The 576,716-nt window shown below is 42.8% G+C and overlaps 1 protein-coding gene across 7 annotated transcripts; it reads left to right on the forward strand.

Annotated features, from left to right (window-relative positions):
* The first annotated feature begins 215 nt into the window (after window positions 1–215).
* On the forward strand, window positions 216–277,481 carry QKI (QKI, KH domain containing RNA binding). Of its 7 annotated transcripts, XM_054970310.1 has the most exons (9): window positions 432–656; window positions 70,029–70,171; window positions 119,442–119,558; window positions 162,521–162,664; window positions 238,937–239,024; window positions 263,141–263,164; window positions 263,470–263,742; window positions 266,817–266,891; window positions 271,240–277,481. In XM_054970310.1, the coding sequence occupies exons 1-9, from the start codon at window positions 515–517 to the stop codon at window positions 271,254–271,256; spliced, it is 1,023 nt and encodes a 340-aa protein (XP_054826285.1). In that variant the 5' UTR covers window positions 432–514; the 3' UTR covers window positions 271,257–277,481. The 7 variants fall into 7 exon arrangements, 5 of the variants coding, with proteins under 5 accessions (XP_054826326.1, XP_054826285.1, XP_054826293.1 ...); XR_008596476.1 differs by lacking the exon at window positions 263,141–263,164 and having other exon boundaries at window positions 216–656; window positions 263,446–263,742; window positions 266,059–266,891; XM_054970351.1 differs by lacking the exon at window positions 263,141–263,164 and having other exon boundaries at window positions 216–656; window positions 263,446–263,742.
* The last annotated feature ends 299,235 nt before the right edge of the window (window positions 277,482–576,716 follow it).

Here is a 576,716-nt window from a genome sequence, read left to right on the forward strand (position 1 = left end):
GCGGAGACAGCCCGGGGGGCAGCAGCGCCGACGAGAAGGAGCCGCGATCGACGTCTGCGTGTGCTGGGGGAAGGCGAGCAAGAGAGGAAGAGGAGGGGGAAATACCGACGACTGCGCCGGCCGCTGGCGCGCGGCGCTACAGAAAGGCTTCCAGTGGGAGCGGCTCCAGGAGGGACGGCGGCGGCGGCTCTGCGTGCGAGCGGGCTGAAGGAAGACTAGGGCGCAGCCCCGGCGGCGTCGAGAGCGGAGTAGGGGGCTGGGGGGGGTGGCGGCCGCCGAGTTCCCCCCCTTTTTTTTCTCCCCCGCCTGGGACCCGGCGGCGTCTCCGGGCGGCTTCTTGGTCGACGGCGCCCCCTTTTTCCTGCTCCCTCCTCCCCCGGTTGTAGGGGGAGAAGCGGCCTCCCCCCCGCCCCACGCACACACCCCGTCTCTTCCCCGCCTGGCGGGCGCCCAGTGCGGTGGTTGGGCGAGTGCTGGTGCGGGCGCTCGCTCGCGGTCTCTGTGCGCTTGGAATATGGTTGGGGAAATGGAAACCAAGGAGAAGCCCAAGCCGAGCCCCGATTACCTGATGCAGCTGATGAACGACAAGAAGCTCATGAGCAGCCTCCCCAACTTCTGCGGGATATTCAACCACCTCGAGAGGCTGCTGGACGAAGGTAACGATGGGAGTGGGGGAGGGAGCGAGCCCAAGAGCCGCGCTGTCCGAGTGGTTGGCGGAGGGTGGGGAAGCGGTTGTACCCTCCCGCCCCGCGCAGTTTAGGCCTTTGCCCTCTTCGGTGGGCCCCCTTGACGGGCTTTTCTGCCTCGAAGATGGGGGCAGATTGCGCCTTTCGGCCCTTCAATGGCGCCTCTTGGCCTTGCATCCCGCCCCGTAAACAAAGAGGAGAAGCGGGAAGTCTCTCCCCCGAAGTTTCAGCCTGGGAGGACTAAGAGCTGAATGAAGTCCCGCTTTGTGCGCTGGTGTTCGTTCTCTTGGTTCTTTTGCGAGTCAGGGGAAACGCAGCCGCCACATTGAGAGACCAGGAGGGAGAGGCAGAAAGCCCGAAAGTGATTGGCGGGAGGAGGCAATAAAGGGACTCTTTGAGACTCTTAAATCCATGTTATGAAGTGCGAGGGCGTAGAGGGCCGGGTGGTGGGACTCGTGGAAGTGCCTACTGACAAGTTAGTTTTGTAGCCTAAAGAAATGAGGAACGGGTGGTTTTGTTGAGATTTTGCTGGCGCTGGGAGGTGGTTGAAACGCACTGACAAGACCAGAGGGTTTAGCTCTCTCCTGCTGCGCATTTCCCGGACGAAAAAGAGGAGTAAACAGACTGAACTTGTTTACTAGGAATCCTGAAGGATCTGCACTGGAATGCTTGAGTTTAGAACACAGAAAGTAAAACACAGAAGAGTTGAGATATTCTTGAATGTTCACCAGGTTCCAGGCTATGCAATGTAGTGTATAAAGCTACATTTCATGTTTGCAAAGAGGTACAAAACCTTTGTCACATTTTTGGTGTAACACTGTCCCCTGTAAGTCTGTAATCTTTTAACAATTCTGAAGTGTCCTGTGGGTTTAAATGGCTTGAGGATTGCAGTTGGAGGCTTCACTGAAGTGTGTTCCAGCATATTTTCTTAATGATGTATTGTATTGAATATACTTGGATTTTCTCTGAGATAGTCTTCATTATCAGTCACAAACCTCCTTTGAATTTATATCTGGAAGTTAAAGGGTTATGGAGCTTGATGTCTGGTAGTCTCACCAGTTGTATCTGAAATGTCTGATCTGAAGTTTCAACTTTGGGTTTGGTGTACTTTGATTTTTTTTTTTCCCCTTTGGGAAGTTCATGCAGAGTTCTTCTGGTTCTTGTCAAAGATCTCTGCACATTTGAAATGGAAATTGTATACTTATCTGCCTGAAGCAAGTGGCTGCAGAGACCAAATCAACACAGTGGAATTATATTTCTGAGTAATTCCTGTTTTGATAAGTATGTTAAAAACTAGATGAGCAATAAAAGGAGACTAGTTTGAAAGTAGTTTCTGTCCATCAACATTTTATGGAGAGATTCTATAATGTGAAATTAAGAAATGAACTCAAAAACAGGTTCTAAAGAAATAAAATTGAATAGTGTTGTAACAATGGATTGTTAAAAGTTCCTGAATGGATTTTTCAAATTTCCTGTATTTCCAAAACTTGCTTCTTGGAAGGGGGAAAACTGCATTTTATCACAGGAACTAAGGAGCAGAATGCCTGTGGAGTCAAAAGGAATTGCAGAAAGAATGAGGTCACAGTTCGTCTTGAGTGTGAAGCTTTGCAAGTTTTTGTGCAGCAGCATGTACTTTTTAAAAAAGTCTAAAGCCAGGACTAGAAGAAAACCAACAAACAAGCCTTTTCTTATCCTATCTCTTCCCCTGCCCAAATCGCCCTTTCTGGATAGCCCAAACAAAAAGTTCAGCTGCCCCTTTAAATCTTTCTGTGTTTCCTGTTTGTGTTGGCTCCTGGGTGGGAGAGCTGTTAAGGCTGAAAACTTTGTGGAATGTTAAAAAAAAATCTATGCAAATTCAGCAAATGATCTAAATGCTTAAATATTTGAACACTAAGGGGCGCCCGTTCTTTCTTTTTGAAAAAAAAAGTGAGGCTTAAAATCCAGGTTTTTAAAATAAACCTTAATGCCAACATTAGGTAACCTACTGAGGACTTTAAAATTGTGTGTGATTTGGAGGTTAAAACATTGGCATATTCATATATGCTTTAGTTCTAACTTGTTTTGATTGGGGATAAAATTCCATGCCTTCTAGATGCAGTGCCATGAAATTAGTGTAAATACTAGTCTTCAGACATTTGCAACAGAAAAGATATTTCTTGTATTTTTTTGGAAATTTTTAATATTAAAAGAAACTTAACATGTTGCACTTTTTCAGTATTTTTGTTAAGTAGAAGAAGGAAAGTTAATGTTTCTAGCCAAGTACAGTGCTGGTGTAATTATTGATGCTTTAATAATACTGTTAGAGGTTTTTGCTATAGTTTAAGCTTGGAATAAAGTGTAAGAATCAAAAGCAAACGGAAATGTTTGAATAAAATATTTAAAAACTATAGCCTTTTATTGTTAAAAGTTGATTATAAGGCTCAGGTTTTATTTGAAGCCTCTTCATCTCATAGTATGAAATAATTCTACCTTTTTTAATATTATGAGATAAAGGGAAGGAAGAGGCTTGAAATAATTTGCAATGAACAGTTTTTTATTTTCAAGGATTAATAGTTTTTATTTATTTATTGAATGTAAACAAGGATCTTTAAAATAGCTGGAAAATATTAAGCTTTCTATTGGTTAACAGCATCCTGTAGGGGAAAGAGGAGGAGGGCTTTCCCTAAATTAGAGATTTTGTTTCCTGGAAATGTTTGTTAAGACCATGGATTTTTGACATAAGCATTTTCAAAACCTGGAATGTTATTCAGTGGAAACACTGAATTCATTTTAAATCATGTTCTCCCCCCAATCTGAAGCCGTTAGAGATTAAATACTTAATAAACTTTTGGTAAGTGATCCAGTCATTTGTCAGCTAGAAGTAGATAAAAAAGTTACATGTTTTACACTTGAGCTCCTCAGATTTTCTTGAAATCTGGAATTTTAAATGTTGTTGGATTTAGAGTCCCTGTGAATATTAAGTCTTTATTATAAATTTAGTGTTGAAATTAATAAGAAACTAAAATTAATGTAAAAATAATTGGAGATGAAACATGTTTCCTTTCAGCTTCATGGCTAGTGCTTCTTCCATATGGAGTTCATACCAACAGAAAGAGAAAACCAGCTTTGCATGCGTTGATTCTGAGTCTCAGAATAAAAACATGTGCCTTAACTACTATAAATATTGCTTCCAGAGCATTGCATTCACAAAACTATTTAAAAACTATACTTGCTAAGACCGCTGTCACTAATTGAAAGAAATCATAGTGCAGTACTTAGAATATCACTTACAAGTATAATCACGAATATTTAAATATGGAGAAGACTTTCAGTGAAATCGTAAGCAGAGCTACTCCAATCTAAGCCCATTAATTTCAATGGTTTTAGATTGGACTAACTCGGTTTAGGATTTCCTGGTGTTACATTTTATTAAAGCATGTTGGTATCAGCTGAAGGTCGATTTACATGCTCAGCCTCCAAAATATATTTTTGAAACTTGTTCTGAAGTCTCTTTGCATCCAGTCCTAAAGTTTTTTATTTTATGCTTTCATAGTGTGCTGGCTTTGGGGTAATTTAGAAAATTTAGTTTGGCTGTGGGAATTCTCTTTATTTAAGTCTCCTAGACAAACAGTAATATGTTATCTTATTAAAATATAATTTCCCCTATTGCTTGATTACTTACATGGGAAAACACATTGTAGGTTTTGGGGCACAGTGGATATATCTACAATTCTGGGAGTGAGAGGAGTTTAACAGCTTTTCACCTTTCCTTCTTTTTTTTGAGCCTTTAAAGAATCTGTTGCACAACAACTTCTCTGTATGAGAGGACCCCGATACATTCATGTGACATGTGGACATTGTCAAAACTGGGTATCTGTGCATTTTTCAGCAGATGAGCAGTCAGGAGCCCTAGTACCTTGGCTCTTGTAAATCCACCCCCGCCCCAAAGTAGCAAAACACACAATCAGTTCCGATGTTATATTTTATAGGAATTATCTAATTTTTCTTCTACCTTGCATACTGTTGGACCTAAAGCAGTATCTCAGCAAGCAACTGACTATAAGAATATCAGAATTCTGTATCCAATTTACTTTGGTCCTCACTCTGTTAATTTAGCTGATTTACCTTCCCTAAAAGCTAAAATTCATCCCCTGGAAGTAAAAAATTTGGGGAAGGATTGAGGTCTTGTGATGTTTGTACAATATGCATGTTGTGTTCAGATCTTAACCATTGTAAGGATCTTAACTAAATAAAGGCCACATTGTGCTAACACCTCAAACAGAACTAATTTTACCCTTGAGAATGATCTGAAATGCACAGCCCTTCCTACATGGTATTAAATTTAAAGCAAAATACCATTTAGCAAGGAAATGTTTTTAGCAGCTTGCTAAATAGCATGTGGCTCCCTGTGTAATTATAACGGTATAACATGATTGAAAAAATGCTGTATCTTTATGGCTCATGATATGCTGGTTTACCAGTTATCATGGTTCATAATCATTCTAGCATACCTAGTTTTGGGATGGAATATTTCTTAGTTTGGGGGAAGAAATAGTTAAGCACTGGAATTTACAAATGTGTCTCTCACTTTTATAGTTGCGCGGTAAAACATGTTTTGCATTGTATTTGACTGCAAGCTATGGATTATATGTACAAGCAATGTTGCTGCTATAGTTTAGTAGAGTATTTTTAATAAGTATCTCACTTTTTGAAAGGATGTTTCATGTCTGTTCATCTAGAAAAGGATTCAAGTTCATTCAGTTACTTACATTTTTTCAAATCAAAGTATGTCTTGATTTTCTATATTACTGAATTAGTTTGACTTTGTGTGTGAGTAAAATTCCTTTACTTTTGATATATTTACCTCATTGCATTTAGTGGACAGAAATGTAAATTCAGCATTTCTTGAATGCATGTTTATTAGAATTTCCCCCTTAATTACTAGTTTTTCCAATACTGCTGTGAGCCGTTTCATGGTACAGACAAATTCACCAGTGTTAATGTTTTTTTTCTTTCTGATTAGTTATCAAGATATATTTGGTGCGATAAATGGTGGGACCATTTTATTTTCAGAAAACAGAAATTCTGAAATGCTCTGGGTTGGATACCACATATCTGTTTTGCTAATGGTGGAACTTTCCTCTTATGCGAGGAAGAGTCCACTTACAGAAGAGGTACATCTACTGATGTAAAGTTTCTTGCACTAGTGGAATACTACTTGTCTTGATGAAGGCTCCATTAGTACAGTACAGGATCCAACTTTATGTGTAAACACTTGCTATTAAATACAATTCTGCGACTTCAAAGCAGAATTTTAGATGCTGCCAACAACCAGTAGCAAAATTTCTGTTTGTAAGTTTGACCAATTCATAATGTAGAACTGCAAAATCACTTTAACTTTTTACCTTGATGCCTTGGAAATATAGAATTACATGTAAAACTTCAGGTGTAATTTGAAGTTGGCCTGTCCAATTTCATTTATATATTAGGAAAGGTAGTAGAATAAGAAATGCTGTTTGTAGTGTTGAACTGGGAGATACTGCTGATAAACCAATTAGTTGTGTTAATCTTTAATCTTGTTGAAGCAGAGGATTCCTGTAATGTTGGCAATCTGTTGGAATCTTGCTGTAATAAAGCTAAAAAAAGGAACTTTATGGGTATGCAAATTAGTTTATGCTGCTTTTGATTAAATGGTACAAGCTCACAAGAATTTTGACATTTATTTATGGTATAGATCAAGGAATTCTAGATTTCAGTATAGCATGGCTCATTATGGAAAAGAATCCTTGCTCATTTAGAATCAAGAGTTTTTTCTGTAGAAAGCTTATTAGGCACCTACAGTGGTTAGAAGAGTCGGATAGATGATTGCACTTCTTAGGTTTTTTGGTGCTGGTACCAGAAGACTTGTAGCAAAATAAGAAATGTATGGTGCTCTAAAGAGTGATTAATTTATTATAGCACGAGCTTTCACAGCATAGAACTTACTTGGTCTGATGTTTGAAGTGGTGTGGAAATTGTTTGGAGTGAGAGTGTGAGAGCAAGGTAGGAAACAGCTGAATAAAGTTTTTTTTCTTACAGTAACCTCCTTGATCTTTATTGTGATTCAGGTCCATCACCCAAATTGATTCTACATGATCAAAGAAAGGGACTTGGGTTTTTTTGTTTATTGAGTAATAGCTTGCTCTGCCACACTCAAGCAAACCTTTGAAACCTAGGGATATAATCTGTTTGTGGAGTGATGTAGAATGTGGCACATGTTTTTCTGAGGGGAAAAAAGTAGAAAATCCCGCTGGGCATGCCCAAATGGTTGACTAAAATAGCTGGATATTGGCCTTTGTAGGTAGCAGTTAGTTGAATTGCAACTAGGAGAATGAACTGAACTAGATCTGAGGTATTGCTTTTCATCCAGAAACAGGAGAAATCTAAAATACTGAGAAGTGTAGCACAGATTAGATCTTAATGACACAGCAACATGTAACAATTTATACTATACATTTTTAAACTCTAAATTTACAATATATAATATTATGCTGTAAAGCAAATAAGTGAAAAATAAGAAGCACTACGATTGAAAAATCATAGAATCATAGAGTTGGAAGGGGCCATACAGACCATCTAGTCCAACCCTCTGCCCAGTGCAGGATCAGCCTAAAGCATCTCTGACAAGTATTCATCCAGCCTCTTCTTGAAAACTGCCAGTGAAGGGGAGCTCATCACCTCCCTAGGCAGCTGATTCCACTTTTGAACTACTCTGACCGTGAAAAAGTTTTTCCTAATATCCAGCCGGTACCTTTGTGCATGTAGTTTTAGCCCATTGCTTCGCGTCCTACCCTGTGCTGCCAACTGGAACAGCTCTTTGCCCTCTTCCAAATGACAGCCTTTCAAATATTTAAAGAGAGCAATCATGTCCCCCCTCAACCTCCTGTTCTCCAAACTAAACATTCCCAAGGCCCTCAGCCTTTCCTCGTAGGGCTCAGTCTCCAGACCCCTGATCATTCTTGTCGCTCTCCTCTGCACCCTCTCGATTTTGTCCACATCCTTTTTGAAGTGAGGCCTCCAGAACTGCACACAATACTCCAGGTGCGGCCTTACCAAGGCAGTATAGAGAGGGGCTATGACCTCCTGCGATTTCGACTCTATGGCCCCTTTGATACAATCCAAGATTGAATTAGCCTTTTTTGCCACAGCATCACACTGACTGCTCATATCCAGTTTACAGTCCACTCTTACCCCAAGATCCCTTTCACATATACTACTGCCCACAAGTGTATCCCCCATCCAGTATTTGTGCTTCCCATTTTTGTGGCCCAGATGTAATACTGTGCACTTGTCTTTGTTGAATTGCATCCTATTCACAGCTGCCCACTTCTCCAGAGTATTCAGGTCTTGTTGAATTTTAATTCTATCTTCTTGGGTGTTTGCTACCGCTCCCAATTTGGTATCATCAGCAAATTTAATGAGCAGCCCTTCCACTCCTTCATCCAGATCATTGATAAAAATATTGAAAAGTACGGGGCCCAAAACCGAGCCCTGCGGCACCCCACTGGACACCTCCCTCCTATCTGATGAAACGCCGTTGACCACCACTCTTTGAGTGCGGTCCTCTAACCAGTTCCCTATCCACCGAACTGTCCTATAGTCTACTCCACAGTCTTCCAGTTTGCCCATCAGAATGTCATGGGGGACCTTATCAAAAGCTTTACTGAAATCCAGATAAATCACGTCAACAGAGTTCCCCCGATCCAGTAAGCTGGTCACTCGATCAAAGAAGGAAACCAGGTTGGTTTGGCAAGATCTGTTAGGAACAAATCCTTGTAATTGCTATTTACCTTTTGATTTGATTTGTTTCCTGGCTCAGGCATTGACAATTTTGGGGGGGGGATATGGGATGTGACTTCTTGTCCTTCAGAATAAATAAGAATAAATAACCCCACTTTGAATGTGTGTCCAGTGATACACCATTCATGATAGGTCAGCTGCCTCAAATGGGATCCTATCTCTGTACTTATGTGTTCAGAGCCCGGGTTACTATTTTGGGGGGTGAGGTTTAAAACAAATTTTGAAGTCTCTTAACTTGTTTTAATTGTTTCAATGATGATTTTTTTATTTCATATAAGAAATGGAAATATAGGTGCTTCTGAGGAATTGCTGCATATTTGAAATGTGAGAGTGAGTACGCTTTGTAATTAACTATGTTCAGAGCACTGATGATACTAGTTTGTGAGTACTATATTAAAGCAGTTTCATATTTCCTTATGCCTTGCTGCACTACATCTACCCCTTTTATGTTTGAAGTAACTAATATTTTATCAAGAATTACACAGTAAAATAGAAAACCATAGGTATATCTGCTAAATAAGTTTACACATCATCTCCCATAACTTATTAAACCATAATTGTTGGGTAGGCTGCCAGGGGGATTTCTGGTTCCAAACTGTGTATTGTTTTGTGAGTGTGTCAAGTTGTGTAAAGAAATTTTTGTGTAAAAAGGTGTGCTTGCTTTAGCAGGTGCTACTATATTTTTTCATAAATGGTGCATCTGATGAGACTAAATTACTTAGTAGATAGACTGTTGTGTGTGTGTGTGATTTGTGCCATCAAGTCACTTCTGATGTACAGCGATCCTGTAAATGAAAGACCTCCAAAATATTCCCTCATTAACAGCCTTGCTCAGATCTTGCAAATTGGACTTTCTAGACTAGAATAACCCCATCTCCTACAATGATCTTTTGAAGAAAGCTCAGCATGCTTCTCTTCCATTGTATCTGTACACTGTACACACAAAACATTTTCACCATAGACCATACATCAAATGTTATCTTCTTTCGAGACTTTGGTAGAGGCAGTCGCATCATCCAGTAATGGCATTACAGCCAAAACATTGACTAAAATAGAATCGATCCTACATTTGGGCCTTGCAGTTGGTCTTAGATGAAAGTCTGGAAGAAGATGGCTGGCAGTCCATTTGGACATTGTTACTCTGATCATTAACACAAACATGATGGAATGTTGGCAAAACCACACCCAGCAGTTGATACATAAATTTGGCAAGACACTATCTGACATAGTCTAATTATAGCCAGTTCTGCAGGAAGGGATTTTAAACAAAATTTATTTATATCCCACCTTTTCCCCCAGTGGGGACCCAAGGTGGCTTTCATTGTTCTCTCCTCCTTCTGTAAGGTAGGTTAGGCTTGAGACTATGTGACTGGCCGAAGGCCATGCAGTAAACTTCATATTAGAGCAGGGATTCAAACTTGGTTCTCTCAGATCCTAGTGTGACACTCTTAGAGCTGTCACCGCACTGTTTCAGAAAGGATGTGGCCAGATACAAATTTTTGACATTTGATGGGAATTTTCAAGATACCAGCCTGCTCTTAGCCTTTTTTTTGGCAAAAATCATGCTAAGGCAAATCTATCTGGTTATGTCTCAAAGGAGAATACTGGGAAACTCAGTGAAAAACAATTCCCAGAGAGATAAAGCCAGACATGTTTTGCAGGTGTAAGTGAGATCATGGGAATACCAAGGCCGAGGGTCAGAGAGAAATGTTTGTCCTCTGTATTCCATCTTGTTAAGGATCTCAGGTAGCAACTAATTTCTCTGATTGGTGACATAACTCCACTGCAGCGGGCCATGTTAATGTGTCTTATCAAGGCCCTGATTGTTTCTTAGAATTGCCTCTTGCTTGAGGCAGATATGGGATAAAATTGGAGTATCTAAGTTAATTGTTTGCTTTTGCGTCAGCAGCCAGATATGGTTGTTGGCCCTTGGCCATTTTATTCTTGGATTAGACTGGAAAGCTAGTCCTTGGTGTTCTGTTCTGTTTGGATTTCGGGACTTGATTTTACAAGGTAACATCTCGTGTATCAGGCAGAGGATCCTGCTTAGTAATTTAAGAATTTTAGTTAAGTAGTCTTTATTGTTTTACTTATCCTACCTTTGCATATTTTAAAAATGTAATCTTTTTGTACAATTCTTAATTAATCTGTTAATCTTTATCCATGTGTGGTGTTAATTGGGTGTTGGGCTTCAGTCTAAGTCCAGCACCTTGCTGTATTGACCCAGCTTGCAGTTAACTGTTCTAGTAGCACTCAGCAAGCAGTTGGTCTGCTCTCTGGGGCGGACTTCTTGATTAATATCCTGTATGGCTGGAAACTTTATTTTCTTGGTCTTTGAGACTTGGTTAGTTAGCAAAAATGGTGGGGTCTATGCTGGGGTGGTCTATTCTGGGGTACAAGGGTCTCTTGCCCCCCCCCCAGCACATTTGTTCTTGAAAACCCACCCTGGGAACTTAGGGGGTTGGTGACAGGCATGCCCAAGCATTCAGCAGTTTTCTGGTTTTACAGATGATATTTGGTCAAGAATGCATTAGTTTTAGACCTAATATAAATGTCAAACTTCTCTTGTGAGGAAGGAGATTTTAATAGAAAACAAGGCTTGAAGGCAGGCAGTACTGTTGTGGTTGCCTAGCAACCCCTACAATTACCACTGCAGAGGGCATCCACTTCCTAAAGATACAGGTGCCACTTCTATTAGTTTGGAGAGTTTATAGGGTTTCAACTCCCCCTCCCAATGTATTTTTTTAGATTTCAGAATTTTCTGAAAACTTGTGGCTCTTTTCAGGTTTATAGAAAGATCTGTTTTTCTGTTAATAGTCTCTGGATTTAAGTATCCACAGATGGAGCTGCATTGAGAATTAGATATATTGATGCTGATTCTCCTGGTACGGCTCATACTTGGCCACAAGCTATGTGCAAGCCATGGATGCATTGCTTCTGACTAAGTCCAGGCTTCAAATACCTGCAAAAAAGGAAAGGGCAGATGCTCACCCCAGTTCTTATTCAGCTTGCTCAGAGTTTCCCACTGTCTCTCCTTGCAATGATACAGTATTCTGATTATAAATATAAGTGAAAGCACATACACACTTATTTTCTATCTTGGGGAGAATGTTAATCTGCCCACTGACTTCTAACAACAATTGTTTCTTGTTGAGATTATTTACTTTTTGTGAGCTAATGGGAGGGCAGGGCCATGATTTCAAAGGAGAAGGGGCAGAAAGGAATATTTTAAGGAAATACCTTCTGGTGTTGATTCCAAATAGTATAAAGAAACCTGTGATGGCTGTAGGTTGTAAAAATCACCCTGTTTGGAGTGTTCATACAGTAACACTTAAAATAGCAATATATTTGTGTATATAACTTTTAAATAGTAAAAACAAGTTGGGGAACTGTGATGGCTCAAGAGCAAGTAGAAATTTCTTACTCCTCTGCTGTTCCAGTAGGTCTATCTCCCCATCTCTCTTCTGCACTCACCCTTGGGGAGGGAATTCAGAGGAAATTCCTCCTCCCCACCCCGAAATCAATTTCTCAGAATGAAAAATTGGGTAATTTGGGGAGCACTGAAAAAAAACCCTCATAATTATTTTAAAACTTTTAAAATTAGGTAAGAAAAATTATACAAGGCAATATACAATATACTGCTGATGTTATACCACATATTTTAAAATGTTTTTGAATTTCAATGCTTAGTTTTTCCTGCTGTTCAGATGGCAGAAGAACTAAACTGCATGTGCTAAAGTAACAAAGTGCAGCAGTTCCGCCAGGCATATGGTTGAGGCCAGTCCATGGTAACTAATTTATAAGCTATGCATTTTGTTAAAGCAGCAAAACAAGTTGAGGCTTGATACCTTCTTGTCAAGTATTGCATATGTTTCCCCCACATTTTCTGTTATTCTGAAAAGAGGAGAAAATATCTTTTCCCAGTGTCTTCAGAATTTCAGAAATTTCACACCTGTGTTTGGGGTATATTGGACATCACAGCTCCATTTTAGTAAAGGATTACGTTCGGTGTCCAGTTGGTGTAACTTACAAGATGCATCTCTTAAGCATAAGCGGTGGATACATCCAGTTATTTGGGAGGAAGTAATTATTTATATTAATTTTGTATTAGAATACTCATTTAATTTTGAGGATGTTTATGTACTTTTAAACTATTTGCTTGTCTCTTGGAACCTAACTGATGGTCCACAAAAATGGAAACTCAGTGCCCTTACAGTTGCTAAAAGATTTATAATACAACACTGGGAAGACAAAAGCCTACTGACTGAGGACCATATAAACTTATCAACGTTGTAATGTATCACATATAGATGGCAATTGCATGTGGACTTGCTTTTGGATATTTGGAATCCTTGTATAGAAACTTTTGTATAGATTTTCCAACATTATTTTTGTTTGCCAGCATTGTTTTTCTTTTTGCACTAATAAATAAAAATTTAATTAAAAAAAATTTGTATCTTTTGTTCAGCCAATATGTTAACAGCTTTGGACAAGCCTTGCTTATGGGGTGTTGGTAAAGTTTGCTGCTGTAGTATACGTGAAGTGCTTTGAGCACTTAGTATTTAATGCTTAACAGATGCTATAATTTTTTCTCTTCATTCGTATGTCCATTCAACCCGATTTACCCTTGATTTCTCCCCTTCCCCAATATGTAAAACATTTCATTTGCTTAAGTCTTTTACTCATAATTAGGAGTACACACTGAGGTTGTGTTTATATTGTCAATTAACCTTTTGTAATCTTAAAAGCATTTTGTCAGTTTGAAGTTTCTGGTTAAAATACAAGAAAGGGAGAATGAGGTATGCTGTCCAGAGTGCTTTGGATGAAAGGTAGAATAACAATGTAACAGATGAAGCACATTGTTCTATATGTAGACAGAGTGCAGTGTTAAAGGTTAGCAACACAACAGCAAACGAGATCTGTGTTTGCAGTGGTCCTTCTGGAGTATCGTAGTTTTCCTTTGATTTTACTATCAGTAAGTTCGTTCAAGTTTTGGTTAGTCTTGGTAGGGAGGTTTATGTCCTGTTTCTGAACCTTCTTCCTCCTGAGATCCAAGTTCTAGAGAAGTGAGAGGTTTGCCATAGTTGTTCTGCTGAAACCAAGGTTTTATGAGGTAATGGATGTGGCAGCCATTATTGCTGTAGACGGTACTAGCTGCAGAAACTGCTGGAAACACTAAGGGTGGATGGGGGGGGGGGCGTTTGTTTAACTGGGACTTGCTTATATTGCTGGTTCTGCCAGTCCAGAGGTTGTTTAGTTCTGGGTTCTGCTCTTCCTCCCTTCTGTTGCGCTGTTTTTTACTTGCTTTCCTGACTCCCTCACTTTCATTAAGGTCAGGGACCTATTGTTATGCAGCCTCACCCCCATATTTTGCCGTGACAGAAGTGGGAAGGTGTGACTTGTACATATCACAAAATAAAAAGCATGGATTACAGTACAGATAGATGTGAAGCCTGTTTTCTGTTTATAAGACACATTCAGTGATAACCTTCCAGAGCTTTTAAAAATCCCTTTGGGTATCTAAACAAGATAACTGGTGTTCTTTAAAATACATGTTCATTTATATTTGGTCAAATCATTCCCTACTGTTTTTATGACACCACTGTTGTACTTAATGCTCTCTAATATTGGAAGTGATGGTCAAGAGCTTATTGCTGTGCAATGAAATATGGCCACACAAAACCATGTTTCATAATTTTCAGGTATGTAGAAAATTGCGTTGCATATTTAAAAATGGCTGGATGAAGTCTGAACCCATATTTCCTTCCAGGAGGATTGGAATGCTGGAGGTAGTTGAGGGTCGGTTAAAGGCTCGCAGTATCCTTTTTTTCCTTTTTTAACTGCATTACTCCTTTATTCATATCAGTTGAGGCAAATCAAATTCAGGACTACTTGAACCATATTACTTTTTGCTAAAGGATGGCTTTACCTTAGACTTCCTGGGTAAAGGCAATTTCCTCTCCTCTATTTTATCCCCACAGCAACCCTGTGAGGTAGCATAGGCTGATTGTATGGGACTGACCTAAGGTCACCTAGTAAACTTCTATGGCAGAGTGGGAATTGGAGCCTGCATATTGTTGTCCAACACTCTAACTTCTATAACAAACTGGCTTCACACCAAAATCAAGAGATACTGAGAAAAAAAAATTAAAATGAGCAGTGTGATAATGTTAGTTCATTCCACTGAATGTTAGTTTTATGAAACAATATATACTTGGAAACAGAAAACCTTGTGCAGAAAAAAGCACTAGAAAATTTTCTACCCCGTATCATTGCAGATGTAGAACATAATTTGAGCAGTGGGTACAGAAATGGAAGTTTAGGTTTACAGTAAACTGCTGTATCTAGTGGATTGGTTAGATTATGTGATTAAGGTTTTTTGATTGACTCTCTCTTGAATGGCATATAACGTTTTTTAAAATGCAAATCTTTACTGAAATTTTGGGTGGCAGTAACCATCTAACTGTCATTCCGTGTTTGTTGCACAACAGAGAACATAGCCTTTTAAAATGCATACTGCAAAATGGGCATAAAAGGAGAAGAAAAGCTTTATACAGAAGAACTTTTTAAGAGCAAATGTATGCATGTTCAATTTATGGTTCATTGACTAAGTTTCTTTTAATAGAGTGACAGATGTAATTTATAAAAACAGTTTTTTACTTAGAATGCTTTTGCAGTGCTTACTGTAAATGGAAGGAACTTTGTGTGAAAACTTTGTGTGAAAAGCTATAGCTGATTCTGGGAAGGTGAAAAACTTTGGGATTAATTTGTTATAATACAAAAAGTAGTCTTCTAGTGCCTTAAAGTCTAAAACTGAATGTGAAATTGCACTCTGTACAAATGATGAATTTGTTATTTCTAAAATGTATAAACTTTTGCTGAGGTTTGAAAAAGAATGTATGATTAAACGGGCAAATAATTGTGGACATGACATATTAATGGAGCAATGGGAAAATATGTGGATAAGGGGATTGAAATTTACATTAAGCACTAGTATCAAAGAAAATTTCTACAAGATGCTTCAAATGTATGTTGGAAATGTACTAAACAAGAAGGGACATTTTATCATACGTGGTGAACATATAAGAAAGCAAAGAGTTTCTGGTTGCAGATACAATCATTGATTCAGAAGATTTTGAAGATTAAAATCTATTTGAAACCAGAGACTTTTTTGCTGGGAATAATGGACAGCCAGTTGGAAAGAAGTGTTGTAACTTTGTTTTTATATTTGATTATGGCAGCAAGAGTACTCTATGCACAAAAGTGGAAAACTCCAACATTGCCTACAGTGGAGGAATGGTGAATAAAAGTTTTGGAGTTTGTGTCAATGGCAAAACTTACTTCACTGATTAGGGAAAAGAAATTAGTTACATTTTTGACTGAATGGAAACAGTTTATAGACTTTTATATTTCTTTTACTTCTGAGTTTTGCATAAGTGTACGTCTGCTGACAGAGGTTTCATTTCAAACAAGTGAGTGGTCACACACCAAGTATACTTTTGATTTTTATACAGAAATGTTAGAGATTTGTATTTGATGGATTTTTAACTGTATTGTTCACATATATGTTTGCTGAGGTGTCACTTCCTGTGTCTAATGAAGTGGGTTATAGCTCATGAAAACTTATGCTTCAAGTTCTATAACTCTGTTATTCTTTAAGGCAGGGTGAATCGATATAAATCCAAAAATTATATCCATCTAAAAACTAATTTTGTCATTAACTTAAAGGAAAAATTAGTTTTTAAAAATATTTCTATAATTTGCATATTGAGTTTTGGAATAACCATATAAACATATTGATTTTAAAATTCAATAGTTTCTAGTGTTCCTTTCTGCTTTAGTCTGGCCCTTTGTTGTGTTACCCCTGCTTCCCATCAGAGCAAGGACTGGTGGTAAAATTGGGCGGATCAGAAACAAAAGGAGGCAAATCCTTATTCATTTTTCTCCCTACTAGGGAATTTCCATGCTGCTGAACATGCCATGGAAACAGGGCTGGGGGGCCCATGGAGGCCAGGTAGGCAGTGGCCTCAGGGCGCGGGGTGGTGGAGGGGGCGCCGGAGGAGGCGCGGGGGATGGGAGCGCGCGCCACGGAGCTGCAGCCTCCCAGCGCTCCTGCCCCGTGTTGCCGCCGCCGCCAGCACAGGCCCCCGGCCGGGCTCAGCAGCCGCGGGCAGGCGTCTGCGGCGGTGCAGGGCAACCGAGCGGGAGAGCTCGGAGGCCACCCGCGCGCCGTCCCAGCCGCCCGCTAAAGTGATCGGGCCGGCGTGCATGTGCACCCGTGATGATGTCACACGCGATGTCATCACGCAGGCTGGTGCGAGTGTGTGCACGTGCACGCAGGGGCGCCCCGCTCGCTGGCTGCTGCGGGCGCCGAAAACCCTGGCGCCGCCGCTGCATGGAAATTAGTGATTTTTTAAAAATAGATTTAATCTCTGCTCAGTTTTATGCTTGTTTAGAGTTTTCCTGCTATCATTGCCTATTGTATCTGTTTCCCGGAATGTCCTGTTGTTCATTATTACACTTCGCTCAGTGAATGTCCTAGCTGTTGATTATATTGTATTTTCATTCACACCGTTGTAATCTGCCTTGGATCTCAGTGAGGAAGGTGGGCTAATGATAAATAAATCATCGTCTCTGTTGGAGGCTCAGATCTCAGCAAAAGCCTGGCATATTCACTAGAGCCAGGTATTCAGGACCCCCCCCCACCCAATTTGGGAGAATGAAGCAGTGGGGCAAACACCATTTTTAGAACTCTTCAACTCACCACAATGGCCTCCTCTTGTAGCATTTGAAATTAAAAGGCCTCATTTCCTCTCTCTCCTCTTGTAAGTCCCTTGGTGAGATGATCCCTCCTGAGTTGTTAAAATCCTTTCCTTATCGGTACGTTCCCATCTTTGTCAAATTGTTTACCCAGATAAATCTAACTCGTGTTTGTCCCTTAGGGTGAAAAATAAGCATCATAGTTCCAGTATTTAAAAAGGGCGGCAAATCATCCCCCCCCCCCCCCGCAATTTACTAATCAGTTATCCTGCTGGACATAGCCTCTAAATTGTACAGCAGATTTTTTGCTGCACAAACTGAAGGACTGGGAGACCTTCAATAATATAATCCATTCTGAGCAAGCAGGGTTCAGGAAAGGGGCAGTCACTATTGATCTCTGCCTGATTCTTTACCAACTGGCTGAACAGAGTACTAAAGGCCCCATCAAGGCCATATTGGCAGCATTTGTGGATCTGTCTGCTGTCTTCGACTCAGTAAATTGGAGCCGACTGTGGGCAAAACTATTCCAATATATCTGCTAGAGTTAAGGTAGGCCCCATAGGCTCTTTAACAGAAGAGATTCCAATTACTTGGGTCAAACAGGGATGTGTTTGGCCCCCTTTATTCTTCAATCTGTATTTAAATAACATAGTTCCAAGCTTGTCAGACCCTGAGTTCTTTCCACCATCCTGCAAGGAGGGTGGAAGTATAGATTCTCCTATTTTCAGATGACATGGTGTTGGTGTCCTTAACTTGTATCCTTTTAAGGAGGATGCTGAACAAACGGGACAATTTCTTTAAGGGCGAGGCCTTAAACATCAACTTTACCAAGGTCTTTGGGAAGAGACCTTGAAGATTTAAATGGTTAATAGATGGCAGTCCCATTGAACAGTGTAGAACCTTTATGTATCTTGAGGTGACGTTTAGTGAAACCCTCTCATGGAAAGCCTGCTTGGCCATAACAAAAGCCTCAGTTCTCCCTCTGAGGCGGAGGACATCTTGGGTGTTTCCCACCATCCAATCAGGGAGGCAGGAAGTTGATTTTTCTTCCTCTTCCTTTGGTGAGTGGGACCACCCCCTGTCTCTTCAGTTCTTTTCCTGCCTCGGGGAGAGCAATACTTCGTGGGCTAGCTCTGCTACCTTACCTTTGCCTTTTCTACTTTCCAACTTAATTCCTTCTTCCCTATCTTGATCCTAACTAAAGCCTTCCTTTCCAACCCCTTGCTCTCATCTTCCTTCGTGGAACATCTGAGAGGAGCACCTTTTCTTCGAAGGACAGATGGCCTCCAGGGAGTCATCGGACTCCGAGGACAGCTTCCTGGAGAGGGCTGAGGGCTGTTCCCTAGGAGCCGTCCTTCCGGCGGCGGGAAGATGCCCGGCCAGCACTGGCTAGCCTCTAAGGCTTGCGCGGCTACCCGGCAAAGAAGCGACATTGGAGGAATCCCAGCCCTCCAGGAAACGGCCCCGACTTTCGCAGAGGGAGCCAGCGAAAGCTGCACGCTGCAGACAGTCAGGGGAGAGCAGCGCAGCAACACGGAGCCCTGTTTCGGCGGGAAAAGCCATGACCGGCGATTTCCCGCCAATTAGCGATGACGTGCTTGCCAATCTCCTGGCGGGAGAAATGGTGCCAAAACGATCCAGTTTGACCGAGGGCTCCAGCAGAGACATTCCAGAAGACCACATGACTCTTCAGATACCCTAACCCCAATAATACGCTCGGTGATTAGGAAAACGCTGAGGGATGAGTTATGGGCTCTCTGCCAAGTAGATGGACCTGGGCCTTCGCATGTTTTCACCACTGCTCAACCTGACAAATCTCAGAGAGGTCACAGTCAGAGCAGTTCATGGCCCACCAAAGCGGCCAGATAACAACCCCAGGGAGGGGTGCTAGACAAGAACTCCAATTGGCCAGATGAGGCTCCCTCCCCCAGTGAGGGTTCTGAAGAGGGGGAGTTTTTATCGGAGGAAGAACAAGATTTGGAGATAAATACTCCTGAGCAATCCAATAGGCTCTTCCAGGCTGAAGATTACCAGTATCTTTTAGCCAAGACATTGTCAGCTCTGGACTTGAAGGAGCCTGGCCCAGGGCGGGAGGAGGAAGAGTCAAAGCCTGAAAAGCTACAAAGACCCAAAGGGAACAGGGAATTCATCTACGGTCTTCCTGTGCAGTCCCACACGGGACTGCGCACGCGCAGGCCTGCCGATCCGGATATTTCCAAGCTCTAAAAATTTACCACCAGGGGGTGCTCCCGCCTCCCACCGCGCAAGCGCGGTAATTTCCCGCCAGAACAACGGCTCCCAAGAGGCGGAGCGTCCCCCACATACCCTCAGTTCCTTTTTCGCCGCCGATCGAAAAGGTTCTTTCCAGCTCTTCGCTATGTCGGACACTGCCCTCTTCAAGAGATGTGAGTCATGCGATAGGAAAATGACTCAGTCTGATGGCCACGCTCACTGTTTGTATTGCCTGGGGGAAACCCATAATACACAGGCTTGCAAACACTGCCGAGCCTTCACCTCCAAGGCTAGGGCGGAGAGAGCGGGCCGGCTACACGCTTCTCTTTGGAAACGGGCAATGGAAGTCCACGATCCACCGGACGTGACGGGTGATTCAGTTAGGCCCGGTCCGAGTTCTACGGTTTCTAGATCTGGCCCGGGTTCAACATCTTCGAGAACTTTGCGTTCCCCAGGTCGGATGATAAGCCCAAGGTTTTCCTTGGGGCCATAATCAAACAGCCATCCTCTCTGCTCATGGAACTGTCAAAATTTATGGGCCTCCTGGTGGCGAATGTGGAAGCAATCTACTGGGGTCGCTTTCACTCCAAACCTCTCCAAGCCTTCCTAAGACCGTTCCAGTTCCAGATAGCGCAGAGGGTGAACGTCAAGCTCCAGGTTCCCAGAGCAGTAAAGGACAGCATAAAGTGGTGGACGATAGACTCCACCCTGCAACAGGGCAAGAGTTTCCTCTCCCCTCATCTCACCCAGGTATTCACCAATGCCAGTCTGATGGGGTGGGGAGCGAGCGACATTGGAGGGCATACCAGCACAGGATAGATGGTCTGCAAACGAGACGAATCTTCCCATCAGTGTCCTGGAACTGAGAGCCATTTTCCTCGCGCTGACACATTTCAGAGAAAAGATCCTGCACTGCCATGTTCTGATACGCACGGACAACATTGCTGCGAAAACATATATAAACAAACAAGGGGGGACCAGATCCTCTCGTCTGCAGAGAGAAGTCAACAAAATCATTTGTTGGGCAGAGAATAATCTCAAGTCGATCCAAGCGGAACACATCAGAGGAGTGCTCAATGTTCACGCGGATTGGCTGAGTAGAGAATTCCTGCACCCGGGAGAATGGCCCATAAAGAAGGAAACATTCACTCTTCTCACGATGCAATTTGGAATGCCGAGGGTAGACCTCTTCGCATCTCATCTGAACAATCAGGTCCCCATATTCTTCTCCAGATTCTTCCATCCAAAGGCAGAGGGCATGGATGCTCTCACCTCCCAGTGGCCGAAAGGCTTGTTATATGCCTTTCTCCCACTACCAACGTTACCCAGACTTCTCCGGAAGATCAGAGAACAAAGAGCCAAGATACTATTGATTGCCCCATGGTGGCCACGGAGACCATGGTTTTCGTCTCTACAACTCATATCAGTAGCACCTCCACTCAGGCTTCCGATAGATCCAGTCCTATATGGGACCCTCATCCAAAATGGTGGTCTCTGACAGGGTGGAAATTGAACGGGGCTATCTCCAACGAGTAGGCTATCCTCCAGAGATCATAGACACCCTGTTAGCGTCCAGAAAGAAGTCCACCGTCAGGATCTACAATATGTCCTGGAAGGCGTTCAGTAGATGGTGCAGACGGAAGAAAATAAATACACTTCATCCACCAATGAAAGCGATTCTGACCTTTCTACAGGAGGGAATGGATAGAGGGTTACGCCCGGCAACTCTACGGAGACAGATTGCAGCACTAGGCACAGCCATCACAACAGAAGACGGGACCTCGCTGTCTTCTCATCCACATATCAAATGATTCCTCCGTGGAGCGACCCTACTGAAACCTCCTGCAGTCCACAGGTTCCCAACGTGGCGCTTGAACTTAGTACTGTCGGCTCTCACAAAGCCTCCTTTTGAACCTATTAAGGACATTTCTCTCAGATGGCTGAAACTCAAGACCATGTTCCTTGTGGCAATAACATCGGTGCGACACATTTCAGAGTTGAGCGCTCTGTCAATACGACCTGACCTGTGCATTTTCCATAAGGATAAGGTGGTCCTGAGGACGGACCCGACTTTTATGCCTAAGGCGGTCTCGAGTTTTCATCGATCACAAGAGATTAATCTTTAGACGTCAGATGAGCCATTAAGTCTTACATAATCAGGACAGAGAAGCTGCGACAGACTGATTCCCTCTTTGTCAATATATCTCGTCCCAAATTAGGCCAACGTATGTCAACATCGGCTATTGCTTATAGTATAAAATCATGCATCACAGAAGCCTACAGGGGACTCAAGATGGAAGTCCCTTCGGGAATTACAGCACACTCAGCCAGGAGCGCCCCTACCAACGCAGCACTGAGGAGGAATGCCTCAATAGACGATATCTGCAAAGCAGCCACCTGGTCTTCTACGTCTACGTTCATAAAACACTACCATATACACACACATGCTTCGGCGGATGCTGCGTTTGGATGAAGAGTGCTTCAACATGTGATGGGAGATGAAGATCTAATCCTACCCGGACTTTAAGGACTGCTTTGGGAGCTCCCAAGATGTCCTCCGCCTCAGAGGGAGAACAGACCTTTGGACACTTACCGTGAAGGGTCCTTCTCCTCTGAGGACAGGAGGACATCTTGCCCTCCCGAGATCTTCGTCAGTCACTGGAGCTCATACACAGAAATGCACTCTTCCTTTCCTTTTCTCATACTGTTATACAGTTGATATGATCTCTATCTTCACCAAAGTTTTCTTATAGTAATAGTTAAAGGCTTAAGGAGGAAGGAAACTGCTGAGGGGAGTCACCTGAACTGAAGAGACAGGGGGTGGTCCCACTCACCAAAGGAAGAGGAAGAAAAATCAACTTCCTGCCTCCCTGATTGGATGGTGGGAAACACCCAAGATGTCCTCCTGTCCTCAGAGGAGAAGGACCCTTCACGGTAAGTGTCCAAAGGTCCGTTTTGAAATCCACCGTGGCCATCTTTAAATTTTACACCTTGAAAGGAGGCTTTTTAGTTTAGCTGGTCTTGAAATCATTCCAGTGGAAAAACTAATAAAAATATTTTTTTTTTACAAAAGAAAGAAATCGTTCCAGTGTAAGGCCATCCTGTAACTTCTGTATGGTGCAGGAATCTGGGGATGGAATGAATGTCTGATCTCGACCCTGGAACCAATTCAAAATCTCTTTTTAAAGAGAATTCTTTGCCTCACATCACTGTAGTAGCTTTAGCACAAGCTATGTTGGGTTACCTTCTATCAGAGCCCATTTGTACTTGGCCTTATTGAGATTCTGGAGAAATCAAAAGAAACTTTCCACTAGTTTACTCTTAAGGCAGAGCAGTGCACTGCTGCATTCAGATGTTTTTTCCACAGCTGGCTTTAACAATATCCTCCATCATTATTCTCTGTGGATGACTTTCAGGGTGTCCCCTTGCCCGGTCTCAGTATACAAGATTGGATCTTTAAGATCAAAGCTGCGTTGGACAGAAATACATCTCTCTTTTCCAGATTTCCTCCCTGGTTCAAGTTGTTCAAGAGAGACCAGGGTAGAGCCTCGTATTTGATCAAAATAACTTTTTCTAATCTCAGAATGGCTTTAATGTCTCTGAGATTTCAAACCATGCCCTTAGCCATTCTAGATGGTCGCTACATACAAATATTGATTGCTACCCGTTTTTGTATTTGTGGAGTTTCAGTCGCTGAAGAACTTCCACATCTTTTGTTCTTTCCTTTTTATACAGAGCCCAGAAATAAATTTCTTGGGGAACTCTTAAAAGGCATTGATTCCTTTTCTATGGTGGAAAAACTAACCCTCCTCCTCTTTGATTTGGACCAATACATCTCTTACCGAGTAGCACAGTTGACCCTGGCAGCTTAGAAAATCCAGGCTAGAGCTGTGCTTAGTGGTTGAGATTTCTTCACCTGGGTATAGTGAAGGTGCTAATATGTTTTGATGTACTTTTGATGTGTTTTTATCATTACAGTTTTACTGTTTGTTGTTCATGTTTTACTTATGTGTTTTATGTGCTCAGTTGTGATGGCCTTTGGCGACATGCAATAAACATTATTTTGATTCTATTTTTAAAGGAGGCTTGTAACAAACTTGTAAGAAACTTGTAACAAACTTAAGCTTTAAAACCCAGTTTAAATTAAAGAGCAATTTTTAACTTTTTCCAAAAAAATACTTTTTAAAATCCACCTTGCTTTAAGGCAACACAAAACTTTTAATTGGGTATGTTAACTAGATCAACAAAACTCATAAATGCAATAAGTAGTATTTACAAAATCGTTATTGAATATACCTATGTCATGTTTATGACAGGCTTTGACAAATTTTCATTTTTGGAGCTATATCAATAGGTACCAGTCTTATTTTTCAGCCTTTAGGGTTTTGTAACTGTGTGGAAGTTCTAATATGTCAAAAGTGTTGTGGTATATAAATAAACATGAGGGTAAACTAATAATCACCGCTGAAAATATTAGGCTATGAAATTTCTTGGTGCCAGTGCAGCATGGTGCATGGGCTATGTCGAGTCATGCCTGGGGATATGTGGTGTTGTCTACAGCATCACATCTTCGTACAACTCTTGTTATTTTGGGGTCATGCAGCCAACACATGCACTAGGGCAAAAAGGTAAACCTACTTGCTACTAGTATTGCATGACCTGTCTGCTGTGGGAAGTACTCTTGTGCAAATAGAAGGGTGTTTTAAGTTTTTACCTTGTCTTCTGCTTGTGCAAGGCATAGTACAAACATCAGTAGAACAACTCATAATCAGTTTCACCCTGTATGCACATACAGACACTTTTTTCTAAAGAGAATACTGAACTCTATTCTTTAGTTATTTTAAAAGGAATCATAGCATCTGCTTGCAGAAGCTATCTTTTGTTCTGTAAGACTAATTGTGTTAGCAGGACAATACTTAAGATTAAATACTTAACTGTTAACGTTTGGATACTACTATGTATTTCTTACTTGGCTTATCCTTTGTTCAATTTAAGTTAGCACAGTTTCAAGGTTATTTCAAATTTGTCAGCATTTGCGAGGGGAGGGGAAGTTGGATGAGAGTTGGGTTTTGTTAAATGGACGAGGAGGCTGGCAAGAGGTGAAGGTAGTTGTCATGGCATGAGAGGATTTGGGAGGGCAAGAAGGGGGCTTTGGAGATTTGGTAGCTGCATTCAAGTGCAGGTAGTGATGCAAATTGTGAAAAGCTAGCAGTGCCCTGACCTGGATGGCCCAGGCTAGCCCAAACTTGTCAGTTCTTGGAAACTAAGCAGGGTCCTCCCTGGTTAGTACTTTAATGGGAGACCACAAAGGAAGTCTAGGGTTGCTACACAGAGGCAGGCAATGGCGATCCACTTCTGCTCATCTGTTGCCTTGAAACCACTAGAGAGTCACCATAAATTGTCTGCTGCTTGATGGCACTTTACACACAACAGTGTGTTAGAGGCAAGGGATATCTTCAAAAGCTAACTGATTGTTACTTTCTCTTGTCAAAACCTATTTTGGGGAGGTGAGAAATCATTAAAGTAGTCCATGAGTATGTGCTAGATAAATAGTTTGGTCCTTTGTCCTGCTTGAGATATTCATTATTTAAAATAGTCTGCTATCATAGTGCAAAGTCTGGTTATGATGGGTTTTCTGCAAGTTTGTAAACCATTGCTTTTTGTGAATGTCCCTTTACCCTGGTTTTTGGGCTTGTTTTTTAGTGTTAAAGTAGAGCACATTTTCCTACTTATGCAATTTTGTGGCTGTTGCACTTGGTTTTCTCATGTAAAACTACTTTGTGATCTATTAAGCTTCACTGAAAGCTTTGTACTGTAAATTGTACTTTCTGTGAACAGTATACTGAGGATATGTGCCTATTACAAACACTGTACCCTTTATGCTTACTTTTTTGGTTACTAGCTGCTTTAGTCTGGGATCCAAGTCTCTCTGAAATATTAAAAAGTGACTGTATTAATGGTAACTACAGAGACCACATATATGTAAAACCATTAGCTGATTCCTAGGTGAAGTGTTGTAATGTCTGTTTGGTATTGATTTGCTAATAAAACTTTTTTACTGTAAAGCATTTTAGGCTGATTCAAAGTTTATTTAAACCTATAAATATTATGGATTTTGTTGTTAAGGCATAATCTTTGGCAAGTAAAATGCTTTACTTTTTACACAATTGGTTTCATACATCTTGTACATAATTGATTCATAAGAATTCAGGAAATATGTTGGTTTCCAGTGGGAGATTTAATGCAGCTGAGGCTACTTGTTAAGCACTGAGTTTTAATGTTGCCAAGAGAATTTCTGCTCATAATGGTACACTTAAATCAGCTTCAGATTAACATAGGAAGAATATCAAAGTAATTTATCAATCCAGTGGTGCTGAAGAGTGTCAGCAAGAAGGCTGATGCTGATGAATTGGATGGAAGTGGGTGCTATAGAGGAGAGCTTCCCAGACGGCTTCTGAAGTTAGTCTTGAGGGATAGCAGCTGGTTGGTTATATGTAGGGTAATTAAGTGAGGGAGTGCAGTCCTGCACTTGGCTAAATAAGAAACTGAAACATTTTATTTCAATAACTTTGTGTATGCAGTAGTGTTAAATTAAAAGGTGACTGCCAACTCCAGTGTTCCTGATGACTTCTGCTTCCATGTGATAAATATGGAGGGAGTGGTAAATACGATCTTTGATAAATGAGGGTTTTATAGCACCTTAAAACTGTTATTTTTATTGTAGCATAAGCTTTTATGGATTAAAATCTGAGAATCCTATTTGGTTTTGCCGCTTCAAAGTAACACTGGCTTTGAGTTAACCATAGAGCAAAGATGATAGAACATGTACTACTTCATCTCAAGCATACCTTTGGCTATGAATCAGAGGGATTAGGCATACAGATCATATTACAATTACGTAAAATAAAATGATGGCCATTTGTTAGTTTATACCAATTATACTAGTGTTTGTGGTAAGTATTACTAGTAGCACCTTCCATTATTGCTGAAGTTTTTGGTATATTCTATTGTGTTGAAGTTGTGTAGTTGTAACATAGTTAATATTTTCCTTTGAAGTTATTTAATATTTTTATGTTGTAGAGTTTTTATTTGACAAAGAAGAACACTACATCTTAGAGTAGAAATTCCGATTGCTAGAATATCTTTTGTAACAGTGATATAAGTCTGTATTGAATTACTGCAATTGTTTAGCTCTTTTTTAACATCCATAAAATGAGTAGTGAGTTGGATTAACAGATCTATCATATTTCTGTTTGTGGTTTGTGAAACTTTTTGTTTAGCTTCTCATATGGATTATGATATCTGATTTTCTGAGTGATTAAATATTTTAATTCATACAACTCTCTGAAAGTACAGCTAATCACCAGAGCACAAGGCCAGATAGTTTAACAATCTGAATGCAGCTGTTGTGTTCCCTTGAATGTATATGGATATATATGGGATTGAAAAACAAATGAATAGAAAAAAATCAGTTACATTGCAGATAATTACAGCCAGTGGTTTGTAGGGTCTAATCCTTTGTTAGATTTTATTTAACACCCCCCCCCCCCCCGTCTCAGTTTTCTTTGTTTGCATTGGTCAGCATGGCTGGTGATGGCACAGTGCACAGTTTCCTTTGTGTTGATTTAAATATTCTGTCCTGGCAGACATGCAAGGTATACTATCTGATGTATTTAATGACACAAGTTACCTTTGAAGAGCCTGCATGGCTAGCTTCCAGGATTTTATTATTGCTTCACACTGTCATATGTAGATATTTGGATTCTTGGCAAACTAGCAGTGTTCTTTGAACAGTTGTTTATTCAACTTTAGCTCTGTTTGGTCTCTTTAATGTAGAATGTTAAAGATCAGCATCTCTTCAAAGGAGTAAATATTGTTAAATGAAATAAAATTAATTTGTGTTTTTTCATTCTAAAGCCAAGCTATTTCATAAGTAACTATTTTCTTTGTAATTTGAACTGTGAGCTAGTTATGACTTCAAATCTTTGATATGACTTAGAGAGATATTTAAATATATGATATAGCCTTTCTCATTTTTATTGAAGGAGGACATTTTAAAGCAGCAATTTAGCAAGCAAAGGCTATGACTCCTTTCAAACATCTTCTAAAATGTCCTTTTAATCAAATTTTGAAGTGTGGGCTGCTATAGTACTGTTGCATAATTAAAAATGTAGTATTTCAGGGAACCAGGTTGAGTAGGCATTATTGGTGTGTTTGGGTGAGAGAGCTTCTCCCTCTGAGGCAGAGGACATCTTGATGGGGTGATTCCCACCCTCCATTCAGGAAGGCAGGAACAATTTTTCTTCTTCCTAGTGGGAGTAGGGTTACCAGTCTCCAGGTGGTAGCTGGAGATCTCCTGGAATTACAACTGATCTCCAGGGAACAGTTTCCCTGGAGAAAATGGCTGCTCTGAATGGTGAACTCTATGGTATTATACCCCACTGAAGCCTCTCCCCTCCTCAAACTCCATCCTCTTCAGGCTCTACCCCCCAAATCTCCAGGAATTTTCAAACCTGGACCTGGTAACCCTAAGTGGGAGTCATCTGTTCTTTCATTTCATATCTGCCTCAACAAGGAGAGCAGCTTTGTCCAAGCGCTGCCTTGCTTTTCCACTATTTTTTTTCCTTTCCTTCACTTCTACTTTCCAGAACTCGATTCTTGCCTTGTTTACTCCTTTCTACGCTTCCTCCTCGATATTTTCTTTCTTCCCATGCACCTTCTAGAAGGCTTGTAGGGGAAGCTTTCTCCTTTCGTTTGTCTGTGGCAGTCATTTTGTGGCAAGACAGAGCCGTAGACCGGCAGAACATGCGCTTCCATCATGATAGGATGGAAAATCATGGGGGAAGTGATGGATTCCTCTCCGAAGGATAGTTGGAAGCTCCCCTCACTGCTTTTTCCTGGTAACAACCCTGGAGACATTGGGGCATGCTGCAAGGAAGCTGCAGCTGCGGCCGCTCTTATAGCAAAGAGACTGGAAGCACAAACGTCTCTATTCCTCCCTGAGCAAGGAAACATGGCAGCTATTTCTGGCCTCGCCAATGAGGGCAATTTTGCCAGTCAGCTGGGAGGTCGGCTGGGGAGAGGATTTCTCCACATCCCTAAGCCAGTCTAATGTTGCAAGACCCAATGTGGGGCAGCCAAGCCAGTCTAAGGTTCAACAATGTATATTCAATGCGCACGCGCACAATCTGATGAAGAGAACTGTGGTTCTCGAAAGCTTATGCTACAGTAAAGTTGGTTAGTCTTAAAGGTGCTACTAGATTCTTTACTATTTTGCTACTGCAGACTTACATGGCTAACTCCTCTGGATCTATTAGACACAATGCACAATTGTTTCTTCCTAACCAAAACAGTGGCAAAGAAGAGAAAGGAGATGTCACAAGGGATCATCAAGGCCAGGTGTTTATTGATGACATTTACGAAATTGATAGGTCTACTGATTCTGAGTATCGCCGCCATCCAGTGAGGTCAACTACATACAAGACCCTTACAGACTTCTGAGACTCTTCCAACTACAAATTATGAACAAGAAAGGTCTTTCCATTCAGTTCCCCCTCACGGTAAAAAGAAATGAATATATAAAATAATTTTTTTAAAAAAGCCTTGCATGGTGGGCAACTGTGACCAGCCTTCTGTAAGGAAAGCAACACTGCATTCCAGTAATGGAACAGGATCCACGGACACCAGTCTGTCCGGATGGGGAGCTGCACTAGAAGATACACCAGTGCAAGGTCGATAGTCCAGCAGTGAGATGAAACCCTCTGTCAATGTACTGGAGCTTTGGGCAGTTTATCTAGCCCTACTATACTTCAGACCTCAAATACTTGAAGAACACGTTCTAATCAGAACAGACAGCATGTCAAATCAATTTCACCAGGTGCTTCCATCCTGTGGCCAAAGTAACCGATGTGTTGACATCACAGTGGCCAAGCATTCTGCTGTTTGCCTTCCAACCACTCTGATTCTCCTGAAGCCAATCAAGATAAGAGAACAAAAACAAACAAACAAAAAAAGTAGAAATCATATTGGTAGCACCCTGCTGCCAGCTCCCACCGCTCTCTGCTCTTCAACAGCTGTCAACTCTTCCACCACTGACTTCTTCAGTATCTCTGGATATGCTCCAGCGATGCCGAGTTCCGCATCCACACCTGGAATAGCTACATTTAACTGCATAGAGTGTGAGCAAGACTCTCAGCTAGGTTATTCTCAAGAAGTAACCAACATGCGACTGGCCTCGAGAAGACAGTCCACTAACAGGATATATAATGCATCATAAAAAGCCTTCACAGGAGATGCAAAAGAAAAAGGAGTTAATGTCATGAAACCCAAAACCGGATCCATTCTATACTCCCTACAGGTTGGTCATACAAATGGTCTCAGAGCCTCAATCTTAAGATGTCAGGTCACAGTCTTAACAACGGTACTGCCACGGTACTAGAGTCTGAGTCTGTCCAGACACCTCACATATGTAGCTCCCTCTAGTGTGATACTCTGAAGGATCCGCCACAGGTTCACCAATGTCTGACTTGGAAAATGCATACAGTTTTGTATCCTGATACCATACACCCCTTCAAGTGCCTGTCAAGGAAATTCCTCTTATGTGCTTGAGGACTTTGTTCCTCTCGGCAGTTGCATCAGAACCGGATACCCTGTTAATTAACTTGAGCTACGTATCTTACACAGGGACAAAGTGGTCCTGAGAACAGATCCTACCTTCATACCAAAAGTGATCACTCCCACAGATCACTGGAATTATGTCTACTTTTCATCCCAAAGAAGAAATGTGGCATGCTCTGGACACAAGACTTATTCTAAAAGCATTTCTTTATAGAACAGAACAATTCTGGAAAACAGCTTCCTTATTTATCTCTATATCCTCACCCAATAAAGAAATGAGGATGTCTAAATCTGCCATTAGCAGTAACTTCAAGGCATTCATTATCGAAGCACACAAAATTCAAAAACTAGTCATACTAGATAGCATTACTACTCACTCAGTATGAAGTGCTGCACCAGCGCAGCATTTGCCAGACATGCTACAGTTAAGAGATTTGCAAGGCAGCTACTTGGTCATCTGTATCTACCTTTGTTAAACACTATAAGCTGAACACGTATGACTCAGCTGATGCAGCATTTGGCAGGAGAGTGTTACAACATATTTTATGACCATATGACACTCAACCACCCAGAAAATAGTGACACTGCTCTGGGAGGTCCCATCAAGATGTCCTTTGCCTCAGAGGAAGAACGGACCATTGGATACTCACCGTGAAGGGTCCTTCTCCTCTGAGGAAAGGAGGACATCTTGCCCCTCCTGAAGTCATTATCTTTTTACTGTCTTCTGCCTGACAAATTTACTTCCTGTCCTGATGTTTCCCCTTAACATGTTTGTTCTCACCTTTCTCCTTGTTATTCAATTCTAGAGTGTTGTATTCATAATTATGATGCTATAACTGCTTTCGGAGTTGCCAAAACTGAAAGAAAGGGTGACTCCCTCTAGGAAGATGGGAAGTAGAAAACTTGTTCCTGCCTCTCTGACTAGAGGGTGAGAATCACCCATCATGATGTCCTCCTTTCCTCAGAGAAGGACTCTTCACGGTGAGTATCCAATGGTCCGATTCCTCCTTACTTTTTTCTCCTGTATGGCAGTCTGGCGTATGATACATCTGTGGCCATGTGAACGACTGTTAATTTGTTTGGTTTCATGTGGTAAATGTTATGTAGGAAAATGTTTTCACCAAGCTTGAAGTTCTTTTGAAAATAGTTCTTTTTGGTTGCAGAATAACTTAAGGCATTACCTTCATAATGCTGCTATTGTTCTAGCTGTTAAGCAATGTATAGACTGTAAGATTGTTCTTAAACTAGCTTCCAGTAATCTTGTCATCTGTGTGAAATGAATGTACAGTTGGGGACAGCTGTACTGTATTTTGGTGTAGCAGGTAATAGGCAAATATGCTTGACTTCCCCAACACCCTGTAGTTACATTTAAGACATTGGTGTGGTTTAGTTTTATGGAGAATACTTGGAGGAATTTCAGCCTCAGTTGTGCAAACTCTTGTTACTTCCCTTCTGCACAGTGCTAGTTATTCCTGCTTCTGTGGCAGATCAGTTTATTGCCTGTTTAATGCTTCTGTTTGAAATCCTGTGTACAGAAAGTGTGTTACTTAGTTGTTCAATTCAGAGTTAATTTGAGGAAGCCTGGAGCTTCTTCAGGGCACCGTTGTAACACTTGCTGTGTTAATAAAAGGAACAGATTTTTTTGTAATTTACATTTTTTGTGAACAGGAGTCAGGCTAATTATTATATATTATATTATTATATATTGGGAGTGGAGTTTTAGGTTTCCCGTATCCACCAACTAGAGCTCAATGTAAGATGGTTAGTTTTAGGTGGGTAGCCATGTTGGTCTGCAGTAGAACAGCAGGATTTTAAGTCCAGTGGTACCTTAGAGACCAGCAGGTGTCACTGGACTCAAATCCAATATAAGATGGTTGTTCATTGGATGGAGCCAGACTCAAGATACTGGATGGCGAAAGTGGCTAAAAATGAGTAGATGTTTTTTCTTTGCAACTTCCCTCACTCTCCCATGACATTTTAGTTGTAATATATGTACTTAGGACTCAGGGACAAGTTGCTTTTAAGGATATGTTCAGCCCAGGGTTTAGCTAACACCTGTCTTTGAAGCCATGGCAGATTATAATGGAACAGGAAGTTGTGTCAGTATTTTTAAGAAAAGATACTATTTAAAGCTAGGTAGCAGTGGTAGATCTTATGCAGATTTGCAGATCTTATGTATGATCATATTCTTATCTCTGCCTCTTCAATATGAGAACCACATTAATAGCTTAATCCTATGCATGTTAATGCAGTAAAGCGTTGTTATCTACACTTACGTGAATTGGGAGTTCCAGTGAATCAGAGGTACTGGGTATTAAAGCATATTACTCTTCTCCACCCCCCAGCCAGAAGAATTCACAGCAATTAGATAACACCCTATGGTCACAGCTCCCACACCTTCTGGGAATCTTCACCTTCTCCCTGAGCTGCAGGTTCAACTGCACTGGAAGCCCAGGATCCCTCTGGAAGAGTTGGTTTTTAACAGCTCGAGACAACCTGAGGGGGAAAGAGGCATTTGAGGATGATGGCAGCTGTCCAAAGCTCAGCAGTGGCTAGAGGCTTCATGTTGGCTGGCTGGAGAGGCAGGAAAGAAGTCTGTGTGTATGCGTGCTGGAAAACACAAAGGCACTTGCAGTCTGTCCCTTCTGTGCAATGTTAAGCAAGTGGCAGAGAGAATTTAGGGCAAAGAGGTTCACGTATCAATAGGAAAGAATGTAAATGCAAACACAGAACACTTGAACAGAGTGCCGTACCTTCCTGATGTACAAAGCAAATGGTAATTGTGATTGGACATTCAACCCTCCCTTGCAGAATGTGTCTAATGGGAAAATATCCTTGCTGCTGGTGCATAGGCAAATGCTTTTATGGAAGACTGGCTTAAGTTTTAAAATTGTAACATTCTTCTATTCAGAATTTAAATGCCAGTTTGCAGAACATGTAGTTTCTTTCATTTAATTTGCTTTCAGTTTTATCAGAGGTTTAGTTTGCTGATTTCACATGCATGAAGTGGAAATGTTGCATTCAGTTGTCAGAATAATTTATACCCATAGTTATAAATGGCAGAAAGGGTGGTGATAAGAGATATTAGTCTGCGATCCCTAGTTTCCCAGGAAAAGATGTTATATTACATTGCAGAGCACAGGTGAAGATGAGATCAAGTCAGAAGTAAAATATCCACTTGGAGTTGGTGTGGAAACCTCCCAGGTGTTGATAAATAGGTAAAGTAGGATGAATTTGAGTAGTATACTAAGTGGTAAGACAGAGCAATTATTTGTTTGTAATGAACAAGCCATCCAAAGTCACTATTTAGACCAAATGCTTAATTCGATCATATTAAACCTGCATATGAATTCTGGTTCCAAAGGAAAAATATTTCATTGTTGCCTTTTACTCTTCCCCAATTTGTTTTTATTTTTTCTAATGGAAAAATTGTGAAAAAATCCTACTGTATGTTTTGAGTAAGTAAAACTTTCCTTGAAAAAACATTTCATTCATTTCACATTTTTAAAAAATCATAAGAACTTCTTTCAGTGCTCCCCAATCCACCCCACCCCCTCTTTTTGGGCCTTCATATCTCTGGGTATGGTTGTTGTCAAATCCTGTGATAGTGTTGCTTTGGGGTTACTTGAGGCCAGAATTGGCCCCGTGGTTAGTGCTCGAGGCAAATTCATGTGCATATCTCATTAGTGATACATAGTTTGGGAGAAATTTTTCCAGAAAATTTTCCAATGCTGTAAGTGAGATTTGATTTTGCATATTTGCTCAACACATTTTTTATTTCCCAACACGTATTCTCCCTCAATAGGCAAACTAAAGATCTTATAGTTAATAAACAGAACTAGGAGTGTAACTGTCAATTTTATGCGCAGTATAAATGGCCATGAACAGAAATATTTGATTAGGGGAAAATTAAACCAAGCACACAATATAATTTAAATGTTATATTTAAACATATTAAAAGCTTTATATGGAAATTATTTTTAGTGATGTACTTGTAAAAATATAGACAGTAGCATATACTTGTCTTACATTGCTTGTTTACCAATAAGTTAAAAAAATGAAATCTCTGAGAAATACAACTGAGCACACTATTTTAGGATACCCAAAGAGCTGTGCCTCTGTCATTTTTACATTTAGAGAATTAATAATGTTTAAGCAAACCTTCCCCAGATCAAGAATAAAAATGAAGTGCTGCTCTCTGAGTTTGAGGAAAGTGAAACTAAAATAAAGCAGTTTTTACTTCAGCTGTTACTGAATGTTAGCAAAAAGAGAGAAATACGCACAGAGAGAAATACACCATTTACAAGACTGGACAAGTCTGGTCCATACGCAGGGGCCAGTTGCATCATGCATAGGGAGGAGCTGTTATTTTCAGTTCCTCCATTGGCAACTGAACTAAGCCTTTGGGTTTGTCAGTGCTTCATATCCTATGTTTAGGATATCTAACATGATTGATTTGCAGCCCAGCAGTCCCAGTCCATAAATAAACATATGTGAGGAGGAACATTTTCCACTGAAAAATATATCATTGGAAAATTTTCTGCCCCACATCATTGCTTTCTGGTTTTGTAGATTTTCTAGGAAAATTTGAAAATTTTAAAAAATCCCAATTCAAATAGTTACGTAATGCTAGCAAAATTTAAATTAAGTTAGCAAGAGAAGGGAAAATATACCCCGTGCAAACCTGGGCCATGTATGAGCACCTAGGTTTGTCCATGCTTCATATCTTATGTTTAGACCATTTAACAAGATTGATTTGCAGCGCAAAAGCTGTGACCACTAAAGATAAACAAACTATATTTGCATATGTGAAGCAATTTTTTTTCATGTAAAAATAGGGCATCACAATGTTTTCCTGAATTTTTTTTGCCACACTTCACTTTGTTCAGTGGTTGAAAGGATTACTTCAGTCAGTAATGGCAAGAAAAAATGTCTCCAGGTTACCACAGAACTGTAATTCGTGTAGATCTGAAGGCTTCTGCCTTGCTCAGGTTGTGGCAAGACAGGTTGACAGCATTCTTTCAGGCTATGGTAGGTGTTCTGTGGTTCTTTGTAGTTGTGTCAGTTTTTTCTAGAGAGTCAGTGTCTGCTTTTATAGGTCAAGACGGGTAGCTGTGTTAGTCTATCTGTAGCAGTAGGAAAGAGCAAGAGTCCAGTAGCACCTATAAGACTAACAAAATTTGCATTAGGGTATGAGCTTACATGAGTCACAGCTCTGAAGAAGTGAGCTATGACTCATGAAAGCTGATACCCTACCACAAATTTTGTTAGTCTTATAGGTGCTACTGGAGTCTTGCTCTTTTCTATTGCTTTTACAGGAAAAGTCTTGCTAAGTGTAAGCTTGCCTGTAAATCAATTCATTAACTGAGAGTTGAAGTCTGAGTGATGGTTCTTGGTCATCTATTACTTGCTCTCTACCTGCTATAGTGGAAGCTAAACAGGTGGCATGTGGCGGGGGACTCCTGGCCTTTACCTGCCTGGGTGGCAGGAGAGTGGAAGGCTTATGTGTCTGTGGATGTGAGGTAGAGGGTCTTACCCACTTGCCCATCCCTATCCCCACTATACCCTGTGTGTTTCTGCCTGAGAGCCTGCTTGGAAATCTTTCCCCCTTAGGAAACAACAGAGGGTGGGCTGGAGGCACCTTGTTTAGAGGCCCATAGAATTGGATCCCAGTGGTCCAATCTTCCTGAAACTTGGGTGGTCTTTAGAGGAGAGTCAGGAGTAGGTTTCCTACAAATTTGGTGGAGTTTGCTTGGAAATTGCTCTGATCTGTCATAACTGGATCTTTCCAAGATTTCAGGAATCCTGGATTTCTCTGGGATCCTTGAAACCCTAGTCTGGATTTCCTGGATTTTTTTGGGGGTGTACATCTCTAGAAATTGCTTTGAGAGCACATAACACAATGTGGTGGCTAAGGGTGTCAGGTTAGGATCTGAGAGACCTAGGTTCAGATCCCCACTCTGCCATGGAAACTCGCTTGGAGACTTCAGACAGTGTCTCTCAGTCTAACCTACTACATAGAATGGAGATGGTTAGGGTAAAATGGAGGGATGGAAAACAGTGTTTTAAGCTGCCTGTGCTCATTGAGTGAGTAAGTGGAGATAGAAAGATATAAATAAATCTCTTGCCATTGTTCTTGAGGTATACAGATTGCAATGGATTTTTCATTTTGGGCCCATTTGGAATGATGTCCAGCTATTTGCATCTGGATAAAAAGGGAAGAGGTTGGATTCAGTGATACATGCACAAAAGTAGCTTGTAATGGCACATTGTAATAGCATTCCCCACCCCTAGGAGTCAATGATGTGGGTTTTCCTGAAGATTTTCTAATGCATAACCTGGTTTAGCATGTTTATTTTGACTTATATCTAGTAAACACATTTTAAATCTTATGTTAATTTTACATCCCAGTGGCTGGGAATTCTTGCCTTGAAATATTTGATTAGGAGAAAATTAATCAAGCATGATATAAATGTTTTATAAATGAAAAATCCAGAAATTTCTGTGGGAATTATTTTCATTGGAATAATTCTTCTGGAAACATAAAAACAGTTTAGCATGTACTTCCCTTATGTTGTTTTAAGAGAAAAACCTACATGCTAATTTCAGCACCCCCGAAGAGCTATGAATGGTATGCTGTGGATGTGGTTGATAGGTCATCTGTTTCATCCAAATTTTAAAATGACCCCACAGGTCATTGGGACACTTCATCACTTGAACTACTTGTAATCAGATTGATTACAATATGACGTCAGGAAAATTCACAATTTAAAAAAAAAATTGAATTATGTATGATTGCTGCCAACCTCTGTGTTGTTACAAATAAAACATGTCTCACATAATTCCTGTTGATAATCACCTGAAAAACAATTATTTCAACGAAACTGCCAAGTTCTTCTGGCATTGTATTGGCAATGGTATCAATTTATTGTTGTTAATTTTGTAAACCCTGAATCTCTAGAAATGGAAAAATTTTCGTAGATAATAAAGCACTGCCTGAGGAAAAAATGATTCCCGGATTCATGGGACCCATGTGGACCGATAGTTGCATTCAAAGGGCTCTGCTGAGAAGGTGAAAGTTGCAAAATCACTGTCTTTTGTTAGCACAATTTCACTGATAGAAGAAAGAGAAGGGGCAATTTTGCCCTCTCTTTGATGCATGTCATCTGACCCTCTTGGCTATTCTTCTGAGAATAGGTGAACCTGGAGAAGATCTGTTGTCTTTGTACTGATAGATCACTGGATTAACCTTTTGTCTGTATCTGCACAAGTTTCTTCATGAAGTTGATGGATTTTGTTTGTTCATAGTCTGTGCCTTGTTTTTGACACAGTCTGAAAAGGGGTGGGGACAAAGTTTTTGTTGATTGAAAGGTTTATGTTGCCTGATGGCATTTCTTATGTCATTTTGCATACCTGTGATTGGATGAACATGCACCTTTAAGTGTATTAAATGTTAGGTAAGATCTCTGTTGGCACTTTCAGCATCACAGTTTGCTTCTGACCTGATCTGGTAACTGCTAATTTTATTGTACCAATAAAATTGTTGTGTTGGTCTAATTTATCAAGAATCCCCAAAATGTGCTTTAGTAATCCTACAACAAGGTATCTTTATCAATGGATTTTTTGAAACATATACTTGGTCTTGAGGAAGTAATCATTCTTTGTAGTAAAATCAAATAATGTCTATGTTGGGTTAAGGCATGTGTTTCTCCATTCAAATAAACTAGCTTGTCCAGACAGTCAGGTGGACACTTCTTCGCTGAGTGACAGGTCTTGGTATCATATTGGAGAAATGAATGTCTGAATGAATGTGGTGGATAACGTAGAATGATGCTGCTTTTAGCACAGAAAAATACTTTCCTTTACTGTTCTTGTTCAAGAGGCTGCAGAGTGCAATACATTCTTATAATAAAGATGATGAATTTAATCTCAAACTGGTAGCCAAATGGAAAATGTGGACGTTGATACTGGGAGAAAATTACCTATAAAACAACTCCTGAGAGAGCAGGTTTTAAATGTATCCACCCATTTTGACATTGAGTAGAGGATAGGAATTGCAGTATATTTGCCGAGGTCTGTTTAGTTTGGATGGATCATTCATTTTTCCTTTATTTAAGAACAGAGGAGATTTTTTTCAGAAAAACAATGACTGTGTTGCCTTTTATGTAAAAGCATTTAACAAACTGCTTTAGAAGGCTTTTGAAATATTTGTGCTTCAGCATATCATTTAATATAGTTCACAAGTGGAAAACTATTGATTTTCCCTCTGAGGCGGAGGACATCTTGGGTGATTCCCACATCCAATTTGGGAGTCAGGAAGTTGAATCTTTTTCTTCCTCTTCTCTTGGTGAGTGAGACCACCCTCTCTCTCCTCAGTTATGTTCCTGCCAGGGAAGTAGTCTCCAATGGTTATTCAATAGAATTTGCCTCATTTCCACTGGAGCGATTCCTCATATCTCTTCGAAAAAAGAATCCACACAGATGGGTGATTACAATCAAGGCCATCCGACACCTAGTAGACGTCAGGGCTGTCGAACCAGTTCCTCCTCACAAAAGTGGATCTTCTTCACAGTTCCCAAGAGAAACAGGGATTGAAGATCCATCCTAGATCTAAAGTATGGTTTATCAGGCTACATCATTTTCAGATGGAGACTCTCCGCTCAGTTGCAGAGGCCCTTCAACAGGGAGAATTCCTGACGTCCCATAGACTTGACGGAAGCATAACTTCATGTACTCATTGCTCCAGCCCACCTTCAGTACTTGAGGCTCTGTGTCGAGGACGTACACCTACAGTTTCGGGCAATGCCATTAGGACTTGCAACTGCCCCAAGGGTCTTCACCAAGCTCTTGATCGTCCCAGTAGTCAGGCTCCGGGAAATGGGTCTGCATTTACATCCATACTTGAACGACATACTGATGAGATCCACTTCCAGAGAACACCCTAAGCCATGTGAGAGGGGAGGAATTTTATTTATTTATTTCTGTCATTTATATTCTGCCTTTCTCACTGAGACTTGAGGCAGATTACATAGTGTAAGATTAGTACAATCAGTGGCAAGGACAAGGGCAGGCATTTCCATACAGTGGCAAGAACATTTCCATAAACAATGTCATAGGGTAAATGAATATAAGTTTACAAAGACATAGTATTAGCAAGGATCCAGTATGGGGTTGAGGAATTGCTGAAACGGAACATAATCAATTCTAGGACTTACATTAAACAACATGAAGCGCAGGTAGTATATAGGAGTACATATTTAAAGCAACAGATAATCCAGAATTATTAAATTTATCAGCTCTTTGGGTAGAAATAGTAGTTTTAGCCAAAATAAAATCACTACGATCCACAGCCTTGCCTCTACCATGTTCGTACTGGTTTCAATTCAAGTGAGTGCATTTGGGTCACCATGGAGCACTTGGGAATAAACAAATGAGTATATCATATTGATTCCAGAGAGAAATCTTGTTTGAAAGTGTTGTTTGATATACTTGATCCTGCTTCATAGTCAAGCTATGGTATATTGTTCAGGAACATTGAGTTGTTTTTGTGTATCCGTTTTACTTCATATGTTAATTAGCTTTTGCTATTGTCTGGTGTTTAGTGAAATGATAATTAGCTTTTAAACTAGTGATATAAACTAGAGTTAGAAGCTGGTCATTGGATTGATTGTCAGTTTCCACTCTTCTGAAAAAAATGGTCCCCCTGATTGGAAAACTCGCAGAATGTTAATCAGTTTATGGTTAGATATCAAGTTACCTTGTTCATTACAGTGCTTCTAAAATACTCAGATTCTAATAGATTATAGCATTTTAATTATATGCTAATATTTTATGTTTATGCAAATTAAGTAGAAGTAACAGCTGGTTAAAGACCCTTTCGACTTTGTAAATGGCCTCTTCCCGACATATACAATGCTCTGAATGATATTGCAAAAGCCACAATAGTGTCTTTATTGAGAGCAATTTTGTGGATCACATAAGTAATACGGCATTAATGTAATAAACCACAGAGGTACATTTTTGAGGCTTTGTTTTACAGTAATTTATAACACTTCAATAGAAATCATAGTGGGATTTCCACTCAAAAGTAAGACCTGAGTCATGATGCCTTAAAAACCAAGGAAGTTACTGCAGTACATGTTTCTGTGTGCCAGAGCCCACTCATCAGATGCATAAAATCGCAGCAGATGTACCTATCTGTAAGGATACAAGCAAGAGGAGATGGGGTATGGAAATGACACAGGGAAGCTAGGACGCCCAGTGTTCCAAGACAGGTTTTTATTATATTTTGGCATATGAATGGAAGCTAGATCCAATCAGGAGAAGAAGCGAACCAGTTGAAGTGCATGTGATTACTCCCAATTGCAGATGAAAGGTTATGCAACAATACATTTGTCCAAATTTAGAGTGCCACAAGCATTTGCTTCTTTGGCTGCATTAGACTAATGGACTGTCCTTCTAGAGTTGTCATGTCAGTAGTGAGTGCGAGTTGCATAATCTTTCTGCATCCAGCAATCCATTCTGGATGTTAACCAGCCAAAAGCACCAGTTCATCTTTGTGGCTTCTGTGTAGGGTTGCCAGCCTTCAGGCAGTGGCTGGAGATTTCCTGGAATCACAACAGATCTCCAGGTGACAAAGATCAGTTCCCCTCGGGAAAATGGCTGCATTGGAGGGTGGGCTCTATGGCATTATGCCCTGCTGTGGTCCCTCTCCTCCCTAAACCCTGTCCTCTCCAGACTTCACTCCCCAGATCTTCAGGAATTTCCCAACTTGGAGCAGGCAACCTTACTTCTGTGCAGTCTGACATTGTGATTGCGCACATGCAGGTCAGCCACAAATATTTCCCGCCAAAAACATCACATGACCAGGAAGACAGGTGCTATTTCCTCAGTTATCTTTTTGCTGCTTTAGAGAGATCTCCATTGCTGTTCTCTGCTTTTCCCTCATCTCATCCTTGAGGCTGAGGAGAATTATTTTTTTTAAAAAGTTTTTAACCCTCAATAGATGTTCCTAGGGAAGAATACAACTACATTTAAAGAAGAAAAGTTTCTGTATTTCCCTTCATCATTATGACTCAAGAGAAGCTTCTTCAAGAGGCTGGAAAATGCCAGTCTGCTTAAAGGCACCTGCTCCCTCCCTGGCACCCTTGAGCATCAAGGGCTAAGTCCAGAGCTGTGGCCCGTCAGAGCCTCCCTACAATGGCTGTCCTCCAAGACTGCAGCTTAGTGTCAGCCTGACCTGCTCCCTTAGTTCGGAGGGGAGAAGCCTGGAAATGTGGCCTGACAGAGCCCTTAGTTCAAAGGATCTTTCCCAGAGGCTTTGCCTGCATGCCTGCCTGGATAAAAGACCCTCCCCTCCTTGTCTGTGTCAGCTCTGAGGGGAGACACTGTAGGAGCAGCATAACAGATCTCTTCATTTGGAGGCTGAGGAGCTTTTTTTCTGAAGGATTTGGCTGCCTGCCAACCGGAATAGGCCCCCTCCACTCCCTTGGTTGTGTTGGCTCTGAGGGGAGACACCTGGTGATGTAACTTAACAAAGGCCCGTGATCCAAGGCTGAGAAGCTTTTCCACAAGGCCTTTGGAAATGTGCCTTCCTGACTGAAGGAATCCCTCCTCCTCCCAGGCTGTCATTGGTTCTGAGGTACAGTCCCTGGAGGGCAGAAGTTAATACAACTAACACAGTGACATAGGAGCCTGGAACTATAAGTGTAATGATGGGGCTTCCTTGGCTGCTTCTATTTTAACAGAGATAATAAACCTGCACCTCTAAGCCCAATGTTTTTTTTAAAACATAAACTTTATTCAACAATGCCTTTAGGTACATGCATGGATAAATTGCAATCATATTATAACACAAAATTAAAATACATTTTCTAAAATGATTTGTTCTAATTATGCAATATACAATAATTTTCCAGAATTGTTACATATCGTTTCTATTGGTTGATTCTTTATTTGATTTGATTGTACCAGTCTTGACAAATATATTTATCTGATATCATTGATCAAAAACAGGGTGGATAAAAATCAATGATTTTTTTTAAAAAATCAAAAATGGATTTTTTTAATTTAAATCGGATTTTTTTTATTTAAATCGGATTTTTTTAAATAAAATGCTTTTTGAGGAAAATATATTACCATCCAAAGGTTATTCCATCATGAAATAAAGATTAGTTTTTAATTATGTAGAATAAGGCTGTATATGTTTAATTTTTTTGGTAAATAAATTCCATTAATCCATTCACAATGTCATGCTCTTCCAGAGGTTTTTGTAAGATTATTGGGCAGTTTCTCTGCCTACAAGATATTATCACAGATGCTTGGTTTTGCAGTTCTCAAAACTGAATTTGTGTCAGCTCAGCAGAGATCACATGCCTCTTCTTCACAGCAAAAATGTTATAACATGAATAGAGTTGAGAAAAAGACCTTAATCCTATTGTTCTACAAACCTATGAAGACAGAATCAACCCCTCCAGTGCTAAGTTTCAAGAAGTTCAGTGAATAGAAACAATATTTTTCTGATTGTTTGGAGTGGAATAGATCTGCACAAGAAGAAACTAAGTGTGAGGAGGGAGGGGCAAGCAGTACAAAATGAAAGTGAAACTTTTTGAGCACAATACTGCACAAGTCTTTGGATCTTTTGTGTGTATGACCTGAGGTTTATCACATTCTTTCCTTGGAGGAAAAAACCTATAATGGCAGCAGGCCGTAAAAGAGACCCAGTTTGGGAATACTTTAATGAAGTTCCTTTACCTATCGGTAAGGCAGGCATCTACTTGCATATTAAAGTTATACCAGCAAGAATTAGTCTTTATGTAGAAAACTATGATTTAAATCAAGCCTTAATGACTAGTGATTTAAATCGTGATTTAAATCAGTTTGATTTAGATCAAATCCACCCTGATCAAAAATACTTTGATATAACTGGTGCGGAGGTTTCAGGTCATTTTTGTTAACATATTCAAAAAAGGGCATCCATTTATCATAAAAACTTGGTTTTTTGGTAGGTTTGTCAAAAATTGAATCTTATCTATTATTTTTTCAATAATAAATTGGTCCCAAACCCATGAGTACTATTGTGCTATTGAAGGTGGGGTTTGTTTGTTTTTTCCAATTGAGGGCAATCAAAGTCTTTGCTGCAACTAGGAGACTTGTTATGAGATCCCATCTTATATCTGGAATTTTAACATCCTGCCAATAATCTAGAAAGATTGTTTGGGGTTTCAAAGGGATTTTATAGGATGTTATATGTTCAGTCTGTTTTAAGATGTCTCTCCAAAACTTAAGTATTTTGCATTGCTACCAGCAGTGTGCGTATGCACCCATTTCTCCACATTTTTTCCATCATAAAGGAGAGTGAGATGATGTAATCACTGATAGTTTTTTTGGGTATGTAAGGCCATCTTGTCATAATCTTAAAAGTTTGGAGTTTTGCATTTATTTCTTGGGAGTTAAGTAATGGCGAAGACCAGATTTGAGTCCATTGTTCTTGTGTTATTGTTATACTGCAGTCTTTCTGCCATTTATCTTGGAAATCATATTTTTCGGTTTACTGGATTGTATAATGATGTTATAGATCTTGGAAATTAGCCCCTTTTTTATTTGTTTATTAGATCTAAGAGTTTTTCAAATTCTGTTTTTGGTTTATGTAATATTTCAGCTAATCTTATTTGTGATGCCATGTGAGAGAGTTGAAAGTAGGTAAACCAAAGTATAGAGGAATTTGTTTTCTGTTCAAGTTCTTCTTTTGTTTGCAGACCTTTTCCTGATGTTATATCTATTATCGTTGGTATGTTCAGGTATTTCCAGTAATTGCGGACTGTTTGATGTTTTCCTTGAGGGAACCAGTCCTGTAGTAAAAATGTGGTGTACCGTGATATCTTGGGAATTAATTTTAATCTATTTGAGTCCCAGATTTTAATTAAATGTGTTAAGAATATATTTTTGGTGATTTGTGATGGGTGAAGGTTTCGTTTGCTCCGTAGGACCTCTTGGATTGTCATGGGAGAATGTGAAGGTTTGATGATTCGTCTCCACTCAGACTGTTCTCTGTCCCTTAACATATGTATTATTTTGGTGAGGTGGATCGAGTGCATATGCTGTTACGTCTGGGTATTTGAGACCTCCGTTATATGTATGTTGTCGCAGTATTTGGAAGAATATTCTCGGTTTCTTATCGCTCCATAGAAAGTTGTTTAATAGCCCAATGCTTTTTGAAAACAGTTTTCTCCTGTTGGTTCCTTATATTCTCATGCTCCCTTTCTCCTATCAGGGAATGGTACTGGCTCTCCCCAGGGTTCTCAATCTGATTGCTGTAATATTCAGAAGTCATTTAGGAAAGCGCAGGGTGTGTCTCTAAGTCAACACAGAGTAACTTTATTCAGGAGAAACAAAGAAAAAATGCAAAGCCTAGCTCAGGTCTTTTCTAGCAGTCCTTTGGCCAGTCCTTTGACATGAGTAAAACCTGTGCCGGAACTATTCCAGATTTTAATACCCTGGGACTAACATAAAACATGAAAGAGTCCACAGCATTACAACTGCCACTGCTAGGAGAGTTTCTTGTTGCAGTTGTGTTCGTCCTGTCTCTGGGTCCATTCCTGTATGCCACCATTTGTAACAAGAACCAGTTTTGTATAATGATTAGAGCATTGGGCTGGGATCTGGGAAATCCAGATTAAAATACCGTTCTGCTCGAAGGGATAGCCTGTGGCCTTGGGCCCGTTGCATTCTCTCGGCCTGGCTTGCCTATTAGGCAAGCTTGGGAGCTTCAGAGATGTAATTAATGGTTTCAGGTGGTTATCCTGTGGAATTGTTTGAGAGTACATGTATGTTTCGTATGTGGGTGTGTGATAAAACTGCAAATGTGTAACCTGAATAAAAGAATAAAGTTATGTCGATCTCTATATATAAAGACAAGTGTCCTGACTGACTCATCAACGCCTAGCGCAAACACCTGGTCAGAACGTTCCTTTTGTGATGTAGATGCTCACTAAGAAGAGATTTTAAGAAATTCGCAGCCCAATGGGGTAAAAAGGCGTATACAGCTTCCCTGTGTGGCTAGCAGGCTTCTCCTCCCCTGCCAACTGCCAACTCAGCCACGTTGCTAGCTAGATTGGGCTAGCTTTCAAGGTCATTTGCATATGGGGCCAACAGTCTAAGCAGTTGCTAAGGGAGTCAGTGAATGTGCCCTCCTGAGGTAACACACACACACCAGTCTTCCTCTAAAAGTTCACTAGGGTTGCCAATCTCCCTATGCTCTAGGGTTGCCAGCCTCCCGGTGGTGGCTGGAGATCTCCCAGAATTATAACTGATCTCCAGGTGACAGAGATCAGTTCCTGTGGAGAAAATGGCTCCTTTGGACAGTGGTCTCTATGGTATTATACCAATCTGAGGCCCCTCCGCTCCCTAACCCCCACTCTATCCAACCTGGACCTGGCAACCCTACTGTGAGGACTGCCTGCTTGCACCCCCTCTCTCTGATGGGTCAGCTGTGGAACTCTGTGTTCTGAGGTAAAAATAAGGTCAAAGACACGACAGACAGTTGAAGAAAGACAGTACAAGACTCCTGAATAGGGATTTTATATAAAAGTCAGCAAGGCAACTGAGTTTTTAAATGTTCATGGGGAGATGGTGCATGACCTTTCTAGGGGCCATTTCAATGCGACCCTCTCACATGAACCTGCCGAAGTGCCCACCATACCACCCCTCCCTCAGTCAAAATCCAAGTCACACCTGTCACGGCCATCACCTCTTACTGCCACCAATAAGCCTTCTGGCAGATGTCGTGCAAGATACACTGATGCTAAAAGGAGGAAGCAACATAGAGATGTGGCAAAGAAATATGCACATCCTACTCCAGTGGTGCGTCAGCAGCAGTGGCCAAGTACCAGGAAGATCACTCTGAGGTGCACAGAGTGGCAGAGTCTCTCTATGAGCAAAGCAATCCTGGAAGACAAATAGAGAGGTGCTCACTTCCATGGAAAGTCAAGGCTCACTCAGGCATGGCCTGTGATCCTTTGTTAGCTTCAAGCTGCCTCTTAACCTCATCCATGCAGAAACCCCCCTGTTCAGCATCTTAAAACAAAGCAATATGGCTCAAGTACTGTGCAACTGTAAGCTCATTGTTTGGGATGAGAGCACCATGGCACACAAGGGGTGTTTTGAGTCACTGAGCATAACCCTGAAAGATGTCAGGGGAAACGAGAGAGTGATGGGGGGAGTCACTGTGATACTGGCTGAAGACTTCCAGCAGACTCTGCCAGTAGTCTCAAGGGGAACTCGAGCTGACGAGGTTACCGTGTGTGTCAAGGCATCATATCTGTGGCCCCTCATTAGGAAACTCTCACTAAGAAAGAACATGAGGGTCCACTTGAGAGAGTCCACTTGACCTCTGGGGAATTCTCTGAACTTCTATTAAGAATAGATGACAGAGAGTATCCTGAGTCCAAGGGAAAGGTGACCATCCCTGCAGGCCTGGGCACAGTATTGATGACCCTAGCAGACCTAACAGCCACGATATACCCTGATATTGTCACTATTATGGAGAAGTCCATGGACTGGCTATGCAAGCGTACCGTTCTGACCCTCAAGAGTGACAAGGCTGCCATCATTAATGAAACACAACTCCCTCAAAGGGGCAGAAATGAAGTACTGATCTGTGAACTCAGTGCTGCAAATGGATGATGTGGTCCACTACCCATGTGGAGTTCCTTATCACACTCAACCCTCCTGGCAGCCCAACCCACAAGCTTCTCCTCAAAGTGGGGGCTCCAGCGATGCTGCTCTGGAACCTCAACCCACCCAAACTCTGCAGTGGAACTAGACTGTGAGTGAAAGCCCTCCACAGGAATGTCGTTGAGGCAATATTGTTCACCGGTAGTGCTCAGAGGAAGTCAGTGTTCATACCACGCATACCACTCATACCATCAGAGAACCCCTTCAAGTTCAAGAGACTGCAGTTCTCCCTCTGAGGCGGAGGACATCTTGGGTGATTCCCACCATCCAATCAGGGAGGCAGGAACTAACTTTCTTCCTCTTCCTGTCTAGCCTGTGGGACCACCCTCTCTTCAGTTCTGTTCCTGCCTCCAGGGAGAGTAGTTCTTCAGCAGACTAGCTCTGCTGCCTTTTCTCTCTCTCTCTCTTATTTATCTTACTTCTTCCTCAAACCATTCTTTACCTTACTCCTTACTTACTTCATTACCTTACTCTCCTCCCATTTCCTCTTCTTTTACTCCTCTTGCCAAAGAAAGAAAAGAAGAGGACGACATGGTCTCTAGAGAGTCATCGGACTCTGAGGAAAGCTTCATGGAGGAGAATATGGGCTGTTCCCATGGAGCCGTCTTAGCAGCGGCGGGAACAGGCCCAGTCAGCACCAGCATGCCTCTTAGGCTGTATGGGTTCCCTGGCGAGGAGAATATGGGCTGTTCCCATGGAGCTGTCCTACCGACGGCGGGAACAGGCCCAGCCGGCACCAGCATGCCTCTTAGGCTGTATGGGTTCCCCAGCGAGGAAATGGTCTTGGAAGAGACTCAGGCCTCTAAACAGCCCCATCTTCCACAGAGGGAGCTTGTTAAAACAGCACGCCTCTCTCAGCCAGCTGAGAACAGCACCACCTGGCGGAGCTCAATTTTGGCGGGAAACAACGTGATGAGTGATTTCCCGCCTATTCTCAAAGACGCGCTTGCCAATCTCCTGGCAGGAGAGACATGGCTGAAACATAATCCAGACACCCAGAGCTCCAGCCGACAAGCCCAGGAGGGCCACGTAAGTGTTCCCCCGAGCGTGTTATACCTCTGGAATTCCTGTCAGCAATTAGACTGACTATGAGGGAGGAAATCCTATTACTTTGCCAGTCAGAAGATTCCAGGAATCCCCTCAGCCCTGGCACCATGTGAATGTGCCCATGCCAATCTCCTGGCTGGAGACTTTACAGTAGGCCTTTCCCCTTTGGATTTAGCCCTGCTTTTACAACCGGATCTAGCCCTGCCTTTCCCTGTCAGATGGGTAATGTATAAAGGACACAAATTTGCCAGTTTCTTTGATCCTTTTAACTCTTAAGACTAACCAGGAGGGAGGAAATAGTGGTGTGGTGTCTACCTCCTCCTCCCTCCATGCGTAAGACTGTAGCTCTGCGGAAGAGCTTCTGCTTTGTATGCAAAGGATCCAGGTTTGTTCCCCATTAACTCCAGTTTAAAAGATTAGGTAGATGAGGGGAAAAACCTCTTCCTGAGACCCTGGTGACCTGCTGCCAGTCTGAGGAGATAACATAAGGCAGTTTGTAATGTTTATCAGTCAGAGATACCCATGGAGCAGGGGGATCGCCCTTAGATAGAGTCTGTAATGACAAGGAGAAGGATGAATTCCTTCAGATGTGGAAGAGGAGGAAATATCCCTACCAGAACAGTCAGCCCAGCTGTCTGAATCTGAGGTCTACCAGCATTTACTATCTAATACATTCTCAGCCTTAGAGCGGTAGAAATTACCCTTGGGGGAGTAGGACCCTTAGACTGGGAATACCAAATCCAAACCAGGAAAACGAGTCTCTTCCTAGTGAAGGTTCCTCAGAAAAGGTCATCCCATTTCCAGAATATTTGGGGAGAGGGTTCAAGGCTGAGTGGTTTAAACCATAAGCCAATTAATAATCCCCAAACTTGGTCCCAAAACAAAACAAACTGTACTCACTACTTTTCTTTGCTATGAGTTTTGCAGGTACCTGCAATGGAAACTCCAGTGGCTACACTTCAGTCATGGGCTCTGGTTAGAAGATGGGTAAGGATCAGTCAGAGACCACTTAGACAAGAGGAGAGAGGCCATGCTAACGAGCTCACGAGGCCATGACCATGGCTATTAAGGCTACAGCTATTGTCTCAATTGCCTCAAGAGTGTCAGGAGTATGGATCTGGAAACTGATTCAACTCCTCCCGTACAAGAATAGCTGCCCCCATTGAAGGGGCAAACAGAAATGTAAGGGCCAATACCTTCAAGACAGACGTCATCCTGGATACATTTACCTTTTTCTTCCAGGATTATGGTCTTGACAGCAGTAACAAGCCAGCACACTTGACTAAGAGCATGGCCAGCAGATTCACACTCTAAAAATATCGTCTTGGCTTACCTCTTTCAGAGAGACAAGCTATTTGGGGCTGCTCTGGGAAAGATCTAGATTGAGACCTAGGACAGAAGAATGTGTTGCCAAAAACACTCAATCTGAGAGACGATCCATTGGCCTTCAGCCTTTTATTCACAACACACACTACTAAGGTCCAGACAAGATTCCAAATGGCCATCCTGGGGTCAATCTAGGCAGCCCTTTAATAAGGGGGGGTCCTTTCAAGACCCCACTTGTAGTATAGTGGTTAAGTAACTGAACAGTGATGCAGTACTCTGCAGGTTCAAATTCACTACTGCCATGAACTTGCCACATGACCTTGGATAAACCAGTCCTCTCAGTCCCAGCTCTCCAGCTGTATTGTGGGGATAATGCTTATCTTGTCCCAAGATCAAACAGACAGTTCTCCACACGTGGAAAGAGATCCAACCTTAATACCCAGATCTCTAAGACAGGACTTGCTAGCTGTCCCTGTTAGAGGCCAACTACTCTTTACCATCAAGCCTAGGTTGACAAGCAGGCAGGCCTTACAAATAGTCTCACAAGGCTATTCCATACAATTTGAAAGCTGCCCACCAGAAAGGGGTCTACTCAGTCTTCTTCTCAGTCCCTGAAAAGAATTGGGACTGGAGGGTGTTATTAGACTTCAAGTTTTTTGAACAAGTTTATCAAATTGTATAACTTCTGAATGGAGACTCTGCACTCAGTCGCAGTGACCAATCAGAAGAACACATGACATCTACAGATCTCACAGAAACATACCTTCATGTACCAGTTCTGACAGCCCTTCAACAATACCTAAGATTTTATGTTAAAAACAAAAACCCGGCAATTCTGAGCCATCCTGTTTTGGCCTGTCCACCACACCAAGAGTATTCACAAAATTCATGATTAACCTCATCATACGTTTCAGAGATGGGGTATTCATGTTCACTTGCACCCAGACGATCTCCTGATCGGTTCAAGTTCAAGAGAAAATCTCACCACAACACTCAATTCACCATTCAGTTCCTACAAGCTTGAACACCTGGGTTAGATCACAGTCACCAAAAGGGCTTTTTCTATCCCTCACCAAAGAAAAGGTCAGGAAGACCAAACAGCTGACTGAGACTGTCATCAGAGTGCAAAACAACTTCTCATGACAATACTGAAACTGATGGGTTGGCTAGCGGCCACCTACAATGCAATACCTCTGGGGTCGTCTATAGACAAGATCACTTCAGACCTTTCTTAGATCTCATTAACAACAGATCATGGAGAAGACAGATCTTCCCATTCAGATACCACTTCAGATCAAAACCCATCTGAGTCAAGGTCACCAACCCAATGCAAAACAAAAGATTCATAATCCCTCAAGAACAACAAATATTTACAGGTGTAAGAATCAGGTTAGGCATGTCTTCCTATCAATGACTTAGAAAGGTGAGCAGGGTCTGGCCCTGTTCCAGTTCAGAGATCTGTATGGACAAGGTTGCAGACAAAACATATATAAACAAGCAGGGGGGATTCAAGACCTCGAGGTGAAACAAGGTGGCAGCAAGCATACTTACCTGGGAGGATGGTCACCTAGCTTTGATCAGAACTGTACACATCAAAGGCATATCCAATGCCCAGGCAGACTGGCTGAGGGGACAACAGGGGAATAGTCCCTTAAGAAACATCTCATAACATTGCACTTCGCAACACCTCATGGACCTGTGTGCGTCCCAACACAGCCATCAACTACCGGGGTACATGACAAGATTTGTTCTACCCAGAAGCAGATGCCCTGACATTTCAGTGGCCATTAGGCCTCCTCTATATATTACTACCCTTACTAGTAACAGACCATGCCTGTCCACCCTCCAACAGATGGTGATATTTCCACCTCTCATCCTACTGACCTCTCCAGTCAAGTTACAGCAGGGACCGATTTGGCTCTCTCATTTAGACTTACTCTCCTTAACCGTGTGGAAATAGAAAGGAACACCTTCCTAAGATGGGGATAGTCCTGAGAGGTGGCTGACACTCTCCTAGTATTCAGAAAACAGTTTATGCTCAGAATTTACAACTCTTATTGGGAAGCCCTCACTCAGTAAACATTTTACACAGCCCTGACCAAACATCCATTTGAACCGGTCAAGGATGTTCCCCTGAGAAGGCTGAGAACGGCCCCTTGGTTAGTCACCGTGAAGGGTCCTTCTCCTCTGAGGACAGGAGGACATCTTGGGTGATTCCCACCGTCCAATCGGGGAGGCAGGAAGTTATTAATCTTGCTTCCTCTTCCTCTAGTAGGTGGGGCCACCCTCTGATCTCCAGTTCGGGTGAATCCCCTCAGCAGTACCAGTAGCTCCCTCATGTAAAAGGTATAACAAACTAGGAAGACAGAACTCGAAACAGGTAATTAGCATGCAACGTGTAAGCAACACGTAGAGAACAACATACGTAGTCAGACAAAACACACACCTCACAACAGGCAAGGCGGAGGTGTGGAAGCAATACAACATGAGTGGAAAACATGAGAATGAACATGGGCTGACAGCGTGGGATGAAGAGCAATGGGAGGGCAAGATGTCCTCCTGTCCTCAGAGGAGAAGGACCCTTCACGGTGAGTAACCAAGGGGCCGTTCTCCCTCTGAGGCGGAGGACATCTTGGGTGCTCCCAAAGCAGTGCATTAGGCATCGGGTGGGAATGCCTCTTCGTCTGGTAGCACATGTTGAAGCACTCTCCGCCCAAACGCTGCGTCAGCCGAAGCGCTTGAGTGTAAGCGATAGTGCCGGATGAAGGAAGATAGAGAGGACCACGTGGCGGCCTTGCATATTTCTTCCACAGATGCGTACTTTCTCAGGGCCGCATTGGTAGCCGCACTCCTCGTGGAATGTGCCGTAATGCCTTGCGGTGCATCCAGACCGAGGGCCTTGTAGGATTCCTTTATGCATGACTTGATGCTGTAGGCTATCGCTGCGGGAGACATGCGCTGTCCCTTCCTGGGACGGGAGACATTGATGAACAGCGAATCCGTTTGCCTGAAGTCCTCCGTCCACTTTGAGTACTCTTCGCACGTCTAAGGTATGCCATTCCTGTTCCCTTGGATGACGAGGGTTAGGAGCAAAGGATGGCAAGCTGATTTCCTGGGATCGATGGAAGACGGAATACGCTTTAGGAAGGAAAGTCGGATCCGTGCGCAGTACCACCTTATCTCTGTGGAAGACGCAGAGATCGGGGCGAGTAGATAGGGCGCCCAGCTCCGATATTCTGCGAGCAGATGTAATTGCCACTAGGAATATCGCTTTGAGTTTCAGCCATCTGATAGGAATGTCTCGGAGAGGTTCAAAAGGAGGCTTAGTCAGCGCCGAAAGGACCATGTTAAGCCTCCATGTGGGAAAACGGTGAACCATTGGGGGTTTCAGTAGTGTAGCCCCTCTGAGGAATCTTCGAATTAATGGGAGAGAGGATAGAGGAGCGCCCTTCTCATCCATCCATATAGAACCAATGGCCGCGACCTGTCTCCTCAGCGTTGCCGCGCTCAAGCTGCTGTCGAGGCCTTCTTGGAGGAAGCCTAGCACAGAGTGTAAGGATAACTCCGCCCCTTGCTTTTTCTTGCGTCGGCACCATCTGTGGAAAGCCTTCCACGTGTAGTTGTAGATTCGCGTGGTGGATTTCTTTCTGGAAGCCATCAATGTGTCAATCACCTGATGTGGGAGGCCCAGGCCTAGGAAGCAGCTCCGTTCAGCTTCCATCCGGTTAGGGCCCACCACTCCGGATGAGGGTGCCAGATCGGGCCCTGCTGTAACAGGTCTGGTACGATCGGCAGGCGCAGGGGCGGAGTGGTCGATAACTGTTGAAGGGCTGAGAACCACGGTCTCCTTGGCCACCAGGGTGCCACCACTATGACTGTGGCACCCAAGTCCGTGATTCTCTGAAGCAGTCGCGGGAGTAGCGGCAGAGGAGGGAAGGCGTACAGGAGGGCATCCGGCCAGGGAGCTGTGAGGGCGTCTATATTCTCCGCTGAGGGGTGGAAGTACCTGGAGAAGAATCTCTAGACTTGTCTGTTCAGAGATGTCGCGAAGAGGTCCACGTCTGGATAGCCGAAATGCTCCGCTAAGATCCCGAAGACTTCCTTCTTGATGGACCACTCCCCTGGATGTAGAGCTTCCCTGCTCAACCAGTCGGCATGAACATTCTGCACACCCCTGATGTGCTGCGCTTGATTGGATGCCAGGTTGCATTCCGCCCACGTCATGATCTTGATTGCTTCCTTCTGGAGGCGTGACGATCTGGTTCCCCCTTGCTTGTTCAGGTACGTTTTGGTTGCCACGTTGTCTGTCCGTACCAGGATGTGGGACTGGGCAATCTGGTCCTTGAAGTGTACTAAGGCCAGGTAGACTGCGTGCATTTCCAGGACGTTGATCGGAAGGCCCTTCTCCGGCGTCGACCAAACCCCCTGGGTGGGTATGCTGTCCAAGGATGCCCCCCATCCCTTGAGACTGGCATCTGTGAAAATTTGAGTGCGTTGATGTGAGAGGAAGCTCTTGCCCTGACCCAGGTTGTGGTCCCGGGTCCACCATCTCAGGCTGTTTCTGACCTCTATGGGAACAGGAACCTTGAAGTTCTCCTTCTGGCCAATCTGCCACTGGAAGGGACGCAGGAATATCTGGAGCGGCTTGGCGTGGAACTTTCCCCAGTATATGGCTTCTGAGTTGGCCACTAGGAGTCCCATCAGCTTGGATAGCTTCATCAGCGGAGATGCTTGTTGCTTGATCACCTGCTGTGCCAGCTGTCTGGTCTTGGACCTCTTGGCTTCTGGAAGGAAGAAGCTGCCCTTGATGGTGTCTATGGTCATGCCCAGGTGCTCCAGCCACTGGGATGGGAGCAGAGAGCACTTCTCGCGGTTTATTAGGAACCCGTGGCTCTCGAGGAAGCGTAGGGTGTACTCCGTGTCCCTGATTGCGCCCTGTCTGGAGGCGGATCTCAGTAGAATATCGTCGAGGTATGGATGCACATGAATGCCTCTCTCTCGCAGCTTGACTATCGGAACCACCAGGAGCTTCATGAAAACCCGGGGTGCCGTAGCCAGACCGAAAGGGAGTGCCCTGAACTGGAAGTGCTCCTTCTCGATGTAAAACCTGAGAAACTTTCGGTGTGATGTGGAGATTGGTATGTGAAGATATGCCTCTGTCAAATCTATAGACGTCCGGAACTCTCCCTTGCGAAGGGCTTCGGCAATCGACCTGAGAGTCTCCATCCTGAAATGACGCAGTTGGATATGTCTGTTGACGTATTTGAGATCGAGAATGGCCCGCCAATCTCCGTTTCGCTTGGGCACGGTGAAGAAGATCGAATAGATGCCGCGACCCCTCTCGGGTGGTGGCACCGGTTCGATGGCCCTTATCTGTAGGAGATGTTGTACAGCTTGTAGGGTTATGGCCTTCTTGTGCGGGTCCCTCTTCGTGGGAGAAGGAACGAAGCGCTCTGGTGGAAAGGAGGCCAATTCTATAGAGTAACCATTGGAGACGATTTCTAAGGCCCAAGCGTCTGCCTCTGATTCCACCCAGGCCTGACGAAAGAGGAGGAGCCTGCCCCCTACTGAGGTCCTTTGACAGTCAGGGCTTCTGCCCCTTGTCCTCTGACTCATGCCTGTTCCCACGAGAGCCTTGGGGGCGATTGAATCTTGAAGAGAAGTTGGAATGTCTGGCCTGGTTCCTGGGTGGGTTCCATATGTCAGAACTGTGGCTAGATAATGTCCTTACTCCAGAGCACCTTCTGCAATCAGACAACAGTCCGTTGTTTCCAAAAGGCTTTTACTGGAAAAATAGTTCATTATAGTCCACTAGCCTGAATGCAATATTCAGGATGGTACATATGCATTGTTACCAATGACTAGCAAAGCATGAGGTACAAAGTAACAGATCACAGAAGGCCCAACCTCCCCACATCGTTCTCAAAACATCCCCTTTGAAGTCAGGATAGCGAAAGTTCCCAAGGCCAGTTCTTGGTGGAACGTCGGTAGCCAAAACAATGACCATGGTCTTTGCATGATTCATGGGTGAACGTGATACTCCCCTCTGCCCAGTTGATATAAGGGTTATGATCGCATAACCACCGGCTTCCCAGGATCAAGGGGTATTTCGCTGTGGCACTAATGACGAATGATCTTACTTCCCAATGTTGCCCCATGCCTGTTATGATCGGAGTGGTTTTGGTAGTAACTGGATTCATGTTAGTGCCATCCATTTGTTTGAAAATTACTGGTATTTCCAAATCTTTTACAGGAAGCACTAGTCCATTTACTAAAGCTGGTGCGATAATGTCTCTGGAGCAGCCTGAGTCAATTAGAGCTTGTACACGAATATGCATTTTCTTGTCAGGATTCACCAACGTTACGGGTATGAAGAGTATGGACCCACGGGGTCGGTTCGGAACCGGAACCGCCGAAGGTTTGATCTGCCGTTTGGGTCCTTTTACGACAGATCCATTTCGTTTCCTGAGGCGGGGCTCTCTGGATTCTCTCCCCCCGTTAGGGCTGTTGGATCGTATTCCATAACTTCTTCCAATTCTAGCCCTCTTTCGGGAAGGTTCCTCCTCGACGCCCCCCTACCTCTTGGAGCGGTTCTTGGAGCTGGAGTAGGACGCGGTGGCGCCGGGTAGGCTGCGGGGGCTGAGCGTCTTAGTTGGAGCAGAGGTCTTTGCACAGGCCGATATGGGCATTGCGCCGCAAAATGACCACTTTGGCCACATTGCAAACATAGCCCTTGTTGCCATCTAGCATCTCTTGCTCCCCGAGTGGCATATCCAGCCCCCCGGCTCCCCCTGAGGGGAGTGGAGGAATGTCTTTGGCCCGGAGGTTGTTGGTGTTGTTCCACTAAACGAACTTCTAGCAGGCGGTTTTCAACTTCACAGGTCAATTGTATCCACCCTAACAGCGTAGGAGGGTTATCCTGCATGAGAGCTCGGACCAACAATTTAGGATTTAGACCTTGTTTGTACAAAATAATCTTGGTAGACTCTTCGCATCTTGGGCATTTGGCAGCGAGTTGTCGGAATTTTGTGGCATAGTCTCTAGCTGACATGCTGCCTTGCCTAATAGCCTGTAATTCCGTTCGGGCCCTAGTTTCTTCTAGGGGGTCTTCATATTGGGCTCGGATCGCATCCACTAGCCCTTGGAGCGTATCTAACTTAGGGGCCCCCACGTTGTAAAGTCCCACATACCAGTCGGCAGCTTTACCTTGGAGACGTGATCCCAGATGCTCTATTTGACTGGCCTCACTCCCGAAAAGATGTCCCCATCGATTGAAAAATTGCACTACTTGTACCAGGAAGAATCCCAATTTGGAAGGGTCTCCATCAAACGTAGCGTCCAGTTTGACCCATCCCATGGGAAGATCTTGTCTAGGAGCTGGTGCTGGCATTGGGTAGGCATCAAGCGGAGCGAGTTGTAAAGGAGGCTGTCGCGGCGTTGGCGGTAGCTGTGGTGGAGGATACTGAGGGTAGGGTTGAGGTTGGTGCGGCAAAGGCGCTCCCGGAATCGGCTGGGGAATCCCCGGCATCGGCTGGGGGATCCCCGGCGCCCCCGGAATCGGCTGGGGAATTGGCTGGGGTCCTCTTGGAGCCGGATGTACTGGTGTTGGCCGAGAAGGTGTCGGACGCTCCCTCGGTGGGCCCCCGGGTGCTGGTTGAAGGGGAGTGGGGGCTGGCCGCAATGGAGGTGGGTGAGGAGAGATGGGTTGAAGAGGATCCGTGTCCCCCCGCGGCCCCGGTGTCGGAAGAGGCCTGTCCGCTCCTGGGATGACCGGTGGTGTGGTTCCTCTCGGAAGGCTTGGGGGCTGGCTCGCTTGAGTTGTGGGTGGTGGGACGATCGGGGAAGCTGGCTCTAGCGGTCGTCCTGGTTCTCCCCCTCCTCCTCCAGTCCCACTACCCATCGGAGTTATAGGGTGATTGGGACGAGGGTCTTCCGGAATCGGCTCTCCACCTCCTCCGCCGGCACCGACGTCTCCCGGTGTAATCGGTTGCTCGGGACGGGGGTCATCTGGACAAGGATCTTCTGGGCAGGGTCCTCGTCTCCCGTCTCTGGTGGCTGTTGCGGCCACAGTTGATTTTGCAGGTTAGCCAAACTTTGGCTGATGTCAGGTAGACCAGCTGGCGGAACCCGACCTCTGTCCCCCGCCACAAGCACTGAGAGCAGATGGACGGCATTTGCCAAACTTTCTTCCATATTTAGGAGTCTGTTCTCCAACAGCTGTACTCTATCCGTAGTTTCCTCCTCCCGTTGTTCCGTGGACCCACATCTCCCATCGTCTGTGAGGTTGGTACTGTTTCGGGCGTGGTTAACGTCTGCTGCCACGGCAAGGGTGTTTCTATCCCTTGTTCCTCTTGAGATCTCGCGGCTAAAACCCCTTTTGTCAGGCCAGTGATTGCTGATATCCCTGAATCAATGGCAATCGTCCGGCTCTGGAGCTGCACCCATTGGTGCTCACTTACATCTGGCTGCCCCGACCACGGGGTGACTTCTGCATAATCCCAACTCAGGGCGCCACGGCAGGATGTTTCCCATTCCGTTTGTTCGGTCGTCCTGTTCCAGAACAACCACGGTCGGCCACCGGTTTGTTCGGGTATGGATTCCAAACTGCGCCGACTATCCAGCTGCAGCTGCGTAAACATCGCGCTGGTCCTCCGCTCCCTCGTTTCCCTTGGCCTTGCACCCCACTGCGTCGGGGTGGGCAAGTTGAAGAGTGGCGCGGCTGTGGCTCTAGGCCGAGTATCAGCGTTGCTGGGAGCGAGGGTATAAATCGTTGTAACCGAGGAGCCGTCTCCTCGCGGTACAGGTTCTTGGGCTTCCAAACCTTGAGAGCCGGGAGAGGCATACGGGTCAAACAAAGGATCCCTGACTGGGACAGCTTTGGAGTCCGTTTGATCCGGCTTAGGCATTGGAAAAGTTGATTGGTAACAAAATGTCAGAACTGTGGCTAGATAATGTCCTTACTCCAGAGCACCTTCTGCAATCAGACAACAGTCCATTGTTTCCAAAAGGCTTTTACTGGAAAAATAGTTCATTATAGTCCACTAGCCTGAATGCAATATTCAGGATGGTACATATGCATTGTTACCAATGACTAGCAAAGCATGAGGTACAAAGTAACAGATCACAGAAGGCCCAACCTCCCCCCGTCGTTCTCAAAACATCCCCTTTGAAGTCAGGATAGCGAAAGTTCCCAAGGCCGGTTCTTGGTGGAACGCCGGTAGCCAAAACAATCCTCTTCTGTGAGTTAGCTGCCTGGGAACCTTGGCACCTGTGGAGAAAGCACTTAAACGCTGAAAGGATTAAAGATGGAGTCGGTTAAGCGAAGCAGCACAATACAGCATTCTGAACCTGACATGTCAGGTTCAGAATGCTGTATTGTGCTGCTTCGCTTAACCGACTCCATCTTTAATCCTCTTCTGTGAGATAGATGCCTGGGAACCTTGGCACCTGTGGAGAAAGCACTTAAACACTGAAAGGATTAAAGATGGAGTCGGTTAAGCGAAGCAGCAAAATACAGCATTCTGAACCTGACATTCTGCCCCCTCTAAGATGCTCCCCCCCCCCCCGGTTTATGTGGATAACGAGAGTGAAATGCTTTAACTAGTCTAGGAGCATGTACATGTACAGAATTCACCCACTCATCGAACCCAGAGTCAAAGTCCTTCCATCTGATGAGATAAAACAACTGATTACGTTTGTAGTCTTGTCTGTGGACTACGCTTGTAGTCTTGTCTGCTTCTCGGCAGAGTGTGTTGAGAGCGAAAGGGTTGGTTGAAATAGGGCTTCCTTGGAGCATATTTTAGGGACTTAGGAAGTGCCCTCTTTTTACCCCTGGTCTCCACCAGGATCTTGTCGAGCTGGTCCCCGAACAGCTTGTTTCCCTGAAAGGGGTAAGATGCAACTATCAGTTTAGCCTGGACGTCAGCCTGCCACGCTGTCAGCCATAACAGGCGTCTGGCCACTGTAGATGATGCTGTGGCCCTGGAAGAAAGAGAAAGGCTGTCTAGTGTAGCGTCAGCCACGAAGGTGCACGCCTTGAGAACTCTGTCGGCCCCGTCCAGCAAACGCTTATCGTTGACAGGTAGAAGTTGGATCAGCCTTCTGATCCACACCACCGAAGCTCTGGACACCATTGAGGCAATGGCCGAGGCCTTAATGGCCATTGCCGTGGCTTCGTGGGCCCTCTTCAGGACAGCTTCTCCTTTCTTGTTGAGGCCGTCTCGGATGGTGCCTTGGCCGTCCTCGGACAGGAGACCCTGGGATTGTAGAGCCGCAACCAGAGCGTCAATAATGGGGACCTGTAAGAACTCGTCCACAAAATTAGGCAGCACATATAATTTTTTTATGAGGCTAGGCATTTGCTTTGAGGCTGCTGGCGTAGCCCATTCTGCCCGTAGCTGACGCTCAAAATAGTCTGGTTAGGGGAAGACCCCAGCTTTGGCATCTGATCTGGGAAAAAATTCCTTATTTCCCTTAGGTCTGGACTTACGGTCAGAAGCCTTGGAGGCCCCTTCCTCCTCCTCTTCCCCTTCTGTTGCCCCCTTCAGGTCAAGGGCAGAAAGAGTTTTAGCTAGTAAGTAATTATAGTCCTCAAACAGGAAAAGCCTGTTAGACTGTTGGGGAAGGTTGGTGTCAAACTCGCATTCTTCCTCTGACAGGAACGCTCCTTCCTCCGATACCTCGCTTGCAGGGCCATCCTCATCCAGCCATGGAGAGGTGCTGGTGGAGGTCTGACAGAAAGATTGCTTTCTGGCCGCCTTGGTGGGCCAGGAAGCTCTCTGAGGTGAAGGGTCTTGGCAAGCGGATTGCAATGGGGTGGCTGCTGGGGAAGAAGGGCCCGAGGCCTGCCCCTGGCTGAGCGACCATAGCTCTTCTCTAAGGGTTGCCCTGATGGCTGCCAGGATCTGGGGGGAAAGAGTCTCTGAATCCCCACTTACTTGCTCTCCTGCAGTGGCTCCGGAGCAGTTCTGTGTGTTGGAATCGTTATTTTGCTCAACTTCTCCCGCCGGGAGGTTGGCAAGCACGGAGCTGCTTTTTGGCGGGAAATCGCGTCTGGCCGCTTTTCCCGCCGAAACTGAGCCGCGTCTTCTGCTGCCGCCTCCGGTCGACCTGGCTCCTCTTGCAGCCCCCTCTGACGTCTTGCTCAGCAGACGGGGGCGCTTCTTTGAAGGCTGACCTTCCTTCCTGGAGTGCCTTCTTCTGGGGACCGATTGAGCCTCCGCGGCGCGTCTGGTCCTGCTGAGCCTTCTCCCGCCGTCGGCAGAACGGCTCCTAGATTGCAGCTGTCCGCTTTGTCCATGAAGGACTCTTCAGAGTCCGACGACTCCCTTGTGGACATTCTTTTCTTCTGAGGAGACCAGGGCTCCTCGCAAAAGGGACAGTGAGAGGGTTAAAAGGTCAGGTAAGGATAGAGGTAGGAAGGGAAGACTAAAGAGAAAGGTATAGCAAAAGATAAGACACTAGGTAAAGGCAATAGATAGACAGGGTAGCTAAGCTAGCCTAAATACTACTGCTCTCCCCTGAGGCAGGAAAAGAACTGGAGATCAGAGGGTCGCCCCACCTACTAGAGGAAGAGGAAGCAAGATTAATAACTTCCTGCCTCCCCAATTGGACGGTGGGAATCACCCAAGATGTCCTCCGCCTCAGAGGGAGAATGAAGACTATCTTCCTTATTATGTTCACGTCTGCCAGAAGATTTAGTCAGACCTGAACTCTGTATCTTTCTCAATGGTAAAGTGATGCCTCGTACTGTCTTCCAAAAGTGTATTCCAAACTGCATAGTTTACAAGAGGTAAGGCTACCATATTTCTACCCGTACCCTAAATAGACTAGGGAGAGGCTCTGACACAATCTAGATGTCAGAAGGAGGTTCAAGGCCTGTCTGCTCTGAACAGTGCAAATCAGAAAGTCAGTCTTACTGTTCTTAAATATATCTCCCCTCAGTTTGGGGAACAAAATGTCTTCAGCTGCGGTAGGTGCCAATAGCAAAACAGACACTATCGAAACTCCTAAAAACTCTCTTCGTAGAGGTTCCTTGTGGAATACCAGCTCACTCTTTGAGGAGTGCTACTACCAGTGCAGCATTACACAGGAACACTTATGTAGAAGTAGTCTGCTAGGCAGCAACAAGGTTGTCAGTCTTGACCTTATTAAGATGCTACAAATCAAATCTATATGATTCAGCGGACACTGACTGCAGTAGAACAGTACTGCAGTGCATGATTGTGGATGAAGGCCACATCCCACCCAGAAACTGGAAACTGCTTTGTAAGCACCCAAGATGTCCTCCGCCTCAGAGGGAGAACGGTCCTTTGGATACTTACCATGAAGGGTCCTTCTCCTCTGAGGAAAGGAGGACATCTTGCCCTCCCTGGGTCTCCGTCCTTCTCTACCCTGCTGCCTCATTCTTCTACCTCCTCCAGGTTATGCTTTATTTACAGTACATGTTAATGCAACATCAGCTGGAATTAGCTGCCTAGGGAGGTGGTGAGCTCCCCCTCACTGCCAGTTTTCAAGAAGAGGCTGGATGAATATTTGTCAGAGATGCTTTAGGCTGATCCTGCACTGGGCAGGGGGTTGGACTAGATGGTTTGTATGACCCCTCCCAACTCTATGATTCTGTGATAACAGGTTTTTTCTCTCAGTATTGACAGTTGCTGAATGATAAATTCAATGTTACTGCTTTGTGGAGTCACCTGAACTGAAGAGAGGGTGGTCCCACAGGCTAGACAGGAAGAGGAAGAAAGTTAGTTCCTGCCTCCCTGATTGGATGGTGGGAATCACCCAAGATGTCCTCCTTTCCTCAGAGGAGAACCACCAATGTGGCCTACAAAGAGGTCCTTCAGTAGAAAAAAAACCCAGCTGTACATATTTTTAACTTTATTTCTTGCACTACAATCTTTTCCTTTTAAAAATCTCTTCAACCAATGTTACATTTCGAAATTCACTTCATCAGTTTTAGGCATCAACAGGCTTCATTTTATTCAAACACTTTTGTGGAGCTCGGGTACTATGCTATTATACTACAAAACCAACTTTTAAAAAAAGCCTCCACAAACCAAAAAATGTTACATACCCATAAGTATTATAACTGGATTTAAAGTAGTTAAATACGGTAGCGAAGCACGGGCATCAAGCTAGTTAAAAATAAAGCTGAAATTCTTAATTATGTCCCTTCTTGCAAGTGGGGTTGTAGTTCCCAGTTAGCTATGGAACAAGTAATGTTAGTGATGCTGTGGAGAGTGATAATTGAAATTAAAATGCCAATTGGCTTCCATGGAAAAGAGTTCAGTTCTGTTGAAACAGATGAGTGGACAACAGCATTGGTGACATATTATGCACAGTTCTTGGGCATGCTAAAATTAGTGTCAGTACTTTTCAGTGCCTTCATTTTTTCTTTAATTTTAAGCAATGCAAGTGAATCATACTATATTCTCTTTAAAATTTTACAAGTATTATTCTAATTAAGAACATTTGTAAATAAAGCTTTCAGTATATTTGAATATAACATTGAAGCCACAGTTAATTCATTTTTAAATCACATATTTCAGTTCAAGTATTGCTATTGTTTACTAAATATAAGTTAAAATATGCCAAATCAGATCATGTTGTATTTAGTGCAGGGATCCCCAACATGGTGCTTATTGACATCTTTCCTGTTGCCCGCCAGGGGTTTTTAGAAAGTGGGTTTGGGGCCAGATGGGGCTTTTACTTAGAAGAGCTTACGATTGGCCGTTGAAGATCTGATTGGCTGTGCAGATTTTTTAAAAAGTTGCTTTGGCAGCAGTTGCCACCATAGCACAATGACTTTCATTGCATGACTGTAAGATGTGCTTATGGAAGAAAATACTTTTAAACAATATGTTTATTTTAAAAGGGATCCTGTTAAACAGAACTTCATTGTCATTCTTTTCCACATGGGAGTGCACATGCACAAGCCAGCCACCATGAAAGGCTTTCAAACTTTAGAGCCCTGTAAACGGTGCCTCCTTCCTCTCCATACATGTCCAACAATTTCCTGCACAACTGTGTGTGCTTAGAGGGGAGGTGCCCCACCCTTTCCCTTAGTTCTCTTTTTGCTGCTGTTGGGAAAGGTTCTTCTGTCAGCAGCCTATTCTTCTATTTCTTCTCTTTCACTAGTTTGCCTGGGACAGAAGACATGTTTCAGAAATCTCTTTTCAAAAGATCTTGCAGTATGCAATGAAGATGCCTCACACTGATGAGCATGAATTATGTCTCTTACTTTTGGGTGAGTGCCACAATGTGGCTGGGTGCAAAGTCTACCAGAGATTCATATCCAAGGTCAGAAGCGGTAGAGCCTCAAGGATCAAAGCTACTCTTTGGGAGAAGGTCTTGTCAGGATCTGATACCCCAGATCATCTACTGTATGTGAGCCTCGATCTGTTTCTGATAACCCCTTGTTCTCCCTCTGAGGCAGAGGACATCTTGTATGATTCCCACCATCCAATCAGGGATACAGGAATTAAATTCTTCCCCTTTCCTGTCTGGTGTGTGGAATCACCCTTATGCAGTTCTATTCCTGACTCCAGGGAGAGCAGTCTTTTAGTTTGTAATCCTGTTTTATTCTCTACAATTCTTCTCTCGCTCTCTGCCCACTTTACTTTATCTACTGTCTGGGAGACCAAATCAGAAAGTGAGGGCTAGTCATGGACCCCAGAGATACAGAAGACAGCTTCATGGAGGGTGATGAAGCCTGTTTCCCCAGGGCCATCTTCCCGGTGAAGGGGAACAATGATCCCAGCACCAGCATGCCTTCCAGGCTTACACGAGCCCCCGGTGTTTTGATAGTGACAGAGGCAAGCCAGAGTGCCAGATGGCGCAGTCTCAATGAACAGGAGCCAAAGACAACAGCATGTCTCTCATAGTGGCTGAGCATAGTGCCCGAACAAGTCTTCAAACTCGTGGGAAAAGACGGTGCAAACCACACCATGTTAATGACGGTTCCCAATGACATGCTTGCTGATCTCCTAGCAACAACAACCAGAGGCTTCTTAGTAGATGGGTAATGGACCTGCTGCCCCTTTATCAGTTTCTTCAGAACTGTTGACTTTACTGAGGCAAACAATGAAGGAGGAGATTTCTGCCAGTCAAAAGCCGCATCATTCTGCGGCAGGGTCCCTTTGTTATCCTCTTCCACAGCCACTTCCAGCACAAGGGAAGCCCAACATAAGAGTCCATGGTCAACCAAGGCAGGACAAAAGTGGCTACCAGGCAAAGCCACTAGTAAGACCCCATGATGGGCTGATGATCAGTCCTCAAACAGTGAGGGCAGGGAAGAAGGGAAGTTTTAGAAATAACATGAAACCGATACGCTTCTTATAAAAATAAAAGTTCGTTTTCCCCTAAGCATTCGGGTTGCTTTGGGAAGTTTCGGGGCCCAAGTTTAAAGGGCCCTTTCCCTGCCTCTTGCAAGCGGCAGGTCCCTTTAAACTTCAGCTGGCAGGTGGGGGGATTTCCCTGGCTGACAGCTGAAGTTTAAAGGGCCCCTTTCCTGCCGCTTGCAAGAAGCAGGGCCCTTTAAACATCCCAGCCCCAGTACCCCACCCCACCCCCCACTTACCTTGGATCTGCCGCTTGCAAGGCAGCTGGCTGCCCAGCAGGCCGCTGCAGCCATGGAAGTGATGGGGCAGCACAGCGGTTTTGGCATTCCCTGCAGGGCTGCATGCTGCTGGATCTGGCCTTCCTGGCCACCCTGCGGGCCCGGAGGAGGCAGCACCAGCCCTCCGCACAGCTCTGTGGCACTGCACGGGGGTGGAGGAGCTGGAAAAGTCCCTTCCTGCCCCTCAAATGGCCTCTATGGTAGCCATTTAAGGGGCAGGAAGGGCTGGAGAAGGCTGCTCTGGCCTTCTGTGCTGTCCTGTGGGCCTGTGTGGCAGCGGCCGAAAAGGCCGTCCCCACCGCCCTGCGGTGCAGCATGCCACTGGATCTGGCCTTCCTGGGCACCCTGTGGGCCTCTGTGGGCCCAGAGGCGGCTCTGGTCTTCCCCGCCTGGACAGGTAAGTGGGTTGGAGGGGACGGGGGGGGTAAGTGAGGGGGTGGGGGTGTGCTGGGAGAAATCCCAGCCCCCTGAATCACTTTGGAACGCTCCAAATCTTTATGGAGCATTCCAAAGCGATTTAAATACTCGAATTCGAAGCGGCATGCTGCTTCAGGTTTTGGGTAATTCCGAATGTTTTTCCTGCTTCAGGTAAACCCAAAATGGGAAACCCAAATATTTCCGGGGTGCACACCCCTAGTTCTCAGTTCTAAAGTTGTTTTACTTAAACCCAGTCACACAGATATTCGCTCAGGCTGCACATAACTTGTCTGCTTTTGATACTAATTTCGCTCTCAATTACAAGTAAGACCTTTTCTCAGGCGCACAAACAGTTTGCCTGCTTTTCCCTGACTGAATGCTCTTTCACAAACACACAGTTCAGGTTTCCACATAGGTTATATTTCTCTCAGAACTGCTTAAAAAATACTCAGGCTGCACACAGCTTGCCTACTAATATCAGACTAAATACTTCTCTCACAACTGCTTAAAAATACTCTGGCTGCACACAGCTTGCCTCTTTTTTCTCCACTCTCAGTCTAAAACTGCATTTAGTCCGCCCACTCTCTGTCATCAACCAATCATATTACTCACTCACCCCTTTCTTTCACCTCCACTCTTCATCTATACCATACCAAGCATTTAAAGACGCATACACACATTTACTTAAAAATCATTACACATGGAAATACACCTTTTTTTGGAAATAACTGATATACTTACAATATTTACTTATCAACCGTAAATGTATGTTATTGCTTTAACAACGTAAGATGGATCACTGAATTTAGTTAATATATACAATTGTGCTTTCTGGCATATTTAAGAAATTTAAAAATATAAATATTTTAGTTTTGTAGTATCATAATTACACATACGGCCAACAGAGAGACTTGCAAACTGCAGCACTGTATGCCAGCTTATTATGTGCCTGATTATTTTTAATATGCGAGAAAGAAAATAATTCCCCCAAATCTCCAGTGCTGTAGATGGGTTTATATAAGTTTTCATGCTACCCATTTTGAATGAGTAAACCTTATCTTAAAATGCATTTTTCCCCAAAAGAAAAAACATTCTGATCTTTAGCGCACCCCTAATTTTCCTGTTTTTCCATTGATCTAAATTTGGGAGGGGAGTGTTAATGAGGGGAGAGAATATGTTTTCCTCCTAATCCCGCCTCCCGTCTTTACGTCTCTCATTATGTCTAGTGATCAGTGAGTTTCTGATAAGATGTTGTTTTATTAACACTGTGGTGTACATAGTAAGCAGGCTGCATGGATTAGTCTACACTTAGGTTTATGATGAGATGTGAATCATTTTAGCGCTGGTGGAATTTCTCAGGAGCTTCCTTCCTCTGTTCCCAGATGTCATCAGTGTACTTTAGAGAGAGTGAGAGGAGAAGATGTTGGGAGACCAGAATTTTGTGTCGGGGTATACATTTATCTCAACAGGGAAATGTAATAATCAAAATGTAAATGGTATTTAAAGACATTTCTCTCCTTCCTTTCCACCTCGTTAAAGGTCTAGATGTGGTAAACAGTTAAAAAGACATTTAAAAGCAACTTTAAAACAATATTCATGTATAAAAGAACAATAAAAATATAAATAGGGAGGAGTAACAGTAAAGGAATGCCAACTAAAACTGGTATTTGACCAGTTTCTGTATCAGGCATCTGACGAAGAGAACTTGATTCTCGAAAGCTTATGCTACAATAAAATTGGTTAGTCTTAAAGGTGCTACTGGACTCTTTTTGATTTAACTAAAACTAAAAGATCTTTATCCATTGTTGGAAGACATTGATAGATGGGGACAGATGAGGAGGAGGTTAGACATTTCAGTTGTTTACTTGATTGGCAACGATCTTCTAGAATTCAGGCTTGTAATAATTGGAAGTAATGAGAGACAAACTCCCTCTTCTTCAGTCTGGAAATGACTTGCCACTTGCAAGCAGCATCTGTGAATCTTGAGACCTTTTAAACATTTATATATCTAATTCTTAACCCAGGAGTACAGATTTTTAAAACTCCATACAATGAGCTAGGTACAGAAAGGGAAGATCCCCCCCTGAAACTCCCATGCTCACAAAAAATAAGATCCAAAAAGGTAATTGCATGTTTTTAAGGAGCTGAAAACTAGAGAAATGATGTCTGTGCAAGTGCTGATATTGTTCAGGTTTTTAAAAGTTACAATCTCACAAGTGTTGTGAGATCTCAGTGGCAACCTAACTGATGGTGGGGAGGCTGTGCTTGGAAGAAATTGTGGCATTCATGCTTTCAGCACCAAGTCTCTCTTGTGACTGCTGACCAGCTGATTGGGAGGGGTGGAACTCATATTTAATACGTTTTCTACTTCAAAACTAGCGTAGGTGAGCATATTCATTATATAGGGACCAGCAGAGGCAGGGAGAATGAGATATCCCTCCCCCATGTGTCCTGGGCCTCCAGCTTCTCCTAAAGTACTACTTGCATGTTTTCCGATGACTGGGAATTTTAGTGCAGGGGCAGCATGAGGCAATATACTGCCTAGGCAACCATTTGATACTCCCTTCTCTCTAGGTTGTGTATTACAATACCTTGTATTAGCTTGCCAAGTTTTTATTTCCAAAGAGTATGATTCCCATTTCATTTTTGTTAATGACCACAATTAAATGATACATGCTCTGCTGACAGGATTTGCATGCAATTCCTGTTTTGAGTCATGCTTGAATCATGATTCTCAGAGGTAGCCAAAATTCTGTAAATAACAGAATAAATAAAATTACGGTAAAAGTGCAGTTATCTAGCTCTTGTGGAGAATGGGGGTTGCTAGTTAATCAAACGTGCTAGTCAGATACTCAAGTTCCACCCCCTACCCAGAGGAGTTTGCAGCATCCAAGTCCTGCCTACTGTCCAGACCCTCTTTTTCCTCCCCTTCCTCCTGAGCTGTACGTAGCAGGCAGAAACGTATGCCAGGCCTCTGGGAACACTGTGGTAGGACTGGCTCCAGACAGCTCTAGTTATGAGGGGAAAGGGAACCCAAGGATGATACCCATCCAGCACTGGCTGTGGGAAGTCCAGCTATGGCCAAAGGCATTGGAGAGGGAACGAACCATGATCCCAAAGATACAAAGGTGCTTGCCTTCTGGCAATGCCAGTTAACTCGGTGCTGGATAATCAAGTGCTGGATATCAGTGCTTTTACTATGGATAAGTATTTTTTTTTGTAAAAAAAGATCCAATTCAGTTTCATCAAGTTATTTAGAAAGATTTATGCTCCACCTTCCTTTGGGTCTCAAGGCAACTTTACTGTTGCAATTTTTTTTTAAATGTACAAAATACAATAAAACCCTATGAATTCTCTTCACCTAGAAAATGGCTGCTTCTTAAATTCAGTTAAAAGCCCTCCCAAATAAAAGGGCCTCACGAGAACAACTTAAAACTTCTCAAAATAGTGCCTTCTCACCTCAGCAGGGAGCTCATTCCACATGGTGGGAGTGGCTATAGAAAAGGAATGGGCCAAGTGGACCTTAAGTAGAGGAACAAATGAAATGAACATGCTCCAACACAGTAGCTGTATTGATTACCCTCAGGAATATGGACAGCATAAACCTACTTTGGGGGCAAGCAATGTCATCTCAAAATGCAGCTGAGTATTGCAAACTGGACAATGTTGTAGATCTATCCTATTTTTCCAGGCTTGAGCTCTTACTGATAGAAGTACCCTTCCTTCTCTATATATATTTTAAACTTTGTTTAAATAGACTTAGAAATTGTTTGAAGGTGCTTTTCCAGATCTGGTAGGGAAGTATTTCTAATTTGTGCTGAAGTTGGCTTTTTTTTCAAGCTGTCTTGCTGCAGCCGACTAACACGTGTATGGTTAAGTGAGCTTAGAAAACTTGTCTGCTGCTAACACTCATGAACTTAATTTGCATTGCTATTACTGAGACCAAGAGCATTTTCTTCTTTTGTTTCAGGTATGTCTGTTAAATTTCTCTTAGCTTGGACTTCTTGAAAACAATTTAGTTAAGAAATTAATTCCAGTGTTTGCTTGAACATCCAGCTATTCCTTGTTTATTCTGCCAAGCTTGATTTTCGGTTCATGCCAAGTCAGTTGCTAGTAAAATAGCTTTCTATGATCTGTTCATAATGGCTTGCATTGTGAAGGCCTGGTTATACAGTAGTGGATGAGCATCCAATGCTGGTTGAAATGGCTTTTAGTCTGGATTCTGAGCTTGTTACTTGTCTTTGTAGATGGTTAGGGAGGTATATGCATTTGTACATTTTCTGTTCTCCATTGCTGCATTAGCTCAGTATTATTTTCTTACAGTCAGTAGCTCTTCCATGTCTTGGCGAGAGAAATGTCTTTCAAATTCCAGTAACCCTCTGAAGCGGAGTACTTTTGAATGGTTTGTCCTGGTATTCAATAGTAAAAACCTTAAATTGCATGAAAAAGGTCCATTTATCCATTTTGCATCTTCAGATGATTAAATTATAATTAGTCAGCCATCAGTATATGTGAAAGTGTCCTTTTCAGGGTATATTTGTACTAATGAACTTGGTACTTTTGACTAGAGTACCATAACTTAAGTGTGAAGCAAATATTTGACATACTGGAAGTAGCAGAAAATTTCTAAAGTGAGTTTCTATAGTATGTCTAAAATTTGTATAATTGGAAATGTAAAAATTGTCCCATAGAGATGGGAGTGAAAGTAGTACATTTAGAATTTTTATTGTCTCAAATTATGTTTAATACAGTGTACATTTTTCCTCCCACAGAAATTAGCAGAGTACGGAAAGACATGTATAACGACACGTTAAATGGTAGTACGGAGAAGAGAAGTGCAGAATTACCTGATGCTGTGGGACCTATTGTACAGTTACAAGAGAAACTATATGTGCCTGTAAAAGAATATCCAGATGTAAGTACACACTTTGAGTGAATCTTACTTTGTGGCTCATTTGATGTTTTCTCACGTGGTCTAGTTTTGTCAGTTTTGTTTGTCCAAGAACGTTACCGTGAGGTATGTGTAACATCTAGAGCAGTCTTTATTTGCCATTTCATGGTGAGTGTTGCTTTTTCTGTTTTTCTTGACTTAGAGAAGGACTAGGAAAGCGGCCTTGTTACAGGTATATGATGGCTTGTCAAATAACATTTAGCTATGATCAAATCATAATACTTTTTTACATGTTGCTGGATTCTAGACATTATCCATGTAATTTTGTCATAGTGCCAAGCCTATGGGAAACATTATCTTCTTCCTCACAGTAGCCAGCATTTATGTGCTCCTGAACACACTACCTATCATACAGATGGTCCCAAAGGGTGCCACACAATACTGCTCTGTATGTGGACAGGCGTAAGCTAGCAGTGGTATTTTACCTGAGTAACATATTTGATGCTTTCATTGCAATTTAACTTCTGTGTAGCTGAGTAAACTTCTAAATTAACTGAGCACTCTCATATAAGCATTGCCGTCTTAGCAAAAGTTAATAATCCTGAAGTATTTTATCACAATTTCTTATATTGAACTTCAAAGCAGCTTGGAAAGGTACTTAATTAATATGTTGTATCTGATGAAAGAAGCTTTGGCTCATGAAAGCTTATGCCCTGGAAATCTTTTTTGTTTTTAAGGTACTAATAAATTCAAATTTTGCTCTTTTATTTATTAATAAGTTTTGTACTTGATACAATATGTAATACAAGGCAACACATGTAGGAAAATATAGCAGAGTTTGTGCAAAGATTGCGCATTGGAAGTAATGAGAATAGATTGACAAACACACACTCCAGTGTAGCTCTGTAAAAATTGCTTTACTAAAGGATAAAAATTAGGGTTACATTTGGAGAAAATAATAAATTGCTAAGCTGACTACATCTTGCTAGATAAGTGAGTTAGAGTAGAGGCAAGAAGAAGTGAAGTAGTGGAAGGAGAAGCAGAAGTGAACAAAGAGCAATAAAACTTCAGTATATAGCATCAATTAATTGCCCCCAATAAACTAACTGCCCAATAGAAAATCCTAGTCTTACTTCATTATGCTTAGTGACTCCCCTTTCTATGGCAGGAATCTTATTCGAAGCTCTAATGGTTACATTCAAAGTATGTTTACTAATTAAGTAGGTAACACAAACAGTTTAACTCTTTCATGACTGAAATAAAAACACTTGCTAAATTCCCACAACACAATGTTTAAAAGTTAGATGTCTGATGTTTTTTATTTGTAGCCTTAGCCCTTGTATCATACAAGATTTTTGAAAAGCTTATTTTATGCTAAAATTAAGCATAACAATGGATACATACAATGATAGAAAGTAGCCATATTCAAAATAACGGGATGAACAAAGTCAGTGTTGTTATCTCTACAATGCAACTGGGGAGCTGGGGCTGAGAGGAGTGGCTTACCCAAGGCCACCTGGTGAGTTCATGGCAGTAGTGAGATTCGAACCAGTGAAGTGCTGCATCACAGCCTCACGACTTAAAGACTACAATACTTTTCAGAAGTTTTTGGGAAAACTGAAATATATGCAGTGTGAAAAATTGAAAGATATGCAATACTTTCTCATTAAATGTAAATATATTTTACTGTTTTATAGAATAGAACACTTCTATAACTTATTATATAAAATTGTACTATCATATAGTGAATTCTGTAGTGGCCCCAACAAACCTCAGGCTCCTGCAACCTTGGGAACTTCCCCCAGCAGGGTTGCAGAAAATTCTTAGAAATTGGACACATACATTAGGGGGCTTATAATCTCCCCCCTCCCTGAAACAAGCGCATGCTCTGTGCCCAGGCTCGACTTACCACTGTGCCACAAAAAGCACACTGGAGTGCCCCCAAAATGCCTTAGGACCATTGGGCCATTGCTACTGGACTACTGGACCAGCTGGAAGAGAACACGTGTGGGCCAGGGGGCAGCACTAGGATGCTGGCAGAATGGAGGGGCTCACTCCACTTCCCCACCACTCTGTTGGAGGAGGCCGGCAGGTGTAGGAGACTATCAGAGCTGTACCACCCCGCTGTCCTAGGCAGTGCAGCTGAGCTTGGCCAGCACAGTGGTGCCCCCCAAGCCCCTTTGTGATGCCTGGCCACCCAGTGCAGTTGGGCTCAGTCAACTATTGCACTGATGTTGGGCAGTGAAGCTCAGAGGAAACATAAAATAAGGAAAGAGGTCTGGAGGCAACAAAAACATGAGAAGAGACAAGGTTTGGAGGGGAACTAAAACTGACATGGCAGGGTGTAGGAAGTGAGTGTAAGTGGGGGAGACTAACACAGAAGGGTGTTTGGGAGGGCGGAAGGAACACAGAAGCATCTATGGGGAGAAAGAACAAGGAAGAGTATGGAGGGGAAGGAACAGGAAAGGATCTTTTGGAGGGGGAAAGAAATTGAGTAGGATTTTTGGAAGGGGGGAAGCAACAGATTTGATCTTTGGAAGGAGGGACATCTTTGGAAGGGGGTATAAAGGAACAAGCAAAGCTCTTTGGAAGGAGGAGGGAAAGAAACAGGAATGGATCTTCTGGAGGGGGGAAGAAAAGGGAGGGGGAATGGTGTTCCCTTCCCTGCACATGGTCCTCAGCATTAACACACTCAGACTCACACACAGGTCACTCTGACACATATCACAACATTTTATTGTAGTCCCCTGCTTGTTTGGCTTACGTATGGAATGTAGAAGTATAGTTTTCTATAAGTAAATGTATTAATATAGCCAATTCTTAAGACAGCTTTGGCACAGGTGCCTGAGTTCTTGCTGTTTGATAGATAGAAAAAAAAGTTGAAAGTAGGAAACAACTTTGTCTAGTAAATAAGGATTTGAATACAATAGTTTCATAAGTCATAATAAAACGAGTGTAGCAACATATATGTCATATTATTTATATCCTGCCTTTCCTTTATAGTTCATGGCAGCTTATGATTGCAGATTAAAACCATAAATAGTACTTATAAACTCCATTTGTTCCTGCTGTCCAGTGTCTGCAGACTAATCACATTAAAAGCCCTAGCAAATCAGCCTTATAATGCTTTATAAAAACCTACAGGTGCCCATTCCACAGAAGTGGCAGTCAGAATTGAAAAATACCAGGATCCCATGTGGGCATCCTTGAACAGGGATTCAACCCGAAGATGGCAACTTGAAGACTGTAATTGGTGATGGGGAGGTGATGGGGCGGTGCAGTGGCTCTGGCATTCCCTGCAGGGCTGCATGCTGCTGGATCCGGCCTTCCTGGCCACCCTACGGGCCTGGAGGAGGCAGCACCAGCCCTCCCCCCAGCTCTGTGGTGCTGCACTTTGGCAGAGGAGCTGGATGTCCAAGTTATAGTCTCCCAAATCAGGTGTCCCCAGGAATGTTCCATTAGATATAATGGGAGACACAAATGCCAATTGACTTGCATCGGCTCCATCGAAATACATTGCAGCACCAAAAAGTTGAAATGAAAACATGGGCTGAAGTTAGAGAATCTTCCTCTGAGAACGGAATGACGGCCCCCAGAGTGGAATGACGGTTCCTCGGAGCAGAAAAACTGTGCCCCAAAATCTCCAGGAATTTCTCAACCTGGACCTGGAAATCTTGGGGAAGGAGACCTTGGGTGAACAGAAATCTTATTGGGGGAAAAGACATAGTCTTTGAGAAGAAATGTTCTTTAAAGGGATGGGGAAAAAAGACAAAAATCATCTTTGAGAGGAAAGAATGTTCTTGGGCTAGATGGAACGAGAGTCATGGATGAGAGCTGTGGCGAAGACTCCATCTCCGCAACAGGGTGGATGATTCTTGAGGGGTCTCATGAGGAGGGGGTTAAATAGGGAATGGGGTGAGGGGGTTAATGTGTGTGGCTGCATCAGCAAGAGATTGGGGTGTTGAGACTTTGGATGGTCTAGCGGCAAGGAATTCCCAAATGGGAGGTGGTTTCAGATCCTCTTGGAACGAACGCAGCTATGGACAACCTAGTCTCTCTGCTGGAATGCAGCCAGGGGGCAGGAGGTACTGGTGGACTAGGGGACGGGAGGACCCATGGGGAAGTAGGTTAAAATTCCCCTTGTGAAGGGGTGCATTTGCACTTGTCAAGGACAGGTGGTGGTCCAGAGCCCTGACCCACCCAGACACCTTCCCATCTGGGACTGATGCTCTAAATAATAATGATACTGATAATAACTATGATATATAACAGTATTTTGTGTGTCCTCACAGGGACCCACTATGCTTGGCCCCTGAGGCTGACACTGGCAGAGTAGGGTTGCCAACCTCGAAGTGGTGGCTAGGGATCTCCTGGAATTACAACTGATCTCCCAGTGACAGAGATCAGTTCCCCTGGAAAAATGGCTGTTTGGAAGGTGGAGTCTGTGTAGGGTTTCTAGCCTCCAGGTGGTGGCTGGAGATCTTCTGGAATTACAACTGATCTCTAAGCTTTAGAGATCAGTTACTTGGGAGAAAATGGCTGCTTTGGAGGGTGGACTTCATGGTATTATATCTTGCTGTGGTCCCTTCCTTCCCCAAATCCTATCCTCTCCATGCTCCACCCCTCATATTTCCAGGAATTTCCCAACCTGTCACTGTCAACCTTAACTCTATAGCATTATAACTTGCTGAAGTCCCTCTCCTCCCCAAACCCCACCCTCTCCAGGCCTCCCCCACACATCTCCACTAAGTTCCCATCCTGGAGCTGGCAACCCTATGGGAGAGGTGCTCAAAATAATAATAAAAGACTCCTCAGATGAGTAACCCTCTAGGCTTAGCCCTTGAGCCTGGCTGGGGAACAGAAGCAGGTGCTTCAGAGCCCTGAAGCACCAGATGTCAAGCACAAGCTTCAAATGGCTCCCTCTGTGACTGAAAATCCAACAGCAGTTCCTCCCTGTCTAATTGCCTGCTGGAAACTGAAACCATTAGCCTGAGAGCTGGGGGTTATACTCCTGCTCTCAGAGAGCAGAATAGTTGCTCTTTGGTTGGCAGCCAGAGCTGTCTATCAAGCTTTGAAGGGCTGACATTGGTGTTCTCAGGTTCGCATAAGGTCTGCAGAAGTCCATTGCCCCTGTTGCCTAGGGAATAGATTGATTGGCTCCAGGCTGTCTACAGTGATGAATCAAAAAGAACCAAGCGAACCACCCTGAAAATCATAGCGATTCATTTAGCTTTGTCAGAAATGCACTCTGATGAACTACGAACCGACCTGGTTTGTGATGAACTTTAATTTATATTTCGGTTCGTGCCCATCTTTAGTTCTTACCCATTCAGCTAAGAAGCACTCCTTGATGGTGTCAGCTTGCTTTGCTCCTGTTGCTTGGACCTCTAATTCTGCATTAAATCAAGTGCAAAGGTTGCTTGGCCAGAGGAGTACAGAGCACCAGTGCCCAGGCATCCTGATTCATGATCATGCTCTGTTCTCTGCCTGAAGGGTGGGCGGGAGAGTGAGTGTGGTCAAAGAAATCTGCATGCAGCTGTGAGAAGCAACAGTGTTGAGCATGGCTCCTTGAGAGGCTGCCTTGTCAGAATCAGAATCAGGATTTTATTGTATTTGGCTATTGTCCATTACAAGTTTACAAAACCATAAGATACAGTGGCTAATAAACACTCTAAAATCTGGTGGTAAAATTAGTTTAAAACAGTTAAAAAATAAAACGGACTACTCCAACCAAAAGATCATGAAACTGCCCCAGTGAGTGCCACCCTAGATGTAATCTTGGCTGCAAGAGCAAACTGAGAGACACTGTAGGATGCACAAATATCGTTATCTGATAATAGAAACATGATCTTCTCTGATCCAGGATATGCATTTATAGCAGATAGAATACCAGCCAAAAATTTGTCTCAGGGCGCCATATATAGCGGACAGGAAATAATGTAATGGGGCAGATCCTCAACTGCAAGCCATCCACAGATGCAAACATGGTATTCCATTGGGGTGTGAGAATGGTGGCCAGACAAAAGGGCTGTTTGCATGGTTTGGAATCACAAGGTGGTAAGAGACACTCTGAGATTGTAAGTGGAAATGTTAACTAAATAGGTAGATCTAAAATTGTCAGATTCAATTAATTTGTACCCGGGTACAATTTTAGTATTTAGGATCGATCCATCAGTGCATCAGAATTATAGGTCCAGTCCCTGAGCTGAGAATTATCCCCTGAAGCACCTAGTAAATCATCAGGGATGGTATGTCTTTGAAGGATGATATTAAGAAAATCAGGGTGTGAGGAATCTTTTGTAAGTAAGAGGTTTGCAGATTGAAAACCTAAGGAATTGGATCTAGAAAATTTAATCCTTTTCCAGTATTTTGTAACTGCAAAGTGAACTCGCACCCTTAGGGAGGGGAGACCTGTTTCGGCTCTCATAAGGGCTGCAGGGGAGCCCCTTGGGAGAGCTAGGAATTGTCTTAGGAATTGATTTTGGATTACCTCTAGGCTGGATAGTGTGTCCTCCTTCCAACCCCGTACTTTGGCTCCGGATAGGAGGTGTGGGACTACCTTGCCTTATTGTCAAGCATGGGCCATGGAGCCTCAAGGGCAGGTTCCAGCCCCCATGCCACCAGCCTCAACCACAGAGACTAATATTTGGGAGGAGGCACTGGCCTGTGTGCGAGGGGAGGTGCGTTTGAATGTGTGAGCTGGGGCAGCCTGCTCCCCAGCTCCTTCTCACTTTGTTAGTGTGGCCTTGCCTCCTCAAGCCAAAACTCTGTAGATGGCTTACCTGTTAGGAAACTTGCATGGGAAATGTTAGTCTGGACTTAGGTCTCCTCCCGTGTGTGAATACGAAGTGCTCTGACAATTTCACAGAATGCCTACTCAGTGCTCTTTTCCTGCCACCAAAGTGCTTCTTTCTCTAAGTCACCATAGCAGAGGGCTCTTGGGTGGAGCCTCAGGCTGTGCTCCTACTTGCTGAGTTAATACGCACCCTGGCCGGTACCCTTTGGGTGCTCTTCCCACTCTCTGATGGCACTGCACTTAGGAAACCTGCTTTTAAGTGCAGTCCATCACACGTCTCACTCTTTGAGAACATTGCTTATGATGAGGTTCTGTCAAGCCTCTCTGAAACAATGGGTGAAGCTGTCCTCCTCAGGCTCTACCCCCCCAAATCTCCAGGAATTGCCCAGTTTGGAGTTGACAACCTCTTAAAAAAGCAAAACATGAATCTAGAGAGATGTGGCTAGGGAGAAGGGAGGGCAGCATAATGGATATGTTTCTGAAGGAGCAGGTTTATAACTTGATAATCTACCACAGTCTCCATTAAATTAAAAGGAAGCAGATTTCTAGTAAAGAAATACTATATTTGTTATCTTTGTGTGGGTTAGTGAAAGAGAATTAGAACTGCCTGTGCATCTTCTTGAGCTTAAGTAGCTCATTTTCCCAACCCTGTGAGATATAGGGTAGGTTAAGTGGCAGTGGCTGCTTCAGGATAATCCAGTAAACATAATGGCTTAATGAGCATTTAAACTCAGATCTCCTATATTCCATATTTAACGTTACATCATATTGGCAATGAGAAGTAGAGGCAGCATAGCAAACTTTGGACCCCACCTGCCTTTGGAGGCAGTCCTTAAGCGCTTAGCTGCAGCTCCTATTTCTAGGGCTTGCTGAATGTAAAACTGGGCTTAATGGATGTTAAGAACGCACAATTTTGGCAATGTTTCTATGGAATCAGAAATGCTAGATCGATATTCAAAAATTCTTACCAACCTATGTTTATTGTTCCAACCTTTACTATATACCTCAGTTAAAATGTGAAGATTAGTACAATACCCTGTTCAAAAGTTGTTGCCACTTTTCATTGTGCTTATTGCAGAAAAGCAGTCAGTTACAACTTTCAGAATATTGACAATAGCATAGATTGAACCTATTACAGTTTGCATCTGTGAATGTGAAATCAATTGATATTTTAAATAATCAAGCACATTGTTACTATGAAATCTCAATTGCATTCTCTGGCTCCTTATCAGAAAGCCTAAGAATGTAGTAATTATCATGTCAAAAATAGCTGGTCCTTAGAGTATACTGGAGCTGAAAAGCCAGCAACAATACACAGCTTGTGCATTTGCTCAGTCCATTTCAGTTGTTTAATTGGTACTATAGACTGATGAAAATATGTATTCATTTGGTACAGGTGACAAAATGGCATACGCAGAAGTGGTTTGGAAGGGGCTGTGGCTGAGTGGTAGAGCATCTACTTGGCATGCAGATAGTCCCAAGTTCAATCCTTAGCATTTCCAGTTAATGGATCTGGCAGTAGGTGATGTGAAGGTCCTAGAAAGCTGCTGCCAGTTTAAGTAGACAGTACTGACTGTGATGGACCAATGGTCTGATTAAGTATAAGACAGCTTCATGTGTGTCCAAATATTTAATTCACAGAAATACTGTTAATGTTTTGTTAAAGAGGAGTATGTCCACTTTTATTCTCTAACTTACAGTGTAAAGCTTATCTAAATGTACTATGCTCATACTGAACAGCCGTATCAGCACAACTGTGCAATATTATTAGTATCTCTTTTTATTTATAACAGTCTGTAGAAAGTTGCCTTTCAAGTTACTGCATGATCAATAAGGCTTTCAGCTGTGAGGACCAGAACTGCTTTCCTTGTAGACGTTATAAGGTTAAAGGTGGTCTTGTAATACAGGACTAGTATCTTCAAGTCTAGCATGGCAAATGAGAACTGTGCATGTAGTTTTTATGAGGTAGAGATCAGGAGTAGGAAGACTGTACACCATTATCATTATTCCTGTAGGCTCATGGTTGAAACAGAAGCTCTTGGTTGCCCCAAACAGCTGAGAATTTTCTAAATTGCAAGACTACTTTTAAAAAGTGGAGATTAACATTCCAGATTAGAGATGGGCATGAACCAAAATACGAACCAAAATTCATGACAAACCAGGCCACGAACCAGGTTTGTGAACCAGCCGTTCGTCAGATCGCATTTCTAACGAACCACCACGAACTTTAGGCTGGTTCGTTTGGTTTGTTTTTAGTTCATCACTGCAGACAGCCTGGCGCCGATCAGTCAGTTTCCTAGGCAACAGGGGATGGACTTCCTGCAGACCTTCTACTGACTCGGAAGTGATAGTTTGCTGGCCCAGAAGTGACATTTTCACAAACCAAAATGAACTGATTTCTGAACCGGGGTAGGTTTGTGAAAGTTCGTGGTTTGTGAAACATGATGAACCACGAACCTCATGGTTCATTTTTTTTCTGGTTCATGCCCATCTCTATTCCAGATTAACATTCTGAAGAAGCTCCTACTTTGAGAGTGTTCACAGTGCTTTCTCCCTCTGAGGCGGAGGACATCTTGGGTGATTCCCACCGTCCAATCGGGGAGGCAGGAAGTTAACAATCTTGCTTCCTCTTCCTCTAGTAGGTGGGATCACCCTCTGATCTCCAGTTCTTTTCCTGCCTCAGGGGAGAGCAGTAGTGCTTAGGTTAGCTTAGCTACCCTGTCTACCAAGAATTTTCCTTTTGACTCTTTTCTTCCCTTAACCTTTCCCTTTCTTGTTTCCTTCCTCATTTCTCTCTTACCTTGAACTCCCTGTCCTTTCTGCGAGGAGCCCTAGTCTCCTCAAGAGTAAGAAATGGCCTGCAGGGAGTCATCCGACTCCGAAGAGTCCTTTATGGACAGAGCGGAGAACTGCAATGCCGGAGCCGTTCTTCCAGCGACGGGAGAAGGCTCGGACGGACCAGACGCGCCGCGGAGGCTCGATCGGTCCCCGGGAGAAGGCCCTTCCAGAGGAGAAGATCAGCCTTCCAACAAGCGCCCCCGTCTGCCGAACAAGACGTCAGAGGGGGCAGCAAGAAGAGCCAGGTCATCTGGAGGCGGCAGCAGAAATCGCGGCTCAGATTCGGCGGGAAAAACGGCCAGACGCGATTTCCCGCCAAAACGCATCTCCGTGGTTGCCAACCTCCCGGCGGGAGATTTTGAGCAAAACATCGTTTCTAACTCCCAGAGTCACTCAGAAGGCACTCCAGGAGCCCAAGTAAGTGGGGATGCGGAGGCCATTTCTTCCCAGATCCGGGCAGCCGTAAGGGCGGCCCTTAGGGAAGAGATATGGTCAATTAGTCAGGGGCAGGCTTCGGGCTCTCATTCCCCAGCAGCCACCCCAATACAACCTGCTCACCACGATCCTGCATCGCAGAGAGCTTCATGGCCCACTAAGGCAGCCAGAAAGCAGTCTATTGATCAGACAGTCACTAACACCTCTCCATGGCTGGATGAGGAGGGCACGGTGAGCGACGTATCGGAGGAGGGAGCATTCCTGTCCGAAGAAGAACGTGAGTCTGACTCCAACCTTCCCCAGCAGTCTAACAGGCTTTTCCTGTTTGAAGACTATAATTACTTGCTAACCAAAACCCTGTCTGCCCTTGACCTGAACGGGGCAGCCGAAGGGGAAGAGGAGGGGGAAGAGGCCTCTAAGGTGTCTAGTCGTAAGTCCAGACCTAAGGGAAATAGGGAATTCTTTCCCAGATCAGATATCCAAGCCAAAGTATTCCCTTTTCCAGACTACTTTGAGCGTCTACTTCGAGCAGAATGGGCTATGCCTGCGACACCAAAGCAAATGCCTAGCCTTATAAAAAAATTGTATGTCTTACCTACCTTTGTAGATGAGTTCCTACAGGTACCCATCATCGACGCTCCGGTGGCAGCACTTCAATCCCAGGGACTCCTATCGGAGGATGGCCATGGCACCATTCGAGATGGTCTCGACAAAAAGGGTGAAGCGGTCCTGAAGAGGGCCCATGAGGCCACGGCAACAGCTATCAAAGCCTCAGCTATTGCTTCCATGGTTTCCAGAGCCTCGGTGGTGTGGGTCAGGAGACTGATTCAACTTCTTCCTGACAACGATAAACGCCTGCGGGACGGAGCAGACAGAATTCTCAAGGCGTGCACCTTTGTGGCAGACGCTACGCTGGACACCCTTTCTCTCTCTTCCAGAGCTATGGCATCAACGACTGTGGCCAGACGCCTGCTATGGCTGAGAGTGTGGCAGGCCGACGTCCAGGCTAAGCTGATAGTCGCCTCCTATCCTTTCCAGGGGAACAAGTTGTTTGGGGATCAGCTGGACAAGATCTTAGTGGAGACTAGGGACAAGAAGAAGGCGCTCCCGAAGTCTCTAAAATTTGCCCCAAAGAGACCTTACAGCAATCAACCTTTTCGCTCTCAACACACTCTACCTAGAAGCAGACAAGATTACAAACGACCTTGGAACCCACCCAGGAACCAGGGCAGGCGCTCCAATTTCGCTTCCAAATTCAGCCGTCCCCAAGGCTCTCGTGGAAACAGGCACGAGTCGGAGGATAAAGGGCAGAAGCCCTGACTATCAAGGGACCTCAGTGGGGGGCAGGCTGCTCCTCTTTCGACAGGCCTGGGTGGACTCAGAGGCGGATGCCTGGGCCTTAGAGATTGTTTCCAATGGCTACTCAATAGAATTCGCCTCCATTCCTCCGGAGCGCTTCGTTCCCTCACCCTCGAAGAAGGACCCGCACAAGAACACCATAACACTGCAAGCCGTGCAGCACCTCCTAGATATACGGGCCATCGAGCCGGTACCACCACCAGAGAGAGGTCGCGGTGTATATTCAATATTCTTCACCGTGCCCAAACGGAACGGAGATTGGCGGGCCATTCTCGATCTCAAGTACATCAACAGACATATCCTCCTGCGCCACTTCAGGATGGAGACACTCAGATCAATTGCGGAGGCATTGCGAGAGGGAGAATTTCTGACTTCTATAGACTTGACGGAGGCTTATCTCCACGTGCCAATCTCTTCTGCTCATCGGAAGTTCCTCAGGTTTTACTTCCAGGGAGAACATTTCCAGTTCAGAGCACTTCCTTTTGGTCTGGCCACGGCACCCCGAGTGTTCACAAAACTCCTGGTGGTTCCCATAGTCAAGTTGCGAGAGAGGGGTATTCATGTACATCCATACCTCGACGATATCCTACTGAGGTCCGCCTCCAGGCAGGACGCTGTCAAGGACCTGGGATTTGCCCTGCGCTTCCTCGAGAACCATGGGTTCATGATAAACCGCCAGAAATGCTCCCTGATTCCATCGCAGCGGTTGGAGCACCTGGGCTTGACCATAGACACCATCAAAGGGAGCTTCTTCCTACCCGAAGCCAAGAGATTGAAGACCAAACAGCTGACACAACAGGTGATCAAGCAGAGAGCATCTCCGTTGATGGAACTATCCAAGCTGATGGGACTTCTAGTGGCCAACTCAGAAGCAATTTACTGGGGAAAGTTCCACGCCAAACCATTACAGATCTTCCTCCGCCCCTTTCAGTGGCAAATCGCCCAGAAAAGGAACTGCAGGATTCACGTTCCTTTGGAGATTCGACTGGGCCTGAGATGGTGGACCCGAGAAGTCAACTTGACACAGGGCAAGAGCTTCCTATCCCACCAACACATTCAGTTATTTACGGACGCCAGCCTCAAGGGCTGGGGGGCGTCCCTGGAGGGCAGACCCGCGCAAGGGATATGGTCACCATCGGAGAAAGACCTTCCGATCAATGTCCTGGAGATGCGTGCTGTCTACCTGGCACTAGTCTACTTCAAGGACCGGATTGCCCAGTCCCACGTTCTGGTGCGGACAGACAACGTGGCGACCAAGACGTATCTGAACAAGCAAGGGGGAACCAGATCGTCACGTCTTCAGAAAGAAACCGTCAAGATCATGACTTGGGCGGAACGTCACCTGGCATCCATTCAAGCGGAACATATCAGAGGTGTACAGAATGTTCATGCAGACTGGTTGAGCAGGGAAACACTGCATCCAGGGGAGTGGTCCATCAAGAAGGAAGTCTTCGAGACCCTAATAGAGAGTTTTGGCCGTCCAGAGGTGGACCTGTTCGCGACTCCAATGAACAGACGTGTTCAAAGATTCTTCTCCAGGTATTTCCATCCCCTGGCGGAGGACGCAGATGCCCTCACAGCTCCCTGGCCGGAGGCTCTCTTGTACGCTTTTCCCCCTCTACCAGTACTTCCGCGACTGCTTCGGAGAATCATGGACCTGGGTGCCAGAGTCATTGTAGTAGCACCCTGGTGGCCGAGAAGACCGTGGTTCTCCACTCTTCAACAATTGTCAGTCGCCCCTCCATTGCGTCTGCCGATCCTGCCGGATCTACTACAGCAAGGCCCGATCTGGCATCCTCGACCAGAGTGGTGGGCCCTAACCGGATGGAAGCTGAACGGAGCCACTTCCTAGGCCTAGACCTTCCTCTTCAGGTAGTGGACACCCTGATGGCGTCTAGAAAGGACTCTACCAAGCGGATCTACAACTGTACGTGGAAGGCGTTCCACAGATGGTGCCAACGGAAGAAAAAACAAGGAGCAGAATTGTCCTTACAATCGGTGCTAGGGTTCCTTCAAGAAGGCCTAGATAGAGGCTTGAGCTCGGCAACGCTAAAGAGACAGGTTGCGGCTATTGGCTCGATCTGGATGGACGAGAAGGGCACCTCCCTATCCTCTCACCCATTAATTCATAGATTCCTCAGAGGAGCTATGCTACTACAGCCCCCAACGGTTCATCGTTTTCCCACATGGAGGCTTAATGTGGTCCTTTCGGCCTTGACTAAGGCACCCTTCGAGCCTATCAGAGACATTCCTATTAGATGGCTGAAGCTCAAGACAATCTTCCTGGTAGCGATTACGTCAGCCCGCAGGATCTCGGAGCTCGCCGCCTTGTCTACTCGCCCTGATCTGTGCATCTTTCATAAAGACAAGGTGGTATTACGCACGGATCCAACTTTTCTGCCTAAAGCGTATTCCGTCTTCCATCGCTCGCAGGAGATCAGCCTGCCATCCTTTGCACCTAATCCCAGGCACCCAAAGGAACGGGAATGGCACACTTTGGACGTGCGAAGAGCACTCAAGGCCTATCTAGTCCGGACGGAGGAATTCAGACGGTCAGAGTCTCTATTCATTAATGTCTCACATCCCAAGAAGGGACAGCGCATGTCTCCTGCGGCTATAGCCTACAGTATCAAGTCGTGCATAAAAGAAGCCTACAGGACCCTTGGCCTGGATGCACCGCAAGGCATTACAGCGCATTCCACCAGAAGTGCGGCTACCAACGCGGCTCTGAGAAAGAACGCGTCAGTGGAGGAGATATGCAAGGCCGCCACGTGGTCCTCTCTCCCTTCCTTCATCCGTCACTATCGCTTACATTCTAGCGCATCGGCTGACGCAGCGTTTGGGCGGAGAGTGCTTCAACATGTGCTAACAGACGAAGAGGCATTCCCCCCCGATGCCTGACGCACTGCTTTGGGAGCACCCAAGATGTCCTCCGCCTCAGAGGGAGAACGGCCCCTTGGATACTCACCGTGAAGGGTCCTTCTCCTCTGAGGACAGGAGGACATCTTGCCCTCCCATTGCTCTTCGTCCCACGCTGACAGCCCATGTTTTTTCTGTTTCTACTTGTATTGTATTGCTCCCACAAGTCTGTCTGCCTACAGTGGGAAGCGTACTGTTTTTTCCTGTATATGAGTGTTCTCGTAACTACCTTGTGCTGTTTTCCACGAGTTTTTCATTACACGTTGAACGTTACTTACCTGTTTCAAGTTCTATCTTCTAGTTTAGTATGTTTCTTCAGTGAGGGAGTGAAATATACTGCTGAGGGGATTCACCCGAACTGGAGATCAGAGGGTGATCCCACCTACTAGAGGAAGAGGAAGCAAGATTGTTAACTTCCTGCCTCCCCGATTGGACGGTGGGAATCACCCAAGATGTCCTCCTGTCCTCAGAGGAGAAGGACCCTTCACGGTGAGTATCCAAGGGGCCGTTCTCTGCTTTTTCAGTCAATTCACAGCCTGGCTCATGCAGTAGCACAGAAATATGAATTAGAGCACATTAGTGATACACATGTGTTCCAGTAAAACCTGTATGAACTTTACTGTAGTTTTTTTCCAGCATGTTGTATAACTACATTGGTGCATTTTCATCTTTGACAGCCAATTAAAAATAGTGGACAGTATCAGATAAATGTTCTCTAATTGTTAGAATGGACTGATGATGATCTGCTCACTTAATTTTTCATGTCGTCTTTACTGATTTATGTCTCTTGCAGCTGGTTGTAGTGTCACTTCTCCTGTGGTCTGGAGTGGGGCAGTCGTCACCAATGGGTAGCTCCTCCTCCTTCTCTTTTGCAGGGCCGGCAAACTTGCGATCCTTCAGGGGGAGCGGCTCCCAGGCTTCCTCAGTTTTTTCCGGCCCTGCTCAGCAGGCGGATGCAAGTTTTTGTGCTCTCCGGAGCAGCGATCCTCAGAAGAAGAAGAATAATTTTGCAGGCGCGGGCTCGCCGGGGGCAAAGGAAGGCTTAGTCCTCCACCCCCCCTCCCTCCCTCTGCACTTAACATCTAGAGGCGAGCGCAGAGCCAACGAACCTAGCCAGCTAGGTCCCGGCTGCTGCTTAGAGACCCAGGGGAAAGCGGCAGGAGTCGGAGCCGCGGCAGCACAGCCGAAAGGAAGCCCGGAGGCTCCAAAGCGGCGGGGACTCTGCTAAACGCGCCAAAAGGAATCGTGAGTCTAAAAGGCCCCGAGGAGAGGTTTTTGGCGCCTCGGGGAAGCGGGGGGGGGGATTGGATTGGAGGGCTGGTGGATTGGCAGGGGCTTAAAGCAGCCCTAGTTTGTTACAGAAGGCCGGAGCAAGCCACTAATAAACGGCGCAGGCCCCAGATCATGCCCTTTGATTACGGACCTAGTTTTGTGCAAGGAAAAATAACTCTGGCCTCCCTGAGTATTCCAACCACAGGGTACGGAGGGGGGATGTAATTATGGCCAGACACTAATTTGCGCCCACGCTTGCTTTCGCTTTAGGCTGCAAGAATTTGGCGGGAATGGCGTCCCAGGCTGGCACGAGTGACAAACATCCAGGGGAGTCAGACATTAATAGCATGGACTCCCTGGAGAGCTCAAGTCGGCAACACCCCAACCAAGGGGGCAATGCAGGGATTGGTGACCCTGACCTTGCAGGTCCAGAGGCAAAAGCAAATATTTTAGCATGGCTTCAAACAGAAATTAAAAGAGGCATTGATAATGCAGTTAAGGAATTAAAGGCAGCCTCTCAGGGAAAATGCAAACAGAAATCCAGCACCTCTAAAGGGAAAAGGAAACTGGAACTTAGTTCCCAAACTGAAACAAAAAGAAAATTAAGGGAATGGCTAGTGGAGGACTCCAGTGAGTCAGATGAGTCTCAGGGTAGTTCTGTACAGTCACCTCACTCATCAGGAAGCGAGGAAGGGGAGTTGTCAGAGGAAGAAGAGACAGACTTAAATCAAACACAACCTAGGCTTTTTCCTCAGGACATGTACTCCAAGTTACTTGCTAAAGTGCTAAGAACCCTGGAAATCTCTCCACCAGTGGCAGGGAAAGCAGAAACAGAGCCTGTTCACCCGCAAGGCCTGGCGAGGGCACTCCCCAAAATGGGTCCCAAACACTCAGGGGTTCCCTTGCCTGCTATTTTCCATGACACCCTAAGGATGGAGTGGGATAACCCTGCAAAACCTAAACTCTACCAATCTGTTTTTCACAAGTTCTACTCACTAAGTCCTGATGATGCAAAAAAGATCAAGCTTCCGGTGGTGGATGACCCAGTCACCAGCCTGGCAACCACATCAGTCCTCCCTATGGACTCAGAAGGCATGCCTAGGGACCCTTCAGACAAGAAAATTGAGCAGGCCCTATGCAGAAACTTCGAAGCTTCGGCGGCGTCGCTGAAATCCTCAGCTACTGGCTCCTTGTTTGCTAGAGCGGCATACACATGGGCATCGGACCTGGCGGCGGCTGGTAGGGAAGTTCCAAAAGAAATCAAGAATGAAGTTAAGAAGATAGCGTTGGCAGCAGCCTTTGCAGCGGATGCCACCCTGGATTCCTTTCAAATGTCCTCTAGGGCCATGGGCTTCCAACGTGGCAGCTCGGAGGAACACGTGGTTGAGGAACTGGGACGTGGACCCCCAGGCACGCAGTAAGGTTGCAGCGATCCCATATTCCGGGGACAAGCTTTTTGGAGAGGCGCTGGACAGGTTCCTGGTGGAGAACGCTGAAAAGAAAAAGGTGCTCCCATCAAAAAAGAGAGACACAAAGTACAAAGGAAGGCAGTCCTTTCGTGACCTCAAAAGACCGGCCAGACAGCAGTCCGACAGGCCATTTAAAAATCACTGGCAAACCAAGCATAGATCGGACAGCAGACCCTTCACCTTCAGGAAATCATCCTTTCAACCTAAGGGGCAGAAGAAAGCCAGCCAAGCATGACTATCCACACAGAGAGACAACAGGACCAGTAGGAGGCCGCCTTCAAGCCTTCGCGCCGCGATGGAGACAAACTGTGTCAGATCAGTGGGTACTGGAAACAGTATCCAGGGGCTATTCCTTGGAATTCGAGAAGGCGCCACGCAGGCGTTTCACCCAGATATTTCGAAATCCTTCCCGACGGAAACACCTGGAGATAAAAGGAGCCATCAAGCACTTGTTACAGATCAGAGCAATAGAACTGGTGCCAAGACTTTGCAGAAAACAGGGTGTGTACTCAATCTTCTTCACCGTCCCGAAGAAGAACGGGAAGATCAGGGCCATCTTAGATCTCAAATGGTTGAACCTCCACATCAAGTCCAGGAAGTTCAAGATGGAGACAATGAAGTCCACCACCTCAGCCATTCAACATGGGGACTTCCTCGCGTCCATAGATCTATCAGAGGCCTACTTACACATCCCCATTTGCTCAGGTCACAGGAAATACCTACGCTTTGCGTACGACGGGGAGCACTATCAATACAGAGCCCTCCCCTTTGGCCTGAAATCATCGCCAAGAGTCTTCACCAAAGTGCTGATCACTCTAGTGGCATTCCTCAGAGTACAAGGAGTAGCCCTGTCCCCGTACCTGGACGACATCTTAATAAAGGCCCCATCCCTCCATTCAGCGGAGGAGGCGGTAGCAACGACGATCGGTTGCCTGGAGGAACACGGATTTATCATAAACCAACAGAAGAGCTTGCTCTTACCGAAGCAAAGAATTGTCCACTTGGGAATGATTGTGGACACAGCTCTGGACAAGACCTTCGTATCCTTCGAAAGGCGACAAAAGATTCTCTCACTGATACGGGATCTCCAGTCACGGAAGTCGGTGGAGATCTTGCAGCTGGCAAAATTACAGGGCATGATGGTGTCCTGCCAGGATGCTCTGCAATGGGCCAGGTTCCATACCAGACCACTGCAGAAGTTCCTACGCCCCTACCAGAGGTCCATAGCCCAGCGGTTGCAGATAACAGTGAGGTTTCCCCAGTCGCTTTCCAGGGACCTGGATTGGTGGCTGGCACCGAACAGATTCATCAAAGGCTCCCCTCTCAGGGAACCGAACAGAATGACAATCACGACGGACGCCAGCCTACAGGGATGGGGAGCCCACACCGGCGACCGGATTGCCCAGGGGCAATGGATGCAAAGCGAGAGAGAGGCCAGCATAAACCTCCTAGAACTCAAGGCCATAAGAAACGGGCTACTGGAGTTCGCAGACGTCATACGGAACGGACACGTCATGGTATACACGGACAATATGACAGCAAAGGCCTACATCAACAGACAAGGAGGCACCAGATCCAAGCGCCTGGGGGAAGTAGCGGACAAGATCTTCCTCTGGGCAGAGAAGAACATCAAATCGATAAAGGCAAGCCACATAGCGGGTCAACAGAACTCGGTGGCGGACTGGCTAAGCAGAAACAAAGTGGACCAGTCAGAATGGACACTGAACAGCCAGGTGTTCTTATCGCTATGTCAAAGGTTCGGCACTCCAGAGGTGGACCTATTCGCTACCCTCGCCAACAGAAAGGTTCCGCACTTCTTCTCCAGGTTCAGGGAACTGGAGGCGAGGGGAGTGGATGCGCTGAGTCGGGATTGGCCTCGAACACTTCTCTACGCTTTTCCTCCAACCAAAATTATACCCAAGGTGCTTCAGAAAATTCTGGAACAGAGGGCGAACATTATCCTGGTCACACCGTTCTGGCCGAGGAGACCGTGGTTCCAGGACCTCATGAGGATGTCTTGTGCGGAACCATGGACCTTGCCATCCAGGGAGGATCTACTGACACAAGGGGAGATCAGACATCCGAACCCATTGTCCCTAAAGCTGACAGCTTGGCGGTTGAACATCGACAGCTCAGGGAACTAGGATACCCGGAAACAGTAATCGCCACAATGCTGGCTTCACGGAAGAGTTCCACCAATAAAAGCTACAGTAAGACATGGAAATCGTTCACGGACTGGTGCACCCAAAGGGGTAGAGATCCCATGTCAACATCAGTGAAGCAGATTCTCTCCTTCCTGCAAGATGGATTGGAAAAGGGCCTGAGCACCAGCACCCTTAAACGGCAAGTGGCGGCACTTTCAGCGATTAAAGGATCTAAGACTGGGATGTCTCTGACTTCGCATCCTCACGTCAAGAGGTTCCTGAGGGGAACCATGCTGCTGAACCCACCTCAGGTTCACCGCTTTCCAACTTGGAACCTCAACGTGGTACTGAAGGCACTCACTAAAGAACCTTTCGAGCCGATGGCGACCTGTTCCTTAAAGATCTTGACCTTTAAAACAATCTTCCTAGTGGGCCTGACCTCAGCCAGGAGGGTATCTGAGATAGGGGCCCTATCAGTAAATAGGGAGTTATGTATTTTTCACCAGGATAAGGTAGTCTTGAGGACGGATCCGACCTTCATTCCTAAAGTTAATTCATCCTTCCACAGGGGGGAAGATATTGTTCTGCCCTCATTCTGTGCCAACCCCAAGAATGATAGAGAAAGGGAATGGCACAAATTAGATGTGAAGAGAGCCCTAAGCTTCTATTTAGACAGGACCAAATCGATTCGAGAGGGAGAACATATGTTCATCTCCTTCAAAAGCAGCTCCATGGGTAAGAAGGTTTCACTATCAACACTGAGTAGATGGATAAGGGAATGCATTGTGTTAGCCTATAAATCTCGGAACCTTGCCCCACCTGAGGGGATCAAGGCCCACTCCCTTAGAGGGGCGGCAACATCAGCAGCCTATAGGGCCTTCCCCTCTTTAGACAGGATCTGTAAGGCAGCAACATGGAAGTCAGTACACATGTTCACCAAACACTATAGGGTTGATCAGCTGGCTTCAGCAGAGGCGGCGTTTGGCAGAAGGGTGCTACAGCACGTCCTGGACTAACCGAATGCCCCTCCCCTTGGGTAAACTGCTAGCATATATCCCATTGGTGGCGACTGCCCCACTCCAGACCACAGGAGAATGGAAGATTTATATTCACTTACCGTGAAGCTTCCTTTCTCGGTGGTCTCGGAGGGGGGCAGTCGGGAACCCACCCACAGAATAAATAAATATTAATATTAATAGAAGGGGAAATGGAATGAAGAACGAGCAAGAGGGAAAGAAGGAACGTTAAGGTCAGGGGACCACAGTTGTAAATAGTTCCACCTTGGTTAGTGGCCGGTTGGTTTGGCCGAGTTGGACTCTTGCTGTTTTTAGTTATATAAGTTGCAGGACAGGGAAGACCTGGATTGAACCTGCTTTGGGGACCGAAGAGGGCTTGGAAAGGAACTGAGGAAGCCTGGGAGCCCCTCCCCCTGAAGGATCGCAAGTTTGCCGGCCCTGCGAAAGAGAAGGAGGAGGAGCTACCCATTGGTGACGACTGCCCCACTTCGAGACCACCGAGAAAGGAAGCTTCACGGTAAGTGAATATAAATCTTCCATTTTCAGCTAGGTAGAATGCCACATGATTGAAAATATGAATAATTAATTAAATCTCAAACCAATCATAGTTTATCTATGCTATCATATGAAAAAGATCTTAAATTTCTGCATAAGATTACATATAATAGTTCCAACCCAGGGTTTTGGTTATGGGAACTTCAGTGCATTTCATAGTAAATCTGATTGATTTAAACTTAAATCGAATGGAGAAATGTTAGGAGACTTTCAGCCCAATTCTGGGGAGGGGAGCGAAAGCACTGGAAGCTGATGAGGAGTTACACCACTCCACCCAGGGTGCCTGTTGGCTCCCGGCCACAGCAAGTGAGCACGGGTGTAACTTGGGCGTGATTCCCCATGCTGTGGGGTGAGGTACAGGTTAGTTAGGTACCTAAGCTGTTTTGGGCACAAGAACGCCCCCAGCAGTAGCAAAAAGTTAAGCCACGAAAAATACCATAGGCGCCCTTTGCATGAGAACAGTTGATTCCACCACCCCCCCCGGTGCCCAATCCTACTCAATAGACCTGGTGAAGCATAGGGGATCTGTCTGCTCATGCCCCCCCCATAGCAGTCGAGCTCCTTCCCCAATGCACAATCAGTTCCCTGAGCATCCTATATAACCTCTAGCCAGGGTGCCCATGACCCCAGATAAGTGGGGAGGTGGCCGGAGGCTCTGCCCAGGAGCCCTCTGCCACGAGGACTTAGAATGTGAGGGAGGAGAGAGTACTTATGGTGCTCCAGGGAACTTAGTGAAATTTGAAGCATGCTTCACACTCGCATGTGGGAGGAGAGCCCAGAATGTCTGACTATCAACTGTCACCTACATTGCAGGTTGCCGCTTCTCTTGAGTCCTGGCTTGGAGGGGGGGATGAGGGTGCACCAACAGGTAAGCTGGGGAGGCAGCTGCCCTGGTTTGTTCGTTCACACCAGTCTCCCCTCACCTATAGCCCCTCAAATGCTGGCCTCTGCAGTTGAGGGTCACTGGCGGGGGCGGGGGGAGCGCCCCATGCCTGCCAAGAAGGCAGTTGTCCATGGAGTTGTGCTCGATGTAGCTGTTTGCGGGGGGAAGGGGCTCAAAGCAGCGCATGCCAGGGCTCCACCCAGACACCCTCGGCCAGGGCCTCCAGTCGAGCTGAGGAGAAGGCGCAGTTGCAGGCTGCGGTGACTGGGTATGCACTCTGGTAACTCTCCCATGATGGTAGGTGCACAACCCTTTGACTACCTCACAGAATCAGAGCTCTAGGCATTCATTGTAGCAGACCAGCCAGATGCAGATGATGAGCACCTTCCTGCCAGAGGGGCATTCCAACATCTAATTGCTGGCACCACCTGTGATGATGGAGCCTCCACTGATGCCTCCAGCCATGGACAGCCTCCCAGGACGTGGCAGACCCTGGCTGTGGCTTGCACGAGGCCCAGCCCCTCGCCACATGTGTTTGTTTCTCATTCAAGCAGGCGGCGACCCGTCAGGGAGGCCAAGGAGCATAACTGTTCCAGTCCCTGGTGATCCTTCCTGGATACCATCCAAGTCCAGCCCACAAAGCCATTCCTCAGGCACCCTGCAACTGAACTCCACTCTCTAGAAGTGTTTCCTGACTTCGTCATTGACTTTCTGATTTGGCTCCTGGACTCTTAGCCTACTTTACGATCCTGGCAACCTCTGTGAATGTTAGCCTGTCCCAACCTAAGACCTTGTCTAAAAAGTATACCCAGTGTGGCATCAAAATGACACTTTCTGATCAGCATTATTTGTGTCTCTTGTGTCTGGGAGAAGGACACAACATGATTACCTGCTCAGTCTGTCAGCAATTTATGCCCAAGGCCTGGAATGAGAGGTCTCTTTGGCTGAAGACCTCATTGTGGCAGAGAGTACTCTGGCAACAAAGATACCTGCCGCGAAAGAGCGCACTCCGATAATAGATCTGAAGGTAGCAAAACTATTGGCCACTGCAGACTCACAATCTAGGGTTGGATCCGTTGCCTCGTCCAGGTCGGTATCGAAATCAGATCCAACCTCAGGAAATCCTTGGACACCGTGAGGTACGTGGGAGTACTAGTGGCACAGCAGGCCTCAGAGTTGCGCTGTTAATTCTTGTTGCCTTTATGTGTTCCATCTTTTTAGGTTTTATGTTAGTAAGCATTTATATTTTAATATCTTTCTTTATTAAAAAGATTAGAATTTTTTTAAATAAAGGAAATTATTGAACGCTTAAGAAGAGTCTTTGTGTCTTAGTGGGGAGACTACTGCAAGAAGAACCAGCCCTATAAATAATTTTGTACTGACAAACCATCTCTCTAAAAAGAGTGAAAGCTGTTTTCAGGTCTCAGTTCAAGGTCTGGATGCTGCTCTGAGTAAAAGATAAAATCTTTACTCTGAACTTGATGAGACACAAATAAGCATTCTGTTACATGAGAACATCCCTTTCCATATACTTTTAGCATGTTTTGCCCCCATCAAGCTGTTTTTTCCCTTTTCTTTTCCTCCTTTTCATTAATTAAAGCCATTCCGTTCTTCCTAAGTAGCTGGAAAATTGTCCTAAGTATGTAGGAGACCACAGCCTGGTCTGTGGGTTATCTGATGGGTTATCTGCCTTATGCCATCTGATTGGACGACAGCCACTTTACTGTTAGCTGTAACTTTGACCATCTCTGATTCACATCAAGTTTGTGCAGGTAATCATACATTTACTGTCTCTGATACAATTTGGGAAGAATGGAGCTCAGGAAGAGCACTCTTAATGTTTCCCCCATGCAGGATTTTAGGAGGCAGTCAGAGATCCTGCTCTCCTCCTCGTATGGCCTACTTCCAAGTCTACAGCTTCTTGTATGAAACAGCACACTGTATACACATGGCTCTGTGGAAGAATTAATGCACATTTACTAAGTAATTATTGCTAGTTTCTGGTGGTGGTGAGCTCCTCAAAAAATAGCATCGCTTTAGAAGGAAGGAAGCCCAGTTTAAATTTTTTGAGCAACGCTGTGGTTTAATCCATTGTAACCATACCAATTTGGGAGAAAACAGTTCTGATGGCAAGTATTGATTTAATCTGTTTACTCAGTTCTGGCTTGCTTATTCTGGGGAAGATATGAACAGTTTTATTATGGTCATGTTACACAATATGTTGGAGTCATGACATGAGGATCTCCTGCAACCTTTAAAAGGTTAAAAGCAACTTTAGGGTGTCAGAACTGGAGTGATGGTACTGAGGGAGGTTAACTCTTATATCATGTTCCTGTTTTTCTTTAAAACTAATCCTCAAATGTTTGTTCCATGGGAGGAAACTTTTGAACTCTCCTCCTCTCTCTAAAATTATATTATTTTGCTGTAATTCAATAGACTGTGTGCAGAGATCTGCTGTATGTCAGAGTCTGTGGACTGGCTGTTGTATGGTTATGATAGACCTTTTTATATAAACAGGTGTTGAAATTTCTATCTATGTTAAGCCATAGTTGTTGTTTTAATTTATTTTATCTAATAAATATGGCACATATCTCTAAAGCAGTGGTTCCCTATCTTTTTGAGTATGAACACCCCTTTTTAGCATCAAAAAAATTGCAGATCCTCACATGGTAGTAGTTGTACAATTAGTATCTCTTGATTAAGAAATACATACTGACAAAACCTACTCTGAATGCAGTAACATTTTTAAATAAACTGTATTTTATTGATCATAGTAGTTATCTACAGACATATGAAAAATAGTAATCCATTATATGTGTAAAACATTTTATCTACAGGAAATATGTTTACTTTATTATACTGAGTCATTTAATTGGATGGTTGGTACTGTTTTGAAGTTTTCAGAGATTGGAAGACTGGTTGAAGAGTAGACGGTACAAACCAATGACTTGATGCAGTATATGAAGGCTTTATGTATTTGTATAGTTTGAGTTACTTGTGTAGTTGCCTAGAATGACCTGTTTGCTAACACAGCAGTTAGTTTGTGCTCAAGAGAATTCACTTGGAAGCCCAATGAGTTTTCAATTCTTGACAGAACAATTGGTGGGTGCTTATTTATTTTGATTATAACCCTGCTTACCTGAGGTAGTTTGACTCCCAGAGGAGTTCACAGGTATCAGAATCTTAACACAAATAGTGAATATGGTGCAATATAGAAATGTTTGTTGTGGAGAGAATGTGCAGTTGTGTTAGATCCAGGCATCATCAAGGGATGTCTTCATGCCCTCTCAATGATGGTTTCGTTGGAAGAATGGAGACCCAATGTCTGGTCACCTGTGTTGAGGTGCAGGTCTTTTCCATAGCTGATAATATATTGACTAATAATCTGAGTGGAAAAATAAAGCAGTCTAGTAGTACCTCCTTGGTCCTTAACTTCTGCATTGGCAACTATGAGGCAATTATGGCCAGATACCAGTTTTTCCTCTGGGACAAGATTGGTCCTTACTCGTGTCTCATTCCTGATGAGAAACAGCGTCTTGCAGAGATCCTACAGGGAGATGCCCTTAGGCTCTCTAAGCATCAGATCTTCACTGTGAGAAATATTGGATACTGTTCTGTTCGTGCTGTGGCCTTGGCCATCATGATATGGAGTCAGTAGCTGGGTTTTGCCCACCAGAGAATGAATAACCTGATTCCTAGCCACTCTAAGCAGTGTGCGTTCTTGCAGGCACTAAAGTGGAAGGCGAATCCAAAAACAGTTAGGTTTCATGGCCTCTCTGGTGCTGATTTATCGTCTGGTTCCTGCCATTACAAGATTGATTTGTAAGAGTGTTTCATCCACACTTCCATAACCTGTATAAGTGTTTCTTGGTTCCGAGGATTATACACAGACCCCTGGCCTGGTAGAACAATGAACAGAATCTAATGGTAGGGGCCTCGTTCGGTTCTAAACCAATTCGCCTTTCCATCTATGCAGATGCCTCCAATGGGTTGGTGGGCTTATTCCAGAATCAGTCAATTGAAGGGTCTTTGGTCTGAGCATAAGTCCAGGTTACTGTTTTGGAGTTAAATGCTATCCAGTTTGCTCTGAGAGCTTTACTGCACCTTGTCAGGGGTAAGAATGTCCAGATATGCATGGACTGCCATGCATTATCTGAACAAGCAGCGGGGGACGGGGACAGTCTCTCTGTCCCTCTCCAGAGAGTCCTCTCTGATTTGAGAATGGGCGATCCAACATCAGGTCGCCCTCTCAGCCATCTACATTATTGGAGAGGACAACACTCTGGTAGATGCCTTGAGTCAGTTCAGAGACCAGAGTTACAAATGGTCCATTCACAGGGATTTTCTACAGTGAGGATTTCTCAGCATAGACCTCTTTGCTTCTTCACTCAACAAGAGGCGCCCTCAATATTGCTCTCGAACAGGCATGGGAAAGTCGTCCCTAGGAGACACTTTTCAAATATCTTGGTCAGACAGTCTACTGCATGCCTTCCCTCTTCTCCCTCTCATGACCTTGACACTCAAAAAAATGATGAGGGAGAGGGCATCAGTGATTGTAATTGCCCCTTATTGGCCGAGACAGGCTTTGTTCTCCACCCTATCCAAAATGTGACAGAGCACGACATATTGGTTCCCAATGTCACCTACCCTTCTACAGGACAATGTGGTCCTTTACCACGATTTAGGCACACTGAAGCTGACAGCTTGGCTTGTGTCTCCCTTGGAGTAGAATTCTCTTCCCCAGTCAGAAACATAATTTTGCAGGCTAGAAAGCGTCTCACCCAGAAATCATATTTGGACAAATGGAAACATTTCTCCCTTTGAGCAAGCAAACATGGTTTGGTTCCTTCTTTGGCTTCCTTGTCAACTGTTCTAGACTGTCTACTCCTGTTGAAAGACCAAGGACTCTAATTCCTTTGTGAAGGTCCATCTGGTGGCCACCTCAGCATGTTATGAAGGAGTTAAAGGAATGTTCCTCTTCTCCAATCTGACTGCAAATCCTTCCTTAAGGAGTTAGCTAATGTTTACCCTCCAGTGTCCAAACCCACTGTTTGGTTCTAACAACGCTTATGCATAAGTCTTTTGAGCCTCTAGCTACCTGTCTTCTCAAATTTCTGACGGCCAAGACGGCCTTTTTAGTGGCCATAACATCAGCTAGGAGGGTGAGTGAATTCCAAGCCCTGAGGTATGATCCACCTTTCCTTTTTTTTTTTAATTACTAACAATACAAGGGAAAGGAGGGGGGCAGAGGGAAGGAAAGAAAAAAAACACATAACAACACTACAAATAATGCTTTCCCTTCATACTGCCATTGTTTAAAATTAAAACTTTGTAAAATACCGTTAGATTGGTAGACCTTGCAAAATACAGATTATAATCAAAATTAAGTCTTCCTCCCCCCCCCCCCCCCGGGCCTCGGACGCAGTTCTCTCTGAACAGCTGCAGTCGCCGCGCTCGTTCCTTCCTCCCCTCCCCCTTCAGACTTGGAACCCTTCTCTTCTTGCTGCAAATCCTGCTGGAACTCTGGATGCTGACCCTCAAAGTCCCTTAGTTGATCTTCTGATGTTATCTTGTAAGCGTGATCTTTGTAATTAAACCAGATACCTTCCGGAAATAACCATTTGAACTTTATTTCACGTTTCCTCAAAAGAGCCACAAACCCTTTGTATTTAAATCTTCTTTTCCGAGCTAAAAATGGAACGTCCTTCAATATCTTAACCTTATTGCCCAAAAAGTCCAGATCCACATTGTATGTATTATATAGGATAGTGTCCCGAATCCTCTTAGATGAGAAATCAATGATGATCTCGCGAGGCAGCTGATGCTTCGTTGCATATTTTGAAGAAGCCCGACGGACTTCCAAAATGGCGCTTTTTAACTCTTCTTTAGTTGCCCTCGCGGGTGTCGCTAAAAGTTCCGAGACCAGATCCCGCAAATTCGCATTTTCCTCCTCTTTCATGTTCTGGAGACGCAAAATTGTCTGTGCTCGTTCCACTTGTAACCCGATCAGCTGGTTCTCCACCAGCTTTAATTCTTTGTTTGTTGCCCTCACGAGTAATGCATTTTCCCGAGCAGACTTCTCTGCCCCCCCCCGCTGTTTCCTTAATGGTATTCACTTCGCTCTCAATTAAGCCGACCCTTTGATCCGTTTCATTCAGCTTGTCAACAAAGGGCTTTATGGCTTCAGTCACCGACCACTTCACCAAGTCCTCGAGAGATTCCCCTTTACCCTGCAGGGCAGCCGAAATTGACTTGCCCAAAGTGGGACTCTGCTTTTTCGTCGCCATTTTAGGGGGGGGGAACCGCCAACCAAGTTCTGAAACTCAGTGAGGGGGAAGAAACCCGAGCTTCAGATCCCACCAATCCTTCACGTATGCTTGTAATACAGAAGGGATTCGCTTACTTACAGGCATTCGCCTAGTTCTGCTCTTTGCCGTTTTCCATGCCCGGCTGCATGCGATGTGCTGCGCAAGTCTGCTGGCCTCCATTGGAGCAAACGGGCAATTTATCCCCTGCATCGCATTCAGGGGGCTCTTCCCGCGGCGCCCCGGACCCTCACTCCCTCACTGGGAGTCCTGGGGGTTAACCCTTGCAGGTCAACCGCCCGGTCAGGCTGCTCAGACGTTTCCTCCCGGGCCAGCGGAGAGGAGCGTCTGACATGGCCGGGAAAATGAAACCGAATCGTATGATCCACCTTTCCTCAGGATGTTTGTTGTCAAAGTGATTCTCTGCTCAAGCCTCCAGTTTCTGCTCAAGGTAGTCTCTGCTTTTCACCTCAACCAAGACATTGCACTGCCTTTGTTTTTTCCCCCTCGCCCTCAACAGAGGCTGACAGACTGCTGCACATACTGGAAGTCAAATGTGCACTGTTTCTACCTGAATAGGACTATTGCCTTTAGAAAGGGCCCTAACCTATTTGTTTCCTTCAAAGGATCTAAGAAAAGACAGATGCTTAGACCAACTGGTTGATATGGCTCATCAAGGACTGTTATAAACCTTCTAAACAGCCTTGTCCTCAAGGGCACACTCCACAACAGCCTAGTCTATCTTGTCAGCGTTTAACTTGCGCATTCCTCAAGTGGACTTACATAAAGTGGCCCCCTGGTCAATACTGTCCACCTTTATTCAGTATTATGCCATTGACATAGACTCTAGAAGCGATGCTGCAGTTGACAAAGCAGTCCTGAAGATTCTTTTTTTTAATAAAGAGCAACACACCCACCTTCCGGGCAAGTTAGCTTGCTACTTTCACATATGGGACTGCACAGAAGACATGACGATGAAAACAGGGTTGCACCTACCTGTAACTTGTTATTTATTACTATTAAATGAGAACTTGCACGTAATAAGCTGCATGTATATTTTACTGAAGCTAATAGGATATAGGTTGTATAATTATTGACTACACCGTGTTTCATCTTTGTAATGCAAGCCAATAATGTCCTATTAAATATAATAACTCTTAGCTTGAACTTCACACATCTTAATTATAGGTAAGTGTTTTGCTTTGTAGTTGAGTATTGTCCTTCCTAGCAAAGTGTTGTCAACTAGTAAGAATGACAGCAGGAAGCAGCAGGAAGGGTACTACATGGTTGTCACTGAGGGAAGGCAATAAATGAGATCAGAGCTAAATATATGTTTGTGACATTCTAGCAGCTGGCTTAAGCCCTGCTGTTTGTTGCAGGGGTACACTGGCCTTAAAAAGGAAGAGAATGCATTGTAGCCTAGGGAGGGAAACAGCTGGTGGGCTTATCACTCTGCCTACTGACAGGGAAGGTCAGACAGTTTGGAGAAGTAAACATAAGACACCATTTTATGTTTGCCGTTTAAACAGTGCGTGAGACAAGTCTCACTTGTAAATCTTAAACAGATTGTTTTACTTGTAATCTTAGAGTTTATTGAGATGTTTCTATTTCTTTTGCTTTTCCACATACAGTTTTGCTATACAAAATATTTATTAATTTAGCAAAATTTGATTTATAGTTGAAAGTCACTTCTACAAATGACAACTACTGGTAAAGTTTTACTTTCTCAAAGGAAGCAGATAATACTTGAAATAAGTTTAACAAAGCAAACATTCTGCATAAGGAAAAAATGAAAACAAATGGTAGAATTCAAATAGCAATATTGCTATGCCTAAAGATTTTGTGTGCAGGTAGGGCCCTCTGGATCTTGCCCTTGTTTCCAACTGTGGTGGCTCAAGCTGAATTGGAAACTATCGAGAAAGTCTCTCCAATATTCTTGAGCAGCTTTGTTGCTGGATGATGGCAGTGCTAAAGAACATAGAGCCTTGCTGGATTGGATCCTGTCTAGTCCAGCATTCTGTTTTTCACTGTGACCAAATGGCATAGAGGCATAGGTGTAAACTATGGGGGGGCTGAGGGGCTCGAGCCCCCCCTGGATTTGGCTGGAGGGGGCTGAGCCCCCCCCCCGGGCAGCCAGTGAACTGCATGGGGGCTGAGGGGCTCAAGCCCCCTCAGATCTCACATGAGGGACTCAGTTACAATGGCAGATGAAGCACAGGATTGTCCACTCTTCCTGTTATATATCATATTATAATTTCTATGATTCTTTAGGGCTTTGTTCCTGTTTTTTTGCTTGTATGTATTAGTGTGTTTATTAAGAATATATAATTTTAAAAAGGTATTGCGTTTTATATAAACAATTGACAAATAAATGTTACAGAAGAATTAAGAGACTCTGATAGAAGATACATGATTTTGAAAACCAGGTTCCTGGAAGGTAAGATTTACACACTAGCAACAATATATGCACCAAACAATGCAAGAGAAAGTTTTTATGAAAATGTTTTCCAATCCATTTTCAATTTTCAAGAAGATAATGATCTTCAGAGACATGAATGGGGTAATGGGTCTTAAAAAAAGATAGGTAAAAAAACTCCAAAGAAGGCAAACTCCCCCAAAATGTGTTTAATTATACCAAAATGTTACAATTGGAAGGTGCTTGTAGGATTAAAAATCTGAATATTGGAGACTATACTTTCTTTTCTGACAGAGACCAAACACATTCAAGGATTGGTATGTGCTGCATATAAAAAACCTGAGTTATTTATATTGCTTGTTATATTCTGTTTACTCTTTTCCTTTTTCTTTTGATGTAACTATAGTTGTGCTATCGTTTTTATTTTCTTTTTTCTGTTCTGCTTATATTTATAAAAATAAATTTTATATCAAAAAAGAATTTATACACTGCCTTAAAATACCTATGACTATTGCCCACACTAATTAGCTTAATCCTTAACCCTGGCTGGCTCTACCCATTTTCAATGTAGCAACAGTCAGATTGCAAGGCCTTTGTTGGACATAAGTGCAATATAATTGCTTGGCTACAATTTACATTTGGGGAATGTTAGATGACTCCACTTATAAAGCTGTTCTGTTCCTCAAGTTTCAGAGGGGGAGAAACCAGAGAGTTAGAAAGATAGACAGGTCAGAGCATCTGTTTATTGTTTATTCCTTTGCTGCCCTTTGATGTGTAGATTACTACTCTCAGGACTAGAGATGGGCACGAACAGCAATATGAACAACAATATGAACAGCAATATGGTTGTTCGTGAGTCCCTGTTCGTGGACTGCAACGAATATCATGTTCGGGGTTTTTTTTTCCTGTTCGTGCCCATCTCTACTCGGGACTTCCTCCTCAGGAACAGATCAGTAGTTAGGAATCTATCTTTTCACTTTCCTATCAAAGTATGGAGTTTCTATAATAAAGAACTCTGACTTCTTTTTTAAAACTAACACTTTTCTAAAACTACTTCCTTTTAAAAACTTTCACAGTCACACCAGCCAGCACGCTCCAACCACCCATCTTCACGTTTTCTTTGCAATCAATGCCTACTCTGTTAAGGACCCGTTTCTATTCCTTTTAACAGGGAAAAAACTGAGAATCTATTTTACTTTCCAGTAATGTTATCGTTACATTTTATTTTGGAAATGGAACACTGGGAAAGGGTAGGCCTTATGTTTCCTTGTTGAAATAGCTTTGTTTGTTTTTTTGTTTGTTGCTTTTTTTGCTGGGTGTGGGAGAATAGTTTTTTTCATGGTAATGTGTGTGTGGGGGCTGCTTCAGTCACTTCTAAGCTCCTCTTTCAGTTTCCATTCCATGTTTGAATGGAGAGGTGGTATTGCAGAAAAGGACAATTCCTAAAAATGAGCACTGTCTCTCTGAAGCAATGAGAAACGGAATCTGCATGAACAAGATTGGAGGAGCGGGGGATGCAGATCAGAGGCCTTTTTAAAATTTCCTTTTGCCCTGTGTGCAGCCTGGGGAGAACATTGGCAAGGAATGTGCACTCTGTACATGTTCATGCTCTGCATTTCTCTGGTACCCACAATGGTGTGGTACAGTTTCAAAGGGGTGACCAATTAGCTAATGCTTAGAGAAGAAAAAAACAGTTTAGTAGCACTTTCAAAGCTACAGCAATAGCTGTAGGATTTCGTGATTCTTTTGATTAAAGTTGTATTTCAGCTGTCTGAAGATTTGTTGAAGCCAAATGTGTTTTGCAAGTTGAACCTAAAGAGCAGAAATTAGTAATACACAGGAATGCAGTCATTTCCTATAAACTTAATTATGTGATTTTGTTAATAATGTGTTCTGAATGTCTTTTAAGGTGGAGTTTTTAAACAGTGTGTTAAGAAAGCAAGGTATATAAAATCCTAGGTACTATAACTGAGTTTTCTTTGAAGTCATGACTAGCACTGTTCTGAATTGCCTCAAAATGTGCTTGTACTCACTTACAGGATGTGAGTTTGAAGTGAGAAGATGGGAGTTTGCTACTATTTTGCACTCTGTACATTGCTCAGAAATTGAGTGCACGGCAACTGTTTTGTATTCTGCCCTGGTTCAGACTTCAACCATGCATTTGCCAAATGAATGCATTTGCAATGTCATAATTTAGTAAATTTCAGTACCAAGTCACCCTTATGAATAAGGCAGAATCAAGACTCCTATAAAAGAACGTTCAGAAAAACTTTAAAAATGTTCTCCTACAGGCTTATCTGTGTTGGCTTTCTTAGTGTCAAATTTGTGATCATTAGTTGGTCATATACACATGGTATGTATAGTTACAGATCTTAAAATGACTATCCTGAAAGGGAATTTCAAAAACAGGACACAGCAAGAGATCGCTGAGATACCACTATAACCACTGACCAACCCTCACATTTTCCTAGGTTTGGCCCAGCCCAGGGGCATTGTTAGGGGGGGTCCCCATGGGTGCCTGGGTCCCCCAAAATTTGTGGGGAGTCACTCTAAATCTCCCATGGCCCTGCCTCCATAGATGGTGGCAATGGAAGCCCCTCCCTGTGATGTCATAGGCTCCTCCCTGTGACATCACTTGAATAGCAATACCTCTGGCCCAGCCCCAGCCCCCCCCCCCGGGAAATTGGAAAGTCTACGCCCCTGCATAGAGGCCAAGCAAAACAGAACTCTAGTGACACCTTAATAACTTATATTTATTCCAGTGTGAGTTTTCGTGAGATGGAGCTCCCTTCTTCAGATATAATAGCAGAAAGAAATTCCTTTACCTCACTTACAGAAAGGGAGAGGAAAACATATGAATGAGGGAAGGGTTAAGCAGAGAAAGGCCTACTACAATAAATCATGCAACCTTTGTGGGGACATGAATAAATTCAGTAATTTAAAGGATGTTTGGAGATCAGAGGTAGAGAGGGTAAGGCCTGTCCCTGATGTTGCCTCCTAGCACTGGCATTCAGAAATTCACTGCTTCTAAATACGGAAATTCCTTTTAGTCCCCCTGACCAGGGAGATAAAGAAGTGGGTTCCTAGACACCTTGAGTGCATGAAGTTCTATCCATGACTCCCTGGATGACTCTGAATGTTTTGTACGTGATCTCAAAATCTAGGCTTTTTGTGGAGATACTCTTCTTTTTTAAAGAGAATCAGTGCAGAATTAATTGAATGTATTAATAGCAGCATTATTTAGGAGGAAAATAATATTAAAGTCTTGTTAAACACAGTGTATTTGTTGTTGCATTGACCTGGAAAACTATTCAGAGCTTTATGCATTTAATTTGTAGTACATGAGATTATAAAGCTGTGTTTCAGTTAGTCTCATGTTCTTCAGTACATGGGTTATTAGGGGTGAATAATGTGGATTAAAGGGATTTAGTAATTCACTCTAATCTCCTAGTACATTTTTAGATGCTGTGTTTTTCTTAAATCTTTTAAATCATGGGATCACCTGCTGCTATATAGAATACTCATTTTATCAAGATCTATAGGATAATCTTGTTAGTCTAGATTATAGAATTAATGATAAAACAATAATCCAGAGTCTTTGGAATTGATTGTCAGGGACATTTTTGCTCAAGATAAAGGGATATATGATTTGTTCTAAAGTGTTTCAAAAATTAGATACCTTGTTCAGGATTTCTGTAAGAAAAAGTAGAAAGCAATAACATTGAGAAACCCTTTTATTTGTGAGGCTTATGAATAACAATATTGATTTAGGTTTATTTTGACTTCCTGTTTTTAAAGCATCTGTGCATAACATTTTGAATTTGCTTAGTCTTGTTGGCCTTGGAACTGTCTGTTGTGAGATTTCTATGTAGGATATCTGCACAGTTCTGTACGCAAGGGCTTTTGTGTGCATGTACAACAAACCAGTTGCTTAGAGCATAATTTGTTGCAAGATATGCAGTGGCCCTGGTGCTGTAGCAGTATAAAGACAATTCCTTATTTTTGTTATTGTGTTGGCTATATTAATGAATGCATAGTATATACTAAGGCAACTTACTTTCAGTTTCTATAGCGGAATAGTATGTGGTAATCTTCTCTTGCATACTAGAATATTGGGCACTATCGTGTTAGTTTTAAGTATGAAATATTGAGAAAGTTATGCATGTTCTTAATTTTCTTCTACTGAAACAAAAGACTTGTGACTGGCTAGATAATGCTTTGTTTTGAAGCACTGGTTGTACTGTGTCGCAGAATAATTAACTGTGTAGCTATTTTTATGGGGAATATTTTGATCATACATTATGGTGATCACCATTCTTTTAGCAAGAGGGAACACATTTTCTTATGTCCTATATTACTTTGGTGTAAAACCTTCTTTGTGACTGGTATAGTACAAAAATAGATGTCTTACTGAGTCATTCTTGCAATGAAAGTTTATATATTTTAGGTGTTAATGTGGATTGGTTTGTAGTTACTGGTGAATTGTTTTTCCAGCACACAGATGTTTTTTTACTCTGTGTCTTTCAGTGGTAATGCTTTTAAACAGCTAAGTTAAACAGTATAATCAGAGTAGACTGTTTACTAGTACTTAAATATGCTTGCTTGATGTGTATAATTTTACAGTTGTATGTCTGCTGTGATATTTGAAAATAACAGTAATGTGTCCTGTATAACAAATAAACATGAGCTAACTTTTAAAAGTGAGAACTAGCTTAAGAATTACAATTTTAATTGTAGATGAAGAAACACTTGTAGGTAAAAATGTGGTGTTCATACTTCTGCATTCCCTCTGTTGTATCATAGGCTTTCAACATTCATAAAGTACTTTGTATCTTTAGATTCCTGTAAGGCTGTAAAAGTAATCATATTGAACAGTTCTTTGTCTTAATTGATCCATTGTAAGGTCTGACTTTGTAAGAGGCACACACATTTCCTAAGGGATTTCATCCAGTGCTTTCGAACAAGGCTTCTTACAGGGGAGTTGAGTTTTGGAATTGGTGCAAGAGACAAAGAGTAGTAAGTGCATGTCAGTTTGCTTGAAGTTGTGTGGTTCCTGAGGTGTTTGTGCTATGTTTGTCTGAATGCCTTCTAGCTTTTGATGTGTGCTTTAGAAGCATATGGTCCTGCTTAGATGGGGTTCAGCAGAGTGAGGTGAGTCAGCTGTATGCTGTTGTTTAATTCCTGGGGGTGGAGCTACAGCTCATAGCTGTAAAGCAGAATTCATGGCTCAGCTGTGTAAGAGGCATACAGGTTTCCTGGGGGCTTATACTCAGTACTTTCAAACAGGACTTCTAACAGGAGAGTTGAGCTTGGGAGAGTTCAAGGGGGAGTAGGAGAAAGAACCCTGTAGTCTTGAGTTTCTTGAAAAAAGGACATATAAGTTCCACATCAGCAAGGAGGGTGATGTACTCCTTGATGTTTGCTCAATTCATGGAGCTCTTGGCTCTCAGGGAACAGGTTTGCTTCCTTAAAGCTCAGGTTGCCAACCTGGAGAAGCTGAAGGGGAGAGAGAAAGGTTGTGGATGAGACCTTCAGAGACTTAGCAAAGCAGCCCCAGTCCTGTGCTAACAACTGTTCCTCTGTTGTGGGGATGGAGGGTCTTGAGTTTGGAGAGGTTTAGGCTAGGAGGTGGAACATAATCCGTTAGATGGGGCTCCTTCTTTGAATAATGGACCAATATCCTCTTGTGCTGAAGGTAACCCTCTGGGGTAAGGGGAGGTGGACTTTTAATTGTGTGTGATTCAATTGTTAGGCATCTAGAGAGTGGGGTCTGTAATAAGCGTTTGGGTTGCATGATGACTTGCCTGTCTGGTGCAGAGGTTGTGGGCATCACTTGCTGTCTGCATAGGTTGATACTGCTGGGGAAGAGTGAGTGATCATGGTGCATGTTGGCGCCAGTGATACTGGGAAATGTATTTGTGTGGTCCTGGAGGGTGCTTGGCAGAAAGTTAAAGGCCAGGACCTCAAAGGTTGCATTCTTAGAATCGCTACTTGTTTCCATGCACCTGAGCAACTATAAAAGGCACAGGCTAGGGTCTCAATGCACTTAGTATCAAAAAGAGAGAAGAGCTGCTTTTAAACTAATCGCAGACGGAAAGCAGACAGGAGCTGGGAAGCCTGTTCAGGACAACTCAGTTCAAACAGATGATACTGTAAACGTTTAGGATAATATTGGTTAGAGCAGACTAGAACTTGAAAGTGATAGTAGGATGGCAAAAGAGGGTTGTGTGTGGAGCTAAAGGGGCTGAGGGAGGTAAAGGGTGGTTTGAGAGGAAAACACATTTAGGTTGTCTATGTGCCAGTACTAGAAGCCTCTGAACCAAGATAGGGGATCTGGAGAAGTCTGCCCCAATGAAGTAAACTGAAGGAAGCACATGGTCTGGCAGAAGTATAAGTTACTAATTAGGCATGCAAAGAGAGAATTTGAGAAGCTGGTTTCTAAAAACATCAAAACAGACAGTAAGCATTTCTTCAAATATATCCAGAATAGGAAACCAGTCAGAGAAGCAGTTGGGCCCTTGGAGATGACCTGGGAATAAAAGGGGAGATGGCAGAGAAACTAAATGAATTCCTTGTATCTTTGCTCACTGTGGAAAGTGTCGGGCATGTACCCACATTACAGCCATAAACGTTTTGACAGTTAGAGTGGTTCCTCAGTGAAACAGGCTTCCTCAGGAGTTGGTAGGCTCTCCTTGTTTGGAGGTCTTTAAGCAGAGACTAGATGGCCATCTGTCAGCAATGCTCATTCTGTGACTCAGTATGAATTTAGGCAGCTTGTGAGCGGAAGGGTTAAGCCAGAGTTCAGCTCTTGTAACTCTTTCTTATGTGCCCGGGTTAATGCCAGTCACCACTATGTGGTCAGGAAGCAATTTTCCTCCAGGCAAGATTGACCAGTAGGGGTATGCCACCTGGGATTCCTATCTAGTTAATATAGCTAGATTTTTGTTGATCCAGCATAATCTGACTATACTGGATCACATTAGAGAATCTCAGATGAGATCCCAGAAGCTGGATTCTTATGGGCCGGATTGACCAGAGATTATTCTGTTTAATCTGTTAAATGCAGCTGCAGATGTGGGTTGACTGCACCTTCAACCTTTCATGGACTTTCTAGGCATGGGAGGAGGGGGAGGCAAGACAGTCTTCTTCAGTCCATTGCTCTCCCCGCTAGTTCCTCTCCCAGCCTCTATGTCTGCCGCCTCCTTGTCCTTCACAGGCCTGAGCCTTGCCCTGCTCTCCTTCCACTGCCACAGACCTTGCGGCACTTTGAACCACTCCTCATTTTTTTACAACCTCCCAATACTGCTGTCTTACTGCCTCTCCACTTTTGTTACTGTGGCTGCTTTTCTCTGTGAGGGATTCTTATCCTGCCTCCACCCTTGACTTCTGAGTGCCAAAAAACCCCTTCATGCCACTGCCACCTGCCACCTTTTAAACTCTGAGACTTGTCCCGCTCAAACCATCTCTGCCCTCCCTGGGCTTGCTTCAGTTTGGGATTCTCTGGTTCAGTATTGGAGTTCTCTGGTTCAACATTGGATCGTCGTCGTCCTTCTGTGCAGCCCCACATTGGGACTGCGCAGGCGCAGGCCAGCCGCGGAGAAGATTCTTTTAGCTTCTAGAAATGTGACGGGGACGTTCGGGCCCACCGCGCATGCGCGTCGGTGTTCCCGCCAATTTTGAAGTACAAGTACCCGAACGTCCCCGGCATTCCCTCAGTTCCTTTTTCGCCGCCGTTCGAAAAGGTTCTTTAGCTGTCGCTCGTGTCTTCGGACTGTTCGTCGCTTGTGAGTTATCGCTTCATTTTCTGGGACACGCCTCCACCATGTCCCATTCCTCTCTATTTAAAAAATGCCAGCAATGTGGCACTAAAATGACCCACTCAGACGGTCATGACCTGTGCCTTATCTGTTTGGGCGAGGGGCACGTCGTGGAGCGCTGTAAGTTCTGCATGGCCTTCACCCCGAAGGCGCGGAACGACCGCAAGGCCAGGCTCCGAGCCTTCCTTTGGGACGCCAACCTTCTGCCGCCCAAACCGTCTGGATCGTCCGGGAGCAAGCCCAGCTCTGTCGCTCCCTCGCCGGCTCCGCGTAAGTCGCCGGAACCGCTCCCCTCGGATCCGACGGGGCCGCCCGTTCCGGAGGGCTCGACTACCTCCGGTTCCGTGAGTGTTCCGTCCAGTCGGAAGGCGAAGAAACGCGCTTCGTCGAAGCCTTCTTCCAAGCCTTTGGCCACTGCGGCTTCTTCGGAGCCCCCGCCAAAAAAGGCAAAGGCCAAGTCGAAAGCCAAGAGCCGTGCTTTATCGCCGGCCCCGACATCGTTGGCTGGTTCGCCTCCCAGATCGGCCCCTCCTGCTGAGGACGTCAGGAGTCTCCTGCACACCCCTTCGCCTCCTCGTACGCCTCCTCCGGTGGTTCCGGACGACTATGAATCGTTCCCTTGTTTTTCGGAACCGTTCCAGGAGTTTGAACGCTCCCTGCCATCTGCTCCGGTCCCGTCGGAGGCCTCCGTTCCGGCGCAGCCAGTCTTGTCGGTTCCGGCGCCGTTTCACCGATCCGTTCCAGTGCCTGCTGCTCTACCTCCTTGGCAGCCTGTCCCGGGCTTTGGGAACGTGGCCTCCTGGCAAGATTTCGTGGCTTGGATCCAGCAGTCCGCCCCCTTCCTGCCTGGCCCATCGGCGCCCTTGACCTCGGTTCCGGCGCCGTCGACTCTGCCACTTGCTCCGCCTGCTGCTCGGCCGCATCGCCATCTTTCGGCTCCCGAGCCTTGTACCTCGGTTCCGACGGAGCGCCCTTCGGTTCCGACGCAGACCCCGGCGGTTTTCTCCGACTCCGAGGATGAAGAGGGCCTGGCGTCTCCATCAGAGTACTCCTCGGACGCGGCTTCCGACCCTTCCCCTGATGATGCTGTGGGGGAGCTCCGTTCGTCGTCTCCTAATGACGACTACAGAGTGTTCGCGGAGCAGCTGGTCCGGATGGCCGCGGCACTGGAGCTGGATGTCGCCTCTTCCACCTCAAAGCCCAAGAGCAAGCTGCTGGAGCCGCTGTACTCTGGCTCTCCTGCCTCGGTGGCGTTCCCCCCTGTCGAGGATCTCGTCGACAATGCCCTCGCGCTCTGGCAGACCCCTGCTTCCGTTCCGCCTACGGCCAAGAAGGTCGAGAAATATTATCGGCTCAAGCAGGAGGATTGCCCTTACCTCTTCACCCATCCGAAACCCTCTTCCATCGTGGCCGAGGAGGGTCAAGCTCGGTTCCGACGCGGTTCCTCTTCGGCTCCGTCGGATCGGGAGGGCAGAAAGCTAGATGGCATCGGTCGGAAGGTGTATTCTTCGGCTTCCCTGGGGTTCCGTATCGCCAATTTCCAAGTGATAATGGGCTCCTACAATCTCTTCTTGTGGAAGCGACTATCCTCCTACCTCTCTGACCTTCCCGACGATCGCCGTGCCTTGGTCAAGGCTCTCCAGGCTGAGGCTTTCCGGTTGTCAAAGCAACAGATGACAGCTGGCAAGGACGCCGCCGACTCTGCTGCACGTGCGATGGCATCCTCCGTGCTCTTGCGTCGGCACGCCTGGCTTCGATCTACGGCCCTGCCCCCCGAGAAGAAGGCCAAGGTCGAGGATTTCCCGTTTGAGGGTCCCCAGCTCTTCTCAGAGAAAACGGATGAGTCCCTTTCCCTCATGAAGAAGAACCAGCAGACGGCCAAGTCCCTCGGGGTTGCGCCTTCGGTTCCGCAGACGGGTCCGAGATATCGGTACGGCAGGTTCCGGTCCTATCAGTCACCCTACCAGCAGTTCCAACAGCGCCAAGGAAGGTTCTCCTCCGGTCAATCCTATGGCCACCGTTCCTACTCTGGCCAGCAGCGCCACTCTTCGAGACGCTCCGGCCGGTCCAAGGGACGACAGCAGCCTCCCTCGCCCAAGCCCTCGACTTCGGCGCAAAAGCCCACGGTCTTTTGACTAGACCAGGACGCTTCCCAGTTGGCCTGCAAGGACACTGTTAATATCTTGTTCTTGGACAGGCTACGGCCTTTCTTGCCCCATTGGCGACTCATTACTACTGATAGCTGGGTCCTCTCTATTGTGGCCCGTGGTTATAAGTTATCGTTTACCACTGCACCCCCTCTTTCGCACCCCCCTCGTTGTGCTTCTTGTTGTAATGTTGTGTTACAAAATAATGTTTTGGAGTTGGTTAACAAAGGTGCTGTCCGGGTGGTCGATGTCTCTGCTTCCCCTTGGGGATTTTATTCAAGATACTTTCTTGTGGATAAGAAAGATGGGGGGTCTCGTCCCATTTTGGACCTTCGGGCCCTTAATACTTACTTGAGGGTGGAAAAGTTTAGGATGCTTACTCTGTCACGAGTATTGGAACTCTTGGAGTCAGGCGTCTGGATGGCCATTTTGGATCTCAAAGACGCCTACTTCCACATTTCCATCTTTGAGGGCCACAGAAAATATCTCCGTTTTACTTGTGGAGGCGCTGTCTATGAGTACACAGCCTTGCCCTTTGGCCTGGCCTCGGCGCCCAGGGTGTTCACTAAATGTATGGCCACCGTGGTGGCACATTTACGGTCTAGTGGCTGTTTTGTCTATCCATATTTGGATGATTGGCTCCTGGTGGGTCCCTCCTCTGATTCCCTCCGGGCCTCTATCGCCCTCACCTTGTCCGTGCTAGACGGCCTGGGGCTAGTGGTCAATTTGGGGAAGTCTGTGTTGTCCCCAGGTACGAGCATTAGGTTCATCGGGGTCCACTTTGACTCTCTGCTGGGCCGGGCTTATCTACCCCCGGACCGCTTGAGCAGGCTGTCCTGCCTGGCCCGCCACTTCGTGCATAACCGGTTCCAAACTGCCCTCCTGATTCAAACCTTGTTGGGCCTCATGGCCTCCTCCACAGGGGTGGTGTGTTTTGCTCGCCTGCACATGCGGCCTCTGCAAAACTGGTTTGTTCGGGTTTTCAACCCTCTCGCTATGAGTCAACACCGTGGGTTTTCCATCCCGAGGGTGATACAGCGGTCCTTGGTGTGGTGGACTGTCCCTGAGAATTTGTCCAAGGGTTGTCCTTTTGGTCCCTTCCTGCCGGAGGTCACCGTCTTTACGGACGCTTCCAATCTAGGCTGGGGAGGGCGTTGTGGGCGCCTGTCTGCTCAGGGTGTTTGGTCCTCCCTTGAGGTAAACATGCACATTAACCTCTTAGAGCTTAGAGCGATCCGTTACTCCCTTGCTTCTTTTGCAGATGTCATTCGGAACAAGAGGGTGCAGGTCCTGTCGGACAATACCACAGCCTGTTACTATCTCAACAAGCAGGGAGGAACGGTCTCGCTCAAGCTCTGCAGGGAAGCGACTACGCTCTGGAACTGGGCTATTACCAACAACGTCCTGCCCAAGGCCGTTCATATTGCGGGGGAGAGCAACACAGCAGCAGACGCGCTGAGCAGAGTGTTTTTGCCCCAACACGAGTGGTCCCTCAACAGGGCTTACCTCCATGTGGTTTTCCGCATGTGGGGCACCCCGCTCATCGACCTCTTCGCCACAGCCCACAACACACAGGTTCCCCTGTTCTGCTCCCGGGCCGGGATTGGCCATCGTTCACTGGGGGATGCCTTCCAGATACCCTGGTCTCCAGGGCTCTTTTATGCCTTCCCGCCCTTCCCACTCCTTCACAAGGTCCTGTCCAGGATCAGAGCCTTCCGGACCCATTGTATCCTGATTGCCCCTCGGTGGCCTCGCCAGGATTGGTTCCCCCTTTTACTCTCCCTGTCACAGGGGCGGTGTCTCCCACTTCCACACGCCCCAGACCTGCTACTCAGGGACGGGGTGTGGCATCACGATGTGGCAGTGCTAAATCTGACTGCCTGGCTCCTCTGCGCCCCAGACTAGGCCTCTCTGCTAGGGTGCTTAACGTGATCTTGAATGCCCGAAAACCGTCTACCAGGTTGTCCTACCAGAGGAAGTGGTCACGTTTCTCTAGGTGGTTAGCCCCCAAAGGGGTTTCCCCTTTCACTTGCCCGCTGCCTGTCATTCTGGACTACCTCCTGGACCTGTGCTCCCAAGGCCTGGCGTTCTCCAGTGTTAAGGTGCACATGGCTGCTATCTCTGCCTTCCATGAGCAGATTGATGGGAGGACTGTGTTTGCACATTGGCTGTCCAAACAGTTCCTGAAGGGCCTACTAAAGTCCTTTCCTCCTAGGGCCCATCCTATTCCTCAGTGGAGCCTGACCCTGGTGCTCTCCCGTCTGATGCTCTCCCCTTTTGAGCCCCTGTCTACCTGTCCCTTGCCTCTGCTCACGCAGAAGGTGGCCTTTTTGGTTGCAGTCACTTCCTCCAGGCGGGTTGGGGAGTTGTCTGCTCTAAGGTGTGACCCCCCCTTCCTGCAGTTCTTCCCCGGTACGGTCATGCTCCACACTAGTATGCAGTTCCTGCCCAAGGTGGTTTCCAAATTTCACCTGCGTCAAAAGGTGGTCCTTCCTTCCTTTTTTCCTACACCCTCTTCCCCAGAGGAACGTACTCTACACACATTGGATGTGAAACGTGCTTTATTGTTTTATTTACATCGCACCAAGTGTTTCAGGAAGTCTCCTGCCCTGTTCTTGTGTTACTCTGGCCCTCGCAAGGGCTCGCCAGCTTCTGCCCAGTCCATCTCTCGCTGGATTGTGTCTGCAATTAAACTTTGTTATCAGCAAGCTGGAGTCCGGTGCCCGTTGTTGATTACTGCTCATTCTACTCGAGCACAAGCTGCCTCTGCTGCCTTCCTGCGAGGAGTGCCACTCCAGGACGTCTGCCAAGCTGCAACGTGGTCTACCGCTGACACTTTCATTAAACATTATTCTGTAGACGTGAATGCACGCCGTGAATCCGCTGTTGGCACGGCTGTTCTGCATTCTTTGTTCACATAGACACTCACACCCGCCCCCATTGGTGAGATGCTAGCTATTCTCCCAATGTGGGGCTGCACAGAAGGACGACGACGATAAACAGGGTTTCTCACCTGTAACTGTTGATCGTCGAGTCTCTTCTGTGCAGACACACATTCCCTCCCGCCTGCCCCGCTGTGAGTGCTTGGTTTACTCCATTGTTTCTCCGGCGGCTCAGGTGAACTGAGGGAATGCCGGGGACGTTCGGGTACTTGTACTTCAAAATTGGCGGGAACACCGACGCGCATGCGCGGTGGGCCCGAACGTCCCCGTCACATTTCTAGAAGCTAAAAGAATCTTCTCCGCGGCTGGCCTGCGCCTGCGCAGTCCCAATGTGTGTCTGCACAGAAGAGACTCGACGATCAACAGTTACAGGTGAGAAACCCTGTTTTTCCCTTGCTATAGTTTGACTTTCTTTGGCTTTGTTGGTTTAGCTTGCATTGGGACTGGATTTTGGCCAGAAGTTGCTTTTGTTTAAGCTTTTTCTTTGAAATGTTTTCCCCATAGAAAACAGAGGATATTTATTTATTTATTTTATTAGATTTTTAGTCTACCCTCCCCACCAAGTGGACTCAGGGCAGAGCACAACATTTTAATTTACATACAAACACATAAAAGCAGATAAAAACATTACAATAAAATTTAAAACACTACATGCAATAAAAACTTCTCAGATGGTGATGGAAGAGTTACTTCATTTCCAACATGGCCCATATATATCTATATCTATAGATATATATATAGGGTGGTGGACAGATCTTTTCAAGTCAAGTACGGCTGGCAGGGGCCCAGCCTAGCCTCCGCCATATGCCTGGCGGAACATCTCTGTCTTACAGGCTCAGTGGAAGGATAATAAATCCTGCTGGTCCCCGGTTTCATCAGACAGAGAGTTCCACCAGGCTGGTGCCAGGACCGAAAAGGCCCTGGCTGTGGTCGAGGTCAGGCAAGGTTCCCTAGGACCAGGGACCACCAAAAGTTTTTTGTGTGTAGAATGAAGTGTCCTCTGGGGTATATATAGGGAGAGACGGTCCCACAGATGTGCTGGACCCAGTCCACATAGGGCTTTATAGGTCAGCACCAAAACCTTGAACCGGACCCGGTACTCAACTGGTAGCCAATGCAGCTGGCGTAATATAGGTGTTAAATGTTCCCCTATTGGGACCCTTGCAATCACCCGTGCAGCTGCATTTTAAACCAGCTGTAATCTCTGGATCAAGCCCAAAGGAAGCCCTGCGTAGAGCGAATTGCAGTAGTCTAATTTAGAGGTAACCGTTGCTTGGATCACTGCTGTTAGGTCGTGGGTTGACAGGTAGGGGACAAGCTGCCGGGCTTGTCTCAGATGGAAAAATGAAGACCAGACAACTGCTGCGATCTGTGCCTCCATAGTCAAGGAGCCATCCAAGATCACCCCCTGGCTCCTCACTCTCGCAAGTGGCGCAAGCAGCACTCCATCAAGAGTGGGGAGCCGGAGTCACATATGCATAGACCCCAGGCCCACATGCAGGACCTCTGTCTTTGTGGGATTTAATTTCAACTGACTCTGTTTCAACCACCTAGTCACAGCTTCAAAGACACGTTCCAAGACATCCGGGGCAAAGTCGGGCCAGCCGTCCATCATCAGATATAAGTGGGTGTCATTGGCATATTGATGACATCCAAGTCCGAAACACCGCACCAATTGGGCGAGGGGGCGCATATAAACATTAAACAATAGTGGGGAGAGTATCACCCCCTGAAGGACGCCGCACACCAGTGGGTGGCGGGATGACAGTTTCTCCCCAAGTGCCACCCTCTGTCCCCGACCGTGGAGAAAAGAGACGAGCCACTGTAAGGCAGTCCCTTGTATCCCCACATCGGTGAGGTGGTGGGTCAATAGATCATGATTGACCGTGTCGGACGCTGCTGACAAATCCAACAATATCAGCAGCGCTGATCCGCCACCATCCAGTTGCCTGTGGAGATCATCAGTGAGGGCATCCAGCAACATCTCTGTCCAGTGACCTGGGTGGAAGCCAGACTGGAAGGGATCTAGGGATGAGGAAACCCTGTAGCTGCTCCACCACTGTCCACTCAATCACCCAGAAATGGAAGATTCGAAACTGGGTGGTAGTTGAGCAGGTCAGTGGGGTCCAAAGATGGTTTCTTCAGTAGAGGCCTAACCAAAGCTTCCTTCAGTGCTCCAGGAAAGACCCCAGAGTTCAAGGACATGTTGACAATGGCCTCCAAGGCAGTCTGTAGCCCATCCACACTGGCCTTCACCAGCCATGACAGGCACGGGTCCAAGGAGCACGTGGCAGGTCTCACCGCTCGCAGTGTCCTATGAATCTCATCTCCAAAGAGTGGGTTGAATAGATCTAATATTGGTCCAGTAGATGGCCAAGGGGCCTCTAGTTCACATACTGTATCAATTGTGGCTGGCAATCCTTCTTTGTGGCTTTCACCGCCATCTCATAGGCTTTCATAAACGTCCTATAAGATGTTCTTGCTTCTTCATCGCGAGATCGTTGCCACACTCGCTCAAGCCATCTTAGTTCCCGCTTCATCCGTCGTAGCTCCTCAGTGTACCAGGGAGCCAGTCTGGTGCGGGGGCGAAGAGGGCGACGGGGGGGGGGATTTCATCGATGGCTTCGGAGAGACGGACTTGCCAGTCTTCCACCAGCTCATCTAACGAACTGCCAGGGAGTATTGGATCCCTCAGAGAATTCTGGAAACCAATAGGATCCACGAGTCTCTGCAGGAAAGCATAAATAAGCTCGCCGCCCTTGCAGGGGGGGAGGGGAATATGCAGCCGGGCCTTCAAAACCGAGTGGTTTGACAATGGCAGCTGCTCAACTACTTTCATCCCCATCCCAAAGATCAAAGCTAGTGTGTGTCCTGCTTGGTGTGTGGGAGTCGCCCTCCCTTACCCAGGTCTCAGTCATGCACACCAGATCCATATCATTCGCTGCAAAATATTCATGCAGTGTCCTGGTTTTATTATTTGTGGATCTGGTGTTGCACAACATCAGTGTCGAAGGGGAGTTAAATTTTCTAACTCCACATCCAGCATTTCTCAGGATGGGATGAAGGTTGGAAGTACACCGAGCCCTACCATATCTCTGTTGTCTCCTCATCCTATCTTGCATCGCACTGCCTTACCTCCCTCGTCCCCAGAGTACTGGGATCCCCAACCCCATACCAGCCGCTCTCTTTGTCCACCACCCTCTGACTCACTCTAATTCCTCCAGCCACTAGAACTTTAAATTGCAACTCTGGGATTTTCCAGCATACAGTTGTTTGGGCCAGTAAACAACCAATCAAGGTTGAATACATAAATCTCCATAAATAATATATCCATCCAAAATCCATACTAATCCTAGTGGCCAGTACCACTAGGATAGTGACTGGGGGCACCTTGTTCAGGGGCCATAGAATTGGACCCCTGGGTTCAAGCTTCCTAAAACTTGAGGATGTCTTTAGTGGCGAGGAAGGAGTAGATTTCCGGCAAATTTGGTGGCGTTTGCTTGAACTCTGCCCCACATAGGGAATAATGGCAAAATAAATTCAGGTTTCTCTAATCTTGCTGAACAGGATTAGAGAATCTGACCTGGATTTCAGGGATACCAAATTTAATGATATTCCTAATACCTGGATCTGGTTTCAACCAAACATTTTTTTGGTCCATATTCCTTTTAGCCAGGGATCCTGGAAGTGTTTTGCTTTCTTCTGGGAATTGAGGAGGGTCACTGGGGCAGTTGGGGAGGATAGTTGAATTTCCTACATTGTGCAGTGGGTTGGAGTAGATGACCCTTTGGGTCTCTTCTAGCTTTGTCTTTCTGCATTTCATTATTTTCAGGAAGGGACTCTGAAGAACTGAGTCACATTGAGGTGGATGACATATAAATTTTATTCATTTATTTAAAGGCATTTATTAGCCACCTTTCCATGTAGAGGAGCTCACAATGGCTTACAATATAACACAAACAAAAAATTACATTAAAAAGTTGCTAAACAAAAGCCATCCTAAATAAGTCTTCAGCTGTCTCCTGAAGATAGAGTGAGAGCACCAAACACACTGCAATCACTAAAAAGCCCTCTCTCATGTACCTACCAGTCAAGCTTTTTTGACAGACAGGAGGGCCTTTCTCTGTGATCTTAATTCCAGGCATGAATGTATCCTAACTCCTCAGCTGGAAGTTCTGGACTTAATTAAAAACCAGGATTTTTTCAGGTCCTAATGGCACAACCCAGAGTTGTTAGGGAGATTGTGTATCTACTAACCCATATATGTAACTTATCACTAAAACTAGCCACTGAACCAAAGGAGTGAAGAGAATAGCAAATTTTACACCAATTTTTAAAAAGCGATTGGAAAAGAACCAGAAAATTACATGCCAGTTAGTCTAATGTCTGTCACAAGCAAATTAGTAGAAACTGTAATCCAAGATAGAGTTATTAGGCACATAGAGGAACAAAGCCTGCTGAGGGGAGATCAGCATGGCTTCTGCTAAAGGAGGTCCTGCATCACCAACCTTTCGGAGTTCTTTGAAAAAATGAACATACATGTCAGTGACGCTGTAGACATTATATACTTGAACTTTCAAAAGGCTTCTGACAGGTACCTCACTAAAGACCCCTGGGTGAGCTTAGCTAAGAAGTCCTATGGATAAAAATTGATTAATTGACAAGAAGTAGAGGGTCAGAATAAATAGACAGTTCTAGCAATGGAAGAAAGTAAGCAGTGGGGTCCCTCAAGGGTCTGTTTCGGGGCATCTCTATTTAATTAGTTTATAAAGTATCTGGAACCGGGGATGAGCAGTGTAGTGGCCTAGTTTGCAGATGATTGTGAAAACCATGGTCAATCGTGAGGAGTTACAGAAGGAGCTCCAGAAATTGCCTGAGTAGGTAACAATGTGGCAAATGAAGTTAATTGTAGGCCAGTATTGGATAATGTCTATGGGGAGGGACTGTAGTTCAGTGGCAGAACATTTGCTTTGCATGCAGAAGGTCCCAGGTTCAATCCACAGCATTCAGCTAAAAAAAGCAGGTGGTAAGGCGATGTGAAAGACCTCTATCTGAGACCTTGGGGAGCTCCTTGCCTGTCTGAGTAGTTAGTAGTGATCTTGATGGACCAAGGGTCTTATTCAGTATAAGTTAGCTTCATGTGCTCTGAAATATGTCTGAATTTTTATTGTTTCCCCTTCCTCTATAGCTTTGTATGCACTAAATATTTAATAGTTTTGAATATTAAAGGAGGCGCTCCTGAAAACCATTGGTGTTATAGTTGTTGAGGATTGTTTGATGGAGAGATTGCATTGCCTGCTTTGAAATGACTAGATTTTATTTTTCTTACTTGTTACCATTCATTATGTAATAACAGCGTCTGAGGAAAATTTAGAGATCAAAGGCAGCTCTTCTAGTTCAGAATTGGTTTGCCCTTGGTCTGTCTAACAGTAGCCAAGTGCATTTGAGATAGTTATCTTTGGTAGGTGTGCTGAAAATGGGACTCATTTGGTTTCAGGCTATCATACCTATGTGGAAATTGTTCTATATAGCAATTACATCTGCAAGGGGAACCAGTTGCCCCCTTGCTGTCATATAGGAAAGTGAGAAGCAGATACAATGCAAGCTTGGTTTTGTATGTATTTCTCTTTTGTATGTTGTAGGCAAGAGATACTGTAGCTACTGCAGATATTATAGCATAGTGGCTTTGTTCAAATCTTCACTTTGCTGTAAAGCTCACTAGGTGAATTTAGGCCACTCTGTCTAACCTTCCTCACAAGGTTGCTTTGGAGAATAAAGTGGTAGAAGGTAGAACTATGTACCCTGAGCTCCTTGGAAGAGAGATAAAATTAAAAAGGCAATACAGGCTAAAATGGATGAATTGTGATTCTTTCATGATCTTGTTCTTAATAATGGTGTAGTTATAGAATACATTATAGTGTTACTAGGACACTAATTTATCACAGTATTTTGAGACAGTAAACTGACTTCTTTCTTTTCAGTTTAATTTTGTTGGAAGAATCCTTGGGCCCAGAGGACTAACTGCTAAACAGCTTGAGGCTGAAACAGGATGTAAGATCATGGTCCGAGGCAAAGGGTCCATGAGAGACAAGAAAAAGGTAAGAGCAGCAACCAAAATGGGTTATATCCCATTTTGCATAATTTTGTGAATGTGCATTGAAGTAAACCTTGTTGCTTTTGTTTAACAGCAGAAGTGTATATTTGGGTTGGAGTCTTAAGATTCCAGTACCCACAATTTTAGTATTGTTGCCAGTCCTTGACAGAGATCAGCAGATAGTTTTGAGATACCCTTTGTGAAGAAACATGTCATTTCATTTCCAGGCTATCTCTGTCCAACCAAGTCCACAATTGCACATCAGTCTGATGAATGGTGCCTTCTGCCTTGAATATTTTTGAGCTTCCAGAGTAAGGGCTGGACCTAACAGCATTCTCAAGCTGTGAAACTGCTGTTTAAGGGAGAGTGCAACCCCATCTTCTTTTGTAAATTGGAATAACATCTTCTAGAACCTACCAACAGAACCTGCCTGCCAACAGGACATCCATCTCACCTAGATTGAGTTTTAGCTTCTGTCGGGCATATCCTGAACCTGTTCTGTTCTTCCACTGCCCCTCTTGATTTATATGTAATAATGGATTTTCTCCAGATTACGTTTTGTAATTGTTTCATGTAGATTTCAAGCAGCATGGGGGATAAAATAAAAGCTTGTGAAACATTATACCATAAATGTGATGGTGCTGAACTGTATTTCCCAAGCAGCACTTTTGGAAATGTCCTTGCCAAATAATGGTGAAATCACCAAGTAGGACCAGAATCACTTATCCATGCAGACGCTTAGCATGTTGGTTGCAGTATGACTGTTGTGGAAAGACATGTCATGTATGATTTGAGAATCAAGCAGACTTCTAAACTCTGAGTTGTTAGAACATAAAATAATACAAATTCACTCATGTTATATATCAGTGCTTGAATTTGATTGGAGGGTTCCGACATCTGTATTTCTCAGTTTTTTCCTTCCGTTTTAATACACACATTTGATGACCTGTTTACCATATTTTGTTTTATTTCAAAAGTCAAATGTTGTCTCCCTGTTCTTTCTTTATCTAGAAAAGTAGCCTTAAACTGAAAATTTGAGAATGGAGACTCATGTTAAGAGTTTTAATATGAAGACTTGGCTTTAAAATTTTTCAAATTCAGATTTCCTTTTATAAAACAGGCAAAATAAAACCTTGCAAAGTATAATGCACTTTTATAACGTATAGATTAAATGCACAAAAATGATATTCATCTATCATGCTGCATATGCTGGTGCCATAGCACTGCAGAGTTTGCACTTAAAGAGTATATATCTCTGGACAGTTTCTACCTATGTGAGTGGCAAATTAAGAACAAAAATATTATTGGCATTGGAAATAACCATTAAAAATAAACAGTTTTAAAATCTTAAACTGACTTTAGAGTAGGGCAAGGTGGTACAGTGTTGGTAAAGCCAAAGTACAGTCCCAATATTTAATAAGAAATTTGGAAGTTGCAGGGATTCACAGAAAAAAAAACAAAAAAAAATTAGCTTCATTGTTGGTCTTCTGTGCAGTCCCACATGGGACTGAGCATGCACAGGCCTGCCCATCGGAGGTTTTTTGTAGCTTTTGACCACTAGAGGATGCCCACTCTCTCCCAGAATGCAAACACGGCTGTTCTCCCGCTGAGGCAGAGGACATCTTGATGGGTGATTCCCACTCTCTAGTCTCAGGAACAAGTTTTCTACTTCCTGTCTTCCTAGTGGGAGTCACCCTTTCTTTCAGTTTTCATTCCTGCCTCAACAGAGAGAGCAGCTTCATCCATGCGCTGCCTTGCCTTTCAACTGTTTTTCTTCCTTTTCTTCACTTCTGCCTTTCAGAACCTGATTCTTGCCTTATTTACTCCTTTCTAGTCTACCTCCTTGCTATTCTGTTTCTCCCTGCGCGCCTGCTAGAAGTCTTGCAAGGGAACCTTTCTCCTTTCTTCCTTCAGTTGTGGTGGCCATTTCATGGCAAGACAGAATCATGGACCTGCAGAACATGTTCTTCCATCACAATAGGATTCCTCTCTGAAGGAGAGTTGGAAGCCTCTCTCACTGCTGCTTCCTGGCAACAACCCTGGAGACAGTGGGGCAAACAACGAGGAAGCCGCACCTGCGGCTACTCATATCATGAAGAGACCAGAAGCGCAAAAGGCACTATTCCTCCCTGGGCAAAGGAAACATGTCAGCCATTTCTTTCCTTGCAAATGAGCGCAACACTGCCAACCAGCTGGGAAGTGGCTATGGAGTGGATTTCTCCACATCCTTAAGCCAGTCTAATGGCGTAAGACCCAGTGCGGGGCAGCCAAGCCGGTCTGAGATTCAACAGTCATTCGTGCCTCCAGAGCCCATGGCGAACGAAGAAGGGCTACTCATAAGTAAGGCGATGGGCTTGGGATCCGTGGTAGTACCTCAGGAATTCCTAAATGTCATTAGACAGATTTTTTAAAAAGAAACAAGCTATCTTATTATACCTCAGAAAGCCACGGCAGCCATTTCTGGCCTTGCCAATGCTGGCAACCTTGCCAACAGACCAGGAGGTGGCTGCGGAGTGGCTTCCCACATTCAAAGCAATCAGTAGGCCCATGGAATAGGTGCATGACCCAGTGAGAGCACAAAATAGCAATGACCCTAGGGTCCACTGCTGCTGATGGTCTACTTGTGAGTAAAGCAATTGGGTCAGACACTGCAATGCTATTCCCAGATTTTCTAAACTTGATTATATAAACTGAGACTGCCAATTTTTGTCAGAGTGCTGAGGGAAGAGACAGGCCTCCCTCTGGCCCTTCCTCTAGGCCTTCCACCCCCCAAATAGGGTACTGTAGAAGAGACCATTTCTTACAGAGGGAATCCTAGCAGGCCCTCTGAGGCTGTTAGAAAGGAAATGTATGCCAAAAAAGGAAACTGAAACTTACGTAGATAGTGAAGTTTTTTCTCCCTGTTGGTTCCATATATGCCTACACATCTTTTTTTCTTCCGGGGAATGGGGCCTGCTCTCCCCAGGGTTCTCAATCTCTTTTAATCAACACAGAGTAACTATATTCTGTAGAAACAAAGAAAAGAGCACAAGGCCTAGCAGGCCTGCAGCCAGCTCATGTAGACATGAGTAAACCATGAACTGGAGTGGAACTGCTCCAGTTTTTAGTATCCTGGGATGAACGTGAAACATGAAACAGACTCCACAGCATTACAGTTGCCTGTGCTGAGAGAGTTCTTGCTGCAATTGTGTTCATCCTGTCTCTGGAATCTTTCCTGTATGACACCATTTTTAACAAGAGACAGTTTGGTGTTATGGTTGGAGTGTTGGGCTGGGATCTAGGAGATCCAGATTCTCATGCCATTCTCCTTGGGAGACCTTCCTGTGGCCTTGTGCCTTTGGCATTCTCTAGGCCTGGCTTACCTTTGGGTTTGTTGTGTGGCTAGCATTGAAAAGGGTCCCCGGCCCTAGGGAGGCCCGCCTGGCGTCGACCAGGGCCAGGGCCTTTTCGGTCCTGGCCCCGGCCTGGTGGAATGCTCTGCCTTACGAGATTAGGGCCCGGCAAGATTTGCTTGCATTTCGCCGGGCCTGTAAGACGGAGCTATTCTGCCAGGCATATGGCTGATGCTGGGCATTCGGCTCTGGAGCTGCACGGTATGGATTCCAAACTGCGTCGACTATCCAGCTGCAGTTGCGTGAACATCGTGCTGGCCCTCTGGTCCCTCGTTAATCCATTGCCCCTATGCGAATTCAGATGCTGTTGCCCACACCTACTCCGCACTACTATATGTATTTGCTCTGGAAGAACCGCTGTGTGGAATATCAAATTTACATTGTGTTGCTTTTAATTATTTATATGTAAATATATGATATTTTTATATTTGCATAGTTGTAAGTTAATTGATTAGATGTAGTGTTTTTAAATGTTTTAAATGGTATGCGATGTTTGTATTCTGTTACCCGCCCTGAGCCTGCGAAAGCGGAGAGGGGCAGAATACAAATGTAATAAATTAAATTAAATTAAATAGAAGAGAAAGGAGATGTCACAAGGAATAATCAAGGCCAGGTATTTATTGATGACATTTACGAAATTGATGGGTCTAGTGATACCGAGTATCGCCGCCATCCAGTGAGATCAACTACATACAAGACCCTTACAGACTTCTGAGACTCTTCCAACTACAAATTATGAACAAGAAAGGTCTTTCCATTCAGTTCTCCCTCACAGTAAAAATAGATAAATAAAATAATATTTTTTAAAAATAAAAGCCTCATATGGTGGACAATTATGACCAGACTTCTTCAAGGAAAGCAACATTGCATTCCAGTAATAGAACAGGTTCCATGGACACCAGTCTGTCCAGATGGGGAGCTTCACTAGAAGATCCACCAGTGCGATAGTCCAGCAGTGAGATGAGACCCTCTGTCAACCTCCTGGAGCTTTGGGCAATTTATCTAGCCCTACTACACCTCAGACCGCAAATACTAGATGAACATGTTCTAATCAGAACAGACAGCATGTCTACCAATTTCACCAGGTGCTTCCATTCCGAGGCCAAAGTAACCGATGCGTTGACATCAGTGGCCAAGCATTCTGCTGTTTTCCTTCCAACCACTCCAATTCTCCTGAAGCCAATCGAGAAGATAAGAGAACAAAAACAAACAAACAAAAATCATATTGGTACTGCCCTACTGCCCTCAGCTCCCACAGCTCTCTGTTCTTCAACAGCTGTCAACACTTCCACCACTGACTTCTCTGATATCTCTGGATATATTCCAGCGATGCCAAGTTCCGCATCCACACCTGGAATAGCTACATTTAACTGCATGGAGAGTGAGCGAGACTCTCTCGGCTAGGTTATTCTCAAGAAGTAACCAACATGCGACTGGCCTCTATGACACAGTCCACTAACAGGATATATATTGCATCATAAAAAGCCTTCACAGGAGATGCAAAAGAAAAAGGGGCTAATGTCATGAAACCCAAAACCAGATCCATTCTATACTTCCTACAGGTTGGTCATGCAAACGGTCTCAGAGCCTCAATCTTAAGATATCAGGTCACAGTCTTAGCAACAGTACTGCCGCGGTACTAGAGTCTTGAGTCTGTCCAGACACCTCACATACGTAGCTCCCTCTAGAGTGATACTCTGAAGGATCTGCCACAGGTTCACCAATTTCTGACTTGGAAAATGCATACAGTTCTGTATGCTGATACTGGACACCCTTTCGAGAGCCTGTCAAGGAAATTCCTCTTATGTGCTTGAGGACTTCTTTCCTCTCTGCAGTTACATCTTTAAGAAGGGTATCGGACCTGGGTACCTGTTAATTAGCTTGAGCTACATATCTTACACAGGGACAAAGTGGTCCTGAGAACAGATCCTACCTTCATACCAAAAGTGATCACTCCCACAGATCACTGGAATTATGTCTACTATCAGTTGACCAAATACTTTTCATCCCAAAGAAGAAATGCGGCATGCTCTGGAAACAAGACTTATTCTAAAAGCATTTCTTTATAGAACAGAGCAGGGTGGATTTGATTTAAATCAAACTGATTTAAATCACGATTTAAATCACTAGCCATTAAGGCTTGATTTAAATCATAGTTTTCTACATAAAGACTAATTCTTGCTGGTATAACTTTAATACGCAAGTAGATGCCTGCCTTACCGATAGGTAAAGGAACTTCATTAAAGTATTCCCAAATTGGGTCTCTTTTACGGCCTGCTGCCATTATAGGTTTTTTCCTCCAAGGAAAGAATGTGATAAACCTCAGGTCATACACACAAAAGATCCAAAGACTTGTGCAGTATTGTGCTCAAAAAGTTTCACTTTCATTTTGTACTGCTTGCCCCTCCCTCCTCACACTTAGTTTCTTCTTGTGCAGATCTATTCCACTCCAAACAATCAGAAAAATATTGTTTCTATTCACTGAACTTCTTGAAACTTAGCACTGGAGGGGTTGATTCTGTCTTCATAGGTTTGTAGAACAATAGGATTAAGGTCTTTTTCTCAACTCTGTTCATGTTACAACATTTTTGCTGTGAAGAAGAGGCATGTGATAACTGCTGAGCTGACACAAATTCAGTTTTGAGAACTGCAAAACCAAGCATCTGTGATAATATCTTGTAGGCAGAGAAACTGCCCAATAATCTTACAAAAACCTCTGGAAGAGCATGACATTGTGAATGGATTAATGGAATTTATTTTCCAAAAAAATTAAACATATACAGCCTTATTCTACATAATTAAAAACTAATCTTTATTTCATGATGGAATAACCTTTGGATGGTAATATATTTTCCTCAAAAAGCATTTTATTTAAAAAAATCCGATTTAAATTAAAAAAAATCCGATTTTTTTTATTTTTTTTAAAAAATCATTGATTTTTATCCACCCTGGAACAGAGTAAATCTGGAAAACAGCTTTCTTATTTATCTGTACATCCTCACCGATTAAAGGAATGAGGATGTCTAAATCTACCATTAGCAGTAACTTCAGAGTGTACATAATCGAAGCACACAATTTAAATACTAGACATACCAGCTAGGATTACTACTCACTCAATATGAAGTGCTGCACCAGCACAGCATTTGCCAGACATGCTACAGTTAAGAGATTTGCAAGGCAGCTACTTGATCATCTGTATCTACCTTTGTTAAACACTAAGCTGAACACTTATGACTTAGCTGATGCATCTGAGTAGTACAACATATTTTATGACCATATGACACTCAACCACCCAGAAAATAGTGACACTGCTCTGGGAGGTCCCATCAAGATGTCCTTTGCCTCAGAGGGAGAATGGACTATTGGATACTCACCGTGAAGGTTCCTTCTCCTCTGAGGAAAGTAGGACATCTTGCCCCTCCCAAAGTCATTGTCTTTTCACTCTCTTCTGCCTGACAAATTTACTTCCTGTCCTGATGTTTCCCCTTAATATGTTTGTTCTCACCTTTCTCCTTGTCATTCAATTCTAGACTGTCGTATTCATAATTATAACGCTATAACTGCTTTCCGAGTTGCCAAATCTGTAAGAAAGGGTGACTCCCTCTAGGAAGACAGGAAATAGAAACTTGTTCCTGCTTCCCTGACTAGAGGGTGGGAATCACCCATCAAGATGTCCTTTCCTCAGAGGAGAAGGACCCTTCACAGTTAGTATCCAATGGTCTGTTTTCCTGCTGAAACAGGTAAGGTGTGGCAACCCTCTACTCTGTTCCTCTTTCGCCGTTCTTAGGAGAGGTTCAGTAGCATTCTTGTATTTATTATTAGGAAACAAGGCTGTTCTAAGAAAGAAAGATTTGTGAGTTAAAAATGGCCGAGAGGGCTCTCTTCAAATGGTGCATGCAATGCAACTTTAAAATGACCAAGACAGATGGACATGCTCTTTGCTTATTCTGTCTTGGTGAGGGTCATAACGTAAACATTGCCAGAGCTTCACGCCTAAAGCTCTTGCCTTAAAGCCACACTGTGGGAAAAGGCTCTCTTGGCTACAACAAGCCTGACTATAATGGTCACTAAGTCTTCTGCGATAGCAGAGCTGGCTGAACACTCAGAACCGACCACTATCCTGGTTCAGATGATCAGAGACCCAAGCCTGTCAGGGTCAACATCCTCTCAGAACCGATAACCACCATTGATTCCTGAGGCTTCAAGCTTATCAGATCCGACCTGGAGCAGACACCGCTCAGAATTGAGATCTTCCACCCATTTGGATCTGACCAGACACTCTCAAATCTGATGCTTGAAATTGAAAGACTCGACACCAAGGCCCACTGAGGCAACTGCTTGATCGGCTCCGAGCACCTGTAGAGCTCCAACTATTGATGAAGCAATTATAGAGCCCCTTAAGATAAAAACACGTTCCAAAACAAAACGTGTGTCTTAAGAGGAAGGATGCCACTAAGAAGGGGTGCAGAGAGACGCCCCAGTTGGATATGGAATAGATCAAGCATCCGTATACTTCTTTCATGCACTTATTTCATGTTCTCCATTGCTTTCATAGGTGCCATTATGCTTCTCTAAGCATAACAGCTTTTGCCTCTGTAACTAGTTTTCATAAAAGAACATGATCCTTGATTATTTTGGCTGCCCCTTTCTCACACGGTTTGCAGCTATATAGTATATTTCTCCAATGGTCCTTGGAGTGGTGCAGTCCTCATGAATGGGATATAGCCCCTCCTCTCCGAAGGCAGGATCAGTCAGTGGATTTTGATCTTGTAGGGGAAGGGCTTGTCTCAGAGATCACCAGTATTCTGTTTGCAGCTATACTGGAATATTTTCAATCCCTTTTTATAATAAACTTTCACATGAAATTTGCCTCAACTGGCATCACACAAAGAATATCATTTCTATGTTGTGACTTGTTCACCCAATTTGGAGAGCTCCTATGGAGTACTTAATAATGTGCTTTGTAATCCACCGTTATGAATAATTTACTGTTATTGGCTACCAGTTTGGTGTAGTGGATAATAGCGTGGGATTCTGATCTGGAGAGCCGGGTTTGATTCCCCACTCCTCCGCTTGAAGCCCGCTGGGTGACCTTGGGTCAGTCACAGCTTCTAGAAGCTCTCTCAGCCCCACCCACCTCACAGAGTGATTATTATGGGGAGAATAATGACATATTTTGTAAACCGCTCTGAGTGGGCGTTAAGTTGTCCTGAAGGGCAATATATAAATTGAATGTTGTTGTTGTTGTTACCTTGCTGCTTATCTGTGACTCGATCATTTTTGAATAAGGCAAAGGGCATGGGTCCCCATGCAGGTCCTAGTGAGTGTACTGCTTATTTCCCTTCATTGTGAGAACAGTTAGCTCCTGGTGTTGTTTTTCTTCAGTCACATATATAGGCTGTATGCTGACAGAGAAGTAAATTTTAGAGCTCCAGTTCAAGAATCGGCACTCAGATCCCCTTCCTTAAAGGAGTTTTGTGTTTTTGTGTGCATGCCTTGTTGGCAGGACTCATTTTCTTTACAATCTGTTATCTTCTGACTGCTGTGCTAATAGCAGCTCTACAATTGTTCCTCAAGAATTGCTTCATTTTGTATTTACTCTTAAGCTTTAGCTTTAACAGCCCAGGCTGCCTATATTATAGCATGCAGAGGAGTTAGCCGTGTTAGTCTGTGGTAGCAAAATCAAAAAGAGTCCAGTAGCACCTTTAAGACTAACCAATTTTATTGTAGCATAAGCTTTCGAGAATCAAGTTCTCTTCGTCAGACGCTTGATACAGAGACTGGTCAAATACAGAGAGGAGGGAAAGAAGGGGAGGAGAGAGAAGAGGCAATTAGGGGGGGAAACCAAAACATTCCTTAGTATAGTATAGCAGGAAGTTTTGAAGTACTGCTGTGTATGTCAGGGAAAATGCATGATCTTTGTCATCTTTGATAGGGAGAAATTCATAATACAGAATCCTATGAATGTTATGCCCAATTTGCTAAACAGGTGGAGAAGAAGAATTTTTCATTTAATGAGAGAACATCCTGACACTGTTCTCTCTCTCCCTTAATCCCTGGAGACAGGATATTATTTGGTCATTCTTTCTGCCTTCAGTTCTTTTCCTGTTTCCTCTGCAAGTGCAGGACTTTTGAAGAGCTCGGTGAACCTTTTGGCTTTTTCACTGTGAAGTTCCTGGGTCACCTTTTCTTTGTCTCATGTGCTTTTGTGTTTTCCATTTGTCTCAGTCCCAGGGTTTTTTTTTTTAAACTTTAAAAAAGTAATTTAATTTTTATTTTTTTTAAACTTTAGATAAAGTTCTATTTGAAAAAGAAATAGAAATAACAATAGATTGAGCCTCCGTATATTCCTTTCATGTGCTTGAGATCTTCATCTGCCTATTCTTCAGAGGAAGAGGGAGAGATTACTAGAGATCCTGAGGTTCAAATGGACTGAGCACATGATAGTCAGTACAGACAGTGCTGTTCCCATAGATGTTCCTCGTAGTATCATCAAGAGATGCCCACTGACTATGGTACATAGCATTCCCTATCACAGAAGGTTTTGTAGACCTGATGAACACTATCTATGAGAAGTCAGCATTGAACCCACCAACTTCCAAGAAGGCTGAAAATCTGTATAGGATCAAAGAAGATACAGGCCTGTTCCTCTTCACCCAATCTCCTCCATCCTCACTGATCATGGAAGAGATGCAATCCAGGCAGAGACAATGCCGCCATTCAACTCCTGTTGATAAGGAGGGAAAGAAATTGGATGGCATTGGGAGAAAAATATGCTCATCATCCACATTTAATGTGAAAATCGCAAATTACATAGCCATAATGGGGGTATAGCAAATTTTCCTTTGGAACAAAGTGGGCTACCTTCCATGACCACTTACCTGATGAACAGAGGTCATTGGTGAAGGTGATCCAGGAGGAAGCACTGTGGCTCTCCAAGCAAAAGATCATCCCAGGGAGGAATGTAGCAAGTGCATCAACTTGCATCAGCAATTATATTGAGAAGGCATGTGTGGCTTCAATCAACAGCGCTGCTTGTAGAAATCTGTAACAGGGTAGAGGATTTCCCCTTCGAGGGATGCTCCCTCTTTTCTGAGAAAACAAGTAAGTACTTATCTCAAAAGAGTAAGGACAGACTAACGGTAAGGTCGTATGATGTACTGCCATCAAGTCAACAAGGGCCTACCAAGCCCAAATTTCAACAAGAACAGTACTAGGAACTGATCCTTTAGGTACCAACTTTATCAGGGTTACCAATATCCTCACAATCACCCTCCCTAGGGCAATTGGGAATTTCCAGAGAAGGAAGCAGGTGCACAGGCCTATACAGGGAACCCGTACTCCACCCAATAAGGAACAGGGTCACAATCCCAAACAATTCTGACTAGAACATAATCAAGAGCCGCAGTTTGAAGACAGGCTAAGTTTGTTTTACACAACATCGTGCCTTATCACATCTGATGGTGGGTGTTACAAATAATAAGAAATGGTTATAAAATTGAATTTAACTGTTTACCACATCTTGGTTTTCCTATCTTCTCTATGCAAAATCAGTCACCCAGTCTAGAAGCAGAGCTTAAGATGCTACTAGACAAAGGAGCAGTATAGGTAGTGTCAGACTTCGAAACATGAATGGGTTTCTACTCAAAAAAATTTCTAGTAGAGAAAAAAGATGGGGGATATAGACCCATCTTAGATTTGAGGAGACTGAAAAAGTATGCGAGTGTGTGCAAATTCAGGATTACAATGTTACACATGGTTCTAAAACTTCTTCCCCCAGACTCCTTGTTCACTGTACTAGACCTGAAAGATGCTTATTTACATATATCGAAACATTACTCTCACAGGAGATACTTATGGTTCACCTTTAAAGGGAATTGTTATCAATATCGAGTACTCCCTTTTGGGCTAGCCGCAGCTCCGAGGGTCTTTATGAAATATGTAACTGTCATAATCACCCACCTGAGAACCCAGGGTTGCTCCATTTACCCCCTTTGGATGATTGGCTCATCTCAGCTCAATCGGCTATGGAATTACAGGCTCATTTAGATCTGATTGTACAGACCTGTTTGGAGGTGGGCTTAGTGGTAAACTTAATCAGATCTTCCATCATGGTACAATTTATAGGTTCAATACTTGATGCTTTGGTCAATAAGGCCTTCCTACCTTTAGAGAGAATCAAAAAATTAAAGCATTAGTGGCCTCTTTTATTAAGTGCAGATTTCAGTTGGTGTTGGGTCTGATGGCAGCAACCACATCAGTAGTACCTCTAGCGGGGTTGCACATGAGAGAACTATAATTGTGGTTTATATCCAAACATTGCTCAGAAAGACACTCCCAGGAGAAAAAGTATAACATACTCAGGACTATACTTAAATCTTTACAAAGATGGCTCGCCATTTCCCATCTGTCCAGTTGTGAAATCACCATCACTACAGACGCATCCACATTGAGGTTATGCACTTTCCTCCTTCTCAGATATAGTAAAAAATCAGAAATGTGGAGATTCTCATGGACAACAGTACAGCAATGTTCTACTTGAACAAATAAGGGGGCACAACTTCCAAGTCCTTATGCATGGAAACCATATAAAGATGACACTAGGTGCAAGATCATGGGGTCTCATTGCAAGTACTCCACATCCCTGGGGTGGACAATGTTATTGCGGACAGGCTAAGCAGGATGAGCACAGACACCCACAAGTGGGAGATAAATGGTTCATACATTTTACCTGTGTTTCACATATGGGACTTTACAGAGATATGCCATAAGAGCCAATTGGAAAGCACACTTTTTCTTGCTGGAGGGGTAGAATAGAACCAGATTCACTGGGTGATGCATTCCAGCTAACCTTGGTAGGTCACATTTTTATGCATCCCCCTGATACCACTAATGGCCAGAGTAATGAGCAAGATGCAGACAGAAGGAAAAAGAGCTATAGTGGTGACCTCCTTTTGGCCCAGACAGCTATGGTTTCATCGACTTTACAAGATGGACAAACACAAGATATATCGGTTACCAACGAAACCAAATCTGTCAGGGAATACAATGCCACAATGTGGGCAGACTCAAACCAACAGCCTGGTTAGAGGAGTAGTAGAGGTCCTGTCATTGGGGTGGTGGAAGTCATATTAAATGGTAAAAGTCTATCTACCAGAAAATCGTACGCACCTAAATAGGAAAAAATTAATATATGGGCAGAGAATAAGGACATTAATGCTTACAGTTGTCCCTTCGCTCAGTCCTGCAATACTTACTGAGCCTAAGGAGAGAACGACTCTCTAACTTCTCTGTAAAGGTGTACGTGTACGTGATCTCGGTCTTCCACATGCCTGTTGATAGCAAGACAGTGTTCTCACATTACACTTCCAAATTATTCCTCAAGGGTTTGCAAAATATGTTCCTACCTGCTACAGGAATAGTGCTACAGTGATCCCTGCAACTCGTCCTGACCAAACTTATGACAAAACCATTTGAACCACTAGCCAGTAGTCACCTTGGAATATTATCCATTAATGTAGCATTATTGGTGGCAATAACTTCCTCAAAGAGAGTCAGTTAGCTAGCAGCTTTACACATTTAAGAAGGGACCCTCCCTTCTTAAAAATCCATGCTAAAAATAGTCTTAAGACCTTTCTTCAGAGTTTTTACCCGAAGTGGTGTCAAAGTTTCACATTTCTCAAGAATTGGTATTGGCTGTATTTTTCCCTAACCAGTCAAGTGAAGCGAAGAGAGCACTAGACACCTTTGATGTGCGGAGACCAATCTTGTTTTACGTAGACCACACAAAGAGTTTTAGGGCAGATGTACAATTATTTGTTTGTCGCTCAGGACCAAATAAGGGCAAAAGAGCTACAGCACAAACCATCACCAGAAGTGATGCAAGTATTGTCCATCAGTTCATTGGCATACCAGACATCTGGGAGCTGTAAATCTGAATGGATTTGTTGATTATGTGTAAATAATTGAAGCGGCCCTTGAAAAAGCATTGTGAAACAGATAGAGCTGACAGTCTGTTGGTTGGAGCGTGTGTCGACAGTGTCCTCCGTGCTTGTCTGATATCTGCAAGAGAAAAATTCAAAGGGTCATATGAGTGATTGAAATAGACAAGAACTGTCACCTACCTGGTACTTGTTGGGACCCTGCAGCTGATCCATTCCTCTGGACCTGGAAAGGAGAAAGCAAAAAGTGAATGAACTTGCTTAAACTGGTGGATGTTTAAAACATGATTTGGAGTATTGTTTTGAAAATCTTTGACTGTTTATTGGAAGTATTTATTGTACTATTTATTCCCTATTTATTACACTACATGCACTGTTGCACTTTCCTTATACTTGACAATACAAGGTTTGAATGTTTATTGCTTACATTTGTTAATTGTAATCCCTGGGAGGGTGAAACCCTCATCTTTAGTAGGTTTGTTCCTGAGGGAGCCTCATTTTGGTAGGGTTCTGCTGAAAACTTGACAGATTGTTGTGTTGCAGTCAAGTCTATACAGGACCAATAGGTTACTTACATCTTCATTTTTTTTGCTAAGTGTTGAGATGTGGAAAGAAACAAAAAAACAACAACCAGCAATACCAGATCATGCATATAAAATAGATACACTGATTTAAAAGAATATAATTGGGCATCCACTGTGTGTCTGTGGAAGTGTGAAGCTATAGCAAGAAAATTTGTTTTTAAAATAAGTTTGAGATATACTTATCTGAATTCTGCAAATGGATTTGATTTTTCATCTTATGTGATCTGTATAGAGTTTCACTGTGGAAACTCAAAAGTGGAAACTTCTGATTTATCCTAGTAGATTACCCGTGCTTTAGAAAAATGGCAACCTGAAACTCTTGCTTCCAAGGACAACTACATACAAGGTTGATTTTATTACAAATGTGATTGGTAGATTCCTACTGTGTACATACTTTTTAAGAACCTTCCGTCTGTCTGACTGACTGACACACACACACACACACACAGAGAGAGAGAGATGGGGGAATGTTTGGAGAAATTTTTGAAAAGGAGTATCTTTTCGGTAGAAGGTAACTAAACCGGAGCTGCATTTGGCTTTAGCAAGGACTTGAATACACTGGAGGATTTCTGTGGTTTTTTGTCAGTTCCCCCCTCCTGTGATAGACCTGGTGTTACACTTACACTGTTCCTGAGGGGTTTCCTGTACTGTAGAAGCAGTACTGGGAGCATCTATTTTACTGTTCTTTTGTCTGCCTTGAATAGGATTTACATAATAATTTGCCTACGCTGTCAGATCCTTTCTTGTAGAATCCGTATCTTGATTAACTCTTTCCTTTTTATCTGACCTAGATGACTTTGGGTTTTGTTATTCTACTCTACACACATCTAGGACAGCAAGGCTCCTTTTGAACCAAAACAAAGATTAATATTTGCCTATAGTTCTTTCTCCTGTATTGCCTGCTTACTCTGCACTATTTATTTATTTATTTATTTATTTATTTTATCATATTTATATTCCGCCCTCCCCGCAAGCAGGCTCAGGGCGGATAACAGCATTAAAAACATTTAAAACATTTAAAACATTTCATTAAACATTATCATATTGAGACTTGGGTGAAATCCAGCACCTATTTCCCAGAGTTTGGAGAAGTAATCTGTATTTGGAAGTAGCAGATGCTTCTCTTTTTCATTCCATTGCCCCATATGTCATGATCTGGGGCTTCCAAGGTAATCAGTAAGTTGGCAAAGATTTTCTACTTACTTGTGAGAGTGATCTTCTGGTTTCTTCTTTTGGATCATACTGATTTTAACTGAAATCTTGTATTGGGTTCTGTTTTGAGAAATTTAATTGCTATTGTTGTGATCTACCCAAACGGCTTCATTTGACAATAGGTTAGGATACTTAATATATATAATTTATTATGCATTAGAGTAAATCATTGGCAACATGGGAAACTAAAGATATCTATTGCAGATAGAGAGATATAAAATATCTAGAACTGTTCAAACTATAGAACTCCCCTCCCCGAAAACAAATTTTGGGGAAAATAGAAATATGTTCAATACTTTCCTGTTATGCTTAAACCCCTCTTCAATGTTCTGTCCAAATTTCTAATTATTTTCCCAGTTGAAAACTGAAGTCCTTAAATATTTACATTAGCCGTTTTCAGTCCCTGGGAAGATGCTAATTTTATTTCTAAGTTGAGCATTTTTGAAAAATCAGTTTCACATTTGAGCTCTTTCAGAATTCTTGAGTATATGCAGGGCTTTTTTTCAGGGGGAACACGGTGGAATGGAGTTCTGGCACCTCTTGAAAATACTTGGCAATAGTGCTTGAAAATAATAATATTATTAAAAATATTATTATTGAAATTAATAATCATCATCATATTATTTTTTAAAAAATATTTAATATTAATTATTTAATATTATTTATTTATAAAAAAACCGTGTGTTTCCTCCTCATTTCCCTCTTGACAGTTCCGCCACCTCTTTTCCCAGAAAAAAAACCCCTGAGTATATGTCATCTTGGCCTGGAAACTTGTTAATTTGTAACCTTTCAGTTAGCCTTTACTTTCAGTCCCTGGACTCTGTCTCTCTTCAGGGAGAGCAACTAAAGTACTTACTCAGGTGTGGGAATCTGTCCAATATTTTTCTTAGTGCAGGCTAATGTGAAGAATTAATTTACCTTGTCTGTAATCTATATATTATCTTTCAGAAATTCTTTGATATTTTTGCCTAGTAATCCTAATGGTGTATTTAGAGAAATGTTTATTTTTAGTAATACGCTCCTCAGATTTTTCAAATGCCTTATTGTCAACTTAGATATTTTCTTCATTTAGGGAAGGGTTCTGCTTTAATTATAGCTTGCTTGACTCAGCATGTTAACCATTTTGGCATCCTCTTGGACTGACTTACCTCCTCCATAATATGTGGCATACATTTCCTGTGTCTGTTAATTTGGATTCTGGAGTGTCCTACAGATTTCTGCCATTCCCTACTTTTAGTTTCTTTTCATTAATGCTATTAATGTTTGGACTTGGGTTTTTTTGCAATTTAGTGTGACTGTGTTGGACTTTTTTGACAGCCTTCCACGCAGTGAATTTGATAAAATATTGTGGTCATGGTTGCAAAGTGGTTCAGGAGTACTTACATCTCATACCAGCTTGTTGGCACTCACTACACATGTTTGTAATAAAGATTGTGTTCTCCCTATTCTATTGTACTGTTATATATCATATCTAGAAATGTTCTTTGTGACCTGAATGAAGTAAAGTGTGAATATAATAATCAGAATAAAGGTAGTTGCCACATTCTCCTCGAGTGAGGAGTTCAGATGCATATCCATGTGCTCTGGTTACTGATTTGCATGCATGCTCGGTAGTGAGTTTACTTTTTCCTGCATCATAATTCTAGGAGTCCATATGCAACCTTGATAGCACAAAGGAAACTGAATGAAGGGACATGGGTGGAAAACTGGTTTTCCCAGCCAGCTAAATAAATCAGTAGTTGATATGTTTATGGTAACACCCTCTCTCTGGATAATGGAGTATAGAGGAGAGTCATCAGCTCATCATTGAAAATCTATCAGAATATTTTTCTTTTCAAAAGCCCTGGTGTAGGTTATACTATAATTAAAAACTCACAATACCTACTTTGTCCCACCTTGACTTACATCTTTTTTAAAATAAAGTTTTATTGAAGAACCATATACAACTAATTAATTACTATACAGAACCAAACAAAAATACATTTGAAGTATATTATTTCAAGTACTTATAGAGAATCTACAATACACACCCAACCTAACTTGAAGTTAAGATTAGATAGTGATAGCACAGTGTCATTGCTGGTCCTATATTTAAGCTATGTTCTTCTTTTTCCCTTACTTAACTTTACAACATGATCATTTCTAAATACTATGATACAATCAACAATCTCTGACTTCTTAGGTTCTTCGAGATCTTCCATCTTCTTGTATTAAACCGTATAATACAACTAATTATCAGACAGGTAATTACTAATTACAGAGACTCGAAAAAACTGAGCACGTCTAGGGAAGCCCAAGTAATGGGCTGGGAAAGAAGACAGTTCAAAGGTTTCTGAGTGGATGAATGTCCCTCTCTGAAAGTATAATCCTATTGTCCAGTCACTTGGTCACATGACAAACTGCCCTATGGAGAAATTAAAATAAAGCAACTTGCCTTGTGTTGTATACTTGTTCTGTAGATAGTTTTCTGTTTCTCCTTTAATCCTGCAACTAAATGAAGCATGGATTCCAAATTAGTACATGGCATATTTTTAGAGGAAACTTTGAACATCTAACTTTTATAATTAGTAAAATGTTACACTAACCTGTTTAAGCTAATTATTGTGTTATAGATTTAATACTGTGAATTAGTTAATTTTCCCTAGCTAATTAAGTGAGCCGTGGTTCCTTTTTAAAAGGGCATTCTGTTTTATTACTATATGCTGTTAATGAGTGCCTTAAAATTAAGTCTTGATTAGGTTGCAGTCAATTTAAAAAAATATTGAAACAATCTGTACTGTGCTTTGGCTCCAGAAATATTCTTCTAAAACATCTAATCCCCTCAGGCTTGAAATTACATTGCTTCTATAGAAAATAACAAATGACCCCCACCCCCAAGAATTTTTAACCAGGGTATTTGACTGGTAATTTTGTCAGCTGCAAAAAAGTAAGAATCCATTCCATTGTGATTAAACATGAGGTGCCTGTATTAAGTCACTAGATAGTAGATACGCTGTCAACTTTTGTCTTAAAATTAAGTATTGAATAGGTTTCAGTATTAAGAAACTATTTGTACTGTGTGTAGGCTGCATTCAGACATGACAAACAAAGCCACATTTTTTTTGACATGAACAAGGCTAAAAACCTTGGGCTAATGCACTCCCTCATGCTGAGTTGCAACAGAATGCTAGTTATTTTAGAAAGTCTTAAATAAAAAAAACACTGATCTTGATTCATATGTCTTAAACTGGGATTGGTTTGTTGTCCTGTAATTTCCCTAACCCATCGGTACTGCTAAACCTCGTACTGTTAAATATTTAGGCTCTTGGCATAGGTGGTATTCTGCCTTTGCTGAAAATAATATAAGGTGAATACAGAGAAATAGCTTGCCACATTGTCAGATTTTCTGTTGTTAATGCTTAGTCTGCAAACGTGGTAAGACTTTTCCATATTTCCAACATGGTTGCACGATCAGCCTATAGGATACTGTAATTATCTTTCACCATGATGCCGATAACATGGAAGGGAGTTTTCCGAGGCTAAATAGATTACAACACTGGCCACAGAATTTTAATTTTATTGCACCAGATTGCTATGTACCACATTGGTAATGGTTCGACTGTGGATGTTTTTTTAATCAGGTACAAAATTCTGTACAAATATAACTGAATGTTTGTTAGTCTAGAAGTTTAACCCTAATTGTGCTTATATATAAAACAGATAATGCACATTACCTGACATGGATATCCCAGGCTATCTGGATCTCTTCAGATCTCAGAAGCTAAACAGGGTTGACCTTGATTACTAATTGGATGGAAGCAGGGGTTTTTTTCTGGGGAAAGAGGTGGCAGAACTCTCAAGAGTGAAAAGAGGAAGAGAAACACGGGTTTCTTTGAAATAATAATATTTTCAAATACTATTACTGAGTATTTTCAAGAGGTGCCGGAACTCCGTTCCACTGCGTTCCCCCTGAAAAAAAGGCCTGGATGGAAGACCTACAAAGAAGACCAGGGTCACCACTTAGAGGCAGATAATGACATTCTGTTATTCTCTTGCCATGAAAACCCCAGCACAGGGGGGGGGGTCATCATAAGTTGGCTAGGATTTAACAGCATTTTTCATCAAAATCAACGCACATTAAAATTTTACAGAATAGATGTAACTTTTGTCTTTAATTATTTGAGGTAATAAATATTTGCAGATAGTATACTGGTTCAAGTCAAACTTCCTTAAATTATTTTATACCAGTACATCTTCTAAATTATATTGACTTTGTAGGACATATCATAAAGTCATCTTGATTCTCAGTGTAGATGAATGTACTAGTTTAAAGAAGAGCTTAAATCGATGTACTTTGTCCAAATAAATTGCATTTATATAATCTTAAATGCTTGGCAGTCCATTTGAGAAATACAGGAGGATTGCTTCCATTTTCCATTGCATAGCACAGCAAAAGATGCATGTGATTTAAAGTCAAAATTTCAGATGCATTTTTTAAAAACATAGAAAGCAAAGTGGCATGGTATCTTATGCTTATTATGCATATTTTTCTTAACTTTTTAACGTTTTAACAAGACATCTGCAGATGTGTGACGGGCAATTGTCTTCTAATGAGAGGCTTGTATCTACAGGAGATAAAGAATAGAACTGATTGCTCACAGTCTAAATTTTTAAAAGCATTTTTGGATTTGCATATATAATTGGTATGCAATCAAAACTGTGACTGTAACTACTTGAAGCCACAAAATGAACGGCAATCATATATATGGGGGAAATAGGACATTTACATGTAAGTCTGTCTGGATATTAGAGTTAGATTCTTCTTGTGTTCAATTATAGGTGTCTAAAAAGTGAATCTATACTTGTATATTAGATGAATGAATGTGACCCTGAAACATCAGGTGTTCTTTGGTAAAACAGAGTAGTTGGCACCGATAACTTAGCAGTGTTGTGTATTTGGGTGATAAGGGACTGTGTCAGAATAGCTGTTAATTAATTGCTTTATTTGATACAGAAAATGGTGCTTCTGCACTTTTCTTCCTAGTAGTGACAGAGCTCAGTTAAATCTTCCATTAAACAATGATAATGCCATTGTTTTTCTTGTGATGAAGAACATTGCCATCTTGGCAGCTGCTTTGTTTTTTGTCTATATAATAGACTAAACATGTGTCTATTAAATTCCTTAAATCACTGTGGTTATGTAGATAGAAGAGGAAAAGATAAATGTATGGATACTTAGATGAGTATTTAATGAGAACATTCATAGAGTATTTAATGTTCAGAGTGCTTGAGAGTACTCAGGTATGTTGTGTGAGGTATTGAAAATGCTGTGATACACATACAACTAGGGATATGCGATTCGGGGTTCAAGGTTTGGTAAAAAAATACTGAATTTTACCCAATTAGGTAAAAATCATCATTATCAAGTTCAAGTCAGTATTGCTGAATTTATTCAGTAAAATTCAGTAGCCTTTGGGAGCTATAGCAGCAGCATTTCTTGCTTTCAGCAAGAATCACTGCTTCCCTCCTGTTTGCCCTCAGCCACCTTGATTCTCCATTATTCCCTTTAGGGATAACTATTGGGGCTACCCAGGGGATTGGGGGGGTCATTTTGCAAAAGAAATCTACAAAATTTTCAGGGGACATACTCCCCTGTCTTTAGACTGTCCTCTAAAGACCCCAAGTTTCATGAAGATTGGACCCGGGGGGCATTTTATGGCCCCCAAATAAAGTGCCCCAGCCACCTCCAATCTCCATTATTCCCTATGGGGAAAACTAGGGGAGCTATCTAGGGTGCTGGGATGGCATTTTGCAAGCAAAATGGACCAAATTTGCAGGGGACCTACTTAGAACTGATCTCTAAAGACCACCAAGTTTTGGTGAGATTGAATCCTGGATGTCCATTTAAAGCCCCCCCAAAAGATGTCCCAGCCACCCCATTTGTTTCTATAGTAAGAAAAAAACCTGACTCCCACTGGAGAAACACATGGATCATGGCTTTTGTGGCCACAGGCACACTCACAATTACAATCTTCATACCAGACAGCCCAACAGAACTAAAATGAAGCCTCCCTCAAACCCAGCATCTCCTGATTTTATTCAAGTACTTCTTAGTCCACAAGGAGGATGGGGGCTTTAGACCCATAGGACCTGAGGGATTTGAACAAGATGGTAACAGAGTACGTAAAATATAAAATGGTAACACTCAATATGGCATATTAAGCATTGTAGAATCGTAACACTCAATACGGTGCTACATTTGTTGCCCCATGATTCTTGGTTTGCAGTATTAAACCTTAAAGATGCCTATTTTCATATCTCAGTCCACACATCCCATAGGAAATTTCAAAAATTTCTGTTTGAGGAAACCGTATATCAATATCATGTCCTACCATTCAGATGACGGCTCCAAGAGTATTCACCAAGTGCATGGGTGTAGTAGTTGCACACCTGAGGTTGTTCTGTTTACCCTTATTTGGACGATTGGTTGATCTCTGACTGTTCTAAGGACACCTTACGGAAAAATATAGACATGGTTTTAGAAATATGTCAGTGTTTGGGATTGATGGTTTATTTTAAGAAATCTAGCCTTAACCCTTCTAGAAGAGTAGCATTTATTGGTGCATTACTAGACTGGAGAACATGAAAGATAAAGGCTCTAGTTAGATACATGATAAAATATAGATTCCAATCAGCACTGATGGCTGTTACTACAGCTGTGACTCCTCTAGCAAGGTTGCATATGAGGGACTTACATCTATGGTTTCTATCTGCCCATAATGACAATCTGTACACCCAGAATGGGAGAGCAATTATTAGATCACTATACTGGTTGTTGTCAGATTCCCATCTACTTAGAAGGGTTCAGTTGAATTAGATGACTGCAGTAATGAAGGACTGTAGAGTTATGACTTAGATGATTATAGTCTGTCTTATGTTTTTTAAATTTATTAATTAAAATAAAAATTAAAGAAAATAAGGAAGGTTGCAGGGGGCACATTGTGGCCATTTCACTACCCATGATACATGGCTGAAAGGTGAGAGAAATTTACATTTCAGTGTATTAGAAATGAGGGTGGTTCATTATGCGCTTATCTCTTTTGCAGACATCGTAAAAAACAAACATGTCCAAATACTTATGTACAACTGTACAACTATATTCTACATAAACTGGAGGCACTACCTCAAGGACCCTCTGCCTAGAATCCATGTCAGTCTGGGACTGGGCAGTATGACATAATGTATCCCTCCAGGACATCCATGGCCTGGGAACGTCCAGTCTCAGTGTAGAGATACTGAGAAGACTAGGCTTCTCCACACATGAGTGGAGTAATGTATATAACCCATCTTCCAACAATGAGGTTTCCCAGACATAGACCTGTTTGGGACAGAAGAGAACAGAAAGACTCCGTTGTTCTGTTTCAGGAAGAGAATGGATTCGTGGTCTCTGGGAGACACATTCCAGTTAACATGGTCAGGGTACCTATTTTACTCCTTCCCTCACTTACCTCTCCTAGCTCACACCATCAGCAAAACACAGATGGAAAAAGTTAAACTGCATAGTGATAGCACTATTTTGGCCACCAAGTATGGTTTCACAGGTGGTTTCTACTGGTTAAGGGCAAGTTTCGACACTTACCATTGGTAACGGATTTCCTGTACTGAGGAGTGAGGTATCACAACATACCAAGACAGCACGGCTAATCCTGCAGTAGGTTGCCTCCCTCAGGGGGTAGCAGAGGCTATACGGAATGCTAGAAAGCCTAACACTAGGAAATCTAATGGCAATAAATGAGATAAGTTTGTGGTGTGGTCCAAGGGTATATGTGCCCTTTAGCCTCTGTTCTGGAATATCGAGTCTAAAACACGCTGTGCTTTCTTCCCCTTCTATTAAAGTGTATCTGTCTGCAATCAGAATTTCATTCCCCTGTAGACAAAAATACTGTTTTCTCACATTATATGTCTAAACTATTCCTTTTTTAAACCAGTTTTTAATTTTTATTTGAAAAGAAAAAGACAACACGTAAAAAAACAGCATATATAACAGCACATTTAAGATACAAAATATTTCTCCTCTCCATCTCCTTTCTTATTTCTACTCAAGATTCTAAACTCAACAGTTTATATTCAACATTATACTCAACATTTTATGTTCAACATTTTAAAATATTAATTTTCTAATTGGTCTTCTTCCATAATAATTATTCTTAGTTTTTCTTAATTTCTCTCTACATAATCATAATAAAAAGTCTTTCAGTTTTTCCTGAAATTCTAAAATTGATCTGTTATACATATAGGAAGTTAATTTAGCCATTGTGGCATATTCATGCAGTTTATTTATCCATTCAGTCTCATCTGGACAAGATTCTGCCTTCCATTGTGTTGAATATACGTACTACTCTCGCCTCCTTCACCACATAGTTAAAAAGTTTGCTGTGTACTTTTATAATATTACTTGGTAAAATATTTGATAACATATTTTTATGATACAGCACAAAGCGAAGCTTTAATATCTGTTGCATTTCTTCATGAATTTTCATCTAATATCCTCTTGCCTTCTTACATGTCCATCAGATATGATAGAACATTGCATCTGTACATTGTGCAGGCTGCAGACCTGGTGTCAACCATGGCAGCACTATGACTTTCCCAATTTGTATTGGCCCCTACACATAAAGCAGGCCACATGTTGGATTTGATCTTCAGGATGGGGATGAATGTGGTTCTGGATGACTTGGAAATGGTGCCATGGTCAGACCACGCAGTTCTGAAGACTCAGTTGGATATTCCACCCCCCCTGCAAGGGCGGCGAGCTGATTTATGCTCACCCGTGGGGCCTTATGGATCCGGTTGGGTTCCAGAATGCTCTGCGGGAGCCGATGCTCTGTGGCGGTTCGTTGGATGAGCTGGTGAAGGACTGGCAGGTCTGGCTCTCCGAAGCCATCAACAAAATAGCACTCCATTGCCCTCTTCGCCCCCATGTCCGCCAAGCTCCTTGGTATACAGAGGAGCTTCGGCGGAAGAAGCGGGAGCTAAGAAGGCTTGAGCGTGTGTGGCGGCGATCGTGCGACGAGGCAAGAACATCTTATGGGGCGCTTATGAAATCCTACAAGGTGGCAGTGAAGGCTGTGAAGAAGGAATTTTACGCAGCATCCATTGCATCAGCTAGCTCACGCCTAGCAAAATTGTTTAATGTGGTACGGTCATTGGGGTCATCGGGAGACCATGAAAATTTAAATTCGGATATTAGCTGTGAGGCTTTTGTGAGCTTTTCTGCTGACAAAATCTTGTCTCTCTGCCATGATTTACTGGCCATGATTGATACGGTATGTGAACTAGAGGGCCCTTGGCCGTCTTCTGGGCCAATATTCAATCAGTTCAGCCCACTTTCTGGGGAGGAAGTTGACAGGATCCTGCAAGCAGTGAGGCATACCATAAGCCTCTGGTACCCGTATCCGTTGTGGCTGGTGAAAGCCAGTGTCGATGGACTATGGGGTTCCCTGGAAGCTATTATGAACTTGTCCTTGGGCCCCGGGGTTTTTCCCAGGGTGCTAAAGGAGGCTGTGGTGAGGCCCCTTTTAAAGAAACCATCATTGGATCCTGCCGACCCGGTCAGTTACCGCCCAGTCTCGAACCTCCCATTTCTGGGTAAGGTGATTGAGCAAGCGGCAGAGGAACAGTTGCAGAGATTCCCGAAGGATACCTCAGCCCTGGATCCTTTCCAGTCTGGCTTCCACCCGGAACATGGGATGGAGACCTTGCTGGTTGCCCTCACGGACAGTCTCTGCAGACACCTGGATTGAGGCGGATCAGCTCTGCTGATATTATTAGATCTTTCGGCAGCGTTCAATACGGTTGATTATGATCTTTTGACCCAACGCCTCACCGATGTGGGGATACAGGGAACAGCACTTCAGTGGCTTGTCTCTTTTCTCCACGGCCGGGGACAGAGGGTGGCACTGGGGGAGAAGTCATCCTGCCACCCGCTGATACGTAGTGTGCCTCAAGGTGCGATACTCTCCCCATTATTGTTTAACATTTATATGCGCCCCCTTGCCCAGTTGGTGCAGAGTTTTGGACTTGGGTGTCACCAGTATGCTGATGACACCCAGTTATATCTGCTGATGGGCGGCCGGCCTGGCTCGGCCCCAGAAGTCCTGGAGCATGCTTTTGAAGCCGTGACTGGATGGTTGAAACAAAGTTGGCTGAAACTAAACCCTTTGAAGATGGAGATCCTGTACTTGAGTTGTGGGTGTGTGAATTCGGGGCTCTGGCTCCCGGCCCTCGGGGCGTTGCTTACGCCAGTTCCGAAGGTCAGGAGCCTGGGGGTGATCCTAGATGCTTCCTTGAAAATGGAGGCTCAGGTAACAGTGGTTACCAGGTCTGCTTTTTTAAATCTTCGACAGACCAGGCAGCTTACCCCTTATCTTTGTGCCCATGACTTAATGACAGTGATCCCGGCAACTGTCACCTCTAGGCTAGACTACTGTAACACGCTTTACGTGGGGCTTCCCTTGAGTCTGATCCGGTGGTTGCAGCTGGTTCAAAATACAGCAGCACGTGTTCTCTACGGATTGCCCAGCAGTGCACATATAACACCGGTATTGCGCCAGCTGCATTGGCTGCCAGTGGAGTACCGAATCAGATTCAAGGTTTTGGTACTTACCTATAAAGCCCTATGTGGACAGGGACCAGCGTATCTGCGGAACCGCCTCTCCCTATATGTGCCCCAGAGGATGCTTTGATCAGGTGACAAACAGCTGCTAGTGGTCCCTGGCCCCAGGGAGGCTCGCTTAGCCTCGGCCAGCGCCAGGGCCTGGCAGGATTTGTTATCTTTCCACCGGGCCTTTAAGACAGAGCTGTTCCACCAGGCGTATGGTGGAGGCTCAGCTGAACCCCTGCTAGCCAAATAGAGGTGAATGCCCTTCCTGCTATAGGCATCAACCACTGACCTTTCTTTTAATCAACTGCGCAAGGAATTTTAATGTGGTGGACCGAAATTGATAAACTGATAACTCCGAAATTGATAAACTGATAACTACTTTTAAATACTTCTATTGTACTGTTTATATAGTTGTTGTTTTAATTTTAAAAATTTTAATTATATTGTTGTTATTAATTTGCTGTTTTATAGAATGTAACTCGCCCTGAGCCTGCCAGTTTGGGGAGGGCGGAATAGAAATTGAAGGTAAATAAATATTTCCAACACTTTCCATTGTTTTCCTGACTGGTTCTTGCAGTGTCCTTGGGTATGATATACCATCTAAAAAACATTTTTTACCAATTCTCTCTTAACATTTGACAGTCTATAAATTTAATTTCTTTTGGTCATATTTTTCCCATTTGCTCATAGGAACATTTTCTTGAAAATTTTGCATCTATTTTATCATACAGATTTTAGCTTGTTCTGATTCTGTGGTGTTTTTATACCTTTTTCCTAATTCAACACTAAATTAACTTATTTGAGATTTTGCAACTCAAATAAAGGGAAAAGGCTACTTCTCAGACCATTCCCAAATGGGTATTTCAGGCTACAACCATCTTCTGTTGCACTAATGAAAGGTGTTCCTCTACAAGACGTCTGTAGAGCTGCTACATACCTTCATCAGGCATTATGCCCTGGACATACATAACAGAAGGGAAGCAGCCATGGCCCAATGGTCCTACAAACTCTGTTCTCATGAAGAACGCACCCGTCCTCCATGAGTAAGTGGCTTGTTAATCGCCCATGTGGGACTGCACAGAAGACTGAAAATGAAAACAGGGTTACACTTACCTGTGTTGTTCATTGAGGTCTTCTGGGCAGGCAAACATACCCTATCTCCTACCTCACAGTGTGGTCTCCATGACTTGCTTGGAGAGTATGGCAGCTAAACTGTGGGTCGGAGGTGTCACTTCTTCCAGAGCGCAGGCAGTCTCTGTGGGAATGCTTGCACTCTGGGAAGAGGCAGACACCTCCTTGAGGAATTTTAAGCTTTCAAAACCCATCAATTGGCAGGTCTGCGCATAGGTTTCATTGGTGAGTACATAGAACCGGTGGGTCTCTTTTGCATTTTACATTATAACTCCAGTGCAATTGTTAAGATTCATGTATTTGGACATACATTGAATTGTATCCATTTAATTTGTGTTCCCAGGCAAATGTATGGAGGCTTTTGAAGAAGCGTGTATATAGCGAAACGGGATACTTAGCCAGGCACACCCGTTGCCACTCTCCCGCCGGGAGAAACCCCCAACTACACGCGGGGGTTTGCTCCCTGTATGATTAATACTAAATTGGATGTACAACACGTTGCCTGAGATGAACCAGTAAAAGAACTTTGGAAACGAATTTGCGTCCTTTCACGGTCCTTTTTCACTTCAGCTTGGTTTTCAATTGTGACCATTCCCACCTTTGGTTTGTTGAAGTTGTTCAAGCCAAAACACAAACAGGAATCTCACCAAGTATTCTCATCATGACCAGTGGACCTAATTTAATTAAATGGTGGCAGCATATAGAGAGATTGAACACTAATTTCCCTTTCTTATTTATATATAGATTTGGGCAGATGAGAGAGAGGGACCCTGTGTGTATTTTGAGTCAGGGCTCTCTGTCAGACTATGGATGACAGGTTATGGCAGATAGATCCCTGGATCACTTCAGCAAGACACATGTCCTTGGCTAAATGACTTTTATTCAGGAAATCAATCTTGCTACATATACACAGGTCCATAGGAGTACATGAAGTTAAAGGCAGATGAGCATGGTAACTTCTCATTGAAAGGAATAAGGCTTCAGGCCATTGCAAGGCAATATATTCAAACAACCCCCTCCCTCCTAAACCACAAATTCAGAGGTAGCCTGGGAAATAGCTTCGGAGTTCACACGCTGGGTAGAATCCAATGGTCAGAACTACTTAAAGAGAAGGGAGCTCAAAAGGGGTGGAAGTTTCTTAAAGGCGAAATATTGAAGGCCCAATCACAAACGATTCTTATGAGAAGGAAAAGTGGGAGGAGCCTAAGGAAGCCAAGGTGGCTCCAAAAACAGCTTTCTAATGAATTGAGACATAACAAAGACTCATTTAGGAAATGGAAGGGAGGGCCTTATAACCAAGGATGAATATAAAAAAATAACCAGTGCTTGTAGGGTGAATGTTAGAAAAGCTAAAGCTCAGTATATGCTTAGGCTAGCAAGAGATGATAAAAAACAACAAAAAAGGATTCTTTGCTCATATTCAAAGTAAGAACAAGACAAGGGCATGGTAGGCCCATTGCAGGGACAGGAAAGTGAAATTGTAACAGGCGATGAAGAGGCAGCAGAACTGCTCAGTTCCTACTTTGCTTCAGTGGTCTGCAAGATGGCAGTAACAGAACACGTGATGGGGTAAGGGAGTTACAGCCTGGGATCGACATAGGGATAGTACGTAAACACCTAATATTGTTTAAATTAAACTAAGTGCTCAGGGACAGATAAATTGCATCCAAGTGTACTAAAAGAACTTGCAGATGTAATCTCTGAGCCTCTGTACAATATTTTTGAGAATCCTTGGAGAACAGGCAAGGTGCCAGAGGATTGAAGGCGGGCAAATGTTGTTCCCATCTTCAAGAATGGGAAAAAGGAGAATGCGGGTAACTACCAACCCATCAGCTTGACATCTATACCTGAAAAAGTTTTAGAACAAATCATCAGTCAGTCTGAGTATTTAAAAAGGGTGGCTGTGACTACTAAGACCCAGCACGGATTTCTCAAGAACAAGTCATGTCAGCCTAACCTTATCTCTTTTTTTGAGAAAGTTACTACCTTGCTGGATAAAGAGAATGCTGTAGACATAGTTTACCTCGATTTCAGTAAGGCTTTTGATAAGGTTCCACATAATATCCTTGTCAACAAGTTGGTAAAATGTGGTTTGGATCCTATTACTGCTAGGTGGATCTGTAATTTGTTGACAGATGGCACCCAAAGAGTGCTTGTTAATAGTTCCTCATCCTCTTGGAGAAGAGTGACAAGTGGAGTGCCTCAGGGATCTGTCTTGGGACCTGTTCTGTTCAACATCTTTATAAATGAATTGGATGAAGGAATTAAATTATTAAATTTGCAAATGATACTAAATTGGGAGGTGTGGCAAATACAGTAGAAGACAGAGTCAGGATCTTGACAGGCTGGAAAACTGGGCTAAAACAAAATGAATTTCAACAGAGATAAATGTAAAGTTGTGCATTTAAATAGGAAAAATCAGATGTATAATTATAGTATGAGGGAGACTTGTCTTGGCAGCAGTATGTGTGAAAAGGATCTAGGGGTCTTAGTAGACCATACACTGAACACGAGACAGCAGTGTGATATGGTAGTTAAAAAGGCGACTGTGATTTTGGGCTGTATCAACAGAAGCATAATGTACAAATCATGTGAAGTGATGGTATCTCTCTACTCTGCTCTGGTTAGACCTCACCTAGAGTATTGTGTTCAGTTTTGGGCACCACAATTTCAGAAGGATATAGACGAGTTGGAATGTTTCCAGAGGAGGGCAGTGTAGATGGTGAGGGGTCTGGAGACCAAGTCCTATAAGGAAAAGTTGAAGGAGCTCGATATGTTTAGCTTGGAGAGGAGACGACTGAGAGGTGATATAATAACCATCTTCAAGTACTTGAAAGGCTGTTACATAAATGATGGTGCAGAGTTTTTTTCCACTGCCCCAGGTCGGGCTAGAACCAATAGCTTGAAATTAAATCAAAGGAGTTTTCGGCTAAACATTAGGAAGAACTTCCTGACAGAGCGGTCCATCAGTGGAACAGGCTTCCTCAGGAGGTGGTGGGCTCTCCTTCTTTGGAGTTTTTTAAGCAGCAGCTAGATGGCCATCTGACAGCAATGCTTATTCTGTGAACCTAGGCAGATCATGAGAGGAAGGGCAGGAAAGGTTAGATCTTGCAGCCCCTTCTTACATGCCCAGGATAATGCCAGGAAGCAATTTTCCCTGGGCCAATTTGGCTAGGGATCCTGACGATGTTTTGCCATCTTCTGGGCATACAGTAAAAGTCACTGGGTGTGTGTATATGGGGTGGGTGGGTAACGGTGAATTTCCTGCAGTGTACAGAGGATTGGACTAGATGGCACTAGATGTGGTTCACATGAGTTATACCTGAGACACACATACTTTCATGTCAACATCCAGCCTCAACACCTGAAGCTTTTTCTTTATGCCATGTGAGATACTTGAATTTGGACTACTTTGTAGCTCCACATGTCTTTACAAAATGTGTGGTGGTTATATCAGTGCACATGTGTTGTCAGGGTGTTTCCGTCTACCCATACACTGATGGTTGGCCTCTGACTGACTTTCTATCGTATAATTCTGATATATATTCACATCATGGCATTCTAGTTCTGTTGGGTCTGAAGGTTGACCCACAAAACCTCCATCCTCCCAAACTCAGTTTGTAAGATAAGTTCTTGATTCCATTTGGTGTTAGGCTTCTTCTGTTGCAGATGGAGTGGTGCCATTATGTATTTGGATGTTAAATTCTTGGAACATCCGTCTCAGTAAGCTTGCCAGAAACACTTGCTGGATCGTATGATTAGCAAGGACGGTCACACATTTTACTATACACCTCATTTTCCTCCTGCAGATGTGACTCAATACTATTCACACTGCAAATACGTGTGCAGTCTAACTTGGCCCCTCCATCCAGTACACTCTTTTTTTTTTTTTATTAGAAAAGTTTTTATTGGGTTAGGATCAATTATTTATACATTACAATCAATTTTCCCATTTTCCATTTCTAACCCCCTCCCTTTCCCCCTTTTTTGTTGACTTCCAACAGTTTTCCAACCCTTTGTCCCTTTTCCCTTACTCCTTTTAAATTCCTCTATCTAACAAATATATGGTCTCCCAATTATTCTAAGCAATACATTCTTAACTATTTTTAATACTCTATACCCAAACTATGAGTCATTATTTCCATATTGGATAAACAATTTATCCCAATTTCCATAATTCCGATTTCAAATATTTCTATAAATCATAAACCATATAGATCATACATTCGTTTAAATCAAACAATTTGACTTATGCTCTATATGTTACTCATTCTTTTAGTTATATATAATTACTTTAATATTTCTGTTTCCCTTCAATAATAATTCTATATAACTATCATCACATGATCAATCAATTTGACTCATATATATCTTCAAATAAACATATTCAGTTTGGTACATTATACCAGTCTTACCAAAAAGAAAATATTATTAGTTAATCAGTCCTTATAATCAGCCCTTATGGTTAGTTATTTTCTATCGATATTCTATTTATATTCTATTTATTAGTCTGTATATATCTGTATATATATCCATCTATTAATCTAACTGCTTAGAAGTTCACGTTTGTCTCTTCTCCCCCCCGGTAAAGTCACCCCCCTCTACGTTTTATTATACTTCAGTAGTTCTCAAACTGCCACAGTTCTCCTCCCACCTCCCATTTCTTCTCCAAATATTGTTTCAGCTTCTCCCAGTCTGTGTTAAACTGCCCTGAGTCCAGATTTCTCAGTTTTCTTGTCATCTTGTCCATTTCTGCCATGTACAGCAATTTGTAGATCCAATCTTCAATAGTTGGCACTTCTTGTACTTTCCATTTTTGCGCATACAAAAGTCTAGCTGCTGCCATCCAGTACACTCTTTAGTGTGGGAACATTCCCACAATTCCTGGACTAAAACAAAGATTACTTTGGCTTCTATAACATTGGGAGACACTGCAGCAATCTTTCTATAACATTGGGAGACACTGCAGCAATCTTTCCAACAGTCAACCTTGGTAACTTTGGGAATAATCTCTCTACATAAATGTCTTCAAACTGCTGTTAGCATCCTGAAAAACAAAATTTTCCATGTTGTCATGGTCAACTTGATGAACTGGAAGAACTATTTTCAGGGTATGAGTAGAGTTTATTGTTATATTTCTTTTTAATTTAGTGTAACACAACTTCAGGATTCTCAAAGTAGATCTAATTTATCCGTTATTATTTATTTAATTGAATTTATATTCTGCTCTCCTTGCAAGCAAGCTCAGAGCGTATCACAACAATATAAAAGTATACAATAATAAAACTTGTTAGCATAAAATATAAAATCAACAAACAGCAATACAATACTATAAAACAGCTGCACATGTATTGCACCACCTAATTGGGCTACGATAACAGCACACGGAATAGTTTACCACTTTTAATATATCTTTTATGTAAATTTGTGGGTGGAATTGTTTAAATGATGCGACTAGTGTGGACAAATATTGCTGAGTATTTGAAGGTCAATGGCAGTCAGAACAATCTTCAATATTATATCTTTAATCCAGAATCTTGTTTACTGCATCTTCCTGTTTTGCCCTATGAGAGGAAATTCTGTGCACTAAGGGGAACACCTTTGTATTGAGGAAACAGGAAGCCCTGTTAGTATATTTATAGAATTGATAACTAGTTGCCAAGAAAGTTGGGATAGCTGTGCCTTGACAACTTGCCTTCTCCTGTGGTTCATGGAACCAGTGCTTAGAAAAGTGGGAATGAAGGACTTTTCTAATGAAAGCAGTTGTTCAGGCACCATTTATGTACATTTATTACATGTTACAATTTTGTTGAATGTTCGTGAGCTATGAATAGCCATGTACACTAGATTCACCATAGTGTTAGCTGCCTGATGTCCTTCTTAAAAGTAATAGCATAACATCTGTTTGTATGCTAGATATTATAAGTGATTCCAAATGATTTTTGTATGAGCACCTGTCAAGCAGTAATAGGTTTAAAATACTAGGCTGTTTATGAAGTAACTCTTGCCAGATAGTTTCATCAACTTAGCAAACTTTTAACAAATGACCTTGAAAATGTAATCTCATCATTGAGATGTGATTCTTCCACATCTTTCTGACATTTCTCTTGATATGTTGGAATGTTTCTGCTAATTGCTGTGTAGTTATATACATTGCTTTATAGATGTGAATTAGGTGTTTAATGTATAAAATTAAGATGTTCTTTTCAATAATGCTATAGGTTTAAAAAATAATATTTTAACATGAACCATATGGCTTAACTTGGTAATTAGCTAGGAAGAATGTATACTATGATACTAAATTATTTATCTGCTGCAGTATAAGGGAGGCTACAAAAGAGAAATAGGAGGCCACATTGTACTGGAACACACAAGTAGATGCTCTAGCCTTGTGCTGTTTCAGCTTTTGTATTACACAGTGGCTTCGTGTATGTAAAGACTCATTGTCAGATGCAAACTTGGTACCTTGCTGGGGTATAAATGCATGAACCAAAGCATTGCATTAGCAAGGGTGGAGCATTCTTACCCTTCATGTTATAGAATAATTTCTGCATTTAGTGCACAATTTTAAACCTTCTTGTCATGGCTGTGAAACAATTTTTCTAAAACTGTAGAGTTCTCCCTCTGAGGCGGAGAACATCTTGGGGGTTTCCCACCATCCAGTCGGGGGGACAGGAAGTTGAAATCTTCTTCCTGTTCCTTGGAGTGTGGGACTACCCCTTCTTCCCTCAGTTCTTTTCCTGCCTCAGGGGAGAGCAGCTGCTTTCAGGTTAGCTTAGCTACCATTGTCCTGCTTGACCTACTTCTTCAATCTAGCTCTTTTTTAATTTCTTTCTTGTGTCCCAATCTTGCCCTGTCAGTTTTTTCACCTTGTGTCTGTCCTCTCACCCTCTCCTCTTAAAAAATAAAGCTTCCCTTTTTCTTAGTACTTAGATGGAAAGGAAGAGAAGGATGGACTCAAGGGAGTCATTGGACTCCGAAGAGAGCTTTCTTGATAGGGCCTTGGGTCTTCCCCAAGGAGCCATCCTTCTGGCAGCCAGCGCCGACATGCCTTCTCAGGCTACTCAGCTCCCCGGAAAATAGGCATGAAAAACAGAGGCTCAGTCTTCCAAACGGCCCCATCTCACAGAGACACATCCCATTCCACAAGTGTGCCATAGCCAGCAGGCCACAAGTGGCGCTAATGGGCACAGTTCGCTTTTGGCGGGAAAGTCAGATGCACAGGCCGATTTCCCGGCAGGAGATTTACAGCAGAATGAGATCCCAGCGACTTGGAATGACGACCAAGCTCCACCCGTGGCTTATGTAAGTGCCCCACAGTCAACACTGCTCCTGGAATTTCTGTCTGTTCTCAGACAGACCATGCAGCAGGAAATTCTGTCACTTTGCAACCTTGAGGCTTCTTCCACTGTCACTTCCCTGTCCTTAGAGTTACCTGCGCCCTCTAGGGCAGAAAGAGACCAAGGCGGGAAGTGGCTAACAAAAGCGGCCAGAAAGAACACACTGTCTCTCTTTCTTGACAAGTATCCACAAGGGCCCCATGGGGATTCTTCCTTGCGTGAGGACTCTGATGAAGGAGAGTTCCTCCCGGAGGATACAGAGGAGGAGGAGGCCTCCAGTACTGACCAGTCCAAGAGACTATTTCAAGCTGAGGATTATAAATACCTCCTAGCCAAGACCCTTTCAGCTCTAGACCTCCATGAGACCCAACGGGGAGAGGAGGGGGAAGCAAAGGCCAAGTGCAGACCCAAGGGCAATAGGGAATTTTTTCCCAGAGCTGAAGAAAAGTCTAAAGTATTTCCATTTCCAGAATACTTTGAACACCAACTCAAGGCAGAGTGGGTCATGCCTGTGGCATGCAAGCACTTTCCTAAAGCCCTCAAAAAGCTTTATAATTTACCTAACTTTGCCAATGAGTTGTTATAGGTTCCTGTCATCAACGCTTCAGTGACAGCACTGCAGTCTCAGGGGCTAGTCTCGGAAGATGGACAGGGTTCCATCAAAGACAACCTGGACAAGAAAGGTGATGCTGCCTTAAAGAGAGCTCATGAGGCAATGTCCATGTCGATGAAGGCCTCGGCGATCTCATCCATCATTGCTAGAGCTTCAGTGGTATGGGTCCGGAGACTCATCCAGTTAATTCCCGAGAACAACAAACATCTGCTTGAAGGGACTAACTGCAGATGCCACCTTGGATACCTTATCCTTTGTCTCTAGAGCCATGGCTGCATCTACAGTTTCCAGATGACTGTTGTGGCTCAGGGCCTGGCCAGTAGATATTCAAGCCAAAGTGATCTTGATGTCATATCCCTTTCAAGGAAAGAAGTTGTTTGGATATCAACTCAAAAAGATACTTGTGGAAACCAAGGACAAGAAGAAAGCCATGCTGAGGTCGCTGAAGCAGACAGAGAGGTGTTCCTTTGGACCTCTGACATTTAGATCCCAACACACTACCTAGAGTACGCCAGGATCTGAAACGTTTCTGGAATTTCCAGAGGACTTCGTCATGAAAGGGATTCTACCAACCCAGGGCTCACAGACAGACAACGAATCATAACAATAGATTCAACTCTGACGACAAGGGGCAGAAAGCCTGACTGGCTGACAGCTCCGGTGGGCGGCCAACTACTTCTCTTCCAACAGATATGAGTGGAGTCACAGGCAAATGTCTGGGCCAGGGAAGTAGTATCCAACGGCTACTCTATAGAATTCATCTTTCCACCACAGTATTTCCTAAAGTCACCCCTCAAGAAAGATCTTCACAAACAGGTAATCACTCTCAGGGCCGTACATCATCTTCTCGACATCAAAGCTATCGAATCAGTACCAACCTCCCAAAGAGGGAGGGGAGTTTATTCCATATTCTTTATGGTTCCGAAGAGGAACAGGGACTGGAGAGCAATCCTGGACTTAAAAATACGTAAATCAGTTCATCAGATTTCAGAATGGAAACCCTTCGATCGAAAGCAGAGGTCCTTTGGCCGGGGGAGTTCTTGACATCTGTAGACCTAACGAAGGTGTACCCACATGTTCCCATTGCCTCAGCACACAGACAGTTCCCACATTTTTGCGTAAAGATGACCATTTTCAGTTTTGAGCACTGCCTTTCGGCCTCTCAATGGTACCAAAGGTCTTCACCAAACTCTTGGGGGTTCCAGTCGTCAGACTTTGAGAGATGGGCCTACACGTACATCCCTATCTGAACGACTTATTAACAAGAGCAGACAGCAGGGAAGCTTCCAATCAGAACACATCATTTGTAATCCACTTCCTAAGGAGACGCGGTTTTCTCAGCAACTTGGAAAAACATTCTCTATAACCGTCCCAGCGTCTGGACCATTTGGGTCTGATAATAGACACCAAGAAAGGGTGCTTTATCTTACCCAAGGGCAAGATCCTCAAAACCAAACCTCTTTGTGTCATCAATTATCCAACAATCATCCCCTCTCCTCATGGAGTTGGCCAAGCTCCTAGGACTTCTGGTCACGAACACGGAAGCCATTTATTGGGGCCGCTATCATCTCAGACCGTTACAGTCACTTCTGAGACCTTACCAGCTTCAAATAGCAATGTGGCAGACAATCAGGATACATGTTCCACTTCCCGTCAAAGACAGTCTGTGATGGTGAACTATCGAGAACAACCTTCAACAGGGAAGGAATTTTCTCACCCCTCAACTGATTCAAATATTCACAGCTGCCAGCCTGTTGGGATGGGGGGCTACGATGGATGGGATCCCTTACCAGGGAAAGTGGTCCACAAAAGAGAAAAGACTACCTATAAACATACTGGAAATGCGGGCCATTTATTTAGCGCTGAAGCACTTCAGTCAGCAGATAACATGACACCACATTCTGATCCACATGGACAGTGTGGCGGCCAAATCTTATATCAAAAGGCAAGGGTGAACCAGATCCTCAAGACTAATACAGGAGTCCGACAGGATTGGGCAGAGATCAGTCTACGGTTGATCCAAGCAGAGCACATCAGGGGAGTGCTCAATGTCCAGGCGGATTGGCTGAGCCGGGAGTCCATCCACCCAGGAGAATGGTCTCTCAACAGACACACCTTCCTACTCATTGTCAACCACTTCGGAACACTGGAGGTGGATCTGTTCGCATCTCACCGGAACCATCAGGTGCCATGTTTCTTTTCGAGGTTTTTCCATCTGAAAGCGGAAGGTACCAAAGCTCTAACCTCACAATAGCCACTAGGCCTCTTGTATGCCTTTCCACCTCTTCCAACGTTTTCCAGATTGCTCCGGAAGATTCAGGATCAGGAAGCAGAGGTGATTTTGGTGGTACCATGGTGGCCCAGGAGACCATGGTTCTCGATGTTGCAACAGATGGCCATCAGACAACCACTACGTCTTCAAGTCCAACCAGACTTACTGCATCAGGGTCTGATATGGCATCCACACCCCGACTGGTTGGCACTAACAGGTTGGAGATTGAGCAGGAGCATTTACAACAGAGGGGACATTCAACTGCAATCGTGGACAGAATCCTAGCCTCCAGAAAGAAATCTACCATAAGAAATTACGATTCAACCTGGAAGGCGTTCTCATGGTGGTGTAGTCACGAAAGGTTGAACTCGCTGAATCTGCTTTTAGGCAGCATCCTAGGATTCCTTGAAGAAGGCCTGCATAGGGGGCTCAAACCAGCTACACTTAAGAAACAAATAACCACCATTAGCACAGTTGTCCCTACTGTAGAGAAGGAACCTCTTGCTCTTCATCCACATGTAAGGAAATTTCTCAGAGGGGCTTCTTTACTGAACCCACCTTCGATCTATCATTTCCCAACATGGCATCTTCATGTAGTTTTGTCTGCTCTCACCAAACCCCCATTCGAGCCGATGAAAGACATTTCGTTACGGTGGCTGAGGTTGAAGGTCATCTTTTTGATCACTATCACAACAGCACGCCGTATATCAGAATTAGGAGCCCTATCCATTCACTCAGATTTATGCATCTTCCATGGGGATAGGGGCATGCTGAGGACTGATCCATTATTCTTACCTAAGGCATACTCCAGATTTCATAGACCCCAAGAGACTGTCTTACCCTCTTTTTGCCTAAATCCAAGGCACGCTAAGGAACAGGAGTGGCACACCTTGGATGCGAGGAGAGTCCTGAAGCCTATCTCATCAGAACCAAGGATAAGCGGAAGACCGACACTCTGTTCATCAACATCACTCTGCCAAGAATTGGCCAACACATGTCGTCAGTGGCTATCGTGCGTTCCATCACGACCTAAAGGAGGCCTGTAAAGCCCTCAAACTCACTGTTCCGACTGGCATCATGGCTCACTTGGCCAGGAGCACCGCAACCACTGCTGCCCTCCATTGGAATGCGTCGGTAGAAGATATTTGCAAAGTGGCAACGTGGTTGTCGTTATCAACTTTCATCAAGCACTACCATATACACACCTGTTCATCAACAGAGGCAGCATTCAGCAGAAGGGTACTCCAACACGCCATAGGGGATGAAGATCTTAACCCACCCGGGTCATAAGGGAACTGCTTTGGGAATTCCCCAAATGTCCTCTGCTTCAGAGGGAGAACGGACCTTTGGACACTTACTGTGAAAGGTCCTTCTCCTCTGAGGTCAGGACATCTTGCCCTCCCTAAATCATCATCTATCACTCCTTCTGTCTGATCTAATTCCGTTATCTGTTTCTTCTTTACCTGTTTGTTAGATTAGAGTTATAGTTGGCAGTTATTTTTATAATTCTTAGTTATTACTGCTATGGGGGTTCACTCAAACTGGGGGAAGAAGGGGTGTTCCCACATTCCAAGGAAGAGGAAGAAGATTTCAACTTCCAGCATCCCTGATCGGACGGTGGGAAACACCCAAGATGTCCCCCTGACCTCAGAGAAGGACCCTTCACGGTAAGTGTCCAAAGATCTGTTTTGCTAACGTATTTTTGTATAAAGTGTAAGTTTAATGTCTGCTATCTATGTAGATAATAAACTACTTTCTGAAGCAATTCAAGACAAAATTGCCAGTGAAATACCATTTGTTTTGTAGTAGTCAGATATTTCATAAAATCAAGACAGCTGTTATATAAGTGGTTCATATCTTCAGGGTATCATCTTATATTAGTTGCAGAAGGTGCTGTTCAAATGAGTGAAGCTGCCATAGTGGTACTTAGGGAGAGAGGTAGTTTTGCAGATATGATGGGTTTAGTCCACGAAGAGCTTTGAATATAGTAGTCATGACCTTTAATTGAGCCCGGTATTTAGTTGGTAGCTAGTGGAGTGACTGCAGAATGGGAGTGATATGCATACTCTGTCTAGCTCTGAAGGTAAACAAGCTGCAAGATAGCAAGATTGCACCAATATTTTGCACCAGCTAGTGTTTCTTTTGGTTTTGTTTGTTCCTCCCATTCCCACACATGTCCAATCCACTTTTGGGTGATGGCCATTCATCATTGTAGAACCACTTCTCCCTCTGCCTTCCTTTCTCCCTTCATGGTATTGTTTTGGTCTTTTTTAATCATCAGTTTCATTTTGATATTATAATAATAAATGCAGCAGGTTCTCCGAATTCCCAGCTTAAATTTTCTTTTAAAAAGTGTCTAACCCCTTCCTTTGTGGAGATACAAAGGAAAAAGCATATCTCCACAATAGAAGGGGCAGAGACTTTATTCTTTAAAAAATTAAATCTGGGATTTCAGAGAACATGCAGCACCTTTTATTACAATGATAGGTTGATCTATCAATATAAAATAGATTATTTTTAAAAAATTGGAAAACCCCTGGTACCCCAAGGGAGAATTAAAAAATTGGAAAACCCCTGGTACCCCAAGGGAGAAGGGGTGGCCACCTCCAGTACCAGAAAAAGCAGTGCAGTTTGAAAAGCACATAGTTTCTGCTACTCTGGGCTCTGTCCCAATAGAGGTCGGTTTGCCCCGCCCGTGCTGGTCTCCTACTGGCTCTGGGTTAGCTCACGCAGTGCTCTCCAGTATCAGTATAAAAGGGGGCATGTGTTCTGATATCACTGATGATATAATTGATGGCGCTAGAACGCTCACTTGAAAATACTGATTATTTAAGTCATATACAGAACAAAATAAGCTGACTCTACACCTGTAAAAATAGAAAGAGGGCAGATGTACTGAAGAACGGTATTGAAATAAATTCTAATGCTTGGAGATCAACTGCTAAGAAAATCAGGAATAAATCAAGTGTGCTGAAAAACCCTAAAGAATGAGACACACAGATGTAGTCAGGGTTGCTAGCCATCCAGGGTTTTTCTAGACTGATTTGAATGTTATTCTTTTATTTTTGAAAGTTATTCTTTTATTTAGAAAAAAGCCTCCTGCTGAGCTGTGTAAATGTTAATGCACAATCATTAGTTTACTATAAGCCAGTTTGGTGTAGTGGTTAAGAGCACGGGACTCTAATCTGGAGAGCCGGGTTTGATTCCCCACTCCTCCACAAAGCCAGCTGGGTGACCTTGGGCGAGTCACAGTTCTCTTGAGCTCTCTTAGCCCCACCCACCTCACAGGGTGATTGTTATGGGGTAATAATAACACTTTGTAAACCGCTGTGAGTGGGCATTAAGATGTCCTGAAGGGCGGTATATAAATCGAATGTTATCATTATGTTATTATTATTATAAATGCTCGAAGAATTACATAAGGGTGGTAGCTGGATTTTTACTAGAACTCAGAGGACTGTGAATGAAACACATGCTCCTCTGTATAGGACTTTGAGTAGGGTGCATTTGTTGAGAGTGCTTATATATCTTACAGTTATGTGTTGCAAATCAGAGCTTGGGTTCTTTCAAATATGCTGATAGCATGATAAATGATAAATGCCGTGCATTGAAAAACTCTGGTCTTTTCTAAAGTAGCTGAGCCTTCTGTTGTATAATAGGACTAAGTTCTGATTTTCTTACATATCTGCCAAAATAGAAACTGTTCATACATATAAAGCTCTTAATGTGACTTTTAATAGTAGACAAATAAGCTGCTTGTTCCCAGAGTTGTAGTGTAAATCCTCTAATCAACAACTTACTATTTCCCCACCTGCCATTTCTTATTTGTAATTTTGTCTCCAGCTTCGCATACTTGGCCTACTTGTGCAGGCATTCTGTATACCGTCTAGACTCAGCATTCTCTGGACCATTGGACAATTCTATTGTGTTCTTTGGTGGCAACTGATCCTGTTTTAAAATGGTCCTTTTATGTTTCCGTGTGTGATTGGTGGGTTCCCACACCTGGTCTCTGGTTTGCACATGAACACACATTGGGAATTTAACTATGGTCCAGGACAGAATGGTAGTCCTTTGTTATTATCTTTGATGAGTGAGGGCTCCTCAGTCAATGCAGAATTGAGTTATAAACATAATTTGGAGCTTCACTTTTTAAGTGACCCATATTCAACCTACCTGGCCTGAAAAAGAAAAACTTTTTTAATACTCATATAGTTATTGGTTCATGTGTGTGTTAATATTATTCTGACCACTGAAGCTGAAAGGTGTTGGGGTTTTTTTTTTGGTTAATATAGGTGTGTAACTATTGTGATTCTCTATTATTAGACATGCAATTTCATCTTGTTATATACTGTGATCTGAGTTTTTAATGGTATCCTATATATGTTATTTTTAACCCTAAGATTCTGTGCACTGTTCCTGACTAGAGATGGGCACAAACCGGGGGCGGGGGGGGGGCGGGAATAAACTGTGTGTTTCATGGTTTGTCGCATTTCATGAACCATGAACTTTCATGAAGCTGCCCTGGTTCGCGAACCAATTCGTTTGGTCCATGAAAACATCACATCCAGGTCAGCAAATCCAGGTCAGCAAAGGTCACTTCCAGGTCAGCAGAAGGTCACTTCGGGACGAGCAGGAGGCCACTTCCGGGCCAGCAGAAGGTCTGCAGAAAGTCCATCCCCTGTTACCTAGGAAACTGATTGATCAGTGCCAGGCTGTCTGCAGTAAAGAACCAAAAAACGAACCAGCCTAAAGTTTGTGGCAGTTTGTCAGAAATGGGCTCTGATGAACCACCGGTTTGTGAACCATGAACCAGCCTGGTTCGTGCCAAATTTTGGCTTGTATTTTGGTTCGTGCCCATCTGTATTCCTGACTTGACTCTCAGGTTGAGTCCCCCCCCCTTCCCTCTTGTCTTTTCCTAATATTGATTGGGGAATTGGTTGTAATTGACAGTATAACACACAAAGATTTTAATGAGAGTGCACACAAAACATAAGTCACTAGTGTAGTCAAGTCACAAATTCAAGACACTGGACTTGAATTTTGGAGACGGGATTGTTGAGCTGTTGAGACATTCTGAGGAAAAGAATAAAAGAAAAAAAGAAATAGATCTTTGCAGTTTTACCCACTATTTTAGTATATTTTGTAACTTTTGACTGAATGTTGAACGTAATTTTGTATCTTTATAATAACAATTTTAAAAAACATACATGAAGCACAATACTTGGTTGGGATGATGTGCAGCTTCTTGTGGATCCTTCCTAATTGCTGAAGTCTGTTGCCTCCATCCCAAATACGTTTGAACGGCTTGCATGACAATGATAATTTAAAATATTATATTCTTTATGCGATGGGGTTTTTAGTGTATACCTGATACTGCCTAGTGCAGAAGCAATGTTCATTCTGCCCCAAGCCAATTTCAGTAGAAAATTATAATGGCACATTCAAATCCTGTTCCTGCAATAATTGTGTGCCTCCTCCTCCTTACTTTGTAAGTGAGTTGCAGCCTCACCATTTTTTCTCAGCTAACCGTGGTCTTAATGGTTGGACCTTGCTATGTTAAACTTTTATTATTGATCCCATTTAATTTTCAAATGAAAAGGCCATATTTTAACCCTTCTCCCTAGTGGTCAATACATTTTGGACTTTTGGCATATTTTATAAATCACAGAAGTAATTTTCCCCTTGAAATTTACACCTGATTGTGAATTGTGCTAGCAGAATGAAAATTACAAGAAAATCATCTCTCTCGGATTGTGTTTTGTAAATCATGTATGTTCAATCCTATTACTTTAAGCTGATGCTGCTGAAGCAACAAATTAAATGTGAATTATTTTTCCAGGAAGAACAAAACAGAGGCAAGCCAAATTGGGAACATCTGAATGAAGATTTGCATGTACTAATCACTGTGGAAGATGCTCAAAACAGAGCGGAAATCAAATTGAAGAGAGCTGTGGAGGAAGTAAAAAAATTACTGGTACCTGCAGTAAGTAACTATATTGAGAAGATAATTTGAGATGTGTTTTTATAGCATTAGACTGGGACTGGGGAGATTGAGATTGAGATTCTCACTCAGCCATGAAGCTTGCCAGGTGACCCTGAGCCATACTTGTTCAGCCTAACTTACCTCACAGGATTACTAGGATAAAAGTGGAGAATAGTGCCATGTGTGCTGCCCTGACTTCCTTGGTAGAAAAGTAAAATAATAGAGATTGAAAAATGTAAAATAATCTTTAATTTTAGTTGTAAAATATTTAAGGTTTGTCAACAGGCTACGCTAATGTCAGAAACTATATAGAAGTGTATATATCTTTTGCTTTTTCAAAAGCAGCATTTTTCTTACTGGAAAAAAAATTATAACATGTCCTTTTATGGTGTGTGTACAACTGGATAATGATTCAGAACTGTGGATTACTTTAAATGCCTTTGTTCACAGTCCAGAAAACTGTATCTAATTTCTTAAAATTATTAAATATCATCCCCTTTTGCTGCTTAGAAAGCCAGTTTTCTAAACATTCTGAAGTTTTAAAAGTAGTTTACAACATGGCATGGACTTCTACGGAAAGATTAGAAAGATCAAAATTCTGTGGTCCATAAGCAAACCTTTGTGCACAGCTAAATTACCTCTTCTGGTTGTGTTCGAGAATGTACAAATCCAAGTGCCCACTAGCATACATAAAATTAGGCATGATATCTGAAACCTGTATTGCTTACTGAGTCTAGCAATCTATTTTCTTTTCCTGTCTGGATCATAGAAATTCCACCATCTCCACATTGTCACCCTGATTAGTAGTTTTTCTCCTGTTCTAACATAATTGTCAAATTGGTAAACTCTGCTTAGAAAAAAAAGACATAAAATGTGAATGTAGCATTTATTTCCCTAGTAGACTCAGAAACACATTAACAGAAATCTGTGCATGAAACTCTTTGAAGGTCTCCCTTTGGCAATATGAACAGATCGTACACATTATATGAGTTATAGTTAATTTTTCATGGCACAGAAATACATAAGATACAGTGGACCATCATGCAGCTTAAATAACATTTCTGAAAAGGATATATTCTCCCACCACCGAAGTCCAAAGGTCTACAAGGAGTAAGTGCAACAGTTTTTCAGTAGAATGTGGAATAAAATTAGACAAAAGTTGGACATGCAGAGGAAAGATAATATCAATGTATTTCTCTTTTAGTACAGGATTCAGAATTTAATTGAGTTAATATAGGAAGTTAAAATTCGTCGTACCAAGCAGAACAGTCAATTTAATCATGAGGACAAATAACCACTCAATGCTAGTTTGGATAGGGCACTCTTTTAACAAATGATTGATATATCAGAAAATTTGCTATAGTTCATTTCCAGTCTTCTGTGCAGTCTCAAACAGGCCTGCCGATTGGAAATTTTTTTGTAGCTTTTTGTCCGCTGCCTTCACCTCCCAGAGCGCAAGCGTGGCTGTTTTCGTGCCATAACAGCTCTAACCCTCAGTTCCTCTTTTGCCACCAGTAAGAGATGTTTGGTAGCGTTCTCATCATTCAGGAGATCAGCGTTTGTCTATTTGTTTCTTCTTCGGGATCTTTGTGAGTTGTGGCTGAGAAAGCCTTGTTTAAGCATTGACCCAAGCGCAGCACAAAAATGACAAAGACAGATGATCATGATCTTTGGCTGCTCTGTTTGGGAGAAGAACATAACACTCAGGCTTGTAAATCCTGCCAAGGCTTTACCCCAAAACCCATGCAGAGAGGGCCACCTAGCTGAAAGCGGCACTTTTGGAATGTGTGCTGGCGGCAGCAGAGCCTGCTCTGAAGGCAACCAAGTCAGCATCATCTGATGCCGCTGGCCGATTGAATCTAAAGCTGACATCGATACGCCGACAGCCCATTGTGCTCGAAGACGCCTTGGATCCATACCCACTCCATCTCAAAGAAGGTCTTAGCACTGATCCAAGAGGAAAGAACTACCAAGACAGCCTCTACTAGCGAATGGACTGCTCCTGAGGTGGAAAGGATGGAGACCTCTCATACACCATCACTGCACTCCAAGACACCATCGATCTACTTGTCCGAGGAAGAAGGAGAAATCTTACAGGGCCTGGAAGTGTACCAGTCCCTCCTGTATACCCAGATGGAGCTGTGCTGCTCCCATAGATGCTCACCTTGTTATCATCATGAGAACCTCACTATTTGGTCGATGTTGGGGAGTCCTATCACACTGATGTGATGCCCAGGGACCCATCATTCAAGGAACTGAGACGGCAATGCTCCATCCCGAGTTCAAAGATGGCCTTCCAGTTGCCTGAACTTGAATCTGAATCTGAACCCTATCGAGGAGGTAACAGCCCTAGTATCCCGTCGGACTCATCCCCCGATGAGGCAGTGGGGGATCCCAAGGAAGCCTCGCCCATGGACAATTTCAAGCCCTATGCTGAATAATTCCTTAGAATGGTGAAATCCTTGGAGATTGCCATCTCATCCTCAGAACAAAGACTCAAAGATACGATATTACAGCATCTTTACTCCGGGACCACTTCCAATGTGGCATTCCCAATTATGAGGGCTTCGTGGACGTGAGGAATGTTTTGTGAGAAACTTTCATCTAACACAGCGACCACTAAGGCTGAAAGCCTCTACAAGATGAAGGACAATTCTTGCCCTTTCTTGTCAGTCCATCTACCCCCTTCTTCACTGATCCCCAAAGAGATGCAAATGAGGCAGAGGCAGGGCCCACACTCCACACATTGGAAGAAAATTTTATTCATCTTCAGCTCTTAATGTAAAGATAGCCAACTACATTGCCATGATGGGCGCTTATCAGATATTCTTGTGGAATAAGGCTGCCGCATTCCTTGACAAGTTGCCAGAGGATCAGAAGTCACTGGTCAAGGTCATTAAGGAGGAGGCACTGAGACTGGCAAGGAAGCAGATTAATGCAGGAAAGAATGTGGCAGACACATCTACTAGGACTCTGACCTCATCCGTATTCTTGAGAAATCATGCTTGACTAAGGTCCATAGCTCTCCCAACGGAGACATGCAATAAAGTGGAAGACTTGCCTTTCAAGGGCCAGTTGCTTTTCTCTGAGAAAACGGATGAATACCTGTTACAAAAAAGGAAGGACATGCAGACCGCTCGTTCTTATGGAGTTCTTTCCATGACCCAACAAGGACAAGGAAGAAGCCAGTTCAGAAAACAACTTCCATTCAGAGGGAAGACCTACTGGTACCAGTCGTACCAGGGATATACGTATGCTCAGCATTGCCCCTACTAGGGCAATCAGGGTAGCTTCCCAAGGAGGAAACAGTCCCTTAGACCAAGACAAGGACCACAGTCTCATCTTAAGAAAGAACGACCTCAGGGCTCTGACTAGGCCAGATGCAAGGCCCCCGGTTCGGCAACAGGCTACAATCTTTTTACGCAGCTTGATGCGCAGTTACCATTGATGTTTGGGTTCTGAGCATTATCAAAAATGGTTATAAAATAGAGTTTAACTGTTTACCATGTCTTGAGTTTTCCTACTCAATTGAATAACCCTTGCCACCCATAATTGGTGGCAGAACTCAAAGCACTTACTGACAAAGGGGCAATTCAGTTGATATCTAATGATGAGATGAGACAAGGATTTTACTCAAGATTTTTCTTGGTAGAAAAGAAGGATAGAGAGTTGAGACCTATCCTAGATTAGAGAAACCTTAACAAGTTCATTCGTTCACATTGGTTCTGCATGACTACACTGAATACAGTATTGGCTCTGCTACTACTGAACTCATGCTTCACATTGATAGACTAAAAAGATGTGTACTTCCACGTCTTCATCCATCCATCACACAGGAACTACCTGAGGTTCACATGTGAAGGGAAGGTTTATTAGTACCAAGTCCTTCCCTTTGACTTATCCACTGCACCTCAGGTGTTCACAAAATGTATGGCAGTGGTTGCTTACCTGAGAACACATAACTGTTCCATAAACCCCTTCCTTAATGATTGGCTCATTACTGGCCAGTCAGAGGAAGACATGCACAGACAGGTAGAATTGACATTGGGAACCTGTCAGCAGCTGAGTCTTCTCATAAATCAGAAGTCTAAAATCTCACCTTTGAGAAGGTTTAAGTTTATTGGTGCTGTATTAGATGGCCTTTTTACCTGTAGAGAGATCACAAAGTGTATGGTCTCAACATTCCTAGAATGCCATTTTCAGTCCACAAAAAAGATACAAACTTTTTGGGGGCTTATAGCATCCACCACTGCAGTGATGCCATTCGCAAGACTGCACATGAGAGAACTGTGTTTCATCTCATGTGTTTCATCTCTGTGTTCCATAGCGAATCAGACTCCCAAGAAAGGAGATTCAACATCCCCAGAGCTGTATTAAAGTCGCTACATTGGTGGCTTGTAGATGCCCATCTGACAAAGAGAACTCACTTTAGACATGTAAACACAGAGGTTACCATCAAAACTGATGTATCCACCAAAGGGTGGGGAGCACACTGTAGGAAGTTCTATGTACACGGGACATGGAAAGATAGTGAAATTTACTTGAACTGAGAGCAATATGTTATGCATTAATTTCCTTCACAGATGTGATAGGAGACAGGAACGTGCGGTTTCTTACTGACAACTGCACCACCATATTTTACTTAAATAAGCAAGGAGGGATAACGTCCTGGTCCCTATGCAAAGAGGTGATGGCCTTATGGGACTGGGCCATTTGACATGGTGTAAATGTAAGTGCGGTACACCTACCCAGTACAGACAATGTCATTGCCGACAGACTCAGCAGACTAGGGGAGAATTCACACGAATGGGCCATCCAGGATGCCTACATAGCACCAGTATTCCAGAAATGGGGATTTCCAGACATAAACTTGTTTGCTACGAGAGAAAATTGGAAGGCTCTGTTGTTTTGCTTAAGGGGAGGTCAAGGACAAGGCTCAGCGGGAGATGCTTTCTAATTGACTTGGTTGGAGCACCTGTTATACGTATTTCCCCCGATTCTCCTACTAGCAAGAGTAGTGCGCAAACTACAATCTGAGGGCATGAGACTGATTGTGGTGGCCCCCTTGTGGCCCAGACAGCCATAGTTCCACTGTTTACTTCAGTTATCCAACCACCAATTCCTTCATCTCCCCAAGGAACCAGATCTCTTATCATGACAAGGGATCTTACATCACAATTTAGGCAAACACAGACTGAAAGCTTAGTTACTAACCCCATGGGACTGCTCCCAGTTGGAGTAGCACAAGTGATTTTAAATACCAGGTGATTATCCAGCAGACAATCTTATGCACTGAAATGGGACAAGTTTGGCAATGGGAAAGAATATAAATGCAGTAGATTGTCCCCTCGCCCATCTCCTTGAGTTCTTACTGGAACTGAAAGAGAAAGGACTATCTAACTAATCAATAAAAGTATATTTAGCTGCCACATCAGCCTTCCATGTACCAGTTGATAACAGTGTTTTCACACTATACTTCAAAATTGTTTGAGAGGACTGAACAACATGTTCCCACCATCCAAAAGAAATATGCCACAATGTTCGTTGCAGTTGGTGTTAGCCAAGTTACTGACTGAGCTATTTGAACCACTGGCTACCTGCCATTTAAGGTTGTTATCTATGAAGGTGCCATTATTAGTGGCAATAACATCTCCCAGAAGGGTCAGTGAACATGCGGCCCTATGTATGGACCCTCCCTTCTTAAAAATTCATGCAGAGAAGGTCATCCTGAGGACCAGTCCGGAATTTTTGCCTAAGATGGCATCAAAGTTCGGTGCATCACAAGAGATAGTGTTACCTGTCCTTTCCCTGACCCAGTCAAGAGTATAGAGAGCGTTGCACACATTAGATGTGAGAAGGGTGATTCTGTTCCATTTTGACTGCACGAAGCCATTTCAATTAGACATGCAGCTGTTTATTTCCTTTACAGGACCTAATAGGGGGAAGAGGGCAAGTGCACTAACCATCGCCAGATGGTCAGCAGAAGCAATAAAACTGAGTTACCTGAATGCTAACTTACCCAGGTAGCAGTCCACGCACATTCCACTAGATCTCAGGCATCTTCAGAATCACTGCTGAGAGGGGTGCCGATCCAGAATATCTGTAGAGCTGCAACGTGGTTGTCGGTGGACACTTTCGTCAGGTACTATGCACTGGATGTCCTCTACAGGAAGGAAGCAGCAGTGGGCACAGCAGTATTGCAGTCTCTTTTCCTATGAAGAGCAAGCTCCGCCACCCAGGTAAATAGCTTATTAAACTCCCATGTGGGACTGCACAGAAGACCAAAAATGAAAAACAGAGTTGCATCTACCTGTAACTGTTGTTCATTGAGGTCTTCTTTGCAGACACACATACCCTCTCTCCTTCCCCGTTACTGCTTTTCATACTTACCTGGAGACTATGGTGGCTAAAAAAGTACTGAGGGTCAGAGGGCGCTGCACCTCCCTAGAGAACTGTTTCAGTGGAGCTGCGCATGCACTCTGGGAGGTGAAGGTGCCCTATAGCGGACAAAAAGCTACAAAAAACCTCCAGTCAGCAGGCCTGCGTGTGTGCAGTCTCATGTGTGCCTGCACAGAAGACCTCAATGAACAACAGTTACAGGTAGGTGCAACCCTCTTTTTACCTTGACTTATATCTGTAGGAACCAGGTGGCTTACAAACAGTTGGGAACTTGTAGGTACTTGAATTTGCCATTGAACTAAATTTTAATAGATGTTCTTTGTTGGCTTGATAGAGTTCCATTTGAGTTTGATACCTGAATCATAAATAAGTTTACAGTATTTAATACATTAAAAGTTTTGTACTTGGGGAATTGCCAGATAACCAAACATAAAGCGTTCATCTAGTTTACAGGTGAGTGACTCAGCTGGCTAATAATAAGGCTTCATTTATGGTCTTCTGTGCAGTTTCACATGAGACTGCACATGCACAGGCCTGCCGATCGGTAGGTCCTGTAGCTTAAAATTCCTGTAAGGGGCATCTGTCCCTGTTTCCTGCCGAAACAGCCTGCACTCTTGGAGGAGTGATGCCCCTAATCCTCAGTTTCTCTTTTGCTGCTTTTTGGAGAGGTTCTTCATGGCATTCCTCCATCTGCATCGCTTCTTTGCCTGGTCAGAGGGAAGATAAAGAGATGATCAGGATGGCTGGAAAGGCCCATTTAAAAAATGCGCTCAGTGCAGTACAAAAATGACTAACAAAGATGAGCACTCCCTTTGCCTCATCTGTTTTGGAGATGGACATAATATTAGCTCTTGTGAATATTACCAGAGCTTCACCTCTAACACCCAAGCAGAAAGAGCCACCAGGCTCAAGGCCACATTATGGGAACCGGCATTGTCAGCGGCTACTAGCCCATCTGCTAAATTGGTGAACTCTTCTGCCTTCGTGGAGCTAGCCAACTGGTCAGTTCGATACCACCAGCTGTCTCGCTATTGAAGGTTCCAAGCTCATTGGATTCAACGGCACCATCTTAGATCCGAAGGCATCACTCGACCTCGAGTGCACAGAGTTCATGGGATGTGACACCAACTCGGATCTTCCAGTTGGCCTCTGGTACCATGAGTCCATCATATTCGCCAGCATCAAGGATCTGCCAACAATGATGAGCTTTGAGTATGCCGAGCCCATTGGTTACAAGAGCTCCATCAGTAACACCCTCATTTATGGCTCCGCAGTTAGCACTGAGCCCAGTCAGCCATAGATCTGAGGGAGCGGAAGGGCTGGCTCCAAAGTCCATGGAACTACCCAGGAAGAAGGCCAGGTCCAAGTCAAAGCATTCATCCAAGCATAAGTGGAGTTCCTGCAGAATACCTGTTACAGATCTGAGGGTGGGAGACCCCACAAACCTCTTCCCATTGCTGAGGTTCAAATTTGGTATGTTCCTCAGAGGAGGAAATATAATTTCCCCAAGTTCCCTAGAACCTGACCCATTGAGTGCATGGACAAATTTCGCACCAGAGCTGCTGTGTGCGCAGATGCCCATCATGGCATCAGCTAATGCCTCCACCTTCAGGAATTAATTGAGGAGTCCCTATAGAACGGAATTTGTGGGATCCATATCCGATTTTGCACAGCCAAAAGTGCACCATTGTTGAGCACAAACTTGTGCCTTGGGTGTCCCTCTCGCCAATCACAATAAGAGAGAGACACCACGGAGTCCCGTAGAATGAAGCGATACATGATTGTTTATTAAACAATGGAGGGGCAATGTTTACACAGGGAGTAAAAGGTCTCCTTGTGCCCAACGCTCGTTAGAGCTACAATAGCAGTGCAAAGCAATTAATACCTTTTGGTTAATTATAATATTTGTTATTCTATTAGCTCAGAGAAACAGTGGCCACCACATTGGCTTAAGGGCAGCCACCTATAGACTGTCCGGGGGTCTTCTTATTGGAGGAATACTGCTTAGGTCAATAGCAGAATTATAATATTACCTGATACTCTTTTTCTTATCTCATCTGTCCTTGGCATATCTCTAGGATGGTACATCTTACTTACTCTCTCATACATTTCTCTCCTAGGTTTTTTTCATTCATGTCCATTCTTTTGGTCAATGTAACATTTTGCAATCTAGCCATTGGCACCCCAGTGTCACTTTCAGCAACCTTGAGGGGGCCTGATTCAGGGATTCTTCCTCTGGATTCTGTGGGAGGAGAGCAATCTCTCCTTCTCTGGTATGTCCTGCTAGCCTTGGACAGTTCCACTGCTCTAACTTGTTTACAGCTAAATTCTTCCTTCTCTCAGCAACATTGTTTCTATCTTCTTCTACAAGCTTCTACAGCTGCATTTTGCATAGACAGTTCTGCAAAGAGTTCTCTGTATTAAATCATTCAGCAGGTGCATGTGACAGGTGCATCTCTACCATATAGCAAGCACTGTATTGCTAATTCTCAGTTCTCACAGTGACTAATATGTTTAACATGCCTTCTTCTTTGGTCCTTTGTGTCGAGTGTCATTTTCTTGCAAGTTGCGTTACAAATACTACAGTAGCTCCTGAGAATAGTAAAAGTGCATAATACTGAAAGGCACAGAAAGGTATATAAAATCTCTTTCATTAAATCCACATCCTACACCATCAGTAATGTAGCAAAGGAGGAAGATTCCCGTGGGAGAAAAATACCACACTACGTGTATGTTACAATATTTAAAGTGCTCAAGTGCTAATTAATATGGTTTTGTCACAGTTCATATAGATTCAATATTCAAAGATGATCCAAAAGCTCCACGCCCAACCTGGGGCCGGCTATTGATGACTCAGATTTCGTTTAAACACTTCCTCAGGGGTACCATAGTCCGCTGTAATAAAGAACCACCTAGCATAATAAATTTGCACAGAGCAACCTTCCGTGTCTTTAATAAAAAATCTTACCTCAAGAAAAAAGAAAACATTCCTCTAAACTGGAGGATGGCAGCAGTATCTTCTTGCACGCGCGCCGATCCCCACCCCTCAACACATATTTAACCTATTCCCGTCTTCAAATTAAAAGGACCACAACATTCACAGGAAGCAACTCAAACATAATTCATTATTTAAACCCTGCGGCTTCATGCTGCCCAACAAGTGAATCCACTGAGCTTCTTTGCACAGCAAGATTCTCTGTATGTGTTGCTGAGATCCCTTTTGTGCCACAAACAAAACCGCAACCCTCAAATCATTCTTTCGATTCTGCTGTTCCAAAAAGTGCTGTGTGAGGGGAGTGCCAATCACTTTATTTTTTATCCTTGAAATGTGCTCTAGGGTGCGAGTTCTCAGTGATCTAATCATGTTGCCAACATATAGCTTTTGGCGCTTTTGGCATGGACATTTTATCAAGTATACTAAACCCGTGGTTTGACAGGAATAGGTTAAATACGTGTTGAGGGGTGGGGATCGATGCGCGTGCAAGAAGATACCGCCGCCATCCTCCGGTTTAGAGGAATGTTTTCTTTTTGCTTGAGGTAAGGTTTTTTATTAAAGACACGGAAGGTTGCTCTGTGCAAATTTATTATGCTAGGTGATTCTTTATTACAGCGGACTATGGTGCCCCTGAGGAAGTGTTTAAACAAAATCTGAGTCATGAGCTTTTGGATCATCTTCTCTCCACCAGTCCGGATATAACAAATCAATAAGAAGAAGGACAACAAAATTTGTGAATGAATATTTAAGACTTTCGGACAGTGCTTGCATAGTTGCCTTCCCCGGAGTTATCTTTGCATGTTGAGTGTTTTTGATACATGCTGGAAAAGATTGATTCCTGTCACTTTATAATATATGTATAACTATTACGTACTGTAATATTTGAATATTGAATCTATATGAACTGTGACAAAACCATATTAAATAGCACTTGAGCACGTTAAATGTTGTAATATACACATAGTAGAGTGTTTTTCTCCCGTGGGAATCTTCCTCCTTTGCTACGTTACTTTTTGTATCAGGAGAGCCATTGTTTGTCAGGATTCAAAGGTGCATCCATAGCCTTTCATCTGTTTGAATCAGACCCAGAGCCCTTTTCTGGGGAGTGGAACCCAAGTCTACGATCTGACCCATCACTGGATGAGGCAGTGCGGGACAGGGGACCGGTTTCCCCTACGGATGACTTTGAGCTCTACACCAAGCAGATACTGCAAATTGCCAAATTCTTGTGACATCTTCTGAGTCAAAACACAGAGACAAAATTCTGCAATGCCTATATTAGGGAAGGCCAGTCAGCATCTTGTTCCCCATGATTGATGGGTTCATAGAACTGATGACTGCATTATGTAAGAAGCCAGCATCTATTGCCCCTACATCCAAAAGGGCTGAAGGGCTTTATACGACTACAGAGGACAAATGTCCTTTCCTATTCATCCACCCTCCTCCATTGTTGCCAGGTGCAATCAAGGGACAGGCAAGATCACCATTCTACATCGAGGGAAAGAAGCTGTTTTATTCGATGATAGACTGTGACCCACTTTTAACAGCCTGGGAGTCCATCACTACAGATTTTTGGGTGTTAAAAATTATCAGACGTGGTTATAAAATTGAATTTAACAGTTCCCCATGTCTGAGTATTCCTTGTAAATCAATGCAAGATACTTTACCTGAGATGGCCAATGAGTTGTCAGCTCTGCCTAAAGAAGGGAGCTGTACAACAAATACCAGAATCCAAACCTAGACTGGGATTCTAGGAGAGAGCTGCTGTCGTTGGGAGAGAGCTGCTGTAGCACAGTGGTTAAGTGGTTTGGCTGCGAATCAGCACTCTACTGGTTCAAATCTCACTACTGCTATGAGCTCAGTAGGTGCCCTTGGGTAAACCACTTCTTTCAGCCCCAGCCCCCTAGCTGCATTGTGGGGATAATAATAACACAAACTTGTTCACCACTCTGAATGAGGCAATAATTGGTCTAGAAGAACAGTACATAAGTACAGTTGTTGTTATTGCTGTTGCTGTTGTTGTTATAAAGGGTCTTCTGAGTCTGCAAGCAGGATGGGGGTTTTAGAGCCATACTAAACCTGAGGGATTTGAAAAAAATGGGCAGAGTATGCGGATTTGGAATGGTAACTCTTAATATGGTGTTACAGCTACTGCAAAAAAAGGAGGGAGGGAACGGACCCCACAACTCAGCCTAAAATATACTGTAGATGCTACAAGGGTCAAGCTATAACCATTAAAATATATTCAAAATAAATATTTATTGAACTGTAATAAATTAAATATTATACAGTATAATTATACAGTAATAAAATTAAAAACAAAGGGCCTGAATGTTAGGCTACATAAGAATGCTTTTGATAAGCTATAACAGTCTCCAAATACAGTTGCTAAACATGTCAAATCAACACGAGACCATACATATGTTTCAGCCCAAGGGTCTTCCTCAGTGGTTAATAATACACACTTTTGCAATAAACCCACACATCCAGAAATCAATATGTATCATTTCTGCCCTGATGTTATTATCTGGAAGTATTCACCAAGTGGTGGCACACTTGAGAACTGAAGGTTCGTCGTCGTCCTTCTGTGCAGCCCCACATTGGGACTGCGCATGCGCAGGCTGGCTGCAGAGAGATTTTTCTAGCTTTTAGATATGTTAAAGGGGACGCTTGTGCCTACCGCACACGCGCAGTGGCGTTCCCGCCAAAACGGTTGTTAGGGCGAGTGTCCCCGCCATTCCCTCAGTTCTTTCGCCGCCGTCGAGAGAGGTTCCTTCTAGCGAAGTTCGTCCATCGGTAAAGTGTTCTTCAAAATGTCTCAGTCTTCCCTTTTTAAGAAGTGCCAGCGTTGTGGCACGAAGATGACCCAGTCAGATGGTCATGATCTCTGCCTTTTCTGTTTGGGTGAAGGCCACAATGTTCCCAAGTGCTCTATTTGCCAGGGGTTTTCTCCCAAGACGAGGAACAATAGGGATGCCCGCCTTAAGGCTTTTCTGTGGGAGTCCAACCTTCTCCCTCCTAAGGAACAACCGGGGAAGCAGTCTGGGGAGAAACCACAGTCTCCTACTGCCTCATCTGCGGCCTAGAGATCCGAGTAAGCCCCCCTCGGTTCCGGCCAAGTCTCCGACCCGTTCTTTGTCGAGTGCACCGGGGTCCCGTTTGAAGAAGCGCTCGGCTTCGGATCTGCCTGCTTCTCCTCGGGCTGCTTAGGAGCCCCCGCCAAAGAAGGCCAAGGCTAAGACGAAGCATTTAAAGCGCTCATCGTCTACTAAGAGTCGTAAGGACAGGTCCCCTCCGCCCACCATCCCGGAGGAGAAGGTCTTGGAGCTTCTCAACACGGCCTCGCCACTTCGCACGCTGATCCCCGACAATGTTGACTTTCAACCAGAGCCTGTAGCCTTCGAGCAGTCTCTGCTCATGGATCCCGCCTTCCCGGGCTTCTCGGTTCCGACCAGTCAGGAGGTTCCACCTCATCTCCTCTTGTCTTGTTTCCGATCAGTCACCCAGCTCCGTCTCATCTCCCACAGTGGTCGCAACAATCCTCTGTGGCCCTTCCACCAACGCTTCCTCCGTGTCAATCCATTCCGGGGATTGGGAACCTGGCTTCCTGGCAGGATTTTGTGGTCTGGCTTCAGTCTGCTGCGGGCGCTCTCCAAAATCAACCTCCACAGCTCGCATCAACCCAGCCTTCCACCTCTTACGCTGCGGTTCAGCATGCGATTTCGGTTCCGGCTGCCCCCCCCGGCTGCCAGCCCTGCCTGCCTCTTCGGTTCCAATAGCATTCTTGGTTCTGTACCATCCTCGGGATCCGTCGCTGGAATTCTCCGCCTCGGAGGAAGAGGAGGAGGCTTGCCGTTCTGATGTGTCGGAACTGGCGTCTGAAGCGTCGCCCGAGGAGACAGTAGGTGAAACACGATCCGCTTCTCCCAATGACGACTATAGGTTATTTGCGGAACAGATGGGTCGCATGGCAGCTGCCTTGGACCTGGATGTCTCTACGTCCACTTCCAAGCCAAAGAGCAAGGTATTGGAGGCTTTGTACTCTGGTTCTCCGGCCTCCATCGCCTTTCTCCGATCGAGGACCTCCTGGACATCGCCCACTCTCTGTGGCAATCACCTTCCTCAATGCCGGCTACTTCTCGGAAGATAGAGAAGTATTATAGGCTTAAATAACAGGACTGCCCGTTCCTCTTTAGCCACCCTAAACCATCATCTCTCGTGGCTGAAGAGGTACAGTCGCACTACCGTCATGGCTCCCTCTCCGCACCGACAGATAAGGAGGGCCGAAGGCTGGACACATTAGGTCGCAAGGTCTATTCCTCGGCTTCCCTGAATTTCCGTATTGCCCATTTCCAGGCCATCATGGGATCTTATAACCTCTTCCTCTGGCAGCGGTTGTCATCTTACATCCCTGACTGATCGTCGGCCCTTGATAAAGGCCTTGCAGGCGGAAGCAGTCAAGCTGGTGAAGCAACAAATGTCTGCTGGGAAAGATGCTGCTGACTGCTCCGCTCGGTCCATGGCATCCACCGTGGTTCTTCGCAAACATGCATGGCTTAGATCTACGGTGCTTCCCTATGATAAGCGTACCAAGATTGAGGACTTTCCGTTTGAAGGGAGTCTCTTGTTTGCGGAAAAAACGGATGAATCCTTGTCCCTGATGAAAAGAACCATCAGACAGCCAAGTCCTTGGGTCATTGCTCCTCCACAACCCTATGCTTCCAGGCCTCGTTTCCAAAGGTCCCAACCTTACTCGATGCCTTATCTGCAAACCTACTAGCAACGACAAAGAAGGTACCCATATCAACCCTGCTTCCCAGCAACATTCCTTTAAACGCTCGTCTAGGCCGAGAGGGAAACAGTCCCATCCTCAGTCTCCGAAGGCATCTGGCCAGGGACAGAAATCGTTATTCTGACTAGAACGTTGGGACTCGCAGTCGACTCGTCCCTTCTTGGACAGACTGCGCCCTTATCTACCCGTTTGGAAGTCTATTACTGATGACTCTTGGGTTCTTTCCATTGTTACTAATGGTTACAAGTTGTTCTTTGAAAATGTTCCCCCACTTTCTCAGCCCCCTCGTTCGTCCCCCGATTGTACTGATGTTCTTAAGCTCAATGTTCTTGATTTGTTAAACAAGGGTGCAATTCGCAAAGTTGATCTTGCATCTTGTGGGTTTTAGTCCAGGTATTTTCCGGTTGACAAAAAGGATGGAGGTTCACGGCCTATACTGGACCTGAGAAACCTCAATAAGTTTGTTAGATATCAGAAGTTCCGTATGCTGACCCTTGCTAAGGTCCTTGAGCTCCTGGAGGTTGGTGTTTGGTTTGCCATTATCGACCTGAAGGATGCTTACTTCCACATCTCTATTGCAGAGAACGATAGGAAATACCTCCGTTTCATATGTGGAGGTACTGTCTTCGAGTATACGGTGCTGCCCTTTGGTCTGGCCTCCGCCCCTCATGTCTTCACAAAGTGTATGGCACCCGTGGTGGCTTTTCTACGTTCCAAGGGTTGCACTATTTACCCCTACTTAGATGACTGACTCCTAGTGGGGCCTACAATAGACTCCCTTAGTCCCCATATTGGCCTTGTTACATCCCTGTTGTCCCAGGTAGGCCTACTGATAAATTGGGAGAAATCTTCTCTTGTCCCTTCCAGGACAATTCGCTTCATTGGGGTGAGCCTCGACTCCCTGTGTGGCAGGGCGTTTCTGCCCCAGGATAGATTGCGTAGGTTATGTTCCCTGGCACAATTTTTTATCTCCCACTGTTATCAATCAGCCCTTAAGATTCAGACCTTGTTGGGGCTTATGGCCTCAACCACTGCCGTGGTCTTTTTTGCACGACTTCGCATGAGAACCTTGCAAAACCTGTTCATCCGCAGCTATACTCCGCTGACTATGAGTCAACAGCAGCAGTTCCCTATCCCCAGGCCAGTTATTAGGTCCCTCCTATGGTGGGCTTCTCGTGCTAACCTGTCCGAGGGATGTGCCTTTGATCCCTTATTGGCAGAGATGACAATCTCCTCGGATGCCTCTAACTTAGGCTGGGGGGAACACTGCGGTACAGTGTCGGTGCAGGATACTTGGTCCCCTGCAGAGACTGCTCTGCATATCAATGTTCTGGAACTTAGCGCAATCCGTTAGTCCCTCGCTTCTCTTGCAGGTTTCCTTTGCAACAGACGAGTGCAGGTCCTCTCAGACAACATGACTGCCTGCTATTATTTGAACAAGCAAGGGGGAACGGCATCGCTCAAGCTATGTGCCGAAGCCACGACTCTGGGAGTGGGCTATTCGCAACAAAGTCCATGCCCAGGCCATCCACATTGCCGGGACCGTGAACACCACAGCCGATTTACTGAGCAGGGTCTTCCTAGAGCAGCACGAATGGTCCCTGGGGACAAAATACATCAGCCAGGTCTTCCAGCAGTGGGGCTTCCCCTTGATAGACCTCTTTGCTACAGCACACAACAAGAAAGCCCGCAGCTTTTGCTCCCGGGCGGGGGTGGACCCACTTTCGTTGGGGGATGTGTTTCAAATCCCTTGGTCCCAGGGGGTTTTCTACGCCTTCCCTCCCACCCCCCTTCTACACAAGGTGCTCTGCAGAATTCGAGCCATCAAAACCCACTGTATTCTGATTGCCCCTCATTGGCCCCGTCAGGAGTGGTTTCCCCTTCTCCTCTCCCTGTCCGAGGGTCGCCTCATACACTTCCCACTGGTTCCAGATCTGTTGTATCGGGACGGCGTGTGGCACCACAACCTCATGGCCCTGAGTTTGACGGCTTGGCTGCTTCACTCGCCAATGTAGCCATGTCTGCAGAGGTTACTCAGGTCATCCTTAATGCCAGAAAGCTGTCTACCAGGGTGTCGTATTGGAGTAAATGGTCCCATTTCTCACATTGGTTAGCCCCACGGGGTTTTCTCCCTTCTCCTGCCCACTACCGTTGGTGTTGGAATACCTTTTAGCCCTTCATACCTCAGGACTCTCCGTGAGCCGTATTAAGGTGTACATGGCTGCTATTTCAGCTTTCCACGAGCGAGTTGACAGCAAGACTGTCTTCGCTCACTAACTATCCAAACAATTTCTGAAGGGGTTGTTCAAGACCTATCCCCCTAGGCACCCTCCGGTTCCCCAATGGAGCTTGCCTTTGGTGCTCTCTCAGCTGATGCTCCCACCTTTTGAGCCACTTGCGTCCTGCCCTTTGTCCTTTCTGATGCTAAAGGTGGCATTTCTGGTAGCCATTACGTCTTCCAGGCGTGTGGGTGAGCTTACCGTACTACGCTTTGACCCTCCATTCTTGCAGTTTTTTCCCCAGAAGGTGATACTACACACTAGTATTACGTTCCAGCCCAAGGTAGTTTCACAATTCCACTTACAACAAAAGATAATTTTGCCAGTGTTTTTCCCACACCCCACCTCACCTGCAGAGAAAGCACTACACACATTAGATCTCAAACGGGCTTTATTATATTATTTACATAGATCAAGAGGCTTTAGGAAGTCGTCTGCCTTGTTTGTGTGTTATGCTGGACCACACAAGGGATTGGCGGTGTCTTCCCAATCTCTATCTCATTGGATTGTCTCTGCAATTAAACTTTGTTATTGACAGACTGGTACTCAGTGTCCCTTTTTGGTGACAGCCCACTCCACTTGAGCCCAGGCTGCCTCCACCACTTTCCTGCGTGGGATTCCTCTTCGGGATGTCTGCCAAGCTGCGACCTGGTCTTCACCCGATACTTTCATCAAGCACTACTCTGTAGTTGTGAATGCAAGGGGGGAATCAGCAGTTGGAACAGCTGTATTGCAGTCCTTGTTCAATTAATTTCTCACACCCGCCCCCGTTGATGAGTAGCTCGCTATACTCCCAATGTGGGGCTGCACAGAAGGACGACGACGAAAAACAGTGTTTCTTACCTTTAACTGTTGTTCGTCGGGTATCTTCTGTGCAGACACACATTCCCTCCCGCCTGCCCCGCTGTGTTACTTAATTTACTTATTCTGGTTTCGCTCTCCGGCGGCTCAGGTGAACTGAGGGAATGGCGGTGACGCTTGCCCTAACAACTGCGTTTTGGCGGGAACACCACTGCGCGTGCGCAGTAGGCACGAGCGTCCCCTTTAACATATCTAAAAGCTAGAAAAATCTCTCTGCGGCCGGCCTGCGCGTGCGCAGTCCCAATGTGTGTCTGCACAGAAGATACTCGACGAACAACAGTTATATGTAAGAAACGCTGTTTTTATTTCATTTACCCATATCTGGATGATTGGTTGATTTCTGCACATTCAGAAGAGCCCTTGGAAGGGCATATAGAGCTGATCTTAGAGACACGGGGTTAATGATTAATTTCAAGAAGTCCAACCTTGATATAGAAGGGTGCAATTCATTGGTGTAATGCTAGTTTTCTCATTAAATAAGGCTTTTTTCCTGTTGGAAAAAGCACAAAAACTGAAGTCCTTAATCAAATCTGTGATGACTTGTAGATTCCAATCAGCATTAAATATTCAAATGTTCCTTGGATTGATGGTTGTGACTACAGCAGTGACACTCCTGGCAGGACTGTATGTGAGGGGCTTACAGTTATGGTTCCCATCTATCCAAAACTCTGGGCAGTGTGACATAATGTCTCCTTCCAAGCTATTTGTGTTCTAGGTGCATCCAACCTAATCACAGACAGGCTGAGCAGATTATGTTTTTCCAGTCGTGAGCATTCACTGAAAGAGTCATGCATTCGGCCGTTCTTCCAGCAATTGCTAATGGCCAAGGGCAAGTTTCAACAATTATTGTTGGCACCAAACCACCTCCTGTACCAAGGAGTGAGGTAGCATGACATAACCAGACTCAAACTAACGGCCTGGTTTATTCCGCAGTGGGCAGTCTTTCTCAGGATGTAGCAAAATTTATACTGAATGCTACAAAGCCTAATACTAGGAGATCTTCTGTTAATAAATGAGATAAATTTGTAGGGTGGTCTAAAAGTAGAGGCCTTAATCCTTATATGTTCCCATTGGACCCTGTTCTGAAGAATCTATTGAATCTAAAGCATGCTGGGCTTTCTACCTCTTTGATTAAGGTATATCTAGTTGCAATATCAGCATTTCACTTCCCTGTAGACAAGAGAACAGTTTTCTCGTATTACATGTCTAAATTGTTCCTGAAGGGACTCCATAACCTATTTCCTTCAGCGTATCAAATAGTGCCTCACTGGTCATTGCAGCTGGTGCTGACAAAGCTGATGGCTAAACCATTTGAGCCCGTAGCCACCTATCCCTGAGGGATTCTCTATTTCCTGGTGGCTATTAACTCCACCAGGAGAGTATATAAATTAGCAGCACTATGCATAGATCCACCTTTCCTGAAGATACATGTGGAAAAGGTGGTGCAGAGACCTAGCTTGGAATTTCTCCTGGAGTTAATAACTTCGCTTCTTCCATGTCAGAGGCAGCGAGCATGCTCCATACATTGGATGTGAGGAGGGCTATACTATTTTACCTAGACCATACAGCATCTTTCAGATCAGATGGCCAACTTTTTGATTGCTATACAGGCCCAAATAAGGGCAAAAAGGCTACTTCTCAGACCATCGCCAAATGGGTAGTTCAGGTTATTAAAATATGCTATGAGCAAACTAACTTACCTTGTTGAATGGGAGTCCATGCCCATTCCAGCAGGTCACAGTCATCTTCAGCAGCCCTGCTGCTCTACAAGATATCTATAGAGCTGCGACATGGACGTCAGCTGATATTTTCATCAGACATTATGCTCTAGACATACAAAACAGGAGAGAAGCAGCCATGGGTAAAGCTGTCCTACAAATGCTATTGTTATGAAGAGCGCACCACTCCTTCATGTGTAAATGACTTGTTAATCTCCCATGTGGGACTGCACAGAAGACTGAAAGTGAAAACAGGGTTGTACTGTTGTTCATTGAGGTCTTCCGAGCAGCCTCACATACCCTCTCTCTTCTACCCCACTGTGTGCTCTTCACTACTTACCTGGAAAATCCAGCAGCTAAGAAGAAACTGAGGATTTGGGGCATCTTTCCTCCCAGAACGTGTGCTATTTCAGTGGGAAACAAGTTGCGCAATGTGCTCTGGGAAGGGGCAGACACCTTCTAGAGGAATTTTAAGCTACAGAACCTACCTATTGGCAGGCCTGCACATGCAGAGTCCCATATGTTCCTGCACAGAAGACCTCAATGAATAACAGTTACAGATAAGTGCAACCCTATTTTTTTTACTGTAATAACAAGGGTTGGCTTTAAACTGATTAAATTGATAACTTTAAACTAGCATAATACTAAAACCTCAGCATAGGTGCTTTTTTCCTAAAGATGTTGAAGGAACTGTGAAAATATGCAATATACAATTTAATTTAATTTATTATGAGAGGGAAATAAGTTGAAATATTGTCTTATTACTTTATTTTATCTACTTTAACAATGTGTATGTTGCCTTTCCAGTTCAGTGTTCAGAGTGGCTCACAAGAAAAAAAAATGCCATGAAATCATAAAAACAAAAATTATCAATAACAAGAAGCCAGTGGTATACAAGCAGCAGTAAAACAAAAACACTGGGCAGCCTAAAAATATCTATAAAACAGTCCTCAGACTAGAAGCATAAAAAACTGGAAAAGACCTCTTAGATAAAAACCTGGGAAAGAAAAAAAGATGGTAAAGTATGTACCAGGATGGCACTCCAGCGACAAAGTGCTGTCACTGAAAAAAACATCTGCCTCACATTTTCAGGTTGGAGTATAGAGAGTAGGGCTTAAAATGCAAATCAATTAGTAAGCTATTGTGAGAACTCAAATAGACTCACATTCACAAATTTCTCATGGATAAAAATTGGCCCAGTCTAATTGACCAACTAAAGTATTAATGGAAGTATTGTTTGCTAGATAAAGCTTGAAACTTGATTTCACTGGAATGAAGTAAGCATTCATGTTGCACTCATAATTGATTTGATTTTGGTGGGTCTGTTATAAGGTACTGTGTCACTTTCGTATTTCAGCGCTTTAGCTGCTCTTGAAATAATTCAGTAATGTCAAATTTTTAAGTTTAAAACAGGTTATCTGAAACTTATTTTAAAATTCATTTAATCTACGCACACACACATACACACCCGATGGTAAGATATTGTTAGTTTGGATCAGAAGGTGTGGGCATAAATAAAACAAAGATTTCAAGACACATACTCATTGTAAATGATGAGCTACTAAATTTACAGTGAAATCCTAAGCAGAGTTACTCCAGTCAAAGCCATTGATTTCAACAGGCTTAGACTGGAGTAACTCTGTTTATAATTTTATTGTTAATTTAATACTAACCGTCTGTCGTTACCATAAATCATTTAGTTCTTTAAAATTACAGTTGCGGATTTTATTTTCTGTATCACTGTCAGTGCTTGAACACATTTCAACTGGAGTGGCTATTCTATTTATATATCTCAATAAGTTTAAATAATTACCAGTTCTCCATTACTTCCTTTTCAACGTTTAAATTTGCGTGTGCTTAGAGATAATGTGGGTGAATTTCTTTGGTTATGTTCTGCGTTGAAAGAGTGAAACTGATAATCTCCATAACTAAACTTAAGAAGCGTGGTAGGAGCCTACTACATTGGCTATTGAAAATAAGTCCAGGGAAGAAGGAGCAATTTGTGGAAGTATTGCTGTTGGTTTTTCTTCTCTGGTTCTTATAAATTTCTAAGCTGACTTTCACAGTTTAAGCAAAAGTATTATAGTACATATATTGTGTACCTGACCCTCCCATTACCATTTTCTATTCCTCTTTGCTGAAGATGGATCTGTCTGTTTTTTTCCCCAAAGAAAGATTACCAAGGGAGGCATAAATGAATAGTAGAAAATTTTCTAGTGCCTCATTTTTCAGCAGAAAATTTTCAGTTTCTAGAGTTTCATGGTTTCATAAAATGATGAATTGGATGCCATTGCCATTAATATTAGGCAAGCTTTGCTGTTTCAGTTAGGTGATTGTCCCTTGGAATTGTGTGATAGAGTACATGTATATTGATTTATTAACTGGGGGAGAGGAGAAATAAAACCACAATGCAGGTAATCACTTTTTAAAAAAAATCAAGTTGTGAATTAACTAGAGCAGCTATGCAGGACAAATTAAAAACAAAGCTAAAAGTTTTCCATCTCCCCTCACATGTCAGAAAGTGTCATTGTAATCCCCATTCTGATGTGGAACAAAGAAGAGGTGCACGTGCATGTGAAGTGGAGGTACCCCAGTGACTTCCATATAGAAAAGAGTAAAATTCTTTTGAAATAGATGAGTAGACAGCCACATCCAACACACATCATTCACAGTTCTATGGCTGTGTTAAAAATAAACGATGGTTGCGTTAACATCTGTTAACTGTGGTTCTTTCCACATTATATTTCAACAATGAAGGGAGAGTAAACTCTATGTTGTAATCATCTGACAGTGCTCACATGTACCACACTTTTAAATCTTTTTCCTACCACACTTTTAATCTGTCTCAGAGCAGAAAAGAGTTTAAAGCACTTTAAGGGTTGACAGCTAATTAAAGGAACTAATGAGACATTTGAATATGGTATATTTATGTTCTTTATGAAACAGTATTCTATAGCTGAGTCACTATTTTAGGCTACGTCTACTAACATTTGAGTGAAATTATACAAGTTTCACTAGGAAATGGTTGAAATATCCATGACTGGAAAGATAACTGAATTTGTATCTTTCGGTTAGGTCTAGGTTTCCCAGAGATGTTTTGAACTTAATCCTAGAGGAACCTGAATTCCTCCTCCTCGAACTTAGACACTGTTTCACTGTGTGTTGTCCTTGGCATAGTCAAAAAGAGGCAGACTTCCCAAAAGAATCCTTGAAAACTGAGAGAGGACCACTGGTTCTTTGAGAAGTAGCTTTTATGTTATTTTATCTGTCATATTACATCAAACCTAGGCTCCAGTATATCCTTCAGCAGAGAAGAGCTGCCTTGTAAGTAATTGCTTTGGAATTCATTTTTGAACATTGACGTATGTATCAGCAACAGAAGCATGCCTTTGAGAGACAGACTGGTCTTTCACTCCCTGTATGGTCTATTGCTAATTGTTCCGCCTCTCAGTCACTGTTTGAGCTCAAGCTTGGCATAATGCTGGAGTTCTATCATCTTTTTACCTTTATGGTGGTTCCAAAGTTTGCTGAGGACTTATCTGGTGCTTGAGTTCTGTGTTTGCACTAGTCATCCCACTGAACAGTGCTTGACTGTTCTTCCAAAATTATTTTAACTTTATCATTATATAAGTACTTGAAGCAGACTTGTTTGCTGCTTACCTAGGGAAAAAAGCACACCCATGATCCCTGCTACTGTTATTCATGCAGCCCCCCCTCCCCACTACCACCACCACCAAAGCTGCAGGGAAATGCTTACAGTTCTGTGTCCAAAGTGTGCATGGGATTGAATTCTACATTTGGCTAAGTGAGGTGCATTGCTTCAGAGGGAAGCAGTGACTCCTGAGAAGGTGTCATAGGGTACAATCTGTGGCCTTTAATGTAGGTGAGATCTTTGAGACTTTACCTTACAGTAGAAACAAGGATTGGGAGAACTTAAGTGTATTGTATTTCTGCATTCTCTTTAAGGACTGAATTAGATCTTATTTAAATGTAGCTTTATTCTACATTAAGAATAATCCTCATTTGTTAGAATATTATAAATGTATTCCAGTCAGATGATATCAGAGGGATCTCTTACAAGCACTATTGCATGTTTTAGTACATCAGCTTTATTTACGGAAGTTCTCATGAAAGATTTTTGCATGTGTTACAAAAATCGACGCTATGGCTTTTGATGGCCTAGAACTCTTGTCAGCTAGACAGTACTAGCAAAAGTTAGTGGAATTGAAGAAAACTGCCTTCTCATTGAAAGAGCATAAAAACATGGTTCTGTCTTCTGAATCCGTTTTCCTTTATGCTCACATATGCTGCTACAATACCCGAATTTATGGATATATTAAAACACAAAGTTACTATATTTTTAATTTTTTCTCCTGCTTCAGCTAAGTGCTTACAATCTGTTAGATATCCTGAATGAATTCGTAGTATACATTTTATGGTAGGCTTGTTTGAATAGATTATTGTTAGTGATTAACACTCAGATTAGTTGCATATTTACCTAATAAATTGTAAGAGAAATCACTGTATTTACTTTTTTCACTTTTAGTGTATTTCCTATATTTCATTAAGCAATGACTGATTTACAAAACACTCTTAACATAGCTATAGTTTTGCACTTTGTAGTTGAATCCTTGTTTTGTTATAGAAAAACCTTGTCTGCTAATGTTTGATTAGCTGAGTTTGAATAGAGCATAGCAGGCATAAAGACTAAGGAACTAGGATAAGGGTTATATATTGGTCATTTTTTAAAGAACATTGGAACAGAAATCTGCTTCTGAGCTGAGATGCAGGTGTATAACTTTTACTTTAAGTTTCTTCTTCAGAGTAGTCTGGGCCCAGCCATGCTTGCAGGGTTCCCAACTTTTTCTCCTCCATAGAGTTGGTCCTTGTGGTGGTGTGGCCACAGTGTGGGGATACTCAGATTTGATCTTTTTTTCATTTGTGAAACTCATTAGTTGGTCAGATTGCAGCTCTCAAATTACCTTGATGAGTTGTTGTGAAGATTAAATTCTATACCATGTTCCTCAGGTAAAGGCAGCAGGATGCAGCATATATAAATATTTTTTTAAAAGCTAGGAAAGATACAATTATCTCATAATTGTATAGGGATCATATCTTGCATCCTGAGGGGTATGCATCAGTGGGTAAATTGCCTTCAGAATTCCTCACGGCGCCCATTTTCTAGAAATATTTCTGCTTGTGGGCTGCACTTAAACATCCCTCTTTTAACATACGCAAGTTGAGTTATCCTGCTATCCATCTTATAGTATGGATTGTTTGAGAGAATCTTAGCATATCAGGTACTGCTTTCATCAGCCCTATTCTTGTGATTGGACAGGGTCATCTATATGAGAAGTGGAGGTTGCTTCCCTGTAAATGGAGTTCTTCCAAAGTGCCAGTGTCTAGTTGGGAATTCCTACTCATTACCTTCTTTTGGAAAATAATTTCTTAAAATAAGATTTAGGGAAGCAAAAGGGCTGCTCATCAGCCCTTGTTTCCATGTGCTAGATGGAGCTTCCTGTGCATTGGTAGTTAAAAGGTTCCAGTGCTCCTACTTCTTTACTCTGGCTAGACAGGGACACTTAGGAAGAATTCTCCTAACAGGTAAGGAATGTCCCTGTTCTAACTCCAGTTTTTGTGTCATGTTCCAGGTCTTCCAAAGGTTGATAAGCCCCACACAGAAAAAGTAAGTTGGGATGTGATTTTTCTGATTTAAAAGTTGTGAAAAATAAAATTTAGTAGTTCCTATCTCATTATAACATCATAAAAAGACTGGTGGTAGTAATTTATAGCTGGTCATTTTGCAAGTAATCTTTGTTTCTTATGCAATTGCAACTCCCTGAAACCATGAAATAAGGTCATTAAAAATACTTTTACTAGATATGGATAAAATTTGAAAGGATTTGGTAGTTCATACTAGGCATTTAGCATTGCAAATTGACATACTTTATGTTTAAAGATTATTGACTGTTCCGGTTAATATTTTTGCTGAGGACTAGTATATAAAAAAAACTATTGTGACTTTAGTTGCCAAATTAACAGTTTCTGTATTTTTACCACACCATCTCCAAACAATGTCAGTTGATTCATCTGTGTTTACACTGAATATTTTTCTTGAACCATTGTCAGGGTATTAGAACGATGTAGGGTATTTTCTGGGATCAATAGTAAGTACTTTTTCTTATTTCAAGGTTGAATTCATTAAAAATGCATCAATAAGTTTTTAAAATCCATTGTAATGGGAATAATATCAAACATAGTGTATGTAGAACATTGTTGCAGAGTCTGTGAGACAAGATACTGGACATCTGTGATTGGACTTTGTTTTTCCTAGTGTATCAGCTGTATAGTATGTCTCTTGTGGGATTCTGTAGGAATTCAGTTGTCCACTGAGTGAGACTGTCTGAAGCTTTGGAGGGGGTTGTCATCAGAATACTTACGATACCCAATTAACCATTTCATTAAATAAGCCTCTGCCATCTCTGTCCTGGATCAGTGCCCAGATGCTGTGGTCAGGTGGCTGAAGGAAAAACTTCTGGAAATTAAACCAGACAAGACAGAACTGTTGCTGTTTGGTGAGGTTGAGGTCCTGGAGAGAACGTTGATTCTTGTGGTTGGGTAATCCTTTAATCAACTGTAATATGTCTGCTTGAACACAAACCTCCTGTCGGGAAAAACAAATGGTATGGGTAGCTGAGAGTGTATTTTTCCAGTGGCATTTAGCACAGAAACTAGTTCCGCTTCTAGGCACAGTTGACTTAGCCATTCTTGTCCATTCTCTAGTAATCTTCAGGCTGCCATTGTAGACCACTCAGGAACTACTTTCTAAACTCCAAGCTGGGGCAGTTTTACTTTTGATCAAGGTAAATTGTTTTATGCATATATAGTATCTGTGGTAAAAGAGCTGAATTTATCACTAATCTGTTTCTAGGTACAGTTTGAGGTGTGTGGCAGGGCGGTGGGCTTTAAAGACTTTTGTGCCCTCAGATAGAACTCATTGTTACGTGTCTGTACAGCCCCTTCATATAGTGCAGCAGAGTCTTTGGGCTGTAACCTTTCTCTGGGTGCTTTAGTCTGCTTCTGCTTGTTTCTTGGACTTTCTTGCTTAGGGCAGAGTATATCCTGATTGGTGAGTCTGCCCACCGGATTTGGCAGAAAGGCTAACTTCTAACTTTCTGTCTCCAAAAGGAGAAAGAAATCACCACCAGTCAGGGGAGTGAGGGCATTGCCTCAGGAAAGTGGGGTTTTGCAGGAGCTCTGTCTGATTAGTGTTCCTCGGCTGTCTTTTCAGAACCTTCCTTTTTCCGCTTTACTTGAGTGCCCAACAAAAATTGTCTTGCTGCTCTTGAAGCGAAGAAAACATGCAAACTTGATTAGCTGTTTTCAGCTCTCCTCTGAGGGGGGTTGTGACTAGAGATGGGCACGATCCACATTACGATCGAAAAAAACCCACGATAATGGCGATCGCGCGATCATGACCCGGCGGATCGTGATCGTCCACGGCCAACGATCCAGCGATTGGGAGAGGCCTGGATCATTGCGTTCGGGCTCGGATCGGGGATCTAGACACTCAGGCGCCAGCAATCTATTCCCCTGGCAACGGAGCCAGGGGAAAGCCTGAGCTCTGTTTGCCCTCCTCCTGTCGCCCTGGAAGCCCGAATGGAAGCCCAGCTTTCCTTGATCAGCAGGGCTTTCTTCCAACCACAGAGCAACAAAGCAGTCACAAGTTGGGAGAAGAGACCCAGGGGAGGGAGGGGGAAGGGGGTGTTCTGTAGCCATGGGCACTCCAATCTCATCCCTGCAAACCCTGATAGGCAGCTCTGACGGCCGCCAAACACAGACCTCCTGTGTTGCTGAATGGGACCTGAGGGGAGGCGGCTCGTTGCCGCCTCCCAGTGCCCGCCAGGCCCGGCAGCCGCCGCCACCACCCACCTTCCCACATAGCTGGGAATAGCAGCGCAGCCTGGGAATAACAGCACAGCCCGCTTTGGCCTCCACAATCCACGGTTCGGGAACGGGAGATGATCGGTGTGGATCTTTAATTCGGAATCGTCGCCGGCGCTGATCCACGATCAGCTGGATCATTATTTTTTGGGGGGGATCGTGCTCATCTCTAGTTGTGACAGGTTTTTCAGAAGCTCAAAATGGAGGCTTTGGACCAGATATAGCGGCTTCACAGGAATACTCTTCTGGCCCCAGCAGCAAGTGCATTACCTGCCAGTACATATATTTGATGGTGTCTTTTTGTCTACTTTTGGAATACTGGGTTTTAGCTTTTGAAGAAAGGCACACTCTGGAGGAAAAAACCCTATGAAATTAGATAATACTATCACAGTTTGGCTTATCCTAACTCTTTGCTTAGTGCAGCAACTAAAATTAATCTCAAGTATTATTAATATAATGACAGTTACCCTTTCTCTTTGATCTCAGCCTTTTAGGGGCCTTGTGTATTCCTTTGGCAACAGGTGCTTGATAAACTATTGGTTGATTTTTTTTTTACTGCTTCTATCCAGCAAACTAAGGGCACAACCTGATAACCACCAAGCCTGTGGTCATTAAAATTAGCAAAGTTTCCTATAAGTTCTGGGAAGACCCCCATCACCACCACCTTTTGGTATTGTTTTTAACATGCAGCCTGACAAAGAGTTCTAGAGAACTCAAAAGCTTGTACCATGTTACGGAACTTGACATCTTTAAGAAAAGGCCAGGGGAAGGGGCACTCTTCCTCAAAACCAGTCACCCAGGCTCCTGCAGTGAGCAAGTTTTCCATTCTGGTGAGTAAATCCCGCGGGACCAGATAACACTCTGTTGTGAGGGTAATGATTCAAGTTTAAGTTCATTGCCTTTTTTCCTGCAACTAGACTGTGAGCACAGCAGCAGTTTCAAATCTCTGCATATGTTCATTCTTGTGGGAGAGGGAGAACCTTTGCAAGTCTTTGAAATTGCATTGTATAGCATGTTCAGGAGCAGGAAGTCTAAGGGGACCTAAAACCTGAAATTTATGCAGGAGAAGCCATCCTTCCTCATTTCCTGATAGTATATATGCTTATATATATTTATTCAGAAGTAAGCCATTCTGAGTTCATTTGTGCTTACTCTTAGGTAAATCTGTACAAAACTGCAGCCTAGGCTGTAATCCTGTGAATATTTACTTAGGAGTTAGTTCAATTTTACTTGATGTGGTTTATTTCTGTTTAATATTACACTGCAGAAGTCTACCCCGCAGAAGACCATCCGCTGCTTCAAAATAGTTGTACTTAAGGAAAAGGTCGTGTTTGTTTATATTTAGCATGCATGCTGCAGTAGTCAGTGGGTGCTTTTAACAAGTTCCAGCCAGATACCTAAACAGCCATTCTGATTTATTGTGTGATTTATTTCTTAGGGTCCCCAGATACCTCCCAGTGATCACATTGCTTCTTATCCTTGCGTAATAAGCACCACATTTTCACTGAACTTTGGTAGTATCTAGCAAAGGAGTTGCAAATCAGAATTGCTCCTAATTTCCTACTAAAAGGCTTTCCAAACATAGTGGTCAGAGAGTTTCACTGATGCTGAGTTATCTTCTGTTCTTTTTCTTGCTGTGTTCTTATTTAGGGTGAACTCATAATTGCTCAAAGACAAAAAAGAATGTTGTAAATTTGAAATGATGCAATTTTCTTTCTGTAGAAATAATTATTATTCCTGACTTCCCTCCAGGAAGCTCAAGGCATGGTGTAAAACTTTCCTCCTTTCTGTTTTTATTTTCACAACAGTCCCATGAGTTAGGTTAGGCTGAGAGGCAATGCTCTTTGCTGTGTATGTGTAAACGCCTGTTGTATACAGAAAATAAAGAGCAAGTGAGTAAAATGAGTTTTCTATAATGCAGTCCTTGTGAAGACCAAGTAGTCTGGGAATTGTTGTATTATTACAGGTTTTACTGTGGTTGGAGTGGGTTTTACAGCTGCTCAATAGAAAATATCAGTTGTCTACCAAGCCTAGTTACAATTTGTGGACTCTTGTCATGAGATACCAATTCGGAGCAAAGAAGTATCACCTGTATCTTTCAGCCACTTCTCTGTACTGAATTGTCATCTCTCATGTATATGTAGCATGTAACTAGACCCCTAGAGCTGTCTCTTAATCACAATTGGTTGGGAGTGATTTGAGTTGCTTCCTTCTGTGAAGAACAAGTCCATGTCCTATCAGACTTTCTTTTGAAACTTCTCTGTTTCAAAAATGGCTTGTGATTAGTGGTGGGCATGAACCGGGGAAGAAATGAACCATGCAGTTCGTGGTTCATCCTGTTTCACAAACCACGAACTTTCATGAACTTGCCTCAGTTCGCAAACTGGTTATGGGGTTTAAATGCCCCTTTCCATACTGCTGCAAAGCTGTACGGAAGGCGGCATTTCACCCCGCCAGCTTGGATCAGCTGCTTGTCGGAAAGATTCCCACAAGCAGCTGATTGGGGGTTGAAATGCCCCTTTCCCTGCTGCTTCACAGGCACAGAAAGGGGCATTTCACCCTGGCAGGCATGGATCAGCTGCTTGTCTGGGAGATCCCCAACAAGCAGCTGATTCAGGGTTTAAATGCCTCTTTCCCTGCTGCTGCGTGCCGGTTGTTCTGCTCATTCCCTGCTGGCTTTAAAAGCCAGGAAAAGGCTAAATGGCTGGTTTTCCCTTCCTCCTTTGGCTTATGCACACACCCTTTTTTTCTCCAAAGGCAAGAAAGTGTTGCAACGTTGTAACATTGTAACATGGCAACATTGCAACATTACTACACTTTCCTCCTGGCTTTAAAAGCCAGGAAGGATTAAATAGTTGCTTTTCACTTCCTCCCAGGCATGTTCCAGGCTTTGCCAAAGGGAATAAAAATCAAGCATTTTGCACAGCCTTTGGAAACAAAGTGGCAGGGAACTGCTGCTAGCTTCCCTACCACTTTGTTTCCAAAGGACTGTGCAAAACTCTTAGTTTTTATTCCCTTTGGCAAAGCCTGAAACATTCCCGGGAGGGAGGGGAAAGCAGCTATTTAATCCTTCCTGGATTTTAAAGCCAGGAGGAAAGTGCAGTAATGTTGCTATGTTACAATGTTGCAACACTTTCTTGCCTTTGGAAAAAAAAGAAGAGTGTGTACATTCCCCAAAGGATTAAGGGGAAAACAGCCATTTATCCCTTTCCTGGCTTTTAAAGCCAGCAGGGAATAAGCAAACCCCTGCAAACATGGGAAGCAGAACAGTCAGCACACAGCAGCAGGGAAAGGGGCATTTAAACCCCGAATCAACTGCTTGTTGGGGATCCCCCCGACAAGCAGCTGATCCAAGCCCATCTCCCCTTGCCCAGGAAACTGATTTATCGGTGCCAGGCTGTCTGCAGTGACGAACCAAAAACGAACCAAACAAACCAGCCTAAAGTTTGTCCAGGTTCGTCAGAAATGGGCTCTGACAAACTGCTGGTTTGTGAACTAGCCTAGTTCACGATGAACTTTGGTTTGTATTTCAGTTTGTGCCCATCTCTATTTGTGATACAGTGCAGGGGGATTATTTAATGAAAGATTTTGTATGTGCAAAAATTGCATAGCTCTTTGAATCTTGGACTAAATGCTCAGAACTTTTCTAGAAGGAATGACTGATACGCAAATATTTTTCTTTGTTTTTCTTTATGCTTCCTCTCTAGGGATTTTCTAAAGGTGGTTTCAAATTAAAACAATAAAGCATTATAACACAGCTGTTCAAAACTATCTGAGGACACTGAAACAAGGCATTAAGAAACCAGAGCTTAAACCAACATAACACGTACACTGAACAATCAAAAGTGATACAGATAAAATAGTCCTCAGGCCAGAAGCAGACCATAAAACAGCTAATCAGTCAGGCAAACTGTAAATGTCCCTGTTCAGTTAGTAAATTATCAGAAATATTCTTTGTTTAAGAATGAATTCATGGCAGGTATTGGCAGGGTAACTCTGATATATTCAGTAGATGATTCTGGTGTAATATGGGTTGGGAGAATTGGACCCATGATAATTTTGCTGTTTTGATGGAGAACGCTCTTGGAGTGATTAAATTTGTCCTTGAATGGTTAGGGTTTCAACAGCATAGAATGTCATGTTGTGTGTGTAAGGTACTAAATCTTTTCTTTCCAAAACATCAGTTAGACAAGATCTGTAATTGTATCCACATTGAAGACTTGATAGTATAATCTTATCCTTCCCTAGAAGTTAATTTACTCTTGATTACTATAGGCCTAGTTCATCTAAAATGAAACATATTTGTTTAATCCTAATTTTCAGAATTGCTCTAACCTTAGTATCCCATACTCTGTCATTAGGTATCGTAGTAGTGTAAATTCCTTGGTTCTATAAAACTGTGTGCAGAAGAGGCTTGATTTTTAAGAAGTAACCTTAGGAAACAATGAATTACTCTGGTAATTAAGCTTCATGCATTCATCACCGCTTGCTTTTCTATTCTATCTCAGGGCATCTTTTATAGCGATAAGCACATTGAAGTCTGTTTCCATGTATTGTTCTGAGAATAAGGAAATATTAATTTAAATGTTTTAAATAAACTAGATTCTTTAGTATATCCAGAAGCAGCCAGTTGTTTTGACTTTTTAATGTCAAGGCTAGAAGTGTGAGAGTACACTATCATCTTTCCAGTACATGCCTCTAGTGTTTTGCCTTGGGGAACCAGAGAGCAGGCAGCCATACAGTATGATGCAAAGAAAGGTATGTCTGTGTGTTGAGGTCAGTTCTTTGGCTGTTCCTTCTGATGACCAAGAATTCCATAGCTCCCTACTCTGTCACTTGTAGTACATGTAATACAGTTTGGCCACCCATAATTGGGGTCTAATGCTGAGTAAGTGATACATGATTGGCTTGAATGACTTACTGTAATTTCTTGTGTTCTTCCTGTGAACCATTGTTGTTGAAGAGGGCCTTTAAGCAGCATGTCCCTAAGGTTTTCCTTCCACATTGGTTTTGAATTTCAGATATTCTAGTATAAAAATATGGTGATGATGGCCATTTTCCCTCTCTATCTTGAGTCTACACACACCCAACTGAGTGTCACTTGTAAACATTTTGGGGCAATTGGTACGGAAAATAGATTTTAATTGTATTTGTCTAAGGTATGGAACTTGTATATCGTCTTCGTCCTTCTGTGCAGCCCCACATTGGGACTGCGCAGGCGCAGGCCAGCCGCGGAAAAGATTTTTCTAGCTCTAAGAGATGTGAGGGGGACGTTCGGATCCACCGCGCATGCGCGCCGGTGTTCCCGCCAATTTTGAATGCATATATATCCGAACGTCCCCGGCATTCCCTCAGTTCCTTTTTCGCCGCCGTCGAAAAGGTTCTTATTGTCTAGCGTTCGTTTCCAGCGTCTCTTCGGAGTTTTGGATCGTTTCTTCTGCTGGTCGGTATTTTCCCCTTGTCAGTCGGGAGATACCGTTCATTATGTCGCAGACATCTTTGTTTAAAAAGTGTCATAAATGCGGCACTAAGATGACCCATTCGGACGGCCATGAGCTCTGCCTCATCTGCCTGGGCGAGGGGCATGTTGTCGAGCGCTGCTCCATTTGTATGTCCTTCACTCCGAAGGCAAGGAGTGATCGGAAGGCCAGGCTCCGTGCCTTCTTGTGGGATGCCAACCTTCTCCCCCCCAAGCCATCGGGCTCTTCGGGAGATAGGCCGCGCTCCGCCGCTCCGTCACCGGCGCCGTCTCGTAAGTCGCCAGAGCCGCTCCCCTCGGAACCGACGGGGCAACCCGTTCCGGAGGCCCGACCTGATTCCGGTTCCGGGGATCGTCCTTCGAGCCGGAAGGCCAAGAAGCGTTCCGCTCCCAAGCCGAAGTCCTCCTCCAAGCCTTCGGTTCCGGAGGCTGTTTCGGAGCCCCCGTCCAAGAAGGCCAAGGCGAAGTCGAGGGCCAAGGGCCGTGCATTGTCCCCAGCTCCGACTGTGCTGCCTGGTTCTCCGGCCGAACCAGTCCTGATACCCGACGATGTGGTGAGTCTCCACACCCCGTCGCCTCCTTGCACGCCTCCTCCGTCGGTTCCCGAGGAATTTATGCCGTTTCCGCCTTTCCCGGAACCGTTCCAATCTTTTGAGCGCTCCCTGCCGTCCGCCCCGGCGCCTTCAGAGGCCTCCGTTCCACTGCCGTCTACCTCGTCGGTTCCGATGCCTCTTCGCTGGCCTGCCCCGGTGCCTGCTCCTCTGCCCCCTTGCCAACCGGTCGCGGGGGTTGGGAACATGACCTCCTGGCAGGATTTTGTGGCGTGGTTCCAGCAGTCGCTGCCCTTCCTGCAACATCCGTCGGTTCCGATGGTCTCCGTTCCGGCTCAGCCAGTCGGGCTCCCAGCACCCGCTCCTCCACCTCCGGGCTTGCCTCTGCGACCGCCGGTTCCTGCAACTTATCCGTCGGCCCCGACCGCTCACCGGTCTTCGGTTCCGACGCAAACCTCGCCGGAGTTTTCGGATTCCGAGGATGATGAAGGTCTGGCGTCACCGTCGGAGTGCTCTTCAGACGCGGCCTCGGATCCTTCCCCGGATGACACCGTGGGTGGGCCCCGCTCATCGTCCCCGAATGACGATTACAGGCTATTCTCCGAACAAATGGTGCGGATGGCCGCCGCGCTGGAGATAGACGTCTCCTCCACGACTTCCAAGCCCAAGAGTAAGCTGCTGGAGGCGCTGTATTCCGGGTCCCCCGCGTCGGTGGCGTTTCCCCCTGTGGAGGATTTTGTTGATAACGCTCTCGCGCTCTGGCAGACGCCGGCGTCCCTGTCCGCGACGGCAAAGAAGGTGGAACGGTACTACCGTTTAAAGCAAGATGATTGCCCGTACCTCTTCAATCACCCGAAACCCTCGTCGATCGTGGCTGAGGAGGGTCAGGCTCGGTTCCGTTCCGGTTCCTCGTCGGCCCCGGCGGACCGAGAAGGCAGAAAGCTGGATGGCGTGGGCAGGAAACTCTACTCATCCGCGTCTCTGGGATTCCGTATTGCCAACTTCCAGGCCATAATGGGATCCTATAATCTATTCCTGTGGAAGAGGCTGTCCTCTTACCTCTCCGACCTCCCGGAGGATCGCCGCCACCTGGTTAAGGCCCTCCAAGCCGAGGCCGTGAAGCTGTCAAAACAGCAAATGACAGCTGGCAAGGACGCCGCCGACTCTGCAGCGCGAGCGATGGCAACTTCGGTGGTCTTGCGTCGGCACGCCTGGCTCCGGTCCACGGCCCTGCCTCCAGAGAAGAAGGCGAAGGTGGAGGACTTCCCGTTCGAGGGGCCCCAGCTCTTCTCGGAGAAGACGGATGAGTCCCTCTCCCTGATGAAGAAGAATCAGCAGACGGCCAAGTCCCTCGGGGTCGCCCCTTCAGCCCAGTCGTCGGGTCCGAGGTATCGCTACGGTCGGTTCCGATCCTACCAGACCCCTTACCAGCCTTACCAGCAGCGTCAAGGGCGCTTCTTCTCGGGCCAGTCCTACGGTCACCGATCCTACTCTGCCCAGCAGCGTCACCCTTCCAGGCGCTCCGGCCGGTCCAAGGGCAGGCAACAGCCCTCTTCGCCCAAGCCTTCAACCTCGGCGCAGAAGCCCTCGGTCTTCTGACTACGCCTGGACGCTCCCCCGTTGGCCTCCGAGGGTGCTTCCTCTGCTGCCCAGTTTCTGGACAGGCTTCGACCTTTTTTGCCCTGTTGGCAACGTGTTACTTCTGACGCTTGGGTCCTGTCCATTGTGGCCCATGGTTACAAGTTAATGTTTACGGATGCACCCCCTCTCTCTCTCCCTCCCCGTTGTTCTCCATGTTGTGATGTTGTGTTACACAATAATGTTATGGAGTTGGTTACCAAAGGTGCTGTCCGGGTGGTCAATGTCTCTACTTCCCCCTGGGGATTTTATTTCAGATACTTCCTTGTGGATAAGAAGGGTGGAGGTTCCCGGCCTATCTTAGACCTTCGAGGCCTCAATGGTTATTTGAAGGCTGAGAAGTTTCGCATGCTGACCCTGGCGCGAGTCATGGAACTCCTGGAAGTGGGCGTCTGGCTGGCCATTCTAGACCTGAAGGATGCCTACTTCCACATTTCTATTTTTGAGGGCCACAGGAAATACCTGCGGTTTGTGTATGGGGATTCTGTGTATGAATATACAGTGTTGCCCTTCGGGCTAGCCTCTGCACCCAGAGTGTTCACAAAGTGCATGGCCACCGTAGTGGCATACCTGCGGTCCCAGGGTTGCTTTATCTACCCGTACCTGGATGACTGGCTCCTGGTGGGACCCTCACCTGACTCTCTCCAGGCCCATATTGCCCTCACTTTGTCCGTGCTGGCTAGGCTGGGCTTGGTGGTTAATGGGGATAAGTCTATCCTGACCCCAGGCATGGCCATTAGGTTTATTGGGGTCCATTTCAATTCCCTGCTGGGTAGAGCCTACCTGCCCCCAGACCGGTTGGCCAGGCTTTCCGCTTTGGCCCGGCATTTTATGCATTGCCGGTATCAGACTGCCCTTTTGGTTCAGACTCTGTTGGGCCTTATGGCCTCCACCACAGGGGTGGTTTTCTTTGCGCGCCTGCGTATGAGGCCTCTGCAAAACTGGTTTGTCCGGAGGTACAACCCCCTCGCCATGGGTCAGCACCAGAGGTTTTCCATCCCCAGGGTGGTGCTGCGCTCTCTGGCCTGGTGGACTGTCCCTGGGAACCTGTCTGAAGGTTGTCCTTTCGGCCCCTTCCTACCTGAGGTCACGGTTTATACCGATGCCTCCAACTTGGGATGGGGGGGGCGCTGTGGACAGCTTTCGGCTCAGGGCATCTGGTCCCCATCTGAGGCATCCATGCATATCAACCTTCTTGAGCTTAGGGCGATCCGTTACTCCCTCGCTTCTTTTGCAGATGCCATTCGGAACAGGAGGGTTCAGGTCCTGTCGGACAATACCACGGCCTGCTACTACCTCAACAAGCAGGGAGGGACGGTCTCGCTCAAGCTCTGCAAGGAGGCAACGATTCTATGGAATTGGGCCATGGTCAACAACGTCCTTCCCAGAGCCGTGCACATTGCCGGGGATCTCAACACCTCGGCGGATGCGCTGAGCAGGGTGTTTTTGCCTCAGCACGAGTGGTCCCTAAACAGGGTTTACCTCGACCAGGTTTTCCGCACATGGGGCACGCCGTTGGTCGACCTCTTCGCCACTGCCCGCAACAAACAGGCCCCGCTGTTCTGCTCCCGGGCCGGCATTGGCCGCCACTCCCTAGGGGATGCCTTCCAAATACCTTGGTCCCCAGGGCTCTTTTATGCCTTCCCGCCCTTCCCGCTCCTGTACAAGGTTCTTTCCAGGGTCAGGGCCTTCCGAACCCACTGTATCCTCGTTGCCCCTCGGTGGCCTCGCCAGGATTGGTTCCCCCTTTTACTTTCCCTGTCCCAGGGGCGATGCCTCTCCCTGCCTCACGCCCCGGACCTCTTAACCAGGGACGGGGTGTGGCATCACGATGTGGCTGTACTGAATCTGACTGCCTGGCTTCTGGGCACCCGGGAGTGAGCCTCTCTTCTGGAGTGCTTGGGGTGATCTTGAATGCCCGGAAACCGTCCACCAGGTTGTCCTATCAGAGGAAGTGGTCACGTTTTTCCCGGTGGTTGGCCCTGAAGGGGGTTTCTCCCTTTAGTTGCCCGCTTCCTGTCATCCTGGACTACCTCCTGGAACTCTGCTCCCAGGGCCTTGCGTTTTCCAGTGTTAAGGTCCACATGGCTGCAATCTCTGCCTTCCATGAGCAGATTGATGGGAAGACAGTTTTTACTCACTGGCTTTCCAAGCAGTTCCTGAAGGGCCTGTTCAAGACCTTCCCTCCTAGGGCCCATCCCATTCCGCAATGGAGTCTCTCCCTGGTTCTCTCCCGGCTGATGCTCCAGCCCTTTGAGCCTCTATCTTCTTGTCCCCTACCTTTGCTCACTCAGAAGGTGGCTTTCCTGGTAGCAATCACGTCCTCTAGGCGTGTTGGGGAGCTGTCTGCCCTGCGGTGTGACCCTCCCTTCCTGCAGTTTTTCCCTGGTACTGTCATGCTCCACACTAGCATGGAGTTTCTGCCCAAGGTAGTCTCAAGGTTTCACCTACAGCAAAAGGTGTTCCTCCCTTCCTTTTTTCCAACACCTTCATCCCCAGGGGAACGAGCACTACACACGTTGGATGTAAAGCGTGCTTTATTGTTTTATTTGCACCGCACCAAATGTTTCAGGAAGTCTCCTGCCCTGTTTGTGTGTTACTCTGGCCCTCGCAAGGGCTCACCTGCTTCTGCCCAGTCCATCTCTCGCTGGATTGTGTCTACGATTAAACTTTGCTATCAGCATGCTGGAGTCCAGTGTCCCTTGTTGGTTACCGCTCATTCCACTCGAGCGCAAGCTGCTTCTGCTGCCTTCCTACGAGGAGTGCCGCTCCGGGACGTCTGCCAAGCTGCGACATGGTCCACTGCAGACACTTTCATCAAGCACTATTCTGTGGATGTGCATGCACGACGTGACTCGGCTGTGGGCACAGCTGTCCTGCAGTCCTTGTTCAAGTAGACACTCACACCCGCCCCCATTGGTGAGATGCTAGTTACTCTCCCAATGTGGGGCTGCACAGAAGGACGAAGACGATAAACAGGGTTTCTCACCTGTAACTGTTGATCGTCGAGTCTCTTCTGTGCAGACACACATTCCCTCCCGCCTGCCCCGCTGTGAGTGCTTGGTTTCTTCCATTGTTTCTCCGGCGGCTCAGGTGAACTGAGGGAATGCCGGGGACGTTCGGATATATATGCATTCAAAATTGGCGGGAACACCGGCGCGCATGCGCGGTGGATCCGAACGTCCCCCTCACATCTCTTAGAGCTAGAAAAATCTTTTCCGCGGCTGGCCTGCGCCTGCGCAGTCCCAATGTGTGTCTGCACAGAAGAGACTCGACGATCAACAGTTACAGGTGAGAAACCCTGTTTTTCTTGCAGTTAAAAACAAACAGTGGCTATTTATCTCATTCATTACCCCCCTTGTTGAGAGACAAGTGGGATTACTGAATTATAAAGTACAAGCAATGCAAAAAAACTTAGATTACATCATTAGAGAATAGTGATTTTTTTTTAAAGGTATAATACATCTGGCAATACAATAGCATGGATCCATGTCACCAGATAGTCTGTTCTAGGATAGGGAGTCATCATCCAAGTGATGTGAAGATGAAAGAGAGTATTTTTGGAGCTTCTCCGGCAGCAATGCAGAACCAATATAACTCCTAGATTCTTAACAGAGTTGGTTAGGGTCTGCTGAACTCCATCAAATATAGGAAGTACAATGCCCTGCAAAAGTCAGCCTTTCTCTCTTTGAGGCGGAGGATATCTTTGGGTGTTTTCTACCATCCAGTCGGGGAGGCAGGAAGTTGAATTATTCTTTCTTTTGGCGCATGGGACCACCCTTCCTCAGTTCTTTCCTGGTTCCAAGGAGAGCGGTTTGTCAGCAGATTTCTTTGCTGCTTCCTTCTTCATACCTTCTTTCTATACCCTCTTTTCCACCGGAACAATTCATAATGTCACCTTTCAGAAAGAACCAACACAGATGCTCAATAACTCGCCAAGCCATTCACCATCTACTAGAGATCCAAGCAGTAGAACCAGTACCATTCAACGAAACAGGCAGGGATGTATACTTAATATTCTTTACGGTACCCAAGAAAAATGAGGATTGGAGGTCTATCTTGGACTTAAAGTACATAGTTACATCAAGGTTTGTCATTTCTGCATGGAGACGCTCCATTCCATCGTGGAAGCACTACAACAAGGAGAATTTCTCACATCCATCAACCTGACAGAAGCATACCTCCATGTACCAATGACCCCAGCCGACCAAAACTTCTTGAGATTCTGTGTGGACAATCAACATCTACAGTTCAGGGCAATGCCCTTCAGGCTATCCACGGCTTCAAGAGTCTTCTTCAAGCTGCTGATAGTACCAGTAGTCAAACTCAGAGAGATGGGGATAGATCTCCACTCGTTTTTGGATGACATTTTGATAGTTCCAACTCAAAGGAATCACCCATCAAGAATACAGCATTTACAATACAATTCCTCAGGAACCATGGTTTTCTATAAACCTTTCCAAATGTTCCCTTCAGCCTTCGCAAAGCCTAGAACACCTGGGACAATAGCTGAACACGCGAATGAGAAAAATCTATTTACCCAAAGAGAAACGAGACAAAACCAAAAACCTCACCTTAACAGTGCTCAAAAGTCCGAGCTCACAGCTGATGGAACTGACCAAACTGCTGGGCCTGCTATAGCCAACACAGAGGCCATATATTGGGGATGCTTCCACCTACAACCTCTTCAAGCACTACTGAGACCACTACAGTATCAGATTGCTCAAAAGCGAGTCATGACAGTGCGGTCCCCATGAAGGTCAAAGAAAGCCTGCAGTGGTGGACACACAATCACAACTTACAACAGAGCAGGAGCTTCTTAACCCCCCAGCTCCAACAAATCTTTATGGATACCAGCCTGAAGGGAAGAAGAGCAACCCTGAACAGAGCTCCAACTCAAGGATTGTGGTCCAAGGAAGAAACGTTGTTGCCTCTCAACATCCTGGAGTTGAGAGACAAATACCAGGTCCTCCTGTACTTCAGTGATCAAATACGTCACAAACATGTATTGATTTACATGGACAATATAGCAGCCAAAACATACATCAACAAGCAAGGAGGATCCAGATCTCCCTGCTTACAATAAAATAATCACTTTGGCAGAGACTCACCTACTGTTGATTTAAGCCAAGCATATCTAGGCACAATCAACATCCAGGTGGACTGGTTAAGCCGAGAATATCTACACTCAGGGGAATGGGCCCTCAACAGGGACATATTCCAACAGATAATGACCAGTTTCGGGATGCCATCTCTGGACCTGTTCACCTCATATACCAACCACCAACTACCAAGGTTGTTCTTGAGATACTTCCATCCGAGAGCACAAGGTACAGATGCCCTGACCTCCATATGGGCCAAGGGTCCGCTATATACCTTTCCACCACTACCAGTTATGCCAAAACTACTGCGGAAGATAGTGGAACAAAAAGCGGAAGGAATACTGGTAGCTCCATGATGGCCGAGACGGCCTTGGTTCTCTGCAGTACAATAGATGTCCAGAGAACCTCCACTACAACTACCTCAACAGCCAGATGTACTACATCAAGGACCCATATGGCACTTGCACCCAGAGCGATTGTCACTAACCACGTGGAGATTGAGCTGAAATAGTTTCAGAGGATAGGCTATTCACCAGAGATCATCAACATGCTCCTCACTTCCAGAAAAAAGTCCACTATAAAGATATATACGTCCTTTTGGAAGGCCTTCATAAGATGGACAAGATGCAAGAATCTGGACCCTACAAACCCTTCCTTGAACAACATCCTGGGTTTCCTAGAAGAGAGCTTCACCAGGGGACTAAAACCCACAACCCTGCATAAACAGGTAGCAGCACTAAGCACAGTAATCCTTACAAAGGATGGAACATCTCTGTCTAATCACCCTCATATAAAGAGATTCCTCAAAGGAGCACCCTAATGATCTCGCCCACGGTGCACCGATTCCCAACCTGGAGACGGCATGTAGTGCTATCAGCTCTTACCAAGCCACTGTTCAAACTGATAAAGGACATCTCACTATGATGGCTCAAGTTAAACCATCTTCTTAATTGCCATAACATCAGCACGACAAATATCAGAGCTAAGTGCTCTATCCATCAGACCTAACCTCTGTTTCTTTCACAAAGAGAAAGTGGTACTGAGGACAGACCCCACGTTCATGCCCAAGGCATCCTCTGATTCCTACAGGAAGCAAGAAATCAACCTTCCCTCTTTCTACCCAAGCCCAAAACATCTGAGGGAAAAGAGTGGCACAACCTGGATGTGAGGAGAGCGCTGAAGACATACTTAATCAGAACAGAGCAGATAAGACACACAGATTCCATGTTCATCAATATAGCTCCTCACAACGTGGGGCAAAAGATGTCGTCAGCCCCCATAGGCAACAGCATAAAGACATGCATCAGAGAAGCATACAAATCTCAAAAGACGCAGCAACGTTTGTCAAGCACTTCCAGCTGATTACCTATGTGTCAGCAGCCTTCAGCAGGAGAATGTTGTAGCACATGGTCCAAGACGAAGATCTCATCCCACCCAGATCATAACCAACTGCTTTGGGATCACTCAAAGATGTCCTGTGCCTCAGAGGGAGAACCGACCTTTGGGCACTTACCATGAAGGGTCCTTCTCCTCTGAGGATAAGAGGACATCTTGCCCTCCCAGATCTTCTTCCACAGAACTCCTTCTCTAGACCTGTGCTGTCACCTTATCTCTCTTGCCTTTCCTGTCTATTTGTGTCTTCTCAGAGCACAATGTTACCTTATAATATGAAGGAGTACACTGCTAAGAGGAGTCACTTGAACTGAGGAAGGGTGGTCCCATGCGCCAAAGGAAAGAGGAAGAATTCAACTTCCTGCCTCCCAATTGGACAAAGCGAAACACCCAAAGATGCCCTCCTATCCTCAGAGAAGAATCCTTCACGGTAAGCGCCCAAAGGTCCATTCCCACCATAATCTCCTCCAGCTTGTCAGTGTGCAGTTTCAACATGTTCGCTCATAGTCCTTTAATTACAGCAGGCATGTACGGGGTCAGGACAGCTACTGCAGCATTAGGCAGATGATGCTACAGATGTCAAAGTATTTTTTTTTTGCTGAATGTCATACTTGTCACAAGCTAAAAAATCCAACCCTGTATTTTATTATGATCTCCTTAATAGGTCTTAGCCATGTTTAGCTAAGCCTTCTCAAATAGATCTTTGGATAAGAGCTGTATAAATTTCCTAAATAAACACACAAACTGAATGATCTATGTCTGGTGTTGGAAAGTAACTGTACATAAATAACAGGACACCTGCATGCAAATGTTTCAGATGCTTTGATGTATAAGCAGTGACTCCAAGTGCAATAGAATGGCTGTTTTGAAACAGATCCTTGTGAGAGCCTGAATAACCTTATTTCTGACTTCATTTTGAAAAGAAATTCAAAGTAGCACAGGCAATTCAGCCAATTCCAAAAATTGACTGGAATATGAGCTTTTATATACTAAGAATGTATGGGTTGGTGTTATATCTTGCCAAAGTGCCTGTTGCTGCATCCTTCTGCTCCATGACCTGCTAATTCTAACAGCCTAGTATGAGCATGAAGGGAAATTTGTAAGATGAAATAATTGGGTTCTCATTTAAAATATAACACATCTAGACATCAGTACATAATTGCTAAGATAAATAAATGTCTTCATAATTAATTGAAATTTCACTAAGATAATAAAACTTTTGTTGAGGTTTTATGTATTCCTAATGGTGTTCATACCAGTTAGGCATCTATTTTGAATCAACCGTTTTTTTTTTCTTACTCCCTATATCGCATAGTTAGTTTTCACATGTTTAAGCTTTTACAAAACTGTTACACAGGATTTTTAGTATGAGAGTTTTCTGTACAGTTGTCACCAGAACAATGACGTGGGGTGAATCACTATTTCATTTTAGCAACAGGAAGTTAACCCAAGGCTGCCCAGTGAGATAGTAAACACATTTAAATCTTCAGCATATAGCAAATTTGTTCACAATTGCTGCAATCCAGAATTTCGCCATGCCTCTTCTGCCTGTCAGAAAATGTAGAGAATTGTGAGGCCTGGCACAATGTTCCTTGCCACATGTATCGTTGTTCTCACACACATATAGTTGAATGTACAAAGTGGTAGGTTACTGAGGAATAAATGTCCAACTATGTATTGTGTATAGTGATAATTAAATATAAGTTTTAACTGTCCCTTTGTTGAGCTGTGGTTTCAAATTTGTAATAGGATTGTATGTTTATATGCATTTATATATATATAATTTCGTTTATATGTAAACATAGTGCAGGAAAATTTTTTAGAATAAAATATTCACCATTTTGGAAGTGAACTGCTTCTTTATCTTTGGGGAATTTGTATGATAATTCTAAAATTAATCTTTTATTTAAAGACTAATCAGACATCTTCATTTGTAATGAATAAAAATAATCACAATATGAGTAAGGAGAAAGCTTTTACAGAAGATGGTCTTAGTCATTTATGGCTTAAAACAAATAACAGAATAGGGTTGCCAGGTCCCCCCTAGCAACTGGTGGGGGTCAGAGGAGGCAGCAGGAGGCAGTTACTAGCCTGTTGGGCTGAAACTACTTCCAGAAGTGATGACCTCACATTCAGGGTGGATTTGATTTAAATCAAATCGATTTAAATCATGGTTTAAACCATAATTTAGATCACTAGTCAGTAAGAGTAGATTTAAATCATGGTTTTCTGCATAAAAATTCATTCTTGCTGGTATAATCTTAATATTTACAACCAGGTGGTTTCATTTTTAGAATAATAACTTTCCAGATTAGTTTTACAGTTATATCAAAAAATTACGGATTTGGTTATACTATTAGAAACACATCATAGATAGTGAACCTCGCAATAATTTCATAATTATCTACCTCCAGTATAATAGGTTAATCATTCATATTTGAACAACTTTATTGGAGCACTACTTTGTTGTTCATATTTGAACAACTTTATTGGAGTTGTACTTTATTGGAGGAAGAAAAATAATTGTTACTTTAATAATAACAATTTAACTAGTTTTATTTAACTAAAACAATAACATTATAGCATATGTATTCTTGCATTTGCTTAAACATCCGTGTTTGTTAACTGATGTGGTTAAACAAAATATCTTTTTTTTAAAAAAGACTATCAGCTTCGTCTACACATGAAAAACTTAAAGTTCGTCGTCTTCCTTCTGTGCAGCCCCACATTGGGACTGCACATGCGCAGGCTGGCCACGGAGAGATTTTTCTAGCTTTTAAATATGTTAAAGGGGATGCTCGCGGCTACCGCGCACGCGCAGTAGCGTTCCCGCCAAAACGCAGTTGTTAGAGTGAGCGTTCCCGCCATTCCCTCAGTTCTTATTTCGCCGCCATCGAGAGAGGTTCCTTCTAGCGTTCGTTCGTCTATCGGTGAAGTAGTCTCAAAATGTCTCAGTCTTCCCTTTTTAAGAAGTGCCAGCACTGCGGCACGAAGGTGACCCAGTCCGATGGTCACGATCTCTGCCTCTTCTGTTTGGGTGAGGGCCATAATGTTCCCAAATGCTCCATCTGCCAAGGGTTCACTCCCAAGGCGAGGAACGACAGGGATGCCCGTTTAAAAGCTTTCTTATGGGAGTCCAACCTTCTCCCTCCTAAGGCCCAACCGGGAAAACAGTCCGGGGAGAAGCCTCAGTCTCCCGCTGCTTCGCCTGCGGCTTCAAGATTCTCGGATCCGACAAAGCCCCCCTTGGTTCCGGCCAAGTCTCCATCCCAATCGGTGTTGAGCGATGGAGGATCCCGTTCCAAGAAGCGCTCGGCTTCGGATCCGCCTGCGGCTTCCAGGGCTTCTTCGGATCCCACACCAAAGAAGGCTAAGGCTAAGATGAAGCACTTAAAGCTCTCGTCGTCTACTAAGAGTCGTCGGGATAAATCCCCTCCACCTACTATTCCGGAGGAAGAGGTCTTGGTGCTTCTCAATACTTCCTCGCACTCCAATCCCCAACGATGGTGGATTTCAACAGGAACCGGAGGCTTTTGAACAGTCGCTGCTCCCGGACCCCACCTTTCCGTGTTTTTCGGTTCCGACCAGTCATGCGGCTCCGACCACCCAAGCAGTTCCGCCTCATCTCCTCTCGGTTCCGACTAGTCAACCGGTTCCATCTCATTTCCTGCAGTGGTCACAGCATCCTTCTGTGACCCTCCCTCCGACTCTTCCTCCCTGTCAACCTGTTCTGGGGATTGGGAACTTGGCCTCCTGGCTGGATTTTGTGGCCTGGCTCCAGTCTGCGGCGAGCGCTTTCCAAAGCCAACATCTGCCTGCACAACTTGCCTTGGCCGAGCCTTCAACCTCTTATTCTGCAATTCCGCCTGCATCGTTGGTTCCGGCTGCACCTCGGCTGCCGGCTCCATCTGCCTCTTCGGTTCCGGTAGCATTCTCGGTTCCGTATCATCCTCGGGAACCATCGCCAGAATTCTCCGCTTCAGAGGAAGAGGAGGAAGCTTGTCGCTCCGATGTGTCGGATCTGGCGTCTGACCCGTCACCTGAAGAGACGGTGGGTGATACGCGATCCGCCTCTCCTAACAACGACTACCGGTTGTTCGCGGAACAGATGTGCCCTATGGCGGTTGCCTTAGAACTGCATGTCTCCACGTCCACTACCAAGACTAAAAGCAAGGTTTTGAAAGCTTTATACTCTGGTTCCCCAGCTTCTGTCGCTTTCCCTCCGGTCGAGGACCTCCTGGATATCGCCCACTCTTTGTGGCAAGCACCTTCCTCTATGCCGGCCACTTCTCGGAAGATAGAGAAGTACTACAGGCTTAAGCAACAAGATTGCCCATTCTTGTTTATCCACCATAAGCCGTCGTCTCTCATGGCAGAAGAGGTGCAATCATGTTACCATCACGGTTCCCTCTCCACACTGGCAGATGAGGAGGGGCGGAGGCTCGACGCAGTGGGTTGCAAGATCTATTCCTCGGCTTCCCTGAATTTCCGTATTGCCCATTTCCAGGTCCTCATGGGGTCTTATAACCTCTTCCTATGGCAGCGTTTGTCGTCCTACATCCCTGACTTGCCCGCTGATCATCGGCCCTTGGTGAAGGCCTTGCAGGCGGAAGCTGTCAAGCTGGCTAAACAGCAAATGACCGCTGGAAAAGATGCTGCTGACTGCTCCGCTCGGTCCATGGCATCCGCCGTGGTTCTTCGCAGGCATGCATGGCTTAGGTCTACGGCACTGCCCTATGATAAGCGTGCCAAGATTGAAGATTTTCTGGTTGAAGGGAATCTCTTGTTTGCGGAAAAGACGGATGAATCATTGTCCCTAATGAAAAAGAATCACCAGACGGCCAAGTCTTTGGGTGTCATTGCTCCGCCGCAACCCTACACTTCCAGGCCTCGCTTCTAAAGGTCCCAGCCCTACTCAGCGCCTTATCAGCAAACCTACCAGCAACGTCAAGGAAGGTACCCATATCAATAACACTATGGGCAGCGTTCCTTCACTGCTTCCCAATGACATGCCTTTAAATGCTTGTCTAGGCCGAGAGGAAAACAGTCCCATCCTCCGTCTCCCAAGGCATCTGGCCAGGGACAGAAGTCGTTATTCTGACTACAACACTGGGACTCACAGTCATCTTGTCCCTTCTTGGACAGACTGCATCCTTATCTACCCGCTTGGGAGTCTATTACTGATGACTCTTGGTTTCTTTTCATAATTGCCAATGGTTACCAGTTGTTCTTTGAATGTGTTCCCCCGCTATCTCGGCCCCCTCGTTCGCTCCCCAGTTGTTCTGATGTTCTTAAGCTTAGTGTTCTGGAATTGTTAAACAAAGGTGCAGTTCATAAAGTTAATCTTGCATCTCCTTGTGGGTTTTACTCCAGGTATTTTCTGGTTGACAAGAAAGATAAAGGTTCACGACCTATACTGGACCTGCGGAACCTCAATAAGTTTGTTAAATGTCAAAGGTTCCGTATGCTGACCCTTGCTAAGGTCCTTGAGCTCCTACAGGTTGATGTTTGGTTTGCCATTATCGACCTAAAGGACGCTTACTTCCACATCTCTATCGCAGAGAACAATAGGAAATACCTTCGTTTCATGTGTGGGGATACTGCCTTCGAGTACACGGTGCTGCCATTTGGTCTGGCCTCCGCCCCTCGTGTCTTCACGAAGTGTGTGGCTCCCGTAGCAGCATTCCTGCGCTCCAAGGGTTGCACTATTTATCCTTACTTGGATGACTGGCTCCTAGTGGGCCCTACAGCCGACTCCCTTCGTGCCCATATTGGCCTCGTCACGTCCATGTTATACCAGCTTGGCCTGATAATAAATTGGGAGAAATCTTCCCTTGTCCCTTCTAGGTCTATTCATTTCATTGGGGTAAACCTTGATTCCCTATGTGGCAGGGCATTTCTGCCCCAGGATAGATTGCTTAGGTTATGTTCCCTGGCAAAGTGTTTTATGTCCCGCCATTATCAATCGGTCCTTATGATTCAGACCTTGTTGGGGCTTATGGCCTCAACCACTGCCGTGGTCTTTTTTGCTAGACTCTGCATGAGACCCTTTCAAAACTGGTTCGTCCGTAACTATGACCCGCTGTCAATGTGCCAGCAGCGGCGGTTCTCTATCCCCAGGCCAGTTGTTTGGTCCCTTCTATGGTGGGCTACCCGTGCTAACCTGACTGAGGGATGTGCCTTTGGTCCCTTTTTGGCAGAGGTGACGGTCTCCTCAGATGCCTCTAACTTAGGCTGGGGGGACACTGTGGTGCAGCGTCTGTGCAAGATACTTGGTCCCCTGCAGAGACTGCTCTGCATATCAATGTCTTAAAACTTAGGGCGATCCGTTACTCCCTTGCTTCTCTTGCAGGTCTTCTTCACAACAGACGGGTGCAGGTCCTCTAGGACAACACGACGGCCTGCTATTACTTGAACAAGCAAGGGGAAACGGCATCACTCAAGCTCTGTGCCGAAGCCACGACTCTGTGGGAGCGGGCTATACACAACAACGTCTATGCCCAGGCCATCCACATTGCTGGGGCCGTGAATACCACGGCCGATTTACTGAGCAGAGTGTTCCTAGAGCAGCATGAATGCTCCCTAGGGACAAATTACATCAACCAGGTCTTCCTTCAGTGGGGTTTTCCCTCGATAGACCTCTTTGCTACAACACACAACTGGAAGCCCCGCAGCTTTTGCTCCCGGGCGGGGGTAGAACCTCTTTCCCTAGGGGATGCATTTCAAATCCCTTGGTCCCCAGGGTTTTTCTACGCTTTCCTCCTGACCCCACTTCTACACAAAGTGCTCTGCAGAATTTGGGCCTTCAAAACCCACTGTATTCTGGTCGCCCCTTATTGGCCCCGACAGGAGTGGTTTCCCCTTCTCCTCTCCCTGTCCGAGGGTTGCCTCATACACTTTCCATTGGTTCCTGATCTGCTGTCCTGGGACGTTGTGTGGCATCACAACCTCTTGGCCCTGAAGTTGATGTCTTGGCTGCTTCATCCACCAATATAGCCCTGTCTGCAGAGGTTACTAAGGTCATCCTTAATGCCAGAAAGCTATCTACCAGGGTGTCTTATTGGAGTAAATGGTCCCGTATCTCGCACTGGTTGGCCCCCAGGGAATTTTCTCCCTTCTCCTGTCCGTTACCGCTGGTGCTAGAGTACCTCTTAGCCCTTCATTCATCTGGCCTTTCCGTAAGCAGTGTTAAGGTACACATGGCTGCAATTTCAGCCTTCCATGAGCGAGTTGACGGCAAGACTGTCTTCGCTATCTATCCAAACAATTTCTGAAAGGGTTGTTTAAAACCTACCCCCCTAGGCACCCGCCTGTTCCCCAATGGAGCTTGCCTTTGGTGCTCTCTCAACTGATGCTTCCACCTTTTGAGCCACTTGCGTCTTGCCCCTTATCTTTCCTGACGCTGAAAGTGGCATTTCTGGTAGCTGTTACTTCTTCCAGGCGGGTGGGTGAGCTCTCTGCACTACGCATTGACCCTCCGTTTTTGCAGTTTTTTCCCCAAAAGGTGATATTACACACTAGTATTGAGTTCCAACCCAAAGTAGTGTCACAATTTCACGTACAACAAAAAATAGTTTTGCCAGTCTTCTTCCCGCACCCTACCTCACCTGCGGAAAGAGCGCTACACACTTTGGATCTCAAAAGAGCTTTATTATATTATTTACATAGATCAAAGGGCTTCAGGAAATCTTCTGCCTTGTTTGTATGTTATGCTGGTCCACGCAAGGGGTTGGTGGTGTCTTCCCAATCTTTGTCTCATTGGATTGTCTCTGCGATTAAACTTTGTTATCAACAGACTGGCACTCAGTGTCCCTTTGTGGTAACGGCCCACTCCACCAGAGCCCAGGCTGCCTCTGCTGCTTTCCTGTGTGGGATTCCTCTTCGGGATGTCTGCCAAGCTGCGACCTGGTCTTCACCCGACACTTTCATCAAGCACTACTCTGTTGATGTGAACGCAAGGCGAGAATCAGCAGTTGGAACAGCTGTGTTGCAGTCCTTGTTCAATTAGTTTCTCACACCCGCCCCCGTTGATGAGTAGCTTGCTATACTCCCAATGTGGGGACTGTTGTTCGTCGAGTGTCTTCTGTGCAGACACACATTCCCTCCCGCCTGCCCCGCTGTGAGTGTTGTTTAATTTGCTTATTTTGGTTCACTCTCCGGCGGCTCAGGTGAACTGAGGGAATGGCGGGGACGCTCTCTCTAACAACCGCGTTTTGGCGGGAACGCTACTGCGCGTGTGCGGTAGCCGCGAGCGTCCCCTTTAACATATTTAAAAGCTAGAAAAATCTCTCCGTGGCCGGCCTGCGCGTGCGCAGTCCCAGTGTGTGTCTGCACAGAAGACACTCAACGAACAACAGTTATAGGTAAGAAACACTGTTTTACTGTCCTCTATTCCCAAACTAGGTCGCTTTTACAGCCTGCTGCCATTATAGTTTTTCTCCTCCAAGGAAAGAATAACATGATAAACTTCATGCTGTACACACAAAGATCCATAGATTTGTGGAGTATTCCACTCAAAAGGTTTCACTTTCATTTTTTCTGCTTGCCCCTCCCCCCTCACACTTAGCTTTTTGAGCAGATCTATTCTACTCTTCTGTTAATTGGATTTTTTGAAACAACACTTAAGAGGCAAGTAGTTGATTCTGTGTACATAGATTTGCAAAGGAACAATGAGATTAAGGTCTTTTTCTCAACTCTGTATGTTTATTTTTTCTGTGAAGAAGAGGTATGTGATCTCTGCAGACACAGATTCACAGTTTTGAGGTTTGTAAAAAAACAAAACAAAACCAAGCATCTGTGATAATATCTTCTAGAAGCATCTGTGATAATATCTTCTAGATAGAAAAATTGCCCAATAATATTACAGAAACCTCTGTATTGTTAATGGATTAAGGGAATTCATTTTCCAACAAATTTAAACATTGCATGAATATAAAAACTAATCCTTATTTCATGATGGACTATAATGTATCTTAAATAGAAAAGTATCTTTAGGTAGATTTCTCCTCAAAAACATTTTATTTAAAAAATCCGATTTAAATTTTTAAACAAATAAATAATTGATTTTTATCCACCCTGCTCACGTTACCAGACAGCCAGAAAAGCTCTTATTTGGGGCTGAATTCTCAGGCGGAAATAGTGATGAAGGTAACCTGCAGTTATATTTTTACGATTTGTAGACTAAATCAGGATAATTGCATATAACAAGATGATGAGATCTTGTATACAAAGGTCTTCAAGAGGAAATCAGTTGTAACTTTATCCTCCTTTCAATAAATACCAATATCTTTTCAAAATTATTTGGTCCCTTTTCATAATTCCAAACTTAATCCTGTTAGTGTCTAATAATAATATCAGATACATCTAGAATTATGTTAGTATTGTGGTTTTAATATTATAAACCTGAAATCAGGAAAATATCTCTATATTGTGTAAATAAGTTGTTACATTGGCATACCTAATATAATCTGCCATGAGTATCAGTGAGAAAGGGGGACTATAAATGACATCAATCAATCTCTACTAGGTACTTCAACTTAATTCTTTCCATATACCTGAAACAGGAAGGAAGATTGGAGTGGAAGGGTTTACTGACTTTGTTATCGGAAGCAGAGAAGTCCTTCACCACCAGTTCTGCTTGTGCTCTCCAAACTTTCATTTATTTGAGGGCTGAGGACTTTTCAAAGAATTAGGATATGGTACTTATCTTTTTTCCATCCATTGCTTCCTACCTGCTTATTGGAGAGCCAATGTGGTGTGGTTAGTATGTCAGATTTGGGGATACAGCTTTGGAAGGTTAGGCCAGTCATCTCTCTCAGTGTAACCTATTTCACAATGTGGTGGTTATAAAGATAAAATGGAGGAAGAGAGAACCATCTTGTAAGGTGCTTTCTGTCCCTACTGCGGAGAAAAGTGGGATATATTTTTTTAAAAAAAAATTATGCCATCCTACCTAGTCACTACAGTAGTCTTATGAAGGAACACTTCCCTAGTAAGTTAACCTGCTCCTAAACATCATGAAAATTGTGTGGGTTGGCTGTAAATTGCACAAGCCCTCATGATGGGTAATACCATCCATAATCTGAACTGGCATATCACATGACATAGATAAAACTAAAGACCTTGTTCTTCCATGTAGAGCTTCAGGAAAGCGGAATTGTTACATACAGTGTGTTCCACCTCAGTTCTATAGTTGAAGTCTTTTGGTTGAAAAGGTTGTACCATCTTTGCAAGAATAGAGCCTTGCTAGCAGAAAGCTGTGATGTGAGAGTGCATCCCCCTTGTGTAAAAAGGTGTTGCTACTGTTAACAACCATGCAGGGTCATTTTAATCTGAATGGAAAATCTGTCTGGAGACCCAAAGTACAGTAATTAGCAGTCTCTTCAGAGTGTCAGAGCAGAATTACCATTGTAATGGTTTAGCTGAAAGATAAAAGGATTGAATTTTGGTTCCCTTGTCTGCCAAACTCAATGAGTTGCCATGGGAATTTTCAAATGTAAAAGGCATTTACTTAGAGCAATTTGAAAGGTTTGAATAAACTCATAAATTATGGGTTTTAAAGGAAAGATCTCTCCTTTTTCTAGCATAGGCTGAACAGCAGCATGAAGACTGTTAGAAAGCTGCTTACATACTTAACGAGAATAAGTTGATCCATGCACCCTGTGCAGACTACTAGCCTGTTAAATCTAAACTGTTTCAGTTAAATACCGTACAGTAAGCACATTTCAAGTGAGGCAGTTTGCTGCAGATCCCTGGAGTAAAAAGCAAAATCTGATTGCAGTAGATGTAAATTGAATTTCCCTTGTTGGATTAGATCTCTTTTCAAGTAATGCTATTAAAAGTGGTTCCTTATATTGTTTCAGTAAACATTAATTTAATTTTAAGTTTCCCTTCTGCATGTAATATTTATTACAATTCTTGCCAGATATGACTATGGAGGGGAAGAAGGGCATTGAAGACTTCATTTGGAAACAAATAGGTTCTTTAAGTCCATACACAAGTTTAAGAGCTGCAGTTTGTATATTCCTTCTAAAAAGGATGAATTTTGACCTGCTGACTGGTTTGTCAGCATTGCCATTATTGAAATGTGAGAAGCTGGGCTCTGTTTTTGCAAATGCCTGAAGTAATGAACATCACTTACATTTGTTTTAACCTTCAGATGTACTTGATGATTTTGTTACAAATCTAACAGTTACTAGTATGCTGCACTAGGAACATGGTTTTCAACGAAGCCTTTGGCCAGACTTAATGCAACTTTGCAACTATGTTTGTTCATGTGTCTGCCTCACTCTGTGAAACTGGGGTGATAGAATTTTATTTTTACATCAGATAATATGCCACAAGAGAGGAAAGTTGAACCCCTTCTGCCTTACCTCCCTGGCTGCATTGCTTCAGGCGCTATTCTCACACTGTGGTTTATTTCTAGTCTCCAGCTGGACTGGGGGAAAGTCCCTGGGGCAACAAAGTAGTGAAAATTTGGTTTCCCTCACTTGAACACCTCTTGATGTAAAAAACAACTTCTCTTTTATATGTGAATAGAGGGGGGCTCACACATGAACATTTTTGCTAGCTTTGCTACTATCAACACACTTAATTATCTGCATCATAATGTATTACATATTAATTTATTATTGTCTTTTCCTGGATTGAAGTGTGACATTCTTAAAGATGCATAGTGAAGCATTCTATTCTTGCCTCAGTGCTCAGAATTAACCGATCAGTTCTTTAGCTGTTGCACTGTTACATTCAGATTTGATCTGCATGACACAAATTAGACTTTCACCCATATGAACTTGTGCACGGTATAAGAGGACCCTCATACCTATGGGACCATCTCTCTTGGTATAACCCCACTGTATGCCCTACAGTCCACAACTCATGGGCTGTTGGTGATTCCCATCCCTAGAGCCATTTGACTCTCATCAGTTGGAGAAAGGGCTTTTACAATATTTTAATACTGTATTATCAGTTTTATGGGATTAGCGAGTTCTCAGGACATAGTTTTTCTGTGGTGGTCCCAGGGTTTGAAAATTTTCTGCCCCAGGAATCCAGGTCCCTTCACTGTGGGCCTTCCAGAGATTGGTTAAAATGGTCTTACTCTAAAAAGCATTTAATGGAAACTGAATCAAACTTGGGGAGGTTGGGTTGTAATTCTCAATACTGGATATTACCATTTCAATCTCATATGTCTATTTAATAACCATTGGGATTTGGTTTGACTGCTGTACGTTTTTTATTTATGTCTACGCTGCTGTGCCTTTTAATGTTTGAGTTTGTGTGGCTGTTGTTATAATTGAGATTCATTTGTGTTTGATATCTTTTAAACTTCTGTTAATTTTGTAAGCCTCTCTGAGTGCGGTTGCAACAAGCAAATGGGGGTTCATTTGTTTCCTAAATAGTAGTACTAAGAGGAAAACCGTGAGGATGCTAATTTGTAGCAGTAGTAGTAGTAGTAGTAGTAGTAGTAGTAGTAGTAGTAGTAGTAGTATTCTTATCTTGATTCAGATAGCAAACAACTTTGTGTGAATGTAGATTTTGTGAGCAAAACAATAAAACAGATACAGAACAGGATACATTAACGTATCTGCGCTTGATTTGATTTATGTATTTGAAACGTTTATATAACACTTCACACGAGCACACAAAGCAGTTTCCAGATGCACAGATAAAACCATAAAGCAAACAATAATAATAACAGATTTAAATAATCAATACAGCAGCAGGTCAATTTCCAAAATACTTCAGTCTTACTTTCCCCCCTGAAATATGTCTCTTGATGTGGCTGGGCATTCCCTTTTGGAGATAGTAGCTATTCCATAACAAATAGACCTGGTTCTGAGTTGTGGTCTGATGTGTGTTAAATGAATATGGGAGAGGAGAAGTAGCAAAAGGAAATTCATGTGGCTAAATTAAATCTCATTACTGCAAAGTCCAAGAAAAATCTTGTCTATATTTATTAAAATATTCATTATCTTTTCCTCATGGCTCAAGATGGCTTAGAAATCATAATTTTAAAACATCACAATTTAAAACAATAGAATAAAATCCCAGATTCATCATCCGTCTTCTGTGTAGTCCCACATTGGGGACTCCACAGGTGCAGGCCAGCTGTGGAGAGAACTTTCTAGCTTATAAAAAGTTCCTAGGGCACCCTTCCCTGCAGCATGGAGAGACGCAGCATGGAGAGACGTGCTCCTTCAGCATCGAAGATGCTGAAGGAGCATGGAATGTGAAGCTCCTTGAAGTCATCAACAACACTGCCCCTCATCGACCTCTCCCTCCCTCGTTACATAAACCTGCCCCATGCACGGAATGTGAAGCTCCTTGAAGTCATCAACAACACTACCCCTCATCGACCTCTCCCTCCCTTGTTACATAAACCTGCCCCATGGTTTACCACAGAGCTCGGTGACCTAAAGAGGGCTGGAAGACATCTAGAAAGACTGTAGTGGAAAACCTAAGCTGAAACTGATAGAGCATGCTACAGAGTCCGTTGAAAAACCTATGAAGGTGTGTTTAGAGCAGCAAAGAAAAGCTATTTCCCTGCAACCATTGCATCAGCCATCCTAGTTATTCAAGGTATCTCATCATCTCCTAACTTCTAAATCTGAATCTTTAAAGCCACAAGAACAGACAATTGGCTGTGATGCCTTTGCAAAGTTCTTTGCTGAGAAAAGAATGCTCAGATCTGGATGCCATCTGTAATATAGGTGAGGTTGAAGAAACACTCATTATACCATCTGGTTCACATGGACCACTTTAAAACAGTTACAGCAACGGATATTGACACGATCCTGGCATCTGTGAAACCACAACTTGTACACTGGACCCTTGTCTAACTTGGCTGCTAAAATCATGCAAAGACCATAAATGAACCCTTGAGATTTATTGCAAATCAGTCACTAACTCAGAGCATTTTCCCCTGACCTCTCAAACATATGGTTATCTACCACCATTTAAAAAACCAGCCATAGACAAAAATGATGTGGCGAATTATTGCTCAGTCTCCAATCTGCCCTTTCTGGGCAAAGTGATTGAAAGAGTGCTAGCTGACCAACTCCAGGTTTTCTTCGATAAATATGGTGTTTTGGACCCAATCGGGATTCAAGCCAGACTATGGGATGGAGATTGCTCTGGTGACATTAGTTGATTATCTCCATCTGAACATAGAAAAGGGCCATGTTTCTTTGTTTCTCCTCCTGGACCTATCTGCTGTCTTTGATGCAGTAGACATGCCCCCTTGTTGAGGTGCCTGGAGGCAGAAATGAGTATCAAGGGATATGTCTTAGACAGGTTTAAAGCATTTCTCTTGGAACTGACTCAAAGCATAGATGTTGGGGACCAACTATCTGCAGAATGGGGATTATTGTGCTGAGTTCCACAGGGCATAGTCTTATCCCCCATGTTGTTCAACCTCCATGGTAAAGCCTTTAGGAGAACTCATTCATAGCTATGGAATTGGATGCCATCAATATGCAGATGATGCCAAGTTCTATATCTCACTATCAAAATCACCATGAGATGCAGTAGAGATCTTAGGTAGCTGTTTGACAGCTGTTGTCAAGTGGCTGAAAGCAAACAAATTGAAACTGAACTCAGACAAGATGGAATTGATCCTGATTGGGAAGGCAGAAATCTTGAAGGACATCATGCTTCTCACTTTTGATGGAGTTCATCTGACCCTTGCAGTCAAGGTCAGGAACCTAGGGGTTATACTGGATCCAGCACTACTGCTAGAAGAACAAATTAAAGCGGCTGCAAAAAATGCTTTCCGCAAACTCAGCCTAGCCTAGAAAATGTCCTCCTCCCTTGATACAGCCAGTCTGGCCATCTGGATCCATGTCATGGTAACATTGAGACCTGACTACTGCAATGCATTGTATATTGGTCTCCCCTGTAAGTTAACTTGGAGACTACAGTTGATGCAGAACTCAGCAGCTCAGCTCTTATCAGGAGCTAGGGAAACTATGAATAATACTCCCATTCTACAGTCACTCCATTGGTTTCCTATCACTTACAGAGCCCGATTCGAGGTATTGACTATCACCTACAAAACTCTCCACAGCCTTGGTCCTTTGTCTCTATGGAACGGCCTCTCCCTATATTCCACCATGGTAACTTTGATAATCTGAACAGGGCTTTCTGCAGGTACCACCCTTCACATAGGCAAGATAAACAGCTGCCCGTATATGGGCATTCTCTGTGGTGGCCCCCACTTTATGAAAGTACCTACCTGAGGAGGTTAGGAAAGCTCCTACTCCTGGCCTTCTGTAAACAATGGAGAACTGAATTGTTCAATAATGCTTTTTGCTCAGATGGGCTGGCTGTACTGCAAGAAAATGGCTGCAAGAGATTCATTAATAAAAGAAAGACTTCACTACTATTGCTGTAAATGGTGAGGGACCATAAACTTCATTGCTTCATTTGGCCTATAGGAACTGGGTAGTTCCTATGGATCAAACTATGAGATGCACAACATGTCGGGTTCTCGCAAATTTACTTGGGTAGTGTAGCTGGCCACAGGACTGGAGTCAGTGAGGGGAGCCCAAAGCTATCAGGAGGTTAGCAGTAGCAGAAGGAGCTGCCACCGCTGCTACACTCAATCATCCCTTCTCACAGAGAGAGGGAGGAGACTCCTTCCCCTCTCTATGAAAAGGTGTAACAGGCTCTCTTGCCTGTGTCTAAACTAGGTTTCCACTACTCCAAAGGAAAGATTTATCTTTTCTTTAGGATAGTGTTCAGCAATTAGTTCAAAACCTGTCAAGCAAAATTGTTCTTTGAACCGTTTGCTTATCAGTCCATTTATTTGTAAAAGGTTCTTTATTGCTTTGCCGCTTCTAATCAAAGTACTCAGACACCTGTTAGTTTATTTCTTTTATTGAAAATACACTATTTTTTAATGAAGCAAGTAGTTAAAATATATGAATATTAATATAAGTCCTACAAAAATAGAACACAGAAAGACAATCAGAATTAAATTTGCTAACATTTACTAACTATTAAGTTTAAAATAAACAAAGTTCTTATGAAATGATGGTTGTTGTGGGTTTTCCGGGCTGTATTGCCATGGTCTTGGCATTGTAGTTCCTGACGTTTCGCCAGCAGCTGTGGCTGGCATCTTCAGAGGTGTAGCACCAAAAGACAGAGATCTCTCAGTGTCTGGGTTCCCACACTGAGAGATCTCTGTCTTTTGGTGCTACACCTCTGAAGATGCCAGCCACAGCTGCTGGTGAAACGTCAGGAACTACAATGCCAAGACCACGGCAATACAGCCCGGAAAACCCACAACAACCATCGTTCTCCGGCCATGAAAGCCTTCGACAATACTTCTTATGAAATGCATTAAGATTTTCATAGCCTACATTGCAAAGATAAGAATCTCACCTAATCTTCATGAGATCTCTTCCAATCAGAACTCTAACTCATTATCTAGATCAGCATGTTTTATAGGTTATCATATGCAAATATCTAAGATCTTTTCACGTAATAGCATAAGCAAACTATGATTGGTTTAATGCTTCATTGAATATTCATAATTTCTATTGTATAACCTTTTAATTAGCCAAAAATGACATTGTAGCTAACTTGCAAAACAGCCATAAATCCATGAGAAATTACAGGAAGAGTTAAGATACTAGGTAACTATTGGTCTAGTCTCTTATAAAGAAACATTAATCTAGATGGAGTCCGCTATTTTTAATTAGCTGTCAAAAGATTAAAGCAAACCTGTTTTAGTTACCTAACACTCTAAAAAAATGCACAGACAGTTCATGAAAAGTTTAAAGTTCACCTAGAATACAAGCTGTTACTATGTATTAGCTTAGTATTGATTAGTATAATGTGCTTTAATCTATATTATTACAACAAAGGGATGGTTGAATCTAGTGGCAGCAGCAAGAGTCTCAGCAGCTGCTTCTGCCGCTGCTAGCCACCTGGCAGCTTCGGGCTCCCCTCGTTGACTCTTCTGGACTTGCTGCTGCTCTGACATGTCAGTGCCCCCAAGCTCCTGAATGGAGCAGATCTTTGCAGAGCAGCAGCAGCAAAGCCTGAAGGACGAGAGGGAAAGATTCAGCAAAGGCCACCTGAAGAGAGTCTTCTTCCGTTGCTAGCCATCAGTCAGCTTTGAGCTCAGCTCTCTTTGGGCTTCCCTCGCTGAATTTTTCTGTCCCACTGCTGCTGCTCTGCAAAAATCTGCTCCGCTCGGGTTTTCCTCCAGGAGCTTGGGGGCGGGGGCATGTCAGAGCAGCAGCAGCAGGGTCAGAAGGAAAGAGTCAACGAAGGGAGCCCAAAGCTGCCAGACGGCTAGCAGAGGCAGAATGAGCTGCTGAGGCTCTCACCGCCGCCTCTAGACTCAACCATCCAGTCTCACAGAGACTGCAGTGGCTAGCCTGTGTGTGTATGTACGTGTACACATACACCCAAACATACATACATACATAACACCGATACACACACACACATATATATAAAACCTTGAAGAAGAGAAACTTTATCTTATGAGTGCTTGTTAGGAGTGCTTGGCAGGTATTACAGAGTTGCTGTGCCTCAGATTCTCCCACATATGCTAGTTTTAATAGATAAAGATAACTATGGTTCGCTATACACTGTGGCTTGGATGAAGAATATTATTTCCACAGGTGCAAGGGTTTCTGCCCATGGATTACAATTTTCTGCCTCTCCCAAGAACAGGATTTCAGGCTGCCATGGGGGTGGGCAGGCAAGTCATGTTATATGAACAGAGATAATTGCATGCATGAAAACGGTATTCTGGATTCAAGCCCATAGCCCTCACACAGATAATTAGGTTTCCCTTCTAGGCTGCAAAGATGGAAGGAAACTGGTGTTTTGGTAGCTTTGTACTACATAAATTTTCTGTATAAAAACTTGACACTACTCGTAATTTACTTGCTAGTGGTAGTTATATTCGTTGACTTATTCCAGTACATCTCTGGGGGGGGGGATTCTTTATGAGTAATGGAAAGGTTACGTTGAGCAAAGAAATGGTTGCAATATCTGTTCTATGGATCTTGTCCTATGATAGTATAATAATGAAAAATGCAGACTTCAGCCAAAAACAGAAACTTGAAGGTGTTGATTGGCAATTCTGTAAGTAAGATAAGCTTTTAGCTATAAAGTGAAATTTGATCATGATATGCTGCAGGAACTGCCAAAGACTTCGTTGTAATAGAGTACATTAGTCTGTTTCTTAATCAGAACCTAATATACTTTAATTCCTTATAGAGGAATTTGAGAATACTATCTTGGTAGAATTACTTATCAAACATTTCAATATTTTGTTTTAAGGATTTTCTTCAATTCAACAACAAGGATGTATTTGATAAGCTTGCTATCTTCCCATACAGCTAGCTTTCTTGACTGAATGACTGAAAGGAAACCTGAGATTTACATTACATTTTTATTTTTAACAGTTTATTATAAAATTCAAAAACATATCAAACATCACTAAAAGAAAATGTTTACTAAAGAAATGTAATTTTCATGCTTCATACTTGAACAAAGGTTACAGCAGAAAAGATAGACATTCTGCTACTAAGCAAAATCAACTCTATTCCTTGAAGTAGCTCAATCTTTTCCCACGTCTTTTATCTTAACCAATATAGTAAATGGCTACTGTTTTTCCCTAAATATTATGTCTATATTGCAAAACTGATTGTATATGAGCAGCCTCTTCAGCAGCAGTATAATTCTGCATTCCCATATGGCTACTGAAGACAGTCCTTTTAGTTTCCAAGAAGCAGTAATTGAATTTTTTGCAGCTTCTAACCTGTTTATGTACCACTTTCATTATGCTTCTTATATGACTCAGTAAAATTAGAAGAAAATCCAGTGGGTTGCATCTTCCTTTTTATGGTAATCTTTTATTCATGTACATACAAAACATACACGAATTCTCACTGGCAAACCAAAAAGCTTACCGAATTCTATTGTGGTGATTCTTTAGCTTGGGGAATAAGCATTGTTCATTGTTTTGGTCCACTGAAGGGTAGCTGAAGCCCCAACTTAATCCATTTCATTTGCAAGTTAACTCTTACAGGGAGAGATGGGGGATGCCACAAATTCAACAGGAAATTGTTTTTGATGGAGGGGTGAGTGTTATATGAATTTAAAAATCTTGAGACAGTACACAAACTGAAGTATTTCCTCATTCAGAATGATAAAAGTAGCCTTTAAAGCATTATGTTAAAATATTCTTTCAGCCAATTTATACCTCTGCAAAGCTATTCAGTCTGAAATTCAAAAGAAGTGTAATGTTGGTGATGACAGCATGGCTGCTGTTTTTGGTTCCACCACTAAATAAACAAGTCCTATTAAGGAACAGAGAAACAGAACTTGCAAAGCATAGTGTTTGTGCAGCCTTTGTACAACTGCTTGACTCCCCTGCTTGTCGCTTGCCTCAGAAAGAATCCACTTAAAGTGAAATAAACTGATGAATGTTTATAAATACGCAAACAAAGGAACAAACTAATATGGAAAGAGTTGAGACACTCCCTTTTTAAATTCAGAGAAATCTTTTCTGAAATTCCCATAGTCAAAGTGATGTACAGTTTAGAAGCTTTCTTTCTGAAACAGATGTACTTAAATCTTGAAAGATACTTACTAAAGTTCAGTGATGATTACTCCCAAGAAAGTACAGTAGTTCAGTGAATACCTGAGTTCCTATAACTCAATTTAATTTGTAAAAGGGTTTTATTTTCTGCCCTCTTGTCAAGGTCAGTGAACGTTCCTGAGCAATATACTATTTCCCCAAAAGGGACTGTTGCAAACAGGAATTGACTGAAATCCACCCCCACCCCCCACATACACACACACCTTTTGAAAGTGATGATTACTTTGAGAACTTGAACAGCTAGAAGAAGAGAGGTCCAAAATGTCTCCACAAAGTCACTCAGTTTGTTGTAGCTGAGCTCTGGCCCTCTTTTCTCTTAATGATCCTGTTTTTGTCTTTTGAGAATTCTGCTAAGTAATTGTAAATGATCGTTTTTGCATAGTTTTTTGCAAATTAATGAATAGTACAATACTGATAAAAATATTAACAAAAATAGACTGGTGGTATATGTACTAGAAGAACTAGTCTAAAGGTTTGAGGAGTTAGCCATCAGAGGAGTATGTCTGATACCATGTCAACACATTGTGAACCATAATGAAGCAGGCATTGTAAACAGCATCACGAGAAAATATTGGTCCCAATTTGGGCATAGTGTTGCTTATGACAGCATAAGCCCATTTAATAATTGAATTATTATTTTCTGCTAGTTACCATGAAGTCGAAGTCCCTTTGGGATATATTTTGTTAGTTATGCTTAACCCCTGTAACAAAGGAGCCCTGAGAGGAAGATGACTGATCTCCTTCTCAGAGATCAGCAGAAATGCCTTTCTGATGAGTTCTCCCTTCAACTGTCACTCCAGGCCACTATACAGCCTCTCAAGTGTTAATAACATAAGTAGTGCCTCAAACCAGCAGTCTGTCAAGTTCAGCATACTATATCACACAGTGGCCAGCCCGTCCAGGAGGGTCAAACAAACAGAACATAGAAGCCAAGGCCGTCTTCTGCTGATGCTGTCTCCTAGTACAGGTATTCAGAGGTTTGCTGCCTCTATATGGAGGTTCCCTTTAGACAGTGTAAGCCATTGATAAACTTCTCCATGAATCCAACCAGTCGTTTTACAGAGTTATGTATGCCTGTGGCTATCACTATGTCCACTAACAATGAATTCCATAGTTTCTTTACTCATTGAGTAAAGAAGTACTTCTTTTTGCCTGTCTGAACCTAACACCTTCGTTGGGTACCCCTCCGTCCACTTTCTCTACCCCATGCATAATTTTATAAACCTCTATTATGTTTCCTCTTAGAAGGGGCCCAGACTCTCCAGATTTTCCTTACAGGAAAGGTGCTGCAAGCCCTAACTGTTTTTGGTTGCCCTCCTTTTTACTTTTTCCAGCTGTGCAATATTCTTTTTGAGATACCGCGACCAGAATTACACACAGTATTCCAAATGAGGCTGAACAATAGCTCTATACAAGGGCATTGCAATATTAGCAATTTCATTTTCAGTTCCTTTCCTAATCATTCCTAGCATGGAGTTTGCTTTTTTCACTGCTCCCACATACTGGATCAACATTTTCATTGAGCTTTCCATCACAAAACTAATATTCCATCACAATAATAATATTTCAGACTTGATCTGTTCTGGAAAATTCTTTCAAAGATGTTCTTATCAAAGAGTCTTCATTTATTGTTCCCAGTAAACAGTATGAGGGGTGCTATACTTTCTCTGAAATAAGCAAACAAAAATGGTTAACTTGTAGAGCTAAATGAAAAGCTAAGGAAATCGCTAAAATTCTTTCTGGTAATACAATATTTAGCTGTTGTGGATCTAAAGTAGGTCATGTGATTAAAACATTTGTTGTCAAAAGAAATTATTCAGGGGTGTGTTTTTTTGTACACTATATTTGCAAACAGTGAATATATCCAGAAGTAAGATGAGATGTGATTGGCCAACAGAAATAGAACTGACATCTCAGCTTGAAATTTGTAAGCGGATTGCAACAAAATACAACTTGCTTAGTTTTTATAGTGGAGTTGTGTCACCTGAATAACTATTTTATTTGCAGTGTAACAGAAAATACGTGCATGTATGTAGGCATTTGTAAAATAGTGTATGAGTTTCCTGTTAGAGTTCTTTGTTCTTTTAGCATACTGTGGTCTGGCTCTACATAACCTGCTTTTTAGAAGTTTTAATTAGTTGTCAACATGTTCTATCAGACTGTAATCTTGTACCAATATGACTTAATTTTCATTTAAACTATATGCTGTTTTGTTCGAACCTCTGTCCTCCCTCACCATCCAGTACATGTAGCTGCTTATTCTGTTGATTTATGATGGAACCCACACACCCTTTCTATTCAAACTCTTCCCTTTCACCCTTACATTTGCACTTGAAATAGTTTCAGGTGGGTTAGCCGTTTTGTTCTATTGTAGAAGAGCAAGATTTGGGTCCAGTAGCACCTTAAAGATCAGCTAGATTTTTGCACTTGAGAGACTCGTGGTCTACGCTATGACTCTCTCTTGCTTCCCTCCCAACTTGCCCCAGAAGATTTCCCAGCATAGTCTTCCTATCTGTCTGACAAAGGGCTTGGGCACATGAAAACTCACATTCAGATAAATGTTTTTCTTGTGGACTGTATAGAGAGTTCTTGTGGACTGTATAGAGAGTATTTTATGGGGGTCTGAGTGCATGCTTGGAAAAAAGTGATCTATAAGTGACTACATTACTCATAATCCTTCCTAAGGCTTGCAAAATTACTACAAGGAGAGCATTTTAGTGGAGGAAGTAATACACAGCTTGTTAGCAGCAAAATGAATTAGTGTGGATTTCTGTGGGTGTGTGCTAATTCTTAGAGGAGTAAGAGTAAGAATTCTAGGATATGTGAAGCCTCTCTAAAACTTAGTTTCTGAAACATTGATTGCTTTTGGAATTGTTTTTTTGCTCTACAGAAAATAATTTATCTGTATGGATTGGGAATAACTAACAATCGGTTGTGTACATCCAAATAAGCAAACTGTACGTTGGTAGAGGTACTGAATAGAGAGACCATTCTTATTTAGGAGAATAAATAAATATGAAATAACTGCAGTCTTGTTTACCCTCTCTGTTAGGCTAGGCAACAGAACAAACATCAAAGGAGAGATTATGCCTCTCATGAAACAATGAACAAAATATCAATACATCCAGAGCAATTTACTGTCCTTCGCATCAAGAGAATTATAGTCTGTCTAGACATGTAGAGTTGTGCGGGAGCCTAGGCAATTCAGTACCTTACATGGCCAGCATCATCTAGCATGTTTTAAGATGTAAACCTCAAGGTCTTAAGCCTATTTGGAAATATTTTAACTAAGAGAAATAAGGTATTTGTTTTAGTTTTATGCTGTCCCTAGGTTCAGCCCCCAGTATCTCCAATTAAAAAGAATTGTGTAGTAAGTGATGTGAAAGACCTTTACCTGAGACCGTGGAGAGCCACTGCCAGTCAGAATAGACAATATTAACCTTGATAGGCCAACTTCACAAGTATTCAAATGTTTCTTGTTAAAATGATGTATTAGAATACATGCAACTTTGATTATTAAGGCTTGCCCTTAAATTTAATGAGATTTCCTTAATTGTACTAGATTATTCTTTTAAGAGTGTTATGCTCAGTTAAGCCAAGTAGGAATCCAAAACCAAGTTGGTATAGGAAGGGCATAATCAAGGTTGCTTCCCAGGTGTAACCCAGTGTTTCTGAACCTTTTTTCCATGGAGGAACCCCTAAATTAATTTTTCAAATTTATTTGAAAAGAGCTACCATATATATAATCAACTTACATAACTTTTAACCATGATATATCAAGTGATTTTTGAAATTTTTCACAGTATTTCAAAAAATGTATTCATTCATTCCACAATTTTTTGCAGAACCCCTGATGATGATCTGAGGAACCCCAGGGTTCCTTAGAACCTGATTGAGAAATACTGGCATAACCTCTTCTTTCTGAATTTCAGAGTAGCCAGTTTCAACCACTGGTTCAAAGTCTGCCTGTCTTCCTTGCACAATTAAGAGGCTGACAAAAGCTTCTCAAACTGAGGCAGAAAACATCTTAGCGTGGGTACTACCCACCAGTTGGCCAAGGACGGCAAGCCTTAATTCCAAACTTCGTGTTGTGAGTGGTGGATGTAAGCCATCCTATTTCTCAGTTCCTTTCCGACCTGCAAAAAGAATGCAGACTTTTAATGGAGCTCTGCTAAATACACTGTTAAAATACAATAAAAAACATTATTAAAACATTAATCCAAATAGCATAAAATTCAGATGCCACCAGACAAATCAGGCTACTGCAAGATCACCATAAACCACGGACATCACCATGATATAACTCCAGGGTGGCTGCAAAAGGAGGGTATGATGGTCAGAAGGGAGGACAAAAGCTGACCCCTAGTAAAAGGCCCAGCGGAACATCTCCCTCTTGCAGACCCTGCGAAACTTTAAAAGGTCTCGGATCTCCACTGGGTGAGTGGTTCCACCAGGCTGGGGCCAGGGCAGAAAAAGCCCTGGCCCTAGATGAAGGCAGCGCAAGGCCCTGCGGGGGACCTTTCTGAGTCCAAGAAGGTCTTTAAATACTAAAACCAGTACCTTGAACTGGATCTGGAACTCAACCAGGAGCCAATGCAGCTGGCAGAACACAGGGCAGATGTGCACCCTAAACAGCGTCCACATAAGGACGCATTCTGCTTCATTCTGGACCAGCTGTAACTTCCAAGTCAAGCCCACAGGCAGCCCAGTGTAGAGTGAGTTGCAGTAGTCCAGTCTAGAGGTGACTGTAGCATGGATTACCAAAGCTACGGTCCTGGGGAGAGAGATAGGGCACCAATTGCCTGACCTGCTGAAGATGAGAAAATGCAGATCTGGTAACAGCTGCAACCTGGGCCTCCATAGAAAGTGTGGCATCCAGGAGCACACCTAGACTCTTAACCGTCGATGCTGTAACTGCACTCCATTGCAGGCTGGGAGCCGGATTCCCAATTCCGTCACCCCATGACCCAGATACAGAACCTCCGTCTTCTGGGGATTCAACTTCAGGCAACTCTGACACAGCCATTCTGCCACAGTATCCAGACACCAGGCCAAAGAGTCCAGATGCAGCTTCAGATGGCTTACTCTCCTTTCCAGAGAATTGAGATTCTCAAGTGCTGTAGCCTCAGAAAGGTTTTGAGAGCTGCTTAGGCAGCTCAGAAATATTTATATTTTGCCATTCTCCTACAACACAGTTAGAGGCAACAGTAAATAACCCACCAAAGATTCAGAAAGTTTGGATTGCATAACAACCCCCCCCCCTTCTAGGCTTCTAAGAGCTCAATCCTATGGTCCAAGGCAGCATCGTCGCTCAAGCATCGACGTAAATGGGGTGCCGCTCCACGGCTCCCTATAGACTTTTTCAGGAGAGTCCCGCCGGCGCCCGAGCGCTACAAGGCGAGGTGCGGCCACTGCCAGGAGTGCCTGCCCGCCGTTCCCGACAACCCCGCTCACACCAGCTAATGGCCACACCCTCCCCGCGGAGGATTACCGGGGGTGGGGCTGAAGCAAACATGCTCTGTCGTCTTCCAGACAAGTCACAACATGCCTGCAAAGGAAAGAGACATAAGTCGTGCCTGCAAGGGAAAGAGACATATGTGCTGCAAGTAACCCTGCTCGGTCCATGGCCGAGGCCGAGGCCGAGCCCACACTCCAATATCTGGGAAGATGCACATAGTAGAGAGGAGCAGTGGCAGCCCCACAGGTGCAACTAGCGACCAGCTGATGCAAGACCCTCTGGCGAGGAAACGCTTTGCCTTGGGGTGATTTTACTTTTAAGGGAGAAAGTCAACAGGTAGTTACAAACAACCGGTCAAGAGTAGTTTTCTGGGCAACTGCCTCTGGGGCAGACAGGGGCTGCTGCCACTGTCCACCCCCTGCCGAGCCTCACCTGAAGAAGATAGCGGTCAGGCAAGTTCAGGTGATGGGGCAGCCAACACAAATCAGCAAGATGAGTTAGCCACCGCCCCGTCTCCTTCTTACCTGTAAGTGCTACCTTGCTCCTAACTGAGATGGAACTTCAGAGTCAGACAACCTGCAAGGAAACTTGAGTGTTTATTGTTAGTTAGACAGACATTCTGGACTTTGCCCTTCTTCCCTTGAATGAATGCAAAGTTCTCCCAGTTTTCCAACTAAACCCCCTCTAAACATATTGCAGTATGTTTTTACATGGCCTCCTGCCACTGGATAGCACACCTTCTGTCAGCAGGGACCCTGTGGGAGTGGATATGTTGCTGCCGAGAGTGTGCAAGCACACATAATTAAGTGTTGTTCAAGTGGGCTACTAATATCTATAAAATAAATGACTTGTTCATGCCAAAATAATGCGGATTTTAAATGAGAATTTCCTCTTTTATGTGGTACAATATAAAAATGCCCTCAGTTCTGAATAATTTAGAATGAGACAATAGTGTTGTATGGTCGTAGTGCTGTCAATTCAACTTGGAAGGACAAGAGTATTCACTTTTTAGCACTTTTCTCTTGTATAGTGATAGAACTAGAAAAAAGGAATCCTAGAAAATGTTGCTGATAGAACGAGTATCATTGAGGAGAAAAATGTCCAGGTGAAGAGAAATATAAGGAGATAATGCTAGCTTCCCCCAGCATGTCTTTAACATTATGACCACTGAATTTGTCAAGTGAAACAGCAAAGTAGTCTTTATATATCACATAAACTGATAACTTGCTTTAAAAAAGATAAGGAAGTCCTGTTGGCAAAAAAAGAAATAATGATGCTAATTTATCTTTGCTTGTCCAAGGCATTGTACGTATCCCAGTTTTCTTCTGAACAGAGTGAGCCATATCGCTACACTCACGGCTCATACTTAAGAGCATTTTTGAAGCTCACATTGTGATCCTATAATGTCTAATTCATCATGGGGTGGGTTGTTTGTATTTATTAAAGCATTTATATCTTTCTTACTAACATGTAGAGGTGGGCATGAACTGGGAAAAAACCTAACCGTGTGGTTCGTGGTTCGTCGCATTTCACAAACCTGATGCAGTTCGCGAAATGGTTTGTTTGGTTCGTGAAAACGTCACATCCAATGACTGGGGAAAAGCCCACAGGAAAAAAGCCCATAAAAAAAACCCCACGATCATAAATGCCCATACGGAAAAATGCCCACATGGGGAAAAACCCACACGGAAAGAAGCCCACATGGAACTATACCATTTTTCTTTTTGAATTGCAGAGCTTAGGGGATATATGCTGTTGGGTGCTGCAACAAACTGTTTAATTTGCACACATGGAAAAATGCCCAAATACTGTAATTTTCATGTTGTAATTTTCATGCAAAGCACCATAGATATTTATATTTGTGATTTGTGGATAACCATTCATTTCCATTTATGATAATGAACAGGTATTACCTACATTTTACATTGTTATTTTAGGATTAAAATATGTCATATTCACATGAAACAAAATATAAGTGACCATTTTGTTATCAATGAACGTTATTAAGAAGGAAAAACTAATAATAAAAGAAATTAAACTCTACATAGAAATATTTTTAAATAAAAATAAATGCTTTAAATTTATCAATTTACAATTTGTCAGCCTTTTTAATGTTGGTATGAAGTAATTTCTAAAGTAAAGACAGAAAGATGTTAAATTAAATTGTGTATAGACTGTCTAGTATACACAGCTTTTTAAGAAGTATGTGGCTTTAAAATCTTCAAATAATTAATATTATTTACTTACTTTGTTAGTAAAAAATTAAAACCGTAAGATAACAAAACCATAAGGTAGCATTAAAATAAGTCGATTTCCTATCTCGATTTCCCTTTATTTGTATTTTATGAAATACATTGTGGTGCACCCAGTGACCACGACAAAATACTACCTATCCCTAATAATAAAAGCAACAACTATTTAACAACAACAGCAATAATAACAACTCAGATATAAGTTTTCATTCCAAATTAGCAACTCTCCTTAAGTAATTAACTTTATCTTCCACCTGCTCATATTGCTGCACAGAAGTGGCAAAACGATGTCATATAGTGCCTCATATTTTCTCTTTTTCACCTCTAAGCAACCTGCCTGTGCATTAGCCAGTGTTAGTTTGTGGCAAGCCAGGTCCCTCTGCAGTCCATCAACTAGAGACCACACACTGGGATGACTGTAGTGGAATAGGGAATTAAGAGCACTGTGAAATCCCTCACAACAGTTTGCAGTTTTTGGCGACCGTTCCAGGGCTGCATCATGATAATTCCACATTCTTATCAGAAACTGAGGATCTCTACGTGCTGCACCCTCAATATATATTGCAAAAAAGTACGTGAGCACCTCATTGTAGCTGTCTTCATCTGGAAATGTGGCAGCAAGCTCATCAAAAACGGTTCTCACATCATTGATTGGGACAAAGGCTAATGCAGCAAGAGATTTCAGTGTAATTTTTATGTTCATATTAGTTTCATGTTCAGTCTTCAAGCCAATACTGTTGTTTTTCCTAATGAGACTCTGACACAGGTGAAAATAACACCCTTTGACCTCAGCGTATGGAAAGGCAATCCTCATTGCATTCATACAAGCCTTCTCAAAATCGATGAAAACCTTTTGAGGTGCCAGATCTGGAATCTGTAGCTTCATTATTTCAAACATTCTATTATAGGTGTTTTTGTTCCTTTTTTGAAATAAAATGTAAATGCATGGTGGATACGAATTACCCTCCTTGGCATGCCATGTGTACAGTTGGTAAAACAAATTTGGCACTTATCAAAGGTGCCATCTCCACAGATGGTATCTTTGTTTAATTCAAGCATAAGATCTCTATCACCTAAAACCAGAATTCTGTCTGGATTTTCCACACCAGAATCATGAAGTATCAGTTGCCTATACTTTTCAGGAATGTTAAAATTTATGTAATTAATAAAAAATCGAATTTGTAATTGTAATTAAAGAAAACTGGCATCGTTCCATGTGGGCTTCTTTCTGTGTGGGCTTTTTTCCACGTGGGCTTATTTCCATGTGGGCTTTTTTCTTGTGAGCATTTATGACCGTGGGCTTTTTTCCTTTGAGCTTTTTTCCTGTGGGCTTTTTTCCTAGAACCATCACATCCAGGTCAGCAGAAGGTCACTTCTGGGCCAGCAGAAGGCCACTTCCAGGTCAGGAGGTCTGCAGGAAGTCCATCCCCTGTTTCCTAGGAAACTGATTGATCGGTGCCAGGCTGTCTGCAGTGACGAACTAAAAAACCAACCAGCCTAAAGTTAATGGCAGTTTGTCAGAAACGGGATCTGACAAACCGCCAATTCGCAAACCACAAACCAGCCCGGTTCGTCACGAACTTTGGTTTGTATTTTGGTTTGTGCCCATCTCTACTAACATGGTCCTAACATTTTGAGTCCTCTAAGACTTTTTTTCTGCTTTTGAGGGGAGGGGGATTGGCTGGTCTTGCGTCAGGGAGGGTAGTTTTCTAAGCTTCATGTTTAGTTATTAATTGATTTGAATTAATTGATATTGGGGATGCTTTTCTTTACTGTGTTAACTTGTTAAGGGTTGTTTGCTGTCCTTGTGTGTAATATGAACTTTATTCATTGAAGGGGTGGGAGGCCCTTCATCACAGGATGGCCAGCAGCTCTTCATCACAGGATGGCCAGTGATGAAGAGCTGCTGCAGCTTACAACTCTGTCTCAAGGCTTCTCTGAGTTAATGAAAGTGGCGGTGTAGGCTGCAGAGCAGCAGACTATAGAGGCTAGAGAGAAGAGAACTTGAGTTTCCCAAAATTACCTCTCCCTCTCATTGTTTGCTTGATTGCCTTGTGCTTGGTGTTTCTGGTGATGTATGGCTGGTGATGTGGGCACTCGCTTGGTTCTGTTCTGTGGTGTTCTCCCATTGGCCCTGGGTTCTGCCTGGCTTCTGTGAGTGATTCTGTTGGGCTTGAACAGTGTCCTTTGCTTCAGTTTAGGTTTGGAAGGAATTGGCTGGTTTGACATGACTCTCGTTGATGTTGGCCCCCTTGCTTCACTTTGGTTCTGGGGGTATTCCATTCCCTTGTTTCAGTTTGGTTCTGTTGGGCTTTCTCGTGGCTCAGCTTGTATTGAAACTGTGCCTTTGGCTAGTGACTGGCTTGGTCCTCTTTGTTTTTGTCTGAGAGTTAGCCTGGAATTTTCTTCCACCGTAGGAAAAAAATTATTGAATTCAGAGAAGGGAAACGTTTCCTGCATAAATTGGCAGGATATTTGTGAAGACCAGTGTGTTCTTACCATAGTTTTCGGAGAGTATGATAGACTTTCTTATGCTTCCTAGCAACTTCCCACCTTTATCCAACCCGCCCACTCCAATCCCTTCAGCTTCTTCCTCAAGAACAAAGTTTCCTGTAAAGGAATAGCATCTAAGTTTTTATACCAGATACTTTTTGGTGAACAAAAAGGTCGGGGGATAGATTCTGGATGTGAGAAATCTCAAGAAATTCCTGTCATTAAAAAAGGTCAGAATGTTGTTTATCCTCTCTTATGTCCAGGTGTCTGGTTTGTGACTCTGGACTTGCTAGATGCTTAAAAGGTAAAGGTAGTCCCTTGTACAAGCACCAAGTCATTACCATTTCCAGCGTAGCAATTTGCACCTACAGTACACAGTTCTGACCAGTCGGGAGATGCAATGCTAGCTGGGAAGCATTGTTTCAAGAGACAGAGCCAGCGGAGGTTGCACCGGAGGGGATGGATTCTCTCATAGCCCTCCGTCACCTCTGGCATGCTGGACTGTCTCTCTTTCTGGAGCCTTTGCCCTGCCGAGGCTCAGTTAATTCAAAGTTTTAAGCAGTGAGGGCTGCAGGGCAAAGGCTCTGGAAGGGGAGATAGTCTGACATGCCAGAGGCGGTGGAGGGCTGTGAGAGAATCCATTCCCTCCAGAGCAATCTCCGCCGGCTCTGTCTTTTGAAATTACGTTTCCCAGCATTTGACAAACATGCGACTAGGCATCTCATGTAGAGAGACTATTGGAAGCCAGGCAATCAAGGTAGTAGAGGCACTCACATTTGGATTTTATGAGTATACCATAAATTGAGGATTTTGGTCTCTGCATGAGGGTAGGGAGAAGGAGCATGCGAATGAGGCCATTTCCTACCGCAGTTTCTTGCAAACAAGCTGAAATTTGTGATGTCAGAATTAAGGCTTTGTGTGTATAAAATCACAAACTGACTTCTCTATTAAGTTGTGAGGGGATTACATTTCACAGCTGACTATTTGGACTGCCACACCTACCTAGAATTTAGGAACCCCGGTTTGAGAACATACAGTATGAACTGAAAATTTTGCTTTTATTGTCTTTCCATTCGTTTGTTTTTATATCTTCAGACATCTATTTTCATTAGATTATCTGCCCTAAAACTCTTATTTCGGTAACATGTCCCCTAATAATTAATCACTTCCAGTCAAAATAATTAGACCTATATTCTTTTTGTTTTAGTACAATGCATGACAATTCAGCCATTTCCAGAGTTCTGTTATAGTTGGCATGATTTGTTTTCGAAGGCATGGCCCCAATAATTCTTGCTGCAACCATTTATTATTGACTAGTCCTTTTGTAATAGATTATCAAAATAGTTCTCTATAGGGCTGTGCATGGGTGGATCCTTCCTGCCCCTCAGGTAAACCTGAAGTGGGAAACCGATTCGGAATACCCCCAAATCTAAAGCGGCAAGCCGCTTAGGGTTCGGGAATTGCTTCAGTATGCTTCGTGAAGATCCGGAGCATACTGAAGTGAGGGGAGAACTCCCCACCATCACCCACCCTCCCTGGGGCAACCCCCCACCCACTTACCTGGGTTATCAGTTGGGCAGCAGCAGCACAAGGCTGCGTGGCCTGGAGCCAGCCGGCTCCTCTGCGGGGTGGTGGAGAAGGCTGGAGCCTCCTCCTCCGGTCCTTCCTACCCCTCAATTGGCGTGATGTGCCAGTGCCGTGGCGGCCATTTGAGGGGCAGGAAGGGCTTTCTCCGCCTCCTCCGGCCCTTCCTGCCCCTCAAATGGCCGCTGTGGCGCTGGCACATCACAGCCATTTGAGGGGCAGGAAGGACCGGAGGAGGCGGCTCCAGCCTTCTCCACCACCCCGCAGAGGAGCCGCCATTTGAGGGGCAGGAAGGACCGGAGGCGGCGGCTCCAGCCTTCTCCACCAGCACAGTGGTGGCAGAGGAGTTGGCCAGGAGCCACCGCAAGGTAGGTGGCAGGGGAGGTGTGGGGTTAATATTTAAAGGGCCCCACCACTGGTTGCAAGCAGCAGCAATGCCCTTTAAACAAGCCCAGAAGCTTTCCGAAGCATTTCCGAATGCTTCGGGGAATACCAAAGCATTCCGAATTGGGTTACTTCCGGTAACTTTACCCAAAGCAAAACCCGAAGCGCACAGCCCTAATTCTCTAATATATTTGCTAGTTCTGGTTTCAGTCCTTCATCTGTAAAATATATCCCTATTTTGATCTGCTTTCTTAAATTCTGAAAATTCTGAAAAATTGCACTCCTCCAAAATTTTGGTCTAAGTTAAGAGACCCATTTTCTAAAACTTTATGTTGAACTTCTTTTACTCATAAACACAAAGAGGAGTTCCAATATTCCACACATTTCAAACATCGATTTAACACAGCAGAAATCATAATGGAATGTGGAGATGTACAATCATAAGTTTAAAAGAAGTGATGTTGTAGATTCTTCAAATCCTTCAAATTTAATGTAATTTGAAAAGAACGGAATGACAACACTCAAACCTGGTGTTACTTGAGAGGCATCCTGTCTCATAGCTTTTGCACAATTACTCTGTTTAAATCAAATGTAAGTCATGCTCACTCCCACTTTCCTTTGATCTTGTTTCTATAAATGAGTGTTATGATAGGCTACAAATATGAATCTTAAATATGTATGCTCAGAAATATGTAACTTTTTCCATTCTGTAAAAAAGTAAAAGTATTATACTTTGAATGAACAACACCATTTATATCTGATACTGATGTTTTGTGTGCTGTGGTCAAAGTGCGTTTCAGTATTTTTCCTGCACACATTTATGCATGTGTATACATACACACTCTTTTATAACCCAATTAAAGTTGGGGAAGAATCCAAGATGGATAGTATTTCATAACTGCTTCAGGCAGATTAAGGCTTAGCTATATGAAAATGAATTTTGATGACTATAGAATAGAGATGGGCACAAAACGAACTACGAAACAAAATTCCGTACAGAACGGCCAGTTCATAGTCAAAGAACCACGTGTTCCATGGGACCTCATTTTTCTGAACCAAATGAACTTTTCTTACTGTTCCGTTGCCAGTTCGGACACTTTTGGCGCCAAATACTCCCTCACCCAGGCAACGGTGGCAGTCTTTAGTTTGCCCCCAATCTGAGGCCTCCAAGCTTGATTGGCAGTTGTCCTAGCCAACTAGAGAGCTCCCACTCTGGCCTATCCAGCCAAAAAAGGGGGGAGGGGGAGGGTTAGAATCTCCAAGACAACTGAGGAGATGGGCCTTCAGCAGCCATGGTAACACCAATCTCTTCCTTTCAAAACCATGTTAGGCAGGTTTTTCTGCCAGCCACAGTGCTCCTATGTTGTTCAATCTCTTGGCTTTTTCCATAAATAGGGGAAGCCGTGCGATTCCTGGTTTCAGTTTCTCTAGAGTGGGAGAGGGAGGAGAGCTTGGTGGCTTGGTAGCTGCTGTGGTGTTGGGATTGGGATTAGAACTTGGATCTTTGGCCTGCACTTCTGGCTGCTGGAAAAGGGTCTGAAAAGCCTCTTTTCTCATGCTTTCTTGTTTTTCTTACTGACTGGGGACTGGGGGGGGTGTTTGGAGAAAGGGTGCTTTTTTCCCTGAGCATGAAGGGGGCCGTCCTGCCCCCCCCCCACACACACACACACCGCACCTCAAACCGGTTCGGAAATTGGGTGAGTTTGTTAAGTTTGTGTTCCATGGAAATTAACGAACCACGAACTGAGTGGTTCGTGGTTTTTTCGTCCCATGCCCATCTCTACTATAGAATCATCTAATCTCCCCAAAACAGTTAAGAATCTCTGGTTTGGTTTTGCCAGAGAAACAAACTGTCTGCTCTATTGATTATCATCCCATAATGTTTCAGCAGTAAAGTTATCTTTTAAACAGTTAATATTTATGTATACCAGAGTTTTGTGTATGAAAAGAGGAAAATGTGGAGGATGAAAAGTTTGAAACAACTGCATAAGTTTAAACCTCAAAATACAAATCATACTTAGTTTAGAGTCCTTATTGTTATTTGCTTACAACAGCTATGCCTCAATGCAAATGATTAGATTCCTTCATGCAGACTGTGTGGGTAGTGTACTGGCTCTTCCCTGATTATTTTTATTCTACTTGCACTTTCTGTTTAGTTGAATGGAGAATGCCTGCAGAAATGCCTGAAGCTAAGAGAGATTGCATCAGTGTGCTTTATTTGTCAACTGAGAGCAGAGAGGGCTGGTCAAAATATGGTGTGTTTGCTATTTTTAAGAGTTACAACTCAAGCCTTGAGATGCTAGAAATAGAGATATAGGAATCTGAAATGTGAACACTTTATGGATATAAATACTGACTTTTTTCAAACAGCTGATTTTATGTGATTAACAATACTAAGTACAAAATGAGATTTGGCTAGGGAATTAATCAGGGGATATACAGCCATGTGAATAAAATATGAAAATTGAGTATAATTGTGTAATGATGCTGTAACCATATTTCAAAATTTATTTATTGATGACAAAGATTATTCCAGTTTTCACAATTGAATTTTAAAGATTAGTTCAATTATGAGATCGCTTTTGAACATTGGTGCTTGCTGTGTTTCCAGTACATATTGATTGCTTCTCAGAATGCAAGTTTGTTTTTCATCATCGTTGATATCATAGAGAATGCAAACACAAAATTAAATAACTTGCTCTTCTGCTGTAGTTTTAGGTCTCTATACAAGAATATACACTATAGTTGATTTACATGGAAATAGTGTCTGTTACAGATTATGATTTGAATTCCAGATGCTATGTCATCTGTACATATACAGGCTGACTTGTAATTTACAAGCTAATTTTTTTCAGAACCAGAAACATCTAATTTATGTCCTCGAACATACCTTCAGTATCTGTAGAACCAATTAATCAGTCATTCATCTAAGTAACGGGGTAGAAGAATTGGCCAGGCAAACTGAGAAGTCCCCATATTCACCCTTGACTTTAAAGCTTCTTGCTTTCTAAATTAGGTGGCACATAAAAGTACTGCCCTCTTTCATCAAATGATAGTTATGAAGTTTCCTTTTCTTCATGACTGTCTGTAGTTGTTACCAAAATAAGACTGAGGAAAACTACATACAAACCTAGTGCAGCATTCTGTTGGAGGCAGGAGAAAGTCACATTCAGTCCTATGCATTCTTGCTTTTAGAAACTTGTTGCCTGTGTTCTGGGAGTGTGGGCGGAGTGATAAGTAGAGTGGTGTTATGTTTCTATCTTGCACACCACTTAAGATCTGCAGATGTGCTTTATGAACCAATTGTCTGCTTTTTTTGTGCAGGCAGAGGGAGAAGATAGCCTTAAAAAGATGCAGTTGATGGAACTTGCAATTCTCAATGGCACCTACAGAGACGCCAATATCAAATCACGTAAGTATAACACAACTGTGATGTCTTACCTCTAAGGATGCTTATAAATAAATCATTTTTCTTCACATAGATTAGATAAAGTAGAAGATATATTCTTATTCACTGAGCCCTGTTTAGGTGGCAGTGACCCTAATGCTTGTATGGAGTAAATCCAGTTGAACCAGCTTCCTGTGTTCTGCTGTGCTTTTCTAGAATACACACATTTTCAGTTCAGTTCCTCTCACTTTGTGATACATTTACCTGGGTGTACTTTAATGTCATGACATCACATACTGTGCTCCTGAGGAGTTCTCTTATTTTCTGTGGATAGTTTCCCCTGGTTCCAATTAGGGGCCCTTTAAACATTAACTCTAGCCAGCTGAGAACCACTTTAGTCACTTCTGTATTACTCAGCTGGGCAGGTTTACTCCAAGTCTTGATTGTAGAATTAGGAAAATGTAAGGGAGATTTCATGGAAAATATTCACATGATTGTGACCTTACACATGTGGTTTTGTCATTTAAAATTTCCTAACTCTGTGGGAACATTTCTAACGTAGCTTAAGGTACTATTTAAAAGACACTTTAATCTGGTCTTAAAATGAAAGGTGTTCAGCCAGGTTAACTCTTCCCTTGAAGTAAGCAAATAAGGATCTCAAAAGAACTCCATGTCCAGTTATTCAGTGTTTGGAATGTAGCTATATCTGCTTGATTTTGGTTAAGTTCTCCCCGTGGCGCAGAGTGGTAAGCTGCAATACTGCAGCCCAAGCTCTGCTCATGACCTGAGTTCTATCATGGCGGAAGCCAGGTTCAGGTAGCCGGTTCAAGGTTGATTCAGCCTTCCATCCTTCCGAGGTCAGTAAAATGAGTACCCAGTTTCCTGGGTGTAAAATGTAGATGACTGGGGAAGACAGTGGCAAACCACCCTGTAAAAAGTCTGCCAAGAAAACGTTGTGATGCGACGTCCCCCCATGGATCAGTAATGACACAGTGCTTTTTACCTTCTCCCCTTTGAACGCAAAGTTTTCATGAAGTTGAAGAAACTTTGATAAGGAATACCCTTTTAAAAAGCCATTTAAAATATCAAAATGTAGGAAGTATTTCTGTGTAATGCTGCTTATTTTTTGCATGTTTCCTATCCCCCACTCTAAATTCTTCAGCTGAGTTGCAAGATCAGTCATGATCTTTTTTTGCAACAGTTCTTAGTATGGTTCAGCATGTTTTCACAAATTGCATGAACACAAGTTAAACTTAAACAAAATGTCTTGAACTTACTAATTTATTTTAGTCACCTTTAGTCACCTAGTCACTGAGGATAAGAATAGCCAGCCAGTTGATATGTGCATTAATTTTCCAAGTCAATGGTTTATTGTACTTAACTGAATCATAGCCTTGCATAAAAATCCAATATATACTTACATAATGCAACCAGGCTGGCTTATTTTACCAACTTTAATACAGAGAGGTATGGGTTTATAGTATGTTGAGGAGAAATTTTGGCCTATAATCAAGAATGACAAATACTTTGGAAGCTCCTAATGTATGTATTCAAGAATGTAATGCTATTGAAAGCATATACAGGGGAAACCTGAGCTATTTTCTTTCTGCTGTATTTATTGATGAAATTTATATAATATATTTAATATATGGCTAAATATTACAAGTCAGACCTGAATGATTCAGGTAGCCCAATCTCTTCAGATCTCAGAAGCTAAGCTGAGTTGGCCCTTTTCAGTATTTGGATGGGAGACCACCAAGAAAGGCCAGGGTTGCTACTCAGAATATCTCTTACCTTGAAAACCCTCTGGGGTTGCCACAATTCACCAGTGACTTGATGGCACAAAGAAGTAGTTTATAAGAGAAATAAGAGGCAGGATTCTTAAGCACACTTACTCTGGAGTAAATTCTAATAACGTGCCTTCTAAGTAGATGTGCAGAACTTCAGAAGTCTAACAGTGAAATGCTAAGTAGGTTTACTCCAATCTAAGCCCACTGATTTCAGTAGGCTTAGACTGGAATGACCCTGCTTAGCATTTCACTGTTAGTCTTTAAAGGTAATAAATATTCAGAACCTTTATATCTTACTAATTTTCAGTGATCCTGTGGTGTGTCTTAAACTACCTGGATTTTAGGCACATTACTGTTGCCTGTAGTAGTCATTTAGCTGGCGTGGGTTCTAGGTTGGCTTTCATTTAAAAAAAGAAAAAACCTTCAGTACTTATAGTTAGATCTTAGGAAATATTGTAAGCAATATTCTATCAAAATCAAAAGAAACAGGTTTGCATTCTTACATTCTTGTGAATATTGGAAGATGATTTCTGTATTACGTAGCTCTGTTAATAGGCCAGAACACGGAAGGAAAGGGGTCTGCAAATTTTAGTCCCCCAAGATATGTACTTGCCAAAGATCTTTCCAAGGGGCAGGGTGATTTTGTCTCTGACACTGAGTTTCTGGCGCTCAGTGCAGTTCAGAGGAGAAGGCCGTGTTCTTCCTCCTCAGTTCTGAGGGGTAGTGGGCTTTGTTCCTATTGCACAGTCTTCAGAAACTCTGAGATATGTGTGACTAGGAGACTGTCAGCTGTTTGTCAGGCCTTGTCTCTTTAGAATTTAAAGGAATATCACCTGTTTGCTGGAACTACTTTGCCCAATGGTCTCTCTCCCTCTTTGAAACCCAGAAGACTCCCAGAGTTCTGGGATACAACTTTCAGTTACTCCTGAAATTCCAGAAGTGGTTGGAATATTTTTGATTTCCCTGAGTCAACCTGAAATGGTTATTTTGGGGAGCTAAATATCTGCTAGGGCTTATCCAAATGCAAAGCCCAAGTATAAAGCTTATCATTTTGTATCAGAATATTTTGTCATATGACATTAAAATGGATGTGTTTGAATTCTTGGCAGTATTTTTATGTGTCAACTACACCATTTGAATTTGTTTCCGATCTCGTTGCTTTCTGTAGTGGCTCCAGTATTCAATAATTAAACTTTTTAAAGCAGTAAAAATTATGAGAAATTGGGTAGAAGCTAAGCTAGAGTTAGTGGTTAGTTTTTTGTGCTGTGATGATGACAATCAGGATTACCCATATTGTTACACTTTTGTCATAGCATTGAGAAAATTATGAGAAACTGAAGAGTTTAGGATTAGGTTTTGTGGTAGCAAGGCCAGGAAAAAATTGAGGGAAACAAAGGAGTGGCTCCTACCTTTTTTTAAGGACATTTTTCTCAATTTTTTAAATGTAAAACAGTATGTTTGGGGGAGCCCTGAAAAAATAACTCCTATGAAATTTTTCTGCCTTTGTAATGAGTGAAATACTCTATATTATGAGGTTTTACTCAAAATATATAGTATGAGCTTTCTACTGTAAGACCTTCAGTAACAGATCATGATTTGTAAATTTACTGTAGAAATATACAACATATTTTCAAGGATATGTTGATTGTTTAAATGTGAATGATTTTAACAATTTAATATGCTGTAATATCTCAATGTTTCCAGTGTTATAAATATAGCCAGAAGTGCTGGTATCCCGATCTGTTGTCACTGTATGAGAGAGGTTCTGTCCGTGTAATACACTTTGTTCACTACAGAATTGGTTGTCTACTTTCAGTTTTTATTCCTCCCTCTCATATGGCAAAAATTATGATAGCTAAAATAATACAGCGTGCATTGTGCAGCTCTCTCCCACATATTTGGTATGTTTGCAGTTTTGCTCCTAGAAAACCAAGGCGTTTTACATTTAAATTCCATAAATATGCCAAATAGTTAGAGTTGCCAGGCATGGCCTGGCAATCAGCCAGAGATAGGGGGAGGCAGGAACTTAACTGAGGGTGTTGCCATCATCCCCACTCGATGACGCAACTTTCTGTGTAACCAGAAGCAGTGTTATCATACTGGGTTCATGCTTTAGCACTTGACCAAAAACAAAGTCTTTGGCCAGTGGTAAAATGGCCCTGGCATGACGCTGTTGCTTCCAAATTGTGTCATTGCACAAGGAAGATGATTGTGCCCCTGCACCCATTTGGACAATCTATTTTCGCTTGCCAGTCAGCTGAACATTGGCAGGCAGCAGCCCCAGTCCCCAGGAGTTTGGTCACCATAAGCAAGCAAAAGAGACCCTTACAATAATGATAATAATAACAACAGTGTGCTTATATAATACACTTTTAGACGTATTAGTGCCCCACTCAGAGTGGCAAACATGTTATTATCCCCACAGTACAGCTGGGGAGTGGTTTACTCAAGGCCATGTTTTGAACTTATGACAGTAGTGCTGACCTGCAACCCAACCACTTAACCTCTATGCTACAGCAGCTCTCTACAAATAGTAGAAATTTATATTCTGTTACTAATTATGCACTTTTGTTGGTAGAGCAGTAAAATAAGTTTAGGTTTGATAGTAAAAATAAGTACTGTATATACCAGAATTTTTTTTTCAAAAATTCCTAGACTTCCATTTTTTAAAAAAAAAAATCCCCCCAAAAATCCATAATTTCCCCCCTCTTTGCAGTCTGCAATCTATACCATCACTGGCTCGGAGGAGCCTAGAGATAGAACTACAGCTGCTCTTCATCATTGGCACTCCTGTTCCCTCCCAACATTGTAAAGAAGAAACACAATAGTATTACAGCATGCATGATCTTCATTTTAGGTGTTTTATAGGTTCTGCTTGTTTCAATTTACATACTCATCTACTTCCCTAACATCTTATTCCAGTTATATTTTGGGTTTTTTTTCTTTGATAGTGGTAAAAACAAATACATTTTTGGCACCATACTTATTTTCTACACAGAATTGTGCCAAGACATGCTGAGCCCCACCAACACCCCCACATGCTATACAGCAACTTGGGTTCAATTGAAGGGGTTTTTTAAAAGTGTTTTTAAAAACACAATTTGGAGTGTTGATTTTATACAGTGCCACACTAATTGGATAAGTCCACTGATGTTTATTTCTTCTGAATTTTAAGTTTGGGGGAGAATGTTTTTCCCCGGCTCCTCAACACACACTGAGAAGATTCAAGCACAAGCACATACTCACTTCACTCACTATCAAAGCCCAGATTTGGGTAGTTTAAAAAAGGCAAGTTGACCTTCATCAAGACCTATTGTTTTTTTTTAAAAAAAAAGGTTTTATTGGATGGGTTAACATATATCACTCATAACATTCAATTAACATCTCCATCCCATTTCGGTTCCCCCACCCATTCCCCCCCCCTTTTATAATAGACTTCCAACAGTTTTCCAATCCCCCCTATTTAAATTGCAGTCTATCTGCTATCTCTTCTATTAAACTATATTTAACAATAAAAATCCCTTATCTATCATTATCTATTGTTTAAATATTTCAACTACCAGCAAAGAACTACCTTCCCCCTTTACAAGTTATCCAAAGACCAGATTTTCCCCTTCATGTCCCCCTTTCTTTCCATATAGTTCTTAAGTTTCTCCCAGTTCATAATAGATTCTTCTATATCTTTTTCTTTAAGTTTCCTTGTTAATTTGTCCATTTCTGCCATGTTCAATAACTTCTGGATCCAATCTTCCACCGATGGTATCTCTTGTGTCTTCCAAAGTTGTGCATATAACATCCTAGCTGCTGTCACCATATAAAACACCATTGTTCTGTCCATACTATCAAATTCTTCTAAGTTCATACATAACAGTAACAGTTCTGGGTTTTTAACAACATTTTTCTGCAAAATATCTGACATAACATCCACAGTATTCCCCCAAAACTGCTTTGCCTTTTCACACGTCCACCACATATGATAGAAGGAACTTTCATGTTTCTTACATTTCCAACATTTATCTGACATTTGGCTATTACCATTAGCTAGCTTTTTTGGTGTAAGATACCATCTGTAAATCATTTTATAAACATTTTCTTTTATAGTGGTACATGTTGAAATTTTTACTGTATTTTTCCACAATCGTTCCCAAGCTTCCATCGTAATATCTTTATTACAATTTATTGCCTATTTAACCATTTGAACTTTAACCACCTCATCTTCTGTATACCATCTCAACAAAATCTTACATATTTTAGATATCAACTTTTTCCCTTCTTGAAGTAAACACTCCTCTAACTCTGAATTTTTAACCCTAAATCCTGCTTTCCTACGATCTGCATCATATAAGTCTTTAATTTGTCTATACTGAAACCAACCATACTGAAATAATAAATCTTCATTAGTTTTCATAATATATGTATTTTGTTCCACTCTTAAAATTTCTTTATACATCATCCACTCCTCTCCACCATGTTCCACATTCGGGTTTACAACTTCAGCTGGTATAATCCACAATGGAGTCTCTTCCTCGAAATATCTTTTATATTTTTGCCACACTCTAAATAAACTCCGTCTCACAAAATGATGCAAAAACATAGCATCCATTTTAATCTTATCATACCACAAATATGCATGCCATCCAAAAAAAATTTTATATCCTTCCAAAGCCAATAATTTGTGGTTTTTCAGTAAAATCCATTCCTTCAACCAAACTAAGCAAATGGCTTCATGATAAAGTTGTAAATTTGGTAATTGTAATCCACCTCTTTCCTTGGCGTCATATAACACTTTCATTTTCACTCTAGGCTTCTTCCCTGCCCAAACGAAGCTCAAAATCTTCCTTTGCCATTTATCAAACTGCTTATTATCTTTCACAATTGGTATTGTTTGCATCAAAAACATTATCCTTGGAAATACATTCATCTTAATCGCAGCAATACGACCCAGCCATGATAAATTCAATTTATTCCATTTCAACATATCTTTATCTATTTGTTGCCATAGCTTGTCGTAATTGTTTTTAAATAAATCAATGTTCTTCACAGTTAATTCAATGCCTAGATATTTTGTTTTATGCATCACCTCACAGTTCGTTATCTCCATCAATTCTTGTTGTTTTTGTTTAGTCATATTTTTACATAGTAAGACCTATTGCTCAGCTCTCCAGGAGAGTGGGTGTGAGTAGCATAAACTGACAATGTTGTCAGTCTGGAAAAAAACACGATCAATCCATGCATGCATTGGAGGATATGACAGAAGCCTCTGAAATATAAGAGAGAAGCCAGAACAGACCATCTCTTTTCTGGCTAGTAGATCAATAAATTTGTTGCCAACATCACTAAATGAGCTGGTTGGCACATTGGTCGAAGCTGCCCTTGATGCTCAATTCACACATGGTTGTCAACATGTAGACCTGCTTGGTGAGAGGTTCCAGGTGGAACTTGATGACACCTTGTAGCTTCTATGTACTAGCACATGAATAACTGAAGAATGGCTACATGTTCATCTTTGTGGTTTCTGTGCTGTCCCAAGTGTTTGGTGGGGGGAGGAGCTGCGCACGCACAGGCCAGCTGTGAAAATGTTTTCCAGAGCTTTCTAGAAGACAAGGAGAACCTCTTGGTGCTTCCCTGCCAAAACCATCACATGACAAGGAGGAGAGGCACTATCTCTTTAGTTTGTTCTCTCTCTCCTCTCTCTCTCTCTCTCTCTCTCTCTCTCTCTCTCTCTCTCTCTCTCTCTGACAGAGAGAGGATTAGTGCTGTTCTTAATTTTTAACTCACCTCTTCCATGAGGATGAGAAGACTTGCTTCTCTTAAAAGTTTTTTTTTAAAATCATCAGTCATTCTGATGAAGAATTAAGCCACATTTAAAGAAGAAAATCTGTTTTCCCTTTGTAATGGCTTCAGTTTACCTTGAAGACATGATCTAACAGAACCTCATCAGAAAGGCTTTTTCTCAAAGACTGTGGCTTTATACCAGCCTGGAGGTATAGCTTCAAAGAATCCTGGAATCTGAGGCTGAGAGGCTTTTGAGTCAGCCAGGCAGATGCACCTTCCTGGCTCAAGGAATTCCTCCTCTTCCCAGGCTGTCCTTGGTTCTGAGATGCAGTCCCTGGAGACAAGGGTTGATAGAACTAACAAGGCCTGGAACCATCAGTGTAATGATTGGGGCTTCTCAGCTGCTTCTGTTTTTAACAGAGATACTAAACCTGCTTGTCTAAACCCAATGCTTTTTGAAAGCAGTTTTTCCTTGCAAGATCCCTGTAGGCTCACAATCCCTTTTTCCTACCAAGGAATGGTGCTGACGCTCTCAGCATTCTCCATCTCATTGCTGTAAGAATTTGCAATCATTCAGGAATGTGCAGAGGGTCTCTTAGTCAACACACAGAATGATTTTATTCAGCAGAAACAAAGAAAAGAACACAAGGCCTAAAGGAGGCCTTCAGCCAGCTTACATAGACATGAGTAAAATCTGGGCTGGAACTGCTCCTGGTTCCAGTATCCTGGGCCTAATATAAAACATGAAATCAACTCCACAGCATTACAGTTGCTACTGCTAAGAAAGAGTTCTTATTTCAGCTGTGTTCAGCCTGTCATTGGAGTCATTCCTATATGATACCATGTCTATCAAGGGCTGGTTCAGTGTAGCTGTGATAGCATTGGGCAAGGATCTGGAAAAACCGGGTTCAAATGCTGTACTGTCTGAAAGGCTTGCCTGTGACCTCAGGCCTGTCACATTCTCTCAACCTAGCATGCTTTACAGGGGTGTTGTGTGAATGGAATAGAAAGTTATAAAATGTTATAGCCCCTTTGAGTTTCCTTTGGGGTTGAAAGAGTTTAGATAGACTCCCACACCCATCTTACGTTTTTACTCAGAATGTATTTCGCAGGACAACAAGTCCTTGTTACAAAAACTTTCATTAAATTGGCTGCTGTAGGAGCCCATGTTTGTGTGTGTTATGTGCCATCAAGTCACCTCTGGCCTACGGTGACCTTCTGAAGTAAAGACTAGGAGCCTGTACTGCAATATTATTGCGAATTTATACTTCAGTCCAATAATCACTGTTATTATTGCAGATTGAACAGCATGTCATCTCTAATTCAGCTTTAAGACTAACCACCTTTATTATAGCATAAGCTGTCGAGAACCACAGCTCTCTTCATCAGATGCATGATGCATCCAACGAAGAGAGCTGTGGTTCTCGAAAGCTTATGCTAAAATAAAGTTGGTTAGTCTTAAAGCTGCTTCTGTACTCTTTAATATTTTGCTACTACAGACTAACACGGCTAACTCCTCTGAATATCTAATTCAGTCAGTGTAGAGTGAGAAATCTGTAAACTGTTAGCCTAGGTGTGAAGCAGAATTCCCCTGATGCAGTTTCCTTTTTAAGTTGCTAACAAACAAGTCATTACAATCCTTCTACCATTACCTTTGAAGAGAGCATGCTGCATGTTTAAACCCCATCCTAGAGCATAAAGAGTGTTGGTCAATGATAAGACAAAGCCCAGTGACACTTTGAAGACTAGCATTTATTTGATACAAGTTTTTATGAGTTCAGTTTACTCCTTTAGGTATCTCACTATAACTATAGTGTGTGTGACAAATCTCTTCCTTTCATCTTGGCCAGTGCTTTAGACTGCCCTAGTCTATGCTAAGACTTAGTCTTTAAAAAAATAGTAGTGGCTGTTACTGTGACTTCGCCTGGTGACTCTGAATTCTTCAGACAGACAGCACACTCCAGGGAGGAGCAGGCTTGCTGTCTAATCATTAAAAGCCACTTCTTCTTCCCTTCCTTCAAATAATGTCTCAGGGTGATGTGCACACTTTGCCCGTGCAGGAGGCCAGGTTCTATCTCTGGTATCTTCTACTGAAAGAGTTTCTGAAAGCAGACTTGCGAAAAGTTGTTTATATTCATTTGTTTTTCCTCATTGGTGAGGAAAAACCTGTCTTCCCATTAATAGAACTCATCAGTTCAATATTCCCCCTAAGAAAGGAAAATGGGTGTTACTTTGAGTGCTTCTTTCTTGTTGAGGATGACAGATGAGAAAGCCTCTTTCAGGTCCAGGTGATCTATTTTTGTGTATTGTAGTCTGTGTAATTTTTGCTTGGCTGCCTTATTCATACCTCTTTCAACCCTTCCTGCATAGAGTTAATCTACTGTTGACAGTGCAAACTATTAGTTGCAGAATTCCTACGCTTTGGCTATTTATAAAATGCATGACAACTATGCACTTGAGGCTGCAATATAGTTTTTCTCTGCTCTCTTAATGGTTGTTATTGACCCTTTTCAAGGTAACACTCATTGTTGTCTTACTAGTTGAAATATTTTCCTTTGCCTTTTCAGTTTTAGTTGATCCATATTTTACTAAGATTGTTCAGCTTTTTCACTTTCAAAATTGTACTTCTTGTGTATTTACATATGTGTATGTGACACCTTGTCAGAACTTGGTCTTTGGTTTACGTTTCACGCTTCAAAAAATACCCAGATCTGTTTTTTTCTTTTCCTAGACAGAGCATGTGTACATCATTCTCATGCTCTGAACCCTCTGATTCCCAGGGCACTCTTGTGATGCTCTGCCTCCGACAGTTCATCTCAGGGGCTGTCCCTGCGGTGTGGGGGTGCCAGTATGAGGGTGTGACTCTAGGTGGCTCCTGGCCTTCTCCAAAATGATCTTGTTATACTACTACTACTCTCACTGAGAGCTCTAGAGTACTTATTTTCTCCGTGTTTTTTTTTGTTTTATTGCAAATGCTCCACATCATTGCAATGTGTTGCAGTTATGTTTTCCTCAGCTAACTAGTGCCAACTCCTAGATACTCTGATTGAAGGAATGGGCTATCTGGCCTTGCCACACACTGTGATGGTCCATGCCCTGCCATTTTGTTTGCTCCTTAGCTGCCAAGGACCCCTGACATTGGGAAATGTACTTGCTAATCCACTGATTTGTCTTTGTTTTTGCCCCTGGCTATTTTGCTACGCAGATTGTTCCACTAGCTGCACAATGTTCATTGATGATGCATACTGTCTGCCCTTTTTTTGGCCCCATCAGGCCTACTTCACAGTTTCCATTATTCTAACATGGATCAGCTATGTTTTCACTCATGCTGACAATTTCAGCACTTTTGGTCAGTTCCTTTTCTTGCACTATAGCTGTAGTCTTAATTATTTTCTGATGGCTATTGCTGCCCCTTGACTACCGTATCTTGCACCTATGAGGGGGTAAGAGTCTTTACTGAAGTTATACCAGGACTTGGATCCTGCTTCTTGTACTGTTGATTATGTTTGAGACTTAAACACTTTTAATGTTCCTCTTCCCTATTGGATTTCCAAAGACGTTCCAAGTAGGATATAATCCCTTGTTAACTTTTTGCACCTCTGTGGTGCTTTATTTTTAGTGTTCAGCACTTACACCAGTGAAATGACGACATTGTATGTTCTAACCTGTGTCCTCCCATTCATAGAGTTTCACAATATTGTGTCCAATGCCCTGGTCAGGATTCCCTTTCAGTTGTATTAGGCATTCAGACTCCAAGAGAGGCCTGGCTGTATCCTCACATAACCATTCTTCTGTGGGTTGGTAGAGGCTATCACACTCTCTCTTAAGTTCATGACTGTTCAGTACCTTTTACCAAGCACAGCTCTTTCCGTTATAGCACTGTTTTTCCTTGCCACATTCCTGCTTCCACTTTGGTAAGGACAGTTGTAGAGAGTTCCTTGCCTCTTTTTAAGCACTTCTGGGTGTATGTCAGTGTCAGTGAGATGATAAGCATCTGTTGGGAAAACGATCCTCCTTCAGTAAGTGAGACTGCTACTCTCCCAATATGGGACTGCAGAGAAGCCATGAAGATGAAAACAGTTGAACTTTCCTGTAACTATTGTTCATTGAGCAGTCTTCTGTGCAGGAACACATTCCTCCCTTCTGCCCCACTTTGAACTCTCTGGAACCTTAGTTTCTGTGGGATCTCTGGCAGCAGCATGGAGCGAACTGAGGTAATAGTGCCCCCTCCTAGTCATGTGATGTTTTGGGCGAGAAAGCACTGCAGGGAGGAGAGCACTCCTAGTCTTCTAGAAAGCTCTGTGTAGTCCCAGTGTGTGCCTGCACAGAAGGCCACTTGATGAAAAACAGTTAATAGGTAAGTGCAATCCTGTTTTTTGCACCTGGCTCCAAAAAGGCAGACATCTTCCCAGGAAGCCTTTGGATCATGGGAATGACAAGATTCAGGTTTGCTGTTTCCGATGAGAGCACCTTGGTGAACTCCTTAGAAGGCTGAAAGTTGTACAAAGTGTGAGAGTCAGCCCCTCCTCATTGCTGAGCAATCTCTCCCCTTGTAGAGTGACAAAGGCCACTTTGCCCAGGGTGTTCTGATCCACCACGTGCTCAAGCATGGCTCAGGTGGATTTTCAGCATGTACTGACATTCCTGATAAGGCTGTGTTCTTGCATGACTATCAGTGCCTGCTTCTAGTGGAGCAAATGAGTATCTTTCACACTTCATGAAAAGTGACATATGGTATTCTGTCAGGTCCACAGCTGACCCTGGAATTCACAGGTTACAGTATCCAATCTAGGATTCTGTGTAGAATCCCCAAACTCAGGGCATCTCTCACCTCTAGTGAAGGAGGTGGACCTCACAGTTAATGCACTTCAGGCCCACAGCCTCTTCTGCTTCCCCAATATTTACCTTGCCTTCACACACTGTGTAGTCCATGGAGACATCTCTGCCTACCCATGCCACTAACTCTTCCTCACTGGTGGTAGAGCTGTAGGCTACTGTGTATGCCTCAACATGAAGTAAAGCCTGACAATAGCCAGTCTGGTACTGGGCTATGACTCAATGGTGGAGCATCTGCTTTGCATGCAGAAGATCCCAGGATCAATCCTTGGCCTCTCCAGTTAAAGGAGCAGTTAGTAGGTAATGTGAAAGTCCTCTCCCTGAAACCCGGAAGAGCTCCTTCCTGTCCAAGTAGACAATACTGACCTTTTAAAAAAATATATATATTGGCTGGGTCATTATACAAATATAAAAACATACACAGTTAAATGTATTGTCGAAGGCTTTCACGGCCGGAGAACGATGGTTGTTGGGGGTTTTCCGGGCTGTATTGCCGTGGTCTTGGCATTGTAGTTCCTGACGTTTCGCCAGCAGCTGTGGCTGGCATCTTCAGAGGTGTAGCACCAAAAGACAGAGATCTCTCAGTGTCACAGTGTGGAAAAGATGTAGGTCATTTGTATCTACTCAGGAGGGGTGGGGTTGAGCTGAGTCATTCTGTAAGAGTTTCCCAGGGTGTGGAATGCTAATGGCGGGAGGCTTCACTGTATCCTGAGGAGGTTCTTTTGCATATGGATTGGTGCTTGATGTGCTAATCTTCTCTGCAGGGCTATTGTCGGGTGTGGAGTGTTTTGTTGGCCTGGTGTTTTTCAGAACTGGAGCCCATGCTCTGTTCATTCTTAAGGTTTCTTCTTTCCTGTTGAAGTTTTGCTTATGCTTGTGAATTTCAATGGCTTCCCTGTGCAGTCTGACGAAGTAGTTGGAAGTGTTGTCCAGTATTTTGGTGTCCTGGAATAAGATACAGTGCCCTGTTTGAGTTAGGCTATGTTCAGCCACTGCTGATTTTTCAGGCTGTCCAAGTCTGCAGTGTCTTTCATGTTCTTTTATTCTTGTCTGGATGCTACGCTTTGTGGTCCCGATGTAAACTTGTCCACAGCTGCAGGGTATACGGTATACTCCTGCAGAGGTGAGGGGGTCTCTGCTGTCTTTTGCTGATCGTAGCATCTGTTGTATTTTTCGGGTGGGTCTGAATACTGCTTGAAGGTTATGCTTTTTCATAAGCTTTCCCATCTGATCAGTAATTCCTTTGATATATGGCAAAAACACTTTTCCTGTGGGAGACTGTTTTTCTTTGGTTGTTTGATTCATCCTGGGTTTGATTGCTCTTCGGATTTCATTTCTGGAGTAGCCATTTGCCTGAAGTGCGTGGTTTAGATGATTAATTTCCTCATTGAGAAAGCGCGGCTCACATATCCGTCTTGCACGATCCACTAATGTTTTCATTATGCCTCTTTTCTGTCGGGGGTGGTGATTGGAGTTTTTGTGTAAGTACCGATCAGTGTGAGTTGGTTTCCTGTAGACCTTGTGACCTAACTGAAAGTTTGCTTTGCGGATGACCAAGGTATCCAGGAATGAGAGTTTTCCCTCACTTTCTTTCTCCATTGTGAATTGTATGTTCAGGTGGATGTTGTTGAGATGATTCAAAAACTCCATCAATTCTTCCTCCCCATGGCTCCAAATGATGAATGTATCATCCACAAACCGGAACCATACACTGGGTTTGTGGGGTGCTGATTCTAGAGCTGTTTTTTCAAAATGTTCCATGTAGAAGTTTGCTATAACTGGGCTGAGTGGGCTCCCCATGGCTACCCCATCCATCTGTTCATAGAATTCGTTGAAAAAGCATAACCTTCAAGCAGTATTCAGACCCACCCGAAAAATACAACAGATGCTACGATCAGCAAAAGACAGCAGAGACCCCCTCACCTCTGCAGGAGTATACCGTATACCCTGCAGCTGTGGACAAGTTTACATCGGGACCACAAAGTGTAGCATCCAGACAAGAATAAAAGAACATGAAAGACACTGCAGACTTGGACAGCCTGAAAAATCAGCAGTGGCTGAACATAGCCTAACTCAAACAGGGCACAGTATCTTATTCCAGGACACCAAAATACTGGACAACACTTCCAACTACTTCGTCAGACTGCACAGGGAAGCCATTGAAATTCACAAGCATAAGCAAAACTTCAACAGGAAAGAAGAAACCTTAAGAATGAACAGAGCATGGGCTCTAGTTCTGAAAAACACCAGGCCAACAAAACACTCCACACCCGACAATAGCCCTGCAGAGAAGATTAGCACATCAAGCACCAATCCATATGCAAAAGAACCTCCTCAGGATACAGTGAAGCCTCCCGCCATTAGCATTCCACACCCTGGGAAACTCTTGCAGAATGACTCAGCTCAACCCCACCCCTCCTGAGTAGATACAAATGACCTACATCTTTTCCACACTGTGACACTGAGAGATCTCTGTCATTTGGTGCTACACCTCTGAAGATGCCAGCCACAGCTGCTGGCGAAACGTCAGGAACTACAATGCCAAGACCACGGCAATACAGCCCGGAAAACCCCCAACAACCATACACAGTTAACTTTCCATCATATTATAATACCCCCCTTCCCCCCCTTTTCCGTTGACTTCCGACAGTTTTCCATTCCCTTTATTACCTCTTAGATAAAATCTTAACCAAACTAAACTCTATATAAAATAATAATACCTATCTAATGATAAATACCATTATCTAACATTCCATATCTTTTAGTACTATCTATCAATAGTACCCAATAACCTACAATATAATATGCCCCCTATATTAATAGCTATATACTACATTCTAAGAATGGGTCATAGTAATATATTTTATACCATTGCATATCTTTAGATAGCACTATTACACATATCTATCATATCTATAGACAATACTGAGCTTGATGGATCAGTGGTCTGATTCAGTATAAGACAGCTTCATATGTTCATGTGGTTGGTCCACCATCGCCCGGAATATCCTTGGGTTGTCACCAATGCACAGTCAGTGACTGGTATGCACACTCTGCCTGAAGGCAGGTCCAGTTATGGGATGTGAAGTGCACAGCTCTCCCATAAGCATGGGACAGCGGTGCCTTCACAAGGACCCTAGCAGCCCAAAACAGGGACGGCACCACAGTCCTGTTCGTTCTGGTCAAAGACTTCTGTGGAGCAAGCCTCCACATGGGTCAGGGAGATGCTATAGCCCTTTCCCCTTGCCTTTCTACTCTTTGGCTTCCCCCAGGTCCATTGTCCTCCACTCCTATTACTCATTCTGTCACCCTGGACTACACACCAATGTAAGGTAGATGTTCCATAGGCAACTACAACTTACGATGCAACTATGGAATTCTTTTTTAAAACCTCACATTTTTCCTTAAGCCTACAAGTGAAGCCCACCAGTCTCCCAAAACTAAGTTGTTGTTGTTGTTGTTGTTGTTGTTGTTGTTGTTGTTGTTGTAGTAGTAGTGATGATGATGATGATGATGATGATGATGATGATGATGATGATGATGATGATGATGATACATTCGATTTATATACCACCCTTCAGGACAACGTAATGCTCTCTCAGAGCAGTTTACAAAGTATGTCATTATTATCCCCACAACAAAACACCCTGTGAAGTGGGTGAGGCTGAGAGAGCTCCAGAGAGCCCTGACTAGCCCAAGGTCACCCAGCTGGCTTCAAGTGGAGGAGTGGGGAATCAAACCCAGCTCTCCAGATTAGAGTCCCGCGCTCTTAACCACTGCACCAAACTGGCTGTCAGTTACTAGTTAATCCCTAGCACATAACATTTCTAAAATAAGCCAAGAGAAGATAACCCAACAAAACAGCACAGGTCTTTTAAACCCTTTTAAAAAGCCTAAAACAAAATAAAGGAAAACTACTTTTAAAGAATAAAAGATTCCTTCCCCCAATCCTCTCAGGAAAAACAGAAAAACTTGAAATATTTTTAAACAAATTTAATTGTGGGTCGTCTAGTCCGGAATATGTACAAGCACAAGAAGAAGATTTTTCTAGGCTGCAGAAATCTGTTCCAAGGTATGGAACAGAACAGCAGTAGTAGTACAAAAAATGTAGCCATGAAATAGCGTCCAACAGCAGGCCTGCTTTTTATCCAGTTTGATGTAGTAGTTAAGAGCAGTGGGACTCCTAATCTCGGGAACCGGGTTTGATTCCCCACTCCTCCATTTCAAGCCAGCTGGGTGACTTTGGATCAGTCACAGCTCCCTCAGAACTCTCTCAGCCCACCCACCCCATAGAGTGATTATTGCGGGGATAATAATAACATACTTTGTAAACTACTCTGAGTGGGTGTTAAGTTGTCCTGAAGGGCGGTATATAAAACAAATATTATTGTTATTATTTGCCAATGTTTATGGCGCCATGGAAGGTTGTGATCCTCATGATGAGCAGACAGTTCTAATGCTCCCCTTAATGTCTGGTCTTATTACATAGTAGAGCTGCCTCCCTCCCATTGCCCAGGAAACCTGTAAAATGGAAGAAAAACAAACCTAGGAGCCTTAAAATGCCACGCCTGACTCTTTATGGAATTTTTCAGGACCTCATTATGGTATTAGATATACCATAATAGACACATAGATATATATTACTGAAAATATCTAAATGCACATCCCTAGGCCTGATGCTGACATCTTCTGGCCAAACGAATGTCCTAATTGAACAATGAAATAGTAGCTTCTGCAGGTTGTTTTTCTGTAAGAATCCCCTTTGGGGTTGCTTTTATTATGTGCTTAATGCACATGCTCAGCTAAATTATCTGGATGGAGCTGATTGTGGGCAGTCGTGCCCTGCAATTTAGGAAAGCGGCTTTATTAGCTTTTAGCTTCTCCCCTTTATTTCTTATTATTCCTAAAATATAATGTTTATTTCTGATATTGTCAACATAATGGGAATAGCTGTTCAATATTTAGTCTCAAACTCTGCAACTAATGTTGTGAAAATGAATATGGATATGAAGCAAATTTTTATTAAAGTTGTTTTTTACTACTTGTAGACAAAAGTCCAAAATAGTTATAATATTCTGAAATCGCACTGTATGCACTATACAGTAGGGGGTGTGAACCAGGGGAAAATTTGAGTTTCCCGCCTCAGGTTCACCCGAAGCAGGAAACTCTTCCAGAATAACCCGAACTCTGAAGCGGGTCTTTAATTCACTTTGGTATGCTCCGTAAAGGTTTGGACTGGAGCATACTGAAGTGAGGAGGGGAAGCTTTGTCCCCCCCCCCAAACACCCCCCCCACACACACACACACACACACTTGTTGTAAAATCTGGTGTCTTTTGCCTCAAGAATGCCTAGGATAACAGTGACCCTCAAAGATGCTGCACTGCTTTACGGGTGGCCTAGATGAATTTTTATGGATCAGGTCCAATTCGGGCATTTTTCCTGAATCGGAAACCCGAAACGCACACCTCTACTATCGAGTCCTATGTACACGTTCTGAAATGAGGATACAATTAATATTTTTTGTTTGCAAAATCCTGATGCCGCCTAAACATGAGTATCTCTGAGCATGTGTGGATTTCCTTCTCTTTAATGGGGAATGCTTCCTTGCTTACCTATGTTTGTTGTAAAATCTGGTGTCTTTTGCCTCAAGAATGCCTAGGATAACAGTGACCCCCCCAAAGATGCTGCACTGCTTTACAGGTGGCCTAGATAAAATGGTGGTTAGCCCATTGGCTGAGCAAAGAGCTCAGGTTGTCATTAAGGACTGGGCAACATGCTTCTGTAGTAACTGGAGGACAATGTATACTTGTATATATTCTTGACTAGTGTTAAAGGTGTATAGTAGATTTTACCTTCATTGCAGCAGTGCCCCCAAGTGCATTGCTGCATCTTTCCCAATACGAGTAAACCTGATTAGGATAAAGAAAATGGTCATGAACAAATGGTCACTTATCGAGTGTGCACCCATCTACAAGCCCATGGGAAACTGGGATGTAAAGTAGGGTTTGATGCATAACCCAGGCCAGCAAAATGGTACCTCGGCAGTACATCACATGCTTTGTATGCAGAAAGTTCCATAATCTATAAAAGATTCAATTTCTGTGTGGCATCCCAATGTTCATGTGTTTACATTCACAGCCAACAGTACTACAGATGTGGCCACCACTATTTGATGCCTTAAGTGAGAATTGTTAATGTAAATGGCTGGGTGGCAACCTTAAATGAGGCAAATTTTTCAACTCCTGGGCATATGTAATATTTTGTAACATTAGCAATCTTTGTAGGGTCAGCATGTGCCTAAATGGTTTGCTCTAGCTCAGAGGATTTTCCAGTACAGTGACAAATGTCCCACTCCTCTCTTAATACTAGCATAAGGCCCAGTACTATTATTGGTGATCCTGCATTCTTTCTGTACTGAGATGAATCCTGCATTGGAGGGGGCAGTTTGAATGTAATGGGTTTCCTCTATCATTACAGGTTTCTGTCTACCATGATGCCAAGTGTTAAGAAATTCAGACTTGCCTAATAAAGTTTGGTCAACTTGTTTGTTATTGAAAGATAAGAAAGTCTTATGAGTTTGGCTTGTGCTGTCTTCTTGTGTAAGACCCAATCCTGTCAGATGTAGCATGTGCTGCATAAGATGTGATTTGGCTCCATCCTTACCTACAATGTCCTTTTGAACCTAGGACCATATGAAACTCGTTTTTTGAGTCAGACTTGATCAGTGCAGCCTAGTGTTGTGTACTCTGACTGGCAGAAGCACAGACAAGTTCTTTTTCTACATCTACTACCTTTGTACCTTTAACTGGAGAAATCATCGGAGATCTTCTACGTGAGACTTATTTTCTCTTATGGCTTCTGTTTTACCAATTGCTGGACATGCAGTAATTTAGTTGGGGAAACTTATCTCTAGCTGTGCTAAAAGTTTTGTCAGGCAGGCAGCCAACATAGAAGAGTCTCGTCAAAGAGAAAGTTGACGACCCTGAGTCCTCTAGACTGTACAGTAAAAACATAAGAAGAGCCTGATGGATCAGACCATTTGTCCATCTACTACAGCATACTGTTACACACAGCAGTTGCCCTTGAGGGCCAAACAAACAGGGTTTATAGGCTGAGGCCCTCTCCTGCTGCTGACTCCCAGCATTGGGTTGCTGCCTTTGTACTTTGGTGGGGCTCCTTTCAGTCACCATGGCTAGTAGCCATTTATAGACCTCTACATGAATATATCTTAACCACCTTTTAAAGCTATGTATGCTGTGGCTGTCATCACTATCCTCCAAGGCAGTGAATTCCAGAATTTAATTACTCATTGAGTAAAAAAGTATTTCCTTTTGTCTGTTCTGAACTATTACCCAACAATTTCATTGGGTGCCCTCCCAAATTCTAGTATTATGTGAGAGGGAGAAAGAGCTCCCTCAAACCACCTTTTCCACCTAATGCCAAATTTGATAAACCTCCTCTTAGCAGTCTTTTTTCTATACTGGAGGGTCCCAAACCTTCCAGCCTTTCCTCATCAGAAAGGTGCTCCAGCCACCTGATCATCTTGGTTGCCCTTGTTTGTATTTTTTCCAGTTCTTTAATGTCCTTTGCGAGATATGGCAACCTGAACTGCGCACACATTCCAAATGAGATCATACCACAGCTGTATACAAGGGCATTACAGTACTGGCTGTTTTATTTTCAACCCCTTTCCAAAAATTCTTAGCATCAAATCAGCCTTATTCACCATTGCTGTGCACTGTCAAAACATTTTCATTGAATTTTCCACTGCAGTCTTAAGGTATTTCAATCTTAGCCAGTTCATAACACCACCCCCACCCCATCAACATATATTTTAAATTAGGATTTTTTGTTCCAACATGCATCACCTTACATTTACCCATGCTGAAAGTCCTTTACCATGTGATTGCTCACTTGCCCAATTTAGAGAGATCCTCTAAATCGGGCGGAGATGAAGTGAGAGAGGCCAAGAAGCTGTAGAGTCTACTCAGCCCTCCCATTGGATAGGCTCAGAGAAGGTCACTCAGGGAGCTGGGTGGGGATTGAGAGGAAACACAGGGTTTGGGGGAAAGGGGAAACATTTAAAAGCAGGTTCCTGGAGACTCAAGGAGGAAGCACAGGGAGAGGCAGTTGGGGTGTGCTGTCACTGACAGAGCAGGAGAAGGAACAAGGTGGTGCAACCCCCTTTCCTGCCCACCTGTCTTGAGAAGCCAGCGGGATGGCAGAGGGTCCAATAGGGGGAACCAATGAGGGAGGAGCCTTACACAGAATAACTTGGTATTATCTACAAGCTTGGCTATTATACTGTTCACCCCCAATTCTATTGATGCTGTGCTTAGGATAAACCTCCCAGATTAGGGAAATTTAAGCAAAGACTTGCTAGTGAGTCTGATTACTGACATTGAATGTGAAGCCACTTCATGTTGAGTAGAGTCAGAAAATAATGACTTTGGCTTGCAATTTGAAAACTTAAGGAGAATGGCTTGTAATTTTTTGATCTCCCTTGAAAACATCTGTCACTCACAAATAGACATACACAATCTCCATCTTCTCATAGACTTTTCCTTCTAACCTAAACATTAAAGACTAAATGAGATCACTAAAGTTTAGAACACAATGACAAAATGTTTGAGAACTGGGAGGAAATAACTCTTCCTTGGAATTTTTACTTCATATTCAGAGGCAGAAAACCTCTGAATACTATTGCTGGAACATCTGGAGTGGGCTTTGGCCACTGTTTCCTGTTTGTTGGCCCTCCAGAGCAACTGGTCACTGGGTGAAACAGGCTGCTGGACTACATGATCTAATCCAACATGGCTGCCCTTGTGTTTCTTGTTTGAAATAATTGAAGCACCAGATGCCAAGGTGCATAGCTGGAATATAAATAGGTGCATTCAGCAATGCTACTTTTAGATGAACAGAAAGGCAGGAAGAATTTGAGAAGCCATTCTTTCACAATGTGAGCAGAGAGTAATCTTTTTGTAACTGTGTTCCAATTTTTTAATTTATTTTATTTTTTTATGTCATTTATATTCCGCCTTTCTCACTAAAACTCAAGGCGGATTACATAATGTGAGATTAGTACAATCAGTGGCAAGGACTAGGGGAGGCATTTCCATACAGTGGCAAGAACATTTCCATAAACAATGTCATAGGGTAAATAAATATAAGTTTACAAAGACATAGTATTAGCAAGGAACCAGTATGGGGTTGAGGAATTGCTGAAACAGAACATAATCAATTCTAGGATTTACATTAAACAACATAAAGCACAGGTAGTATATAGGAGTACATATTTAAAGCAACAGATAATATTTAAGGCAACATAATGGTGAAATCTATGGTTTCTAACTCATTAGTGAAACATCTGGGACCCCTTTCCTACAATACCACCCTCTTAGCTGAGAAAAAGGCCTTTTTGAATAATTCAGTTTTGCATTGTTTGCGGAAAGCCAGAATTAAACACAAAGCAATTTATGCAAAGTACTCAAATGTCCACTTATCAATAATTTTAGTTCACATAACCTTTAGGCAAAATTCTACTTTGAAGTGTATTGTAAAACTTTGACCAATGGAGTGGGGAGTTAGTAACAAGTCACTTTTTCATTATCTTGCATGAATAAATCACAGATACTCATTTATGGTCTTCAGTGCAGTCCCACACTGGGGACTGCACCTGTGCAGGCCAGCCACTCAGAACAGGATTTTTTCTAGCTTTTAGGCTATTGAGGGGCAACCTCCCCCTCAGACCACTCCGAGCGTTTTTCCTGCTGAGAACGGTCACATGGTGGTTGAGGTCTCCCCCCGCCTTTCCCACAGTTTGTTTTTTGCTGCCGCAGAGAACAGACATTTTCTAGTGCTTCCGATTGTATTAGTGGTAGTGTTAGTAGTTTAATGTTAATAGTTCATAGTTACAGTTCTGCAGTCACTCTTTGCTTGAGAACATCACCTCTCCTCCTTGGTGAGTAGCTTGCTCTTCTCCCAATCTGGAACTGCGCTGAAAACCATAAATGAAAACAGTTGCAATTATCAGTAACTGCTGTTCATGTAGGTCTTCATGCAGTCACACGTTCCATCCCTCCTGCCCCACTGTGAGCTCTCTGGATCATGACAGTGAAGACTTATGGTGGCACAGGCGAGCTGAGGGAAAGGGTGCGACCTCAACCACCGTGTGACCATTCTCTGCAGGAAAAACCAGCTCAGAGCAGTTCGGGGGGGGGGGGTGTCACCCCCTTGAATAGCCTAAAAGCTAGAAAAAATCCTGTTCCAAGCAGCTGGCCTGCGCAGGTGCAGTCCCCAATGTGTGCCTGCACAAAGACCTAGATGAACAGTAGTTACTGGTAAGTGCAACACTGTTTTCTTTGTGTACATCATGGATTTATTTAACTGGGCTTGGTCCTTAATAACTTTTCCACCAAAAACAATCATACTGAGATTCAGCTTTTGTTGCAATGTAAAGTCTGTGATCTTCTGTTTGATATTGATGATTTGTGTGAACGAAGCAGGAGTTCCTTAATCTACCCACACCTTACTATTTTTAAAACAGGAAGGAGCTGGTGCTAACAAAAATCCTTTTTATTTGTTGCAGCAAACTCACATGGCTATACCACTGCAACACTAAAATGAGAAAATAATTAGAGAAAATAACTATCAAGGCTGCAAGGTTCTGTGCTTTGGCTAGTGTAATCAGACAGAACATTAGAACATTAATACTTCCTCTAGAAATTTTAATTAAGATTTTAACTATTTTACCCATTTTAGCACACTGATGTACTTAATTTTTAGACATGTGTAAACTTAAAATTTATGTACTCTTAATTTTATTCTGTTATCCTTTTAGCAGTTTGCTGTAATGAAATCACTGCTGAGGTAGCAAGATTCTGCACCCTGATTAGTTTAATTAGATAGACTACCACAACTCCCTTAAGAAATTTTAACCAATATTTAACAGTTTTATGTATTTAAATATATTGCTCAATTTCCTAGATATGCTTAGACAGGTAATCAATGTATTTGTTATATATTATTGTATATGCTGACTCAAATTCTGATCCTAGATCGTAATAACAATAAAAAACTAGAATGAGAAAATAACTAGAAATAAGGATGATTCATCCATTGACCAAGCCATTTTCAACCCTATGCCTTATTAATATTCTAGTTATAATATTGTATTTAGTTTAAAACCTAACTGTATTGCTTGCAAAAACAAGTTGTGAATAAAACATGAGAAGATACTTAATAAACTGTATTCTGTATTCTTTGTTTTGATAAATGAGTCAAAACTAGGTTTAAACTTGGGAAAGGATAGTAGTATCATGTTCTAATGTGTGCAAAACTTTATGCGTTGTTGGAGTACTATTTTTCTAGTTAGGATTAATCAGTAGCTTTTTTCAGAAACATAGGTTAGAATATTCTAATACTAGGGGAAAGGAAATCTTAATGCATAAGCTGGTATTCATTGCAAGAGAGAAATTAAAAACGTATAATCAGTTTCCCATAAATGTTCATGTCTCCACCTATATCCCCAGTGATCCTGAAAGTGGAAAATGTTTATAAACACATTCTTATCTGTGCATACTAAATAGAATGTTTATATTACAAGAAGCAACTGAAATATTTTACATTGTATGATACCTAAGCATAACTGAATTTCTGAGGACTCTATAATCTCACTTTTTTAATATTCTATGTGCAATTACAACAGTATTTTCTTTGTTTCCTGCATGCCTCTCAGTCTCATGCAGTCTTGAAGGCATAGGTAATGAAAACTACGTGGTCTAAATTGAGCTTTTGTGCTGTGTAACCTGTTTGAAAAATCTACTTTACCATTTGAAATTGGCTTTTATTTTGCATGTTCATACTTAATCACACTGGGAAATGGAAAGCTGTTGAATGGTGTGCTTTGGCACTGAGTGATCAATGCATGTACTAATGATTTCCTTTTATTTTTCTTCTTTCCTACTTTTCTACTTTCCCCATCTTTCCATGTTTTGCACTGCTGTCTCCATACTTCCTTCTAAATTTCTTTGCTTACTGTAGCAGCCCTTGCCTTTTCTCTTGCAGCAACAGCCCAGGCTCCACGGATTATCACAGGGCCTGCGCCTGTTCTCCCACCAGCTGCCCTGCGTACCCCTACGCCAGCTGGCCCTACCATAATGCCTTTGATCAGACAAATACAGACCGCTGTCATGCCAAATGGAACTCCTCACCCAACTGCTGCAATAGTTCCCCCAGGACCTGAAGCTGGTTTAATTTACACACCTTATGAGTATCCCTACACACTGGCACCTGCTACATCAATTCTTGAGTATCCTATTGAACCCAGTGGTGTATTAGGTAAGTGTCTTCTTGATAAGTAACTAAACATTAATTTGGCAAATGGTATATGTCACAGTTGTGTGACTTACTGGTTGCTGAAAATGTCATCACGTGGGAGAAGTATTAGCCATGCATTTTTTTCAAGCATATCATAATAGTGAGGAGTTCGTATAGCATTTCAGAGTAACGTATCTAACAAGTAAGCATAATAACTGTTGATATGTTTACTTCAAATACATTGTAGATTTTGAAAATGCTATTTTATGAAATTTCCAAGAAAATCTATAATATGCTTATTTTTGTAGCATATTTTAAGTTTAAAAATTACTTTTGGGTTAGTGGGAATTGATGGATGAGCCTATGCAGCAGTACCCAAACTGTATATAACAAAGCACATTTGTGTGCCCAGTTTGGGTGGGTATGAAGTATATCTTGAAAAGTTAACATATTCAATGACTTTGTGAGATGCATTCACCACTCTCGGCCTTTCACCATGACAATATATGAGCAGTGGCATCCCGTGTAAAGGAGTAAAGGATTCAGTGTAGCTGACAAATATGAGAAAACTCCAGAAGTTCACAAAATGCACAATCTTTTTGCTGAGGAAAAGAGGGCTACTACAAGCCATTATTAACCGAGCTCCAGGGATTAGAAGTTTGGAAATGCTGGACTTGGTGTCAAATATAATGGATTATGACAGTAAAAGCAGGGGGGAAAGTAAATGTGATAAATGAAGTTAGAGTAGAAGAACATGCTCTAAAGGATTTACAAACTTGAAATGAGTCATTTTTGGTTTCTTGTGCCGTTGACTTACTGGGTTGAGTCTAGAATATAGCAGCTGTTATAACAAGTTGCTAATGTTGATGTTTCATCCCCCCCCCCCAGTTTAAATAACCTACCCCCTTCTGGCTTGTATGTATTGTACTTTGATACGGCAGTATGCTGTTGATATATGGGACTTTGCTTAGTTACATACTTTTGCCAGTGTTTTGGCATAATAAAGCCAAAACTAAGCACTTCTAAGATCCATTGTTTCTGTCCCTCTGCAATGATTGGGACTTAATAGTGCTTAATTTTAATCTGTTCATGTTCTTAATCTTGAAAGTCATTGGATGCTAATCATATAGAAAGAAAGAAACACACACTTAAAAGGAATATAATTCCAGTACTGAAAGCTGCTGAAAGGTAGATTTTCTGAGTGCTTCAGCTCAATTGGTCATGTGCAGAAAGAATATCAGCTTTAAGACTTGTTTTTGTTTTTACTAGTTTCTACTATTTTATGGAGTTTTTAATAGAATTTATTTATTTTAGATAATGTATTTAATTTATAGAACAATAACTATGGTGTGATTTTGAGCCACTGCCGCAGTCCCTTTTTCTGCAGTCACTTAATCTCACATCATTTGCAAGTGGTTTCTTCCAGAATGCAGATAATCTATTGAGAAAGAATAATCATAGTGTAGGAGGTATTCATTCATTGTCAGTAGAATCTATATATCACTTCTACCCTATCTTAAAATCTGTTCTGGTGTATCTTTACTGCAGTGTATACCCCATTCTAAATCCTTGTCACCTTAGCTCTGGGATCAGGCTACTGGTAAAAGCCATAATAATCAATGTCTTCAAATCATTCTGCAGTAATATGTTAAACAATGTCTTAACTTGCAGGCCATTCATTTAAAAAAATTAGTATTACAATATGGAAATATGACTTCTGGGTTGATATCAACTAATTTAGTTTTTTCCCCCGCCCCCAAGAGATGATAATTTTAAATAACTTCTAGAGCTGTGTGGAAGTACTAACTGTAATCTGTGCAGTAACCTAAGCAGTCAAATTTAGAAGAATATACCCAGTCCAAAGTTTTGTAGTGACTGCCACGCATACAGCTCTGCTGCTGGCCAGCGCTGGCTTCCTTTTTCGGTTGTAATGGCATTGTCAGGGCCTTGTTCACAATGGGACTGATTGTGCAGAACAGATCCCAACACTTGAAGTGAATGGAAAACCCTTTGCTTGGGGGAATACCACATGTTTACTACAGCTGCCCAGTATACGAGGAGCTGCTGTGTTAGAACAGTGTATGTGGTACTAACAGACTGTGCTGTTAGAGCAATTTAAAACACCAGAGAGCTGAAGGCTTGACATTTGAAGTCGATCATGTTGACTTGGGTGGAAAGTAACAGAAATGTTTGATTTTACCAGATTTTATGGTAAAATATTAGGGTAATTTAAATTTCTCAGAAGAATGACTATGAAAAGTGTGACATAACTGGAAAATTGAAATTAGCATCAGATCTTAGTTGACTAAACTTCAATTCCCTTCCTTTTATCTTTAGGTATGGCTTTCCCAACGAAAGGCTAAGAATTCAAGAACGGTCCTAACTGAACCCTCATCAGAGCTGACTTTTAACACATGCTTAGTTTTCAGCAGCCTTGAAAAATTGTAGCCTAGCAGTCAGTGACTTACTTGCACTTTTTTGCACATAGAATTAAAATGCTATTAATTTGGTGTAGCCTGTAGTATATATGATAAACTAGCTGTGATTTATGAGTGTATGGTAGTGTACTGACTGCTATGTATTCTGTACTATTTGCTTTACTAATCACCTAATTCATTGCAGTTCAAAGTTATTGACTTAGTTTTAAACCACAGTCTGTAGGCTTAAGGAATTGCTTTAAAGCTTTTTTTTAAAAAGGTAAAAACTGGAAGTTGTTTTAAGATTAGTAAAGAAACTTCAGTATTAAAAATGGCATTATTTAAAAATAGTCCTGCTACAAGGAAGGCACTTCAGTGAATATGTGACTAGTAAAGCTCAAATATGCTTGGGTCTAATAGATTTCATGAAATATTGTAATCTTGAGTTTGTAAATGAATGGGTAATGCAGGTTAAGGCCCAGATGCTTAAAATGTAATATTAATCTGCACAGAGGTGCTCCATATATTAAGATTAAAATTTGAAACTACTGTGCCTTAACTAGTTGCTTTCTTAAAATGAATTTTAGAAAGTGATCGATTTAAATCCATTTTCATAAGCCTGCTGTTAATGTTTTTTCAAATGTTTTCTAACTGTCTTGGTAATTGCAATTTAACTAGGTGCGGTGGCTACTAAAGTTCGAAGGCACGATATGCGTGTCCATCCTTACCAAAGGATTGTGACCGCAGACCGAGGTTAGTTTAGTTCTGCAGTTCTTGCTTATAAGAAATGCTTTGAGTGTACATGAAATTTGCAACACCACAGCTGGTTAACCAAATACTATTTTGACCGTTCTATGGATGTTTTACAATAAATTGAGATGGTAATAATTATAAACATCTGGAAAAATCTTGTAAACTACTGTACCCTCCTGTCTATATGAAATATATAAACTTCAATGTATTCAGTTTAAAATGCTATAACTTGTTCCCTTTTTAAGCACTATTTATGTTTTTTTTAAAATTCAAGCAGGACTCAAGTCTTTAGTGTTGCATTAACAGTTGATTCTCCTATGCGACTCTCTATTAGTTGGAAATATCAGATTGGTGTTGCAAAATAAAATGAATGAATGGGCGCTTAATGAGATAGAAGTAAATGCTTTCTATGTGTTTCAGGAGAAAGCTGAAGATTTAGTTTCCTCTTTGCTCTTTGTGCCACTGTACTATAATTTGATCAGCTATGTGAGAACAAAATTCTTTTGTAAATTCAGTAAAGAACTGTGAAAATTATGTATCAGAAGTTGGCTAGCATTTAGTAAAGATGTTTTCCTTAAGTTCTTTCCAAAATGAATTCTTTGTTTCAATATTTGCTGCTAAAATGCATTTCCTGAACTTATTGCAATTTTGATGCTTTTATTAACTAGGACAACTGCTTTTGGGCCCTGGTTGACTTGGCTAATGGAAAATAAATCTTCATTTTCTCCTTTACATCAGATATAATTTACAGTATTCAGCACTGGGACCCATAAACAAATTTAATCTTCTCGTGAAAAGTGAGCATTCGGTTTATTGACATTGAGTAGACTACTGGAGGTTGTGTAATTGTTCATGTTTACTCAGGAGCATTTTTCCCAGCTGTGGTACTAATTAGGTTTGGCTGCACTGTCTGTTTCCCTTTTGAATGCTCCTTCCCTACCTCACAGGGGTGTTGTGGGGATTAATTTGTGGTACAGAGTTCTCAAGATCAAACCATAATGGAAGTGCCACGTTACAGAGAACAGGGTTTCTTTCTCTAGTTATCGTGAGTTGCACTGAAGTAACTTCAGGCAATTGATGTTTTATCCTAACATGATAATAGAATGCTGTATGCCTCCCAAGATCCTATTCTATACATTTTAGCCAGTCCAGTTACATTTTAGCCACTTATAACAAAAGAACGCATATTAGAAACATTCCAAACCAGAGATGCACATTCTGAAGCATTTCAGAAATGGTACACTATGTTCCCAAACATAGTTTTCCTGAAAAACCATTACTTGCTTTACAATCCTGGTTCTAACAATATTCTCACCTACCTTCTCCCTATAAGACAAGTGTACTTGTCTTCACAGTTCATTTGTTCATCCTCAGGCACCCCTGGGTTTTACCTTTGAGCACATTTGAAAATGCATATAGGCCCAAATTGATTGGATGACTCCTAGATTTTTGAGGAGGGAACTGGCCACATGATTTGGGTTGATAATGCATGCATATACCCAATCCAAATATTATGCTGTCCAAGATTGCTCGATGTGGTATCGGTGTGCCTGGACAAGGATGGAGTTATGATCTCTTACCACCAGCACCACCCAATCATGTGTTGCAGAGAAGATAGGGAAGATTATTTTCTGATTCTTCTTGCTGTTGACTTTTGCAGCTGAAAAGTGTTGGCAGCTGGGTGTTCTTTAAAAAGAAGCGATTATTATCCAAGCATCAGAAAACATTTTGCAGACTAATTTGGTCATTTTTTTTTGGCTTCAGATAACTTGTAGCAACAAGGTTTATGGTTTTATTTATAATGTTCTTGAATACATGTAGCATTTGCAGTTGTTTTAATAGTAGAAGGTCCTCAAGTGCCTTATGAATTTATGACCTATAACATTTTCTCCTTCAGTATCATTGATCGTAGGTTTTCTTTAATGGTGCTATGTGACTTTATGTATCATTAGTGAACATGGTAGATAATTTCAGATTTCATCAAGTTCTAAAGTAAACTTTGTGTGTTTGAGCAGTAAATTAGAGTATTAAATCTGTTTTTGTCTATTTAATATTCTTAAGCTCATCTTTTGGTATCTGGTTCAGGTTTTATTGAGCTGCTGGCATACAAAAAGAAGAAATTTACCTTAAACACTATAGAATTAATAGGCACTTCCCATTTAACTTGTTGTAAATACATGCTTTGAATTGCCCTTTACTGTTATTAGTTAAAATATGTCAGTAAACCGAAATGCTTTCTTTTTGTGAGGAAAAGCTGTAAGTAGATTCATTTGGGTCTACAGTTTAAAAATTATAATGTTGTTGTCATCATTTCTTATTAAGCAAGCTTTTATTCTTAATGTTGACTTACATATAAGCATTGCATTTAAAGCAAGAGCCCCCAATATGTCATTGTTCATTCTCTCAGTCTAGAATTGAAGAATACAGCAGTACTTACTAAATTTCTGCTAAGGTTAAGGCACTGCTATATAAATAATAGAAAACTGAATTTGATCCATGTAACAGAGAAACTGACTGATTTAACTGTAATAAACTGTAAATGGTGTTGCACAGTTGACAAACCTGTGTGTACTGTAGAAGGTCAGGGACTTGGCAGAGGATGTATCACAGGTGTACTGGTATCTTAAGATAGCTTGCCTTGACTGTATACACAAGAATGGCAATGCTAAGACTATAACTGAATTTTTTCTGAATCCAATTGTCACATAATTTATATATAAAATTGTAATACCTTTTAAATCAAAATTGTAGTAAGTACCAAGAATGCTTTAAGATTCCGAATATCTAGTATACATTTTAAGGTGGCAAGATTGTGCCACGTTAAATATTTATTTTATTTTATTTTTATTTTTTACAACATTTTTAACTTAAATCCCACTTTTCAGATTTTTTCCAAAAAAAATCAGGGAACCGAAGGTCTAATTTAAGTTACAGCAATAACGTTTAGTATTCGTGAACTGTAGCCTAAATGGTAGGCCACAGAAACAATTTACCATGTGAAAGTAAATCATACCCATAATGTGGGTCACTAAAAAGCGTACTATCTGTGAACATTGCGCCTACTGATTTTACTTTATGAAATGGCACAAATCTGACTTTGCACTGAATACCTTTCTCACTTTCATCTCCTCTGCTTTAGTCAATGGCAACAGTACAAATACTCTTATCAAACCTCAGAATTTGTTAGAGATGATTAAGCTGTTGAATGAGTCTTAAAATTTGTACTACTGTAAAGTGGACCAAGTTGTTGAAGGAGAATGTGAGAGAGTCATTAAAGAAGGAACAGCTCAAGAACATTGGGAATGATAACTTTCCACTTGAGAACTTTTTTTATGTTTTACTGTAATTTTTGTGTGTTTTGGAAAAGAAAATAGTATTTACAGGTGGCTTCTTTTAAAATATAAAAATATAAAGCAGGAATGTATATGAAATGTCAGATTTTATTGTATTTGCAGAGTATTAGCTTTGAAAATAAAGAGCTGTTTGTAGTTTTTAAAATGCCTTATTAGTATCAATTAGATTTCCTCTATTTTTGATGTAACTAGAGCATTTTAAGTATAGAATTTATAATGGCAGGACTTTTACAGTGTTTACATGCAAGTGCATTTTTTTAGTGTCCTATATATGTAAAATAGCATTTTCAGCAGGAAAACGCTATTTGGCCTTTTCCTGGTTTGGCCTTTTCCTGGTTCCCATGATGATGCCTACACTTCTAGACTACAATTTAGTATTGCTTTGTATCATGAAGCCAAGAAATTCAATGTTGTTTGTAAATAGAATCATTGAAAAGCAATAAAATTTATTGAACAAAAACCCCTTGTTTGGCCCGTAGTTTATGTGGAACCAAATTGTTCATGACAGATCAAATTCCTTAGATTCATTTCTTTTAACAACCAGTTATTAATAATCACATTCATCATTACTAGTTGCTTTGATGCTTGCAGATGGGAAAATACTAATGCTTAATAGCAGTCAGATACTGATTGGTACACTGACTGTTTTAAATTCTTTTACCAAGTTCCAGAAACTGTTCATTGGGAGTGGGGGGTGTTTGTTTTTCTTTCATCGACTGCTACTAACCATTAGTTGTTACATTTTATTTCTATTTTTTCTTGTTAACCAGTTTTGTGGGAGTGGGCTTCTCCTTCACGTGTTCAAATCATGATACTGTGCTGTCATGATTTTTATTGCATTCTGTAGATGGTGTCAAGCAGTATGTCAGAATTAAACATGCTTGTTTTTATTAGTTGTGATTAGTTTTCATGTTGTCATTAAGCCGTCACTAGCTGAAACTAATCTCTTCTCTATCTTTCTTTCTTTTTGTTTTGTTTTGTTTCTAACCACCCAGCCGCCACCGGCAACTAACCTATGACCTTCTGACCTCTGAACTCTTCACCCAATGATGACCTGACCATGCCTGCCTGCTGATCAGTTAACTGGTAATCGCCTTTGCTTGCCTGTCTTCAGTGCAGCGAGCTGAGGCACTTTTCCGTTCGTCTTACCATCTAACAAAAGACAAAGAACTTGTCCTCCAACTCAACTTTTTTTCCCTGTTTGGGTGAAAGTGGTTCTAGAACCTGCACTGAATAGTAGTAAAGCAATAAGGTCCAATTCATCCCTCCGCACTGATCATCCTTTAGTGTCCCACCCTAAATGAATGGTAAGAAGGGCCTCATGTAAGAGATGGAGGCAGACGTCCCTTAACTCCCTGATGACAGAGGCAGTTACTGTGAGACTTCTAGGAATCTTTTTCTTCTGATAAAGAAGTCAAAGCTCTCTTTGAATGTACTGTGTGATGATGCATCATGCATGAACCTTTGGTCAGGGATGTCATTGGTGAAGGGATTCCTAAAAGTATTCAAAATTTGACATGCAGTGTAGTCACTACTAGTGCCCTCAAAGGGCAGAAGATGCAGCCTTTTTTATATTACCTGCCAAATTGGGTGTTTTTTAAAAAAAAAAAAGTGCCATGAAAGATAGGTTACTGAATTTTTGAACTACATCAATGCATAAACAAAATAGCAACACTATTTAAGCTAAACCTGAGATAAAGTTCCTTTTACTATACAACTTCCTTAAAAGATTACATGAGTACAAGGTACATGCATTATGTGTCACATTACTGGGCAAACTGTTCAAATATTTTTTTAAACCTCCCTGTATAGAGAAAATTCATTAAGGATGTAAAAGCCATGCTTGCCTATTTGCTGTATACATGTAATGAAATTGTAGATAAAGTGTAGTGCATTGAAACAAATTGAAAAAAAGTAGATACTTTTACTATACAAGGGTGCTGGTGCAGAAAAAAATATATTTTTGGAAATGTAGCATTTTATACTTTCAAGTGTTATAAAAAAGAAAAAGAACAAAGAAACCCTTTATTTCATTAAATGATTTTTTCTGGTGGTTGTCAAGAAACAAAAGACCAAAAGAGCCTTTTTGTCTTTCTTTTTTATTTTTTAAGTATTGGAATAAGTATAAAGAAAAGAAAGTGCCTTATTTTCTTCATGGTCATTTAATCAAATGTCTCATATAATCAGCTCCTCCCTCAGACAGCAAGTAAATGCATGCCACTCAGTCGCCCAGTATGTGAAAAGAAGCTGTGAAGAAAGATAAATCAGTTGACCATTCAAATTACCTGATTTTTGCCATAAGATGATGTAACTTTGCCAGGATTTATACTGTGAAATAGAATTGTACCACCAACAGCCAACCACAGTATTTTTGTAACACGTTCCCTTTTCAATTGTAGACGATATATTTTTATAGTACTTGCTCAGCCTTAAACCAAAGGGTTCTATGATGCAGTCTCATTCTAAATCAAAGCATGAAATGACAGTATTTATAAAGTAGCAAGTGTTTATTTTTTTTCCTTTGGAATCAGTTGTACTGTTTCTATTTGAAATAAATACGGGAAAGTACTGCAGAACTTGCTACAGAATAATTTTGTCAGTGATTAAATTAAATATTCATACAGTCCATCTATCTTTTAAACATGTTTTAAGTTTTTAGGTGTTTTCCTCTACAATACCAAATAGTGTACACAGTGTATAGTTCTCATCAAACTCTTACTTGATGAATGTTAACTGCTGGTTGCGCTTTACTAAAAAGATAAAAAGTATCAATTAACTGTCTTTAAAGTCCAGTTATGCTTCTGGCGTCAGGATAAGTTCATGCAACTGGGCTAGTGTGAAATACTGTACGCACAAAAGTGAATTATAAAAATAACGAATGAGTAGTGGTATGCTAATGGCTTTATCATATTTGGCAAATATCAGGTGATAACTTGCCCCCTCCATAGTGTCAACTTCTTATCCTCCTAAAAACCTTCACAGCTTCCAAATTAAAGGTCAATAGTAAGATAGGTTAGAGGGCTTATTTTTTTTAAGCACCTGCATGGTGACTTTGTCTAACATTGTGTCTCACCTGGAAACAAGTATCAGTTTATTTACTATGCAATAAACATTCATCCTTTTGTACTCAGCTAGTTTTTCTTTTATTCTGCCACTGGCTTTGTCTTCCTGTTACACATAGGGTTGTTTTGGTTTGACTTTCAGTATATGCTGTGCCATTTTGATTTTTGTTTGGTTGAATAAACTTGCGACACTCAAACATTTTGAAGAGAGAATTGCTTTAAAAAAAAACATTACCAGTATTTGATCCAGTTTCATCTCAACTATGATAAACCTGGACATTTTTAGATGCTGATCAAAGGTCTCTTCTTGGGAGAAGTGTGACTTGTAATAGTAATGTTTGTTCTAAAAAAAGTTTGAAGACTTAGTTGACAACATTTTTGATCAACTTAAAGCATGACTTTTGAAATCTCTGAATGCCTTGGTTCTCAGTATTATCACTTATTGAATTTTTCTTTTATTAAAATATGTAGTTTAAGACTTTTTTCTGACAGTATTATGTAATTTTTTTAGAGTGGGTATATGGGAGTGTCGCTTGTATGTAACCGTACAGATGACATGTATTTGTCTATTCTTTATCTTAGTTTGATGCTATGTATGTACCATAACCAACCTATTGCCTATGAGAAACATGTAAGATAATGTATTTACAGCCATTGTTACAAGTTTATAATGTATTTTTCTATCTTGTTTTATATGTATGTTATATAACATTCAGAAGAATTTTTTTCCTGACTGAGAAAAGGATACAAAAATGCAAAACCCACAATTTTGATAACTGAAAATTGCCAATTGTTTTGCAGTACTTTATTATTATATTGGGAGTGTTGTCTTTCTTGGGCTTTTAGTTAGCTACTGGATTGAATACATTAGACATATTTGGGTTTTAGTTGGGTTTTTACATAGCTTGCATTTTAATTCTTTGGTTCTTTGCTGTTTCTATTAACCCATAGCATTATTTTAATAAATGTTATAATACCAACCTACTAACTTTGGACTATGTCAGTTTATTAACCATTACATGTTTAATTAAAATAAACAAGGAAAGACGGAAGAATGTACAGTCTTGAGTTATTGGACTAACCCTGAAGAACGTGACCACAGATAACACGTGACTTGTTTTATGTTGTTTGTTTGGCTGACATTCTGCACACTACTATTAAATTGGCTTTGATCATTCTGGCCTCTTACTTTGGTGAGTCGGTGCCAGTAGATTTGGGAACAAAGTAGCATTATTGGAAGCATTCTTCTAGAGTCTTGCCACTTGCCTTTCAGCATCTGCATTACTAATTCCACACTTTCTTTCTCTGAAATAATCACTGTCAGCTCACAGCAGAAGGGCAAAGATACCAATCAGTTGTTACGATCTGACCAGAAAAACCAGTTTGATTCTTTGTTGAGCCATTATGAATTCACATAAAAATTAAATGTGATTGGAAATTTGTTGATTAAAAATATGATTCAGCATTCAAAATGTTACTCTGCTATTATATTCTTGTTCTGAAGCAAGCAATATTCTACCCTGTAAGACTGGAAGAATTTGCCTCTTTAATTTGTAACTCTGAATTATTTCAGTTATGATCCTGAAGGAATTAAAGCTGCAGTTCTTAGACTATGTAATTCTTAGGTAATTTTACTAATTTCACTTTGACTGCTCTGTAATAAGCAGTTTGAACAAAACTCTAGGTTAGACTTCTTCATATATCTACTGTAGTATCTCAACACCACTAAGCTCAGGGCTGTATAAAAAGCCAAAATAGGTTATTCTGAACAAATAGGTTATTTTGCAAAAAAAATACACAAACTGTTGAAGTAGTAGCCATTTCTAAGAAGTAGTTTTAACATTATCCAAGATTTGTTCTTGTGGATGATGGTAGCAAAATGACTGCAGATATAATTTAAACTTGTTTTCCTGGAGATTTCCTGTTTTATTTTGTTTTTTTGAAATAATTGTTTAAAACATAGATTTTATAACGTATGCTTCAAAATTTTAAATATTTTCTATTCTTCAGATCAGTTTATTCCCTTTCATTCTATATACATTTGTCTATCTTAGAACAAAATAAGTTTTTTTAAAAATAGAGTTTGGCCATTTAGAAGAAGAAATGATGGCGGGGGGGGGGGTGGCACATGAGCAAATAAATTCTTCCTTAGCATTTTTTTCATGTTTTCCAGTGCTGTGTACAGCTGTATACTTCAGTTATGTCATTCACACATGCAATCCATCATGTATTGTTAGGTGGAAATGTGGAAAGTACTTGAGTTCTTTATTAATTTTGACACAATTAAAAATATAAATGATTGAAATCCAGAGGGTTAATGCTTAATGTTCTCCAGAGAAAACCCAATACATACCCTACTAAATTTTGCTCATAGGCAGCATAAAATGTAAACAAGTATTTACAGTGGAGCTTTATGATCCACTTCTGTATTGCAGCTATAAAATTGTAATCAATATGCTTTAAGGGTTTAGTGGATATTAAAATTTTTATGAGATCTAAAGTTAAGGATGTATACACTTATTTGAAATAGCAACTAGCATTGATTAAAATTTTTAGAATATGGACAGTGAGGAATGGCCATTTTTATGTAGTACTCTTGTATTCTTTACAGGGTAATATGCAAACCCTACTGTGTGAAAGAAGAAAGTATTTCCATTCACATACGGGGGCATGGGCATTATTTCCTCCACAGGCAGTCTCTTGTGTTTCATGGAGCAATGCTCCAGAGGGCCACTCCCCAGAGAGCTGCTGTTGGAAATTCTGCAGTGTGAGCACCCAAAGGGCAGTTGATTCCCTACCATAAACTCACAAGAAAATAATACATTTTAATTTTGATGGTGCAGTGATGAATCTTTGTCTGAGGACGTTAGTGATCATTTGATCAGCACTTATACCATGGCATTCCTGGAGTTAAGCAAAATTTATTGATAGCTGTGTTTTCTTTTGGAAAAAAAACGGAGAGTATTTGTGACGTTTTAATGCATTAAACTAGTATAAATGTAAGGTGTAAGGTATAAGAACTCTGTTCATATGTAAATAGACAATGGAAAAACTCCATGTAAGGGTGTAAACTGAGAAATAGCTCTAGTTCTAAAGATAATTTTAATACGTCAGTTACACTACTGGAAAAAAAACACTGATTTAAAGACACTAGTATCTAGATAAAGTGATACTCTTTAGTAAATGTACTAAGGACCATCTCATGTTGAACTACTCGTGTAGTTTCCGAGCAACCATGCCTTGGATCACACTTTATGTTTAGAATACTTATTCATACATAAAGATCAATTATGACTTTTGCAATTAAAGTAGAATTTGCCCAATTAATTTGGGGTTCAATTAAGTAGTTCAATTTGGAGAATTGAATTTTTTCAGCACACAGGGTCCACTGAAGTAATGTCTATAATAAATGCTGATTGGACAGTAGTCTGCCATCCAGTAAGTACATAGCAGGTGTGACTGTGTTTATATATTTTGATAAAGGTTTCTGAAACAACCTATTGCATAGAATAAAGATAGGGCCACTGTTTTAAAACATTCCTTAGCTACAAATTGTATTTTTATTGTATTTGGCATTCCTATCTTTAATTCTGGTGTAGAATTAATATATAAAGTGAACACAATTGCCAGTAAAATATTTTATGTGGCGATCAATGTTGAATCAAACTGGTTAACAAAAAAAATGGTGCTCCTGGTTCTTTTTACACTACTTACTCACTAGCTGCAGGTGTAAGAACTCTACCTTGAAAGTGGGTATTTGAGAAGCAGCAGGTGGCTTTCTTGCAGTATTCACGTTTTGTTGCCAACCATTTTATGTCCTTTATTGACAACAGGAGAAATTACTCCCCAGGAAAATCATTAGCTTCTGGGGAACTAATGATTACAGAAGGATTTTTAATATATAAATATGGCATTGTGACAGAATGTTTGAATAATTTAAAGTTTTTGTTTGTTTGTTTGTAGAAAAAATGGACATTGCCCAAACACATGTAAATAAAAAACATCACACCTGTACATGATGTGCAATAAAAACTGGAAAAGTTACATGTGCTTTATCCTCAAAAGCCAATTGGCAGCTTGCAGGGCTGCCATTAGTTTTATATTTTGAGAAGTCAAATTTTATTCTGTATCTAAATGTATAGCAGAATAAAGAATATACCTTTTGCACTCTGTAACAGTCATCAATGTTTTTAGCTCTGGAAAAGATCCCCAGATTGCTGTCTGATCCTTTAATCCCTTCTTGTAGTAGATTCTGTTGAATGACTTGTCAGAATTAGAAGAGAACAGAAGTGTGTATGTATATTATCATGGAAGAGTTAATTTATAAGTATTCCTCCAAATGAATAAGAGGGCAGGAAGTTTGCAGGTCAACATCTAATGAATCCTTAAGTTTTCATGGTTATTGAGTAAAAGTTAAATATATTTTAAAGATACTGTATGGGTCTGCAAATTGCTATGGTGGGATGCTGATACAGCAAGTAGCAGTAATATGTATTTTTATGATACATGGTTCAGGAGTGCTTAAAAGTTTTGCCTTAATCTAAGTCTCAGCCCTTAAATTCGTTTTTTAAATTTCTACAGTGCCTTTCCAAGTGTTCAAAGGAACACCTTGGCCCTAGATTTCCTCATAGTGTAACTGGGGCAGTTAATACTTGCTGTCAAGGCAAAATATTTATCTTCACTAGTATTTGTGGGCATTCTTACAGAGCGACTTGTTAACACTATGCTTCATAAAGGGAACACTGGTTACTTATGCAAGCTTCATCAGTATCACAGTATTTGACCCCCTCTTTCCTCTAGTCGTGTTTATGACCCTGTTTTCTACCACTTCACTGAATGATGCTGCTTCACTACTAGGGTTATGTACCATGACATGAGCACTCTGATGCTGCATCTATACTGTGCCATATTTTCATCTCACCATTCTTCACCTTGTTTCAGAGCTTTTGGAACATATAACATTTTCAAACTCACATTCCCCTTGTTTTCATGAGTGTGTGCGTTAAGAGCTAAAGATATTTTGCCCTAGTATTAGTGTTTTTTTTACTTTGTTCATAGTCTGCCTTTCTTACAGAGACTCAAGGTAGATAACAAAATTTAAAAACTCAATATAAACATCATAAAGCATAAACATTAGGAAACATTGCAGTAAACAATAACTGTATTAGTCTACAGCCTGTTCCCTATATTAAAAGGCCCTTTTGAACAATTCCATTTAATACATTCTATATTTTATACATGCTAGTATTGCTGGCATCAATTATGTCTGATTGCTGTTTCAAATTCCCAAGAGAGTACTAAAATGTGCCTCCTTGGTATCTAAAACTAAGTGTCTGCATCTAATGCACAGTAAAAGGGTAAGTAACATTTCCAAGGCAGAGTTTCTCCAAGAACTTCAAACTCCTCTGTCACCTATATAAAGAATATTTGGGGCAAAAAGGCAGATAGCATCTCATTTTCTGCAGTATGCTTGATTGGGTTTCAGTCTTCCTCCTTAAGCTGATACTTGGGGTTTGGAATCCAGTAGACAATGTTTTTTCCTTATTTTGGTCACTTGTTTATATTTTCTTTACATTTTTTTTGCTTGGACAAGGACAGTAGTAGTCACCATAACAACTCGTTAAGATCCTCACTGTTGTCTTAACTGAAACTGCAGTACCTGTTACAATTAAACAAGGCTTTGTTCTCTGAGTACAAGTCTAGGAGCTGATAATAAAATCTGTAGAAGTATGGTAGCCAATAGGAAAGTTAGAGCTTTCGTTGCTTCCCTACTTAAGACATCCTATCTTGGCCAGGATGCAAATCAATTTTATATGGTATCCAGGTCACCATTATTTCCTATTTTTCAGTGTGTGCTTCATGCTAAGCAAGTGGAAGGTGGGTCTCAAAAGTCTGAATTGTGGCTGGAGGATGTGCTTGCAGAGTGGCTTGTTCTGACCAAAATGTATGCTGCTGCTTTGCCTTTGTTCTTACTGCTCTTATTTGAGAGCTAACAAAGACTTGGAAAAGGTTCTACCCTTTCCCGTGGTAAATATAGGGCAGATGTAGGCCATTACCTTCAGTTTGCAAGAATCCATAAGTTGAAAATGACTTGATGGCACATAATACAGAGAGATAATTCGGGTTGTGCCACCTTGCTGTATTACAAACATTACAGATGGTGGTCAGACTCATTTTTTTTCCTGTCTTGGAAAAGCTGGAATCTCTAGATGATGTGGAAGGAAGACGAATGAGCATGTAGGGGAGCTGTAGCTATCATTTGAGCCTCATAATGGAACCTGTTTGAGCTTGAGGACAAAGTACATAAAGCCTGGGATAATCTGCAGTCTGCATTCCTGAAGGGAGCACTGATCTCAAGAAACAAAAGCAGATACTCTCCATCATGGCCATCATTACATCTTTTGAAACTCAAAAAGGCTTCTGTTTTATTACTCCACAACAGTCAAGGCCCTCAAAGGTTCCAAGCCCAGGCGGGGATGGACAAGTCTATTTCACTACCCCCAAAGCAAAAGTTACAGGAAACTAGACTGGCAAGTATGCAGTTTTTAGTCACTTAGTTTGGCACTGTGAAAAAGTTATAGGAAACATTTTAAAAGCCTTAATAGCCAACCACAAACTCTTAATCTTAAAACCCAAGTATATACTGGAGCAAGCAGAGGAAACCTCTGCTGAGCAGAGATCCAGAGGAGTTAGCCATGTTAGTCTGCAGTAGCAAAATAGCAAAGAATCCAGTAGCACCTTTAAGACTAACCAACTTTATTGTAGCATAAGCTTTTGAGAACCGCAGCTCCCTTGCATCTGACAAAGGGAGCTGTGGCTCTTGAAAGCTTATGCTACAATAAAGTTGGTTAGTCTTAAAGGTGCTACTGGACTCTTCGGTATTCTGCTGAGCAGAGTTTTGAATTGCCCAAAGCCAAACTGAGTGCATGACAAGTTTCAGCTAAGTCAAGGGTGTGATGTACAACCTTGTTCCTGTACTTTACCTGCATGTGTTTTATCATTCAAAGATCAGGTTGTACTGCAGTGTTTCACAGTAACTTTGTTTTTGAATGTGCAAACAGGCAGATGAGGGGACCAGCAGGGCACTGCCACTTTCTTCCTTTGCTGGGGAATTTGCAGACAGTTGCAGGGAAAGGCAGAAATGTCTGCTGCACTGAACACAACCAGCAGGGCAGGCAAATAAGGTTTGACCGTAAATATCAACCTTTGCTTCTTGACATCAGGATTTCCAAGTGCCAAGTGAGTGACAGGCATGACAGCTGATGTGTTTTTTCCTTGAGTAGCAATCATAGTAAAACCACAAAATAACTGGCTAATCAAAAACTACTAATGATTTTTCTGGAAACAAAATGCCCTAGCAGCACACACTGAAAACCGCAAACGTCTTGGTCTAGTTACCCCTTTTCAGAAGAAAAGTATACTCTGACAACTTGGAGTATCCCGGTCTGGTTCAATTACTATTTGCATGTTCAAAGTTTGATGTACAATTTTCAATTTCAAAATCTATAATCAAATGGCAGCATCAGAGCCAATTCTATTCAGAATCCTGATTTTAGCCATTCTCTCATCAGGCTAACCCAGACGGTTGATTCTTGTCATCAGAGAAACAAGCAGGTAGTATTCACTCATCATCTGCAGGGCAGACACATTTTTTTTTTACTATGTAGCCTGTTCTTGTCCTATACATAGGAATGTGCAGAAAGAGAGCTTTGAAACCTAATTTCTGTGCTCCAAATCTTCATTTTTTACTTTGTGAAGGAAACCCAGCCAGGAAGAGCTGTCTTTGAGCTGCACATTGAAAAATCATTGTCCACTACTTAGCAGGATGGTTAGCAGGATCCAGCTTTGAAGGTTTTGTGTGCTTTACATTAGTGCAACTAGGCAGTAAACAACACATTCCCAGAATCAACATGAAAAAGAAAAAGGGTTTCATTTCTGGTCGAAGTTGAATAGTAAATGGCCTTGCCTTACTTGGTGAGTGTTTATATCTGTGGGCAAGAATTGTTATGTCAAGTGGCACTTTATATTGCTGCTTTAAAAGTCACACGCTAAACACAGTCTAAAGTTGTAGTTTATGTATGGAGGGATACATCAGGACGCAGAGGGCCCTAAGTGCTCAAGCGAGCTTCTCTGAAGTAAATTGGGCTGTGTTCTTGCTCTCCAAACATTCCTTATGTCCCATCTTTTCTCTATAGTTTTTCAGAGCCACATTATACTCTTACAGCAATGTTCTAGTGCAAGTATATCATGTCTAAATGTTTAAGGCTTGTTTCTATGACTACGAATACATGAACACATTGAAGTTGCCTTAGACTGAATGAGACCATTGGTCCATCAAGGTCAGTATTGTCCTCTCAAACTGGTAGCACTACTCTAAGGGTTCAGGTAGAGGTCTGTCACCACCTATTACCTAATCATTTTAACTGGAGAGGCTGGGGATTGAACTTGGAACCTTCAGCATTCTAAGGAGATGCTCTACCACTGAGCCGTGGCACCTCCACCTAAATATTGAGACAGCAATTTCTGTTGGTAGCGCAGATCAGTACTCTTAGGCTTGCTTAGTAAATTATAAAACAGTTGGGTTCTTTGCCCATTCTGCCAGAAGACTGCTGGCAGCGGGTTCTGAGTTCAGCCCAGTTTTACCTTCCTGTTGTACTGCTGTCCACGGAATGGTTTATAAGCTATGTTGTCCTACTTCCATTGCTGAATTACACCTCTTTTCTAAAAAAGAATTAAATACCTGAGGTAGTTGCAAACCGATCTTTAAAATCATCTGTCAAGAGCAAAACTTAGAAAAAGTCAATGGAGAGATGTTATTTGTTTTTTTTAAAAAAACGTGTGCTGCACCCAAGGCAGTTTAGAACAATAATCAAGAAGATCACCAGATGACAGTTAAAAATTTAAAAGGACAAAAATACAATATAATAATGATAAAAATCAAACACCAATCAGAAATGGCTTGCAGGCATTGCAACCTGAAAGAGTTTTTCACTTGCAAGCCACCCTAAAAAGAAAGTGCCCCTTTGGAACTACATCAGGGAATTTTCCTCTTTTGTTTCTTCAGGGAGCCATTTCAAAACAATGGATATCTGTGCAAAACTCAAGGCTGTTTCTACACAGTGATTTTTCCTCTGGTGCACACAGCTGGCCCCTGCTTATTTTGGAACGTCCACATGATGTGATTTTTGAGGCTCTTGGGGTCTTCATCTTTAAACCACAGAAAAGAAAAACCTCCTTTCCTCCAATTTAAAGAGGAAATATTGCGCTGGTTTCAGGCAGTGAAAGCTCTGTCAACAGCCAATTGTGGGGGGGGGGCAGGATTTAGTGCCACCTTCTAAGTGGCAATACTCAGCATTGGCACACACGCATGCACACACCTTAGACATTTAACAAGACTTTGTTTCTCTTTAACAAGTAAAGTGTGGCTTATCTATTAGAGGAGAGGGTTCTTGTCTTGGCATTGATGTGATGAGCAGAAAGGAGAAGAACTGTGGCATAAGGCTGGGGTATGTGGATACCATCCCTGTATACCTCCATCCCACACAGTGTTTTCATAATGGGGGTAGGTTTTCTCAGATCTGTGTGGCTGTGGTCCTGGGTTTGAACCTTGCTGATGGACTGAGTATGAATGGGAGGTGGTACCAGTAGTACTTGCTGGCTTTCCCTTAATTGATGTTTTTTTTAAAGGAGAAATTTAAACCTCGAAACCAAAAGGTGGGGCGACAGTTGAGCAGGAAATGTAGAACATAAGCCTGGTGAGGTCTCACCCTCTAGGGGGTCTCTTTTCTCAAGATGCACCACTGGGGGTGCCTCAGAAAAGCAGAGGGGGCTCACCCACCCTGTCTCCCCCATACTGCAATTTGGTCAGCTCTGTCCCAGTGGCCCCAAGACTGCCTTCGCTCCCCTCTCTGGCTGCCTGTACCAGCTCACTTTATAAAGGGCCACCCTGGGTGGGACCCCTGCCCCAGCCTATGAGGGTGGCCATCTGCCCTTTGGGCTGACTGTCAAGGCTAGTGGCCTATCCCCTTGCTCTGGGGAACTCTCCCCAACCCCTCCCTGTGGCTGTTTAAGGTCTAACTGTAGACAAGATTGCCAGAACTTTCCAAGCCATGCAGCTTGGGCGGTGCACCTGCTGTTTCATCTTTGTGGCTTAAGTGCAGTCCCACATTGAGACTGCACACACACAAGCCAGCCACAGAGATTTCCATAGCTTTCTTGAAGACCAGGTGCGCCCTCCTCCCTTTGGTATTTTTCTGCCCAAAACATCACATGACCAGGAGGAGGGGCACTATTCTCTCATTTCCCTTATTGCTGCCATGGGGAGAGGATCCCCATTGCTGTTCTCTGCTCTTCCCTCACCTCATCCTTGAAGCTGAGGAGAATTATTTCTTTTAAAAGTTTTTAACCCTCAATAGACATTCTAGTGAAGAATACAACTACATTTAAAGAAGAAGAGTTTCTGTATTTCCTTCATTGTTATGACTCAAGAGAGACTTTGTCAAGATGCTAGAAAATGCGAGTCTGTTTAAAGGCACCTGCTCCCTCCCTGGCCCCCTTGATTACCAAGGGCTAAATCCCCACAACAGCTTTTCTCTAAGACTGTGGCTTAGTGCCAGCCTGATTAAAGGTAAATCCAGAAATGTGGCCCATCAGAGCCTTCTCACAATGGCTGTTCCTTTGGGGATGCAGGGGTATGTCATCCTGATTAAAGGCACCTGCTCCTTCAGTTCCAAGGGAAGAAGATTGAAAATGTGGCCTAACAGAGCCCTCAGTTCCAAGACTCTCCCAGAGGCTTTGCCTGCATACCTGCCTGGATAAAGGACCCTCCCTTCCTTGGCTGTGACATCTCTAAGGGGAGACATCTGAAGATGTAGCATATCAGATGGTTTGGAGGCTGAGAGGCTTTTTTCCAAAGGCTTTGGCTGCCTGGCAGCCTGAATAGGCCCCTCCACTCCCTTGGCTGTGTTGGCTCCGAGGAGAGACGCCTGGAGGTATAGCTTCAAAGAGTCCTGGAATCTGAGGCTGAGAGGCTTTTCCCCAAGGCCTTTGGGGATGCACCTGTCAGGGACTGCCAACTTAGATCTCAGTCACTTCACCCCATGGGTCCATAGGTACATGAGTTAAAGCTTTATTGAGAATCTAATAGTAAAGCACCGCAGACATTGCTTGTCAGGAATAACTTTTCCTTCCCCCTTTAGGCATTTTAAACCCTTCAAGCACAACCCACTCTAACCTCCCCTCCCCTTTTAGCTAGGTTCTCATCTATGCAGGAAAGGAAGGGAAAGTGAAAGAAATAGAATTGTTATATCTAGGAATCCAGTCCTTCTCAAGCCATCTGGCCACGTCTCCTTGGCAACGCTGATAGCTGTATTTCTTCTTAGCATCTCACAGCTTCTCAAGCTGCTTCTCCAGCATGGGGCCTAATAGCACTTCCAAAACATGTCAAAGAAGATCAGATCCGCAGCCCGACAGTAAACCCCAAACCCCCAGAGCATAGCGGGGGCCATGACCCTGACCGCCTGCCCCCCCAAAAGTTAACCTCCCCCCCCTCCGCTTGTCCAGATATTTCTTGTGGAATGCCTCCACCAACCTATTGGCATTAACATCAGTAGATTTGACCCATTCAGCTTGACTTTTGTCAAAATGCTTCCATATTAGGTAGAACAATGTGCATCTCTTCCACTTAGAGTCCAATATCTGTTCAACCTCATGGTGTGGTTGGCCCCCAATCATGATAGGCGGTGGAGCCACTGGTTCCAGGTGCCACTTGTCTAGTACAGGGTCCTTCTTCAGAAGGTTGAAATGGAACACCAGATGTACGTTTCAAGTTTTTGGGCAGGTCTAGCTCCACGGTTACATCATTGATTAGTCCGGACACCTTGAATAGTCCTAAGTATTTCCAACCTAGCTTCTTGCTTGGTTGTTCTCCCCTAAAGTTCTTAGCTGACATGTACATGGCATCGCCCAGTTTCAACGCCCAGGGGGTGGAGCGTTTTTTGTCAGCTTGGTTCTTATAGTCCTGCTTAGCTTTTTCCAGGGTTTGTTTCACCAGCTTCCACTGATCAGTTATTTTAGTCCACCGCTCTCTCAAATCCCCTTCCCCTCCCTGGGAGTCAGTCTCTAACATAGGCATCGGCTTGCCCTCGAACCCTTAGATTACCTGAAAAGGGGATGTTCCAATCAAGCTGTGATTACTGTTGTTGTAACAATACTCTGCATATGGCAGGTAGTCTACCCAATCATCCTGCTGTTGTTTAATGTAGCACCTCAAAAATTGTACCAAGATCTGATTAATCCGTTCTGACTGTCCACCCGTCTCTGGGTGGTTGGAGGAGCTAAGTCCTTGCTCAATCCCAGTCACTTTTAGAAGCTCCCGCCAGAACTCGGCAATAAATTAACTTCCTCTATCTGAAATCTCCTTGTCAGGGAACTAGTGCAGGTGCACTATATTTTGTATCAACAGGGTAGCCAGCTTTTTGCTGTAGACAGCTTAGAGCATGGAACAAAGTGGGCCTGTTTTGAGAACAAGTCCACCACCACCAGGATCACAGTCTACCCCCTACTGGAGGGAAGGTCCATAATAAAGTCCATAGAAATCGTAGACTAAGGTTCGGAAGGGGTTTCAATTGGTTGCAATAGTCCCAGAGGCTCCCCCCCCCACTTCCCCCTATTAAGCAGATTGGGCAAAACATCACATATTAGGAAATGTCCTTTTGCATTCCTGGCCACCAAAACTGTCTCTGGGCCAAATTTAAAGTCTTGATGAACTGAAAGTGACCAGCCTGCTTGTCATCATGACATTTTTTTAGAGCTTCCCCACACAGGCTTTCTGGGATTTATAGTCTGCCATTTCTGTACCAGCACCTATCCTTTTCCTCCATCAGAGTATCTTGGGAGCCCACCTCTCCTTTTCCTAGTTCTTCCTTGATTTTTTTTCTAATCAAGAGTCAGGCAGGGTTGCTAAATGTTTACGTGCCTGCTGGCGCATCATCGCAGCTCCTCCCAGCTGTGTTGGTGTGAACATAGTGTCTACAACCTCCTCCTGTTTACTTGCATATTGCAGGAGGTGGGATAAGGCATCTGCCAGGATATTTGAGGTCCCAGGGAGGTGTTTGAGCGTAAATTAAAACTTTGAGAAGAACACCCACCGAAGCTGCTTCACTCCCTGCCATCAGGGCAAGCGGAGGGCTTCCAAATTCTTGTGGTCCATCCACACCTTTGCCCCCTCTAGCCAATGGTGCCAAGTTGACAGAGCTAATTTAACAGCAGCTGCTTCCTTGTCCCACACTGACCATTGCCTTTCCGTGTCAGAAAATTTGCAGGAGACATAAGCACAGAAGTATAACCACCCATCTTCCCCTCCTGCAATATCACTCCCCCCTTTGCAGTGTTGCTCACATCCACCTGCATAATGAACTTTCTGTTCTCATCTGGATGGCACAGGTGTAGCCCTCCTGCACATGCACACAGCGGCCATTATCACAACCATTCAGAATCCCACTCTTCTGCTCGCAGCCCTTCAAAGCTGCTATATTGTCCCATATGGCTGGGCACATAGTGAGGCTGTGTCTGTGCAAGCTGAAGCTGTGGTACTTGCTGGGATGTGCTCTTTCTAATTCAGTGCTTGGTGCTGTCGGAGTGGATGACATCAGAGGTGCCATATTCAAGACCCAAGTGGTTGTAATAGGGCTATAAATCTGGGCTATAAAGTCCATAATGGTGGACTATAACATCCCCCTACTAGGCATATTAAACCCTTCAAGCACAACTCAGTCTACTCTAAAGACCCCACCCTTTTAGCTAGGTTCCCATCTATGCAGAAAAGGAAAGGAAAGTGAAAGAAATAGAATAGTTATGACTAGAAATCCAGTCCTTCTCAAGCCATTTGGCCACGTCTCCTTGGCAATGCTGATAACCACATTCCTTCTTAGTTCTCACAGCTTCTCAAGCCGCTTCTCCAGCACAGGGCCCCAATAGCACTTCCAAAGTATGTCACAGAAGATCAGGTTTGCAGCCCGACAGTGAACCCCAAACCCCCAGAGCATGGCAGGGGCCACGACTCTGACAGCGCCTGCCTGCCTCTAGGAATTCCTCCTCCTCCCATGCTTGTGCAAAGCATCTGTCTTAGTCAGCATAGAATAACTTCATTAAACAGAAACAAAAAAAGGAACACAAGGCCTGGCTCACACCTTCCCTAGCAGTCCTTCAGCCAGTTTACACAGTCATGAGTAAAATGAACTGGAATTACTCCACATTTTAATATCTTGGAGCTAACATAAAACATTAAACAAACTGTACGGTATTACAATTGCTACTGCTTGGAGAGATTTCTTCAGTTCATCCTGTCTCTGGAGTCGTTCCTGTATGACACCATTTGTAACAAGAGCCAGTTTGGTACAGCACTTACAGCATTGCTCTAGGATCTGGGAAATCCAAATTCAAATACCATTCTGCCTGAAGGGATGGCCTAAGCCTTGGGCCCGTTGCATTCTCTTGGCCTGGCTTGCTTTGTAGGGTCTAAAAATAGATGCCATAGCAGATTGCAGCTTTGTAGAATAAGATAAAAGCCCAGTGACCCTCTAAGGACTAACATTTATTTGATATGAGCTTTTGTGAGTTCAGCTCGGTCTTTCAGATACCTGTGTGTTTCACATCCAATAACTGTTTAGTATGTGACAAGTCTGTTTCTTTCATGTGGGCTAGTGTTTTAGACTACCCTAGTCCATGCTAGAGTTGTGGCTCTAACTGTGACTTTGCACAGAGACTCTGAATTCTTCTGTCCAGACAGACAACACTCTATTGGGAGGAGCAGGCTTGCTGAGTATATGACAAATCTCTTCCTTTCATCTGGGCCAATGCTTTAGACTGCCTTAGTCTATGCTAGGACTTAGTGTTTTTTTAAAAAAAATAGTAGTGTGACTTCTCCTGGTGACTCTGAATTCTTCAGACAGACAGCACTCTCCAGGGAGTCCTGCAGTTTTGATCAGCTTCTTTTCTTGCACCTTAGAAATAGTCTCAGGGTTTTTCTCACAGCCAAACTACATGAGATGCCCGACACATATTCTTCATGTGTCAGGTCCCACGAGCCTCACTACCAGGGAAAAGCACAACTGGAGGGATTCTCTCTCTCTCTCTCTCTCTCATCCTCCGGGAGCTTGCGGGGGGGGGGGGGGGGCTGCGGAATGACATAATAAGAGGCAGGAAAAAAGATGAGTTTTTTTGCATGAGAGAGAGAATCCCAGTTCCTCCCATTGTTCTCCTGGTGGGGAATCGCATCGTGGATTTTATCTCTCTCTTGATTTTTCCTGCCTCCTGTTACACTCTGCCACTCAACTGGAGATATTTTCTCTTTCAAAAAAACTACTCTGTTTAGTTTTCCTCCAGGAGTTCAAAGGCGGGGGGGGGGGGAATGTAAGACCTGGCAGTATCCTCACACAACCCTTCCTTTGTGGGTTGGTAGAGGCTATCACACACTCTCTTGAGTGCATGGCTGTTCAGTGACCTTTACGTAGCACAGCTCTTTCCACCAAAGCACTGTTTTTCCTTGCCACATTGTTACTTATCCTTTGGCAGGGACACTTGTAGAGAGCTCCCTGTCTCTTTATAAGCACCTCTGGGTGAATGTCAATGAGATGCTAAGCATCTGTTGGGAAGGCGGTCCTTCATGATCTCTTACTTTGAGAATGTCACACACCCATTTCCTTCATTCAGTCAGCTTGCTACTCTCCCAATGTGGGACTGCACAGAAGGCACAGAGATGAAAACAGAGTTGTACTTACGTGTAACTGTTGTTCATTGAGGGGCCTTCTGAACACATTCCTCCTTTCTGCCCTGCTGTGAACGCTCTGAAATCCTAGTTTCTGGGGAGTCTCCAGTGGCAGCATGGAGAGAACTGAGGGAATTGTACCCCTCCAAATCATATGATGGTTTTGCGGGAAAGCGCACAAGGGGAAATCTTTTCTGCAGCTGGCCTGAGCAATGTCCCCAACTTCCTCAGTCTGTGCCTGCACAGAAGACTACTTGGTGTACAACAGTTACACGTAAGTGCAACTCTGTTATCTCTACTCCTACTTGTACCTAAAGAAGGGACCTTTGATTCTTGAAAGCTTTTACCCTAAATATCTTGCTCTCTAAAATGCCCCAGGACCGAAATTCTGCTGTTCTACCTCAGACCAACACGGCCACTCACTTAAAACTATTTTCCTTGTATGGACTCCTTTGAAAATCCAGATGACAACCTACAGCCCAGTTGGGACAGAAATTTGTTTAGCCTGGCCTCAGTACACCACTCTGTTATTTCATGATGATTATGAGAAGCCTGAGTCTAATTTAGATCTGCTATAAAGAAGTGCAATCTGAACCACATTACCTTTTCATTACTCTGATATGTTTTGGCTGCAGCCCTAGAGAATAATATAATAATAATAATAACATTCGATTTATATACCGCCCTTCAGGACAACTTATCCCCACAACAAAACATCCTGTGAGGTGGGTGGGGCTGAGAGAGCTCCTAGAAGCTGTGACTGACGCAAGGTCACCCAGCTGGCTTCAAGCGGAGGAGTGGAGAATCAAACCTGGTTCTCCAGATTAGAGTCCTGCTCTCTTTACCACTACACCAAACTGGCTCTACAAAAATGATTCTTTGTTTTAGGTCTTCTATGAGACAAGGATGTGCTCCTGAACGGGCAATGTATTTGATGCAGTAGGGCTATTTCTTGTTCTTTTCCTTCCTTAGCATTTCCATACTATTCTCTATTTTCACCATTTACTAATATCTCCTCAATGCTTTACTTTTCTTTTCAGTTGGAAGATTTTAAAATCTTCTCACTGTTTCTGCACATGCTAAGAGTGTGTCCCCTTAAATTACCAGAGGTATCTTAGTAACCTCATGTTGAATCGGATCAATGGCCCATCTAGGTCACTGCTGTCAGTGTCTACCCTGACTGGCATCAGCTCTCCAGGGTCTCGTGCAACATGTCTTTCCTGAGATGCTTTAAGTAGAGATGCCAAGGTTTGACCTTATATATAATAGGCAGAAGATGTGCACTATCACTTTGCTATATTCCCTTCCTGTTTTGTTTTTAGTTTCCTGCAAGCAAAACAAAAAAAGTTAGTAGGAATTTCCCTGATATTTGCAAATATATTCCTGGTCATTGCTTTACTTAGAATGGAGACAGCTGTTTTAGACTATGCATAGAAAATAGATGCTTTCTTTCTTAGCACAATATAGCATAATCAGCAGCTGACCCTTGTAGTCCATGGTTTGTTCCCTAACCAGATTATGTCTTAAATAAGGACAGTTAAGTGCATGTTCCACCTCTTGCATCTTTTATCACTGTGCATCAGGCCTCTATAATTTGTGGCATGCACACATGTGCGCACATGATGTTGAAATCCAATAAAACCAAAGGTTAAGATAACAGTGGGAGGTTTACCAAGTCCTTGCTGCATTGCCATACATTTCTATTTGGGATACTTTACACATCCTTCCCTTTGTCCAATATTAGTTGCCTAAACAGAGGCAGTACCCCCCTGCAACAAACATACATGCATACACACTTTCCCTAGGCTGTAAAGAGCACAATTATTACCACCACTTTAGAATGAGAAAAGATCCAAATAGCACATTAGAACAGCAACTAATCATCCTCAGTGGCTTTGTTAACTTTGATCTGTGAGTCACTTTCAATAAAAGAGAGATCTTCTGCTTCTAGAAATGGTGACCTGCCCACCTCACATTCTCATAGAGCCTCTAAGGAACCTCACCATTTTGCTCAGCAAAGGCTTTTTACAATCCCTTAGAACAAAGTCTTTGCAGAGGCACCACTGAAACATCACTTGCTGCGGCGAAATGAAGAACATACTAATAAGACTGTTTCATGTGTTAAGAGTCAACAAAAGCAAAAGCAATATAAGAACCTTTTACATGTGCCTCTGCTTTCTTATTTGGTCTCTGCTGAACATTCTCATCAAATAACAAATGTGAATGAAAAGTGCCTTCTTCCTGGCATCTCACTACTCAAGTACATTTGCTACAAATTTGGCTTTCTCAGAAATTACGGTGCTTATGTAGCTATGGTGACAGCATTTTTTCTACAGAGAAGTATACACTGAGAAGTTCACTTGGGAACTTAGTGGAAAATTAGTGTGCTGGAGGAGGTGTGGTGCATGCTCAATAATAATAATTAATTAATAATAATAATAAAGAAAATGAAAACAAGGAAAGATTATGAACCTAAATTGGAAACTACAGTTACCTGGCATTTACTTTCTGCTCCCATCTGGAAGATGCAAATAGGTGTATGCATAAAAGGATGCTGTCCCGTGCTCACTCACATGGATGACACACACACAACTCTCCTTTTCAAAACCCCGCCACCACCACCATATGTAGAAGGTCTTGGCTAATCTGGATTCTGACTGCAGAAGCCCGCCAGAACAGAAGAGCCAATAGTCAGAAATGTACTGATCTGGCACTCATCCATAAAATAATGGACGAGTACCAGATCAGTACATTTACCACCTCTCTTCTAACTTAGACATAGTCTGTGAAGTCAAGTTCTGTTACTGGTAGGTAAGAGCATAAATATGTTTTCTGCTGGTGGAAGGCACTTTTGACAGAGGGGGAAAGGAGTTGATTTGCATTGATGTCCCCCTCCTGCTACGGACTCCCACTTTGCCCCCATGAAGTTAGAGGTTCATGGACTCCACAGGTATGATTTTAGGGAGCACAGCAGGCAACAGAAGAAGGTGGGAAAGTTTGCTTACACAAGCCATGCTCCCACTTATGCTTGATTGGATCTAATCTTTAGTTAATGTCCTATTTGTTTGTCAAAATGCACTTATTCAGAAAAATACTCTGTAAGGGCCTAGGTTTTTAATAAAGTATTGGAAAATGTAGGGAAGAAGACAGCAAGTTGACAATGCCATGTAGACATTCCTAAGTGAGACTGGCAATAAAATGGTATTACTCTTAATTCTGTTTCCCAGGTAAATTAAATCCTAACCTCTAATTTTTTTCAAAGCCACCTCTTTACATAGCTCTAGGTAATGTATATGGCACCTCCATATTCAGATGCTACATTTTTCTGAGTCCCAAATATGGTGTGTGCGTGTTGTCTGTATGAGTGAGACTATTGATGGGTATTAGCGCTTAAACTTGCTTGAAACTGGGGTATCTATTAAGTTTATGCTAGAGAAGGGGTCATTGCTCCCTAGAAACACATGCTTGGTCTGCAGAAGGACTCTTATTTAATCCCTGATATCTCCAGTTGAATGAACCTCCAGTAGCAGGGAGGGAAAACCTATTAGACTGACAAAGGTCTGACTCAATACAATATAACATCATGTGTTCATACAATTCTGAAGTAGATAGATCTTTGATTTCTGATCTGGTATGCCATTTTTTGAGTTACAAAATCTCAAGTCAGTTCATTTAGTGTTGGGAACAGCATGGACTCTCCCAAGCCACTGTCTTAGTCATGTTGTAAACTGATATTTATGACCACCTTGAGGGTTGGGGAAGAGTACGCAGGAACTGTATAAAAAGGGAGGGAGGATGATAGATCATAGGATATTAAAAGTGATCATCCTTATTGCAGTACCACAATCCTGGCTGAAAATATATGGATGAGAAAGTCAGTTACAATGCAAAGCATCCTTTCAGGGAATCTGGGAAAATCTCTGATTAGAGCTCTCTAAAGGAAAGAGCTATAAAGTACCTTTTATTCCCATTTGAAAATCATGGAGCCACCAAGATTAAATGAAGAAAACAGCATATACTTAATCAATAGCTGCAGATTCTCAAGAGGTAGCCTTCAAACTATTCATGGTAACACACTTTCCTTTCACAGATCCCTTGCCAGACTACTTCAGTTTCCTTTGAATGCATTGAGGTTCACTGATCACATGGATTGCCTTGGCTAAATGCTACATGGAAATAGTTTCTTGGATCATTACAACACCTTATAGTCCCCCACTGGTTAATATATTATCAACAACTATTAGACGTGTTAAAAGTGTTGTAACTGGGACACCATCTACCAGAACTGACTAAAGGTATTTGCGTAAGCAAGACTGCTCTGGATGGAGCTGAGAATTAAATTCCCCCTCATTCTGCCTGAAGATGAGTTCTCTGTAGTTGGGAATTTAGCATGAATGGAAATTGGTCCAACACCTGCTACTGCTTTCTTTATACTGAGTCATCCATATCAACATAGTTAAAATGAGTCTGGAAAGAGAAGACAGTAGTAAAGGACCTAGCTGATAAGGGACCCACAAGCACTGTGTTTCTCTGGGTTCATCAGGTAAATAAACTCACCAGTCAGTTTCTACTATGAAATTAAAACATACTGTGTTGTATCTCAAAATGCTAATTTTTACCAGTACTTGTTAACTGTTTGTAATCAAAGGATTTAGTTGTGGAGATGATAATCCCACTGCTATTGAAGCATAATTTCAGTCCAAAGAAATCAGTATCTTGCATCTGAAAGATATACCATATTCTGAAAGTCAACAGTGAACTAAAATACATTACTAAGCTCAACCCCTCACAGTAGCTGTGGACATCAATAATATGTTATTACTATGTGGCAGGGGGAATGCATCACAATCTTACCTAGGGATCTTAGCACATATCTGAACAGAAGCAAAGAAGTAGTATTGGGCAGAGGGAATATTTACACATGTTTCATAGACTGCTCAGGCACAGGAAAACAGCAGGTATGGGAAGGGTTAAGCATACCTCCCCTCACCACTTTTCTGTTTGCAATGATACTTTCAAGAATTGGTTGTCCAGTTCAAAATGAGCTGTCATTATGCACATTTGTAATCAATGTGTAGTTTGCAGTTGAGTATTTGTTGAGCATTAAGGCATGATACTATTATCCAGGGCTTTTTTTCTGGGAAAAGAGGTGGTAGAACTCAGTGGGTTGCCCTCGGAGAAAATGGTCACATGGCTGGTGGCCCCGCCCCCTGATCTCCAGACAGAGGGGGGTTTAGATTGCCCTCTGCGCCGCTCAGCAGCACGGAGGGCAATCTTAAACCCCCCTCTGTCTGAAGATCAGGGGGCGGGGCCACCAGCCATGTGACCATTTTCAAGAGGTTCCAGAACTCCGTTCCACTGCATTCCTGCTGGGAAAAAAGCCCTGCTATTATCCATTTTGCCAGGAACCATTTTCAATATTTGTCCTTGTTTGCAAGAAACACCGGAGAATCTACATAAGTAATACTAAGGCTGCTGCATATTGATTTTATTTATTTGTCATGACATTTTTGGATTCATCATGAATTTCTCATTACAAGCTGAAATCTAGCAGCTAAGAAGTTCTAGGCTTGCTCCAGTCTTCTTTCTGCTGTTTTTCCAAAGCCAGTGTCTTTCACACATTGTTCATTTTTCTGTTGAGAGGAGCCTGTTTACCTGACTATTTATATAGGGTTAGATCCAAACTAAATTGCCAGTTTCCATAGATTCTCCCTTCCAACTATAGACCTCCCCCGTGTTGTTTCTCAGGGTCTTCTATCCCTCATTAGCAGCATTTCATGGAGATCAGTGGGCTGCACTGGGAAGGGGAGGCAGGAAAGTTCCATTCTGCCAATGGAAAATTTAGTTTGGATCTAACCCATAAAATGACTGTAACTGATTTCTTGTTTGGTTTGCAAGTAGTCTGTGATGTCATATCATCTGACCATCATGCAAACTGCTTCAAAATTCACAGTTCAGTCATTAAGCAGAGCTAATTTCCTATGGCAGGAGACTGCCCCCTCCATTGGCTTGCCCTTCTCTTTCTATACAGTGTGCTTCAATCACACTTCACATACCTAGGTTTTTGAAGTGGAGGTTAATTGCATACAATGAGGAGGACTAACATGACAAAATTGCCCTTCTAGATCCATATCTATAGTTTGGGTCAAATATCAAACTTGCAGTATCATCCTAATTAGAATTATATTCTCTAAATCTATTGACGTCAATGTGCTTAGAAGGGTGTTTTTCACTGAATGGCATTGCCAGTCAACCAGACTTCGGTGGAATTCAGTAAGCTAGGCGGCCTTTCATTTTCACTTCATTAATGAAGCTCTAATTGTAAGGGATTGTGTCAATTACCCCCTAAGAGGCTGCATTCACACCAGCTAAACATGGATGGTGGATCCACTCTAGCATAAGCCACAAGTCTAAAAGACTTTCTGTTATGTCTGGCCATCAGGGAGAAGCTAACTATAGAGAAGGCACCATAAACTGTGAAATGAAAACAGCTCCTTTCCCTATGATAAGAGGACGCTGGCACTGAACCTATTACTCAGATTATGGTGAATCTGAATTGCTTTCCCCTTGAGCTGCTACAGAGATAGATCAGTCGGATTAAATTCCTCTCTCTTATGTAAAACAACTTAACTAGAATAGATAAAAACATAATATATTTTTGAAGATTTGTATGTTTCCTTGAGTCTGGATAATAATAAGTCCTTGACTTACAAATGTCTCCTTGGTTGTTTAATGAATTATTTTCTCCCTCTTAGGCTGCTACTGAATGAAATGTGCTAATAAAACATTATAAAAATGGAATACATATCTTACCTGAAATAATTCTAGTACAGTGGATTCACTTGGATAAATAAATGTATGGTGTTATTTTCTTGCTGGTGAGCAATTGACTATTGTGTATGCAATGTGCTTTAGGCCTTGATATCCTGAACACTGTGATCCATTAAATTTGTGCAGACATTATTTCAGTGTAGATTGAATGCCCCATCCCCTTACACATGTTCATCATCTCATCTGCATATAGCTTACACCAACTAATAAAATGTACCATCAAGGATGTGCAGGGTTGTGAAATCGCAGCTTACACACCTACTGTCTACAGACATGTAAGCTCTGTGCAGATGATATACTGAATGGGGAGAGGGGTGCACGAGTGTTTATAATCTTGCTCCTGTATACATGTTCAAATGAATATTTTGTTCAGGGCTGTTCTTTTCATGTAATTGGCTGCTCAAATCAAATACGCATAGATATATAATTCATTTCAGAGACTACTAGAAGTAATAATAGAAAATTATTCTAATTAAAAAAATCTCTTACCCCACTTCTGCAAGTGAGATCTATATGTGGAAGCAGACCTCTGTAAGGATTGATTATATAGTGGCTCATATAGATGTGGGGGATCCTTCCTTTGGTCCCCATGGAAATAACTAGATGTGTTTTTTGACATAGCTGGGAACACACATCTACACACAGTGTTGTGAAATGTTACATGCCTATAGCTTTAGCTTTTGAAAGGGAGTGGGTGGGTGGGTGGGGAGCTAAGGTGCTTTGAAAGCACCAGTCATCTTGAGCAGTCTGAATGAGAGAATTCTAGTGTGGACCATTAAAACAACAGTAAAGCTATGAAGAATCTAGGCTATTTATTGTTATTTTCTTATAGAACCTAGGAGATCCAGGTGCATGAACGTAAGATCAGTTCTTTGACAGAGTGCTTTCCAAATGATTTCCTGTTTTTTAAAGTGAAAAATTGTTGGTAAACAGGAAGTTTCAATTCTCACTCCCAAACATGTCCTTGCCCACTGCGATGATGAGCATCCCCAGTTTTACACTGGACTTTCCTGAATCTTTGCCTGGTTTTGCTTCCTAAGCATCACCTCTAAATTGAATCAGCAGTATAGGAAGTCCATTTGTGCATAAAGGCTACAGTTTATTAACTGTAACACAGGTTGCATGCCTCTGCTCCTTTTAAACTGCAAATGGTTCTGGCAAAGGTTATTAGTTGGTAAGTTGTTGCAGTAGTTAGACTCACATTACACTGTGTAATTTCTTTTTCCAGTGTATCTTTACTGAGACATTGGCCCAATAAATGTTATCCACTTGCCCATTTCTTTAAAAAAAACTTTTGGCAGGGGAGAGGCATTGGTCCCCATATGCCCACTGCTCATTTCTGCAGCTAATTCCCTTATCTGTCAATGTCAATTATTTTGTGATAGTTGAATTTCATCCAGTTCATTCCCATTTATTTCTCACAGTCCAGGGGAAATCAAACATGCTGCTAAATCCAGGTGTGATTTAGCTTTGTGTGTCCTCCACCTAGTTAGCCACATTTCACTTATGACTTGCCTATCTTCACAAGAATCTATACAGGCCTTGCAATGATGGAGTCCTGTAGGACTTCAGGGAAATGCAAAATTAAACAAAGAAGTCTGTACTTGCTGATGGAAGATGGCAACAGAAAGTTACAGATGAATCTCCCTGGGGAGAGAGTCAGAGAGTTTTGGTGTAACTACTGAGAAGGCCCTCTCCTATGTTGCCAGTATCACCCATCTAATCTTGGAAGGCAGAGGCGTCTGAAACAGGGCCTCCAAAGATGACTGTAGTGATCAAGTAGGGACTAGGTTGTCCTTCAGGTATGTTGGGACTAGGTTGTCCTTCAGGTATGTTGGTTCTGAACCATATAGAGCTATAAGGTCTACACAAACACCTTGAATTGTGCCCAGAAACAAACTGGGAGCCAGTGTAGGGGGACTAAGATTGAAAAGATATGGTCCCTATGACCTGCTCCAGACAATACCCTGGCTGCAGAATTTTGCATCAATTGGAAGTTTCTGAACACTATTCAATGGCTGACCTATGTAGAATGCATTGCAGTATTCTAATCTAGATATAACTAGGGCATGTACCACTGTGGCCATCTTTTCTGCCCAGGAAAGGCTGCAGCTGGCTGACAAGCTGATGATAACAAAAAGCTCTCCTGGCCATAGCTGCCACACATTTATCCAGCAATAGCACCCCTGGACTATGGACTTTTCAAGAGGAGTGTAACCCATACAGAATGGGTGAAACCTAAAAGCCCGGGTCAGATCTTCTGCTCACCAGTTGCACTTCAGTTTCAGTTTACTAGCCTGCACCCACTTCATTAACAGCCTCCAGGCACCAGTTCTGGATTTCTATATCCTTTCTGGGATCAGCCGGAAGAGCAAGATAGAGCTGAGTGTCCTCTGCATACTGGTGGCAGCCCAGCCCATATCTCTGGATGATCTCACCCTGTGGTTTCATGTAGATGTTAAAAAGCATGTGGGACAGGAAAGAACCTTGTAGGATCATAGGCCTTGTAGGATCATTGACCAGCACTCCCCCAGCACCACTTTCTGAAACCTACCCTCCAGGTATTTATTTATTTATTTACTTAAATTTATAGTCTGCCCCCCCCACCCCAACCAAGTGGGCTCAGGGCGGATCACAACAGAACCACTGCCACTGAGAGGTCCAAGAGAATTAACAGAGTTGCACTTCCTCTGTCCATCTCCTGGTACAGGCCCTCTACCTGTGTGGCGAAGCCTGTTTCAATCCCATAACTAGGCCTAAAACCAGACTGGAAAGGATCCAAACGATCCACTTAATCCAGGAAAGTTTAAAGTTGTCCAGCCACCATCCAGTTAATCACCTTGCTCAAGAATAGAACATTTGAGTCTGCAATAATTATTGAGGTGCCATAATGCCATAGCTCTGATTTAGCTGGTGGCCCATGTGACCATTCCTTAATCAGCAGGATATTGCCATAGTTATACATAGTTATATACATGCTCCAATCACCTCTGCATTGGACTATTGCAACAGGACTGCCTTTGAAGAAGGTTTGGAGGCATCAATTAGTTTGCAATGTAGCAGCTAGGCTGTTGACAGGCTTGAATTATTGCAATCCCATCTCCACAGTGCTGAGTGAACTACACTGGTTGTCTATTGACTTCTGAGCAGTATTCAAAGTGCTGTTTATTCAGAGACCTGAAAGATCTGGGATTACGGTATATGTTCACATGTATCCAAAAGACTGCCTCCTCCCCTATATGTCTGTCAAGTTAAATAATTTTCTGAGGATCTTCTCTATATCCCCATTGGATAATGTTTTATCTGCATTTTACTGGTTTTATGCTTATTGGTGTGTTTTGAAATCATTTTTATTGACTGTTTTTATATAATTTTTTTACAGTTTTGTTCACATCTACCCCAGCAGCTAGATGGTTGAGGGGCAACATATAAATATCCTAAATAAATGCATACATACATATTCTATCCAACAGGCAGGTAACAACAGCAAGCCATTTCACTTTTTCTCATTTAATTTCAAGGTTTTCTTTTCCCCCTACCTCTTCACTTATCTTTGCCTCCTTGTGTCTCCAGATGACTCTCTTTCTTTTGCATGCTCCCTGCCTCTAGGTTAGCTTTGCTCTTCAACAGATAACAGGTTACTGATTTTAAAGAGAGGAGTGCTGTCAAAAACTTTGTGGCTATCTAAAATTCAGTTTATCTACACATTTACAGGCCGAGAAGGAATAATGCAATACAGTTGCAAGCTCAAGTAGTCCCAAGGCAAAATCATTGCATTCAGGCCCACTCTCAGGAACACAGAAGACTGCCTTTCCCCAGCATCTCTGTTTAGCAGCTGAAATAACCAATTCAAAACTCACATTACCCCAGGCACATAACGTCAAAGTCTGTGTATTCACATGAAACCTTGGCCTGGGTAGCTCAACAAAATAAAGGATATTATTAGTAGTAGTAGTAGTAGCAGCAGCAGAAGCAGCTGCTGCAGTAGTAGTTATATTTCCCTTTTTAAAACTTACCTTAAATTGAATCACACAATTTCATCTTAGCCAACCAACCAGGAATAAAATTGTTCCTACTCCTTTTTTCCCTTTGGCTTTTGAAGCAGGCCAAAAAAAGAAGCAAGATTGTCTTTTCCCCACTCAGCCAATCTGGAAAAGTTTCACACCATGTGAATTAAGAACTTTTGTGCTGGGCCAGAAACCATGGGGCAAATCCATACACCCTTGGCATGTCCCGGCATTGCGCTAAATGTTCGCTAAACACCCGGAAGTATAGCGTCTTTCTAGCGCGATTTCAGAAATCGCACTAGAAAGACGCTATTCTTCTGGGTGTTTAGCAAACATTTAGCTCAACGCTGGGACTCTGCGAGGGCGTGTGGATTTGCCCGAGATCATGGCACCTCCAAACTGGCCACAACTTACTGGGATCAGCCAGAAATTGATGGACTCCACCCTTTGGCTCAACCCTCTCCCCTCCTACAGTCTTTTATGGTTCCGCAGTTTTTTTCAACACTGCTTAGGTAAAGCTCTGCTGGGAAGATGGAGCTTAGAAGTGAAAACAATTTCTAGCCATATTAAATCTCAATAATTTTCAGTCTGATTAGTATTACTTTCAGGAAGGGGGACACTGGTTGGCTCAAACTACTAAACCAAATCTATATTCTAGACAATTGGGGGCTAATAAGACAAGATAATTCTGTTTGCTCCATCAAAAAATTGTCTGCACAATACTTGCATGTGAAATAACAGTACCTAATCCACCTGACAGATATGGCAGGTTCTTTTGCACTCCTTGGAGAGATGGAGGGTAAGACAGGGGAAAAGACTCATGCTGCCCATCCAATCTGAAGCAGGCATTATCACATCCAGTTCAGGCACTTGTACCTTCGAGGCTGTTCTTGGGCATAATTCCAACTCTCCCACCCTTTAGCATGGATCTAGCCAATTGCTGAGATGAGCTGAGTAGGATTTTTTTTTACTCCTAGTCCCTGACTGGCTGTTGGGCAGGAACTTTTTTCACCTAATCTATTCTGAGGTGTCTGATGGAGGATTGAATTAGTGTTGTAAAGTCACAACAGTCAGATAGGTTCAGTGTGGGTCAGAGAGATGGGGAAAATAGGGAACAATTTGTGAGCACCTGAAGTATCAGAATGATGAAGAAAGGTTTACCTAAACTAACATTTTATGGTTTTCTGGCTCAAGGGATCTGGGGCTAAGGAACAATTCTTAGGTTTTGAAAACCTCACTGATCGCCAGGCTTTCTGTCAGAGGATTGATAAAGTTGACAGGGCCCTCTCTGCACACTGTTAAGGTATGTGGGTGGTGAGGGCAATAGGCACTGTGTAATCTTGAATGATCTAAAGCCTAGAGCCAGGGTACTTGTCAGAGCAAAGAAAATGGCTGGAGACTTGATTTCCTTTGTTCAAAATAGTGCCTACCCTAAGGCCTGGCTGGTCTACACATACAGAAGAACAAGATGATAGAATCCCGAGGTTCAAAGTCAATGTTGCCAAGTCCTCTTACCTGTAAACTGATGGGGGGCACCCCTCTCTCTCTCTTTCTCTGTCTGTTACATTCCATGGCCTCCCCAATGATGTTGCTTCTAATTTAAACCAGAAGCAACAGAGTCTCAGCATGTTTTCATTATGTTTGGGGCTGATTCCTAAAGGATCAGCCCTGCTGAGCCTCCACTGCTTTTATTTTAAACCAGAAGCAATGACATCCAGGAAGCCGCAGAGTGCACATACACAATTTTGCTGCGGGCTCCAACCAGTCTCCCCACATCTTTCCCTCTGCCTGCCAAGTGAGTGATGCCAGGGGTGGTTTCTGGAGGCAAGGAATCTCCCACCCCCAGCAGGGGGCTGGCAACCCCATCTACAGTAAACAGTACCATTTCAGACTTCAGGTGATGGATGCCATTTTGAATGTTCCTCCATGTGAAAATCTCTCTGCAGATAAAAAGGGCTTGCTGTGCTAAATTGTCCTCAGGGAAGGAGCAAGAAAACAATCCAAACATGGCTTCCTTAATCTGCAACCTAAGTGGCACAATCCATCCCACCTCCTCACAGGTCTATTACCTCATCCTGTACCAGGTCGGAGGTAGTGGAACTCTACTTAAAATAGCAGAGTGGCAGATCAGACATATAATGAATACAATTGTGGCCCTTAGTTCAACCCAAAGACTGTGTCTCATGTCTTTATTCCACGGGACACAGATGCAATAAGTATTTATTATATGTGAGAGTTAAGTGTATATTCTCCTGTTTGTGCCCAAGAGAGAGAGAGAGAGAAAAATCAATTGTAGAATAATTAAAATTCAAACCACTGGTGTAGTTTACAAAGGTCATTTTAGACTGGAGAGAGATTGAGAGTGTTGTTGTTAATCGAACAGAGGATATTTAGTCAGTCTCTTTAACAACAAATGGAGAAAGCAAACAACATTAAGTCTGCTATCACTGCAGCTGCTCAGATATGCCTTTTTAAAAATCCCTTCTTTTATTTAATGGAACTTCAGTAGAGCAGGTTGTCCTCCTCAGCTTCACTTGGTTTTGCATAACAGGCTATAGAGTTACAAATTTACTATGCAAACTCCTTTGACTTCATTCAATGACATTGGAACAGAAACCTTCTGTCCTAAAACATCCCAACTGAAAGAGTCACAGAATTCAACATTCAAAATGTTCTTGACTATGAAAGTTGTCCTATTAGAGCACTGGGTGCCTTTCTCCAGTACCTCAAGATTTCCCCCAAATCTTCCTGATTTATCTACTTTTAAAAATGTAATGGTTTGTTTATTCCTAGGGCATCTACAATGACTAGCTAGCTACTGTACATAAGACAGAATAAGACAGATGGATCTTTCACAGCCAGGTTCATATGCACTGTGGCAAGTTTTTTCTGTACTTGCTGAGACCTGCTTTACCTAGCCAGCCCTCTCCCATTCGTCTCTCCTTTTCCTTTATGGTTTGGAAACTTCCCCTTAATATGTAAGTAGTTCAGGGTGATGTTATAGGTTGGATTGTCATTTGGACATGAACAGGCTGTCTTGTTGTCATTCAAATAATAATTCTTTCTCTCCACCTCCCCCACAACCTGTCTTAAAAGAAGCCAGACCATTACTCCATTTAGCCCATTATGGTCCAAGCAACAGTGGCTCTCTGACGTGTCAAGCATAGGTCTTTTTCACCTTAGGGTTGCCAGCCTACAGTTGAGATCTGGAGATCTCCAAGAATTACAACCAGGGCCGGATCTAGAGTTGCCGGCGCCCAGGGCAACCCTAGTCCGGCCTTGTGTGTGCACTGTGCGCGCGCTTCCGGCGCGGCGTGATGACATCTGCGCAGTCCCATGGCAGCTGCAGGGAAATGCTTCTTCTTCTTCTAATGGAGAGCTAAAAGGGGCTCAAAATAGGACCGTAGAGTGAGAAAGGCTCCTCCCCTCCCCCTGATGCTGTTTTCTCACATGAAAATCATGTGCAAGAGGAGTTATTTTGCTGATTTTGCAGGTCTATGTGGAGAACCTGTGCACAGATTCTCCATGCGGAGCAATATGAATCAGCAAAATACGCCCCCCACCCCCGGCACACACACACTGTGTTTCCATGCTGGAAAATGGCTGGGGGGAAGGCAGCAGCTTTCTCTCCCCTTGTAGCACCATTTCGAGCTTGTTTGAGCTCTCCTCTTTTTAAAAGAAGCAGTTGCCCGTAGTTGCCATATAGCTGCACAGACCACCTTAAAACAAATGTATACCCATGGAGAAATGTATAATCTAGAACTGCCCAGAGCTATGACCCTTCCTTGGCTGTCCCCTATCTAACTTGAAGCTTTCAGAGTTAACATTCATTACTCAAATTACTCTCTTCCCTCCAAGCACAGTGCTCCATGACTTTCTTTTCTCTTCACCATCCTCCCATGATAATGCTTATAAGGTCCAACATTGTATTGGCTGAAGAGCCATAGCATTCCATCTACAAACCGCAGCAATTTCTATAATACTCAGCGCAAACTGCTAACCAATTGTTTGCAGAAAGAACAGCAAGGAACAAAGCCTTTCTCTTCTGCTACAGCCAGTGAGTTGCTAGTGCCTGTGAGCTGCTTTTCTTCCTCTTTTTTAATAAAAGAAATGGTTTGCTCCTGACTGCATTAGAGCTAAATTATCATTTATGTTTGTCAGAGGGGTTGCTAATGTGTAATGAGATTTTAGAGTTAATGTTTTGTACAAAGCACTTAGCTGAGCTGCAATGAAATTGGTTTAGGATTTTGATGTGGTGTTTTAATTAAAGATAGTTTCCAATCAGGGCCGAGGAAAAAGCTTGTCAGAAAGTTTTGTACCCATTGGCCAATATGCCAATGTAATCCCAGTCTTGCTATGTGCATTTGGATTCCATTCAGGAAATTAGATGGAGCCCTGCTTTGGAAATGCACAGAGGGCTGTTGTTTTATGGTGAACACTTCTTATAGGAGATGGCTCATTTGTTGGTAAGCTGTGGAAACAATAACACTTTCATGACTCTCTTGTACCATAGTACTGTTTGCATGAGATTGTAAGAAATTTATTTTTCTACTTGCCCTAGATGTACAGGACATACAGGATGGTTGCTTCTCATCTAATCCAGTCCTTTGGGAGCTTTTGCCTCTTGCTTGCTAGAAAGAAAATGTGTTCCCAGTTTGTGAGATGGAGGAAGCAGGGAACTTTCAATTTTAAATAATTAAAACTTTAAAAAAAACACATGCCCCCATAGAACCTCTACCTAACATATTGGAGCGCTGCTACCAGGAGGCTGAGTAGACAATATTGACCTCAATGGACCATGGGTCTGATTCATTATAAGGCAGCTTCATGTGTATAATCAGATGTGCATCTCCAATTTAGAGTAGTTGGGGGAGTAATTTTCACACTGGATCCAGAAACCCAGTAAGGATTTGCCGTTGGAATATTATTAATCCAGACCTTAAAACCCTGCTCCATCCATAAATTTATTTTAAGCAAGATGCTTAAAAGGACTGATGTTCAAGTTTAGGACAGTAGCATGTTGGATATGTGAATATATGGTTTTGGGGGTGCATTTTTGAGCTCTCTTTATCCAGTTGTAGGATGTATGGTGAATGTACTATTCCAGTACAGATGGGAGCCATAGATATGTGACTTAGTAAATCAATATATGAAAGCGATGTTGTGTAGCCAATAGTTCACACATTGTTGGACCCACCAAATAGGATCATCTCCACTAGCATTTCTGTACACAATGTTTCCATTTCTCACCAGTCATCGCACCACCTCAGTAGTTTAGGGAAGTTTCCTGATTCTAAATTGCCATGGGTTTGTATTTGCATGGAGTCTTTTGTCCTCTGAGGTCATGTATCAGGCAAAGACTGGGGATCAAGCTTTACTTGTATAAACTAGAAGACTGGCCGGGCAGATGGGGAGACAGAGGCTATTGCCCCTCAGGATACTGTAGATAGGTAGCAGTGGGAAAGTCTTTGCTTGTGCATCCTTGATAGGCAGGCAGAATTGTAGTGACAGTGAGAAACAGAGGCAGAGTTCCTAGGTATTATTTTTATTGTATTTAAAAATACTATAGATGTGTGGGGAATTTCTGCTATGCATGACTCCTCTCATTAATAAGCAAACCAGGGAATGTGTGGGGAAGGAAAGTTAATCTTCATGCAACAGCCAGTCTTACTTCATAGCTCTCCTCTGTTTCAAGCATTTTACTTTTACTTGCTTTCCAGCCAAGCTCTGATACTAGAAGTCAGCCAGGTTGGGTAAAAAATGCTGAAGGAAAGCAAGCTCAGCAAGATGAGGTATAGGATGTCAGGTCCAGTGTATATCTAAACTGTACTGACTCCATTTTCTAATGCTTCTAGTGTTTAAGTGCTTTCTTCCCAGGTGCACCAGTTCCCAGGCAGCGTTCCCACCGGAGGCGACTGTTTTGTCTAACACCGTTCCACCAAGCATTGGCCTTGAAGGAGAGCAGCTTCCCAGGACTGAGAGATGTTGTTTTGAGAACTGTGGGGGGAGGCAAATCCAGATGGGTATTGTTACTTTGTACCTCATGCTTTGCCCTTCATTGGTAACAATGACTGTGTACCATCCTGAGTCTCCTATTCAGGACAGTGGACTATAATGGACCTTTTCTGCAGTAAAGTTTCCTTGTTCAATCAATGGACTCCTGTTTGATTTTGAAAGGGAACCTGTAGGAAGAGCCTTATCTAGCCACAAGCTGACATTTTGTTACCAATCATGCCTGAGTCGGGCCCAGCGGAATCCAAGGTAGTCCCGGACAGGGATCCTTTGTTTGATCCGTATGCGTCCCCCGACAGTCAAACAGTGCAACCCCAAGAATCTCATGTGCCAGCCGGGGCTGGAGCTTCGACGTCTACACCGCCTCTCATCGACCTCAGCAGTGAAGGAACAAGGCCGACGGCTACCGCTCTCCCCTTGATCTCGCTACCCACCCCGTCGGAGTGGGGAGCCAGACCCCGAGAAACGCGAGAGCGCAGGGCCGGAGGGCTTCATCCAAGAGTTTCGATGGACGGACGCCGAAGCCTAGAGACTGTCCCTGAGCTGGATAGCAGCCAACCATGGCTGTTTTGGAACAGGACGGCCGAACAGACGGACGGGAACACATCTCGCCGCGGCGCCCTGAGTTGGGATTATTCGGAACTTGCCCCATGGAAAGAGCCAACGGAAGTTCCTGAACATAGTTGGGTGCAAATGCAAAGTCGCACCCATGCTGTAGATTCCGGCATCTCGGCAGTGACGGGCCTAGCCAAAGGAATTCTAGCAGCGAGATCACGAGTCGATCAAGGAGATCCTCCGCCTTGGGGGCCGTTTTCCCCGGTGAGTACAACCGAAGGAGGTTCCGTGATGGGGCAACCGGGTCCTAGCCGAATGCAACAGTTGGAAGCTAGGCTGATTGATATGGAGGAAAGTTTGGCTCATGCCATTCACCTAATCTCAGTGATGGGGGCAGGGGAGAGAATCTCACCTGAAGAAATGGCGGTACAAATCGCCACCCTCCAAAGTGTCATGTCCTATCCAGTGGAGGACGCCCCGCAGCAACCGCTGCCTTCGGGAGAGGAGGACTACTATCCTGGAGAACCGGGAGAGTCGCCCGCGGAACTCCCTAGAAAAGACGAAACCCCGCCGCACGGGGATACTCCAGCTGAGGTACCTGGAGAGACTCCGACGGAAACCCCTAAATCGGACGGGGATCCATCTCCCAAGGAGACTCCAGCGGAGGAGCCTAGAGAGGAGGAAGAAGGGCCAACCCGTCCAACCGAAACGACGGTGATACCCCCTCCCGCTTCTCCAACGACAGTTCGGCCGGATCAGACGGAAGAGCCTCCGGCCCCTTCTGAGGAGGAATTACCGCAACGACCGCTAGAAGTGGTTCCCATTCAACAAACCCCGAGCGCCCCGACGCCACAAGACCAGCCTTTGCGTCCCAGAGACACGACGCCGAGAGGGGCAAGCCCGCGCGGCCCACCACCCATCAGGCCTTCGCCGCTGCGGCCCCTTCCGCTTCGACCGCAACTAACTCCTTCGCAGCAACCGATACGTTTGCCACTTGAGCAGCCCGTAATACCACCTCCGAACCAACCGGTGGGGCCTACACCACTGCGACCCCACCAACCCGTCCCTCAGCGGCCGGTCATTACTCAGCCGCACCGGCCACCTCCACCTCAACCGCTACTGCCAGCACCTCCTGTATTGCCACCACCAGCCCGACCGAGATTGCAGCCGCCTGTCCGACCACGACTGCAGCCACCGGCCCAGCCGAGAGCACCACCGCCAGCCCAGCCGAGAGCACCACCACCAGCCCAGCCGAGGCCGCCACCCCCGGCTCAACCGGTGATGCCGCCGCCAGCGCAACCAGCACCGCTACCACAACCGGGTCCCCCCCTACCTCAAGTGCCATTGATGCTTCCGACGGACTTCTACCCAGCACCGGCTCCGAGGCAAGACCTCCCGATGGGTTGGGTGAAACTGGAAGCTACTTTTGATGGGGATCCCTCCAAACTGGGATTTTTCCTAGTGCAAGTCGTGCAATTCTTCAACCGGTGGGGACACCTCTTCGGCAGCGAGGCCAGTCAAATTGAACATCTCGGCTCCCGCTTACAAGGCAAAGCAGCGGACTGGTATGTAGGACTATACAATATCGGGGCCCCGGAACTTAATACTCTCCAGGGGTTGGTGGATGCTATTCGAGCGCAATATGAAGACCCCTTAGAGGAAACCAGGGCCCGAACAGAATTGCAAGCCATTAAACAGGGCAGCATGTCGGCGAGAGACTATATCACGAAATTCCGACAATTGGCCGCCAAATGCCCTAGGTGTGAGGAGTCCACCAAAATCATTCTGTTCAAGCAAGGACTAAACCCGAGACTTTTGGACAGAGCCCTCATGCAGGACAATCCCCCTACGTTGTTAGGTTGGATCCAACTTGCATGCGAAGTTGAGAATCGTATTTTGGAAGTCCGTTTGGTTGAACAACAACAACAAACGGGACAAAGAAGACCCTTGACTTTACAGAAGGGAGGACGGGGAGCTGGGTACGCCACCCGTGGAGCGAGAGATGCTAGATGGCAACAAGGGCTGTGTTTGCAATGCGGACAAGCCGGTCACTTTGCAGCACAATGCCCCTACCGGCCTGTGCAAAGACCTCCGCTTCAACTACGGCGCCCAACCCTTGCTCCATTTCCTACTCTCCAACGCCCGATTCCCGTGCCACGCGCGAACAGAGGCCGCGGCGCTTCCCAAAGGCCCGCCTCAGAGAGAGGACTGGAAGCGGAAGAAGTCATGGAATACGACCCCGCTTCCCCAAACGCAGAAGTCAACCCAGAAAGCCCCCAGTCGGGAAACGAGATGGATCTGTCGTAAAAGGGCCCAAACGACAGATCCGCCCCGAGCCCGTCCCTGCACGGAACCGGCCGCCTGGGTCCATCTTATTCATGCCAGTAACTCTAATCAACCCAGAGAGAAAAATGCACATCCGAGTGCAAGCCCTTATCGACTCGGGCTGTTCGAGAGACATCATCGCCCCAGCTCTAGTCAATGGACTAGTCTTACCAACTCGGGAATTACAAAATCCAGTAATCTTTGAACAAATGGATGGCACCAATATGAACCCTGTTACCACTGAGACCATCCCAGTGATCACAGGCATGGGACAACATTGGGAAAAGAGGTCTTTTGTCATCAGCTCCACTGCCAAATACCCGTTAATTTTAGGCAGCAAGTGGCTATGTGATCACAATCCCTACATAGACTGGGCACAAGGATGTATCACCTTCAGTCATGCCAACTGCAAAAATCACCGTTGGAACCAAAACTGGGGCAATGATCCAACTCATACTGAAAAGGCCCTTCTTACTCAAGAAGAAATCAACCAAATACCCGAACCGTATTGGCCTTTTCTAAACGCTTTTTCCGAGGAGGAAGCTGATACTCTACCCCCGCACCGACGAACGGACTGTGCGGTGGAAATTTTACCCGGAGCCTCACTGCCCAAAGGACGACTCTATCCCATGAGTCTCCATGAACGAGAAGAGCTCCGGAAATTCATCGACACCAACCTCCAACGAGGGTTCATCCGCCCAGCCAACAGCCCCCACGCCGCTCCGGTTCTCTTCGTGAAAAAGAAGGATGGGGGACTACGACTGTGCACGGACTTTCGAGGACTTAATGCAGTGTCCACCAACAACGCCTATCCTATACCACTCATCCGAGACCTTCTCAACGTCGTGGCCCAAGGTAAGATCTTTACAAAATTAGACTTAAAAGATGCTTACTTCCACGTCCGTATCAAGGCAGGGGATGAGTGGAAAACCGCATTTAATACGCCCCTCGGACAATATGAATACCTAGTTATGCCTTTTGGATTGACGGGAGCCCCGTCTGTATTTATGTCCATGATAAACGAAGTTCTGCACGAATTTCTGTACAAAGGGGTGGTGGTGTACCTTGATGATGTCTTAATTTATTCAGACACAGAGGAAGAACATATTCAAATGGTACAAAAGGTCCTGGCCACCTTGATGAATAATAAACTACCCATCAAGTTGTCCAAATGTGAATTCCATAAAACCGAACTCACTTACCTTGGGTATTGCATCTCCCAAGAGGGGTTAAAAATGGATCCAACCAAAATACAAGCGATTCAAGAATGGCAAACACCCACCACCCGTAAAGAACTACAATCCTTCCTGGGTTTTGCCAACTTCTATAGAGACTTTATAGCAAATTTCGCCCAAATCACGCTCCCCTTAACAGAATTGTTGAAAACAAAAGATAAAGGGGACCAAGCTAAAAAACCCTCCTCCAAACTACAATGGACCTCCGATTGCCAAACTGCTTTCGAATGCCTGAAAAAGCAATTTATAACGGAACCCATCCTCTCCTACCCCAACGAACAGTCCCCTTTCGTAGTGCAAGTCGACGCCAGCGATACGGCAATAGGGGGAGTTTTACTGCAGAAGGGGGAGGATGGAAAGTTGCGGCCTTGTGCGTTCTTGTCTAGAAAATTTTCGGAGGCGGAAAGGAATTGGAATGTGTGGGAGAAGGAGGCTTTTGCAGTAAAAGCAGCCCTTACTAATTGGAGACATTGGCTGGAGGGGGCGCGATACCCCTTCGAGGTTTGGACAGATCATAAAAATCTGGAGGCCCTCCGAAGCCCACGCAGACTGAATGCCAAGCAATTGCGATGGGCGGAATTCTTTTCCAAATTCAACTTCACTCTAAATTATCTCCCGGGCAAGACTAACTTTTTGGCGGACGCCCTATCGCGCATGCCCCAACACAGGAGCAAACGGGAGGAGACTGTCGACACGGTCTTCTCGCCTACGCAACTTGGGGGCGTGGTGACTACTCGCAGTCGAGCCAAACAGCCCCTCCCGGCCAACCAGGAGTGGAAATCGAAACTTAAAACTGAGGTGGAAAAGGAGGGGGATAAGGCTCCGCGAAACAAACTGGTCCAATCCCCACAGGGGGATTGGCTAGCTGGGAGCAAGTTTTATGTCCCAGACAGCCTCCGGCTGGAGGTTTTGCAGCGCTGTCATGATGCTCCCACTGCTGGTCATTATGGGTATCTGAAAACATTGCATCTAATCTAAAGGCAGTTCTGGTGGCCGGGCATGCGCAAAGACATTTCCCAATATGTTAGTTCCTGCCCCGTTTGCCTCAGCGCCAAAACCAGAAAAGGAAAACCTCCGGGTCTCCTGCAACCATTGGAAACACCCAACAGACCTTGGGAAATAATATCTATGGACTTTATCACTGATCTACCTGTTTCAAAAGGACATAATTGCATTTTAGTCGTGGTAGATCTGTTCTCCAAACAAGCTCATTTTATTCCCTGTACTGCTATACCCACCGCTCGAAAACTAGCAGATTTATTTTTAAAACACATCGTAAAATTACATTCTTTTCCGTCCAAGGTGATTTCGGATCGCGGCGGACAGTTCGTTGCCAACTTCTGGCGGGAGCTTTTGAAAATGTTGAATATTGAGCAAGGCATCAGCTCAAGCCACCACCCACAAACCGACGGACAATCCGAAAAAACAAACCAGATACTGGAACAGTTTCTTCGTTGCTACATTAATTTCCAACAAGATAATTGGGTAGACCTTCTCCCTCTGGCCGAATTCTCATATAACAACAGTGTACACGCTTCAACTGGAGAGGCCCCTTTCAAAATTGTCTATGGAGCTCACTTCAATCCCTTCCCGTTGGACGCTCCCCCTCTCCATTCCTCTAATGTGCCAGATGTATCTTCGTGGTGGGGGGAGGCGGCGCAACAATGGACTCTTATTAAGAAACATCTTGAAAAAGCCAAACTGGATTACAAAAAATACGCAGATCGCCATCGTGTGGCCGAATGGGATTTACAACCTGGAGATCATGTGTATATTTCCACAAAGAACCTGAAACTAGCTCAAACAAGCCGCAAACTCGCTCTGAAATTCCTGGGACCTTTCCCTGTGCGCAAAATAATAAATAAAGTGACTGTTGCTGTAACCTTGCCCAAGAACTTACGCCACGTACACGATACGTTCCATGTCAGTCTTTTAAAAAGAGCTCCTACCGATGACAAGTGGCACACCAAAGCTCCACCCATTCCAACTTTGATTGACGACCAAATACACTATGAGGTGCAACAAATTTTGGACTCTAAACTCAAACGAAATCAGCTTTTTTACCTCATTAGATGGAAGGACTTTGATTCTGGGTACGATGAGTGGGTGAACTCTGTACATGTTCATGCTCCTAGATTAACCAAAGCTTTTCATACTCGCTACCCATATAAACCAGGGGGGGATCTCTTTTAAGGGGGGGCAGAATGTCAGGTCCAGTGTATATCTAAACTGTACTGACTCCATTTTCTAATGCTTCTAGTGTTTAAGTGCTTTCTTCCCAGGTGCACCAGTTCCCAGGCAGCGTTCCCACCGGAGGCGACTGTTTTGTCTAACACCGTTCCACCAAGCATTGGCCTTTTTTTTTTTTTTTTTTAATATTTTTTTAATATTTTTTTATTTACACTACACCAGACTATCACAAGGAAAGGGAAGAGGGAAGGGACAAAGGGGAGTGGAAAAAGAAAAAGGGGGGGGGGAATGAACTACAAACACTAAACACTACACTTCAATGTTTCCCTTCATACTGTCATAATACAAAAATAGCTCCATAGAATAATGATGGAGTGGTTAATCATACAGAGAATAAACATTTCAAATTCTGATTAAACTTTCCTCCCCCTTCTGGGTCCCGGACGCAATTCTCTCTGTGCAACTGCTGTTGCAATGCTCTCCTCCTCCCCCCCCCCCTCCGGCTCCTCCTTTTCTTCGTTCTTGGTGCAGCAGAGTTCTGGGTTTTTATTCTCAAAATCCTTTAGTTGATCTTCTGATAATATCTTATAGGCCTGATCTTTATATCTGAACCATATTCCTTCCGGGAATAACCATTTGTACTTTATTCCATGGTCCCTCAGAAGAGCTGCAAACTTTTTATATTTAAAACGCCGTTTCCGGACTAGAAATGGAACGTCCTTCAAAATCTTGACTTTCAAACCCATAAAGTCCAAATCCGCATTGTATGAGTTATATAGGATGGTGTCCCGAATCTTTTTAGTTGAAAAGTCAATAATGATCTCACGAGGCAACTGTCGCTTTGTTGCATATTTTGAAGAAGCCCGACGGACCTCCAAAATGGCGCTTTTAACCTCTTCTTTAGTCGTCCTCGCGGGTGTCGCCAGTAGTTCCGAGACCAAATCCCACAGATCCTCATTTTCCTCCTCTTTCACGTTTTGGAGACGCAAAATTGTCTGCGTTCGTTCCACTTGTAGCCCGATCAGTTGGTTCTCCACCAACTTCAGCTCCTTTTTTGTAGCCTTCACAAGTGACGCACTTTCCAGAGCAGACTTTTCTGCCCCCCCCGCTGCTGCCTTAATGGTTTTCACCTCGCTTTCAATTAAGCCCACCCTTTGATCAGTTTCGTTCAGCTTGTCAACAAAGGGTTTTATGGCTTCCACCACCGCCCTGCGCACCAATTCTTCGAGCGACTCCCCTTTCTGCAAGGTGGCCGAGATCGACTTACCGAGAGCGGGACTTTGCTTCTTTGCTGCCATTTGGGGGGGGGGGGCGCCAACAAAATTCTGGAACTCCACGAAGGGGAAGAGCGAGTCTTCTTCAGATCAACCTCTCCTTCACAAACGCTTGTAGAACAGAAGGGATTCGCTTGTTTACAGGCTTCCGCCTGTTTCTTTTACTTGCCGTTTCTCGTTGCCCGGCGGCACTCGAGGCGCCGCGCACATCTGCCGGCCTCCATAGGGACAAACGGGCAATTCCCTCCCCGCATTGATTTCGGGGAGTTCTTCCCGCCGCGTCCCGGACCCTGGCTCCCTCCCTGGGAGTCCTGGGGGCTAATCCTTGCAGATCAGCCGCCCGGTCAGGGTGCCCGGTCGTTTCCTCCCGGACCAGCCGAGAGGAGCGTCCGGCATGGCTGAGAAAACGAAACCGAATCCCACCAAGCATTGGCCTTGAAGGAGAGCAGCTTCCCAGGACTGAGAGATGTTGTTTTGAGAACTGTGGGGGGAGGCAAATCCAGATGGGTATTGTTACTTTGTACCTCATGCTTTGCCCTTCATTGGTAACAATGACTGTGTACCATCCTGAGTCTCCTATTCAGGACAGTGGACTATAATGGACCTTTTCTGCAGTAAAGTTTCCTTGTTCAATCAATGGACTCCTGTTTGATTTTGAAAGGGAACCTGTAGGAAGAGCCTTATCTAGCCACAAGCTGACATAGGAAGCAGAAGGTTTAGGCTCTGTCTGGCAAGTGTTTCATGGTTGAAAAAAAATCCTTCAAAACAAACACACACACCCCTCCACCATCCACTTGAAGAGTCCAGGAAATCTCTACATGTGAGTTAGGTAGCTGAAAGTTTGGGGCTGTGGCCCTTTCAGGACTCCCCATGGGATCTTTGTAGGAACAGCTGTCATGGCAGCAAGGCAAATAATAAGGAAACTGGAGTAAGGGATCCATGGATCAGTTTGTCAGTGTGTAGAAGTGGCATTTGCTCTGGAGAAGAGGGATAGCCTGGGCATATAAGGAGGGGTTAAAAGGAGAATCTTGTTAGGGTTGTGTAAGGTGGGGACCTCATAGCTGGCAGCAGTAGTCGCTGCTGGTATAGGGCATGCCTAGAAGTTAGGGTTTTTTTTAGTGTTAAGTAGCAGGTATAAGCTGGGATTTTCTCCTGGCTGCTGAGCACCACAGCAGAGGATAGGTTTGTGTGGTAGACTTTGCACCCTACAAACATTCCCTCCTCTGTATGGTTTCAATTTTATGAAAAATTACTGCTTTTGCTACTGGGTAATTTTATCTCCTGGAGGTGACAGCATTAGCTTTTTAGGCACTGAGGCCAGGTAGCCTTTGTGAAGGGTGCCTAAGTATCTACAACAGTTACGACAGCACAGTTTTGGAAAACTTACCTGATTGGCAAAGTGCACTTTTTTCTCTACCTCCCCCCCCGCCCCCCACACACACTTTCCCAGTTTTGTTTTCCTAGGGCTAGGGATTGATGCGATTGTCCTGATTTTCAGTTGCATCTCACCTGAAATGGTCCAAAGGAGCACCAACCTTTCCATTATCTCTCTAGTGGTGGAGTTCTCTTCCACATTGATCCTTCTGAAAATGTTGTAATAAAGTGGAAGCAAACAGTTAATGATAAGCCAAAATGAACCAATGAATAGTACATAAAAAATCCTCACCCAAGGCAAATTAACAGCACAATAGCCAATCTGAACTGACAATGAATTCTCTCCTCAGTCTTCCAGTGGGTGACCTGTTGAAGTCCAAGTTGCTGCACTGCCCAAATGTTAGTTGTCAGACCCTTCCTCACACTGAAAGAACAGCTTATGAATATAGACATATCATAAGCCTTTCAGCCCATGTGCTTTAAGCACTTGATATGTTTCCTGCCTAAGTAGAACAATATCCAACTCTGGCTGGAGATGGAAAAATACTGGAATGTGAGTCATGAGGCAAGACTGCTATATCTCATCTACACCCTTCCAAAACTCCCCTCATACTCCTTCCCCATTTGGCCTATTCAAGGACCTGATCCCATCCAAATATCATGAGTCATCAGTCATTATTATTACCTACAGTTCATCTTTGTGGCTTCTGTGCAGTCCCACATTGGGACTGCGTATGCACAGGCCAGTCATGGAGAAGATTTCCAGAGCTCTCTAGAAGACTAGTAGCACCCATCCTCCCTTTGGCGCTTTCCCACCAAAAACATCACATGACCAAGAGGAGGGGCACTATTCCCTCAGTTCCCTTTTTGCTGCTGCAAAGAGAGGATGTCAATTGCTGTTCTCTGCCTTTCCCTCACCTCATCCTTGAGCCTGAGGAGAATTATTTCTTTTAAAAGTTTTTAACCCTCAATAGAGGGTTCCATGGAAGGACACAACTACATTTAAAGAAGAAAAGTTTCTATATTTCCCTTTGTTGTTATGGCTCAAGAGACTTCTTCAAGATATTGGAAACTGCCAGTGTGATTAAAGGCAGCTGTTTCATTCCTGGCACCCTTGATTACCAAGGGCTTAGTCCAGAGGTGTGGCCCATCAGAGTCTACCCACAATGGCTCCTTCTCCAAGTCAATGCTTTGTGTCAGCCTGATGAAAGGTAAGTCCAGATTAAAGGTAAGTCCAGAGTTGTGGCCCTTTATTGCCTTCTCACAATGGCTCTTCCTTCAAGTCTGCAGCTGCATGTCAGCCTGATTAAAGGCACGCGCCCCCTCAGTTCTAAGGGGAGAAGCCTGGAAATGTGGCCTAATAAAGCCCTTGGTTCTTTCCCAAAGGCTTTGCCTATGTGCCTACCTGGATAAAGGCCTCTCCCCTCCTTGGCTGTGTCAACTCTGAGGGGAAATACCTGATGGTGTAGCATAACAGATCTCTTGGTTTGGAGGCTGAGGGGTTATTTCAAAAGACTTTGGCAGCCTGGCAGCCTGAACAGGCCCTCTCCACTCCCTTGGTTGTGTTTGCTCTAAGGGGAAACACCTGGAGGTGTAACTTAACAAAGGCTTGGGATCCGAGGCTTTCCTCAAAACCTCTGGAAATGTGCCTGCCTCACTCAAGGAATTCCTTTTCCTCTCAGTCTGTCCTTGGTTCTAAGCTACAGTCATTGGAGGCAGGAATTAATTCAGCTAACACAGTGAAATGGCAACCTGGAACCTTCCGTTTTAATAGAGATGATAAACCTGCACCTCTAATCCAGTGAATAACTGTCCAATGCTCTTTATGTAGCATGGCTCTTCCCACCAGAATGCTGTTTTTTCCTTGCTGCATTCCTGCTTGCACTTTGGTAGAGACACTTTTAAAGAGCTCCCAGCTTCTTTAGAAGTACCTCTGGGTGAATGTCAATGAGATGCTAAGTATCTGTTAAGAAAGTGGTCTTCCCTAGTGTCTCTTACTTTGAGAGCTTCACAACCACCTCCTTCAGTAAGAGAGCTTGCTATCTCTCAATGTAGGACTGCACAGAAGGCATGAAGATGAAAACAGGGTTACACTTACCTGTAACTGTTGCTCATTGAGTGGTCTTCTGTGAAGGCACATATCCCTCCCTCCTGCCCCTCTCTGAACTCTCTGGAACTGTAGTTTCTGGGGATCAATGGTGGTGGCATGGAGAGAGTTGAGGGAATAGCACCCCTCCTCCTAGTCATGTGATATTTTTGGCGGGAAAGTGCCAAAGGGAGGAGGGGTGCTCCTTGTCTTCTAGAAAGCTCTAGAAATATTTTCCATGGCTGGTCTTTGTATGCGCAGGCCCAATGTGTGCCTGCGCAGAAGACCAATCAATTAGCAACAGTTACAGGCAAGTGCAACCCTGTTTTCCTCACAGATAGGCACAATCATTCCTCCCCTAGACTGGTAAATATAACACAACCCTGAATCTCTGTCCCTCTTCACTGATTTCTTTGTTCGCTCTGTGAGTATCTTGGATGCCATTGCACTTTTACTGCTCCTTCAATAAAAAAACTGTTCCTGTTGAACATCAGCCTGTCTATTTGAGAGTTTTCTAAGAGAACAATCCTCATATACATCCTGCTTGTTAGCCCCTCTTGCTGTGTTGTCTTGTGTGATAATTCCCCCAGATCACAAGGAGACCTCCATGTAAGGTAACACAAATGGTTTTTTGAGTGAGTACACTGACAGACAATTTGATCAGATAGGAAAGGATTCTATACAAAGTCAACTCTTGCTACTCAATCAAACTAAGATATAGGTTTAATGGGACGGAGTCAGCATGGGATACAAAACCTCTTGAGGAGCAATGATTTAGTAAGTGGCAGGTATTTGGGCCTATCACCTAATGAGATTTCTAAACAGTAGCAACATACACACATCATAAAATTATATCCAGTCTTACACCAGCTTGGTTGTCATGCCTTCCTCCAAAGAATCCTGGGAATTGTAGTTTGGTGGGTCACACGTCTAGATTGCTAGGAGAAAGTGTGGCTGCGTGTATTGAATATTTGTCAGCAACTTTGGAAAATATCTTTGCACTTCTCTCTAATCTCGTTCATTTGCTTGTGATGTTTTTGCACAGGGAGTGAGATATAATAATGGGCTTGCTGTAGTACTTGGTGTTCTCATAACAAATGACAGTCTCTGCACATAAATTGTTTGAACATGGAACACTACTCTTATTTCTTAATGATAAGAGCCCATGAAATGCCCTTTACTCAAAGGACAGGCATAATCCTGGCACTATTTCTTTTCTTTTCTTATTTTATAATAAAAGCAATGAGGCAGCACAAGAATAGCAGCTTCAACAACAACATGGCTTCCTCTATACAACCATTTTTTTGAATTGTATAACTAACACCCACATTATGCCACTGATGCTGTTAACTCCTGTGCTGAGTCCATACACACACTATGCTAGTCAGCAACAGTAGATTATTTCTGCTGTGGTATATGGAAAGGTATTACTATTGCTGGTACAGAAATTATACCATACATAGAAGCAAACATCATAAGAACTTAAGAAAAGCACTACTGGGGCTGAATCCACATGTACCCACAAAGCGCTGAATGGTCAGAATGCCAGCATCTCCCTGGCTCGATTTCTGACATCATTGCGCCACGAAAGCGACATCATGGTGCAATGATGTCATCGTACTAGGAAGACGCTGGCATTCTGACAGTTTAGCACTATGCTGATACGTGTGGATTCAACCTGGATCAGAACAATGGTCCAGCAACCTGTTTCACACAATGGTAAACCAGTTGCCTTGGACGGCCATCAAACAGAGCAAAGAGGTTGTGAGCTGTCATCCACTGGGCACCTTCCAGTTGCCCCTCAGCTGTCCTGCTGGATGTTCAGGGAGGACTTCCCCAGGCCTCAGAGGACAGGATTGTTCCACTTTATTCCTCTTCTTACCTCTGGGTAGTGGCTGTCCACACCACTGTACCACTCCCAGCTTCCTCCAGCCTGTTAGGGGAGTCCCCCTTTATGGCACAACCCTCCCACTCCCACCCCGTGGGCAGCTATTACCCCTTCCATCCTTTTTGCCACTCCACCCAGGAAGGATGGCTGGTAGCCTGTCCCTCTTCCTCGCTCCTGCCCTCTTCCCAGCCCTGCCATCTGGGGAATGGCAGGGGAGGGCTTCTTGATCCCACCTTTGCTCTTTGGGGTTCATCCTCCTCCTGGCACCTTCCAGCTGGCTCTCCTGGCTGGGCATACTCTGCCCAGCTTGGTTAGGCATGATTCTGGCAGCTGTCCTGAGTTCCTGGCAGGTGATATGCTTGGCTGGGCTCTGGGGGCTGCCTCCTTCTCCACTTCATGGGCCATTGCCCTCCCTGACAGCTGCCTTTGCTGTGAGCGGCTGCAGTGGCATCCTCCTTGTCTCTGGCCTGGATGAATTGTCTCCTGGGGGGGAGGATTCCTTTGGGTGCTTCTGCCTGGTTGTTGTTGGGTGGTCCAGTGACAGAAGTTCTAATGCCAGGACAGGCTGTTGTCCTGGACAGAGGGCAAGGCCTCCCCAAATGTTGTTTCCTCACAATGGTATTAAGAAGTTTGCTGTCTTTGGATAGGGAGGTTCTCTTTAGTCATCATGGCTGCTAGCCATTGATGTACTAATCCCCTTTCAAACCAGGACCATTTTCACATGTCTTGGCATAGCATGAAACTCACGGAATGAGGAAATCTTCATGGTGCAATTTCTGACATCATCACACCACGATTCCATTTTCGTGGCATGATGGTGTCAGAAATTGTGTCATGAAGATGCCTTTGTTCTGTGAGTTTAGCGCTATGCTGAGATGTGTGAAAATGGCCCAGTTATGCTAGTGGCTGTCACTATGACTATAGACAGTGAATTCTGCACTTTAACTACTCATTGAGTACAGAAGCACTTTTTTTTGTCTGTTCTGAATCTATTGCATACCAACTTCATTGGGTCCCCTTGAGTACTGGTATTATGGGAGAGACAGAAAAAGTTCTCATATAGTACAATTCTGAGAACACTTCCCTGCAAGTATGCTCCATAGACTAGAACTGAATAGGATTCTGATTAGACTTGCTTAAGTTTGCTCACTTAATTATTCTTTTTGTAAACTCTTTCAGACTCTAACTTTTCCTCAAAGTAAAGATACTTCAACCACTTAATCTTCTTGGTTGCACTCTTCTGCCCCTTTTCCAGTTCTGCAATACCTCTTTTGAGATACAGCAACCAGAACTGTACAGTGTTCCTAATTAGGCTGCCCCATCTATCTATAGAGATCTAAAATCTCACAATATCACTAGCAGCAGCAGTATTAGCCAGCTTGCTTTACAGCAGGCTTCTCTGTTGTTGTAATATTGTAATATTGGCCATACTATCTTCTGTCTTTTTCTTAATAATTGCCAGCATGGAGTTTGCCTTTTCCACCACTGCTGTACACTGAATTTACTTATTCATTGAGCTAACCGCTACAACCTCAAGATTCTTTCCCTCTTAGGGGTAAACTACATGTTACATTTTTATGAGTTATTAATGAGAGTGACAGCCACATTACAGCTGCAAGTCCCCAGTGTCAACTCTATGTAAAAGAACTGCAGCAGCCAGATCATGACCATGGCATGAGGGAAGAGGTCCTGCCCCCTCCCCTTTTGCCTAAACTGAAATGGCCCAGGGGGTGAGTGCAGCTTCCAGACAGGGTAGACAATGTTCCCTGGGCCATTTTGACTCTAGAAAACAGTGTGTGTGTGGGGGGGGGAGGCAGGAGGTTCTCCTCCTGCTGAGCCTGGTCCCAATCCAAAGCAGCCTCCTACACTGCTTTTACATGGAGTTGCCATGCTCACAGCTATAGTCTAGCAGCAATTTGTCTTTTGTAGGACCGTACAAAAAGATACAGACTTGCAAAATGAGATTGGGTAACAATAGAATTTGTGTGTGTGTGTGTGTGAACAGATTAACAAATAGAGATTAGAAGTATCAGGAGGTGCAGAATACAGCAACTGTACATATACTATGTATGATCTAATGATAGGCACCTAATGTGATTGGTATGGTTTACTTAGGTGGGAGCAGTGAATGAAGAGGAATTTGAATAGTTTAACACTAAGAATGTTTGCTGTACAACCTTGCTTGACTCTGAAGACATGTTCATCGCAGCACACAGTTGTTCATGGATGGGAGCAGGATCGGGCTTAAGGTGAGTTTAGGTTATTAAGTCATGATGCAGATGCACAGAGCTGCCATCAGGATCATCTGGGCCTCGTATGTTTTTTGTAATGATGCCTCATTGTAAAGAGGAGGGAGCCATGCAAGAGCTCCCCAAGATCAGGACCCCAAACTCTAAATAGGTTCACTTTACCCACCCCCCATCAGCAATTCTGAAGACCCCACAGATACTACATATCAAGGACTTTCCATCTGCTCCCCAGGTGTGAGAAAGTCAGCTGGCACTAGCTGTGCAAAGAAAAGGCCATCCAACAATCCTTGGCTGGCAGATTGTTGAGCAAAGGTGTTGCACATCTGCTTCCTCAGAGATAAGGCCAGCTGAGGGTGTTCTGATTTCACCCTCCATCCTTGCAGAAGCTTCAGAATGGGAAGGGAATAGGGGTGTGCAAGCCAAAAATTTTTGGCTAAAGCCGAAAGCCGAAAGAAGAATCTCTTTCGAATAAGCCGAAAGCCAAAACGGCCAGCCGTTTCGGCTTTCGGCTTTGTTTCGGCTTTCTTTCGGCTTTCGGCTTTTTCAATGGGAAAATGCCTCCGTCTTCCCGGACGTCTGGGGGAGGCATTTTCCCACCGAATCAGCCCAAAATTGGTGGGGACCTTTCTCTAACCCCTCTCTAAAAAACCCCAAGTTTCAGACCGATTGGACTTTGGGGAGCCATGTTATGGCCCCCCAAAGCAGGTCCCCCTATCCTCCCATAAGAAAGCGAAGGAGCAGCATATTGTTAGCATGCTGCTGCTCATCTTCTCCATTATTTCCTATGGGGGAAAATGAAGAAGCAGGCTTCCTTTGCCAGGGGTGGCATTTTGCATGCAAAATGCCCCCTTACCCTCAGGGGCCCTTCTCCCACCCTTCCTCCCACCCCCCACCAAGGCTCAGCCTGCTCCCACTTGGGGGGGGCATTTCATGGCCTCCCCAAGTAGGTGCTCTGCTCTCATCTCTACCACTGACAGCTGGGGGAGGCTTGTCTTGCCAGGGGTGGCATTTTGCATGCAAAATGCCCCCCAACCCTCTGGTAGTATCTTACACAAAAATAACACAACTCACTTAACATCAGAGAATCACAAAAGCACAATTCCTGTCAAAAACACTTTATTTCTTGAACAGCTTTAGGATACACAGCAGGGGGGTGCACCAAAGGGCATGATAGAAGTGTACTACATAAAATAATACAACCCACTTCACCGTTTTTGACAGCAGTTGTGTTTGTGTGATTCTCTGATGTGAAGTGAGTTGTGTTATTTTTATGTAGTACACTGCTTTCATGCCCTGTTGTGCCTTCCTACTGTGTAACCTAAAGCAGTTAAGGAAATAAAGTGCTTTTGACAGCAATATTTTGGGGTGATTCTCTGATGTTGTGTTATTTTTGTGTAAGATACTGCTGCCATGCCCTTTGGTGTGCCCCCCTGCTGTGTAACCTAAAGCTGTTCAAGAAATAAAGTGTTTTTGACAGGAATCGTGTTTTGTGATTCTCTGATGTTAAGTGAGTTGTGTTAATTTTTCTGTGTGGGGGACTGCTGGTGTAATGTGTCATAATGCTTTGCCTACTTGTACTTTGAAAGGGAGAAAATAATTTTTAAAAAACTTTATTTTGTGTTGTTCATGTTTTATTCTTTGTTGTGCAGTTGGTTCCCATCATAGGGAACAATGGGGCTGGCTGGCTAGCCATCTCTGTAGGTGGTGGGGGAATTTGAGGGAGGGTGTCTGTGGTTCAGGTGCTCTTTCACAGGGACCAGCTGGCACTCAGAAGTGTGCCCACCATTGTGGCACCCCTGGGCTGTGCAGAATTGCCCAGGGAAAGAGAGTTTAGAAGTTCCCAGCATAGGGAACAAAGGGAGAGGGCTGGCCTTTGCCAGCCTGTTCCTGGGGTTATGGGTGTGGGCCAGGTGGGGGTGGATTTGGGTCTGTGAGGGGCTAATGTGGGGATTTGGGTCTGTGTGTGGCAGCTGGGGGGGAATTGGGTTTGTGTGGGGCTGTAAGGGGTGGACTTTAGGGGCTGAGAGGACCTACTTGGGGAGGCCATGAAATGCCCCCCCCCAAGTGGGAGCAGTCTGAGCCTTGGTGGGGGGTGGGAGGAGGGGTGGGAGAAGGGCCCCTGAGGGCTGGGGGGCATTTTGCATGCAAAATGCCACCCCTGGCAAGACAAGCCTCCCCCAGCTGTCAGTGGTAGAGAAAAGAGCACCTACTTGGGGAGGCCATGAAATCCCCCCCCAAGTGGGAGCAGTGTGAGCCTTGTTGGGGGTGGGAGGAAGGGTGGGAGAAGGGCCCCTGAGGGCTGGGGGGCATTTTGCATGCAAAATGCCACCCCTGGCAAGACAAGCCTCCCCCAGCTGTCAGTGGTAGAGATGAGAGCAGAGCACCTACTTGGGGAGGCCATGAAATGCCCCCCCCCAAGTGGGAGCAGGCTGAGCCTTGGTGGGGGGTGGGAGGAAGGGTGGGAGAAGGGCCCCTGAGGGTAAGGGGGCATTTTGCATGCAAAATGCCACCCCTGGCAAAGGAAGCCTGCTTCTTCATTTTTCCCCATAGGAAATAATGAAGAAGATGAGCAGCAGCATGCTAACAATATGCTGCTCCTTCGCTTTCTTATGGGAGGATAGGGGGACCTGCTTTGGGGGGCCATAACATGGCCCCCCAAAGTCCAATCGGTCTGAAACTTGGGGGGTTTGTAGAGAGGGGTTAGAGGAAGGTCCCCACCAATTTTGGGCTGATTTGGTGGGAACATGCCTCCCCCAGACGTCCGGGAAGACGGAGGCATTTTCCCATTGAAAAGCTGAAAGAAAGCCAAAAGAAGCCGAAACGTTTCGGCTTTTTTTCTTTCGGCTAGCCGAAACGTTTCGGCTTTCTCCTAAACGTTTCGGCTAACCCGAAAGAAGCCGAAACACTTTTGTTTCGGCTTTCTTTCGGCATTCAGAAAGCCGAAACGCACATCCCTAGAAGGGAAGGATTGAATCTTCACCCTGATCCACTTCAACTCTTCAGGACTCTCTCTTCACTCTCCTACCTTCTCTCTGAAGAAGCTACATGGAAGGAGTAGCAGCCCCGACTGGCCAGCTGCTGGGCAGGAGGTGCTTAAGTAGCTCCTCACAGTCCCAGCAAGTCCTGCCCCTTTCCTCTGGTTTGCAGGGAACCAGCTAAACCCAGGTGTTGCCTCCCATCCCGGGAAAAGGCGTGGGGATTGTCTATGACCTCTTTGCTTTGGCTTCCTCCCATGCATGATCCCATCCGGCCTCTGTTGGGCCACAGAGTCATGGCTTTGATTTCTGGTCTGCCAGGGCTTGAAACCACTTCTGTCACCCTGAGGAAGCCTGACCCATATCAATCACTGGCTTTGCTTCTCTAGTCAAAGGTAAGCATCATGTCCCCTTCTTGTCCCTGTTGAGAGGCTATAGCCTTGCTCCCACCCTGACTTTGTGGTGTTTGCAGGGTGTTAGAGCCCCCATCTGGCCCTGGACACCATTACTATCTAAACTCAGAGTGAGAGGCTAGTCTACAGATTGTCTGCATGCATGTACATAATTACAGGAAGAAAACAGAGTGGGATCTGGCATGGAGATGCCACTGAGGACACTTCTGCATCTGGCTCCCAGACCTCCTTTAGTTTGTAGGCAGGCTGATGATGCCTTTTGCCATTATTGTGGCATCCTCCATGGAGTCTGAAAGGGGTGGCATTTCATTGGAAAAGACAAGGAGATGGCAACTGCATATCCCATACATAGTTCATGGCTAAAGGCCAAAATGATTCAATGTTGAACCATGCTGATTCATAAAACTGCCTGTGGTGTTCAGATATATAATGTGATCATGAACACAAAAACACAGGAAGCAGAACCAGCCCACACTGGAGGACTGGGGAGAAAGACTGGACTGTGATGAAGTTGTAACAACTACATACATGGAAAAGAGGGAGGAAGGAATGGAAGCACCTCTTGGCTACTTGATCTAAACTCTCACAGTATCACTAGCAGCAGCAGTATTAGTCAGCCCACTTTACAGCACCGTTATCCCTATATTGCAGATAAGTCTTCTCTATTATTTATTTGTTAGAATGTATAGCCCATTTTCTCAACTTGACACCCCCCCCCCCTCAAGATATATAAGCAAACACATTAAGCCTGTCAGTTTGTGGACATGATTTCAGCCAGTTCTCCCTGTAGGAACAAGACTCACGTAAAAGGGCATGGCCAACATAAATGACACTGAGTTCATTGGAACAGCAAAGACGAGTTAATAAGGGCTTTAACATTACAAATTATTCTCTGAATGAAGTCTGTGTCTATCCCCAGGGGCTTTGTGACCTAACAGAATAACTTTTAATTAGAAGGCTTTTGGACTCTTTTCTAAATTTGTCCCTCAAGAACAATTTTTGGATGCATGTCTCTTATATGGGAGTTGGGCAAATTTAGCAAAAATCACCTACTTAGCCTTTTGATACAAGTGATGGAGGGATCCGAGGAGCACTTCATACAGGTCAGCCAGGAAACTGGGAAAGCAGTAAAGGGTTCTTGTGTCTTAGTCTCACCATCCTTTCTGGATGTGTTATGTGCCATTGAGTCACTTCCAATTTATGGCAACCCTATGAATTAACAATCTCCCAAACATCCTATTGTTAACAGCCTCACTCAGATCTTGCAACTGGTGGAATGGTTTCCTTTACCGAGTCCTTTCTGAATGCTTGCTAAATATGCTGAATATTCTGTGCAATAAGAGGGAGCACCTAAATAAGCAGCAAAGACAGGTGCCCATGAGGCTCATGGGGAGCGGCAAAACGGGAGCACTCTGTTAGTTCAGACTGACTAGCTGCTTCAGTAGGGCCTTGTGGTGCTCTATGGAGAATTATATTTGAGAAAGTTACCACTTTTACTTACATCTGACCAGTGCAGATGTAGCTCTTGTCTTGGAGTACCTGCGCTAAATCAGAAGTGTGGGGCATTAGCAAAATAACAACATTAGTTTGTATGTGTGTACGAATGGGTGGGGGTGGCTCAGGGGGCATTTTGGTCTGCAGCAAAAGTGGGGGAGGCAAGAAAGACATGATCCATGGGTGGAAAACTTCCTATCTACCAAAATGCTCCAGTAGATCACAGCTGTGGTCTAGCAAACACAGGTGGGGGACCTGCATAATTTGAAGCCACAGGAGCATGGGAGATGCAGAGGTTTGATTTGCATAGTTCTCCCTCCAAAAACACTTAAAGATAAAGGTGAGTACAAGTATGTTATACTTTCTCTTAGAGCTCTTTTTTTACATCTGTGGATTAGCTACCGCTGCTATAGCCACACTACTCTGATTTCTTCCCATTTTTGAAAACCGGAAGAGGGTTTGCTGGATTTTTGAGTTCATCTGGGCATTTGGATCAGAGTCTCCTGAGATCTTGTCATTGCATTTCCATGACAAAATTCTACTGATAGATTTCTGTGCAGTCTCTGAACACTGACTCTGTGTAGAATGAGGGAAAATCAGCATCAGCCTTCTTTTGTGCCTTTCTTTGAAAGGGGCATTTGTTTTTAGTGGAGGAATGCTTGCTGACAGCCTCTCACACAGCTGTTCTTGGCTGCCACACCTTCATTTAACCTCCAGTCACATTCTTAAACTGGGAGTAGTATCTCTTCCAGGATCTCCTGATGAGGAAGGAGTGTTCTCTGCCATCATTCTTACCTGTTTTGTATCCAATTTAATTTCTTCAGAAGATAAGATAGAGGACAGAGTGAAATGGAGGAAAGGATAACAAACACAGTTGCCAACTGCCTGGAGGAAAAAATGTCCTGTCCCTTTAACAAAGACTTAAGGGGATGTTACTTACCTCCATGTTATGAAAAGCTTCAGCTGTCTACTTCCACGCATTAAGCCTCTATTAAAGGGATAGGACATTTCTCACCAGGATTGTTGGCAACTCTATAAACAAGGTTTATGACATGTCAATGGATTTTGTCATTGGGGAAAACATATAGGGGCTAATAGCATCTGGGGGGGGCAGATTACTGAAAGGTTAAATACACATGCGTTGTGGTCTGGATCAAATTCAGATTTACACTTAAAAGTGTATTTGTGTGTATGGTGTGTATGTGTGGGAGAGGATCCATTCCCAGATTTCCTGATGCCACGTCTGGTTTAGCAATCAAAGGATAATAGGATGGGGAGCAAACATCACAGTGCAATTTACATACTTGCTCTAAGATACATTCAAAATCAAACTTCAGAAAAAACTGTGTATTTTAAGATGATACCCAAGTGTGCTGGCAACTGCTTGGAGAAAAAAATGGGGTTAATGAGTTATTTATCAGGTGATGTTATTTACCTCTATGCCATGAAAAGCATCAGTTATCAACTTCTACACATCAAGCTCTGTTAAAAAGACAGGGCATTTTTACAGGCCTATTGGAAAACTTAAATTAGCACCACAATCTGGAATAAACTAGTCTAGGCCATTAATGCACAATGGTAACAGTTCTGCATTTTAATTGTTTTTGGTACTGTATTGGTTTTGGTTGACAATTAGATTTAATGTTTGACATTGATGAAGTACATGTTAGTATGCATGTTGTTTTAGTTCACACTTTTTGTTCATTATTTGTCCACATTAGTTTGTGTATTTATTTTAAGCAGTATTAGATTATTGTAAAAATGTTGTGTAAACGATTCAGAAGCATTTCAAACATTTAAAAACTTTTTAAAAAGATAATGTTTCATGAACATTGGCTGTTCTTATTAAACACAGGGCAGTCACTCTTTTTTTAAGAAGAGGGATGTGTGCCCTTAACATGCAGCCCATTTAATTGTTTAAAACATCTGGCACTCACTCACACTTACAATTTGTAGAGGAGAAGCAGGATCAAGCACACTGAGCTCATCTATTGCCTATGCATATTTTCTCCAATATGCAAACATATGAACACAGTGTATGCATACAAAACAGTGTATGCATATAGGCGCTGTCCCCATAATAATCAGGAACTCTGCTTCTGTACATTCCTGACTACAGGGCAAGGGAATATATGCAGACCGCAAGCGTGCACATGGGTGCTATTCCTATGTTGGGGAGAATTAACACAGATAGGGAGGCAGGGCCAGTGTACTTGCCCTGTATATAGATATGTACAAAGCTTCTGTGTAAGGTCAGTGATCAGGGGTATAGGTGCTCCTGAAGAATTATTGTCTGAGGTCTGAAAAAAGGAAAGGAGCGGCTGCCTCCATTTTAAATAATATCACATATTTTGTTAGCTTTCCTCCTCAATGTTTCCTGTTTCCCTTCTTCTCTGAAGTTCCAGCCCCTTGTAGCTTCTGTTTGTGTTTGTCCCATGATCCCCAGCATAGCCTATTTGAGGGTCAAAATGGGCCTCTTCTGTTTGCACCATGGAAATGCTGGTAGGACACAATCCAGAAGCATCCCTGAAGATGTTTCTGACCTCAGACATATGTTCTGATTTGGGGCTCATTGTTACTTTTATCTGGTAAGCGTAACTGAGCCAAACACAGTTCTATCGTTGATATTCACTTCCCCCTTCTCTGCAGGCTGAAGCTTGGCTACAGATGAAGAAAAACGTGTCATTTTATTCAGTCAGACCTAACGTATTTGCCCGGTCAAGCTTCAAGGTCAAGTCATCCCTTGGGCCTCCTCCATCTATATGAATTAAATGGCTTCAGCAGGAATATGAAACAGTGTAAATACATCATTGTTAGTGCGTGTTCTCAAAGAGGCTTCAGGAGTACAGAACATGCGGCTACTTGTAATGAGACTCGGTTCCCAGTCATTTCATTGCAATAGCTACTTAGGCTCAATTACAGCCGGGGCTTCTCATTATCCCTTAGTTACCCAGTTATTACCTTGTAGGAGAACAATTATTTATTTTTTCACCACCTTGTGCAGAGCATGTTTGTCAGAGATTCTCAGGGATGCTCATCACTCTGTATATAGAACAGAAAAAGGCTCAGAGCTTGGCAAGGGTACAATGTCCCTGTACATTTTCATAACTCCATTCATCAACATTTGAGTGGCGAAGGACCGCTTTGCAGAGAAACCTTGATTCAGATCCACTCTCGTTGTTGCTTCTGCCTTCATAGTGTCTTGTCTCCCAGCCTCCTGCATTCATTCTCAATTGTGCAAGCAAAAGTGTTTTAAATTTTGCTCCCTCCCTAATTGCAAAAGACAATCCATAGAAAGTTCAGCCTATTTATATTGCAGGGAAGTCAATGAAACTGAATCACGTCATTAAGTGTCTAGCTTCTGTGATCTACACCGGGGCCTTAGTGTACTTCACTGTGTCCAGATTGCTCTGATGGTGTTCATGTGGGAGATCTCTTTCATGAGACTGCAGACAGGTATAGGGCAAATCCACATACCCTCGGAGTGTCCCGGCGTTGCGCTAAATGTTTGCTAAACACCTGGAAGTATAGCGTCTTTCTAGCGCGATTTCTGAAATCGCGCTAGAAAGACGCTATACTTCCAGGTGTTTAGCAAACATTTAGCGCAATGCTGGGATGCTCCGAGGGCATGTGGATTTGCCCACAATCAAGGGTTGATCAAAATGTACACATTTGAGACAGCATAGTCCTCACTTAGGGACAATTCCAATTTCATTTTCCTCAGAGAGTCTTTTGTTTGAAAGTTCTCTTCACTTGAAAATTTCACTGGCTCCATGTGAAAAACATAGTGGTTCGAGTACTGGATTTGAACAAGAGAAACCTGGGCTATGAAACTCTTCAGGTGATCTTGGGCCATCTGCTTTTTCTCAGGAATTAGCCTGTAGACAATATGATAACCCCATCCATGTTCAATACCCTTCTTGGAGGAAGAGTAAGAAAAATGGCATGAATGAATAAAATATGTTCGGATCAGCCTAAAGTCAGCCTTCCCAGAGTATGAAAGATCATTTTAACTTCTTGTGTGGTCCCCTTTCCCTGAACTATGGAAAGTTCCAGGCATCTTTTTCAGGGTCAGTATTCATTGGTGCAGTCTTAATTAGAGACCAATGGTGCTGTTGCAATACTGTGTTTATTTACAGATGCACAGCTGCATATTTAAGAATGCAGAGGCAAGTACAAAGGAATCAGAGCTACCCCAAAGCTACATCAGTACCTGGAATCCTCAGGGATGCATCTTTCTGGGCATCTTGAAGCAACTCTGCCACTAACAAACTTGAACTGGAAGTGTTCATCAGTCCTCAAAAACCCTCTTTTTCTTCAAACCAAACCCATGACTTGGGAAGTGGCTATCATGGCAATACAGTTTGAACAAAGAACAGCTTAATGGACTGTGATGTTAAGCAGAGGCCTCAGACCAGGGGCAATCTTGCTATAAGTGCAGGAGCCCCACTCAGTTCCTCCATAGCCTTTCATACCCAGTGCTTCCCCTAGAACTGTCCCAGTGTCCCCTTCATCTATAGGTATGGGCTAGCTGGCTGCGTCCCTCACCCTGTGGCCTTTTTTCTGATTTTCCTGCCATATGGGAAGGGAGGAGGAAGATAAGGCCACCTCCCTCCCTCTGTAGCTCTGTTACTGGGCTCCCCTTGGCTTCTGGGCAGCTGCATTGCTGCCATTTTAGCCAACTGCAAGCCCCTGCTGCCCTACTGAGGCCTTCCTGCTGCAACTCTGGACTGTGCTGCCTCATGCTGTTGTCCTCCTCCAGCAGTTGTGCCACTCTCCCCAACCCCCACAGCAGGTCTGCTGTCTTCCTGACTGCTCTATCAGTGGGGAATGTTCCCAGCCCCCTCTTTGGGTAGCTGGCTCCCTTTTGAGCCACATACCTCACTTGATTCATTCCACTCACCCAGTGGCATCCTGACACCACTTTCGACCTGGACATGTTTACATCTAGCCAGGCCATTGGAGGCTTGGCAATGCTGCCTTGGCCCAGTGAATGCACTGGAGAAGGTCATGCTGCCACACATCCCTCCCCTAAGAGTGCTTGTACTTCCCTCCACCTGTGCATGCCATTGTGTTAAGAAGTAGGCATGACTTCTGAATAAGATGAGCTTACCTTCAAGTAGACAGCTTAGGTGTGCTTTCTAAGTTTCCATAAATTACCTCATGCATGATCTACAATGTAGTCTCACCTTGTTTCTTTGTAGTAATTCTGTTGCAGTGTGGATTAGTTGGTACCCCTGGGTCTGTGAGCCCTAATAAAGTGTACCCTTCCCCTGCTCATGCCTGGGCCCTGGGAAAATGGCATAGGCAACAACATGGCAGCATGTATAATGTCTCTCTCCCCACATTAAGTTCAGGTGGTACACAAGAGTACCTTCTTATTCTTCCTAGAATGCCTTCTGCCTAAAGATGCTTGTCTTTTAAATTAGGAAAAATCCTTTACAAACTCATGAAACAGATGTAGCATTTTCAACCACCTCTTTCCAAGCATTTATTTACATATCTCTCTGGAGACTTTCATCTACAAATGCAGTTTGAGATCAGGACTGAAATTTTAATTAAAAATGTGACACATCCCATCCCACACTTTCTTCTTAGGCTTGGCTGTGCCTTGGATTTCTCCCAAGAGACAGTTTTACCCTTTAAGGCTTTCTAGAGAGGGAGGCTCTTACCTTTGTTAGGTATGCAAATCATTGAGCTAATCATCAAACATGTTTTCATCTTTGGAATCTTGCTTGTCTGGGGTTTACATCTACTAATATTGAGTGGGATTGCCTTTGAGAATTTTCATAGGCATCATAATATAGTAAAAGCTATATGACTGGTTCTTTTTATGGTCTGATTTGTGTGAAAAAAGAAATTGAGGGAAATCTGCTGCTTGAGATGAGTGATAGAATTTTATGACCATTCCAATTTTCCCTTTTGGTCATTTCATTTTTCCTTGTGAAGGCATAACATTTTGCTTGCTATTTTGGTAACCCCAGTGAACTAGTAGGTTTAGTGGCTAGACTAGAATGAAGGATATTTGGGCTCAGATCCCTGCTGACAGAGGAAAGGTGACCTTGGGCCAGTCACAGACTGCACGGGGTTGCTGTGAGAGTAAAATGGGGGAAAGGTGAACAATGAATGCTGCCTGAGCTCTTTTGGGGAAGGATGGGTTTAAAAAATGATAGACAAGTTAAAGGCTTCAGAGTAGGAACTGTACAGGTAGACTAGGGATATGCACTAAAAAAATAAAATCAGTATTTTTTGGATTTGGGTATCAGAAAGGCCATAAATATCAGTATTATGGATATGTGGGTCCTCCCATGGTGGTTTAGTATTTGGATCTTTGTGGGGGTGGGTCTGAAATTAAGTGGGTTCATTATTCCCTCTGGGTGGATGTTTACAGGAGTCTGGAGGGGCTGTTTTTAATGTAAATGAGCTGCTGCCTGTCCACTAAATCCCCACCAATGTTCAAGTGGAATGGATCAAAGGGTCCAGTTCTATGAGCCCCTAAAAAAGGTGCCTCCAGTTACTCTACATTGTTTCCTATGCGTTGGGGGTTTGTGAGATCCCATGTGTTCTGCAAGACAAAGAAGCCAATATCCAAACACACAAGAGCAAACACTGGCCAAATACAAACAGAAGGAACAAAGCCCAGCAGAACAAGTGCCCAACTAGAGGATCCCAGCAGAACTAACCCAGCATTTTTTTTAAAAATCACCAGGAAACTCCCAAAACTCTAAATGAAACCACTCCCCTCCTCCAAACACAACACCATAAAACCTGAACAATGCCAAAATAAAAGATAATTTTTTGAAATGGCAGATTCAATATTTTGGACCACTTGTCCCAAAAGCACTCTACTAACCCTTTAAAAATTAAAGTGCAAAGCAATTAATTTAAAATTCTAAAACAACCCAAGACAACAGAACAGAAATAAAACCAAACCGGAAACAAAGGCTACTCCCCACTCCCAACCCACCTGACAATAAAGGGAGATTTAAATTATAATTTAAGTAATATTTTAAAACAAAGTCTGAATTAGTCCAAGCACACAAGAAAAGACAGGCAGAAATGCTGCAGAAATAAATAATCCAGGGTACAGACTTACAACAACTCCAGGAGCACTCCAAAAAACCTCTCCCTGAAATGGAGTCAAGCTCTCTGCAGCCAAGCTATCTTTTCTATGGTCTGTAAGAGAATTGTGATTGGATGAACATCCAGAGCTTCCTCTAAATGCCATTTGCCTGTGAGAGTTGCTTCCCTCCTTTTACCATGGAAACCAGCAAAAAGCAAAATCCCAAGCTGAGGTCTTTAAAATACTGGCACTGGTTATTACTGGATATTCTCCGGTGGTCCTGGTGGGGTAGGCCTTATTTCTAGTATATAGGTCCTCTTCTCCAAAGGCAGAGTCAGTCAGCTGATTTTGATCCCAGAGGGGAGAGGCCCATCTCAGAGATCACCAGTCTTTCTGGCTCTGCCTCTTCTCCAAAGGCAGAGTCAGTCAGCTGATTTTGATCCCAGAGGGGAGAGGCCCATCTCAGAGATCACCAGTCTTTCTGGCTCTGCCTTCTGAGCAGGATATCTTTGGGGGCTCTCTACAGAGCGCAGCGATCCTGGATGAAGAACAGTATTGAGCTCACATGGGAAGGGAAGAGCTCTACCACCCCATCCCCCCCCCTATATTGCTTTAGAGCGATGGTGAGTGATAGAGCCAATGGCCCTGCCCACCCGAGTTTCTTGGGGGCAGCTTCTAGGATTGGCTGGAAAGTTAGGACGGTACCTTTCCTCCCACTGGTATCAGGGGAGGGATCTTACTATTTTTAAAAAAGTTGAGGGGAGTTGTTTTCTCTTTTGGTATTGTGATGAGGAGTCAAGGCTTGGGAATGGATGGGCAATTGCTGGGACAAGCCCCTCCTCTCTGGGATCAAAATCAGATGACTGACCCTGCCTTTGGAGAGGAGAAGCTATATCCCAGAAGAAAGGATTGCCCTGCTACTGGACCACTGAGAAAGAAAAGTTCATGGTAAGTGAAAACAAATCGTCCATTCCCAAATATTTCTGGGAATATCTGGGGTCAGAATGTCAATATATTTCATAATCCTGAAGATTGATCTGGATCCCAAATATACCCCCCCCAAAAAAAACAATAAGGCATTTTTCAAGTATATTTTTGGACTAGATATATACAGTGCACATCCCTGTGTAGACCATTAACTTCCTTTTCATGGTTTTTGTATATGATGCCTGTTTCTCACTTCAGATTACAGAATGGAAGTCATATAACTGAATATTCTTCCATACAAAAAATCGTCGGCACACTGAAAAGTATATGTTTTGTTGTATATTATGCTAAAGAGTTTCTTTTGGTATGGAAGAGAATTTAATTATGTGAGCTTCTACATGAGGTCTGAAGTAATACAGATTGGTCGTATGTTTACTAGTTCAATGAAAACTGTACATAATCTTGAATTTATTAAGGCATAGGACTGGCCAGCTATGCATACTGTAAACTTTATGGAGCCATTTTGAAATAACAGCATGTAGATGTGTGTGGTTGAGGTTCTCTTGCTAGCAATGGAATTCCACATACATCATATATTTTTACATAAATATTTGTAGAAGGAATCATGGTGGTGGAGCACATGCTTTGTATACATAAAAGGAAGCCTTCTGCCAGACATTCTGTACAGAGTACATGGCTAGGTGAACCAATAGTTTGACTCTGCAAGTAAGCTCTGTACAAGCTTCAAATATCCATAGATTCAAATTTGGGATATAATAGAACCCCCTCAAGGCATTTCACTAGTTTTATGGAAAAAAATTAAAATTTCCCTTGAAATACTCCAGATATTTTGCCTGAGGAGAAACCTCCATTTCCATTCAAATTTTGCTTTTGGTGAAATCTATGGATGTGTTGAACTCCCTAGAGAAATGTCATTAAATTAACCTTAATTTCAAGTAGACATGGGCACGAACCACGAAAAAACCAAACCGTGCAGTTCGTGGTTCGTGTTGTTTTCATGAACCAGGAACCACGAACTCCCACAAACTGGGGCAAGTTCACGAACCGGTTCATGGTTCGTGGGTTTTAAATGCCCCATTCTGGCAGCTTCGCTGTGGCAGGGAAAAGGCATTTAAACCCCTGGATCAGCTGCTTGTTGGGGAGCTCCCCGCTCCGAGCAGCAGAGAAATGGCCATTTAAACTGTGGGTGGGGCTTGGCTTGCTGGCCAGGAACTCCTGGCTGGGCAGCCAAGCCCCACTTTTTAAATGATCAGCTGCTTGTTGGGGATTTCCCCGACAAGCAGCTGATCTGCAGGTTTAAATGCTCCTTTCCCTGTCGCTTTGCAGCAGCAGGAAAAAGGGCATTGCTCTAGACCAGTAGAACCAGTAGACCAGTTTGTGGAAGTTCGTGGAAACGAGCTTCCATGAACCACTGGGGTTTTTTGGTTCGTGTTCCGGTTCGTGCCCATCTCTAACTTCAAGTAATATTTCTTGAATGTTTCACCTGAGGAAGAACTCTCACATTTCCTTGCAATTTTGCTTTCGGTGACATATTTAATATTTGAGTATAACCACTTGTGCTGAGTTATCTGAATTCCATTCATGATTATGTCTAAATGGTGTTGCCAATGGAAGCAAAGAATTTGCTGGCTCCAACTGAATGAAATTCTAACATGGGTGGGTGAACTCCCAGGACCCATTCCATATTTTGTTTTCTCCTCTGCTAAATCTGGTATCATATTACCCATCAGGTTGGTAAATAAATAATAGCCCACAGCTCTGCTATCAACACTGCAGATTATGAGTGTTTACAGAATGCACCTCATTCTTGACAAACAAAGTGTGTTTCAACAATTTTTTAAAAAAGCATACATTATTTAAACTCATTATCTTAACATGGAAAAAGAAACTCAGGTGTGACTTTGCTTCTTGTCATTACTGTTGTTGTTTTGTTTAAATGCCAGTAGAGCATTTTTTTTCTTTGCCCAGACTTTAGTATTATCAAATGACATTCTGAAGAAGGGTTGCTAACTAGTGTAGAACTGGTTGCAGCTGAAAGGGGCTTTGAAATGACTGATAACAGCAGGCTGTGGTCTGGTTCAAATGTCATCCCAAAACATAGTTTAGAGATCTGAATGTGGTAAGGGCTCACATGTTCTCTCTTATCACTCCCTCCTCATTTCTTAAACAAATTGTCCCTTCCCCTCTAGAGTTTAATGTAGCCCTAGTTTCCTGTCACATTTGAATCAAGGATAGGTATAGCTGGCTAGTACTAACCAAGATTGTCCAACACCATGGTTTGCAAAACTCCCTCAAATAATGGATTTGAATTATAGGTGCTCTAACTATAGCTACCCTCGTTTTGGATATTGTAGCAATTATTTTAGCAATTCATTGAAGGATTGGGGGTGGGGGGAGGAAATCTGTGTGTAAGAGGCCTGGGGTGAACAAATGAGCCAATGGTACAATCTGAATCTCCAAGTCATGGTTTGGCGTTCAGGAAATGTGACATCATGAACTGTATCTCTAAATGATTTTGAGCATTACCAAAAGTATGAGAAAACAAAACATTGGTGACTCACTCTTCTTGATCTCCATCCTTTTTTGCTCTATCTAATGTTGATCTCTTTCCATGAGATACTTCAAATGCAAAGACAACTTGCCCATGCCACAGTTGGGCAAGACATGCAGTTTTCACTTGGGATGTTACATGGTCAAATATTCAGAAGATATATTCAACCTACAGCACTATCCTGCTAAAGGAAAGTGCTGCTAAAAGCAGCCAGTAAAAAGGATGATATGCATTCTGCAATTTTTTTTCTGCAAATGCTTTACCATTTATTTTGACACTAAAATATTTATACAAGATGGTTTCTCAAAACCCAGGCTGATTGTGAAAACAATTTCCCTGCTTCTTCCTTTCATGGAAATATGCTGAAGTTCAAATTTACAACTTGTGGTACTGAATTCTGCACTTGTTTATATGACTATGATGCTGTGTAACTCTTTAGAAAATAGTCTCAAATTGCGCCAGACTTATACATGCACAAAAGTAAAAGCAAAGTTTGTCTTTTCCAGTTCCTCTTTCAAGCACTAGGGCTATGCAGCTCCATTCATTTCAGTGAGGCTCGTTTGGGATACTGTTGCTGAAGTGAACAGAAAACAAGTGGCAAAGTTATTTAGGAGACTACACTCTAAGATACCTGTTACACCTAAATAAAAACAAGAGGAAGAGCTAAAAAATTCAATATGATGATGCATCATCTGTCATTCTGTATATGGAATGAAAACAAGAACCCAAAGATTTATTAGTAGTGCTTTAGTGCATTATTGAAATTAGACTTAATTAGCTGTGTAATTTGCTGGAACCAGAATCCCAGCATTTTTGATATAGTATATGCCATTATTTGTAAAACAGAAATGTACCAAATTGCTTTCACAGGGGAAATAAAGCAACAAAATAGCCAATGATTAGAGAAGCATTTTTAAAAATGTTGAGTGAGTGAACAATGCGCGTGTATCGTCAATCTGCCTAACTATCTATAATATTTTTATCTCTTTCTCCCATCACAAAAAAGGTCACTCTGGCTGAATTACAAGTAAAAACAAAACAATTCACAATGTTGTACAAAAAATAAAGCCACTAGCCAACAGTACAGTCCTTATTTTCTTCTCTTATCAGCATTAACAAAAACTATAGTAATTCAAAAACAGCTTCATTAAGGCTGCTTCCACACACATTGGATAATGCACTTTCAATGCTCTTTAATGATCATTTGGAACTGTGCTTTCGTGTGTGAAACACAAAATCCACTTCTAAAGGATTGCTAAACTGCATTGAAAGTGCATTATTCAACACGTGTGGAAACAGCCTAAGAAAGCACAAGACAACCCAAGCACTGAACAGCCGTATGATCAACAAAGGCCGTCATAAAGCCTGATCTCTTCAGATCTTGGAAGCTAAGCAGGGTCAGCCTTGGTTAGTAACTGGATGGGGCACCAGCAAGGAAAGCCAGGGTTGCTAAGCAGAGACAGGCAGTGGCAAACCACCTCTGTTAGTCTCTTGGCTTGAAAACCCCAGCAGGGTTGGCTGTGTCGTGACAGGACTTTCTACCACCAACAGAATGCTAGCAAAGATGGGGGCAGGGGGGCAGTGAGCCTTCCTGGACAGGTGGTGACGATACTTGTGGTGATGGGTTTTTCCAAAGCTGTGGTACCACTACAGAGAAGATCACCTTTCCCATAGCTTCTCAGTATACAGAAAATGTACATGAAGGAAGACTCCCCCCGCTTTTTAAACAATTTTTTATTTAAAAGAAAAGATACGATATGACAATAGAAATTGCATAGTAAAGCTTATACAGGCAGCAATTGAAATTAATTTGAGACTTATACTAACTTATACAAACAGTACATTTGAAATTAAATTGTAACTTAAACAAGCACTACATTTAAAATTGAGTTAAACTGACACAAATATAATAGAAAGCATTTTAATAACAAAATTTAGTTGTGTAATAAATCTCCTTCCCTCTCCTTGGTCACTTATATAAAATTTAATATCAACTATTTTACTAATCATTCCCTGTGTTTCATCCTTATATCTTTATACTAAGTTACCTTAATTAATATTAGTTCTGGCCTAAGTAATCAAAGAAATCCCTCCATTTCCCCCAAAATTCAGCTACTGGTCTATTATGTACATAAGTAGTTAATTTAGCAATTGAAGCATATTCATGAACCTTATCTGTGACACTTCAGGAGAAGTATCAGCTTTCCATCTTGCTGCATATAGCACTCTAGCTGCTGTCGCCACGTAACAAAAGGTCTCCCTGCTTTTTTCTGAGATAGGATGTTTAATATGAAGGAAGACTTCTGATTATTATCTCATTGCATAGGTGAAGGAGGCCATCCTTGAGATAGCCTTGGACTTGAGCTCAGAATCTAGCTCAGACCAAAAATAGAGTAATACACTGTTGGCAATTTGCTCCTACTACCAATTGAGCAGCCCCATTTTGGGATCAGTTTTAGGTTTACTGTTGTGCAGAGCCATCAATATCCTAAAAGATTAGGAGCTGGGAATCCCCTGTCCATCCTGCCAAAAGAGCCATATCTTATCTCACACAAGGAGGCTGCCACATTGAAGAAAAACTTAGCCCCAACCCCACTTAAGTGGATGTGGGGTTGTTGGATGCAAGCTCCATTTAAAAAGCAACTTGGGAGCTATATAGACAGACTGGCTACTTCAGCCAGACCTCTACTGATATCTCACACTTGCAAGCATTCTTGCACACCACTGCCCAAGGTAAATATATATATATATGTCAGTAATCTATAGTAGTTTTGAATTGTTTTTACCAGTCATTTTTATCATTCACCTCCTTCCATTGCTGCTACTCAGATTCACAAATGTATTCTTTGTTCTGTGTATAATATTGTACCAAATATCCTCTTACTATAAGCCTGATGCTTCATATATGAATGAGGCAATACCATCCCAGATAGCCTATTAGCTTTTGCTGTCTACCCAAGACTCTAAAAACGTGGGCTGCCAAGAACTCAACAAATCACAATGTATGGTAATTTGGCTGTGCTTCACTTGGCGTATCACAAGTAGACATGGGCACGAACGGGGAAAAAATTATGAACACCCTGTTCGTTATTCATTGCCATCCACGAACAACGAACAATGAACAGAAGTGAACATGTCCCCTTAACGAACATGTTCAGTGTCCGTGTTCGTAGCCCTTTAAAGATCCCTTTAAACTACCAGGTGGCAGGGGGGATTTCCCCTTGCCGCCTTCCAGCTGATAGTTTAAAGGGCCCTTTCCTGTCATGTGCAAGAGGCATGACCCTTTAAACACCCCACAACCCCAGCCCCCACCCCCCTGCCCCACCCCAGCACTGCCGGGCTGCTGCTGCTGGGTGCGAGAAGGACAGAGAGATTCTCTCCATCCCTCTGACATCAGGCAGATCTGGTGCCATGGGGTCGCTTCTGCCCGCTGTCAGAGGGACGAGAAGGCTCGCCTCATTCCTCTGACAGCGGGTAGAGCTGGTGCCGTTGTGGGGCTGCTTCTGCCCGCTGTCAGAGGGATGAGGAGAGACTCCCCCATCCCTCTGACAGTGGGCAGAGCCTCTGCTGCTGTGGGGCCACTTCTGCCTGCTGTCAGAGGGATGAGGAGAGGCTCCCCTCACCCCTCTGACAGCGGGCAGAGCTGCCGCCACCACGGGGCTCCTTCTGCCTGCTGTCAGAGAGACAAGGAGAATCTCCTTGTCCCTCTGACAGTGGGCAGAGCTGCTGCGGCCAAGGGGCCACTTCTGCCCGCTGTCAGAGGGATGAGGAGAGACTCCCCTCACTCCTCTGACAGGGGGCAGAGCTGATGCTGCCACGGGGCTGCTTCTGCCCACTGTCAGAGGGATGAGGAGAGACTCCCTTCGTCCCTCTGACAGCGGGCAGAGCTGGTGCCACTGAGGGTCCACTTCTGCCCGCTGTCAGAGGGATGAGGAGAGACTCCCTTCATCCCTCTGACAGTGGGCAGAGCTGGCACTGCTGTGGGGCTGCTTCTGCCTGCTGTCAGAGGGATGAGGAGAGACTCCCCTCATCCTTCTGACAGCAGGCAGAGCTGGCACCACGGGGCTGCTCCTTCTCAGTGCCAACGGGACAGAAAGATTATCTCTGTCCCTCTCGCACTGGGAGAGCCGGCACCGCCCCCTTTGCTGTCATTTTCTCTTCACAGTGGCAAAAACTGTACTGCCTGTTGGAAGCTACTTTGAGGGGTTACAAAACTGACATTCCCAATGTCCAATACCCACCAAATTTGCAGGGGACATAGTCCTGAGTGTCCTCTGAAGACCCCCCCAAGTTTCAGAGAGATTGTACCCTGGGAAAGGTATGATCCATGGGTCCCCCCCTTTGCTGTCTGTTTCTCTTCTGAGTGGCAAAAACTGTATTGTCTGCTGGAAGCTGAAGGGTTCAAACCAGAAGGAGTTCAGACAGAGTTCAGTCCCTGCCGCTGCCAGGGGAATTGATTGAAAGGCACCAGACTGTCTGGCTTGACGAACAGCTGCCGAACGCATTGAACGAGGCTTTGCAACTACCACTTGTTCATTTGGAATGGGGACTCACGAACAGCTTGTTCACGAACAGATGAACGGGCTGTTCATGGGTTTTTTCGTTTGTATTGCTGTTTGTGCCCATGTCTAGTCACAAGTGTTGCTGACTTGGCATACTCCTGTGGCTTTTAGAGGGGCTGTGGCTTAGTGGTGGAACTTCAGCTTTAGTCCCTAGCACTTACAGTTAAGAGGACCAAGGAGTAGGTGATGTGCAACACCTCCACCTGAGATCCTGGAAAGCAACTGCCAGCCAGAGAATATAATATTAATAGACCAGTGGTCTTGCTGAGTACAATACAAAATCATTTGCCTTTCTGAATGCTGAGTTCAGGGTCATAGCACAGTGGAGCCAGTGGATGTGCCACCACACTTGAGATACTCCACACTCTACCCACCTGACCCAGTTACTTCTGTATACCCAAGATTCCCAAGATCCATAGATTTTTCAAGATTACTATCCTGGCCTCCTCCCCCTTTTAGCTGCTATAATTCAGCTTGGCAGAGATTTTGGGGGGAGGGGGATTAACTTAAGGAATTTGTTTCTATTGAAAGGAGCTGCTCACTATAAGTGCATAGAAGTGTCTGAATTTTAAAAACACCATTCTTATTGAAGTTATACATTTCTAATGCTGACAATTCATAGGCACTAAAATGTACACAGATAGCTTGTCCTGGAATCAGGATTCTAGGTTTTCTATGACCTCTGTTGAAATCGCTTATTTTCCATTCATGTTTTAGAAGACCTATCCAAAAATATGACAACCCTATTTAGCTATGGCCCTGGTACAAGTCCTTCAGAATGGTTCTACAGAGCAAATAATCCTTTTTTAAACTTAATGGATGGGCAGGAACATATGTCTTTGAGTTTTCTTTTTCTTCATGGCATGCATCTGACGAAGAGAACTGTGATTCTCGAAAGCTTATGCTACGGTAAAGTTGGTTAGTCTTGAAGGTGCTACTGGACTGTTTTCTATTTTGCTACTATAGACTAACACAGCTAACTCCTCTGGATCTATGTTCATGGGAGTAGTAACTTCTACCAACCATGATCATGGACAGCTAGCAAGATTTATAACACAGCAGCAGTGATGGTTGCTGCCTTTGAAGTGAAGAGGACAAATGATGTTTTATTCAGCATGGGAACTAAGCACTGCCATTTTAAAAACGTTGTAATCCTGGAAGAATTGGGCTTGCCATATAGAATGCAGTGAGTGATCTGAGTGCATGGGGTTTGGTGGAGTTTTTTCAAAGCTTGAGAATTTAAAGCCAGTAACACTGGGAGTTGACTAATGGATTCCTAGAATGTATGTCAGTTCAGGAAATTGGTGATAATTTATTACTCTGCCATGTTCCTCAACGTCTTTTCTTGTTTACATTACTGTTGTTAAGTATCTAGACTTCAGAAACACTTGTTTCAACTAAGCAAAAATTAATAGTAATACTGAATGTAGACAATTAAAGGGATCCATAATTTTAGCCTGAGTAACTGAATGAACTCTCTTCTCCTTAACATTTCTCCTCTTTTCCTCTTTGCTTTGTAGAGGTTTTTGGATGAATCAATAGGATGAATCCAGAGAACTACAATACTAAATCCATGTAATTATATTTTTCAAATGGCAGACCTTCCATATTTTGCAGTCATTTAAATGTGGGAGAATTCCAATAACAATTTGTAATACAATACAATACAATATAATACAATATTGTATTTATTTGTTTGTTTATTTATAGTCTGCCTTTCTCACTGAGACTCATAATATGAGTGCACACTATCCAAAGAAAAATTAAGCCCCAAATTCCACTGGACATGCTTTTAGGAGCTTTGGTTGGGGGCATGCATACTGTTCTAGCATAGTAGCCATGATTTGGCAAGGCCACCTTTTACATACAAGAAAAATTTCTCTCTTGCTTCTGTGGAAGAGGAATGAGCTTGATATGTTTCCAGAAACTGCATCTGCTATAGACAGCAAAGGGGCAGGTGCAGGCCTTTGTATCCTGGCTATTGTCACAGACTATGAAGTTATGTTGGTGTTGTAAGGCAGTTGTTCTAGCTCTAGATAGGTATACTATCAAATACTAATGTTTGGGATTACAAAATTGCTGGAGAAGAAGATGTTGAGGCCCGTCACAAGGCATACTACACAATAAAATCAAGGACAGACCAATAGTTTGCTTTCAGAGGACCATAAATAATATCCTCTGTAAATCTTATGTACCCTGCAATTATTTTGAATCAACAAATTTCAGATGCTAACAGCTATGATACAGTCATATACACAGTTGATCAAGAAGACATTACTGTGTGATACAGAAAGACAGTCTGATGATCTACAGAAGGTAGGCATTCAGGAAAAGGATGGCTGGGTAGGTGTAAATAGAAAATCCTGTATGAAAATAGAAAATGGGTGAGGTGATTATTTAGTACCAATTCTGAGACTTTTTGATGCATTACTGCAAAGAAAGGAGATGGTGGTAATTTATGCTAAGCCTGTGGGGTAAAGCTGAATCATTTGGGCCAGGTTGACTTTGAGGAGGTAGGAAAAAAAGATGGTTTTTTCCCCCTCTGTGTGGGGAGTCTCGTGACAGTATGACTATTTAATGGATGACAACCTTTTACAATTGCATTCCCCATGTGCTGTTTTCTCCAGAGGATCTCTGGGATAATGTCAACAGTTATATACTTACCACAGGGTAGGCTACCCATGGTTTCTCAGAAATGATAGGCCGTGTTCTGGAGGAAAATGCCTGCAACTACCAAAAGAAAGCCAAGTTATGTGCATTCTTTAAAAAAAACAATAAAAGAAGCAAAATGTAGCTTACATCCGCAATGTCCATTTCTGCTTTATCACCAGTCATGGAAATAGTCTACAACCGGGAGTACAAAGGAACTGGTTCTGCTGTTGAAAACAGCAATAAGATGGATATTATATTGCTAACATTGCTTACAAATATAAATTGATAAACCAATATCGTTTTTTATTTATTAGTTTTGTATATTCCAGGGCCTGGGTTTTGTTTGCATTGTCAAACCTGTTGTACAATAAGCCATATATTACAGCAAAGCCCAGTAATAAGAGAAAGTAAAGAGATTTATAAGATTTATAAAGAAAATGCACATATTTGAACAAAACCTATGTATGTGTGTTACCTTGACTCTGTGCTTATTTCTTTAAATTGCAGGCTGCTTTGTCATGAAATAGAAGAAAGATCGACATAGCTAGTTCAGACATTATTTCATCATTTAATCTTGCTTGGTCTTCTCTGATTGTCTAGGCAAAAAAGAGATGTGTGCAGTGCAAACACGTAGTGCATAACCATACTGATGTAAAACATCACTGATGATCTTTGCAGTTCATAAAGTAGCAAAGTCCTGACCCCAACATCTTGGGGCAGTCCTGCATTTTATCTGGGCACAGCTATGTAGCTCTTTTGATTGACACCTCATGACACTGGCAAGTAGGTTGCTAACACTGAGGGAAGGTGGCATGGTATAGCCTGAGACGTTGAAGCTAAACAGAGTCAGTACTTGGATGGGGGGAACTTCCAAGGATTACTCTGCAGAGAAAGGCAATGGAAGACCACTTCTGCTTCTCTCTTACCTTGAAAGCTCCTTGCTAGAATCACAAGTAGGTTGAGACTAGGGGTGTGCAATTATGCAAGGGCATAAAAGCAGTCTACTACACAAAAATAACACAACTCACTTCACATCAGAGAATCACCCAAACACAATTGCTGTCAAAAATGGTGATGTGAGTTGTGTTATTTTGTGTAGTAGACTGCTTTCATGCCCTGCTGTGCCCTCCTACTGTGTAACCTAAAGCAGTTAAAGAAATAAACTGTTTTTGACAGCAATTGTGTTTTGGGTGATTCTTTAATGTGAAGTGAGTTGTGTCATTTTTTTTTGTAAGATACTGCTGGCATGCCCTTTGGTGTGCCCCCTTGCTGTGTAACCTAAAGCTGTTCAAGAAATAAAGTGTTTTTGAAAGGAATTGTGTTTTTGTGATTCTTTAATGTGAAGTGAGATGTGTTATTTTTGTGTAAGATACTGCTGGCATGCCCTTTGGTGTGCCCCCCTGCTGTATAACCTACAGCTGTTCAAGAAATAAAGTGGTTTTGACAGGAATTGTGATTCTCTGATGTTAAGTGATGTTACCAGAACTGCTATTATTAATGGGGGAAATTAGCTTTAGCAGTCTGTAACTTAAATTAGCGCGGATCTTAACCTATGTTTATGGAGGTCCCGATTCCAGACACTCTAGTGAAAAAGAGGCAGACTACCAATAGGTTCCAAACACGTGTATTTGCTAACAATGTGGCGTAAGCCTAAACTTGCACAAGCATACAAGAGAACATACAAGATCTAAGAAATACAGAGTAGGAAATACAGAGACTTTCGCATTAGCTGGTTCCCAACGATGGTGGGGAATACTCACAATCCTGGAGCGAAGCAGAGACACAACAGCGAGGTGGCCCAATGCCAGCACTGGGACCACAGATGGACAGCAAGGGATTCTGGATAGGTTGGCACGCGCCTGGCTGGGACAGGACGGGAATGGCACGAGCACCATGCGGTCTGAGAGGCCGTCTTAAATACCCCAAAATGTACCCTGGGGCAGGTGCTGTACTTGGTGGTTCTCACAGTTTAAAACAAAGGTCCTAATGGGTTACTGAATGGCTTGGATGGGCCACTTTGGTAATCTGATTGCGATAAGTGACACCTCAGGAAGGGGACAAAAGAGGGAGGGGGAAATCCAAGTGGGCTGAAAGGATGTTCCAGCGGACAGGGCTTGTCCTGATGTCATCAGCTCTGGAATGCAGAGGTTTCTTTGAGATGCATTCTCTAAGTGCTTGGGATGGTCGGCACTTAGTTCCTTCTCCTGGGCGGCTCCTAAGATATGCAGAGCGGGGCGAGGTACTCTTGCTGCGGACGTGGTGTGCCCGCTTTGCCGAAATGGCTTCCCAAAGCAGGCTTCTTCCCTGGGTCTTCTGGCTGCCTGAGAACATGGATGCCGGCTGGGCACAGCTGGGGCTGGTTTGCAGGTTGCCCGGTAGCGAGGGCAAGCTCGGGGATCGACCCGCGGGAGGGTCCAGGCGGGAACTGACCAGGGAGCGCCTAGCCAGGCTCGCTGGAGGTTTCCCCGGCAGGCGCCCGGCTGCTAGCAGTGGCTTGGGCCCAGATGAGGCAGGCTTCCATGGAGGCAGGGGAAACAGCACACAAAACACAGTCCAAAGCAGGGAACAGGTGCGGTCCATGGCAGATGGCAATGCAGGCACGGGGCACACTTGTAATAAAGTCCAAACATACACTGGGAAATCCAGATACAGGTCTGGGCAGGGCTGCCCAGTAAAGGAGTCCTTTGTGCAGTTAACCAAACATGGAGTCAGTAAACTGCACAGTCTATTGCAACAGCAAGGCAATTAACACGCAGGCAGGAAACTTTAACACAGTTCATGGCAGGCCTTAAAGCAGGAGAGGGGGCCCACTTGGCAACAGTGAGTTGTGTTATTTTTCTGTGTGGGGGACTGCTGGTGTAATGTGTCACAATGCTTTGCCTACTTGTACTTTGAAAGTGAGAAAATATTTTTTAAAAAACTTTATTCAGTGTGTGTTTGTGTTTTATTCTTTGTTGTGCAGTTGGTTCCCATCATAGGGAACAATGGGGCTGGCTGGCCAGCCATCTCTGTAGGTGGTGGGGGAATTTGGGGGAGGGTGTCTGTGGTTCAGGTGCTCTATCACAGGGACAAGCTGGCACTCAGGAGTGTGCCCACCATTGTGGCACCCCTGGGCTGTGCATAATTGCCCTGGGAAAGAGATTTTAAAAGTTCCCATCACAGGGAACAATGGGGGACGGCTGGCCAGCCTGCTCCTGGGGTAGTGGCTGGTGTGGGAATGTTGGGGAGGGTGTCTTTTGGTCAGTGTGGGGCTGTGGGGGTGGATTTAAAAGGGGGACTGTGCCTGTGGCCATAGATGCCACATTCCGTGGGTTCCTGCTGTGGGAGATTTTCCCATAACAAGAATCAATAGGAAGTGGCTGGCCACAGGACAGGGGAGGTTAGGTTTTGGGGAGGGTGTGTGTGGTATTTGGCAGTTTGGGTGCAGGTGGACTGTGGCTGTGGCCATTGGCAGCCCCAATCCCATGTGTTTCTACGGTGTGGAAGTCTTCCCCACAGTAGAAAGACAAAGTGGTGTGGCAGGAGAACCCCCTTTGGGGGGGGGCATAAAATGGCCCCCCAAAGTGGGATCAGCTTGGGCCTTGGTAGAGTGTGGGAGGACAGGTGGGAGATGGGCCCCTGAAGGTTGGGGGAATTTTGCATGCAAAATGCCACCCCTAGCCAGACAAGCCTCTCTTATTTCCCCCATAGGGAATAGTGGAGTGGAGGTGGATAGGGGCACCCTTCTTTGGGAGGCCATAAAATAGCCCCCCAAAGTGCAAACTGCCTGAAACTTGGTGGAGGGTGGGAGGACAGGTGGGAGCAAGTCCCCTGAAAGTTGGTTGCATTTTGCTTGCAAAATGTCACCCCAAGCCACCTGGAAAGATGACTTGTTTTTCCCCATAGAGAACCATGGAGCGTGTAGGAGGATGGGGGCACCTTGTTTGGGGGGCATAACATGGCCCCCCAAAGTCCAATCTTTCTGAAACTTGGGGGTTAGTTAGGGGAGAGTTAGGCGAAGGTCTCCACCATTTTCTGGTGTGATTTGGACAGAAAATGCCTCCCCCCAGACTCCCGGAAAGCCGGGAGAAGGTTTTCTCATTGAAAACAATGGCCGAATCAATCCAAAACGCGAATACCAAATCGGCTTGCTGTTTTGGTATTCCCTGAATACCAAAACGGTTTCCTGATTCAGTTAAAACCGAATCAGGTTTAATGAAACAGGCAGGCCTTGCACACCCCTAGTTGAGACTTGACAGCACATCTGTACATAGTTGCTAGCCCTGCTCATTCACTGCAATCCCTTAATGTTTTTAAGAGAGAACCCAGGATAGTTTAATCTTGTTTATATTTGTAAACATATATCTCATCTTCTGCCTCATTAATGGTTATCATGAATGATTAAAGTTTTTTTTTCTTTTAGACTTTCAGCCTCTTTCACTCCTTGAAAAATCAGAGATGATCATGATTTGAAATTACTGGTTTTTAAAAACTGGTAGATTAATTATTCCTTAATTTATGACATTAGAAGAAAATATGTAACTTAATACCAGGATTCTCATGTGACCTAGGTTTTCCAGTACTATTTGAGCAGCTCACAGAGGACATGCACTACTAAAGTAATGTCTTTAAGGTTCACATTTTAGTGGATATGCTAGTTCAAATAATCTTTATAGTACTACAATTAAGTTTCCTACATTTCCTTTAGCTTCCCAGCCTGATACAGTTTTTGCCGAGCTATTGAGTAATCATGCCAATTATTATGAAGCACAATTGTTGACAATGTTTCCCAATATAATCTGGCTATCTGTTTGGTGTACCAGCCACCTAGCGCACTGTTACCTGGATGGGTCTCCTTATGAGTTGAGGGAATTAGCAAACAAGGAAAAAGCTGCAAGAAGTGGTAACAAGCAAGATCCTCCACCGATTTTTACCAGGTCTCTTCCTTGAGAAAACCGATGAAACGAGTGTTTTCCAAAGCAAAGAGTATTTTTTTGTCGAAGGCTTTCACGGCCGGAGAACGATGGTTGTTGTGGGTTTTCCGGGCTGTATTGCCGTGGTCTTGGCATTGTAGTTCCTGACGTTTCGCCAGCAGCTGTGGCTGGCATCTTCAGAGGTGTAGCACCAAAAGACAGAGATCTCCCAGTGTGGGAACCCAGACACTGAGAGATCTCTGTCTTTTGGTGCTACACCTCTGAAGATGCCAGCCACAGCTGCTGGCGAAATGTCAGGAACTACAATGCCAAGACCACGGCAATACAGCCCGGAAAACCCACAACAACCAAAGAGTATTTTTATTTAAAGGGGAAACTCAGACACACAGCAAGAGGCAAATATAAAATCACAGGCATGCAAGAATCCTAGGAAAGGCAGCAAGAAAATGGGGAATAGTTGTAGGATTTGGGTAATAGTTACCTATCAGAGGAGTAGAGAGGTCCGCAGAGGAAGAGAGGCTAGGGAGATCAACGTGGCTTGCAAGAGACTCAGAGAGGTTCTGAGGGCACAGTGCTTGGATCCAAGTAAGCACACTGCACTTTACGATTTGGCTGGGGCAAAGCCAGAGTAATTATAGGGTAAAATGGGCCCTGAGGCTGTAGAGTGACTTCAGGCCTTGAAACAAAGACCTAAGTGGTTGTCTCCTGGAATGGACAAAATGTTTGAGTAACCTGACAGGTTGTGGACCTGGTGTCTTCCATGGCAGCACTGGGACTCTCCCAATTTGTATCAGCTCCATGCATCAAGTGGGCCACATGCTGGATTTGATTTTGGGGATGGGGATTCATGTGGATCTGGACATGCTGGAAGCAGTGCCATTGTTGGACCACTTTGTCCTGAAGGCTCAATTGAAAATACCACCCCCCATCCCCCACGGAGGCGGTAAGCGGGGTTGTCTGGGTTCAATTTCTGGGTCTTGTCTGGGTTCAATTATCTGGGTTCAATTTCAAACAAATTGAAATTGAACCCAGACAAGACAGAAGTAATGCTTGTTGGAAAAGCTGAGATCTTGAAGAACATAGTGCCTATGACTTTTGATGGGGTTCAGTTAACACTGGCTGACTCAGTTAAGAGCCTAGGGGTTCTACTGGATGCAGCACTGCTGCTAGAGAAGTAAAGAAGCAAGGGACCCCACTGAGATCTCTCCTCTCTCCTCTTCCAATCCTCTCCAGGCACCACCATGAATCTCCAGGAAATTTCTAGTGTGGAGTTGGCAGCTGTAGTGGTCATTCTTTTCTTTTTAATTATTTCAGACTTTTCTGTGAATGCGGGATTTTCTTCAGTTTGGACAAAATTCAGAGGTCTTCTTCCTGCTGAGAAATTCAGAAATGTTAATGATTTCTAATGTGATTTGATAGGTACTCCAATAATCCTTTTAGTCCATATCATCCAATTAGACCATATCATCTGCACTGTATTGTGGGATTGGTAGAAAGTAGTTATTCTAGGTACCCAAATTCCATCAGGATAAGTTTTACAGCTAGCAAAGCTCATCTAAATAGTCAGCTTTTCTGCATGGTATAAAATTAGGACTGAAATGAATTAGGACTGCTCCAAAGCAAGAGTATACAGTGGTGTGATTCACCCACCCCTCACATATACATTCATAATTTACTTAAATTTTGTGAGTATTCTAAGATATTTTATTGGTTTTGGCTTCAGGTGGGGCACACTACTAAGGTGTACGAATATTTTTTAATAGGCTACTGTGCCTTTATGTACTGTAACCTGCCTGCTTACATAGAAACATATAAATATTCATTTATTCAATATATTTCTCTCCCTCTCTCCTCCCAGTTTGGATTCATAAGAGTTAAAGTTGATAAGGTAATTAAACAAAGATATCCATACAAAACTGTAATTAGCAATGCTTGATCAAGTTAGACATGAGAACCATATATAAACCGATAAAAAAAGAAAAATCAATAACCAGGATTTTTTGAATACGACTGTGCTCTGAGAAAAAAAATTGTTATAACTTTTGTTATAACATCAGAGCCTGGATATGGGGGAGGGGTGATTTTTATCATGATTGCTAATTTTCATATAGGATATTTCTGGTTCAGAATTCAAATATGTACTCCTATATACTACTTGTGCTCCATGTTGTCTAATGTCAGTCCTAGAATTGATTAGTTCTGTTTCAACATTTCTTCAGCTCTGTATTGGATCCCTGCTAATGCTATGTCTTTTTAAAATCCAATGACATTGTTTATGGTAATGTCCTTGATATTGTATGGAAATTTCCTTTATACTGATTGTACTAATCTCACACTATGTAATCCATCTTGAGTCCCAGTAAGAAAGGCAGATTATAAATGACATAAATAAATAAGTCCATGTAGTGAGGAAGTCTTCCTTCGCAGAAAACCTCCCCAATCCATCCTGTCCTGCTGTGAGCAGCAGCCCGGACTCCATTGTTTTAATAGCTGTTTTTGATATAAAATCCTAAGTCACTGAATCTAATGCAGTTCAAATCACACTAGCAAGCCACCTGGCTAAGCAAAGTGTTGCTGGCTCCCACCTAGGAAAGTAAGGCCTGAATGGAATGTGAGTACATGCCGAGTGACTGGGTGTGATTGGCTCCTGTCTCCCCTCGCTGCGGACGTGCTATCTTTGACAACAGAGGCGCTTATGCATCACCACATTGGACATGCAAATCTCCCCTCTTCCTATTGATTAAATCCTGTTCTGCAATCGAGAGCCATCAATCAGCTCTGATAAGTTTAAAACTCTTCCTTGGAACATTTCATCAAAACTTTAAATTCGTAAGTTCCGGGAACATTTAATTAACTACAGTTTCTTTGTAAGGCACCAAGAGCAACCAATCTATTTTTTTTGTCACACCCCTGCAGCACCAATCAAAGTAGTCAAGTCTTTTGTCTGTACCAGGAGACAACCATTAAGGTCTGTCTTACCGGCTGAAGTCACTCTCCAGCTTTGGGGCACATTCAGCCCTATAAGAACCCTGGCTCTGCCCCGAACAAATTGAGCAGTGTGGTGGGCACCTACTTTGAATCTTAGCACTGCTCCCTCAGATATCTCTCTGAGACTTATTCCCTGGTCAAAGATGCAGGATGTTTGAAGCCCTCTTCTTCCACAGACAACTCCTCTGATGGTAACTATCTCCTGAATCCCTCACTCTATTTCAACCTCTGGCTAATTTCCTAGGACTCTGGTGTGTTTGTGTAACCCATTTATCTGCCCCTTGTGTGTGTTTTCCCCTTTAAATAAAAACTAATTTTTGTTTTTGAAGAACACCCATCCTGTCAGTTTATTTGGGGAGGGGACCTCCCAAAATCGGTAGAGAATCTTGCTTGTTACCCCTCTCACATAGCCTTCTCCTTGCTGCTAATTCCCCTACTCACAAGGAGAACAATTTCGGTAACACTGCAGCTGGGTTTTTTATTTTATTTATTTATTTTTTTTATTTTTATTCCGCCCTCCCCACATTTCCCGCAGGCTCAGGGCGGATTACAAAACACATAAAGGTTAAAATATATAAAACAGTTGTTATAATTAACAATTCTAAAAACATCCGAATTACAGTTAAAATACAATTATATATATCAACATAGTGGCACAGGTTGCCAGGTCCCCTTCCCCTCCCAGTGGGAGGGGGGACCCAGCATGCAAATTCTTCTACTTCTTTGCAGTGGGAGCACTTCTGGGACAGTATGATGATGTCACTGCCAGAAGTTATGTTGTTGTGCCACCACAGGAGCATACCCAAGAGTCCTGATCCCCCACTTTCCCCCCACTGGCCAGAATCCCCTCCCCACACTGAGAGAACAAAAGACTCCCAATAGCAACTGCATACTTTTTAGAATGTTAGGGTGAGGACCAATCAAGTCACATGTGCAAATGACCTTGAAAGGCTGGCCCAATCAGGGAACAGCAACCCTACCTGCAGTTATGCCATTATTCCCAATGGGGACTTGGTGGGGGGAGGGGGCTGGAGAGGCTATTTTCAACCAAATGACACCAAAACTACTTCTGCTTGTCCAGCAAAAAACTCCCAAGCTCCTGGGCAAGTTGCCTACAGGCATCAAACTTGTAAAAATTAAAAGGGCTCTGCCCCCACAAAGGAGGGAGGGAAGCAGAATGAGCTAGTTACAACCACAGCTTTGCCAGGCCCTGTGCCAACCTTATGCCAGCTATGAGTTGTCTTCCTCAGGCTGCTCCCTGATAAATTCCAAGAATCAGAGAAAAACAAGACACCTCCCGCATTCTTGTAATGGAACGAGAGGTTATTCTTAAAATGGAACACTCCATAAGGACACCTTCGTATGGGAATAGGTCTGTAGTCCACTGCAACAATTGTTGGTACCCCCCTCCCTCCTGTTTAAAAATAGTAGCCCAAGCTGAATCATCTTCACCATCTTGGCTCCACAGGTGGGCAGCTGGAACGTTTGCTGGTCTGCTGCAGCTCAGGACACTTCCAGGGTTTTAGCAATACAACATTATAAAGATTATCTATATAAAGACTTATCTTTTCCTACTACTACAAACTGCTTTTACGCATACTGATGGTAATATATGATGCCTGTGGCTGCAATCTATAACAACCCCCCCCCCCAACTGCAACTAGGCTCTGGATAAATAATCATGGGAATGCATGCAATGGATCTTTTGGGAACTTGGTGGAGCAGCTGCCATGCTCATGATGATGTCATGGTATGTGCATCAAGGTCTGATTGAGTTCATAACTAGTTAAGATTAAATATAGTTGTTTACCATATTTTTGGAGCCTCATTTGCTATCCTGATTATGAGTCTAAAGGAGGAAAAAACACCCACCTCTAAAATAATATAACACATACCTATTTTTCTAATCAGAGTCACTGCCTTAAAGATCAGTAGTTTATTATTCTGTACTTTCATTTTCTCCTTCATGCACTTCAAAAACAGAAAATGTGTATGAATTGAAATAAGCTTCTAAACTATTTCCACATACTAGTTTGTTCCTTGATGGGCCTGGGTTTTCAAATGTCAGTTTTCTCATTTGATGAAGATGATGAATTAAGCCAAATCAGGATAGAAGAAAGATACTGTGATGTATCTGGCCACTGTGTTGCAGAAACCAATTGCAAGATACTCTCCTGCACCTAAACCCTTAAGATATTCTATAGTTTTTGGAAGTACTTTCCCAACATTAAAAACCTACCAAGTGTTACTTTAAATTTATAATCCAGTCAAATGTGGCAGCAATAATATCTTTTCTAAGATTACAGCTTTTGAATCTCAGATCTGACAAATTTACAGTAGTGTGAAATGGCTGTGTAATAATATTTTAAATCACTATTTTAAAATACATTTCACTCAAAAAATTGAAAGAGAAAATAAGGTTTGAAAAATACCCCCATCGTGAAATTTCCATTTCTTTTTTCATTTTAGGCTTTGAACAATATAGATCCCCCCCTTTCCCATTAACTTCCCAGACGTTCCCAGCTCTACTGGTAACAGTGGGAAGACTAGGGGCTCATTAGTCATTACCCTTGGCCTAGCTCTACTTGCATGCATTTTAGTTGGCTCATTTCCCAGGATGGCTCAGCCACATCAACAGATGCATCCATCAAGTTTAATGGGCCCCGGATTATGGTGCAGATGCCCATCCAGATCCAGATGTGCATTTACAGCAGCTGTGCATAAATTTATTTGTATGATAATGCCTGAGCAGATTTGTGGATGGTTGGCTTGAAAGTTTACCAGTGAGCTATTTGTTTTAGTTGTGTTTTTCAGAGACACTAAAAGTGGAAAAGATGAATGAAGGGAGACTACTTTTTCATTGCTGGTTGACTGGATTGCTTTTGCAAGATAACTGTAAGTGACTCTTGGTAGGAAGCAATGAGCTTCCTGTAGATTGTTGGGTGATCCTGTGAGGTTTCTCTCTTCTGTTCTTTTCCTTATGCTGAACAAAGAAACCTTGGACCAAAATGAAGAGTTGCCTTTCTAATTATACAGTGTTAGGATATGGCCTTTGCTTTTGCTCACAGGTTGAATGATGAACTTCAGTGAAAGCAGATGGTCACAATGGTATTAAAAACTAAAGACTTCAGTCAGGCTTTTAATTGAAAACAATTGGACCCTGCTGGATGATAATTACCTTGGCTGCTTGCAAATAACATCCCAGCACTGCTACCTATGTAGGAAAAAACTAAGTTAATAAGAATGGCTTGATCTGCATATTATAACCAAGGAGCATCCAAAACCCATTTTCGCTGTTAGCTTCTTCCCCTCTAAGAAGGCTTCAAGTGGTTAGCAGTGTGAGAAAAGAATATACAGGTACAGAAATTGAAAAGTGAAATGTTAACTTGACTCATAAAACAGCTTGAGGAACACTCATGCTCTCCCTCCCTCTCTTGTTTCCAGAATTAAAACAAAAATTCTCAACAATCCAGTCCAATTGCCAAGTACCTGTTTATCATGCATTCATAGAGAGCTAGTTGCATCTTTAAAAAAGGGATTCGTTGCAAACAATATTCTTATATCCTGGACCACGTTTTAGAATGGAATGCTCAGCTGATATGTACTTTACTAGTAGACTTTACTAGGCAGTGTGAATAGACTGGAACTTCATTGGTGCTTTTTGGAATTCTGTCAACTTCCTTTCAGTTTTGCAACCCCACATTTAATGATGTAGCCCGTCTTTCCAGTATCTGGTATATGTCAACCTGGCTACCTCCTGAAGATTCTGTACAAGCTTCTATAATCATTTGGGTACAATATGTTTAACATAATTCATAACATAAATCAGTTGCTCAATGGGTAACCATGCAGTCATGATTTTCTCAATGGAGTCAATTATCATTTCCCCAAAATTCAGTTTTCAAACATTCCTCCATCTTTCTTCAATCTTCTGATATCTTAATCATATCCTTGGAAAAGCTGATCTCATCATATTATTACAAGATGTTCTTCCATCTTATTTCTTTATAAGAGAGTATGAAGATCAAGTCTATTCCCTATTATTTCAAAATAGTTTAGCATTTGTATACCACTTCCAAGTGTTCAAAGCAATCCTTACAATAGCCCAGTAAGGTAGTTCAGTATTATTATGTCCGTATTACACATAGGGACTGAGGCTGAGACAGTATTTGTCTAAGGCCACTAATAAATTCACGGCAGAGATGCACTTCCTGATTCACAACTCACTTGAGCTCTACTTCAGGCTGCAACACTAAATTCATCCAAGTAAATTTGCAAGGCTAAAGGCCATTCATAACCTATAGAATGAAGGCTCAAGCATATCTAAAAATCACACCAAAGGCTGACAAGCCACTCAAGAGATTAAAATTATGGATCTTAATTCCTAATTAGGGATTGGGAATTTCACATTGAATATGTTCACAGCTGAACTTGTGTTGTTTGTGATCATCAGATGTGAGCTGATCATTAGGTCTGTTTGGTTTACTCCAAAGCCTGCTGAACAGTGGTATTTTTCCAAGCTGTGCATGAGCAAAACCACTACCTTTCCTATCCAGTGAGCTCTTTCCTTCCCAGAAGAGTAACAATATTTGCACAATAGAAATCACTGATTTAAAGAAATGCCCCCTTTCCAAGCCCTTTAAGCAGTCTTTAGAATAACACCATGTTTATTTGATTCTTTATATGATTTGTGACTGATCTGATTGTCTATGGCTGCAACAAAGGGGCTTTTAGGGGCTCTCATTAGAATCAGCAGTTGCATTATTGTGCTCTAATGATATATTGTCATGATTCCCAACTTATTCTCTAGCTCCATTCACCGTTTTTTGTACTGTATCATTTAAAAAATGGTATCTGGGAATTCAGAGAAACTGGTAGATCATGACAATAGATCATTAGAATGTTAGTGTACGTACCATTTTTTGCATTAAAAATGGCTCTAAAAGGCCCTCTGATAGTCCAGAAGGGAAACAACTGTCTGCTGGACAAAACAGTGGCACAGCATATTGGGGAAGGGAGGTACAACTCAAATGGGCTGTGTGAGAAGACACATGTACAAAAAGTACAATTGTGCTGTACTGTGCTGCTAGCAAAGAATAAAGTGAAGCTTCCTGCCAAACAACTATGAACAGGTTGATGAAGAAACAATCCATCAAAAATTCAGCTCCCTGTTTGCAGCTAGTGAACAAGATGTGAACTGAACTGATAGGTATTCCAGCATCCATAGTCATAACAGCATCAATGAAATATTGCCAACCCTCCCCATTTTTACCTGCCCCCCCTTGAATGTACTTTTGAAGAAAAAAACTTTTTGCAGGAGAAACTGTGAAGCAGGACTAATGAAATCAAGCCCCACCAGTTTGGAAATCAAGTCCCACTTTTCCTGTATTGTCTGGCACGTGGTACACAATCACTGACCATTGGTTAAGTGCTTCAGCTGCCAATCAGCACTCTATTGGTTCAACTCCCACTACTGCCATGAGCTCAGTAGGTGGCCTTAGGTAAGCGATTCCTCTCAGCCCCAGCTCCCCAGCTGCATTGTGGGGATAATAATAACGCTAACTTGTTCACTGGTCTGGGTGAGGCACTAATCTGTCTAGAAGACTATTATATAAGCCCAGTTGTTGTTGTTGTTGTTGTTGTTGTTGTTATCCTCCTCCTCCTCCTCAATCTGGACAAGTGCTCTGTGACAGCTTGGGATCCCTGATTCAAATCTTCCCATTGTTCCCAAAATTACCGACACAGGAATGACTCACTAGCCGAGTCTACACGGGTCAGTTTTGTTGGTTCAGTTCCCATACTGCAGTGTTTTTTTTCATTACCATCTGTACCAGATTTGCCACCATGAGTAGTTACTCCAGCCACTATACAGCTTTCCTTCATCACACACACACACACACACACACACACACACACACACACACACACACACACACACACACACACACACACACACACACACACACACACACACACACACTCTTTGTGGTAGGCTGTTTCCCCATGCATACTCTTTATTCTGTTTTTAGTATTCCACTCTCTTCCCCCTCTCCTACCAGCCTACTGCATTGTGATTTGCTACTCCCATCTAGCCACCCCCTCCCCTCCTTTCCATTTTTCTATGTGCCCCTTTTGCCCTTTTTTAATTTTTTTTTTAAAGTCCAACTCAAAGTGGCAAGCCACTTCGGATTTGGGTATTTGAATAGCTTCAGAATGCTCCGTAAAGATTCAGAGCATTCCAAAGTGATTCAGGGGGCTAGGTTTTCTCCCAGCACCCCCCTCATCCCCCTGCCAGTTTAAGCAGCAGGTCCCCCCCGCTGCCTGCCAGCTGATAGTTTAAAGGGACCTGCTGCTTACAAGCGGCAGGGCCCTTTAAACAACTCCACCCCACCCTCATAGCCCCACCCCAGCCCCTCATCCCCCAGCCTCAGCCCCCTACTTACCTTGGCTCTGATGCTGGGGTGGTGGAGGCCCCCTCTGCTGCCCTGAGGGCCCGTGCGGCAGTGGAGAAGGCCAAAAATGCTGTTTGAGGGGCGGAAAGGGCATTTTTGGTCTTCTCCAGTGCCCTGCGGGCCCATGTGACAGCAGTGGAGGCAGAAAAGAGCCCTCCCACCACTCAGATGGCAGCTGATGGTGGAGGAAGCTGAAAAGGGCCATCCCACTCCTCAAATGGCAGCCGCGGCAGCCATTTGAGCGGTGGAAAGGGTGTTTTTGGCCTTCTCCACTGGCCCGCAGGGCAGCAGAGGAGACCTCCATCACCCCAGTATCAGAGCCAAGGTAAGTGGGGGTCTAGGACTGGGGAAGTGAGGGGCTGGGGTGGGGGTGGAGGTCTGGGGTGGGGGTCTGGGGCTTGGGGTGGGGTTTATGCTGTTAAAGGGCCCTGTTGCTTGCAAGCAGCAGGAAAGGACCCTTTAAAGTATCAGCTGTCAGGCTGTGGGGGGGTCCCCCCTACCGCCTGCCAGCTGATAGTTTAAAGGACCCTGCCGCTTGTAAGTGGCAGGTCCCTTCAAGCTATCAGCTGGCAGGCGGCGGAGGGGGGATCCCCCCTGCCACTTGCCAGCTGATAGATTAAAGGGACTTGCTGCTTGCAAGCGGCAGGAAAGGGGACCTTTAAAGTTGCCCCGAAGTTTCCCAAACCAACTCGAATGCTTTGAGGAAGCTTTGATTCGGGATTTCCGAATCGGGGCCACCATGCTGGCCTCAAATCGGGAATCCCGAATCTTTACAAATGGGGTCCGATTTGAGTATTTTATCTGAATAGGAAACCCAAAGCACACATCCCTAGTTATTGCCCCAGTGCAGAAGGGGCTAGTGTTGTACATTCAGTCAACCCCTGGCATTCTGAAAGGACTTTCTATTCTGAACTCTGGCTAATTTTACTTTCTTCCCCATCAGACATTTAGCTAAAAAAAATTTCTGTGTGTGATTTTCTTGTGCGAGTTTTTAAACAGAATTACTTGTACATTTATGACTGGTTGTGCAAGCACACCTAATGATTCATTGATAAGTTTAATAAGAGTTTAACAGTAAGTCTGATAGTTTTAGTTGTACAAATGGTTTTAGAATAATTTCTGTGAAGGCCTTACCAGCTTTGGGGAGGTATCCTCTGCTCTTACTTTTCTCTCTGTCTCTCTGCTGTTTCTAACAAGAGTGAAGGACATCTCTCCCTTACCTCAGTAAGCACTCCATCCCTTCAAACCAGGTTATCCAAAATTGTACTCAGAAGTTAGCATTTTTGGCTAACTATGACTTTCCAAGGCCATGGAACTAAGAGATGCTGATTAAGCTGAATGCAGTAGCTCCTGCCCCAAGAAGTGTATGTGTGTTCAACTATAACCCTGAAAGAAACCCTGGGCAGGAGGCATTTTTTCTAATCGCCTCCAGGATTTCTCAGGCGATATGCTGTCTGAGATTGCAGAAGAGAGAGAGAGATGATGCTTGATATCAAACTGAGACATTAAGATCAGAAATGGAAAAGCTGACTCACGAACAGGAAAGTGTTCAGGCTCCTCTGGGGGTCTGGATACTCCCTTGACAATAGTTCTATTGTTTGGCTTCCTGAGGGTCATCACAATTCAGGCCATGTTTAAAGATCTGAGCTTGCTGGGCAATAATTTTCCAAGACTATCAAGGAATCTGCTTTACAATGTAGAGTTCCCAAAACCAATTAATCCTAAGGAAGGCTAAAACATCCACCATCTTCTGGCCTTTATTAAGTCAATCAAGCCAATCAAGTCTTTGTCCAACAGGCTTGAGCTTGCTTCCTGTCAGATAAACTAGTAATGTCCATATTTGGAATTCTGTCTTCCTTCCACTCCTCTAAGATTCAAACCTTCCAATCAGATTCAAAGTTTCTAGCCAGGACCCAATTTTGTCAAAGCAGAGAAACATCCCTTCTCTCAATGCAACTAGAGGCACATAAAAGCTGCCTGTCAGCTCCCAAACTTTTGTAACTGTTTCCTGAATCCTACCTGCTTTCCCAACCTCACAGTTGGCTTGCCCTTGCTGAAATCCTTTAGTCTCCTTTGGGCTTCCCAAGGACTGCAACAGATGTTCAGCACACTTGATCTTTTCTTCTTCCTCTTAATTTCAATCCAGACTACAAAACGTATATCTTTGCTCCCAACCATTCACCTCCCTCCCCTTATTTTCCAGTTCATACTGCACCACATAGAGAGCTAGCATTCTGCTTCTCTCTGTTAGTTAGAAAGACTAGACATTCACTTCTGCCCTGTTCCCCATTTCCCCCTTATATCTACACTTTATGCTTAGAGTAACCGCTGCTCGAATTTTAATAAGAATAGTTTTGATTGATGTTTTCTGGGTATTGTTTGGAAATGTGCTAGTTACTTGTGTTTTGTTTAATGCTTACTAGTATTTACTTAGGAGAAGTCCCCCCTTCTAATATTGTACTCAGTCCACCAATAACCCCCTTTTAACCCTTTCAATGTTTCTGCTGTCCTTTTCCTGCTGAACCACAGCTCCTCACAGCTCCTCACAGCCACACCAATAGGTAGCGATCCCTGTTCCCATTCCCTGCACAAGCAAGTAAGCTATTTCCTATTCCAGTCTGAATATGCAAGTTCACATTTGCAGGGCTGTGGTAGCAGAAACACTGAGCAAACTATGAGATGTATCCTAGAATCCTTTGTAGTGTTCTACTGGAGCATCATCCAAGTGTCTTCAGACTCTTCTGTGCATGACTTATGGAGATCTGAGGAAAATGAATATGATTTTACATATGACAGAATGGAAGCATCTTCAGTTGGAGATGTCTTACTTGCTGTTATGGTTGCATGGTATGCACAAATACAACCAGTGAAGATTTGCCTATAATTTTGTCCTCACCATCCCTTTGTGACTTGGGCCCCACATACCTGGAAGGACTGCCTCTCTGTATGAGAGCCTGTTTGGCAGTTCCAGCTGTCACTCTTTTAACATTCAGGCAAGGCTGTAAGAGCAAACTTCTAAGCAGGAAATTTGCTGGTCTTATAAAGCCTTCTTTTTAAGGCTGAATATATTTTGTTTGTTTTTGGTTTTAGATTATTTTCATTGTGTTATGATTTGCCTTGGGTCCCAAGTTATTGGATGAAAGGCTGGCTAATCAATATTTTATATAAAGAAATAAGGTAGAAATCCATCGGATTTGAAGGCATGGGAAGTTTGTCAGAAGAAAAGGAGGTTGGGTGGCAACCTTACTTGCAGTCATACTGAATACTTACAAGATCAAAATTGGCGCTTATAGTCTCCAAGTTAATACCACTGTTCTGTAGGTTAACCATTCTCTAATGGATAGACACCCTTGAATTTCAGGGGATTAGCCAATCTTTTACTGCCTAATGCTGCACTAGCAAGGGCTTTCAGTGTAAACAATGAATACCAAAATTGTTCTTTCAGAGATTACTGCTGTTTCCTTCAGTGCTTCTGGCTCTTTGATTCCTTTGGAGACAGCTCTATTGATGATAGTCTTGATAAGATCATGTCTGGCAAATTTCTGTGTTCATACTTACTTTAGTATAATGGAGATTGGCATTTTGGCTGAAGCTTTCTGTGTTTGCATGTATAAAGCTGTAAAGAACTTTTTTTTTAAACGCCTGGGACTTGTGACAAATAAGCAAGTTGAAAGGAACTGGTTACATCTGAAAAGTAACATGAGCAACAGCCATTATTTTTAGCAGGTTGGCAATAACTACCCGCCAATGGTTCTATACAACATAATTGCATGTTGTAATCGCTGCTTGCAGCTTTGTAGGGCTTGTGAGGTATAGAAAAAGTATTTTAAAGGTATATGTAAGGCATAAGCTCTATTGATTTGTAGTACAGCAAACAATAAACAGCTGCTAGCTTTGATTAAAGCTAGCAGCTGAACTTGAAGCTCCTAATCAATCTCTAAAGCTGTTCAGAATATATTATGAAGCAATACTGATTATTGCTATTACATGCCAATCAAGGACAGCCACCCTGTGAAAATGAGATTTCTCCTACTTTCTTTAGGAAGTAATGGGATGTATAATGTTATCTTTTCTTCAGATATGCACCTGGAAAGGTTATCTTAGATGTACAAAAAGAAATATTAAAGAATAAGCACTTATTTATTTAAAATGTTTCTATCTTGCTTATTTACCAACGAACACGAAAAACAAATATAATATCACACTGGCCTAAAACATAGATGCAAGGAAGAAAGCCACAATATTCACTCATGGGCTATCAAGGCATGACTGAAAATTTCTGCTTTACAGAGGCTCCAAATCCTATTCAGGGATGAGGCCTTCCTCACATTTTGGAAGCCCATTCTACAGCACAGGTGCAGCCACAGAGAAACCATAGCACTCCATAATGACCGGGGGCCGGGGGGCTGGGGGAGGTACTACCAGTAATCCCTGGTCTGGTAACTGGAGCTAAATTGTGGGCACAAGAGGTGGAGGCACTCTTGCAGATGTGAGGGTCCCATATTATGAAGGCTTTAAAGGATATTACCCACACCTTGAATTGAACATAGAAGCAGATTGGAAGTCCATGTGATGAACTTAAACTCAGGGTGACATTTTCATAGTCTTTCACTCCTGTCAACAATTTAGCTGCTACATTCTGCTCCAGTTACAGCTTCCATGCTGTTCATGTTGTCCTCAACACAGAGAAAGCCTGTTAACACTCATCTAGTATATCCCCAATAACCTGCCCCCTGCCCAAAGACTGCATGTTATGCCCTATTAGAAGCCCTGGCAAATAAGATGGTCTTGCAATATCTGCCATGATATGGTCAGGATTAGACATGGGCACAATCGGAATTATGGACTGAAAATTGCCCCGATTTTGGCGTTTGCGCCATCGGGACTGGGCTGATCTGTTCCATCCACGGCTCCCGGTTCAGTGCTCGGGTGGGGCGCTCTATCGGGTCTCGATCGGATCGATCGGTTTATGTTCGGGATTGCAGTCTGCAGACAGTCTGGTGCCAGCCATCTGTTCCCGAGGGAACGGAGCCCCGTGGAAACGGAGCCTGGGGAATGCTGGAGCTGTTTGCCCTCCTTCTGTTGCCCTGGAAACGCGAATGGAAGCCCAGCTTTCCTTGATCAGCAGAGTTTCCTTCCAACCACGGAGCAGCCAGAAAAGCGCGTGCCCGTCTCGTCCATTTGGGAGAAGAGAGAGGAGGGCAGGGGAAGGGGGTGTTCTTCTGTAGCCATGGGCACTCAAATCTCATCCCTGAAAAGCCTGAGAGGCAGCTCTTACGGCCTAACACAGCCCTCCTGCGTAGCAGACCCAGGCTTTATAAATAGCCATGTGCTGCGCAACAAAGTTTCACTTTCCACTCGTGGGTGGAGTGGGACAGAGGCGAGCTCTCGCTTGCCGCTTTTGGAGAGAGAAAGCGCAAGAGAGAGAGAGGGGGAGCTTTAGCTTTGGGCTTCAGTGGATAGGGAATTAGGGAATAGAGAGCTATCTCCTCTGGTTTCCCCCCCCCCGTGACAGTACCGGCACACTCCCGTGGGGATAGACCCCCCCGCCCCCTGAGGGGAGGCAGCTCGCCGCCACCTCCACGGGCCTGCCGGGCCTGGTGGCTGCCATCCTCCTCACCCACCATTCCTTTAGCACTGGAAACCGTGGGGCACCCTCCTGCGTCGGCCTTCCCAATTCCCAATTCTGTATCGGAAATGGGACTTGATCGGTGAGGTTTGGGTACCTGGGTTTGGCGCCGCCGTGGAATCACTATCAGCTAAATCGGGATTATTTTTTGGATCATGCCCATGTCTAGTCAGGATTAACATTAGGAGTGTGCACCCCTACTAGGGGTGGCGAAATGATCATTTCAATTCCATATCATAATTTAAGAAAGGAAAGATGTATTGGTTTTAAAAATACTCTGAAATGTTTTCTTATTGGGAAGATGCACTGGGTTCCATTTGAATTTTCATTAAGATTGGATTGGATATCTGTCCATTCCTGAGTGAATATTTCCCCACCAAATACCAGGGGACCTCATCCACCTCTAAAGGCTTCCCAAATTTCAAGTGAATTGGGACAAAGCTGTCTGATTTTACAGCCCCATAAATAAGTTGCCCCTAGCCATGATCTCTGCATAGTGGGAAAAGATACAAAAATGGACAACAGTTTTCTAGAGTGGCATTTTTTTAAAAAAAAACAAACTTAGTAACTGTGCATAAAAGTTGTTCTTCCAGAGCATTTCTTTAGTAAGCCCCCATCTGTTCTGCCACTCACATTGTGGTTAAAAGGGAACCTACTTATCTAAACTAGTGTCTAGTGTAAGCCAAGCAAGGCATCTTTTCTAAGACACAAGGAGCAGCAAGTGCAGCAGTCACACAGCACACATAAGGTGCCAAATCACCATTGTAACAGAAGGATGCAGTTTAAAATTTAAGAAATGCTGTTTCCTGGGGAATGAGGAGAAATTTTAAAAAACTGGGCAAGTAGGCACAGTTAATTCACAGTCTTAAGAGTTCTAGGAATTGTTCTGGTAAGTCTTTGATTGCCTCAAATTAGGGTTGCCAGTCCCTCTTAACCTCCCGGTGGGGGACTGGCTCCCTGCACTTACCTCTTGGGGTGGAGGTACGCGCGTGCGCATGCCCACACCCCTCAGGGGCTTGGATTGGGGCCACTCCTGTGCTCCGCGGCATCCCCAAACGGGCCAAATTTGGGCCAAAACAGGCCCATTTAGAGGTGCTGCGGAACTCAGGAGTGCTCCCACACTCTGCAGCGGTCCTGATCTGGGCCAAAACAGGCCCAATCCAGGTGGCTGCTGCTCATGGGAGTGTGCAGTGCCGCAGGGGAGCGCGTACGGAAGGTGTGTGCCCCCCACTGGCCAGGTAAGTGGGGGCTGGGGTGGGGAGACCCCCGTGGGGTGGGGGGTGGGATCCCTATCTCAGATATAGCCTACCAAATCTGATGCCAGGTAACGGTTAGATGACTTTTAGGGTTGGTGATATCCTACTGCAAACCCATAATTAGCATGGATTGATCAACTGAGTTAAAAAATAAGACAATTTTTCAGCCAAAAGAAGTTGGTAAAAGGCCCTTTGCCACTTGGTTTACCTGTTTTTTCAGTGGAGAGGCTGGATTCAACAGAACTCCCAAACTCTTGCCTGAGTCTGTTGGTGATGAAGCCACAACATTCAAGGTAGAGGAAACAACTCCCTTCAGAAACTCAGCCTTTCCAACTAGGACCACATCTGTCTTATCAGGATTAAGCTTCAGTGTGCTCCTCCTCAGCCCTTCTCCCCCACAATCACCACCATCTCATAATCCTTCAAATGGGCTCTACAGTATGTTCTGTCAGATGCATCCTGACAGTAGTACCACTATTGCTTTAGATATCAGAGCTGCTGCTGCTTCCCTGCCACTTTGTTTCCAAAGGGCTGTGCAAAACGCTTGTCCCCCCCCCTCTTTTCAAAGCCTGAAACATGCCTTGGAGGGAAAAGCAACTATTTAATTCTTTCCTGGCTTTTAAAGCCAGGAGGAAAATGTAGTAATGTTACAATGTTGAAATGCTACTGTGTTACAACATTGCTACACTTTCTTGCCTTTGGGGAAAAAAGAGAGTGTGTGCATTCCCCAAAGGAGGAAGGGAAAACCAGCCATTTAGCCCTTTCCTGGCTTTTAAAGCCGGCAAGGAATAAGCAAACTCCTGCAATCATGGGAAGCAGAACAGCCGACAACTTTTTTCAGCTGATGGGGATTCCCCTGAAAAGCAGCTGGCATTTAAAAGTGGGAAACCTGAAGCTCACACCCCTATTCTGCAGACCTTCTGCTGCCCTGGAAGTGACGTTTTCACGAACCACATGAACTGGTTTGGGAACTGGGGCAAGTTCGTGAAAGTTTATGGTTCGTGGTTCCTGAAACTGTATGAACCGGTTCAGTTTTTTTCTAGTTCATGCCCATGTCTAGTCACAACATGTGGCAAGAGTGGCATTGGCTGTGTTCTGTAAAGATGAACTCTTATCATTAGAAATTGTGCTACTGTAATTGTTCACCTCCTGGATTTCCTTGTCTAAACAATAGGCAATAGTGCAGTATCCAGTTGCCTGTGGATCCAGCCAATATGTAGAAAATATGTGAGATGACCTAGAATGTGTTATATATTGCTTGTCTGTTGGCCTGTGATTTTGAACAGCCAGATGCCCTACCAAAATATCACTTCATTGTCACTTATGGACAGTCTTAGATGAAGCCTAAATTCTAGCTGACACATTGTCAACAGTGACCTTTTTCACGCACACACCTGTCTGAAAGCAGTCACCCTGTATCGTGCACCCATTCCACTGGGTAACTTGTGTGAATATTGTAACTCTGTGGGTAGAGTGATTGCATTGTTTTTTCTCATCTGATTGCCACTTCTCTGGGAGAGAAGGTGCTGATTGGATTGAAAAGTCTCATGTAATTGGCCTTACCAATGTGGTTGCTTAATTTATACACTCTCCCCGAACAGTATGTCATCACACAGCCACAAAATGGCTCCCATGAGGCTGAGGATGTGTGAAGGGGGCATGAGTCCTCCCCATTAAAATATATCCAAATTAGTAGGTACAGTATCTATTTTCTCATTGTGTGTTAACTGACTTGGAACCAACTACTGAAGCTCACTTGTCATATATATCTATTTCAGGAGGCATAATTACAGCCAGTCTTGTTTGAAAATGGGAATTCACATGGGTAACCTGAGCTGAATTTTTAAGCTCTGAACATTTCAATATTTGAACAGCAAGAGGTTTGACAACGCCAAAGGATATATTTAAAGGTCTAAATGTGCTCTCTCATATGTAGGGGTCTGTCCATTTTGAACAGGCTCTTGTTCAAGGGCACACCGGCAGGTTCTCTCTAGTGGCGAGTCATTCAATAAGCCCGCTCACAGGATGAACCTTTTGTTTGCTTACCATGAAGCCAACGCACCCATTTTCCCTCTGCTAACTGTTGCAAGGTATGCAGCTCAATTAAAATACTGTAGAGTATTGTAAAAATAAAATGTCAAAAGATCCTGTCTAAATCCCCCAAATTAGCTAAAGAAATTTAGCATAGAGCCCTGCCAAAACATGTGGCATGCCAGGTGAAGTTCTTTCTTTCTTTCTTTCTTTGACCAGGAGGATCTCAAATATTTTGTGGGTTATCAAGTACCTTCTGTATAGGACTGACATGCTGCACAATAATGGAGGGGCCATGTTTTCTGCAGCATTAAAACATAAGAATATCACAAGAGCTCTGTTGGATCAGACCAGTGGCCCATCTAGTCCAGCATCTTGTTCCACACAGCAGCCAACCAGTTGCCTCGGAGGGCCATACAAAGAAGGCATTGAGGCCAAGGCCTTTCCCTGATCCTGCCTCCCATCCTACCACTGCTATTCAGAGATTTACTGCCTCTGTATGTGAATATTTTTTTCACTCATCATGGCTAATAGCTGTGGCTAGTGGTACCTTTCATCCAAGAATCTGTCTAACCCCTTTTTCAAACCATTTATGCTTGTGGTCTTTACTATGTTCACTGGCAGTGAATTCCACAGTATAATTATTCATTGAGTAACAAAGTGTTTCCTTTTGTTATTTCCCATTATATTTACTAGGAAAAATTATCTCCTGACTTATATAGAAAGTTCAGAATGCGATAATCGACACCCCCCACCCCGCTTTCCTGGCCTGAAAACACTTGAGAGGTAGTGGGGGAACTATGCCTGTAAGAGAGGATTTCCAATTCTCTCCCTTCCCTCCTATCATATGGGGTGGCCACCACTCCATCACTATCAGCAGTGAAAGTGATGACTATGTATGTGTTAGCAGCTACACATACCCCTCCTCTTCGCTTATTAACACTAGCCTGGTCAGGAGTTTTGGTCTGCATGGATGCACTTTGGGTAGGAATCTTGGTCACAGTCTGAGAACTTTTTAAAACAGAAAAAAAGATCTTTATTCACGAGCCTCAACACCTTTGCATGAATGTTACAGAAGTTAAATAAAAAGAAAGGGAAAAAACCAAAGGACTAGCTAAGTTGTACACTGGGTATACCTTGGTATACCCTTTTGAGGAATGGACACAAGCAAAGTTGTAACTTTGAAATAGAGGCTGGTCCAAGGAGGACTTCATTTCTCCCTGATTCCCCAGTCCTTGGCTTGTGTACCTTTCACAGACAGTGTTAAACTTTAATGTCCTTCCCTCCCAACTGGGAGGGTTTCTCATTGACCTGTACTAAAATTGGGGTTGAGATCCCATGCGCACTGTCTTGCACCTTTCCCCAATCATAAAAAGGGCCATGTCCTCAACCTTTATTTTCCTAACTCAGAATATCTCAAAAGTGATCACTCTTGCTTTTTCCTGGCAGGTGGGGAAATGGTCATCTCCACCATGTTCATTTGTCTCCATAAAGAGAAACCATCTCCTCTCAGCCTGAAATCTGAGGAATTTATTGCTTATCTCCCAGAAAACAGGGTAATCTGTCTGGGGGCTGGTGCTTCATGTGTGTTAATTAAATTATCCAGCATTCCTTTATCATGGCGGGGTAGGGGTGGGGGTGTAATATAATTCCACTCAATAGACTTGGGAGGCAATTAATTATTATTATTCCTGTTGAATAGATCTGGAACTGCTTCTAGGTGACAGTGATTTGTTTAAAATCATCCAGTAAATATGAGATGGAGACTTACTAGACAGACATTCAGTGTGGCATCCATAGGATCATAATGGTTCCCCAAGCTAATTCTAGCATTTTCTATTCTTAGATCAGTTCTTTTTAATGGTAGTAGTGCATTAACCTCTGTGGCCCTGACTTCACTAAATAGAAAATTGTTGCAGAGTCCTATTGTTAGTCTGGATTTGTGATCTATAGGTTAAGCTTTAAGGGAACTCTGTTCACTTGAAAAATCCCATTACTGTGAGAAAACTGTTTACTTTCTATTGTTACAAGTAACACTTAAGACTACTGTAAGTGAAAGAGATTAGAGAGAAAAAAAACTCTCTATTTCCCCCTTCTTTGTTTACCTGGCTCTTTCAGTAACACATCATATAGACACTTCTTGTCCACCCCTGCCTACAGTCCATTCACCTTGAATCAGATTCTCCAGTGTTCCAGTTGATGCTGTAATATATGCCAATGGCTGTAATCTAAAAACAGTCCTGCTGTTGACTATGGCAGATGAAACTGCAAGAATAAGGGTCACTTTCTCCTATCCACAAAGAGCCATTCCTACATACATGGGTTGAGTTGATGTTTCACAAATGAGCCTGAAATTGACTTTAACTGAAACTGGCTTATTATGTGAGGGCAAAGTCTACAGTGAACACTCAGTTTTTGTTTTGTGCTCTATCCCTTATTAACAACGTTTGCACATGACACAAATAGTTTAAGAGAAATACATTTAAGGCTCATATGAGAAAACAGCTAGTTTCTGTCAGTCTAGTGTGTGAGTATAATAGTCTTGGCATTCCATATAATATATGATTTGAATCATAGAGCTGTGAACTAGGGATGAAGAATACACATCCTATTGACATTTTCAGACTGTTAGAATTCCAAGAATCTCACGTAAGTTTCTAGCCTTCATGTCTGAAGATCTGTTTGAAGAATGTTAACAAAAATACTAAATGCCATGGAGTTTTGAAGCTGCTTTTTCTTTCATCAGTCAATATATATTTACTTACCTGCTTATCAGGAAAGGATCCATAATTTGCAGTAGTAGTACTTGCAGTCATAGTGATCACATGGAATGTGGAGAGGATAGATGTAGAAATTCCTATGCACAGAGAACATACACAAGGACAAACGCTCAGTGGTAGTGTGGTAGAGCATCTGCTTTGTATGCGAAGGTACCAGCGTCAATCCCTGGCATCTCCCATTGAAAAGTAATGTGAAAGATTTCTGCCTGAGATCCTGGAGGGTTACTGCCAGTCAGGGTATGTAATATTGACTTTGATAGACCAATGGCTGGACTCAATGGCTTGATGTGTTTGTCATCATATTGATTTGAAGGATGAGGTTTAGTCATTCTTAATTAGTTCAGTTAGTCAGATATGCATCATGAGTCATGACAAACCAAAATAATTTCCATTGAAATGTATTTATATGTAGATTTAACTGTTGTTTTCTGTGCCTGTCTGTTCTCCCCACGCACACACTTTTAGAAATTCTGTTCAGTTAATCTTGGCATAAATGGTTAGCCTTGTTTTGAATTTGAGACTGTGCTTTAAAATGTATTAGTCTCACCCTGAAACAAAATAAGTGACTTATAGAGCGCTATGCCCAAAATGTCACATGGATCAGCTTTCCCACTCCATTTATAGGAGTGGAAAAGCTTAAGGGTTAGAGAAAGAGATTGGGGAGGGGATTGGAGAAGAGCACTGAAATTGGAAAGAGCATAGCTCTGCCCAAAGCAGACCACTTAAATTGCTAACTTTAGGGTCTCTGTGGATCATTGTTAATGCATTAATCCAGTCCTTGGGCAAGGGCAGTTAGACCAAACTTTCTATCTGACAGTAGTCTGTAGCATCTGTGAGTATATCTAACTGCTGTAACTCTGCCCCCCTGCCCCCCACTCCAAGAATTCAGGGAATTGTAATTTAGGGAGATGATAACAAATTCTGTTAGCTATCCAAATTTTAACAGAATAATGCTGAAAGAAATCTTGCCCATGTATCCTGTGACAAAGGCAGGATAGAAGATTTTAAAAATAAATAAAATATGGGCAAGCTAGTGTTGCCAACTTAACTGTTAAAAAGTTATGGTTTCTGATCAGAGCCTGCAGGTAGAACTTAGAGCAGGCATTGTGGGTGGGGGTTGGAGCTAGGAGGAAGAGACTGGCTATTTTTGGAGGGCCCTGGGATATAGACAAACATTTTTGTAGACCTTTAGGTACAGGCAAAAGTTGTCTGCTTGTTCCAAATAATATTAAACAGCCAAACTAACAGTGGATAACCACACCTAAGGAAATAAACTCACCACAAAATGACTTATTAGAACTATATTTTTTATATTTTTGATAATTTAAAGTGCTTGGACCTGATATTGTGGACAGCTTTGGTAACTGGCTTAATTCTATAGATGCCAATATACAGTATTCTTGGGAATCAAACTTAAATTCTCTTAATTTCATAGACGTTTCCATTTACCATACTGAGTTAGACTTGATTGGGGTTAGACCCTTTAAGAAAGCCACCAATCATAACACTTACCTTGAATATGGCTCGTTCCATCCTAGATGTCTTAAAGATAACATTCCTTATGGGCAGTTTTTGCATCTTAAACGCAATTCTACCAACCCAGTAGACTACAGGAGAGAATCTAAAAAAATGCAACAGTTGCTTCTTAAAAGAGGCTACCCAGCACCTTATTACAGGAAGCTCTGAGTAGGGCAGATGGGGTGAGGAGACAGGAGTTACTCATAAGTAAAGAGAGTTTCAAGGATTCTAAGATTAGATGGGGGTTGGATTTCACACCCATGGCATATTATATCAAGAAAATTGTTAACAAATATTGGAGTCTCATACAGGATATCCCACAATGTGAAAGATCACCCACGGTGGGTTATAAAAAGACCAGAAATCTTAAAGATTTTCTGATGCATTCAGATCAAAGAGTATCTAGAACATTTACTCCCCATATTGTACATCATTTTCCTTGTGGCAGATGCCGGGCATGCCAATTTGTTTTGCAAAGCTCTGTGGTGGTCATTAATGAGGGACAGGTTATCATTCACCTTCAGTCTTTCTCTACCTGTCAGACTGAAGGTGTGGTATACCTCATTATGTGCCCTCATGACAAACTCTATGTGGGCAATACGACTTACCTTGTAAAGACACGCATTTTGGAGCATATTTCAAGGATTAAAAATAATGTAATGGATGCACCTTTAGTGGATCATTTTTCAAATTTCCATCATAAAGAGAATGAGTCGAGATATACTGTGTTATTTGTGGCAGCTAAGGGTTCCCCTCAGAGAATGGTGAAAATTTTTCTACAGGAGGCACGGTGGATTTTTTATTTGAAAAGTATGAAACTCAATGGGTTAAATCATGAATTCAACTTATCTTGTTTTTGTACATTTTAAAGCCTTTGTCTGTGACTAATCCTGTTCTTGTATCTTTAACTGTATCTATGTCTGTATAATTTGTGTTTGTACCTTTAATTGTCTGGAGATTTGCACCTTACATGTTTTAAATTGTGGCTTTTAGTGAATTAGCTCCGCACAGCCAGCACAGTAGGTGCGCCATACTGACGCGAGAGACTGCAGCCATCAGTGCCAGTGAGTTACTTTAGCTTATGAATGAGAGAGACTATATTATTTTGATACAATTATATTTATTAAATGAGTATTGTATTACAGATGCAGGTTGGCCAACCCCTGATGAAGCTATAACTTGGAAACGAGCATTCTTGATAGCTGGTTCCTTGTCGGGTCTGTGGCTCCCTGGTTTCCATCTGTTTACTTCCACCTGCAAAAGAAAAAAAGAAAGAAAGACTTTTGTAAAGATTATAGTGGACACTTACTGTTCCCGTCTGGAGACTCCTTCGGGATTACTCTGGCATTTTGCACCTATGTATAAGAGGATTCTATTTGAAGGTTTTGTGTAATTGATTCAATGAACTTTTCCTATGGCCATTTGCTTGCTAGGAATCTAAATGTTATCCTTGCATTCAATGTTTTGCATTGAGAATTTGTATGTAATTGTATTAATATATTTATATATTTATTCCAGTATTCATTAGCACTTTGCACTTTGGCACTTTAAATTATTAAAAAGACAAAAAATATAAAAAATTATAGTTCTCGTAAGTCATTTTTTGGTTAGTTTAGACCCTTAGGTGTGGTTATCCACTGTTAGTTTGGCCATTCCAAATGTACAGCTTAACAAACATAGCTGAAAGAGAGAAAACAGCATTAAACTGTGCTTTTCTAGATAATGACACAAAACAACAAAATCAAGTTAGGTAATTTTTTTCTGGCTGTTTGGCAACTGACAAAGCAATCCTAAGCAAATACACATCGTTCTAAGTATGTTGAATGCAATGGGCTTAGAAAGGTGTCCCTCTAGGATGGCACTGTAAGGTTTCTCAACAACCAGGAATTCTACATAAAAGGACAGAAAGCTTTGCTGCCTTTTGTATTTAGCAGGGTTCTTGCAGCATTCTGAACTACTACTTCTATGGTGAACATCTAGAGTTGCCAGCTCCAGATTGGGAAATTCGCTGAGATTGAAGGAATCTCTCTGGGGTATAATGCCATAGAATCCATCTTCCAAAGCAGCCCTTTTATCCAGGGGAACTGATCTCTGTTGTCTAAAGATCAGCTGTGATTCTAAGGGATCTTCAGGCCCAACCTGCAGGTTGGCAACCTCAGTAACATTATGAGTTATGGGCTGTCTTAATGGTTGAGATGCCCTAAGAACATATGAAGAGCCCTGCTGGATCAGCTCAACAGTCCATCTAGTCTAGCATTCCATCTCATACAGTGACCAGTTTCTATAGAGGGTCAACAACAGGACATAGAGTCCAAGGCCTTCCCCAGATGTTGCCTCCTGGCATTGGTGTTTAGATTTACTGCCTTTGAATGTGGAAAGCCCTCTATATCTTCCTAGCATAACAGGATATAGCAAATGACCTAGGCAAATTTATAGGGGTACATTATAATATGCACATGTCTCAGAACAAAAGTATACCTGGGAAGATGAATACAGTGGTATATCCTTTTTGCCACTGAATGAGTTAAAAAAAATCTCCTGTATTCATAAAAAAACCCCATTGAGCTGACATTTAAACCCAAGTGACAGATTTTCTCTCCAGCTCCCACACAGACAAGTGCCATAACCCATCATATTAAGCTGCCAGTGAAAAGAGCAGTAACAAAAGAAAGCAATGTCATTTTACTGGATTTGTTATGTCTACGTTGTGCCGATCTCCTGTACTTTCATTCTCTTTCAGTATCATATATGGATTGGCTTGGATTCTAGCAGCCTTAGTGTAACATGAGACATTTTGTCCATACCTCACCATTCACAGGGCTACTCAGTTGTGCAATTGTGCTTATCCAGGATAAGACCAAATTTTAGGATGTTTTGGGCCTCCTTTCTGCTCTAAGGACATCATCTCAGTGGTGTTTTTTTAAATTATTATTTTATTAATGCAAAATAGAAAAAAATAAAAAAGCAAACAAAAAGAAAAGAAACCAGTGCTGGCTAGAGAAACACTATTAGCAAATCTATATATAGGTATTTCTAAAAGGTTTCCAAATATCTAAAAATAAGTCCATACATGATTGCCTTCTATATGCAATAGTTTCAAATCTTGATATGTTTATAAGGTTTTCAATTCAGTAAATTACAGGAAATGTGCTTTTGTCTTTCCAGTGTTGAAGTGTAAGTCTTTTAGCAACTGTAAGGGCACAGAGGGTCCATTTCTTTTGACCATTACTTAGATTCCAAGAGACAGGCAAATACTTTAACATCAAAAAAAGAGAGTTTTCTAATACAAAATTAATATGACTAATCACTTCCTCCCAAAAAGGCTGAATGACAAGAAAAGTTAGATTTTGGAAGGGGGCCTTTACAGGATGCTTACTTAATTCCTTAAAACGAGGTTCCTACCCTACCCTGACCCCCACATCCTAACTAAAAAGCCCCAAAGAAAGCCTAACTCAGCTTATGCTCTTATCCTGAATGGCAATATCCTTATCCAAAGAAAAATGTGACAAACCTCCCTTTTAAAACTGAGATAGCTCACCTGTTCCCATCCAATAGAACTCCAGGGGCTCTAATTGGTTAGCCAATCTCTGGAGTTCGCTTTTAGTCAGAATCCCCAAGATTGGTTCAGAGTACTGGAGATAGGTGAAACTTTTGGGGGTGATTGCCACAGCTGTACTGTAAGGAAATGGTGTAGAAAGATGCTTAGTAAAGGGACAGAGACTGTGAACTGTACTACTGGGTGTCTACTGAGTCGTTTCTACGTCATTTAATAGTTCGTGTAAAATTGTTTATGCATCATTTCAGCATTGTTTTCAGCTCTGTATTAGATTCTACTTGTATCCAAATTTATGCAATCCATACCCTTGTTTTTGGATGTTTGTTTGTACCAACCTACACTGTGTAATCTGTCTTGAGATTCAATCAGAAAGGTGGACTATAAATAACATAAATAAATAAATAAACAAACCAGGAGAAAAAAACTATGAAAGTGTACATGGCAATCAAGAACAGACTGGAATATTAAAACTGTCCTGGAACAATCTTTTCCATATGGCCCTATAGTGTTGGCAGCAGTGGAGAGGCTGCCCAGCTCAGACCTGGGTGAGGCTATACCTGTTCAAACTGATACTGGGCCAGTTTTGGAACACTTCAAACATGACAGGGGCCATTTGGCTCATCTTGCTCCTGGCTGCCAGTGGCCCTCCCTGTAAGTATTCCCTGTTAGACATGGGCACGAAACAGGAAAACCCCGAAATGAGGGTTTCGTGTTTCATTGTAATCCACGAATCATGATTCATGAAATTCCACAAAATTGACGTTTGCCAAAAAAGTTCGTTAGTTTTGTGATTTGTCAGAACCTGGGGCATCTAGGCTGGGGTGGGGTGGGGGGAAAAGGCACCCTCACCAAACCTTCCCACAACAAGTCCAAGAGCTTGAAAATAGGCTTCTTTCAGTCTTTTTTAAAGCAGCAGCAACCAAAAAGCACAATCCAAAATCCACACGCACTCTCTCACTACTCCAATCTCAGAAACAACAGCAAGTCCTCCCTCTCCCTTTGTCTCCCGGGACTGAACATGAGGCAGAGAGAGAAGGACATTTTATAGAAAATGCTGACATAGAAGATAACAGGAGGTCTGTGGTTGGCTGACATACCTGCCTAACAGGGTTTGGAGGGGTGAGATTGGGATGCCCATGGCTACAGAAGGCCCACCTCCTTGGTTGCCTGGAGGATTGACCCCCAGCTCCTGGCTGTATAGGGCAGAATGGAAGCTCTCCAGATGGCTAGGAGATGGCCCATCAAGGGTAAGTGGGCTATGATTGGGGTTTCCAATGGCAACAAAAGGTCTGGGCCCATTGTTGCCCAGGGAATCAATGGATCGGCACCAGCCTGTCTGCAATCACGAAATGTTCATGAAGCAACTGAAACGGGCAAAAAAGTCATGAATTTCATGAAAACTGAAAACTGCGACACCACGAAACGGCCCATTTCGTGACTAAATTTGCGTCGTATTTCGTTTCGTGCCCATGTCTATTTCCTGTACTCTCCCTGTGATATAGGTCAAAGAGAGGAAGCTGCAGATGACCAATCACAGTCTCTTGCATTACATTTTTCAGTGGCCATCATGTGGTTAGCGGCTGACTGTTTCCATCCGCTGGTAAAGTGAATAGATGCAGCAAGGGTTGTCTAAATTATTCATGAAAAGCTTTGCAATCTTGAATCCCTTAATTCCTTCATGTCTGTAGTACAAAAGGAAATGCCAATGTTCCCTGCTTATAGATTTTGTAAAATAAAATCCTCCAGCAAATCTTGGCAGGTGAAACAAAAATTAATTGTAAAGCATCAGTTACTATATCGTTCACTGAAATTAACAGTCCCACTGCTGAAACAAACTCGTAGATTAGCTTCTCTGATCTCTTGAGCTTGGCAACTTGCCTTTTAGGCTCTTGCTCAGTGCTCTGGAGGGTGGAAGCTGAGTATGCAAGGGGATGGCTTTATGTCAATGAAACAGCATAATGTTGTTGCTCCAGGCAATGATTAAGAATTGAGATAGTGGTCCCTAATTAGGCATGTTCTACATCTGCAGGAAGAACTTACTTTGCAGTTTCATTTTCTAATTTTGACCAGTAGATGTCCATGAGAAAAAGATCTGTTTTTTTTCAGATTTCATCTTCTTGTTGTCATTCCCTCAATATTGTCAATTGCTCACTTCTGTCAAAGGTTGTGAATGTTTTCTTCATAGCTGCACCAGATTCTAGGTTTTGTAGTCTTAAAATTGTATAATTATTTTATGACGCTGATCTGGTGCACAAACGTTTAAAAGTATTTCAAATATGCAAATAGTTCAGTGAAATCAAGGTTAAAGTATTGTGAGAATATAAATCATTTGTTTTTCACACCTGTATGTTTTGCTAACAAGAAGGAAAGTTTGGCATGGAAGGGTTGAAAAATCATAAAAATACGTATGATTTGTCTCAAATGGTTAAAACTGTGGTAAAGCAAATATGCTGGAATGAAAGAGCTGAAATAATGCAAGACTTTCAGATTATGTGAGTATGCATAATGCTAGCTCAGTTAAGCATGACTTGTAAGTGAATTTGTTGCATGTTTTGGACAAGCTGTCAACATTTTCAGATCAGGATATGAAAGAGACAGAACTTCAGCTTTCAATTTGATTTTCAAAGCAAGCCATCTTTAAAAAGCTTTAAGGGGCGGTGGGTGCTCTAACAAAACCTGCCTTATTTCCTTCAAATTGATAACAATAGTATGGAGGCATTTTTAACAAACTGCACTGACCAAGGGTCCATGGGTTAAATTCTTTCTTTCTACACAGTCCCAATCCAAACTGCAATTAGCTTTTTGTAGGCAAACAGCTGGGGGGCCCATCAATAACTCTCAGGGGAGTGGAAATCCTATCCCTGGCTGGTCCTGGCTTTTTCTTTTTCTCCTTGCCTGGCCATCATTTTCTTGCTCTTCAACTCTCCTTCTACCACTTTCTCAGCCGCCATCTCCTCCTCTCTATCCCACACCCTCCTTCTCTCCTTTGTTTCCTGTTCTTACCTCTGCCTCATCCACCTTCTTTCCCCCTCACTGCTACTACCTCCCCATCACTGTTGCTGCCTCCTTGTACTTTAACCTCCCCTGCTGCCTTCCTCTTTGCCTCCTCTTTCTCTGCTGCTGCTCTTCTGTCTTCTGCTGCATGTTTTCCAGTGTTTATAGGGGTTCCTAGGCAACCTAAAAATGGAGGATCTCTTGATATTATGTTGTGATATGTCCTGTTTTCTTGAAGTTGCAACCTCTGTGCAAACATAGACACAGCCTTACCAGTTTTGGTTGTTTTAACGCACAATCTACCTGCTTTGTTTTATTTGTAGATTTTTCTGCAAACACAAGGTTCTCCAAGGTTTGTATAAAATTCCAGATCACTGGATGTCTCCCTCTTGTAGACGTTTTGATCCACATGGGCGGGACAGTGTTCCTGATTAGATATATGCTAGAGATCTATGGTCATCTGTTTTAGTGACATAGTAAATATACAGAGTCCAAATGATAATGGCAGGTATTACTAGTGAGTCTGTCTCTTTTTTGTAATTACCTTCCTCTAAGAGTCAGACACCCAATCCAACTATCGAATAGCAGTTATCATAACCTCATAACCTTAAAAAACTGAGGAGAGAGTTTGTGTGTGTGGATTATTTTGCAGCTACTGAAAAACTATTTTGCTTTAAACATTTAAGCTGTTTCTTCACAAGTTTTTCATTGTGATGATCCACTCTGAGGCTTTAAGGGCATGATTTAGAAAGAATCCAACTAGATCAGTCCTGCTTGATTCTGCTTTAGTGCTGATAGTAATATTTCTCTAAAAATAAAGTGGCTTACTTTTTAAACGTTTTGCTCATATGAAAAAATAATAAAAGTCCCCCATAAAGAATACATATCTTTGACATCTCTTCAGTTTGGAATACCACTGCCAGGCCTGGAGACATGTTTCTGCTTCATGAATTATTGTGTGTTTGAGGCTGGAATGGCCTGCGTGTTCTCTTTGCCAAGGCACAACTGCACATTTTTATCAAATTTGTCAGGTTAAACTTCTGTTCACAGCTAAAAGGCACCCGCAGCTGCAATGCATTTGTGAGGATGAATGAATCGAGAAGGAAAAAGCTTTTGCTGCGTTGCTGATATTTTAATGTGCAATTGAGCCCCTGAGATGCTCTGTTCTAGTTCACTAATTCTAAGAGGAGCGCTTTCCTGGAGGTCTTCAGAACCCAGATTAATTGAAATAACTCTAAGGCTCCCCCCCCCCGCTTAATTCCAGTTCGCTCCCTCGTGCTTTCTTTCTCTGTTTTTGTGTCTTTCTTTTTCTGTCTCTCATTTTCACTCACTGCAAATGACATTTTATTTTCAACAGTTAAGTCGAAAAACATATAATTCAAATGAGGTTAGCGTGAAGTTGAGATGGTTGTTCAGTTCTTTGAAAAGCTCTGGAGTGTACAGAGAGTTCAAACATATTTGGGACATTCATGAATGAAACCTGAATACAAACCATGTGGGAAAGTGGAAACTATTTCCCCCTCCTGTTGACCTTCTCAGTTGATTTGGAACGCCTTTGATCACAATCCAGTGCAAACATTTTTGGCCATGAGAACATGTCTTGGGATTTTTCAGGCTTGTGAGCATGTACTGGAGCAATTCTAATATGCAGATATACTGTTGTTTCCTCCTATGGATAATAATAATCAGGAAACCTGTTCTATAAATACTGCAAAACACAGTCATTGCGGATCAGTTTTCCCCGTTCTATCTAACCTTGGGCTAAAACTTAGATGACATCTCCTTACTGCATCCAAGCTTCTTTGCATGGGCATCCAAGGTATTCTAGGCTGTTTGTGTGCATGTTTTAAGTTGTACAAGGAAGGTATGGGAATGTAGGAACCAAGAGATGGTGTGGCCATGCTCAGCACTGGGAAGTAGCTGCAGTCTGCCATAGGTACTGTAACTTGAAAATAAAATCACTAGAGAAAAATGTGGTCAAGTATTGTCTGGTCTCTAATTTGTCCCTCCGGGGCAAAATGATAGAAAAAGTAATTGCAGAGCAACTACAGGTCTTCCTGGATAAATTGTGCTAGACCCCCTTTCAATCAGGTTTCAGGTTGGGCTATGGGACAGAAATAGTGCTGTTGGCCCTAGTATGTGACTTCTGTCTAAATGTAGACAATGGCTATCCCTCTGTGCTGCCTTTTCTAAACTTATTATTAGCCTTTGACACAGTGGACTATGACATCCTATTGAGATGTTTGGAGGTAGAAGGAGGGATTAAGATGCATGCTTTGGATTGGTTTAAATACTTCCTTATGGTCAAAACTTAGACAAGCTGGAACATGTCCAGGAGGGCAACTAAGACGGTGAGGGGTCTGGAGACAAAGTCCTGTGAGGAAAGGCTGAAGGAGCTTGGTATGCTTTGCCTGGAGAGGAGATGACTGAGAGGTGATATGATAATCAACTTCAAGTACTTGAAGGGCTGTTATATAGAAGATAGTGTGGAGTTGCTTTCCATTGCCCCAGAAAGTCAGACCAGAACCAACAGGTTGAAATTAAATCGGGAGTTTTCAGCTAAACATCAGGAAGAACTTCCTGACAGTTTGAGTGATCTCTAAGTGGAAAGTTTACTACAGTGTGGGATCTGAATTGTGGAAAAAGACATTTCTTATCCCATAACAACCCTAGATGCTTGGAAGGGCTAGGGGAAGAGAACTTACATAGGAAACAAGGTAATAGTAAGAAGGAATAGAGAGTGGCAGCAACTGTGGAGGAATAGGGAGTGGCAGCAGCTGACCACCTGATACTAGCACCAAAGAGGAGGGCAATATATCATGCTAATGATCTGATTTCCCTTTAAATAGCCTAAAGTACCAGTACCCTCCAAATTGCATAGGGCAATCTAGAAAGCTCTTGCTACTTTCTGTCAGGATGCATCAACATTTGGGGACGGGCAGGTCATTGATAGGTAGTGCCAGAATTTCATCTTCTCTCTCCCCCTCCCCAAGGGACAGAAAAAGCTACTCTGCAATTTTTTTGTGACTTATAATTTGTTAAAATGTAAAGTTTAATATAGCGTATACTACCACAAGTCATCTTAATGAAGTGGAGAGCAGCCAATTTAACCTTCACATTTAGTGAAACACTTAGTTACTTTGAGCCTATTAATCTAAATGAATTAATGCAACTATATTCACCTTTTAAGTCCTTTTGAGGAAAAGGCAATGCTAATTTTGGCTCAAAGACTGATTTTCAAATATGAACAAAGATAAATCTTTAATTTACTAATCTTCCAAATTCATTGAAAAGTAACTTGAAGTATTCACATAACTTTTTACTTGTGTTTTTAAGAAAATGTCTTTTCTTAAAAAATATCATAAACCTTCTCTTAAGCTTTATTTCAGTTAAGGTTGCCAGCACTGGGTTAGGAAATTCCTGGAATTTTGGAGGGGAGGGGGGAGCCTGAGGAGAGTAGCATTTGAAGAGTGGAGGGAACTCAGGGTATAATACTATACAGTCTACCTTCCAAAGCAGGCATTTTCTCCAGGGGAACTGATCTCTGTATTCTGGAGACCAACTGTAATTCTGGGATATCTCCAGGCCCTGTATGGAGGTTGGCAACTCTGCTTTCAATGGAACTGATATTTATTATCATAATTAACAATTATCCACAATTCCTCTTCTGTTTAGGTATGGGGTCCTATCCTCCTAATCTAATGACTTTACTCCTTCCTTATATTTTCTCTTAGTAGGTCCTGGGAAGTTTCCTCACAGGTACTATCTTTCCTTACTTCTACTTCTTGTCTTGTGCTTTGCTCAGTTTCCTGTCTCCTCTACTTTCCTTTTCCATTGTATTTGCCTTATATACTTACCTTTCCCTCTGGTTCATCTTATCAGTCCGTTGGTTGCTATACACATGCAGTAACCCATTGCTTGTGGTTGAGATTGATGGGGCAACCATGTCAATAGCTTCCAGGAGCTTCTCCCACCACAGCCTCAAAAGGGCTATCATCTGGGATCTTAAAATTCACATTGCAATTCCAGAAACCAGTGAGATTGGTAAGTTTCTCCAGGCTGAACACTCTTGCCATGTTCATTCATGCCGTGATGAGGCAGTGGTTGGACTACAGCACATGCTGAAGTAATTCAAGAAATGGAGGCTTGAAAACCAAGGGAGACAAGACTCTTAAAATAAATCAATCCATTGCTTGTTGGAGCCTATTATGATCACTTTGGCTCCGTAAGAATTGCCATGCATGTATGGAAATATACACGGTTTGAGAACGGTCAAGAAGCAATGGATCTAGTGCTCTGAATCTTTGCTGGCACCAAAGATCTTAGCCTCAGAGCTCTATGGAACTGGCATGGTTCCCTGCTCCTGCATCACTGAGGCTGTTGGTTATAGGTGGAAACTGCATGCAGGATATTAGTATCACAGTTTGTTTGTTCTTGGAAACTTCTCAACTTAATGTACCCCTCCAGTCTATTGCAATCAGTAATGCGGAAACCTACCAGATTTTCTCTCTGTACTGCCAGAGTACATGAACTTGAATACTGCCACCACCTTGCCCACCCACCTTTTCCAGTTCTTGTCAGCCACTCAGTTTGAGCTCCTGACAAGTTGTGACTAAACAGAATTGGCCATTCTATTTAATCAATCCATCATTGTTAAGCATTCTTATATATTGCTGACCTAAGTGCATTTTGATCATTTTTATCGACTCTGTCCTTTATTTCCTTTTGTTAGATTTCTAAGATAGTTTCTTCTCATTTGATTGAAAGCATCTGCAAATTATGTTCTATCCATTTGGCAAACCTTTCAAACACATTCCAGGGTTGGGTCATCTTAACAGTACAAGCTCTGTTTCAGAAGTCAGACCATTCTTGACATTGCTAAATTCCTTCCTATACATTTGTGTTGACAAAAGTGCTGGGTGGGGGAAAGGAAAACAGACTTATTAGGATTGCAAACCTAGTGTAATCAGGCAAGTATTTGATCTGAACTTTCTTTGTATGAACTTTCTTTTCTTGTGGAAAACAGCAAGAAAACCAACATACAAGAACCATAAAGCTATTTCTATAGAGGAAACAAATTAACATAGTATAACTGAGGAAAGTCTTTTTAGAGTACAGAATGTACTGATTTCCCTTCCCTACCTATTTCTGTCATAAATATACAGATATGAGCCATTCAAGAAAATTGATTGAATATAATCTAAGCAACCTAAAAGTGACTAAAATTTTTATTGACTAGAGGACTTGGTTTTATGAACAGCTACAACTGTTCAGAATTGTTATGTGAAATCACTAATGCCCCCTAAAGTTTGTATATACTGACAGGGAATCTCACTAGGTCAGATCCTGTGATTCATCACCAGAATGTACTTATGGTCAACAATATTCCTTTATTTATCCTCTTCTCATAAGCCATTTCCTGTCCTGGGAAAGTTTATTCCTGGGTTTGCAGGACCTACATGGTGAAATAGCCAGTAGGCTGCTGTGAGGAGGGAGAAGGGGGTGAAGTCACTCTCTCCCGCCTCTTCCATGAACAGAGCTCCACTGATAAGAGGAGAAATGAATGACTTCACTCCTCTCCTCATTGCAGCCTCCTGACAAATGAGGCTATTACTCTGTAGGGGTTCCATGAATAAAGTTTTCAGAGCTGGAAATGGGGTTTGGGGAAAGAGGAACGCTGTGAAGACTGGTGATATTTGCACAGTCTTTGTATGATCCTTGTTCTGGATTCAACCCATAGAGTTTTACACACATACAACATACTACTTGGAAGAATCATTTCTAGTTCAGTGTATTCATTTTCACACCATCCAATATATGTAGGCTGAGTGCATTGAGGAAGAAGCAGGATTATGTACAGTTGTGTGTACATAGGTTTTGCATGCAGGATCTTGGACACTGTCATTTGCAGATCATTTCAGTTGATCTGTTCTGCATTAATCTGCTGGTTGTATGAAAAAGATAGCAGGTGCACTCTAACAGTTAGACTGTCTGATTAGTCCTAGGGAAATCTATGTGACCCAGGGCCAGTTGTTTTTTCTCAGCCTAACCTATTTCACATCACAACGTTGTTGTGAGGATAAAGTTGTAGAATGGACCTCTGCTGATGCTGAACTGAGCCCTTTAGAGAAAGGACAGGACTAAAAAAAAAAAATCAAAGAAATACCACCCAGTGATATGAGACTTAAAACTTGATAGTGGATAGCAATTGTGTGTATTATGTTTTATTGGGCATAGGGGGCCTGTAGAGATATGAGGGTGTACATGGAGCTCTTGATTGCTCATGTTTGTATGTAATATATTCTTCAAACAGTGAAAAATTCCAGGGCAGGACTGCCTGGGATAATTCCTTTGGAGGAGAGAACACTGGAGACTTACTGGCATTTCTTGTATTGTGCAGGCAAAACAGCATTCCTACAGGACAGCAGATCAGCTATCCCACATCAGAACCCCAAAGAGTGAGAGAGAGGGAAAGATCCTGCATCCCCCCAAAAGATTCAGTCAGATAGTGAAGGCTGGTAACTTTTCTCTGTGTCCCTTCCAGCAGCCAAACTGCTGCCTTTTCAAAACAGACACACACCTGTCTCTTCCCAGGGGCATCTCCTGGAAACCTGATGGGCGTTGGTCAGAGCTATCTTCTGACATGTAAGGCCAACACAAGTCTACAAAGACACATTACCCTTTCTTTTGTTATGTAAGGTATACTCATCCATAGGGTCAAACTACATGTTATGTTGGCTGCAGTTTTGACTCACAGCCACAAATGTCATTTTACAGAAAAATTTGATTATTTAAAAAGTGCCAGTAGGTCCTGATTAGACATGGGCACGAACAACATTACGAACGGAAAAAACCACGAACAGCCCGTTCATCTGTTCACGAACAAGCTGTTCATGAGGCTCCATTCTAAATGAACAAGTGGTCGATGCAAGCTTCGTTGGTTGTCTTCGTCAGCCGTTCATCAAGCCAGACAGTCTGGGGCCTTTCAATCAATTCCCCTGGCAACGGCAGGGACTGAACTCTGTCTGAACTCCTTCTGGCTTTCCTTCGGACTTTAACCCTTAAAAGTACTTCCAGTAGAGAGTCCCGTTTTTGCCACTGTGAAGAGAAAATGACAACAAAGGGAAGGACCCATGGATCATGCCTTTCCTGGGGTGCAATCTCTCTGAAACTTGGGGGGGGGTCTTTGGAGGACAGTGAGGACTATGTCCCCTGCAAATTTGGTGGGTATTGGACATTGGGAAGGTCAGTTTGTAACCACTCGAAGTAGCTTCCACCAGAGAGTCCCATTTTTGCCACTGTGAACACAAAATGACAACAAAGGGAATGACCCATGGATCATGCCTTTCCCGGGATGCAATCTCTCTGAAACTTGGGGGATCTTTGGAGGACAGTGAGGACTATGTCCCCTGCAAATTTGGTGGGTATTGGACATTGGGGAGGCCAGTTTGTGGGGTGTTTAAAGGGCCCTGCCCCTTGCACATGGCAGGAAAGGGCTCTTTAAACTATCAGCTGGCAGGCGGCAGGGGGGAATTCCCCCTCCCATCTGCCAGCTGATAGTTTAAAGGGATCTGTAAGGGGCCATGAACAATGAACAACAAACATGTTTGTGAACAGGGTCATGTTCATTACTGTTCGTTGTTTGTTGTTCGTGGATGGCAATGAACAGCGAACAGCTTGTTCGGGTTTTTTTCCCATTCATGCCCATGTCTAGTCCTGATCCTGAGAGGGCCTGTGGCACAACGAGGAGAGGTAAGCTAGTTTCCCCCTTGATTTTTCAAGTACTGAAACACCCTTCCCCACAGCTGTTTCAACACTTGAAAAGGCACAGGGGAAACAATATCATCTGGTCTCCATGTGCTGCAGCCCTTGAAGCATTTTTAAATGATCAAATTCTTCTGTAAAATGGCATTGGCAGCCAGAGGTTCAACCCATGGCTGCAATAACATGTAGTTTGGTTCATGATAATAATCAGAACTCAAGTCCACAACAATACTCAGATCACATAGCGAAAAAAGGATATATACCCTGCTTCTCATCACCAAGCCATGCAGTCACTACTTGAGGAAATGATAAAAGTGTGGCCCACTTTCTTACAATATTTAATGTCTGAAGTGAAAGTGTAAAATTGGCACTATACCTTCCTGCACATTTCTTCCAGTTCAGTGAATTTTCTTCCTTTTTTGCAGTTTTCCCTGTCTTTCCCCTCTTTCTCTGATGCTAAGAGAGCTGTTTCCCATACAGATTTTACAGTAATCTCATTATTTTTGTGCCTGCCCAGTCCCAGAAACCGAATGTTTGTGAGATAACCACAAAAGGAACTTAGTAAAAGTCAGAAAGAATGAACTTCCTGTACAGAAACAAATATTGACAAAACACTGATATTAGATCCCAGTAAATACAGAACAGAATGTTCAGAGAGAGGGGTCAACTTTGGAGTTAAGAAAGGAGAAAGAAGCAACACTTTCAACTGTGATCAAAACTAGCAAGGGCCTGAATCTGAAGTGAAACAATTATTGAAGTTGATTTTTCTTGGGAATCGAGCCACAACGGTGCACAAGTTTTAAACTGCTGGACAGGATCATTGCCTGTTTTGTTGTGGGGGGAGATCCATATGGCCCAGGATCCTTGGGAAATATTTGCAATACATGGCTGCAAATAGGAAGACGGATGCAGCTGTATAAACTCAACATCCCACCTATCTAGAAGGTAAACAAGCAAATTCTCAACTATGCTTGCTTTGTTGCATGTTCTTGCTATTAAATTCCCAAAACAGTGGATCAAAACACTGTGGCTGGTCATAAAATCACAGCAGGGCGTTATGAGTGGAGGGGTTCTAGAAACCACCTGCAGCTGGACTTGGGGTAGATTCTTTCTCTTTTCCTGAGACTCCAAGCAGGAATTCTGCAAGCCACAACTGCTGAAAGGACTTGCTCAGTTCATGTCCTCTAAATTGCTGCCTAGAGCAGCCAAGAAGCCTGGCAAGATAGCAGGAGGGAAATCAGGAGGGGGTGAGTTCTCCTGCTAAAATAGTCTTTAATATTCATTTTCTCTGATCTATGACTTGACAGCAGCAAAAGAGTGTATGGCATTGCATATGACAATTACTACGTATCTGCCAAACTGATGATAGGTGTGGCTTGGGGGGTCCCAAAAGGTAGAGCAAATTTTAGGACCCAAGTTTAAAACAATCTCCAAACTCATTGCTTTTTTAAAAAAAATATTTACCTCCTACCTCTTCTTGGACAAACAGGATGGTCAGAAAATATATTGCATTTTTAAAGAAGGATCCATTCTGTGGCCTGGATCTTGCAATACACTGCAGAGCTCTGATTCAGCCCTCAGGCTGGCTGCATTTTGTGGATCATTTCAGGCTGCAGCAGGAAGGGGAGGAAAAGAAGTCACATTCCACTAACAAAAACATATTTCCCTATCAGAGGCTTACTGCAGGATCCAAGCAATATATTACGTTCAATAGGTCCTGTTGTGCATTTGGTCTGTTATGTATTCAGTCTCATTGGCAGTCTCCTGCCAATGAGGCTTGGGTATCGCTGGCAAATACCATAGAGAAGTTCTTAAAAGAGTTCTTTAAAATAGGAGTTCTCAAAGCACTAGGTGGGCAACCTCTTGAAGGCATGGGCATTTACTAGGAAAGGTGCAAATAGCAAATGTCAAAAAAATCAGTGAATGCCAATATTTACTGATGGATTGAGTGTAAACCAAACTAACAAAATGTGAACTCACACAAACATGAGGAAAGTGTAGCTCAGTTGCTGATATTAGAATGCAATCTATAACATGATCACATTCTGAAGCATTAAACATGAATGCTAAAGAACTGCTAGATCTCTAATTAAGAAAAACAGTTCTTGACTAATTGGGAGATGCTTAGAGGTGGAGATGTGATGTTTATTTTATGGACATTACTTGTTAGGAGGAAGAAAGGACATCCATTATGTTCCATGGAGTAGTCATATTTTGCAATAAAAGCCTTTTGGTAGTCCTCATATTTTTGGTTGTATACTTTAGAGCAAATGTGCTACTGGTTCAAGGCTTTGAAATCAGAGAGCTAAAATGGCCTCATCTAGCCCTTGGATACGTAACTTGCAGTGTAGAGTTATGGTATTCCTGGACAGCTTCCAAGGTCAATTATGGCAAAGTGCAGCCTCCACGCCCACCTGTTTCTTTTTGACCACACTGCTGTCTGCTCCCGTTTATTATACCAGAAGCAAAATCAGACAAGGTCAGAGGTATGTGTGGGGATAGGAAATGCATTTAGTAAATGTGATGTGCCCTAAATTGGTACTACGGATGTGGCACTCTGGCTGAAAAGATTGGCCGCTTAGCTTAGTTCAGCTGCCTAAGCATTGCCTAGCTCAGTCACCTGTTCCAAAACAGATGAACATAAACCTAAAGAACTTCTGACAGAGACCACGCTGACCAACATTCTTTTGCAAACCACCATGCAAAGAGATTCCCTTATCAGTCTGGGCAACTTGTTCAGCTGGTGAATTAAATGTTGTTCTTCCTAATGTTCCACCTAAGCATATTTTCATTATGTTAAAACTCTTGGTTCTTGTTCTGCAAAAAAGACAAACAAGTGCTATTACTCAGTTGTAAAGGAGTCTTTTTTCTCAAGCAAAAATTGCACATTTCCTCAGAATTTGTCTAGACCCTTGATCACTTCTGAATTATCTCCAGTTTGTTAACATTCTGTTTGAAATATGGTGCCCAGAAGTAAACACAGCACTGTGCTTTTTGTTTTTTTTAAAGAAACCCCTCAACAGATAAGTCTGAATTCCTTATGTTTTTATTGGGATTTTCTTTGGGTGAACCCTATTAGATGCATCACTAGTTTAGAAATTTGCTGTTGCCAATAAAACCATCTGTTCTATCCACAGAGTTGAAATCTCTGGAGTATATCTCACAGACTCATAAATGAGCAGCCATTTCTACCGTCACCAGTACTCTATGTCAGTTCTGTGAACAATAGGAGAGTACCCAGGAGGTCTCTGCAGGAAGCAGAACTTCCCTTGTATAATTAACTGGGCGGGAGGCTGGGGAATGGAGATAGCACATGAGACACTCATACAAACTGCTGGGACAATACAAACAAATGAGGAAGGCCCACTTCCTATTCTGGAGTGCTTGTGGCTGCTGCTTCTTTGCTCCAGTCCGTCCAATCACACACCTGAAATTCTTTAGCTTACAGCAGTTTCTTTAACCCTTCAATAACCCTTCTGATGATTAACCCAATTGAGCCATTTTGTGTAACTAGGAAGCAGAGCTGGAGTTAGGTACATTTGAAAGTCGTGGCCTTTTAAATGCTGGAATATGGAGCTTTCGTAGAACAACAGAGCTGGGTGTGACAATAGCCTGGTTAGTTCAACATCCTGCAGCAAGGATGGACTATCCATTTTCTCCCCCACCCCCAACAGTCAATACAGTTTAGACCTCACCTTGCCACAAGTAGAGAAGAAGTGTTACTTTAAGTTGCCTTCAGAGTGATAGGACCAGGCAAAGGAGTGAAATCTCATGTTTCACAGGAAAGGCAAAGGCATCTCAAATACCTTAGCCAATATACTGTAGATGGAAAACTTCCATTCCAGGCGTCATACATGGAGGATCAGTACAGCCTAAGAATGAAAAAAAATGATCCTATTGAGAATCCACACATCATCTATATCAAATCTTTTGTTAAGTAGAAACTGGAAGATAATGTATGCGTAAAATTGGGGATTTCAAGTTGCAGAGCTTATGTGAAGTTTAGAGACATATGCTGCATTGTACATGGTGTGCAAGTCCTTTGTATTTGTATTTGGAAAACATGATGTGGGCTGAGGCTCAGCATGATGTGAAGGCATTGGGTGTCTGCTAGGCATGCATTTCTTTTGTTATTACATGGAGTATTTCATAATTATATATGAAAAGAAAACAAATTCCTTACCAAAACATCCTATAATGAATGAAACGCATGATTTTCTTTCATTTTGTTTAGAGGTTTTCGTTACTGCAGGAGGCAGTTTCTGTTTCTTTTTGTCTCTGCTGTGTTTTCCTAATAAGGGCTTACAAAGCCTCTCCTAGGGGTAGGAGGAGAGGGCCTCTGAGTTTATTATTATTATTATTATTATTATTATTATTATTATTATTATTATTATTTCTTTTTCAGAACAAAGAGGGGTACAGAAAAAAGAAGGGGGGATAATAGGGTCAAAGGAACAATAAGATTTTGCACTACAAGAGTTGTTATAATAAAATACAGAGTACACAGAACATATCTTAATCAGAGTTCATCAATATTACATCTCCTATTCCAACTCCTGTGTATCTTCACAAACTAAATATGATCTTTTTCCTATACAGTATTCAATTTTAGATAGACTAAAGGTCAAAACAAGCGGTCTCCATGCACATTCTTACTGCTATATCTTAATATGGTGTAATGCTTCTATACAGATCATTTCTATTTAACTTAACTATTATGCCAGTTTCCATATCATGCATTCTACTTCATCACTAATATTTAACCATAGTATTCTCTCTTAGTTGCCTTCACTGCCACCTCATAGGCTTTCATAAACATCCTATAAGATGTTCTTACCTCTTCATTCCAAATTCCACCTCTATGTTACAACCGCATCTGTTCCAATCCCTTTAACAGAGATTCTCACCTACAAGATCTACAACAGACATTTTTGGAACTATAGCAGCTACCTGATGTAGTAAGAAGTAGAGATGGGTACGAACAGCATTACAAACCCAAAAAAGCCCATGAACAGCCTGTTTGGCTGTTCGCAAACAAGCTGTTCGTGAGGCCCCATTCTAAACTAACAGTAGTATATGAAACCAGCTCTAATCTGATTTAAAGTCCTACACCATATGCTTCAGGATTGTACTACTGCACACATATATGTAATCTCAGTGGCTACAGTCTGCAATGAATCAAGAAAACTCAGAGGCCTTTACTTACAAAGGATAGAATGCATAAAATGTCTTAGTTTTAGAAACCTGAATAAGATGGTATACTGATATATTGTAATAGATTGAATACAAGGTTAAGCTGCCCTCCATGCATCTGACGAAGAGAACTGTGATTCTCGAAAGCTTATGCTACAATAAAGTTGGTTAGTCTTAAAGGTGCTACTGGACTCTTTTTGATGTTGCTACTATAGACTAACACGGCTAACTCCTCTGCAATATAAGGTTAGGATCTGATAAGATGAGAATGGTTAAATATTAGTGATGAAGGAGAATGCATGATATGGAAACTTTGGCATAATAGTTAAGTTAAATAGAAATGAGCTGTATAGAAGCATTAGACCATATTAAGATATAGCAGTAAGAATGTACATGGAGATCGCTTGTTTTGACCTTTAGTCTATCTAAAATTGAATACTGTATAGGTGCAGAGCTTTGGGCTGGGTTGTCATCAATATGCTGATGACACCCAGCTCTATCTGTTGATGGATGGTCAGCCGGACTCCACCTTGGATACTTTTAACTAGTGCTTTAGAGGCCATGACTGGTTGGTTAAAACAGAGCTGTCTGAAATTAAATCCCATGAAGACAGAGGTCCTGCACCTGAGGCATGGGTTGATGAGTTCTGAGATCCACCTCCCTACCCTGGAAGGAGCACTGTTGGTGCCTGCTCCAGTGGTGACGAGTTTGGGTGTGGTCTTGGATGCCTCCTTGACAATGGAAGCCCAGGTCATAGCAGTTACTAGGTCCGCATTTTTTCATCTTCGCCGGGCCAGACAACTTGCTCCCTACCCCTCGACCAGTGACCTAACTGTGGTGATCCATGCAATGGTCACCTCCAGATTGGACTACTGTAACTCGCTCTATGCTGGGCTGCCCTTGAGGCTGTTCCAGAAACTGTAAATGGTCCAGAATGCAGCAGTGTGCATCCTGACCAGAACTCCATTCTGGTCACATATAACAACAGTTTTGTTCCAACTGCACTGACTCCTAGTTGAATTCCGGATCAGGTTCAAGGTATTGGTTCTAACCTTTAAAGCCCTTAGCGGACTGGGACCAGCATACCTGCAGGACCACCTCTTACCACATGTTCCCTGGAGGCTGCTTTGTTCAGCAGATAAACACCTACTGGTGGTCCCCGGCCCCAGGGAGGTTCGCATTGCTTCAATCAGGGCCGGGGCTTTCTCAGCCCTGGCCCCAACCTGGTGGAACTCTCTGTTTGTGTTGATGCAGGCCCATTTGGATTTGTTATCCTTCCATTGGGCATGTGAGATAAAGATGTTCCGCCAGGCATTTGGTGGTTGAGGCAGGCGGACCATCTCAGGCTCTGTAAATATTTACGACTGGCCACCCACCAGTCTATTTAATGTATATTTTAAAATGTTGTGATCTACTCTGAGCCCACTTGCAGGCAGAGTGGAATAGACATCAAATCAAATCAACTCTCCATTAGACATGGGCATGGACCAAAAAAACCCCCAAACCATGAGATTCGTGGTTTGTGGATTTTAACAGACCAAAAACCACGAACTGGCAAGGAACTGGGGCCAGTTACGACTCAGTTTGTGGTTCGTGGTTCATGGGGTTTAAATGCCCCTTTCTGGCCGCTTAGCAGCAGCAGGGAAACAGCATTTAACAGTTTAAAGGGCCCTTTCCTGCTTTGCAAGCAGCAGGTCCCTTTAAACTATCAGCTGGCAGGCGGCAAGGGGGAATCCCCCCCTACCGACGGCCAGCTGATAGTTTAAAGGGACCTGTTGGTGACAGGGCCCTTTAAACTGTCCTAACCCCAGCCCCCACCCCCACCCCCTCAGCCCCAACCCCTGCCTCAGCCACACACTTACCTTCCCCTGTGGCGTGGGGTCCTTCCTCTCCTCCCATGAGGGGCGGCAAGGCCGTTTTCAGCCTCCTCCGCCCCTCTGCAGGCCTGCACAGGGGCAGAGGAGGCTGAAAACAGCCTTGCTGCCCCTCACAGGAGGAGGGGGAGGATGCCGCGGGCCGCAGGAGTACTCAAGGTAAGTGTGGGTCTGGGTCTGGGGGGTAGGGGGGCTGGGGTTTGGGCAGTTTAAAGGACCTGCTGCGGCAGGTCCCTTTAAACTATCTGCTGACGGGCAGCTGGGGGGATCCCCCCACTGCCTGCCAGCTGATAGTTTAAAGGGACCTGCCCTTGCAAGTCCTTTAAAGGGGTAGTTTAAATGGCCATTTCCCTGTAAATACGACGCAACGAACCAGTATGAAGTTCATGGAAGTTCCGGAAAAGGAGCTTCCACGAACCCTGGTTCAGGAACCCTGAACCAGCCTGTTTCGTGGGTTTTTTTGGGTCGTATTTCAGTTTGTGCCCATCTCTACTCTCCATTTCCATTTCACTTTGGATTTTGACACCATCATCTGTGTTTTAAACAAGTTTTGTCTTATGTGAATATTGAATTCTCCCACTTTGTCTAAAAAGAAATATTTTCAGTTTGCTTTTGTTGGTCATTTTTTGAAAGCTTCCCATATTTGTATCAGCATTACAAAACAGCAAGAAGACTTTAAACCATGGTCTTAATTTGAATAGAAAAGCCTAGGTCACTAGTCTGAGTTTCCATCTTCCAGATGTGTGATTATTGAGATTGCTGATACATTGTGAATGTACACTTCTTTTTCTTGAAATAAAAATGAATGCTCTAAAAAACAATCAAATCAAATCAATCAATCAAATCAAATCAAATCAATCAATCCAATCAATCAGTCAGTCAATCAATAGAGTTTGGCTAAAAACAATGAATTGTTTGTTGTGTTTAGGATGGTGACTGGAGGCATGTAAATATGTTTGCTGATTTGTACGTTTCCAGTATAAGGTGGTTTTTAAGCATCCTTGGAGTCTAGAAAATGTACTTCCTGTGTGGATTGATTCATGGTCAGGTTGATGGTGGGTGGAAGTTACTAAAAGCCTGGTGAAATTTCTCCAGTGCTTCTTTCCCATTTGTCCACCCAAACTTTCCCCTACCAAATCCTTTGATTTTTAACTGTGCCCTCCCTCCATTGAAGCTGCTGTGGTTCATTGGGAATTACAGTTAATTTGGGATTTGTCTGTCTTGTATAACTCAGTTTGTGATGTATATCTAAGCATCCCAGGTGTAACTCAAGCACAACACTTTAATTTTATTTAATTATATCACACATGGTCCACTAAGAAAATTACATACATTTCATACAGACATTACAGTATCTTATCTGACATCTGTACACAAACACAGCACATCATGATTGGTATCTTCTGACTTTGGTGGGAAAAATGCAGAATGGTGAGGCAGATATGGCAGTGGGAGAAGGAGGGGAAGGGGTTGCTTTTTGAATCAGAAAGTCTGATTCAAGAAAAGGTAGCTTCCTATGTTCTTTTGATGCTTTCCCCACCTGAACAAGGCTGGTTTCATTGCTTCTCTTAATTTTTACAGTTGAGATGAGTATTTAGAGCCCTGTTGCTAACCAGAAACGATCTGAGTATTTTATCCATTGGCTTCATCTCTGATTCTTCCTTCTGTATTACAGGCTTTGGGGCAGAAAGAAAAGAGGGGTAAGCAACAAGCTAGATTTGGAAGCAACAAGCTAGATTTTCCTCTGGATATACAAGAAGAAACAGCCAATGGCAGTTCACTGAAGAATATACTTGTATTATACACGTACATGCAAATTTGTTTTCTTCACAATCTACCTGTTTAAGTGTACAGTTAAAATAGCTTGTGTTGTGTATTGAAAAAACATGATGTGTGAAGTGGTATTTAAAGCTTTGACAAACATTTTCCTCATGGAGGTATGTGTACATCTCAAAAGGGGAGGGGAGATGTTTCAGCAGAAAAGCATAGGGATGATGTGAGCAGGATAGTCTTGTATGGAACTAAGCAGACGAGGGGTGCTGATGGCTTATTTGTTATTATGTTAAATACATTTCGTTGTAATTAAGCACAGCAAGATCTCCAGTAAAACTGAAATGGTGACATTTAAAAATGAAGCCTTTCAAACAGGCTTTTAATCTCTTTTTAATAAGAAAGTTATCTGCTAAACACCAAGTTTAACAGTTATGTAACGAGTCCCTGTCTATAACACTGCTCATTGTTGGTGGGATATGACTTTACATTTGGAGTTTAATTAAACTACAAAACACATTTTTCTTGCTTAGTCCAGATCACTCTTGCTTTATTCTTAGGTAAGCATTTTTGTCAGCTCACTACACACTAAGGATGGGGGGAACTGGAAAGGTTGCCTGACTTTTTTTGCTGAGAAAAAAGAATAGATGAAGGATCTTATATTGGAGAAGGGTCTCAAAAATTCATGCTTTGGGATCAAATAAATAAAAATGGCCATGCCCAGGCCTGAAACAAATCAGCCCCTTAACATTTATGTCTGCAAAAATGCACAGTGTCTTATAATTTTGTGTGTGGAGGGAGTATCCTGACAACATATGTTATCCTTTCAGTGGGCCTGAAAGACAAAGATGTTCCACCAGGCCATCTAGTGAGCTTCCCTACGGGTCTCCTGTCGGGGGGGGGGCTGTATAGTCATATCACCCCCCTCATGAATTATAGTTTGATCAAGACGGCTGTTCTTCTCTCTTCCCTTCTTCTCATGCATCATTGCAGGATGGTATTGGCCACTATCTCAAGAACTGTATTTTATTGTAATATATGATTGTGTGATGATGTGGTTTTATTCTGGTTTTAAATGTAATTTATATCATGTTGTAACCTGTCCTGAGTCCACTTGCCGGGAGGGAGAAATCAAATAAATAAGTAAATAAATATTTTGAAGGCAGAAATCCATGTTTTATAGCTGCCTGCCTAACTGGTCTGTCCTTCTATGTCTCACCCTTCCTCCAATGAACTAGAATTCATCCCATTGTATGATGTTAAGTGTAACAAATGTAAAATACATCTTAAAAAAAAGACTCTAATGGTATGCAAAATGAAGCAAATGAGCCAGAAATCACTGTTTCATTTAGTCAAAGGAGCTTCTGGAATGGTGAACTAAATCTAGGAAACTAAATTATAACAACATGCTCTTACCTCAAAGTTTGAGTGTTTTGTTTTTTTACCTTGCAGCAGTAGGTAGGCATCCACCAATTGGATCCCAATTCGATCCCAAGGGGAGAGAGCCTTTAGATGAGTGCATCTTTTTTCCCATTGCTGCTGGGGAAATGGCATTGTCTCCCTGCCAACTGGTTCCTTGCAAGGGGAGACATCCCTGCCTATGGGCTTTGGAAACTTTTGGATGGGAGACTAAGCAAATGTCAATCATAGGCTGCAATTTTAAAGATTCCCTGGGAGTAAGCACTATTGAATAAAATGAGACTTACATCTGAGTAGATCTGCTCCCCTCCCCATCCTGTGAACTGTTTGACTACACTGCCATTTAAAAACAATCCTGCCTCCACACAGTAAAAAGAAAACTTATGGGGAAAAACACAGGGCTTTTTAGGCAGGGGTGGAGAATTCAGACAATCATGCTGCCTGCCAGCCTGCCAGTACTTGGGTGATAGAGATTGATGGTGATTAGTGCAGGAACACCCTCTCATTGTGGAAACAAAACTGCAAAGCACAAAGAAACATGGCACCAACAGACAACAGCAGGATGCAAAGGCAATAATTTATTGGCACTATAGGAAAAGAAAAAAGTGAACATAAAGTTGGATTGTTCTTAATGCTGGCACCACCCTGCTACCTCTTTGTCAGCCAGTTTCCTACCATAGTGTGCACCTGCTGACACTCACTTTCTTCAGAGTCCATTGTTGTATGTGTAGTGGATTGATGGTTTGGAGGGAGGACTGTGTTCTGTGTGATTTTGGTGTCCTTAAGTGCAAAAACAGCTTCCCCAAAGATCTTGGAAGCTCTCATTGCAAAGTACAGGACCAAAATTCATGATAATGAAAAAAACAAACAGATTAGACCGGAGGTAACAATGTCACATCCAAAAATAAATAAATAAATAAATAAATAAATAAATAAATAAATAAATAAATAACTGCCCTTTGGAAACCCCAGATCTGAAACTGAAACAGAATTTTTTTCAGTGCACATCTCTAGAAGACTCCATTTGAACTGGGCTAATTTCTTTTGTGTTTGTATTATTGTTGTTATTTGAACAGTAAAGAATGGCTGTGCATTTCTGGAGAACATATTAGAGGCGGGAAAAATACACAGCACACCACAGGGAAGAACTTCATCTGGGTTTTAAAGTCCCCCAAGTAATTGGTTTGTTTGTTAATAGGGCTTATTAGTTTCAAGTTTAAACTTATTTCCTCTAGTCATTGGCCATAAAATAGGGCTTGTTAGTTGCTTTTCCATTAAAAATTTACCAAAAATACAGTTATATATTGTAGAGTAAAAGAATAAAACCAACATTAAAAAAAGAAACAGCATAAACAGATTTTTAAAACTTCAGTAATAAAAAGAATCTAACTGGCTACCTGATCCAGTGTGGTGTTTTGAAGCAAATGATTTGGGTGTGCCTCACTCTGTATAGGACTGGGCGGGAGAACAGAATAACAAAGCACATGTGTCATACTTAGGAAAGGCTAAATGATGCCAGAGACCTATAAGCCATGCTATGATAGACTGCATGTCTTATAAAGTCCAGAAGTGCTGTACACATACAGCTGCAGGACTGTTAAGAGTTACTCTCTTACAGAACCAGAGGGCTTTGAGTGGCAGGCTACTCCAAGGTATCTGATTGGGTACCAAGAGCTGGAGAGAGTAGGGTCTTTTTTCAGTCCTAGTAGAGGGTGGGATGAGTCGGGAGATGGAATCCTAATGAAGAGCAGTTTTAACACCGGTATGAGAACTGGGGAAAGTTGGCAAGGAGATTTGGGAAGTAGGCGTAGACTCCCAAATGGGCCAAAGAAAGAGGATAGATCTTCTAAGGAGAGGAGATCTTTCCCTACCCAGTCAAACAGGGAGCTAAGTGCTAGAGCATGAAAAGATCCCTGGTCAGATGTAGTGGGAAACTTCTTTTGGAGACCTTTAGATTCAGTTAAAAACTGACAGCCTCTTTCTCCTGCTGCCCAGGCTGTCAGTTTCACAGACCCTGTGCTGGAACCGCTTCTTTCTCCTGCTGCCCGAGCTGTCCGTTTCACATACCACGCGTTGTGGGTCTGTAAAACGGACAGCCTGGGCAGCAAGAGAAACGGACTGTCCATTTCACAGCCCCCGCAACAGTTCCAGCGTGGGGTCTGTGAAACAAACAGCCCATTCTCCTGCTGCTCGGGATATCCATTTCACAGACCCCATGCCGTGGGTCTGTAAAATGCACAGCCCGGGCAGCAGGAGAAATGTGCTGACCGTATCACAGACCTCAACGCTGAAACCGGTGCAGGGTCTATAAAACTGACAGCCCGGGCAGCAGGAGAAAGAAGCGGTCCCAGCGTGGGGTCTGTGAAATGAGCAGCAGCCAGAGTAGCAGGAGAAAGAAGGTGTCATTTCACAACCCCCACGCTGGTTCCAGTGCGGGGTCTGTGAAATGACAGCTTCTTTCTCCTGCTGCCCGGGCTGTCAGTTTTACAGATCCTGCACTGTTCCTGTGTGGGTTCTGTGAAACTGACAAACTGACAGCACGGGGAGCAGGAGAAACAGGCTGTCAGTTTCACAGACCCTGCACTGGTTTCAGCCCATCGGCTGAACCCAGTGCAGGGTCTGTGAAACGAACAGCCCCTTTCTCCTGTGCAGGGGCAGTCAGTTTCAGAGACCCCGCACTGCGTTCAGCTGATGGGCTGAAACTGGTGCAGGGTCTGTGAAACTCCGAACCTGGCCACAGAACGGCTGGAAAAATTAGTTTGTTCCGTAAACACGCATTCCCATGGAATGCGTGTTTCAGTGCAAACAAACGAGCCATTCCATACGGAATTTTGTTCTGTGGTTCATTTCACGCTCATCTCTTCTCAAAACCTAAGCCTTTAAGAATCTATGAAGAGCCTAAGAACTGAAGTCTGGGCATGTTCTGGTTTACCTCGGATATATATATAATTACCTCATAACTTTTCAACCCCTGATTTTACCTGACATTTCCCTTCTCAAATAAATAGTTATTTATTTTTGAATTTTAAAAATGCCTCAGGTGCCATTGCTGCTTTCTAAGGATGAGGGAACGTCATGCATGCCAACCCTGCTTGTGTATCTACTGAAAACACAACAAGACATCACTCCTAGCCTGAGGGTGGGTAAGGGAGACTGAAGCGAATGGATATGTCGGAGGCTGGATGAACAATTGCATGGACAAAGTAAGAGATGTTGTGGTGAGCCACTTTAACATTTCCTGAGAGGACAGGCATGGGATGCTGTATAGTATAATAATGAAAACTGGTTCTAGAGATTATGCAAGGCGATAGAAAACTTGCCACAATTGTACATTATCATAGAAATGAAAAAGATCCACTATCTCCTTCTTCAAACACCAATGAATGCCCTTTAGTTCAGTACAGCTCCCTGAAGCCACTGCAGTCTTGAATAACAGCCGTGTCTGCTGTACAATTAGTTCTGACAGGTGTCCCCATTCAGCAGTGAACCACCAGCTGCTAAAGAACTAGGCCATCAGGAGGAGAAGGTATAGAGTCAGGAAGGGACAGCAGATTCTTCAGGTCTTTTGTGACTGACGTGTTCAACATTTACAAGCTTGCCTCCTTCAGGGCTGTGTGTAAGTGCTTGCTGGTAGTCGAGCCTTTCACTTGGCCTATGGGGAGAGCATCTTATCAGAATCATAGAGGAATGCTACTGTCAGGCAGGTTTTTCTGCATTGCCTTATTTTTTTGGCAAATTCCTGGGTAATCAAGAGTATTTAAATTCTTCCTGAATTTAAGCTTGTTACAAAATGTGAACTTTTATAGTATCAATTGGATTGCAAACAAAGGGGAACAGCTTTCCAGATTGCCCTTCCCAAATAAAAGCTTGTTCTCATTTATTGTCATGAATGAGAACAAGCTCAAGCATACATTGTTAAGCTCAAGTGTACATTTGACTTTTGAAGTCTGCTTAATGAACAGTTTGTACCAACCGGGGGGGGGGGTTACTTCCTCAAAGAACCAACACAAAATTGAACAACAACAAAGGAAGTATGCCAACGTTTCAAGGATATACTTAAACAATTGGACTTTCATCACCATATACACAATTGCAATAAGTCAATAGTGGGGAACTAGCCCCTACACAATCACATGGAGAGATAAGAGTCCCAGTGTATATAATTTCAAACTGTCAATGCTTCAGCTGGTAGGTGGTTGTATCTCGACCACGTCGCTGCGTAGCCGCGATGCCAAGGGGAACAGGCAAGGCTGGCTGAAGGCACCGAAGACCAGATAGAAGGGTGGCAACGAGCTATACCGGTCCAAGGTAAGTTCCCTTCAATGAATAAATAAACCATATGTGTCTGGTCCTGAAAATAATTAACCAAGAAAATTGCACGTACTCCATTTGAGAACCATTAATAAACATTATTGCACATACTCCACTTCATGACAATTAATAAATAAATACATCTCAGAAAAAGTTCATTTATTATAAACAAATCACCCTAAAGTGAAGGGGGAACCAATAGTTAAAACTATGGTAAAGATAAAATTCATATAGGAGGGACTCATACTACACTTATTTCAATTACATTATATTCATGTCATGAATGAGAACAAGCTCAAGCATACATTGTCAAGCTCAAGCGTACATTTGACTTTTGAAGTCTGCTTAATGAACAGCTTGTCCCAAAGGCAGTGATTTCAATACTGTTTTATGGACTGAGCAAGGTTTGATTCCTACACCGGGTGTGGGACTGGTCTGTTAGAGTAGTGTTCAGATTGAACCTCAACATGGAGGTTCTTCTCTTACCAAAGAAAGAAAAACAAACAGGAATGAAAATCAGTCATCAATCCACGCCCCATTAGTAATAAGCTTGGTTCTTATGCTGTTTTTTCTGATTCCAAAATCATTTATCTATTTGAAATGGCCAAAAGAATAAGTATTAGCAACATTGTTCAATGTGCATCAAGTCAGCAACAGGCAGAATGGTAAATGAAAGAGGCACCACTACAACCTATTTTCTGTGACAAATACAGCCTGGTTACCAAGGGCTTTCCTGCCTTGCTACCTTGCAGCGCATTAACCTCAATTCAATGTGACTTTAATACACATCTTCATTGCAGTGGCTGCTGGAAGCACAGCTGGATGTGTGTGTTTTCCCTGAGTTATTGGTCTTATAACCTATAATGGGGAAGGCCAGGATGAGAGGGGTATGTGTCATGGGACACCCCTTGAATATTAAGCTTGGTAAAATGGTTATGAGCAGAAAGATTATATTCATACTGGGATTTTACATGACTGTGTGACAGAACCAATTAATTCTTTGGTGCCAGCGGAGATTTTTTTACCCTAAATGGGGTGTGTGTGTCTCCTTGTGAGATGGGAGAATTAGCATACAAGGAGAAGCAGTGAGAAAGAGGTAATTGGGTTCTCCACCAATGTATAGTGGGATTGTTCCTTTAGAGAACTCTCTGAAAGAACCAGGCAGGTATTTGACAGGAACGTTTTTTATTAAGAGAGCAGTAAAAGAACAATTGCACAGAATATACACAACACACATACAGGGCTAACTAGAAAATTGGTGAGAAAGAGGGAGAGAGATTCCAGGTAGGGCAATATTTATCAACCTAAGAGGGAGAGAGGATATCTGTGGGGGCAGTAACTTGAGCAACCAGCACTTTGAGGCAGGAACAATAAGGCTCAGACACACGTCTGAGGGTGTGCAAGTGGATCCAAGGACACACACACACTGAGCACATGGCTGGGCAGCCCAATCATAGAGCAAAACGTATCCCGGGGCAAAACTGACATCTTGCACCCAAAGACAATGACTTAATAGATTTCTCCATGTCAGGATCTGCCATGCTGGGGACATGTAGCCTGTGTAATGCCATATTATTTTCTGTAGTTGTTTAGTCTCTCTCCCCTCTAGGTCCCTGCAAGTACATTTCCATGGGAGAGGATGCTGTGTCTTATCTGTTTCCTTCTGAGACGACCTTGATGAACCAGCGTTCCCACAGAGAAGCTGCCTGCTATGTGAACTCTGGGGGGAGGCTGGGATCTGAGACTTTGAAGTGTAACAACTTTCATTTTGTAACTCATTTCTAACAAAGCTTTGCTCAGCCAGGATCTGCTTGGTCCTGGAATGTGGACATCTGGGCCTGAATTCTGTCTTTCTAATAAAACCTTTTGAAATCAAAAGACCTTGTCTTCTTGCAGAAGGGAGGAAGGCAGACTCTACCCAACTGGAATGCCATAGCCTGACACTCCAGAGGTGAACTATGGAGTTGAGAGAGGCTTCTTCTTCTTTTTTTTAAAATTAATTTTATTTAAAAATACAAATGGAGTGGATAGTATTATAGTAACCTTAAAAATAGTAAACGGTGCATGATTTTACATTGTTATAGATGATAAACAACAAAAGAGTGATAAACAGTGCATAGTGTAATACAAACAAAATAAAAATCAGTTACGTGAAAATAAAGAGCAAAAGGTATAACATATGACTATAAACCATTTTTTCTCTCCTTATTACTTATATGTACTCAGCTTTTTCTATTCAGCGTTCTAAAATATTAACTTTAGAATTAATCCATTTCAACAACAGGCATTTTTAGTTTCCCATAAATTACTATCACCTATTCTAAAAAACATGTCTTTCTGTTTTTTTCTAAAATTCTAAAGTTGGTCTATTATATGAAAAGGAAACTATGTACACCTATTCATACTATGATACTACTAGGTAAAATATCTAATAACATATTTTTATGATTCAGCACTAAGCAAAACTTTAAACATTTTCTGTTCAACCATATGTTCAGCCTCAGCTTCTTGAAAAGGACTACAGGTGTGAAAAGTATTTGATGACCTGAGATTGCTGGATGGGAGGGGCTATCAGGTCCCTGAATACCCTGTTTAGGAAGGTGGGTAAGGGAAGGATGGAAGGATGTGGATGAGATTAACTCAGGAACTCTTGAAAGACCTCTTTAGTGCTTCTCCTGGGCGTGGAGGGGCAGCTAGTCACTCTGACAACCCTTCTGGTAATTTTCCAACTCCAGCCAGGGTTGGCATCTGTTCTGCCTTGCCATGCAGTTTCTTATGCTTAAGGCACATTGAGGAAAAGGGGTTTATGATATTCCATATTCATAAACTGCCCTTTCAATGCATGGAAGCAGTCTGATGTCAGGCAGGCAAGTTTGGGCTTGCTTGGACTGGGGGAGGGGAACTGGAGTATAACCTCTCGGGAAGACACTTCAGCATTCTGCGCAATCTCCATGTATCAGTGCACTTCTAGGAAGTTTTATTTGAATAAAGATCCTTTTAACTCATACCACTGTGTTGGAGGAAGTGGAGAGTCTGAGAGAATCCAATAGCCAGGCCTGACATCTGACTGCTAACAACTTGAGAGGAAATTTTCAATTGCATATATCAGCAGTATGAAACAAGAATATATATTTTAAACTAGAAGTTACCCAATTACTTTTCTCTGTTCACATGTTACAATTCCTGTGATAAAACAAGTGCATGCAGGTTGCAAATGACATAAGGTGTCCTGGATATGGTTGGAAGGCCCATGATGCAGCTACCTTGCTAAAGGTAGCAAAACAGGCCTGAGTCTAGCCAGTAGTTGGCCCGGAGACATCCTCGGAACTTATATGCCATCTTGAATGTCCTAAAGGAAGAAACTAGGCTATAAACAAATAAATCAATTGAGGGAAAAGGACCGGCTCATGGTTGGTTTGGAGTCTGGGTTGCCATTCTTGGGATCCCTGGTGAGTTGGGGTGTGTGCTTCAGATTTCCCATTTGGGTTATTAACCTGATAGGGCCTGATCTGTATAGATTCAGGGGTTCCCAAATCGGCCCCAATATTGCTGAGCCGATTAGGGAAGCCTGAAGCAAAGCTTTCTGAAGCATTTTGGAACACTTCGAAAAGCTTTGTGTAAGGCAGCAGCACTCTCCTTGCCCTTTGCAAATGCAAGAAAAGTGCTGCTGCTGCTTTCAAAGCTCCCGACATCTTTTTCACCGGATGGGAGGGGGGGGAAAGGGAGTTCCCTCTTCCTCCCTCCCATTGGATGAAAAAGCCAGCCTGGGAGTTTTAAAAGCTCAAAGCTCCTCTTTTCAGGGCTGCTTTGAGTGTTCAAAACTCCAAGCAGGCTGTTGTAGGAATTTCTTGCTCTGTAACCGGGGACCAGTCGACTGGAAGCTGTCGGTTCGTTGCTTGGGTTTGCCTCTTACCGTAGGCATGTAAAGAGTGCAACCTCACTTGATCTTTCCCTAGTACTGAACTGATGTCTCTGCTAAGAATAATGTGCCAGATACTGGCAGTAATGGCTGTACCCGTAATCACTATGCAAAATGCACTGGGAGGGAAAACCCCACGGGTAACTAACAAAACTTACGGTTCACACCAATTATTTAATCAAGTGAGAAATTCTTTAAAGTGCAAGTGCAAGTGCTACTATAACCATTCAATAAATACTTTACAATTCATTCTCATCCAACTACAAACCAACACTTAATATACAATACAATACATTAAACTCTACAATCACAATAGGTACTGCAACGACAGACTATGTCAGGTACAACCGAAAATCAAGAAGACGCGACAGTTCTTTTAAATATATTTCTCCAATTTCTCAGAAAGTATATTTCTCCAATTTCTCAGATAGCATATCTTCAGTGTATCATCCTCTTCCTTCAGATGAAAATAGATGTGCAGGTAAGGAACAAGCCCTTCCTCACGCTCAATCTGGGGCCGGCTACAAACATCAGATTTCGTGCCCACTTCATCAGGAGCGTGTTTCCTAATAAGGATAGAGGTACATCAACTCCCCGGTTCCATAATCATTAATCCCTTAGCTGTACAAAATTCCCCTATTATACTTACACATCACATCAGAGGTACATTTTCATAATACAAATTGGCAAACAGTTGACCCGAAGAAAGGCGGCCGTGCATTCTCTGGCGCGCCCACTGTTCATGTTAATTACACTCTTATCATGACTGGCTGATTGACTATCTTCCTCGTAAAAGCTACAGACCCCCACTAAATCAATCCCCACCAATCCCCACCACGGCAATCTTATTTTAAGATTGCCGTGGTGGGGATTGATTTAGTGGGGGTCTGTAGCTTTTACGAGGAAGATAGTCAATCAGCCAGTCATGATAAGAGTGTAATTAACATGAACAGTGGGCGCGCCAGAGAATGCACGGCCGCCTTTCTTCGGGTCAACTGTTTGCCAATTTGTATTATGAAAATGTACCTCTGATGTGATGTGTAAGTATAATAGGGGAATTTTGTACAGCTAAGGGATTAATGATTATGGAACCGGGGAGTTGATGTACCTCTATCCTTATTAGGAAACACGCTCCTGATGAAGTGGGCACGAAATCTGATGTTTGTAGCCGGCCCCAGATTGAGCGTGAGGAAGGGCTTGTTCCTTACCTGCACATCTATTTTCATCTGAAGGAAGAGGATGATACACTGAAGATATGCTATCTGAGAAATTGGAGAAATATACTTTCTGAGAAATTGGAGAAATATATTTAAAAGAACTGTCGCGTCTTCTTGATTTTCGGTTGTACCTGACATAGTCTGTCGTTGCAGTACCTATTGTGATTGTAGAGTTTAATGTATTGTATTGTATATTAAGTGTTGGTTTGTAGTTGGATGAGAATGAATTGTAAAGTATTTATTGAATGGTTATAGTAGCACTTGCACTTGCACTTTAAAGAATTTCTCACTTGAAGAATAATGTGCCAGCAGCAAAAAAAGTCTTAATCAAGACTGGAAGTTTTATTTTAAAAGGCAAAAGAGAATACAAGCAGAGAAACAAGGCACCAGTTCAGGGCCTCATCTCTGCTGAACACTAGAACACTACAGAGATAGATACAGAGTACAAAATCAACAGCTAGACATAACAATGATACAAAACAACTAAGATATCCTTTCCCCCCAATCAAGAGCTCTTGAGACCCCCCTGTTGCAGAGAGCAGAACTATCAGTTCTCTGCTCTCTAACAAGAGAAGGGTCCCAAACATCTTGTGTCTTCACCTTTTATAGATGGAAAATCAAAAGAATTCATAGTTTGACACCATCATCAATTACACAAACGTTGTTCTGATGACACAAATCTAATGAAGAATTTCAGAGAAACATTAACTAGGACATCCTCTACATTTAAGATAGATTTCTTCTTTGATATGCAATTAGTTACATTGTAAATTACAAAGGAATGTTCACTTTTTAACCAGCCATAACTTGGGATGGTCTGTCCTTTCCAGCGATAAACTGTTTGCTCCGGTCCTTATCACCTTGCTCACAATGATTTACATGTCAAGACCAAAAGACCCTCTGAAGGCATTTAACAATCAGCAACTTTTGTGGCTTTATCTGGTTTCAGTCACACAAAGTGAAACCTTCTGCCTGCTCTCAGGCAAGAGAGTTTATTGAACAGGGAGAGAGCCTTTGGAAGATCTCTATACCATGCTGAAGCTGGTTCCATATTACAAGCATAGGCCTGGTTCCGGCCCAATCCCAAAATTCTGACCACACTCACTCTTCCCCCCTCTCATCCAGTGAAAAAGCCTGCTTTGATCTTTGGTGTGCTCAGAATATTTACGGAGCATACTGAAGCAGCTTAAATACCAGAACCCAAAGCAGCTTGCCGCGTCAGGTTTAGGGTTATTCCGGATTTTTTTCCTGCTTCAGGTAAACCTCGAATTTTTTTTCCGGCTTCAGGTAAAACTTGAATTTTTTTCCAGTGCACACCCCTACTGGTGAGCAGTTCCCAACAATGAACTAGCTATAGAATGTATTTGCATACACATCCAGTTATTGAATAGTCCAAGTCTGGGAAATTTTTTAAATAAACAGTGCTTCTTTTAATCAATCAATTAAAATCACACTTACTGCAGAATCACAGTACATGCCAAGCAGTTTTTTTCCACAGATCCTCACAGCTCTTCCTGTCCCAGAAAGATTCTTCACACCTCCAATATGAACAGCTGCCACAAAGAAAGCTATATAGTCACCAAGCACTTTAACAACTCCCAGTGACTTCCTGCAGCAGAAGCTATTCTTCCCCCTCCCATAAGAAATCCCTCTCTGCCCGTCTGTATCACTACAGCAGAGATTTTGTCCTCACTTGTTTTTGAATAAAACTGCACAGGATCAAGCAGAGTTGGAATTCTGGAAAGGAAGAAATCATGTCTCACTAGAATCTGTGGGAGGGAGGACCCAAATGTCCAGCTCTAATGAATAAAATGATCTGTTTTTAATTTATTTTGTATCCAAACTGTGATCAAGACATTCATTAAAAGGCTCATTGTGAGCCAAACTAAACAAGCCTCATGGAAGCTGCAATAGGGTAGAGTTGCTGTAGCATAGTGGTTAAGTGGCTGGGCTGCGAGTCAGCATTCCCCTGGCTTGACTTTCATGACTGAGAGGAGTGGCCTTGGATAAGCCACTCCTCTCAGTCCAAGTTGTATTGTAGGGATAATAACAACACTGACTTTGTTCATTGTTCTGAGTTGGGCACTAATCCATCTAGAAGGACAGAATATAAGCACACTGTTGTTGTTATAGTATGTGTGTGTATATACATATGCACTCAAAATATGCTTTTTCAATGTAAGAAATGATGCTCTGGTTAGCCCAAAAGGCAACACAGATGCTTTGAATCTGAGACTCAAATGTTTCAGTGGCTGTAACAACACCTGTACTGACTGCACTGGCAGCACAAGCAGCCTCGACATGAACACTGACAGCATGCAAGCCTCAGAGGATGTGTGTAAAACAAGCTTGGTCTTCCTGCACTAGAAGCCCTGGACAGCAGTCTGAACTAGATGGAAGACTGTCCGTGACACAAGCCTACCTCCAGAGCTCATGGGCAGGCATGTGTGAAGCTGCTAATATTTCACAACCTTTATTCTCCTAACAGCACAGGGAGGAAAGACTTCAGCATACCGTGATTTTCAGTTTGAGTAAGTTTTCTTTTGTGGCGATGGGAGGAACTGGATATCAATTTTTACTCAGAAAATGGATGTGGTAATGGCTGGGATATGAATGTGAAGATTATGGAAGCTAGTCACAGGTTTCTTCATGCATGTTTTCTGCTGTATTCTCAGGCAGATAGATCACAGGAGCAATGTTTAGGTATCTGCCTTAAAACATTTAGGTAATTGATATGCTGATCTTCACATCATCCCTGCAGAGAAGTGGAGACCAATGGAAACTCTAATTACCTTTCCCGAATGTATGAATACTAGGGCAGGCCTCACACTAGTTTTTCATAAACCTGGGGAACAAAAACTAAATACAATGACAGGATATCAACAATGAATGCAGTATTACTTTTAAATAGACATGGGAACGAACCGCATTATGAACCAAAAAAACCCATGAACCGCCTGATCGTTTGTTCGTGAACCAGCAGTTCATGAGGGTCCATGGCCAATGAACCAGCATTCATAAGAGGCCCGGTTCGTTGCATTCTTTCACGGTTCGTGAAGCCAGACATTCAGGCACCATCTATCAATTCCCTTGGAAATGGAGCTGGGGGAATGCCTGAACTCAGTCTGCACTCCTTCTGTCACCCTGGAAACCCGAATCGAAGCCCAGCTTACCTTGATCGGCAGGTCTTCCTTCCAACCATGGAGCTGCAAATTGGTTACAATTGGTTACATGGGAGAAGACACCCGGGGGAGGGAGGGGGGTGTTCTGTAGCCATGGGCACTCCAATCTCATCCCTGCAAACCCTGATAGGTAGTTATGACGGCCAATCCCTTGTACACTGGGCCAACGTCAACTGGTGGCTCTAATTGTATCGAATGGGAGTTTCCTGGGGGCCTCGGATTGGAGAGGGTATAATTCCAAGATCCCTATTGCAATCTTGACCAAACTTGGGTGCTGGCTGGAGGAGAGCCTGCTAAACACTCCCTGGGAATATGGGCTTTCTAAGTCCAACAGGGGCCATTCTGACGCCTACGAACCACAAACTGGTTTGTCAGCGGGAAATGCTCGTTTCAGTTTGTTAGTTTGGGTTTGTCAGTGGCACTAAACCATGAACCGCTGGTTCATTAAATTTTTTTTGTTTGTGCCCATGTCTATTTTTAAACATTAAATTGCTGCCAGACCCTTAGTTCTATTGAGGCTATGGCCTCAAGGGCATTTCAGCTCTTTGCAGCTACTATTTTTTCAATCTTTTTGAGATCATCATGTCTTCCTCACAGAGCAAACATACCATTCAAGTTAGCCAGGTAAATTAGCAATGTACAATCCTTTGTGTGATACAAAGTTTGATCTAGAACTTAGTTAAAGTGATAATCTCTGTCTGAATGCAGATGAATATCATGCGTCTTTGTTGCTCCTTCTGGGTCTATCTGCAGCCTTTGATACAGATGACCATGACATCCCATTGAGATGTTTGAAGACAGAGTTATCAGGGGACGAACCTTTGAAAGGTTTAGATAGGTCCTCTGGAATGTATTCAAAATGTTGCTGTTGGAAACAATCTCTATGTAAAGGCTTTAGAAAAAATCATTTGTAGCTTTGGAATTGGATGCCTCCAATAGGCAGATGACACATAGCTCTTATATTTTGCTATTCAATTGCCTGGTGATGCAACAGAGATCCTGAGTCAGTGCCTGACTGCTATAGACAAATGGCTGAAAATGAACAAATTAAAACTGAACCCAGACAAGACAGAAATGATGCTAGTTGGAAAGGCAGAGATCTTGAAAGACATTGAAAGTGGGGTTCAGTTGACCATTGCTGTCTTGGTTAAGAGCCAAAGGGTTATAGTGGGTCCAGCATTGTTGCTGGAGAAGCAAGTAAATACAGCTGCAAAAAAATGCCTTCTTCCAAGTCAGTCTGGCCCAGAAGATGGCAATCTACCCTGACATGGTTAATCTGGTCACCTAGATCCATACCATGGTAAAATTGAGACTAAACTACTGTAATGCACTCTACTGTAATGCACTCTACTCCCCTTGAAGTCAATTTGAAGACTCCTGTTGCTGCAGAATGCTGCAGCTTGATTATTATCAGGAGCTAGGCAGACCATGCATATTACTCCCATTCTGCAGTCACTACATTGGCAACCCATAAGTTATTGGACTCAATTCAAGGTGCTGGCTATCACATACAAAGCCCTTCATTGCCTTGGTCCCTCATTCCTGCAGATGACATGGTGTGGGTGGATGCTGAACAAACTGGGCAATTTCTGTAAGGACAAGGCCTTAAACATCAACTTTGCCAAGACCAAAGTTTTGGGAAGAGACTGCAAAGATTTAAATGGTCAATAGACAGCAATCCTATTGAACAATGTAGAAATGTCAAGTATCTTAGAGTGACATTTAGTGAAACCCTCTCATGGAAAAGTCCACTTGGCAATAACAAAAGCCTCAGTTTTGAGAAATACTTGGGCCATCTTTAAACTTTATACCTTGAAAGGAGGATTTTTAGTTGAGACAACCTTGAAACTGTTCCAGTGTAAGGCCATCCTGCAGCTTCTATATGGTGCAGATATCTGGGGTTGCAATAGGCATGCCATTCCCCTGCCCGGGGCAGATGATCCCTTGCTCCCACCCTTCCCCTGAACCCAACTACTTGGCTGATGTGTGGGGGGGTGCTCCTCAGGGTGCCCTCCGGGCAGCATGGTTCACCCCTGGGTGGCACAGCATGCTCCCATGCCCACAGTGGCCTGATTCAGGCCAAAACATGCCCCACAGAGGGTCTGTTTCAGGCTGAATTGTGCCCCACAGCAGGCTGATCCAGCCTGCAGAAGTGCTTCCAGCTGCCCTTTGACCCCACGTGACGACATCACTTCCTGGAAGTGACATCATCATGAAAGCTGGGTGTGCACATGTGCTGCACATGTGCATGAAACCAGGAGCCAGGGGCACAGTAAAGTAGGTGCCAGGCTTCCAGTCTTCCACCAGGGTAGTCAAGGGACGTGGCAAACCAAGGTTGGAATGTATGTCTGATCAGATGGAATCAAAATCTCTTTTTAAAGAGAATTCTAGCTTTGTTTCACAGCACTCAAAAATGCTTCAGTGTGGGCTGAACTTGGGTGACCTTTTATAAGAGCCCATCTGAGATTGGCCATATTTAATTTCTGAAGAAAGCAAAGGAATCTTTCCACTACTTTGCTCTTATATAAATAAATAAAAATAAAACTAGGACCAAGCAAAAACACAGCCACTTTTTAAAACAAAACATGTCATCCCTGTGAAAAGGGACATCCCAAAAGTGCTCCCCAAAGTTTCAGTGACCTTTTGGGGAACACATGTAGAGGAAAAGGCATCCTTCTAAGTGGCACCTGCCAGTTTAACAGAGGCTATTCTCAAAAAGCTGGGGCATGTAGATTGCTTCCTTTAAATTCACAGATGTAATCATATTTATTTTTTAATAGCCCCAAACTCTTTAACATTTTCTATGAGGAAAGGCTTTTCATTTTAGGGGAGAAAAAGATGACTAAAAGGAGACATGATAGAAATTAGGAAACTCTATGAATTCCGGCTTGGTGTTATGGCGGTCTGACGTGATCCAGGGAGCTGGATCATCCGAGTTGCTGTTTCTTAGGCTGCCGATTTCAGGGAGAAATCGGGCAGGAACCCTCTGCAGCCCCAAGAGTGAGTGATCTCGGCTGAGGGGGGGGGGGTTCTGAATCAAAGATTCTCCCCCAGCCTTGAGGTCCCCTTGTAGAAGGGCGAGCCTATATCTCTGCAGCAGCTTTGGAGTCAACGAACTGGCATAGGATCGTCATACCCAAGCTTCAGTTACGGATTTGATCGGAATTTACAACCCCAAGGAAAGAAGAGGAGGTAAAGATTGCTATCTCCCCTAACGGGCTTGATTTTTAAACAAAGACCAAAAGTTATTAAATGAGAGACAGAGTTAATTAAAGTAGAAGAGCCTGTAAAGAGTTTGGGAGTGAGAACTGTGAGATTCTTTAACATATAAAGTGTAAAAGATCAAAAAGGAACTTTTTGTTTACATACCTGTGGTTTTGAGAAAGCGACGCGGAGGGAAGGAGTGTGGGAGGCGGGGGAAATATCGCGAGGAGTCTGTTTGTTGGAGCCGCGAGCCGCATATAGAAGGGCAGGAAGTGTGCCGGAGTAGCAGCAGAAGAAAAACAACAAGGAGGCAAGGAAGACCTGAAGAGGAAGCGGAAATTCGCCATTTTGGATAAGGGAAAGACTGGAGACTTCACAATAGAGTTCACCATAGAGAAAAGACACCCAACATTTTGATTGCTGGAAAAGGTACAGATTTTAGTAACTTTTAAATCTGACATGAGCGTAAAAAGTGACAGGTGAAAATGGAGTTGAGAAAGAGAGCGGACTCATGGGCAGGTGCTAAGGCAAGCCCAACGATGTCGAAGAAGGATAAAGATTGGCAGATGGCAATTGAGAATTTGGATAAAAAAGTGACAGAGGGCAATAAAGAATTAAATGAGACTATACAAAAGACACAGGAAATGTTGCAGGAGTCCCAGAAAAATTTGCAGGAGTCACAGCAGAATTTATTAAAAGATATTAAAGAGGCAATAAAGTCAGAAGTTGCAGAGTTGGTGAAAAATATTGATGAGATTAAAAAAGAGCTTCAGTCTACCCAACAGAAAGTGCAAGAGGTGGAGACGAAAACAGAGAATTTGGCCACTAACCTAAAAGCGGAGACATCAGTGTTAAGTGACAGGATGGCTGTTATGGAGTGTAAAGCTACAGAAAAACAGTTGCGATTTAGAAGCATTCCGGAGACAATGGCACAACCAACCCTGAAGCAAATTACTGAAATAATAGCAGATTTTTTAAATATAGAGAAAGAAGAGGTGGTAGCCAATCTGGACATAGCATACAGAGTTAATTCAAGATACGCACAACAAAAAGACTTACCAAGAGATATTATTGTCCAATTAACCACAAAGAGAATGAAAGAACAAATTATTAGAAAGCATTTTGAGACCCCATTGGTACTCGAAGGGAAGCAGGTCAGGATTATGAAAGAGTTACCGAGGGAAATTTTGCAAGAGAGAAAGAAATACAGAGATTTGACACAGAAGTTGAAAACTTTGAATATAAGATACAGATGGGAGATACCTGAAGGTCTGAGCTTCGAATTTCAAACGGTAAGAAGAGTGATTAAATCAAGGCATGACATGGAGGTTTTCTTGTTAGAGAATGAGAAAGACTTACCTGACACAAGTAGGCTTTAAATATGGAGTACAAATTAATATCATGGAATGTAAATGGACTTAATTCATCTTCAAAGCGTAAGGCATTATTTCATTGGTTGGCCAAACAAAAATGTAATATAATTTGTCTACAAGAGACCCACATAAAAGATCAAGATATTAAATATTTGAAAAATAAGAAATTGGGACAAGAATTTGTGGCGGCAGCAAAGCAGAAAAAGAGAGGAGTTGCAATTTATATAAAAGAAGAGCTACAACCAAAAATTATTGTGAGTGACAGTAATGGCAGATATCTGGCTGTGGAGTTTAAATGTAATACTAAAAAGGCATTAATTTTGGGAGTTTACGCTCCGAATGGAGCAAAAGAACAATTTTTCAATGAAGTTATGGCCCAACTGGGTCAAATGACATATGATCAAATGATTGTGGCAGTTGATTTTAATGGAGTGGTGGATTTGCAATTGGACAAAAAAACTAGTGTGAGTAAAAATAAAACAGGGAAACTGCCAAAGGTATTTTTTGTGCTTCAAAAGCAGGAAAGCCTTGAGGATATCTGGAGGAAATATAATTCGAAGATTAGACAATATACATATTTCTCGGCTAGTCATCAATCATTATCAAGAATAGATATGATTTGGGCATCTAAGGAACTAGCGGTTTGGACAAAGGAGATTGATATCATGGCAAGAGTTAGCTCAGACCACAATCCTATTTTTTGGAGATTTGGAATGAGACGCAAAAAGCTGAGATGGAGACTAAATGAAGATCTTTTATTCAATCCAGTAAATTTGGATGTCCTGAAGAAAGAAACAAATTGTTTTATTCAGCATAATGTGGACCAAGGGGTGTCAATTCAAAAAGTTTGGGATGCCTATAAAGCGGTCATTCGAGGAATTTTGATGGATTTAAATGCTAGAGAAACAAGAAACAATAAAGCAAAAAGAGCAACAACTAAAGAAAAGACCGGGTAAGAAGAAACTTCAACTTGAGATTAGAATTTTACAGGAGCAGATAAGAGCAATGGAAAATAAAGAAATTGAATGGGAATTGAAAAAGTTGAAGCAAATATTGTTTGAAGGAGCCAACAAACCTGGGAAATACTTAGCATGGCAATTGAAAAGAAGAGAGAGAAGAAATTAATAAGTAAAATTATGGAAGATGGCAAGGAGTTGTTTGATCAAGATGTAATTGGGAGAGCATTCTATAAATACTATGTGAAATTGTACCAGAAGAAACCTATTGATATTAGATTAATTGATGACTACTTTCGAAAGATAACCTTACCAACGTTACCTGATAAACTGAAAGATAAATTGAATGCCAAAATTAAAGTAACAGAAATAATGGAAGCGATACAGGTAAGAAAAACGGGTAAGGCACCTGGACCAGATGGAATATCGGCTAATTTTTATAAAGTAATGGCTGATGAATTGATACAGTTGTTGCAGAGAGTAATGAATGGAATATTAGAAGGAGAGGGAGTACCGGAAACATGGAATGAGGCATATATTACATTGATACCAAAAGAAACCCAAGATTTAACAAATGTTAAAAATTATAGACCGCTATCTCTAACAAACAATGACTATAAGATATTTGCTAAAGTATTGGTGGAAAGACTTAAAACTTGGTTGACGGAGTTTATTGCAGAAGAGCAGGCAGGTTTTTTGCCGGAGAGACAGATAAAAGACAATTTAAGAGTAGTACTGAATGCCATTGAATATTACGATAAACATCCGGGGAAGGAGGTTGGCTTTTTTTTTGTTGACGCAGAAAAGGCTTTTGACAATTTAAATTGGGACTTTATGTTTGCTACAATGGAAAAGATGCAGATGGGTAAGATGTTTATCCAAGCAGTAAGGGCAATATATAAAGACCAATGCGCAGCTATTGTGGTAAATAGTGACTTAACAAAAAAACTGGAAATAAGGAAGGGGACGAGACAAGGGTGTCCACTCTCTCCACTGTTATTTGTGATGGTATTAGAAATTCTACTTAGACAGATACGTGAAGACGATATGATAAGAGGACTGAAAATAAAAGGTCATTCCTATAAAGTGAGAGCCTTTGCCGATGATGTGATGGTGATAGTTGAAGATCCAATTCAAAATATGCCAAGATTAATAGGAAAAATAAAAGAATTTGGTGACCTTGCAGCATTTTATATCAATAAGAATAAATCAAAGCTACTATGTAAAAATATGACTAAACAAAAACAACAAGAATTGATGGAGATAACGAACTGTGAGGTGGTGCATAAAACAAAATATCTAGGCATTGAACTAACTGTGAAGAACATTGATTTATTTAAAAACAATTACGACAAGCTATGGCAACAGATAGATAAAGATATGTTGAAATGGAATAAATTGAATCTGTCATGGCTGGGTCGTATTGCTGCGATTAAGATGAATGTACTTCCAAGGATAATGTTTTTGATGCAAACAATACCAATCGTGAAAGATAATAAGCAGTTTGAGAAATGGCAAAGGAAGATTTTGAGCTTCGTTTGGGCAGGGAAGAAGCCTAGAGTGAAAATGAAAGTGTTATATGACGCCAAGGAAAGAGGTGGATTACAATTACCAAATTTACAACTTTATCATGAAGCCATTTGCTTAGTTTGGCTGAAGGAATGGATTTTATTGAAAAATCACAAATTATTGGCTTTGGAAGGATATAAAATTTTTTTTGGATGGCATGCATATTTGTGGTATGATAAGATTAAAATGGATGCTATGTTTTTGCATCATTTTGTGAGACGGAGTTTATTTAGAGTGTGGCAAAAATATAAAAGATATTTCGAAGAAGAGACTCCATTGTGGATTATACCAGCTGAAGTCGTAAACCCGAATGTGGAACATGGTGGAGAGGAGTGGATGACGTATAAAGAAATTTTAAGAGTGGAACAAAATACATACATTATGAAAACTAATGAAGATTTATCATTTCAGTATGGTTGGTTTCAGTATAGACAAATTAAAGACTTATATGATGCAGATCATAGTAAAGTAGGATTTAGGGTTAAAAATTCAGAGTTAGAGGAGTGTTTACTTCAAGAAGGGAAAAAGCTGATATCAAAAATATATAAGATTTTGTTGAGATGGTATACAGAAGATGAGGTGGTTAAAGTTCAAATGGTTAAATGGGCAATAAATTGTAATAAAGATATTATGATGGAAGCTTGGGAACGATTGTGGAAAAATACAGTAAAAATTTCAACATGTACCACTATAAAAGAAAATGTTTATAAAATGATTTACAGATGGTATCTTACACCAAAAAAGCTAGCTAATGGTAATAGCCAAATGTCAGATAAATGTTGGAAATGTAAGAAACATGAAGGTTCCTTCTATCATATGTGGTGGACGTGTGAAAAGGCAAAGCAGTTTGGGGGGAATATTGTGGATGTTATGTCAGATATTTTGCAGGAAAATGTTGTTAAAAACCCAGAACTGTTATTGTTATATATGAACCTAGAAGAATTTGATAGTATGGATAGAACAATGGTGTTTTATATGGTGACAGCAGCTAGGATGTTATATGCACAACTTTGGAAGACACAAGAGATACCATCGGTGGAAGATTGGATCCAGAAGTTATTGAACATGGCAGAAATGGACAAATTAACAAGGCAACTTAAAGAACAAGATATAGAAGAATTTATTATGAACTGGGAGAAACTTAAGAAGTATATGGAAAGAAAGGGGGACATGAAGGGGAAAATCTGGTCTTTGGATAACTTGTAAACGGGGAAGGTGGTTCTTTGCCGGTAGTTGAAATATTTAAACAACAGATAATGATAGATAAGGGATTTTTATTGTTAAATATAGTTTAATAGAAGAGATAGCAGATAGACTGCAATTTAAATAGGGGGGGTTGGGAAACTGTTGGAAGTCTATCATAAAAAGGGGGGGAGGGAATGGGTGGGGGAACCGAAATGGGATGGAGATGTTAATTGCATGTTATGAGTGATATATGTTAACCCATCCAATAAAAACTTTAATAAAAAAAAGGAAGAAATTTAGGAAACTCTACGTGATGTGAAAATAGGGCTGCCTGGTATCCTGGTAGGGGCAGGGGATCCCCCACTCTCACTCTCCACCCCTTGCCACCACTCACTTGGTCAATGGGAGAAAGGCTGGGGAACAGGCCTCCTGGGGCAGCACAACCATGTCACTCTGGGAATGGTCTCTATTTGGCCTCACATGGGCCAAATTGGGGCCCAAATCTGCCTGCCGAGAAGCACGGAAGCCCTCCCTAGGCCTGCGTGATGACATCACAAAGAAAAAGGTGAGTGCCAGGTCCCCCCTGGCAACCTTATGTGGAAAAAATGGACAGAAATACATTTTTCTTCCTCTCCTCAAATTATAGAAGTTGTGTGTGTGTGTGGGGGGGGGGAGGGTCACCTGATGGGTGATGGGCTGTTGTCAATATGAACAAAACAAGTACTTCAGCGCTAAGTATTATTAACTTTTGGAATGTGCTGCCACAGGATGTAGCTATGGCTGTTAGATTAGATAGGTTTAAAAAGAGGTTAGACATATATGGATAGTAGGTCTATCAATGGTTATTAGTCATGATGGCTGAATGTCAGTTTCAAGTGGGAGTTAAACAGCAAGGCGAGGCTTTAGGCTTGGATCCAGACTATAATTTCTGTGAGGGCAAGAACGTCCCCTCTCCCCCAGGAACAGGATTTCAGGGAATGACCCCCATTGGACAGCTTGGAATATAAACATTCCTGGACCCAGTTCTCATTAAGAGTTATTCAACCCGCTAAAAAGATCTCATAATTAACACCCCCCCACACACACACACCATAATGACATCCCCCTCCCCCCTTTCCCTGTTTTGGCATCAACCATGAAAGAAAAAGCTGCGGCCAGATACTTGGCTAGGTGACTAAAGGATAGCCAGATTGCTCAGCTATGTCCGGAGATTTAACATTGTTAGCAGAAGGATATAGACTCATTATCGGAGCATGCTAATTTTAGAAGGTGACTTGTCAATGTCACCCAGCAAGTCCAAGGAATTCAGCTTGAAAAGAACTGTGCTGTGTTTTATCTATCCAGCCTGACAATTGGATTGCATAGAGTCTGTTGGCCTGTTTGCTGAGCATATGGAAACTGAGCACTCACTGGCTGGTGGCCAGGCATCCAAAAGTTAAATTGATGGGTGTTGCCAGGAGGGCTTGTGGGAGATGTAAGGGATGGAGCCTGCTTCAGTGTTGCTTGTTTTATGAGAATCTTCCTCCCAGAACAAACTCAGCCACTACTCTGGTTAACATATCTCTTCTGCTACCTTCCCTATATTTTCCTCCCACTGCCTCAATTTGGAAATAGTGGCATGAGAAATATTGATAAAGGTAGCATGTTCTTTCATGTGAAGCAGAAGAGGTTCTTCTTCCCCTCAGCCATATGCCAAGCACCTAATCTTTGAAGTTTTAGGCACCCAGTGAAAACTTGTTTGTTCGCCCAGGTGTTCTGTTAGTAGGGGATTTTGTTTGTTCCAATCAGGACTGCCCTTGAGGGACTAGAATTACTGTGCTATTTAAAACACCCTGGTGAAACGTTATATTGTGTTTTTATGCTGATATTTTATTCTGCTGATCACAGTTGCTCATTATATTTATGTTTCTATTTTTTTTATTTATGCAGCTTTATCCTTTTATTGGCCCTGATCTAGATAGCCCAGGCAAGCCTGATCTTGTCAGATGTGGGTTGCTAAGCAGAATTGGCCTTGGTTTGTAATTGGATGGGAGACCACCAATGAAGACCAGAGTTGCAGAAGCAGGCAATGTTTGTCAGTCTCTTTGCCTTGAAAACTCTACCAAGGGTTGCCATAAGTCAGCTATGATGATGTCACTCTCCACCACCACCATTCTTTTACTGATATTGATTTTAATTATATTACATTTCTATGCTTTTGTACTGTTGTTAGTGATTTCAGGCACATCTGTGTGGAAGCGGCTAACAAATATTGTAAGAAATAAATAAAGCCTCATTGGACAGTCTCAGCTGGAATAATGGTTCAGTTCCATTTGTCAGAAATTAAAAACACCAGTGATGTTCAAGCCCCTTTGACTCCTTTGGAAAAACAGTGAAATGGGCTACATCCTGTGCTGGAACTCTTGTGGCCTGGTGATCTTCTCAAGTCTTGCCCTCTTCCTTCCATTTTCATATTCACAGCTGCATCAGTTAGCATCTGGAAATCTAATTCATGAATCTTAAGCAGAGTTACGTCTTTCTAAGCACATTGGTTACAATGGACAGAGAGGTTTGATTCTGCTTTGGAGTTCACTGTAAGCATACAATGTGTCCTGGAGAACTTCATAAGCATGCTTATTGGCAATACCCACAAACATTCAAAAAAGTTTGCAGAAGCCATGAGGATTCCTACTGCATCAGGATTGTTCTATATGTTATAATACTAATACTAAAAGCTGACCAGTCTACCTAGATTATTTTCTTAAGAAATATTTTACATTGGCTACTTGTCAATCCAGGTAAGGAAGTAGATTCTGATAATGTCACATATTTTAGATTTTTTAAAAAAATCAACAGTCCTTTAAGAATTCTTGGGTAAGTGCTACAAGCCACAGTGAGTTCTTACTTTCTTGTTTAGTTCTAATATCTTGCCCTATGTCAACTTTGTCTGACCCAGTTATTTAGATTCACTGACAGAAAAAAGGTGGTTCCATAAGGGTCTCTCTCCAACATCACCTGCTGTGAAGACTAATGCAAAGAATTCCTTCTGTTTCTCAGCAATTTCTCTGTGAATCTTCCATGTTCTTTTAACCCTATTGTCATTTAATGGTTGTACGCCCTTCCTGGCTGGTCTCCTGCTTCTGATGTATTTGAAGGCCTTTCTCCCAGACATTTTTATCATTAGTTTTTATATCCAGCTTTAATCTGCCACAGCCACAGCAAATGCCCTGGCCTATATAGCTGTTTAGTGTTTCCTAATAGGGAGACTGGCCACAGAGGTTCCATCCTCCCTCCCAAGCCTCAGTTCAAAGAGTCCTTCCCACCCCATTGACAAAGAGCCATTATCAAGTTTCAAACTCACTGTGCCACATTCTCTGTCTGGCCAGGACTGAATGGCTCTTCCAAGCATCTCAGTCCTTACTCACATACTGCACAGTGGTCACAGATGGACAATGTGTACTTTTTCACATTGCACACATACCACCACCGATCCTCACATAGATCAATACCACCTAAACCCACCCACAACATGCACACCAGAGTTCCCTGTCTTGCTGCCCAGTGCCTTTTATATTCTCTAAGGTATCATTCACTCACTTTGGCACAGTTGTATATGAATATGAAAGAAAGGTCTTTCCAGACAAACAATGGCAGGTACCATTCTGTGAGAGTCATGCCACACATGGATCAGAAAGCTGTGTTGAGACTGTATCTCTTCAGACTGCATGTGGTCATGGCAAGTTGATGGTTTTAATTGCTCACATATGAAGACGCATTCTTAGCATTTTTAAAAAAAGATACACTGGGAGAGAGGTCGTAGCCAAACTTTCTTACTAATAGGCTAGTTTTTTATAAGCCAGAAGGGTTTTTTAAAAAAAAATAAAACATGGAGGAATATTCAAACATGCTGCTTCCCACCTATAGTCTGAAGTAGCAGCATTCCAGCGGGTTACTCTGTTGTTCTGAATGTGTGGAGAAATACAGGGGCATAACAAAATATGGGAATGTGGACAGTGAAGCAAAATAAGAGCAAGGGTGCTGTTACCTGCAGGAAAAATTATTATGCCTGACACATTCTTCCAGTCTTATTTGTGGTTAGCACCCAATATAAAATGCATTTAAAACCTTAGTTTTTAAATACCCTTCTAAGCAGTCCAGTGCTCTGATCAGAGTCTATCTCTGATGGAATCCAACTTTTCTGGACCTAGAACGGTACAACTTTTTATAGATGGTTGTTGTGGGTTTTCCGGGCTGTATTGGCGTGGTCTTGGCATTGTAGTTCCTGACGTTTCGCCAGCAGCTGTGGCTGGCATCTTCAGAGGTGTAGCACCAAAAGACAGAGATCTCTCAGTGTCACAGTGTGGAAAAGATGTTGGCAGGTCATTTATATCTACTCAGGAGGGGTGGGGTTGAGTTGATACATCCTGTAAGAGTTTCCCAGGGTGTGGAATGCTAACGGCGGGAGGCTTCACTGTATCCTGAGGAGGTTCTTTTGCATATGGCTTGGTGCTTCATGTGCTAATCTTCTCTGCAGGGCTATTGTCGGGTATAGAGTGTTTTGTTAGCCCGGTGTTTTTCAGAACTGGAAACCATGCTCTGTTCATTCTTAAGGTTTCTTCTTTCCTGTTGAAGTTTTGCTTATGCTTGTGAATTTCAATGGCTTCCCTGTGCAGTCTGACAAAGTAGTTGGGAGTGTTGTCCAGTCTTTTGGTATCCTGGAATAAGATACTGTGCCCTGTTTGAGTTAGGCTATGTTCAGCCACTGCTGATTTTTCAGGTTGTCCAAGTCTGCAGTGTCTTTCATGTTCTTTTATTCTTGTCTGGATGCTACGCTTTGTGGTCCCGATGTAAACTTGTCCACAGCTGCAGGGTATACGGTATACTCCTGCAGAGGTGAGGGGGTCTCTACTGTCTTTTGCTGATCGTAGCATCTGTTGTCTACTGTCTTTTGCTGAACGTAGCATCTGTTGTATTTTTCGGGTGGGTCTGAATACTGCTTGAAGGTTATGCTTTTTCATAAGCTTTCCCATCTGATCAGTAATTCCTTTGATATATGGCAAAAACACTTTTCCTGTAGGAGACTGTTTTTCCTTGGTTGTTTGATTCATCCTGGGTTTGATTGCTCTTCGGATTTCATTTCTGGAGTAGCCATTTGCCTGAAGTGTGTGGTTTAGATGTTTAATTTCCTCATTGAGAAAGTGCAGCTCACATATCCGTCTTGCACGATCCACTAATGTTTTCATTATGCCTCTTTTCTGTCGGGGGTGGTGATTGGAGTTTTTGTGTAAGTACCGATCAGTGTGAGTTGGTTTCCTGTAGACCTTGTGACCTAACTGAAAGTTTGCTTTGCGGATGACCAAGGTATCCAGAAATGGGAGTTTTCCCTCGATTTCTTTCTCTATTGTGAATTGTATGTTCCGGTGGATGTTGTTGAGATGATTCAAAAACCCCATCAATTCTTCCTCCCCATGGCTCCAAATGATAAATGTATCATCCACAAACCGGAACCATACACTAGGTTTGTGGGGTGCTGATTCTAGAGCTGTTTTTTCAAAATGTTCCATGTAGAAGTTTGCTATAACTGGGCTGAGAGGGCTCCCCATGGCCACCCCATCCATCTGTTCATAGAATTCGTTATCCCATTGGAAGTAACTGGTTGTCAGACAATGATGGAATAAGGCTGTTACATCCTCTGGGAAAATCTGATTAATAAGTGCAATAGTGTCTTTTACTGGAACCTTGGTAAACAGGGATACAACATCAAAACTGACCAGTATGTCTTGTGGATTGAGTTTCAGAGAACTGATTTTGTTGATGAAATCTGCTGAATCTTTGATGTAAGACGAGGTTTTCCCGATGTGGTCCTGCAGGAGATCGGCCAGATGTCTAGCTAATTCATATGTCGGTGAACCAACGGCACTCACAATGGGTCGGAGTGGGACTGAATCCTTATGTATTTTAGGGAGTCCATATAGTCTAGGTGGCTGTGCTTGTCTTGCATAGTTTTATGTGCGTGTCGGGATGTAGTGAGGAATTCTTGATCAGCGCATTTGTTAGCCTGGTGATTTTGCAGGTGGGATCTCGTTTTAGTTTTTTGTAGGTGGAAGGGTCCAGGAGTTCCTTAATCTTCTTTTTGTATTCCTCTGTTTTCATGATCACTGTAGCATTGCCTTTATCAGCTGGTAGAATGATGATGTCTGGATCTGCATTGAGGGTCTTGATGGCATTTCTCTCCTTGCGTGTTATATTGCTGGTGGGAAGCTTTGCCTTTCGTAGAATCCTGGCTGTCTCTCCTCTTATTTTCTCAGCTTCCACTTCAGGTAGATGATGAATGGCAGCTTCTACATTTGCAATGATGTCTTCCACAGGAATTCTGGTGGGGGTGACTGCAAACTTTCCTCCCTTTGCCTTTCATTCACCTATCTCTATTGCTTGATGATTGCAATAACAAGGGATGACTTGCACGTGTGAATGGACAGCACAGATACCCAGAGAGAACTCTTATATTTCTTCTAGGACAATGCTGTTCAGTGGAATCAGTTTATACATTCAGCAGCCAACAAATAAAGATCCAGTAACCATGAAGAGAAATTAAGTGTGTGGACAAGTGTGAACTCATCCTTGATGACTTGCAGCTCTTTATGTGAACCAAAGCCATCAAAAAGCATGGGATTTGAAGCAATGTGAGGAGAAACAGAAGTTTTATTTGTGATGGTAGACCTGTGATGGCCCAATTACTGAAACCATCCCATGACTCATGAACTAGAACCACTATACTCTGGATTCTCCCATTTCCCCCCCCTACAATGGGTCATTGTATCCTAGAATGTTGTGACAACATCCTAGTTTAGCTGCAGCAGCTATCTTAAATCAAATGACTTTGTCTGAACTGTATTATAGATTGGGCTGGTTGTGATTTTTTTGTTCTAGGTGGTAAGATGTTACAGATTTGAAGGATATTATCTTTCACAGACAATCAGACAATAATATGCTGTGGGCATGAAAGAGAACATGCCATATTCAGAAAAGATAACCACTGCATAAAGGTATGAAGATATGCATCTTTACTCCTGTATCTTTTTTCATAATTAAAGCAAGGACAGTGTGTTTAGATAGGACATACAATGCATTTTTTTCAAAATAGTTGCATTGCTTTGAAGCCTTTCCCCCCAAATATAAAATTCAGGAAACCAAAGTTGATTCATCACAAAAACAGCAATTGATTCAAAGAAAACAATGCCTTTTGATTTATTATAATAGGAAAGATTGCTAGACAGGAATAGGATTGGGCAGGAATTCAGACATGAGAAGTGGGTTGTGATGAGTATCATTACATTGATATGCTTTATTAATTCTGTATGATGGGTTTTATTTTTTAAAACTGTTCCTGTGAATGTAGTGCTTAGAAATGACTGACAGCTTTGGAGGCAGAAGCCTTGACTATTATCTACAAAACAGACAAAAGTTCTGAGGCTGAGATTCTAAATCATAACTGCTAGCATACATCATCCCTGATCAATTGAAACGATTGTATTGCATTATCTACAGTCAGTCAGTTCAGGCACTCAAAACAGATGCTATTTTGTTTCCAAAAATATTCTATACATGCAGAATGGGATTTAAAATGTAAGCAGGTTGTAACATCAGCAAAGTCACTTTTCAGTATGGACATATGAAGTTAAATGGTATTCCCCTTCACTGCACAACTCTTGTCATCTAAGTTACCTGTATACTAAATATCTTTATGTAGTTGCTGCTTTTGTCTTTCTCACAAAATCTTGGTATTAAAAGAACACTCTGCTAGCAATGAAGTCCACGGAAGCCAGCTGATTCTGCTCTCATGTGCTGACAGGACAGGGATGTGGGCCACCCAGCTGTGCAATCCTAATCAGGTCTACTCAGACCAGGCCTGAAACCAGATTGGAACTGATCCAAACAATCCACTTCATTCAGGAATCCCTGAAGCTACCCAGCCACTGCTCATGCCTTGCTCAAGAATGATACATTTGAGACTGGATGGTAGTTATTTTCTGGGTCCAGAGTAGATTTCTTTTGGAATGGACAAACCATTGCCTGCTTCAAAGCAGGGACAACCATCTCATTTCTCAGCGAGGCATTTACAGTCTTCCAGACCCAGTCCGCCACCCCCTCTTGGCAGATTTAAGCAGCCAAGAGGGGTGATGCTCATACAAGCAGGTGGTAGGTCTCAGATTTCCAAGAATCCTGTTCATGTCCTCAGACTAGAAAAACTGAAAGGTACCTTACACAACCGGACAAATTGGCACCCTGGAACCATCTGATCCTGTCACTGCTAATGTAGAGTTCCAAGTCAGAACAGATGCAACAGATTTTATCTCCAAAGTGTTTGGCAAAATGATCACAGTGGGCTGCAAAGTAGTCCACCTCTTTCTGGGGATCAGAACCCAATAGGCCCCTGTCCACCCAGAAGAATTCCACAGGTCTACACTGTGCAGATGCAATGGTGGCTGAGAATGCTCTGTTTTGAAGTAGAATGCTGAGCAGCAAAAGGAAGGATTTGGATTTGCCCCTCATTGTGGGAACAAAGCACAAGGAATAATGAAACCAATAGGCAACAGCAGAATGCAAAGGTAGTAAGTTACTGGCACTATAAAAAAAGAAAAAAGTGAACATGAAGTAGGCTTGTTTTTAGTTCCTGCACTGCATTTCTTGGAGTGCTCTCCTACTTGGAAAAATCCCACTGTTGCTGCTCCAACCGCTGACACTCGCCTTCTATGAGTCTGTTGTGTGTTATTGTGCTTGAGGAAAAACTCAGTGGATCAACAGTACAGAGACTAGAAGGAGGACTAAAGTTTGATGCTGTTTTTGGTTAAGCATGAAAACAGCTGCCTCAGAGTCTCTTTTCTCCACCCACCCCTTGAAAAGAACATCATCTGTTGCCTCTCCAACAACTGTCTATGTTGCTGCTGTGCCAATGACCAAGCACCTGTCATTGTTTGCTGTCACTAATGCTGGGGGTCTTCCTGGAGCTGCTTCAGTGGGTCTGAGTACAATGTGTCTGATAGTGTTTGGCAGCGGATCAGTTTAGCAACCTGGTTGGTTGGGTTGGAGGAGGCCCTAGATGGCAAAACATCCAGAGGCCTATAGACAGAAACTGGAGCCTGGAGCTGGAACAGTGTGCCGGACCCAGGCACCATGTGCAATTGAGTAGAACTGGCTGCCCCCCCTTGTCTCCCCAATTGGTGAGCTGCTGGGGATACCGAGAGGCCCAAATGACTCAGGACACTTGGAGTTATCTGGAGTTGCCAGATCTTCCACGGACTTTTCAAATCATTGTCTACTGTGGACTACTGTTGATATCTAAAGACTAGTGGCTGGGGGCTGCTGTGAGAGCTGGAGATTGCCCAGGGCTTGCTGTGCTTAATTATATGGAAATCTGAGCACTGTGATGCACTAATCAACAACTTGCAAGATAACTACCAGTCTGTAATTAGGGGTGGTATTATTTTGTTATTTAATTTGTATATTGTTGTTTTGTTGACTCTGTAAATTGTTCAACTGATTGTTGAGTGTTTTGCTGTAGCTGGTTTGCCAGGCTATTGGGGGATGTATGGTGATTGTTCTATGTACATAGGCTAACAATAAGAGTTTTAGACAAAGTAGATCATTTTTGTTAATGTGTGGTGTGACCAGCAGGAAGTGTTGTGAGTTTATACTGTGGGTGGTAGGGGGCACTAGTGGTTATTGGCATGGAGGCCAGCATGGAGTTGGGGATCCCAATAATCTGGGAATGGAGGAGGCATGGTGGTAGGGCCAGGCCTTGGAAGGGAATGTCATGGGCATATGGTATGCCTTGGTGTCCTTCCAACCTGTGCCCCATCTTGAGACATGCTGGTTGTGAGGATAGGGTTGGAAGATAAGGGCTTATCTTCTCCAGTAATGGTGTTGTGCAATGCCAGGTTAATCAATAACAAAGGCAGAATGCTGCATGATTACTTTGCAGCAAATGACATGAACCTATTATGTGTGACCGAGAACTGGATGAGAGAGGGTGAGATAGTCACCCTGAAGGAGCTGGCCCTCCCAGGTTTCATGGGCCTTCACCAGTCATGGACAAGTGGCCAGGAGGGAGGGGTTGTGATGGTCATTCGGGAGTCTTTCTCCTTCAGGACTAACTAACTTCATAGTAGCATAAGCTTTCAAAAACTACAGTTCTCTTCATCACATGCATCTGATGAAGAGAACTGTGGTTCTCAAAAGCTTATGCTACTATAAAGTTAATTAGTCTCAAAATGGCAAAATGTGCCATTTTGCTACTACAGACTAACACAGCTAACTCCTATGGATCTTTCTCCTTCAGTCCGTTCTCCACCCCAACAATCTCTGGCATTGATTGTGTGGACCTGGTGTTAGATGCTGAGGAGAGTTTGGCTATCTGACTGGTGCACAAGCCACCTAATGCACCAGCAGCTACCCTGCCAAGCCTGATGGAGGTGATGGTTGGCTGGGCCTTGGAGTACCCCAAGAACCAGTTTGGTGTGTGAGCCAGTGTGGTGTAATGGTTCAGAGAGCTGGGACTTTAATCTGGAGTACCGGGTTTGATTCCCCACTCTTCTGCTTGAAGCTAGCTGGGTGACCTTGGGTCAATCACAACTTCTAGAAACTCTCTCAACCTCACCCACCTCACAGGGTGTTTGTTGTGGGGATAATAACAACATACTTGTAAACCGCTCAGAGTGGGTGTTAAGTTGTCCTGAAGGGCGGTATATAAATTGAATGTTATTATTATTATTATTCTGGTTCTGGGGGATTTTAATGTCCATGCTGACAATGCCACTTCCTCACAGGCTGTGGACCTAGTGTCCTCCATGGCAACACTAGGACTCTCTCTCTTTGTATCAGCTCCTACGCATCAAGTGGGACACACACTAGATTTGATCTTCGGGATGGGGATACAGGGAGATCTGGATATAATTGAAGTAGTGCCATGGTAAGACCTCTTTGTCCTTAAGGCTTGTCTGGGCATGTCACCCCAGATGGTGAGCAGATTTACACTCGCCCATGGAGACTGATGGATCCAATTGGTTTCCATATTGCGGGATTGGATGTCCCCTGTTGGCTCATTAGATGAGCTAGTGGAGGACTGGCATGCCTGCCTCTCTGCAGCCATTGACAAAATCACTTTCCATTGACCTCTCCACCCCCACACCAAGCTGGTCCCTTAGTACATCGAGGAGCTGTGTGGGATGAAGCAGGAGCTGAGACGGCTTGAGAGAGTGCGGTGGCAGGGTCAGGACAAAGAGGCAAGAGCATCGTATAGGATGCTTATGAAAGCCTATGAGGTGGCAGTGAAGTTGAAGAAGAAGTAATTCTACACCGCCTCCATTGCATCCGTGAGCGCACAGCCAGAAAAATTGTTTAATTTGATGGTCCCAGGGAGACCATCAAATTGTTAATTCGGGAATCAGCTGTGAGGCTTTTGGAAGCTATTTTGCGGGCAAACTCTTGTCTCTCTGCCATGCCCTGCCTGTCATGGTTGATACAGTGAGGGAACAGAAGGCCCCATGCCCATCTTCTGGATCTGTATTAGATCACTTCAGTCTGCTCTCTCAGGATGAGATAAGCAGGATCCTGCAGGATGTGAAGCCTGCAGGGTGTCAACCTGTCCCTTGAACCCCTGCCCATCATGGATGGTGAAGGCCAGCGCTGATGGGCTGTGGAGTTCCACGGAGGCCCCATTGTTAATCTCTCCTTAAATTCTAGGGATTTTTCTAGAGCATTGAAGGATGTGGTGGTACGGCCTCTCCTAAAGAAACTATCTTTGGACCCCACCAACCCATCCAGTTACTGCCCAGTTTCAAACCTCTCATTTCTGGGTAGGGTGATTGAGTGGGTGGTAGTGGAAAAACTGCAGGAGTTCCTGGAGGACATTTCTGTCCTGGATCCATTCCAGTCTGGCTTCTGTTCCGGCTATGGGGCAGAGATGCCATTGGTTGCCCTCACAGACATTCTCCACAGACATCTGGATCAAGATGCATCGGCGCTGCTAGTGTTGTTAGATCTCATGGCAGCATTGGATACGGTCAACTACGACGAACTGTTGACCCACTGCCTCACTGACATGGCAATCTGTGGGACTGCCTTACAGTGGTTGATTTCCTTCCTCCATGATTGGGGACAGAGGGTGGCACTTGAAGAGGAGATGTCACCTCGCCACCCTTTGGAGTGTGGTATACCTCAAGGGGCGATTCTCTCTCTGATGTTTAACATCTATATGTACCCCCTCACCCAGTTGGTGTGGAGTTTCGAGTTGGATTGTCATCAGTATGCTGATGACACCCTACATTATATGTTGAGGGACCGCGGAACGGGTGCTGTCACAGATAACTTGGCCAGGGCCTTGGAGGTTGTTACTGGATGGTTAAAGCAGAGCTGACTGAAATTGAATCCTACTACGATGGACATCCTGCACCAGGGCAGCAGGTTGTCAGGTTCTGGAATCCAACTCTCAGCCCTTGATGGGGCACTGCTTGCACCTGTGCCAGCAGTGAGAAACTTGGGTTTTGTCTTGAATGCCTCGTTATCTATGGAGGCCCAGGTCACAGTGGTTGCCAGATCAGCATTTTTCCATCTCCACCATGTTTGGCAACTTTCTTCCTACCTCTTGACCCATGACCTAGCTACAGTGATCCATGCAACAGTCACCTCCACGTTGGACTACTGTAACTCGCTCTACACTGGTCTACCCCTGAGCCTGCTCCGGAAGTTCCAGCTAGTCCAGAATACAGTGGCGTGTGGTTTGACCAGGACTCCATTCCAGTCACATATAACACCAGTACTATGCCAGCTGCACTGGTTCCCAATGGAATTTCAGATCAGGTTCATGGTCTTGGTCTTAACCTTTAAAGCCCTTAGCAGACTGTGACCAACATGTCTATGGGACCACCTCTCACCCTATGTTCCCCAGAGGACATTCAACAGACAATAATCTCTTGGTGATCCTCAGCCCCAAAGAGGTCCTTCTTGCTTCAATCAGGACCAGGACCTTCTCTGTCATGGCTCCTGCTTGGTGGAACTTTCTGTTTTGACCGGGACTCTAGCTGGAATTGTTATCTTTCCGTCGGGCCTGTAAGACAGAGATGTTCCATCAGGCATATGGTGGTTGAGGTGGGTGGGCCATGAAACCGGACTCCTGCCATGTGGGGGTGTTACCTCCTGTTTTGTTAACATATAGTAGTTGGCCATCCAGCCCCACGGATTGCTGTTTGGGTCATGCAATATATATGCTGCTGTCTTTTAGAAATTGTACTGTTGTATCTATTAATGTCATTATCTGGTTTTAAATTAACATGTTTATGCATTTTATATATGTTGTATTCTGTTCTGAGCCCGATTGTAGGGAGAGCAGATTAGAAATATAAATAATAATAATAACTGTGCATTTGCATATCTGCAGACAAAGAGTGCACAGAGAACCAAAACTTATGAAAACAGAAAAGATCAAATGGATCAGTTTTGAGCCAGCACCAGCCAACCTGGAACAAACTGGAACATAATTATTCCAGAACTACTGGAACCAAAACTGAAATGGAAATTTGGGGGGGAGGCATACCCCTAGTTAGAGTGTTGGACAATGATTGGAAAGACATAGGTTCAAATCACAGCGAGACCATTGATTGGGCTACACATTTATTTTCAGTTTAACCTTTCTCACAGTGTTGCTGTGAGGATAAAATGGAGGTGGGGGGGATCTGATGAATGGAGCTCTTACTCTTGAAAGCTCACACCCTAGAAATCTAGTTGGTCTTTAAGGTGGTACTGGGCCTGAATCTAGTTCTCATACACTATCCAGAGTTCCTTGGAGCAAGATGTGACAGACTACACTTTTTAAAAGCCTGGAAGTACTGTACAAACAGCCAAAGGACTGTTAAGGCTTAATCCTTCACAGACACAGAGAGTTTTGAATGACAGGCTACTCCAAGAAATCTAACTGGTTAGTATGAGCCGGAGAGAGGATTTTTTTTCCAGACCAAGCTGAGAGGAATCTTGTGTGAACAGTGGGGAGATGGAGTCTTAACTGAAAAAAGTTAAACACCAACAGGGGAACTGAGGAAAAATATAAATAAAATGTTGTTATTATAGATTGGCAAAGAAGTTTGGGAAGTAGGTACAAATTCCCATTAAGGCCTAAGAAAGGGGATCAATCTTCTAAGGAGAGGAGACTTTCCCTATGCAGTCAAACAGAGAAGGAGCTCTGGCTAGTGGAGAGATCCCTGGTCTGATGTGGTTGGAAACTGTCTTTTGGAAATCTTAATGGTCAGTTAAAAACATAGCAACTAAAGTCTGTGTATGTACTAATTTTACCTCAGAGATTTCTATGTTGAATTACCTCAGAAATTTTCAGCCTCTGATTTCACCTGACCTTTCCCTTCTAAAATAAATAAAATAGTTACTTTTAAATTTTAAAAGTGCCTTTTCTGGTGCCTTTTCTGCTTTTTAAGGACAAAGAAGATGGAAAGAGTAGAGAATGTTATAGATGGACAGGAAAAGTGTAATGAATAATAGGAGTTAAAAGCTATGATAGCATTTAAGTCATTAAAGAAGTATGGATCTGATTTGCAAGTGATGTATGGGAGTCTGATAGCAACAGTGAGACACATAATCTTAGGGTTGTTAGCTCTTGCTTAGGAAATTCCTGGAAATTTAGGAGCAGTGATTGGGGAGGGAGCTTAACATTAAGGTTAACCTGAAACAAGAAGTAACCTGGGGCTATGGTCAGATATATAGGTGGAGAGGGGAGGGAGGAGTAGATGCAAACAGTAGCTTCTGATATGGAGATCAGTTTGTTTCTGTTAAGGAAGTCAGTTACTTCTGATAATGAGATAACCATTCATAGTCTCTATTCAATCCCAGCCTGAGTCAAATTTACATATGAATTCCAATTCAGCAGCTTCCTGTTGGATTTTGTTTTTGAAAGGCACACAGACCCTCTTCAGACTTTCATATCAAGGGGCATCAGTTTGACGTAAGGCCAGTGGGTACAGTCCTGTCCTGCCCTCTCACATTCATCTCCCCAGCTATGTCATGAGCACTGGGCTTATGTTCACTTTAGTTTTTATATACTGTATTATTATACTTTTGATCTGACAATTGTAATCTGGCATGTGAATTGTTCAGGCTTGAGCTCTTATTTCACATCCTTAAAAAAAAAAGGGTAGCTGAGAGCTATAGGTTTTTCCAGAAAAGATCAACATTATTGTATCACATGACCTCTGAGGCAATCTGAAGAAACTGCTTTTAGATTGGCAGCCCCTGTGTGACTGTTGGATAGCTTTACATTTTTTTCCTTCCTGTAAAATATTTTAATTATAAAAATGCCTGAAGCTGCCCCAGTTTCACTTATCAGAAAAAAACAGGAATAAGGGATAAAGGGCTCAAAGGCTAGCCTAACTCATATTCTGTTCAGATGCCAACAGATTTTTAAAAAATCAGAATTACCTTTTTCTGAGTCACCTTTGTGAATAATTCCCTGACCACTTAGAATATTCTTCCTCTGAAATAATTTGTCCTTTTCCCTCTAAGGTAAGGGCAGATACACTTGATCACTCTGTGCATAGCTACCATGTCTTTCTCATCATCATAAGCACACATTGCAATTTCATGTGCTATTGACTTTCTCCACATTGTGGTGAGTAGCTATTGCTCACTGGTATATAATCTGTATTGCTTGCAGAGGGTTCCAGATTCAGTGTCGGTAATGTCCAGTTAAAGGCTAGGTAGTAATGTCAGAAAGACACACCTGAGAGCCACTGCCAACATAAACGGTAGGAGAGAAAAGGCACCGAAGATCTGATTCAGGATAAAGTAACTTCATATTTTCACATTTAAAAAGCTTTTGCTGCTGTATTACACAAGCTCATTATTTACACTTACGATAAACGATACAGATAATCCATTAATTCTGTGCATAGTGGCCCTTAGGACTGGGAAGAGAACAATAAGAGGAGGTCTAGGGTAGTATTGTAGTTAACAGGGATTTGAGAGAGCTGAGTTCAAATCCTTTCTCAGCCCCAAAGCATACCTGGTGACCCTTGAGCAGTTGTTCCCTATCCACCTAGCCTATCTCATGGGGCTCTTGTGAGGATAAAATGGGGAAAGCAGCAATAAAATGTACTAGACAGACAATGCCTTTAGAGTTGTCTCCTGTTCTCATCTGTTTAGTGCCACTGTATTCTAGGTTACATCTACAGTATTGTACTTTTAGTGAAATGCTTAATAACGGAACTCTTTATGTTTATAGTGCGGCTTTTAAAAAGAGTCCTTCCACCAAGTTTCCTTGAGATGGAGAGGAATTCTATTCATCTAGGAATCTGGATCTCATCCTTACAACGCAGCTAAAAAGTCTCTCCCAATTAAGTCTCTATGCATGGCCAATGAGAGTAACCTAGAAGCCTAGAGCCTCCAGGGATGGAGGCTACCCTCCTTCACAGACTCTTCCATATCTCTTTATAGAGACTCCTTTTTAGACAAATGGATTCTTCATGCAAATGACAGATTATCCCACCTTCCTTCTCTAGAGATTAGTTTGACTCCTCTACGTTTCCTTCCCAGGCAAAATCTTCTATATTCACTCCAGCTATAGCAGAGCCTGGCTTACCCCCAACAGGAAACATCCATTTTGAGCCGTCTCTTGGAATTTTCAGATTGGTTTTAGTGGAAAGTGTTGATGCAGTGCTGAAAAGCTTATACCTGAATTAAAGTCCAGATCACATTCACTCCTAATTAATTTGCTACTCAGGCAGGGTGATTGCTGGTTACTGTACATGACAGCTAGGAGTTGTTTGAGGAGGAGGAGGCATATGTAGGGGGAACAAATTACTTTCCATTTTCTCATTTTACATATGCTGCTCCAAGCTAGAGCCTGGTCTTGCATATGCTGGGAACGCACAATGTGAAATCTGCTCAGACATTTGTGCATCCTCATGCATTTTGCCACTATATTTTACAAGCTGTGTGCTCCTGCATATCTAATGACAGAACTGGGGCTTCAGTACTTAAAAATACAAGTGCATTACCCCCAGATTAGTAGTCTTTGCCTAGCTGTGATTTAGTGATGAGATTCTGTTAAAGAAACATAGCTGCCCTGTACAACTCAAGGAACCATTCCCTTTTTAAGCCCCTCGCCTGTTGGTCCTGGAGCTAAGTTTGCCAGACATTCTTGACTTGAAGATGCATCCCTTCTTTCAAAGGAATGCATCTTGCAAATATATCAGTGAGTTGGTATAGGAATAAAATCACAGGTCTATTAACCCGAGAAGGGAGGGAAAATTAGCACCTGAGTGGGAAGGAGAGCGTACAGCTGCTTACAGTTCACTTTCAAAACCATAGTTAAGTAATTGGCAGCCAATTTCGTAAAACTCAGTGCATGACTTTAATTTAAGAACATCATCATTCCCTAGAGCATGCAAGTTTTCCATTTCAGATTCCAAAACTCCACATTGCTCTTTGTTTCTGAAATTTGATCTTGTAACATTACTTAGAGCAGAAGGTGAGATAGCTGGTGTGGATATATAATTAAGGAATAGATTCTGCTCTGTAAAGTTTGCCCTGGAATTTTAAAACTTTCTACTTAAAAGGAGTTCTCCTTCCATTTGCTTTAACCTCTTGACCCTTTCCTGCAGGCCATTAGGAATGCTATGAGGAACAAGGAAACATGAAGAGTTAACAAAAGGGCATGGACTGGCTTCAGCAAGAAGTAGACAGGAGGCAGTACTTCTAAGATCTTCTTTACTGGTGAACTGCATCACATGTGCAGAATAAGGACCCCAAACTCATGGGGTCTAGGCCATCACAATCCAAATGCAAACACACCCTTTGTGGGAATCAAAACAAAACCTCTGACAGTATAAGGAAGATTCCCATGTGCTTTTAGGGCTCCTCGACCCTCTTTTTCACCCAATGGGAGGGGGGAAGAGGGAGTTCCCTCTTCCCCCCTCCCATTGGATGAAAAAGCCTCTGTGGAGTTTTGAAAGCTCAAAGCAGCCCTGAAAAGAGCAGCTTTGGACTTTTAAAACTTCCAGGCTGGCTTTTTCTTGCAATGGGAGGGAGGAAGAGGGAACTCCCTTTTCCCCCTTCCCAGTGGGTGAAAAAGCCTGTGTGGAGTTTTGAAAGCTCAAAGCAGTGCTGAAAAGTGCCGGTTTGAGCTTTCAAAGCTTCCAGGCTGTTTTTTTCATCAAATGGGAGAAAAGGGAATTGCTGCTTCCCCCCTCCCATTGGGTGAAAAAGAGGGCGAGGTGCTTTGAAAGTAGCAGCAGCACTTTTCTTACTGTTTGCAAATGGCAAGGAAAGTGCTGCTGCTGCTGCTGCTGCCCTACACAAAGCTTTTTGAAGTGTTCCGAAATGCTTTGGAAAGCTTTGCTTTGGGATTCCCTAATTGGCTCAGCAATGCCGGGGCCGATTCAGGAACCCCGAATCCATACAAATCAGGCCCAATTTGGGTTAAAAATGTGAATGGGAAACCCAAAGTGCACACCCCTAGCTGCCAGTAATACAATCTAGTGCCTGAGCAAGGTCTGGGGTGGAGCCAGAGGAAGGAGCCCTGCAGTTTTCCAGGAGCCCTGGTGTGAAGCACTAAAGCTATATATTCTCCAGAGGTGACAATTGAAGAACAATACTGGATTTGGTGGGGAGGAGAGGCAAATCCACCTTTGTGGTACCCCCCCCCCCCAAATTGGCAATGCTAGTTTTTCTATGGTCATGTGCCAATTCTAATGTCATGAAAACTTGGACTGAGTTGGAAGCCAAGACGAGACCTACCAGGTGTAAAAAAAAGGCTCCAGCCAGTTTGTTTGACAAGGGCAGCAAATGAATGGATGGCTCAGGAGGGGAACACATATTGGCAATGCTCCATGGAGAGTGAACCAGTGGATTTACTCATTTGCATATATATCTGCCAGATGGCCACCTGCACGCAAACGCTTTTGAAGTGAACAGAGGCCTGCTACTGAGTCACAGCCTTTGTCACAGCCAATGAGAACATAAAGATATTAACATGCCTGTACTAAACTAGCTGTTCCCTACATGGATGATGAGAGCCACACAATATGCCACCCACAGATGAAGTAGTGATCTTTACACACTGGGGTGGGGACTTCCCAGGTATGCAGATATGTACATTGGCCAAAGAAAAGAGAAAGATATTCTCAAAAACCAACATGGTGAGGCATGAATATATGGCTTGAGGCACAGAATGTAAGGCCCCAGCCTGTTGCCATATCTACTAGTAAATTGGCTGCCCCCTGTTAAGATATGAAAGTAGAACAACAATGCTACCCATGGACAAGGTGGGATTTTCTCCCTAATTGGAGATTTCCCAGGTATGCACAAAATGACGTAAATTAATTAAAAGAACAAGGGGAAAGCACATCTCCAAAGGACCTAAGTAAGCCTGCAAGTGGTCCAGATGCCATGCCATTTATTTATTTATATTTTTAAAGCATTTCTATGCTACCTTTCAACCCAACTCCTGGTCCCCAAGGAGGTGCACATTAAAATATTAAAACATGTTGAACATTAAAACATTTCAAATGTTAATAACAATACCTGAGTGCCAATTAAAGGGAAAAGGTGGAGGAGAAATTAACCTGCACAAGTCTCTGAGGACCTACAGAATTGAGCGTATACATGTTGAATAGTAGTGATTTCCAAATCTGCCTCCTCATGGTTCCTTGCAAGCCTCCAGCATGTCATATGTAACATGCATATTACTAACTGAATAGAGAAGTTCACACAGACTTGGAATACTTCCTTAGTTTTCAATAATGGATCATTACTGCACACTTGATGAGCAGCAACTGAATGTCTGCAATGTCTCTATTATGAGACGAAATGGGGAAAAATGTATCTGCGGTATTTGATTTGTGATGACATTTATACAAGTAGGTAGCTGCTTGGTGCTTCATCCACCAAGTGCTGATTAGGTATGTTCAAGCCAAGCCTTAGTCATAGGTGTACACGTGACTGCAGCTGTAACGTTAACGTGGTAGAGACAGGATCACTGAAAAGGAGCTTCCTCTATGCTACTGGAGGGGTACTAATGTGCGTTCAATTGGAAATACACACTAATGTATGGAAGTGCAAAACGCATAAAGTGAGCAGTTTAGTCATGTTAGGTGTAATGTGTCCCTCAGACTAAGTGATAATGATTTGGCCCAAGTGGTAATGTAAGTTGGTGGTTGGTAGGATTTGAACTCATCCACCCCAAATCCATTAACTATCCAGTTAGCAATATTTCAGAACAGACAGCTTTAAATGTAAGATCCCATAATGTGCCTTCCATCTTAAAAATGAAAGCATCATCTCATTGAGACCTATAAGATTTTTTTACCAACACAGATAATAATAACTTCTCTTATTTGTATGCTTTAATCGGCTGCTTCAGCCAATTCCATTTCAAGTAGTTTTTTTCATTGACTAATGCTTTCTCTCCTGTATTCCTCCATCTTTGCACTGGTTTAGACTGATGATTCATTTTGCATAAGCAAACAGAAGAACAACAGTCTAAAGTGGGGGGCGGATAATTTGAAAGATTGTATTGTCCCAGTATGGCACTTTGCTGTTTTGTACCCAGTTGACTCACAAAGATAAAGGCCAGCCCTACATTTATGCCATTAAGCCGCCTGTAAGAATAAGCATCCATTGCAGAAGATAATGTGTTCAGACTTTCTTTCCACCTTCTCTGGCTGGCTAGACACAAACAAGTGCTTCAGCTTTATTTTGGTAGTTCCAAGAGCCCAATTTTCTTTTTACCTACCTGCTATGATGATATTTCATTTTTCGTAGGTTTAAAATGTATTCTTGGTTTTTTTCTTTTTGTTATGAGTTCTGTAAAATGTACAAGGCAAAAAAGCATTTTGTACCTTTCCATTATACAACTAGGGAGAGCGAGCGAGAAAGAGTTTAAAGTGCAGTAATTCAGATAAGTGACTAAGGAAAGTGGTGCATTCTTACTCAATGAGTTTATTCCTTGTGTGTGTGTGTGTAGACTGCTTTTCTGACACCAAAATATGTGTGCTATTATTTTTTTACTATTGTTAAATAAGGAACCGGGTTCTATTATGCTCTTCTATACCAGAAGCACACAGCCATTAACTCCATTCTGTTTGCAAAATCTGTATCTCTGGTGATGAAACATGAGCAAGAAGGAACATTAACTTTTTAATGGCTGTTTCTGATTTCATAAAGCTATATTTTTATATAAAGGTATGCTGACAAATTTATTTGTTAGAGTACCCCAAAATGTAAGACAGGCTGCAGAAATGGTATAATTATATCCAGCTCAAATTTCATTTCCATGGGTAAGAAATATTTTGTTACTATTCAAACCCTTGCAAACAGATGAATCTGTCATTTATTAGAAAGCAACGCTTTGTGTATTGACAGAAGTAGCAAAGGTGGCTAAAAGATATTTCACTGATCACACACCAGCCAGGTCAGGTTGATAATTTCATTGAGTTTCATAAAGAAGAGAGCTAATTCTTATTCCCATTGTACAAATGGGGATGCACCATGAAAGTAACTTGCCTAAGGCCAGCCCGGTTCAGATGTGATTTGAGTCCACATCCAAACCCAATTATTCAACCACTCTACAGCTCCGGCCCTTAACTGTTTTTTTCTCCTCTGTTGCCTGGTAAAGGATGTCAGTGTATGTGTTGAGTTTTCTTCTTCTTCTAGTCCTGTACAGGCCACATACTAAGGACAACACAATGTGTTCACCTAGTGAACCCAAGGGAGAATCAGCTTGTAGGAAGAATGCTTAATCCTTCCCATGCCTGCTTACCACCCCCTCCATGTTTTTCTTCAGCAGGGTTTACTTCTGATCTCAGGTAATGACTGGGGGAAATGGTTAAATACAGGAAGAGAGTGCTGAAAAGAACTGGCAGACAAAGAGAGGCTTAATCATTATCTCCCACCCAGCAGTCATCCCAGTGTAGAACATGGTTGTCTAAGCGTCATGGACTCCATTTGGATAGTACACATCATGACATCATTGCTAATAACTGTCATGCCTCAGGTGGGGGTGAGCCAGCTTACGCTGCCACCACTTTGGGATTTAGGGTCCCTTGGGAAGGCCCAGAGTACCCTTCCCAACCCTTCTGACCTCCGCAGCTTGGCCAATAAACAGGTGGGAGGACCCAGCAGAGTAACAATAAACAAAAGTGTTTATTTACAAGGAGGTCAGTTAATCAAACAACAAACAAACAAGGTGCATTAACAACAATAGATGGGTGAAAGCAAAATAAACAAAAGGCCCTAGTGAGACTGAATTCACTGTCCCTCTGTCTGCTAGGCCTGTCTTCTCACCCTACCTGGATGAGGGCCTCTCCCCCTAGCAGAAACCTCCTCTGGCCTGCTCCCTGGGAGAAAGAACGCAGGCTTTCCCCCCTCCCAGACTTATATAGCACTAGCCCCCTGTGTTCTGATTGGCTAAAAAGGGCGCCAAAATGGCCCAGGAGCTCCTGGGAATTGTAGGCAAGCCTACTCCCACTGCTAACAGGTTTCTGAGAACTTGCTAGGCCTTCCTGGCACAGCCAGATCATGACAATGACTGGCCTAACTCTCATTTGCAATACCTGTACCATATTGTGCTGCTAAGAACCAAGCTACACACAGAAACGCAGCCATGTGAAGGGAAAGGGAATTTGTCAATGTTGAACTGGGATGTAGGGAGTGGTGTTTAACATTTCTCCTGAAGTGTTTTCTGGATAAAAAGTGCTCCTGCATGCTGCTGTTTGCCACATGGGCACCTGCATACTTTCAGAGGTACCTGTATATTTTCTCCCATGGGGCAAGCAACATGTAGGTCAATTGTGACTGGGAAAACATTTCATGGGGAAAAGAGTATATAAACCTCCCAGTATCGTTGCTTCAGTCAGACTGATAGCTCTTTGCCCTGGGTGTGTCTTATGATGAAAAAACACCGCCAGATAAAACTGATTTGTGAGATCTCAAGTCATGCATAGTCTATCCCTGAGACTTGCACTCAACCCACTCGATCGCAGCTACGGAGGCGGCCGCGTGGTCTGGGGCCCAGCCGGCTGCTGCTTGCGCGCCTCTCAGGTGTGCTTCGTAGGAGACGGGGCTTTTCCTTGGGGAACGGGGAAAAGCAATGCAGTGGGCCGAAGTAGGGCCGTGAAAGGGGATCCCGGGGCAGCCGTCTTGCAACAGGCCCCCGTTTATGCTTGGGGTAGCCAGTGGCCTACTTCCTTCACCTTTGGGGGCCTAGGAGCCTTAAAGAAATATTAAATAAAATAAAAAGCTACAGGCAGTCGGTATGCCTGCTGAGCAGCAAAAAGCGGGGCAGACGGCCAAGGGCCACTCCAGCCAGCGGGGTGTGGCCAGGACCCAGCCCCGCAGGGCCGGCAGAGACGCCCAGGGGAAGCCCCGCAGGGCAGCCGGGAGTTCTCGGCCCACTGGGCCCAAGGGAAGGCGGGAGGCCGGGCATGCAACAGCCCAGGGTGAAGCCCATGGGGCCAGGGAGGGTCCCAATACTTTGGGGCAGAGAGGTAGGCCGGGCACGAGGCTGGCATCTGGGGCTTTAAGACATGCCGTTACTCCAGGTATGGAGGCAGCGCAGAGGCGCAGGGGCGGGACAAGGGAATCTCCCTCGGAAGGACATCTTGGCCACAGGGATTCACCCGCTGGTTCATCCCGGTGGAGCACATGGCCTAGACAAGCCCCTTCCTTACAGGGCCTGTCCAGAGCCTAACAGAGGCTCTCTAAAAGGGTGGACAAGATAGGGCCCTCTGTGGTTGGGCCAGGTGAAGGTATTTCGATCCCAGAGAGTGAGGGGTCATCAGACGAAACTGCTGACAGGCAGGCAGGTCTGAGGGGTGCCAACAAGAAGCGGCGGCGGCCTCGATCTCCGTCCAGCTGTGACTTCTCCAGCCCAGAGGTTAGAAGGCATCCAGCAATGAAGAAAAAGCACAGGAAGCGTCGAGCAAGACGGGTATCGAGGCGCAGGCATGACTCTGAGTCTGGCACATCGTGTGAGTCTTCCTCAGGGGAGGAAAGGAGGGGTTCAGCTGGGGACTACTGGGAGGCCACTGCTCAAGTGCCTCCTATACCAGCCTGGGCTGCTAGGAGGCATTCTAGGAGGCGTGCAGGAGCATCGGGGCCAGGGGCCGTATGGGGCCAGGACGCGGTGGATGACACTAACCGCCCTGCAGTGAGTTATGGGGATGATGAGGACACCCTGGGGGCACACTTGTCACAGAAAATGAGGAGGCGCATATTAAACGGGTATTATGTTGATGTCTTTGCGCTACTTCGTTCCGAGGCTGAGGATGGCCCCTCACATCCTTCATCACAAAGGCGTAAAGAAAAGGATAGAAAAGTTGAGGCGGAGAGGACTTTCGCCAATTGGATGGAGGGTTATATAGTTTTCATGGGGGTGGTACAGCTGGCGTACCCTGATAGAGGATGGCACATTTCTAACCATTTAGCCAACGTCCTCAGGGCTCGATCTTTGGCCGGGGAGGCAGCAGCCATTGATTATGATGAGGCTTTTAGGAAGCGAGCATCGCATAGCGCTAGGAGGAGATGGGATCTAATCAGTCAAAAATTGTGGCTGTGGCTGGTCAGCCCCCATATGCGGGGGAAGACCAACTTCACCCGGCAAGGGCGGTGGGGCTCTAGGAAGGACAAGAAAATGGTGTGCTGGGAGTATGATCAGGGCAGATGCCAGTGGTCTCGCTGTAAGTTTGACCACTTCTGCGAGTCATGCTCGGGGCTGCACCCTTGTGTGTGTTGCACTCGTCATGGGGCCTCACAGCAGCCCTTTCGTGGGGGCCGGCCTGCCAATGCAGGCGCCAGCAAGGACAGAGGCACTGCCGGCTCAAGTCAGCCTGCACCTGGAGGAAAACAATGAGGCACCTCTGAGCATGGCCCTCGCCCCTTCCCCAATTGAACAGAGGCTCTCCGGCGTCTCCTGGATAATTATCCCAATAGATCTGCAGCAGAATACTTGTGGAAGGGGTTCACTGCTGGTTTTAGAATTCCTTTCACTGGCCCCAGAGTCCCTATGACATCGGGCAATCTTAAGTCTGCTAGGGACATGCCCGACATGGTGGCCAGAAAGTTGGACAAGGAGATTGAGGCTGGGCGGGTTGCAGGCCCTTTTGCTTCGCCTCCGCTTCACAATCTCCGTGTTTCTCTTTTGGGGGTGGTCCCTAAGAAGACGGCTGGTGAATACCGCCTTATTCACCATTTGTCTTATCCGAAGGGCTTTTCAGTTAACGATTTCATACCACAAGAATTGTGCTCGGTTCGATACGCTTCGTTAGACCATGCCGTACGTTTAGTACGTTCCTGCGGCATGGGGGCCCTGATGGCCAAGTACGACGTTCAGGCAGCCTTCAGGCTGCTGCCGGTGCATCCTGATGATTTCTGTTTGCTTGGTTTCAAGTTTGGGGGTGCATGGTATGTCGACAAGGCCATGCCGATGGGTTGTGCAGTGGCTTGTGCAGCATTGAGGCATTCAGCACATTTTTGGAATGGGCCGCTAAGGGTTGCTTGGAATGCCCTCAGGTCACACACTACCTGGACGATTTTTTTCCTTGTTGGGCCCCCGGGGGGGGGCACTTGTGCACAGAGGCTGGCGGGCTTTCAGGCCTTAGCTAGCGACTGGGGGTTCCCCTAGCAGCGGAAAAAACTGAGGGACCAGCGGCTCAGCTCACCTATTTAGGGATTGAACTGGACTCAATTGCGGAGTGTTCCAGGCTTCCCCAGAGCAAGCTCCAAGCTTTGCAGGAACTAATTCAAGCCATGCTTGGCCGCCAAAAGGTCACTTTGAAGGAGATGCAGTCCCTACTGGGGTATCTCAATTTCGCTTGCAGGGTCGTTTCCCCGGGTCGCCCCTTTTGTGCACGGGTGGCTCATGCCATGTTGGGGGTCGCTTCACCACGTCATCATGTCAGACTTACCAAAGGAATAAAGGAGGACCTCCGGGTTTGGCTGGCATTTCTGTCACAGTATAATGGGGTGTCATTCTGGCAAGACATATAGGAGGCAGCCACTGAGCTGCAGGTGCATTCCGACGTGGCGGGTAGCGCCGGCTTTGGGGTTTATCTCTGGGGCCGGTGGTGCGCCCAATGATGACCCAGCAGCTGGAGTAGGTCAGGTTTGGTAAGGGACCTCACTTTTCTGGAGCTGTTCCCGATATTGGTGGCGGTCATCATATGGGCAGAACAATTCAGGAATAGGAGGGTGGTATTCTGGTGTGACAACATGGCGGTGGTCAAGGTCTTGAACAGGCAGTCATCTCGCTCTGAGCGGGTAATGCATTTGGTACGAAGGTTCGTCTTAGAGTGTCTGGTCAATAACATTCCTTTCTTTGTGAAGCATGTAGCAGGCACAGATAACAGCATCGCTGACGCATTATCTCGCTTCCAGGCGGAGCGGTTCTTGGCCTTGGCACCGGAAGCATGCCGGGACCCAGACCCCTTCCTGGAGGACCTCTGGAACCTTGGGAATGCTCCATAGTTCAGGGAGTATTATCCTCAGTTGCTCCTTCTTCTTTACAGGCATACCGCAGGGCCCTGACTAATTTTCTGTCTGTTTCCTGGCGCTGGGGTGGTTCTGGTTGCCTGCCTACCTCCGGGGGGCTGGTTCTTCATTATTTGGCCCATCTACGAGAGCTGGGATTGGCTCCCAGAACCATGAAGTGCCATTTAGTGGCTATCTCCTTTTTCAGTAAGGCACGAGGTTTTCCCAACCCCTGCATCTTGTTTGCAGCCAGGAGGGCCATTGAAGGATGGAGGTGCTTGTCCCCTCCATCTCTAGATTGGCGACGCCCAATAACTTAACAGGTTTTGGTTCTACTTCTGGAACAACTGCGCAATGTATGCTATTTGGCTTTTGAAGCGCAACTATTTGAAGCCGCATTTACCTTGGCCTTTTTCGGGGCCTTCCGAGTGGGAGAGCTAGTTGCCAATTCTAGGCAAGAGACTGATGGCAAGACCGTGGAGATTAGGGATGTTGCCTTGTCCAGCTCCAGCGTGGTCGTTCACCGAAGATCTAAAACGGATCAGCGAGGGCGGGGGGTGAAGATTCCTTTGGGTGCTTTGGGTTCTGGCCTGTGCCTGCTCTGAGCCTTGTCCATTTACTTGTCAGTGCAGCCGGTAGGTGAGGGCTTCCAATTTGTTCATCAAAATGGGACCCCCCTTTCCTGATACCAATTTGTCAGAGTACTTAGGGCTAGGGGGGGTTTCCCGGCGCATGAATTTGGTGCCCATTCTTTTAGAATCGGGGCGGCCACAGTGGCGTCACAGTTGGGCCTCCCACCAGGCCGTGTGAAAACGATTGGCTGTTGGAAATCATGCAGCTTCAGATCATACGTGCATCCGGAATGGGTCATTAATCCTTTTTCTTTGTAGTTTTTTCAGATCGAAGGATGCAGGTGTGGATCGTGGGTCACAGCATTGTGCACTGGGCAGCAAGTTACATGAAGGCGTCTGGATGGGGATGTGACCTGGGTCTCGGGGAATCAATTGCAATTTCGTGGTTCGGTTCCTGGGGAATGACCTGGAAGGAGTTGTTGCCTCTTTTCCTGCGGCTAGTTCGGCGCATGGGACCACCGGATGCAGTCGTTTTGCAGCTCGGGGAAAATGATCTTCTGAAGAGGATGAAACTGGAAGTGCAGCAGGACATTTTGAGAGACTTGGGGGTGTTGCAAGAGAGTTATCCCAATATGGCTGTGTTTTGGTAAGCTTTGCTACAACGGAGAGTATGGCGAGGGGTGCAGGCCAATGAGAGGGTAGATTTAGCTAGGCGGCGGTTATCCAAGACAGTGGGACGATCTGTTTTGGCAGCAGGTGGAGTGGTGATTGATCACCTGGATATATCCTTTTGGATGCAGGCATTGTATCAACCAGATGGAGTGCACCTGTCCAGCTGGGGACAGGATATATGGTTGCAAGACATCTGAGACGCTCTGCTTTGTTGGTTGCAGTGTTAGGAACTGTGGCGGGGAGCCATTTCATGCCTCCAGTGGCGGTTTGGGCGTTGGGCACCGATCCCGTCGGGAAAAACAGGGCCGGCTGGCACTGTTTCCCCATAGATGGGGATCCCCATAACGGATCTTGGACCAGGCTTGGCAGTGGTAAGCTCAGCTCAGGAGGCTGACAGAGCAGGCCTGTGTTCAGGTGATGGGGGAGCCATGCAGAGGCAACCGCCCAGTGTGACTCCCTTAACCGTCATCCCGTGGTTACCCCTGCAGCAGGCCGGCTGGAGGGGTGAGGGGTCATCGCCTGGCAGGCGGGTCAGCCGATGCAGGGATCTGTGCCCTTATGCAGCCATAGCTCCCTGATTCTGTAACCAATAAAGTTGTGGCCAATTTTCTCCAAAAAAGAAGCATCAGCGTGTTTCTTCCTGCCCTGTGAATTCCTGCTGTTTAGGCTGGTCCCGCAAACTGATTTGTGAGATCTCATGTCATGCATAGTCTACCCTGAGACTTGCACTCAACCTGCAGATATGAAGTTGTAAATGAAAGATCTGCTTTGTATGCATAAGTATCCAGGTTCAATTGCCTGTCAACTCCAGCTAAAAAGATGTGACAGAAGTTGATGAGAAAACTCCCAATTGCTGCCAGTCTGAGTAGACAATACTGACCTTGACAGACCAGTGGTCTGCCTCAGTATAAGGCAGCTTCATGTGCATGTGAATTCCCATCCAGCAAGTCTTCAGACTATGGTCTTGCCTCTAAATCTGAATTGGCTAAGAAGTGAAAATTACAAGGGAGTATGTCAGGATATGCCCCCCAACAAACCAATTTCATCTCCCTTGCAAGTTCTCACTTCAAAAGTAAAGCATGCATTTAAAAAGTAGAGTAGAGGGCAGCCCCACCTGCCACCCACTTCACAACTAAGCTATCTCCTGTAGCAATTTTATTCCTTCTATTAGTCCTTTCAGAACTATCTTGCAGTAAAGGCTCAGATGAGGGGAGGGGGATCATACTAATATTCTGGATAAATCTTAGGATAGTTCTAGCTGCCCATTAACTAATTATTACTGCTAACATTGTCCTCTTTTTCATCCCCAATTTGGAAGTCTATCAGTTGCATCAACAGCTCTTCCATCTTGTTGCTATTATTTGTTCCTGTGTTCCAGTGCATGTTACATGAAATAGCTGCTTTATCCATTTCATTTTCTTGATCTCAGAGACTCAGTCAGATTTTGATAAAAACCATTTATAAGCTTTATAGGTTTATGAAGTCTCAGATATTGCTGGTGCTTGAAATACAAAGAAGGGAAGTGCTATTGCAATAGTTCAGAAATGTATTATTTTCCTATAAGGCACTCTCATTTTCTTGGTTCATGTTATCTAAATAGAGGGGAATACATCAGATAAATCTAATTTCTGCTGCTGGGCTATGTGTTCTGGACTATGTAGGCCTCAAGTTGCCTGATTGCAGGATAAACACGCCAGTTTACTATTGCTAAACACATTGGCTCCCCACTAAGTGTTACTTCCAGCTGAGCTGCAGTTCAGCCAATCAAAAAATTCACTCATTTTGGGAGACAACAGAATGGGGACAAAAATAGAAATGTGTCTACTTTGAGAACTCACTAGATGCTGAACTGAGGCAGTACTTTCCAAAGTGATACAGTAAAGCAGAGGGAAAGATGGATGAGAACAGAACTGAACTTCTTTCTATTGTATTCTTCATTATGCATTCTTAAGTAAACATTTCTCAGATAGTCAATATCAATGATTTGGCACAGATATTTGAGAGTATTTGATGTTTGAGAGAGTAGGCCACACTTCCACCCTGTTGTTCAGTTCAAGACTCAGCTAAAGGTTCAGCGACTATTATCTGGTCATAACTTTTCTATAACCTCCAACGTTGCTTGTTTTCTTCAGTCTGCAATTTATCAACTAATTTTTACTGCTTTGGCTGGTCCCAAGATAGCTCTTTCTCTCTCTGTGTGTTTTTAATGCTTTTCCCTCCAGTTTTAATGTATCCCCTTTTGCTTCTGACATGCCAATAAAGGTTGTGTATTGTGACTCAGCTAAAGAGAGGCTTCCATGGAAATAAACCTGCCGCAATCTAGGATGTCATTCTCCCGGGGATTATCATCAACAGATACAGTCAATTCATATACCAAAAGCATATATTTATATCAATGCATAGAAAAGTGCAACAGTGCATAAAGTGCAACAATAGTAATAAATAGTACAATAAATAATCCAATAAATAGTCTCCAATAAATGCAATCCCAATCATGTTATAAAATCATGACATCCAAGGTACTGTAATTTCAGCAAGAAATTACAGACTGCAGAGTTGTGCCAGGCACCAGGTAAGTAGTCTCACTCCTATAATTTGAAATAATAATGTCCTTTCTTTATTGTAGGTAACTACAGCCTTGAGGATGCTGCCAGTGCAAGCTCCACCCAACAGACTGCTGGTTCACTGTCTGTTTCACCATTTTTTCTCAAGGGCAGCTCTAAATCATAACAAAAATTGACCATAGGGTATGTTATTCCTACGGTGCGGTGGGTGGTATGCCTTTAAGAAGGATTTCTACTATCGGGTTAAAGGTGTTGCGATGGGGTGCTTGGTAGCCCTGAGCATTGCCAAACTTTTTATGATGAGATTGGAGAGGAACGTCATCTTACACAGCAACCAAACATTTCTATGAGAACTTTTACTGCTGACCTAAAGAAGAGAAAACACAAGCAGTGAATTTAAATGTCTGATACAGTCTGGTGGGACTGTATATAGTACCTTGGATGTCAGGATTTTGTAACGTGATTGGGATTCTATTTATTGGAGACTATTGGATTATTTATTGTACTATTTATTACCTTTGTTGCACTTTATGCACTGTTGCACTTTCCTGTGCATTGATATGAATATATGCTTTTAGTATATGAATTGACTGCTGTTGATGATAATCCCAGGGAGGATGACACCCTAGATTGCGGCAGTTCAAGGTACCACTTCTGAGTCAGCGAGAAGAGGCCAGGGAAGGAGAACTTCCAATATCACCTTGAGAGTATTTAATTCTTATTCTATAGCTTTAAAGTAAATCACAAGGCCTTTAAGTCGGATTGGTTGCATGAAAGGGATTTTAATAACTAATTGGAATCAATAAAGTTCAGTTCCACTGAAAGAATCCTCTGGGAGTCATGTTTAGGTACTGATGAAGCCACAGAATATATAATACCATATTAAGATGTCTAGGGAATTGCCTGCAATCATTCTATCCAGAAGTTGCAGTCTTCCTCTGAAAACAAAATGTAATGTAGAGCTAGAAACATTGAGTTAATTACATTCTGCTGTGGATTTTTCATCTGCTTGAGCCAGTTTGCTCCCATTGTTAAGGGGTTAGGCTACTGCCATTCCAGAACTAGCTTCTCATTCTCATTCTGTACCTGATTGCCCAGCCCACTGGTTCTGATAACCCCTGACAGTACCCAAACCACCTAAATGTTTAAGGGCTGCAACAAGCTGAAAATCTCCCTTGGCCATGTACTAGAAAACCATGTAGCCCGTTCGTGGCATGGTATTCCTTTGTGAATCTCATTGTGCTTTGGCGCCAGTTCATCAGCTAAAGTTGTCTATAAGAATAGATCTAATGCTAGTTTCCTGTGTTCATTACTCACTCAGTTGGCAACGATAGATACTGATTTTAGGATGGACCACAGAGGAAAGGAGAGAGTGACTTTCTTTATAATTCTGGCCGTTTTCACACTGTCTATAAATCGTGCGAGACTCACGGAAGGCTGCCGGCTTCCTCGCACAATTTTTAACACCATCCGATTACAAAGTGCCGTAAATCACTGTTTGTGGCATTTTGTAAACAGATGGACTGCTTCCACACACGTTGGATAATCCACTTTCAATACTCTTTAGTGAATATTTGAAACTGATTTTCCATGTGTGGAACAAAAAATCTACTTCCAAAGGATTGCGAAAGTGCATTGAAAGTGCATTATTCAACGTGTGTGGAAATGGCCATGGTGTCAAAAATCATGTGAGAAAGCCGGCAGCCTTCCGTGAGTCTCGCACGATTTATAGATAGCGTGAAAACGGCCACTCTGTAGGGACAAGACATTTTATATTACAAGCAATACAGATTGACCTGTGTCCCTTTAATCAAAGGCAACATCAAAAGATCATTTAAAACATGTCCTGGTCTATACATACAGCAGAATGAGAAGCAGGAACCCAAAGGTGGCAATGCTTCTGACTGCAAGAGGGGAGTAACATTTTTGAATGCTCCCCTGTGAAAAAATGTCCCAGCAAGTAGGCACTCTGGGGAGAAGGCAGGACTTGTTCTCTTTACCCTTTATGGGCTAGAGTTTTTATTTGCAAGGAATTTTTAACATGTAGTCTAGTGATACAGTCATCTTCTTTATTTCAGAATTTTGTCAACTTACTCCACTGCATGGAATTTTGTCAACTTATTCCACTGCATGTGTAGATCAGGCCCAGACAGGTTCTTTTCCTTCAAGTAATGTTTTAAAAAAACAAAAAACACGTATTAGCAAACTCTTTCTGAAGCAGTATATGGAAGAATGTCCCTAGCATAAGATAAATTGCATTGCCAGGCTCAGGACTAATTATCCTTAGAGACACAACAGACTGAACAGCTAGATGGACCAGAAATAAAATGGTATCTTATGGCTACAGAGAAAATCCAACCACAACATTCCTGCCATACACGATTAGATGACTATCGTGTTTGTATTGTGGTCCAGTATTCATTTGCAGTGTCTCTACAGACTACATTTATTTTGTATTTGACAAGAACTCTTTGTCTTCCCTCCTGTGTGTATGCTCTGAGTACATATTTAAAGGATGCATCTCTCTTAGGTGTTTAGCCTTTTTATCTGCCATTGATACATAAGTGGTCATAACAAAGCTTGATTTATTAGTCAGCCTACTATGCTTTAGTGCTGTACCTATGACAGCATACTGAAGACCCCTTCCCCATTCCATAGTGAAATGCTAATTACAAAAGCACATGTTATCATCAAGCATTTTCAGGTGATGTTTGATAATAAATGAGAAATAAATGTGGAATCCAGTGGCAAGTTTGTAAATAGGTTTCCTACTAAATCCTTAGTAGGCTATCACTCTGTGAAGTTGGCTGTTGCTTCTGCCATGAGCAGGGCAAACCAGATATTATACAAAAATGCGTGTAACAAACCAAAGAGACTTCTTTCCCTAGAAAAGGCTGCTTCAGCAGGAAGAGATGTAAAATAGAGACTGTTGTAAGGGAGGGGTGGCTCTTAACATTTCTCTGCCTGTTGTTTCTTGGGTTCAAATGCCTCCAAAGGCTGCTTAAAGTGACCTGATACAAAGGACTCCCACCACAATAAAACATTAACAATAGGACACATGCTAAGAAACACTTGCTTTAAGCACATCTTTGCAATAACTGATGTGTTAAGTGCAAATTTGATGGATTATTTTTCATCATGTCTATGTAGATATTGGCAAAAACATCATTATGTAAGACATTATTTTGCACTGAAACATACTACCATTTGAGACATTCATCTCTATTTCTTCTCATCATCAGCTTCCTCATTTGGTCCTTGACAATGATTCCTTCTCTTTCACCGCCTGCTTGCAACACCCCTTTACTGCTTCTCTTTACAGGACATCTCCCACAAGATCCTTCCCTTTATCTATATCCAGAACACAGGGACAATTTTCACAGCACTTCCGCCAGAACTTGATGACTGCTGTCATCAATTGGCTAATATGATATTATGGAATGTTCACAAAGATATCTGAAGGAAATACAGTAGACTGTCACCATTTGTGGGGGATATCTGTTCCCACGATCACTATGAATGGTCAAATATCCAGATACTGGAAGGCAGGGGTCTGCTACCTCTGAGTTGCAAAACAACCAAATTTCCCACAACATTTAATGATGTAATTACATGGGCATGAACGCGGGGGGGGACGGGACGAACATGCTGTTCGTGGTTCATTGCTGTCCACGAACAATGAACAACAAACATTGACGAACATGATGCTGTCAGAAACATGGTCGTTGTTCGTGGGGGCCTGCAGCCCCCCAACCCCCCCCCCCCACTTAGCCCCCGTCCCCTCTAATCCATTTACCTGGTCCTTTAAAGATCCCTTTAAACTATCAGCTGGCAGGCGGCAGTGCGGGATTACCCCTGCAGCCTGCCAGATGATAGTTTAAAGGGCCCTGTCCTGCCACTTGCAAGCAGAAGGGCCCTTTAAACACCCTCAGCCCCCTGCCCCACCCCAGCGCTGCTGGGCTTTTGCCCGGTGCGAGTGGGGTGGGGAGATTCTCCCTGTCCCTCTTGCACCAAGAAGAGCAGGTACCACAGGGCTGCTTCTACCCCATGTGAGTGGTGCAGGGAGATTCTCCCCATCCCGCTAGCACCCAGCAGAGCTGGCGCTGCGGGGCTGCTCCTGCCCCGTGTGAGCAGTGCGGGGAGAATCTTCCCATCCTTCTCGCACAAGGAGAGGGGCAGCCAGCACTCAGCCGCTCGTTGGGGAAGCCCTCGATGAGTAGCTGATTCAGGGGGTTTAAATGCCCCTTTCGGCATTTAAACGGGCATTTAAACGGGCATTCAAACTTCAAAGCTTCCCGAAGCTATACAAATAGCTTCAGGAATCTTTGATTTGGGGTTTCCAGGGCAACAGCAGGAGTTCAGACAATCCGTGCCTGAGTTGCCATGGGAATTGATTGCAGGTGCCAGACTGTCTGGCTTGACGAACAGCAATGAACAGCAACGAACGAGACTTGCAACGACCACCTGTTTGCTTAGAATGGGGCCTCATGAACAGCTTGTTCGCGAACAGCCGAACAGGCAGTTCGTGGGTTTTTTGCATTCGTAATGCTGTTCATGCCCATGATTATGATGATGATGCAGTGGGACTAAAAACAGGCTGGAGATCACGTCATGTGATTGTAATGTGGACTGTGAATAATTGAAATCATGAGTCATGAATCCATGAATGGTGAAAGTCTACTGCAATCAACAACAGAATGTTCACAACAGTTGTCTTCCGTGAATTGGAAAAACCCTTTCAGAAGATTAGGAAATTGCAAAAACCGTTGCAAAAGACTAGGGATGGGGAATGCAGAGGCAACATACAAACAAAGATCTGAGAAAACATTGGGGGTGGATCTTGTTTCTGCTGCCACAAGCATTTCTGCATGTGGAGCATGATTCCCCATCTTCTCAACAGTCGGAAATGCCCATAAAATCCTGTTCTTGGGGGATAGAGAACCTCTAGGAACAGAGTGCTGGGGGCATTTTGGACTGGGAGATGGGGGGATGGGGCAATGTTGTGCTCCATGGGTAGAAGTCCCTGCACCCACGAAAAGTTAGTCTGTATCCAAGACATTATTAAATGGCGGAGACATGGAGCGGTAGGAAGGAATGGCCAAGAGGACAGTGTATCTGGACCGAAGTCACAAACAGGAAAGGAAGAATCGGTGAGAAGTTAATACAAAATGTTCTGACCATAATTATGGTGTGGCTGAATGTTTGACAAATTATGATGGAATTTGTGAGCACTTTCTGAATAGCTGTACAACACATAGCTTCCAATGTAAGGGATGTTTATTTTGAGATAAATTTATTTTTGGCAATTTGATCTTTTGCCCATTTCTAAAACGGAACCCATTTATTCACAAAACCACAATGACAAGTTCATTTATATTTATAGTCTTCAATTCTTCATTGATAAAGCTCTGGATTAACCATTCCATTATCTTGTCTGGGATTGCTGCCAAGATAACCACTCTGTGCTCTCATAGACCATCTAATTTTTCTTAACCCTTTATTGTTTTGAGGCAAGAATGATCTTCTATATTCATATGAAAGTAGTGTTATTTATTTAACTAGTTTCAGATTTTTAAAGTTGCCTGAACAAAGATTTTGGGTAAGTAACAACACCTTTTTAAAACAATGCATCTTGATACAGTATGGGGTATCCGAATAGGTGCTATATACAGGATAAAAGCTTCTGTATGCTATTCAAGGGTCTGAACACAGCAATCCTGGCTGGATTGGGCTCAGACAGTTTTATCTGTGTCAGTCACACATGTGAGGTGATGAGGGACTCACTGCAACTTTCCCTTCACTCTCCTCCATCTGTTCCATGCATAGGTGCACACAAAATCTTTGTGAAGACATGGATTAATGTCACAACAAAAAAGAAAAAGAAGTGAAAAAGGCACAATAATAAATACTGAGTGTAATTATATGTGTCCACTAGAACTTATACAGTGAAACATAAATGAAAAGTCCACAATCAATATAGTAATAACGTTCAAAATCCAGCCGTATTGCAGTAGTTCAATGGCGTTGTAAATTGGTAACAGCCTCCGCAGCCGTGGAAAATCAAGCTGTGAAGATATCCGTTGTGGATTAGAAGCGTTGTCGAAGGAAGACAGCGCTGGAGTAGGTAAGTGGCAACGAGTACGAGCCGGCAAATTCCTCTTCGCTCGTTTCAGACCTACGTATCTTTCCTCAGGCCACAATATCTGAAATCGACAGTTCACAATAACATCGCTAACATCACACCAAAAATGCAAAATAAGGTTACATGCCGCTCAGTTACTTACATCTTGAAGTTAAATGATTCAATTCAATTCCTGTTCTGCACCAATCATTCCATAGATATGCTAGTGAACTCCCAGCCCCTCCCTACTCTCTTATGTATACCCCCTAATTGGTTAGTCAGAGAACTGAGTGCAACGCGCCCAAAACTTTAAGGCTACAGGTCCAATTTAAATCTTATTGCACTTATCCCCATTTAAAATTATTATATAAATTACATCCCAAATAGTTGCATAAGCATTAAAATACATACAATTTTACAATTTCCAATAAATATATAATCCCCTTAAAATTACTTTATATCCAATGCGGAGGAGGGCGGGAGGGTGGAGAGGAGAGGTGAGAAACAAGGGGGTGGGAAGGATGGAGGTAAGCAGGAGGGAGGGGAGGAGGAACTCCAAAAAAGTCCATTTCATAATTAGTTTCACAGAAAGGACGAGAAATCAATGTCATGATTAAGGCCATGGGGGATCATGGTATTAAGTCTAAAGAGCCACCTAATTTCAGCCTGTAAAAGAACCTTATGATGATAACCAGGTAGGTCCCTCAGGCTCTTGGTTCTAAATTTAGAATTTGCGAATTTACCGGGGTGTGAAAATTGTGAATTTACCGTGGTGTGACGGCCTACCACAGATTGGGTATCGTAGAACCAAGAGCCTGAGGGACCTACTTGTGTACTCAGACTTTAGAGAAACAACTGGGGGATATAATCTTCCAATAGGTCATTTTCCCTGCGGTCACTGTAGTGTATGCAATTTTTGCATTGATCTTAAACATGTTTTCCATCCATCCACCGGTAAACCGCTTTTCGCAAGATCTTTTTCTACTTGCAGTACTCCCAATGTCATCTACCTCCTTAAATGCAGCTGTGGTCTTCTTTATGTAGGCTGCACTACTTGCCCGGTCCACCAACGTATCCAGGAGCATATCTCCAGAATTAAAACACATAACCTGGATATACCCCTTTACCAACAATTTCATGTTCAACACCCAAATGATAGAACCTTTAAATTTTCAGTCCTGGAGACTATACAAAAACCTGGTTATCATCATAAGGTTCTTTTACAGGCGTGATGTTAGTGATGTTATTGTGAACTGTCGATTTCAGATATTGTGGCCTGAGGAAAGATACGTAAGTCTGAAACGAGCGAAGAGGAATTTGCCGGCTCATACTCGTTGCCACTTACCTACTCCAGCGCCGTCTTCCTTCGACAACGCTTCTAATCCACAACGGATGTCTTCACAGCTTGATTTCCCACAGCTGCGGAGGCTGTTACCAATTTACAACGCCATTGAACTACTGTAATACGGCTGGATTTTGAATGTTATTACTATATTGATTGTGGACTTTTCATTTATGTTTCACTGTATAAGTTCTAGTGGACACATATAATTACACTCAGTATTTATAGTTTTGCCCTTTTCACTTCTTTTTCTTTTTTGTTGTGGTCTTGGTGAGGAAGTGAACACCCCCCCTTTTTTCTTCGTGTTTTATGGATTAATGTCAAGCAAAACCATCCATTCAACAGCAGGCAACAATAATCATATTATAAGAAAGAGCAAGTTCCGTCTTCCCCTAGCTCTCCCCATTTAACACCACAAGCAAACCCAAATGCTTAATCTTGCTTCCTCAACGAAGTATGACTTACAAGGAGATTATCTAATCATATTGTTACAACTCTGTGAGGTAGGTTAGGCTACGATGTGGTAACCTGCTGGGACATCTGGTAAGTTCCATGCTGAGCAAGAAAGTTAATGTGGGTTTTGCACATTTAAACCCATCAGTCTAGCCACTATACCACAATGACTACCTGAGCTCCCATTGCTGCCCACCCCACTTGTGCAGCTGATTGTTTACATAGGTTCCAAAGCCCAAGGTAGGAGAGCAAGATCCCTAGACGACAGAGATCAGTTCCCCTGGAGAATATGATGTGAAAATAAAGGTAAACACCCACAGGATACAAAAAATCAATTCATATATATTTGTAAGATATTTCCATTCATCTAATTCCAAGATATCAAAAGTGCAAGGTGCTCATAAGTACTTATACAGGGTATCCATACAAAATACCTATACAACAATTCTATGTCAAAATCTTACTCAGTATAATAACATTCAAGATAATGTCATTTCATAACAAACAGTCAATAAACCAATTCCGGGTGACTATAGACTCCACACAGTCTTCAAATTTTAGAGCCAAACTTTCATTCCTCATTTCCATAACTTGGAGTATAACTTCTTAATTTCATTCCAATACGGTGGAGATGTAATTGCCAGAGAATGTGCACTTGCGGGGCTGCTCTCCCCCCTGGGATAGCGTGATGAAACGTGTTCCCAAAGAATGCTCAATCTGAGGCCGGCTGCGAGCAGATTTCACGCCTGCTTCTTCAGGAGCTTCTATCTCTGTACGAAACATATGTCTAATCAGCTATAAATCGTAATACCATTCTTCAGATTTTCTCTGCAATATAAGATATACTCACAATACCACCAAATGTAGACTTTAAGAGAAATGAATCATTCATACATCCCAGTACGGGTGGCGGTGTTCTTTACACGCACGCCCTATCATTAAGCTAATCTCCTTAAGTATCCAGTAGTCCCCGCCTTTGATAACATCTTAAAGTGACAGCGCATGCAACAGTTTGAGCCTGGTCCAACCCTATACCATTCATAGATAACAATTCAGTACCAATTCATTATTAAGACCATTAGGTTTGTTTGAATTAAGCCTGAATATCCACAGCGCTTCCCTCTGCAAAAGCTGAGTCTGCATCAGATCGTGATTGCGTCCCCTGCAGACCTCCAAAACAAACACCTAGAGGTCGCTTTCTGGATGTCCCAACTCCCTAAAGTGGTGAGTTAGAGGAGCCTCTAAGATGTTATTTCGGATGCGTGAAATATGTTCCAGAATGCATACCTTGGTTGGTCTAAGCGTGCAACCTACATACAGTAAATTACAAGGGCATTCTATAGCGTAAATGGTTCCCTTCGTATTACAATTTGCAAAGTGCCAGATGACATGCTTTTTTTCTTTAAAGGTAAAGACCTTCCCTTCTTGGAAATACTTGCAGGCTTGGCAATGGCCACATTTAAAGTTACCAATCGGTAACTGTTGTACTGCTTTCTCCTGATGGATATCTGCCCTGACCAGGCTGTTTCCCAAATTTTGCGTCCTACGGAAGGCAATTCTTGGTCTCATCTCACAACCTTTAATGCTCTCTATAAGCCCCCAATGTCGGTAAATGATTTTTTTAATCTGATTTGCTCTAGGAGTAAAGTCAAACGCCGATGTAATTCTGTTTTCCTGTGTATAATTACGTTTCACAAACAGTGATTCCCGATTCACTTCAATTGCTTTGTTCCATGCTTTTTTAATAATCCCTGACGGATAGTTTCTCTTACTAAATTGTTCGCATAACCTTCTGCCATCCCTCTCAAAGTCCGCAGCCAATGTAGAATTTCTCCTGATCCTTAGTAACTGGCTGAAGGGTATATTGGATCTCAAATGTTGGGGATGAAAAGACTGATAATTCAGATAAGAGTTACGGTCAGTCTTCTTGTGGTAGGTCCTAATTCCAACCCTACTTTCCGCACTTTTGTAAGTGATGACATCCAAAAAATTGATTACACATTCATGAAATTTCCACGTGAATTTCACGTCAGGGTCCCTGCTGTTTGCCCATAGGCAAAAGTCCTCCACTCTTTCCATATCTTTATACAAGAAATAAAGATCATCAATAAATCTGAAATATCGTGCAATATGTATCTTAAAGGGGTTAGATGGGTCAAGTATATATTGATTCTCCCACCTGCTCATAAATAAGTTTGCTATGCAAGGGGCAGCAGAGCTGCCCATTGCTACTCCCCTAAGCTGGAAGTAAAATTCAGTCCCCATTCGGAAATAATTTTTCTCCAGCACAAGGTCCAAGAACTGGAGCAAAAGATTTTTGGATAGGGTGCCTGTGTATGTCTCCAAAGCCTCCTCAACCACTATCCTAGCTGTCTTGTGGGGAATGATCGTATAAAGAGAGGAGACATCCATTGTGAGAAAGCCAGTCCCTTTATCCATGTCAATGCCTTCTACCTTGCAAATAAAGTCACGTGTGTCCTGTAGTAAGGGGCCAATCTGAGCTACTGCTGGTTGTAGCACCGAGTCAAGGAGAATGGCTAATGGCTCCAATAGGGAGCCACATCCTGTTACAATCGGACGGCCTGGCGGAGGAAAGTTCTGTTTGTGAATTTTGGGCAGAATATAGAAGATTGGAACTTGTGGTGACTTAACAGTGAGAGCATCATATAGCTTGTCATCAATCTCTCCTAATTCCCTAGCCTCATCCAAGACAACCTTGATAATGTTCCTAATACGATTGGTGGGATCCAAGGGAACTTTGGCATAGCTTGTATTATCTGCCAGTTGTTTATTAATTTCCTCCATATAAATTTCTTTGTCTAAGATAACCGTCCCTCCACCTTTATCTGCCTGTTTGATTACAATGTTATTATCCTCCTTAAGGGTTTCGATGGCTGCCATCTCTCCCCTCGAAAGGTTATGCCAGAAGTGTATAGGTTTACTTTCAAGCCTCTCAATGTCTCTACTAATCATATATTCAAATGTCTCTATCCGATGATCTGAGATAGAGGGAACAAAGGTTGACTTTTGTCTAAGACGTTTTGGCAATCCATCCATAGGGTTGTAGACACTAGTTTCTGAATTACCAAAATAAGTTTTCAATTTAATTTGGCGGATCAGTTTGAACAAATCTATTCTAGTCTGGAACGGCTGATATATTGGGCTGGGCACAAATCCCAATCCTTTATTTAGAACCGAGAGCTCTGCCGAATTCAGGGGTCGTTTAGATAAATTAATGACTAAATTCTCTGTTTCTGTTTGAAAAAATTCCTTCATTTGCCACGCCCTAAAATAGGTTGCCTGTTGTTAGAGGAATATATGGTTCTACTCCGAAGGTGTCGGTCACTAGGACCTTCATCTCCCGATCCCTCAGAAGGCTCTGAAGTTTTGACATAGAATTGTTGTATAGGTATTTTGTATGGATACCCTGTATAAGTAGTTATGAGCACCTTGCACTTTTGATATCTTGGAATTAGATGAATGGAAATATCTTACAAATATATATGAATTGATTTTTTGTATCCTGTGGGTGTTTACCTTTATTTTCACATCACTGATTACAGGTACAGCCAGTTACTTTTGCCCCTGGAGAATATGACTGCTTTGGAAGTAGACTCTATGGCATCATACCCCGTTGAGTTCCCACCACTACTCAAAACCTGCTCTCACTTAGGAATAATCTCTAAATCTCCAGGAATTTTCCAACGTGGAGCTGACAACTCTGGCTCCAGGACCAGAAAAAAACTCTTCCAGGGTTCCTAAGGGAGAGTGGAATATGAGTAAAATCTCCATCCCACTGGCAGATAAATGAATTTCAACCAGTGTCTGTTTCTATCTCTGCTCAGAGAGTCTCAGGTTAAAACTTAGAGCCCAGAAGGCAGACTATGCTGAACATTTATCACAGACAGTAGCTATCTCTTTTGTTGTTTTCTAAGAAGCATTACCTGTGTCACCCACAGAGGTTGTGATGCTTTATCCAAAGAACACAGTTTGATAAGCACCTCAAGAGCTCTCATTGTGGATAGATGGAAAATAAATGTTTTTCAATAAATAAATAAACCCATATGCCAACGAAACCACATATGGCATATTTTAAAACAAGGGCAAACTTAAAAAACAAAACACCATTCATTCTTTAAGATAATGTGCACTGCTTAAACTAATCTTTGATTAATGAATGTGGTCCTAAAGTGACTTCAAAGGCTAGTAAGTGGATTCATATGCACTGTTGTATTTTAACTAACTGAAGAATGGGCTCCTATAATTGCAAGCAAAAGAGCCATTGTTTGAGGGAGTATGAAGCAGGCCCTGTATAATTTATGCTGCAATCTTCTCAGCACTTTCCTTTTGGTTTCATGAGGCAATGAAGCTGGGAAGGATTGAAGGGTGGCTTTCCAGCATCCAAAGAATTCTGAACTTTGAAGACTGCACTTCAAATATGCAGGTAGGATTCATAAATCAGAATTTTCTAAACTTGGCCCTTGGAATTTGTGCATTCATACACTGCACTCACAAAGCTGTGGATTTTCTGATTTTTGTTACACTCTGATAAAGTTTTTTTTAAAAAAACAGTTAAAATTCACTCCTGCTTGCAAAATTGCAGATGTAATCACTCTTACAATGGAAATCTAAAACTTTTGAGATTTCTTACCCATTGGTATGGAAAGTAATTTATCAATTCCTATTAACTCCTGACACCAATAAGAGGTGCCTTTATTTTCCTCTTAGAGAGCATAAAATGCATGCCACCTACATTTTATATTCTAACACGAGTTTCTCAAGTCAAATTGCTAATGCCCAAGCTCCCTGTTTTTGAAACCTCCCTTCAAAGAGAAAAGGATCATTTTTAATAATGCTTATTATTTGCTGTGCAGTATGATAACGCATATGGTGTGCACTTAAATTGGTTTTTCCATAATCTTTTACAAGACATTCCATAGTCTTATTCTATCTGGCTTTTGGATGCAAATACATTTGTTCCAGGGCAATTTTATAGACTAACATAAGTCTATACTCTGACTACAGTGTTTACGGAGCTATAGGATTCCAACTAAGTGCTTGCATTACCTCTCTGTGATGTCAGTGTCACTGATTCTGCCTGGTTACAATCCTAGACAAAAAAGAAGCTGAACCAGCAAGGGAACCAGCAAAAATCAATGGTTACTCAAATGTGAACATTCTTGTAATACATAACATAATAATTTCAGTGAAATACTCTATACAATAGATAAATAAATACAAAATGAATAACTTCAGTACACTAAAAGGTGTGTATATCAAGTATTCACATCAGACCATATTCCCTCAACCCAGTCTCTCAGTCATGTGGAGATGCTTGCTCTTCAAAATTGTATTGTGGATGTAATTATTTCCCGCAGGCTGAAGACTCCCACCAGGGCGGCGGGACTGGAAAAGGGTCCAAAATGGAGAGGAGACAGAGAAATGAAACCCCCGAAAGGTATGAATCTCCTGATGTTGTATTGCAGGTGGAGTGCAGAGGAGAACGGAGGCCCCGGGAGCCCCCCCCCTACAAGCGATCGGTTATTTCGGCTTGTTTCATGCAATCCACTTCCTCAGGGGACGGCACACAATCCACTTTAACAATTAACTTTTCCGACTCTCCAATGAAGCAAACTCTCATGCATACAAGTCAACGAACATACGGGAACAATCATGGTTACAATCCTATGCATACTTACCTGGGACTAATCCCTTCCCCTCAGTATGCATAGGATTGGGTTGCTCATCAGTCTCAGTGGGACTGTTCTTAAATACATGGTTTTAAACTACACAGGCAGTGTCCCCCTCTCTAGAGATGCTTAGTAAAACATTTCCTATATTACATCTGAATACAGAATTTTGAAGTAGACCTGGAAAGGAAATATTGCACCCTCTTGGTATCCTATTAGTTTCGGAGGCTATCATAACTGGAAGGGAAAGACTTCTCATGACTGCACTATAATTTCTAAGATTGTAGCCTTATGGCTTGATTTTGAATGTCAACTCAGAAGTAAGACCCATTAAATTCATTTGGGCTTGGCAAGTGGCATGTAAATTGGACTAGGATCTGAGAGGTCTAGGTTCAAATTTTCTCTCTGCCTTGAAGATTGCTGGTGACCTCAGGCCCATAACCCTCTCTCAATCTATCTTGAAGGGTTGCTGCAATGATAACATGGAGGAAGGGAGAATGATGTATACTGCCCTGAGCTCCTTGGAGGAAGGATGAGATTAAAATGCATTAAATAAATAAATAAACCCGAGAGCATTACAATGGAATTTTACACAAGCCTCAACTAGTCACTTTCCTTGGCTTCTTTCCTTTTCCTTTTTTGGTTAATAAAAGGGACATCAGGTATGATCAGTGCGCTTCTAGATGATAGTATCAAAGGTGGGACAGAAAACATTCCAGCTCTTCTTTGCAATCTGTGTGTGACATCTCCTCTATTCCCTACAGACCCATGTACCCAGCTTAACTTTGCCTATTCAGTATTTCAGATGAAGGGGTGCAAACACAAATGATGCACTCCACAGGGCCTGATTAAGTCATGCAAAATGTCTCTGCATCAACTGTAATGTCTTCCTATGCCTCGAGTTTGGCACTCAATGCATGTTCAAATTAGATCCAGAATATTGGGGTTCAGAGGGCAGAAATGACTAGTATGGAGAAAGGAAGAGGAAGGATGTAATGGAGAAGAGAGGAAAAGTGGAGGTGGGAGGAATAAGTGGATAATGGATATGATCCCCTGGATCTTCCATGTCTAGATCTCATGCCATCAAGCAACTCAAGTGTTGGAGCAAACAAGCACTTTTTCTAATGCTGGATTCAGGCTGGAATTGGGAACTTTCTGTCAGAGACCTCTCTCAAGCTGAATTCAGATGGAGTCCCATCCCTAGGCTGAGGCTAAGACAGGTGTGTGTGTGGGGGTCTTCCTTCAGGGTCTTCTTTCAGAGCCTCATCTCACCTTTTCTCTTCCTTGACTGATGCTAGGAGGACTGGTTTCAGTCTTCCCCATTCTTCTCCCTCTCTCCCAATAGTCATTGTTCCAAGTCAGGCCTCTAACTTTCCTAGCTGCATTTCATCTTAAATCTATGAGATTTGTTTCAGAGAGAGGCAAATATCCAAATGGAGTGTAAACCTTCTGTATACAGTATAGTTATCCCCTTATAATATTCCATTTTTGTATTTCAAAATCTCATATGGCTCTCTAGTTTTAATTAACATTCTTTCAGTGCTTTTGAGCATGATAACAATATAAATAACACTGAATAAAAAGACATAGGCTTTAGGCTGAACCATACTTTAAGGATTTCCTATCCATATGTTGCAGGATGAATTCTTATGTCTCTTCTTCCACCACAATGGGATTCTCCCCTTCCTCCAATCAGTTTATAGTTAAGGCCCCATTGAAGAAAACCCTCTTTCATACATAAATTACTCTCAATGTTATGAAAAACCTCTTGGTTACTATAGGTGGAGGCTGAAGATCTCCTGGAATTACATCTGATCTCTAGGCCACAGAGATCCCCTGGAGAAAATGGCTGCTTTGGAGGGTGAACTCTATGGCATTATACACCGCTGAAGTCCCTCCCCACCACCCCCTACCCTTTTCAGACTCGGCTCCCCAAATCTCCAGGAATTTCTCAACCTAGAACTGGCAGCCCTACTGGCATCTAATGGTTACATTAGTTGCTGCAGCCATCTTTCCAGCTCTTTGTCAGTGCCATAATCGGCTAAATTCACCTTCATGGAAATACCTGGCTTGTTCTTGGAATAAGAATAGCAGAGGAAAAAGGAAGTTGTGAAATCATTGTTCTTGTCTGTTTACCTAATAAGAAATCAGTTGCTGCCAGAAGGAGGGAGGAATGAGTGAGTGGAAAGCAGATCTGAAATAAATGTCTGAAAGGGACTCTCCACAGGTGCCTAAAGCAACTGTCAAAAATGTAAGCTACTGCAATCATTTGGTGTTGGAAAAGGAGGACTTTGTCCCTTTCGTCAGGTTTCAGAGGGGGGACAAACCAAAGAGTTAGAAAGATAGAGTGGTCAGGGCATGCTGTTTTCTGTTCTGGCTATCCCTTTGATATGTAGATTGCTATTCTCAGGACTTCCTCCTCCTGACTTCCTTCTGTTCACTATTCTCTTCCTGGTTTTGTTCCATCTCTCTCCCTCCTCCCTCCATCTCACAACCATGGATGCAGGACTTGTCCTAACATCCATGTGCATCCTTAGACTAGATCAGTAGATAGGATCTATCTCTCCTCCTTTCCTATCAGAGTATGGAGTTCCTACAGTAAAGAACTCTTATTTCCTTTCTAAATATAAGCAAATGTATGCTTTGTTATTTTCTCTCCTGCACACACACCAGCCAGAAGAACCAGCTCACAACCACCTATAATCATGCTTCCTCTGCTTAAACGATAAACTCTGCTAACGGCCCAAACATGGGATCTTTTAATTAGGTTTCTGGGGTCAATATACATGTCATGAGTCAGCCTCAGCCTCATTTGGCCACCTTACCTCTTGCCCCAGAGTCCTCCTCAGAGGACGAGCAGGAAGAGCCAGAGCCAGCCATGACAGCTGCTGCTCTGGAGGAAACTCAGCAGGAGCAGCCAGAAATCTCTGCAGAGGCTGTTGGAGATGAGGAGCAGCCAGAAACCTCTGCAGAGGCTGTTGGAGACAAAGACTCCCCCAGAGCAAAAGAGAAACCTGAGCTCCCTGGGCCGGCTAAGAAGAGGAAAAATTAAGCAAAGGCAGCTCTGTTGGAGAGAAGAAAAAGTGCTCGTTTTACAAGATGCAAAAGAAAGAGGCGGAATGCAACTGCCCAATCTGAGACTTTATCACGATGCAATCTGCCTAGTTTGGCTGAAAGAGTGGATGACATTAAAGAACAAGAAACTATTAGCCCTAGAGGGATATAAAAAAATATTTGGATGGCATGCATACCTATGGCATGACAAAGTAAAGGTCAACTCGATGTTCCTGCACCATTTTGTACGGAGAAGTCTATATACAATCTGGAAGAAGTACAGAATTTACCTACAAGAAGGAACTCCTTGGTGGGTGGTTCCATATGAGGTGATAGACCCAAGAGCTGTTGATAATGAACAACAATGTTTAACGTACAAAGAAATAACTAAAACTGAAGCATCCAAACTCAGAATAAAGACACAAGAGGAACTATCACCTAACTACGACTGGTTCCAGTATAGACAGATCAGAGACTTATATAATTCGGACTCTGTAAAGGGAGGTATACGAATAGAGAATTCGGAACTAGAGCAGACCCTTCTTAAAGAAGATAAGAAAAGAATATCCAAGGTATACCAAGTACTGCTGAAATGGTATACTGAGGATGAGACAGTTAAAACACAAATGGTGAAATGGGCTATAAATTTTAATAAAGAGATAACAATGGAGGCATGGGAATACTTGTGGAAGACTACAATGAAGACAACGACATGTACAAATATTAAAGAGAATATTTACAAAATGATCTATCGTTGGTACATGACACCAAAGAAGATTGCGCTAGGGAACTTGAATACTTCTAATAAATGCTGGAAATGTAGGAAGCATGAGGGCTCCCTCTATCACATGTGGTGGTCGTGTGATGTAGCCAGGCAGTACTGGGGGGAAATAATAAGAGAAATGAGTGAAATTTTACAATTTCAAATAAATAAGAGCCCAGAACTCCTGCTACTAAACTTGGGAATGGAGGGAATTCCAGCCCATCATAGGACGTTGATATTTTATATGACAGCAGCAGCTAGACTTTTGTATGCGCAAAAATGGAAAGTACAAGAAGTGCCAACTATTGAAGATTGGATTTACAAATTGCTGTACATGGCAGAAATGGACAAGATGACAAGAAAACTGAGAAATCTGGACTCAGGGCAGTTTAACACAGATTGGGAGAAGCTGAAACAATATCTGGAGAAGAAATGGGAGGTGGGAGGAAAACTGTGGCAGTTTGAGAACTACTGAAGTATAATAAAATGTAGAGGGGGGTGACTTTACCGGGGGGGGAAGAGATAAATGTGAATTTATAAGCAGTTAGATTAACAGATTGATATATATATAGATATATATAGGTTAATAGATAGAATATTGATAGAAAATAATTAATGATAAATATAAATATATATTTAAATATAAGTATTGAGTAACCAACAATATTTTCTTTCTTTGATAAGATTTGTATAATGCACCAAACTGAATGTACAGAAGAGTCAAATTGATTGACTATGTGATGAGTTATATAGAATTACCATAAAAAGATACAATGAGTAATATATAGAGAATAAGTCAAATTGTTTGATTTAAATGTAAGATTTTTATGGTTTATGATATATAGGTTTATGATATATAGAAATATTTAAAACTGGAAATGGGATAAATTGTTTATCCAAGATGGAAACAAAGACTTACAGTTTGGGTATATAACAAGAAAAGTAGTTAAGGATGTACTGCTTAGTATAATGGAGAATGTATATTTGTTTTAGATAGAGGAATTTAATAGAAGTAAGGGAAAAGGGACAAAGGGTGGGAAAGCTGTTGGAAGTCAACAAAAGGGGGGAAAGGGAGGGGGTTAGAAGTGAAAAATTTGGGGAAAATTGAATGTAATGTTAAAAATAACGGATTCTAACCCAAAAAAAAAAATCCAAAAAAAAAAAAAAGAAAAAGTGCTCGTTTTCAGGCACCGCACCGGCTGGGGCTATCAGGCAAAGAGACAACACCTGCTCCTTGTTAGGACAGTATAAGAGAGAGAAGCTGAAGAAGCCAAGTGAGGAAGCAACTCAGCTTGCCACTCCCTGTGACCAGAGATCTGTGCTTGGAAGCTCCTGACCTGCCCTTGCCTTGTGCCCTGTTCTGCTTCTTGATTGATTGGACTCTGACTTCGGCCTGCCTTCTGACTTCCCTTCTGCCTGCTCCTCTCTCTGACTGACATATTGGCTCTGACACTTGGCCTGACTTTTGGGCTCTTGTTTGCCAGCTCCTTGACTACTGACTTCCTGGCAACTTCCTTGGGACCATCTGCAGTACCAGTGAGCCACCTGCCTGTCGTGGCCAGTCCTGAACGTGACAATACAATTTATTTATCAGGTCATGGGCCCAGCTTCAGGTTATGGCCTTCAGGTTATTTCACCATTGACTAATTTAAAGGTAGAAAAGAGAAAAACTAACACTGTGCTAAGATAATGGTGCAGAATACATGTCTAATGCCACACAGATATTCCTGAGACAAGAAGGCATAGAACACCAGGCCACAGTGGCCTACACTCTTGAACAAAATGGAATAGCAGAGAGGAAGAATAGGGCATTGCTAGACATGGTGAGATGTATGTTGCATGATGCTCAACTACCAAATCAATTTTGCAGAGAAGCAGTTGTGACTAGACATGGGCATGAACAGCATTACCAAAGCAAAAAAGCCCATGAATAGCCTGTTTGGCTGTTTGCGAACAGGCTATTCATGAGGCTCCATTCCAAATGAACAGGTGGTCATTGCAAGACTTGTTCATTGCTGTTCATCAAGCCAGACAGTCTGGCATCTGCAATCAATTCCCATGGCAACTCAGGCAGGGATTGTCTGAACTCCTGCTGTTGCCCTGGAAACCCGGAATCAAAGATTCCCAAAACTATTTGTATAGATTCGGGAAGCTTTGGAGTTTAAAAGCCCATTTCCATGCTGCTGCTCAGCTCCATGGAAAGGGATATTTAAACCCCTGAATCAGCTGCTCGTCGGGGCCTTCCCCTACGAGGGGCTGAGTGCCGGCTGCCCCTCTTCTGGTGCGAGAGGCATGGGGAGAATCTCCCCACCACTCTTGCACCAGGTCTCAGTGGCCGAGTGGCGCTGGCTCTTCCAGTGCTGACAGGGATGGGAAGATTCTCCCCCTCCCATTGGGAGAGCTGGCGCAGCCGGGCTTCTTCTGCCCGGTGTCAGAGGAACTAGGAGATTGTCCTCGACCCTCTGACACCGGGCAGAAGCAGCCCGGTGCGCTTGCTCTCCGGGTGGGAGAGGGGAGAATCTCTCCATCCCTCTCCGAACTGGGAGAGCTGGCACCATGCGGCTTCTTCTGCCCAGTGCAAGAGGGACAGGGAGTATCTCCCCGCACTGCTCGCACGGGGCAGAAGCAACCTTGGGGCACCAGCTCTGCTGAGTGTGAGCGGGACATGGAAAATCTCCCTGCCCCGCTCGCATGGGGCAGAAACAGCCCCAGGGAGCTGGCTCTGTGAGGTGCGAGTGTGACTGTGAGAATCTCCCTGCCTCACTCGCACAGGGCAGAAAGAGCCATGGGGTGCTGGCTCTTCTGCGTGCGAGCAGGACAGGGAGAATCTCCCTGCCCCGCTTGCATGGGGCAGAAGCAGCCTCGTGGAGCTGGCTCTGCCAGGTGCGAATGGGACAGGGAGAATCTCCCTGCCTCGCTCACACAGGGCAGAAGCAGCCCCAGAGTTCCGGCTCTGCCATGTGCGAGCAGGATGGGGAGAATCTCCTTGCCCTGCTTGCACGGGGCAGAAGCAGCCCCAGGGCGCCAGCTCTGCCGGGTGTGAGCAGAATGGGGAGAATCTTCCTGTCCCTCTTAGCACTGGGAAAGTTGGCGCCACGTGGCTTCTTCTGCCCAGTGCAAGAGGGACAAGGAGAATCTCCCTGCCCCGCTTGCACAGGGCAGAAGCAGCCCCGGGGTGCCAGCTCTGCTGGGTGTCAGCTCTGCTGGGTGCAAGCGGGAAGGGGAGAATGTCCCTGCACCGCTTGCACCAGGCAGAAGAAGCCAGGCAGCACTGGGGTGGGGTGAGGGGGCTGGGGGTGTTTAAAGGGACCTGCCGCTTGCAAGTGGTCGGACAGGGCCCTTTAAACTATCGTCTGGCAGGCGGCAGGGGGGAATCCCCCTTGCTGCCTGCCAGCTGATAGTTTAACAGGATCTTTAAAGGGCCAGGTAAGTGGATTAGAGGGGATGGGGGGGCTAAGTGGGGGTTTGGTGGAGGTTGGTGTGGGCTGCAGGCCCCCATGAACAATGAACATGTTCATGACAGCATCATATTTGTTAATGTTCATTGTTTGTTGAATGAACCACGACAATGAACCACGAACAGCATGTTGGTTTCCCCCCCCGTTCGTGCCCATGTCTAGTTGTGACTGCCACATATACACAAAACAGACTGTGATTTATTTATCACTTGGAGATTGCTAACCATCTGAAACCTCACTCATAAACTCCTGTGTAACCAAGACGTAATAATGTGAAAGGTCCCACATATGTACAGCAACCTAATCATGATTCTTTAGTGTACTGATCCCGGGAACTTACAATTTCCACACTCTTCTTTTCTAAGGAAGCAACATGCTAACTTTTATCCAAAATAATGCTGAACCAAATAATAATGAAGGAAGTGAACAAGGATGACTGAAATAACAACATAAACACAGCACAGCAAAAACCCAACAATCCTATCATGGATAGCTTTTTACAAAAGGCAGCAAATCAGTAGATAAAAAGATGGAATAGGAGTGAAGTACAAGCTAATTTTTACCAATAACAAAACAATGCTTCTTACTTGAAAAATTAATTATTAATGTCTTGGTTACAAACAGTGTCACATTGCTGGCAGAAGGATAAATAGATGCCAACAATTTGTTATGATCTATGGAAGCCTGGGGAGATGCAGAAGTCAAAGACATTGGTAGAAAACTTAGTTTTACTTAGTTTAATTAATTGAGAAATTACTCCATTAATTAAAATTGTGTATATTAAATTGGGAGGTGTAGCAGAAAAAAGGGATCACTTAGTTATTTATTGGATGTCCTAAGATCATATAATTTACTATGCATCAATTAAATGTAATATAAATCTTGACACATTGGAAATTATATTCACTGGATTAATATTTGCAGCGCATGTTTACACCAGTGCTGTAGCAGTACTAAAGTTGTTGATTCCCCCCACCCATTGTCACTGAAATTAAATATGTTATGTTCTGAAAATTGTCTACTAAGAAATGTGAAAATTAGAATTATAGAGCAGGAGCTAGAAGCTCAAACCCTTCATGAAATGGAGAAATAACAATGCAACAAAAATTACTAACATAGGAACCATTGTTGTGGGACCACTGTTGCATATACCCATGACTAGGAAAGAATAACAGTTTTAATACTGAGAGTCTCATGTTCTCGGAGGCTTTTAGTTGAGAAAGGAGTGGTGACATCACTATTTCCATGCCATGCTAAAGGCCTTTGGACATACAATACGAGTCCTGCTTAGCATGACCCGGGGCTGTGGGGTTTGGAAGAATTGAATGATATCATAAGGCCTTATTACTTGGCTTTGAGGAACAGGTGTCATTCCTTCTCAGCACACTGCCCACAAGGGCAATGAGTCTTTGATTTTTGCATCTAGACATCTTGTAAGATCATTAATGATGAATCAGTCACTAGGGATACAAAATGACATTTCCCAATATAACTTTTGCCCCATATCTTGCATGTGGCTGTTAAATGAACATTGATCAATCAGCAAAGATAAATATAAAGTTTTCATCCTGAGACCTCAACTGAAATGCCCTTTTCTGGAAACAAACAAACATTCTTCCATGATCCATTACATTAGTAAGTTGTCTTTATTCTTTACCAGCCAGCCATGTTGCGTCAGCTTAGATGTAGCTTCCTTAGAAAAATGTCCATTGGGGTGATGAAGTATCATCAAATTCAAAGCACGATAAATCCTCTGCATTTCCCACAGACAGTTTTGTAAGCATTCTGTTCCAAAAGGAGCCTCACCAGAGTCCTTGTAAATCAGGTACCATCTGGCATGTTTGCATTAATTCATTCACATTGCCTGTTATTCTTGTGCAAAATGTCAAAGGGGATTGCGTTCAATACAATTAGGATCAGCTGCAATCTCTGCTCTGACTACTTACTGGGAAATTACCACACACACAAATCCAGCAGGTAACAGGATGTACTCTAGTCTCTATTCTCTCTGTTTTCCGGACTGATATAGTCAGAAATATATTTGGAATGACAACTCCATATTTGGAAATATATCACCATCATTGCTATATGATTGTATATGAATTGTAAATATATGTTATTTATGATTGTATGGATGTATAATAATTTAGAAAACATATACTGAGTGTAATAATTGTTTATAGATACCTATTCTGGTAAAAGTTACTTGTATGGTTGGTGATTTTGAAAACAATAAACAGAATTTGGAAACAGGAAATGTATCACCTGCTTCACTTTAGCATCGTCTTTGGATTGGTACATGGTTTGCCACAGAACCATAGGCTAAAAGCCAATTGGTCTAGAGCCTTTTGACTTTTACCCTCTGACTTGTGTCTCTGACCAGTACAGGCTTGCCTGAAAAAAGGGACTCTTACCCAGCCCAGATCCTATTCAGCTGCTTTCCGCTTTCCTCCATCCTTACCCAAGCTTATGAAATCTATGGCTACCTGAGTTAAGAGTTCAGCTATGTAGGTATTCTATCTGGACCAAGGTCAAGAAGGGCCTTCCCTAGATCTCCAGAGACACAAACAGGGATCTCACTCCCAACTATCTCTTCTTGAAATAGGAAATATTTAAATAAGGCCTCCCTTCACACATGACACCCTGCAGCATGGGAGCTGCATCCCGATGATATGACTCCTTGTAGCATAATTTGAGGAGAGTGAAAGAAGGGACAATCATAATGACTTTCTTGCTAGGGATACCAAATCCAGGTTGGGAAATTCCTGGAAATTTAGGGGGTAGGGGAGGGACCTCGGCAGGGTATACATGGAGCCCACTCCCCAAGGCAGCTATTGTCTCCAGAGGCACTGATCTCTGTAATCTGGAGATCAGTTGTAATTTTGGGAGATCTCCAGGCCTCAATTGGAGGTTGGTAACTGGCATTCCATTTAGAGAGAGCCATTCAAGTGGTAAGGCGTGATCAACTCGCTTCTCTTGTGAATTTTTAAATCAGACCATCATCAAAGCAGACACACACTACATGGAAGCAGCTTCCATTGCTGCTGGGTGTGTATGTGAGTGGGCCACTATCTGCCAATGCTGTCATGCACAACAGCAAAGAACAATTCTTTTAAGACGATAAAATTCCTTTCTTTGTCCTTTTGTTCTCTTTCCTATTGTTTTTGCAAGAGTAACAAAAGTGCCTGCAATGACAATGCAGGCATTAATTAAAGGCCTACTGTATGCTTTAAAATGAAATGTGTCTCTCTTCTCATCCTCCTCCACTGAAGTTTCTGCAGTTTCTTTGTGTCTCTGCAGACTGTTGCACGGATCACATTGTTTAATGCCCTTCATGGTTCTTGGATTCAAGCCTATCCTTGAAAGATTAGATAGGTTATAATTATTAAATGCTGCTTAAAGGTACTATTTATTGCTTCTTTCTTGGGCAAGCCTCCCAGTGACATATGATTCCATAAGAGAAAAGATGTAGCTAATTGTAAGACAACTCTCTTGAAACTAGTGCCAGTAACTTTGGTAAAAGATTTATAAAGGACTATTCTTTGTATGGAGTGGTGGAGCTCTTATTCCAAGCTAATAAATGTCAGGACATTACTTTCAACTTGTTTTTGTAAAATTGTATAATTTTATAAAACTGAACAGGAAGGTGAAGTAGTCAGGTCTTCCAAATAGTTTCCTCACCATCCCATCCCCCCCCCCACCAAAAGGGGGGGATTTCTTGACAGCTCTGTTCTGATGAGACTCAGGTGTGGCACTTCTGGCATAATGGCATAGTAGTTGTGTCTGTTTTTGGTAGCAGTAACATGCTTCTACAACCAGTGATTAGAAAAACAAATTCAAGGGAGGGCTAGGTATTTCTGAGGGAAAAATACTTTGCAACATCAAATACTTCAAAACAGCCTGTCAGAGCTCCTCGCATTAGAGTTGTATTATCCAATTCAATTGCAAGGCTAGTTTTTTTCCCATCATAGGTTCTTGGACAAGTGATTGTCAGTACTTACCTTTCCAGTCTTTTCCTCCCACCTACTATGTAAAGTTGTAGCTAGGTTGCCAGGTCCAGGTTGAGAAATTCCTGAAGATTTTGGGGATGGAGCCTAGAGAGGGCAGGGTTTGGAGAGGGGAGGAGCCTCAGAATGGCATAATGCTATAGAGTTCACTCTTCAAAGCAGCCATTTTCTCCAGCAGAACTGATCTCTGTCGCCTGGAGATCAGTTGTAATTCCGGGAGATCTCCAGCCACCACATGGAGGCTGTCAACCCTAGCTGCAGAGAGACCCATCCTGCCAGGGAGAACTTTTAATACAGATTGTATGCTACTCTGAGTGGGCGCATTCTGCCTCTGCCTGTCTTATCTACTTCTTAACAACAGCCAGGAGCACTTCCTTCTGATAAAACATGGAATTAGTTGATCCTGTCCTTACTCTAAGGAAACTAAAGTACATCATAATCCCCTTCTTCATTTTACCCTCACAAGTCTAAAAGGTAGGTTAGACTCAGAAAGGGATACTGGCCCAAGATAACCTGGGGAGCATTATGGCTGAGGAGGAATTTGAAACTGGATCTCCCAATTCTAGTGTTGGATCCAAACTACATTAGCCATTTGCACTGATTCCATTGACTTGTGCTTAGAAGTAACATTGCACCATTATCCTAATGATGCTTCCCCCGACAACCCATTTTCCCCTGCCCTGCTAAGCAACGGTGGGGACAGCAGGTAGGCCGCGAGATGCCTCCTACTGTGGAAAGTCTACCTAGGCTGCCCCTCCAATAATTCTCCTACATTGGTTGCTTCACATTGATAAAAGTGAAGAGGGATGGTGTCAGATAAATTCAGAAGTAATGGGTAGGTAAATTGGCTCCTTTACTGACAGTTTGCAACCAAATAATTTACCCACTAAAATAAGAGTTCTTTCTGTCATTCATTCTAAATGGAATAGTTGTAATGGCGCAATAGAATTCAGATTTAAATAAGCTCAGAAACGTGTTCTTCTTGTCAGGAATAGTGAAATTATTGTGCAGTTTTAGTAATTCAGTATTTAACAGCCATCTTTTAAAAGTTACATTTACTGGCCCAAGATATTTGCATTTTATAATAGTCTTTATAGAATTGCTTTGGTTAAACTAGGAATCACAGCATTCAGGTTAATCCTAAAATGTTTTCAGGGTTATTTTAAAGGTATCCACTGTTGTCTAACCAAAGGTTCTACCATAATCTTGACCTGTAAATGTAAAATGACTGAGACACAAGATCATCCTTGGGTGATTCCACCAATAATCATCCTGGGTTTTACTGTAATACTATTTAATTAGCATGATATTCTCACTTGCTTGGATATTTACAGCACAGTCCTAAGTAGAATTACTTCTTTCTGAAACCATTGATTTCTAGAATTGCACTGCAAATACCCTTAATGAAAGTTTCATTCAGCATAGAGAGATACAAGCTCATATAGATACACCTGGATTTGAGCAAATTCACTTCAAACGTAGCATATTTGGTTCAGCCAAAGAAACTACTGAAAAACACCCACCCCACCAAACATTCATATTGATGCAAATTGGCTCCTTTCAACCTTTATATACTAATATTATATTAAAGGACTAATTGCTGCCAGCCAAGCGTTGGCAACTGGGAGTCTTCGGGGGTAGGGACATTGAAATTGACATCACAGCAATGCCATGACATTAATTTTTCCATCATTGATGCAGCAGAAGAAGGTATCAATATATTTGGCTTCCCTACTAATTTTTTAACTAGTCAAAGGCATTTTTTCACTCATATTAAACTGTGCTTAAATAGTGTATCTGAAGCTATAACTGTTACATAGTTGCTCAGCACAAAACAAACACAGAGGCACGTATCTGCCCAAATAGTGACACTGGAGCTTTTGTACCCACTCCTTCAAAAAATTGGAGGCACCAGACCTAGGGGTGGAGAAAGAGAGAAGGCTGTCTCAGGAAGTGTAGCCTTAAGAAGATTAAGAACAGAAGGGTATTTAAAGCTCTCCCATGGGCGTTTGCTATGCTTTGTTGCTGCTGAGTTGAACTGCGAAGGAAAAGTGCTGGTGTGTGTGCAAGATTCTGGTTTTGGTGGCAACATTAGAGTAGTTGCAACAGAGTGCAGAGCTGTACTAGTAACCAAAAAAAGAGGGAAGGCAGAGACTTATCTCCAGAAGCAGCCCAATTGCAACAAACTGCCAAAGTCAGGTTTGGAGGCAGAACAGCCAGGGAAGGAATTTCTCTGTTGGTGAGGTATTTGGCTGGTAGGGGAGACATGAGGAAGCTTTGCCCAATAGGATGCTGGTTTAGGAGGCAATTAAAGTGGAGCGGGATTTGGGACTACTGGAAAGGAATTCCCAGCCAGCTTGACTGCTTAGTGCCGTAGGTCTGTGTTTGTTTTGTCTTATGTCCCCTTGTGAAGGAATGGACTTGCAAGCCCTATTCCCCACTGCTGTCCCAGGTCTCCATCTAATGCTGACACCCCTTTCCTGGGGGTAACAACAACAACAACAAAATTCAATTTATATACCGCCTTTCGGGATGACTTAACACTCAGAGCAGTTTACAAAGTATGTAACTATTATCCCCACAACAAAACACCCTGTGAGGTGGGTGGGGCTGAGAGAGCTAGAAGCTGTGACTGACCCAAGGTCACCCAGCTGGCTTCAAGTGGAGGAGTGGGGAATCAAACCCAGGTCTCCAGATTAGAGTCCTGTGCTCTAGTCTTAACCACTACACCAAACTGGTACCCAAATCAAACTGGATAGTAACTGTGGCAAACAGCAGATTTGAGAGTTTCTGTCCCATGGCTGTTGGCTTTTGAGTTCAATCTTATCCCTCATGCTGTTTAATATTTACATAAAGTCACTGGGAGAGGTCATCAGCGTTGGTGAAGTGCCAAACACAGTGATAGCTACACAGTACTGTTTAAAGAAAGTTTATTTAGGAACTACATCCTTGATAGTAAAGAGGAGAGAAAGAGCTAAGTGTCTAGCTATCTAGCAGGCTAAGAGAGAGAAGAGGATACTGTCTGAGAGTACCAATCTAGAGAGAGGTCAAGGAAATGACCCTCAATAGAAAGGAGAGATGCTGTCTTCACATCCCTATCTGGCTAATCCTTGGTGCCCCCTGTATGGTAGGATCTTCTTCTCCTTGCCTTTGTACACAAGACATTGCTACTTCCAACAATCAGGAGGTTTGTGCTTCAGTATCACCAATATGCAGATAATATCCAGTATCTTTTTCACCTAATTCTGAAGATGCTGTTGATGTCCTGAACTGGTGCTTGAAGTCAGTAATGAGCTGGATGAGGTTAAGAAAGCTGAAACTGAATCATGACAAAACAGAGGTTCTCTGGGTTAATAAAAAGGCTGACTAGGGACTTGAGATCTTTTCTGTCTTAGGTGGGGTTACATTCCCCTTAAAACGTTACATTTGCAGATTGGGAGAGCTGCTTGAAACAACAGTCACCTTAGAAAGCCAGGTAGTTGCATGATGCATCAGCTGCGACTGTTTCCAGCTCAATCAGATCTAGCCACAGTAATCAATGCCGTGTTACATCTAGTCTGGACTGTGCTGTTCTTAGGGCTACCCTTGAAGAGTGTTTAGAATGTTGTGGCTAGGTTATTAGGGTTAGCAGCTACTGGGAGCATGTGATGAAACTACAACAATTACACAGGCTACTATTTAGGGATCCCATTCCTCTGGTGGGGGTGGGGGACCCCCCCATTTTACTTACCACCACTCATCTGGCCAGCAGGGGAGAAGGATGTGGGAACAGGCTTCCTGGGTCTGCTCCTGGGGATGGCGTGACAACATCACTCCCGGGCTTTGAGGTGGGTCAATTTGGGCCCCGAAAGGAGCAAATTGGTCCCATTCGAGGCCAAAATCAGCCCATCATGAAATGCACACGTGCTCCTGCACCCGTATGAGGACGTCACCTGGAAGTGCCATCACCAGAAATGATGTCATGGCGCAGGGCCATGCGCACTTTGCATGCATGAGTGAAGCCAGCAGGGGACAACAGGAAAGGAGAGTCCCAGGTCCCCAGCCTCCCCCGGGATGGTAAGGGGACTTGGCATCCCTACTCCTGTTCCACTCCCCTAAGCCCAGTTCAAGATGTTAGGTTTGTTCTTTAAATCTGTACATAGCTTGGGACGGGAGTATCTGAAGGAACATCTTTTCCCATATGTTCCTGCCCAGATCAGAGGTAGAGGTCCACCTAACTATCCATCACCACTGATCTTGGCTGGAAGTGGACCCACAAACCAGACTTTCCCCCATGTTTATGATTTTTATCCCTAACCTATCATGGAGATTCAGTCCGTGAAGATGACTCATATCATTGACTTCTGGAGGGCTCTATTCAGCAATGGCTTTCAGGAGGCAACATCTCAGATTTTTATGCAAAGATGGGACCTTTCTCATTTCCCAAACGTTCTAATTTCTCTTGTTTCTTTTTTACTCTTTTATTGCCTCCCCCCACACCTCCCTGCCAGCTCTTCCTCTACATTTTCTCAGTTTCCCTATCTTTTCTTTTCTTCTTCTTCTGGTTACAAAAAAGTTCAGAAAATAGTGAGGGTCAGTATGCCAGCTGCTTGTGCAATAGGGGGACAAAAGCGTAGAATACCTTGTAGTAATAGATTACACATTTTTGTTGTATTCCTGTATAAGTGAAACCGGCCTATTTTCTAAGATCCTGGAATCCATTTTAAGTATGGAAAGCACCAGACTATTTTACTTGACACACACAGCTATGCTCATTTGGGACGAATTCCAATATGACATATTCTGAACGAGAAAGGACGAAGTGTTTGCTTTTGCTGTTTGCATTAGCCAGTGTACAGAAGCAAAAATCGATAGCAGGTCAGTATCTTGTCAGTCGGCCAGAACCTGATCACGCTCAGTGTCACAGAAACCTAGCAGAAAAGGAGGGGCTGACAGACCAAAAACTCAGAGGTTTACATTAAACGGATAACTTTTCTCTCTTTTAAGATTCAAAGACGTTAAAACACAGTAATTCATACATTTATTCTTATGTCCAAAGAAGGAAGACACTAGGCACACACTAACAATCATGGGAACACAATTAAAGAAAGGAACATGAGGAAAATCCACAGCAAGAGAGATTCTTTTAAAGAGCTTTTGGTTTTAGGAAAAGAATCACTGACTGACCGATTTCAGACTTAGCTCAAACCATTCAGAGACACTTAGAGACACTGTCTTGGCTGTAACATCACGCTGACACTAATTACATGATTGCATTACTGGAAAACATATACACATGCATGCATATATCCATATATTCACAGCTCAATCAATCTCACTATATCTCTACATGAAATAACTCAGCAATCACCATGCATATATCAATCACATAAGCCTCAATCATAAGGAACCAAAGATATACTGAACCAAACAAAATGGAGTCTAAATGAACTTTGAATGGAGACATGGCAATAAGCTAAGATCTAGGGGATTTTCACTGATACATGATATTCATATGAGTAATGATAGCAAATACTAAGGGATCAGAGTGACCTGACCGTTTTACAGATGTCACGATCTCAGCGCAAAATCTGCGAATGCTGCAATTTTTAGGTGATTTCCAATGCCAGGAATGACTCTGAGGAATCTCATTGGTGAATTTGAATGAGTTGATGTGAGCCAAAACAGTATAAAAATGAGCAAGAAAACCATGGAGTCTAAGAAGCTAGGAGGAGAGAAAGGAAGGAACACCTCCTTGCTGTCTCTCTCCTTTTCCTTTCAGGTTGGGTAAGGTGCTCACCCATTCTTTCCATCAACGAGAATCTCTGGGACATCTCCAGGATTGGTAAGATGATTCACTATGTCTTGTTCTTGCTGTATTGTTAATCAAGCTATTGCAATGCTAAGACCATGCTGTATCATGATACTTAGAGTCTATGTAACCTATGCAGAATGATTCAAATAAAACTTACTAAAATTTATGTCCAGGCCTGTGTCGTATCCTTGCTCTCTTCTCATTTGGGAAACTCTGATTCAGTTGGAGACATGTTAAAGATCCCCCCTTTCGCATGGTAAACTGTTGGCTAAAGAGCGAAGCTAACATTTTGATTGAACCCATTTTACTTGTTATAGGATAAACATTTCTAAAACTGCAATCCACATTTAGCTGGGAGCAAGCACCAGTGATCTCAGAAGGACTTAGTTCCAAGTAAAAGTGCTTAGACTCAGGTTGCAGAGCTGCTCTTTTTCTTGTAACCTGTCATGATACATTTGTTTTACTTACAAAATGCTGAAATGCATGAAACCAGTGTTTCCTTTGTCTCTGGGTATTATTAAGCATCTCTGACCCACTGGTACAAATCTGCTTACCTACAAACATCTTGAAATCTCTTTGGGCTACCATGTCTAATCCTTAAAATATTCTCAGATATGCCGAATGATATCTTTTTAAAAGCTATCCTATCAAATTCAAGTTCTAGAGTGATTTAATAGCAAGCACTAGTGCCTTCTGGAATGAAAATTTTCAGCCTCTGGTCTTTGTGGATTAGAATACACCACATGAATGGATCCTCTAAAATAACAGCTTTTATATTATATAAATCAAAGGAAACAGGATTGTGAACTTTAGGAAACAAGGTAGAGAGTTATGCTCAGCGTTGCCTCATCATTGTCAGCTTTGATGGCAGCTTTAGTAGATTATTGTTCCCCAAAGTGCACTGAAACAGTGGAGCAATATACACATAAATCTAAATGCTTTCAAAGGGATTAACAAGAGTGAAGTCTGGATCATAGAGTTAAGATGGCCACTTATTTTCTTCAGTCCATTATCTTTCCTGTTCATAGGATTGCATAGGGAAACTTCAATGAGAAATGACTTGCATTGTGTACATTGATGCTAGCTATGGCTGAGATAGTGAATAAAATGGCTGCTATGGGTCATAACATTTGAAAAGTCACCAGACTCTTTAATGACTGTTAAGTGAAATGACCCTATGCTGTGGGCAGGATCCTTGGCAGTTTGAGGCCTACCACTTACTTCTAAGACGCTTGTGCTTCTTGGCTAAGCAAATCACTGGGGGCGGGGGGGGGGCTGGTCTGAGAAGTAGTTAATGCCTCCTTAATAGAGGGATTGTGGTATGCCCATTTTTAAAGAAGTCTACCCTGGGCCCAGAAGTTCTGAATAACTATCAATCAGTCTCAATTGTTGCATTCTTGAGCAAGGTGATTGAAAGGGTGGTGGCTGGACAACTTAAACTTTTCCTGAATGAGGCAAATTGTTTAGATCCTTTCCAGTCTGGTTTTAGGCCTGGTTATGGGACTGAAATAGCTTTCGTCACCCTGGTGGATGACCTGCACCAAGAGACAGAGGGAATGTGACTTTGTTGATTCTCATGGACCTTTCAGTGACTTTCAATATCATCAATCATGGTATCCTTCTGAACTGCCTTTCTCTGCTGGGACTGGAAAGCACTGTTCTGCAGTGGTTCCAGTCCCACCTAGAGGGGCACTTTGGCCTGGAGGCGTTTGGCCTGGGGGGCAGGGTCCCTCAAGTTTCCATCCTGTCCCCGATGCTTTTTAATATCTACATGAAACCACTGGGTAAGATCATCTGGAGATTTGGGCTGAGTTGTCGGCAATATGTAGATGACACCCAGCTCTATCTTGTGCTTCCAGCTGATCCCAGGGAGACCGCAGAAAGCCTGAACCAGTGCCTGGAGGCAGTTTGGGAGTGGATACAGATAATAAACTGAAGCTCAATCCCAACAAGACAGAAGTACTACTGGTGAGGAGAAGGCTTGACTCAGGAGTTAAAATGTCAACCATTCTGGATGGGGTTGCATTCCTCTTGAAGGAACAGGTCCATAGGTTGGGTCTGCTCATGGATCAAGGCCTACTGCTGGATAAGCAGGTGGCAGCTGTGGCTAGGGTTGCCTTTTACCAGCTTTGACCCATTAGCCAACTGCAGCTTTCCTGGATAGGAAAGATCTGGCCACTGTGGTACATGCCCTGGTTACATCTAGATTAGACTGCTGCAATGCACTCTACATGGAGCTGCCCTTGAAAAGTGTCTAGAAACTTCAATTGATGCAGCCAGGGTATTGACTGGAGTAGGTTGCAGGGATCACATATTCCAGTCTTAGCCCATCTACTTTGGCTCCCAATTTTTTTCTAGGCACAATTCAAGGTGCTGGTGCTGACATTTAAAACCCTATATGTTTTGGGACCAACATGTCTGAAGGACTGCCTACTCCCTTATGAACCTACCCAACCACTACAGTAATCTTTGGCGGCCTTGCTTCAGGTGTCCCTGCCTTTTGGTCAGTAATGTGGAAAAAGGCCTTCTTCAGTAATGGATCAAAACTCTGGAACACTGTCCCCGCAGAGATTCACCCATACCTCTTCTGTTGGTGTTTTCCACCAGTAGGTGAAGACTTTTTTTTGTTTCATATGGCACTCCCGCAATGATCTCTCCTCTCTTCCCAATGTTTTAGCTGTTGTTTTATCTTTTATATTGATTTTAAATTCTGATTTTAAATTATTTCACTTGTCATTCAAGTGGTTCATTTATGTGTTGTTTTTAATGGCTTTTAAGAAGTTATTTTAATTGGTATAGTTTAAATTTGTTTGCCACCTTGGTGGCCCTGTGAAGGCAAAAAGTCAGGGTAATTTTTTAAAATTATCACCATCATCTCCACCAAGGGACCTTGCCTTTTTGTGGTGGTGGGGACTGTGTGCTCCTGTGAGGCAAAAGACAATATTGGTGGTAGCAAGACTACTAGCAGCATCACCCAAGTCAGACTGGCTTTTGCTACTAAAAGTGTCCCAAGCCTGTTCAATATGGTGAAAGGTTATGAAAAGAAATCCTTATTGGATCAGTTGTTGTCTGGGTCAGAAAGGACCACATCAAATGTTGGAGCTCCTGGGCATCAGGTGGTAAGTGAGCTATAGGATTCAGTGACCTCTGCTAGGCAACCAAGGCAGGGCACTGTAAGGCTACTGAAAGAGCAACCATAGAGAAAGAAATGGACATTGAAACATAAGGCAATAATGGAGTGTTATTACCAAGCAAATCCATCAGTTCGAGGGCACCAAAATGAATGTTTGTCATCTTGAAAGAAAAGTTCCCTGATTATGGTGTAATGGAGCAGTGATTGAGTGTATAAAGATGCATTATAACGAGAAACAAGATTTTCTCAGATATTGAACTTGAAGAAATATGGAAAAAAAACCAACTTAACCAGAAGACCAAAACATAAATGAAGAACATGAAGAAATGGAAAAAGTTGAAGGTAAAATAGTGGGAACTGAAATAGTGAGACTGATGCTTCAGCATCAAGCCAGGATTAACAATATGGTGGGGAAAATACCCAGTTTTAACAGAGAAACAAGAAGATTTAAGAAGGATAATTCTTGAAACAATGGCTAGCATTGTGGGGAGAAGGCATTTGCCACTCCAGTTGGAATTAAGAGGCAGATACAAGGCTTGGTTCTAAAGGGCCATTTTATTAAAGCAACAACATAAACAGTTAACATGGCAAAGGAGGCCTAACTAGCAGTACAGGTCAAGCCAGCAGTCACTCTGGGTCCTCCTCCTTGAACCTATCTGGGTGAGACCCACTGCCCTGGGTGCGAGCCATCCATGAAGCATGACTTGGGCCCAGCCAGTCAAGTGAATGGTTCCCCCCTTAAAACTCCAAACACCACAAGCCATGGAGCCTGAAGGAAGGACTTGTCCAGGAGGTCCCATCAGGCAGTCTTCCCTCACTGCTGGGACCCGTGAAGCTACAGCCACTCCTGACAGATCCCAATTCCCCACCAAGGGAGATGCCAAGGGTGCTCACTGCTGGCCATCTCTCATTTCCCCAACTCTAACCTGCCAGTGGCCCAATTATGTTACAGCACCAATCCAATTACCACAATTACTGCATTCAGAACAAGGTAGGCAAAAAACTGCCCCTCACCATAGTTAATTTGGTGAAAGAGGAAAAATTCCTACCTGGCCCCTTAACAGCAACCAACTAGACCTGCCCTACCACAGGGTGCGGTGGGTAGGCTGAGCATGAGACAGACGAAGGGCCAAGCTACAAGTGAACGGCAAGTGGATTGAGTGGAGAGCAAGTGGAGGGCAAGTGAACAGGGAGGAATACACTTGTCATTCAAGTGTCATTCGTCATTTGTAGTTTGGCCATGAGAGTGCTGAGGGGCAGAACCACTTTATAAGGCGTCTGGCTTTGCCTCCATCACAATGCCTGGATGCCTGGGAAGGAGGGACTGATATTGACAAATCAAATATATTGAAATGAAAGACAGTGAAATGCTAGCTTTGCTTTGATCTAAAGCTCAAAAAATTCAGAAAGAAACAAGTTACTTGAAAAGTTGGAAGAGGGAAAATTAAAGTATAAAAAAATCAAAAAAGATGTTAGAAGAAAAATACCTGCTGAAATTGAGAACAATTCTGGAAGTGCTCAGAAAGTGAGTGGTTACTCAGAAAGTAAGGAAGGCTTCCATTGCAGTGCTCTTTGCTTCTCCCTTGCAACAATATGATTGGGATGGAGAAATTCAATACAAATTAAAGTGAAATGCTTGGTCATGCTGAATTTTGTGCATGAGGGTTTGACTACCAAGTAACCAGGACTAGCGTTTCCATTCTGGAAAGTCACAAGTAAGGCTCAAAATGAGGTGGGGGGGGTGGGGGTGGTGATTTTTGGCTCAGGATTTTGTTTATGCACATCTCAACAGGAACTATAACAACAAGCCAGTTGCAAACAGCTGTACTACTTGGAACATGTCACATACTAAAGTGACTCCTCAAAGGCTCCTAGATTCTTCAATAAAATCCAAGTTGATGAAGGACCAAAATTTACAGCTTTGATAGTTCTGTCTTCCTTTAGCTATGATGGATATTATATAACATTTCAGTAGTGTAATATTATAAAGCAATCTAAACCACAATCTAAACAACAATAAAGCAATTTAAACAACATAAAACGTTACATTAAAAATAGATTAATTGTCTCTATTAATGAGAGTGGGATTGGGGCATAGGGGAGAAGAGAGTGATGACCTTTCAAGAAGTCATTGAAATTCAGCTGCACCCATCATTATGTTAAAAAAGAATTGCTATCAGGCCTGGTCTGAATTGCAAATTGGTTTTTCAGTAATGCAAATAATCCTAGTGTCCAAGTTAGGATGGGTACAAAAATATGCCATAGAAATACTGGACCCAACTAATATTACTCTCCAGACTGTACAGAATTCAATAAAAAACTGTGTGTATTTATACATGGGGAACCTGTCCCCATAACAGTCAAAACCTCTCCAGGAGCTGTGGGGGTAAGCAGTCTAAGGTAGGCTAATGTGGAATGATTATACCTGCCTTAGGGATATCAAGACAAATCTTGAACTACCCAAGAGCACCTATAAGACTAACAAATTTGTGATAGAGTATGAGCTTTCATGAGTCACAGCTAGAGATGGGCACGATCCGCATTACGATTGAAACCCCCCCACGATAAAGGCGATCACGCGATCGTGAACCGGCGGATCGTGATCATCCACGGCCAACGATCCAGCGGTTGGGAGAGGCCTGGATCGGGGCGATCAGGCTCGGATCGGGGATCCAGACACTCAGGCGCCAGCTATCTATTCCCCTGGCAACGGAGCTAGGGGAATGCTTGAGCTCTGTTTGCCCTCCTTCTGTTGCCCTGGAAACCTGAATGGAAGCCCAGCTTTCCTTGATCAGCAGGGCTTCCTTCCAACCACGGAGCAGCAAAGCAGTCACAAGTTGGGAGAAGACACCCAGGGGAGGGAGGGGGAAGGGGTGTTCTGTAGCCATGGGCACTCCAATCTCATCCCTGCAAACCCTGATAGGCAGCTCTGATGGCCAAACACAGACGAGCGGCCAGACCCCCCACCCCCTGAGGGGAGGCGGCTCATCGCCACCTCCCCATGCCCGCCAGGCCCGGCAACTGCCAGCACCACCCACCTTCCCACATAATACCAGCGTGCCCCGCTTTGGCCTCCATGATCCACGATCCACGGCTCGGGAACGGGAGATGATTGGTACGGATCGTTTTTTTTTAAAATAGATTTAATTGGATGAGGTGATATAAAATAGTTGGTTAATACATACAACTTATCCAAATTAAACCTTTCTAAATATATAACCCCACCGCTCCCCTCCCCCTTTTCTCTATTGACTTCCAACAACACTCGAACCCCCTGTTTATTCATAGAGATTATTATTTCACTATAATACAATTATATTATGTTACCCATGGTAGAGATCTTATATATATTCCCTCGTTAAAATCTTACTTAATAAAATTTAAAATCCCTCCAAAGACCACAATTGTCCTTTAATATCGCATTTCTTTTCCAAATATTTCTTAAACTTCTTCCAGTCTTCCAAAAAAAATTCTGGATCTTGCTCTTTCAGATCTCTAGTTAATTTGTCAATTTCGGCCATGTACAACAGCTTCCTTGTCCATTCTTCAATATTCGGTACTTCTTTTTTCCAATATTGAGCATATAAAATTCTTGCTGCTACTATCATATAATACAGCAATATCTTATCATTTCTATTAACATCTTCTAAATGTAAAGATAGTAATAACATTTCTGGATTTTTAGCAACATTATATTGTAATATCAAAGACATCTCAGCACATATTCTAGACCAGAAGTCTCTAGCCTTTTGGCAAGTCCACCACATATGAAATAGAGAACCTTCATGCTCCTTACATTTCCAACATTTATTCGATAACTGTTTGTTAGCTATAGCTAATTTTTTCGGTGTTAAGTACCATCTATACAGCATTTTATAACCATTCTCTTTAATACTGGTACAAGTTGATATTTTTAAGGTATTCTTCCATAGTTGTTCCCATGCTTCCATCGCTATTTCCTTATTACAATTTATGGCCCACTTTACCATTTGCACCTTGACTGTTTCCTCTTCTGTAAACCACTTCAATAACAACTTATACATTTTAGATATTGCTTTACTATTATCCCCCAATAATAGTTCCTCTAGTTCTGAATTTTTAATTCTAAAACCATTCTTTCTATGTTCTGAATCAAATAAATCTTTAATTTGTCTATATTGTAACCAACCATATTTAAATGGCAACTCCTCATTTCGCTTAAGTTTCAACCCATCATTTTCTAATACTGTTAATTCTTTGAGGGTAAGCCATTCCTTTCCCTGATATTCCATATTTGGGTTGATTACTTCAGCTGGAACAATCCAAAGTGGTTTCTTTAGCTCTATAAATTTCTTGTACTTGAGCCAGGTTGACAGTAGATTTCTTCTCAGGTAGTGGTGCTGAAACATTGCATCCATATTATGCTTCCCGTACCACATACATGCGTGCCATCCAAATAGTTTATTATGTCCTTCCAATGTTAATAACTTATGATTCGTCAAAGACACCCATTCTTTTAGCCACACCAAACATATCTCTTCATGATAAAATCTTAGATCAGGTAACTGCATTCCTCCTCTTTCCTTAGCGTCACAAAGAACTTTCATCTCGACTCTTCGTTTCTTTCCTGCCCAGACAAATTCTGATATCTTCCTCTGCCATTTTTCAAACTGTTTCTTATCTTTCACAATTGGAATTGTTTGCATTAAAAACATCACTCTAGGCAGTACATTCATTTTAATTGTGGCAATTCGACCTAACCACGACAAATTTAATTTATTCCATTTTATCATGTCTCTTTCAATTTGAGTCCAGAGCTTTTCATAGTTATTCTTAAACAAGTCTATATTCTTAGCTGTCAGCTCTATCCCCAAATATTTAGTTCTATGTACCACTTCGCAGTTTGTTAATTCACTTAATTCTTGTTGTTTCTTCTTAGTCATATTTTTAGTTATTATTTTTGACTTCTTTTGGTTTATGTAGAAACCCGTCAAATCTCCAATCTCCTTTATTTTGTCCAGCAGTCTTGGCAAGGTTTGTAGAGGGTCTTCCACTATAAACATCGTCTGCAAATGCTCTCAATTTGTAGGAGGATCCTTTTATTTTTATTCCTTTTATACTATCATCTTCTCTAATCCTCCTCAATAATACTTCTAAGACCATCACAAACAAAAGCGGCGATAGTGGACATCCTTGTCTGGTTCCTTTCCTTATTTCCAACTTCTCTGTCAGGTCGTCATTAACACATATTGTTGCCCTTTGTAAGTTATAAATTGTTTTCACTGCTTGTATAAATTCATTACCTAGATCCATCTTCTCCATAGTTGCGAACATAAAATCCCAGTTCAAATTGTCAAAGGCCTTCTCTGCATCCGCAAAGAAAAGGCCAACTTCCTTATCAGGTCGCTTATCATAGTATTCAATAGCATTTATCACTACTCTCAAATTGTCTTTTAACTGCTTGTTTGGTAAAAATCTGGCCTGGTCTTCATCTATAAAGTCCATTAACCATATTTTGAGCCTATCCGCCAGTATTCTTGCCATTATTTTGTAGTCATTGTTTATAAGCGATATGGGTCTATAATTTTTCAACTGTCAAATCTTGGCTTTCTTTAGGGATCAGTGCAATACTTGCTTCATTCCATGTATCTGGGAGACCCTTTCCTTGAAGCATATCATTCATTACATTTTTTAAAATCGGTACTAGGTCCTCCTTCATTACTTTATAAAATTTAGCTGTGATCCCATCAGGTCCTGGTGCTTTCCCAATCTTAGCCGCTTCAATTGCCTGTATGACTTCTTCTTCTGTTATTGGAGCATTCAGTCTCTGTTTCGTCTCTTCTGGTAGCTTTGGTAAGTGGGCATTCCTTAAATACCCATCTATCTCTTGTACATTCACAGATTTCTTTTGAAATAATTTAGCATAGTATTTAAAGAACGCACGCTTAATTAGTTGATAATCTTTCAGTTCTTTACCTTCCTCCATTATTGTATTAATAATTTTCATTTCCTTCCTTTTTTTCAGTTGTCAGGCTAAATACTTTCCTGGTTTATTTGCTCCTTCAAATGACTTCTGCTTTAATGGCTTTAACTTCCATTCTAGCTCTTTATTACTAATGGCTGTTATTTGATCCTGCAATATTTTAATTTCCTGTATAATCGACTTTTTTCCTGGTCTTTTCTTCAATTGCTGTTCTTTTTAATATATTTTTTCTTGAATTTCTTGCCATTTCTCCTGCTTTCTTTTCTTATCCTTGCTGTTAAGTAAGGTTAAATTTCCTCTCATTACAGCCTTATAGGTATCCCATACCATCTGCGTTGAGACTTCATTGTTGTTATTTGTTACAAAAATTGCTTAGTTTCTTCTTTCAAATACTTCAAATTTCCCTGATTTTGTAATAAATCCTCATTTATTCTCCATCTACATTTTCTTCGACCCATTGTCCATTTCTATAACATTGGATTGTGGTCTGCGCTCACCTTCGGTAAGATTTCCACTTTTTTTGTCAATAGAGTCAAATCTTTTGTTGCCCAAATCATAGCAATACGTGAAAATGATAAGTGTCTTGCGGAGTAGTATGTAAATTCAGTACTTTTCGGATTTTCTTTTCTCCATACGTCTTCCAAATATTCTTGTTGAACTAGTTCAAAAAAGGTTTTTGGTAGCTTCCCTGATTTTTTAACGGTTGTTTTTGATTTCTTGTCTAATTGCAAGACCACCACACCATTGAAATCTCCAACCAATATCATCTGATCAAATACATCCTGGTCTAATTTTTTCAATAAATCTTTAAAAAATTGGTCTTTTGATCCATTTGGCGCATAGAGAGCTATTACCAATATTTTTTCGCATTTATATTTACTTCCACTGCCACATATCTTCCATCTTGATCCTGAAAAATTAATTTTGATTCTACAGCCTCCTTTACATAAATCACTACTCCTTTCTTCTTTTGTTTAGACGCTGATATATATTCTTTACCCAATTGTTTGTTTTTAAAATATTTTATATCTTTATCTTTAATATGTGTCTCTTGTAGACATACTATATTACAATTTTGCTTCTTTAGCCAATGAAAAATTGTCTCTCTTTTTTGAGGTGAGTTTAGTCCATTCACATTCCATGATATTAATTTGTACTCCATATTTTACATTTTTAATAGTCCAGGAAAGTCCTCTGCATTTTCCTGTAAAATTTTTTCCATTTGCTCCTTTGTTTTGATGATAATTCTCAAGGCTTTGTAATAAAAGCTTAGACCTTCTGGAATTCCCCATCTATATCTGACGTCTTTGTCTCTTAGTTTCTGGGTCAGTTCCCTATATTTTTTCCACTCTTGGAGAATCCGTTTTGGGACTTCTTTCATAATCTTAATTCTGCTCCCCTCCTTTATTAAGGGTTTTTCAAAATGCAGGAAGTATCTCTTCCTGCATTCTCTTTGTCACTAATTGCACAATTATATCTCTTGGTAGCTTTCTCTGTTGTGCAAAAGCCGAATTGATTCTGTACACCAAATCCATATTTGCTATTATTTCATCCTTCTCTTTCCCTAAAAATTCTGCCAATATCTCTGTCATCTGTTCTTGTGTGGTTTGAGTCTCAGATTCCTGAATGCCACGAAATCTTAACTGCTTTTCCGTCGCCTTACACTCCATCATTGCCACTCTTGTCTGAATCACTTGATTTTCATGTTTCATTTCCGCTTTTATGTCATTTGTCTTTTGTTCCACCTGCTCCACTTTTTTAGTTGTCACTTGCAAATCTTCCTTTACTCCCTCTATCTTTTTTGCCAGTGCAGCTACATTGGCTTGAATAACATCTCTCATCTCTTTAAAATCCTTTGCCAACATTTCTTGCATCTTCTGTAACAACTCTTTGTGATTCTCTGCCACTTTTTCCCCCAGTCCTTCGATCGCAGCATCCACTGAAATTTGCCATTCCTTATCTGCTCCTTTTCCCCTGGCCATCGTGGGGCTCGGTTTCGAGCCTCCCCACATGTCTGCTCTTTTCCTCAAATCCGTGTTGAATCGTTTAAACCTTGCCTTTTCTTAAAATTTCTTAAGGAAAAGGGGGAAAATGCCTTTTTAAAATCCAAAATGTCGGGCGTTTTTTCTCTATGGCCCCATTGCAATGTCTCTATGATTTCTGGTTTAACTTCATACCTTACTTAAGATGGCGCACTTCCTGATCCTGTTGCCTTCATTGCCTCCCAGTGGTATACTTATTTTGCTTCCTTTTTCTGTCAATCCTCTTCCCTTTCACTTTGCTGTCCTTGCTAGGAATCCAGTTGTCTGCTCTGCTGGTAACTTCCCGTCTCGTGATGTTTCTCCAATCCCCCCTCCGCTTTCTCACTCTGTTTATCTCAGTTCTAACCACAGTAAGTGTAAACAATATTTCTTTTCAAATTTTTAGTCCTTATTTACTTCCCCAGCGTCTTCAATTTTACTCTGCTTCTATTACTAAATGTCTCTTCTTTTATATTCTGTCCATTACTTTATTTTCCCTTGGTCTTTTTACTGCCGTTCCATTTTTAAAAGTCCGATAACGATCTTTACCTTTGCCGATTCTGCGGGTTGTCTGTGTTGTTTCCTTTGCTTATTCTTTGGTAAAAGCTGTTGCTGAAGCTTGGTTCTGACGATCTTATGCCAATTTAATGACTCCTGAGGCCCTGCAGAGATAGAAGCTCGCCCTTCTCCGAGGGGACCTCAAGGTGGTGGTGGGAGTCCTTGATTCAGAACTCCGTCCCTCACCGAGATCACATGCTCTCGGGGGGGGGGGTGTAGCATTCGAGCCCAACTTCTCCCTGAAGTTGGGGTGGAAACGGGCGTTGGAACACCTCGCTTTCCAAGAAAAACCGGACTTCCAGTTTGGACTCATGGCGGTCTGAAGCAGCTTAAGACTTGGGCTGTCCGGTGTGGATTGTTATTTCGGGATCGTCATCGGCACTGATCCACAATCCGCTGGATCGTAAAAGTTTTTTGGATCGTGCCCATCTCTAGTCACAGCTCACTTCTTCAGATTTTATTAGTTTTATAGGTGTTACTGTACTCTTGCTCTTTTCTACTTCTACAGACAGACTAACATGGCTACCCATCTTGAATGAACTCTCCATTAAGTACCTTCTCTTGTAATAAAGGCAATTTCAGATAATTTCAGGGAGATTTGCACATAGATCATCTGAATGCTCCAAAGTTCTTTTACTCTAGATTGAACATCCTTTTTTCAATACACATTACCCTCAGTTGCTTTTTTTAAATGATTACATTCTTTGCATTCATAACAAAAATTTAAGTTAATATCTTTTATTACGACCAACCCCAAAGGCAAAAAACACTTGCAGAAAAATCTGAAGTTGTAAAAAATATACCATAGAAATATTTCACGAAAATTGCAGCAGGCTGGTAAAACTGGGGGTGTATGTAAACAAAATCTCGAGCCACAAAAATCATGAAAAAACCTGCTTTTGAGCTATACTTGTGAGTGACTCTCAGGAATGGAAACACTAGCTTGGTAGTAATGGAAACCCTCTCTCATGAAATCTATGTTTTTCCCCAAGTTCCAGCATTTACCAGCAATGAACCATGAGCGCACATTTGACTTGAGTCTGTACTGAATTTCTCCCTTCCAATCAGATTGTTGTATGGAAGGAGTAAAGCATGCTCCCACTGATCCCAAAGAGAGCTGCCATCTTCTTTTCCCTTCCCCCTTCCTTGTGTTATGGAGAGAGACACTTTTCCCTTGTGAAAGTAGAAAAGCCTAATGACGGTGGGGGTGGGGGGGTGTAGCTTCCTTAGGGCTTGTAGAATTCAAACACTTTGTGCAATTTGCTTGAAACATGGCAGTTCTTTTGGAAACAGACAGAAGAAACCACGTTGCAATTTTGATGGAATCCAACCCCCCTGGAAGTCCCCTATAGGAAATAATGGAAGTAAGCAATGGCAGGAGAGTGCTGCAATGGATGCATTCCTCACTTTCTGAAAGGAAAAAATAACAAACAGCAAGAAAGGAAGGTAAATGCAGATTTTTCAGTGGAAAGGTAAAAAAAAATATATTGTCAGTCTCTGTTAAGTGTAGGGGAAAGAAATGAATGCAGACAGGGCTTTGTTTTTTAAATGCTAGTGGCCAGATGAAGCTCTCCTGCTTGGCTGCCACTTCATTGCTGTTTTAGGAATCAGTAGCGAGAAGTGCGGCTGCTCAGAGAGGGACCTCTTTCAGGGATCTGTAAAATCATCCCCTTTTGTTCAATCTGCTTGAAACTTGGGCAGAGGGGGTTAGATTAGAAGACAAACTGTGTGCTGAGCAATGTTGGTGCCATTAAGGGCAAAAACAGCAGCTCCATAACCTCCAATTGGTCCCCCTCCCCTTCCCTATTGAAAAGAACAGCAACAAATGTCATAAGAATGAAACTTAATGAATTTCAAGTCCAATCCAGCAATGCCCCATTAGAAAACCACCCAATCACTATAAACATTCCACGCAATAGTCAAGGATTCAAAAACATCATGAAAATTTTCTAGATGTCTACTCCTAGTTAAAACCATCCAAAATGATAGAAGCAGTGCCAGTTGCTTTAAGAAATGAATGCCCTCAGTTAAGGGGTATATGTGAAATTTTCTTTTTAGATATAGCAATTGGTTCTTCTTATACTTTTTTTTCTCTTTCAAAAGAGGAATTCTCTTTGATTCCTTATTTGTTTTTAGAGGGGTTTATTAACCATGTGTCGTTTCTGTTTATACCATACAATGGTGCTCTATACACTTCATCCCCTTCAGCCTTACCTACCTCATAGGGTTGTTTAGAGGATAATAATGGACACAGTGTGGTGTAGTGATTAGGCTGTTGAACTGAGTTAACTCCCACCTCTGCTATGGAAGCTTCCTGAGTGACCTTGGGCCAGTCATACATTTTCAGCCTAACTAATCTCACGAATTTGTTGTGAGAATAAAATAGAGAATACATTGATATAAGGTGCTAGGCGAGAAAGGGAACAGTGGGAAGGGTAGAAAATATCCCATAATTTCATAATGGGGGGGGGAGGGAACAGAACTTCCCTGAGTAATGTGAGACAGTGTGGTGTAGTGATTAGAACACATTATTTCTTTGAGATCTAATTGAATCTTCCTCTTTACAAAGGAGGAATTGATTTGAAACTAATTCAAATTCCTAAAAAGAGGAATAGAAACAGATTGTTGGATTTCAGGGAGAAATTTGGAAATGAAGAAAATTCCCCTTAGCAACTCTACCCTCAGTGGTCATTGCTAGGCAAACAAAAAATGACTGCGTGAGTTCAACGCTTGCTTCCTGTCTGTAAAAGGCAGGGAGAGGGGGAATGGCTCTCTCCAAGCCTGTTTTGGCCTTGGAGGGAAGACTCATTGGGATCAGGGTCAATAGCAACCAGTGGGCAACCTGTTTCCACATGACTTGCATAACTCACACAGGCCCAACTGTTTGCCACTGTTCAACTGCTGCCACCCCATGAAAGCCAGTGTGATGTAGTGGTTAGAGTTTCAGACTAGGATCTGGGAGATCCATGATGAAATCCTCACTCTGTCATGGAAACTCACTGGGTAACCTTGAGTCAGTTATACATTTTTAACCTATCCTACCTCACAGGGCTGTTGTGAAGAAAAATGGAGAAGAGAAAGCTGTAAGCTGATTTGGGTCCCCATTGTGGAGAAAGGCAGGGTGTAAATGAAGCAAATAAAAAAGAAATATAGCTGGTGGAGGGGGCAAATAAAGGGTAGGTTGCTTGGTGATTATGTTAGGAGTCAGACCCCTCCTCACACAATTTTATTTAGTCAGTTAGTTGGATTTATATCCCGCCGTCCCTGCAAGCAGGCTCAGGGCAGGTCACAACATCATAAAAACCACAATTCAAAATACAATAAATAACAGTTAAAATCATAAAAATAAAATCAACAGATCTCATTAAAAGGCAGAGCAGAACAAAGCAAAACAGGCAAGGTACCAGCAGGATAGTTTGCCAGCTCCTCAAGCTGCCACTAACATGGTAGTTTATGGATGGAATATCATGAATACCCCTTCCTCATATATCCTAAGTGCAAGGCACTGCCTGGCCCAGACCAGATGCCAGCCAGGTGGGAACCTAGAAAATTACTTGAGTGTGAGTCAGAGCGGCTTATTGACTGATGTTCCTCCACACCCTGGAGAGAGATGCATAATTTAGAATAATGAAACTCCCAGGAAACTCTGGACTTATCTTGTCAATGCCCGATCTCACTTCCCTGCACCCACTTACCCTAATCAAGCTAATCAGCAAACCTGGTAGCTTTTCCCATCCAGTACTTAAAGGTTCATCAAACTCATTTTACCTACAGTCTACCTCAGATAGGAACCATTAAACCTTTTCCAACTTATTGGTCAAACTCCAGACAACCCATTAAGTTATTGTTTTCAGGCAAAAACATCAGCTTATCCCAGAGAGCATTTTGCCCTATAATTGGGCTCCCTAGCCACCAGTGTGTGAGTGTGAGTGTGAGTGTGTGTCTTGGGACCTGCCATACACTCCCAAATCCGTTTGGGCCTCTTCTCTTTGTTGTGAAACACGGCTGTTTTGCTGCTATCTTCATGGACCTCTGACTTCAAGACTGGTAATTATCCCCCTTCCTAAACTGCTTTCTCTCCCTTTCCTCTCCGATTTTCTTAGTTAGCCTTGTATGCATGTTGTCTGTGATTTTTGTACGTTTGCCCTTTTTATTTCTTCTTTAATAAAAAATCCTTTCTAGTTAAACATCCTCCTGACTTATTTGAGATTTCTCTAAGGGAATAATTCCCCGTAAACATAGGTGGAGAATCCTAGTTACCCCTTCTCTCTTATCTCCTTAAAGCTAATTCCCCCAACTAATTAGGAGACTGCCTATTTGGGTAACAAGTAGGAATAAAAGGTAAGTTGATCAGTGGGTGGGAAAGGGAGAAGGATGTAGGGAAAGGTGAGGATATTGGGGAAAAGGGAAAGAGGAAAATGTGTGGGGAGGACATAAAAGAAAAAGTGAGGTGCCTTCCACAAATCCCTGCAGGTTCCTCACCATTCATCTGGGTCCTGCTGCAGACATTGTTCAATTTGGTCATAGTTTTCCTAGGTAGAGACTGCCAAGGGGAGGGAAAGAAGGAATGCTGAAGACGGGGTAGATAAAGATAGGTTGGCTGGAAGGAAGAAAAGGAAGCAAGAAAAGGATATGGGGGCTTTAAGGGAAGGAAAAGAGAAAATACTGTGGGAGGGGAAAATGAGACCTTGTGGGTCTATCACTTGTAAATACTTCTGTTATTAAAAGCGCTTGCCTTCTTCCCAGTTTCCGTTTTCCTAGCTTGAACTTCCAGCTAGCAAATATCATCATGCCTTTGCTACAGTAACAGTCTCTATGAGAAATCTCTCCATGAAAGGCAGTTACAGCAGTGATAATAGCAACATTTAACCATCTGTTTTAAGGTCATTCTGTTTAGTTTAGCAATCTTGATGGAAGTCGCACTTTCCAGGTTATGAATCACTCTTGAAACCCACTGATGAACTCCTAACATGTTTTATTTCTTTAAAAAAAATGTTCACATCATCTTTAAAGCTTGGTATTTAATTAACGCATGCCATGCAGATTGTTATCAATGGATCTGATTCTCTACTTTCACTTTGCTGATGCCAGTGTGTTCCATTTTTTTTTGTTGGCATCTTTTCTCACACCAGAAGAATGTGCTGGTACCAGCAGGACATGCCACTGAGCCCAAAGCAAAAGTATAGGATCCAACCCAAGTATCTTCTCTGGTGTTGTAGCAGAGTCACAGCAAAGCAGAGAGAGGGGGGAGAGAGAAGGATGGGGATAGTATTCCACAATAGTTGTACAGACCTCTTATTGTTGAGGAAATTATTTTTGACAGAATGGGAGACAAATAATAAAGAGCTTAGGCCCAGAGGTGAGTGAGCACAAGACTTCCCCCCTAATATATACTACCTACAGGAAGCTGTATGCATTGAGGAAGAGTTGTGGTGTTTGCTGTAAAGATGCTTGGAAGGGATCCCTCACCTGTGGTCTGCTCGAGGATTATGCCAGTTTTGCCTGACCCTTTCATGTTCTCTTGGAAAACAATCCCACTCACAGTCTGTTCCTGCATATTATTTATTTACTTTATTTGCAGTCCACCTTTCTCAATGAGACTCAAATAGGGTTGCCAGGCCACCCTAATAATAACAACAACAACAATAACAACATTCGATTTATATACCACCCTTCAGGACAACTTAATGCCCACTCAGAGCGGTTTACAAAGTATGTCATTATTATCCTCACAACAAATCACCCTGTGAGGTGGGTGGGGCTGAGAGAGCTCCAGAGAGCCATGACTAGCTCAAGGTCACCCAGCTGGCTTCAAGTGGAGGAGCAGGGAATCAAACCCGGCTCTCCAGATTAGAGTCCCGTGCTCTTAACCACTACACCAAACTGGCTCCCTACCTCCTCCCCCCAGTGGGAGGTGGGAGGCCTGGCACTTACCTTCTCTTCAGTGGTCACATCATGCACTCCCAACCTGCATGATGATGCACCCTACAGCTAGTATGATGGGCATTTTTGGTTAGAATATTCTTTTTCAAGTGACAGCTCTCTGTTTTCTCTTGCAGAAAAGTTACAAAGGACAGAGAAAAGGAGGTTGTATTTCCAGGTTCAATAACGGAAGAACAACTCCCACACCTTTGTGATTTTTCGAACTGTGCAAAACAGCATTGTTTGGGAGGGTATTTTTTTTAAAAGGCAATGGGCATTAGAGAACACTACTGTATGCCATTATGTATGGGATATATTATCAATTGTGTGTACTATCATGCTCATATTGCACTGTTTTCTACTTTTGTCATTCCGTTTTCTTTATAGCTTGAATTTTTTTTTTTTATTTTAATTATTTAAAGTTTGACTTTCTCACTGACACTCAGGGCAGATTACACAGTGTAAGTCAATATGATCAATGGCTGGGACATTCAAAAACAATGCAATAGAGTAAAAATTGTAGAAAATATAAAACAAGCAGAAATCTGATACAGAGCTGAAACAATGCTGAAACTAAACATAAGCAAACTGCCACAACATATTAAATGATGTGGAAATTATCTAATAGGAGCATACTTACAGCAACAGACAGTACTTAGTAGTATAGTCTACAGTCCCTATCCCTTTACCAAGGCATCTTACCATAAGTAAAGCAAATAAATAACTTTGGGCTGCCTACCACTGTACTCAATTTCCCCTGTAACAAAACTTTCCAGCTGAGTGGAACACGACTTAATTATTTAGAAAAATAAGTTTGGCTGTTCTGTATAGAAACAGGATGGGCTGCCCTCCGACTGTGCTCATATGCCCAGCTAACAAAAAATTTCTGGCTACAGGTCTGCATAAGGAGGATATTTTGATAAAGAATCAACAATTATCCATATGAGAAGGGACTGTTGGATAAATGCTGTCCAGCCTTGGTAAATTAATTTTTCATTTGTCACTCAGTTCTAAAACTTTAACCTTTGTTATCTTTCTTTGACATGGTTCCTCAGTTATGGATAGAGATGTGGTGTTTCTCTAACCTTGTCCATAGAGGTTAAGAATTAATTTAGATTCTCTAAAATCTCCATTAATTCAGTATTTCTTTGTCATCCTACTGCCTTCTGTATTGTTTCCTGCTTCTAAGGTATTTAAAGAAATGTTGGTTGTTTTTAGGTCCTTAGTAATGAGCTTCATAATTTTTTTCTTTGCTTACCTTATCATCAACATGCCTTTGTTTTATCAGAGTTCACATTCTTTTTTATTTTCCTCATTTGTGCATGACTTGTGCATGAAAGTAACTACCAAACTTTCTGAAGGAATTGGCCTTTCTGACTCTTTTTTCAACTTCCTTTTAACAAACACCCTCTTCTGAAATTCATTGTGGTAAACTTCTGAATATTAGGGCCAGGAGGCAACATGAAGGGAAAGTCTTGGCCTCTGTGCCCTGTTGTTAGCTCTCCAAAGTAGTTGGTAGGCCACTGTGTGAGACTGGGAGCAAAGCTACAAGAGAAAAATTAGAAGAGGAGGAGCACGTGAAGGGAGTCGCAATGTTAGCTGGGAAGTTTGAGTTTTTAAAAGAGATTGGAAGGCTTTGTGAATTTCCCCTCTCTACAGAGCTAGGAAGATTGTTGCTCAGAGGGTTTGTTAATTTCCTCTTTGCCGCCTAAAGGCTCTGTCAGTTTCACCTCCCCTTCTAAGTGGCAAAGAGGAAATAAACAAACCTTCTAAGCAGCCATCTCTGCAGCTCTATAGAGGAAATTGACAAAGACTTCTGATTTTTTTAAAAACTCAGCTTCCCAGCTAACATTGTGACTCCTTTCATGTGCTCTTCCTCGTCTAATTTGTCTCTTGTGGCTTAGCTCTGGATGCTGATTTAGATGGACCACTGGTCTGGTCCAGCAGGGTTTTTCTTATTGTAATTGAAAAATTGCCTAGAAAGTCCAACACAACTATATACATATTTAACTTGATACTGTTTTGGTCATTGTTACTAAACAACCTAACAATTACATATTTGATCTGTGTCAGGTCCAGTGTGTATTGAAACTGTACTGACTCCATTTTCTAATATTTCTAGTGTCTAAGTGCTTTCCCCGCAGGTGCACCAGTTCCCAGGCAGCTTTCCCACCGGAGGAGACTGTTTTGTCTAACACCGTTCCACCAGGCATTGGCCTTGAAGGAGAGCAGCTTCCCAAGACTGAGAGATGTTGTTTTGAGAACTGTGGGGGGAGGCTGATGCAGATGGGAACTGTTACTCTGTACCTCATGCTTTGCCCTTCATTGGTAACAATGACTGTGTACCATCCTGAGTCTCCTATTCAGGACAGTGGACTATAATGGACCTTTTCTGCAGTAAAGTTTCCTTATTCAATCAATGGACTCTTGTTTGCTTTTGAAAGGGAACCTGTAGGAATAGCCTTATCTAGCCACAAGCTGACATTTTGTTACCAATCATGCCTGAGTCGGGCCCAGCGGAATCCAAGGTAGTCCCGGACAGGGATCCTTTGTTTGATCCGTATGCGTCCCCCGACAGTCAAACAGTGCAACCCCAAGAATCTCAGGTGCCAGCTGGGGCCGGAGCTTCGACTTCTACACCGCCTCTCATCGACCTCGGCAGTGAGGGGACAAGGCCGACGGCTGCCGCTCTCCCCTTGATCTCACTACCCACCCCGTCGGAGTGGGGAGCCAGACCCCGAGAAACGCGAGAGCGCCGGGCCGGAGGGCTACATCCAAGACTCTCGATGGACGGACGCCGAAGCCTAGAGACGGTCCCTGAGCTGGATAGCAGCCAACCGTGGCTGTTTTGGAACAGGACGGCTGAACAGACGGACGGGAACACATCCCGCCGCGGCGCCCTGAGTTGGGATTATTCGGAACTTGCCCCATGGAAAGAGCCAACGGAAGTTCCTGAACAAAGTTGGGTGCAAATCCAAAGTCGCACCCATGCTGTAGATTCCGGCATCTCGGCAGTGACGGGTCTAGCCAAAGGAATTCTAGCAGCGAGATCGCGAGTCGATCAAGGAGATCCTCCGCCTTGGGGGCCGTTTTCCCCGGTGAGTACAACCGAGGGAGGTTCCGTGATGGGGCAACCGGGTCCTAGCCGAGTGCAACAGTTGGAAGCTAGGCTGATCGATATGGAGGAAAGTTTGGCTCATGCCATTCACCTAATCTCAGCGATGGGGGCAGGAGAGAGAATCTCACCTGAAGAAATGGCTGTACAAATCGCCACCCTCCAAAGTGTTATGTCCTATCCAGTGGAGGACGCCCCGCAGCAGCCGCTGCCTTCGGGAGAGGAGGAATCCTACCCTGGAGAACCGGGAGAATCGCCTGCGGAACTCCCTAAAACAGACGAAATTCCGCCTAGCGGGGATACTCCAGCTGAGGCGCCTGGAGAGACTCCAACGGAACCCCCTAAATCGGACGGGGACCCACCTCCCGAGGAGACTCCAGCTGAGGAGCCTAGAGAAGGGGAAGAAGGGCCAACCCGTCCAACCGAGACGACGGTGATACCCCCTCCCGCTTCTCCAATAACGGTTCGGCCGGATCAGACGGAAGAGCCTCCGGCCCCTCCTGGGGAGGAATTACCGCAACAACCGCTAGAAGTGGTTCCCATTCAGCAAACCCCGAGGGACGGTCTACCGGCGCCACAAGACCAGCCTCTGCTTCCCAGAGTCACGACGCCGGGAGGGGCAAGCCCGCGCGGCCCACCACCCATCAGGCCTTCGCCGCTGCGGCCCCTTCCGCTTCGACCGCAACTAACCCCTTTGCAGCAACCGATACGTTTGCCACTTGATCAGCCCGTATTACCACCTCCGAACCAACCGGTGGGGCCTACACCACTACGACCCCACCAACCCGCCCCTCAGCGGCCGGTCATCACTCGCCTGCACCGGCCACCTCCACCTCAACCTCTAATGCCAGCACCTCCGGTATTGCCACCACCAGCCCGACCAAGGTTGCAGCCGCCTGCCCGACCACGGCTACAGCCACCGGCTCAGCCGAGGGCACCACCGCCAGCCCAGCCGAGGGCGCCACCGCCAGCCCAGCCGAGACCACCACCCCCAGCTCAGCCGGTGATGCCGCCGCCAGCGCAACCAGCGCCGCTACCACAACCGGGTCCCCCCGTACCTCAAGTGCCATTGATGCTTCTGACGGACTTCTACCCAGCACCGGCTCCGAGGCAAGACCTCCCAATGGGCTGGGTGAAACTGGAAGCCACATTTGATGGGGATCCCTCCAAACTGGGATTTTTCCTAGTGCAAGTCGTGCAATTCTTCAACCGGTGGGGACACCTCTTCGGCAGCGAGGCCAGTCAGATTGAACATCTCGGCTCCCGCTTACAAGGCAAAGCAGCGGACTGGTATGTAGGACTATACAATATCGGGGCCCCGGAACTCAATACTCTCCAGGGGTTGGTGGATGCTATTCGAGCGCAATATGAAGACCCCTTAGAGGAAACCAGGGCCCGAACAGAATTGCAAGCCATTAAACAAGGCAGCATGTCGGCGAGAGACTATATCACGAAATTCCGACAATTGGCTGCCAAATGCCCTAGGTGTGAGGAGTCCACCAAAATCATCCTGTTCAAGCAAGGGCTAAACCCGAGACTTCTGGACAGAGCCCTTATGCAGGACAATCCCCCTACGTTGTTAGGTTGGATCCAACTTGCATGCGAAGTTGAAAATCGCATTTTGGAAGTCCGTTTGGTTGAACAACAACAACAAACGGGACAAAGAAGACCCTTGACTTTACAGAAGGGAGGACGGGGAGCTGGGTATGCCACTCGTGGAGCGAGAGATGCTAGATGGCAACAAGGGCTGTGTTTGCAATGCGGACAAGCCGGTCACTTTGCAGCACAATGCCCCTACCGGCCTGTGCAAAGACCTCCGCTTCAACTACGGTGTCCAACCCTTGCTCCATTTCCTACTCTCCAACGCCCGATTCCCGCGCCACGCGCGAACAGAGGCCGTGGCACTTCCCAAAGGCCCGCCTCAGAAAGAGGACTGGAAGCGGAAGAAGTTATGGAATACGACCCCGCTTCCCCAAACGCAGAGGTAAATCCAGAAAGCCCCCAGTCGGGAAACGAGATGGATCTGTCGTAAAAGGGCCCAAACGACAGATCCGCCCCAAGCCCGTCCCTGCACGGAACCGGCCACCTGGGTCCATCTTATTCATGCCAGTGACTTTACTTAACCCGGAGAGGAAGATGCACATCCGAGTGCAAGCCCTCATTGACTCGGGTTGCTCGAGAGACATTATCGCCCCGGCCCTAGTCAACGGACTAGTGCTACCAACTCGTGAATTGCAAAATCCAGTGATTTTTGAACAAATGGATGGCACCAATATGAACCCTGTTACCACTGAAACCATCCCAATAATCACCGGCATGGGCCAACACTGGGAGAAAAGGTCTTTTGTCATCAGCTCCACTGCCAAATACCCGTTAATTTTAGGCAGCAAGTGGGCTTGCCCCTCCCGGCGTCGTGACTCTGGGAAGCAGAGGCTGGTCTTGTGGCGCCGGTAGACCGTCCCTCGGGGTTTGCTGAATGGGAACCACTTCTAGCGGTTGTTGCGGTAATTCCTCCCCAGGAGGGGCCGGATCAGACGGAAGAGCCTCCGGCCCCTCCTGGGGAGGAATTACCGCAACAACCGCTAGAAGTGGTTCCCATTCAGCAAACCCCGAGGGACGGTCTACCGGCGCCACAAGACCAGCCTCTGCTTCCCAGAGTCACGACGCCGGGAGGGGCAAGCCCGCGCGGCCCACCACCCATCAGGCCTTCGCCGCTGCGGCCCCTTCCGCTTCGACCGCAACTAACCCCTTTGCAGCAACCGATACGTTTGCCACTTGATCAGCCCGTATTACCACCTCCGAACCAACCGGTGGGGCCTACACCACTACGACCCCACCAACCCGCCCCTCAGCGGCCGGTCATCACTCGCCCGCACCGGCCACCTCCACCTCAACCTCTACTGCCAGCACCTCCGGTATTGCCACCACCAGCCCGACCAAGGTTGCAGCCGCCTGCCCGACCACGGCTACAGCCACCGGCTCAGCCGAGGGCACCACCGCCAGCCCAGCCGAGGGCGCCACCGCCAGCCCAGCCGAGACCACCACCCCCAGCTCAGCCGGTGATGCCGCCGCCAGCGCAACCAGCGCCGCTACCACAACCGGGTCCCCCCGTACCTCAAGTGCCATTGATGCTTCCGACGGACTTCTACCCAGCACCGGCTCCGAGGCAAGACCTCCCAATGGGCTGGGTGAAACTGGAAGCCACATTTGATGGGGATCCCTCCAAACTGGGATTTTTCCTAGTGCAAGTCGTGCAATTCTTCAACCGGTGGGGACACCTCTTCGGCAGCGAGGCCAGTCAGATTGAACATCTCGGCTCCCGCTTACAAGGCAAAGCAGCGGACTGGTATGTAGGACTATACAATATTGGGGCCCCGGAACTCAATACTCTCCAGGGGTTGGTGGATGCTATTCGAGCGCAATATGAAGACCCCTTAGAGGAAACCAGGGCCCGAACAGAATTGCAAGCCATTAAACAAGGCAGCATGTCGGCGAGAGACTATATCACGAAATTCCGACAATTGGCTGCCAAATGCCCTAGGTGTGAGGAGTCCACCAAAATCATCCTGTTCAAGCAAGGGCTAAACCCGAGACTTCTGGACAGAGCCCTTATGCAGGACAATCCCCCTACGTTGTTAGGTTGGATCCAACTTGCATGCGAAGTTGAAAATCGCATTTTGGAAGTCCGTTTGGTTGAACAACAACAACAAACGGGACAAAGAAGACCCTTGACTTTACAGAAGGGAGGACGGGGAGCTGGGTATGCCACTCGTGGAGCGAGAGATGCTTTATCTAGAGCCTTATCTAGCCACAAGCTGACAATCTGAAGTATTAATTTTCTGCTGTTGTCAACTCTCTGATCAACCTTTCTAAAGCACAATCATTTATCATGTCTAGAAATGCCTCTCTGTTCTGATCTGAATGTTCATTTACAGTGCCACCCTAAGCAGAGTTAAATCTCTCTAATAGACTTAGAAGTATCTAACTGTGTGTAGGATGGTGCTGTTCGCCAGTCAACATGGGGATAATGAAATCATCCTATTATTATAACATTTCATATTTTAATATCTTCTTTTTCTGTTTCCAGCTTACCACCAGAGGTTTCTTTGGGGTGGGGGAGGAGAGCAGTGAGGTATCCCAAGTATGATATTTCTTTTTGGCTTGGCATAGCTTCCTACAGATTCTGTGATTGATTTTTTAAAAAAGCAAATATCATTATATAATCTTATAATCTAGATTCAAGTGTGCATTACCTTGTACTTCAGTGGGAGGAAAAGTTCATTAATGTTCACTTTGAGAATGACTTAATGATGCATGATTGATATATTGTCAAGCACATAAAAACAAAACAATATCAACTCATCAACAAGACGCTGAACTATATGCTTTGCTTTGAAAGACACCTACCCCAAATCAACAATACTTTAGAGGGAGTCAATTACATTAAACACAAAATACTAATTACGAAAACCAAGAAAAAATCAAGCTGTTGATTGAGCAATCCTGTCTTTATTTCAAAGTTGATGTTGGACAAGGCAGATATTTGAAAAAGATGAAAAGGTGAAAAAGATGGAGTGGTAACGTTCCAAAAGTCATATATTCCTGTAATGGCCTTACAATGCAATCCTAAGAAGAGTTGCACACTTCTACGACAATTAAAGTCAGTGGGCTTAGAAGGATGTGACTCTGTTTTGGATTGCACTATTGCTCACCCAAGTCAAAGACAACAACAAATGAATCCCTACTGGAATCCACTTGTAGAAAAGTGCTTATGAGGAATCATCTAACTGCAGTGGACCTCAGAAAGGCTCATGAACTTCCTTCAATAAGTCATGACAATTGCATGGGCCAAACGGACTGTTCCATTATTGGGTTGTTTATGTGGTTTTGTTTCATTATTGATTCATTATTGTTTTGTTCTCACAATTCTGTTATTATTTTCCATTACTTTCAATGGAAGTGCCCCTCTCTCCACCGTCTCTTGGGTCTGTACCTTCCTGGTTGTCTCACTGGACTGTACAAAGGGGGATTGCAGTACTCCACTAGGACATCTATACTGCCAAATATCAGGCAGATAAAGGGCAATGCCACCTTTTGCAACAATGAAAAGTGCCCATGTTTAACATTACAATCTATGGGAGAATTGATAGGAGACAGTAAAACACATAAAGCAGCTTGAGAAGTTGGCACTGCAGCCACTTAGCTTGAAGAACAGTAGCTTGAACTTGCAGGGAAAACATCCAGTGCCAGTAGACTATACCACTGTTGGTTGCTGCTGCTTTTTCAAAATCACCCCTTTCTCTCCTCTCCCTCTGCCAGATCTGCCCCCACCATGCTGTACTTTCTTCCCAGCAGAGCCAGAAGGTGCTAGTCATGATATGTTATGTTTGTACACAGATGTCAGATATGATAACGTAATGTGTGTATGAAATGTATGTAATGTTACTACTGGACTGTCTGTCATAAAATAAATTAATCAAATTAAAGTATTGTGTTTGGATTATATTTGGGACACCCAGATATAGAAGACAGACAAATCCCAAATTAATTTTCATTCTCAAAGAACCACAGAAGCTTCAGTTGGGGGGAGGGGCACACTTAAAACGCAAAAGCTTTCAGTACCAGTCATACTCAGGCAACACAGCCAGCCATGCACTAAAACACTTAGTAAAGAACTAATGAAGTAAATATAATTGAAGGGGGGGGCGTTAAATAAAAAAAGTGGTTTCCAAACAGCCAGAAGCAGCAGGAGAATGCAAGATAGAAGGCAAGCCAAATAATAAAATTGGGAAGAAGGAGTGTGTGGGGGGGGGGGTGGGGGGGGGTGGAAGCAACAGTAAAATGCTTCAAAAAGAATTATAGAACACACTAGCACACACAAAACAGAAACTATATTCAAGAGGATAACTAAGAAAATAAGAAAGAAATAATACAGGATAAACAGTACATTGTACTTTGCATTAAAAAAAACCTTGCAAATGATCTCTCTCCTTCTTACCTTGTTCCCTCCAAACAGGGCAGCTGCAGTAGTGAAACCAGTTGTTATCTGATTCAAAGTCCCAGCCCATATGCTTCACGATTGAACTACTTCACACATATATTTAATCTTGGTGGCTAAAGTTTGCAATCAGTCAAGAAAAACCAGAGGCTCTCTCCCCACTCCTCCTAAGGAACACAGCTTTGTAAGCCCTTATTAGGAAAACAGAACAGAGGAAGAGAGAAACGGAAATTCCGTCCTGCAGTAACAAAAAATAAAACAACACAAAATTATTGCTTTCTTTTGTTATAGGCTGTTCTGGTAAGGAATTCATTTTGTCTTAATATTAATTACTGTAATTATGAAAAGCCCATTTTTGTAATTATGCAATTAATAATTCAAGAAATGCACAAGTCTAGTCTAAACCATTCAGAATGCATGTACAATACAAATACAAATATAAATGTCTACAAAACTACAGCAAAAAACAATAAACTGAAACCACTGACAAAGAATATAAATAGATCTAAAAATATCCATTATTCCTTTGTACCTAGACAAATGAAGAAAGCTGCTAAGGAGAACACAGAGTTGTCTTGCTCTAAAGGCTGAAGGAAGAGGACATGGAGGAAAACTAATCGAGTTTGATTAACATAATACAAACCAATTTAATTTGGCTACTTCTTCTTTGCCAGAAAAGAGTTTTAGAAGGCTATAGTTGAAGTCATAATAATACTTTTCTGAGGTAAAATCTCACTGAATAAAATGGTACTTGCTTCTAAATAGACTTGCTTAACCTTGCCCCCTATAAGGCATATCCAGATAAAGGCAGTCCTTTTTCATTTCTAACAGGTTTGTACATGCTGAGCCATTAAAAGCATAGATAGAACAATTTGCAAAAGAACCTGTGACCTGGGCAGTGTCTCTCCACCCTCTTGTAGGTAGTACAGAATACACTTTGAGTAACAGGCAAAATAGGTTCCTTGAGCTCAGTTTCCTATATTCTTAGTTCTTAACAGTGAGAGGTGTTTTACTTAATACTTTAGTTACAGCAACAAAGTTTCTTCACAGAGTTTCCCATGACAGCTCAGGTTTCCTGGAGTTAGTTTAAAACTATTTTCCCTTCACAACAGACCTGGAGTCTTCCTCAGAGCCCAACCCCCTTTAGAAACTGAGCATGATTATTCTTCTCTTAAGAAGATACAACCCTTTTTCTTTTGGCTTGCAAGGGAGTCTCCACCTACTACCCAATCACTCTTGCCAAAACACGCTTCCAATTTTATAATGTCTGTGGGTGAAGCTACAAGTGACGAATGACACTTGAACAGCAAGTGTATTTCTCCCTGTTCACTTGCCCTCCACTCAATCCACTTGCCGTTCAAGTGTCATTTGTCACTTGTAGCTTGGCCCTGTGTCAAGCAGACTTCAGCTTCTGCTGACACTCATACTAAGAATTCTGAAACAGAATTCTTCTTCAGGACAGTGATGTTAAAGTTAAGGTAAAAGTTTCCTCTTCCCTTACTTCAGAGGGGAAGCTGTCTGACCTTCCCTGTTACACACACTCACAAACTCTCTGAACAATCTTGACAGAAACCAACTGTCAGCCATTCAGCAGGATTCTAACTGACCAATTAGAGAGGAGGGAGCAGCCTGTCACTCAAGCTGTCTATTCCAAGCAAGAATTAACTCTTTCCCTCCCAGCTCTGATTGCTGCATTTAGAAAACCTGTTTTCGAGTGCAGTTTGCCACAGCCCTCTAGAAATAAATCATCGTTGTCATCACCGCCTATACTATGAGAGTGCCTCAGTGTAAAAAGGGGACTTTCTAGCACTCCCTGTGAAATCTATCTCACAGCACATGGCAGGGGAGCTCTAGCCTTGTTTACATTTATGATAAAATATGAAACTCTGGTGTTTGGTTTATCTGCCTAGATTTTAAGGGTGTTTCCAGCATCCCATAAAAGTGACATTACGAGGCATGTCTGGCATCTTCTGTCAATGCAGCACTCATAAGAGATGTGAGACCTGTCAAACATCTTCCTACTTGCCATAGAGGAATTAAAGGCTTAACAGTTCTTGCTGAATAAGAATCTGCCTAAAATCAAAGTCTGTATAACACCAGAGCCAGTTTAAGGCATTTTATCATTTCAAGCAAGCTCCATCTATCCCATCTGAGCTCCAGCTGGTGTCAATGTGGTCCTTATAAGGTTGCTGCTATCCATCCTTTTAATATTGTTTTGCTCTGAAGCTAATACCACGTGATGGTATTTATCTCTATGCCATGAAAAGCTTCATCTGCCCATTTCCACACATTTATTTAGAATATTTCTATGTCACCTCTTTACAGTCCTGCTTGAGGTGGCTTATAATCAAAGCAATGTAACAATATAAAATGAGCCACTGTACACAAAGAGCGTTTTAAGAAAATTATCCATAAAACAAAAAACAGGCCATTAAAAATATGGTAAGATAAAACTTCTAATTAAAAGCATGTGCTAAAAAAAAATGTTTTGTCCTGGTGCCTAAAAGAAAGTAAAATGGGTTCCAGGATGGTATTCTAGAGGTGAAGTGCTACTACAAACAATACCCTAGGGTTATAGGTCACATTTTAATAAGCGGATTTTTTATACTGTGGGGTTGTTCTCTTTTAACTGGTGTACAGTTTTGATAAAGGCAGCTGGAATAAGCTATCATTTGTCAGTCTCATGAACTCCATTTGTCATAAACAAGAACAATTAAGACCCATTGTCCAATAATAATCAAACCTTGTTTCTGGTTCTCTCCCCCCGCCCCCTTTGGATTATACCATTTGAACCTATTAGTGGCTGCCTCCACACCAAGGATTTCCCACCTTTCAGCCACCCTACTCGGGCAGGTTTTTTCACATTTCCACAGAAAATCATCCTCTATTTAAACAAAGGCCATTAACAACCCATTCTTTCCATAAAAAACTGCTTTATTTTAATCCTGTTAAAAAGAGGTATTTCTTGTATAGGATGTCATCAGCATAAGCAGTTTATTGTGTCTGAAGGGGGACATAGCAGTTTCAGGACTTCAGTGAAGAGTCAGTCAATTACTCGTCAATTATTCTTTTCATTTCTTGATGACCACAAGGAATCAACTACTGACAAAAATTAGTATAATAAAAGAGAATTACTTGCCTTTTAGAAGCTCTGCAAAAACAAGATTTTTTAAAAAAAAGTTATTAAAGGTATTCCTAGCCTACACTACTCGTGCAATGAGGAGAATCACTCATTGCTCACCCTGCCTTTTAGGGAAGAGATTGTCAGAGGAGCCTACAAAAATGTGGAGACTTTAAAAAAAAGTTATTTAAAAGATATCGCATTATTTCTATGCAGTGGGGCACTTTGCTTGCTCCTCAAAATTAAACAAAACAGATAGAGTGGGCAGAGAATCCTAAGGTGAGGAAGGGCTTCAATACACATCAAGTGTGAAAGGAAACAACAAAGGAGAGAAAACTGAATGTCTTGGACTGTCTGGAATCTCCATTGCAAGGGTGACTTTATACAAAATCACATTAACAACCAAGCTACAACAGAAGATCATCCTAGTTTGGAAGCTGTACTGGTTGCTTGTACTCAGTATGCCTTATTTCTAAGACATCATATATAGGATAAGGCTATATTGGCTGGTTTTTGTACTTACTGAAGACACAAGAGCCATGCATGATGGATTTCATTTAGCAACCCTAACCACTAAGACAATTCCAAGCTTTGCTGTCCCCTGAACTTGAATTGAGAACATTTGTTTTGTACCAAGATCGCCAACTGTCCAGAAAAAAACCTCAGCCTGCTTTTGAACCTTTATAGTAGCTTAGTGTGCAGAGAGCAGCAGGTGCAGTTCTCAGTGTCTGGATCCAGTTCTTAGTGCTTGGATCTCAAGCTGCTGTTAGAGGCATTTGTCCAGAGTCCAGTGGAAGGGTTTGCAACCATGGCTTGTGCAATCATAAGAAAGAAAAAAAGCAGCTAAATATCAGTACCGGGAGATCGCACTGCCTGTGAATGAAGCCAATTCACCTTTGCTGCTTTAGTCAATTAGCTCTGGGTGAAGGAACAGTCAAGGTCCACTGAATGAGATGCTGGTGGTTGCTACCTGAACAACATTGTGAATACTGGGCAGTGAGCCAGCAAAGCTTTTAAATGGGGGCAGCTAATTAGTTGCAAGTTACAGCTAGGAGAAGTCATTCAGACCTGGAGTCCCCTAAAGCCAGGGACAGATGAAAGCAGATGGGCATTCCAGGTCTAGACTGTTGGCTTCATTTCTGGGCATGATGCCACTGTGCTAGCCTCTCGACTCACTTTCTTTGCCATTTTTTAAAAACATAATTTGCAGCATCTTGCTGTGTGTGTTGTAAACTTGATGAAGGAAGTGTAACCAATGCTGTTCACAGGCAATTGGAAGCAATAGCTCTGAAAACAGCAGACTCCCCTTTTCACCTATTTAAGCGGTAACTCCAATATTAGTGTTCAGAGTCATTCATGAATACAAGTGTGGCTCCAGATGAGTGTTGATGCTTCCAGATGTGAGCTCCCTAGTGCCAAATCCTAGCAATGAAACAGGAATTGCCTCACAGAAGAAGTAACTGTTATGCCTAGTATTGTACAGGGTATGCAAGATAGCTTCTGTTCCCTCCTGCTGATCCTGCTAGTGTATTTGTATAATCACAAAAGGGAAGAGAACAATTGACATCTGGCATGTGGGTATCTGGCATATCTTTGGTTTTGACATGTAACATTTTAAGTCCTAACCCTTTAGGATACTTTTTTTGGGGGGTGGGGGTGGGGGTGGAATCTGAAAGACAGTAGAAGTGCTTATTTAAAAATGTGTATCCCAGTTTTCCATTATACAATCCTTTCTTGAACATGTATTGATAAAAACAAATTAGAATTAGGTCAACACTAAAAGAAAATGTTTCAAAAATCAGCAGCAGTAAAAACTATAAATGTTACCATTAAAACCTCAAGTGAACAGGATAGATATTGCCTGATGGTTGTTGTGGGTTTTCCGGGCTGTATAGCCGTGGTCTTGGCATTGTAGTTCCTGACGTTTCGCCAGCAGCTGTGGCTGGCATCTTCAGAGGTGTAGCACCAAAAGACAGAGATCTCTCAGTGTCACAGTGTGGAAAAGATGTAGGTCATTTGTATCTACTCAGGAGGGGTGGGTTGAGCTGAGTCATCCTGTAAGAGTTTCCCAGGGTGTGGAATGCTAATGGCGGGAGGCTTCACTGTATCCTGAGGAGGTTCTTTTGCATATGGATTGGTGCTTGATGTGCTAATCTTCTCTGCAGGGCTATTGTCGAGTATAGAGTGTTTTGTTAGCCTGGTGTTTTTCAGAACTGGAAACCATGCTCTGTTCATTCTTAAGGTTTCTTCTTTCCTGTTGAAGTTTTGCTTATGCTTGTGAATTTCAATGGCTTCCCTGTGCAGTCTGACAAAGTAGTTGGAAGTGTTGTCCAGTATTTTGGTGTCCTGGAATAAGATACTGTGCCCTGTTTGAGTTAGGCTATGTTCAGCCACTGCTGATTTTTCAGGTTGTCCAAGTCTGCAGTGTCTTTCATGTTCTTTTATTCTTGTCTGGATGCTACGCTTTGTGGTCCCGATGTAAACTTGTCCACAGCTGCAGGGTATGGCAAATGGTGAAAATTGGAAAATTGATGACTAGTATGGAGTGGTAGCTGCATGAACCTTTGACAACTGTGTTCTTTGAGAAAGAGCTTGGAAACGGATACAATGGTGATCTGGACCTTCCGTTAGAATACTGATGTCACTGAATTATCAATGTACATCTAAAGAATACACACAAAGGTCTACTTGTAATCTGTGAACTACACAGTTTATTGGAATTAAATCTTGGACTATACCCAATTCCAGCTGGAACATAAGGCGAGCTTGAATGAAAGAATTAGTGTGTACATGGTGCTAGGAAGCATTTGCACTTTAATACCTGTTGCAATATTAATAGAGCACTTGAAGCACTGGACACTTTATGTATTGACTTTGGAGCATATATGACGCCTGCAAAATAATTTTTCCTAGGACTGGTTACATGTGGTATAGTTTTCTGTTAAATTATGCAACTACTGTAAATAAAATAGGGAGACATTGTTATTGCACGGGAAATTGTGTTTTGTTGCTGCTATACTTACCGTGTTGCTCTATATTTTGTGCTAAAAATTAAAGGAATAGCAACAATGACGGCACTAGGTGAATCTTGCAACAGAGGAAGTTCAAAGTTGGGCTGTCATCACAAAAAGGGCCATCACAAAAAGGGCCAATTAGTTTCATTCCCCTCTTTGCTTTGACTCAAGCTACATTATGGTTGTTTGGTTGCTGCAAGAAATAATTTGTAACAATTGCCTATTCATATCCATTGCTTCTGATGGAATGATTAGGCTATATCAAAGCCTAACCTTTGAACTGTGCATCATAGGATAGCCTGGCTCATGGCACTAGAGAATGTGCTAGCATTCGCACTCACACCCAACACAAGACACAAGGTTAACAAGGATTTATTGAAGAATGATCTGTAGGATCTTGTTAATTAAACACATCAACATATCTCTCATAGCGCTCCCCCTCTGCCCCCAATTCAGGTCATCACTAATGGGTGCAATCTACAGGCTGCCTGCATAGCGGCAACCCTACCCTGACTCACAGCTCAGCTAATCCCTTGACTTCTATTGCCTTCACAAAAAAACTGTGCTGAGAGCTGCAAAACCCCACTCACTTTCTCCTGTGCCATACAGGAGCTTAGGTTCAGTTGTTGCTGCTGATAATAATAACAACAACAATAACTGCACTTATATATTGCTCTTCTAGACAGATTAGTGCCCGGTCAGAGCGGTGAACAAAGTCAGTTATTATCTCCATAATACAACTGGGAAGCTGGGGCTAAGAGGAATGGCTTACCCAAGGCTACCTACTGAGCTCACAGGGCTGCCAACCACCAGGTGGGGACTGGAGATCTTCTGGAATGACAATGGACCTCCAGTCTACAGAAATCAGTTCCCCTGGAGAAGAGAGAGGACTGTATGGTATTATCCCCCACTGCAGTCCTTTTCTTCCTCAAAATCCGCTTTCCCCAAGCTGTACCCTAAAGCTCCAGGAATTTTCCAACCCAGAGCTGGCAACCCTAGTTGATACTGCCAACAACCAAGGGAGCCCCTCCTCTGGTGTGAAAAGCCAGTAAGTGGCTGGATTGGGTGAATTTCCATAATTATTTTATGCCTCATGGCACTCACCAGTTGATCACTAACTATATAATAGTCACTGGAGTAACACTGCAATGTATTAAGGGCCTAACCAGTCCAAAGATCATGCTACTTAGCTATACATCCATGCTAAACAAGGCAGTATGAAACAGGTGAAAAAAAGAAACCAACCAGTCCAATCAGGCAGAAAGCACTAAAACTCTTGCTTCGTCCCTATGCAGCTTGCTAATTCCAGATAGCCAGTCTCCAAGATGGGCAGATGATGACACCCAACTCTATAGCTCACTATCCACATCCTCACAAGATTCAATAGAAATCTTGGATCACTGCCTGACAGATGTGGTGAAATGGCTGAAAACAAATTGAAATTAAACCCAGACAAGATGGAAGTGATGCTTTTGAGAAGGCAGAGATCCTGAAGGGCATTGTATTCCCCACTTTCAATGGAGTCCATCTGACCCTTGCAGACTCGGTTAAGAGCCTAGGGATTATACTGGATCCAGTGCTCTTACTAGAAAAACAAGTTAAGGCAGCTGCAAAAAATGCTTTCTACAACCTCTTCCTAGCCTGGAAAATGGCTTCTTACTTCGACCTGGCCACATGGATCCACACTATGGAAACATCAAGACTTGACTATTGTAATGTGCTGTACATAGGTAAACTAACTAGTAGACACCAATTGGTGCAAAACGCTGCGGCTTGACTGTTACCAGGAGCAAACAGGAGCATGAACATCACTCCCATCCTGCAGTCACTCCATCGACTACCTATCAGTTACCGTGCTCAGTTCAAGGTATTGATTATAATTTACAATGCAATTCACAGCCTTCATCTGGGACCGCCTCCCTCCCTAAGCTCTTCCACGGCAGTTTCAATCTTACAAATGAGGTCTCCTGCAGATGCCACCCTACACATCAGCGAAATCGACAGCAGCCTGTAAACAGGCTTTTTTTGTGGTGGCCCCCACCCTGTGGAATGGCCTGCCTGAGGAGGTCAGGAGAGCCCCCTCTCTCCTGGCTTTCCACAAACGATGCAAAACCAAATTATTCAAAAAGACTTTTTTTTTTACTCAGATAGGAGGGCTGTATTGTAGGGGTGGGGTGGGGATCTCAGATGATACGATAATGAGTTAGGAACCATAGACCTCACTGCTATGCTGTACTGGATTTCTACTAATGCTATGACTTTTTGAACTTGTATCTATTTACCCTATGGCATTATTTATTAAAATGTTCCTGATATTGACTGTACTAATCTCACACTGTGTAGTCTGCCTTGAGTCTCAGTGAGAAAGGCGAACTATAAATGACATAAACAAACAAACAAACAAATTATATATTTGAATGCATCTAAATGAAACTGCAGCTATGTTTCACTTAGTAGTTGGTATGTCAAATCTGCTGTTCAGTTGTATCAACTAATTTTACTTACTGTGTTTGTTACTCAGTAGAATATGCTTTCCCACAAACTCAGCCTTGTGTGTGAATCTTACTGACTGAGTTATATAATTAACACCAAATATTTTACAGCACCCAGGAGGAAGCACTTTAAGTAGCAGCACCATTTTTTTGCCAGCAAGTCACAGTTGACTTATGGTGACACCATAAGATTTTCAAAGCAAGAGGTGTTCGGAGGTGGTTTGCCATTGCCTGCCTCTGTGTAGCTGATCTTGCTTAGCTTCCAAGGTCTAGCAAGATTTAGTTAGCCTGGGTTATCCAGGTGAGAGCAGCAGTTCCATTAGCCCTTCACAATGAGTCTCAGTGCATGAAACACAATGACCAGCAATGTCAAATATACCTCACAATCATTCTTTTAGGGTCCATAAGTTTGTAAGCCATCTTGAGCCACGGGGAAAGGTAAGATATATAAATATTTAAAGAAATATGGCTAAATGCCATCCTCCATGCTTTTTAGGGAAAAGATAAATGTAGGGAGAAACTTGATCAGCCTCTGTAGATCCTTGGTTTTTGACTGTCTAAGGGGTACTGTTACATATGTATACACTTTGACTCCAAGGGTGCTCCCCCTTGTATGTCAAGTGCACACACACACACACACACACACACACACATTCTTTATTAAGAAAAGTAAAAGAATGGGGGAATAGCAATAAGCTATAAAGCACACTTTCATATGTACACAATCGAGCAACTTAAAAGATAACCCCAATAAACTCCTAATGGTATAAGAGGGATAAATGAAACATATGAGCCATTCCTGAAGCAGACATTCTGGAAGGGTTGATGAAAGGAATAGAAAGGCACAAAAAACAAAAAAACCCTGGTGTGAATCCAGAGACCAGGAGGATATCTGTGATCCAGAACAGTGTAGAATCACTGGCATATCTGATCCAATTCTAGAGGGTACTAGGGGCTATAATTATACTCCAAAATGAATACGTAACAGGGAATGAGGATATGCCTCAATCTGGATTGGACTGAAGCCAAAGCAGTTTAAACTTAATTGTTGGTTCTCACTGATAATGGTCAGGGAGGAGGAAAACAGTGAATGTTATGATGGCAGCTGCAGAGAGGGGTGTGTAAAGGTACCACTTCAGGGTAGATTGATGAGGACAATATTCTTTTTGTTGGGATTGGATCCAGGAAATGCAATTAACCATTTGGTTGTGAATAGATACCAGAGAGAAAACATAAACCAAGGAATAAGTTTTATTCTGGGAGACTGATATGTTCATGTGCCACTGATAAATGTCAGACAAATCCTTTCATGTAATCAGACAGTATAGGCATGTATCAGTTGGGGAGGGGGTCAAGCTATGTGTGTGCATTTCCATGCAAATGTTATCATTTGAAGCGCTCCTTTACTTTAAAGGCCCAGAAGGAGTCTTAGTACTGATGGTCCCTTCACTTCCCATTATTATTGGGCTGCACCTTTTGATTCCATTAAGAAACAAACCCCAGAGCCTTCTTTTTGGATTGTTATAGAAGGGGATTAAGCTATATTCATTGGGTGCTGATCCAAATCTTTAGCCTACAGTACAACCATAATTTTATAAATATCCTGCACCTGGTTAACTTGACTCCTTAGAAATCAGTCACTTGGCCAGCTGGCCTTTGTGGCAGGAGCAACTGGTGCACAGAGCTTAAGGGACTAGTTGATCCAGCAATGCAGGCAGCTCAAGCCTCAGCCTATATAGCCTCAGGCTATATCTTGCTCAGCTGCATCTGCTGGCAGGTGTTGGAGCTCAGGAAGCTGCATTGTGCTCTGGCCAGGATTCTGTGAAGCATGACCACTCTCAGCGTTGTGCTCCAGGTCGACAGAGTGGCTGAGTGCAGTCAGACTGGCATTTCATCTCCTTTGTGCTGCCTCAGTCTGGGCCCTTTGCCTCTATCATTCCTGTGGAGCAAGCCTGGGTTCGTGCTTTTCCTCTGAGCCCCCGACGTGAGAGTCATTGGCCAGGTCAGCAGGCTGGCCAGTGGGGTCATGCCAATAAAGTAATGTGAGCAGCAGCCCTGCATGATGGTTTTTATTTTTTAAATATACAGATTACTTAATGTACTTGATCTAGGGTTATCAGGTCCTCTGGGGGCTCAATCTGGTGGGGTTACAAGAAGCACTCATCTTGCAGAAATGTTTCATTTTTGGTCAGTATCCAGCGCTCCATCTTGAATTTTACATTCTTGACTTGGCTGTAAAATTTATGGGCAAAGGAAGCACAACTCCTATTATTATCAGTGTACTGACTTCTATTCATGCTGCTCTGGGATAGAATTCTAAGGAATTCACTCCATGTTCTTTTAATTTCATCTCAATGTTCAGCGTATACTAGGTCATATATGTTTTATTTATGCATTTTATTGACGGGGTGCTGTCTTTGATATTTATGTACCATTGAGGAAGGCCTTTGGCTGAAACACATCTAGATTTATTGGTTTTGTACATATGGCTATTACCTCTATATTAATGATTTCATTTTATGTATATACAAGGTTTTATTATGTATATGTTCAGACATAGAATACTTTAAATCTAATCTTTATATTCCTATTAAACTTTATACCAGTGTTTTTTATATTTTTAGTTATTTCAACTATTTGATATATATTTATTTCTGTTGTTTCAGCCTCCTTGGTTACCCATCATTCCTCATACGACAAGGAAGCAAGCTTCATTGGGGTTTTGCCCTGTTTTGCCTTCCCCTCCACCGACCTGGTGAGAGGTGTGGGGGGAAGGGGTTAGGATCAGGAAATCCTCCACCCCCACCATGGGAATGGGAACTCTAAGTTGATGGCAAATCTTTGGGACTCTTTACCGTTCCCTTCTTGAAAGGGAGCTGCAAAGCTTCAGTTTAATAAACAATTGCCTACTGAATCGATATAATTAGAAGAGCTGTAAAGGAAGCTATGACCAAATCCTGGGTTAGGTGCACAAAAGGTATCAAATTTGAGCTTCTAAACATGAATATATTGATGCATTCTTCTGACCCTACTTTCTGACATTAATTAATTAAATGAATTCACTAGTGCCAATTTCATTAGAGAAGAACATTTCTGTGTTCGTATGAAGCAATTTGAATCTTTGCCCAAAATGCAAATGACAGGTTTTTGAAATTAGAAAAAAACTAGATAACATTTTCTTTAATTAATGTTTTTCCTCCTTGTCCTTTTATACTTGAAGAAGTGGTAGAATATGAAATTCAAAGAAGACCTGAGATATTTTCAACCTGGCAGGATAACTTTAAATTACCAAATGGACTCATGGGTGGATGGAGATTGCTTCATATGGCTTCTTCATAGCAGATCACCAACCAGAATCTAACATTGTTTTTCATTAGTATTCTAAACATGCTAAACATTGTCGGTCCATTCACAAGTTCCCTAACAGTTTCAACTACAAAAGAAGTAATTCTGCTTTGTTTAATCTAGGTCTAGGTATTCTGACATCACTTAAGCCATTATTTCTGAGCCCTCAGGCTATTATGACCTCATTGCTGGCAACCTAGTAAGAGCACACCCCAAATACTCATCATGTAGTGGTAGTTTTCAAAGCACTTCTTTGGAATGACTGTTGTTTCATGGAAAATGTGTAATAATCCTGTAAACCATTCGGTACTTGTTTGGCAACGAAGAGAAAGTAAGAATTGTAAACAGTGTTTCGGTACAGAGGTTTCAAGAAAGAGGCATAGAATAATGGTAAAGTACAGGGTTTGAATTTATGAGATTCTTGAATCCTGACTCATTTTCCTGGCATCTAAAGGTGGCATGGACCTAAGAATCATGGGAAGCTGTAAGAAGGTTCCTGTTATAATAGTCAAGTGATCTGATATAGTGCAAATACCTTATATTTCTAACTATGCTGTAAATTCTCTTTTCCCGCAAGGACAGTGCAACAGTATGAAATATGGATAGAACCTAGTGAGTTGAAAGACAAAGGTGCAGGGAAAAAAATCATGCTAAATCTCCATGCAGACCCTGAAAAATGTTATTAGTTTTGTCTTATTATCCAACTTAACTCTGTTTCTTTGTTCATTGTTTAGCAACACCAATTGCTCATTGCATGTGTACTTTGCAACTACTTAATGGCTTTAGTAGATTAAATCTTTTGTAATGTCACTGCCATATAATCAGGGTTGCCAACCTCCAGGTCAGCATTACAACTGATTTCCAGGCAACAAAGATCAGTTCCCCTAGAGAAAATGGCTGCCTTGGAAGGTGGACTCTATGGCATTATACCCTGCTGAGGTCCATCTCCTTCCTAAACTCCACCCTCTCAAGGGTCCACCCCTACTCTCTAGGAATTTGTGCTGACATGTAGAAACATGATAGTTCAGGAAATTCCCCTCAAAATTGGGTACATTTCAGAAATGTGCTAAAGCAAGGTATAACCAGACAATATTCTCAGAAATTCCCTAATTTAAGTAAATTCTGTCTTGAAGGAATCTGGGGAAAGGCGGTGGATTGGCTATTCTAGCTACTGGAATGTCTCCACTTTGCCAATGCCAACCCCCACTTAAGCCAGGACAGCCCAGAGATGAGAAGGGCTGGCACAAGGAGGCAGCACCTGACATGCCTGAGGCTTGCATGGTCTGGAAAAGGTGATGCCCAAGACTCACACAGGGGAGGCTCCCAGCCCATCCAAGTCCCATACAGGGCCAGGATGGAGGGGCCATTTTCCATGGTTCCCCCCCTTCCCAGTCTGACCATGCTGGGGAGCATTGTTTCTTAGAGAACAATACAATAATTACTTCAATGTACTTAGAAATATGTAACTATCTTCCAGGATTTGACTGGATTGCAAGTTTATAGAGGAGCCTCTTTATCTTATACTTCAAGAACTGACAAATCTTATAAATGAATCAAAAAGAGTCCAGTAGCACGTTTAAGACTAACCAACTTTATCGTAGCATAAGCTTTCGAGAATCACAGTTCTCTTCATCAGATGCGTGGAGGGCAAGAAGAAACTGGTCAGATATAGAGGAGGAGAGGGGAGGGAGGGAGGAGTAGATGCAAACAGCTGCTTCTGATATGGAGATCAGTTTGCTTCTGTTAAGGAAATCAGTTACTTCTGATAATGAGATAACCATTCATAGTCCCTATTCAGTCCCAGCCTGAGACAAATTTACATATGAATTCCAATTCAGCAGCTTCCCGTTGGATTTTGTTTTTGAAAGGTTTCTGTTGAACTACAGTGACCTTTAAGTCTTTGATGGAATGTCCTGGTAGATTGATGTGTTCTCCCACTGGTTTCTGGATGTTGCCATTTCTAATGTTGGTTAGTCTTAAAGGTGCTACTGGACTCTTTTTGATTTTGCTACTACAGACTAACACAGCTAACTCCTCTGGACTTATAAATAAAAACTCTTTCAGACTTCCCATCCCTCACCCTCTTTTCTATCAACTTGTTTCCTAAACTATCCCTCTCTTTTGCCTTTCTATAATCATCCTAATAGCCTGTCCCATACCTGGCATTTTATAGCCTGCATATGGTTATTTATTTACTTCATTTATACCACACCTTCTCCCCAATAGGGGCTCAAAGCAGTTTCCATCATTCTCCTCTCCTTCTTTTTGTTCTCACAACAACCGTCTTTGATAGGTTAGACTGAGAGTGTGTGATTGACCCAAAGTAACCCCAGCAAGCTTCCACGACACAGTGGAGATTTGAACCTGGGTCTTCTAAATCCTAGTCCAACAAACTAATCACTGTATTACACTGGCTCAGGGGCTAAGAAGATAAGGGCAAATATGATAGCTATAGTTACGACAGGAGGCTAAGTCATTCTGCAATGGCTTGCTGTACTAAAGAACACAGAAGTCCTTTTCATACTGTCGGAAACAAACAATATACAAAGAAAGCATGGAAGGGGATCATACCCACGGTTTTGTAGGGCCGTTATTTCATTGCTGTCTTAGTTTTATATTGGTTGAATGCTGGTGTGGTGTTTTCAGATTGGTTTAATTAACATAAATAGATGAATTGGTATTTGTTTGCCCTTGTTTCTCTTCTTGGCTTCCTGTTGTTAAGTAGGGCAGCTGCTTCCTATCCAATTTAGATTTCCTGTACCTCTGGTAGACATCACATGGCCAACATCACATAACTGCTTTTTGTTCTCCCCCAACCAATCATAATTCAATTTTTTAAATTGCCATGTCATAAAAATATGCAGCAGTTTGATGGTGACCTAATGTATGTTGTTTTATCTCCAAAGGCAGTCAGGAATGACAGGACTGATTTTTAAGACTTTGTATTGTGGAAAGGGAGACTGTTCTTTTAGTGCTTTTCATTGGTTTGCTATTTGTAAAAAATTTTGTTTTCACAAAAGACTTGCAAGGAAGCTTGCAGTAAAAGATCAGGCCAACCAGTCTGCTGCATTTCTGAGCAGGAATTTTAATCCACTGTGTCTTCCACTCAACAGGCTATGAACTTAACCAAGCAAGCACTGGCTTTGACATATTTTTGTGGTCTTTGATAGGTGTACTTAAACCAGGGATCCCCCATGTGATGCCCGTGGGTGCTATAGCTCCAGCCAATATCCTTCCTGGCATCAGCCTAATCTTTTTTAGAAAGTGGATGGGATCAGGTGGGGCTTTTGACTAGCAGGGCTTCTGATTGGCCTCTGGGCATCTGTCTGTCTGTGCAGATTTTTAAAAAGTTGCTTCAACAACAACTGCCACAACACAAGGAACTTAACTATGTTAGTGTGTGTGAATGCAAGAAAATGTTTTTTTTTAAATAGCCTTTTTTGCAGGGGCAATTTCTGTACAGGCAGAAAATTTGAAAGAGCCCCCTTGAAATGCCATACTGAAATCTGAAGGGGGAGTTAAGCGTCCGGAATCAGAAGAAAACTCAAAGAGTTATGGAGCCAAAAGCTGCAAAAATCGCCCCTGTAAGAAAGGCCAATATGTTCTTTTAAAAAGGCACTGTGTTAAATAGAGCTTCTGCAGGAAATGCTGAACAGTTGCTATTAGAGTTATGCATAACTTCACTCCCTGACATTTAGTGGTTGGCTCTGCCTCATGAGGCAACCATTTTGTAGTTGGCATCACTTCCGGAGGCAGCGATTTTGTGGTTGTGCCCACCCTCCTGTGTCAGAATTCAAAAGGTGTCTGCAGGCTCAAAAAGGTTGGGGGGGGGGCTGCTTTCAACCATGTTTAAGTTTGGAAACAAAAAGAAATGCTGCTTTGCAAAACCCCTTGGCTTCATACAGTTTTCATCTACTTTAATATTTTGCACTTAAAAAAATTAAAAATAATTTAACATAATGAGCATTACTTAAGCTTGGGACTGTTCATAAAGCAGACCTCTAAGCAATTATTGTGTTTGCTACAGTTTCTCTAGATAATAATATACCAGATCGTTGTTTCAGCTTTAAAAATAATGTTTATTATAAATCTTCACCCCCACCCACTTTTCCTTTTCTGAATGCCAGGATGACATGGGGAGAAATGAGTCACCATTGTCTTGCTTAATGCAGCCTCAAGTAACTTTTTACAAGAGCTTATGAGCTTCTAAAAGCCTTAATTAAAATGTGGCAGCTGATTTAAATGGTGGAAAACACACTCACTTTCCTCACCATGAACTCCCCCAGACAGCTTAGCTGGGCTTCTGGGACTAATATTATAAAGCTAGATAAGTTTCTAAGCTAAACCCTTCACAAAAATGAGCAATTTTTGCCTTAATGCAGCCGTTCATTTTGCCTTTCTAACATTATATCAAGGGGTTTAGACGTAGTTTTCCGATTATCAGGATTTTAGTCACAAATCCACCAGCATCTGATTATTCTTTCAAAGCTATTTTAGAATGATAAACGACAATCTGAATTTTTATTCAAAAACATAAACCCACATCTAGAAAATTCTACTGTAACTGTAGGATATAGGAGACCCCAAAGTAACTGCCACCTCTCTTTTGAAGCAGTAGAAAATATAGCACCCTCGATGTATATGGGATGGGCTACTTCTCCATACTTGTTCTAGGGCCATTTTAACTTTCCAGAATGCCTGTTACAAATGCTGAGGGAGGAGACAAGGGAAAGAACAGGCAGGAAGCAGACATCACAGTAACAGAGAATGGAGGGGGAGAAAAATGAGACCTACAACGGTATATGTGTGAGCACAGGTGTGATGGACTGCACTTTTTAAAAGCTTGGAAGTGCTGTACAAACAGCTGAAGGACTGTTAAGAGTTAATCCCTCACAGACACAGCGAGCTATGAGTGACAGGCTACTCCAATGAATCTGACTGGGTAGCATGAGCTGGAAGGAGGCAGGTCTGTTTTCAGCCCTAGCTGAGAAGAATCGAGTGTGAACAGTTGGGAGACAGAATCTTAACTGAAAGCAATTTAACACCAACAGGAGTACTGGGGAAAAGTTGGCAAGAAAGTTTGGGAAGTAGGTGCAGATTCCTATTCGGGCCAAAGAAGGGAATAGATCAGGGCTTTTTTTTCTGGGAAAAGAGGTGATGGAATGCTCTATTATCACATGTGCACTCCCGGAAATGCGTGATGACATCACTTCTGGAAGTGACGTCACTCTCGGAAGTGACACCGCTTCCTGGAAGTGATGCTGCTTCCCAGAACCCAGCACAGTGCATTACGACAAGATAAAGCTTGGAAAATTGCAGTATTAAGAGAAAGGGTTTTTTTCCTTTCTGTATCCTCTACAAAAAGTGAAATTTTCCATTCCCTTTCCCAAACATTTCATTTCTTTGGAATCATATTTTTAAATATGCAAGAACGAGGGGGCCTCTAAAAATCCAAAACCCATCTCACAAATCTAAATTCTAACAGATTCCCTCTGCCAGCATAGAAAAAAAAATCCAAAATTCTTTCTCAAAATTCCACAGTCTGAAATTCCTAATCTAATGAATATTGAATTTTCAGATTTTCAGGAAGAGTTTTACTTTACTGGAGCAATTCAAAATTAGATACTCAACTTTAGCTGCATTAGAGTTATACTTAGTTTAAAATGGCTTTTTTTGTTGCCTGCCAACTCTACCTTACCAATGGCTAAGCTGTTGTGACATTCTGAAATGCTCATAAATATTCCAATGTCCCACACAAACAATATTCATAAAAACTTCCTTAACACCCATATGTCCACTGCAATTTCAGTGATGTTAATCAGCTGAGGGTGGGGAGAACCATTTGAGTTACAGCTATATACAGCTATATACAGCTATATACAGACATAAGATCAACTATATGCTGATGAATATATTGATGAAAGCCTTCTGTGATTTGGACACAGCTATCAAAGCAGCACACACCCACAGCTCCCAACCCCCGAAAAGAAAGCAGAATGAACTCAAGCAGCACACATACACACACAGTCCCACCCACCCACTCCCCCAATGAAAATAAAACAGAATGAACTCAAAAGCAGCACATGCATACACAGAAACCCCTGAATTAAATGAAAGCAGAATGAACTCAAAGCAGCTTCGTCTCCTCTGGAGAGCCAGCCCCAGCAGCTCCGCTTGCACTCTCTCTCTCTCTCTCTCTCTCTCTCACTCACTCACTCACTCACAAAGGAATGAAAAAAAAAACAGAATGAACTCAAAGCAGCTTAGCCCTCCTCTGCAGAGCTTGCGCTGGGCCCCAGCTTGCTCACTCTCTCTCTCACAGAGAAATGAAAAGAAAGCAGAATGAACTCAAAGCAGCTGTGTCCTCTGCAGAATCCACGCTGGGCCCCAGCTCTCTCTCTCTCTGTCTCTGTCTCTCTCTCACTCACAAAGGAATGAAAAGAAAGAATGAATTCAAAGCTGCTTAGCTTCCTCTGCAGAGACGAATATTAGTGTTTGAAGAGAAGGGGATTGGGGTACTAGAAAGTGGGTACCAGCATTCTTAAACCCAAAGGAGAAAGGGAATCCTATAAGAAAGTGTGCTAGAGAGTTTGAGGGAAAACATGGGAACAAATGCCTCTAAGCATAAGAATTTAAGTATCTATGAAGAGCATAAGAACTAAAGTCTGTGCATGTACGGATTTTACCTCAGCGATTTCTATGTTGAATTACCTCAGAAATTTTCAACCTCTGATTTCATGTGACCTTTCCCCTCTAAAATAAATAAAATATTTACTTTTGAATTTTAAAAATGCTTGTGGTGCCATTTCTGCTGTTTAAGGACAAAGAAGAGGGAAAGTGGAGGAGGGAACATCATAACAGGTGAGTACATATACAATACAGGTGAGCACAGATGTGTACAAGCATTTGTTTCAGGTAGGGCTAAGTCCCTGGGTTCATGGCATTTGAGAAAAAATCTGAAGGTTAGAAATAGACAGAGGCAGGGGGGGCGTGGCGTCGCGGGCGCAGGGATGGACGCGTGCTGAAGAAGCTCCGATCCCCCCCACCCCCATTCCTCCAAACCCAGCGTCATAACCGAAACTTTATAGTTATATTATGAAAAATCGAACATCTAAAAAGAAGAAAAACGAACTGGGAGCTGTTAAAAACCTGCAGCCGCTTTTCTCAGCCCCAGAGAAAGGATTCCAAGGCGGGAAAGAAGCAAGGGAGTGGACAAAGATGGCGGACGGAACTCCCTCAATCGTGAGTGAAACGACTTGCATAACTGAAGTGGTTTTAGACCCACAACTAGATAAACTAAAATCGGACATAGTGGACCACATGTCTAAAATGCTTGCCCCTTTAACGGCACAATTGGCAGATATTAAATTGAATCTACAAGCAACGAATTTGAAAGCTGACAAAGCTTTGGAGATGAGCTCTATCACACAAACAGAGATGGGAAAGATTCATGATACCATCAGTAATCAGCAAGAAAGAATTATAAACTTGGAAATCCAAGCAAGGCAACATCATTTGAAGCTGAGGGGAATAAATGATCCATTATTGCCAAAGGAAGACTTAATTCCCACACTCACAAATTGGCTTGTTAAGCATCTGGAACTAAAAGAAAGAATGATCCCCATCATTACTAAAGCATATAGGCTTGGAACACCCAGGCAGCGCAGAAATAACTCGTTGCCAAGGGACATCATCATAGAAATATCTGATCAAGATATAAAAAGGAAAATAATAGAGACTGCTAGAATATCTGGATCGATACTGTTTAATGGCACTCCAGTGCAAATATATGCAGATTTGCCAAGGGAAGTTCTACAAATACGGAGAGAACTAAAACCCATTACAGACGCCCTGAGAAAAGCAAATATAAGATACAAATGGTTAAATCACATTAAAATCTTAGTGATCCTGAATGGTAAACATCACATCGCGACGGATCTAAACACAGGAACTGAGCTTTTGAACAGAATCGGCGTGGAAGAACCCATGGAGACAAGCAAGCTAAATCAAAAAAGAAAATCAACAGACTCGCTTTCTCCCCAAAAAGGGAGTAAAATCCCGATACGGAACGCCTGATAGAAGAATGAAGATAAACGGTTCTAACTTATTAAGCAACGATGGTTATGTCTCTTAAGCTATGCACTGTACAAGGGAGGTTGGGGGGGGGTAGGAGTCTCAGCACTGCTCCTCATATTTAGAACTTTACACTTGGGAAATTTGTTTCCAAAACTGTGGCGTGAACACAACGACCCAGTTTGTAAGTTCTACAAAGCTATTGGTTTTGGTAGTAGTTTGTTAAAAGTGTTCAAGTTGCTTAAGGTTAATTATAACTCTGGTTAATACTTTAAGGGGTAGGAAAGGGGAGGGGAAGGGAGGGGGGAAAATTTGCCTTGTATAATTGGCAATAGGTAAATTGATCGTTAGATTGTTAAAGTGTTAATTAGATAAGTGTGTTTATAAGGATATTTGATATTCTAGGGATAAAGGGAGGGGAGGGAAGAGGAGATCTTAAGGATTTAAGCTTATAACAGATGCAAATTTGAACAATTAAGGGGAGGGAGGGAAGGGTGGTACAGGGTAGTATAATACAGGAGGTAACAATTCTATAAGGAAATTTTACAAAGCTAATATATCTACTAAGTTAATTATATTTTATAAGGAAATTGATAAAGGAAAACTCCTTAAAACAAATAAACAAACTAACAAACAAAAGGAAACATAAGTGTATATATATTATGTATATAGATATATATAGTTATATACATAGGTGTGTATGTGTGTGTGTATATAGTTATATATAAAATAAAAATAAAAAAAAAATAAAAAATTTTTTTAAAAAAATAATAATAACAAAAAAATTATTATAGATAAGATATAGGGGTTTAGCTATAAGGATTTGTGAATTAAGAGTGTGAAATCAAAACAAAGTACCAATTTGCAGGCTGTTTTACTGTTTGATATTATTGTTGTAAATTGAAATTTATTTTTATAGGACAGGCAGACTTGTATATCTCTAATCATGGCTTCTAAATTCAAAATAACCACTCTGAATGTAAGAGGTCTGGGAAACCCGGTAAAGCGAAGAAGAGTTATTTCTTTGTTGGCCAAAACTAAATCTCAGGTAATTTTTCTACAGGAAACTCATGCTAAAAATAATGATATAGATATATTAAAGGCAAACTGGATCCAGTCACAATATTATGCAGCTGGTAATTCAAAATCAAGGGGTGTTGCAATACTATTTGCAAAGGATCTTTCATTTCACCATAAAAAAACTTTCAAAGATCCTAAAGGGAGATTCATTTTTGTTAAAGGTTCAATTCAAGAACATAACTATACCTTCGCATCCATTTATGCTCCTAATAATCAACAATTAAATTTTATAGAAGAAACATTAGGAAAACTGGAGAAATTTCAAGAAGGTCATCTTATAATAGGGGGGGACCTAAATTATATAATGGATTATAAATGGGACAGAACACATTTTGAAAAAAATTCTATCAAAAAGAACAGGAAGACAAAACTGCAATCCATCTTAAAAAGACATAATCTCATGGATATATGGAGGCAGCTACATGTAGGAGAAAAGGATTATACTTATTATTCTCAAAGACATAACACATATACTAGAATTGACTTTATTTTGATTTCTGAATCATTGCTTGAGCAAGCGGTGGACTCCCAAATTGGACCATGTTTAATTTCGGACCATTCCTGGGTCAATGTATTAATAGCATCAGAAATACAAAAACAATGCCCCAAACAATGGTGCTTACCGAAACACTTACTTTATAACCACCAAGCAGCCAAAGAAATAGAAAAGATCTTAGAGAGAGTTATAGCTGATAATAACTCTGAAGAAATAAAGGCTAATATACTCTGGGATACGATTAAAACAGTATCAAGAGGACATATTATAGCGCTCTCAGCGAGTATAAACAAAGAAAAATTAAAGCATAGACAGGATTTAGTAAACTCAATTAAAAATTTGGAGGAAGAACATAAATTGACAGGAAGCAAGAAAACATACCAAAAATTAACTACCCAACGTAAAGCTTTAGAAACGATTGACAGCAATAATGTACATAGAAGTTTAATTAAATCTAAACAAAGATATTGGTTTAATACCCCTAAAGCCCTAAGATTTCTATCGAATAAAATAAAACAGAAGAATCTGAAAAATAATATTCATCTACTTCAAGATGAAAATAAAATAAATTGTCATGATTCCCAAACGATTTTGCAAGTATTTAAAAAATTCTACATGAATCTGTATTCATCAACAAACCCCAAACAAATTAAGATTATGGATTTTTTACACTCACTCAAAAATGTAAAGAAATTGGAAGAAAATCATAGATTACTTTTAGAAAAACCTATCTCCCTGCAGGAAACCCTAGAAGCAATTAAGTTAGCTAAAAACAATAAAGCCACGGGACCTGATGGATTCCCATCAGAGTTTTATAAAAAATACGCTATGTTACTAGCTCAACATCTAACTAATACTTGCAATTTAGTTTTGGATGAATGTAAATTACCTCCTACTTGGAACATGGCCGATATAGTAGTTATACATAAACAAGGGAAAGACCCAACAAAAGCTGAATCATATAGACCAATATCACTTCTCAATCATGATTATAAATTATTTACATCAATCCTAGTTCGACGTTTAAACTCATTTATAAGCAAATATATTCATATTAATCAAGCAGGTTTTATACCCAAAAGAGAAATCACAGATAATATATATAAAACGTTAAATTTAATTGAGCATTGCAAAAACAATAAGACTGAAGCACTGTTCCTCTCATTAGATATTCAAAAAGCCTTCGATTCGGTTGAGAAACAATATTTAAGTAGTACCCTTCAATTCCTAGGCTTTGGTGAAAAATTTTTAAACACCATAGGAGCTATATATCTACAACCTACAGCTAACGTTAGACTGAACGGTTTACGTTCAGGAGAAATTGTAATTAACAGAGGCACTAGACAGGGTTGTCCGCTATCTCCCATGCTTTTTGCCATAGCTTTGGAACCTTTTGCAATTGCATTAAGGGAAAATGAAAATATATTTGGAATCCCCATTAAAGGTAGCTCTTATAAAATCTCGCTTTTCGCTGATGATATGTTAATCTATTTAACTAACCCAACAACCTCATTGACACATCTTCACCCCCTGCTAACGGAATTTGGTACTATATCGGGCCTAGTTGTAAATCAAGCAAAATCACAAATTCTCTCTCTTAATCTCTCTAAAACTACTGAAAAACTAATTTGTAAACAGTATAAATATCAATGGGCTTCAAATTATCTCACTTACCTTGGCATCAACATTACTCCCAATTTAAACGATCTCATTAAATTAAACCACCAAAGAATAGCAAACCAAATTAAAATAGAAATTATTAATTGGAACAAGCTAAAACTTAACTGGTATGATAGGTTCCATTTAACAAAATCATTTATATTACCCAAATTTCTCTTTATTTTTAGAGCAATTCCAGTAACAGTTCCTATAAAACTAATTATCCAATGGCAAACAATGATTAATAGTTTTTTATGGCAAAACAAGCATCCAAGGATAGCATTTTCCACGTTGAGAAGGAAATCTAAAGATGGAGGTTTTAATTATCCAGATTTGAATCTATACCAAGCAGCAATTAGACTCCTAAACTTACTCCAACTCATCTCCGTGGAAACTACAGCAGAATGGCTCACCCTCCTCAATACTTATTTAAACAAATTCTCTTTTAATGATTTAATATGGAACAAACAAATAAACAGACCCCAAAGCATTAACAAAAATATGTTTTTATCAGCAATTTTGCAGATATGGGATAAATTCAAAACTAAACTCATCCCAGAAAAATCCAGATTTTCCTCATTCCTTAATCAAGCTTGGTTTCCTCCAGGTCAAGAATCAGGTTTTATAAAACTATTCCAACAGGCTAAAATGACAAGGTTAATTGATATTGCTACAAATTCAGGCCTGATGGAAAAATCAAAAATTGAAGACAAATTAAAGCACAATCTAGTGTGGTTTAGATACTTACAGATTAGAAATATGATGGAACAAATAGGTATAAAATCAATAATGAAAACTCCCTTGACGGAATTTGAAATGATATTACGATCTTATACAACTCAAAAAAAAGGAATGATATCCATATTATACACTACATTATTGAACACACAGAACAAAAAGCAAATTCCTTGTCAATCTAGCTGGGCTAAAGATTGCAATGTAGAACAATCACTTCAGACATGGAACAAGATCTGGACTTCATCTATATTCAAATCAAAAGTTACTTTAACTAAGCTCCAAACGTTTAAAATTATTCATAGGTGGTATCTCACGCCTAAGAAACTATCTTATATATACCCATCAGCTTCCCCAAAATGCTGGAAAAACTGCGGAGAGATGGGCACATTTGCTCATTGTTGGTGGGGATGCCCTATCATTAAAAGTTATTGGGAGAAAGTAATTGATTCGATCAAAACTATTACAGGATATGAAGTTCCCTTCGACCCTAAAATCCTCTTTTTAGATCAGTGGGAAGAATTACCTATACCTAAGATTAGACAAGAATTGATTGCAACTCTGTTAGTAGTAGCAAAGACTGAAATAGCGCTGGTCTGGAAGAAAGATCATGCACCCTCCATAGATTCATGGTTTGAAAAAGTATGGAATCACTTTATTATGGAAAAAACCCATAACGACTTATACATAGCTGAACAGTTTCCTGCAAACTCCAAGTTTATGGAGAAATGGCTTCCTTTTTTTGAATATGTTGATTCAAATAATATTCAGCCTAAATCAAAAATACTTCAAACAATTACTCTCTCTAGAACTTTCATGCTTTAATTTATATGCCTTGTTAAATTTTATAATACTTGACTGTATATATCTAACTCCCTCCTGTATCAAATTAGTTTTGTAATGGTTAAGGTTTAGATTCATAGGTGCTTGTTTGTATGTTGTATGGTTTAATTGTAATAAAAAATTTATTAAATAAAAAAAAAAAAAAAGAAAAAAAAAAAGAAATAGACAGAGGCAGCATTACCCAAAAATTCTTGAAGGAAGTTCTTTCTATAGACAGTGCTTCAGTAAGCTACTTAGAGGTTGACATTATGTCTTGTCAAACTTCTCTGTCTTCAGAGTATTTTCAAAGCTTTGAATTTGCTTCCCCCCCCCCCCCAGCGTGTACATCTAACTTATTGGCAGTGAAATCCTAAGTAGAGTTACTACAGTCTAAGCCCACTGAAATCAGTGTTCTTAGACTGGAGTAACTCTGTTTAGGATTTCATTGTTAGAATATGACAACAAGATCAAATTGGTCTATGTTAGCTATTTCCTTTAGGCATAACTAATATAAGCCAATCAGAGCTCTTCTCTGCAAGCTTTGGAATGTTTGAGGACATTTTCTCCTCAATGAGCATGGTGAAGTAGTGCTGTTGATGCTATTTTCTGAAAAACTGCAGAGGACAAGAGCCCTAGCTATCATTCCATATATCCAAAAGAAACCGCTTTCACACATCATGACAATTCCCTGAGTACCTTTGCGTTTTGTAAGAGATTGGTAGCTAATGTACATTCTGAGAATGTTTAGTTTGTTACCATTTATCTCTGTCCTCTCCACCTAATACCTGACTTTCCTGTGGATATCATCACCACATTGCTTTCCATACATTATTTCTATATTTTAAATTAAATAAAGCACTTCTAGAATTCTTAAATTACTTTGCCTTCACAAGAACCTAATAGATTAGGTGAGTCCTGAGACTCCTGAACCCTTGGTTTATCCTAAAGCCACACAATGAGCTTCACAGTTGAATGGAAGTGAAAACCTCTGGTCCCCATATATGAACATAGCAGCACCCGCCCCCCCACCCCCGCACTGAACCAAATTGTTGCTTTCTTTTTGACAGCAAAGTGTGATGAGAAAGTAAGCATCACACACATACATAAGCTTGTAACTAAGTGAACTGAGCTTTACATCACTACCTTTCTCTCTTAATGACATGACCAAGGAGCTCATAAAACAAAAGCAGGCATTATGAGACAAATTCAAAGTCGGAAAACACCCTAGTGGTAAGTTGAATCTAGACAGATGAATCATAATGCTGAACAGAAATTCAGGGCAAGTTACAAGTGACTCATACAGGTTAAGCTTCAGTTTAGATGAAGCATTTCCAATAATACTCCCCCTTTTTGAGAAACAGTTTCCTGTACTTTCCTTAGGAAGCAGAGGACAGAGTAGCCAAAGGACTAATCTCTTCCACTTGCAAAACTCTTGTTCTTTTCAGCTCTGTAAGGCTGAGAACATGGCGCTTCTCTCATCCCAGGAGAAAAATGAATCCTCTTTGATGGCTCCTCTACAAGTAACTATCGCTTTTTAAACAGAGCCATTGCATCTATTTGTTCCCACCTGCTGCTTTGTAAAGCTGTCATTAGTAAAATTCACAGAGGGATTCTGGTTCAAGTGCACAGGCTCAGCTGAATGAACTTTTATAATTTCTAAGCAAGTCAAACTATCTATAGCAATCTATACTGAGGATGTCTCCTCCTGATATCTTGGCAGAGCTGGTCCTGCCTCTTACAAGGTGGTGGAAATTTACAGAGATGAAATTGGAGGTGATTGTCAGGCAGTCGCCTACCAGCTTGAGGATTCTGGATGTTCAGCCTCAGCATGAAGCCCCATAGAGTCTAGCAGACATTTACATATCTCAACAACCTCTGCACTATTAGCTAGTGGTGCAGTCCCATCTTTTAGCATGTGTTTTCTTATTCAGTTACCAGTCACATAATAAACATAAGCAGTAGTACTGGGATTATGTAATGAGGAGAGATTGTTTTTACCTATCTTTGTGAGTTTCTCCATTTCTCTCTTGTTCATTGCTGCTCTCACAAATATACATCAGGAATGCAAATAAAAGGGATTCTATTCTGCTTGCTATGGAATGGGGAGGGATGAATACCACTGTGAGGAAGAAGTGTTCATAGATGGTATTTTCCTTTGCCCAGGGGATCTCTGGACCATCTATCAGTTCCTGGTTAGTGTTGAAAGTTTGGCCACTGAAATAGTTGCATCTTCTATAAAGTATGCCTATGATTTGGAACTCCTTTTCTTCTGTCATGTTGAAGAGATGGGTGCAGTAATCCTGATTACCATGTGTGAGAACCGCTTACCCTTGTTGTGGGGCATAAACAGCATTCCATGTGTAAGCATGTACAATGTAATTGCACTGAAGCAGAGGCAACTAATTGAAGTGACTGTTCTAGCAATTTATGACTTCTTCACATGAAAAAAAGCTTTTCTTCTTCTGTAGACAAATTAACAGTGAAGGAAAATAGATCAGTCTAGAAAAATGTAACAAATAATAGTTTTGAATGACTTCTTTATTTCTTGTTCATTTCCCATGAAATCCCGGTATATTTCCTTCATGCTTTCTCTTTTCCCCTCAACTTTGGCTAAGTAAACCCCAGTGACTGCTGCCTCTGTCATTCTCTGCCTTCCTACCAAAACACAAGCTTTATGGTATCTGATAAGCTCTGAAAGTTATACCATTTATAACCCTCCAACGTCTTGATTGCTGATGCTGCAATCACCTATCAGATGACTTTGCAATATCAGTAGCCCATATGAGAGCATACAGTAATGTGCCTCTACAGGCAAAGAACTAATTTTTCTAGATACCACCTTTATCAAGGAATCCTTTGCTGAAGACCTCATTTGGAGATTGTGGAAAATGCAAGCGTCTTTCTCTGGATAAGGGAAACTTCTTATTTCATACATAGTGAATTTTTGCTTCTCTCTTTGAAAAGCCATTCTGTTCCAGCATTATTCCAAGTTTTTCTATTGTCATTCAATCATAAATGTAGCATGATACTATAGCAAACTCAAAGATTACAATGGCTACTGTGTGATTATTAGATTTCCCTGGCATTAATTATTTAGAGTTCTCTGAAATGTGTAAGAACCCAGGTTTTTACGTTACCTGCTCTACTCAACTGGCAAGGAGAAGAATGTTGTTGAGTTTGTGCTGAAAGTGAAAGGTTGTGCCGAATAATAAAACTCAAAGGAAGCCAGGGACACATAGTCACAATTAGAGATGGGCACAAACAGCAATACGAACAAAAAAAAAGCCACGAACAGCCCAATCTGCTGTTCACAAACAAGCTGTTTGTGAGACCCCATTCTAAATGAAAAGGTGGTCATTGCAAGCCTTGTTCGTTGCTGTTCGTTGCTTTTCGTCAAGCCAGACAGTCTGGCACCTGCAATCAATTCCCATGGCAACTTAGGCAGGGATTGTCTGAACTCTGTCTGAACTCCTGCTGTTGCCCTGGAAACCTCAATCTAATTCCCATTTAGCTTGATAGGCAGGTCTTCCTTTCAGGGCCAAGCTATTATTTATTTAATTATTTATTATTGGTACCTTTCCTGCTGCCTGCTCAGGTAAGGTTTCTGGGAGAGGCGTGGTAGGGATCTACCCCTTCAAGTTCCAGGGCTGCTGCCAGGCTCTGGGGCCAAGCTATTATTTATTATTGGTTCCTTTCCTGGTACCTGCTCAGGTCAGGTTTCTGGGAGTGGTGCAGTAGGGATCTTGATTTGGATGATGGCTGGAGGAGAGCCTGCTGGCCCCCATGAACAGCCAACCATGAACATGTTCATGAACAGGGCCATGTTCATGGTTGTTCGTGAGTCCCTGTTCGTGAATGGTAACGAACAACGAACATCATGTTCGTTTTTTTTTCTGTTTGTACCCATCTCTAGTCACAATAACTGATGCCATCCTTGATTATCAAGTTGCTAGACTCATGGAAGGACTATGTTTATGCAGGAAAAGAACCAGCAGTTGTCGGAGAAAGAGAGCAATCTATCCTATGTGTGTGCATTATGGGCCATCAAGTCGCTTCCAATTTATGGCGACCTTATGAATGAAAGGCCTCCAAAATGTTCTATTATTAACAGATCTGCTCAGATCCTGCAAACTGGAGGACATGGCCTCCTTTATTGAGTCAAGCCATCTGATTTTGTGTCTTCCTTCTTTCCTACTGCCTTCCACTTTATCTAGCATTATTGTCTTTTCCCATGAGTCTTGTCTTTTCATGATGTGACCAAAGTATGATAGCCTCAGTCTCGTCATTTTAGCTTCTAGGGAGAATTCAAGTGGGATGTTATCTAGAAACCACTTATTTGTATTTTCTTCTCCAGCAGCACATTTCAACTTAATCAACTTTCTTTATGTCAGCTTTCTTCAGTGTCCCGCTCTCACATCCATACATAGTAATGGGAAATACCATACTGTGGATTATCTTAATCCCCAAAGAGACATCTTTATCTTTAAGGATCTTTTCTAGTTCCTTCATGGCTGCTCTTCCAATCTCCATGTGATTTCTTCATTGTAGTCTCCCTTTTGGTTGATAGTGGAGCCAAGGAATAGAAAATCTTTAACAATTTCATTTTCTTCATGGTCAGTCTTAAAATTCTGTAATTCCTTGGTAGGCATTACTTTTGTCTTCTTGATGTTCAATTGTAATCTTGCTTTGACACTTCCTTCTTTAACCTCCATCAGTAGTCATTTCAAATCTTCACTATTTTCTGCCAGTAATGTAGTGTCATCTGTATATCTCAAATTGTTAATGTTCCTTCCACCAATTTTCACACCAAGCTTCTTCTAAATCTAATCCACCTTTCCACCTTTATGCTCTGCATAGAGATTGAACATGGAAGGAGATAATATGCATCCTTGTCTGACATCTTTATCAATTGGAAACCATTCTGTGTCCCCATATTCTGTCCTAACAGTAACATCTTGTCCATAGTAAAGGTTTCACATCAAAACAATCAGATGTTGTGGCACCCCATTTCTTTTAACACCATCCATAGCTTTTCATGATCTACACAGTCAAAAGCTTTGCTGTAATCTATAAAATCCAGGCTGATTTTCTTCTGAAATCCCTGGCATATTCCATTAGCCATTGTAAATTTGCAATGTAATCTCTCCTGCCTCTCCAGCAAGACAGGTCAGGAATTTATCTGTATCTTGACCTTTCATTTTTAGCAGAGTTAGACTTCCAACAGATATCTGAGTAATTGAAGTCTCCCATGACCACTGTGTCCTGTCTCTTTGTGAACTTTGTAATTTGTTCTAGGAGTTTCTCATCCAAGTCCTCTGCTTGGCTTGGTGGTCTATAACAGAACCCCACCATAGTATCACTATTATTTTTTATTCCTTTTATTTTTATTTTTACCCAGAGACTCTTAACTGTATTTCCATGCTCAGATACATGTATTTCCTCACAGGTATATCCCTCTTTTACATATAATGCTACTCCCCCCCTTCCTTACTTGTCTATCTCTTTTGAACAAGTTGTAGCCTTCAATCCTAGTATTCCAATTGTGAGTGTCATTTCACCAAGTTTCAGTAATGTCTATTATGTCATTGTCTCCTTCCTGTATTAGGACTTCAATTTCCTCCTGCTTGTTTCCCATGCTCTGTGCATTAGTGTAGACATTGGAAGCCATGAGTTATGTGCTCTGAGGTTTTTGTTTCTATGCTTATGTTCCACTTATGTTCCTAGCATATGTTCCACTCCCTGCAGGACTTCAGTATTCCTTCTCTAGTTATAGGCATTGAATGTTTTTCTCTCTAACCCATAAGATTGCTGAGGAAACTTACAAAGTTTTTTTTTTTGTCTCTTTAATGGCACCAATGTTGCACTTTGCCACTTAATTTTTTAAAAGTCCAGGAAAAAAATTTGACTGGTTGCTCTTTACCCAATCAGGATGCAGGAGAATAAAGGGGGATGAAAGCCAGGGCCAGGGCCAGGGCCAGGCCTCACACCAAAGAAAGTATTCTGCACTTCAAAAAAGCCCCGGTTTGACTTTGCTGGAAAAAAATTGGGGTATGTGTGCAGGGAGAAAAGCTGCAGAAAAGCTGGGGAAAGATCATTTCTGCAGCAGTTGCAGCCTTTCTCCATGCAGAATGCAAAAAAGTCTTGCAAGCAGTTTGGAGACTAAATAGACATGTTTTGACCATGTGTGCAGAAGTTTGGAGAGAAATGAAAACATTATTTTCACCCACACATAAAACTGTAATTACTTTGGTCTCTGGTTTGCACATGAACACACACTGGGAATTCAACTATGGCCGTCATCACACGGGCTTCTATTTAGCGTGAAAATGGCGCAATTTCCCAGAAAACACCCACCTTATTCCAACACTGATGCAATTTTCTCTCTTCTGCTTTGTACTTGATAGTCGCGATATTTTGCGCCTCGCTGTGAATGCCTCACATTGATGTTTTTCGCCTCACCACACCATAGGCCCACCCTTTTTTTCTCTCAATCCCAGAATCCATTTCTCCCGCGACTCCCCCTTTTTTTTGTAATAATGTCCTTATATCGCTATAACGACATCACACAATGAACATTTTCTGCTGAAGAAAACAAGTAAAAATGACTGAATTGCCATTAGAGAAATTTTTATTTTAACCCCAAACCACACCTCGCTAAAAATAGCTGTGTTCAGTCATTTTCCGTATTTTTTTTAAATTACGATGTTATAGCGATATAATGCCTTTATTTTTTTTGCACGGGAAAATTTTAAACTCCGCAACTGTTCTATCCGACTTCCACTTTCAGTTTTGCGTTACGGAGAGGATCTTAGGCGCGGAAGACTGCAGCCTCATCCAGCTGACAACAACTTCAGTTGTGCACACGGATTTCAGATTATTCAGGAAACAGCAGTAGATTAGGAAGCTAATGTTATTCCGTTATAGCGGAATTAAACGCCAAATTTTTTTTTTTAAAAAAGGGGGGGGAGCTGCTTCTGCACCCATTAGAGAGAACAGAACAGAGCATTTAGGTGTGGACAGCTGGGAGTGCGAAGAAACGCGAGGTGACCCAAAGAAACGTTACTGTGCTGATATCAGCGATAACGCTATATGCTGTAAATTTAATGGAACAGATGCCCGTGTGACGACGGCCTATGTCCCAGGACAGAATGCTAGCCTTTTGTTACCATCTTTGATGAGTGAGGCTTCTCAGTCTATGCATAAATGATCTGTGACTAGCATTTGAAGCTTCACTTTTCTAATGACTCATATATAACCTGCCTGGCATGAAAAAGAAATAATTTTATACTGATAAAATTGCAGTTTTATGTGTGTGTGAAATGAATTTTGACCACTGAAGAAGGCCCCCCAGGGCTAAAACAAGTCTGGTCTTTTGATCATTATACATGTGTAAATATTATTGTGATTTTTTGTGATTGGTATATATTATGTTCTGAGTTTTTAAAGTTATTTTATATATGGTACTTTTAATCTTATGAATTTGTACACTATGCAATAAATAGTTGTATTCATTTTATTTTATTTTCTTGTTGCTCAACCTTCTGCTCCTGACTTGATACTCAGGTTGGGGTTTTTCCCTTTTTGTTTTTTTCCCCCCAGATTGAAAAATTGGACACTGAAGAAAGCTGACAGGAAGAAAGTTGATTAATTTGAAATGTGGTGCTAGAGCAGAGTTTTACAGATACCATGGATGGCCAATAAGACACATAAGCGGGTTCTAGATCAAATCAAGCCTAAATTCTCCCTAGAAGCTAAACTGTGACTTTGGTCACAACATGAGAAAACAAGACTCACCAGAAAAGTCAATAATACTAGGAAAGGTTGAAGGCAGTAGGAAATGAGGAAGACTCGAAATGAGATGGCTTGACTTAATAAAGGAGGCCATGCCTTCCAGTTTGCAAGATCTGTGCAGGACTGTTAATGATGTTTTGAAGGTTTTTCATTCATAGGGTTGCCATAGATCAGCAGCAACTTGATGGCACCTAACATACACACACTTCTGGAATGATAAAATTCAGATTGAGAATTATTTTGTAATTATTCAGAATATACTATTATCCAGTGTTTCTGAATGTTTCTGAATCTGAATTGCGCATCCCTATAAGAAAGTCAATTCTTATTAGCCCATGTTTCTTCCAGCAAAATATTTTCCAGGGGAGTTACTTCATACATCCAGCTGACAAGTCATCAAGAGTAACCTAGTGAAAAGGAATTGTGTAATGTACATACGTATGTCAATCAGTCTTCAGGCACCATCCACAGGCTGGGAATCCTTGTACCATGCCTTGATTGCTGAATATTGTTGATCTTGTGGCTTGCTTAGGTACACAGAACAATACTTATCCCTCCCCCAGCATCTGGTTTTGCTATACCTTTGCCAGTATATATGTCTAAAAATTTTATTTTTTAAAAAAATCATTTTTCTTCATTTATATCCCACCTTTTTTCTCATTGAGAACCCAAAGCAGCTTACATATTTCTCCTTTCCTCCAACTAATCCTCACAATAACCTTGTGAGGTAGGTTAGGCTGAGAGTGTTTCACTGGCCCAGGATCACCAAACAAGCTTTAATGGAGGAGTGGGGATATGAACCTGGGTCTACTAAAACCTAGTAGACATTAGCCAGTACACCATACATACGCCTTTAAATTTACCAGGGACATTTTAAAGACAACAAATATGTATTTAATACATCTGTGCCTTTCTTCTTTTAAAAACATTGGTTTTCAGTCTTATTTTTTTACATAAAATTCCTTTATTCCTAATGATTGAACCACTGTTTAAATATTCTGCATGTGTACCATATAATGCTACAGTAGAGATAAGATTCTGTATACAGAAATCCTTGAAAAAATAAAATTGGACGGATGGATGGATGATAACCACTGTTGCACCTGACAAAGAGAGCTATGGCTCTCAAAAGCTTATGCTACAATAAAGTTAGTTAGTCTTAAAGGTGCTACTGGACTCTTTACTCTTTAACCACTGGAGAGTCAACAAAAAGGTGGGATCAGAATGCCCCTTTATCAATTAATGCCCCAAGAAACTGACTCCACATTTAGTTTATCCATGCTTAAAACCACAAGCTAGTGAAGGAATGCTTAATGACATAGGTATTGGAGAAAAGCTGTTAATTAATTATAGTTAATTAGCTCCTGTGGCTGTTAAGCACCTTATTTTCAAATTAACTATGTTGTGAGGGGTTGAACCCCTTCAGCTAGGTGTGATTTTTTTTCCAGTCTGGGTAGGGGAATTTAGTAAGTCATAGCTTGCAGCTTCATCTTTGTCTCTGATTTTTAGATCCCAAGCCCTGTCCCATTAGCTGGTTTTCTTGACTTGCTGCTGGTGTTCTGACAATGCTGTTCTGCCCTGATGGTGGCATTGCTACAGGGCATTTGTACTGACTCTGCAGTGACAGGGTCTGACACTTAAAGCTTGACTTCTTCCAGTTGCTTTGAGGGGATTACTAGCCCAATGAATATTTGCCTGGGAGCTGCCCTGTTGCTGTTTCCCAACCTAAGGCAGAATCTTAGAGGTGAGGGCAGCCTTCTGAGGAGGCACACGAGGCTTAGCTTGACCTTTGCACAGGGAAGATCTTGTCCATACCATGCTGTCATATTAGACTAATCACAGCAACTGTGCTAGTGATTAGCTTGTCATATTCTAAAGAGGACTGCAAGACACTACTGCCCAAATCAGCTGTGATTAGATACGAAGAATTTCCTTTCTGACGGAAGCATTGTCTGACTATGTGTATTAGCATTTTATCTGCTTAGATGATGTCAGCAGCTACCAAATACTCATTGAAAATGTATTTTTATTGTTATAAATGGCCTGTAATTTTTATAACAATTGCTGAGGGTTTATGTTGTCATTTTCCTTTCCTCCCCTCCTCCTTTTTGCGGGGGAGGGGACTGGATGCCATTGATCTGAACTCTTTGTTTTGGAGAACTCACTGTAACCAGTTTGGTGTACTCGTTAAAAGCACGGGACTGTAATCTGGAGAGCCGGGTTTGAGTCCCCACTCCTCCACTTGAAGCCAGCTGGGTTACCTTGGGCTAGTCACAGCTCTCTGGAGCTCTCTCAGCCCCACCCACCTCACAGGGTGATTGTTGTGGGGTAATAATAGCATACTTTGTAAACCGCTCTGAGTGGGCATTAAGTTGTCCTGAAGGGCGGTATATAAATCGAATGTTGTTGTTGTTGTTGTTGTTGTTGTTATTATAACAGAGCTGAGAGAGAAAGGAATAGAATGTCAGAATTTGGTTCTGTTAGAAGGGAAGTTTTTCTGTGCCATGATGAAGAAAATAACATCCACAGAAAGAGTAGCGAGGGAGGCTGAAAACACTCAGGATGCAATCCTAATTCCATAAAAATCAATTGTAAAACTTTCATTGATTGTAATGGTACAGAGAAGCAGCCATGCTGGATTAGACCAAAATTCTATGTAAACCAGCATTCTAATAGTTAGTTGAAGGCAATAGCCATCCCTGTTGTCCCCTTTGCCCCATCAAATAGTGGGTTCTAGATCAAATCAAGCCTGGATATTCTGTAGAAGTTAAAATGATGAAACTGAGGCTATTGTACTTTGGTCACATAATGAGAAGACAATACCCACAGGAAAAGACAATAAGACTAGGAAAAGTTGAAGGTAGTAGGAAAAGAGAAAGATCCAACATGAGATGGATTGACTCCATAAAGAAACTATGGCCTTTGGTTTGCAAGATCTGGGCAAAGCTGTTAATGACAGGACATTTTGAAGGTCATTAGTTCATAGGACCACCAAGTTGAAAGCAACTTGAAAGCATTTAATACACATACAATGTTATGTATAATTTTAAATGTCTTTTTATGTTAGAATTTGATTCCAGTGGCATCTTTAGAGATCAACAAGATTTTCAAGTTGTAAGCTTTCAAGTGTCAGAGCTCCCTTCTTCAGACGTATTATTTTAGATCCTATGAAAAAGCAGTGTATAAAACGCACATGGATCTTTGTGTGGAATACAATAAAATATTTTTCCCAGTGCAGAATTGTTTTCCTTCTCTGCTTTGACTCTATTGGTGCAACTCCCCCAGGGCCATTTCAGCTCAGGAAAACAGCATGGGGGGAATGGAAGAATACAGAAGACCCTCCTGCTCCTGAAATTAAACTCAAAGTTCCTGGTTTTGGTTTGTCTTGGGAATACCTAAAACAACCCCAAATGCTCCCAAAATTCCTCTTCCTCTTCACCTCCTCCTGCTGCCTTGTGTGTGTGTGTGGGGGGGGCATGCAGACATGTCCAAAATTATGGATGTTTGTGGGATTATTCTTCTACTCAAATCACATATCTGTTGGTGGTGAGGTAAATGTTCTCCAGTGAAGTTTACGGTTTGTGCCAACCTACTGACAGCTGTAACACTTCACTTCAGTGTTTCTCTGGATCAGTTTTTCTTTGCAAAAATTAACGAGGCATTTTTGATTTGGCATGTTACACTGACTGGAACAATAAATCCCCTCTAATTCAGAATTAGTAGTTTTTTGAGGAGTTGGTTATGTTCCAGGTGCTTCTTTGTTTGCAGAAAGTAAATGGTTGTACTTTGGGAACATTGTTTACTAATGTGCAGGTGATAATTGGCACCCCCCCCCCCTTCATTAGCAGAAATTTTCTGCAGGATCCAAGCCGTTCACCACAAGTGTGATTTCATGCCTGACCCTGTCACAGCCAGCTGCCCTCCTGAGGTGTAGCCTTTACTTCACTCTAACATAACTGGCAGATGACTCTCTCACCCCAACACAGTTATTAATTTGTCATATCCTTCTTTCCATACAATCTGGACAGTCAGGTAAAGGTAGTCCCCTGTGCAAGCACCAAGTCATTACTGACCCATGGGAGGACGTTGCATCATGACATTTTCTTGGCAGACTTTTGTTATGGGGTGGTTTGTCATTGCCTTCCCCAGTCATGATCCAGGAAATCAAGTGTATACTTGGCAAGAAGAATTATTGCCTTGCTGAAATAGGCAAAAACTCTACTCTTTTGCCAGCAGAGGCCTTGAGAAGCTTACAGGCAAGTCATGATGAATGAATGTTGCCTAGCTCATTGCACATGCTTAATAAATGATATATTGCAGAAATAATAGTAGTAGCAGCTTCACCTCCCTAGAACTGTTTGTGGTATCTTGTTTCACAGGTCCTGCAAATGTAATGTCCTCTGCAAGTCCCAAAGTCAAGGGTGGGGGGAAGAGTGAAGGGGAGGGCTGATGATGGTTCTCATGTAACAGAAGTCCAGAAACGGCTGCCAGACTTAACAAAAAAAACCCTTAAGTATAGCATGACTGTAAAAGGAATTCAATATTCCATTCTCCAGAGTGAGCAACTGATCAAAGAGACTAGTTCTGAAAAGACAAACTCCCTCCCATTCCACCTGTGCAAACTTTATTTAAGACTGAAAGATCTTTGGGGAATGCTAATGACAAAACTCTATTTCCTTTTAGGATCAGATCAGCCTTCTTACCAGATCTCACTTTTCTCAAATGTACTGATTGATTCTTTCATCCTTTTTTGAACTATGGGGCCAATCCTGCCTAAATAAACCTTAGCTGTAAGAAAACCAGACACACTGTACAAAAAGAGCTTTTCCAGAGAATCATGTGAATGATGCATGTGTACTCTGTTTTCCTTCCCTATCATGGGTTCCCCCAAGGAATCCTAGGAACTGTAGCTTTATGGAAGTCATAGAAATGTTATTAAAGATCACTACTTCCCCACACAGAAACAGTTCCCAGAGTATGATTGTAAGGTGAATAAGTCTGTGGCATAATCATGGATGAACAGAAGATAAATAATGGGCAACTGCAATTCTTCATGAAGACCCAGCTCCAGTCCATCTCTGATCAATGGATACCCTCTCCAGTGGATATTCTTTGGAACCTGCCCTTCATCTTCCAGATCATTTCATTCAGGTGCCCAAACATCACTGCCCAGAAAAACACTGCCTCATCTGCTGGAGATCAGAGCAATAAACACATCCCAGAGGATGAACAGATATTGGGGGGGGGGAATACTCCCCCCAAAATGGGGATGTTGGGGGTTTACTATGCCTCAACTGGTTAAATCTCAGAATGTTAAAAAAATGTTCTGCATGGAAAGCTTCAGATCAATTGTTGCTGTGTGATCCAAAAAGGGGGCTTCCAGGCTTCAGTGGACATCTCAGAGGCTTATTTATAAGTACCAATGTCACCACCTGAGAATCACATGGTAAGTGATTTCTTTTCTATGTAAAAATGACTATTTGAAAGGTGGGGGTGGGGTTAAACTTTATTTATTTATTTTGACTTATATCCTACCCTCCCCACAAATGGGCTCAGGGCAGCTCACATCATCAATAAAATACAATGTTAATAATCAATTTTAAAAACACACTTAAAAACTTACACTAAAATACTCCAGGTGCCATTATATATAGGCAACTTTAGATACTGATCAAAAACCTGTATAGGTCATCGCTGTGGGCAGGATGCATAGCCGAGGGCAGTCATAGAAAAGGTGGTGATCTTAGCTGGAATAAGGGGGGACAACCAAAGGCTTGGCGGAACATCTCCATTTTACAGGCCCTGCAGAACTGTAATAGATCCCGCAGGGCCCGGATCTCCAGTGGGAGAGCATTCCACCAGGCTGGGGCCAGGGCAGAAAAAGCCCTGGCCCTGCTGGAGGCCAGATGGATGTCCCTCGGGCCAGGGACCACCAGTTGTTTGTCCACAGAGCACAGCGCCCTGCAAGGGACATAATGAGAGAGGTGGTCCTGCAGGTATGCCAGTCCCAGTCCGTGGAGGGCTTTAAACACCAAAATTAACACTTTGAACTGGATCCGGAACTCCACTGGAAACCAGTGCAGCTGGCACAGCACAGGATGGCTGTGCACTCAAGTAGGCATTCCTGTAAGAACGTGTGCCGTTGCGTTCTGGACCAGCTGTGGCTTCCAGTTCAGGCCCAAGGGCAGCCCAGTGCATTTAGATTGTTTCCCAACAGCCATTGCCCACATTAACTAAGACACCCAAAAATCGGTGATCCATAAAGATAATGAGTTTTATTATAACAAAACCCAGATGCAATGCCAAGTTCCAACATATGCATAAAAAAATAGTCACAGCAGAGAGTCTTATATACTTTTTACAGCTAATTGTTTACAGAATAAAAGATCACAGGTTACACAGGGTTTAAACAAACAATTATTTAGAAAGGCTGTCTTTAGCAATTATGGCACCTGATGAGTCTGGATGACAAGACAGTAAATACTTCTTGATAAAAACATGTACAAAAGCTTGGTGCCTTCTCTTACAGTTTGATTTTTACAGACTGCTTTTCCAAGGCTTTATTTTGATTAGTGGAAAGGAAAATAAGAGATGTCAACATTCTTGTAAAGTTACCCTGACTTTCTAACTAAACTGCTTAGCTAAGGAAGAAAGTTCCCCCAAATGTGTGTAGGCCTGCTTCAATAGCACTCATAATGGATGAAAGATTTAAAAAATCCCTAACACCCAGCACAGAATGAGTTGAAGTAATCTAGCCTGGAGGTGACCGTTGCATGGATTACTGTAGCCAGGCCCTGGGATAAGAGATAGGGTGCCAGTTGCCCGGCCTGTCAGAGATGAAAAAAGGCTGGGCCTCCATTGAAAGTATGGCATCCAAAGTCACACCCAGGCTTCTCACTATCAACGAAGGCTTCAGTTGTACCCCATCGAGGATTGGGAGCCAGGTCCCCAACCCTACTGCTCCATGACCCAGACACAATACCTCCATCTTCAGGGGATTCAATTTCAGGCGACTCTGACATAGCTATTCCATCGCAGCCTCAAGACCCTTGGCCAAGGAATCTGGAGCATAGTCAGACTGGTTGTCCATCAACAGATAGAGCTGGGTGTCATCCACATACTGGTGACAACCCAGCCCAAAATTGTGGACTACCTGGGTGAGGGAGTGCATATAGATGTAAAATAGCATTGGGGAAAGAATTGCCCCGAGGGATGCTGCATACCAAAGAATGGCGGGTGGACATCTGTTCCCCAAGTGCCACCCTGTCCCCAACTGCGGAGGAAGGAGCTCAGCCATTGCAGGGATGTCCCACAAATCCCCACGTTGGCGAGGTGGTGGGTCAAGAGATCATGATCAACTGTGTCGAATGCTGCTGTAAGGTCTAAAAGTATCAGCAGTGCCAACCCGCCCAGATCCAGGTGTTGCTGCAGATCATCTGTGAGAGTGACCAGAGTGTTCTCCATACCATGGCCAGGCCTGAAGCTGGACTGGAATGGGTCCAAGAAAGGGTGTGTGTGTCAGGGTTGCTGGCCCTACTCCTCCCTTTATGCTTTCAAGGTGTCATTCACATAACATTGTGCGGGTATACAGCTAAACATTCAGGCTTCCAATGTGTGATTTGCAAAGAAGGGAAGATACAAATCATGCATAGGAAGCCTACATGCATTTAGACTCACATAGGCTTCTGGGTAAGTGACACCTTAAATGTGTGGGAGTTAGGGATAGGGACAATGAGCATGATCTCAGTTTCTGCTCTAGCCCACTACAAGTGTATACCAGGTCCTCAACAACATCACTTTAAAAAATATTTAAAGATCACAACACATGCTAGAGTTGCCATAGGAAGGAAAGTAAAACTGGGCTTTCTATGGTGACTGAAGCCAAGGCAGCCCATAGTGTTTAGAAACATATACTGTTTGGAATTCAGTTGATATGCTGTGACATTTTATGACTCTGCCCAGATTTTGGAAAAGAAATTCACATTAGAGGAGAGGCTATCTAGAAGCCCTGCCTTTGTGTATGAGGTGGTATTGTTAAGATAGCACTTCAGTTAATCTGAAAACTCATGTCTTATCGGAAAGGGATAAGTCTCTTATCCATACATTCCAAAACCAAAACTTGTTTAATACTTTTTACTAGGACAAACAAAAATAGTACAAATTCTATGTATCATAAAAAGTGTGCAAGCTTTCAAATTCAGTTAAAAAAAAAGAATGGGGAAACAAAATAAGTTATTCCAAAATTTGGAACCTAGCCTCCTTTTCTCCTTGTGGAAGGCACATCTTCCCATAATAGAGGTGAGAAGCTTTTTTTGCAAACTTCCCACTCCCACTGCAGACCCCAAATGGCTTCAGGGAAGAAAAATGGCATTCTCCCTTTGAGAATATGAAAGGCAGGGTGGTGAAGAGCCAGCTGTCTGTTTATGGTGCACAGGCTCCTACATGGCTAAGGCTTCCTGGGAACCAGCTTGCTCTCTCAGGATGGAAGTTCCTTCATATTTTTGTGTTACCATGACTTGACTCATCTAGACACCTGCAGTCACCTGACTATTGGGTAAAGGGATTTTCTCAGCTTTTGAGGTCCAGAACCTAAAGAGATGATTGGGTAACTTGTCTGAGAGCCCATGTAGGCTGCACTCCAAAAAGATGCTGTTCCTTTGTCTTGGTGTATTTGTGTGTGTGTGTTTCCGAGTGCCTGCACTCTCATCCACCAGCTCACTTGGGGCTGGTGTGCAGAAACAGCAACTTCCTTTTAGCTAGTAACTTTTTCTGTCTTTATTTTCATTAGCCTGTAACCTAAGTCTCTATCTGCATTTATCTTAGAGTTATGTTTGTAGAAATAGTTATTTAGTCAAGATTATTGCAACAATTCTTCCTGCATGTCCTACCACAAAGCCAGTGCTACTGCATCCTCCATGGGGCAGTTTTTCCCCTTGGTAACTGCCCTGCATGGGGAAGGTCCTAAGGTATAGGGGACAAACATCCAGGGGTGGTGTGGCTTGTTTTGTATAGAGACTCCAGCGTCCATGTTGCAAGGTCACTGGGGAGAGATTACAACACACTCCTTCTCTGCTTCAGCTTCTCACAAGCCACTGTGAAAGAGAGAGAGAGAGTGCTATGAAAGGCAGCATTCTGTCTGTCTGTCAAGATAGGTTAGGCTGAAAGAATGTGCCTAGCTGAAGGTCACACAGCAAGCTTTATGGCAGAGTGGGGGTCTGAACCAGGACCCCCAGATCCTAATCCGTTGCTCTAACCTCTACACCACATTGGCTCTCAGTCAAATGTCTCACCTTGAAATTTCCTCCTACAGTTACAGCATGGATGAAAAAAGGTACAATCCAGTTGAGATCATGGCTGCCTCCAGCAAGTGGTAAGATTATTCATTTAACAAAGATCGACAAAAAAACAATGTCACCATCCTTATCTTGGGGTACTTTAGAAAGCAGAAGAAAGAATTCTCAGTTTATATATTTCACCTATTCCAGCTGATGGAGGCCCAATGAGAATGCATTTCCCGGGGAACCCTAAATCCTGGACCTAGTGCTCCAGCCATTTCTTTCCAAGTAGTTCTGCAACAGTGGAAGTCTTGAAAAAATTTACTTTGCAATTCACGTGTATGTTTGTAGTAGCACCAGCAGCAACAGGATTTGGCCCTTGGTGCCTATCTTTCATAAAGCCTTTCTCATTTGGAAATGCTATCGACTAAAAATATAAAAGCACAAAATTGCATCAGATCAGCCAGCCACAATTACAGCAAGCACATGAGACAAAACCCATTGTCATTTATCTCTCTGGGGACACCACGCTTTTTGTTTCAGAGTCCTATTATTGCCGTTGTACATGTTCTAAAATTATAATAATTAAAATGGTGATTATAAGTGTCAAGGATTGCAATTTTTCCCCTTAATAGCTGGGAACAGTCTGTTCATTATAGAAGCAAAAATTTGGCTTGCAATTCACATCTGTTTAAAAAGAAAGAACAGAGTACAGAGCTTATTCCCAGCCCAATGAGGACTATCTTTGTGCTACAGAGCCGAACTCAATCACCTTTAAGTTTTGAGCCTAACTACATTCCAGTGGCCTTTTTTAATGTCAAGCCACTTCGGAGTTTTGATATGGAGTACAAAAATGGCACATGGGGGGCAGGGATGTTCAACACTCGTTCTCTGCTTCTCTGCTCCAAATCATCTCCCCAAGCCATGTTTTGTCCACATGAATTTCCAGAGAGTGATCAGTGAAGGATTAAGCATAACCTACTCTGCCAAACATCCCTCCTCCAGTGGCTTTCCTCATTTAAAAGAGGCCATCAGTCAGGGGTGGATGGCACTGTAGGGCAGCTGTTAGAGAGGCCAAGGCTCAGAATGAGCTGAGACTGGCAGGAGCGGGGAGGCTCGCCACAACAAAACAGCATTGTTCAGATACGCGAGGAGTAAACGGAAGATAAAGAGGGTGATACCCCCACTGCTGGGTGAAACTCTGACAGAGGACAGAGAGAAGGCAAAAAGGATCAATGCCTACTTTGCCTCAGTTTTCTCTCCGAAGGAAAGAACAGGCCCACCTAAAAATGGTAGTAGGTAAGGCACAGCTTTGGGGCTGCTGGTTGACATGGGCAAAGAAGCACCTTGCTGCACTGGATGTGTACAAATCCCCTGAGTCGGATGGGATGCATCCAAGAGTACTTAAAGAATTTTCAAAAGAGCCTGCAGACCCTTTGTTGATCATTTTCCAGGCCTCTTGGAGGACAGGTGATGTGTCGGAAGACTGGAGGAGGGCAAACATCATCTCAATCTTCAAAAATAGGCAAAAGGATGATCCTGGGAATTACAGGCCAGTCAGCCTGACCTCTCTCTCAGGGAAGCTACTGGAGCAGATATTAAGTCTTATGGACAACATGGTAATATGGGAAAGTCAACACAGATTTGTCCCCCACAGGTCTTGCCAGTTAAACTTCATCTCCTTCTATGACTGAGTGACAGGCTTACTGGATCATGGAATGTTGATGTAGCTTATCTGGATTTCAGTAAAGCTCTTGACAAGGTTCCATATGCTGTTCTAATGGATAAACTGTAGGAGTGTGGACTGAACTCTAGCATGGTTAGATGGATAGGGAACTGGCTGGATAACCACACCGCAAAAGTAGTTGTCAATGGGAATATTTTTATAAATGATCTGGATGAGGGTGTGAAGGGTTTCCTCATTGAATCTGCAGATGACACCAAACTGAGAGGAATAGCAAACACTCTTGAGGTTAGGGATAGTATTCAAAAAGATCTGAATACACTGCAAAAGTGGGAAGATTTGAATAAGATGCAATTTAACAAGGATAAGTGTCAGGTTCTCTACCTAGGTAACAAAGATGCAAAACATACATACTGGATGAGGGATACACTTCTGGGCAGCAGTGTGTATGAGCAAGATCTTGGGATATGGATGGAAGGGAAGCTAAATATGAGCAGTCAGTGTGATGCAGCAACAAAAAAAGATGAATGCAATCTTGGGACGTATCAACAAAGATATAACATCCAAATCACAGAAAGTCATTGTCCCACTATATACTGCATTGGTCAGGCACCTGGAGTACTGTGTGCAGTTCTGGAGGTCTCATTTCAAAAAGTATGTGAGCAAATTGGAACTAGGAGAGCAACCTAGATAACCAGGAGACCAAGCCATATGAAGAAAGGCCGAGGGACAGGGCCGGATCGAGGGGGGGCAGGGGGTAGTCTTCCCCTGGCGCTGCCAGGGAGGGGGCGCCGGGAGCAGCTGCCAGCTGCCGGGAGCATGCGGGCGGCAGCGCGGGCAGCCTCCCAGCCCCCCACGCTGCCTTTCGCCTGCCCCGCAGGACAGGGGGCAGCCACCTTGCCATGCCCCGCTGTCCTTTGGGGCATGCAAAAGGCAGTGCAGGGGGCTGAGAGGATGCCCACACCATTTGCCTGTCCCGCAGGACAGGGGACGGCCGGTCGCCCCGTCCTGCGGGGAGGTGAATGGTGTGGGCAGCTTCCCAGCCCCGCATACTGCCTCTGCCGGCGCACCATGCGGGTGGCACGCTCCGCTTTGCGTGATGATGTCACAGAAGTGAGATCATCATGCAGCACTGGGAGCGCATGTGCGCTGTGCACGTGTACAAGGGGTTGGACTAGGGGTGCCCTGGGCGCCGGCAACCCTAGATCTGGCCCTGCTGAGGGACTTGGGATTGTTCCATTTGGAGAAGAGGAGGCTGAGGGGAGATTATTTCTCTCTTTACATATTTAAAAGGCTGTCACTTAGGGGAGAGAAGGGAGCTGTTCCTGTTGGCAACAGAGGATAGGACTTAAAACAATGAGTTTAAACTACAGAAGGGAAGGTACTGGCTGGACATTAGGAAAAATCTCTTCATATTAAGAGTAATCCAGCAGTGGAATTGGCTGCCTAGGGAAGTGGTGGGTTCCACCTCATTGGCAGTCTTCAAGGAACAGCTGGCCAAATACTTGTTGGGGATGTTTTAGGCTGTTCCTACATTGAGCAGAGGGTTAGACTAGATGGTTTGTAAGGCCCCTTCCAACTCTATGATTCCATGAACAATCTAAGTCACTTTGGGTATAAATGAAGTAAATAAATAATAAAATTATGTTCTGAGCATGGAACTCCCAGAGCACATCTGTAGACAGGACCCATGTTGTATACACAGAGGATACAAAAACTTTGTAACATATGAATTGGCCCTTGTGGCCATATAGGCCATATAGGTAAGAAGTAATTATAAAACAGGAGCTATGAAACTTCTGGGCCTGCAGAGAGGACAGAGGGATACAGGCACCTGTGTGATTCTAGGCTATGTAAGATATTAAAGGTCCAATGTTCTGGCAAGAAATGAAAGATACAGGGAAGAGAATTACAAATAAAATTTTCTGGATTGGTCCTGCAAATTGAAAACACAAGAGCTCTGCTGGATTACTCCATATAGATGAGTGTTTTCTTTTCATAAACTCCATATGTCCCTATTTACCAAGACAGGCGGTTATCCATCTCCTAATTTAAAAAAAATCTCTACAGAAAAGGATGTTTTATTATCATCCAGTCTCTAATTACTTTTTCTAGGCAAAGTGATTGAGTGTACCAGTTCCAGACCTCTTGGATAACTCCTCCTGGACCCTTTTCAGTCTGGCTTCAGGCTCATCTAAGGGACAGAGAAAGCCCTGATGGCTTTGGTTGATGATCTCCATATGAACATAGACAAAGGCCACACTTTCGTTGCTCCTTCTGGATCTACCTGTAGCCTTCATACAGTAGATCATGCCATCCTGTTGAGCCATTTGGAGACAGAGGTAGGTATCAGGGGATGTGCTCTGGACTGGTTCAAATCATTCCTCACAGACCAGACTCAGAGGATTGCCGTTGGAGACCAGTTGTCATCAGAGTGGGACCTGTCCTGCTGATTTCCACAGAGAACAGTCTTATCTTCCATTCTATTCAACCTCTATGTAAAGCCCTTAGGACTAATCATTCATAGTTTTGGGGTTGGCTATCATCAATACGCTAACAACACCCACCTATCTCTATGTACATTTCCTGGTGATACAGTAAAGGTTCTGAATCACTGCCCATCTGCTATAGTTAAATAGTTAGGAGTGAGCAAACTGAAACTAAATCTTGACAAGACAGAGATCATACTGGTTAGAAAGGCAGGGATCTTGAAGGGCACTGTGTTTCCTACCTTCAGTGAGGTTTAGCTTAACCCTTGCTGACTCTGTCAAGAGTTTAGAGATTATATAACATTATTGCTGAAGCAACAAGTTAATTCAGCTGCAAAAAGTGCTTTCTACCTACATAGTTTAGGCCAGAAGATGTTCCCCTACCTTGACGGCTGATCTAGCCACCTGGATCCATGCCACAATGACATCAAGACTATACTACTGTAATGTACTCTACATAGGTTTTCTCCCCTCAAAGCCAACTAGGATAATACTGTTGGTGTAGAATGCCACAGCTCAGTTGTGATGAAGAGCTAGGTAGATCATGCATATTATTGGCTCTCCATCAGTTACTGGATTCAATTCAAAGTTTGGCTATCACATACAAATGCCTTCATTACCTCAAACCTTCATATCTGTGGCACTGCCTTTCCCATGATGCTCTGTCATGATAACATCAGGCTTTAGGCACACTCAATTTATCCCTGATTATTCATAATTTTCTCAGCAGTTGATTCCCCAGCACTGGAATAGGTTTGGGTATGGTTCTTCCCTTTGTATTTGTACCTTTGTGGAGTAGGTTCATTTTGTTCTGCACATGCCTTAAATAATCAGGATTTTCAAGTGAGGGTGCTGTCATCATTGGCTGCACCTTTCATGATGTCACAGCACACACAGTCTTTTTATTTTTTGCACTTGCTTATATCGTTGCATTGCTATAAATGCTGAATTTTTTTTAAAAGGTTGAAAATGAACACATGGAGAAGTCTTTGCATGGGAAAGCCTAAAAGGGAAAAGTTCTGCAACCCATACCTAAGCCTCCCCTGTACTTCAAACCAGAAACTCCTGCTCGGGCTGACCCAAAGCCAGGAGTCAGAGGCAGGCACTTTTATTGATTGATTGATTCTATTTCTAGCCCGCCTTCCCCACAAGCAGGCTCAGGGCAGATTACAATAGTATAAATAATACAAGAAAACATTTAAAATACATTTAAAATCAGAACAGCAGTACATATATAGAGTCTCAGATGGCGGTCCCCTCCATTCTTCCCATATCACACTATAAACAAAAAAATGGGGAGTTGGGGACACAACTGATATCATATAGAGACATTGCATATGGGGGGGAGATGGTTTACTATTTAAGGATTATACTGGACGGTGCTGGAAATAACAATAAATGGACACAACATTCTATCATATGTGATGGACATGTAGGAAAGTAAAAAAATGTTGGACAAAAATACATGAAGAGATGTAAAAGATATTAAAGTTTTGCTTTGAGCTGAATCCCAAAAATACGTTATTAAATATTTTACCTAGTAATATTATAAAAGCACATAGTGAACTTTTTAAATATATTGTATTAAATATTAATTATATTAAATATATAAGAGACTGGCTGGGAGGCATGTCTAACAATCTAAGACTGGCCTCAACCATATACCTGGTGGAACAACTCCGTTTTACAGGCCCACCAAAAGGATATAAAGTCTTGGTGGGCCCAGGTGTCCTCTGACAGAGAGTTACATCAGGTTGGGGCCAGGACTGAAAAGGCCCTGGCCCTGGTCAAGGCCAGGTGAGCCTTCCTGGGGCCAGGGATCATCAGTAGATTTTTATTCGCGGATCTTAGCGTTCTCCGGGATACATACAGGGAGAGGCAGTCCCTCAGATATAATGGTTCAAGTCCATTTATGGTTTTAAAGGTTAAAACCAAAAACTTAAACCTGATCCAGAACTCCACGGGGAGCTAGTGCAGCTGCTGCAAGATCGGTGTGATATGTGCCCTATATGGCACACCCACCAGGACCCATGCAGCAGCATTCTGGACCCACTGTAACTTCTGGGTCAGATCAAAATGAAGCTCTGTGTAGAGTGAGATACAGTAATCCAATCTGGAGATGACCATTGCAAGGATCACTGTAGTGAAGTCATGAACTGATAGATAGGGTGCAAGCTGCCTGGCCTGCCGATGGTGAAAAAATGCAGACTGGGCAACTGCCGCAACCTGGCCCTCCATTGATGAGGAGTCCAGCATCACTCTGAGACTCCTGACTGATGGAATAGGCACAAGTGGTGCCCCTTCAAAGGTCAGGAGCCAGATTCCCAAATCTAGCCGCCCATGGCCCAAGTACAGTACCTCCATCTTTGCCAGATTCAGATTCAGCTTCAGCTGGCTTTGCTTCACCCATCCAGATACGGCCTCTTGAGCTCTCACTAGGACATCCAGGGCAGAGTCAGGCCAACCATTCATCAACGGATACAACTGGGTGTCACCCGCTTATTGATAACAACCCAGTCGGAAGCTTTGTACCAACAAGGTGAGGGGGTGCATGTACAGATTGAATAACAGTGGGAAGAGTATCGCCCCTTGTGGGATGCCGCACACTAATGGTTGGCGTGCGGACAACTTCTCCTCAAGTGCTACCCTCTGTCCCCCACTGTGGAGACCAGCCACTACAAGGCAGTTCCTCGGATCCCTATGTCAGTGAGGCGGTGGGTCAACAGTTCGTAGTTGACCATGTCGAACATTGCTGAAAGATCCAATAAGATCAGCAGAGCTGACCCACCCTGATCCAGGTGCTTACAAAGTTTGTCTGTGAGGGCGAGCAGCATTGTCTCTGTCCCATGGAAGCTGGACTGGAATGGGTCCAGGATAGAGGAACCCTTCAGGAAAATCTGTAGCTGTTCCACCACCACCTGTTCAGTCACCTTGCCCAGAAACGAGAGGTTCGAGACTAGGCAGTAATTGGATGGATCAGTGAGGTCCAGAGATGGCTTTCTCAGAAGAGATCTCACCACAGCTTCCTTAAGCGCTCTGGGAAAAACTCCAGAGCTCAAAGATAGATTAATAATGTCCTCCAGTTGGGCCCCAAACCAACCGAGCTGGTCTTAACCAGCCACGAAGGGCAGGGGGTCCAGGGAGCACATAGTGGGCCTCACCTGCCGCAAGATCCTGTCACTTGCAGGGCAAACTGACCTCTGTTGGGACAGAGCCCAGATATGTGCTTTTCAAACCATGCTGCTTTTTCTGGTGCCAGAAGTGGCAATCCCCCTAGGCCTCTAGGGCTTTTACATTTTTTTAAAAAAATCATCATTTTCACATCACTGTATCAGCCTGGGTAGCCCAGGATAGCCTGATCTCATCAGATCTCAGAAGCTAAGCTGGATCAGCCTTGGTTAGTAATTAGATGGGAGATCTCCAGCAAAGACCAGGGTTGCAGAGGCAGGCAATGGCAAACCACCTCTGTTAGTCTTGCCATGAAAACCCAAGTTGGGGTCACCATACGTAAACTATGACTTGAGAGTAGAATTCCATTCCATTTCATACCAGCCTACCAAGGGTCACTTCATTTCATACCAGCCTACCAGGGGTCACTTTATTTCATACCAGCCTACCAAGGGTCACTTCCACATGCTCCATTTTTTTCAGGTTTTCCCTGTCCCAAAGCTGCATCTTCCCAATCCGCTTCAAGAACTCATGTTTCATATGCATCATCCTCATGCATGTTTTGTGGGTGTTTGGTGTGAAAAATAAAGGTCCCTAAACAGAAAATGTGTTCTTTATCTGCGCCTCGTCACAAATGATGTTGGTGCATTCCCACCCAACTTTCCTTTTCTTTTTTTTTTTGAGCACATGTGGGATTGCGCTATACCATTATCCCATCTTTCAGCTTCTGTAGAATCTGGGAATGCATAGTACAGCACTCTCTACTGTTGATTTCCCACTCAAAGTTTTAAATGCAAAACTGTTTCATAAATATGTGAACAGTAGAGTAGCGCAATCGCATGATTCCATATCCTACTATATAAAAGGCAAACTGTTTTCCAACCACTCACACCTTATCCCCCTGCAAGTGTATTACACAGGGATAAGAATCACGTCAGGGACAAAATGTTTTGCCTCTCTGCTGCCTCCTCGGGCTTCCAGAGACAGGCTCAGCACGTTGGCAAGACCCTCCCAAGGTCCTGCAGCAGCCGGGGGCAGGGCTCCCTGCTGCCTCCACAGGGCCTTGGGAGGACCGTGCACAAGCCGAGTGGTAGCTGAGGGGCCAGAGGAAGAGGAGGCCCTGATCTCTTCCCTGATCCCCCCTTCAACTGATGCCACCAGGGGAGGTGCATAGGGGTGCTGCTGCTAGGGCCCGTTGTGATTGACAGTCCAATTGCTAAGTGATCCAATGTAGCAAGCACTGCAGTATGATTCCCTTTATCATAATAGTGCAAGGACTGTTTTTTAAAGTTTTAAAAAGGGGAGATTATACGATTGCGCATGTGAGCCAGAAGCTCGCATGTGTCTGGGGGTAGGAGTGGTAATGGCAAGAGGAGGGGTTGAAGATTTGTGGGAGGACTCTTCTGAAGCAAAAAAAAGCCTCCAGATACATTGATATGGTAGATAATTGTGCAAAAAAAGCAGCATCAAAAATGAAAATGGAACAAAACAAGTTTCACAAAAAACGCTTTAAAACCAGGATCATCACAACCTGCTCACACATGGGAAACAACGACGTATGTAATGAGTGAAATAACCTGCCAAAGTTCTGTTAGCAGGCCATCCCATGAAAGTCATGTGGAAACGACCATTGTAATAACAGATGCAGCAGATTCTCTGAATTCCCAGCTTTCATTAAAAAAGGGTAAACCCCTTGCAGATATAAGGGGAAAGGTATATCTCTGCAAGAGAATAGGCTAGAGATTTAGGTGTTTTTTTAATGAAACTGATTTTTTAAAAAGATAGAAAACAAAACTAAGTAGGGAGAAATGAATATGGGAAGGAGGAGTAGTTTGACAATGATGAATATCCAGTCATTGAAAAGTAGATTGGAGATGAGTGGGAGTGGGTGTGACAAACAAAACCAAAAGAATTATTATGCTCAAGTTAAACATTGACTCAAAATTGGCTTCCAGAAAAAGAGTAACGTAAAAGTGGTCTCAAAAGAAGTGGAAAAAAAACCTGGAGGGAAACCAAAAAAACCCTATGCAAAAAACTAAAGGCAACAATCGCGTGCAGAAATCAGGAGATAAATCAAATCAGTATGGGGCTAGAACTGACCAAAAAAAAAAAAAACCGTGCAGAAAACTCCAGCATTGTTTTTTGAGCAGGGCCTTCTGCAGGTGCCACCTTGAAAATGGGCAACATCAATACCTGTCCATACACACATGCATTCTCTGGCCACCACTTTATGGAAAATTCTGTCTGGTGAGGTCATGGAAGCTCCTACTTTCCTGGCTCTTCACAAACTATGCAACACTGAATTCTTCAGAAGAGATTTTTTACAAAGGTAATGGGGCTTTATTAACATGGAGTGGTTTAGAAAGAAAGCTTAATTGAAGAGAAAGGGGCTGTTATCTGTATTTGTTTACAGTAACCATAGTATCTATTGCTGTAAGTATTATGCTGGGTATCCTGTCATATAGTTTCTGCATCATTTGGTATGCCATGTTAATATTTATGGTTTGTTTCAGCTTTGCTCCGGATATTATTTGGTTTTAATTTGTGCAATCCAAATTCTTTTACATTGTTTATTGGATGCCCCATTCTGTGTGTTATATGCTGTCAAGTTGCCTCTAACCTATCGCGAGCCGATGAATGGAAAACTTCCCAAATATTCTATCATTAACAGATTTGCTCAGATCCTGCAAACTGGAGGGCGTGGCTTTTTTATTGAGTCAAGCCATCTCTTTTTAGGTCTTCCTCCTTTCCTACTGCCTTCCACTTTTCCTAGCATTATTGACTTTTCCAGAGAATCTTGTCTCCTCATGATGTGACCAAAGTACAATAACTCTAGTCTTGTCATTTTAGCTTCTAAGGAGAATTCAGGCTTGATTTGACCTAGTACCCACTTATTTGTCTTTTTGGCTGTCCATGGTATCCACAAAACTCTCCTCCAGCACCACATTTCCAATGAATCAACTTTCTTCCTGTCAGCTTTCTTCACTGTCGAACTTTCACATCCATACATAGTAATGGGGAATTCCATAGTTTGGATTATCTTGATTTTACTGACTGCATTAATTTACGCTGTGTAATCTGCCTTTTTGAGTCTCAGTGAGGAAGGTGGACTATAGATAACATAACAAAGTTTTTCACAGAACTATCCTCCCGAATTCATTTAATCCTTTTTAAAGCAGCCCAAACTCATGACTGTCACCGCATCTTGTGGCAATAGGCTCCACCAAACCTCATGCATTTTGTGAAACAATACTTTCTTTTGAATCCTATGGTCAAGTAATTGCATCTGGTGATGCTGAAGGCTAGTCTTATGAGAGAAAGTTCCTCCCTATCAACTCTCTTCACACCATATGATGTCTGCAGGGTTGTTTTCCAAAGGAAGTGTAAATTGAGATCAATTTCCATTTTCACAACCAAGATGGGAGTGGGGAAAGGAAAGTGAGGGGACTGCACAATTTAGCTTTGATTACCTCGGACCGCTTGGTCAGGAAGTCACTGGCCTGTGTTTTCCTTTTGAACGATCGTACCAAAATGGACAGCAAAAGGCAAGAAATCAGCTGGGAACTAAAGAAAGGAAATGGGGGAAGAGGGAGGGGTGGGGTTGAAGCGAGGCAAAAAGGAATTGGAGAAACGTTGATAACGTCTATTTAGTGACTAACAGAGTATGTGCTACCGCACAAAGGCGTTTTTCTCCAGGCAGCTTATCCCCGCCAGTGCTTGCTCTAATAATAAAAAGGTGGGGGAGGGGAGGGAAATAGCGCGCCCAAAGAAAAGGAAAGGCGGGCTGTGAGGTAGCAATCAATGCTGCCCTTTATCCTACCTGACATTTGAGGGACTTGTTATCAACGATTGCTGCCTGCTTTATCTAAATGTATCTCCCCAGCTGCCAGGCGCAGTCCTGATAGGCTGCGGAACGTGCTGAATTGCCGATGGCCCCGGCTGATACAACCGACCGCCCAATTCTCCCACGTGCCTTGCTGGCAGACGCCTGATGGCTTCTGTCATTATGTTGCTGCTGACACCTTGCCTAGCTCTGTGCGGAGAAAGAGGGCGAAGGAGACAGCGAGAGGACGTCCCCCACTCCTTTCACGCACTCTCCTTCTTTTAATAGCCTCTGAACTTAAAAAAAAAGAAAGCCTGCGAGTGAACAAAGAGGTAGAATTTCACCTCAGTTTTGTTCTATGTTGCTCCACTGACAGAAATTGCGTTGCTGACTCTCTGTCTCGCCACCCCCTTTCCCTTCGTTTTCTGCTGAAAAGTGATAAAGCTAATCTATAGCTGGGATGCTAGTTTGTCTTTTATTGTACAAAAGGCTTCCTTTTTAATATTTCATAATGTATATTCTCATACTACATATGTACACACGTGATGTTTCTTTTTGAAATACATGCCTGTGCATTTAGAGACTGGCTTGTATAAATCTCACTCTTTTCATTCCATACTTCACTCATAGATTTCCAGGGCTAAGACTTTAATGCTTTCCGTGGCTTATCAATAGATTTCCTGGTATGATTTATACATTGGTCTTTTGCAGTGTATATTCCTAAAACATTTCCTGTTGCTCATCCCCTGAGATAGCAAGAGGGTTAACATAGCATTTGGTTTGCACGGTTCCCCACATACTGTTATCAAATCATGTATGCCTCAAAGTTCACTGGGTTTTTAAGACGTTTTGAACATTCATGAAAACATTATTTTCATGTAGAAAGTGTGGGGGGATGTATATATTTCTGCATTGATTATTTAAGTTCAGAGTATGAAACAATTGCTGCCTGGCTGCTTTATCTCAATGTAATGATGAGTGAGCCAATGCTTAGAATAGGAAATGATTACTGAATGGTATATGATTAGAACAGAAAAGATACAGACATCTTTTGAATGTCTTTGAAATACCTGCTTCAAAAAAAGATGTTCTAAACCAGGTTATTGCTCTTTCCAGCATGTACAACACATGCTCTTAAAAAAAACAAATATTACCTTTAAGCTACTACAAATAAATAGTGTCTGTTCATCTTCAGCAGTAGAGCTGAAGGGTTATTGGAAAGCTGAACCGAAATCTCAAAAATGTTTCACATTTCAACTTCTACATGTAAATTTTTAAAATTGTATTTTGAATATTAAATATTACCCTCCAGTTTGAAATGTGACTGCTTTACAGTTCAATCCTGTGCAGAGGTACTTCGTTGTAAGCTTGCAGAAATCAGTGGGCTTAGAACGGAGTAGCTCTGCAGAAGATTGCACAGTTAGACTTGTTGGTTACCCTTGATTTGTTTTGATTTTGATAGCAGTCCAATATTACCATAAACTGTCCATTATCTAAAACAGTCAAATATTGTTGCATTCTAGCTATCAAATAGAAACATCAACTGTCTTCTATCAAATATTGGAATCAATTTTTAAGAGATGTCAAATATTGATAGATATCAAATATTCTATGAATATTTGGGAAATGTTAAGAGAATATCTGGTTATTATTTAGAATATTTGTAAAAGAAGACTTCATAGAATCATAGGGTTGGAAGGGACCTCCAGGGTAGTCTAGTCCAACCCCTGCACAATGCAGGAAACCCACAGGACCTATCCCTGAGGCACTCCACTTGCCACTCTTCTCCAAGAGGATGAGGAACCATTAACAAGCACTCTTTGGGTGCCATCTGCCAACCAATTACAGGTCCACCTAACCGTAACAGGATCAAAACCACATTTTACCAACATCTCAACAAGAATATTATGTGGAACCTTATCAAAAGCCTTACTGAACTCGAGATAAACTATTTCTAAAGCGTTCCCTTGATCCTGCAAGGTATTTGGGCAAATTCATTTCAGCTTGACCATATTTTCCTTCTCTTCAGTAATTAGAGTGTGCTTTTCCTACCTCTTTTTGGTGCCATTTTTTAACAAATTTTTTTAGTTAGGTACAGATACTGAAATACAAAATATATCTTCTGCTAATTGTGAATAACTTATACATAGGTGAATCTTATAGGGCCACAAGTTCAGATGATAGGATACTGACTCAAATAAATAAATAAATAAATGTTTCTTGGTAAAATTCATGAAGCAGCAATCAGAAAAAGAATTGGACAATTTAAAATATATGCACCATTGATAGCTGAAGTGAAGCATCTGCATTTTATATTTGGCTCTTGGTATCTAGTGTATTAGGCTATCCTGTGAAGAATACAATTCCCATTAGGTTACCAGTGAGAATCACTTGCACCCCCACTTCATTGATTATCTATATACCAGGTGACCATCCCACATAATACTATATATGCTGAGAAATGTTTCAATAAACACAGAGACATAGAAAAAAATTACACTCCCTGTCTTACTCTGCTTGTACTTCAACCACATTGTTATGCACAAAACATTCTACAAGCAATGCTACATGTATGTTCCTACAAATGTGAACTTTTTACAAATCCGCTGTGGTGTACTAGTGTCAGGATAGAACCTGGGAGCCCCAGGTTCAAATGCACACCCAGCCATAAAGCTCTCTGGTGATCTTGAGCTGGTCCTTCACTGTCTCATCCTAGTCTACTCCACTGGATTGTTGTGAGGATAAAACAAGAGAAGGGAAAACCATCTATGCTACCTTGAGGTTCTAAGACAATGGGTGGAGTAAAAATGTAATAAAAGCTGATAAAAATGTTAGGTAAGCAGTTGCCCTAACACACTCCTCCAAGCAAAGAGCAAGTCCAGTTCATATTTGAACTATTTCATAGATCTGATTATGAGCCATGCCATAGACAATATGTTCAATAGATCTATTATAGGGAGAGATGGGGGGATTCTTCTATAAACCTAAAGAAAATCCAAATTTACAAAAAAAATCTGAAATCTAAAAAAGATGAGAATTAAAACATCCCCAAATGATTGATGCAATGCCTATATCTTTCCACTGAACTCTCAGTTGCCATTTTTGAGGCTCCAAGAGAACCATAACAATATTGTTGAGCCTTCCAAGGATTAATTTCTGTAAAGCGAAGCCATGGGAGTAGGGATGCCAGACTCCTGCCGGGGGCGGGGGATCCCCCATCCCTGCCCCCCCCACCCTGCTTACCTGGGGGGGAACGCACCTTCCATGCACTGCAGCTGCCTGGATTGGGCCCATTTTGGCCCGGATCATGCCCGGATTGGGGCCGCTATGGTGGCCCAAAACACGCCCATTTCAGCCCCGATCAGGCTTATTTCAGGCCCATTTTGATGCAGATCGGGCCCATTTTGGACTGCTGTGGAGTGCAGAACCATGCTATGCAGTGGCTCAAAACGGGCCCGATCCACACCAAAATGGGCCAGAAACGAGCCTGATCTGGGCCAAAATGGGTGCGCTTTGGGCCGCTGTGGAGGACAGGAGCTCTTTTGCGCTCTGCAGTATCCCCAGTCCTGGCCCCTGCAGAGCGTGGGCATGCTTCCAGGGCCACGTGATGACTTCACTTCCCGCTTGCGGGAGCGCATGCACTTTGTGCGTGCACACCACCCCAACTACAGGTAACTGCTAGGCCCCAATCCCCCACCAGGAGGTTGAGGGGGCCTGGCAACCCTACAGGGGAGCAGGGGTAGGCTCTGAGGCTGAAAGAGCCCTGGAAGAGGTCCTGTCTCCCTCCCATCAAGCAACTGGGCCCAGTTTTTTGTGTGCATTTTTGGCTTGGGTTTTTTTTTCCATTATGCACACCCCTAATTTCTATGTCTGTACCCTTTTGCACTTCTGCTAATAATTTCTTTTTGAGTATATCTTTGTGTGTTCTTTGGGAATTTGAAAGCTTCAGTCTTAATCCAGTACCTTGGCCTACTTACCATAGCTACGCAGATAATTACCTTGGAATTCAGCCTGCAAGTGTCCATCCTTGCAAGGCGGTCTTCCTGTTTAAAACTTGATTTGGCTGGGAATTTGCCTCTCAGTTTCACAGCTTAGAGTTTAGTCAGAGAGGCTGGTGGCAGTGAACTGTTACCCTGGAAGTGAGGACTCATTCCCAGTATTGAGTGCTTGGCTTGTGTGACTCCTATACCAGAACCACTCTTGTACAAGTCAGAATTCTTGACATATGTAACAACAACACAAGCACAATCTTGTGGAATGATATCCTCCTTCTCCCTTATTGTACTTCAAGATGTCATTTTGTGAAGCTGCTACGTTCTTTGCATGAAACCCTGGAACTGGTTGCACAATGTCCTGCTCAAGCAGGAATTCATGTGGGCATGCAATGAGTCTGACAGCAGAAGCTGCCCCAGTCTTTTCTTTGCTTTTCCACTTGTGCAAGAATGTACCGCTTTAAATATGTACTCCTATGTACCACCTGTGCTTCATGTTGTCTAGTCAGTCCTAGAATTGATTATGTTCTGTTTCAGTATTTTTTCTACTCTTTATTGGATTCTTGCTAATCCTGTGTCTTTCTAAACTTGGCAGTTTAAACTTGGCAGAAAGGCAGACTATAAATGACATAAACAAACAAACAAACAAAAATAGTGCAAGTGGAAATTTTACACTGCATCCAACTCAGTAACTGGCACTCTAAACTAAGACAACTGGTCGGTTTCCATCTCTTCTTTCTGAACTTCATGATAATGAAAAAGCAGATACAAACAATATATACCTGAAATTAGGGTTGCCAGGTCCCCCTACCCCCGGGCAGGAGGTAGGAGGTCTGGCACTTACCTGCTCTTCAGTGGTTGTGTGCACAAAGCTTGCACACAAGCGCTCCTGGCCTGCGTGATGATGTCACTTCCAGGAAGTGACATCATTGCATGGGTTGCTGGCCACCCTGAGAGCATGCCCTCACTCCGCAGGGGCCCAAATCAGGCCCAGTCCAGGCTGAATTTGGCCCAGATCTGCTGGAGAGATTGCTGCAGAGTGCAGGAGTGCTGCTGTGCTCCACAGTGGCCCAATCTGAGCTGATTCAGGCCTGAGCTGGGCTGATTCAGCCCTAAATCGGGCCTGGATCAGGCTGCTGTGGCATGTGGGAGCACTACTGTGCTCTGCAGTGGCCCAATTTGAGCTGATTCATTCCAGATTGGGCCACTGCAGAGCATGGGAGCACTGCTGTACTCTGCAGTGACCTAATCTGAGCCTGATCCGGGCCAATTCAGGTCGGGAGGCGTGTTCCCCCCCACCAGCCAAGTAAGTGGGGGCGGGAGGTGAGCTCCCCCAGCAGGGGACTAGCAACCCTACCTGAAATTGCCAAGTCTCACTGAAGCTGACCAAGTTCCATCTTTCTAATATGCACCCTCAATAAGGAGGATTCCCCCATTCCCTTATAGTATAAGCAGTCCCCATCGAAAACTTAAAGAGAATTACACCCTTCTAAGTGCATAAAGCCAATGGGCTTAGCAGGGTGTAACTCTGTTTAGAATTGTACTGTTCGTGTCCTAACAATTTAAGATGTAGTCATCTGATAATATTTACAGAAACATTTACTTAGTTTTAAAGTTTACCACAAAGCTCATGATGAATAACAAGCTTGAGAAGGTAAAACTCCTAGGCCCTTTAGCTGAATCTATAGATGAGCTATATTTAAATCCAGATATCTAAAACCTTGTTCTTTGGGCCAGTGTAAGATCAGCTGAAGAAATGAATTTGTGGTTGAAGCTACAGTCTAAACTTCTCAGGCTTTTGTCTATTTCTTTGTATAATATTTAGTGCAGGAGGCATACTACTTATGTAGTCCTGCAGTTCAGCTGCTACAACAAATAAACTATTCTTCTGTATTCTCCTTCTCCAGAAGGGAGGAGAAACTCATGGTGTCTTGAGACTTTACTCACTAGGGGAACAATCATAAGCAGATCTATTCTTAAGTAGGCCCCATTTTATTCAGCTCTTAGGAAAGTAATTTTATGATTGCAGTCAAAGTTTCCTGCATGAGATGGAGGACTGGTGATGTAACATGACTGTAAAATTTGTTTGTAATAATAAAATAGAAACAAGCATACATACAGTCCAAAATTCATTACAATATTGATTAAATAACTCAAAATTCAGTTTCCAAATTGTGCTTTTCTTGCTGTCCTTTCTAGAAATGCTCACTTTGCCTAATGGTATAGCATGGCACAGTGTGGTTTATAATTTTATTGTACTTATATAGACCATTAAACAATGCTGTTCCTTTAGCCTTAGCCCAGGAAAAATATTTATAAACACACTAATTGGATCTTATATAACTTTCACACTAGCAGTGCTATTTTCCCCTTATGCAAACAGCCCTTCTTCTGGGACAAGTGATAAAGACAGATACCACCACAGGTGGAAACATTCAACAAAATCTAACTCATAATCAAAACAATTATATCCCTATTAAAAGAACAAGAAATTGTCCCTTATGCATAATTGGCTACAATATGATTGATTGTATAAAAAAGGTCTTGCATAGTATCTGGAAAATACTCAGGATGGACATTAGTTAGGTTTCTTGGGGGCTGAAGTTCCAAACTGCAGAGTATCCATTGGGAACGCCTCTCTTATAAGCCTTTACTGTTCTAATGTGTTGCTTGGAGAACACTGTGGCAATCATCTTAAAAGTGCCCCCTGTCCTCAAGCGCTCCAGTTTTGTGATTTTGGCTTTAGACAAATCCAAGTGATTCTCCGCTAATGGAGTTCCAGTGGATGGGAGGGATCAGTCAGCCTCTGCTTAAGAGAAAGAACAGAGGAACATTTTCTTCAGGAAGGGTAATGAGGATCTAGATAAGAGCATCAGGTTAGCCAGGATTTTTATTTGGCTTTTAGTTAGGCTTAGGGAATCTTGGACACAGACCTTAACGCAGTGAGGTTTGAGTGTGTCAGTAAAGTTGAGAGCAACACCATCAGGAGCACAGGCTTGGTCAAGAGTCTAAACTCTAACACTGGCAGAGGATCTTTCACAGACAACAGCATTGTCACTTCAGCTAATCCTGGTTAGTACTGCGAAGCAGAAGAAGGCAATGGTAAACCACTTCTGCTAATCTCTTACATTGAAAACCCTAGGATGAAACAGTCCAAAATGAAAAAAAGATACAGTGCTGGAAGACAGGACCCTCAGGTCAGATGACACTCAATTGGCTACTGGGGAAGAGCTGAGGACAAGTACAAATAGCACTATTCTTAATGATGGGACTGGATTAAAGCTGAAAGTTGCAGATGTGAATGGATACAAAAGGAATGTCCAAAGCTGTGTGACACACATAATAGGAACATGGAAGTATGCAGCCAGGTGAACTAGAAATAGTTAAACAAGAAATGGAATGTTTAAAGAAATGAAATGTTGAAACATTCCATTCATACACCAATACTGGGTGTGAGTGAACAAATGTGGACTGACTCAGGACATTTTTAGTCAGAAAACCAGTGTTTTATGCAGAAATGACAAACTCAAAAGAAATGGTGTTGCCCCAGGGCTTTTTTTAAGGGGGAACGCTCCGGAATGGCGTTCCGGCAGCTCTAGAATCTGCCCATGTGATTCCTTCCTCCTTTGACCCTGCGAGCTCTGCAGAACAGGTTAAGCTGCTTTGAGTTCATTCTGCTTTCTTGAGAAAATGAGTGAGAGAGAGAGAGAGAGAGAGAGAGAGAGAGAGAGCAGATGCTGCTCTGGCCTGGTGCGGGCTCTGCAGAGGAGGCTAAGCAGCTTTGAGTTCAATCTGCTTTCTTTTCATTCCTCTGTGAGTGTGAGAGAGAGCAAGCTGGGGCCCGGTGTGGGCTCTGCAGAGGAGGTTTAGCTGCTTTGAGTTCATTCTGCTTTCATTTCATTCAGGGGTTTCTGTGTATTTGTGTGCTACTTTGAGTTCATTCTGTTTTATTTTCATTGGAGGAGTGGGTGGGTGGGGCTGTGTGTGTATGTGTGCTGCTTTGAGTTCATTCTGCTTTCTTTTCATGGGGGGTGGGAGCTATGTTTGTGTGTGCTGCTTTGAGTTCATTCTGCTTTCTTTTCATGGGGCTGTGGGGGGCTGTGTGTGTTTGTGTGCTGCTCTGAGTTCATTCTGCTTTCTTTTCATGGGGGTGGGTGGGGCTGTGCATGTATGTGTGTTTGTGTATGTGTTGCTTTCATTCTTTTGTTGACTGAAGTTGACATTGTTATGGTTCCCCCAGCTTTTGAATGAAGATTGGTTCTGTGTTAGTTAAATATATCAGTTTTGGTTATTTGTATTAGTTAAAATATCAGTTATGGTTATTCCAGTTTTATGTTAGGAATGGATAGCTGTGTCCAGATCACAGAAGGCTTTCATCAATATATTCATCAGCATATCGGTGTTCTTATGTCTTAATAGCTGTAACTCAAATGGTTCTCCCCACCCTCAGCTGATTAACATCACTGAAATTGCAGCGGACGTATGGGTGTTAAGGACGTTTTTATGAATGTTGTTTGTCTGGGACTCTAGAATATTTATGAGCATTTCACAATGTCACAACAGCTTAGCCATTGGTAAGGTAGAGTTGGCAGGCAACAAAAAAAGCCATTTTAAACTAAGTATAGATCTAATGCAGCTAAAGTTGAGTATCTAATTTTGAATTGCTCCAGTAAAGCAAAACCCTTCCTGAAAATTTGAAAATTCAATATTCATTAGATTAGGAATTTCAGACTGTGGAATTTTGAGAAAGATTTTTGGATTTTTTCCCCTATACTGGCAGAGAGAATCTGTTAGAATTTAGATTTTTTTAAAAAAAATTTTTTATTGGATGGGTTAATTTACATTCTACCAATCATTTTACAACACATTTTATTATAACACATATATGTAGTCCACCCCCTCCCCCTCCCCCTTTTCTATGTTGACTCCCAACAGTACTATGACTCCTTTATTTCTTATCATTAACTCTGTTACTTTCATTTGTCCCTATAATTAAGGGCAAAATCCTAACTTATTCTTTATCATTACATTTCTATAATTGTCAATAGACTACTCTTATTCTATCAGATCCCCCTTAATTCCACATAGCTTTGATTTCAAATTCCCCCCATTCTATAAAGAGTTTCACCTAAGTTTATTCTCACAACTTCCTTATCAATCTATTCATTTCCACCATATACAACAGTTTAAATCCAATCTTTGACCTATTACAATTTGTTTCTTTAACCAATTACATATAACTTTACACTTTTGCTTTAGCTTCAATCCCTTAGATAGCACTTTTAACTTGGAACTAAAAACTTGTTCCATCAAATAATTCCATCTGTAGTTTCCACACCTTTTACAAATAAATTTTACTTTTACATTTTCCCATTCCACAGAGAATTTTTTTTTACTTAAATTTGGTTCTCCTTATTTTCTTATCAATTAGTTCATTTAACTTTACATTTAACATATTCCATTTTGTTCATTTATCTTACATTATCAATTTGTTCCTTTAACTTTACATTTTAACCATAAATTCAATCCTCTAGGAAGTTTTTGAGGCTTAAAACTAAAAGCTTAGTCCTTTATGTAATTCCCACTTGAAACTTGAATCTTGTACTTGTGCCTCTTTTCTGGGTTTCCTCTTTCACTTGAACAATATTGTCTCTTGGTAAATTCTTCTGTTGTACATAACTGGAGTTGATTCTGTATTCCATGTTTGTTGTTAACTTTTCTGATTGCTTCTTTAAAAATTCTGCCAAAACTTGAATCATTTGTTCCTGCACACTCTGCGTTGTTTCCCCCAGCATATCATGAATTCCCTGCTTAATGCCAGTAGCTTTGTACTCAATTTCTGCCACACGATCTTGAACTGCTTGTTTTTCAACTTTTAAACTCATTGTCAGATTGGTGGTTTTTTGCTCCATCTCTTGAGCTATCTTCTTTGTTACTAGTAGCTCATTCTCCACCTCCTCTTCTGCTTTTAGTGAATCCTTTATATTTTTAATCAAACTTTCTTCCATTTTCCGCATAGATTGGCTCAATTCTTCATAGCCCTCTGTAACTTTTTTCCCCAGTGATTCTATAGCAGTTCCTATGGCAACCTGCCATTCCTTCTCCACTTTCTTCATGCTTCTACACTAGATTCTTCCCCGTCCCAGATATCCTTTTTATCTTTTATTTTGAATATCCAGACTACTTTAATCTCACCAGATATCAGGCGGAGAGTCTCTATGGTAGCTTGCTTCATCCTTTTCCCTTCCGGAATGGTGGGTATCCACTTCCTTTTGTCCTCTCGTTGCTATATCTCACATTTTTTCCTTTGATTTCTTCTTTGCTGTTTCCACTTCCTTCTTACTCTCCAGATTAAGCCTCTCTAGGCAGTGTCACTCATTGTTCTCCTTGCATTCTAGCCTCTTGCGATGTTTCCTCCGCAGCTTCTCAGCCTCCTCCCCTTTGCTCACTGCCAGATATCTCTCCCAAAACCGCAGGTATGCATAAACAAAAATTAATTCCACTTCTTTTACGCTTTATAGTCTATCGAATTTCACTTTTTCCTTCAAAATGCCTTGCTCCTTTCTTGTTCTATCAGCTCAGTCCACAATTTTAACTTTTAATTAAATTTCTCTTCTCATTTTAAGTCTGAAAGCAAGATAAAGATCTTTTACCTCAATTTGTTCCATTTGGGTCTTTTATGCTGTTTCTTTCGTTTCGAATTGGCCAAATCTGGTTCTGAAGCTTGGTTTCTGGAGACCTTATGCCAAACAAATGACTCAAAGAGTACTGCAGAGATTTTAGCTCGCCCTTCTCCAACGGGACCTCAAGACGATAAGGAAAATCCTTTGTCCAGGACCTCCCCTGCCGCCGAGATCACTCACTCTCCGGGTCTCATAGAGTTCTAGCTCCTCTTCTGCCTGCAGAGGAGTGGCAGCAGGTGATCTAAGCACCTGGACTGCCCAAAACAGTCACTCTTGATGGTCCAGCTCCCTAGACCACGTCAGGTCTCCATTAGCCAAACCGGAAGTCTCCTATTAGAATTTAGATTTGTGAGTGTCAGGTTCAGAATGCTGTCTTGTATGCTTGTGCTTAACCGACTCCATATTTAATCCTTTCAGTGTTGAAGTGCTCTCTCCCCAGGTGCCAAGATTCCCAGGCAGCTTTCTCACAGAAGAGGATTGTTTTGGCTACCGACGTTCCACCAAGAATCGGCCTTGGGAACTTTCGCTTTCCTGACTTCAAAGGGGTTGTTTTGAGAACTATGGGGGGAGGTTGGGCCTTCTGTGATCTGTTACTTTGTACCTCATGCTTTGCTAGTCATTGGTAACAATGCATATGTACCAACCTGAATATTGCATTCAGGCCAGTGGACTATAATGATCTTTTTCTTCATTAAATGCTTTTTGGAAACAATGGACTATTGTCTGATTGCAGAAGGCAGACTGGAGTAAGGATACTATCTAGCCACGGTTCTGACATTTTGTTACCAATCCACTTTTCCAATGCCTAAGCCGGATCAAACGGACTCCAAAGCTGTCCCAGTCAGGGATCCTTTGTTTGACCCGTATGCCTCTCCCGGCTCTCAAGGCTTGGAAGCCCAAGAACCCATACCGCGAGGAGACGGCTCCTCGGTTACAACGATTTATACCCTCGCTGCCAGCAACGCTGATACTCGGCCTAGAGCCACAGCCGCGCCACTCTTCAACTTGCCCACCCCGACACAGTGGGGTGCAAGGCCAAGGGAAACGAGGGAGCGGAGGGCCAGCGCGATGTTTACGCAGCTGCAGCTGGATAGTCGGCGCAGTTTGGAATCCATACCCGAACAAACCGGTGGCCGACCATGGTTGTTCTGGAACAGGACGACCGAACAAACGGAATGGGAAACATCCTGCCGTGGCGCCCTGAGTTGGGATTATGCGGAAGTCACCCCGTGGTCGGGGCAGCCAGATGTAAGTGAGCACCAATGGGTGCAGCTCCAGAGCCGGACGATTGCCATTGATTCAGGGATATCAGCAATCACTGGCCTGACAAAAGGAGTTTTAGCCGCGAGATCTCAAGAGGAACAAGGGATAGAAACACCCTTGCAGTGGCAGCAGACGTTAACCACAGGACTGCCGCCCGAAACAGTACCAACCTCACAGACGATGGGAGATGTGGGGTCCACGGAACAACGGGAGGAGGAAACTACGGATAGAGTACAGCTGTTGGAGAACAGACTCCTAAATATGGAAGAAAGTTTGGCAAATGCCGTCCATCTGCTCTCAGTGCTAGTGGCGGGGGACAGAGGTCGAGTTCCGCCAGCGGGTCTACCTGACATCAGCCAAAGTTTGGCTAACCTGCAAAATCAACTGTGGCCGCAACAGCCACCGGAAACGGGAGATGAGGACTCTGTCACCGGGGAAGGCCCCTGCCCAGAAGATCCTTGTCCAGATGACCCCCGTCCCGAGCAACCGATTACACCGGGAGACGTCGGTGCCGGCGGAGGAGGAGGAGAGCCGATTCCGGAAGACCCTCGTCCCGATCACCCTATAACTCCGGTGGTTAGTGGGACTGGAGGAGGAGGGGGAGAACCAGGACGACCGCTAGATCCAGCTTCCCCGGTCATCCCACCACCCACAACTCAAGCGAGCCAGCCCCCAAGCCTTCCGAGAGGAACCACACCACCAGTCATCCCAGGAGCGGACAGGCCTCTTCCGACACCAGGGCCGTGAGGGGATACGGTTCCTCTTCAACCCATCTCTCCTCACCCACCTCCGTTGCGGCCAGCCCCCACTCCCCTTCAACCAGCACCCGGGGCCCCACCGAGGGAGCGTTCGACACCTCTTCGGCCAACACCAGTACATCCGGCTCCAAGAGGACCCCAGCCAATCCCCCAGCCGATTCTGGGAGCGCCTTTGCCGCACCAACCTCAACCCTACCCTCAGTATCCTCCGCCACAGCTACCGCCAACGCCGCGACAGCCTCCTTTACAACTCGCTCCGCTTGATGCCTACCCAATGCCGACACCAGCTCCTAGACAAGATCTTCCCATGGGATGGGTCAAACTTGATGCTACGTTTGATGGAGACCCTTCCAAATTGGGATTTTTCCTGGTACAAGTGGTGCAATTTTTCAACCGATGGGGACATCTTTTTGGGAGTGAGGCCAGTCAAATAGAGCACCTGGGATCACGTCTCCAAGGTAAAGCTGCCGACTGGTATGTGGGACTTTATAACGTGGGGGCCCCTGAATTAGATACGCTCCAAGGGCTAGTGGATGCGATCCGAGCCCAATATGAAGACCCCCTAGAAGAAACTAGGGCTAGAACGGAATTGCAGGCAATTAGGCAAGGCAGCATGTCGGCTAGAGACTATGCTACAAAATTCCGACAGCTCGCTGCCAAATGCCCAAGGTGCGAAGAGTCTACCAAGATTATTTTGTACAAACAAGGGTTGAACCCTAAATTGTTGGACCGAGCTCTCATGCAAGATAACCCTCCTACGCTGTTAGGGTGGATACAATTGACCTGCGAAGTTGAAAACCGTTTACTGGAAGTTCGTTTAGTGGAACAACACCAACAACCTCCGGGCCAAAGACGTGCCTCCACACCCCTTAGGGGAAGCCGGGGGGCTGGATATGCCACTCGTGGAGCAAGAGATGCTAGATGGCAACAAGGGCTATGTTTGCAATGTGGCCAAAGTGGTCACTTTGCGGTGCGATGCCCATATCGGCCTGTGCAAAGACCTCTGCTCCAACTAAGCCGCCCAGCCCCCGCAGCCTATCCGGCGCCACCGCGCCCAACTCCAGCTCCAAGAACTGCTCCAAGAGGTAGGGGAGCGTCGAGGAGAAGCCTCCCCGAAAGAGGACTGGAATTGGAGGAAGTTATGGAGGACGATCCGGCCGCCTTAACGGGGGGAGAGAATCCAGAGAGCCCCGCTTTGGGAAACGAAATGGATCTGTCGTAAAAGGGCCCAAACAGCAGATCAAACCTTCAGGGGTTCCGGTTCCGAACCGTCCCCATGGGTCCATACTTTTCATACCAGTAACGTTGGTGAATCCAGGCAAGAAAATGCATATCCGCGTACAAGCTCTAATCGATTCGGGCTGTTCCAGAGACATTATCGCGCCAGCTTTAGTTAATGGACTAGTGCTTCCGGTAAAAGATTTGGAAATACCGGTGATTTTTGAACAAATGGATGGCACCAACATGAATCCAGTCACTACCGAAACCACTCCAATCCTAACCGGTATGGGACAACATTGGGAAGTAAGATCATTCGTCATTAGTGCCACAGCGAAAAACCCCTTGATCCTGGGAAGCCGATGGTTATGCGATCATAACCCTTATATCAACTGGGCAGAGGGAAGTATCACGTTTACCCATGAATCATGTAAAAATCACCGTTGGGATCAAAACTGGGGCAAGGACCCAACTATAAATGAATCTGCTCTCCTCACCCAGGAAGAAATCAACCAAATACCCAAGCAATACAGAGCATACACCCGAGCCTTCACCGAGGAAGAGGCTAATGTTTTACCTCCTCACAGGAGGATGGACTGTGCCGTAGAAATAATACCGGGAGCCTCACTGCCCAAGGGCCGTCTTTATCCCATGAGTCCCAACGAAAGGGAAGAGCTCCGCAAGTTCATCGATCTCAATCTTCAAAGGGGATTCATTCGCCCTGCTAACAGTCCCCACGCTGCGCCAGTGCTTTTCGTCAAAAAGAAGGACGGGGGCTTAAGACTGTGCACCGACTTTCGGGGACTTAACGCCGTCTCCTCCAGCAACGCCTACCCCATCCTGCTCATCAGAGATCTACTCAACGTCGTGGCTCAAGGTAAGGTCTTTACAAAATTAGATTTAAAAGACGCTTACTTCCATGTCCGTATCCGAAAAGGGGATGAATGGAAAACCGCGTTTAACACCCCCCTCGGCCAATATGAATATTTAGTTATGCCTTTTGGCCTGGCCGGGGCACCATCGGTTTTCATGTCCATGATCAATGAAGTTCTGCATGAATTTCTATATAAAGGCGTTGTGGTGTACCTAGATGATGTGTTAATCTATTCGGAGACCGAAGAGGAACACGTGGACCTTGTAAAAAGGGTCTTAACCACTCTCATGAATAACAAGCTGCCCATTAAGCTCTCTAAATGTGAGTTCCACAAAACAGAACTCACTTATTTAGGTTATTGTATTTCTCACGAGGGCTTGAAAATGGATCCAGGCAAAATACAGGCCGTATTAAATTGGCAAACCCCCGCGACCCGCAAAGAACTACAATCATTCTTGGGCTTTGCCAACTTCTATAGAAAATTCATTGCAAACTTCGCCCAGATCACACTCCCCCTAACAGAACTGTTAAAAACCAAAGACAAGGGGGACCAAGCCAAAAAGCCAAGTGCAAAATTGTCATGGGCACCAGAATGCCAAAAAGCGTTCAGTCACCTTAAAACGCAGTTTGTCTCCGAGCCCGTTCTGCAACACCCCGATGAGAACCGCCCCTTCATAGTACAGGTCGACGCCAGCGACATGGCAATCGGGGGCGTGCTGCTACAGCGGGGGGCGGACGGAAAGCTCAAACCCTGCGCCTTCCTTTCCCGAAAGTTTTCAGAGGCAGAAAGGAATTGGAATGTATGGGAAAAGGAGGCTTTTGCTGTAAAAGCAGCTCTCACTAACTGGAGGCATTGGTTAGAAGGAGCCCGTCATCCGTTCGAAGTCTGGACAGACCATAAGAATCTAGAGGCCCTTCGCAGCCCTCGCAGGCTAAATGCCAAACAACTGAGATGGGCGGAATTTTTCTCCAAATTTGATTTCACTTTAAACTTTCTCCCGGGCAAAACTAAATTTTTGGCCGACGTTCTATCACGCATGCCCCAACACAAAAGCAAAAGGGAGGAGACAATTGACACAGTCTTTTCACCTACGCAATTAGGGGGCGTGGTGACCACTCACAGCCGCACAAACCCCTCCCGTCAACCCGAGCAGGGATGGAGAGACAAGCTAAAAGCTGAAGTGAAAAAGGAGGGGGGGATGTGCCCAAAGACAAGCTGCAACAGTCCGCCCAAGGGGAATGGCTTTGGGGAGATCGCTTCTATGTACCCAAAAGTTTGCGAAAAGAAGTTTTACACCGTTGTCATGATGCCCCCATGGCGGGGCACTATGGGTACTTAAAAACGCTTCACTTAGTGCAACGCCAATTTTGGTGGCCGGGCATGCGCAGAGACATTTCCCAATATGTTGCGTCTTGCCCCATCTGTCTCAGCGCCAAGTCCCGAAAGGGCAAACCCCCAGGACTCTTACAACCTTTAGAAACGCCAAATCGACCGTGGGAAATAATCTCTATGGACTTTATCACTGACTTACCCCCCTCAAAGGGGCATAACTGTATTTTAGTCGTGGTTGATTTGTTTTCCAAGCAAGCTCATTTCATACCGTGCACCACAATTCCTTCCGCTAGAAAACTGGCAGACATTTTTATAAAAAATATTGTAAAAATACATTCTTTTCCATCAAAGGTGATCTCGGATCGCGGCGGACAATTCGTTGCCAACTTCTGGCGGGAGCTTTTACAACTGCTGGGCATTGAACAAGGTCTCAGTTCAAGCCATCACCCAGAAACAGACGGACAATCGGAAAAAACTAATCAGATATTAGAGCAATTTCTACGTTGTTACATTAATTTCCAACAAGATAATTGGTTTGACTTGCTCCCCTTGGCAGAATTCTCATATAATAACAGCATCCATGCTTCCACGGGAGAAACTCCCTTCAAAGTCGTCTATGGCTTCCACTTCAAACCATTTCCGTTTGAAGCGCTTCCCCCTCCTACTGCAGCTTCCAAAGACGTCACCGAATGGTGGGGGGAAGCAGCTCAACAATGGACTCAAATAAAAAAACACCTCGACAAAGCCAAACAGGATTACAAAAAGTACGCCGACCGCCACTGTGCGGCAGAATGGGATTTACAACCAGGCGACCTTGTTTATCTTTCTACGAAGAACCTGAAAGTAACTCAAACCAGCCGCAAGCTAGCGTTAAACTTCTTAGGACCTTTTCCTGTTCGCAAAGTAATCAACAAAGTAACTGTTGCCTTAGATTTACCAAAAAATCTACGCCACGTGCATGATACTTTCCATGTTAGTCTATTGAAAAAAGCCCCCATTGATGAACAATGGCACACACGGGCCCCTCCAATCCCCACTTTGATCGATGACCAGACCCACTATGAGGTGCAACAAATATTGGACTCTAAAATAAAAAGAAATCAATTATTTTACCTCATTAGGTGGAAAGACTTTGATTCTGGGTTTGATGAATGGGTGAATTCTGTACATGTTCATGCTCCTAGACTTGTAAGAGCATTTCACTCTCGTTACCCACATAAACCTGGGGGAGGAGCATCTTAGAGGGGGCAGAATGTCAGGTTCAGAATGCTGTCTTGTATGCTTGTGCTTAACCGACTCCATATTTAATCCTTTCAGTGTTGAAGTGCTCTCTCCCCAGGTGCCAAGATTCCCAGGCAGCTTTCTCACAGAAGAGGATTGTTTTGGCTACTGACGTTCCACCAAGAATCGGCCTTGGGAACTTTCGCTTTCCTGACTTCAAAGGGGTTGTTTTGAGAACTATGGGGGGAGGTTGGGCCTTCTGTGATCTGTTACTTTGTACCTCATGCTTTGCTAGTCATTGGTAACAATGCATATGTACCAACCTGAATATTGCATTCAGGCCAGTGGACTATAATGATCTTTTTCTTCATTAAATGCTTTTTGGAAACAATGGACTATTGTCTGATTGCAGAAGGCAGACTGGAGTAAGGATACTATCTAGCCACGGTTCTGACAGTGAGGTGGGTTTTTAGAGGCCCTCTCCTTCTTGCATATTTTAAAATACGATTCCAAAGAAATGAAATGTTTGGGAAAGGGAATGGAATATTTCACTTTTTGTAAAGGATACAGAAAGGAAAAAAAAAACGTTTCTCATAATAGTGTAATTTCCCAAGCTTACTAACATTTATCTCATCATAATGCTTTGTACTGGGTTCCAGGAAGCAGCATCACTTCTGGGAGTGACATCACTTCCGGAAGTGACACCATCACACATTTCCAGGAGTGATAATAGAGAGTTCTACTACCTCTTTTCCCAGAAAAAGCCATGTGCTGCTGAAATACTGAGGTGATTCATAGCACAAGCAGTCAAGAGCTACAATGCAAAGTCTGACTGAGTAATATCAATCAACTTCAGGGAAGGCCTGTTAACATAACCATCATTCAAGTTTATGCCACAATTACAGATGCCGAAGAGGAAGAAATCAAAAACTTTTATGCAAGTGTCCAAGATGGAATTGATCGTACACCTAATCAAAATATGCTAATAATCACAAATGATTGGAATTCAAAAGTAGGAGACAAAGCAGAACCAAACATTATGGGAAAATTTGGACTAGGATCATGAAATGAAACAGGAGAACAACTCATAGAATTTTGTGAAACCACCAACCAGTTCATTGCTAACACATGCTTCAGGCAATCAAAAAGACTATTGTACACATGCAAATCACCAGGTAACCAAATAGGAACCAAATAGATTACGTAATTGGAAGCAGAAGATGGAGAAGCTCTATTTGGTCTCCTAAAACAAGACCAGGAGCTGAGTGTGGTACAGATCATGAGTTGCTAATATCAAAAAGCTGAGGAGAAATACTATAAGAATGATAGTGCCAAAATACAATCTTAAGGATATTCCTGAAGAATTTAAAATCCATGTAAGAAATAGATTTGCAATACTAAGTTTAATTGATCATGAACCAGAAGAACTATGGGCTGAAACAAGAGATATTATCAAGGAAGAATGTCCAAAGACTATTCCTACAGCCAAAAGGAAGGAGAAGCCTAAATGGATGACTGAGGAAACTCTTAAAATTGCCAAAGACAGACGGGAAGCAAAAGATGACAGAAATAGAGTCAGAATTCTAAATGCAGCTTTTCAGCTATTTACACAGAGAGACAAAGAAGTCTATTATAATAACCAGTGCAAAGAAATAGAAATAGAAGAGAACAACAAAAAAGGAAGAACAAGAGATCTGTTCCACAAGATCTGGGAAATTAAAGGGAAATTCAAGACGCGGCTTGGGATGTTGAAAGATCAACATGGAAATACAATATCTCATCAGGACAAAATAAAGG

The sequence above is a fragment of the Eublepharis macularius genome, chromosome 1 (assembly GCF_028583425.1).
Source record: "Eublepharis macularius isolate TG4126 chromosome 1, MPM_Emac_v1.0, whole genome shotgun sequence".
Lineage (NCBI taxonomy): Eukaryota > Metazoa > Chordata > Lepidosauria > Squamata > Eublepharidae > Eublepharis > Eublepharis macularius.

Bases quoted from the DNA above. Each gene is read 5' to 3' on its own strand.
- QKI (XM_054970351.1), top strand. From the start codon at position 515: ATGGTTGGGGAAATGGAAACCAAGGAGAAGCCCAAGCCGAGCCCCGAT. The intron at 657-70,028 runs GTAACGATGGGA...TTCCTCCCACAG, and splicing joins CGAGAGGCTGCTGGACGAAG to AAATTAGCAGAGTACGGAAA. The intron at 119,559-162,520 runs GTAAGAGCAGCA...TTATTTTTCCAG, and splicing joins CCATGAGAGACAAGAAAAAG to GAAGAACAAAACAGAGGCAA.